Source organism: Tachyglossus aculeatus, chromosome 22 (genome assembly GCF_015852505.1).
Source record: "Tachyglossus aculeatus isolate mTacAcu1 chromosome 22, mTacAcu1.pri, whole genome shotgun sequence".
NCBI lineage: Eukaryota > Metazoa > Chordata > Mammalia > Monotremata > Tachyglossidae > Tachyglossus > Tachyglossus aculeatus.
In genome coordinates, this window is record NC_052087.1 from 8,970,614 (window position 1) to 9,547,329 (window position 576,716).

The 576,716-nt window shown below is 43.4% G+C and overlaps 1 protein-coding gene and 6 non-coding genes across 7 annotated transcripts; 4 read left to right on the forward strand and 3 right to left on the reverse strand.

Moving 5' to 3' along the window:
- Window positions 1–23,562: 23,562 nt before the first annotated feature.
- Window positions 23,563–23,634, forward strand: TRNAE-UUC. The gene has a single exon. It is a non-coding gene; the product is annotated as a tRNA-Glu (tRNA).
- Window positions 23,635–29,365: 5,731 nt separating this feature from the next.
- On the reverse strand, window positions 29,366–29,503 carry LOC119944342. Its single transcript, XR_005455831.1, has one exon. It is a non-coding gene; the product is annotated as a small nucleolar RNA SNORA7 (small nucleolar RNA).
- Window positions 29,504–78,752: 49,249 nt separating this feature from the next.
- On the forward strand, window positions 78,753–452,435 carry SPON1 (spondin 1). Its single transcript, XM_038765001.1, has 16 exons — window positions 78,753–79,326; window positions 84,263–84,369; window positions 148,235–148,368; window positions 203,024–203,097; window positions 205,927–206,049; window positions 215,736–215,884; window positions 375,388–375,452; window positions 414,241–414,442; window positions 433,795–433,935; window positions 435,969–436,044; window positions 438,345–438,527; window positions 441,984–442,154; window positions 443,970–444,137; window positions 445,647–445,811; window positions 448,770–449,033; window positions 452,165–452,435. Exons 1-16 carry the CDS (start codon window positions 79,098–79,100, stop codon window positions 452,326–452,328), a joined length of 2,415 nt encoding a protein of 804 aa, XP_038620929.1. The 5' UTR covers window positions 78,753–79,097; the 3' UTR covers window positions 452,329–452,435.
- On the forward strand, window positions 177,616–177,753 carry LOC119944410. The gene has a single exon (XR_005455891.1). It is a non-coding gene; the product is annotated as a small nucleolar RNA SNORA7 (small nucleolar RNA).
- LOC119944298 lies at window positions 324,767–324,904 on the reverse strand. The gene has a single exon (XR_005455791.1). It is a non-coding gene; the product is annotated as a small nucleolar RNA SNORA7 (small nucleolar RNA).
- A 56,865-nt stretch (window positions 452,436–509,300) lies between the features above and the next one.
- LOC119944318 lies at window positions 509,301–509,438 on the reverse strand. The gene has a single exon (XR_005455809.1). It is a non-coding gene; the product is annotated as a small nucleolar RNA SNORA7 (small nucleolar RNA).
- A 54,669-nt stretch (window positions 509,439–564,107) lies between these two features.
- Window positions 564,108–564,245, forward strand: LOC119944198. The gene has a single exon (XR_005455698.1). It is a non-coding gene; the product is annotated as a small nucleolar RNA SNORA7 (small nucleolar RNA).
- Window positions 564,246–576,716: the final 12,471 nt, after the last annotated feature.

Here is a 576,716-nt window from a genome sequence, read left to right on the forward strand (position 1 = left end):
CACAGCTTAGTCTGGATGGGCTGAGTTAATAACTCTTTCCCATTTCAAAGCCTTACTGAAGGTGCATGTTCTCCAAAAGGCCTCCCCTGACTAAGCCTGCCTTTCCTCTTCTCCCATTCCCTTCTGTGTCACCCTGCCTTTCTCCCTTAAATCATTAGTATTTAATGACTATTCTTAAATACTAACTCATTATTTACATGAATAAATAAAAGAGGTACTGTGAAAAGGATATTCATTTAGGATATTATTCATTCTCCTTCCAAGCCCCAAAGCATTTATATTCATATCTGTAATTTATTTACTTTAAACAGGTGTCTGTTTCCCCATCTAGACTATAAGCTTGTTGAGGGCAGGGAATGTGACTGTTTATTGTTATAGTATACTCTCCCAAGTGCTTAGTACAGTGCTCTACACACAGTAAGCCCTCAATAAATGTGATTAACTGACTGACTGACTTAAGTGGAATGAGGGATTGATCAGGCTGGGTTTTATTTCTATGGTCTTGTGTTTTGGTGTGTGAATTCATTTTCTGAGACTACCTCATGGTGGTTTGGCTGGCTGGATCAGAGCCTGGAGACTTCAGGCCAAATCTATTTCCCAATGCAGAGATGCGTAGTGGGTTTGGTGCTGTTCAATTTATTGTTTGTTTTGTTTGTTTTATGGTACTTGTTAAGCTCATGCTGTGTGTCAAACATTGTTCTAAGCCCTGGGGTAGGTACAAGCACTCCATCACCTTGCCCCCTCACCTCACCTCGCTTCTCTCCCTGCTCCGCCAGTTGTCAGCTGTGTGACTTTGGGCAAGTCACTTCACTTCTCTGCGCCTCAGTTACCTCATCTGGAAAATGGGGATTAAGACTGTGAGCCCCCCGTGGGACAACCTGATCACCTTGTAAGCTTCTCAGTGCTTAGAACAGTTCTTTGCACATAGTAAGCACTTAATAAATGCCATCATTATTTATTATTATTCTCTCCTTCTTCAACCCAGCCCGCATACTTTGCTTCTCTTTCCTTCTTGCTGACCTCTATCTTGCCTGTCTCATGGCCGACCCCTGGCCCACCTCCTGCCTCTTTCTCTGGAATGCCATCCCTCCTCAAATCTGACAGACAATTACTCTCCCCCACTTCAAAGTCTTAGTGAAGGCACATATCCTCCATGAGGCCTTCCCAGACTAAGTTTTCCTTATCTCCCATTCCCTTCTGTGTCACCCTGACTAGCTCCCTTTAATAATGATAATAATAATAATAATGATGGCATTTCTTAAGTGCTTACTATGTGCAAAGCACTGTTCTAAGCGCTGGGAAGGTTACAAGGTGATCAGGTTGTCCCTCGGGGGGCTCACAGTCTTAATCCTCATTTTACAGATGAGGTAACTGAGGCACAGAGAAGTTAAGTGACTTGCCCAAAGTCACACAGCTGGCAACTGGTGAAGTGGGATTTGAACCCATGACCTCTGACTCCAAGGCCCATGCTCTTTCCACTGAGCCACACTGCTTCTCCCTTTGTACTCCCGGCCCCAAGTCCCGCAGCACTTATGTATATATCTGTAATTTTATTTTTTGTATGGATGTCTGTCTTGCCCCTCTAGACTGCGAGCTCACTGTGGGCAGGGAATGCCACTGTTTATTGCTGTATTGTACTTTTCCAAGTGCTCAGTACAGTGCTTTGCACACAGTAAGCACTTAATAAATATGATTGAATGAATGAATGCAAGCAATTAAGTTGAACACAGCCTCTATCTCACAATACGATTGAATGAATGAATGGGGCTCACAATCTAAAGCGGGAGAGAGAACAGACATTGAATCCCCATTTTACAGTTGAGGAAACTGAGGTACAGAGACATTAAGTGACTTGCACAAAATCACACAGCTAGGCAGAGCAGTTGGCAGAGCCAGGCTGAGAACCCAGATCCTCTGACTTTGAGGCCTGTGCTCTTTCCACTAAGCCATGCTGCTTCCTTATTCTGTGAAGCCGTGCTGAAGGAAGCAACATGAGTTATAAAGACCAGTGTTAAAATACACTTATGTTCCCTGACTAACTTCCAACTCCACCTGCTCTGAGGATCATCCATTGTCTTAGAGACAGTCTTTAAAGGATGCTGAGCTCAAAAAAGGCATGGAACCAAGAAGACAGTACAAATTACTATACACCACTCTGCTGAATCAGTCAGGAATTTGGGACTGACTGTAAGCCTAAAAGAAACCAAGGCAATATATCAACGTATTAAGAAGAAGCATGGCTTAATGGATGGAGCATGGGCTTGGAAGTCAGAAAGACCTGAGTTCTCATCCCATCTCTGTCACTTGTCTGCTGTAGGACCTTGGGCAATTCTCTTCACTTCTCTGTGCCTGAGTTATCTCAGCTATAAAATGGGGATTAAGACAGTGAGCCCCATGAGGAAGATGGTCCGTGTCCAACCTGATCACGTTGTAGAACAGCATTTAGAACCATGCCTGGCACATAGTACTTGTCTCAGAACAGAACTCTAAAGTGTGTATTCCAAACCCCTTATTGTACAGGTCCAGGGCCTGTAAAAGTTGTGCTAGACTCATCTTCAAGGTAGGGGGCCCATCTAAAGGGTCTCAATCTTTAGGGGGCCTAAAGCACTCAATCCCCTTGCCCGCTCCTACCTCACCTAGCTACTCACCTACTTCAACCCAGCCTGCATACTTCTCTCCTTGAATGCCACCTTTCACACTGTACCTCGATCTCATCTATCTTGATGCCAACCACTTGCCCACATCCTGCCTCCAGCCTTCAATGCTTCTCTTTTTCATATCCAACAGACAATTACTCTCCCTCACTTCAAAGTCTTATTGAAGGCACATTACCTCCAAGAGGCCTTCCCTGACTAAGCCCTTTACTTTTCTCCCACTTCCTTCTGCATCGCCTTGACTTGTTCCTTTCATTCATCCCCGCTCCCAGCTCCACAGCACTTATGCACATATCTGTAATTTTATTTATTTCTATTAATGCCTGTCTCCCCCTCTAGACACTAAGGTCGTTGTCGGCAGGGAATGTGTCTGCTATATTATTACATTGTACTCTCCCAAGCACTTAGTACAGTGCTTTGCACGCAGTAAACACTTAATAAATACAACTGACTGACCGGCTAAGGGCAGCATAGCCCCATGAAAAGAACACTGGCCTTGAAATCAGAGGTTCTGAATTTTAATCCCAGCTCTGTCACTTGCCTGCCGTGTGACTTTGGATCAGTCACTTCAATTATCTGTGCCTCAGTTTCTTCACCTGTAAAATGGAGATTCATTGTCTGTGAGCTCCATGTGGGAAGAGACTGTGTCTGAACTGATTATCTTTTATGTACCCCAGTGCTTAGTATGGTGCTTCTTGCATAGTAAGAACTTAAGAAATACCATAATTAATAATATCCCAGATTTCCTATGGCAGCTCTGTCATGAGAACTGTTGTCACCTTCAAAAATGCAAGTTCATTCTGCAGTGTAAGTGGACACAATCCCTGCCCTTAAGGAGCTCACTGTCCAGTGAACATCGCTTAGCTGTGCCCATTTTTCCATTGGCATATTTGGGCACAGAAATAACACTTCATCCAGGAAAATTCCTATCAAAATATATTCCCACCTATGCAAATCTATCTCCAAAAAGAAGAGGGCAGCCTACAGATGAAGCACATTTGAAACACTTTCTTCAGTGGCAGTTGGATGGCGGAAAGGAGAATGTGGGAAACTTCAAAATACAACCCTTTGTCCCTATCCCACCAACTTTCCCAGGAGGCATGAGTAAATATTAGATCTAGCTGTCTCACCATCCCACTTTTGACAAGCCTTGTAGTTTATTCTTCCATTAGAGTATTCCTTTGTTTCCAAAAACAGTGGTGTAAACCTATTGTTTCCTCGCCTGCCAAGTCTGAAAACCACCCATCAGCTGTTGAATAGTTTGAGACACAGACGTAATGTGGGCACTGGGGATTTCTATTCTTAAGTTCAGCAAGTCAGAGTCAGTGGGAATTGATGTAAGGAGCAGGAAACGTTGCCAGTGACATGTTCAGATCTGTATGGTTCTAATAGAAAAGCATCCATGGGGCTTTGTCCCCATCAGACCTCTGTGCTACCCTTCCATGCTGGGAATCCGCACTAGCTTTCAATATTATGTACCTCCCCCACACCTACTTCCCTCCCCAGGACACCAAGCCTAGACACCCCCATCACACCGGAAAAGTCCCCACAAAGTCATTGTCAGTCAGTCAATTGTATTTATCGAGCACTTACTGTGTGCAGAGCACTGTACTAACAGCTGGGCAGAGTCTGATATAACAACATAACAGACACATTCCCCATTCACAGTGAGCTAACAGTCTAGAGGCAGAAATTCTGGAGTCAAGGTGTCTCTGGAGAAGAGCAATGATAGTGGCAGAACTGAAGCAGACAACAAAAGAACATCGCTTATATTCATCTTTCACCTGGAAGTAATGATACTTATTGAGTGCCCTTGAGTGGATGCAGTACACTGTATTCAGCTCTTGGGAAAGTACAACCAAAATATAAGCCATGTTTCCTGCCTACAGGGTGCTTAAACTCTGACTGGGGAAACACACCTAGAAATATTTACTGAATCAATAATCAACTGCACAATTGAATAAACTAGGTACAAAAGCACTGAAGATACATAAAGTTAACCATGCTATAAGTATTAGAGGTCACCAGATGCATTGATCCCCAGCGCTAAGTATAGTGCCTTGCACATAGTATGTGCTTAACAAATACCATAATTATCATTATTATTATTATTATTTGGGTGGGTCAGTCCCTGCATGTTGGGGTTTCATATTTGTTAAGCTTTTAACTATGTGTCAAGCACTGTTTTAAAGGCTAGGGTAAATACAAGAAAATCAGGTTGGACACAGTTCCTGTCCCACAAAGGGCTCACAATCCAAGTCAGAGGAGGAGGAATTAATCCCCATTTAACAGATGAGGTAACTGAGGCATGGAGAAGTGAAGTGACTTGCCCAAGGTTACACAGCAGACAAGTGGCGGGACTGGGATTAGAACCCAGGTCCTTCTGACTCCCAGGCCTGTGCTCTGTCCGTTAAGTCACACTGTTTGTGGGGAATGGAAGTTTAGTGATTTTCCTGAAGTCACAAAGCAGACAAATGGGTAAAACCTGGGTCCTCTGACTCCCAGGCCTGTGATCTTTCCACTAGGCACTGCTTCTCACTAATCACCCTCCCACTCCATTTCAAAGCAAATGTTATCCTGATGATGATAATAATAATCATAGTAACAACTGTGTCATATAGTAATTGCTTACTGTGTGCCAGGCATTGAACTAAGCACAGGGATAGATATAGGATAATCAGTTCCCACGTGAGGCTCACAGTCTAAGTAGGTGGGAGACCAGATATTGAATCCATATTTTGTAGTGAAGGAACCGAGGCACAGAGAAGTAAAGTGACTTCCCCAAGTTTACACAGCAGGTGAGTAGTGGAGCTGAGATTAGAGACCAGTTTCTCTGTCTCTCAAACCTGTGCTCTTTCTACTAGGCCACACTCTTTCACGCTGATGATTGGGAGATATTGCCCCAGGGCAGTGAGGCTTTGGAAAACAGTTGATAAGCTGTTACTGGTCCTTCTGGGTTTTTTTAGGGGGGGTATTTGTTAAGCACTTACTATGCGCCAAGCACTGTTCTAAGCATTGGGGGAATACAAGGTGATCAAGTTGTCCCACGTGGGGCTCACAATATTAATCCTCATTTTACAAATGAAGTAACTGGGGCACTGAAGTGAAGTGACTTCCCAAAGTCACACAGCTGACAGTGGAGCCGGCATGACCTCTGACTCCAAAGCCCAGGCTCTTTCCATGGAGCCATGCTGCTTCTCGCTGTTCTCTACCCTATGTACCTCTCCCACACCTACTTCCCTCCCCAGGACACCAAGCCTAGACACCCCCATCACCCCAGAAAAGTCCCCACAAAGTCATTCAGTCAGTCAGTCAATTGTATTTATCGAGCACTTACTGTGTGCAGAGCACTGTACTAACCACTGGGCAGAGTCTGATATAACAATATAACAGACACAGTCCCCATCCACTGTGAGCTAACAGTCTAGAGGCAGAAAGACTCTGCATACTTGTTAGAAATATAGGGATGATTTTCTCCTCTTTGGTTGTGGCATCTGTGTTGCCAGGGTCCTTGTCCTACCCCCTAGGACATCTAGAGAGATTTGGATATGCATTTTATGGATACGGATATGCATTTTATGCATTTTATTTTATTTTATTTTATTTTATTTTGTTAGTATGTTTGGTTTTGTTCTCTGTCTCCCCCTTTTAGACTGTGAGCCCACTGTTGAGTAGGGACTGTCTCTATATGTTGCCAATGTGTACTTCCCAAGTGCTTAGTACAGTGCTCTGCACATAGTAAGTGCTCAATAAATACGATTGATTGATTATGGTATTTGTCAAGTGCTTACTATGCATAGGGTACTGTTCTAAGTGCTGGGGTACACACAAGGTAATCAGGTTTGACACAGTTCATGTCCCACATGAGACTTACAGTCTTAATCCTCATTTTACAGATGAAGTAACTGGGGCACAGAGAAGTTAAGTGACCTGCCCAAGGTCACACGGCAGACAAGTGGTGGGGCTAGGATTAGAACCCAGGTCCTTCTGACTCCCAGGACCACGCTCCAGGCCTCCTCTAGGCCACACTTCTTATGGGGAATGGAAGGTGTTTGCAATTTTTTTGATATGATCTCACACTTCAAGGAAGACAAGTTCCCATGACACATAGGTAAATGGCAAGGTTCAGAGGGAGCTCAGTCCTCTAGACTTAGGGTGATTTGGGGATTTAATGTATTCATAATGAACTTTTCTGGTGTCACCCAAGATTGATTTCAGATGGATGCAGCATGTCTCCGGATTTCCAAGTGATGTTTGTTTTGTGAGTGTGTGTGTGTTTAAACCTGGAGGTTCTGGTGTCATAAAGAAGTTTAGCTGCAGTGAAAAACACTACTCCATAAACTCATTCAAGAGCCACACCTCCAGAGAATCAAGTTTCCAAGAATTCCATTGTATTTGGTATTTGGTAAATGATTGCTGTTGTCCACCCTAGCAGCATACTCCAGCAAAAGTGGCATTGACTGTATTTTCCCTAAAGGCTTAGCAAAACCGAATCCATAGTATGCAGGATATATGAGGAATAGGCGCCTGGCCTCGTGGAAGATCCTGTAATCGGTGAGGGCTGACACTACCCCATCCTGTGTGGGCGATGTCTCCTGCTAACATCTCCTGTTAACAGGGTGCCAAAGTTTCCTGTGCACGGAAATCCTTTGTGTAGCTCGGATGGGGACCCAAATAAAAGGGAAGAAGCAGCTGGGATCAGGGCTGTTCATCACTCATACCTCTCAGGAGGTGGAAGGGAGAGCAATCAGCTTTCCTACCTCTACTGTTCTATCTGAACTCAGGTGTCCGAGTCATTTTCCCTATCTGTGTCTTCTCAAACCCTGCAGCCGATTTACACTGGTTAACTTATTTTGCCCCCTACTTGTCGATAACAATTGCTCTGTACCAAACATTGCACTAAACTCTGGGGTTGATACAAGATAATCAAGTCCTCCAGGGGGTCACAATCTAAGTAGAAGGGAGAACAGGTGTTGAATCTCCATTTTGCTGATGAGGGAACTGAGACATGGAGAAGTTAAATGACTTGTCCAAGTTCATACCGCTGGTAGGTGATAGAGCTGGAGGTGCCCTAGCTTGACTCTTCCAGTTGATGGATTAACCCTACCCTCTTCTGAAGCCCCACCAAGTCTCTCCCACTTTCTACCCATTAATATGCAGTATTTATATTAATGCCTGTCTCTCCCTGTAGACTGTACGCTCGTTGTGGCTAGGGAAGGGGTTTACCAACTCTGTTAAATTGTAGTAATAATAATAATAATTATGGTATTAATTAAGCACTTACTATGTGTCAAGCACTGTTCTAATCACTGGGGTAGATACAGGGTCATCAGGTTGTCCCACATGGGGCTCACAGTCTTCATCCCCATTTTACAGATGAGGTAACTGAGGCAAAGAGAAGTTAAGTAGCTTGCCCAAGGTCACATAGCAGACAAGTGGCAGAGCTGGGATTAGAACCCATGTACTCTCCCAAGCATTTAGCACAGTGGTTTGCATGCATTAAGCACTCAATAAATACCATTGATTAATTTATTGATCCAGAGAGTCACTGTACTCATGCCCAACTTCAGGCCTTTTTTAGTGCTCTTGATGCTGTTGAAACATGGCCAGAGGCCCCAAAGTCCCCTGAGAAACAGTATAGCCTAGTGGGAAGAGCGTGGGCCTGAGAAGCCTGGATTCTAATCTCAGGTCTGAAAGTGGCCTGCTGTGTGGCCTTGGGTAAGTAGCTTAACCTCTCTGGACCTCCATTTTCTCATCTGAAAATTGGTCTAATGATATCACTTATTTTGTTGTCTGTTTCCCCTCTTCTAGACTGTGAGCCCATTGGGTAGGGATTGTCTCTGTTTCCGACTGTACTTTCCAATAACAGTAATAATAATAATAATCATGGTATTTGTTAAGTGTTTACTATGTGCCGAGCACTGTTCTAAGCACTGGGGTAGATACAAGGTAATCAGGTTGTCCCACGTGGGACTCACAGTCGTAATCCCCATTTTACAGACGAGGTAACTGAGGCACAGAGAAGTTAGGTGGCTTGCCTGAAGTCACAGAGCTAAGTGGCAGAGTTGGGATTAGAACCCACAACCTCTGACTCCCAAGCCCGTGATCTTTCCACTAAGCCACACTGCTTTCAAGCACTTAGTACAGTGTTCTGCAGATAGTAAGCACTCAATAAATACGATTGAATGAATGAATATCCAACTTCAGAGGGAGGTTTATGGGGCTACAAAGCCACTGACGTAGCAGCAGTTTGTAACTGCCCCTGAAAGAGAAGAGGATGAAGACCATCTTTTTCTTCCTTTCGGCCAGTGCCTGCAATAGCAGTTGTTGATGCTGCCTTTGCTGTCGTTGTTGAGAAATGTCTGTTCTCACCTATCTTGCCTATAACATGGATTGATTGATTGATCGCTTCTGTGGGCCAGAGACCCTACCCATGGAACAGCTACTTTAAGCAGCAACACCTAAAGGATAGAGCTCGGGCCTGGGAATCAGAAGGACATGGATTCTAATCCCTGCTCTGCCACTTGTCCGCTATGTGACCTTAGACAAATCACTGAACTTCTCTGTGCCTCAGTCACCTCATCAGTGAAATGGGAATTGATTGTGAGCCCCAGGTAGGACAGGGACCGTGTCTAACCTAATTAGCTTTTATCTACCCCAATAAGGTGCCTGGCACAGCGTAAACGCTAAACAAATACCATTTAAAAAAATCCAAAAAAAAACTTTTCCTATAAGAGCCTGCTGGTAGAGGATTGAGGGAGATGTGTGGGAAAGGTCCGAATAGTGGTATGCACACATTAAGCCTCAATAAGTACCACTGATTGATTGATTGATCTATCAGTCTCTTGTGTCCGCTCTCAAAGGTCACCAATGACCTCCTGCTTGCCAAATCCAACAGCTCATACTCTGTCCTAATCCTCCTCGACCTCTCAGCTGCCTTTGACACTGTGGACCACCCCCTTCTCCTCAACACGTTATCTGACCTTGGCTTCACAGACTCCGTCCTCTCCTGGTTCTCCTCTTATCTCTCCGGTCGTTCTTTCTCAGTCTCTTTTGCAGGCTCCTCCTCCCCCTCCCATCCTCTTACTGTGGGAGTTCCCCAAGGTTCAGTGCTTGGTCCCCTTCTGTTCTCAATCTACACTCACTCCCTTGGTGACCTCATTCGCTCCCACGGCTTCAACTATCACCTCTATGCTGATGACACCCAGATCTACATCTCTGCCCCTGCTCTCTCCCCCTCCCTCCAGGCTCGCATCTCCTCCTGCCTTCAGGACATCTCCATCTGGATGTCCGCCCGCCACCTAAAGCTCAACATGTCGAAGACTGAGCTCCTTGTCTTCCCTCCCAAACCTTGTCCTCTCCCTGACTTTCCCATCTCTGTTGACGGCACTACCATCCTTCCCATCTCACAAGCCCGCAACCTTGGTGTCATCCTCGACTCCGCTCTCTCATTCACCCCTCACATCCAAGCCGTCACCAAAACCTGCCGGTCTCAGCTCCGCAACATTGCCAAGATCCGCCCTTTCCTCTCCATCCAAACCGCTACCCTGCTAATTCAAGCTCTCATCCTATCCCGTCTGGACTACTGCACTAGCCTTCTCTCTGATCTCCCATCCTCGTGTCTCTCTCCACTTCAATCCATACTTCATGCTGCTGCCCGGATTATCTTTGTCCAGAAACGCTCTGGACATATTACTCCCCTCCTCAAAAACCTCCAATGGCTACCGATCAATCTGCGCATCAGGCAGAAACTCCTCACCCTGGGCTTCAAGGCTCTCCATCACCTCGCCCCCTCCTACCTCACCTCCCTTCTCTCCTTCTACTGCCCAGCCCGCACCCTCCGCTCCTCCACCACTAATCTCCTCACTGTACCTCGCTCTCGCCTGTCCCGCCATCGACCCCCAGCCCACGTCATCCCCCGGGCCTGGAATGCCCTCCCTCTGCCCATCCGCCAAGCTAGCTCTCTTCCTCCCTTCAAGGCCCTGCTGAGAGCTCACCTCCTCCAGGAGGCTTTCCCAGACTGAGCCCCTCCTTCCTCTCCCTCTCCCCCCCTCCATCCCCCCGCCTTACCGCCTTCCCCTCCCCACAGCACCTGTATATATGTATATATGGTTGTACATATTTATTACTCTGTTTATTTATTTATTTATTTATTTTACTTGTACATTTCTATCCTACTTATTTTATTTTGTTGGTATGTTTGGTTCTGTTCTCTGTCTCCCCCTTTTAGACTGTGAGCCCACTATCGGGTAGGGACTGTCTCTATGTGATGCCAATTTGTACTTCACAAGCGCTTAGTACAGTGCTCTGCACATAGTAAGCGCTCAATAAATACGATTGATTGATTGATTGATTGATTGATTGTGTGGACCAGAGACCCTACCCATGGAACAAGGACTTTCCCTAGAGGAGCCTGGTGGTAGAAAATTGAGGGAAATCTGTGGGAAGGTTCTGGAGAAATACCACTGATTGATTGATTGAATGATTGGTGTTTGCCAGATCTTCAATAACCCTTAGTTGGGGCAGCATTCACCCCCAATTAATTAATTATACTATTCACTGAGGATTTCTGAGGTTTCAAGCTCTGTGTTAATCACTACTTTGTTAGCTCCTTGAGGTCTGATATCCTGTTTACCAACTGTATTGTGTGGTAAAAGCCCTTAGCACACTGATCTGCATACAGTAATTAATCAGTGAGAAGCAGCATGGGCCTGGGAGTCAGAAGATCATGGGTTCTAATCCCTGCTCTGCCACTTTTCTGCTGTGTGACCTTGGACAAGTCACTTTACTTCTCTGTGCCTCAGTTACCTCATCTGTAAAATGGGGATTGAAACTGTGAGCCCCAAATGGGACAGGGACTGTGTTCCACCCAATTTGATTGTATCCACCTGAGTGCTTAGTACAGTGCCTGGCACAAAGTAAGCACTTAAAACTACTTTATTATTATTGTTATTAATGAAGGCCATAGATTGATTGATTGATTGGCATGTCGCAGGTCTAATGTTAGCCCCCAGTTGAAGGAGGATTCACCCCCAAATTAATTATGGTATTCCTTGAGTGCTTATTAGATGTCAAGCACTGTGCTACCACTGTATTTGTGAGCTCCTTGGAGGCAGGAGAAATCATGTCTACTCACTAGTGTTTTATACTCTCCTAATCCCTTAGTACAATGATCTGCCCACAGTAAGTGCTCAGTAAATATGAATGATTGATATAAATAATCAGATAGGACATAGTTCCACTTGGGGCACACAATTTGTGTGACAAGGAGAGCAAACATTTTAACCCCATTTTACAGATGAATACACTGATGCCCAGAGGCCAAGTGACTTGCCCAAGGTCACAGAGCGGGACAGCAGCTGAGTTAAGCCCAGGACCTGGGTCTCCTGATTCACAGCTCTGCAAATTTACCATTAGGCCACACTGCTGTTTTGGCAAAAAGACATCATAGAGACTGAGGAGAGAGGTTTAAGTTAGCCATGTGTGCTGGTGGACTTCTGGGTGCAGTTCACTGTACTAGGTGCTTGGCAAGCATAGAATAAAGAAATGACATTCATTTGTTCATTCGGTCATATTTATTGAGTGCTTACTGTGTGCAAAGCACTGTACTAAGTGCTTGGGAAAGTACAGTACAACAATAAATAGAGATATTCCTTGCCCACAATGAGCTTACAGTCTAGAGACACCTTCCTTGCCATCAAGGACCTCATACTCTAATGGAGGAGCTAGATATAAGAATATTTACAAATGAGTTAACTGAAGTAAGTGTTCAGAGGTAAAATTGAATACTATATAATAATAATAATATGGCATTTATTAAGCATTTACTATGTGCAAAGCACTGTTCTAAGTGCTGGGGAGGTTGCAAGGTGATCAGATTGTCCTACAGTGGGCTCACAGTCTTAATCCCCATTTCACAGATGAGGTAACTGACACAGAGAAGGTAAGTGACTTGCCTGAAGTCACACAGCTGACAATTGGCAGAGCTGGGATTTGAACCCATGACCTCTGACTCCAAAGCCCGGGTTCTTTCCACTGAGCCACACTGCTTCTCTATGTACAGCAGTGCTCAGGATGGATTTGAATAAGTATATACTTATTGATTATCTTGTTTCAATGAATTGTATTCATATATGTATACATTTTTATGTGGTGAGCCCACAAAAGGTTGACTGTTTGTGATCCCATGAACAACAACAAGGAAGAGACTTTGCGAAGCCACTAATGGGCTTTACCTGAGACAGGTGATTGTTGGCCTTTGGGGGTGGGGCATGGAGGAATAGAGTACTCTCTCCCTGTTCTACCCAGTAATGGGCCTAGACCAATCAATGACTGCTATATAGAGCCACAGCTGCAACGGCCAAGGCAGATAAAAGGCTGTTGCTTTGCAGTGTGTGAAGGGAGGCACTTGGAGAGAGGATGGATGTATATACTGAAGCAGAAGGAAGCATGCTGAGAGAAGCAGTAGGAAAGCTTCACTTGGAAGCAGCAGAAGGCAGCAGCACTTGGAAACAGAAAAAAGAAACATTGGCAGAACAGGCTCCTTTAACCACAGATTCGTATTGGACCCTTGGTGGAGTTAAGTGAGTGTGTATATGTATGTGTCATTCCCTTGCGTGTTGGTAAAACTAAGTAAAAAACTTTGCACATTATCCTTGGTGATAAAAGGTGTGGTTTGACTTCTATGTGTTGCTGAGGCTCCCCTGGTCCAGGAAGGCCCTGGTTGGTAGGAACTGGGGGGCTTGTGACTATATATACACACATATATATGTATACATATATATACACCTTCCAGAAATCTTCATATATATGAATATTGAAGATTGCTGCTAGTTTTGGGGTACTGGGAACCAACTGGAGAAGGCTTGTTGGAAGAAATGGAATTTTAGGAGGATACTGAATTTGGGAAAGACTGGGATTTTTTTTTTTTTTTTGGAGAATTTTTTTCGTACCTGTTTAGCACTTATCATGTATCAAGTACTGTTCTAAGCACTGGAATAAATACAAAGAAATCAGATTGGACACAGGTCCTGTCCCATTTAGGACTCACAGTCTAAATTGGAGAGAGGAGACTTAATCCCCATTTTTCAGATGAGGCAGAGAGAAGTGAAGTGACTTGCCTATCATCAAACAGCAGAAAATGGCAGAACTGGGATTAGAGCTCAGGTTCTCGGAATCCCAGATCTGTGCTCTTTCCACTGGGTCATGCTGCCTCTTCTGGTTTGAGGGAGAGTTTCTATGTGGAGGATCAGTGTGGGTGTTGAGTACAGTTAGATTTCTCATCCCGCCAATTGACACTTAATTGTCATCATCGTCATCTTCTTCAAGAATTTAAGCATTATCTTCACTATCATCTTCATTATCACCATCCTCCTTGTCTTCATCAGCATCATAATCATCTTCAGCATCATCATGGTCATCTTCATCATTTTCTTCATCAGCACCTTCACCATTACTCCTTGAACGAGTTGTCTTCACACGCTGCCTAGAATTCCTCAACAACAACTCTCTCCTCGACCCCCTCCAGTCTGGCTTCTGTCCCCTTCATTCCACGGAAACTGCCCTCTCAAAGGTCACCAATGACCTCCTGCTTGCCAAATCCAACGGCTCATATTCTGTCCTAATCCTCCTCGACCTCTCAGCTGCCTTTGACACTGTGGACCACCCCCTTCTCCTCAACACACTATCTGACCTTGACTTCACAGACTCTGTCCCCTCCTGGTTCTCCTCTTATCTCTCCGGTCGTTCTTTCTCAGTCTCTTTTGCAGGCTCCTCCTCCCCCTCCCATCCTCTTACTGTGGGGGTTCCCCAAGGTTCAGTGCTCGGTCCCCTTCTGTTCTCAATCTACACGCACTCCCTTGGTGACCTCATTCGCTCCCACAGCTTCAACTATCATCTCTACGCTGATGACACCCACATCTACATCTCTGCCCCTGCTCTCTCCCCCTCCCTCCAGGCTCGCATCTCCTCCTGCCTTCAGGACATCTCCATCTGGATGTCTGCCCGCCACCTAAAGCTCAACATGTCGAAGACTGAACTCCTTGTCTTCCCTCCCAAACCTTGTCCTCTCCCTGACTTTCCCATCTCCGTTGACGGCACTACCATCCTTCCCGTCTCACAAGCCCGCAAACTTGGTGCCATCCTCGACTCTGCTCTCTCATTCACCCCTCACATCCAAGCTGTCACCAAAACCTGCCGGTCTCAGCTCCGCAACATTGCCAAGATCCGCCCTTTCCTCTCCATCCAAACTGCTACCCTGCTCATTCAAGCTCTCATGGTATCCCGTCTGGACTACTGCACCAGCCTTCTCTCTGATCTCCCATCCTCGTGTCTCTCTCCACTTCAATCCATACTTCATGCTGCTGCCCGGATTATCTTTGTCCAGAAACACTCTGGGCATATTACTCCCCTCCTCAATAATCTCCAGTGGCTACCAATCAATCTGCGCATCAGGCAGAAACTCCTCACCCTGGGCTTCAAGGCTCTCCATCACCTCGCCCCCTCCTACCTCACCTCCCTTCTCTCCTTCTACTGCCCAGCCTGCACCCTCCGCTCCTCCGCCACTAATCTCCTCACCGTACCTCGTTCTCGCCTGTCCCGCCATCGACCCCCAGCCCACGTCATCCCCCGGGCCTGGAATGCCCTCCCTCTGCCCATCCACCAAGCTAGCTCTCTTCCTCCCTTCAAGGCCCTGCTGAGAGCTCACCTCCTCCAGGAGGCCTTCCCAGACTGAGCCCCTTCCTTCCTCTCCCCCTTGTCCCCCTCTTCATCCCCCCATCTTACCTCCTTCCCTTCCCCACAGCACCTGTATATATGTTCATATGGTTGTACATATTTATTACTCTATTTATTTTACTTGTACATATCTATCCTATTTATTTTATTTTGTTAGTATGTTTGGTTTTGTTCTCTGTCTCCCCCTCTTAGACTGTGAGCCCACTGTTGGGTAGGGACTGTCTCTATATGTTGCCAATTTGTACTTCCCAAGCGCTTAGTACAGTGCTGTACACATAGTAAGCACTCAATAAATATGATTGATAATGATAGTATCTTTCCCCTCAAGAGTTTACATTCTATTGAGAAGGCACAGCCATTTAATAGATAATCCCATTGCCAAATTGTACTTTCCAAGCACTTAGCACAGTGCTCTGCACACAGTAAGTGCTCAGTAAATATGACTGACTGAATGAATTCCAAATGCTGTACCATCATAGCATGATGTCCTCTGGTATTATCCAGGCCATCCCTGCTCTACTCTGGGACCTTCTAGACTGTGAGCCTGTTGGTGGCAAACAGATTGTCTTTATTGCCAAATTGTACTCTCTTAGCACTTAAAACAGAGCTCTGTACACAGTAAGCACTCTAAATACAATTGAATGAATGTTTCAAACCTATACCCTTTAAGAAGCAAGATGGCCTAGTGGAACTAACATCGGCCTGGGAGTCAGAGGACCTGGGTCCTAATCCTGGCTCTGCCAATTGCTTGCCATGTGACATCAGGAAAATCACTTAACTTCCCTGTGCCTCAGCTTCCTCAGCTGTAAAATGACCTGTTCTCCCTCCTACTTAGACTTTGAGCCCTTGAGGGACAAGGACTGTCTGACTTAATTAACTTCTACCTACCCCAAGGCTGAGAACATTGTTTGACATATAGTGAGCACTTAATAAATACCATGAAAAAATTTATATGAAGTTTTCCATGAGCTTGGGTATGGAGGACAGTTGTGAGATAATATTGCCAGTAATTGTATCATCATTTTACGTGTTTAGGACATGATGCCAAGATGTGCGTGCAACTGTAGCAAAGGAAGACAGGACCTACTACTATAGAAGGGAGAAAAATGAAGGTGTCAGTGAGAGCAGAAATTCAAAGAGGCTGCGTCAGTCAGAAATCCAACAGGGTTGAATTTTCCTCTGCAAACTGCATGGTTTTGGTAGCATTTCCACTGAGAAATTGTATCAATTTTCCCAGCCCAGGATGCTGCATTTCACCCCATTTCTTTCTGTTGTCAGAGGGGCTAGAGGGACTTTACCTTCTAGCAATTATCTTCTTTTCCCAATCCTGCTGAGGCAGAGTAGGCGTATGTTTATGCATGTAGAAAGAGCTAGCCTGGGTCCCCGTTGCTTCTAGCTACATTAGGGAGGTCACATTTGTAAGACACGTCACGTATGTCTGCCTGGAGTTTGTATAATCTGGTGTTATGGAAAGCCTCAGTCATTATGGCCTGGGACCCCTGTTCCAGGAATGTCCTCTCTGCGGCCCCCCCCAGTTTCAGCCTTAGAACCAGGGCCTCAAAAACCTTTATTTAGTGCTATTAATGGTATTTGTTAGTGTTTTCTATGTGTAAGGCACTGTACTAAGCCCTGGGATAGGTAGATGATTAATAATAATGATAACAATAATAACTGTGGTATTCATTAAGTGCCTGTAACAAAGTAAGCACTGTACTAAGAGCTGGGGTAGTTATAAGATAATCAGGTTGGACACAGCCCCTGTCCCGTATAGGGCTCACAGACTCACCTGTATATATGTTTGTACAGACTTATTACTCTATTTTACTTGTACATATTTACTACTCTATTTGTTAATGATGTGCATCTAGCTTTACTTCTATTTATTCTGACTTAACACCTGTCCACATGTGTTGTATTGTTGTCTGTCTCCCCCTTCTAGACTGTGAGCCCATTGTTGGGTAGGGACCATCTCTGTTTCTGACTTGTACTTCCCAAGCACTTAGTACAGTGCTCTGCACACAGTAAGCACTCAAATACAATTGAATGAGAAAGTTAAGTGATTCACCCAAGGCCACACAGCAGGCACATGGCAGTATAGACTTTACTGATGCCATCCCCTAGGTTGGGTGCACTCCCAAGGGAGCCTCTCATCCTGACTCCCAACAGGGAAGAAAGCTCATGGAGAGTTGAATGATTTGGTCATTTATTCATCCCGAAGATTCTGTCTGGCCTTTCTATGACAATGTGGTCAGTGTCATTTTTTTCCTTTTTTTTTTTCAGTTTTCTTTAGCTTTTTCTAAAAGGTTTTAGACTTTTCTAAAAAGATTCTTCCCAGAGAAACAGGGCATGGAGAGGCAGATAGCTTCAAGTGCAGTTGGGTAAACTGCTTAATCGATCCTTTCTCTCAGCAGACCTGGTTTCAACTGGAGGCTCATGGTTCTCTCATTTCTTTGCCTCCTGATTCCAAGACTGACTTTTTTTTTCCTGGTGGTCTAAGTGCCAGGCACTGGACTAAGTGCTGGGGTGGCTACAAGTCAATCGGGTTGGACATAATCCCTGTTCTACATGGGGCTTACAGTCTCGATGCACACTTTACAGGTGAGGTAACTGAGGCACAGAAGTGAAGTGACTTGTCCAAGGTCACACAGCTGACAAGTTGGGAGGGCAGGATTAGAACCCATGACTTTCTGACTCCTAGGCCTGTGCTCTATCCACTAGACGATGTTGCTTGTACTCTCCCAAGTGCTTAATACAGTGCTTTGTACATAGTAAGCACTTAATAAATGTGATTGATATCTACCTCAGCTTAGTGCAATGCTTCTCACTTAGTAAGTACTTAACAAATATCACCCTTATTATTAAAGGCTCCATTAAATGCCACATACGCTCTTCAGTTCTCCCAGAAAACCCCTCTCTGAGCACAACTGACCCAGGGAAGGGTTAATTAGTTTGAACTCTGATCACAGAATACACCCATTACACTGAGATGGGGAATTGTTGGGAAACCAAGATGCTGACAGATTTACATCCTCCATGCTTTAATTGTGCATCACTCAACAGCTAAAAATAGATTTTCCTGTTATTGCTGAAGGAAAAAAAACTAGAGCAGATCTGATTTCCCGACCACTATCCAAATGAGAAATATTTACATTACAACATTACAGCTCTAATTATACTCTGTGCACACTCTCCAGTTTACAACTTTGTCCATGGGTTTCAGATAAGTATGTAAACATCAGGTAGTTTAGACCAGTACAGAGTCTAAAGTAGCATTCATTCAATGAGTTGTTTGTAGGCGACATTATCATTCTGCATTGCCATAATGGAAATGAGAATGAATGTGCCCTTTGATGCTGTCAAATAATTCATGAGTCTTTCTCTTTTTTATTGGCAGTTTTTTCTAGCAGTGATATAGGCTGGGGGAAACCAAGATGATAGAATCCAGGAAGACTGTGACCATCTGCCAACAGTCCCCTTGGGCAGTTTGCTTCATTTCTCTGTGCCTCAGTTACCTCATCTGTAAAATGAGGATTGAAAGTGAACCCCAAGTGGGACAGGAACTGTGTCTAACCTTATTAACTTGTACTACCCCAGCATTTAGTGCAGTATCTGGCACATATTAAGTGCTTACCAAATACCATTAAAAAAATAACAGTCCTTAAGCGGGGGAGAATCAATCAATCAATCGTATTTATTGAGCGCTTACTATGTGCAGAGCACTGTACTAAGCGCTTGGGAAGTACAAATTGGCAACACATAGAGACAGTCCCTACCCAACAGTGGGCTCACAGTCTAAAAGGGGGAGACAGAGAATAGAACCAAACATACCAACAAAATAAAATAAATAGGATAGAAATGTACAAGTAAAATAAATAAATAAATAGAGTAATAAATATGTACAACCATATATACAGGTGCTGTGGGGAAGGGAAGGAGGTAAGATGGGGGGATGGAGAGGGGGACGAGGGGGAGAGGAAGGAAAGGGCTCAGTCTGGGAAGGCCTCCTGGAGGAGGTCTGTTGAGGTCTGTTGAGGAGGTCTGGAGGAGGTCTGAATGTGTCTGTTATATGGTTAAATTGTACTCTCCTTAAGTGCTTAATACAGTGCTCTGCATTCAGTAAGTGCTCAATAAATATGATTGACTGGACCCAATTTGTGACAGGTGCTGAGAGGGCAGTTCTGGATATGCAAAGGTACTGATGCCCAATAATAATAATAATGGTATTTAAGTGCTTACTATTTGTCAAGCACTGTTCTGAGTGCTGAACACTGTTCTAAGTATTTTAATCAATCAATGGTAATTATTGAGCACTTACCCTGTGCAGAGCACTGCACTAAGCACTTGGGAGAGTACATTCCTTGCCCACAAGGAGTTTCCAATCTAGAGGGGAAGCTTCAGACAGCTAATCCAGAAGAGGAAACCTCCCTTGACTAGGATTTCGTGTTGCTCAGTCTATTTGGGGTCAGAGCCGTGAGATCTGTGTCTTGCTGGTGAGTGAGTAGGGCTGAAATAAAACATCTAAGGACATTTCATTCATGTTTCAGGATAGAGGCATTACTTTATGTGTTGGCATTTAATGGCTTGGCATTTTTAGAAGTCATCCTTCAATAAATATAAAAAGGAATCAGGAAAGTCACAAAGAGCAAACATTTGGAAGAGAACAAAGAAAAGGCAGCAGCAATTAGAAATTTTTTATTCTTGGTGTGTCTGAGCAGAGCTGGAAGCAAGGTGGGGAAAGGAGACCACAAGTCTCATTCCAGCAGCGGTACCTAACAGAAAGGGCATGGATCTGGGAGTGAGAGACCTGGATTCTAATCCACCTAGTGGATAGAACATGGATCTGGGAGTCAGAAGGACCTGGGTAATAATCGTGGCTCTGCCACTTGTCTGCTGTGTGACCTTGGGCAAGTCACTTCACTTTTCCTTTGCCTCAGTTACCTCATCTATAAAATGGGGATTAAGACTGTGAGCCCCATGTGTACCTACCCCAGTGCCTAATAGAGTAAATCCCTAACAAATATCATTTTAAAAAAATAATCCCATCTCTGTCCCTTGTCTACTGTTTGTGAACTTGGGCAAGTCACTTAACTTCTCTGTGCCTCAGTTTCCTCTTCTGTAAAACAGGAATTGAATACTTGTTCTCCCTTTATTTAGACTGTGAGTCTGATAAGGGACAGAGCCTATGCCCAGTCTGATCATCTGCTTCATCTGTAAAATGGGGATTGACTGTGAGCCCCCGTTAGGACAACCTGATCACTTTGTAACCTCCCCAGCACTTAGAACAGTGCTTTGCACATAGTAAGCACTTAATAAATGCCATCATTATTATTATTATTATTATCTGTATGTACCCCAGAGCTTAGGATAGTGCTTGGCACACAGTGAGCACTTAATAAGTACGATCAAACAACAACAACAAAAAAGTAGTGATTGGATGGGTAAGCACATCCTCTAAACTGTAAACTCATTATGGGAAGGGAGTGTGTCTGCTAATTCTGTTGTATTGTACTCTCCCAAGTCCTGAGAACACGGCACTGTGTCCAGTAAGTGCTCACTGAATACAACTGAATAATTGACTGACTTGTGCAACATCCAAATGAAGGAAAATAAGTGATCCCAAGTAATAGTAGCAATTTTTAAGCACTTGTACTGTACTGTACTAAATACAAGATTATCAGATTTGACCCAGTTCCTGTTCCAAATGAGTCTCACAGCCTAAGAGGAAAACAGGTAATGAATTTCCATTTTGCAGATGGGGAAATGGAGGATCAATAAAGTTGAGTGACTTGCCCAAGTCACAGATCAGACCAGCATCAGAGCTGGGATTTGAATTTAGGTCTTCTCACTCCAAGACCTGGGTTTTTTTTTTTTTTTTTTCCATTGGCCCTTGCTGCTTCCCAAGGAGTTTGCTATCTACTGAGGGAGATGGTACGATTGAATGAATAAATTGGCCAAAACAAATTTTTTGTCAGATCCTTCTGTCAGACAGCATGGAGAGATTATGAACAGGGAATCAAGAGATGCAAGTTCTCATCCCAGCTCAATGATGCTGTGGTTCTGGTTCTTCATCTCTAAAATGGGGATAAAATATCTGCTCTTCCTTCTTCTTAGACTGTGCTACTAATGTGGACAGAGATAGGTATCAGGACTGATTATCTTGGATGCTACCCAGTACTCGGCATTAATAAGCCTATAATAAATACCATTAGAATGAGTATGATTATGACAGTTCTTACTATGAAATACCTTTGAATTGTTTAGAGTGCTTTTAGAGTGCATCACATGCCTCATTTCATCCTCACCCACATCCCTGTGAGATAGGGAGAAGCTGGATTTTCTATGCCCATTGAATCCTAGAGAGATTAAGTGATTTGGCCAAAGTTGCACAGCAGGTCAGATACCCCAGTGAATCAATCAATCATTCAATCATATTTAGTGCTTACTGTGTGCAGAACCCTGTACTAAGTGCTTGGGAGAGTACAATATAAAAAAATTGGTAGACAGGGTCCCTGCCCACAATAAGCTTACAGTCTGCAGGGGAAGGCAGACATTACTATAGATAAATAATTTATGGCTACATAAGAGCTGTGGGGCTGAAAGAGGGGTGAATAAATGGAGTAAATTCACATGCAAGGGTGACACAAAAGGGAGTGGGAAAAGAGAAAATGAGGACTGTGTCACTAGAGCCCAAGTTTTCCAACTCCTCAACCTCATGGGTTAAGGACAGATTAAGTAGATGTTTATGGCCTAATGGAAGGAGCATGAGCCTGGGAGTCAAAAGGACCTAGGTTCTAATCCCAGCTCTGCCACTTATCTGCTATGTGACTTTGGGCAAGTCACTTAACTTCCCTGGAACTCAGCTACTTCATCTGTAAAATGGGGATTAGGACTATGAGCCCCATTTGGGTCAGAGATTGCATCCAACCTAATTAGCTTAATAGTGATGGTTGAGTGCTTACTAGGTGTCAAATACTATTCTAATCGCCGGGGTAGATACAAGCTAATTAGGTTGGACATAATCCCTATCTCACATGGAGCGAATACTGTTAATCCTCACTTGGTAAATGAGGCCCAGAGAAGAGAAATGACTTGCTCAAGGTCATACAACAGACAATAATAATAATAATTGTGGTATTTCATAAATGCTTATTATGTGTCAAACACTATTCTAATAGCTGTGGTAGATAAAAGCTAATCATTCAGTCATTCAATCATATTTATTGAGTGCTTAATGTATGCAGAGCACTGTACTAACCACTTGGAAAGTACAGTTTGGCAACAAATATAGACAATTCCTATTCGACAATGGGCTCACAGTTTAGAAGGGGGAGACAAACAACAAAACAAGTAGACAGACATCAATACCATAAAAATAGATAAGTAGAATTCTAAATATGTGCAAATACAAATTTGTCATAAACATGTACAAATATACACAAGGGCTGTGGGGAGGGGAAGGGGGTAGGGCAGAGGGAGGGACTGGGGGTGATGGGAAGGGGAGGAGGAGCAGAGGAAAAGGGGGCTCAGTCTGAGAAGGCCTCCTGGAGGAGTTGAGCTCTCAGTAGGGCTTTGAAGGGAGGGAAGACAGCTAGTTTGACAGATGTGTAGAGGGAGGGCATTCCAGGCCAGAGTTAGGATGTGGGTCAAGGGTGGACAGTGGGACAGATGAGAACAAGGCACAGTGAGGAGGTTAGCGACAAAGGAGCGGAGTGTGAGGGCTGGGCTGTAGAAGGAGACAAGGGAGGGGAGGTAGGAGGGGGCAAGGTGATGGTAATCAGGTTGGACACAGTCCCCGTTCCACACAGGGCTCACAGTCTCAATCTCCATTTTACAGATGAGGGAACTGAGGTACAGAAAAGTGAAGTGACTTGCCCAAGGTTGCACAGCAGACTTGTGGCAGAGCCAGAATTAGAGCCCATGAGATGCAGCGTGGCTTACTGGAAAAAAGCCTGGGCTTGGGAGTCGGAGGTCATGGGTTCTAATCCCGGCTCTGCCACTTGTCAGCTGTGTGACCTTGGGCAAGTCACTTAACTTCTCTGTGCCACAGTTACCTCATCTGTAAAATGAAGACTGTAAGCCACACGTGGGACAACCTGAGTACCTTGTATCTACCCCAGCGCTTAGAAAAGTGCTTGGCACATAGTAAGGACTTAACAAATACGAACATTATTATTCCCATATGGTCTAGCGGTTAGGATTCCTGGTTTTCACCCAGGCGGCCCGGGTTCGAATCCCAGTATGGGAAGACTTACCATTTTAGAGCAGCAGCGTGGCTCAGTGGAAAGAACACGGACTTTGGAGTCAGAGGTCATGGATTCAAATCGCGACTCCAATTGTCAGCTGTGTGACTTTGGGCAAGTCACTTTTCTGTGCCTATTACCTCATCTGTAAAATGAGGATGGACTGAGCCCCCTGTGGGACAACCTGATCACTTTGTAACCACTTTGTAAAGTAGAACAGTGCTTTGCACATAGTAAGCGCTTAATAAATGCCATTATTATTATGACAAACTTATGATTCCCAGGCCCCTGATCTATCCACTACACCATGTTGATTCTACTGTGCCTGCTTCTCATGGATGTGGCTGATAAAGCCCTTGGCCATTTTGCTAGAGAGCAGATTTAGGCTTCTGTCTCCTGGCCTCCCCACTAGGCCAGATACTGAGCCGGGATCACAATAGAATAATGTCCCATTCCTCATAGTTATTTTGTGTATTTGAGGGAAATGGGAAGACCAGGGGGCCTGTTGCTATAGCAGTGATGCAATTTCTGTGAAAACTGTCTGCACCCCAGAATATTATGGGTAGGGTGATGCACTTAGAGCTGATTTTGTGGCTCAGTTTCAAATAGATCTTAACAGAAGGGAATCAGCATCAAAGGCAGAAAATTATCTTTTTCAAAAATTATCTCTTCAATCCATCACCAACAGCAGCTTGGAAGCATCTTTTCTCCCTACAGTTCAATAAGGCCTTGCAGCCTCACAAAATATTTCTTTTGCTTCACAAAAGGAGATTATTTTTACAACTTTCACACAAAGCCTGAGATGAGAAAATGAATAATCTCCCCTAAAGGATAATCCTTCAAAAGCATCATGCCGAATAAATACAGGGGGATGCCAACATCTTTTAAGACTAATTTAGTCACAATGGTGAGCTGGATCTTTTTTCCACCAATCTCATCCAGCATGCGATAAAGAACATTCTCTAACAGGAGCCTATTTGAGTTTTCTGAGGAGAAAGAATGTGGATTTTTATTAACTGAGGCTCTGGGTTGCAGTGGAGAAGAATCAGAGACTTGGAATTATGGCAGGGAGACAATGGAGGCTGATGCCAAAATTACCACAGAGGGAAGTCTCCACTTGCTGATGCCCAGAAGAACACTATTCTGCTTTACCCTGCCTATCTCTCTTTTTATGGTATTCATTAAGCCCTTACTATATGTCAAACACTGTTCCAAGCGCTGGGGAAGGTACAAGTTAATTAGGTTGGACAGTCCCTGTGCTGAGTTTTCAGTTTAAGTAAGAGGGAGAACAAGTACTCCCATTTTACAGATGAGGGAACTGAGGCCCAGAGAAGTTAAGGGACTTGCCCAAGGTCACACAGCAAGTGATTAGGAGAGCCAGGATTATAACTCAGGTCCTTCTGACTCCTGGGCCTCTACTCTCTCCACTAAGCCTTGCTGCTTTTAGTTGGATCAAGACTGTAAACTTGTTACAGGCAGTGAATCTGTGTTATGTTACACTGTAATCTCTTAAGTGCTTAGTACAGTGCTCTGCACACAGTAAGTGCTCAATAAATATTGATTATAATAGAGTATTAAGGTAAAGAACACTAAATGAAGAATGGTTTTAATAACAATGACTCTGATTTTTGTTAAGCACTTACCATGTGTCAGGCACGTTACTAAGCCCTGGAGAGGGTTAATACAAGCAAATCTGATTGGACACAGTCCTTGCCCACATCAAGCTCACAGTCACAATCCACATTTTACACATGAGCTAAATGGAGGCACAGAGAAGTGAAGTAACTTGCCCAAGGTCACACAGCAGACAAGAATTGGAGCCAGGATCAGAACCCATGACCTTCTGACTCCCAGGCCTGTGATCTATTCACTAGGCCATGCTGTTTCCCTCTCGGAAATAAAGTGCATTTCTGTATTTCAGGAATCCAAAAAAATTGACCTAAATAATATATGTTTAAAAACCCTCTAATTTACCAAGGAAAGTCACTTAATTTCTCTGTGCCTCAGTTTCCTCATCAGCAGAAGGGATTTCCTTCTGCTTAGACTGTGAGCTCCATGTGGAACAGGAACTGTCTGAACTGATGTTTTTGTTTCTACTCCAATGCTTAATACAGTGATTCAATATCATTGTCTGCACTAATAAAATATCAACATATTGACTTTTCACATCCTTATCAGTGAAAACAGACCTTGTGCTAAGATAGAGAGATCTGCCCTTATCCATGCTAGAGAGATCAGCCATGTTTCAGTAGTAAATTGCAATGGCCTTTAATGGGTCTACTCAAATTAGTCAAAGTTGCAGAGGTGGGAAGGTGTTTCTTTGAGATAAGGCTCATAGCTTACTTTGGCAGAAAGTGCTGAATGGGAAACCCACTATCAAATCTGATAGGGCTCTCACAAAAGATCTCTAAAAACAACTGAGTGTTATAATGGGAATTGTTTATAATTCCTTATTCTCACTGTCATAATGGCAGTGGTATTTGTTTAGCACTTCTTATGTACTAGGTTGTGAGCCCACTGTTGGGTAGGGACCCTCTCTATATGTGGCCAACTTGTACTTCCCAAGTGCTTAGCACACTAAGCGCTCAAATACGATTGAATGAATGTACTAAACACAGGGGTAGATACAAAATAACCAAGATGGACACAATCCCAGTCCCACACTGGGGTTCACAGTCTAAGAAGGGAGAACAAGTAGCTAATCTCCTTTTACAGTTGAGGAAATGATGATGGTATTTCTTATACGTTTACTATGTGGCAAGCACTGTTCTAAGCACTGGGGTAAATACAAGGTAATTAGGTTGTTCCACGTGGGGCTCACAGTCTTAATTCCCATTTTACAGATGAGGTAACTGAGGTACAGAGGAGTTAAGTAACTTGCCCGAAGTCACAAAGCTAAGTGGCAGAGTCAGGATTAGAACCCACAACATCTGACTCCCAGGCTCTTCCCACTACAGAGAAGTGGAAAGCACAGAGAAGTGAAGTGACTTGTCTAAAGTCACACAACAAGCAAGTGTTGAAGCTAGGATTAGAACTCAGATCTTCTGACTCCCAGGCCCTTAGACCACGCTGATTCTTGGGCCTGATGTTTGCTACTCCCAATTAAGCCATCCAATTAAACCTTTACTCCACACTTCTTTTAAGCACTCTTATCAAGCCCACTCACCTCACTTTCCTTTGACCTCTGTCTCTATCTCTCTCAACAGCCTCCACTGGGTAATTCCCCCAAAACTTCGACTGCAGCCCCTTCTTTGACTACCCTGCTTCCTCATCCCCTATGGCAATACTGGCCCTCCCATATCATGAAATCCTAGACCCTCCCTGTGCATTTTTTGGTTTTTAAACTTATCCTCTAGACTGTAAGCTTATTATGAGCAGGAAACATCTGCTAATTATGTTGTATTGCACTCTCTCGTGCTTAGCACAGTGCATTGCATGTAGTAGGCTCTCAATAAATACGACTGATTCACTGATTCCTCCTCCATCATCCTTATCCATTCCCTGACCTACTTGTCCCATTCACTCCAGGACATCCAGTATCGGTAAAGCTGTAGGGTAGCAAGGACCAAATCACTGTGTGGTGATGAGCTCTGGACAAGATCGTCATCTTGCTGTCAACTCTTAAATCCAGTGTGGGCCGTTAGAAACCAGGCTGCATATAGGCAGTGTCTATCATGCTGGAGTTCCCTGGAACTTTCATTCATTCAATCGTATTTATTGTTTTCTGTGTTCAAAGCACTGTACTAAGCACTTGAGAGATACAATATAGCAATAAATTCTCAGACACATTCTCTGCCCACAACAAGCTTAGTCTAGATAAACTGATCTAGATGAACAATTTCAGTGGAATTGGTGTTGTCTAGTGGAAAGAGCCCACAGCTGGAATTTCAGTTCTGCTACTCAGTGGGGTGACCTTGGGCAAGTTACTTAACTTCTCTGGGCCTCAGTTTCCTCATCTACTAAATGGAGATTCAGTATCTGTTCCCCCTCCCTCTTGGACTGTGAGCTCCAAGTGGGAAAAAAGATTGTGTCCAATTTGATTATATTGAATCTACCCCAAGGCTTAGTATAGTGTCTGGCAAATAGTAAGCCCTTAACCAATATTGTCATCATCATCATTAATGTTATTAGCATTTTCAATGAATGAACTTTATGTGTAGTACTTGTTAAATGTTTACCATGTATCAGGCATAGTACTAGACTGTGAGCCCACTGTTGGGTAGGGACCATCTCTATATGTTGCCAACTTGTACTTCCCAAGTGCTTAGTACAGTGCTCTGCACACAGTAAGCGCTCAATAAATACGATTGAATGAATGAATACTAAGTTCTGGGGTAGGTGCAAGCTAATCAGGTTGGACACAGTTCATGTCCACATGGGGTGCACAGTCTTAATCCCCATTTTACAGAAGAGGTAAATGAGGCACAGAGAAGTGAAGTGACTTACCCAAGGTCACACAGCAGAAAAGTGGCAGGGACAAAATTAAAACCCTGACTCCCAGGCCTGTGCTCTATCCACTCGGCCCCGCTGCTCCTAACATCCAAAGAGTTGGTCTGAATCTGAGCCTTGATTCTAAGGATCTTTAAAAATGGAAAGGTTCATTCTGGAACAGATTAGTACCTAATGTGATGCTGTCTCCTAGAAATATATTGTGAAGTCATTTAGTTGTGGGGGTGGGGTGGCCAACTGGGGAGGATAGGTTTTTCTTGTCTAATTTCCAGAGATTTCTGGGTTTGGCCAAGCTATCCTTTCCCCATGATGGTGCTCTTCCAGAATTGACCCTGTACAGAAGCAGCATGTCTCAGTGGAAAGAGCACAGGCTTTGGAGTCAGAGGTCATGGGTTCGAATCCCAGGTCCATCACATGTCTGCTGTGTGACCTTGGGCAAGTCACTTAACTTCTCAGAGCCTCAGTTACCTCATCTGTAAAATGGGGATGATGACTGTGAGCCCCACATGGGACTACCTGATCAACTTGTATCCCCCCCAGCACTTAGAACAGTGCTTTGAACATAGTAAGCGCTTAACAAATGCCATCATTATTATTATTACAGGAGAGGCAAAGCAAGGACCCACGGACCATAGAAATTAACTGACTGCTCCTGTTCTCAGAGAGAGATCAAGTTTCATGGAACCAAAGTCTCTGGCTCATGGTGAGCCCTGTTGATGTCTGGTCAATCATTCAGTCCATCAGTGGTATTTATTGAGCACTTTATGTGCAGAGCACTGTACTAAGCACTTGGGAGAGTACAATATAACAACATTCCTTGCCCACAGTGAGCTCACAGTCTTGTCTTAGGTTGTTGAGTTGTCTCCGACTTGTAGTGACACCATGGACACATCTCTCCCAGAACTCCCTACCTCCACCTGCAACTGTTCTGGTAATGGATCCATAGAGTTTTCTTGGTAAAAATGTGGAAATGGTTTTGGCTCAGTGGAAAGAGCGCGGACTTTGGAGTCAGAGGTCATGGGTTCAAATCCCAGCTCTGCCAATTGTCAGCTGTGTGACTTTGGGCAAGTCACTTAACTCTCTGTGCCTCAGTGACCTCATCTGTAAAATGGGGATTAATACTGTGAGCCCCCTGAGGGAGAACCTGATCACCTTGTAACTTCCCCAGCGCTTTGCACATAGCAAGTGCTTAATAAATGCTATTATTATTATTACTTCTGTGTAGTAAACTTGAGGCTCCGCCCTCAACTCTCTCCCATGCCACTGCTGCCTAGCATGGGAGTTTTAACTTGTAGCAGATTGCCTTCCACTCTCTAGCCACTGCCCAAGCTAGGAATGGAATGGATATCCTTCTGCTTGACTCTCCCTCCCAGAGTCGAGACTGTTACAGTACCGGAAACTCTCCAGGTGCAAACCTGAGAGGGGAGTTTACAGGCTGGAGAACTGTATTTACCCCAAACTGTGTGGTGAATGGGTGGTCATCTGACCAACAGACACTTGGATGGAAAAGGGGTAAAGAGAGCTCTGGTGGTGATCTCTCTAGAATCAATGAACCAATCAATGGTATTTACTGTGTGAAGATTACTGAACTAAGCTCTTGGGAGAGTAAAATGCAACAGAATTAGCAGACTCCTTCCCTGCCCGAAACGTGCTTACAGTTTAGAGAGATCCTGGACAGCTTCACGTTGCATGGAAGGGGTCTGAGAAGGCCCTAGCTCTATCACTGAGTTGCCTAGGGAAGAAGAAAGAGAGTCTACAATATTCTGTTCTTGCCTTTCTTTCTCCTGACATGTCTGGTGGGAGGTGCAGCCTGGGAGAAATGCTCCTTACTGTCCTACAGCAAGAAGCATGAGATAGACCAAGGGCCTGAGAGTCAGAAGGACCTGAGTTCTAATCCTGCCTCCACCACTTGTCTGCTGTGTGATCTTGGGTAAGTCATTTCAGATCTCTGGGCCTCAGTTACCTCATCTGTAAGAAGGGGATTGAGACTGTGAACCCCATGTGGGACAGGGACTGTGATCAACCTGATTAACTTGTATATTTCCCCAGTGCTTAGAACAAGGCTTGGCACACAACAAATTTTTAACAGGTACCACAATTATTATTATTATTATTATTATTGGAATATCTGCCCTTAGGTTCATGCCCAATCAGCATGGAAGGAATTAGAAAAGGTAAAGATCGAAGAAAACTCTTATATAATTATTGGCTCTTTCCCCATTGGCCACAGTCAGCTCCCACAGCTATCAAGACCCCAGCTGGCAAGGCAGGGAGAGAATGGCACCTTTCCATCATCATCAATCGTATTTATTGAGCGCTTGCTGTGTGCAGAGCACTGTACTAAGCGCTTAGCACTGTACTTTCCAGCTGTTGTGGAGGCTTAACGGTGCCAACCTTGCTGATAATTTTGCTCAGGCAAATGACAGTAACAACTCCTGCATTTGGCAAGAGCTTACAATGGGCCAAGCACTGGGATAAGCACTGGCAAAGAAAGAGTACAATCACGTGAGCGATAGACTCTGTCCTTCATGAAGCCCACAGTCTAAGTAGGAGGAAGAGCAGATATCGTATCCCTACTTTAGATAAGGAAACTGAGTCTGAGAGAAGGTCACACAGCGGGTAAGTGGTGGACCAAAATTAGAACCCAGAGAGAGAAACAGAGTGGCCTAGAGGAAAGAGCATGGGTCTGGGAGTCAAAACACATGAGTGCTAATCCTGGCTATTCCACTTGTCTGCTGTGTGACCTTGGGCAAGTCAGTTAACTTTTCTGAGACTCAGTTTCCTCATCTGTAAAATGGGAATTACATTTCTGAGCCCCTTCTTGGACAGGGACTGTGTCCAACCCAATTATCTTGTATCTACCCCAGAATTTAGTACAGTACTCAGTAAGCACTTAACAAATACCACAATGATTATTTTTGTAATTATTACCTCCTGACTCCTAGTCCTTCCCTCTTTCCACAAGTCACACTTCCTCTCAGTTGGAGTGAAGACTCGATTTGGGATAGCCCTGATTTCAGTCTTTTGTACTTAGTCCTCAACCATGGTCAGGGAGAAACTTTAGATTCAGCGAGAAACTTCAGATTCTTCCTGAAGAAATCTCATTGCCTAGAGACTGGGAAAAAAAAAAACAATATTTGAAACTGCAAACAGCAACTAGCACTGCTTCCATTCATTTTATTTGACAGCTGTCTCACTGTTCAAATAGAACTGGTCTTACTAGCCCTGCTGTGTCTCCCTTCCCTGCAATTCCAGAGTGACACATTTCAATTCCAAGAGGAATAGGGGTTATCTTGCTTAATAAGACTACAGGGGAGTTAGTTCCAATCCTGAAGACAGTTTAAAACCCATCCCTCCAGACTTACATGTTCCCTGTACTCAGGCCTAGCATAAAAAGCACAGACCTGGAAGACAGAGAATCAGCGTTCTAATACCTGTTCTGCCACTTGTCTGTGATCTTGGGCATGTCACATGCCTCACTGTGTGTTTCCTCATCTGCAAATTGAGGGTTAAATTCCTGTTTTCCCTCTTCTTCAGACATAATAATAATTATGGCATTTAAGTGCTTATTATGTGCCGGGCACTGTACTAAACTTTGGACTATAAGCCCCGTGTTGGTTAGGGACTGTGGCTGATCTAACTGCATTGTATCTGGAGCTTGGCACAGTGAGTCATATAATAATAATAATGATGGCATTTATTAAGCACTTACTATGTGCAAAGCACTGTTCTAAGCACTGGGGAAGTTACAAGGTGATCAGGTTCTCCCTCAGGGGGCTCACAGTCTTAATCCCCATTTTACAGATGAGGTAGCTGAGGCACAGAAAAGTGAAGTGACTTGCCCAAAGTCACACAGCTGACAATTGGCAGAGCCGGGATTTGAACCCATGACTGCTGACTCCAAAGCCTGTGCTCTTTCCACTGAGCCATGCTGCTTCTCATGTGCCTAGCAAATACAACTTTAATAATAATAATTTCTAAATTAGACCTTCCAGCTTGGTTTCACTGAACAGATGAGAGCTTCTGATGAGAAGGAAAGTAGTTTGTATGAGAGAGACTGTAATACTGTTAAAGAGAGCAATTTAAAATATGGACTTGGGCAGTGTAATCAATCAATCGTATTTATTGAGTGCTTACTGTGTGCAGAGCATTGTACTAAACTCTTCAGAGAGTAGCATATAACAGAGTTGGTAAATGATCGGTCAGTTAGTGGATTGTATTCATTGAGCACTTACTGTGTGCTCTGTACTTGGAAGAGTATAAAGTAACAAACAGCCACATTCCCAATCCACAATGAGCTATCAGTGTAGAAGAGGGGGCAAACATTAATACAAATAAATAAATTACAGATATGTGCATAAGTGCTGTGGGGCTGGAAGGAGGGATGAATAAAGGGAACAAGTCAGGGTGATGCAGAAGGGAGTGGGAGAAGAGAAAAGGAGGGCTTAGTCAAGGAAAGTCTCTTGGAAGAGATGTGCCTTCAATAAGGCTTTGAAGTGGGGAAGAGTCATTGTCTGCCAGATTTGAGGAGTGAGGGCATTCCAGGCCAGAGGCAGGATGTGGGTGAGAGATCAGAAGCCAGATAGATGACATCGAGACACAGTGAGAAGGTTAGCATCAGAGGACTGAAGTCCCCTGCCCACAAGGAGTTTATAGTCTAGAAGGAGTAGGAGAGAAAGTCCTGAGGGAAGACCAGTGATGTTGATCACAAAAAGCACTTCCATAATTTCAGTTCCTTTTAATAATAATAATAATAATGATGGCATTTATTAAGTGCTTACTATGTGCAAAGCACTGTTCTGAGCACTGGGGAGGTTACAAGGTGATCAGGTTGTCCCAAGGGGGGCTCACAGTCTTAATCCCCATTTTAGGGATGAGGTAACTGAGGCACAGAGAAGTTAAGTGACTTGCCCAAAGTCACACAGCTGACAATTGGCAGAACCAGGATTTGAACACATGACCTCTGACTCCAAAGCCTGTACTCTTTCCACTGAGCCACACTGCTTCTCGCTGCTTTGCCTTTTGTGCTAGGTAAAGCATGGAAATCAAAACGGTCTCTTATGGTATGTAAGTTAATGTCACCCGGGAAGAAAATGGTCCACATTAAAATGCTAATTATCTGAAGTGATGCTGAAAGGGCAGGAAGAAGGCATTAAATCACAACTGAACTTGCGTGTTCTGGAGGAACCAGCCAGGGCCTAGGCACGTGTACAGGAGTCAGAGGAACTGGATTCTAATTCTGGCTCCACCGCTTGTCTGCTTGTGTTACTTTAAGCAAGTCATTTAACTTCCCTGTGCCTGTTACCTCATCTGTAAAATGGGAATGAAATCCTCCTTCTGCCACCTTAGACTGTGAGACCGTGTGGAATAGGGACTGTGTCCAACCTGGTGATCTTGCATCTACCCCAGTACTTAGTACAATGCCTGGTACATAATAAGCACTAAACAAATGTCATTAAAATAAAAGTACCCTGCCAACTCTTGCTGGATGGGAATGGGAGTGAACGCCAGAAAGACAGATGAAGTTTACAATTTCAAGCAGTTATCTTTGTCAGCTGTCGAGAAGAAGCTGTCATTTACCCATGAGCTAACTTCCTTTTTCCTCTGGGGTGTGTTTCTAGGGAGTTCTAAGCTAGTTAGCCTTTTCAAACAAATCTAAAAACAGCTACAGTCCAGAAAGCCTGAAAAAACACCATTACATGCACCAAAGTGTTGTCTTATTTTGTTTCATGTCTCTAATCTATATGATTTGGTAATTCTCAGTTAAAATAACAAAAAACCCTGCAATCTCACCTCCACACAGAAAAAAAATAATTTAGTAATAGAGACATGGAGAACTGTTCTTTACTCAGAGAGAGAAAAAAGAACGAGAGCCACTATTGTAGATCATCAATTTTACAGAGGGGATTAAACATATAAAACAAATGTATTGAAAACATTTTCAGAGGGACGAGTCTTGGTTGAAAAATTATTTCATTCAGAATCAATGCACGAATTGGTTTCTTCAAAAATGTACTTAAATTTCACTTTTTCAACAGGTCATAGTTACAGTTGCTGGGAGATTGAAATTGCAGAAATTTATTTCTAAGTCTCTGTCTTTCCTCGCTTGCTGTGATTTTTCAGGGATGTCAGAAAGATCCAGTGTGTTTCTTGGCTCTCCTACAACCAATCAATCTATTTATGTATTGATTGAATGCTTTCTCTGTGCAGAGCTCTGTACAGAGCACTAGAGTTCATAGGCATAATCCCTGGCATCAAGTATTTTACAATCTAAAGGGGATATGGACATTAAAATAAATTACATGTAGGGGAAAGCAAGAGTTTAAGGACATGTACATAGGTGTACATAAGAGAGCAAAGGGGGAATGCTCAAGAGGTCAAGTTGATTCTGAAGTATTGAAAAGGCAGTAGTGGGAGGAAATAGGGTAGAGAGATGAGAGATTGAATCTGGCAAGGTCTCCTGGAAAAAATGTGATTTCAGAAAAGCTTTGAAAATAGGGCGAGTCCTGATCTGTAGGAAGTGAAGGCGTTGAGAATTCCATGCAGGAGGGTGGGAATAAACAAGGGATCACCCTCAGAAGAGAGAAGCAGCATGACCTAGTGGATACAGCATGAGCCTGGGAGTCAGAAGGACCTGGGTTCTAATCCCAGGGAACACTTGTCTGTTGTGTGACCTTGGGCAAGTCACTTGACTTCTCTGTGCCTCAGTTCCCTCATCTGTAAAATGGGTATTAAGACTGTGAGGCTTATTTGGTACAGGGACTATACCCAACCTTGGGTCTTCCCTAGTACTTAGAACAGGGCCTGGCACATGATAGGTGCTCAGTAAATGTCACACTTTATTATTATTATCATTGTTATTAAGAGATGAGAGCGAGTGTTAGTGAATAGGTTGAAGAAAGGAGTAAAGATAATAAGGGGAGAAAAAAATTGTTGCCCCAGTGGAAAGAACTTACCATTTCTGAGTGGACTGGAGAAGAAAGCTGAAGAGAAGGCATTGTTTGGACCCTATATTTTAGGGGTAAATTCCTGGAAGAGAAATAGAGAAAGAAAAAGTTTAGCGGGGTGAAACGGAATTTCCTGGCTTAAAACTCATTCATGTCTCTGTGGTTTGGGAAGGGTGGTTTTCATGGGCTGTAAGAGATGGAGAAATAAACTGGGCATCCCTCCCAGTCAACATCTAAATAGAAAATACAAAGAGAATGAGTTTCTATTTGGGAGGAGGCAGCAGAATGTTTCTGTCTCTGTCCAAGAGCATTGGGCTGAGGAGACAATTGAACTGGTTAAGAAGGAAGCAAGATTGCTTGGGGAGTGTTATGTGGAATAGAGAATAGGAACAAGGTCCTATTTTAGTTGGCAGATCCTTTGACCTAGGTAGAAAACCAGTTAGTAGAAACCGTTCCTTTCAGTTATGGGCGAGGTTTTTTCCTTTCCAATGAAGGCCCCAGGACAGGCCGTTCAAGAATGAATCATGTCCAGGCACAGAAGAAGGGGTCAGGGGAGCAGCATGGAAAATGAAAATCCTGAGTAATACTGGGTTAGCTTTAGGGGATTGTGACTAGTTTCATAGTAAGGCAAGGGTGACCCTGTTAACCCTCCTTCCTCTCATAATAATAATGCTTATAATGACTGTTGGCATTTTTAGAGCATCTACATTGGGTGTGTGTGTTTGTCTACATAACTGTCCCAGAGAATTGAAGATGTCGCTTTTGAAGGTCAAACTGTCCTTACATTTGAGTGCACTGCAGTAAAGTATGGTGCACTGCAAAAAAAATAAGGAGAGGCATTTAATAATTGTGGTATGCATTTAACCTTTACTAGGCATCAAATGCCATGCTAGAGAAGCAGACTGTAAGCTTGTTATGAGCATGCAATGTGTCTGCCAATTCTGTGGTATTGTACTCTCCCAAGCGCTATGTACAATGCTCAGTACATAGTAGACGCTCAATAAATATCCCTGATTGATTGGTTGACTGATCTGGATTCTAATCCCAGCTCTGTCAGTTGTCTGCTGTGTGATCTTGGGTAAGTCACTTCACTTCTCTGGGCCTTAGTTTCCTCACCTGTAAAATGGCCATTCAATTCTTATCCTCCCTCCTCCTTAGACTGTGAGTCTCTTATGGCACAGGGACAGTGTCCATTGTGATTAATCTGTATCTATCCCAGTACTTAGAACACTTAATAAGTGCTGAACAAATACCATCATTATTATCATAGATTATTATTACTAAGAACTGGAGTAGATGCAGCATCTGGTCAGACACAGTCCCTTCGCCACATGGGGCTCAGAGCCTAAGGGTGAGGGAGAACAGCTATTCTATCCTCAGTTTATAATAATAATAATGATGGCATTTATTAAGCACTTACTATGTGCAAAGTACTGTTCCAAGTGCTGGGGAGGTTACAAGGAGATCAGGTTGTCCCATGGGGGCTCACAGTCTTAATCCCCATTTTACAGATGAGGGAACTGAGGCACAAAGAAGTTGTGACTTGCCCAAAGTCACACAGCTGACAATTTGGCAGAGCTGGGATTAAAACCCATGACCCCTGACTCCAAAGCCCGGGCTCTTTCCACAGAGCCATGCTGCAGATGAGGAAACTGAGGTACTGAGAAATTAAGTTGCTCAAGTTCACCCAGTCGGCCAGTGGCAGAGCTAGGCGTAGACCTGGTTCCCTGTCCATTATGCCACATTGCTTCTGCTGTGGTTGTTCTGTTGGCAGAGGGCGCTTCCCCCTTTGAACAGAAGCTTTGTGTGGATTGGAAGACAAGGAAGCAAGAACAAAGACTGCAACAGTCACTGAAACAAGCAAACATGATGGCACAGCAGAGTACAGCCTTAGTGTCTGTATAATGTGGCCCAACACTATAGGATCTGAATTGGCCTTTCAATGATGAATGGGGCAGTAAATTAATTTCAGTGTCAGTGGTTTCCTCTTTGAGTACAAAGGACAATTCTCCGTTTCTGTCTCTCTCTGTCTCTCCCTATCTCCCCCTTTATCCTCCCCACCCTGCTCCATGTGCATAAATATAAATATATATATTTGTGTGTCTGTATGTGTGTTGTCCATATTGCATGTGAAGTCCAAAACCAATCAATAAGATCTGTAATGAGACCTTACATTGTTAATATAATATATTTTTCATCTTTTCTTCTGAGAAATTGCCCCTTCCTCCCACCCCTCAAAAATTATATTGCTGGCCTGGGATGGGACCCTTGAAGATATTATTGGGACTTATCAGTATCCTGGCTCTACCACCTTGTTTGCTATGTGATCTTGAGCAAGTCATTTTACTTCTCTGTGCCTCAGTTACCTCATCTGTAAAATGGGGATTGAGACCATAAGCCCCATGTGGGACAGGGGCTCTTAGCTTGTAACCACCCCAGAGCTTAGTGCAGTGCTTGACACTTAGTAAGCTCTTAACAAATACAATTAAATTGGGACACCTACTACAGGATCTGGGTTCTCTTTTGTTTCTTGGTGAAGCATTTTTTTTCCTGGATATAAAACATGCTTAGACTTTAAATAGTATGGACTAGACAGGCCTTTAAATTTATCGACTAGGATTAATAAACACCCATTAAAGTGTCTGGGAATTCTGTAGTTCTGTTATTACTGAGTGTATTCATCAAGTGTGTATTTCTCTGGGATGCTAATATTTGAGTTGTTAGGAAAAAAATACTGCTTTTTAACAGTTTGGCCCATGGAAATACTCCTGAGGTTGATAATGGGTCATGGGAAAAGTGAAATGGATGTTGTTACACTTTTGAATTTCCCAAACTTCTGGTGAATACCAGTCTATTGGTTCCCATCTCAAAACTGTTTTCTCACCTTATCAATGATAATGTTGTTTTCCTTCCCCTTTTTTTCTCATTTATTTTTCTAGATAAGGAGAACCAGCATGGCCTAGTGGAGAGAGCACTAGTCTGGGACTCAGAGGACCTGGGTTCTAATCCCAGCTCTGCCAATTGCTTGCTGTGTCACCTTGGGGAATTCACCTCACTTCTCTCTGCCTAAAATGGGGATTAAATTCATTCATTCATTAATTCAATCGTATTTATTGAGTGCTTACTGTGTGCAGAGCACTGTACTAAGCACTTGGGAAGTACAAGTTGGCAACATATAGAGACGGTCCCTACCCAACAACGAGATACCTGTTCTCCCTCCTACTTAGACTGTGCGCACCGTGCAGGACAGGACTGTGTCCTATCTAATTCACTTGTACCCATCCTGGCACTTAGAACAATATTTTGCACATAGTAAATGCCTAACAAATACCATAAAAAGACAAAAAACAAAGCAACAAACAAAAAACAGGTGTCCTTGGTTACTCAAGAGATTTTCAGCATTAGCTTAGCCTTGCCCTATAACTGGAAAAGAGGATGGATAGTCTTTTAGTGAGGTTTTAGGAAGAGGAAGATGGGGATGAGGGGATAGACTGAATCAGAACCATCATCATCATCAATTGTATTTATTGAGCGCTTACTGTGTGCAGAGCACTGTACTAAGCGCTTGGGAAGTACAAGTTGGCAACATATAGAGACAGTCCCTACCCAGCAGTGGGCTCACAGTCTAAAAGGGGGAGACAGAGAACAAAACTAAACATACTAACAAAGTAAAATAAATAGAAGAGATATGTACAAGTAAAATAAATAGAGTAATAAATATGTACAAACATATATACATATATACAGGTGCTGTGGGGAACGGAAGGAGGTAAGATGTGGGGGGATGGAGGGGGGACGAGGGGGAGAGGAAGGAAGGGGCTCAGTCTGGGAAGGCCTCCTGGAGGAGGTGAGCTCTCAGTAGGGCCTTGAAGGGAGGAAGAGAGCTAGCTTGGGGGATGGGCAGAGGGAGGGCATTCCAGGCCCGGGGGATAACATGGGCCGGGGGTCGATGGCGGGACAGGCGAGAACGAGGTACGGTGAGGAGATTAGTGGCAGAGGAGCGGAGGGTGCAGGGTGGGCTGTAGAAGGAGAGAAGGGAGGTGAGGTAGGAGGGGGCGAGGTGATGGAGAGCCTTGAAGCCCAGGGTGAGGAGTTTCTGCCTGATGCGCAGATCTAAATGACTATTTTAGTCAGAATTACAAGTCCTCACTGTTCTTCACTGGGGATTGTTAGGTCGATTCATTTCGTCTTTAGTGAAAGTGTCTAGGGAATTGACGGGCTATCTTTTCATTACTTTTCTTGAGTGGAAATCCTCAGTTCTAAAACAAAGGAGTTGAATGCTCAGAGTTGATTTTATCAGAAAAAAATATATTTTAATGAGGGAATATATTTTCTATTGTGGTACCTGAAAAATGAATTACCCTGACACTAATGCGTGTTGTTGAATTTTAACTTGGTTCTGTCTCGTTTGGATTCTAATCTGATTAGTTCTGTTTATCTGCCTTTGCACTCTATATCGGAGGGCTCCTCACTAGCCAGGGAAATGACCTACTTTGATTTCCAAATAACAACCCCAGGGCACAGGACTTGGCACACTGTAGCCACTTAATAAATGTAATTAATAATAATCACAATAGTGTCAGTCTCAAACATTCACCTCATCACCAAAAAGTGGAAATGCATGACTTTGATAAGCACATTTTGTTAAGCATCCCTTCCGGTGAAAATTATGTATTATCGGAAATTGCCAGTGGAGGTGTATGATGTCCGTAGCTGACTTCATGATTTACGAGAACGTAGATGTGCTTTTTGTGTGAAAGCAGTATGATTATGCTTCATGGATTTATGTGTTGGGATCAGGGCAGGGTAAGGTTTGGGAGTGTTTGGAGTAGGAGAATTAATTATATTGTACTCTCCCAAGTGCTTAGTACAGTGTTTTGCATACAGTAAGTACTCAGTAAATATGAATGAAAAAGCAATTTCGGAAGCGGTTGTGATGGAATTTTTGGTGGTTTGGAATATACAAGAGTATGGGGGATGCTCTGAATAAAATAATTGATTATAAATGAAAAAGGAAAGATGACAGTCATATAGGCATTAAAATGGATTACCATCAGTCTACTGAAGACAAAGAAAAAGCAAGCAGGGAAGAAAACATCCCACCCTGGAAAGCCAGATGAGGAGGCTTCCTAACCTTGGAGATTGTCAGATGAACTGTGACCTTTTCAAAATTCAGAATCTACCAGGAAAGTGGAGATTTGAGAGTCATCTGCGCAGAGGTGGTAACCTGAAAACATGGGAGTGAATGAGTTTCCCAAGAAAGTAAGTTTAAAATCATGATAATAATAATTATGGTATTTGTCTTACTATGTTAGGCACTGTACTAAGCACCGGGCACAGTACTGTACTCGATCATGAGAGAAGGCAACACACAATATGGACACCTACAGTTGGGGTATGAATAGTGGGACAGGAGACAACAAAAGAGACTGGAAAAGAGCTGCCAGAGAGGTAGAAGCAGCATGGCTTAGTGGAAAGAACACAGGCTTGGGAGTCAGAGGTCATGGGTTCTAATTCTGACTCCACCCACTTGTCAGCTGTGTGACTTTGGGGAAGTTGCTTAACTTCTTTGTGCCTGTTACTTGATCTGTAAAATGGGGAATAAAACGGTGAGCCCCACGTGGGACAACTAGATTACCTTGTATCTAGCCCAGTGTCCACAGTGTCAAAGGCAGCAGAGAAGTCAGGGAAGATTGGGATGGAACAAGAGACCATTTGATTTGGTGAAGACATCACTGATTACCCTACAATTGAAGTATAAGAGGTCAGAAAACAGATTACTGCTTAGAGTTTTCTGTGGGTTTACTGCATTAATAAATTAGATTGTAAACCCCTCCAGGGCAGGGATTATCTTTCACCTACAGTGTACTTTCCCAAGACCAAGTACAGTGCTCCACACACAGAAATTTTGCAATGACTATGGATTGATTACTAGGAGCTATAAAGCTAATCTCCTCCGTTCCCAAACTGGCCTTTAGGGAATGATCTATCAGATTTCCACTTTCTTCCTCCTTGCTTTAAAGTAAGAAATAAGCTTGGACTTCGGCTCCATCCTGCCAACTCTTGTTTTCGTTGGCATTTATGTTTATGACTGGTTACCCAATAGCTGTGCTGATCATTCTGTTTTGTTTTGTTTTTTTAATGGTTAAATGCTTATTATGTGACAGGAACTCTACCAAGTGCTGGGATTGATACGAGCTAATCAGGTTGGACATAGTCCGTGTCCCACGTGGGGTTCACAGTCTTAATTTTACAGAGGAGCTAAATGAGGCACAGAGAAGCTAAGTGACTTACCCAAGGTCACACAGCTGACAAGTGATGGAGACAGGATTAGACCCCAGGTCCTTCTGACTTCCAGTCCCATGCTCTATCCATTAGGCCATGCTGCAGTTGACCTCCGTATTTCCCCCTCCTTTCTCTGAGGGCTCTCACTTTTCTAAGAGGGAATACCATAGTGACTCTGTAAAAAAAAAAAACAAAAAACGAAACAAAAAAACTTTTTTGTTGTTTTTTTTTCAAAAAAGCAACATGGTAACATAATTCTTAAGGACCACATTACATTTGGATTACAGGAAACTTGAAAATTCAAGAAGGAAATGATTAACTTTCCAGAATGTTTCATACTTAACCAAACCAGCATGAATCAGCATGAGCCCCATGTGGGACACGAATTATGTCCAATCTGTTTAGCTTGAATCTCTCCCAGTGTGCTTAGTACAGTGCCTGTCATATAGTAAACACTAAACATGTACCAAAAAAAAAAAAAGTATGTAACGGTCTTGTCCAAATTGGAAGGAAATCCTTCTCTTCATCTCATGCCAGGTCATGTCATGTTGTGACCTCATGGAAAGAGCATGGGATTGGTAATCAAGAGACTAGAGTTCTATTCCCAGTTTGCCACTGATCCGCTCTATGACTTCAAACAAGTCACGTAAGCTTTTCAATGCATTAATCAATTTTTGGTATTTATTGGGCATTTACTAAGTGCAGAGCACTGTATTAAGCACTTGGCAGAGTACAATACAGTGCCAACCTCTGCAAAATGGGTGGAAAAGATCCGTTCTCTCCCTGCTGATCTGTTTTCTCTCTTGGGTTATGAGCCCTGAATGGGGCAAGGATTGTGTCTAGTCTGGCTGTCTTAGATCTAGGTCAGGGCTTGGCACATGTGAAGTGCTTAATAAATGTCATTATTATTATGTCAAGTGAGTAGAGTTTTCTCTGTATCCTTTCCTTTGCTTTGAAGTTGAAGTGAGAGTGCTCTCAGGGCAGAAGCAGAGAGCTATCGGGGATCCTGGCATAGTCACAGTGAGCCAGGCAAGCATTTTCAAATTCTGGGAGAGTAGATTGGGAACCTCCATGAAGTGGGGCCTTATGCCTCAATCATGGGAGGGATTTAGTACAGTGCCCCACACACAGTAAGGGCATGACAAAGACCATCAATTTGTTGATTGGCTGAGCTTACAGGTTCCAGGGGTGGCAAATTCCAGTTTGATCCATTTCCTATATCTGGAGAAATCTCATTCCAATGACAATTGGAATCTGAGCAAGTGAAATCTTGTTGATTCCTTCAGTGGGAGCAGAACAGGTAGGAGTAGATCTCAGAATGTCCATATCCCAAGAAACATTATTCTCTGTTTGGAAAGACAACCTTTGCAGGACGACTTTTCTCTAGACTGTAAGCTCGTTGTGGGAAGGGAATGTATCTGTTTATTGTAATGTCATACTCTCTCAAGTGCTCAGTACAGTGCTCTGCACACAGTAAATGCTTAATAAATATTATTGAATGAATGAGAAGAATATATTCAAGAAAGTTGAGGGTGGTTTTTTTATGGTATACACTAAGTGCTTACTATGTGCCGGCTACTCTTCTAAATACTGGATTAGATACAAAGTAATCAGGTTGCCCACAGTCGATGTCCCACATGGGGCTCACAGTCTTAATCCCTATTTTACAGATGGGTGAACGGAGGCACAGAGAAATAAAGTGACTCACTCAAGGTCACACAGCAGACAAGTGGTGGATTGGAACCCAGATCTTTCTGACTTGCCCAAGCTCTATCCACTAGGCCATGCAGCTTCTCCAGCTGGGCGGTATCATCCAAGGCCTGTAAAACACTGTCCTGTTGCTTGTACTCAGGTGGACTAAAGTAGGTCTGAACTGCTAAAAATACCATTAGTGTTATTTCCCCTTCTTTTACCTCCCCCTCCTGCCAAAGCTTTCCCCCTGACACTAATAACTGAAAACAGTTTTTAGCTTATCTTTTAGTTCGACTTCCATCTGTGAGCATGCGGTGGAAAAGCCTAATGTCGGAATGCAATTTGTGCCAAAATTGCACTTCTAGCCTCCTTGGGAAACGAGTGTCCATTAAAGGGCTCTTTCTATTCCTCAGACTGTGTGAAAACTGCTCCAGGTAACTGCACAGGGCATCTCAGCTGTAAAAACATATTCTGCTTGGGTGTTTGCCTCTAAGACACTAGAAAAGAGTCAGTAGTCAATCAGGGAATCAAGTTGATAAGGTTCATCTTGAAGATTTCCACCAGAAAATAGAGATAAATTTAAAGGGACACCATCTACATAAACATGTGATGGTTCTGAATGATCTCCATCAAACTGGTGCAGGTCTGAAATGCCTAAACTGAAAGAAGGTCCCAGCCTGCCCATGGGAAGAAGTGATGTGGCCTAGTTGATAGAGATGAGCCTGGGAACCAGCAGGACCTGGGTTCTAATCCCAGATCTGTCACTTGTCTGCTGTGTGACCTTAGGCAAGTAATAATAACTGTGATATTTAAGGGCTTACTATGTGCCAGGCACTGTACTAAGTGCTGGGGGAGGGTGCAAGCAAATCAAGTTGGACACAGTCCCCATCCCACATCAGGCTCACAGTCTTAATCCCCATTTTACCAAATTTGGTAACCGAGGTACAGAGAAGTGAAGCGACTTGCTCAAGGTTCACACGGAAAACAAGTGGTGCAATGGGATTTGAACCCATGACCTTCTGATTCCAAGGCCTGTGTTCTATCCACTAGGCCAAGCTTTACTTCTTTGTGTCTGTCACCTAATCTATAAAATGGGGATTAAGGCTGTGAGCCCAATGTTGGACATGGACTGTGTCTATCCTGACTACTCTGTATCTACCTCAGTGCTTAGAATAGTGCCTGGCACATAGTAAGTGATTAACAAACACCGTTTAAAAAAAAAGTGCAGTGAGGCTTGCTGCAATACAGATATTTATCTCCCATGGCAACAGGTTATTAGGCAATCAGAATACCGAGATTTGGAAACACATGCAGAGACTGTGTTACCAGACCCTCATTTGACAGATTTATTTATGTCCCACTTGGATGCTTAGCTAAATCAGTTTTAGGACCCTTTAAATGGCCACCAGTAGCTCCCTGATGTTCTTTGTGCTTGTGATATTATTTCAGGGAAACCACATGAGTTCAGAGTGGGCTTCCTAATTATTGTATAGGAGAAAATCAATTCTCAAAGACCTCTGCCATTCAGGAGACAACTTGGACCTTGCATGCAAACACGGTGGAGAGGAGGGTCTGTTTCCTAGAATCATGACGTCAAAGGCACATACTGAAATTGCTTGTGTAGGTGCCAAGAATAAGCTGACTAGATATCTGGAATTTGAACAACAGGAGGAACTAGTGAGGGGAGAACTTAAAATTTCCAAAGACTTCAATCTCCAAATGGAATCTTCATCAGCCACCTTGAATTTGCTCAGTTGCAGGGCTGCTATTTGCTTTTGGAGTCATGAACTTTCTTAATCTGTTCAGTGGGGAGGCTAATATCTGTCTCTCCCTTCTTCATGGAGATGTTGTGAGAATGTAATGAGCTACTGTCATTCCTTGGTAAAAGTCTCTTGAATCTTAATGCTGGAATCAGTGCTTCACCCACAGATGATGATGATGATGATGACGCTGATGATTTTAAGATAATGCTGAAAAGCTCACTTTGCCTTAAACGCTTTCCTTCCTCTTTTCTTCAAATTTGGAAATATTTAGACTGATTTGAATAGAGTGATTAAACCTAATTTCTATTTAGCCTTGGAACATGGCATATCTAAAATGACCAATGGCAAATCTCTTGTAGTGTTTGTCACATAAAAAGCACTTAACAAATCACAATTGTTATGATTATGATAATATATTATGTAATTATATATTATATTTAATAATAATGATAATTGTGGTATTTAAATGCTTACTACGTGCCAGACACTGTACTAAGAGTTGGGGTGGGTACAAGCAAATAGGGTTGGACAAAGTTACTGTCCCACATGGGGCTCAGTTTCAATCCCCATTTTACAGATGAGGTAACTGAGGCCCAGAAAATGAAGTGACTTGTCCAAGGACACAGAGCCGACTAGTGGCAGAGCTGGGATTATAACCCAGGTCCTTCTGACTCCTAGGGCCATGCTTTTTCTCCAGTAATAGTAGTAGATTCTCCTAGGAATAGTAGATTCTCCTATGAATCAGTGCTTCACTGTGGCAGAAGTGTTTGCCTATGCCAAAGAGGCTTAGAGCTACTCTACTGAGAGGTACTCTCTCATCAGGGTTACTCATAATGGAAAAGTCAAAGCTGAAGCCTCAGACAAAGTTGATTCACCTGTGCTGGGCAGAGGCGGCATGGGAGAGAGTCAAAGGCAGATGCTCAAATAATCAAAATGTTAATCAAAGACAACCGCAGGGACTTATATTTTTGCAGCATGGAAGAAGGCAATGGAAAAGCACTTCCTTATTTTTTTTTATCAGGAAAACTCTATGGATGAATCCATAAAGTCGCTACAAATCAGAAACAACTCGATGGCCTTTGATGATGATGATGAATAGTAGTAGTGGTAATCTTAGTAGCAGTAGTAGTATGAGAAGCAGCGTGGCTCAGGGGAAAGAGCCCGGTCTTGGGAGTCAGAGGTCATGGTTTCTAATCCCGGCTCCGCCACTTGTCAGCTGTGTGACTTTGGGCAGGTCACTTCACTTCTCTGGGCCTCAGTTACTTCACCTGTAAAATGGGGATTAAGACCGTGATCTCAATATGGGACAACCTGATTACCTTATATCTCCGCCAGCACTTAGAACAGTGCTTGGCACATAGTAAGCCCTTAACAAATGCCGTCATTATTATTATTATTGTTAGTTGTAATAGTAGTAGTAGTATTTGTAGTAGTAATAGTCCTCCATCTAAAGAGTTCCCCCTCTAGACTGTATGCTTGTTATTGACAGGGAACATGTCTGCTCATTCCGTTGCATTATTATACTGTTCCAAGCACTTAGTACAGTGCTCTGCAAATAGTAAGTGCTCAATTAATACCATTGATTGGATTAATTGATTCATAATTGTAGTAGTAATAATAGTTATAATAGTAACAATAGTTATAGAGAAGCAGTGTGGTTCAGTGGAACGAGCACGGGCTTTGGAGTCACAGGTCATGGGTTCAAATCCCAGCTCTGCCACTTGTCAGCTGTGTGACTTTGGGCAAGTCACTTAACTTCTCTGTGTCTCAGTTCCCTCATCTGTAAAATGGGGATGAAGACTGTGAGCCCCACGTGGGATGACCTGATCACCTTGTATCCCCCCAGCGCTTAGAACAGTACTTTGCACATAGTAAGTGCTTAACCAATACCATCATTATTATTATTATTATGGTACTAGCATCAGAGATAGTAGTAATAGCAGTGATAGTAGTAATAGGAGTAGTGGTAATATTTAGAATCACTTGGAAATAGAATGGCCACAAAAGGCCCTTGCAGACATTAGAGACATAGGCATATGTGTTATGCAAGACATACAGACAACATAGTCACCACTTTGCTGAAGGTCACCTGGATCCTTCCTAAATCCCTGTGAATTTGGCAGGAGAGGGAGGGAGGGTGCTTAAAATTTAAATGCCAGACATAGAGCTTTCCTCCTCTAGACTGGAAGCTCATTGTGGGCAGGGAATATGTCCATTTATTGTTGTATTGTACTCTCTCAAGTGCTTAGTACAGCGCTCTGCACAGAGTAAGCACTCCATAAATACAATTGAATGGTCCTGTATCTATACTGGACAGGAGACAGACTAACCAAAAACCAGACTGTCCAGTATAAAACCAGATAAATGGCCACCATCACTGGAGAAATTAAAATGGAGGCTAATTGGTGAGTTTCAACTTTGCCCTACCCTCTAACACACAAAATTCATCCCATCAGCTCCCAGAAGCTGGAGCCAGAAGATTCAGCCCTCAAAACCTTCCAAGAACTTCCATACAGTGGCATGGAATACCAGAAATTCACCATTCTTGATGAGAAAGAAGTAGCATGGTCCAGCTAGTAGAATGCAGAAATTGATTTTTGGAAAAGCTTATTTTTAAGGGTTGAAGCTCTTCATTTGGTGACCAAACACTTCCATCTCTCACTCACCTGTGAAAAGCCTCAGCCTCTTCGTGGGTTTGCAGAAATGAAAGTCAAGTTAATGGTTAGTGAATTCAGAGTTCATTGGCTCTGGTGACAATGGAATTCAATAATATTTATTGAGCACCCAATGTGTACTGAGTAGTCAGTCAATCAATTGTATTTATTGAGGACTTACTGTGTGCAGAGCACTGTACTAAGCACTTGGGAGAGTACATTATAACAATATAACAGACACATTCCCTGCCCATACTTGCCAACTGGAAGAATGTGTAGCCCTAAAATTCAAGGCTTCTGCCCTTGAGGAACTTATAGTTGAATGAAGTGTGTCTGATCTGATTTTCTTGTATCTACCTTAGCACTTAATTCAATGATTGGCCTAGTTCTCTGCACACAGTAAGTACTCAATAAATACTATTGAAAGACAGTGCACACATAACAAATATCATTGTTATTATTATCATCATTATTGTTGTTGATTAGTATTGGAATTATTGATAGGTTCGTAGGTACAAAGTGTGTGCATGAGAAAAAATGTAGATACAATTTATAGTAGCTAGAATATGGGAAAAGGAAATGAATAAATGGAGTATGTAAATTGAGATTATATAGTAGTAGTAGTAGTAATTGTATTTGTTAAACACTTACAGTAGGAAGAGAGCACTGGAAAGAATATACAAGGGGGAATTAGATACAGTCCCTGTCCCTCAGGGGTGGGGGGGTCAGTCTAAAAATATCTCAACTGACCTATCTAATGCTAAGGATGGCTATTCGGTTGAGGTGACCTGGTTTAATGGAAGTTATTTGTGGAATGTCTCCTGGAGAACTTGGGATCTCAGAAAGACTTTGAAGTCTTTGAACATGGGGTATGATGTGGTCTGTCAGATATTAAGTGCTTAGTACAGTGCTCTGCACACAGTAAGTGCTCAATAAATACGATTGAATGAATGAATTTAGAGGGGAAGGAGTTCCAGGCCATGGAAACAGTGTGAACGAGAGGATGCAGTGGGGATGGTGGAGAGCAAAGTACAATGCGAAGGTGAGCTCAGGAAGAGGGAAGAGTGACTAAGTAGGAGTTATGGTTGGAGAAAGCAGAGCTGTAAGGAGAGGGCTACATTGGAGCCCGAAAGCCAATGTTCAGGAGTTTTTGTTGGATGCCATAAGACATAGCTATCCATTGGACGGCCCGTGACAGATAGAGGTGTGTCCAAACTGATTATCTTCAATCTACCCCAAAGCTTAATACAGTGCTTGGCAAATACTAAGCACTTAATAAATACCGTGATTATAATTATATCAATTATAATTGGAAAGTTTTAGAGAAACAAGATGACAACATTAGCATTTCCAGAACTTGTTGAGAAATCTGCTTTCTTGACTCACTCCCTAACCATTCTTCAAACAAACATGGTTTTGGAAATTAACCATTTTTTTTCTACATTTACTAATCCAAACTGGTTCTCTAATCCTTCTTCAACTTTCCAAAATGCTATTTTATGGGTTAGAAATGTATTGCAGTCTACATCAGCATCCTAAAAACATGCCATCTGGGTAAGGTAAATGCTTATGCCTGTAAGAGTATCACATGTGGTGACACCTGGGGTACCTGAGCAATCAAGCAATCAATCCATCAGTTGTATGTATTGAGTGCTTACTGTGTGCAGAGCACTGTACTAAGCTCTTGGGGGGGGGGGGTGCAATATAACAGAGTTGGTAGACACGTTCCCTGCCAACATTGAAGTTTCAGTCTAGAAGGAGAGAATGACATTGATATAAATTATGAATATTGCTAAGATTGAGATAATAAGCATCACTCTTGAAACAGCCCCAGGATGCAGCCAAGACATTAGGACTTCATTACACTATACTCTCCCAGATGCTTAGTACAGGACTCGGCACACAGTAAGTGCTCAGTTAATATAATGGATTGCTTGATTAAGAGCCGGGAGCTAGTACTGAGCATCCAACGGTATAGGCACCAGTGTCTGTCATCATACTAATCTGCAGTTAATCAAGGAGAAGAGGAGAAGGGAAGAGGAGGGGAAAGGCAGAAGATTAAAGAGGAAGGAGAGGAGGAGGAGATGGGGAAGTGAAGGGGGAGGAGGTGGAACAGAAGGAGAAGGAAGAAGGGGAGAAAGAGAAGGAGGAGGAGAACAGATGGAGGGGAAAGAAAGAGAGGAGGAGGAAGAGGAGGAGAAGTCCTTTTGAAACTTAGAAGAAATAAATCCAGACCAAAATGCAAAGCTTCCATTCTTAAAAGTAACCTCCTTAGAGAAGGACATAAAAAGGTTAAGTTGCCTCTTCTGATGGCATTCAGGCAGAAATCTATAAACAAAATAGGAGACCTATTCCACAGATGTCTGAAGACTATTGAATAAATTAATCATTTAATGGCATTTACTGAGCACTTACTCTGTGAAGAGCACAGTACTAAGTGCTTGGGAGAGTATTACAGTTACAGTTTAAGGGAGAGAAACATTAAAATAAATTACAGAGGGGGAGTTGGTAATGTATTAAGGATATGTACATAAGGGTTGTGGGGCTGGGGATGGAGTGAGAAACAAAGTGCTTTAGGGGCATAGACTTAAATCCGTAGGCAATGCAGAGAGAGAATGGGGTGCAGAAATGAAGGGCCCAAGATGCCACTATAATTAGCATTTTCAAGAAGAAAGGTGACAGCTTGGCTAAGGACACAATCAGGGAATTTTACTTCTTCCTATTTCCAGCAAGAATCTAGCCAGAATCCTCATGGACAGGTAGGCTACTGAAAGACAAGATGCCCATGCAATTTATTGTGTGAAGATAATAGCCCTGTTATATTGCTTCACTCTTGGCGACTTAATCTGTTTCATTCTCTGGTCTCTTCTAGTCAACAGCTCCAATTAACCACCGTGGGTTAATCAACACGATTGTCTCAGCTTAACCTCCAATTTGAGAGGTTTTCAGGAGAGGGGAAAATCAGAAATTTGAGGGAAAGTAAAATGATGCAGTGCCCCCAAAGAGTAGAACAGTAAGAGATTAATCATCAGCGTAATCATTACCAAAAGTGCCATACTCACCTGACCTGGCTCGCCCTGTAATTAAAATCAGTGTCATAAAATTGCAAGCAATTATAAAGTTGATATGCTTAGAGAATAGCCAGTTTAAGGTCTTTAAGGTCCACTGGAGTCTTTCTTTTTCCCACCTGCTTGAATGGTGCTTCTAATTGAATGGTCCATTTTTGAATCATTGGCCCGGCATGCTGATCTTTGGATGCTAATCATCTACACTGCAAAGACATTGATATGGCTGTCATTCCTTCAAACAATGAATTATTACTGAGTGCTTCCTGGGTGCAGAGTGCTGTACAAAGTACTTGAGAAAGTGCAACAGAGTTGGTAGACACGTTCTGTTCCCTGCCTACAAGAAACTTAAAATCTAGAGGTAAGTCAGTGCCTGGGGTCAACTGGGCAAGGAATTAGTTTAGAAATTGAGAAGGGGGTAGTCCTAAACACTAGGATAGATGCAAGATAATCAGCTGGAAACAGTCCCTTTCCACATAGGGCTCACAGTCTCCACTTTACAGATGAGGGAACTGAGAAACAGAGAAGTTATAAGTGACAATCAAGGTCAGACAGCAGATAAGTGGTGGAGCTGGGATTAGAACCCAAATCCTCTGACTCTCAGGTCCATGCTCTTTCCACTAGGCTTCGCTGCTTCTTAATGATACCTTGTTGGCAACCCACTGTTTGCCAGTTGCCCCAGAAGCATGCTATTGCTATTAATAATAATGATGGCATTTATTAAGCGCTTACTATGTGTAAAGAACTGTTCTAAGTGCCGGGGAGGTTACAAGGTGGTCAGGTTGTCCCACAGGAGGCTCCCAGTCTTAATCCCCATTTTACAGATGAGGTAACTGATGCACAGAGAAGTAAAGTGACTTGCCCAAAGCCATGCATCTGACAATTGGCAGAGCCGGTTTTTGAGCCCATGACCTCTGACACCAAAGCCTGTGCCCTTTCCACTGAGTCATGCTACTATTGTCTGTCTTTATCAAACAATGTGTTGCCTTGACGATTTGGATTGGTGATTAGCACTGATTTCTGTGGGTATGCTAAAGCTTTGTGTATATAGGGCTTGCCATATGCAAGTTGGCATAATCTGGGTCTATTTCTGTTGACCTTTCTGTTTATCAATCAATCATATTTTCTGACCACATGCCATCTGTACAAGGTACATTCGTGCCTGTAAGAGTGGTAGAATCTGATTCATCTATATTACACTTAATGACACCTAGGGTGTCTGAGCAATCAGTTAACCATATGTATTGAGTGTTTACTGTGTTCAGAGCACTGTACTGAGTGCTTCAGAGAGTACAGTTTAACAGGGATGGCAGACATGTTCCCTGCCCACAATGAGCTTACAGTCTAGGGAAGAAGACAGATATTCATTAAATAAATTACACTTCTGATTCTGAGAAGTAGTTTATAATTATATGCATGCCCTGATTGTTCTTTTAGACTTCTAGAACAGTCATCAGTGAGTAGGAGTTCATGAATGAGTGATTTAGGAACTATTGATTGCTATATGCATATATGCATGTATATGTGAATAATTATTCATGCCATTGATATATTGATGATGCCCCCAGCCTCTAGTGGTTCTAAAGCTCTGGATCTAAAGAAAATCATATACCCCCTCATCTTTTGATGGTTAGAAAACTTCATGATTTGTCTTCTCAAAAGTAATGAAGTTTGGGCATTTGTATAGCTGATGCTACTGATATTACTGCTTATTTGATCAGTAATTTTTCCTGGTTTTAGTACTAATAATATAATTATAATATTTAAGTGCTTATTATATGCCAAATACTGTACTATGCACCGGGGAAGATACAAGATCATCAGGTCCCACATGGGGCTCACAGTGTCAGTAAGAGGGAGACCAAGTATTGAATCTCCATTTTGCAGGTGAGGCCCAGAGAAATGAAGTGACTTCCCCAAGGTCACACAGCAGATAAGTGGTGGAGCTGGAATTAGAACCAAGATCCTCTAAATCCCAGACCCTTGCTCTTTCCACTAGACCATGTGGCTTTGTCTAGTAGTAGTAATAGTATTTATTAAGCATTTATGGGGTGCAAAGCACTTTGCTAAGCTCTGGAAAAGAATGCCCAGGTGGGAATTAGATCTGGTCCCTGGACCTTGAGACTCACAATCTAAGAGCATAAGGTGGCAGAGAAGACTGATAACAGCTACAAGATAAAACATTAAGGCAACATAAATCAAATGCACAAAAAAGAAACAAAGATCAGGCTGCTCATGGCTCAGAACCCATAGTCACAACAGCAACCACAGTGACTCCTTTAGACGGTAAGCTTGTAGGCAGAGAATGAGTCTTTTTATTGTTATACTGTACTCTCCCAGGTGCTTAGTACAGTGCTCGGCACGCAATAAGCCCTCAATAAATATGACTGACAGCCGCCAGTCTTTCTGAAGTTTTAGGTCCTTAAGGGGTCATATCTGCTCACTCCCTTTCTGCTCTACATACAATAGACACTTAATAGATCCCACGAATTGATTGATTGAAGGAGGTGCCAGACTGCAGCTGCTTCTCTCTCTCCGAGGCAGATTGAGATGTAGATATGGAGGAGAGTTGGGTCATTCATTCATTCGTATTTATTGAGCATTTACTGTTTGCAGAGCACTCTACTAAGCACTTGGGAGAGTACAATAAAACAGACACATTCGCTGCCCAGAATGAGCTTAAAGTCAAGTGGGGGAGATAGACATTAATATGAATAAATAAATCAATAAGATATGTACACAACTGCTGTGGGGATCGGGATGAATGCAGGCAGCAAGTCAGGGCAATGCAGAAGGGAGAGGGAGAAGAGGAAAGGAGAGCTTAGTGAGGGAAGGCCTCTTGGAGGAGATGTGCCTTCAATAAGGGTCTGAAGGGGGAGAGGGTAATTGTCTGTTGAATTTGAGGAGGGAGGGCATTCCAGGCCAGAGGGAGGGTGTAGGCGAGGGGTCGTATGAGAGATAGATGAGATCGAAGTACAGTGTGAAGGTTGGCATTAGAGAAGCAAAGTGAGTGGGCTGGGTTATAGTAAGAGAGTAGTGAGGTGAGGTTGGAGGGAACAAGGTGATTGAGTGCATTAACTCCGATAGTGAGAGTTTCTGTTTGATGCAGAAGTAGATGGGCAACCACCAGAGGTTCTTGAGGAGTAGGGAAAAATGGCCTGAATGTTTTTGTAGAAAAGGTTGGTGCAGGAGGTAGGCTGGCAATCTGGTGGAGGAGGACGGGGAGGGTCCTCGAAGTCATGGAATGATGGTGGCTGTCATGGGAGGCAGAATGGGAGCATGGCAGCATGTTATTTAAAAGATTTACTTGACTTTGCGATGGAGAGAGAGAGCAAGGGGGGGTCCAGCTGCAGCTTAAATCCCCACAGCCTGGTGTGCACAGGACATGTTGGTAGTGGGTACTTGGGAATTCATGATGCTTCCAGGCGAAATTCATTTTGAAATGAAGCAGTGTGGCCTAGTGGATAGAGCACTGGCCTGGGAGCCAGAAGGACCTGGGTTCTAATCCTACTATCCCAACTTGTCTGTTGTGTGGCTTTGGGCAAGCCAGTTCACTTCTCTGGACCTCACTTTCCTCATCTGTAAAATGGGGATTAAGACTTGAGCCCCATGTGCGATATGGACTCTGTCCAACCTGATTAGTTTCCCATGTACCCCAGTTCTTAATACAGTGCCTGGCACATATTAAGTGCTTAATAACTATCATTTAAAAAAAGTTATGTAATTTTAATTGTGCTTTCAAACACAGGCAAGCCCAAAAGCAGATTTTATGATCAATCAATCAATCTATCGTATTGAGCACTTACTGTGTGCAGAGCACTGTACTAAGTGCTTGAAGTACAAGTTGGCAACATATAGAGACAGACCCTACCCAACAGTGGGCTCACAGTCTAGAAGGGGGAGACAGGGAACAGAACCAAACATATTAACAAAAAAAAATAAATAGAATAGATATGTACAAGTAAAACAGAGTAATAATGATGAAAACAAAATACTCTCCCAGCTCATGGGGTTCACAAGCCAAGGGAGATCTGGGCATAGAACACACTGTACAATTTGTGTGCATAGAGCAATCATTTTACTAAATGCAAAACCAACTGCCACTGCCTTTTCAAAAGCTTTAACCTGGATAATAATAATATTTTTAAGCACTTATGTGCCAGGCACCGTACTATGCACTGGGATGGGTACAAGCAAATAGGGTTGGACACAGTCCCTGTCCCACATGGGACTCTGTCTCAATCCCCATTTTCCAGATGACTTAACTGAGGCACAGAGACATGAAGCAACTTGTCCAAGGCCACAAAGCAGACAAGTGGTGGAGCAGGGATTAGTACCCATGACCTTCTGATTCCCAGGCCCATGCTCTATTCACTTTACCATGCTGCTTCCCGTAAGTCAAGCATGTTTATCTTCTAAGTATCCAGTTCTCCCACTTCCCTAGCATAGTCCCTGATAAGTGAGGATTGGACACTGTTTGATATAATAATAATAATGTTGGTATTAAGCGCTTACGATGTGCCAAGCACTGTTTTAAGCACCTGGGGGGATACAAGGTAAACAGGTTGTCCCACATGGGGCTCACAGTCTTAATCCCAGTTTTACAGATGAGGTAACTGAGGCACAGGAAAGTTAAGTGACTTGTCCAAAGTCACATGGCTGACAAGTGGCAGAGCTGGGATTAGAACCCAAACCTCTGACTCCCAAGCCCGTGCTCTTTCCACTAAGCCACAGATATCACTACATGCAAAGTGTATACCCAAAGCATGCTTACTAGACATTGCACTTACAGAGACTCATCTGCAATGGCTTTGTCAGTATTTAGATCAAAAATTCCTCCTCTTACTTCCCTAGCCTCTTTTCTCCCTCTCTCCCACTAGATTATAAACTCATTGTGGGCAGGGATAGTGTCTACCACCTAACTCCATTTTACTGTACTCTCCTAAGAGGTTTGTACAGTGCTCTGCACCCAGTAAGTGCTTAATAAATACCACTGATTGATCGATTGATTTCCCTTCCCCCATGCCATCTACTTTCACCAGGTTCTGGGATTCCAGTCTTTCAAATCTCCTCTCATGTTACCAGTACTACATTCGGCAATTCATATTGGTCAATCAATGAAGTATCACCAGACGAATGTACTTCTCTACAGTAGTGGTCCCTAATGCACCAACAGCAATCTGAAGGGTGGATGTTCCTCCAAAGCGTGGCTCAGTGGAAAGGGCACGGGCTTTGGAGTCAGAGGTCATGGGTTCTAATGCTGGTTCTGCCAATTGTCAGTTGTGTGACTTTGGGCAAGTCATTTCACTTCTCTGTGCTTCAATTACATCTGTAAAATGGGGATTAAGACCGTGAGCCCCCCGTGGGACAACCTGATCACCTTGTAACCTCCCCAGTGCTTAGAACAGTGCTTTGCACATAGTAAGAACTTAATAAATGGCATTGTTATTATTAAAAGTGCTTAACCTACTACCAGCAGTTACTCTAAATGTCCTAATCTATCTCACCGCCAACCTCTCACCCTCGTCCTGCCCCTGGCCTGGAATGCCTTCCCTCCTCATATCCGACAATTACCCTGCTCCCCTTCAAGACATTATTGAAGGCACATCTCCTGCAAAAGGCCTTCCCTGACTAAAGTCCCCACTTTCCTCTTCTCCCACTCCCTTCTGCATCACCCTGACTTGCTCCCTTTAGTTATCCTCCCTCCCAACCCCACAACACTTATGTACATATCTGTAATTTATGTATTTATATAAATGTCTTTCACCCACTCTAAACTGTAACCTCATTGTGGGCAGGGAATATGTTAGATTGCACTCTCCCAAGTGCTTAGTACAGTGCTCTGCACACAGTAAGTGCTCAATAAATACAATTGACTGAATGACCGGAAGAATTAGGCTCCAAATCTTTTTCCACCATCATCAGTCAATTTTTCCAAAGTGCTCAGAGGGAGATCGGGTTTATTTTGTTCTAACCTTTGCAAATTTAGAGAGGAGAGTATTCTAAAGTTAATATGGTCCCTGTGATTATAACAGAAAGCTCAGCAGTTTGTTTTTGCCAAATCATTTGCCCTGTGTGTGACTGCTCTCAGATAAATTTCCCTTTTGAAAATTCATCTAATGGTGTTTTTGCCTTTAGGAGGGAGTAGTCATCAATAAAATCTTGTTTATCTGACCTAGATTCACAAGCATAGAAAGAGTCAGTCACGAGCTGGCCGGGGTCATCCTGGAAAAGCCGCTGGCTAGAGTAAGCTGCTGCCTTGTCTCTGTCTCCAAAGCCCTGACCTACATAGGTGGCTTGTGACTCACACTTGGAGAAGACTGTGCAGAAGATTAAACAGGAAGGCCAGAACTGTGGATTTCCTGGGGGTCTCACCTCTACCAGACCCCAGGTCGGGACCTCCTCAGTTCCTGGAAGGCAGGGACTAGGTCTGTCAAGATTGCCACATATGGCTCCCAGCAAGACTTGTGGGTTTGAGGAGGGGTATGGGTTTGCTTTGGGGAATTTGAGGAAACCAAGTAATGCCTCATGACTTCGTTTCCAGTCCTCATTCCAAGAGGGCAAGACTGGTGTCCCCATTATGGGAATTTCTTCAATGTTCATAGCAAAATCAACCTACTGGTTTCCATGTAGGGAGAGTGTCAAGGAGTAAAAATATTACTACTACTACCAATAATAATAATAACTGTGGTATTTATGAAGTGCTTGCTCTGCGCCAAAGAAGTACTGAAGTGTATAAAAGATAATCAGGTCAGTCATAGTCCCCATTTTACAGAGTGAGAAAACTGAGGTCCGAAGAAATGAAGTGACTTGCCCAAGATCACACAGCAGACAAGTGGCAGAGATGGAATTAGAACCCAAGTCCTGTGACTCCCAGGCCCATGTTCGGCATTGATGTGAAGTTCCACAATTTCAAGGATTGTCATTGCCGTAGGAATGTGTTTCCTCGTCACCCTCCCAGATGTCTTCCAGTGTGGCCTAGTGGAAAGAGCACAAGCCTGGGAGTCAGAGGATCTGAGTTCTAATTCCATTTCTGTTACTTGCCTACTTCATTACATTGGGCAAATCACTTCTCTTTGCTCCAATTTGCTTATTTGTATGTGTAGCTGTTCTCCTTCTTAGACTCTTCTTGCCCCGTATGGAATCAGGACTCCACCTGATTTGCTTATATTTACCCCAGTGCTTGGGACATAGTAAGTGCTCCACAAATACCACAGTTATCAGTCTGGTCAGTTCTACACAGAGTAACTCAGGCTGTTATGGTTTCTGCCCTCTAGAACTACTTTCCAGAGAAAGAAGGGTAAAGTTGGGTTGTTTAAGGATCTAAGAAAGGTAGTGGAACCTGTCCCTTGGTCCTCCCTGACACCAATGCTCTGACCAACTTTCTGACTTGCTCTGAGCAAGTCAGGGTGACGCAGAAGGAAGTGGATGAAAATGAGGAGGGCTTAGTCAGGGAAGGCCTCTTGGAGGAGATTTGTCTTCAGTAAGGTTTTGAAGAGGGGGAGAATAACTGTCTGTCGGGAGGATATTCCAAGCGAGAGGTTGGTGGCGAGATAGACAAGATCAAGATGCAGTGAAAAGATTAGCATTAGAGGAGTCAAGTGTGAGGGTTGGGTAGTAGTTGAAGAGCAGTGATGGAGGTAGGAGGGGGCAGAGTGATTGAGTGCCTTAAAGCTAATTATGTGGTGTTGCTGTTTGATGCAGAGGAGAATGGGCAACTACTGAAGATTCTTGAGTCGGGATGGGCAAGATGATCTGGGGAGTCAGGCTGAAAGGCAACCTCGGTTGGAATTAGAATTTGATTGCAGCAGTTTGGATTTTCCAATGAACACCAACATGGGATGATGAAGGGGATAGTACCCCTCAGTGATGTGCAACGTTGACAGGACCACTTTCTAGGGATTCCAGGCATATTGCTTTTTAAGTCAAGGCTGTCCAAGTGCCTGACTGTCTCAACTCTATCGGGTGATAGCTCTTACAGACATGCCTATATTTAGAGATCTGTCATTTTTTTTTTAAATGGTACTTATTAAGCACCTTCTATGGGCCAGATGCAGCAATAAGTGCTGGGCTGGATACAGAAAATCATATTGGACATAGTCCCTGTCCCACATGGAGCTCCTAGTCTTAATCCCATTTTATAGATGATGTAACTGAAGCACAGAGAAGTGATGTGACTTGCCCAAGTTCACACAGCAGACAAGCGGCAGAGTCAGGATTAGAACTCGAGTCCTCTGACTCTCAGGCCTGTGCTCTGTCTACTAGGCCATGATGCTTGACTTCTTCAGTGGATACCACATGAGGCATAGTAGTTTCTGAGGTCTTTAAATAAATTAAAAAAAAAAAAACCTTTTCCAGGTAAGGGAGCTGTATGTGAGAAGTGCAGTTCCAAATTTGGTTCCGTGTAATACACTATGACAGTAGAATGTCTCAGTGAAATGACTGAGTCTCTTGGGTATGGAGTGAGGCACAAAATTGAAGGTCAAATGTCTCCCACCCCTTGAATAATGTAATAATCCCCAAAGCAGACATTCCCTGGATGTTGCTACCACTTAAACATTTGCGACCAGCACAACCATGCTGCTGCAAGGAGTGTGAGCTATGGACAACATGTCCTGCCTCATTTGAAGGTACAAAATAAATAATAATATTGAAAATAAGAAGTGTGGTATTTGAAAAGCACTTACATTGTGCCATGCATTGTGTTTAGTGCCTAGGTAGAGGCAATACGATCAGGATAGGCATTGTCACCATTCCACATGGGGCTTGTAGTCTAGTGGGGGGACTGAGACAGGTAGTTTATTCCCATTTTATAGATGAAACACAGAGAAATTAAGTGACTTGCCCAAGGTCATAGAGCCGGGCTGGGATTATAATTCATTCAACCGTATTTGTTGAGTGGTTAGTGTACAAAGTACTGTAATAGGTGCTTGGGAGAATTTAACAATAAACAGACACATTCCCAGTCCACAACCCAGTACTACTTACTCCCAGTTCTGTGCTTTTCCATAAGATTCATGATTACTAGTTGTCTCATCAAACAGAAAACAAACACAGGACTTCATCCCTCATGACCTGTAGACTTTAAATCGGATTCCAATAAATACGCAGCTTTTAAAAATGTATTCCTTCTCAATTTTGGTGGGGGGTTAAAGAGGAAAGGATTTCTGAGAAGACCTTGAATGCTGTCCTGTAATAATGATTTAAGGTTAATGTTGAAAGCAATGCTGTATAGGTTTAAATGCAGAATTATGGACTACATTAGGAGTGTGGTAATTTTTACTGCAGGTTTCAAGACTCTAATTAGAGGCTATTAATTTTGATCTGAAGTCATACGCTTAACTTTCTCTCTCCATTTTATAAAATGTAAATGAATAATAAAAATCCAGAAGGATCTGATTCAGAGATACAAAAGAAAAGGAAAAAATTAGTAAGAATTAATCTCCTTCCTTTGGACAACCATTAGGTTTTATTGAGGAACATTTCAAGTGACGTCTGTTAGAATTCAAAACAGGACTCTGGAGAGAAGTGATAACTTTCCATTTGGGTTCAATTTTGGGTAAAATATTTGCCAAAAGAGAGTGCTTTCTATTTGCTTGAACTGTGCTATCAAACGCACCGAATTCTCATCTTCTAACCTCCTCGTTCTCCACCACTTATGAAATATTTTATAGTGTGACCATTCTGGAAATGTTCAATTTACTGAAAAGTGGAGCTTAGTGGGATGTTGCTCTGTGGATAGGGTGGACATCTGGATGCTTCTAGACTGTAAGCTCCTTGTGGGCATGGAACATGTCTACCAGCTCTTTCATATTGTACTTTTGCAAGCCATTAGTACAGTGCTCTGCACACTGGAAGGACTCAATAAATATGAGTGATTGATTTGAAGAGATACAAGATGAGATTAAAGAATAACAGTGGAACACAGATTCATCAACAACCAACAAGAGAAGTGCGTTGAATCCAACCACAAGTGCAGTGTTGCCCAGTGTCTCTCTTTACCACTGACTTGTACTTTCCAAGCACTTAGTACCGTGCTCTGCACACAGTAAGCACTCAATACAATTGAATGAATGGAAAGAGCATGGGTCTGGGAGACAGAGGACTTAGATTCTAATCCTACCTCTACCACTTATCTGATGCATGGCTTAGTGGAAAAGAGCCCAGGCTTGTGAGTCAGAGGTCATGGGTTCTAATCTTTGCTCCTCTGCTTGTCAGCTGTGTGACTTTGGGCAAGTCACTTAACTTCTCTGGGCCTCAGATACCTCATCTGTAAAATGGGGATGAAGACTGTGAGCCCTAAGGGGGACAACCTGATTACCTTGTACCTATCCCAGCGCTTAGAGCAGTGCTTGGCACATAGTAAATGCTTAACAAATACCAACATTATTTTTATTGTTATTACTTCCATCAGTTCACTCCCTCAACTTCTCTGTATCTCGGTCCCCTCATCTGCAAAATGGAGATTCAATACCTGTTCTCCCTCCTACTTATTCTGGGAGCTCCATGTGGCACCTGATTATCCTGTAATTACCTCAGTGGTTAGTGCAGTACTTGGCACAAAGTGCTTTACAAATACCACAGTTATTATTAATTCAAGCTGTTCAGTTATCACATAGACTGAACCAATCATTTAATAGTGTTTATTGAGCATCTACAGTATGCAGAACCCTTTAGTAAGTCTGTGGGAGCATACACTGAAAATAAAAGACCCAGTTCTGGCCCTTGAGTTTACAGTCAAATAGAGAAGACAGTACATACCTATATATTGATTCTAATGGGCTTTATTGGACCCTCTATCCTGTTTGTAAGCTTAGAAGCACATTGTTCTTACAGTTCATTGTGTCTTTTTTTTATGGTATTTGTTAAGAACTTATTATGGACCAGGTATTGCCCTAAGAGCTGGATTAGATACAAAATAATCAGGCTGGAAACAGTCTGTCATTCATTCATTCAATCGTATTTATTGAGCGCTTATGGTGTGCAGAGCACTGTATTAAGCACTTGGGACAGTACAATACAACAATAAACACACATTCCCTGTCCACAGTAGCGGAGTGCTCACAATCTTCATCCCCATTTTTACAGATGAGGTAAATGAGGCACAGAAAAGTAAAGTTACTTGCCCAAGGTCAAACCACAGATCAGTGGCAGAGCCGGTATTAAAAACCAGGTCCACAGACTCTCAGGCCTGTGCTTTATCCACAAGAGCATCCTGCTTGCCAACTTGTACTTCCTAAGCGCTTAGTACAGTGCTCTGCACACAGTAAGCATTCAATAAATATGATTGCTTCTGTAAAAATCTAATTTAGTGTTTTCACTTTTTAAAAAAAATTTCTGCACTCTAAAAGTTTAGACCCAGGCTCATTCTGAGACTTGAAATGAAAGCTAAATTCTACCATTTACTTTCAGAAGTGTCCATCAAGGGTTGATGTTTGAAAGAGACTTGTAAGAAGGCCTGTCCAATCAATGTCTGTCTGATGAGGTGTGCTCATTCCTCCTCTAGGTCTTTTTCCTGGAGTAGAAAGAACCTCTTCTTTGAAGACATCAAAATGAGATCAGGCTTTTCATTCTGCTATGGATAGAAAAACGCTTGGTTCCAAATCCATTTCCTCATCAGTTTGTGGAGCTACATAGATGGAGCTTGGAAGACCATTCAAATTCTCTTGGGTTCAGTAAGAGCCAATTAAACCTGGAATTGGAATTACCTTAGGTGTATGGAGCTCCATCTCAGGTAAAATAGGCTGCTGTTGCTGTTTGAATAATTTTGTAAAGAGAACAACTGTGGGGAAAAAGCAAACCTCATCATAATTGAGTCTCTACATCACAGCTGGGGGAAAAGCAAGAAAACTGGTAGTTCCAGGAGGGTGCCATCTACTTTGACTTTTGTTCCGGGCTAGTATTAATGAGCATATATATTCACCACTGAGTGGGAGACCTATGAGTAGTAATAATAATTATCGTAATATTTGTAAAGTGCTTACTATGTGCCAAACACTGTACTAAGTTCTGGGGTAGATACAAGCAAATCGGGTTGGACACAGTCCTTGTCCCGTATAGGGCTCACAATGTTAATCTCCATTTTCCAGATGAGGTAACTGAGGCACAAAGAGGTTAAGTGACTTCCCCAAGGTCACATAGCAGTTGGGTGGCAGAGCCTGGATTAGAACCCAGGCCCTTCTGACCCCCAAGGTCGTGCTCTATCCAGAGAAGCACTGTGGCTCAGTGGAAAGAGCACGGGCTTGGGAGTCAGAGATTGTGGGTTCTAATCCCGGCTCCGTCACTTGTCAGCTGTGTGGCTTTGGGCAAGTCACTTCACTTCTCTGAGTTTCAGTTCCCTCTTCTGTAAAATGGGGATTAAGACTGTGAGCCCCACGTGGGACAACGTGATCACCTTGTATCCCCCCCAGCGCTTAGAACAGTGCTTTGCACATAGTAAGCACTTAACAAATACCATCTTTATTATTGCTATTCTCTGAGCCTTAGTTACCTCATCTGTAAAATGGGAATTAAGACTGTGAGCCCCACGTGGGACAACGTGATCACCTTGTATCTCCCTAGCGCTTAGTGCTTTGCACATAGTAAGTGCTTAACATGCCATCATTATTATTATTAGTATAGGCTAAACTGTTTCTCATGACCAGCCCATCCAGCTCACTCAAACCCAATTTTGATGGCTCAACACAATCGGAGCGTGTCCCAAGGGATGCCTGACTATTTCTCCTATGAACAGACATGATTCTGGGGCTATTTCTACCCAAAATCGGCACCCTGGATATTGTATATCACTAACAGACCTAGTTCGTCTCTGCCCAGATGAGGAAGGTGACTCTTTACATTCTCCCAGCCCAAGTCATCTGCCATCACTCAATCAATCCATCGTTTTAAATGAGTGCTTCCTCTCTGCAGACCACTGTACTAAGCACTTGCGAGAGTGCAATCTGAGTTGGTAGCTATGTTCCCACAAAGAGCTTCCAGTCTAGAGGGGGTTATAAATAAATGATGGATCTGGACATAATTACTGTGGAGCCAAGGGTGGGGTGAGTAAGGGGCACAGGTCCTAATGCCAGGGTGACCCAGAACACGAGGGGAAGTTGGGGAAATGAAGGCTTAGTCAGGGAAGGTCTCTTGGAGGAGATGCGATTTTAATAAGGGTTGAAGGAGGAGAGAGTGATTGTCCTGTGGTCTGCTTCAGCTGCCCCTCTCCCACTTCTTCATTTTAAGTCACTTGGCATGTGAGAATGTGGCCCATTACACTTGAGCCTGACAAGCCCTGGGATATGGCTCCCGGCCAAGGGCACCTTGGCTCCCAATCCCAAATGGTTTGAGGGACACTGCAGTTTCCCCACCCCCATCCTCTCAGCATCTCCAAAACTCCTCCCACTCCCTTCTCTCCCATGGTGAGGCCACCACCTGCTCCTTCACCACTGCTCTTCTTTGATCAGTTACCCTCTTCCTTTTGCCCCTCAGTCCTCCTAGGCCTACCCAGAATTCCCCTCCCCATTCACTTCTCAACCCTGGGATCTTCCCGTTGTGCGCATCCAGTCAGAGTTGTGCAACCTGCCAGCCAGTTGGAAGGCTCCAAGGCGGTGACCCAAGTTCATATCTCAAACATGAACACACACACCCCAAAAAACAAAATTATACCACTATTTACTTGCAACCAATAACCAGCAGAGATGACTCTCAGTGGAAAGAGCACGGGCTTTGGAGTCAGAGGTCATGGGTTCAAATCCCGACTCTGCCACATGTCTGTGTGACTTTAGGCAAGTCACTTAACTTCTCTGTGTCTGTTTCTTCATCTGTAAAATGGGGATTGACTGTGAGCCCCACGTGGAACAACCTGATCACCCTGTAATCTCCCCAGTGCTTTATACATAGTAAGCACTTAAAAATGCCATTATTATTATTATTATTATTATTATAAAGTGAAGCCTACAAGATTTTTGTATACAGAGTTTATCACCTTCATCATCCTGTTCATCATCGTCAATGATAATTGCTTATTGAGGGCTGAGAATGTGGGTCAGTCCAGGAGAATTTGGGGAGCTGGATGTGAGGTGTCTGAATCTTAAGGTTGGCTGTTTCCTCTGAAGTGTAGGAATAACCAGAGCTGGGAGAAGACAATGTAGGATCACTCAGTCAATCAACCATACTTATTGGGCATTTACTGTGTGCAAAGCACTGTACTAAGCACTTGGGAGAGTGCAATTTTACAGTTAGTATCGCATTCCCTGGACATAACGAGCTCACAGTATAGAGGGGAAGAGAGACATTAATACAAATAAATAAATTATGGATATATACATAAGTTCTCTGGGCCTGAGCAAGGGTTAAATAAAGGGAGCAAATTAGAGAGACAGGTCAGAGAGACACAGAAGGGAGTGGGAAAAGAGGAAATGAGGGCTTAGGGAAGACCTCTTGGAGGAGTCGTGCTTTCAGTAAGACTTTGAATGTGTAAAGAGTAATTGTCTGTCGGATATGAAGAGGGCAGGTGTTCCAGGCCAGAGGCAGGACGTGGGTGAGGGGTCAGCGGTGAGATGGTTGAGGTACAGTGAGTAGGTCGATGTTAGAGGAGTGAAATGTGCAGGCTGGGTTGTAGTAGAAGAGTAGAGAGGTGAGGTAGGAGGGGGCAAGGTGATTGAGGACTGGAGTGCCAGATGAGAGTTCTTTGGCCTCATTGCACATTCTCACCTGTATTACCCAGTCATGGATGGCCTTTAACTTTCCCCTTCTGTCAGGTAGCTCCTGAATCTGGCTGCTTCCTCAGCACATATCTCCCTTCTAGTTCACATTTGGAAAATTTTCCCCAGCCAGGCTTCTTATCTTCCCACTTAATGCACACTCCAAAGGAAAACTTCCGCGTTATCCCTCACAATGAATGCATGATGCCTCGATGTAATCAGTGAAGAGTCGTGTTCGTGAAGGAGATGATTTATGTGGTTTGAGAACAGCATCTCATCACGTTCCTTCTCCCCAAATTTCCATTTTCAGACAGTGCCTACTTTTATGGAATAAATTTGAGTGTCAAGCATTTGCTTGACCTTTAACAGCAGGCAGGGAAAAGAAAACAAGCAGCTAAACTGCCTTTGTGCCAATAAAAGCTGCTGTGTATTCAGTATTTTTCTTAAAGTGTATCAGAGTTTAATGTATGCACTCGGAGAGAAATCTATCCTGTACAATGGGCCTCATTCCCTTTCAGATGAGATCAAGTCCCAATGAAGACAATAATAGCAAGCCCAAACTCATTATGTCAGATGGTAAATGTGTTTTCTGTTGCCATTAAAGGCAATCTGACTGCCATGTTTTGTACATTCTAAATCACAGAGAAAGATAGCTATTGGCCCTCACCACTGGGGTCGCTCACATGTGAAAAAGCAGCACAGTGTCAATGTATGATTATTGTTTGACTGAAAGATCGATGACTCTAATGATGATTTGTAGTTTTTTTCCCCCCAAATGTCACCAACTGTTGTTGGCATTCTCTCCATTATTGGTTGGCCTATACTACCAATCAGTTGGTTGAATTTATTGATGATGGTGGTATTTATTAAGCATTTACTCTGTGCCGAGCATTATTCTAAGCACTGGGATAGATACAAGGTTATCAGGTTGTCCCACATGGGGCTCAGTCTTAATCCCCATTTTACAGATGAGGTAACTGAGATCTAAAGTAGTTAAGTGACTCACCCAAAGTCACACAGCTGACAAGTGGCTGAGCCATGATTAGAACCCACAACTTCTGACTCCCCAACCCGTGTGTAAAGCACCAAACTAAGTGATTAGGAAAGTATAATATAATAGAGTGGGTGGACATGAGCCTTACAAGAAGCTTGCAATCTACAGGGAGGAGACAGATGTTAAAATAAATTTCAGATAGGGGAAATAGTAGAGTATGAGGCTATATGCGGAGGACCTGCTGTGGGGTTGGGGTATCAAAGTGCTTGAGGGCAAGAACATAGTCAACACGGAAGGGAGGTTGGATAGGAAAAATAAGGGCATAATTAGTGAAGGGCTCTTGGAGGAGGTGTGCTTTCAAGAGGGTTTGGAAGGTGGAGAGAGCAGGAGTCTATCAGAATTGAAGATGAGAGAGTTCCAGACCCGAGGGAGGATATGAGCAAGCAGTTGGTGGTGCGGTAGAAAAGATTGAGGTACAGAGAGTAGGTTGGCATTAAAGGAGCAAAGTTATGTTAAGTACTTACTATGTGCCAGGCACTGTACAAAGTGCTGGGGTGGATACAAGCGATACAGTCTATGTCCCACACAGGGCTCGCTGTCTTAATCCCCCATTTTACAGATGAGGTAACTGAGGCCCAGAGAAGTTGAGTGATATGCCCACAGCAGTCAAATGGTGGAGTGAGGATTAAAACCCAGGTCCTCTGATTCCCGGACCCGTGCTCTTTTCAATAGGCCAGTTTTAGTAGCAGATCAGCCAGTTTAGGTAGGTAGAAGAGAGCTGAGTGCCTTAAAGTCATTGATAAGGAGTTTCTGTTTAATGAGGAGGTAGATGGGAAATCATTGGAAGTTTTCGAGGCATGGAGAAATATGGACTAAATGGTTTTTTGGAGAAATGATCTGGGTAGCTGAGTGAAGCACTGACTGGAGAGGGTAGAGACAGGAGGCAAGGTCAGTGAGGAGGTTGATGCAGTAGTCAAAGAGGGAATGGTAAGTTTAATATTCACTAAATTAAGAATAAATTATACATTTATATTAAGGTATGTCTCCCTCTCTGAACTGTAAGCTCACTGTGGGCAGGGAACATGTCTACCAACTCTGTTGTACTCTCCTAAATGCTTAGTACAGTGGTCTGCACTCTGTAAGTGCTCAATAAATATGATTAATGATGATGAAGTTCCCAAAGGCAGAAGGATTATGAAGGTCATAGAACAAAAGAGTTGCCAAATCTTTCCGAGCAGTTAGAAGCTGATTGAGAACCTCTTGAAGCAGAAAGAATATGCAGAGAAAAGTTACCAAAAGCAAAATGTGCTCTTTTATGACCAAGCCCCCTCTCCAGGGATAGAGCAATAATTGACATTAACAGTAATTTCTGCAAAATATCTATCAAACACTTCAAGCCAAATGGCACCATAAACCTCCATTTATGTTCATCTATAATTGCCACACAAATGATCTAAGCATTTTTTTAGGGCAGAGATTGCAACCTATTTCAGTAATTGTGCTCATGTGTACCCAAAGTTCCACCGCAATAAGAACTGCCATTTCCCAAATCCATCCACTGGTCTTCAGCCATCCTGCTCCTCCTCATACCTTCCCCAGCAAATATCCCCACACAGCCAACTGGGAATACTCACCAGTGTAAGTCTGTCAGTCAGTCAATCATATTTATTGAGCACTTACTGTGAGCAGAGCATTCTGGTAAGCACTTGGAAGAGTACCATAGACCAATAAACAGACACATTTCGTGCCCACAACAAGCTTATGGTCTAGAGGGGGAGACAAACATTAAAATAAATAAATAATAGATATGTACATAAGTGCTGTAGGGCTGGGAGGGGAAATGAATAACGGGAGCAAGTCAGGGTTATGCAGAAGGGAGTAGGAAAAGAGGAAAGGAGGGCTCAATCAGGGAAGGCCTTTTGGAGGAGATGTGCTTTTAATAAAGCTTTGAAGTGGGGAAGAGTAATTGCTTGTCAGATATGAGGAAGAAGGGCATTCAAGGGCAGCGGTGGGACACGGGCAAGAGATCATCAGCATGATAGACAAGATTGAGGTACAATGAGAAGGTTAACATTAGAGAAGCGAAGTGTGTGGGTTGGGTTGGCATAGGAATTGTCATGTTCTGGAGCAGGGAACACGCTAAAGCCACCAGAGATCACAACATTTTCTCATTACCTCTAGATTGTAAGCTCGTTATGGGCAGGGAACATGTCTACCAATTCCGTTGCACTGTACTCTTCCAAGTGCTTAGTAGAGTGCTCTGCACATATTAAGTATGCAATAAATGCTATTAATTGATCACTTGCTTCTAAACTAGGGCTGCTTTTTGCCAGGTTTCTAGATTTCCCATCAGCAGCTCCATCAGTGATAGTAATAACAGTGGTATGTTAAGTGCTTTCTATATGCCAGTGCTGGAGGTACAATACAATCAATTTAGGAATGAGAAGCAGTGTGGTATAGTGGCTAGAGCACGGGTCTGGGATTCAGTAGGACCTGGGGTCTAATCCTGACTCCTCAACTTGTCTGCTGTGAAACCTTGGTTAAATCACTTAAATTCTCTGTGCCTCCGTTACCTCATGGGTAAAATGAGGACTAAGACTGTGAGCCCCATGTGGGACACGGTCTGTGTCCAACCTGATTATCATGTATCTACCCAGTCCTTAATATTGTTTCTGACCCATAGTAAATGCTTAACAAATACCATTTAAAAAAATAGGAAACTGTACCGTGTTAATCATAACTAGCTAGTGACACTTTCATGCAAATTGAAACAAATGCATTTTACATTCTTAATAATAATAAATGTGGTTATGTGTGGTACAGGGACTGCTCAACCCAATTTGCTTGTATCAATCCCCGTGCTTAGTACAGGGCCTGGCACTTAGCAAGAGCTTAACAATTACCATAAAAAAAAGAAAACCCAAGAAGGAAACCTGCCCCAGTTAATCATATCTAGCTAGTGACTGCTCCATGAAAATTAAAACAGATGTATTTTCCACCTTTATTATTAATAATAATAATAATAATAATATCATTTGCTAAGCACTTACTAAGGGCCAAGAAACTATCTAAGCACTGGAGAAGACCAAAATTAATCACATTGGATCCCATCTGTGTTCCACATGTTTCATGTTTCATTCCTGGAATGTGTCAGTCTGTGATGGAAGTGTCAATGTACAATAAAGTCAACAAGAGCCCCAACAACTGAACTCATGGGTCTACATACCTGAGAGTTAGTGTTAAGGAAGGTGAGTTGAGGAGGACAAGCAGTGTCCCATTAAGACACTGGTGGGCCCAAATATCAGCAAGAATGTGTTCTCCGCTGACAAATATTTTCCCTCAGATCTATCCTCAAAGTCTCTTCCTTTGTATGAAATGGGGCAGGCAGATGCTGAGACTGGTAAGGAGAAACCTGTTTCAGAACCTTTTGGACTCCTTTGCTCCTCACATCTGCCACACAATCCCCACTTCATTCAGTAGGGTGGAGGGGATGTTTAGCACAGCCCCACTACTTCCGACTCTGCTACTAGTTTAGGCTCACCCCCCTCTAAGTGACAGAGAAGATCAAGGCCATGGAAAAGCTACCACAGGGCCCTATGCACCTACTCATTTTTGTATTGGGAAATGAATGGATCCAATGCATTTTCTCTAAAGTAATGTATCACTTGACACTAGTGCAGAGAGCCATTCATGCAGAGCATGTCAGCTGGGCATTTAGGAGCCTTTGGGTTTTTTTTTAAACACCTTAGGGTATATTGTCAATAGCATTAAAGTTATTATGGGTTCAGACATTGTGCTTACAGTTGTGCTTATGGTTATCGTGCCTTCATTGTGGATTTAGTCACTGTGGTTACGACTGAACCTGTGGTTGGGGTGTGTATGGTCCTTGTGGATTCAGCCATTGTGAGTTCATTCATTGTGGATTCAGGCATTGTGGTTACAGCTGTCGCATCTGTGGCCACTGTGTATCGTCACTGTGGACGCGGTCATTGTGGGTTCTGTGAGTATGGATTCAGTCACTCTGGTTACAGCTGAACCTAAGGTCAGGGCTTGTATAGTCATTGTGGATACAGTTGTGAGTTCAGTCATTGTGGTTACAGCTGTTGTTCCTGTGATCTCTGCATACTGTCCTTTTGGATACAATCTTTGTGGGTCTGGTCACTGAGTAGACAGTAGGAGTACTTAATGGGACCCCTGGGGCACCCAGAAAGGGAAAGCAGCAATGTCAGAGAAGTGAGCAGAGGATGAGAGCTCCGTGTGCAGTATCCTCATGGTTTTGATGAATTCGGGCTCTTTTCTTGCTGGTCACCTGCTCTGGCTATTGCTGTTCTCCTCTTCACTCCACCAGGATGGGCTCCACACCAGTAGAATAACTTTATTTGTGAACCTGTGTAAAGGATGTTGTGTCCAGGTGGAAGGGAGGCCTGGAAGCGGGGGGAAGCTGGGATATCATCAGAGCAGACTTGAGATGGAAAGTGAGCAGGGTAATTTCCTCCAGGTGAATCATGGGAGGTAGAGGGAGGTCTGGGTAAAACCTTGAAAGCATCCAGCCCAAGTCAGCAGGGACCCCAGTGGGAATTGTTGCATTGTAATCTCCCAAGTGCTTTGTACAGTGCTCTGCACACAGTAAGCGCTCAATAAATATGATTGAATCAATGAATGAATGAACAGCACCAGGGCAGAAACACAGTGACTCTGGAATAAGGGTGTGTCAGAGGTGTTGCCACTGAAACACTCTAGATTCAGGAGGGCAAATGGGCTTCCATATTACCTCATCATATTAAGCAGCATTACATAATTATGTCACCTGAGACAAAGGGCAAATTCTCCCCAGCCTCAGGGGGGCCAATAGCTAAAATCGGCCTTGGCTATAGTTTCTAAGACAGATTTTTTTTGTTTATTTTTTAATGGTATTAGGTGTGTATAATGTGCCAGACACTGTACTAAGTGCTGGGGTAGATACAGGCTAATCAGGGTGGACACGATCCATGTCCCACAAGGGGTTTAGAGTCTTAATCCCCATTATACAGCTGAGGTAACTGAGTCTCAGATAATTTAAATGACTTGTCCAAGGTGACCCAGCAAACAAGTGGTGAAGCTGTGATTAGAACCCAGATACTTCTAACACCCAGGCCTGGGAGCTATCCAATTGGCCACACTGTTTCCTTTGCAAAACCTCTGGTCTAAAAATGGGTGAATCAAAGTGCTTTCTTTGTAAAAGAGCAGAACTGGACCCATCTTGCAGAAAGAATAAGGGACTCAGTGTGGTTGTTTTTTTTTTTAATTTTAGGAGCCTCTGTAGTTAGTCCCCTCTCTCCATCTCCCTTCCCCCTAAAGAGGCAGCTATGCCATGACAAGGGGAAGCCAGCTGCCGATGCTAGCTCCTCAGATGGGAGAGTAGTTTGGAGGTACAGCAGTTTGGGATGAGCAGAAAGCAGGTGGCAGCCGCCCTTCAGTGGCCAACCAATTGATGTTTGGTCAGCTGAGATGTCTCCCCTCTCAGAACTGTCCTGTCAGCCTGAGAACGCATTCTGAATTCTGATTTGAGTGGGAGTGGGCTGCAGGGGGAAGAAATTCAAAAACAGTTTAAACCTTGATGTGGCTGCTGAAATTTCTCCACAACCCCACTGTTGTCCTACAGAAATACTTCAGAAAGATTTTGACACAATTTGAAATAACTCCTGGACTTTTTCCAAAATCCTTAAGGTAGCTAGCAAGGCTTAATACACAGAAAGAAACAAGGAAAGGAAGAGGATAAAAATGTAACTATTCCAAGAAGTATTTTTTTCCAGAGTGATTTGGAAGGCACTGAAGCCTCAATATTCCAGGAACCAGAGGCTTTCTTTTGATTGAGAACCTCTCCAAAGCAAAATGAGCCTGGAGGACACATTGCTGCCGTAGTTTCCTCTCACAAGAGCCATTTAAAAGCAACTTACAATTCTGGGCTGCTGGAGGAGCTAATGCCACAGGAAACGTCTGTTCACACTTTGTTACCTCACAAAGATGGACAGCAGAATCATGATCAGGGGCCACAGTAATCAGGATATATGGAGGGAAGGTCTTAACTCTCTGATACACTACTACAGGCCTGGCCTAAGCTGAAACCTCTTATATTTTTAATGGTATTTGTAAGGGCTTACTTTGTGCTGGGCACCATGCTAAACACTCGGGTTGATACAAAATTGGCTGTACTGGGATTAGAACCCAGGTTCTCTGACTCCCAGGCTTGTGCTCTTTCCATTAGGCAACACTGCTTATATTTGTTAGGCATTTACGAGATGCCAAACACAGGATGAAGTCCTAACATAAATACAATATTAACAGATTGGACACAGTTCCTGTACCATGTGTAATCACAGTCTGTGAGAGGGAGAATAGCTATTAAATCCCCACCCCAATGCTTAGTACATTGCTTTGCACACATTAGGTGCTCAATAAATATGATTGAATTATTGAGTGAATCTTACGGATGAGGAAACCAGGGGCTTAGTGGCAGCTATTCATTCATTCACTCGTATTTATTTAGTACTTACTGTGTGCAAAGCACTGTACTAAACACTTGGGAGAGTACAGTACAACAATAAATATACACCTTCCTTGCCCACAGTGAGTTTACAGTCTAGAGGCGGGAGAGGGGGGAACAGACATTAATATAAATAAATAAATTTCACATATGTACGTACGTGTGGGGCTGGGAGCGAGGAGGAACAAAGGGAGAGAGTCAGGGTGATGCGGAAGGGAGTGGGAGAAGAGGAAAGGGGGGTTTAGTCAGGGAAGGCCTCTTGGAGGAGAGGTGCCTTCAGTAACACTTTGAAGGAGGGGAGACTAATTGCTTGTCAGATTTGAGGCAGGAGGGTTTTCCAGGCCAGAGCTACTGGGTCTCAAGTTTACTATGTCCAATTGAATGTGATGTGGGAAAGGGCAGACCAGGAGGAAGATAATGGCCAAAGTCTTGATTCAAATGACTGGACTTCTAGTTTGACAGGGGTTTCTATTGAACCCAAGCTCTGCTTCCCCGAAATGTCCTCCTTGTTCATTTCATGAGTTTGCTGCTGCAGGGGATAGGGTGGAATATTAGGAGTGTGTTTGTGTGTGTGTGTATGTGTGTGTGTCTGGGTGCATGGTTGGTTGTTGAAATTGCATTTGGTTGTGGTAAGAAGTTGGGCAGAGGGAAGCATGAGCAGGAGATCAAGGACCTGGATATTAGGGACTACCAAGGAATAGTCCCATGAGGAGACTACCAATTCTGTTCTATTGTACTTCCCTAAGTACTTAGTACAGTGCTCTACATATTATTAAGTGCTCACTGAATACCATTAATTGATTGATTGATTGGACAGAGAAACATCCAGGGAAGCCCACTTTCAAACCCCATTTCTGGAATTAAATGTAAGTAATTCTCCTATTAGCCTTGAGAATTTCCGATTGCATTTTTGGATCCACCTCTTGCACTGATAAGAACTTGCAGGGTACAATCCTCTTTGATTCCACTCCACTGCTTAGCACAACGCTTGGCAAAGAGTAAGCACTTAGCAAGTTCTGGAATTATAATTTTTGTGTTCAGAATTATCTGGCCAACTACACTATAAAGCCAAAACTTTTTCACTCAGTACTTAACAGGCCACTTGGAAGAGTTCCCAAATGCACTGTCGAAATGAAAAGCGCAATCAAGCGATTGAGAGTTAATATTCGTGATACAGGGAGCTGATTGACAGAGATTTGGACTCTGCTGACAAGCCACTTCAAGCTCTTCTTCTCGTGGTCTTGGCCTTCCCTCCGGCACCCAGAGAAGAACAAAAGGAGGGAAAAATGGCTGTTGAATCATTAGTTGAGTACCATGTTTTTGAAAGGAGGTAGCCAATGGTCCTGGGAGACCCATGAGGGTGACATGCAAAAAGACATCACAAGGTCTTGGTTTCATTCAGAATAATGGGATTTTATAGTTTTTAGAGTAGCTTAGATCTGAGCTTTCAGCTTCAGGCAGACAGAAAAAAAGAGGAAAACAAGAGGAGGGAAGACTAGGCCACTCAAAAGCTCTTTGAAACTGTCAAATCGGAGAAATTTAGAAATAGAAATGATTCAGGACTAGGGTATCTCCTCTGTCTTGTGTCGATGATTGGAAGATGTGGATGGTGGGGTGGATAGCACTCCAGCCCTTCAAAATGGTTAGAAATGTTTACCCAGCAACCCTAGGGGAGGGAGGAAAGGCACTTTCCCCTACTTAGTAATAATAATAATGACGGTATTCTTTAAGCACTTACTATATGAAAAGCACTGTTCTAAGAGCTGGAGTAGATATGAGGTTGTTGCTCTTGGGGCTCACAATTTTAATCACCATTTCACAGATGAGGTAACTGAGGCAAAGAAATTAAGTGACTTGCTCAAAGTCACACAGCTGATAAGTGGTGGAACTGGGATTAGAGCCCACCACCTCTGATTCCCAAGCCCGTGCTCTTTTCTCTGTCATACTGCTTCTCACTCCCCCATGTGCACTCCCCCAAGCATGAACAATAGCAATAATAAAGTAATAATAATGATGGGTTTTATTTAGTACTTACTATATGCCTAGAACTGAACTAAGCACTGGGTTAGTTGGAAGATAATCACATCAGACATAGTCCCTGCCCCACATCAGGACCCAATCTAAGTAGGAAAGAGAATAAGTACCGAATCCCTATTTTACAGATGAGCTAACTGTTTCAAATTAATAATGCTCTGATGCTTACTACGTTTTTCACTGGGTTGTGTTCTTAAAATTGGAGTTGCTGCATGAGTTGATTTCTTGACTTCAATTATCAGCTTCCTGAGGTAAGGAACTTAACTTCTGAAAATCTCTTAGAATCTCTGCTTCTGATGTGACACTCTGTGCTCTGTAGGCCCATAATCAGTGATGGATTGATGAGGCCCATCTTGGACAATTTATCTTCTGCAGTTTGGGGAAAGCTTTTTACCATCTTAGCCATCGCTGGCCTAGTGGATAGAGCATGAGCCTGGAAGTCAGAGGGACCTGGGTTCTAATCCTGGTTCTGCCATGTGTCTGCTGTGTGACCTCAGACAAGTCATTTCACTTCTCTGTGCCTCAATTACCTTATCTGTAAAATGGGGATTAGGACGGTGTCCAACCCTATTATCATCTTGTATCTAACACAGCACTTAGAAGAGTGCTTGACACATAGTAAGCTCTTAACAAATACCAGTGTCATCATCATCAGCACCATCATTATAAATACAGGCAGTGGCTTTTTGAGAGTGGCAGTGTCTAGTTGCCATCACCAAGACCTGTGGTTGTCCAAATGCAACACTTATCCAGAAAGGAAGGAATCAGAAAGACAACACAACAATTCGAAATATAGAGCCTTCTCTGTTAAATTTGCCAAGGATGGTTGAATTCATCAGTCTGCATGTGTCTTGGACTGATACACCATGCTGGATGCTTTAGGCAAACATACACTAATTGGTAGAACAAATAGAAAACCCTAAGGGTGTCCATACTAATGACATGGCCCATATTTTAAAATGTCGCTCCTACAAATTACTCATTTCACGGCTGTAGGCATTGCAAGTTAATTTATCTGTATCAGTTACTAAGTCAAGTCCTGTGATCTTAACAAGATACACTGTACCTTTAGAATTTTTCCAGCAGCCTAGCTTCTAAGAGGTGGGGGAAATGTCCAGGGTAAATTAAGGAAAATTAAGGAATTAAGATATAGAACTCAATGAAAGATGAACAAGTTAGTAATGATGATAAATGAATTAACTTCTGGTTTCCTCTATTGTGGTGCTGCTTCCAAACCTGTTGTTCTGAGGGCTCTGGGCTTCAGAGAGAACCCAAAAAGCATCCTGAGAAGGACAGAGACCATTTCTCCATATGCACATTGTGCCGGAATCCAACCAGGGTAGTGTAAGCTCCTGGTAGGGCAGGGATCATGTCTACTAATTCTATTATACTCTCTCAAGTCAAGCAATCAATCAATCAGTGGTGTTTATTGAGTTCTTATGGTGTACAGAGCACTGTACTAAGTGCTTGGGAGAATACAACACGATAGAGTTGGTAAACACTTCCCTGTCCATAAAGAACTTGCAATCTAATTCAGTGCTCTATATGCTTTAAGTAATCTATAGACACTACGGATTAACTGGAGAATGATATGCACTGCCTGACAAACTTCACCTTACTTTAAACTTTACTCCAGAACTCTGGTTCAGTAACTCTAGTCTCTAGGTCTCTCTCTCTCTCCCTTTTTCTCTCCCTCTCTCTTCCACTTGCCCCTTCTTCCCCTTTCTCTGCCAAATCTTTCTCTTCCCCTCTCCGTCTTCCTCTATCTTCCTCTTTCTCTCTGTAAATATTTTTCTCTTCCTCTCTCTTTTTCTTCTCCATTCTTTTGGCCTTCCCCTCTCTTTGTTAAATCTCTCTCTTCCTCTCTCTCTCTTCTAATTTCTCTAAATCTTTCTCTTCTCCTCTCACCCTCTTCAATTATATGTTCATCCGGTCTGGGAGGAAGTAGTGCCTTTTGCTACACCCTGGTTTTCCAGTGCCAGAATTCATTTCTCTTTACTCAGTGCTCTGCAAACACTAGAACACATAAGATTCATGGTCAGCGATCCATAAGGTGCTATAGAATCGGGACCCATTTGGGGGAAAGTGCAGCCTCATTTGCTCACCTATGAATGCAAACGAGCCATACCTTGTGGGGTAGTGGCTTTAAAAAGAAATCCGAGAGTTCAGCTGTACCTCTCCAGATAAGCAAGCCCATAACGACTACATCTGCATTGTGATACCTTAGCATTCATCTTTCCAGAAACGTAGAAAATGATCCTTTCCACTTTTTTTCTACCTTGTTCTCTCTTTGCCCTTAACACTTTATTCATCTGTCTCAGTCAGTCTCTCCTCACTCTCCACACTCCCAGCTTCCTCCCTCCACCCTCACCTCCAAACTCCATTCCTTTCCCCAGCCCCTGGGTACCCGACTCTCCACGGGCCACATGCCTCCCCAGGTTGGGGGGGAGTCTATATCCTATCAATCATTAATTGTGTTCTTATTATGTGCAGAACATTAAAAATAATAATAACTGTGGTATTTGTTAAACACTTACAATGTGCCAGGCACTGTTCTAAGCCCTGGGGTAAATGTAAGATAATCGGGTTGGGCACAGTCTCTGTCTTACACAGGGCTCCCAGTCTTAATCCTCCATTTTACAGATGAGGGAACTGAGGCACAGAGAAGTGAAGTGATTTGCTTAAGTTCACAGTGGCAGTCACGATTAGAACCCAAGAGCTTCTGACTCCTGGGTCAGTGCTCTGCCCTCTTAAGGCTACAGTGCTTCTGATTGGGAGAGCACTATACAACAAAGTTAGTATATCAAAGATAGAGACTTGTTTACTTGGCATTTGGGGAGGTGAGAAAATAAGTGGAAAGATGGGGGGGGTGGGGCAAAATCTTTGACCCATTACCAGCGACGGCACATAGTCCTATGCCACTACAGTTTTTCTGGTGATGCTGGGGTTTCTCTGCCCTGCTTGTAACTTCTTCCTGTCTCTAAAGATTCCCATCCTCCTCCCAATGCTTAGGTTCAGCTTTCTCCCTGACCACCCTCACACTTCCTATTCCCCATCCAGAAAAGTTTGTGTATGTGCATGTGTGGTGGGAAGCGGAAAGAGGGTTCTCTGTAGAGAGTGCAGAGGTCCCCGAGCTGATGTTTGCTGCTGTTGCTAGGCTCAACAGGGTGGGAGGGTAGCAGTGAAGCAGGCAGTGCTGGTTGTCACTAAGTCCCCAGAGGACTGATAGTCACTGGTTGTCGCTGGCTGTCACCAAGTCCCCAAAGGACTGGTTGTCACTCGTTGTTGCTGATTGTCACTAAGTCCCCAGAGGACTGGTTGTCACTGGTTGTCACTAAGTCCCCATAGGACTGGTTGTCACAGGTTGTTGCTGGTTGTTGCTAGTTGTCACTAAGTCCCCAAAGGACCAGTTGTCTCTGGTTGTTGCTGGTTGTCACTAAGTCCCCAGAGGACTAGTTGTCACAGGTTGTTGCTGATTGTCACTAAGTCCCCAAAGGCCTGGTTGTCACTGATTGCCGCCGGTTGCTGCCGGTTGTCTCTAAGTCTCCAAAGGACTGGTTGTCACTGGTTGTGGCTGGTTGTCACTAAGTCCCTCCCCGTCCCCCCAGCGGGCTGGCGCTGCGGGGCACAGAGGCGGAGGGTCTGTGAGCAGGGGTGTCCCCGGGTCCAGGAGGGGCCAGAGCCCTCGCTGCCCAGCCCGGCCGGACCAGCCGGAAAGCTTCAGGCTGGGCTGGGCCGCGGAGGCGGGACGGAGGCGGGAGCCGTGAGGCGGGCACCACCCCGCCATCTGATCGCTCGGCAAGCGCTGAGAATCCAGCCTGGCAAAGCCAAGCCTGCCTCGCTGACCATCGCCAGTCCTGATCCCCAGCAGCGCTTCAACGGGGGCTGGGAACCATCCGCTTGGGTCCAGTTTCTGCCTCTGCCTCTTTTTCCTCCCCTTCCTCCTCTCCCTCCTCCTCCTCTTCTCCCCCCCACCTCTCTTCCCTCCTCTGCCCCTCCCCTCCACCGCCCCCCACCCCCTCCTTGCCCTCCTGAATCTTCCCCTCCTTCCTCCCTCAACCTAATAGCAACTGAGCCGGACCTTTGGAGAAGCAAAAAACCCCCCAAAACCCAGCTGTCCCCTGCTGGCTCTGCCTCTGTCCCATTTGGCCCCTCTCCCTGCTGGCCTCTTTCCCTCTGGGAATCTCCAAGGCTAGAGCTGCTCTGCTGACCACTGTCCGGCCTTCTCCCCCTCTGCCTTTCCACTACTGGGGCATCTCTCCTCCTCTTCCTCCTCCTGCTCTTCGTCCTCGACAGTCACATTTTTCCCGCGCCCTACCTGGACCCCGAGAGGAGGAAAGTTGCGGGCGGCTGGGGTGGACAGGTAGGGAGCCCGAGGATGGGGCCCTGCCCGCCGCCCTGGCCTTTCCTCGCCCTGGCTCTGCCCCTAGTTCTGCCCCTGGGGGTCCTCGGCTTCACGGACGAGACGCTGGAGAAAGTGGCCAAGTCCGAGGGCTACTGCAGCCGGATCCTTCGAGCCCAGGGCACCCGCCGAGAGGGCTACAACGAGTTTAGCCTCCGGGTGGAGGGAGACCCGGAGAGGTACCAGCCAGGACACAGCTACCGAGGTAGGGGCGGGACTCTCGGATTGGGCATGGGGAGGCAGAGAGGAGGGGGCGATCAAACTGATCCACCCCACCCTGTGGTAGAGGGTCCCTGGGAAACGCTTCCTTTCTCCCCATTCATCCATTCATCATCATCATCATAATGGTATTTAATAAATAATAATAATAATAATAATGGCATTTGTTAAGCCCTTACTATGTGTTAAGTACTGTTTTAAGCGCTGGGGGGCATACAAGGTAATCATGTTGTCCCACATGGGGCTCTCAGTCTTAATCCCCATTTTACAGATGAGGTCATTGAGGCAGAGAGAAATTAAGTGACCTGTCCAAAGTCACACAGCTGATAAGTGCGTGATTAGAACCCATGACCTCTGACTCCCAAGCCGGGCTCTTGTCACTGAGCCACACGCTTTCTATGTGCCAAGCACGGTTCGAAGCACTGGGGCAGATACAAAGCATTCAGATTGTTCCACGTGGGGCTCACAGTCTCAATCCCCATTTTACAGCGGAGGCACAGAGAAGTGAAGCGGCTTGCCCAAGGTCACACAGCAGACAAGTGGCGGAGTCGGGATTAGAACCCACGTCCTCTGACTCCCAAGCCCGGGCTCTTTCCACAAAGCCGCGCTGCTTCCATCCTCTTCATTAAGCACTTACCGTGTTCAGAGAGCTGTACTAAGCGCCTGGGAAAGTACAATACAGCAATAAGGAGTGGCAATCCCTGCCCAAGACGAGCTCACAGTCTAGAGCTGTCCTGGAAGTCCTGGCGTCCCGGATTTCTCCTCCCCTTTCTCTGGTTATCCAGGGTTATCCCGGCTCTGCCACTTGTCTGCTGTGTGACCTTGGGCAATTCGCTTCACTTCTCTGGGCTTAAGTTTCCTCATCTGTAAAATGGGGATTAAGACTGTGAGCCCCATGTGGGACAGGGACTTTGTCCAACACGATCTGCTTGTCTCCCCCGTAGCGCTTAGTACAATGCCTGGCACATAGTAAGCACTTAAATACCATCATCATCATCACCCCAGTCCCGTCCCCCTCCCCTGCCAAGACCCCCGCCGGCGTCCAGGAGATTCGACCCTCGGGGCTCCTCTGCAGAAGAAGCCTCCGGGAAGGGCTTAATTAATCAATTGATTATGGTATTTGTTCACCGCTTACTATGTGCCAAGCACTGTTCTAAGCGCTGAGGTAATTTCTTTGGTGTTTGTTAAGCGCTTACTATGTGCAAAGCACTGTTCTAAGCGTTGGGGAGGATTCAAGGTGATCAGGTTGTCCCACGTGGGGCTCACAATCTTAATCCCCATTGCACAGAAGAGGTAACTGAGGCACAGAGAAGTTAAGTGACTTGGCCAAGCTCACACAGCAGCCAAGTGGCGGAGGCGGGATTAGAACCCAGGTCCTCTGACTCCCAAGCCCGCGCTCTTGCCACCAAGCCATGCTGCTTCTCCCTTGAGGTTGGGATCTTTCCCCCTTAAATACTTGGGAGGGTCAGGGGGCTTGAAGGGGCAGAGGAGTCCGGCCTGGGTCAGCTCCCGGTGGGGAGGTGGGACTGAACCCTTCCCTTGACCCATGCAGGAGGGGGCTACGACCCCCGGCTCCTGTCTAGAAACACTTCTCTTCGCCCATCTCCCTGTATCCACACTCTTCCCGAGAGTAAACCGAGGCATTTGATTTTCCTTGCAAACCGAGTGTGGGCTGGGAGTTTCCACCCCCTGGAGTTTGGGACCGGATGGGTCCGCCCAGATGCCTCCATCCCCCATCCGTCGTCCCCAGACCCCAGGGTCGAAGGACAGAAACCGGGGGTCATCCGGGGGTGGACTGGATTTGGGGGGATTTGAGGGGATGGAGCGAATCGTGATCTCTGGCCACGACGAAGGGGCTAGCAAGCTGGGACTAGCAGAGAGAATCTGGGCGGATTGGATCAGGATGGGCGGCATTGTGGGGTGACACCAGGCCCATCTCTGCTGACCCTGACTCTTCTCCCACCCTGCCATCCAACTCTGATGTCCGGGGGAGGGCCTCGGGGGTGAGGACTGGTCGCTCCTGGAGGAGCTCCTGAAAGGGAGGGAAGATCACCCAGAGAAAGTTTGGGGAGAAGAGGTGGCCTGTAAAAGCCCCCCCCCCCCCCCCCCTCCTGGTTCCAGCTGCTGGACGCCTTGCCCCCCGGAATTGCTTTCTGCTTTCCCGGGATCCCTCCTCGCCCCCAGGCATGCCCTCTCCCTCCCTCTGTCCAGTGACAGTCCGAAAAGGATGATCCATAGATGCTCCATCCCAGATGACCTCGGGGCAGAGTTTCTAGTTGAAAAAAAGGGGCTGGGGTCCAGTGCCAAATCTGTTTGTCTCTAGAGCTCACCCTGTCCCCACCCACCCACCCCGAAATGGCCAGCTTGAGAGCCCCCTCCCTCTAAAACCGAGGTGCCTGCCTGGACTAGCCAGGAATCCTCCTCTTCCCTCGACATCCCCCAAGGAAGCCACATTTCCAAACCACATTCACCCCACTGGCCTGTGGCTCTCCTGTCCTACTCTTTTTGATCTTCCCTGGACACCCACTTACCCCCCACTGTCCCCTACACTGGTCTCTCCAGATTTACTCCAAAACCCAGTGCTTGAACACCCAGTGGTGAATAGGTTTGGAGTAGGAAAAGTTAATTTTAAATGCCTCGAGGAGGGCTTTGAAGCATGTCATCCCCCATCAGGACAGGTCTGAAAAGCTTGTCCTAGCTCTTCCATGCGTCCACTGGGGGAATCCCCTGGAGATGCTGCCCCATGTCTGACCAGTCCCTGTGAACCTGGCAAAGTGCCCAGACTTGGCACACTCCTCAGGGTAGAAACTGTGAGCCCCACTCTGGACAAGGACTGTATCTACTCCGGTGCTTAATACGGTGCTTCAGCACATACATCATTTAAAAAACTGATTTATTTTTCTTTTTACTAGATGTTTCCCCTTTTGAAATTCACATAGAAACACTTGTTCTGCATTTTCTTCTGATTCCCTCTCAGGGCCGTCCCCTGCCAAGGAAGCCAAAAAGGAAGAAAAGTCCATTTATGGCTAAAAGATCCTACCGAACATTACCATGGTATAGCACTGGGGGAGTGAGACAAGTCTAGAATTCAGGTCCCCTGTCCCACCTATTGTGCACCCTCCTTCCACCTTCCTCGAGGCACAATCTAGAAGGGAGCTGGTTGGCCAGGAGCTGTACAGAGGCATATTGGGGAGACGGAGAGAGGGGGAGAGCCCATTCAGTGAGACCTTGCAGGCACCTGGCTGCTGGGTCCAGTCTTCAAAACCAGCTGGCTCGTAGCTCATCATGAGTCCCTCAAGCCCCAGCTGCAAGGTCCGATTTAGCTTGCCTGGGCATAAAGCAAACCTGCCTATAACTCACCAAGGCCAATGTAACCCTCATCCAAGCCCCTGGCTTATTGGAAGTTGTGTGCACCTCTCTCCAACGCTGAGGGGGACTATTTGTAGCTCAATGGCAGCCTCGGGGAAGGAGGAGGATTAGGAGGAAGAAGAGGAGGAGAGAAGTAGAAGGGGGAGGAGTAGTAGGGGAAGAAGGATGATGAAAAGGAGGAGAAGGGGAGGAGAGGAGGAAGAGAAGGAGGAGGGAAAACAGGAGGAGGAAGAAAAGAAGGGAGAAGAGAAGGGGAAGGAGGAGGAGGGAGAAGGGGGGAAGAGGTGGAGAAGATGGAGGAGGAGGAGAAAGAGATGGCGAAATGGGGTTGACTTTGAATGGGATCCTGGCAGAATGGCTTTGGAGACACCCAGAGGGCAAAGCAATTTGGGTAACCATTCCTATGACACCAGATTAAAAAGGCTGTTACATGAGAGGGGCACTTGGTTGAACAGAAACGTGTTTTGGCCCATGGAATGGAAATTTATGGAATCAACTCATCCTCGCCACCTGCGTATTGTCTGTTATTTTGTGGGCATTCTGAATTAGTGCATAGTGACACAAGCTCAAAATTTTAAATGCTCAGTTTCTAGTCACATTCAGCCATCAGCTGTTGTTTACTGTGTCCACACCACAGAACAAAACTTGGAAAAAAAGGCCAAGACTTACTAGTGGTGCTGCAACAGCATTTGGTTGGAATGCACTTCATTTATTCTTGTTCTAGTCTGACCTCTTTAAAATGTATCATTGGGGTATAGGAAAAGTCTGTATACATAGCTGGACAAGGGCCTTACTGAATCCTTCTGGTGCTAATTGACCACTTATTAGTGAAAAGTAATGGCAAAAGCCCTTGGGGTGAAATCTAGGAATGTCTGTCACAAATGCCCCAGAACCCTGCCCTAGGCCTTTAATGAAATCAAATTTGGAGGTCTTGATCCTCTCACCAAGGAGATTTTCCAGCTCAAAGAAATTACTGATGAGATCAGCACAGAGGACTGCAAGGGTCAAGATAACCCCAGGCCTGAGACCATGGAGAAATAGCATGCTTATGATCAGTCAAGCAAGCAGACAATCAGAGGTATTTATTGAGTGCTTACTGTATGAAGAGCACTGTCATAAGCACAATGCGATAGAATTTGGTAGATATGAAGATGTGGTGTGGGCTAGTGGATAGAGAGCATGGGCCTAAGAGTCAGAAGGACCTGGCCTCTAATCCTGGTTTTGCCACTTGTCTGCTGGGTGACCTTAGGCAAGTCACTTTACTTCTCTCTACCTCAGTTACATCATCTGCCAAATGGGGATTAAGACCAAACCCCATGTCTCCAATCCCATTTAGGTTATCCAACACAGCAGAGTAATATCATAAGTACCACATTATTACAGGATCCCTGCCCTTAAGGACTCAGTGGGAGAGGTAAAGTTGTCCATTCTCTCCTTCACTCTGGGCATCTCCTGAACTTTAATTCCACAAGTTTGGGGTTCAAGTGACCAAGTAAACGTCTGGATGGGTGGTATTCATTTTGATGACAATTTCCCTCTTCTTCCCTCTGCAGTGACCCTCTCTGCTGCCACACCTTCCTACTTCAGAGGCTTCACACTGATCGCCCTTAAAGAGGACCGAGAAGGAGACAAGGAAGAAGACCATGCCGGGACCTTCCAGGTAGGGGGAACTATCACTCTCTAGGATACATGGATTTATCCTGGCTGAGGAAAACAAGAACACTTTCCCTAACTGACCAGAGGTGTTTTGGGCTGCTAAGAATGAAAAATTTTGAGCCTTCTCAGCCTTGGTTGAGCCTTGCTCTTTTACAAATGGTAACTTTGTGATTGACTTCATAATTCTTTAAGTGTATGGGAAGCGAGAGAGACAGCTGAATTGGAGGAAGTTCAAAGGAAAGCCAAAAGGACTATTAAGAGAACAGAGAGATTGATTTATGAGGAAAGATTAAAAGAATTAAACATGTTTAGCTTGGCTAACGGAAGACGGAGAGGGTGGGAAGGGGGAGGAGGGGAGATGATAACTGTCTTCAAATGTCAGAAGGGTGTAAGTGGTGTTGGAGAAGAGGAGAAGAGGATATTATTTTGCTTCATACACAAGGACAGAGCTGGAATGTTAAGGAAAGGATTCAGGCCATAAATAATCTCACTCCCTTGGGGAAGGATCTTGGGAGGATGGTGGAGGAATTGTCCCTTTCCAGACAGTGTGGGCAAATGCTCAGAAAGCAGGCTGTCAGGACCAACGTGGCCCTAGGAGACCGGCAGATCTGATGCACCCTATCCTAGGATTATGAGCCTCCGCTTGGGAAACAGCACTTACAGGAAAAGCCGGACTTAGATAGGTAACCGGGACTCGACATTTCACATTTTTACCATAATGTAATACAAGACTTCTACATCTTTCGGCTTTGGTGTTGTTTGGGAGAGGCAGAGGGGTGACGGTGGATGAGCTGAAGCAAGGGGGAAGACGACCTCTTCGTTTCATTCATTTTCAACAAGCACTTCGTCATCCATGTTTTCATGAATAATGGAGAACACATTCATGCATGCACATGCATATACACACACACACACACACACACACTTAACCCCACTGAGAACATAAAAATTAATTCACCAGAAAGATGAAATGGTGATTGAGGCTGTTAAGGGTGCACGTGGCTGCTTATCCACATGTCTGGTTATTATTTTGTACTCTCCCAAGCGCTTAGTATAGTGCTTTGCACAGAGTAAGTGCTTAATAAATGTTATTGAATGAATGAATGAATGAAAGGTCTCCTTGCTTGCAGTCCACGGTATCCTTCTCTTTGGCTGTGTACTGGACCGACAGGTCCATCCTTTTAAGGTTCTCATGCTGCTTTCTTGGCTATCAGCACTTCTGTACAGATCTTCAAATTATGTGATTAGTTACACATTTCTAAAAATGTGTGTCTCACTCTCTAGACTATTAGCTCATTGTGGACAGGGAGTGCATCTGCTAACTCTGTTGTATTGTACTCTCCCAAGCACTTAGTCCAGTCTGCTGCAATAAATACCAATAAATGTGACTGATCCTATCCCGGACCTGGTTACTGCATCAGCCTCCTCTCTGATCTCCCATCCTCCTGTCTCTCCCCACTTCAGTCTATGCTTCATGCTGCTGCCCTGATCATCTTTGTGCAGAAATGCCCTGGGCATGTTACTCCCCTCCTCAAGAATCTCCAGTGGCTACCAGTCAACCTACGCATCAGGCAAAAACTCCTCACTCTCAGCTTCAAGGCTCTCCATCACCTCACCCCCTCCTACCTCACCTCCCTTCTTTTCTTCTACAGCCCAGCCCACACCCTCCACTCCTCTGCTGCTAACCTCCTCACTGTGCCTCATTCTCACCTGTCCCGCTGTCAATCCCCTGGCCCATGACCTCACCCTAGCCTGGAATGCCCTCCCTCTGCACATCCGCCAAGCTAGCTCTCTTCTTCCGTTCAAAGCCATACTGAGAGCTCATCTCCTTCAGGAGGCCTTCCCAAACTGAGCCCCCTTTCTTCTCCCCGTTCTCATCCCCCCCCCGCCCTACCTCCTTCCCCTCCCCACAGCACCTGTATATGTTTGTACAGATTTATTGCTGTATTTATTTTACTTGTACATATTTACTATTCTATTTATTTTGTTAATGATGTGTATCTAGCTTTACTTCTATTTATTCTGATGATTTGACACCTGTCCACATGTTTTGTTTTGTTGTCTGTCTCCCTCCTCTAGACTGGGAGCCAGTTGTTGGATAGGGACCGTCTCTCTATGTTGCCAACTTGTATTTCCCAAGGCTTAGTACAGTGCTCTGCATGCAGTAAGTGCTCAATAAATACAATTGAATGAATGAATGATTGATCAGGTAGCAGCCCTATGCTGAGCATGTGGTTATGTGTTGTGTGTGGTTGTCTCTTGCCAGAGGGACCTGTTCCAGATTTTCCTGACCTCCAGTTATCTCTCCACAGGCAAAAACCTGCCATCATTAGATGAACTCAACTTGAATAGTTCTGAACCACGCTTTAAGAATAAAATTTCTCTCAATTGTCTGTCTGGCACGAAAGTTTACCGGAAGATTCAAATACACCTGGTTCTTTCTGTGTGCAATACCCCCCTCTAGCAAATATACTTAAAATTTAACCTCTTCTGTCATCATTTCCATTCCTTCAAGGCAGTTTATTCTAGTTCTCTTCCACTTTTTTCCATGCAATGTCAATAGCAGTCATTAGTTTCTCATAAAAATTTAAGTCATAATGTGTGTTGCACTGAAGTCCAGTGACCTTATCTGGTATATTGATTTTGAGAGACTAAGCTGAAATTAAACTGTACATTTTGGAAATGGGGTAAGGAAATAATGTGAATCTCTTTGAATGAGGTAAATGTAGTTTGGGAATAGTTGGAGCATCAGCAGAAGATTGAATATTCTGCAGAAAGCACTTCTAATTTTGGGCCAGGGAACTTGTCTACCAATTCTGTTATATTATACTCTTCCGATAGTTTAGCACAGTGCTCTGCACACAATAAGCACTTAGTAAATACAACTGATTGATTGACTGATAGTTAAGGAACTAACAGGGTCATAGGTGATAAAGGGAAAATGTGTTGATGCCCCAGTGCAGGGAAATGTGTGACTGAAACAATGTTTTGGGTGTCACTGGGGTGGAAGACTGATCTGAACTCTTGGTTTTGGGGATCTCTAAGTGTCTGCGATGGCTCAAGATTCTGGAGACTGGGGAATTCTGGGAGGAAGTCCCCTATGGTCCTGATCTCGTCTGGACAATTTAGTCCAAGCTCTCAGAATCTCAGAGGGCACCTAGAACTTCTCTTGAGGAGGAACACTGCATCATCCAGTCTTGGCCTGAGGTTGGATTCCCTCCCTCCACAGGCTGGGCAAATTCCTGAATTGCTAGGTCCCAGGGAAGACCTTCAAGGTGTTGGCCTTTGGGGGTTGTTATGTGCATTGTTCTGAGCCCCATCACTGGGAGATGGGGTGAGGGGCAGGGTGGAGAGCTAGCCATTCCCTACTGCACAGGGAAAAGTCAGTGGAAGCTTACCCACCAGCAAATGGGCAAATGCCCAACCATCCTCTGAGATCATCTGGCCCTCCTCTAGTCTGTAAGATCGTTGTGGGCAGGGAATGTGTTTGTTATATTGTTGTATTGTACTCACCCAAGCACTTAGTTTATTATTGCTCTGCACACAGGAAGTGCTCATTAAATACAGTTGGTTGATAGATTCCTTTGTGAAAGATACAGAGGTCCCCAGTTCCCTAGCAATAATTTCACACCTGCCTTTATTACCAGAGAGAGTAATAAAATATGTGTTACTGTTTTTTCATAAAGGTCTGCAGTGTGCTGAATCTGGTCAGTACAAGAGGTGGGGTCCCTGCTTGCATATATTTTATGTCATAAAAGAAGCCCAGCATAGCACATGGACACAAAAGAACACATACCAATGTGTGAAGACAGTTTAGATCCTCTGGATTCTATTTCTGTAATCTTGTTTGGAAAGAGAGCAAGTGGAGGGTGAAATTGAGTGCAAGAAAAAGATTGGAGACAAAACTGGAGAGTGGAAGGAAAGAGGAGGAGGTAGGAAAGGGAAACAAGAAAATTTGGAGCTGAGCAGGAAAGCAGTACAGCCTAGTGGAAAGAGTGTGGGCTTGGGAGTCAGAATACTTGGGCTCTGATTCTGGCTTCCCTACTTGCCTACCATGTGACTTTGGGGAAATCACATAACTTCTCTGTGCTTCACTTTACTAATCTGTAAAATGAAGACTTGATACCTGTTCTCCCTTCTACTTAGACTATGAGCCCTGAGTGCAGCAGGGACTGGGACTATTTGGTTATCATGCATCTAGACCAGCACTTAGTATAGTACTTGGAACACAGAAAGTGCTTAAAAAATGCCACAATTATTATGATCAATATTATCAATGATGATAGGGAAGTTGGGATGGGAAGAGCTAAAGGGAAAGGCAGACAGGAAGGTGCATGGAGAAGCAGTGAACAATACTGATTTCTGAGCAGAAAACCACCAGCAGAGAAGGACATCAGACCATCAGAGAATCCCAGGGGTGACCAGGGCTCTCAGAGGGCAGCTGGTCACATCCCCTGCCTTCGGGTCAGGCTGCTTCTGCTCTTTACTGAACAATTTCTAGAATTGGAGACACCAACTTTGGTAGCTAGCACTAGTGTTTTATCCCCCTGCAATCCAAGAAGTTCTTCTTCATGTCCAGTGTGAATCTCTCCTGCTTTAATGTCAGCCCATTTCCTTCCTTTCCATCCTCAGTGGACAGGAAAAGCAGCTAATTAGAATCATCCTCATAAAAGCCTGTCATATCAGTCAACAGTATTCATTGAGCAGTTACTATGCGTAGGCTCGTTGTGGACAGGGAATGTGTCTGTTTATTGTTGTATTGTACTCTCCTAAGTGCTTAGTACAGTGCTCTACACACAGTAAATAAATTTGATTGAATGAATGAATGAGTGAATGTGCAAAGTTGTCAGCCTTCTCTTCTCTCACATCAACAACCCGAATTCCTTTTACTTTTTCCAGGTGTGGTCTAATGGGAAAAGAGAAGTACCTGGGTTCTAATCTTCACTCTGCCACATATCTGCTGTATGACCCTAGGCAAGTCACTTCACTTCTCTGGGCCTCAGTTACTTCACCTGTATTGTGGGGATTAAGACTGTGAGTCCCACGTGGAACATTAACTGTGTCCAACCTCATTAACTTGAATCCACCCCAGAGCTTAATACAGCACCTGGCACATAGTAAGCCCTTAACAAATGCCATTTAAGAAAAGGTAGATACAAGGTAATCAGGTTGGACACAGTCCCTGTGCCCCATGGGGCTGACCACCCTAAGTAGCAGGGAGAACAGGAGGGAATCCCCATTTGGACAGTGAGGAAGCTGATGCGTAGCGGAGGAGCCTGGATTAGAACTCAAGTCCTCTGATTCCAAGGCCTGGCTCTTTCCACTAGAACACACTTCTTCACTGCAACACTGCACCACCATCCCGACTAACTGGCTCACAGCCCCGCTTAAACCTGGGGACCTTGGGAGAAGGCTGAGGCTGTAGATTGCCTAATTAACCTTCAGGAGATCTTGGCATGTGCAGGCATTCCATTGTACTGGATTTTCTTAAGAAAGGCAGGAAAGGTCTCTCGTCCTGCCTGAAGGGAATTAGACTCTCTAAGCAACGTGTGCCAAATGTGGAAGTATTATATAAATCCTAGGAAAACAAATAAGCGGTGCCTGGTGGCCTCTCCCTGGGGTTCAGACAACAAGCCTCTAGAAGGCTAGGATCATATCCTTGGGTAAATCATGTACTGCACTTTTACCCATAATAAATACTGAAGAATCAGCAGAGCAATGTCCTCAATGTACCAGGAAAGTGAGAACACATTATGTACATATTTATTTCTATTAATTTCTCATTGTGGGCAGAGAATGCATCTATGTTATTTTATTGTACTCTCCCAAGCGCTAGTGTAGTACTCTGCACGCAGTGAGTGCTCAATAAATGTGACTGACTGACTGACACTGGGGCTTTGATTCATTCATTCAATCTATTTATGCTGGTGCAAGTCCATCATTCCCAAACCGTGGTAAAGTTTATCTTCTAGGCTGTGAGCCCATTGTGGGCAGGGATTGTCTCTATTTGTTGTTGAATTGTACTTCCCAAGTGCTTAGTACAGTGCTCTGCCCACAGTAAATGCTCAATGAATACGATTGCATGAATGAATCTGGGACACATCTCCCTCTCCTCCCCTCCTCCCCACTGATCCAGGTGGATGTCTAGCAGGAATGGCCCAGTTTTGAGGGATAATAATAATAATAATGATGGCATTTAAGTGCTTACTCTGTGTGATGCACTGTTCTAAGCACTGAGGGGGTACAAGGTGATCAAGTTGTTCCACGTGGGCCTCACAGTCTTAATCCCCATTTTACAGATGAGGGAACTGAGGATCAGAGAAGTGACTAGCCCAAAGTCACACAGCTGACAAGTGGCAGAGCTGGGATTAGAATCCATGACCTCTGACTTCCCAGCCTGTGCTCTTTCCATGGAGCCACGCTGCTTTGTGTGATGCATCAGTTGGGAAAAGACAAGAGAGTTGGTGATATGATCCCTACCCTCAAGGATCAATTAATCAAGTATAATAACAACCTAGTGTGCAGTCTAACCCATTTACGGGGAAGGAGCAGTGGCCCCCACCCTCCACCCCACCCATCCTGCCGATTTCCTACCCAGTGACTGCCAGTTCCAGCCGGCATCAAAGTAAGAATGAGCCACCAGACCTGTCGACAGAAGCAAGGCAGTCTCACGGGGGCCAGTGACTGTGTTGACTCTGACACCTCAATCTATCAATCCATCAATCAATAATATTTATCGAGAGCTTACTATGTGCAGACCAGTGTAATAATAATAACTCTGGTATTTGTTAAGTCCTTACTATGTGGCAGGCACTGCACTAAGTGCTGGGGTGGATACAAGCAAATCCAGTTGGACACAGTCCCTGTCCCACGTGGGGCTCACAGTCTCAATACCCATTTTACAGATGAGGGAACTGAGGCCCAGAGAAGTGAAGTGACTTGCCCAAGGTCACACAGGAGACACGTAGCAAAGCCAGAATTAGAACCCATGACCACCTGACTCCCGGGCTTACTGTCTAGTGGGGATGTCCTATTTCCACAGCACTGGAATCAGCTGCAGAACCCAGACCAGGAGAGTAGCAGCCCTTTCCTCCCTTGTCACTTGTTAACTAATATGAACGACATTAGGAGTTATCCCTTTTCAATCAATCCAACAATCAACCAAGGGAAGGTGCTTATTGAGAATTTACTGTGTACAGAGCATTGTGGTTAGCACTTGGGAAAGTATAATACAGTGTGGAGTATTCTTCCTTCAAAGAACTTATAGTCCAGTGATGGAGAGAATTGCATTTGGAGGTTAATTTGTATGAATGGGATATTTTTATTTATTTAATGGTATGTTTTCAGCATACCATTTTTGTTTTGAGGACTTATTCTAGGAAAATAAACCCCAAGGCTGGAGCATGTGGCTCAAAGCTCTTCAGAACTCCATGCAGTTTGTCGACTATGGAGGCAGTGGATAAGCAGAATCTCCCTCTCTCTTTCTCCACAAGAGTGATAGTTTCCATTTAACATCTCATACTAAAGACTGTGGTATTAGAATTTGAGCACTCTGTACACATCCATAACTTATTTATTTTATTTATTAATATCTGAACCCCACTCTAGGCCATAAGCTTGGTATGGGCAGAGAATGTGTCTACTAACTCTGTTGTATTGTACTCTTCCAAGCTCTTAGTACAGTACTCGGCACACAGTAAACACTCAATAAATACAATTGATTGATTGATCCCAATGTGCCTCTTCAAAAATATTAAGACCATTGAAGGCTTTAGTGAGTGGGTGTTAAATTAAAATTTATAAATAGTCCCAAAACACTTAATGTACTACAGTACAAGGACAATTATTCATTAGGTTATTTAATTAGGTTTTGCAAATTATTTGCAGGCTGGAAGCTGCATTAATATTCTGATGAATATTGTAAAAGTCTGGAACAACTAAATTCATTTTTCCCCAGAACAATATCTCAGTGGGTTTTTTTTTTTTTTTACTCTCTGCATGCGTGGTATTAATGAATACTATGACTCTGGTATTCACGGAAGACAAAGAGTGAAATCCATTTTTGACAAATACACTCCTCTGCCTCAACATTAGTTTAAAACACCTGGGACGAGAAGTCTTGAGGTACCGTCAGGTTTCTCACTGCATGTCGGAGGAACTGCGAGGAGGGCTCTAAGGCGGGAAGACAAGGGAAGAGTGACATAGATGAAATGTCACCTGCAAAGAGGCATTTTTACTGAGTTGACTCCTGAATGAACCCTATTCACCCCAGAGAATGATCACCAAATTATGTTCCATTTGCTCTCCCAAGAGCTTAGTACAATACTCTGCCTGGTAAGCACTTAATAGAAAAGGAACATGGCTAGAGCCCGGGCCTGGGAGTAAGAAGGACCTGAGTTCTAATCCCAGCTCTGCTATTTGTCTTCTGTGTGTCCTTGGGTAAGTTACTTCGCTTCCCTGGGCCTCAGTTACCTCATCTATAAAATGGAGATGAATTAATTAATTCATTCAGTCATATTTATTGAACTCTTACTATACTAAGCAGAGCACTGTACCAAGTGCTTGGGATAGTACAGTGCAACAATAAATGGACACATTCCCTGCCCACAACAATCTTACAGTCTAGAGGGGGAGACAGACATTAACATAAATAAATAAATTACAAAAGACTGTAAGTCCCATATAGGACAGGGACTATGTCTAACCGGATTTGCTTGTATCCACCTCAGCGTTTAATACAGTGCCTGGTACTTAGTAAGCACTTAACAAATATCACAGTCATTATTGTTATCAATGAATATGACTGATTTGCTCAATGCCTTTGACAAGGGCAATGAATGGAGCTGAGTTCAACTCAGAGCTGAACTGATGGAAATAGATGTTGGATGCTGGTTAATCTTTCCAAGGCCCCAATATCTCCCCTCCTTCCAGATCATAACTTCCTCCAACCTTAAGCTTGTTGTGTTCTCAATGGAGTAAATTTGGTGTCGTGGGATACTCCCTGTATCTTGAGGGTCTGGAAAACCACCATACCACGTGGTCTTTTTATTTGATTGATGACTGACTCAGTTATCAGCTTCCAAGCTTCCACTGGAACAACCAGTGTAATTAGCATCTGTTATCATGAAAATTACTCATTGTGAAAATTTTATGCAGTTGTGCTCAGCTGGGACAATGGCATGAAGTCCAAAGCAGCACATTCAACGCAACGGCTTTGGAGCCATCTGCCAGAATGAGAAGTGTGTCACCAGTAACTTAGGACTGTTATTTCCTGTATAGAGCTATTTGTCGTAGGGGATTGGAAAGGCAAAAACAATCTTCCCATTTTCTCCTCACAGAACCCTGGGAGAGTGAGTGAGATAACAGCGAGAGAGAGAGACCCCGAGAAAGGGGTCATGGGTATCCTGATGTGATAAAACACACAAAAGTAGTAAGATTTGGGATGCTGCATCTGTAGGGATTCTGACCACAGTCAGTCTCTGCAGCCTGCAAACGACTATGCATTAAATATCACACTGCAATTATAAAACTAATAACAACTAATGCCTTTTAAAGAAAATAGTTTCCACATGTAGCAGATATTTTGCATATTTGTCCATGTTTCAGTTGATAAATTTGGTTTCCTTTTGTAAACTGCCTATTGAAAAGCAGTTTTCAAAAGGTGAAATCGTATCCAACTCCCTGGGCTTTAGGAACTGTTTGAAATGGATGGTGGTTAGAATATTCTGGTCGTTTTCTCTGATGGTCAGCAGTGCTGAGAAGCAGTTCTCTGAGCAGGGCGCTCAACACTCAATGCTACATAAACCATTCCTAAAATTTTAGGATGTAAGCTCCCCTGTGAATCCTAAACTTGCCTCAATGCACACTCCAAATGGCTTTCCTTTTTGTGCTTTCTAGTGTGATGTGTGTGAAACAGAGTCATCCTCTAGGACTTTTGCTGCTATAATAATAATAATAATGGTATTTGTTAAGCACTTATTATGTATGTGTCAAGCACTGTTCTAAGTGCTGGGGTAATTACAAGATAATCAGGTTGGACACAGTCCCTGTTCCACATGGGGTTCAGAGTCTTCATCCCCATTTTACAAATGAGATAACTGAGGCATAAATAAGTGAAGTGACTTGCCAAAGGTCACACAGCAGACAAGTGGCAGAGCTGGAATTAGAACCCATGACCTTCTGATTCTCAGGCCTGTGCTCTATCCACTATGCCATGCTGCTGGCTAGCCAATGGGGCTGGGTCCTGGGATCTCAAAAATGTTTCTGATCAATAAGAGGGGACGTTTGGATATTGGGATCCCTTTCCCTGAATGCTCCTCTAGTTCCACAGCGTCTGGCTCTGGCTCTCTCACCCCGACACTGACAGCTCAAGCAGATTTGTTCAGCCATCATTAATCATCAGTCTAAAGGGTCCTGACCTCATCAATGGCACAGCTGTTCTGACTCTCACTTGCCCATATGAGGGAGACATGGACCGGTGAATTTCTCCTTTCAGTCTTCTTTCTTTGCTCTTCCAATGGGAGCCACGAAAGGGTGTCTCCTTGATTTCGAGATGCTCTTTTCTCTGTGTTTTCCCTACAGTTAGGTTAGCAGGCAGAAAATATTCCCCACCCCTCGTTCTTCAAAACGAATAAAGACCTCTAGGCTAGAGGGAAAGAGCTCAGAAGACACACCTAACTACTTAGCAGCAGCTCTCAGATCTTCTAAATTTTGTCTGCCTAGTCATGGACCTTGGACTCATCCTAACAACGTGTAGTCTTTTTGCTCTTCAGGTTCACACAAAACCCCAAGATGATCTTGTTCAGAAAGGTAAGTAATAATAATGATAATTATGGTATTTGTTAAGCTCTTACTACATGCCAAGCACTGTTGTAAATGCTGGGGTAGATACAAGGTGGTAATAATAATAATAATAACATTTATTAAGTGCTTACTATGTGCAAAGCACTGTTCCAAGCGCTGGGGGAGATACAAGGTGATCAGGTTGTCCCTCGTGGGGCTCACAGTCTTAATCCCCATTTTACAGATGAGGTAACTGAGGCTCAGAGAAGTTAAGTGACTTGCCCAAGGTCACACAGCAGACATGTGGCAAGGCTGGATTAGAACCCATGACCTCTGACTCCCAAGCCCGGGCTCCTTCCACTGAGCCACGCTTCAGGTTGTCTCATGTGGGGCTCACAATCTTAATCCCCATTTTACAGATGAGGTACCTGAGGCACAGAGAAATTAAGTGGCTAATTTGAAGGCAATTTTCACTGGAGCACTTTACAATTAGACATTATCAGTTAGCCCCTCACCTGACTGACCCCCTAATCCTACTTTCCAGTACCACAGGGAATCAAGAGTTCACTATAAAAAAATAAATGAATGATTCCATAAGAGAGTTGGACATTTTTGGAGGTTCAACAAATACCATCATGTAGAATACAATCAATCAATCAGTCATATTTATTGAGAACTTACTCTGTGCAGAACACTATACTATACTTGGGAGAGTACAACATAACAGAGTTGTTAGAAACGTTCCCCAAAGAATTCGTATTATATTGCTGTAGAATGATTGTATTAGAAATTCTGAGTGTGGACGTGCTGCTTCTCCATTCATTTATTCCACTTCTTTAATCATTTACCATTTTTATTTGCATAATTGCCCCACTTAAGTTTTGCAATTCCAAAGCACAAGAGGGATTGTTACATGGGAAATTAAGTATAGCAATAATGGAAGCAGGAGAAAAAAGAAGACAAAGGAAGAGGAGATGGGAGAAGAAGGGAAGAGGCCACTTGAGACATGTCTTACTCTTGTTGCACTCTTCCAATAGCTGCCTAGAGTAAGCATTCACTGTGATAGCCTTCCTTCCTTCTTTCTCTTCCAACATCAGAGTGCACCTATTTTACAAAAGACTTGTTGGCACAAATCTGTCTCTTTGGGGTTTCCATGTTTTGTATCTTCCCGTCTTCCTAACCTGGAATGCCCATGTTTTAAAGATACTTCTCTTTGTTTTTACCACATTCTGACTCGCCCCATTATCGTACCACGGTTGTACCAGTATCACTATTTACAATTACCAGTATGTGGTACTCTAAGCCCATTGTGGGCAGGGATTGTCTCTCTTTACTGCTGAATTGTACCTTCCAAAGGTTAGTACAGTGCTCTGCACAAAGTGCTTAATAAATATGACTGAATGAATGAATGGTACAAAAAAATATTTAGTTTCCTATTCTAAAATTGGGAAGTCAGGGGGATTATGAAGTGGAGACAATTGCAACCAGAATGTTTCTATTATATTCTGCTAAGTGCTTAGTCAAGTGTTCTGAACACAGTAAATGATCTATACATACCACTGATTGACTGACTTCCATGAGTTAATATGGTATTTATCTATCTTTTGCTTGCCTCTGTTGGCACTATATGTAACGCTTAGAACAATGCTTTGCACAAAGTAAGTACTCAATAAATAAGATTGAATGAATGAATGATGTTTTCTCTCTTGTTCTCACTGAATCTGTATGATTTGGTTTGCCTCTTTCTCCCATTAGATAGTATTGTACATTCCCAAATAGTACAGTGTTCTGCACACAGTAAGAGTTCAATAAATATAATTGATTAAACTGCTCCTTGAAGGCAGAAATTGTGCCCTTGTCTTTTACTATATTCACTCAAGAATCTAGCATAGTGTTGTGTATATATTATATGATCAATAAATACGGATTATGTTGCTGGTGATGATGATGATGACGTGGTAGCTCACAACATGTCCACACTCTTGGAATTTCTAGCCCAATCATTTTACAGCAAAATAGTAGGAATTCATTGCAGAACATGTCTACCAATTCTGTTATAGTGTACTTTCCGGAACACTCTGCACACAGTAGGCACTCAAGAAATGCAACTGATTGATTAATCAATTGATTTGATTCTACGTGACAACATTTGTTGAACCTCTGGAAATCTTCAGCTTTCTTATGGGATTATTAATTTATTTTTTTACAGTGAAGTCTTGATTCTCTGTGGTAATGGGAAGCAGGATATGGTTAACTTGGGTAAGTGAAATCCAGAGAAACCAAAATCTTTAATTTAGCCAATAGCTTCAAGTTTCCTCTCAATAAACTTCATCCACACATGGTATGAATAATAATAATAACAGGACAGTAATGAATAATTGTGGTACTTAGTAAGAGCTTACTGTGTGCCTTGCATTCATTCAGTCATATTTATTGAGCACTTACTGTGTGCAGAGCAGTGTACTAAGCACTTGGGAAAGTACAATACTGCAATAAACAGTGACATTCCCTGCCCATACTGAGCTTACATGCACTATATTAAGTGCTGGAGAAGACACAAGATAATCAATCAATCAATTGCATTTATTGAGCCCTTGGGTGCAGAGCACTGTACTAAGCACTTGGGAGAGTACAATATAGCAGAGTTGTCTGGTTGTACACAGGCCCTATACCAAATGAGGCTCACAGTCATTTTACAGATGAGGAAACTGAGGAAGCTAGAAGTTAAGTGACTTGCCCAAGGTCCCACAGCAGACATGATGGAAGCAGGATCCACACTCAGGTCCTCTGGTCTCAGGCCCTTTCCACTTGCCATGCTTCTTCCCATGGTAAAGTAGTTCTTCATCTTCAACCTTGTGGTTTACTGGAAATATTTTTTGCATGTGTGCATGTTTGTGGAGCTGAAAAGAAAAATGCACAACTAACAGACTCTCTCAAGCTGTGACGCCAAACCCTTGGCTTTCAGTATGCTGCTGCAAGCGCCACTTACAGTGTTTGTGGCTGTTTTCTTCTCTGCCTCCTCAATTCAGAGACTGAGAAAACACTTGGTTCCTGCCAGTAAAATTCCAGGAAAACTTTTGCTTTCTTAACTTTCAACTTGAACTTGGTCATGTTAGTGGTATCTGGGAAATTCTATGGCAGGCCCCCAGAATTCCTTATACTGAGACAATAATGATAATGATATTTTATTCCTGTATGCTAAGCAGTCATCTGGTTAGATACATGGTATCAGTTTGGACACGGTTCCTCTCCCTTCATGTGGCTCACAGTCTAGGTAGGAGGGAGTGGGATTTAATCCTTATTTTACAGATGGGTTAACTGAGGCACAGAGAAGTAAAGTGACTTGCCCAAGGTCACACAGCAGACACGTGGCAGAGCTAGGATTAGAACCAAGTTCTCTGACTCCTAGACCCATGGTCTTTCCACGCTGCTTCTTTCAATCTTTCTACAGCTCTCTCAGTCAGTCAGTTGTGATAACATACAATAGGAGAGGCAGACACTATAATACATACAGCCAGAAAAGAAAGGGGTTAAGTACAATGTTCAGTGCCACATAGTAGGGAGATGTAGCATGCTAGAACATAGAACATGGATAGAACATATCCACAGTACATGGATAGAACATGGGCCTGGGTGTCAGAAGGAGCTGGATTCTAATCCTGCTTTGCCACTTCTTTTTTGTAGGACCTTGAGCAAGTCACTTAACTTCTCTGTTCTTCAGTTTCCTCATCTGTAAAACGGGGATTAACAATGTGAGCTCTATGTGGGACAGGCACTGTGTCCAAACTGATTATCTTGTATCTACCCCAGTGTTTAGAACAGTGCCTGACACATGGTAAGTGCTTAACAAATTCCACAATCATTATTATTATTAGGGTATGTAAGTGGGTGAGGGGGTTGTGTGTATTGTATGTGCTCAGGAAGTTTGTGAGTACACAAGCGTTTAGGTGGAGCAAAAGTAATAAAAGGGCAGCTGGGGGGATAGCCTCTGGGGAGAGTAGATTTTGACTAAGGAAGGCCTCCTGGAGGTGTGACTCCTTAAGGGCTTTGAAGATGGGGAGAGCTGTAGTTTGTCCAATATTGAGGAGGTGGGAGTTCTAGGTTGCTGAAGGATGTGAGCAAGAGGTCAATGTCAGTCACAGTGAGTACATTAACATGTAAATACACATTTTGGTTCTGTCTCCAGACCCTTTCCAACTCCAAGGAGTTAGGCTAACTCCAGTGGCCAGCCCTGTCCGAAGATCTGTGGGGTCAAAGTCTTTTTTTGCTTTTTTCTGTTAACGGTATTTGCTAAGTGCTTACTATGTGCCAGGCACTGTACTAAGTGCTGGGGCGATACAAGCTAATCAGGTTGGACACAATCCATGTCCCACATGGGGCTCGCAATCTTAATTGTCTCCTACTGAGAGCTCACCTCCTCCAGGAGGGCTTCCCAGTCTGAGCCCCCTCCTTCCTCTCCCCCTCCTCATCCCCCCCCGCCCCCCGCGCCTTACCTCCTTCCCCTCCCTACAGCACCTGTATATATGGTATTTATTACTCTACTTATTTATTTTACTTGTACATATTTATTCTATTTGTTTTGTTTTGTAGTCTGTCTCCCCCTTCCAGACTGTGAGCCCGCTGTTGGTTAGGGGCCATCTCTATATGTTGCCAATTTGTACTTCCCAAGCACTTAGTATGGTGCTCTGCACACAGTAAGTGCTCAATAAATACGATTGAATGAATGAATGAATCTTAATCCCCATTTGACAGATGAGGTAACTGAAGCACAGAGAAGTGAAGAGACTTTCTCAAGCTCACAAAGCAGAGTAGTGGAGCTGGGATTAGAACCCATAACCTTCTGACTTCCAGGACTGTGCTGTATCGATTAGGCCACACTGCTTTAGTCAATCATATTTACCGAGTGCTTACCAAGTTTAAAGCAATGCCGACTTGTATTTCCCAAGAGCTTAGTACAGTGCTCTGTACACAGTAAGCGCTCAATAAATACGATCGAATGAATGAATACTAAGCCCTTGGGAGAGTACAATACAACAGAATTAGCAGACATGTTCCCTGCCCATAATGACCTTACAGTCTAGTGGGGGAGGCAGGCATGAATATGAATAAATTAGTAATTTGAAATATATAATTTTAAAATATATTCTTTCTGAAGTCCTCATGAAACTAGTCTCTGGTCATGAATCCAAATCTCTGGTCATGAGTAGTCCATTTTTTTGAGATTTCCATTCCTGGGGTGGTACTGACCTCATTGCTTTAGGTTTTGGGTTTGTTTTGGGTGTGTTTGGTTTTTTGCATAATGGGGGTTGAAGTTCCCCAAGACAATTGGCTTGTCATATCCTCTCTGTCTGCTGTGTGACCTTGGGTAAGTCACTTCACTTCTCTGAGCCCCACGTGGGACAACCTGATCACCATGTATTCCCCCCCCCAGCGCTTAGAACAGTGCTTCGCACATAGTAAGTACTTAACAAATGCCATCATTATTATTATTATTATTCCCCACCCCCTGCCCTACCTCCATCCCCTCCCCACAGCACTTGAATATATTTGTACAGATTTATTACTCTATTTTACTTGTACATATTTGCTATTCCATTTATTTTGTTAATGATGCACATATAGCTATAATTCTATTTGTTTTGACGATTTTGACACCTGTCTACCTGTTTTGTTTTGTTGTCTGTCTCCCCCTTCTGGACTGTGAGCCCGTTGTTGTCTTTATATGTTGCCAACTTGTACTTTCCAAGCACTTAGTACAGTGCTCTGCACACAGTAAGTGCTCAATAAATACGATTGAATGAATGAATGTTGTTGGTCCCTTTGCATTGATTTGGTCTGGATCATTATGGAATATTTCCTTTTATTCATGAATATTCATCATTGTGGGCGCATATGCTCTGATGCATGTGGCAAAGCAATGCTATTTTAGAGGTAGTCACAAGGTCAACAGAAGCTCAGCGATGCTTCTGGAAAACAATGGAAGCCCTGAGATACCAGAACGAAGTGAATGTCAGTCTTCAGCTACAGAGTTTTCTCTCTGAACAGTGGAGAGTGTATACTGCCTATGGGAATGGTCTCTGTGAGCTGTCCTATGAGAGAATTTGGTTTCGCTTCCTGTGATAATAATAATAATAATAATGGCATTTATTAAGTGTTTACTATGTGCAAAGCACAGTTCATAGCACTGGGGAGGTTACAAGGTGATCAAGTTGTCCCATGGGGGGCTCACAGTCTTAATCCCCATTTTACAGATGAGGGAACTGAGGCACAGAGAAGTGAAGTGATTTGCCCAAAGTCACACAGCTGACAATTGGCGGAGCGGGAATTTGAGCCCATGACCTCTGACTCCAAAGCCCGTGCTCTTTCCACGGAGCAACGCTGCTTCTCTAGGCCATGATTACCAGCCTTTGCCCTTCCCTGACTTCTGACATTTGGTAATCCACAACCTGAGGGTTGATTTGGTATTTGATTTGGTTTTCCAGTAATGGGGATTGAAGCCCTTGAGTCATTCACACTCTCTCATCTAATGATGGACAAAAGCATGATTCAGGGAACCTTGCCAGAGGAGGGAAAAAAAATCTCTTGCCTTGGAAAAGGATATAGGAAGGGAAAAAATTTTTTTGCCTTGGAAAACGATATCTCTGAGGATGCCCTGTTTTGTTCCATATCTTCTTGTTGACTGGGGCCACTGTACAAATTGTTGGAGTCTTCTAGACAAATCACTGATCCACCCTTCTCCCCCTTCTAGACTGTAAGCCTGTTGTTGGGTAGGGACCATCTCTATATGTTGCCGACTTGTACTTCCCAAGTGCTTAGTGCAGTGCTCTGCACACAGTAAGCACTCAATACATACGATTGAATGAATGAATGAACAGTGCAGCAGCAGGGTCTAGTGGAAACAGCATGGGTCCGGGAGTTAGAGGATCTGGATTCTAATCCTCGCTCTACCACTTGCTAGCTGTGTGACATTGGGCAAGCCACTTAACTCCTCTGTGCCTCAGTTCTCCCATTCCCCTTCTTACTTAGACTGTAAGCCCCATGCAGGTCATGAGACTGTGTCCGACCTAATTAATTTGTATCTACCCTAGTGTTTAGAACCATGTTAAACACATAGTAATAATAATGTTATTATTTGTTAAGTGCTTACTATGTGCAAAGCACTGTTCTAAGCGCTGAGGAGGATACAAGGTGATCAGGTTGTCCCACATAGGACTCAGTCTTATTCCCCATTTTACAGATGAGGTAACTGAGGCACAGAGAAGTTAAGTGATTTGCCCAAAGTCACTCAGCTGACAAGTGGCGGAGCTGGGATTTGAACCCATGACCTCTGACTCCCAAGCCCGTGCTCTTTCCACTGAGCCACGCTGCTTCTCTTACCACATAGTAAGTGCTTAACAAATACCATAAAAAAAAACCGTGTGGCCAACAAAAAGCAGGTTAGTCTGATTTATCCCTCATCCGTTTCCATCCCTCTGCCTTCAGCAGATGAGAAGCACAATGCTGAAACTCTGGAAACTGGAGAAAAGGGATGGACTAGCAGAAGGTTTGGAAAATCCATAAGCTAGATGATGATAATGATGATGACATTTATTTAGTGCTTACCATGTGCCAAGCACTGTTCTAAGCACTGGGGAGGTTACAAGGTGATCAGGTTGCCACTGAGCCACACTGCTTCCCTAAATATTCCCAAGATATTCCCTAGATATTCCCTAGATATTCATCCTAGGAATAACTGATAGTCAGTATAATATAGTACCATGAGTTTAGGTACCGTATACTGGGTATCTTTCTGGTCCAGAAACTTCTTAGATAAGAAAGGTGCATTCAGTAGAGTAGAAATAATAATAATAATGATAACAATGACAATAATAATGATGATGCTTGTTAAGCATTTTAGTATTTGCCAAGCACTATCCTAAGCACTGGGGTAGATACAAGTTAACCAGATCAGACACAGTAATAATAATAATAATGACAGTATTTGTTAAGCACTTACTATGTGCCAGGCACTGTACTAAGCACTGGGGAGGATAGAAGCAAATCAAGTTGTACACAGTCCCTGTCCCATGTGGGGCTCACACTCTCAATCCCCATTTTACAGATGAGGTAACTGAGGCTCAGAGAAGTGAAGCAACTTGCCCAAGGTGACACGGTAGAGAGGTTATGGAGCTGGGATTAGAACCTGTGACCTTCTGATTCCCAGGCCTATGCTCTATCCTCTACATCATGCTGTTTCTCTATGATAGGTAGAAATGATAAGTGAGGCTTGGGCAGAAAGCAGAACAGAAAATTAAACACTGCCTGTTTGCCATCCAGCTTTGGATCAAGTTTGACAATAGAAGTGGGAGTATCTGAGCTGCTTGGCAAGTGTTGAAAATCAAACTGATCAAAGGTATACACGTTTTACACCATACCTTTGAAACTACCAGTTTTTCCTTCCGGTTACACAAAATAAATTGGACGAGGTAGAGATTCAAATTGAGAACAGGCGAGCCCAAAGGGTTAAAGGTAAAGCTTCAATCTTCTAGTCTGGGAGTCATGTCCTTTTTTGGGAAATTGTTTCCAATGAACTGCTCAGGTGACAGTTTATCATTTTAACCAGTGATAAGAAGGGCCTTTATTATGTCTGTAGAAAGTCAAGCTGGTATTAAGTTGGTTTAAAACATTATGTTCCAGATTTGCCATAAAGATTTCAGGGGCTTTGTGACATTGCAGTTTAAACCCAGTTAATACCAAGCCAATTCTCCCCAGGTACTACACGGATGACATCCTCTGCATCGATAAAAATGATGTACAACCTGCCTTAGTGCTACACAACAAAAAGTTAGAATTCGTTTTTGTGACAGTGTAGGAGATGAATCTAAAAGTTCCTTTATTAGGGATAGGGTTGAACGGTTTGGTTACGATGGATAATCAGGTCTCATTAGTTATATTTCACTGACAATGTGAAAAATCGAAGTCAATCGCTGACAAAGTTAACCACTGACAAAAATCGATCTCTGAAAAGCCACCTTAGGGAAATGACACTGGGCAAGGCTTAAAGAATGAGTTGAAGATTAGATTTAAATATAGCGTTCAATGGTTGACTCTGCATGAGTCAATGATTTAGCATTTGAATCTTGATTTTGTTGACATGTAACTTTTAACTGTGTATTGATGACTTGTTTTAGTGATACTGGATTGAATATGAAATGTAATTAGGGTGACCACATTATTTTGGTTGATAACCAGGCTATCAGAGCACTACCTTAAACACTTGGGTCCCTTGTATTTCTTTGTTAAAATTCCTGAACTGTATCTCTGTGTGTGTGTGTGTGTGTGTGTGTGTGTGTGTGTGTGCATGCATGTATTGTAAGTGTGTGTGATGAAAGGGAAACAGGGGAGCAGGGAAGGGAAGAGCTTAAATTAAACCCCCCCTATGATGTTTTCAATCATCCGTCTTTCAAGTCCCAGAATATTGACAAACTTCAATGACTAAGTGCGTTCCATCCTGGATGTCTGTCCAAGCATTTAATGTGAGTAGTAGCAGTGGCGGTGGTAGTATAGTAATAATGGAATTTATTGAGTGCCTACAATAATGCAGGCCTTAAACTAAGAGCATGGGAAGTACAAGGGAAACACAAGACCTGCTCCCTGCCCCAGTCAATTAATCAATCAGTGGTATTACTGAGCACTTATTGTGTGCAGAGCACTCTATTAAGCACTTGGGAGAGCAATAATAATAATTATGGTATTTGTTAATCACTTATTATGTGCCTAGCACTGTTCTAAGCACTGGAGTTAGATACAAGGTGATCAGGTTGTCCCAAGTGGAGCTCACAGTCTTAATCCCCATTTTACAGATGGAGTAACTGAGGCACAGAGAAGTTAAATGACTTGCCCAAGGTCACGCAATAGACAAGTCCAATGCAGCAGTTGGTAGATTTGTTCCCTGCCCAAACTGAGTTTATAGTCTAGGAGGACTGGCACAAGGAGCTTATTCTCTAAAGTCAAATATAAAATACTTGTAAGCTGTGTGATCAAAGTAAATAAACCTGAATGTTCAGATGAATATGCATATATGCAAAATGGCTGGGGGAGGCATAAATAAATACATATACATGTGTCAGAGGCTTGTAGACTGCAAGCCCATCCCCTAGACTGCAAGCTCGTTGCAGGCAGAGAATGTGTCTGTTTATGGTTAAATGGTACTCTCTCAAGCACTTAGTACAGTGCTCTGTGCATAGTAGGTGACCAATAAGTATGACTGACTGAATGGATGAAGCACTGATAAAATACAGTGCCCTGATAATCAGAAGCTGAATGGCGTAGTAGATAGCACATGGGCCTGGGAATCAGAAGATCATGGGTTCTAATCCCAGTTCCTCCACTTTTCTGCTGTGTGACCTTGGGCAAGTCACTTCTTTATTTCTCAGTTACCTCATCTGTAAAGTGGGATTGGGACTGGGAACCCCATGTGGGGCAGAGACTGTGTCCAGTACAATTTGCTTGTATCTACTACATCGCTTAGTACAGTGCCTGGCACTTAGCACTTTACAAATACCGTAATTATTATTTTTGGGGAAGTCTTACTGGAAGAAGTGTGATATCAGGAGGTCTTTGAAGGTGGGGAGACTTGAGAGGTGTGATGGATTAGCTGGAAAGGTAGATCCAGCCCTTAGGAACGACGTGAGCAAGGGGTTGGAGGTGGGGAAGAGGAGAGAAGGAAACTGATAATGTTCTCAAAGAAGATGAACAACTTGAGAAGAGGGCAGAGTTTATGAGAGAAGATGTGGGGTTACCTTTTGGACATGTTTGAGTTCTAGGTGCCAGTGGACTAGCAAAATGGTGATGTCCTGGAGACAAGGTGGGATACAGGATTAGCTAATGGGTGAAAAGTCAGGGCAGGAGATGCAAATTTGTGAATCATCCACAGAGACGATCGCTGATATGGCCAAGTGGATTGAGCATGGGCCTAGAAGTCAGAGGACCTGAGTTCTAATCCTGGCTCTGCCACTAGTTTGCTGTGTGACCTTGCACAAGTCAAGCCCGTTGTTGGGTAGGGACCATCTCTATATGTTGCCAATCTGTACTTCCCAAACACTTAGTACAGTGCTCTGCACACATTAAGCGCTCAATAAATACGATTGAATGAATGAATGAAATGGGGATTAAGGCTGAGAGCCCCATGTGGGACATGGACTGTGCCCAACATGCTTAGCTTGTATCTACCTCAGTAGTACAGTGCCAGGCACATAGAGATAAAGGCCATGGGGTGTATGGAGAAGAGGAAGGAATAAAGCATAGGGCCTTGTGGATCCCCTGCAGTGGGGGCTATGAGGTGGAATGGACTAAGTCAGTGAAAGAAACAGAGTAGTCAGAGAAAGAGAGTCAGAGGAGTATACAGTTGTCAAAAACTGTGTTTAGATAGCATTTTAAACACAAGCTCTTAGTATTTTGCCTGGCACATAGTGAGAACTTAAGAAATACCACAATTATTACAAGCAGGATGGTCTACAGGGTCACAGTTGGCCAAGTGGTCAAAAAGAAGAAGAATAGAGTCTAGTGAACCCGGTGACTTTAAAGCGTGTGGCCTCAGTGGCCCAGTGGAAAGAGCACAGGCCTGGGCATCAGACAAAAATGGTTCTTAATCCCAGCTCCGCCACCTGTCTGCTGTGTGACCCGGGGCAAGTCACTTAATTTGTCTGTGCCTCAGTTCCTTCATCTATAAAATGGGGATTAAGACTGCGAGCCCCATGTGAGACACAGACTATGTCCAACCTGATTAACTTGTAGCGCTTAGGACAGTGCCTGGCATGTAGTAAGCTCTTAACAAATACCATAAAAAATGGATGAAATCTCCAAGAGAACAAAGACATGGGGTTTATAGAGGAGAGGAAAGGATAAAACATATAGTCTTGTGGAACACCTCCAGTGGCGGCTTAAGAAGTTGGATGGACTAAGGCAGTGAAAGTCTGTGTAACTGGAGGTGGAGGAAGAGGTAGTGGGAAGGTAGAGCATGGACCTGGGATTCAGAAGGTCATGGGTTCTAATTCCTGAACCGCCACATGTCTACTGTGTGACCTTGGGCAAGTCACTTCTCTGGGCCTCAGTTACCTCAACTGTACAATGTAGGTTAAGAGTGTGAGCCCTATGTGTCCAACCTGACAACCTTGTATCTACCCCAGTGCTTTGAACAGTGTTTGGCACATAGTATGTGCTTAACAAGTAATGTAATTTTATTTTAAATTTATCACATCCACAGACCGTCCCCAATCTCAGCATCATCCTCCACAACATCTGAAATCCTATTTCCCAGCCCTTCCTTCCAGTTGCCATCCTAAACCATTGAGGAGACTCCCTGAAGATTAATCCCTGGCTGTGACTTGCTCTGGTGCACATGTACACCACTGAAAATACTAGTTTGAATCAGTTATGGTCAGAGATTTTGCTCCTCAGATAGACATGGGTCTGCGTCTTGGAGAGATTAGCAGATCACATTCATAACCCTACTCCCAAATGCACCACAGAGTGAAATCTAAATTCCATCCTCTTTTATAAGACCCAGAAGCATTGCTTAATAGCTGGTATTTAGCACAGTGCTTGGAACTGCTCAATCCTGACCTCCCATATACTTTATGAACATTTCATTTCCCTTTCTGTCATATCCGAGAGGACATGGCTAAACTTGTTTGCCCCTCTCTGATTTTACCCTTGAAGCTGTTTGGAGCAAGAACTTGGGAGAATTATTTCTGGGTGGCAGGAGTCCCCATTTGATTGGTGTCTTAACAGGGGTGTCTTAATAATAATGATAATAATTGTGGTATTAGTTAAGTGCTTACTATGTGCCAGGTACTGTAGTTAACACTGGGGTGGATACAAGCAAATCAAGTAGGTCAGAGTCCCTGTCCCTCACAGGGCTCACACTCTTAATCCCCATTTTACAGTTGAGGTAACTGAGGCCCAGAGAAGTGAAGTGATTTGCCCAAGGTCACACTGCAGACAAGTGGTGGAGCCAGGATTAGAACACAGGTCCGTAAGTCTCCCAGGCCCGTACTCTATCCCCTAGGCCACACTGCTTCAAATAAGCCCAGTCCTAGGCGATGGCAGCAGTTCTGCCTGCAGTGATTCTGCAAGCTAACCCTGGCCCATCTCATCTTTGGCTCACCCTCCCCGGGGGCAGCATAGTATCAGGGACATTCATTCATTCAGTCATATTTATTGAGCGCTTACTGTGTGCAGAGCACTGTACTAAGCGCTTAGGAAGTACATGTTGGCAACATATAGAGACGGTCCCTACCCAACAACGGGCTCACAGTCTAGACATCAAGTGCCTAGTACAGTGCTTTGCACTGTAATAAGCGCTCACTGAATATGATGAATGAATGAAGGGCCGATGGACCCAAGGACAGAAGCATTGGGAACGACTGGATCACATCGTCAACATCCCATCCTCAAGATAACCATGCTGCTTCCCCCTTAAGCCACCGCAGTCCCACTCTCCACCACACTAAAGCCTCTTTCCTGTCCTGCTTTGCACCACTGTGGTGGGAAAAACAGAAGCAGCAGCAGGATAAGGCACCCCACCGCCCCTGCCCAGCAAAATCTAGAAGATTTTCAGGTCTGTGACAACTGCTGTAGTTTAGCTTTGACTGGTAGAGTCTGAGCTGTGAGGATTCTCAAACGCTGTTCCCTTAGCCACGGTACTGTACTGATTTTTTTGTTTGTTTTTTATTTTATCTATTTGTCCTTGTCTTACAGTTTGTCTTAGTGTTTTAATTATTTCCTCTCTCCTTAGCAGCCCCCTTTTATTCTTACACTTTTGAGCCCCCCCAAAAGCCTGGGTTTGCTATGTTGTTTGAGACTGGCTCTTTTCCATCTCTTAGCACTGTGCTCTGCACACAGTATGAATTTAATAAATTCTATTATTAAATTATTCTGTTATTATTCTATTATTCCATAATAAATTATATAATTAAATTATTCTGAATAATTAAATTATTATTAAATCCCCGCTCCACCAATTGGCAGCTGGGTGACTTTGGGCAAGTCACTCAACTTCTCTGTGCCTCAGTTACCTCATCTGTGAAATGGGGATTAAGACTGTGAGCCCCACGTGGGACAACCTAATCACCTTGTATCCTCCCCGGTGCTTAGAACAGTGCTTTGCACACAGTAAGCGCTTAATAAATGCCATCATTATTATTATTATTACTCCTTTTCCTCATTCTTTTCCTCTGCCGCCTCCTCCTTCCCCTCCTTCTTCTCCTCTTTCTCCTCCTCCTCCTCCTACTGCTACTACTTTGACCATATCCCTGTGCATAGTTATGTAGTGAGGAAGGGCACAATATTTCCTCTGTGTAAAAGGCCAGTCTCACTGAGAGAATAGGTCTCCTTGTATATAGTCTCTGTGTTGACACAGGTTTATATTTTGTTGTCCTTGATGTCCAAAGTTGGTGGTATTGATGATGAGCTCTATCTACATGTGAAGGTGTGAAAGAAACAATCAATGCCCAAAGAATAGTTTCTTCCAGCCCATAAGGCCTGTAAAATTGCTCTTTGCTGTGCTGCTCCAATAGCTACATGAAGGGCCTGGTGCTGTTTTCAATTCTAGTTCTTAGTTTCAAGAGTTCTCTTAAGATTCACCTTGAGAGAGTTACCCTGTTCCTGGAAGTTGTAAGGCAGGCTGGTCTGTTTTCCTCATTACTCCCAGGAGGGCACTACTGGAGAAGCAGCATGGCATATTGGATAGTGCACAGGCCTGGGAATCAGAAGGTCATGGGTTCTAATCCCAACTCTGCCATTTGTCTGCTGTGTGATTTTAGGCAAGTCACTTCACTTCTCTGTTGCTTCTTCTGTAAATGGGGGGGAATGAGACTGTGAACCCCTCAGAGGACAGGGACTTGCTTACATCCACCCCAGTGCCTAGTACAGTGTCTGGCCCACAGTAAGTGCTTAACAAATACCATTGAGTGTGGTGCATTGTGTCTCCAAAATAACTTTCCTTCTAACCTACCTCCATGCAGCTCAAGTTCAACTCCAACCAAGAAGCTACTTGGGTATCCTGCTGACATTCACTTTCCCCCATGTATCCCCTAGGAAACTGAGTTGCCATGAGTATCGTGGAAAGCAGCATGGCTTCGTGCAAAGGTCAGGGGCTTGAAAGTCAGGAGTCCTGAGTTCTAATCCTGACTAAGCCACTTGTCGGTTGTGTATCTTGGGCAAGTCACTGTGTCTTATAATAATTAGTCTCATTATTATTGAGACTAACAATAATAGTCTCAATAATAGTCAAGTCACTTAACTTCTCTGTGTCTCAGTTCCCTCAACTGCAAAATGGGGATTCAATACCTGTTCATTTATTCATTCATTCATTCCATCATATTTATTGAGTGCTTACTGTGTGCAGAGCACTGTACTAAGCGCTTGGGAAGTACAAGTTGGCAACATATAGAGATGGTCCCTACCCAACAGTGGGCTCACAGTCTAGAAGGGGGAGACAGAGAACAAAACAAAACATATTAACAAAATAAAATAAAATAAATAGAATAAATATGTACAAATAAAATAAATAATAAATAAATAAATAAATAGAGTAATAAATACACACAAACATACATATATACAGGTGCTGTGGGGAGGGGAAGCAGGTAAGGCCGGGGGGGTGGAGGGGCGTGGAGGGGGAGAGGAAGGAGGGGGCTCAGTCTGGGAAGGCCTCCTGTGAGCCCTATGTAGGAACCTAATTATCTTCCTCCACTGCTCAGTACAATGTTTGACATATAATAAGTGCTTAATTCGCCTATGAATTATGCCTAAACATGGCAGGAGATTTTGCATACATTAATGAAGCTTAGAGCTATGCCACTAAGAGATACTCTCTCGTCAGGTTTACTCATAATGGAAAGGTCTAAGCCAAAGCATCAGTCAATCAATCAATCAATCAATCGTATTTATTGAGCTCTTACTGTATGCAGAGCACTGTACTAAGCACTTGGCAAGTACAAGTTGGCAACATATAGAGACAGTCCCTACCCAACAGTGGGCTCATCAGACAAATTTGATTCAACTGTTCTGGGCATCAGCGGCAAAGCAAGTAGTGAAAGGTGGGTGATCAAGTGATCAAAATGTTGATCAAAGACAATGGCAGAGACTTAGATTTTTAATAGGCAGAATAATAATGATAATAATAATAATAATAATGGTATTTAAGAGTTTACTATGTGCCAAGCACTGTTCTAAGTGCTGTGGTAGACGCAAGGTAATCAAGCTGTCCCAGGTGGGTCTCAGTCTCAATCTCCATTTTACTGATGAGGTAACTGAGGCACAGTGTGCTACCTAGGTAGGTAGCAGAATCTAGTGATAGCTCTCAGCGTCATAGAACCAATGGAAATACTGAGTTCGGTATGGGGTTTCTGGGGTTCAGTCTGGTAATCTCTATTTTCATGCCTGTCATTATCCCGTAGTGCTGAGTTGATTTTACAAAGCTGCTCCAAATCATTTGCATTTTGTTTTATGAGCATAGAACAGCTCCTGGATGACTGTTTTAACCATATCCAAAATGCTGGGGCTAAATAAAGTTCATATTCTAATAAATCCACAGATAATCACGAGCATTTCCTACCTCTTGAGTTTTCCACATTTTACATTACTGTCTCATATTTATTCATTTTTGTGTTGTTGGGATTTTTTTCTCCTTTTAGAGTTTGATCCTGTGCTGCATTTGCTGTTGATGCTTATCCACTTCATTCTGGTTTCAATGAACCAGTTCTCTAATGGGTCAAATACTTTTTTGTGGTATGTGTTAAGCACTTACTATGCGCCAGGCACTGTATTAAGCTAATCAGGTTGGACTCAGTCCTTTTCCTGCTTAGGGCTCACAGTCTTAATCCGCATTTTAGAGATGAGCTATCTGAGATGCAGAGAAGTGAAGTGACTTGTCCAAGATCACAGAGCAGGTAAATGGTGAAGCAGGGATTAGAACCCAGGTCCTTCTGACTCCTTGGCCCGTGGTCTATCCACTAGACCATGCTGCTGTCAAGGTCACTTGGCATTCACTTCTGGATAAAAATGGGCAGTGAATTGGGCCCTGGGCAATTCCTAGGTGACTTAGAGCTTGGCAATTCATTTCTAGTTAGTGACCTTCCAACTGATAAGGTGATACATCCCAAATTGCATATTGTTTCACTCATCCCTTAGACTGTGATCTCCATGTGGTACAGGGCCCGTTTTTGGGTAGGGACCGTCTCTGTATGTCATCAACTTGTACTTCCCAAGCGCTTAGTACAGTGCTCTGCACACAGTAAGTGCTCAATAAATACGATTGAATGAATGAATACAAGGATGTTTTTGTCTGATGTGATTACCTTGTATCTACCTGGTGGTGAGCACAGCTAGTCAGTCAGTCAATTGTAGTCAGTCAGTTATATTTATTGAGCACTTATTGTGTAAAGAGCATTGCACTAAGCACTTGGGAGAGTTCAATATAGCAATAAAAAGACCAATTCCCTTTCCACAATGAGTTTATAGACTAGAGGGTGAGACCGATATTAATATAAACTAAAAATTACAGATTGACATACAGTAAAGCTTAATAAATGCTATTATTATTATCATTATCATTAATATTGTTATTGATCCACATATGTGTCCTCGTGGTTACAGCATGGGCCTGGGTGTCAGAAGGACCTGGGTTCTAATCCCAGATCTGCCTTTTGCCTGCCGTGTGACCTTGGCATATCACTTAACTTTTCTGTGCCTTAGTTACCTCATCTGTAACATGAGGATTTAGACTGTGAGCCCCACGTGGGACAGGGACTGTGTACAATCCAATTAAGCAAGTATCTACCCCTGCTCTTAGTACAGTGTCTGGAACATAGTAAGCAGAACTTCCTTATGCCCTTAACAAATACAATACTAATAAAGAAAAAAGTAATCACAGTCTGTGCTGAAGCAACCAGGCTTGTGGTTGGTGGAACAGGGAATGGGAACTCTTGAAATGAACTTAACACAGCCATCAATCTTCATCCACTATTGAAGCATCATTAATTTCGGGGCTCGTCCAGATTTTCTGCAACAGAAACTTTCATTAAAATTGCCCAGGCACCTCTCTGGATCACTCAGGGGAAGTCTACATGTGGGCTTTGAGTCCTCTGATGAATTTAGTTAACTTTTCATCTAAAAATCAAAATATTTTGGATTAATCAGTTGGCTGTTTTTAGTTCAATTAGGCTGAGATTCCGCATACAAGCTGTTCATCCAGATGCAATTTGTCGCTGAAAAACCTTACCATTTGAAAAGGGTAAGTCTTTTATTTCTTGGAGAGCAGTTAAAAAAAAATCCTGCTTGCTTTGCACAGGACCTTTGCCAAATACTAAATGTGACAAAAAAAGACTCCCTTTTCAAAAGCCAATCATTATGGAAAAAGAAACCAACTGTTAGCAGGGAATGCAGCAATGCAAATCCTCTTGGCAGGTAAATTATATTAATGTGACTTTCATATTCATAAATAGCAATGTTCAGAACTGGCTAGGACTGTAGGTTGCAACTATAGCTAACTATATCTGGTCGGGATCTTAGAAAAATTGGACTCAATATCTTTTTCCATGCTCAGAACAGAAATATGATCAGTGTTTATGCCAGAATACATTGGTGTGAGGTGTTGGGGAATTGAATTGGAGAGAGAGTGAAAATAATCAGAATGGAAAGATGTTTAAAGGGAATTCTAGTAGCCCACAGTATCACAGTATTTAAGGCAGCAGCTAAGAGCAGCATTTCATGGGGTTGTTGTCGTTGATGATCAAAGATATTCGACCTGAAATATTCTGAAGTACTGTATGTTTGCCACTGCTGACCTGCTTATTTCTGGACTCCTTGTTGAGGTGAGAACCTCCAGGATAGCCTGGAAAGAAACAGAACAGTAGCAATAAAGTAATAAAGCTACTCCTGATGCCTCAAATATTGTGTGAACTTGGGTGGGGCACAACTTCTCTGTGCCTGTTACCTCATCCGTAAAATGAGAATTAAGACTGTGAGACCCATATGGTACAGGGACTGTGTTCAACCTCATTAGTTTGTGTCCACCCCAGTGCTTAGTACAGTGCCTGGTACAAAGTACATATTTAAAGAATTCTATAAAGGAAAAATGTCCCCCAAAATCTGATGCTTCTCTCCAGAATAAAATTGTCTGCTTCCCCAACTGGATTGTAAGCTCCTTGAGAGCAGACTTCATTTCTAAATATTTTACTGTACACTCCCAAGAACTTAGTAAAATGCTCAGCAAACAATGAGCACTCATTAAATACTGTTGATGTTAAATGAAATCCCCAGCTGACTCTCCTGCCTCCAGTATTTCCCATATCGAATCCACACTTCACTCTGCTGCTTTAACATCAGTCTGTGCACTTCATTCCTCAAAAACTTCCAATGTTTGTCCATCCAACTTCACATCAAGAATAAATTCCTTGCTTCCATCCAAACCGCCATCCCAACAGTGTCAGCACTTGCCACATCCCATCTCAAACACTGCTTCAACTACGCCCGAGCCTGCGCTAGTTGCTCCTATCAAGCTAACCTGTTTGCTTTGAATCATCTGTTCAAACCCCTTGTACACACCCTCCCTCCTCCTGGAAACTTCCTCTTCCCTTCACATCTGGAAGAGCACTGCTCTCCCCATTTTTTTATGACATTTGTTAAATGCTTACTATGTGCCGGACACTGTTCTAAGCACGGGAGTAGATAACAGGTAATTAGGTTGGACACAGTCCATGTCCCATATGGGGCTCAAAGTCATAATCTCCATTTTACAGATGAGGTAGCTGAGGTACAGAGAAGTGAAATGACTCATCCAAGGTTACACAGAAGACAAGTGGTGGAGTCAGAATTAGAACTCAGGTCCTTCTGACTCCCAGGCCCATGTTTGGTCCATTAGGCCATGCTCCTTCTCCCCATCTCCAAAGCCCTTCTGAGATTGTATCTCTTTTGGAGGTGATATAGAGGGGGTTTCCCGATTAAGCAACATGGCATAGAAGAAAGAGCCTAGGCCTGGAAATCAGAGGAACTGGGTTCTAATGCTGGCTCTGCCACTTTTCTGCTGTGTGATATTGGGCGAGTCACTTCGTTTCTCTGTGCCTCAAGATCCTCACTTGCAAAATGGGGATTCAATGCCCATTTTCCCTCCTACTTAGACTGTGAGCACCTTGTGGGACCTGATTATCTTTTATCTATCCCAGCCCTTAGTACAGTGCTTGCTACACAGTAAACACAACAAATATTCATTCATTCAATCATATTTATTGAGCGCTTACTGTGTGCATACCACAACTATTATCTCCACACCCGATATCCCCACCACTACCTCCGTACCATCTAAGCAATTGAGTTCTCCAACTCCCTCACCTCAGAAGTCCTTATGCACATAGCTCTATAGCTTACTATTTACTCTTATCTGTACATTATTTAAGGGTCAATCTCCCTCAGCTAGATTGTCAGGTCATTTGAGGGCAAGTGTCATGTCTACAGGCTTACAGAGGGCACTCCATAAAGGCTCTTAATTGATCCAGTACTGATAAGTTGCTTAATTGATTGCAATCTCTAAATTATAAACTTGCTGTAGGTAGACAATGTTTCTGCCAACTCTGTTATATTGTACTGTCTCAAGTGCTTAGTACAGTACTCTGCATTCAACTCTCTCCCCTAATGATAACCTATTCACTGTACCTTGATCTCATCTATCTTGCCAGTGACCTCTTGCCCACGTCATGCCTCTTTCCTGGAATGCCCCCTCTTTTCACATTTGACAGACAATTACTCGCTGCCCCTTCAAAGTCTTATTGAAGGTACATCTCTTCCAAGATACTTTCCTTGACTAAGCCCTCCTTTCCTATTGCCCACTCCCTCTGGGATGCCCTGACTTGATCCCTTTATTCATTCCCCCCTCCCAGCCCCACAGCATTTATGTACATAGCTGTAATTTATTGATATTAATGTCTGTCTCCCCCTCTAGTCTGTAAGCTCATTTTAGGCACAGAATGTGTCTGTTATATTGTGTTGTGCTCTCCCAATCACCTAGTACAGTGCTGTGCACACAGTAAGTGCTCAATAAATACAACTGGTTGATAAATACAATCAATCTGATCATCAGATGACGCTGCCTCCACGAAGGCCTGGTTCCAACCGTATGGGAGGCAAGCTTTCTCTGGATCTTCTCTCTGATGTTTTCTACCTCTCAGAGCCAGGACTGATTCTGGACACTGGGAAGAAGCCACAACTTCTCATTTCCTCAGTTTCACTGATGGGGAGACGTTAAAGGGGAAATCAGTCCTGCAAACCTCTCTGACATCCTCGACAGAAAAAATTCTGGCAGGAAGTGTGGCCATCTGGCCCCCCTCAGGAGTCAGGAACCTCAGGGCACTGAGCCAAGCAGCTGGATGGTTAGTCAGCATTGGCTGGCTAAACCCCCAGAAGCTCTGGGGGTCCCTAGCCTGAAACCCTGGGGGTCAGGGGCTCTGAGGACCCTTCAGGTTTTGTTCTTCTGCCCTCCACCTCCACACCAACACCAGGACGGATCTGGGGTTCCCCCCACCACAGACACACACCCTGGCTCCAGAGCTTCCTGGATTCTCAGGAACCCTGTGACTGTCCCGTACCTCCTGCTTGTCTGGGGGTGGTCTGTCTCCAGAGCTGGGCTGAGGCAGCCAAAAGTGTGAGGCAGTTATAGTGCAACTTCCACAGGGACCAATTTTGGGGGCTGAGACACAGTCTGGGCCAGTGGGAAAGAAAAAAAGGTCTTCCTGGGATGGCTTCCTCAGGGACTCTGTCGTCACCTCCCAATGGAAGGAATCCAGAGCATATTCTCTCTCTCTCTCTCTCTCTCTCTCTCTCTCTCTCTCTCTCTCTCTCTCTCTCTCTCTCTCTCTCTCTCTCTCTCTCTCTCTCTCTCTCTCTCTCTCTCTCTCTCTCTCTCACTTTCACTCTCCATTTCTCTCTTTAACTTTTCTCTCTTTCTTCCTCTCCCTTTCTCACTTTTATTCTCTCTGCTTCCCTTTCCACCTCCTCTGTGTCTTTCACTTTCCCTCTTTCTCTCTCTCGTTCATTGTTTTTCTCCCTCTTTCACTTTCTCTCTCCCTCCATTTCTCTCTCACCTTCTCACTCTCCCTCTCTCTCAGAAACACAGAGCATTTTCTCTGTAGAAAGTCTCAATTTGTTAAATGCCAGTCTGCTCTTCTCTTGGCAGATCTGAGTCCCATTAGAAGTCCCATTTGCTCAAACATTAATCTCTCTCCCCCTCTCCCTTTCCCTTTTTCTCACTTTTACTCTCTCCCTCCCTCCCTCTCACCTCCTCTCTCTTCCTCCCCCATATCTCTTTCCCTTTCCTGAAAAGAAACACAGCATTTTCTCCATTTGTTTGCCCAAACATTAATCCCTTTCTCCATCTCTCTCTCTCCCCTCTGTCTCTTCTTCTCTTCCATTTTCTTTCTCTGCCTCTCCAGGACTCCACTCTCTCTTTCTTCCCCTCTCCCTTCTCCTCCCTCTAGGACATCCATAAAAGATCACAGTATCATCACTAGTCTGCATTTTTTCACATGAAATACTATTTTAGCTTGTAAGTGCTCCCAGTGGCTCAGCAAATCACACCCCTATAAATTCACTAAGCTATAAATAAATTATCTGTGGCAGGCCAGTTATAAAGTGATTTATTTAGAGTGCGTGCTGTTTGTCGATATAATTTTTCTGTTCTGTGTTGCATATTCTTACTTGGGAAAGAGATGGAAACAGTTGACTTAATTTCTGCTTCCCAGGAAAATTCAGGAGCTGTGCTAATCTCTCTGAATCAGTGCTATGTATCGAGCGCTTACTGTGTGCAGAGCACAGTACTAAGCACTTGGAAGCATGCAATATTTGAAAAGTCCCTTGTTTGTTCCCTGGCAGATATTACCTATAATACACAGAGGAACAGTTTTAGGCAGAGTTTTGTTATATGTTTTCCCCATCCAAAGTGAAGACACTTGCAGGAAGAGTCAGATTCTGCAGAAACTGCTGAAAGTCAGCAATAGGCTTTCATCCTACAGGAGAAAAGCAAGTTGTCAGAAGGTTGCAATGATCATGTGAAGGGAGGTTTGCCCTGGAAAATTTATTCTGTTCCATCTAACCATAAGTTTATCAATAAGTAGTATTTACTAAGTGCTTACTCTTTGTAATCAGTAGTATTTATTGAGTGTTTACTGTGTGCAGAGCACTGTACTAAATGCTTGGAAGCATACAATATACCAATATAACAGAGTTGGTAGATACATTCCCTTCTCACAATTAGTTTACAGTCTAAAGGAGCACTGAACTAAGTTCTTGGGGGAGTAGAAAATAGTAGACAGGTTGCTGCTTTCACAGCTCTTATGATCTAATGGGGAAGACAGACACTAAAATATATCACAAGCAGGCAGAAGCTACAGAGTTTGGAGTGTTGTGGGGAGAGGCAGATGGGATGAGAAACTAAGCAGAGGGGAAAGGGACTTGAGTGCACAGGAGATGCAGTAGGGAAGTAGCATGGCCTAGTGGATAGATCATGGGCCTAGGAGTCAGAAGGACCTGAGTTATAACCCAGGCTTGTCTGCAGGATGACCTTGGGCAAGTCACTTAACTTCTCTGTGCCCCAGTTACTCATCTGTAAAATGGGATTAAGACTGTGAGCCCCATGAGGGACAGGGACTGTGTCCAACCCGATTACCCTGTATCTACCCCAGCACTTAGAAAAGTAATTGGCTTATAGTAAATCCTTAAAAAAATACCACAGAGTGGGCAACGAAAAGTTAATCAGGTAACGCCTCTGCTCTGCTACCCTAAATATTGACCAACTTTTTTGCAAAGTGCAAAGTATTTTGGATTCAGATCTTTTCTCCCATGTTTCTTGCATCATCCCAGTGCCTTCTGGGACCATCAGATTTAAGCCTATTTTAGTTTCCTGCCTTGTGGAAGCAGGTTCCCTTGAGGGAAGGACAAGAGCACAAAGGGAAGGGAAAGCTGAAGTTTGTGAGATATAGAAGTCCAAGATTTCTTTTGATGATTTAATAGGAGCATCATTCAATGAAGTTCCAGGGAGGCTTCTATAAATCCAAAGATGAGAGACTTGCCATAAAGGTGCTAGATGAGACATCTCTTGACATTGTTCTGTTCCTCTGAGAATTCTATGACTACTGTCAGAGGGGAGTTATGACCTGAGTAGACTCTGGGTCTAATCCAGAAATGTCATTTCTCATTTTCTTATGTCTCTTTTGTAAACCTGAGAATTGCTCAAGATGGTGATAGTAATAAGAATTGGGACAGCTTAGTAGAACGGTCAGTCAGTCAATCGGATTTATTGAGAGCTTACTGTGTGCAGAGAACTGCACTAAGCACTTGGGAGAGTACAATATCAGGCAAAAATTCCTCACCCTCAGCTTCAAGGCTCTCCATCACCTTGCCCCCTCCTACCTCACCTCCCTTCTTTCCTTCTACAGCCCAGCCCGTACCCTCTGCTCCTCTGCTGCTAACCTCCTCACTGTGCCTCGTTTTCACCTGTCCTGATGTCGACCCCCAGCCCACGTCCTCCCCCTGGTCTGGAACGCCCTCCCTCCGCACATCCGCCAAGCTAGCTCTCTTCCTCCCTTCAAAGCCCCACTGAGAGCTCACCTCCTCCAGGAGGCCTTCCCAGACTTAGCCACCTCCTTCTCCCCCTCCTCCCCCTCCCCATCCCCCGCCCTACCTCCTTCCCCTCCCCACAGCACCTGTATATATGTTTGTACATATTTATTACTCTATTTTACTTGTACATATTTACTATTCTATTTATTTTATTTTGTTAATATGTTTTGTTTTGTTGTCTGTCTCCCCCTTCTAGACTGTGAGCCCGCTGTTGGGTAGGGACCGTCTCTATATGTTGCCAACTTGTACTTCCCAAGTGCTTAGTACAGTGCTCCGCACACAGTAAGCGCTCAATAAATGCAATTGAATGAATGAATGAATGAATGAATAAACAGACTCATTTCCTGCCCACAACAAACTTACAGTTTAGAAGGTATATCTAAAAGGCCTTCCCCTATGCTATTGAAGCATATCTGGAAAAGGAAGGGAAAGGTCATCAAACTGACCCTTCTTGCCAGAAAGGAGGAAAATTAGCCAGTTACTTGCTTTGGGAGCTCCTTGTGGGCAAAGAACTGTTCTAACAATTCCGTTGTATTGTAATAAATAATAATAATAATGGCGATGGTATTTGTTAAGTGTGTCAAGTGTGACATGCACTGTTCTAAGTTCTGGGGTAGATAGAAGCTAATCAGGTTGAACACAGCTTCTGTTTTACGTGGGGCTCACAGTCTTAATCACCATTTTTACAGATGAGGTAACTGAGGCACAGAGAGGTTAAGTGACTTGCCCAAGATCACACAGCAGACATGTGGCAGAGTCAGGATTAGAACTCAGGTCCTGATTCCCATGCCTGTGTTCTATCCACTAGCTATGCATTTCCACGCTTCTATTCCTTTTCAAGATTAACCTGGACAATAGCAGTATCATAAATACTGGGTTAATTTTGGGTAAAACACCTCCAAGCAACAATAGGTAATTCTGAGGAGATAAATCTTTGCATGAGAATGGTTATTGTTTTCAACAGATATGATTAGATTATAAATATTTAGGACCCATAATTTCTGTCAGTTCCCAAGGTGAAGCAAATGTCACTAGGCCACTAGGCCATGCTGTTTCTCCCAAGTGCTTAGTATAGTGCTCTGCACAGAGTAAGCGCTCAATAAATACCATTGAATGAATTGACAAACCTCTCTAAAGCAAGTGACACACTGCCACTTCCTTCCCCAAACAAAGCCACTGAATATAAAATAAAGGTATGTTACTATTCACACAAAAACATTTCAAGTAGAGTATGTGGGATAATTAATGTCACAAATACAAAATCAGCAGTTTCCACTTGGACCATTTTAGCAATTGATTAATTTAGATGTTGAAACAGAAGGAGGGAACAGTGAAATTGCTGATGGTAGCGTGAGGCAGAGTTTCTTTTTTTGAGTGATTGAATCTTTTTGAGGCATTAATGACGGTTATTTTCAACTCTGGAGTTCCATCTAGGACACTTTTGCCTGATTTGGATATGGTTGGAGGCTGAATGAAGCCAGAGTTTTTGAGCTGAATTCTCGGCCCTGAATGTTTGCCCTCCATCTTTTTTGGAAGTCTACGTGAAGCTAGTGAGAAAATTAAATATCAAGCATCATCAGTACCTGCTAGCAAATCCGAAGGCTTTAGGATCTGAACCAGACTGACATAAAATCAGAATTTAATTGCCAGCTGAAAAGGTGGGCAAAGGCAGAAAACCAGATGATCCAATAAAAATTAATGAACTCGGCATGATTTATCACTGGACGATAAGGAGAATTAAGGTTTGGGTAGAGTTGGGGTTTGGGTTGTGTTAAAAACCCTACTACTGGAGGAAGATGGGAGTTAGATTTGTGTCTCACACTGCTCTGAAATTGTAGAAGCAAATGACCAACACCTCTCAGAATGACCTCTAAGAATTGGGCCCGGGAGTCAGAAGGTCATGGGTTCTAATTCCAGCTCTGCTGCTCTGCTGTCTGTTGTTTGACCTCGGACAAGTCCCTTCACTTCTCTGGGCCTCAGTGACCTCATCTGTAAAATGGGTTTGAAGCTGCAAGCCCCACGTGGGACAGGGACTGCGTTCAACTCGATTTACTTGCATCCAGTCCAGGGCTTAGTTCAGTGCCTGGCACATGGTAAGAACTTAACAAATACTCAATTGTTATTATTATCATTATTATTATTACTACTAATTGGATCACTGATTTCAGGTGACTAGGTGTCTGGGCTAGACTGAGGACTTCAGCTGGGGAGAGGATTGATTGAAGCTCGGTTTTAATTTGCCGAATATCCACACCGAAGGATTAAAAGCTCTCAGAAATGCAAACTCTGTCAGTGATGGTGATCACTGAGGGTGTTCTCCCCACCTAATGCGGAGTGATGCTTTGACTCCCCTCAATTTTCAATCACTTGATTCCTCGTTATCAAACAGTCCATCAGTGATACTTATTGAGGGCCTACTGAATTCAGACCTAAAATTGGCAGAATGTTTCAGAGAAGGAATCTTCGGGATTCTCTCCCAATAAATAATTATTTTTTGTGATTTAGGAGGGAGGACCTTTTCCATAAGGGGACATTATTAGAAATTTAGATGAATTCCATGAGGATATGAGAGAGGAAGGAGGAGGAGGAGAAGGAGAAAAAGAAGAATTTAGTGCACTGGGGTAGATACAAGATAATCAAGTCCCACATCGAGCTCACAGTCTTAGTAAAGACTGAATCCCCATTGTGCAGTTGAGGGTACTGAGGCTCAGAGAAGTTTAAGTGACTTGTCCAAGGTAACACAGCAGACAAGTGGTGGAATGGAACTAGAACCTAGGTCCTCTGACTCCCAAGCCTCTGCTCTTTTCACTAGGCCATACTCCTCCTTTCTACCATTTACTGATCAATTAATAAATTGGCCAATAGTATTCACTGAGTGGCTACCATATGTAAAGCTCAATAGAGGGGGAGACAGACATTAATATGAATAAATAAGAAATTTATAAAATATAATTTAAGGATGTGTACATAAGGGTTGGGAGTGGGGCAAATATTAAATGTCCAAAGGCCACAGATCCAAGTGCGTAGATGATGCAGAAGGGAGAGGGAGCAGGGGAAAAAAGGGCTGGACAAGATCTTGTGGAGGAGATGTGACCTTAATAATGCTTTGAAGTTGAAGAGAGTGATGGTGTGGCATATGTGGAGGGGAAAGGAGTTCCAGGCTAGAGGGAGGATGTGAGAAATAGGTCGGTGGTGAGATAGACAAGATCGGGGCACAGTGAGATTGCTGGTGCTAGAGTAGCCAAATGTGCAGGCTGGGCTGTAGTATGAGATCAGTGAAATGTGGTAAGATGGGGAGAGCTGATTGACTGCTTTAAAGCCTGTTTCTGTTTGGGGAGATGCATGGGCAGTCATTGGAAATTCTTGAGGAATGGGGAAACATGAACTGAAAAGTTTTGTTGATACATGATCCTTACAGCAGAGTGAAGAATGGAGGGGAGTGGGTGGAGACAGGAGGCGGGGAGGTCAGCGAGGAGGCAGATGCAGTAGACAAGGTGAGATAGGATCCCGTTGTTGGGTAGGGACCGTCTCTATATGTTGCCAACTTGTACTTCCCAAGCATTTAGTACAGTGCTCTGCACACAATAAGCACTCAATAAATATGATTGAATGAATGAATAAGTGCTTGGATCAACATGGTAGCAGTTTGGATGGAGAGGATTGTAGGGCTCCCAAGGCTATTTAATTTTGGTGAAGGCAACATTCCCCACTCCTCAGTATCTCCAAGACCTAAATGTAGACATCAAAGGGGATACAGAGGGATGTTGACTAGTGAGAAGCAATGTGGTCCAGTGGAAAGAGCATGGGCCTAGGAGTCAGAGGACCCGAGTTCTAATCCCAGCTCCACTGGTTGTTTGCTCTGTGACCTTGGGCAAGTCACTTCACTTCTCTGTGACTCAGTTGCCTCATCTGTAAAATGGGGATTGGGACTGTGAGCTCCATGTGGGACAAGGACTGTGTCCAACCTGATTACCTTGTATCTACCCAATCATTTAGTACAGTGCCTAACACATAGTAAGCCTTTAATACCATTAGAAAAAAAAAATAAAGGTGGAGGGGTAATGGTGGGAATTGATTCTCATCTAAAGTTGCTGCCCACTGTGTTAATTGGCTTACTTTTCACCAAATGGCATGTTTGGTGTCAGGATGATCTATCCATAGGGTCATCCTGCTTGACTTGAAGTCTGTTTTTTTATCATCTCACTCCGGAGCTCCAAAACACTGAAATCATCTGTTTGGTAAAACTACAAATCACTTTTGCAAGGTTTTGGTTTTGAGCCAGGGTTCTTTTATTTGATCTGGCTGGAGTCTTTCTCTGGGATTTTGGATGGATTTTATAGCAGGTTTGTGCTATGCCTTTAGAACTATGTGTAGGTTGCTGATAAATGGCAGGAGATGGAAAAAAAACTTTTTTTCTCAGCCAATTTTTCCAAATATCACTTAAATGTAAGCAGATAATGATTTCTTTCAAAAATATCATCATGTGTACTACAAGATATATGGGTCCTGCTTTGCCTCAAATTTACACCAAAATACCCTTTGTTTAGGACTTTAGGATGTTAAATCAGTTTGGGAAAAAGAGGTTTGCTTTCAGTGATTTTTTTTTTTTCTGGAAAATCTAAACCTAAGCAACAGTAGCAATAGTATTATCAGTGGCAGTAATAGTAGTAGGAGGAGGAGGAGTACTGAGTACTGTGCACAGAGTTATGTATTGAGACCCTCGTATGTAGATCACTGTATTGAGTGCCTTTTATACTGAGAACACAATGTTGTGTACCTCATCTGGACAGAGGATTGGGCTGAAAAGCTTTGATGCACAATTAATCAATAGGTGAATGTCAATGGTATTTAAGTACTTAATGTGTGCAGAGCACAGTACTAAGTGCTTGAGAGAGTACATTACAACAGAGCTGGTAAAACAAAATCCCTTTCCTTAATGAGTTTACAATCTAGTGGAGGAGCTTGCAGTGTGCTGAATGCTTATTATGTGCATACCACTGTACTAGATGTTGGAAAGAGCACAGTAGACTTCAAAATACCAGAAATAGAACTTAAGGCGCTTTGAAACATATGCAGTTAGGGTTTTCTTGCAAGAACATGCTGAGGATTACAAAGGGGCATGTAAGAGCAGCTTCCCTTCAGAGGTAATAAACTACTATTTCTTAGCATTTTATATCCAGGTTATCAGCCTCCCATTCAATCAGAATGAACAAATAGGGAGAGATGGTAGAAGTCCAGTGGCATACCCTACCATGTTTGACTTTTTACACTTAAAAGTTGAGGCCAGCAATTTTTCTCCCTCTCGTGGAAAGCAGGAAACAAAGTCAAACCCAAGGAACAATGTTCGGTATTTGTCTTATATTGGTATTCAACAAAAGTGAACCAATTTGGTAAAGGTCAGAAAGCTGCGGAAGAGGTGGAGAAGTGTTTCAGAAGCCTCTTCTTTGGTTCAACCAGATGCTCCTGAAGTAAATTAATGTTCCAAGGAAAACAGCCAGAAATTTCACTGGCCAGAGCAGGTACCTATTGAAGTTCAAATCCAGGGTGAAAATCATAGCCCCCACTAGACTGTAAGCTCATTGTGAGCAGAGAAAGAGTCTGTTTATCATTCTATTGTACTGTCCCAAGTGCTTAGTACAGTGTTCTGCACACAGAAAGTGCTCAATTGACTGACAGCCAAAGAGAAAGTACCAGATGTATCAGGAACAGGGGCTGCATAGGTTTTCCAGAAAAGCTTGCCTCCCTTGAAAATGAGAATCTGAATTAATGCCCCTCGGAAAATATCATGATCATTATTATAGTGGGCATCTGTTATTTTGGGGAACCACCTTTGAGATATAAACATTCGCACCATTACACCCGCTCCTAATTCCAGTCTAGGGAGATCTTCTTAAACTCTCCCCATCTCATCCTATGGTCTGTCTAATCCAGGGGGAAATGGAAGAACACAAAGAAGCAGTGTGGCCTAGTGGATAGATCATAGGCCTAAGAAAAAGAGGAGCTGGATTCCGATCCTGGCTCTACCACTGGTCTGATGTGTGACCTTGGGTAAGTCACTTAACTTCTCTGTGCCTCAGTTAACTCTGTAAAATGGGTGTTAAGCCTGAGGGAGATGGACTGTGTCCAACCTAAGTTGTACCTAACCCAGCGCTTAGCATCTACCCCGAGCACATACTGAGTGCTTAACAAATACCATTAACCCCCCCCCACACACACACACACACATGATCCAGGAAGCCCAACACTCCAAATAGGACCAATTTGATTGTTTTTAATAAGATTTATTAAACACAATGTGCCAAGCACTGTACTAAATATTGGGGCAAGTACAATATAATCAGGTCGGGCACAGTCCTGGCTCTTCTGGGGCTCACAGTTTATGTAGGAAGAAGAACAGGCATTCAATCCCCATTCTACAGATGAGGGAACTAAAACACAGGGAAGTTAATTGACTTCCCTAAGGTCATACAGCGGGGAAGAGGCAAAGTTGGGATTAGAAGCCAGGTCTTCTGACTTCAGCCTGTGAGTGAGCTCATTCTGGGCAGGGAATGTTTCTAGCAACTCTGTATTGTACTCTCACAAATGTTCTCTCACAAATACAGTGCTCTGTACACAGTAAGTGCTCATTAAATGCCACTGATTGAGTCCAAGGCCTGTGCTCTTTCTGTTAGAACAAGCTGCTTCTAACGCCATCCCGTAGCAATTTTCTCTCCTTTGCTACAAGGTTCTCTATCCAACGTGCAGGATCTTAACTGGGGAAACTTGGAGAACGTTTTCCCCTCCTGCCACCCTCTCCAGCCGCTCTCTGTCTTTGTTTAGCACCATGGCCTTCAGGCAGGCAGGTGGCATTGCCTTGGGGTTGGAGACAGATTGGATCTACTTGCTATTGGCAGGGAACACGTCTACCAACTTTATTGTTCTCTCCAAGTGTTTAGAACAGTGTTCAGCACATAGTAAGCACTCATTATATACCAGTGATTGCTTGGTCCTACTTGTGCAGTAGTCCTCAGGACGGATGGTGCTTTGTCCCTTTGGAAGGCCCAAAGCAGGGCCAGGACACTTCCAGCCAAGGGTCTCTAAGTGGCGACTTCATGTCTCAACCCTAAAGAGGCAAGAAAACAAAAGCTCATCACCTAGATTTAGGAGGAGTGAGGTCCAGGAGGGACGGGAGGACAGTTCTTTCTTGAGGACTGACATTGCTTTCCACATTTCACTGCTGCATTTAGCATCCCATTATCCATAATGGGTACAAGAACCTGCTTTCCCAAGGAAACAGCAACATGCATCATTTTTTCCTGGCCAGTGGCCAAGATAGGGTCCTGATCCTCTGCAGGTTTAAAGTTGTTTCTTGAAGAAGAGTTTCCTCAAGATCCAGTGACTTGCCCATGACAAAAATACGAGCATGATCCCCTCCCTTTCTTCCTTCTTTCCACCTAGGACTTCATCAATCAGTCATTGTACTAAGCACTTGGGGGAGTACAGCAGAATTAACAGACACATTCCCTGCCCATAACGAGCCTCACAAGTGCAGAAACCTTGGTTGTATTTTGTTTTTGTATTATTTGTTTAAGACTACTATGTGCTGGGCACTGCATTAGGCTCTGGAGTAGATGGGAAGCAGCATGACCTAGTGGCAAGAGCACGGGCTTGGGGGTCAGAGGTCATGACTCCTGGCTCTGCCACTTGTCTGCTGTGAGACTTTGGGCAAGTCACTTAACTTCTCTGTGCCTCAGTTACCTCATTTGAAAATGGGGATTGAGTGTGAGCCTCATGTGGGACAGGGACTATGTCCAACCTGATTACCTTGTATCTACCCCAGCACTTAGAACAGTGCTTGGCACATAGCAAGACTTAACAAGTACCAATATTATTATTATTGTTATACAAGCTAATTGAGTTGAACACAATCCCTGTTCCAAAAAGCTCTCACAGTCCCAATCCCCATTTTACAGAGGAGATAACTGAGACACGGGGAAGTTAAGTGACTTCCTGGCAGAGTCAGGATTACAACCCAGGTCCTCTGTCTCCCAGGTCTTGTTGCCTTTCAGCAGTTTGGGCACTTGTAACAAAATGACTGCCAGCAGAGCAAGCTAGGAGTTCAAACGACCGTGCTGACCTCATGGCTAATAAATGAGCTAGTCCTGTTCTAGGCTCATATCACCATGAGTCCACCTTATAAGTTATTAGGTCATCATAAAGCGAAACTACTATTGCACTCGACTCCGATCGTAAGGAATACTGTAGATCAGTCCTCTCCTTATAAAACTGATGTTTTTTTCTTTCTCTCATTTCCTCAAAATCTCTTCTGGAGCTTTTTCATAAACTGCTGAGAAAGCCCTTTTACAGTTGCTAGGCTAATGCCACCATTTAACTGAGCTCGAGGCAAGCCCGGAGTCCATAGAGAGGGAATGTGGCTATTACATTGTTATATTATACTCTCCCAAAAGCTTAGTACAGTGCTCTGCACACGGTTAGCACTCAATAAATACAATTGACTGACTGACCGACTGAACGTCATCTGTAAAAAGAGAGTGTGGTTGGGAACTGTGGGTAACATTTGTTCTTTCTTTTTTTTAAAAAAAAAGTTATATTTGTTAACACTTCTCATATATCAGGCACTGTACTAAGTGTTGGGATAGATAAAAAATAATTAGTTTGAACACAGTCCATGTCCCACATAAGGTTCACAGTCTTAAACTCCATTTTACAGATGAGGCAACTGAGGCAGAAAGAAGTTAATCGACTTGTCCAAGGTCACCCAGCAGACAACTGGCACAGCCGGGATTAGAACTTGGGTCCTTTGGTTCCCAGGCTGGTGGTCTTTCCACTAGGCAACATTTCTTGCTGAGATCTAGACAGATGGCCAAGTGGGAAAGTGTGATTTACAATGAATGATCTATGCTGCCGTGTCTCAATTTTGGCCGAGCAGAACACTTTAGCCCTCCAGCCTAAAGCAGGATCTCTGTTCCTCTGGGTAGGAAGGATTTGACTTTCAAGTCACTGACAAATCTATTGAGGAATTTTTATTCTCATTCGAAGAACAGGCCCTCTCTCTCATGAATGATTTCCAGACAGATTCTTGAGCAAAACAAGCATTAGAAGAGGGGAGTCACTTGCTCCATCTTTTGGAGTTGGGGCCCCCACGTCTTGCCCAAAAGGTTTAGAACAAAAGTGATAGAGAGATGGAAGCCTGAGGTTTTCTGTTTTATAGGGCTGGGCCTCATGAAGGAGCTGTATTTGTGTTAGCCTTTGGTTCTTGAATTTGGTAATGTTTCTCATAGCTGTTCGCTAGATGGAAGGAATAGAGCAACCAACCATGCTAAGGACAAGTGAGTGAATGGACACAGAGAAGTAAGAAACATTTGTAATTGTACTCAGGGATACTAAGCCCTCGAGAGAGTACAGTACAACAGAGTCTGTAGAGGCGTTCCCTGCCCACAGGGAGCTCAGAGTCTAGTAGCACTCAATCACCTTGCCCACTCTTCCCTACCCTCACTACTCTCATACTACAACCTAGTCTGCATACTATGCTCCTCTAATGCCAACCCTCTCATTGTACCTCGATCTCGTTTATCTGGCCATCAACCCCTTGCCCACATCCTACCTCTGGCCTGGAATGCCCTCCCTCCTCAAATTCGACAGACACTTACTCTCCCCCCACTTCAAAGCCTTATTGAAGGCATCTCTACTTTGGGCTCACAGTCTGAAGCAGCATGGAGTGATAATAATGATGGCGTTTATTAAGTGCTTACTATGTGCATAGCACTGCTGTAAGCGCTGGGGAGGTTACAAGGTGATCAGGTTGTCCTATGGGGGGCTCACAATCTTCATCCCCATTTTACAGGTGAGATAACTGTGGTACAGAGAAGTTAAGTGACTTGCCCAAAGTCACAGCTGACAATTGGCAGAGCGGGGATTTGAACCCATGACCTCTAACTTCAAAGCCTGTGCTCTTTCCACTGAGCCATGCTGCTTCTCTAGTAGTGGATAGAGCACAGGCCTGAGAGTCAGAAGGACATGGATTCTGATTCCGGACCTTCCACTTGTCTGGTGTGTGACCTTGGGCAAGTCACTTCACATCTCTGGACCTCAGTTACCTCATCTGTACAATGGAGATTGAGACTGTGAGCCCCATGTGGGACAGGGACTGTGTCTAACCTTATTTGCTTGAATCAACCCAACACTTAGTACAGTGCCTGGCACATATTGTTTAACAAATACCACTATTAATAATAATGATAATAATAATAATAATATTAATAATCCTCATTTTACAGAGGAGGTAACTGAGGCCCAGAGAAGCTAAGTGACTTGTCTAAGTTCACACAGCAGATAAGTGGTGGAGCCAGGATTAGAGTCACTTCCTTCTGAGACCACTGGAGCCAGTTGGGGCATCAGACTCCTCCTGTCGTATTTAGGGGCAGGACCATGTTCAGGGATGGAATGCTCTCTCAAAGGAAAGAGTGAGCATCAACAAAGCAGGATAACATACAGAAACGTATAATGTGTTTTGCAGGGGCAGGCTTGCCTGAGAAAAGACATTCTGTCCATCTTTTTTGATCCTTTCATGGTAACTTTGCTGAAACAGTTGGACTAAGTGAGTGAGAGCAAGCCAGTTCTCACTGAGAGGTGCCTCTCCCAGGAAGAGAAGGCTTTGGTGCAAATTATTTGTGTGTGCCTGCAGTGTGAGAATCCCTGGGACTTGAATCTCCTGTGGGCTGATCAGTGCCTCTGAGGCATTGATTATATGCAAATAGGGCCAGGGGACAATAATGGATGATTAACCTCAATGAAAGTTGGATGGGCCAGGACCCTTTTAAGAGGATTAAACTCTCTCTCTCCCTGCAGTCAGAGTTAACACCAGCCTCTCAGAATATCTAAATCCTGTAATTAGAGAACATCAAACTCTGCAGCAGGTGGGGTCTTTTTCATGCAGTCCAGAACTACCAGCTCAGTAGAGGAACCACTGGCTAAGAGCCTATGGTCAATTGAGGGTTGGGCTGGTTCCCAAGATGTTCAAATAACAATCATTGTGGTATCTGTTAAGCACTTACTATGTGTCAAGCACTGTAATAAGAGCTGGAGTAGATGCAAAATAATCCGGTTGGACACAGTCCCTGTCCCACATGGGGTTTACAGCCTTAATCCCCATTTTACAGATGAGGGAACTGAGGCACAGTGAAGTAAAGTGACTTGCTCTAGGTTACACAGCAAATAGATGGAGGAACCAGGATTAGAACTCAGGATCTTCTGACTCCCAGGACTGTGCTCTACTCATAAAACCACGCTGTCCTGTCTGCACCTGAAGGTGAAAGAAGGAGGGTTACTCTATGGACCATTAAGACTCAAGCCAGTGATGCTTTTTTCCTCAAGGGCATTTGAATTCTAATAATAATAATTATAATAATTGAAAACTTACTCTGTACCAAGCACTTTTCTGAGTACTAGCATAGATACCAGACAATCAGGTCTGACAAAGCCCCTGTCTCACATGAGGCTCACAGTCTTAAGTAGGAAGGAGAACAGATAGCTAAGCTCCATTTCACAGATGAGGAGATAGGGAAGTGAAGTGACTTGACCAAGGTCACCCAGAAGGTAAGTAGCACAACCAGAATTAGAACTCAGATCCTCTGACTCTCAGGCCCATGCTTTTCCCACTAGGCCACCTTGCTTACTTGTTAGCTTCTCCCTCAGGTGCCTATGGAAGTCAAAAGACATTTGCAGATTGGCTTCTGGTTTTCTTCGTTTTTCATGGTGTTTGTGAAGTGCTTATATGCACCAGGCACTGTACTAGCTGCTGAGGTAGATACAAGCTAATCAGGTTGCATCCAATGCCTGTCCCATTTGGGGCTCACAGTCTTAAATCCATTTTACAGAGGAGGAAACTGAGGCACAAAGAAGTAAAGTGACATGCCCAAGGTCACACTGCAGACAAGTGGTAGAGCAGAGATTAGACCCCAGGTCCTTCTGACTTCCAAGCCTCTGCTTTATCCAGTTGGGCACACTGCTTCTCCTGCCTCACAAACTGAGGATGGGATGCTCTGGGGTGTTGCCCTCTTTTGCACTCACTTTTGGGTGATTTTCTTGGGAATTTTACCTGTGTTTTCTTCCAGTCCTCTCACCCATAACGTCTCTGCAGTCTAGTCACAGTTGTTCTGGAAACACTGTGCTATTGAAATGTTTATGCTGAGGAGATGGTTTGCGAGACAATTCATTTGGTTGGAAGTGGGGCACACAGGAGAAGACACTTCATCATCCTGGGTGTGAATTGGACCATTTAATTAATGAAGAGATCCAGATGGGATTGAACCATTAGTGCTAACTCTTATTGAATGTGGAAGGAGACACACAATAGTGTAAATGCAGCTTAGTGGAAAGAGCTCAGACCTGGGAATCAGAGGACCTGGATACTTAAAAAAAAAACCTGTGGTATTTGTTAAGCGCTTATGATTTGCCAGGCACTGTACTGAACTCTGGGGTGGGCATGCTAAGTGCTGTGGTGGCTACTAATGCCGGCTCCATCACTTTCCTGCTGTAAGACCTTGGGCAAGTCACTAAACTTCAAAGGGCATCTGTAAAATGGGATTCAATCCCTCTTTCATAAACTGGGAGCCCCTTGTGGAACAGGAACTGGGACCCACCTGATTATCTTGTATTTAACTCAGTGCTTAGCACAGTGCTTGGCACACAGTTAGTGCTCAACAAATACAATTATTATTATGTCCCCTGGTTTCCAGCTATAAGGCTGATGCCATTGCCTTCACCTCGACAGCTGTTAAGGCTGGTGTCCTGGTTTCCAAGATCTGAGAGTACCCAAGGTGATCTCTCTGAGCTCATAGCTCTTTACAACCTGACTTCCACTCCCAGCAACTCCTTTATTTCTTGCTCCCACTTCATCTTCCCTTCCCATTCCACCCCTGAATTCACAAAGACCTTTTTATTTTTTAATGGTAGTTGTTAAGCCCTTACAATATGCCAGGCTCTGTACTAAGCGCTGGGGTAGATACAAGATAATTAGGTTGGACATAGCCTCTGTCCCACATGGGGTTCATGGTCTTAATCCTTATTTTACAGATGAGGTAACTGAGGCAAAGCGAAATTAAGTGACTTGCCCATCATCACCCAGCAGACAAGGGGCAGAGCTGGGATTAGAACCCAGGTCCTGGGATTGAGATTGTGAGCCCCACGTGGGACAGGGATTGTGTCCAACCCAATTTGCTTGCATTCATCCCAGAGCTTAGTACAGTGCCTGGCACATAGTAAGCACTTAACAAATGTTATTATTATTATTATTTTTATTACTATTATGTCCTCTGACTTCCAGGCCCATGATTTTTCTTTCCACTAGGCCATGTGGCTTCTGATATTCTTATAATCAAATCTGGATTAACTACAGAATTACTGTACTTTTATTATAAGATCCAATTCCAGGATCTGATAGAACTTATCCACAGAAGGAGAATTTGGTCCATAGATCCCACTTCAGGCATGTTTTTTTTCCTCTGCAGTTTTGGTAATGTCTAATTCAGGAAATGATGCAGAAGCTGGTCAGAAAGGATGAAAGACGATAAAGCAACACAACTTTTTCTCATTGGCATATGCTGAGGTATAGTCAACTTCACAGACAAACTATTATCATCAGTCTGGTTTAAACACTCTTCCTGCCAAATGTATAGGAAAATACATGCATAGGCACAAATATAAATCTATATTTATATCAAAATGATATTTTTCTAAGTTAAACATTTGCTAGGAAAAGGCCTTAGCATTTATGACCAATCTTTCCTAAATCTGAATAGCAGTCAGGTGAACAGATTGAATATTCATTAAAACAGGATGCGTCAGGAGGCTCTCAGTCTTGGGTTTTTTTTTTTTTTTTGCTATTCTTTAGTGATCCCAGAAGCAGTCTGGCCTAGTGGATAGAACACAGGCCTGGGATTCAGAAGAACTGGGTTCTAATCCCGGCTCCTTCACTTGCATGCTGTGTGACCTAAGGCAAATCACTTACCATCTCTGTGCCTCATTTTTCTCAACTGTAAAATGGGGATTCAATACCTGTTCCCCCTCCTACTTAGTGAGCCTCATGTGGGACAGGGACTGTGTCTGACCTGATTGATTTGTACCTGCCCCTCTGTTTAACAGTGCTTGACACATAGTAAATGCTAAATAAACACTATTAATAAAAGTCAGTTTCCTCATCTGTTAATAATAATAGTAATGATGGTATTTGTTAAGTGCTTACTGTTAAGCACTTAGTACACAGCTCTGCAAACAGTAAGCGCTTAATAAATACGATTGAATGAATATGTGCAAAGCACTGTTCTAAGCACTGGGGGGATACAAGGTGACTAGGTTGTCCCATGTGGGGCTCACAATCTTAATCCTCATTTTACAGATATGGTAACTGAGGAACAGAGAAGTTTAGTGACTTGCCCAAAGTTACACAGCCAATAAGTGGTGGAGCTGGGATTAGAACCCATGACCTCTGACTCCCAAGCCTGTGTTCTTTCCACTGAGCCACGCTGCTTCTCTGGGAATCAAGTATTTGTTCTCCCTCGTGTTTAGACTGTGAGCCCTATGTGGGATGGGAAATGCGTAGGATTTGGTTATCTAGTATCTACTTTGCTGTTTAATATAATATGAGTATAATAATTATTACAATTCTATTATCCCTTCAGCTGGGGAACCTTATTTCTTCAAAGAAGAAGTTTGGCTCGAAGCACTGAAATGATAGAATTAATAGGTTCCTTGGCATACAGCAACTGTTTAGCTTTGTAAAATGTTGGGGAATTTTTGCCCCCCTGATTTATCGATGTTGATGGCACTCATAACAACTGCAGATGCCCAGATAGATGTTATTTTATTTCTTCTGCTGCTGCTGCCAGACACATTTTCTTGGTAGACAGGTCAGCAGGCACACATTGGTTCTTTTCTTTGGCAAGACAAGAAAAATCAATTTCAATCCTCGGGGGAATGAACTATCAAGGCAAATGTTTTTATCTACTTGAAATTCTTGGAGTCTTGAAAATATTTTTTTTTGAAAAAAGTACTTGAGGCACAAAAGCTCTCTAGAGAGAAATTTGCCCTGAGGTTTTTCTAGTTCTCCCCTAAATCGGGACAGGAGGAGCCCAGAAAATGACGTGGTCAACCTCTGCATTCAGAGTGTGAGAGCCATGTGGGACGGGGAATGTGTACAACCTGATTAGCTTGTACCTACCCCAGTGCCTAGAACAGTGCTTGGCACATAGTAAGTGCTATACAAGTATAATAATAATAATTATTATTATTATGATCATCACTGTGCTTGCGTGTTTTGAACCACCAGTCGTGTGGCAAATAGAAGTGTGGAATAAGTTTTTCATTATTATTATTTAATTTTTTATGTTTTTTTTAAGCACTTACTGTGTGTCAAACACTGTTCTAAGCGCTGGGTAGGTACAAGTTAATCAGACTATAGACAGTCCTTGTCCCACATGGGGCACAGGGAGAACAGGTATTGAATCCCCATCTTGCAGTTAAGGAATCTGAAGCACAGAGAAGTTGAGTGACTTGCCCAAGGTCATGCAGCAGAAAAGTGGTGGAGCTAGGATTAGAACCCACGTCCTCTGGCCTCCATGCCCAGCTCCTTTTCACTAGGCCATGCCACTTCCCAGCATTCTGAGGATCTTTAGAGAGCCAGCAGAATTGCTGCAAACCTCACAGAAACTTACTTTTAACAAACTTGGTAAAAAATCTCCTGCACCTTTGAGCCAATATGAATAATGAACACAATGTAGTTGAAAAGTTTCAGGGAGATCAGAAAAGCAAGAGCCAGATTCTAAATCCCTGTAAAGTCCCTGTGGGCTGGGAACATGCTTACTATTCTGTCAGTTTGTTCTCCCAAGTGCTTAGTACAGTGACTCTGCATACAGCAAGGGCTCAATGAATGTCACTGATTGATCGATTCAAAAATATCCAGTGATAGTAGAAGCTAGTGCATAGTTATGTCACTCTACAATCTTTAAGCATTTTACAGTCTTTGCATATGAGCTTGTCACAAAGAAAGCTCTCAATAAGTACTATGGAGTGACATTGATTGACCGTAGAGAAGTCTAGAACCCCACTAGCACACTTGAATAGGATCTCATTGTTGGTGTAACAGCAATAACAACAAGCAACAGCATTACTTGGTTCCGCCAATGGTCCTTATAGCTCAGTATTAAGTTTTGGAAAATGGCAACAGGGTGTTTGGAGGAATCACATGCCGATTGTCCTTCTCAATATTAATCCTTGTTGTTGTGGATAAATCAGTCGACAACCTATCACCCATAACTTTCCCTAATTTTCCCTCCCAGCATTGTGAACCATATAGCCATGAATCTATCCAAACCCTTCTTGAACCTACTGCTATCGTCTGCCTGTATAACATGCCACGCTTATGGTTTCAATATGTTGACCAGTTCTTGGCTGAAGAATTGTTTCCCTTGGTTTGATTTGAAGTTACTACATTAACGATTCAGTTGATGCCACCTCTTCTTGACCTTGTGAGATTTTCTGAATAATTATTCTAGATTCTCCTTGTCCACATCATTCATAAATTAGTTTTATTTTCAAAGATGAAGGACTATTCAGAGAAAGAGAAAAATGACAAGTTATATCTTGCTCGCAAAGTTATCCACTTTGGGGAGAGTAAATAGCTTTGTTTTAAATCTGCAAAGATTAATGCAGTGCATAAGCAATCATTGATTAAACTAACTGAGACTAAACCTGTAACCCTGGGAAAAACAATCTTTTTAGATAATGGAGATTTTTGCATCTATTAAGTCTTTTAAGCCTATTTTTGTCTTCCTCTTATTGCTATACCTGCTATGTCTTGGTAATACATGGGCTTACATAATGATTCAGAAGCTGTTTGGATCTTTTAAAAATTGTTTCTTGGAAGATTAAAAACTAGCAGTTAAGTGTTTTATCTTTATGCTCTATTTTATATTTTTGACACATTAAACAACTCCCTTACTTGATGTTGTTAGTATGTGTTGGACTATGGCCATTTTAGGTGTAAAAGTAGGTTGACACCAATGTAATTACGTGGCAGAATGAACACACTGTCAGTGTGGTTCACTGAAGGAATGCTTAGAGGCAATGTGTCCTAGTGGAAAGAGTAAAGACTTGAGAGTCAGAAGACCTGAGTTCTAATCCTGCCTCTGCTACTTGTCTGCTGTGTGACCTTAAGCAAGTCACTTAACTTCTCCATGCCTCTGTTTCCTCATCTACAAAATTGGGATTAAGACTGTGAACCCCATATGGGATAAGGACTGTGTCCAACCTGATTATCTTATGTCTATCCCGAGACTTAGTACAGTGTTTGGTTAGTACAGTGTTTAGCACATAGTAAGTGCTTAAGAAGTACCACAATTATTAGTTATTAAAAGATACTAGCTTTGTATCTGATTAATTTTCCTGAATTGTTGGTAGATGATACTGATGAAATTGCTCGAGGAGATTATGTTTTCTGTAGAAGACCAAGGTCCCACAACCAACTGTAAGGTTGGACATCACAACAGATTTATAAATATTTAGTTTAGCACGGAGTTTGATACCCCATTGTCACCACACTTCATCTTGCAGTCTCTCAAAGGTCAGTAATGCTCATCGTGGGCAGGGAACCTGTCTACATTGTACTCTCCCAAGCACTTTACACAGTGAGGTGCTCAATGTCATCAATATTAGATTCTTTATAATTTTCTCTAGATTTGACTGTGAAGGTTTTACTTTCTCAAAAGCAGGGGCTAGGATCACATCTGGCCTATTTTCCAGGCTTGTGAAGGATGCTTCCTCAGGGATGGAAAACATGTTCAAAATTTTAGATTATGGGCTTCTTCTAGACTGTAAACATGATATGGGCAGGGAACGTATATGCTAATTCTGCTGTGTTGAACTCTCCCAAGCTCTTAGTGCAATGTTCTATATATAGTAAGCGCTCAATAAATTCCACTGATTGATTAATTGGGGGCAGAGATTATGACTACCAACTCCATTTTATTGTAGTCTCCCAAGTTCTTACTACAGTGCTCTGCATACAGTAAGTGCTCAGTGAATACAATTGATTGCCTAATTGATTATCTTTGATATAGTGTACTTTCCAGGTGCCTGTGATCCATTAATAAATCAGTTATGTCTGTGATCCATCAATAAATCAGTTATATTTATTGAGTGCTTATGGTGTTCAGAGCACTGTTCTAAGCACTTGGAAACAGCATGGCCTTGTGGATAGAGCATGGGACTGGTAATCAGAAAGTCACGGGGTCTAATGCTTGTCTGCTATGTGACCTTAGGCAAGTCATTTAACTTCTCTGTGCCTTAATTCCCTCAGCTGTAAAATGGGGATTGAGACTGTGAGCCCTACGCGGGACAGGGACTATGTCCAACCCTATTATCTTGTACCTACCCCAGTGCTTAGAACAGTGCTTGGCACATAATAAGCACTTACCAAATGCCACACTTATTATTATTACAATATGACTGAGTGGGTAAACAAGTTCCTTCCCCACAGTGAGCTTACGGTTGAGGGGGAGATAGGCATTAATATGAATAAATAAATTCTGGATATGGACATAAGTGCTAGAGAATGAGGAGAGGACATTGTAAGTGAAACCAAGGTTGGATAATGTCTTCAAGAGAAGGGGTTTGAGGAGGATTATGGTGGAGTAGAACCTGTTGGATTTGGCATGAAAGAGATCATTTGTTACCTTTGAGAGTGTTCCCTGGATTCTTGCCACCATTGCCATCATCCTGCTCACCAGGAAATTCCTGGAGCAAAAGCCTATGTCCTTCAAGGTGTGTTCCCTATAGCAACCCCCACCTCCCTGGGTTAAGACTTGAGCCCTATTGTGCCCCCTGCCCTGGAGACACCTTTAGAGGTTGGACATCTAATGACCAACTCTGCCCTGTTCTCTGCAGCTTCAGATGTCTGGCAAGAACTTGGGCCAGGGTTCAGAAGAGGCCAGCAGTTAATGCACAGAGCCAAGTAGAGACATTCACAGTATTCCCTAGAAAATCCATCCATTTTAAAAATAATCCCACAAAATGCTATTAGACTATTTTGCATTTTCATAAAGTACTCAAGTAGCAGTGAGTTTCCAAAGAACAGCTTAATTCCACCCAAGGGTTTTCAACTGCCATTCAAGCTATTGTCTCCAACACAAACTGTGGCTCTGAGAGTGGAACTGCTGCTATGTTGCCAACTTGTACTTCCCAAGCGCTTAGTACAGTGCTCTGCACACAGTAAGCACTCAATAAATGTGATTGAATGAATGAATGCTTACATCATAACACCTGAAGGCAAAGCCGGATTAGGCTGCTTGGCAGGGAGAGGCCACGGACTTCTCTGACAGGTGGATTTTGCCCAGAGACAAATCCAGACACCCAACTCTGCCAGTGCCGACAGGGTCTCTACCAGTTCCTGAAATTCCATGGGGCCGAAGTGGAAATACCTTAGTTCAAACAAACCAGCACATGGGGGATGGAAGAATCAGCATTGAAATGGACTGGGGCATTGTATCCAAATAGGGGAACCATTTTCAAATAACTTTCTTTCCCTGTCATGCCACCCCCTGATCAACTTAGAACATTGGACCACTTATTTATGTATAAAGTCCTCTAGACTTATACTCAAACCTCGTGACTGTAAGCTCATTATAGGCAGGAGATATGTCTGTTTCTTGTTCTGTTGTACACTCCCAGATGCTCAGTACAATGCTCTGGACACGAGTGCGCAATAAATACTATTGAATGATTGAATGAATGATTTGCCTATTATCAAGCACACCTTCACGTGCTAATTTAAAAAATCCCTGCTAATGGAACTACTCCATACTTGAAGGACTACATGAATATTTATAGTGATTCAAGAACTACTTGTGCTTTACTTATATACCATCTGCACTCTTTTAATTAATGTATAGCTGTCAGTTATGTACTTGCCCCCACCATTTGACTGTTCATTCGTTATTGATTTATTTACCCAATTGTGTGTGTTAATTACTTTAACTACTGGATATCCATCAATTCATATTGGCTTGTCATCCCTGAATTCAGGAATCAGAGCTTTTCCTTCTTCTGAATATTGTAACACGCATCTTGGCACACAATCAACCAATCAATCAGTGGTATCTCTTGAGAGTTTACTATGTGCAGAACATTTTACAGAGCTTGGAAGAGTATGATAGAACAGAGTTGGTAGATAGGTTAGCTGCCCATACCAGGCTTTCAGTCTAAAGGGGCATTTCAACCAATCTTGTTCACAGAGATGATGGTGATGAGGAATAAGAGGATGCTAGAGATATCTAAAGCCCTGAACTCCTCTCCTCATCTCATAATTTGGTTTTGGGAGAGACAAGACTTAAAATGACCTAAAGTAGAGGAAAAGAAAATATTGAGAGTTCCAAATTACTTTCTTCATTCAACCCAGGGTAGCTAGATGAGGGTAGAGTGGAGAAGGGAAGGTCAGAAAGGCTTGTTTTCCTTGAAATAAGGCTGTACAATTGTGCGGTCATCAGCCAGATGAAGCAGCATGGCTCAGTGGAAAGAGCACAGGCTTTGGAGTCAGAGGTCATGGGTTCAAACCCCGGCTCTGCCAATTGTCAGCTATGTGACTTTGGGCAAGTCACTTAACTCTCTGTGCCTCAGTTACCTCATCTGTATAATGGGGATTAAGACTGAGCCCCCCGAGGGACAACCTGATCACTTTGGAACCTTCTCAGTGCTTAGAACAGTGCTTTGCATATACTAAGTGCTTAATAAATGCCTTCATTATTATCCAAACATGTACCCCTCATCCTTCTCAAATTAAAGTGTTTCCTGAGGAGAAGGTGGCATAAGAGTTGGGAGATCTGGAAGGAAAGCTCAGAAGAAGCAACATGTCCTAGTGGATAAAGCACAGGTCCAGGAGTCAGAGGACATGGGTTCTAATCCTAATTCCACCACTTGTCTGCTATGAAACCTTGGACAAGTCCCTTTACTTCCCTGTGCCTCAGTTACCTCAACTGTAAAATGGGGATAAAGATTGTGAGCCCCATGTAGGATATGGACTGTGTCCAAATTGACTAGCTTTGTATCTACCTCAGTGCTTAGAACAGTGTCTGGCCCTTAGTGAACACTTAACAAATACCATAAAAAAAGCACTGGGTGAAACTGAGAGAGTTTACTGTGTGCCCTGCATCTGCTTTCCGCACCGCCTGGAGAGTTTTGTTTTGTTTTGTTTTTAGAATGGTTTTTGTTAAGCATTTACTTAGTATCAGGCACTGTACTAAGCACTGGGGTAGATACAAGCTAATCAGGATGGACACAGTCCCTACTCATAGTCTTAGTCCCCATTTTGCAGATGAAGAAACTGAGGCCCAGAGAAGTGAAGTGATTTCCCCAAAGTCACACAGCAGTCAAGTGCCAGAGTATCTTTCTTCTGGCTCCAGAGATTTGAACCCAGATCTCCTACTCAGTACCTTCTTCCACCCACCAGTGAAATCCAGAAACCACATGCTAGCTGAGAAGTGGCTTCTTCTGCAGCAACTGTAGTTTCTTGAGTTATTTCTGTTGCTAAGTTTGTAGGGTAGAATTAAAGGCCAGCCACCCTTGACAGATTTAAAGGAAAAGATTGTAAAAAGTATTTAAAGCAATTGTCAGGATGATGCCTCTCCTAGGTTTATAGTGTTTTCAGTGCCTCATTTTTAATACTTTATCATGACATTCTGCAGCCATAATTATTAAACATTCCAGCTCATGGGATTTTTAAATCATAGTCACTATATCTCCTCTGAGTCACAGTAGATCAGGTGATCACTTTAGAGTATATCGTTCTGTGTTCCAGGGTCTGTTGGATCTGCCGTCTGGGGCTTATTAAGGTCATATCTCCTCCGAGAGACCTTCCCTGACTAACTCCTCATTTCCCCTACTCCCCCTCCCTTCTGTGTCATTGGATCTGTCTTGTTTAGGCACTTCATATTCACTCCACCCTTTGTCCCGCACCACTTATGTACCTATTCAAAACATTTCTCCATTTTAATGTCTGTCTTCCCTTTAATACTAACAACAAAAATAAGAATAATAATGATAATTGTGGTATTTGTTACTTCTTTACTATGTACCAGGCATGGTATTAAGGTCTGGGGTGTATACAAGCAAATCAGGTTGGATACAGCCCCTGTCCCACATGGGGCGCACAGTCTTAATCCCCATTTTACAGCTGAGGTAACTGAGGCATAGAGAAGTTAAGTGAATTGCCCAAGGTCACACAGCTGACAAGTGACGGAGCCAGGATTAGAATCCATGACCTTCTATCAGACCTTTGCTGTGACCACTATCCATGCTGCTTCTATAATAATAAAAATGGCATTTATTAAGCGCTTACTATGTGCAAAGCACTGTTCTAAGCACCGGGGAGGTTACAAGGTGATCAGGTTGTCCCACGGGAGGCTCACAGTCTTAATTCCCATTTTACAGATGAGGGAACTGAGGCACAGAAAAGGGAAGTGACTTGACCAAAATCACACAGCTGACAGTTGGCGGAGTCGGGATTTGAACCCATGACCTCTGACTCCAAAGCCCGTGGTCTTTCCACTGAGCCACTAGACTGTAAGCTTGTTGTTGGCAGGGAACGTAACTACCAACGCTATCATATTGCACTTCCCCAAGTTCGTAGTATAGTGCCTAGCACATAGTAGCAGCGTGGCTCAGTGGAAAGAGTACAGGCTTTGGAGTCAGAGGTAATGGGTTCAAATCCTGGCTCCGCCACTTAGCTGTGTGACTTTGGGCAAGTCACTTAACTTCTCTGTGCCTCAGTTACCTCATCTGGAAAATGGGGATTAAGACTCTGAGCCCCACGTGGGACAACCTGATCACCTTGTAACCTCCCTAGCACTTAGAACAGTGCTTTGCACATAATAAAAACCATCATTATCATTATTATTATTATAGTAAGCATTTAACAAATACCATTAAAAAAATGAAGGCGCTTACGATCTGTAGGTAAGTGCTTACAACGTGGCAAGCACTGTTCTGAGCGCTGGGGTAGATACAAGTTAATCAGGTTGGACACACTCTTAGTCCCCATTGTACAGAGGAGGTAACTGGGCCCCAGGGAAGTTAAGTGACTTGTCCAAAGTCACACAGCAGACATGTGGTGGAGCAGGGATTAGAACCCAGGTCCTTCTGACTCCCAGACCCAAGCTCTATCTTTGGGACCACGCTGGTTCTTCCTGGCTCTGTAGTCTTCTACCATTGGCCTGTCTTGTCCTAAATGATTGAATCCCCTGAGGAAGACGTGAGCTTTCTGAGGTGGGCAACATGGAAAAGTGTGGCCACCTTAACTGGTCAGCCCTTGGTCCTCGGATAAAAAGGCAAGGTCTCGCTGATCGAGAACATCTTGCTCAGTAGCGTCTGAATACATAGAAGCAAACACGCCATGAATGTAGCTTAAAACATACATGATTGATCTTCTTCTCTTCAGTAACATAATAATGTTCCAGGGTTCATAAATCACTGTGGGTTGGAGAATGACATTCTCAGAAAGATAAGTCTCATTTAGCCTATCGGGAACTATATTACCTCGTGCGCATGTAGCTGTAACTGGAGTCACAACCCTTGGGCCATACTAATCTAGTCCTGTGCCCTTCTCCCTCCCCCCTTCCACCTGCACCCCGGGGGATTTTAATTCACATACTAATGACACTTGGGAAATATACACAAGATGAGGTGAGATGTGAGGAGAAATGGACAAGTGGAAAAACTAAAAAACACCAGTGAAGAATCACCCCTGAAAAGAGAATGATGAAGATTGCTTCTAGGAGCGCGTACGGATCTTAAAGTTTTATAGAGGAAAGAACAATGCAGACAGTTCACAGAATTGTTTACATACCCTAGACTTTTATGGGGCAGGAATGGTGTTGAATGTTTATAGCCGTGTTTTTGTCAACGAATCAATTAATATTCCTTGACTGTCTACTTTGTGCAGTGCCCTGTACAAGGAGATTGAGAGAGTACAATAGACTAGAAGACAAAACTCTCTGCCCTTGTAAAGTTTTCAATCTTACCGCCAAACTTTGATAAAGTCAGGAGTGTTAGTGACAGCTTACAGTGGTGTTTACATAGCTGAAATTTTTATAGGAACGGGCATGATTCTGAGTTTTCATAAATGAGTCTGCTTTCTAAACTTTACAGAAAAAAAAAATGATACATAGTAGAAGGTTTACCAACGCATCCAAAGTTTTACTAGAACGGACTAGAATTGGAGCCAGTTGAGTTGTGTAAGCACATCTCTAGACAAGCTCGCTGAGGGCAGGGAATGTATTTACCAACTCTGCTATTTTGTACTCTTCCAAGTGCTTAGTACAGTGCTCTGCACAGCAGTCAGCACTCAGTAAATAGAACTGATTCAGTGAGAACCATGCTTTTGAAAGAGAAAGCTGCATCTTCTATGTCTGTGTCTTTTGACTAGCAATTAGGTAACTCAGCAGGGCAATGATATTTGGAGCAGAGGTGGCTTTCTCCAAGCTGTCCCTGGGAGTTTGTGACATCACCTGGAATATCAAGCAGGTGGGTTGGAGCACTTGAGCGGTCAGGGTTTCAGTCGCAGTGGTCCTTCTCGAAAGACAGGGTCACCCCTTCTCCAGCGTCTAATTGGGCAATGCTTGAACACTTTGCTACCCCATCTTGAGCCCAAAGGGGCAGTCCCAGGCCCCAAGATCTGACCTATTCCGATAATAGAGAAGCGGCATGGCCTAATGGATAGAGCATCGGCCTGGGAGTTAGAAGGAACTTAGTTCTAATCCTGTCTCCGCCACTGGTCTGCTGTGTGACCTTGGAAAAATCACTTAACTTCCCTGTGCCTCATCTGAAAAATGTGTTCAACCTGATCATATTGTATTTACCCCAGCACTTACTACAGTGGCTGGCACATAGTACGCACTTAACAAATATCACCCCCTCTCAAAAAAACAAAAACAAAGTCTTTTCCACAGAACTTATAAGAAGCAGCATGGCGTAGTGGATAGAGACTGGGCCTGGGAATCAGAAGGTCATGCGTTCTAATCCTGGCTCCCCCACATATCTGCTGTGTGGCCTTGGGCAAGTCACTTCACTTCTTTGTGCCTCAGTTCCCTCACCTGTAAAATGGGGATTGAGGCTGTGAGCCCCACATGTGACAGGGACTGTGTCCAAGCTGATTAACTTGTATCTACCCCAGCACTTAGTACAGTGCCCGGCACATAGTAAGCATTTAACAAATACCATTATTATCATTATTATTATCATTATTATTATGTAAATGTCCTTATTGATTCATTTACCTATAATTTATTTTAATATCTGCCTCCCTTACTAGATGGTAAGTGCCTTGAGAGCATGGATCATTTCTACCAATTCCATTGTATTGTACTCTCCCCACTAATTAGTCTATCAATCAATGGTATTTATTCAGTGCTTACTCTGTAAAAAGCACTGTACTAAGCACTTGAGAAAGTACAATACTATAGACTTGGTCGATATGAAATTCAGTCCATGATTTCCCACTCCTCAAGAACCTCCAGTGATTGCCCATCCATCTCTGCATAAAACAGAAATTCCTTACCATCGGCTTTAAAGCTCTCAATCATCTTGCCCCCTCCTACCTTACCTTGCTGCCCTCCTACTGCAACCCAGTCCACACACTTTGCTCCTCTAATGCCAACCTACTCACTGTACATAGATCTCGTCTATCTCGCCACCAACCTCTCACCCACATCCTGCCTCTGGCCTGGAATGCCCTCCCTCCTCAAATCTGACAGACAATTATTCTCTCCACTTTCAAAGTCTTTTTCTTGAATGCTCATCTCCTCCAAGAGGTCTTCAATAAATAAATCTTCATTTCCTTTTTTCCCCACTCCCTTCTGTGTCGCTCTGATTTGCTTCCTTTATTCACCTTTCAGCCCCACAACACTTATGTATATATCAATAATTTATTTATATTAGCTTGTCTTCCCCTCTAGACTGTGAGCTCATTGTGGGTGGAGAATATTTCTTCCAACTCTGTTATATTGTCCTATCCCAAGTGCTTAGTATAGTACTCTGCACACAGTAAGTGCTCAGTAAATAGTACTCATTGATCAATTGATTGATATGATCCCTCCCCACAAGGAGCTTACAGTCTATAGGAGACATAGACCCATAGACTCTAGACTGTGAGCCCGCTGTTGGGTAGGGACCGTCTCTATATGTTGCCAAGTTGCACTTCCCAAGCGCTTAGTACAGTGCTCTGCACACAATAAGTGCTCAACAAATATGATTGAATGAATGAACATAAATTAAAATAAATTATACTTAAGGAGAATAGTACAGTAACATCACTGTAGTGTAGTAGTAAGAATAATAATAACAATAATATATTCCCTCTAAACTATAAACTCACTGTGGGCAGGGAACATGTCTACCAACTCTGTTACATTGTACTCTCCCAAGTACTTAGTACAGTGCTCTGCACATACTAAGTGCTTGATAAATTGATCGATTGATTGATGGATTGATAATAAAGATAGTTATATAAGTGGTGAGGGGATGGGATGAATCTCAAAGTGCCACAGAGAGGAGGGTGGATAGGGAAAATGAGAGCTTAGTAGGGGAATAGAGGCTCCCAAGCCCTTAGTAGAATGTTCTGCATACAGTAGGTGCTGAATAAATACTGATGCTTGATTGATTGATTGATCCCTCTGTACATCCACCAGGTTTTGCATGCATATTGGAGACATTCAAGCTCCTTGTGACAAGGAACATGTCTACCAACACTGGTATATTGTACTCTCCCTAGTGCTCTGTGCAGTGCTCCGCAAACTGTAAGCACTCACTAAATGCAATGATGTATTGTTCATATTTCTGCTCCAAGATGTCTAGGGTGATGATTTTTGCTTATGTTGAGCAAGGTCCCAGATTCATGTCCTGAACGAGCCAATTTTTGGGACGTTTTCGCTTATGTTGAGCAAGGACCCAGATTCATGACTCAAATGAGCCCCTATTTTGGGAAGCAGAGTGTGGTCTAGCAGAAAAGGCATGGAACTGAGAATCAGAAGACCTGGCTTTTAATCCTAACTCTACCATATGCCTACTGTGTAGCCTTGGGCAAGTCAAGTAGAATCTCTATGCTTCTGTTCCCTCATCTGTAAAATAGGGATTAGATACATATTCTCCCTCCCACTTAGAATGTCCCACATGTGGGATAAGGATTCTTTCTGATATGATTATCTTGTACTTATGCCAGTGCTTACTTAGCACAGTGCTTGGCTTATAGTAAATATTCAGCAAATATCACTATTAGTAGTATTCATTCATTCATATTTATTGAGCACTTACTGTGTGCAGAGAACTATACTAAGCGCTTGGGAAATACAAGGTGGCAACATATAGGGACGGTTCCTACCCAACAACGGGCTCACAGTGTAGAAGGGGGAGACTGACAACAAAACGAAACATGTGGACAGGTGTCAAGTCATCAGAATAAATAGAAGTAAAGCTAGATGCACATCATTAACAAAATAAATAGACTACTAAATATGTACAAGTAAAATAAATAGAGTAATAAATCTGTACAAACATATATACAGGTGCTGTGGGGAGGAGAAGGAGGTAGGGTGGGGGGATGGGGAGGAAGAGAGGGAAAAAGGGGCTCAGTCTGGGAAGGCCTCCTGGAGGAGGTGAGATCTCATCATTGTTATTGTTATCATCATTATTAATATTATTAATAGTTAACAGCAATCCTTAAGTTCTATTTGGGCAAAATAATATTGATTTCCAGCAATATCCAAATAGAAAGTCTCCATCACTCCTAAATTTCCTTCACCGTCTAGTGGATTCATTCATTCAGTTGTATTTATTGAGTGCTTACTGTGAGCAAAGCACTGTACTAAGCCTATAAGGTGGCTCAGGTTTGTGAAGCCCAGATGAAAGGGAACCTCTGTGAGTCCCAGTGCTGATCTTTAAGGAAGATGATAATAATGATGGTATTTGTTAAGCTCTTACTATGTGCCAAGCACTGTACTAAGCACCTGGGGATTCAAGCAAATCAAGTTGAACATACAATCCCTGAGCCACAAAATAATAATAATTGTGGTATTTGCTAAGCACCTACTAAGTGCCAGGGACTTCTCCAAGTGCTGGGATAGATACAAGATAAGGGGTTGGACACAGTCCCTGTCCCATATTGAGCTCCCAGTCTTAATCTCCATTTTACAGATGAGGTAACTGAGGCAAAGAGAAGTGACGTGACTTTCCAAGGTCACACAGCAAATGGCAGAGCCGGGATTAGTACACAGGTGCTTCTGATGCCCAGGCCTGTGCTCTATACACTAGGCCGTGCTGCTTCTCTATCTGCATATTGGGTGGGCTGCTGACCTTGGCCAGACTTTCACCCTTACTTGTTCTGTGTTGCTTCCCTCCAGATCATTGACGAAGAAGAAACGCAGTTCATGAGCAACTGTCCCGTGGCTGTCACAGAGAGCACACCACGCCGGAGGACCCGCATTCAGGTTTTCTGGACTGCTCCACCGGCCGGGACGGGCTGTGTGATACTGAAGTAAGTGCAGACCAAGCCCACGCTCCTGGCTTTGGCCTCCGCTTGCTATATTCATCCAGAAACTGCTGCTCCTGTGATTCCCTTTCTCTCTGCCAATGGAGAAGAATGTGATTTTGGAAGAGGCTCCAGTTAGGTCTACATTAACCTCAAATAGCTCGGGGCCTTGTTTACGTCACTTTACTGCTATGTGACTTTTCATTCATTCATATTTCTTGAGAGCTTACAGTGTGCAGAGTACTGTACTAAGCACTTGGGAGAGGACAATACAACAATAAGCAGATACATTCCCTGCCCACAATGAGCTTATAGTCTAGAGGGGGAGACAGACATTAATATAAATGAATAAATTACAGATATGTACAAAAGTGCTGTAGGGCTTGGAGGGGGGATGAATAAGGGGAGCAAGTTAGGGTGACGCAGAAGGGAGTGGGAGAAGAGGAAAGGAGGGCTTAGTCCGAGAAGGCCTCTTGGAGGAGATGTACCTTAAATAAGGCTTTGAAGGTGGGGAGAGCAAGAAATTTGACTTCTCTGTGCTTCAGTTCCTTCATCTGCCAAATGGAGATTCAATAACTGTTCTTCATCCTACTTATACTGTGAAACCCACAAGGGATCTGATTATTCTGTATCTACCGTAGTGCTTAGTATAGAGTAAGCACTTACCAATTACCACAATTAACGTTATTATCATCATCATCATTGCTATTTTAATTATCATAGACTGTGAGCTCATAGTGGGCAGGGATTGTCACTCTTTATTGTTGTACTGTACTTTCCCAAGCATTTAGTACAGTGCTCTGCACACAGTAAGTGCTTAATAAATACAATTGAATGAGTGAATTATTACTTAGGAGGGTTTTCATCTGCAGTTTCCTGTCGAAGTGTTGAAGGCCTAAAATAGAACATGGACATTGTTAGAACAGCAAGCACTGCTGGGCCAGATTGCTTTGGGAAGAGAAAGCTTGGATTGCTTTCTTTTTAAAATATAGTTCTGTCTTTTGCTGGTCATCGCGAATGTGTTTGCTGCCAATTTCATTTTGTTAGATCCCTGAGGGTAGGATCCAAATCTTAACTGTTGTTTAACTCTTGTATAGCTCCCCAAAATTAAACCCTGTCCAGAGGAGTGCTCTGTAAATTGGTAGCTTGTTATTTGAGTCTGAAAATAATCAAGATTTGGAACAGCTGTAACACATTCAAGCTTTTAGGTTCAGAGTTCTGACTGCCCCACTTATCTGCTGTGCAGCCTTGGGCAAGTTACTTCACATCTCTGGGCCTTAGTTACCTCATCTGTAAAGTGGGGATTGAGACTGTGAGCCCCAAGTGGGACAGGGACTGTGTCCAACCCAATTTGCTTGTATACATCCCAGCACTTAGTACAATGCCTGACACAAAGTAAGCACTTATCACATACCACAATTATTATTATCATTATTTAATTGCTGGTTATCTCTCCAGCATGGTGCTACTATCTCTCTCATCCCTCAATTTATCTCTAATAACAGTGTGGTCTAGTGGATAGGCCACAAGCCTAGGAGTCAGAAAGATCTGGGTTCTAATCTCTGCTCTGCCATTTGTTTGTTATGTGACCTTGGGCAAGTCACTTCACTTCTCTGGGCCGTAGTTACCTCTTCTGTCAAATGGGGATTAAGATTTTGAGCCCTATGTGGCACAGGGACTGTGTCTAATCCTATTTGCTCATATCCACCCCAGTACTTACTGTTCTAACCACTTAATAAATACCACAGTTATTATTATTATTACTTTTGGTTATCACTCCAGCATGGTGCTGCTATCTCCCCATCCCTCGATTTACCTCTAAAAATCATTTATCTGGAAATTCCAACCAAAGGTCACACCTCCCAAGTTTTCCCAAATTCAATGGCATTTCTTTGCATTGACTTTGATCCCCACACAGTTTGTCATGTGAGGGAGATGGCCCTCTGTGTCCTGGATCTTCAAGGATGATCCCTCGAGAAAATTCCATCTGTAATGGACTGGGAATGAGAGGGAGAGATGTGTCAGGCTGAAATGGGCTGTCCGGCAGAATCTTACACTCTGTAAAGCCAAAAGTCTCTTCTGCCTCGCGTACAGCTCGTCTTTGGCTGCAACTCATATCCGCTGCCAGATGGCCCAGAATGAAACCAATTGGCGCTCTTTGTGTTCTAGGCCTTGTATGCGGACTTCGGGCCATGACAGAATTTCTGATGGTTGTCCAGAATTTCTTCAGCAGCTGGCAAGTCAGACCGTGAGGCGGGGTGTGGTGGAGCAGGATAGGGAAGGGACATGAGGAAGTGAAGTTTGCCTTTGCCGGCAGCTTATATTCCTCTAACCTCCCCTCAACTGGTGGTTAAGCAGAAGTTGGCTACCTTATCATAGAACTAGGCTAGTGGAAAAGCAGAATACTCAGTGGAGAGAGCACAGGTCTGGGAGTCAGAGGATCTGGCTTTGCACATAATAAACCTTGAACATATATCACAGTTATTATTATAAAATTAAAACTCACACATCAGAGAAACACTCATCGCTTCACACCTTCACAGGCTGGGACATGTGAGGAGAATGATTGCATTATGGTGTGGTGGGCCTAATCCAGAGGTTACTTAGAGAGGAAAACAATTTTAAGGACATAGTGAAGCATAATTTCAAACTGTGGACAATGAGATGACTGTAGCAATAAGTAGACTATCCTGGTGTGGAGAAATACAGATGGAATGTCTTGAAGAACAGAGGCTTTGAACAAGTGTGATAGCAAGGTGAGCATCTTAAACTACATTAGGCACTGTAGAGAAGCAGTGTGGTTTAATGGAAAGAGCCTGGGCTTGGGAGTCAGAGGTCATGGGTTCTAATCCCGCTCCACCACTTGTCAGCTGTGTGACTTTGGGCAAGACACTTCACTTCTCTGTGCCTCAGTTACCTCATCTGTAAAATGGGGATTAAAACTGTGAACCCCACATGGGACAACCTGATTATCTTGTATCTACCCCAGCACTTAGAACAGTGCTTGGCACATGGTAAATGCTTAACAAATACCATCATCATCATAACTGCAAATGGAAAATTTAGGAGCTCTCTGTCTTCCCCCTCTAGACTGTAAACTTATTATGGGTAGGGAACACGTCGGTTAATTCTTTTGTATTGTACTCCCCTAAGAGCTTAGTACAGTGCTAAATTGATTGATTCATTGAAAAGATGGTCATTCACTCATGCATCTTTTCATATGTGTTCACAAACATGGATAGACTCTCACCATTGAATCGCATGACCTTCAGAAGTGTAGGATAGCTATATATGTTGTATGTAGAAGCCGTGTGGCCTAGTAGAGAGGAAATGAGCCTGAATGGCAGAGGATCTGGGTTCTAATCTCAGCTCTGCCACTTACCCGCCATGAGACCTTGGGCAAATTGCTTAGTTTTTCTATGTCTCAGATCCCTTATCTGAAAAATGGGGATTCAATACATGATCTCCCTTCTACTTAGACTGTAAGCCCCATGTAGGAACTGATGATCTTATATCTATCCCATTGCTTAGTACAGTGCTTGACACATAGTAAGTGCTTAATAAATATCACAATTTGTCACCATTTGGGTTGCTACTGTGTGCTCTGATAGTCTGGGAGACTGGTTGTGGGGAGAGGACATGCAATTTCTTATCCCCATGATAACCATAGAGCACAGTTTGGGGAGTCGTTCATTCATTCAATTGCATTTATTGAGCACTCACTGTGTGCAAAGCACTTTACTAAGTGTTCGGGAGAGTACAATGTAACAGTAAATGGACACATTCCCTGCCCACAGTGAGTCTACAGAGAGAGTCAGAAGGATCTGGGTGCTAATCCCAGCTAGGCCACTTGTCTGCTTGTGTGACCCAGAGCAAGTCATTTCACTTCTCTATGCCTCAGTTACCTCATCTGGAAAATGGGGATTAACACTGTGAGCCCCATGTGAGTCACAGACAGTGTCCTGTCAGATTAGGTTGTATTTACCCCAGTGCTTAGTATAGTGCCTAGAACATAGTAAGCATAGAACAAATACCATTTAAAAGAAAAACAGAAAGCTCCTTGAAAACTGGGATCATGTCTTCTAACTTAATTGTAATAATAATAATAATAATAATAATAATAATAATGGTATTTGTTAAGTGCTTACTAGGGTAGGTACAAAATTGTCAAGTTGGATTCAGTCCCTGTCCCACATGGGGCTCACAGTCTTAATCCCCATTTTACAGATCAGGTTAACTAAGGCACAGAGAAGTGAAATGACTTGCCCAAGGTCACACAACAGACAAGTGGCAGAGATGGTATTAGAACTCAGGTCCTTCTGGGTTCTAATCTAACCTTAATCTAATCTTCCCTATGAGCCCAGTACAGTGCTTTGCATAGAGTGGATGCTTGGTATATGTGATTGATTTTTCAGGGGGGTTGATCATGGACATAGGAAGCGCTTAACAAATACCATTTTAAAAAAAGCAAACAAACCCAGCCAGGTACTAGAAAGAGATGGAGGAAACTCTGGCTAAACCCTCTCCTGCTAGTTCCCAATAGTCTCGTATCTTTTCTCCATTGCACTCCCCACTTCACCTTGAAATGCCCATTGCTTCAGAAAACCAAATGTTTCCTCAGTAACGTAGCTGACTTTTACTTCAGCAATTGTCATGTCAGCCTTCCCTGACATCTGCAGCTAGTCACCAGATAACCCTAAACCCTCCCCAGATTCTTCCCATTTTACTCCCACCCTGTCCTCTGAGGCTCGAGGCTTAAAGATACAGTTCTTGTTTTCCTGCGGCTCCCATGAGCCTCTTACCCTCCCTGCTTCCAAAATCCCTCCCCATTTCTCTCTCCTCCCAGCCTGGCGCTGCCTTCGTTTTCCCTGTTTCACAGACAAAGCCGGGCTCTTCCCCAGCTGCAACCCAGCCAGGAGCAGAGCCGCAGGGACCCAGATGGGTCTTAGCAGGAGAAAAGGACAGAGAATGGATCACTGCCACACTCCCCCCTTGACCTGACCCAGTCCCAGAGATGGAGGTGGCCCTGGGGCCTCCATCCAGGGAAGAGGCCAGCTGGGATTGTCAAACTAGTTTTTAAAAATTCAAAACCCATGGGAGCTGTTGAGAAACTGGAGTGAACAATGAAGAGTCTCAGTTGGGGGTGGAGGAAGAGCAGGAGAGCAAGTGGCTGGTGGCCAGTGAGAACAGATACAGATATCTTACACTTGCTGAACTCAAACTGTAGCCCCACTAATAAGAAGAATTGTGGAATTTGTGAAGTGCTTCCTATCCTCTAGACTGTAAGCTTGTTGTGAGCAGGAAATGTGTCTGTTTACCCTCTCAAGTGCTTAGTACATGGTAAATGCTCAATAAATAAGATTTACTGACTCACAAGTACTGGGGTAAATATAACATAATCAGGTTGGACACAGTCCCTATCACAAGTGTGGCTCATAGTCTAAAGGGGAGGGAGTACAGATACTTTATTTCCAATTTACAGATGAGGAAAATGAGGCCCATCAAAGTTAAATGACTTGTCCAACGTCGCACAGCAGGTAGTATAGAGGCAGGGTTAAAACCCATGAACTCCAACTCCCAGGCCTGTACCCTACCCACTAAGCCATGCTGCTTATAGACCCTCATTTGGGTGGTCCTACCTTGCCTCAATGTTAAAAAAAATGTCTCAGAGTTGATGCTAATAAAATTGCCAAAAATACCCATATCTCATAGTCAGATTGAGGTTAGGATACAACTGTTCTGTAGGCTTCAAGCTTGTAGTCACTTAGACTTTATTCTTGTTATGTCCTTCCAAATTGCTGCTGGCATTCTTGACTCAATTTTCATCTATTCATGCCTTCGAGGTGTTTTGCTGCCTAGGTAGAAGAATTTGTGTCTGCATTCAAACTTGTATCAAGCTTGAAAATCTTGGGGTATGCGAAAGAATGAAAGACAGAATAAAAGATTGAATTTCAGGAAGAGAAATTTAGGGGTAAATAGACAATATATGTCTCTTCCCTCTACAGAACACCACTCCATTGAAATTACTACCTAATTCCTTCTGAGATGAAAGAACTTGAATTCAGTGACTCCATTCACTCCAGGAATACCACCTTTATTTTTCTAACTTACCTTCACATGCTGTTGCATTCATAATTCCTTGAAGCTGTGTAGGAAGGTCCATTATGGTCACTTGGGAAGTTAAACTATGCCTTTTCCTGAGACCAGAGACTATCCCTTTGCATTCAGTGGGCAGTTAGCAAATGACCATCAGAGGGCAAAGATCTAGGCATAGCACTTTCAGAGATGAGTTTCAGGAGAGGAAGAAATCCCAGAGAAGTTCTCATAGTGCTGTTCTCTATGAGTATCAGCAAAAAGGGTTTGCCATTCCTACAGGGAAGCAGCATGGCCTAGTGGATAGATCACGGGCCTGGGAATCAGAAGGACCTGGGTTTTAATCCCAACTCTGCCACTTGTCTGCTATGTGACCTTGGACAAGTCACTTCACTTCTCTGGGCCTCAGTTACCGCATCTGTAAAATGAGAATGAAGACTGTGAGCCCCATGAGGGACAGGGAGTGTGTCCCACCTGATTAGCGTGTATCTAATCCAGCACTTAGAGCAGTGCCTATCAATCAATCAATCAATCGTATTTATTGAGCGCTTACTATGTGCAGAGCACTGTACTAAGCGCTTGGGAAGTACAAATTGGCATCACATAGAGACAGTCCCTACCCGATAGTGGGCTCACAGTCTAAAAGGGGGAGACAGAGAACAGAACCAAACATACCAACAAAATAAAATAAGTAGGATAGAAATGTACAAGTAAAATAAATAAATAAATAAATAAACAGAGTAATAAATATGTACAACCATATATACATATATACAGGTGCTGTGGGGAGGGGAAGGCGGTAAGGCGGGGGGATGGAGAGGGGGACGAGGGGGAGAGGAAAGAAGGGGCTCAGTCTGGGAAGGCCTCCTGGAGGAGGTGAGCTCTCAGCAGGGCCTTGAAGGAAGGAAGAGAGCTAGCTTGGCGGATGGGCAGAGGGAGGGCATTCCAGGCCCGGGGGATGACGTGGGCCGGGGGTCGATGGCGGGACAGGCGAGAGCGAGGTACAGTGAGGAGATTAGTGGTGGAGGAGCGGAGGGTGCGGGCTGGGCAGTAGAAGGAGAGAAGGGAGGTGAGGTAGGAGGGGGCGAGGTGATGGACAGCCTTGAAGCCCAGGGTGAGGAGTTTCTGCCTGATGCGCAGATTGATTGGTAGCCATTGGAGGTTTTTGAGGAGGGGAGTGATATGTCCAGAGCGTTTCTGGACAAAGATAATCCGGGCAGCAGCATGAAGTATGGATTGAAGTGGAGAGAGACACGAGGATGGGAGATCAGAGAGAAGGCTAGTGCAGTAGTCCAGACGGGATAGGATGAGAGCTTGAATTAGCAGGGTAGCGGTTTGGATGGAGAGGAAAGGGCGGATCTTGGCAATGTTGCGGAGCTGAGACCGGCAGGTTTTGGTGACGGCTTGGATGTGAGGGGTGAATGAGAGAGCGGAGTCGAGGATGACACCAAGGTTGCGGGCTTGTGAGACGGGAAGGATGGTAGTGCCGTCAACAGAGATGGGAAAGTCAGGGAGAGGACAAGGTTTGGGAGGGAAGACAAGGAGCTCAGTCTTCGACATGTTGAGCTTTAGGTGGCGGGCGGACATCCAGATGGAGATGTCCTGAAGGCAGGAGGAGATGCGAGCCTGGAGGGAGGGGGAGAGAGCAGGGGCAGAGATGTAGATCTGGGTGTCATCAGCGTAGAGGTGATAGTTGAAGCCGTGGGGGCGAATGAGGTCACCAAGGGAGTGAGTGTAGATTGAGAACAGAAGGGGACCAAGCACTGAACCTTGGGGAACTCCCACAGTAAGAGGATGGGAGGGGGAGGAGGAGCCTGCAAAAGAGACTGAGAAAGAACGACCGGAGAGATAAGAGGAGAACCAGGAGAGGACGGAGTCTGTGAAGCCAAGGTCAGATAACGTGTTGAGGAGAAGGGGGTGGTCCACAGTGTCAAAGGCAGCTGAGAGGTCGAGGAGGATTAGGACAGAGTATGAGCCGTTGGATTTGGCAAGCAGGAGGTCATTGGTGACCTTTGAGAGCGCAGTTTCCGTGGAATGAAGGGGACGGAAGCCAGACTGGAGGGGGTCGAGGAGAGAGTTGTTGTTGAGGAATTCTAGGCAGCGCGTGTAGACAACTCGTTCAAGGAGTTTGGAAAGGAATGGTAGGAGGGATATGGGACGATAACTAGAAGGTGAGGTGGGGTCAAGAGAGGGTTTTTTTTAGGATGGGAGAGACATGGGCATGTTTGAAGGCAGAGGGGAAGGAACCAGTGGAGAGTGAGCGGTTGAAGATGGAAGTTAAGGAGGGGAGAAGGGATGGAGCGAGAGATTTCATAAGATGAGAGGGAATGGGGTCAGAAGCACAGGTGGCCGGAGTAGCACTTGAGAGGAGGGAGGAGAGTTCCTCTGAGGATACCACTGGGAAGGATGGGAGAGTAGCAGAGAATGTTGAGAGCCGGGGGGTTGGAGAAAGGGGGGAAGAGACTTTGGGGAGGTCGGACCTGATGGATTTAATTTTGTTAATGGCTCGGGGGGTCGCGTAACTAGCCTAGCACATAGCAAGTACTTAACAAATACCATTATTATTATTACAGGTTGCTTGGGATGGCTAACAGCTCCCAAGTATATTTGGCATTTGAGGACTGCTTTCTTCATTAATTTCAGAGTCTTCTGAGGGGTTTCATTTATATTCATGAACAGAGATGGTCATTATTATTTTGGATCTTTTTCTTTCATCTCTCTCGGTCACACAGAAAGTCATCCAGCCAACCCCAAGGATGCACGTTGACAATCGTAAATGGATGTCTTTGTGTAGAACACTGATGACCGAATCGCTTCCTACTACATTGACATTTGCTGCTCACAAAGGGAAATGATGCCTGTTTATTCAAGGATGCTTTTTACCTGCAATGGCTGCTACTGGAGTGATACATTAAACTGTGTGGGTTATGTAAATAATGCATTTCTACCTGACGTTTATGTTAAATTTGGGAAAACAGTTCTGATTGTGAGGGCAATCATGGAAGGCGTAATGACACCAAGACCTAGATTTCCATCTCTATGGTGCACAAAATAGCCTTATTTCGGGTTATGGGTTCAGTATCATCTTTGATCTCTAGAGTGTATATCATCAAATGTGAGAATAGCACTCCCCTCTCAGAAAGATGAAATGAGACTTGATTACTGGAGACACTTCAACAGGGATGCCAACTGTGTTTCTAGCCTTTGCTTGTCAGAGGCAAACAACAGAGAGAAGGTTTCCATGGTTTTCTCAATGAAATTCAAGGGTGACTTCTCAAATTGAGACGAGCATCTCTCTTGGACCTTTGACATTGAGAAGCAGTGTTGCCTAGCGAATAGAGCATAAGCCTGGAAGTCAGAAGGACCAGGTTTCTCACCCTGGCTCTGCCACTTGTCTGCTGTGTGACCTTGGGCAAGTCACTTCACTTTTCTGGGCCTCAGTTACCTCATCTGTACAATGGGGATTAAGACTGGGAGTCCCATGTGGGACATGGACTTTGTCTAACCTGATTATCTTGCATCTACTCCAGTGCTAAGTACAGTGCCTGGCACATAATAAGCACATGACAAATGCCCAAAAAAAGTGACTGCATCTAGATGAGTATTATCTCACACAACAGGCTCTCAATGAATACTGACGACGAAAAAAATGCTAATGAAGATGATGGTGAGGCTGATGAGGACATTTCCTCCAAGAAGCCTTTCCTGATTAAGCCTTCATTTTCCATTCCCTTCCTTCTGTGTCACCCACACACTTGGATCTCTCCCCTTTAAGCATTTGCTATTCACCCCCGTTCAGCCCCACAGAACCTATGTCCACATCCTCACACTTTATTTCCACTATCTGTATTTTCCTACCACAGCCCACCCGACACACTTCACTCCTCAGCAGCAACTTACTCACTGTCCCTTGATCTCAGCTATCTTGCCACCAACCCCTTGCCCACATCCCTATTCTGGCCTGGAACTCCCTCCCCCTTGGTATACGATAGATCACCATTATCCCTACTTTCAAAGCCTTATCAAAATCACAACTCCTTCATGAGACCTTCCCCAATTAATCCCTCATCCCTGTGCTCCTCCCTTCTACACTGCTTATCAACTTGGCTCTGTAGTCTTTAAGCACTTGATATTCACCCTACTCTCCATCCCATAGGACTTACGTACATACCCATAATTTATTGTGTAATTTATAAGTGTTCAATTAATACAATTAATTGACTTGCCAGAGGTCACACAGCTGACAAGCAGCAGAGCTGGAATCAGAACCCAGGTCCTTCTTACTCCCCAGCCTATGCTGTATCCACTAGGCCACGCTGATTCCCACGAACGTGTCTACCAACTCTCTTGTATTGTCCTTCTGAAGCACTTCGAACAGTGCTAAATAAGTGCTCAATAAATACCACTGATGGATTGATCAGGCCTGTCCCCACCCTCTAAACTGCAAGCTCCTTGTGAAGAGTAATCATTTCTATCCATCCTCTTTTACTGTACTTCTCCAAACAGTACAGCCCTCTGCATGCAGTAAGTGCTCAATAAATGCCACAGTTTGATTCTGCTGGTGATGGTGACAGTGATAACCATTAACCAAACTGGTAGTTTTCATTAATGCATCATGAGTAGACTGAGAAATAGAAACATCCCATCAGCTTCACTTCCTATTTAGACATTAAGACTTGATAATTATCATATTACCACTGAAAAGCTGCCTGGTCTAGTGGATAGAGCACAGATCTGGGATTCAGAAGGATATGCGTTCTAATCCTGGCTCCGCCACTTGTCTGCTGTGTGACTTTGGGAAAGTCACTTCACTTCTCTGTGCCTATTACCTCATCTGTAAAATGGGGGTTAAGATTGTGAGTCCTATGCAGAACAAGGAGTATGTCCAACCTGATTGTTGTATCTACCCTAGTGCTTAGAACAGTGCATGGAACAGAGTAACCACTTCACAAATACAACAATGATAATTATTGCAAGCAGTGGTATTTGTGAAGCGCTTACTCTGTGCCAAGTACTATTCCTAGTGCCGATCGCTGTTCTAAGCACTGAGCACTGTTCTTTGAGTAGTATTTATTATAGTATTTATTAAGCACTTACTAGGTACAGATCCCTCAAGTAAGCATGTGGAAAGAATACATGGGTGGGTTGGAGACATCGGACCTGACCACAAGGGACTTGTGTTCTCTCCCCCATTCTGCCAAGTGAAGGGGGTACTCATCATCCTGAAGTCTTTTGGGCACCAATAGCCCATTCAATCCTACAGATGCAAGGCTGGTAGACCTTATGCCCTCCAAACTCACTTTTTTCAGCTCTTAGAGCAGTGTTTTGCACATATTAAGCACTTAATAAATGCTATTATTATGATTATTTTCCTCAAATCTGACTGAAAGACTAGCTAGAAAACATCTTAGCCTTTTCTGACTGGTTTTGTTTCATGTTTTGGAGATAAAATCTGTAGCCTCTTCTTCTTGAGTTATAAAGAGGTTTTCCTGATATTTAAGCTTGTTGTGGGCAGGGAACATGTCTACCCATTCTGTTGTATTGTAATACTAATTTGTTAAGTGGTTACTATGTGCCAGGCACTGGTCTAAGCACTGGGGTAGATACAAGATAATTGGGTTGGTCACAATCCCTGTTCCACATAGGGCTCACAGTCTTAATCCCCATTTTACAGATGAGGGAACTGAGGCACAGAGAAGCTAAGAAACTTGACCGTAGTCACACAACAGACAAGTGGCAGAGTTGGAATTAGAACCTAGGTTCTTCTGACTCCCATGCCCATGCTCTATCCACAAGGCCATCCAGCTTCCCAAGCACTTAGTACAGTGCTCTGCACACAGTAGGTGTGCAATCAATACCAGTCAGACAGTTGTATTTATTGAACATTTACTGTGGGCAGAGCATGTACTAAACACTTGGGAGAGTAGACTATTACTTATCCACAACAAGGATACAGTCTAGAGGGGGGGAAAGACATTAATATGAATAAATAATTTATAATACATAACTTAAAAATATGTACCTAAGTGCTGTGGGTATGGGGGTGAGGAGAATATCAAGCGTCCAAAGGTCACAGATTGAAGCGCATAGGTGAGGCAGAAGGGAAAGCGAGCTAGGGAAAAGAGGGGCTTAATTGGGGAAGGCTTCTTGGAGGAGTTGTGACATTAGAGAAACTGGCTTAATGGAATGAGCTCAGGCTTGGGAGTCAGAGGTCATGGGTTCTAATCCTGGCTCTGCCGCTTGTCAGCTGTGTTTCTTTGAGCTAGTCACTTAACTTCTCTTTGCCTCAGTTACCTCATCTGTAAAATGGAGATTAAGACTGTGAGCCCCACGTGGGACAACCTGATTACCTTGCCAGCGCTTAGAATACCAACATTACTATTAGTAATGCTTTGAAGGTGGAAAGAGTGGTGGTCTGGCATAGGTGGAAGGGGAGGGAGTCCCAGGGTAGGGGAGGATGTGGGAAAGGGGTTGGTAGTGAGATCAGTGCGATTAGAGCACAGTAAGTAAGCTGGCACTAAAGGAGCAGAGTGTGTGGATTGGGCCGTAATAGGAGATTAGATAGGTGAGGTAGGGTTGGACAAGCTGATTGAGTACATCATGTCTGCCTTATAGTCTTGTGACTTTGCCCATGATACACCTATTAGTACACTATCCTCGTGGTGTTTATCAATCAATCATTCAATCAATCATGGTACTTACTGAGCACTTGTTCTATGCAGAATGCTGTACTAAGAGCAGGGAGAGTACACTGTTGCAGAGCTCGTAGACACGTTCCCTGCCCAAAGCGAGTTTACTGTCTACCAGTGGTATTTATTGAGCTCTTACTGTGTGCAGAGCATTGTACCCAGGACTTGGGAGAGTACAATATAACAGTGTTGGTAGACATGTTCCCTGCCCACAAGGAGGTTTTAGTTTTTTTAATGACATTTCTTAAGTGCTTATTATGTAGCAGGCACTGTATTAAGTTCTGGGGTAGAAACAAGATAATCGGGTTGTAAACAATTCCTGTCCCACAGGGAGCTCCCAGTTCTAAATCCAATTTTTCAGATGAGGTAACTGAGGCACAGAAGTTGTGACTTATCCAAGGTCAAACAGAAGACAAGTGGCAGAGTCAGGATTAGAACCCAGGTCCTTCTGACTTGGTGCTCTTTCCACTTGGCCACATTCCTTCTCAGTCTAGAGCTGGGAGAGGTAGGGACCGTCTCTATATGTTGCTGATTTGTACTTTCCAAGAGCTTAGTACAGTGCTCTGTACACAGTAAGTGCTCAATAAATACGATTGAATGAATGAGGTATTATTGTCCAGAGGGAATATTTGCCTGGACAAAGGAAGAAAATGAGGGAGAAGATATGGGAGAGACATTGCTCAGTGCAGTAAGGAAACGGTGAAAAGCAGAGGGTACCAGCCTGCAATTGACTGTGTGATTGTGCTGTTTCCAAGAGAGTTTGACAAGAGCCAGGAAGACATTAATGTTTAGACCGGCAAATATAAATGTACTTTAGACAGCACATGCTAGAGAAGAGGATTCTGTACACAAAATCTTTATGCATGCTGTTTTTGCAGCTTTGGCCTCCATCCTAACAACCTGGTAAATGTTCATTTTCCTCAGAAAATTGCCCTGTAGGTTTGTAGAACCAAATCTCGAAAGGAATTCCATTTCCCTCACTCCCCCATCTTTGCCATTATTTCATTCATTCATTCAATTGTATGTATTGAGCACTTACTGTGTGCAGAGCACTGTACTAAGTGCTTGAGAAGTACAAGTCGGCAACATATAGTGATGGTCCTTACCCAACAACGGGCTCACAGTCTAGAAGGAGGAGACAGACAACAATTATTTGTGATTAGTTGCAATTTGGGCAGCGTAGCATGGCCTGAGGATCAGAAGGACCTGGGTTCTAATCCCAGCTTTAACATTAGATTGCTGTGTGATGTTGGGCAAGTCATTTAACTTCTCTGTGCCTTAGTTAACTCATTTAAAAAATGAGGATTAAAACTATGAGTCCCATAAGGAAAGTGGACTGTGCCTAACCTGATTGGCTTATCTACCTCAGAGCTTAATACAGTGCCTGGCACATAGTAAGCACTTTACAAATACCATAAAAAAGAGTGATATCAGGAATCCTCTGCAACAATCAATCCCAAGCGGTTACTACAGTGCTTTGCACACAGTAAGCACTCAATAAATATGATTGAATGAATGAATGAATCAATCAATCAATTATATTTATTGAGCACTTACTGTGTGCAGAGCACTGTACTAAGTGCTTGGAAGGGTACAATATAACAGAGTTGATAGACATCTTCCCTGCCCACAAAGAGCCTACAGTCTAGAGGGAATTATTTATAATGAATCAATAATTAATCCATCATTCAGTCGACCAATGGTATTCATTGGGTGCTTATTGTGTGAGAGCACTGTACTAAATGCTTGGGAGGGTACAATATAATAGAGTTGGTAGACATGTTACCTGCCCACAAGGATCTTTCAGTCTAGAGGAAATAATTTATAATGAATTGATAATCCATCATCCAGTCAATTAATGATATTCAGTGGGTACCGTGTAAGAGCACTACACTAAGTGCTTGGGAGAGTAAAATGCAATAGAGTTGGTAGATTAGATCCTTGTCATCAAGGAGCAGCAATGTGAAAAGCACTGTGGCCCAGGAGGTAGAACACAGGCCCAGGAGTGACAAGGACCTGGATTCTAATCCCTGCTCCTCCATTTGTTTGCTGTGTAACATTGTACTAACCACGTAACAGTTATCCCATCTGTGAAATGGGGATTTAGACTGTGAGCCCCATGTGGGACAAGGACTGTGTCCAACCTGATTATCCTATATCTACCCCAGCACTTAGTACAGTGCCTGTCACATACTGTTTGACAAATGCCATAAAAAAGAAATACTTTCCTGTTACCACTAAAGAAGACAAATCTGGTGAAGAGAAAAACATAATTTCTAAGGAATATCGAACCATATAAACATTGGAAGAATAGTTTGTGAAAGTGAATGAATTTCACTGGGATTTTGTGGTTGAAAGACTCATTTTTCAAAGCTTAAACCCAGTCTCCTTTTTCTCTGCATGTTCCTTTTTGCTCTCCCCTTCCTGAAATGGGGAAAAAATAAAATAAGCCATTAGCCAAATACTCAATTCATCTCAAGGGTCATGCAATGATAAATAAGGAAGCACCTGGATCTGTGTAAATGAAATTTGACATTTGAAACATTGACTCTGTAGGATCAGAGTCTAAGCTTCTTTATTCTCCTGCAAATCATCTTGATATACAGGAAGATCTTCTCAGGGCCTGATTCGGAGGTGGCGTTATTTGCGGAAGCTTAAATAGCTGTCGTGGTAACTGGTGAGACAGGAAAATGCTCTGTGGGTACATGAGAGTCCCTAATGATGGCAACTTATTAAGTGCTACTATGTCTCAAATCACTGTTGTAAGATCTGAGGTAGATACAAGTTAATCAGTTTATATGCAAGTGCCTGTCCCACATGGAGCTCACAGTACAAGTAGGAGGTAGTACAGATATTGAATCTCCATTTTACAGATGAGGAAACTGAGGCACAGAGAGGTTTAGTGACTTGCCCAAGGTCATGCAATAGGCAAGTGGCAAACTGGGATTAGAACTCAGCTCCTCTGCCTCCCAGGTTGTGCTCTTTCCATTAAGCTTCGCTGCTTCCCCAGGCTAGGCTTAGATCTTCAGAGCTCTATGCTGATTTGGGGATACCCATCATGAATTTCAAGGGACTGTGATATCCAGTGTTGGAATTTCTGGTTTTCAGTTGCACATATCCTTTAAAATGGGCTCAGATTAAAGACTGCCAAACTTGGTTTACTATGCATTTTGGCTAGAATGCAAAGGCAGTATTTGGCTCTTCTGGCAATACAGATCGATTTGAATGCAGAGTGATGTGGTAGTGGGAGAAACAGTTGTGTTTATGTGAGTAATGTGCGATACTATCAGAACTACATTGTTGATTTTCCGTAATCTGGGGTTCTGTTTGAATTTAACCCTCACCTTAAAGCGTGGCCTAGTGGATAGAGCATGGGCTGGGAATCAGAAGGACCGGGTTTCTAATCTCAGCTCTGCCACTAGTCTTCTGTGTGACCTTGGGCAAGTCACTTAACTTCTCTGTTCCTCAGTTCCCTCATCTGTAAAATGGGGAATAAGACTGTGAATCCCATGTGGAACACACAGTGTATCCAACCTGATTAGCTTGTATCTACCCCAGTGCCTGGCACATAGTGACTGTTTACATGCCATTTGAAAAAACAGAAAAGAGCATTGGGTGAAGTTTGTCTTCATGACTTTAGGGAGAGAACTGAATTGCTATATGGTCTTTTTACACAGAATTTACAACTCATGTCTCTGAGGAGGCCAGACATTTGTGTTGCTGATAGATCTGGAGCTTTTCTCCTTTGTACTTTCCCATATGGTCTTGGGAATAGTTTCTTGGATTCTCTCAGGATCATCAATCCAAGAAGCCAATTGGTGGGATGGATAAGTGTAAGCGCTTAATAAATGCCATCATTATTATAAGCATTGACAAAGTCAGTGAAAAAAGAAGCAGCATGGCTTAGTGGAAAGAGCACAGGCTTGGGAGTCAGAGGTCGTGGGTTCTAATCCCAGCTCCTCCACTGATCAGCTGTGTGACTTAGGGTAAGTCACTTCACTTCTCTGTGTCTCAGCTACCTCATCTGTAAAATGGGGATTAAGGCTGTGAGCCCCACATGGGACAACCTAATTACCTTGTATCTACCCCAGCTCTCAGAAAAGTGCTCTGCACTTAGTAAGCATTTAACAAATGCCATCATTATTATTATCATTATAATTATTATAAAAATGAACAGTTCAGATCAAATTTCTTTGGTATCCAGATGTTTTCATATGATTAGGAGAGCTCATGCCTTAGGACATTCAAACACACTGTGTTTTGGGTGAAGAAAGATATTTTGAGAAAACCTACTTATGAATTGATTATATTGTACCTATCCAGCTGTGTGTTCTCTCCCAGTAGTTAGTACAGTGTTCTGCACACTGCAAGTACTTAATAAATACTATTAATAAATACTAGTATTATTATTAATACTGCTGCTATTACTGCGGCTTCAACTACTGCTGCTACTATTGGCTCATGTAAAGAGTCCAGGCTGGGGAGCCAGAGGTTGTGGGTTCTAATCTCAGCTCTGCCACTTGTCAGCTGTGTGACCTTGGGCAAGTCACTTAACTTCTCTGGGCCTCAGTTCCCTCATCTGTAAAATAGGATGAAGACTGTGAGCCCCACGTGGGATAATCTGATTAACTTGTATCTACCCCAGTGCTTAGAACAGTGCTTGGCACGTAGTAAGTGCTTAAAAAATGCCAACATTATTATTATCATTACTACTACTACTACCCCAGTGCTTAGTGCAATGCTGGACACATAACAAGTGCTTAATTTATTGCTTATTTTTATTATTATTATCATCATTACACAAGATGCAACATTCATCTTGTCATTTTGACTGCAAGCTTGGTGTAGATAGAGAAAGTGTCAGCCAACTCTGTTACATTGTAATAATAATAATAATAATGGCATTTGTTAAATGCTTACTATGTTCCAATCACTGTTCTAAGTGCTGGTGGGGGAGGGGGATACAAGGTAATCAGGCCGTCCCACGTGGGGCTCACAGTCTTAATCCCATTTTACAAATGAGGGAACTGGGGCACAGAGAAATTAAGTGACTTGCCCAAAGTCACACAGCTGATAAGTGGCAGAGCCAGGATTAGAACCCATGACCTCTGATTCCCAAGCCCATGCTCCACTGAGCCACGCTGCTTCTCTTGTACTCCCTCCAGCACTTAGTACACAGTAAGTGCTCAATAAATATAAATTGATTAATTGATTGATTTAGTTTCTTGAGTTATGAGCATTTTGCGAATAGGAAAATGCAAGAACATTATTACTGAGTCAGAACCCAGGAAACCCAGCAATTATTCTGTCTGACAGTGGCCAAACTATCTTAGAGGACTGTGTGACATTTAACCTCCTGGATCCCCTACCTCATGATGAGGAATGGATCACCTAACACCTCCAACTTTGTTTTGAACAACTCCATGTATCTATTCGACCTTCACCCACCTTCTACTCCCAGCCAATTTTCATGTTTATCCCTAGCTTTCATTCTAATGAACTTCTCATAGTAGACTGCTCATCCATGAATGTCACCAAACCTTTCTTGAACCCTCTGATACTTAATACGAAGAATTTATTGAAACTGAACCTCTTAACAAGTGAGGTGCCCAACTTATATTTTTTTCTCATTTGAACGTTACTGAAATGGGCTGAGGATGTAAACCTTTTCCAGAGCTTTATCATGTGTGATTTTTCATTTGACAAGGTAAATAACCCTTTATAGAGTGTTCTGATGGGGATCCCTGATAAAAACCTCACAGGCAGTTAATGGGACTCTTCCCAGAAATGAAACATTTGAAAGCTTTATCCTCCCATTTCTAATATCTACCATCCAAATTACATCTAACCAACCAAATAATGAAATATTCTAAAACATACATTGCTTTGGAAATGGTTGAAATAACTCCATAAAGGTCTCTTAGGGAAGCAGCATTGCCTAGGGGAAAGAGCACAGACCTCGTAAGCAGAGGTTCTGGATTCTAATGCAACACCGCCTGCTATGTGAGATCCCGTAAGTCATTTAACTTCTCCATGACTCAGTTCCCTCAGCTGTAAAATGAGGATTACAACTCTGAGCCCCATGTGGGACATAGACTGTGTTCAACCTGATCATTTTGTATTCTACCCCAGTGCTTAATACAGCGCGTGGCACATAGTAAGCACTTAACTAATGCCATTTAAAAAAATCCTAAAAATGGTAAATAAACATTAATTCAAGCTGGCCTGATGGAATGACATCAGGATTCCAAGGGCAGTCTTGAAGATGGACCCAACAGAGTGTGACTTTCCAACTGATTGTCCTGTTACGCAGTCAATCGTATTTGAGTGCTTTCTGTGTGCAGAACACTGTACTAAGTACTTTGGAGACTACAGTATAACAATAAACAGACACATTCCCTGCCCACACCCTTTAGTTTGTCCTTAACATTAGAGTCACTCTGCAGAATCACCACAAACTAGTGTTTTCTGCAAGAAATTGATGTTTGTTTCTCATATGGCATTTGTTAAGCACTTACTACGTGCAAAACACTGTTCTAAGTACTGGGATAGGTACAGGTTAATTACCTCAGTCACAATTCCCTGTCTCATATGGGACTAACTGTCAAATATGAGGGAGAACAGGTATTAAATCCCCATTTTACAGTTGAAGAAACTGAGGCACAGAAAAGTGAATTTACTTGTACAAGGTCACACAGTAAGCAATTGGCAGAGCAGGAATTAGAACCCAGTTCCTTCTGACTCCTAGGCCCATGCTCTCTAATTTACAATCTGGTAATTATATATATATATAACTTCAAACTCTGTTGCTTCCCTTTTCCATGTAATTCACCTTAGAACTTGTCTCCCCACTAGTTACAAGCTTACTGGGGGCAAGAATTGGGTCTACTATCTCTATTGAACTCTCCTAAGTGATAAGTATGGTGCTCCTCACAGATTAGGCACTCAATAAATACTGTTCTTTGATGGGAAGTAGATGAGGAAATCAGGGATGGAGAGGATAGGGGAAAGATTCTTTAAATCATGCTGATTTCAAATATTTGAATTTAAAGGCTATTTAAGCAGCTGTTTGATAGGAACAGGGCTTGGATGCTCTTTCACAGCCTAAAGGAATGCTCTTCTTTTGAGACTGTTGACCTTTATTGAGGCCTGGCCTTGTGTTTTCCTCCCTCATTAACAGAGGTACAGAAACCGTATCCCCTTTCCATTTCATAGAAGAAGTAAAAGCCTCAGGCCATTTTTATGTCGTGACATTTGAAAAAAAAATGACTCTACATTTCATTATGCTTTAGTGGAAAATTGCATTGAAGTTGTATGATTTTTTAATTTCGGGAAGTATTGAAAAGCCGCCTTACACTAATGTCCCTCTCACTCTAGCACTGTCTCTGGGAGCCTAATTCGTCATTCTCACAGTGACTTGGTCGTGATTGCTTTGGGTGGATGAGATTTCAGGACAAGCGGTTCATGTGTAAGCAGTAAGGGCTTCGAAATACCATTGATTGATTGATGTGTGGCCCCGAAAAGTTATTTTTTTTATGATATTTGTTAAGCACTTGCTATGTGCCAAGCACTGTTTTAAGTTCTGAGGTAGATAAAACGTAATCAGGTTGGACACTGCCCATGCCCCATATGGGGCTCACTGTCTTCATCCTCATTTTACAGATGAGGAAACTGAAGCCCAGAGACCTGAAGTGACTTTCCCAAGGTCACACAGCAGACAAGTGGTGGATCCTGGATTAGAACCCAGGTCCTTCTGACTCCCAGTTTCAAGTTCTATCCACTAGGTGAAAGGAATTAAATGGGAAAAGCTATGTCCAACATGATCCCAGTCCTCGTGCTGACCCCATCCTTCTCTCCGTTCCCATCATCCATCATTATCATCATCAGTGCTATTCATTGAGCATTTACTGCGTGGAGAGTACTGTAGTAAGCATCTGGACAGTACAATTTAATAGAGTTGGACACTTTCCCTGCCCACAATAGAGAAGCAGCATGGCCTAGGATAGAGCATGGACATGCAAGTCAGAAATACCTGGGTTCTAATCACGGCTCTGCCACTTGTCTGCTGTGTGACCTTGGGTAAGTCACTTCACTTCTCTGTTCCTCAGTTCCTTCATCTGACAAATGGGGATTAAGACCTTGAGCCCCATGTGGGGCAGGGACTTTGTATTGTATCTACCCCTGCTCTTAGTACAGTGCCTGGCATGTAGTAAGTGCTTAACAAATACCATAAAAAAAAATCTTAAAGTCTAGACAGGAACACCCACCCCTCCCACCCTGATTCTGATATTTTCCCATTGGAAATGGAATGTCCAGAGGAAAATGAGAAGCAGCTTGGCCTAATATATAGATCATAGGCCTGGTAATCAGAAGGACCTGGGTTCTAATCCCAGCTCCGCCACTTGTCGGCTGTGTGATCTTGGGAAAATAATAATAATAATAATGGCATTTATTAAGTGCTTACTATGTGCAAAGCACTGTTCTAAGTGCTGGGGATGCTATAAGGTAATCAGGTTGTCCCCCGGGGGTCGGGTGGGGGGGGGGGGGGCTCACAGTCTTAATCCCCATTTTACAGATGAGGGAACTGAGGTCCAGAGAAGTGATGTGACTTGCCCAAAATCACACAGCTGACACTTGGCAGAGCTGGGATTTGAACCCATGACCTCTGATTCCAATGCCCGTGCTCTTTCCACTGAACCACGCTGCTTCTCTAATCACTTAACTTCTCCATGTCTGTTACCTTATCTGTAAAACTGGGATTTAGACTGTGAAGACTGTGTCTGTTTACTGTTACAGTGTACTCTCCCAAATGCTTAGTACAATGCTCTGCAAATGGTAAGCATCCCATAAATATAACTGAATGAATGAATGAATGAATGAATGTGGGACATGGACTGTGTCCAACCTGATTGACTTGTATCTACCCCAGCCCTTAGTACAGTGCCTGACATATAGTAAGCACTTAACAAATACCATTTAAAAAAAAATGTACCTGGGCTGGGCCTCTGCTGTTTCCAATCCCCCCCAGGAAAAGGTAACGTGAGGCATATCCTTTACTTGTAAATTCCCCAGGAGATTTCCGCCAAACTGCCCTTAAAGTTTAGCGGCTGGGAAAACTGTAGATTCCAGGAGGTTGAGGCTGGGATCAGGGGTGGGGGATGAGGGGAGGAAACAGGGAAGTTCCATTATTTCCTCATCGTTTGCTGTTCCTAAATGAAAATCACGGCTAATTTAAGAATCTGACAGCTGTAGAACATTTGCAGTTTCGTCGCAGCTGTCATCGGGATTCTGGCTTATTTTTCTAACAGATGTTTAATTTGAATTCAGTACCATTCATTGTCAGTTCTGGAGGGGGTGGAAAGAGGCAAAGCAGAAATAGAAATAATCATGAGATTCATCATTTGTGTTTTAAAAAATAAATAAATCAACAGGATTAACGATGACATCAGACAGGCTTTGTTGTAGAGTCTTGGTCTTGGAATTATTTGACTAAATACTGTTCCTCACAGGGGGTGAAATCTGCTTCTGCTCTCCAGAAAAAATGTTCACAGAAGGCTTTCAATAACCTTAGATGGGCTGTAGGCAGTGTATTTGTAACTGCTAGCAAAAGAAACATGGCCATACCTGCTAGATCCAGATAAAACCAAGGAAACCCTTCTCCACTCGGAGGGTGGTAAAAATTTCTCAGTCCCCTCAGAGAAACTGTGCAGGAGGAAATATCAACAGGTACAAGACAGGTTTGGATAGAATAACAAATAAGCTATTTACAGTGGGTACTAGAACTAAAGTTAGGGGTGTCTAACGGCTCAAAAAAGTATTTAACTAGGTTCATGGCAAGTAAGGGTCATGGTGGGCTATTAGCAGAGATGTTGGATGGGACATCCCTAACTAGAAGGGGCAAACATCTCAGCGGGGTTGCCAACTGTCTGCTAATTCTGCTGTATGTACTTTCCCAACTGTTTAGTACAGCACTCTGCAAAAAGTAAACACTCAATAAATACCATTGATTGATTTGATTGAACCCTTCAGGAACTTAGCCCTGGCAGTCATGTCCTCCCAGCCTGGGCTTTCCTCCTCGGCCTCTCGAGTTGGGTTGCCAAATGCTGACGCGATTTGTACAGGAATGTGAACAGCCTCCATAACTTCTCCCCAACTCCCCCCCAAACTCTGTCTCTGTCACTTTTGACCTGTCAGTCAGGAAAATATTTTGAAATATTCCCACTGTTTATGAAAATCATTCTCAGCAGTTGGTAACCCTGCTGGAGAGGGTCACTCCAAGAATCTCAGTGCCCCTGGTCGGAGGCAGGAATCTTGGCTATGCTGGTTGGACCATTTTTTTTTTTCATGGCATTTGTTAAGGCCCTACTATGTGTCAAACACGGTTCTAACCGCTGAGGGAGATAGAAGTTAGTCAGATCAGACACAGTCCCTGTCCCACACGGGGCTTACAATAGAAGTAGGAGGGAGATCAGGACTGAAAGCCTTGTACTACCCTGTGCTTAGAACAGTGCAAGGCACATAGTAAACACTTAACAAATACTATTATTATTATTATTATTATTATTGTGTATTGAATCCTCATTTCACAGTTGAGGAAACTGAGACATAGAGAAGTGAAGTGACATGCCCAAGGTCACACAACAGGCAAATGGTGAAGCCAGGATTAGAACCCAGGTCCCCTGCTGCCCAGGCTAATGCTCTTTCCACTAGGCCACGCTGCTTGCCATTGATCTGATCCAGTGGTGATGTGGTTCATGGTCTCTGTTTTTAAGAGAAGAACAAACACCTCCCCCACTACTGAGTCTCTACAGACTCTAGCCAAGGAGGATTCAATCTTGTTCTGAGACCAGAAGATCCGGAGTCTCAATCAATCAAGCAGTGGAATTTATTGAGCACCTAATTCAATCAATCAATCATATTTATTGAGCGCTTACTGTGTGGAGAGCACTGTACTAAGCAATTGGAAAGTACAATGCAGCAATAAAGAGTGACAATCCCTGACCACAAAGGGTTTTCTGTCTCATTCAATCATATTTATTGAGTACTTACTGTGTGCAGAGCACTGTACTAAGCACTTCGGAGAGAACAATAGAACAGTAAACAGACATATTCCCTGTACACAACAAGCATACAATCTGGAGGGGCTGATGTGTGCAGAGCCCTGTAAGAAGCATTTGGGAGAGTACACTGTAACAGAGTTAGTTCATTAATTCATTTATTCAGTTGTATTTATTGAGCTCTTACTATGTGCAGAGCACTGTACTAAACACTTGGAAGAGTACAATATAACAATAAACTGACACATTCCCTGCCCGCAACAAGTTTACAGTCTAGAAGGTGAGATGGACATTAATATAAATGAGCAAATTACAGATATATATGTAAGTGCTGTGGGCTTGAGACAGGGGAATGAGTGAAGGGAGCAAGTCAGGGCAACACAGAAGGAAGAGGGAGAAGAGGGAAGGAGGAAAGTGGAAAGCTGGTAGGCATGTTTCCTGCCCACCATGAGTTTGAGGATGCAGCGTGGCTTAGTGGAAAGAGCACGGGCTTGGGAGTCAGAGGTTGTGGGTTCTAATCCCTACTCCACCACTTGTCAGCTGTGTGACTTTGGGAAAGCCACTTAACTTCTCTGTGCCTCAGTTACCTTATCTACAAATGTTATCGCTGTGTATTGCTAATTTTTAAGCACCAGAGTCACATTTGTTGGGGGCTCACCCAGTCTCAGAGTCTGGAGCTGTGGCACTTTGGGGTGGCTATTGAAGGATGGGGTAACAAATAAATGCCATCCTTTGGTCTTCTCTGCTTCATTATCATTCTGAGCTTGTGCCACACCTGAAGCAGCCTAGCTTAGTGGGAAGAGCACGGGCTTGGGAGTCGGAGGTCATGGGCTCAAATCCTGCTGAGCCACTTGTCAGCTGGGTGATTTGGGGCAAGTCACTTAACTTCTCTATGTCTCAGTGCCCTCATCTGTAAAATGGGGATTAAGATTGTGAGCCCCACATGGGATAACCTGATAACCTTGTATCTACTCCAGCGTATAGAACAATGCTTGGCACATAGTAAATGCTTAACAAATACCATCATTATTATTATTATTACTCATTCTATTGCCTCTGTGGCCCCCCTCTTCAGCAGAACCAAGCCAAGCAACATCGTTGTGGATGGAAAATATGTCTGTTTATTATATTTTACTCTCCCTAGCTTTTAGCATAGTGCTCTGCACAGACTAAGCGCTCAATAAATATGACTGACTGAATGAATAAACATTTGCATTTAAGTCAGAAATGCTGAAGGCTTGCAGGAAGGATGGGACCTTGCAAGTTTGAGGACTACAATGTGGAATCCGTCACCTTCCCTGTTGAATCAATCAATTAATGGTATTTATTGTGTGCTTACTGTGTGCAAAGCATTATAATAAGCTTGGGAGAGTACAGTAAAATAAGATTGGTAGGCACGGTCCCTGCACAAAAAGAGCTTACGGATTAGAGGGAGAATATACCTCTATGATCCCAGGGTAAAAGTGGGAGGTTTCCTGATGAGGAAACCTTTCAAAATCACGTATCTTCCAGGAGCTCCCCTTTCTCGGATCAATTTCCCATTCTCTTGGGTTATATCCCCCAACTGCCACTCCAGAGTAATAAAAATAACAATAGCAATACTACTGATAATAATATTAATAATAATATTTATTAAGTGCTTAATATGAGCCAAGGGCTTTACTAAGATCATTGGGTCCCACGTGGAGCTCACATTCTCAGTAGGGAGAACAACAAGTATTGAATCCCCATTTTGTAAGCTCATTGTAGGGAGGGAATGTGTCTGTTTATTGTTATATTGTACTCTACCAAACACTTAATGCAATACTCTGAACACACTAAGTGCTCAATAAATATGATTGCATGAATGAACGCAGTTTAGAGAACTGAGGCACAGAGAAGCTAAGTAACTTGCCCAAGGTCTCAAAATAGGTATGTGGTGGAATGGGATTAGAACCCAGGTCCTTTGACTTCCAGGCCCACGCTTTTTCCACTAGGTTGTGCTACTTCACAAGTGCAGCACAAGTTCAGAAAGATGATGAAGCAGGGAGGACCAAAAGATGGCACTTACTTGTTACCCCATCCTTCACAGCTCCAGACTCTGAGGCTCCCACCCAATCCCCCACCAATGTGACTCTGGTCCCTGAATTAGGGATACATTAATTTTTGCACCACCAACACACTTGTGTGCTCATAACATCTTGTTGTACTTACGTACATTTCTCACATGCCTTGTTACTTGACACTAACCTTTTCCTTCTTCTATTCTTCATTAACATCTCTCTCCCCAACAATATTATAATAATAATAAGGATGGCATTTGTTAAGCACTTACTGTGTGCAAAGCACTGTTCTAAACACTGGAGGGGTTACAAGGTGATCAGGTTGTCCCACATGGGGCTCACAGTCTTAATCCCCATTTTACAGATGAGGGAAGTGAGGCTCAGAGAAGCTAAGTGATGTGCCCAAGGTCACACAGTAGACATGTGGCAGAGCTGGGATTAGAACCTACGATCTCTGACTCCCAAGCCCGGGCTCTTTCCACTGAGCCACGCTGCTTCTCTGAGGGCAAGGATCATATCCAATAACTCTATCAGATGCTCCCAGAATTTAGTACAGGGCTCTGCAGATAGTAAGTGCCCAATAAATACTATTGATTGATTCTTAGGAAATGGAGACCCAAAGAGAGCCAATGTCTCAATCAATCATACTTACTGAGCACTTACTGTATGTAGAGCACTGTACTTTGTTCTTGGGAGAATACAGTATAACAATATAACAGACACACTCCTTGCCCACAGTGAGCTACAGTCTAGCTCAAGGCTAAGGAATCACTCAGGGGCCGACTGGGATTAGAACTCAGGACTTCTAAATCAGAATTTTGATTTAGTGTCCTATCCACTAGACTTTTAAAATTTCCAGTAAAAAATGCTTCACCAAAGTATGCCCTCACCAGACAACTAATGTGGGTTTTGCCAATGTCTGATTCTCCTGAAAAATAAATTACCTAAAACCTACGCTGTTAAACTAAGCACTTAACAAATACTATCATTATTATTATTACCTCATCTGCAAAATGAGGATTAAGACTGTGAGCCCCACGTGGGACAACCTAATTACCTTATATCTACCCCAGTGCTTTGAACAGTGCTTGGCACATAGTAAGTGCTTATTATTATTATTAAACTAGAAATGTGTACAACATTCAGAGGGAATGCTACAGCAGTTATTTTCCAGACACTTTTTCACTGGAAAATCATTTCTACAGAGGATAATACATGCTTTGAGCAAAGTATGAAGCAATAACAGAAGAAAATTTATACATCTACATGGATAAATAGGAACAATGAGGATAGAGAATACACTAGGCTAACTGTAAACTTAGTTGGCATATCACACATGTGCTTGTCCACTGCAACTCCAAAAGAAATACTTTTCACTCCGCCTAGGCTAGTTAATATAATTTTCTAATAACAGTCTTCTGATAGCAAACAGGCGAGAGAAAACCAAAACAAACCAAAGAGTCCTTGGAATGGAGCCAAATGCAATCTGAGTCGAGATGCAGCAGGGAAAACTTGGGCCACGGTGGATGCTGGACAGTTAGCAAAACTGTTATACCCTTCCCCAGAGTCAGGACTGAATCTAGTCACTGAAGCCCTCAAAGAGGAATGGGGTGGACAGCAGAAGGAATCTCAGGGGCCTATTTTCTGTTTCTGCTTCATAGTTTTGCTGTTTTGCCCCCACTGCTGACAGGAATGGTAGAAACAGTGTGGCCTAGTGGAAGGAACAAGGGGCCTGGAAACCGGGAACCTGGGTTTTCATCCCAGCTCTGCCACCTGCCTGCTGTGTGGCCTTGGGCAAGTCGCTTCACTTCTATGTGCCTCAGTTTCCTCATCTGCCCAATGGAGATTCAGCACCTATTCTCCCTCTTCTTTGGACGGTAAGCCTCATGAGGGTCAGGGACTGTGTCCGATCTGATTATAGCATATCCTCCCCAGCTCAGTACAGTTCTTGGCACATAATAAGTGCTTGACACACTAAAAACACTCACAGATGCTGGATGTCCCTTTTGCTGCCACGAAATTAGCAGATGACCATAACGCTGGTTACGCAATATGACATACTGACATTATATGGAACATTTTGCCGAAATCCCAGAACTTAAATACCTTTTTTTAATGGTATTTGTCAAGCATGTACTGCACTAAGTTCTGAGGTAGATATAAGCTAATCATGTCCATCACAGTCCCTGTCCTGTTTGGCGCTCATATTCTAAGGAGGAGGGAAAACAGGTATTAATCCCCATTTACAATTGAGGAACTGAGGCACAAAGAACTTAAGTGACTTCCCCAAGGTCACAAAGCAAGCAGTTGGTAGGGCCAGGATTAGAACCCAGCCCCCATACTTCGCTGCTCTAATGCTAACCTTCTCACTGTACCTCCATCTTGCCTATCTCGCTGCCGGCCCCTAAACCTCGTCCTGCTGCTGGCCTGGAATGCCCTCCCACTTCAAATCTGACAGAAAATTACTCTTCCCCCGACCTTCAAAGCCTTATTGAAGGCACATCTCCTCCAGGAGGCCTTCTCTGATTAAGCACCTCCTTTCCTCTTCTCCTACTCCCTTCTGGGTTGCCCTGACTTGCTCCCTTTGTTCTTCCCCTTCCTCAGCACCACAGTACTTATGTACATATCTGTAGTTTATTTATTTATATTAATCATAATATATGTCTCCTCTAGAGTGTGAGCTCGTTGTGGGCAGGGAACGTGTTTGTTGTTGTCATATTGTACTCTCCCAAGCACTTAGCACAGTGCTCTGCACACAGTAGGCGCTCAATAAATTCAATTGAATGAATGAATTAGGACTCAGATCCTCTGACTACTAGGCCCATGATCTTTCCACTAGGCAATGCTGCTTCTCTGCTTAACAAATACCACTGAAAAAAAGGTCTAGATGCACCTCAACAGGTTCAGACTGTGAGAAGAAAATGCAACATGACAAATAGCCAAGGCAATGGAGAGGGAATACAGTGAATTGTCTTTCCTTGTTTCTGAAAGAATATTGCCCAGGAGAAACAGGATCATTGTTAAACTTAGTTTTCCTTGTCACTGACACCCTGTGGAGATTGTCAGTTACTTGGTCCGTCAGGGGTTATGACCCAGCTGGATATGTCCCTGCCTTCTAGAAGCATCCACTTTTGTGTGGGGAGAGTGACAAGTGGCAGCAAGTCAGGGACAGATCTCCAGGCTTAAATGAGAGAAGAATATAAACAACGACTTCATTATATCTCTGGCAGTCCATTTGGCACACTCCCAAATTTGGTGTGATTTGAGAATGTGGTCCAGTGGGAGCATAACCTAACAGAGAGATTAAAAAGTGAAGGTTCATTTTTATGTATGGCTTTTTTATGGTATTTGTTAAGTGCTATGTGCCAGGCTCCATTCTCAGGATGGCACCTGGAGAGTTTTCAGTGTTCTACTAGTCTCGGTTTTGGGAAGGAGAGTCAAGCAGAGGCATACCCATTCCAATTCTAGCTTGGGCAATGGCTAGCAAGTGGAAGGCAATCTGCTGCAACTCAGAACTCACTTATGATGGGCAACAGTGGAACAGGAGAGAGTCGAGGGCGGAGACTCAAGTTTACTGTGCTGAAGAAGGCAATGGTAAACAGTATTTTTACCAAGAAAACTCTATCGATAAACTACCAGAATGATTGCAGATGGAGGCAGGGCTTTCCCGACCATGGAGTCGCTATGGGTTGGAAACGACTTGACGGCATAAGAAAAGATGTGCCAGGCATTGTATTAAGTGCTGGGGTAGATAAAATGTAATCAGGCTGGCCACAGTCCATGTCCCTCATAGAGCACACAGTCTTAATCCCCATTTTACAGATGAGGTAACTGAGGCACAGAGAAGTGAAGTGACTGGTCCTCGGTCACACAGCAGACAAGTGGTAGAGTCGCGATTAGAACCCAGGTCCTCTGACTCCCAAGCCCATGCTCTTTCCATTAGATCATGGCGCTGCGCTTTTCATTGTTTTTTCTGGTTTTGAGGACGACTCAGGAGGATATACCATAGATTCCACAGGATGAAGCCGCTATTCTCTGATCAACGTTCTGTTGGAAATTCTGACAGGTCTACTTAGGCTTCACAGCCTAGTTATCAAGGAGTGATTGCTTTATACACTCCTGAACATCTGTATTCCTGTGCATATGCTCTAAAGAAAGAGCCTAACTAAAAAGAGCATAAAACCTCTCAGACATTGCTGCAAGTTTAAAGGTGCCTTTGGGAAGCTAAATTCAAAGGATGGAGTAGGGTATGTACTACAGGTATCAGGCAAGTCTTTCTGAAGGAGAATTTTCTGCAATGAGAGCAGATGGACAATTTTCCCTGATTTTCCCTGCTCTCAAAAGATCCTCTATTCTATTTAGTAAGTGCTTACTGTGTGTTGATCACTCTTCTTAGCACTGGGGTAGATACAATCTTGGTCTTCCTTATCAGGGAGGGAATATGTGAAACAGGATTTAATGGGGATTAAGTCTGTGAAGCTCATGTGGGACATAGACTGTGTCCAATCTGATTGGCTTGAATCTACCCAGTGTTCAGTACAATACCAGGCACAGAGTAAACACGTAACAAATGTCATTAAAAAAGATGAGGCTAATTGTCATCCATCACTTTTCTGGGCCGGGGAAGTACAAGCAGAAGCAGCATGGCTCAGTGGAAAGAGCACGGGCTTTGGAGTCAGAGGTCATGGGTTCAAATTCCGGATCTTCCACTTGTCAGCTGTGTGACTTTGGGCAAGGCACTTAACTTCTCTGTGTCTGTTACCTCATCTATAAAAAAAAAAGGGGATTAAGTCTGTGAGCCCCACGTTGGACAACCTGATCACCTTGCAACCTCCCCAGTGCTTAGGACAGTTCTTTCCACATAGTAAGTACTTAATAAATGCCATTATTATTATTATTCAGCAGATGTAGTTATTTTTACTTGATGGAAAATATGGACAGCTGTCCAACCCGATGCTAATTGTAGAGTATTCAAGTATTCAGTCTCTGTACCTGTTATCTTCCCTTGCTAATGGTTGAGCCCTTTAGAGGAACTCTGGACCCAGACAAAATTAAGTTATTGTGCTCATCTTCATTAATGATAATGATAATAACAATGGTGCTTGTTAAGTACTTAATATGTGCCAAGCACTGTTCTAAACACTGATATAGATAAAAAGTAGTCAGGTTGGACACAGTCCCTGTGCTACACAGGGCTCACACTCCTAATCTCCATTTTACAATGAGGTAACTGAGGCCCAGAGAAGTGAAGTGACTTGTCCAAGGTAACACAGCAGACAGGTTGCAGAGGCAGGATTAGTAGCCATGATCTTCTGACTCCCATACCCGACCTCTATCCATTGAGTCTTTCTGGAATACACACCTTCTTCGGTAGTGTGAGCCCTGCCTGGGTCCCTACTGCTTTAATCTTTCACTTCAGAAATGCGTCGGCTATATTACTGTATTGTTCTCTCCCAAGCTCTTAGCATAGTTCTCTGCACAGAGCGAGTGCTCAATAAATACAATCGACTGACTGCCTTCCTTCATCTTGGGCATTTGTAAATTTTCTTTTTCCCTTGGCATTTACTCTTGTTACCCCTTTAATACCTGTTTCTGCCTCTAATCTCAGCCACAGGCTCTGAGCCACAGAGAGATATTCAGCTACTGCCTCTATCTCCAGCTGGCCCCTGCTCTCTGGCCACTATCTCCTGTTGGCCTCCCCTCCTTTACCGTGTTATTCCAGATGGCCATTTGGCACAATTTAGAGAGAGCATTGGCTTTTGGCCAGCTCCAACCACATGAACTATAAATTAGTGGCACTGGCTGGGGAAGAGGAAATTGGATAGGATTTTAGTTGGAGTTATGCATGATTATAAAAATGCATGGTACCACACTAGTGAGCTCATTGAACAATGAGGGCTTAAAATATAATTTGGGTTGAATGATCCAAATATTTCAGGCCAAAAGTAGTCATCTGTTCAAATACATCTGGTTACTGAGGCCAAAATTTATTTCCAGGACGCTGATCCTGAATGATCAGGTGTGTATATTCAATTTCTGGAAGCAGGACCCATCAAAAAATATAGAACTATAAACTGTGCCATTCTGGGTCAGCCCAAAAGTCCTTCCACTAACAGCACTGAAACCCACAACACTTCTTTACATATCTGTAGAATATATATAATAAATTACTTATATCAATGTCTGTCTCCCCCTCCAGGCTGTAAGCTCATTATGGGAAGGGAATGTGTCTGCTAAATCCGTTGTATTGTGCTCTCCCAAATGCTTAGTACTCTGCACATAGTGTGCACTCAGTAAACGTCATTGATTGGTTGATAGCAAAAGATAGACTAACAGTGAGATGGTTTACCAATCAATTAATCTATAGTGTTTACTGTGGGCAGAGCATAATATTAAACACTCAGGCATTTACAGTAGAGTAAGTAGACATGATTCCTGCTCTCAAGGAGCTGATAATCTATCAAGGGAGACAGACACTAAAATGTGATTCAGGATGGGGGAAGGTATGGAATTTAGATACCTTTATAAATGGTTTTGTGGGGTTGGGTTGGACTGAGTATCTAAGTGCTTAGAAGTAAAAACTCAAGGGAAGCAGTGTTGTATAGAGAACAGGCCTAGGAATCAGAAGGACATGGGGTATAATCTTGGCTTCACCTCAAGTCACTTCACTTCTCTGTGCCTCAGTTCCCTCATCTGTAAAATGGGGATTGTCAGTGAGCCCCAGGTGGGACATGAACTGGGCCCAATCTGATTGCCTTGTATCTACCCCAGCACTTAGTACAGTGTCTGCCACATAGTAAGCGCTTATCAAATACCACAAAAAAGAGCATAGGTGATGGAGTACTGAAGCGGTAGTAGAGGAGAAATTGGGTTGGGAAGGTGAGAGGTAAGTCAGGAAAGACCTCCAGGAGGAGATGTGATTTCAGAAGTGTTCTGATGATGGGAAGAGAAGTTGCCTTTCAATGGGAAGGGGAGGCGAGTTCCAGTGAGGAGAAAGGGCATGAGCAAGGAGTGGAAAGCAGGAGAGATGAGATCTAGGCAGCATAAAGAAGTTGGTGTTAGATTAGTGAAGGGTGCAGGCTGGGGTGTAGTGCTAGAGAAGTTAGGATACATAGAAGGGACAGGTCTTATGGAGTGCCTTAAAGCCAATGATCAGATGCTTCTAGTTGATCAAAGGAGGACTAGGCCACCATTGGAGATTTCTGAGAAATGGGGAGTTGTGTGCAAAATTATGTTTTTGAAAAATAATCTGGTTGCTTTCCTTGAAATACAACCTTAGAGTTTGAGATGAACAAGCTGACGCTCCTAATGATTTACTCTAATAACCCTTAGTGGGCCTATTATCAATAAATCTTACTGGTTCTTCCGGACTCTTCTGACCTCTCTCTCTCCAGTAACCTATTTTGTACAATTTGTACAATTAATTTTTCCAAACTCCTTTTGAATTGTCTCATAGTTTCCTCTTGTAGAGCTTTCTGTGTTAACAAACCCCATAAGGCTTACCATCCATGGTCTCTTCTTATTTTGAAACTTCCATCAATCAATGGTACAAAGTTGAGCACTTATTGTGTGCAGAGCACTGTACTAAATGTTCGGGGGAGTGCAGTGCAACAGAGTTGGTAGACACAGTCCCTGCCCACAATGTGCATGTTACAATGGCTGCCCTGAGTCCCGATGGTATAAGATGCAGTGAAAAATGATTCCATAGTTTCCTCGCCTATGTCCTTTGCTATTTTGTAGACTTCGACACATCCCCTCTCAGTCTTCAATTTTCCAGGATGAACTGTTAACCTCTTTGGTCTATCCTCATATGGAAAGCTTCTTGATCTCTGATCACACTGGTTAACTTTCTCTTGACATTTCTGGAGCTGTTATGGGCAGAAGCTTTTAAATTGAAGGCTGAACATGGAAAAGAACTCATCCAGGCAGATTGGAATGGACTCTCCTTCCTATAAAGAAGTTCCTCCATTAAATTGAAAGCTTCTTGAGGGCAAAGACTGTGTCTTTTTCTTTTATTGCACTTTCCTAAACCCCCAATACAATGTTCTTCACACCGTAGGTATCCAGTACAGAGGTCTGCACACAAAAGACACCCTGTACAGTACTCTACACAAAATAGATATTTTATCTATGCTAGTAAATGATGAATTAATGACTCCCTCCAAATCTGGCTTCCACCCCATTCGCTCCACAGAAACTGCCCTCTCTAAGGTCAGTAATTGCCTCCTTCTTATCAAATCTGATGGCCTTATTCCATCCTAAACATCTTTGATCTCTCAGCTGCCCTTGACACTGTAGACCACTCCTGTCTTCTAGAAACATTATATACCCTTAGCCTCATTGATACCGTCTTTTCCTGGTTCTACTCTTATCTCTCTGACAGCTCCTTCTCAGTCTCTTTCGTGAGCTCCTCCTCTGCCACCCCTAAATGTAGGAGTTCCTCAAGGCTCATTTCTGGATCCCCTTCTATTCTCCATCCCCACCCACTACCTTGGAGAATTTATTCACTCCCATGCCTTTGAATACCACCTATAATCCCAGCTCCGCCACTTGTTTACTGAATAACCTTGGGCAAGTCACTTACTTTTCTGTGCCTCAGTTGCCTCATCAGTAAAATGGGGATTAAGACTTGAGCCCCATGGCACAGGAACTGTGTCCAATCCAATTTTCTTGTGTCCACTCCAGCACTCAGTACAGCACATAGTAAATGCTTAACAAATATCATTACCATTATTATTAGGAAGATTCTCAGGCCCTGATCTCTCTCCTTTTCTGCTGCCTAATACTTCCTCCTGACTTCGATATCTCACTTAGATGTCCTGCTGACACCTCAATCTTAACATGTCCCCAACAGAAATACTACTCTTCCCACCCAAACCTTGTGCTTCCCATCACTGTAGACGACACCACTATCCTCCCTGTCTCACAAGCGCTAAACCTTGGCATTAGCCTTCAATTAATCTCTCATTCAAGCCACATATTCAATCTGTCACTAAATCCTGCAGTTCTACCTTCACCACATCATTAAAATCCACCCTTTCCTCTCTATCCAAACTGGTACTCTTCTGATCCAAACTCTTATCACAACCCACCTTGACTATTATATTAGCACATCGCTGTCTTGTATCTCTCCTCACTCCAGTCCTTACTTCACTCTGCTGCCCAGATAAATTTTCTAAAACATACTGTTGAGTCCATGTCTCCCCACTCCTTGTGAACCTCCAGTAGCTGTCCATCCACTTCCACATCAAAAAGAAACCCTTTACCATCAACCTTAAAGCACTCAATCAGCTCACCCCTTCCTATCTTACCTCTCTGATTTCCTCCTGCAACCCAGCCTGCACTTGATCACTCCTCTAACACCAACCAACTCACTGTACCTCAATTTTATCTATCTCTCCACCAACCCCTTGCATAGATCCTCCACCGGCCTGAAACTTCCTCCCTCTTCATATATGATAAACCACTACCCTCTCCACCCTTAGAGCTTTCTCCAACTAAACCCTCATTTCCCCTGTTCCCTCTCCCATCTGCATTGCCTAGTCACTTAGATCTGTTCCCTTTAAGCATTTGATATTCACCCCACTCTCGGTCTCATGGGGCTTGCGTATATATCCTAAATTTATTTTCATGTCTGTCTCTAGACTGTAGTGTTCTTGTGGACAGGGAAGATATCTACTAACTTTGTTGTGCTGCACTCTTCCAAGTGATCTGCTCACAGTAAGAGCTCAATAAATAGCACTATTGATTGATTGTGAATGAATGCCTGGATGAATGGATGGATAAATGAATGAGTGGTTGGGTGAATGAAAGAAGGAATGGATAATAATAATAATAATAATAATGGTATTTTTAAGCAATTACTATGTGCAAAGCACTGTTCTAAGCACTGGGGAGGTTACAAGGTGATCGGGTTGTCCCACGGAGGCTCACAGTTTTAATCCCCATTTTTACAGATGAGGTAACTGAGGCACAGAGAAGTGAAGTGACTTGTCCAAAGTCACACAGCTGACAGTTGTCAGAGCCGGGATTTGAATCCCTGACCTCTGACTCCAAAGCCTGTGCTCTTTCCACTGAGCCATGCTGCTTCTCTGGGTGGTTGAGTGCATGAATGAATCAAGGCATTGGGCATTCATTCATTCAATTGTATTTATATTGATATTATTTATATCAATATATTGTTATATTTATCAATATCAATATATATAAATATATCATATATATAAATATATTAATATTATATTTACTATGTGTCAAGCACTGTATTTAGTGCTTGGGAGAGTACAATATGACAACAGAGGCATTCACCACACAGTAGGCTTCTGGGAGGCAAAATCTCTGTGGGAGATGCTCACCAAATACTTTCTTATCCCATGCTCCTATTTAACTCTGTGACTGGATATGCACCATGGCAATATGTCCTGGAGTTGAATGCTTTGTGGTGGCTTAATGGAGCCATTGCCCAATCCACAGGCATTTGCAAGTGTAGCTGCTGAAACTGGTGCCAGAATCACTGGCACCAGTGATTCTTAGCTCTGCCAGCAGCACTTCCTAAGTTTCCAGGACAATCTTGAGGACCAGGAATGGGGTGAGACCTCCACTTCTCATGCCTGGAGTATCTTGTGACTCCCCTGGTGATAAAGCAAGTAGTTCAGACATGGAAATCAGTGAACTTATCTCAGAAATGAAATTGACCTGGAGAAAGTTTTTGCTCTGCAGACTCTGATTGCATTTCCTCAGACTAGATGGGCAGAATTATATTGACAGTATTACAGGAAAAATTCCCTGCCTCAGAAGAGGGAAATGTGTGTTCCCAGGCAGAATTTCCATTTCTGAGGAAAACACCAGGGAAATTAGAGCTTAAGAGTACATCATGGGCATGCACTTCGTTGTCTTTGACATTGACATATTTTGTGGTTAAATCGACACCAGCACAAGCATTGGATACACATCTAAGAAAATAACAACAAGAACCCCCAGGCACTTTCTTAATGATTTCTTTTTCTTCCTTTTTTATCCCCAGTCGAGATAGATTTATTCTGGATCACAGAACCTTCCACAAAGAAAGCAGTTCAATTCTTGTGGGTCTTCACATTAGCCTTTGAAACCAATTTATCTTTAAGGAGGAGGAATTGTCCATGCGACCAAAGATTTGGGAGGTATTATCAATTGTTGATTTGCATCCAAGCACTGGGGCATGAGATAACTAGCCAGGACATCCCAAGGCACCAGAAGGAGGCATTGCAACTTTGTGCAACTGGAGGACAGGTCAGTGGTTTTCGGGTCATAATGGGTTGTGAAGCAGCCTGAAGCATCATAGCCTAGTGGATAGAGCATGGGTCTGGGAGTTAGAAGGACCTGGGTTCTAATCCTGGCTCAGCCACAAGTATGCTCTGTGACCTTGGGCAAGTCCCTTCACTTCCCTGTACCTCAGTTACCTCATCTGTAAAATGGACATTAAGACTGTGAGAACCAAGCAAGATAAAAACTGTGTCCATCCTGATTAGCTTATATCTGCCCTGGTACTTAGTATGGTGCCTGGCACATAGTGAGCACTTAACAGATACTACAATTATTATTACTATGATTACCTCCAAACCCAACCAGTTCTTCTTGGAAATGCTTGCAAACTAAGCTCAAACAATTATTTGTTTGAGAAGAGAAGCAGCATGGCTCAGTGGGAAAGAGTACGGGCTTTAGAGTCAGAGGTCATGGGTTAAAATCCCGGCTCTGCCAATTGTCAGCTGTGTGACTTTGGGCAAGTCACTTAACTTCTCTGTGCCTCAGTTCCCTCATCTATAAAATGGGGATTAAGACTATGAGCCCCCCGTGGGACATCCTGATCACCTTGTAACCTCCCCAGCATTTAGAACAGTGCTTTGCACATAGCATTTAATAAATACCATCATTATTATTATTATTATGACATGATAATGATGATGATGATGGCATTTATTAAGCCCTTACTATGTGCAAAGCACTGTTCTAAGTGCTGGGGAGGTTACAAGGTGATCAGGTTGTCCCACGGGGGGTCACAGTCTTAATCCCCGTTTTACAGATGAGGTAACTGAGACACAGAGAAGTTAAGTGACTTGCCCAAAGTCACACAGCTGACAAGTGGCGGAGCCGGGATTTGAACCCATGACCTCTGACTCCAAATCCTGGACTCTTTCCACTGAGCCACTGATTTGGAGGAAGAGGAAGGGAGAGAGGGTTAAAAAGAGCATGCAGGGGCACAACTTTCTCTCTTTTTCATTCTCTGCCCCAAAGAAAAGAATTTACCTTTACTGGAAATCCAGGCAGAGAACCACCGTGTTGAGTGCCTTCAGCAAGAAGAAACAGAAGTAGTTGTTGTATAGTTGTAACCCCAGCTCAGTTGAAGATGAGTACCAGACTAGGATCACTCTGTGGTTAAATGTCATTTTGTTCCTAAAGTCTTTATTGTTCTAATTTTGGTTACACAGGGGTTTATTATCTTGTGGTAAAAGGAGACTTAGTATCCTGCCTTAAATACTTCTGTAGTTAGAGAAAATAATTTCATTTCCCTTTCCTATGAAAGAGGGGTGTCTGAGAATTTACTAACTGTAGAGCAATCCACACTGTGACTCTGTGAAGGGTTTGGTTTCTTTTCCAATCAGCTACGGAACCGGCAGAGATGCAGGCCAGAAGCAATCTCCTCAAAAATTTTCTGTGACTCTGGGAATTCTGCTTTACTCATTGAAATCACTTTTTATATATGTTAAATGCATACTATGGGCCAAGCACTGTGGCAGTTTCAAAACAATTAAATGAGAAACAGTTCCTGTCCCATCAGACACTCACTGAGAGGGAGGGAGAATAAATGAGGAAACAACAGTTTAAGTGAATTTCCCAAAGTTAAAAACAAAAACAGACAAATGTCAGAGCTGATGTGAGGACCCAGGCCTTCTGACTCCCAGTCCTGTGCTTTATCCACTTCTGCTTCTTAAGCCATGGGATGATGGCAGAAAATTTCCTGGAGCCCTTTGGGACATACTAGCTGGAGCAGAGCTATTTTGGATTGACCATGACAGTGAGGCAATTTGCACATCCTCCTGCATTTAATATCAGGGAGGATACTTTCTAGGATCCTGGATTTCAAGCTGCTTGGCTATGTCCTGGATCAGTTCTCCATAGCCAGCAGGGCTGGAAGGTGGGTTTTTTTTCCAACTCACCCCTTTCACAACTGTGAGATGTCATTTGAAGGAATACCAGGGTTCAAACCCAGGGCAGAATCCCCCTCTCGTTGACAGGGAGAGGGGTGTCAGGTTCAGATCTCTTGAGGCAACCCAAGCTTGAAATGGAAAATGTTGATGGACACAGAAGTGAAAGTTGACTAAAAAACTACAGAAGGAAGAGAACTTTCCTCAACAAGGATTGCCTGTGGTGCTTACAGTCAGGATGAATATTCTGTCATTTGGACCCATAGTCTTCTGCCTTCATTGAGTTTTTGTAAGATTGTTTTTCTACATGAGAAAAGCTTTCAGAAACTGATTTTGCTCACTAACCTGGTCTCCTAAAGCTCTTATGGCCCAACTGAGTGGCACTAATAGCTCTTCTAATGGATACTTGAATCAAACAGATTATCCTAAACTGGAAATTGTTTCATTTCTAACTCTGAGGTTGCCAAGGAAGAGGAGTTTTTTTTTTTGTAAAAGGAAAGATTTATGGGAGTTTCTTCGCCAACGATTATTTTCTAAAAATGAAAAGTGAGAGCACCTCATTTTAATCACTCTATCATTCATTCATTCAATCATATTTATTGAGCACTTATTATGTGCAGAACGTTGTACTCAATCAATCAGCCCCATGTTGGGCAGGGACTGCATTCTATCTGACTGACTTGCATCTGCTCCAGCACTTAGAACAGTGCTTGACACATAATAGGAGCTTAATCAATGTTATTATTATTGTTGTTATTAATAAATACTGTGTGCAGAGCACTGTATTAGGTCATTGGAAGAGTGAAATTCAATAGAGTTAATAGTCATATTCCCTTAATGTGCTTAATGTGTATGCAGTCAATCACCAATCGCATATATTGAACACTTAATGTTTGCAGTGCACTGTACTAAGCTCTTGAGAGTATAAAAATATAAGAGAGTGAGTAGACATGTTCCCAGCCCATGATGAGCTTACAGTCTATGGTCTATATTTGATGAAGGTAGAATTACAAACACAGAGTTCTGGCCTTGGGAGTGTGAATCAGAATCTCCAAGTGAAGAAGCCAACCTCACCTTGGCTAATAATGCGAACAGTGATTTATTGCAGGATTCGACTTTATTTGACTTCCCCATCCCATTGAGGCTGCTACCATTATAACTATGTACTTAAAAAGATGAAGCTTTGTTGTTTTTCCTTTGGTCTGCAGGCTGGATCAGTTGCAAATCTGAATTGAAGGATTTAGCATAATTATCACTTCCCAGCAGAACATTTTGAAATGAGGCACTCTTCAATTTTTTTGCCTGGATGAATCATAAACTCAATTCGTTTGAGAGTAAAATTCCCCAGATTTCTTTTTTTCTATTGTACAGATTTGGTGTAAGAAGTGTGTGTGCGGGGGTGGGGGGGGGGAGGCGGTTTCAGGGAATTATCCAGGATATTGATCCCGGAGCATAAGCTTCTTTAGACCCATGACAAAGAGGGAGAAGTTAGTAGGAGGTCAAAAACTTGAAGAAAACTGTTGAAATGTTCAAATCAATTTACAACTAAAGAAGCAAATACGTGTTCTCCCATATTACAAGTGATGTGTTCTTGAATTATAGAACCATTGATTCAGTGGAAATTTATGAGCCAGCTGGATAGATACCATCATGACTGACAGATTTCAGGACAAATTCCTGTAATATTGTCATGATCATAGTTGGTAGAATGTTTTACACCCATACTACTCACTGATATTTTATTGTTTGAAATATTGAAAAATAGAAAAATTAAAGAAACAAAGAGTACTATATCAAGGAATCAAAGTTACTTATTGATTGTTTATGTTATATAGTGCATTGTTCTAAGTTTTTATGAGAGTATGATGCAGGTACATAGCCCCTGCTTTATGGAGTTCAGTACAATGTGGCCTAATAGAAAGAGTACAGAACTGGAAGTCAGAGGACCTGCATTCTAAACCCAGATCTACCCCTTTACTGCTGCGTGACCTGTGGCAAAAGGCATTTTACTTCCCTATGCCTCAGTTTCCTCATCTGTAAAATGGGCATCAATCACCTGTTCACCCTCAGTGTTAGCCCTGTGACGGATAAGGACTGTGTCAAGTTGGATTCAATACCTGTTCTCCCTCCTACATAGACTGACAGCCCCATGTGCAACCTGATCTTGTATCTACCCCAGTGCTTTCTGCAGTGCTTGGCACATTCTAGTCACTTAAAAACTATTGTCATTATTATTATTAATAGTAGTAGAAGTATGTTGTATCTATCCAGTGCTTGTCACATAGTAAGTGCTTAACAAATACCACAAATATTATTGCCATTACTACTATTATCGTTATTACATTTTGAAGCAGAATTAAGAGTAATGTAATTAACATTGATATGTTAAATTTTGGGTTAAATAAATTAAAAAGTGTGGAACTCCTCGGCAGTGGAAAGGAATGAACCTTGCCATTTTTGTGGGGATTTTTAGACATCCAGAGCATCAGGTGATTCAATTTATAAACTTGACTCCAGAGGGAAATGCAAAGCATTTAAATCAATTTGGGAGAGAATAAACTGGGATTTGGGATCAAACTACTCTGATACCATTGATAAGTCAGAAAGACTGGTCCCTAGAAGGACCCATTACCTCATTTTCTTCAAAGGTTTGGATTTTCCTTCAATTTACAGGATTTGATCAGGAGTTGTAATCTTTCTCCCTCTCTCTCTCTCTCTCTCTCACACACACACACACACACACACACACACACATACACACACAAATATATACATTTATGGATGATGATGATGATGGTGGTACTTGTTAAGCCCTTACAATGTGTTGAGCACTGTTCTAAGCACTGGGTTAGATACAAGCTAATCAGGTCGGATGCAATCCCTTTCTCACCTGGAGCTGACAGTCTTGAAGTGAAGTGACTTGCCAAAGGTCACACAGCACATAAGTGGCAGAGCTTGGATTAGAATCCAGATCTTTCTGACTCCTAGGCCCATGCTTTGCCCACTAGGCCATGCTGCTTTGGTCAAATATATGCTCAAATGAGGAAGACATAGCTAGGGAGTGTGAGTTCTGTTATCCTCCCCAAATTTATCCTGAGGAAAAATAAAATTTGAATCTAATACATTATTTGGGGAAGGAGAAGCATAGTGATCAATATGGCTTAGAAAGATGAACTTTTATTACTCTCTGCTGAGAATTATCCATTCAGAGTAGCACCTCTGGTCTGAAACAAAATGCTGAATTATTCATTTGTGTGTGTTTTTTCTAAATATTACTGGTTTGTTCACTGAAGGCAAGAGCTGTCTTTCAGAGTCATATCAATGTTTACCAGCTCACTTGCTGCCACAAAGTTCATCCTTTTGCTTCCATATAGGAAGAAAAACATCATTATCAAAAATGATGTTTACTAAGTACCTACTGAGTAAAAACCACTGGACTGAGCACTTGGGAGACTTTAGATCTCTGACCACTATGAGTTTATAATACAATGGGGTAGGAAGGCAGATAAATGAGGACAACAGGAGGGAGAACAGTATTTCATAAGAAATGTATCAGGATGAAATAGCTGAGTACATAATTGAACCTTCAAATCCACATACAAACAAAATATACCGAGGTTGTTAAGCCCTGGGAATAAAAATGGAATATATAAGTGCAAAGAGTGGGGTTGGGTTGATGTGCCTGTGATATTGCAGATAAATCACAGAAAATTTCCTGGGGAAGGTGGGGTATAAGGATGGATTGCTGTGGTCTGGTGGAATTGGGAGAAGAGGAATTTCAGACTGGGTGAACAACTGATATGAAAGATGGAAAAAAATAGGTTAGAGCCTAAAAGATGAAGGTAAAAGAGTTCTTATTTGGTGCAGAGGGAGATGGGCAGCCATTTATAAGTTTTAGAGAATATGTACTGCGCAGAACTTCAGGAAAGTGATCCCTGAAGCAGTTTATAACTGTGGCTATAAATCAATGGCTACCAATCAATCTGCGCATCAGGCAGAAACTCCTCACCCTGGGCTTCAAGGCTCTCCATCACCTTGCCCCCTCCTACCTCACCTCCCTTCTCTCCTTCTACTGCCCAGTCCGCACCCTCCGCTCCTCCAGCACTAATCTCCTCACTGTACCTCGCTCTCGCCTGTCCCGCCATCGACCCCTGGCCCACGTCATCCCCCGGGCCTGGAATGCCCTCCCTCTGCCCATCCGCCAAGCTAGCTCTCTTCCTCCCTTCAAGGCCCTGCTGAGAGCTCACCTCCTCCAGGAGGCCTTCCCAGACTGAGCCCCTTCTTTCCTCTCCCCCTCGTCCCCCTCTCCATCCCCCCGTCTTACCTCCTTCCCTTCCCCACAGCACCTGTATATATGTATATATGGTTGTACATATTTATTACTCTATTTATTTATTTATTTATTTTACTTGTACATTTCTATCCTACTTATTTTATTTTGTTGGTATGTTTGGTTCTGTTCTCTGTCTCCCCCTTTTAGACTGTGAGCCCACTGTTGGGTAGGGACTGTCTCTATGTGATGCTAATTTGTACTTCCCAAGCGCTTAGTACAGTGCTCTGCACATAGTAAGCGCTCAATAAATACGATTGATTGATTGATTGATTGATTTATAACATCTGCTAAAGTGAGGAGAAACTGGAATCAGGAAGACCAGTGAGGAGGCTGATATAATGGAGGAACCAAGAAGGAGAGAGATACTGATTCAAAAGAGAAAATAGAAAGGCTAGGTTGGGGGAAGGAAGAAGAAGGGAGTCATTTGCCTCGCCAGCAGACCCTATCACAGCACTTCTGTTTGTGCTTTGTTAGACAGTGAGGGGGAAGTAGGGGTGAAGAGGACATGAAGAGATGAGCTAACCCCAGCTTTGTGAGCATCATGTTGGCTCCCCATTTACTTCATTCCTCTAATGCTAGCCTTCTCGCTGTACCTTGATCTCGTTTATCTCACCGTCGACCCCTCACTCACATCCTACCTCTTGCCTGGAACATCCCCCCATCCTCATATCAGACAGATAATTTCTCTCCCCCACTTCAAAACCTTATTGAAGGCATATCTCCTCCAAGAAGCTTTCCCTTACTATGCCTTCCTCTCCTCCCACTCCCTTCTGTGCCACTCTTACTTGCTCATTCATTCATCCTCCCTCCCATCCCCACAGCACATATGTATATATCCGTAAATTATTTATTTATTTATCAATTTTTTTATTTATACTAATGTCTGTCTCCCCCTTTAGAGTGTGAGCTAGTTGTGGGCAGGAATGTATCTGTTATTGTATTGTACTCTCCCAAGTGCTTAGTACGGTACACACATTAAGCCCTCAATAAATACTACTGAATGAATAAGGAAAGCAGAGCCTTGTTCTTCCCCTTCTCAGCTGCTGGACAGCTCTCACACATGTCTTCTGGAGGATGAAATTCTGCACTGAGACATTTGTCTATTTCACTATCATGTTAACTCATTTAAACCTCGTGCAATTTTAATCACTTTGTTGCTAATGTAATGCACGGACCTCTTCTCTGGCGTGAAAATCAATTCTCCTGCGTGAGCAATTTTCTACTAAATCATTTTGGGGGCTGACGATTGAAGTCTTGAAATAACTGTATTGACAAGATGGATGATGACTATAAGTTTTGAAATTGGATAATGCTCTGTTCATAATACAAAGAAAATGGAGCCACAATAGGCTGGGAATCCAGAGAGAAATTCCAGCCAGGAGCAGAGGAATACTTCATCTCATTTGACTTAAAACTGCAACCAGGGTCTCTGTGCCTTCAACTGTACGTAATTACGTGGGCAGAGAGAAACCGAAATGTAATCACAGCTTGTTCAGAATTTTTTAGCATCTCGTTAAGGAATTGATTAGTCTCTTTTAAAAAGAGAACCTCTTGTTCAGACTGTTTTACCTCAAAGTGATCCCTGCAATGTAAACACTCCTGACTTTTTTTCTTTAGAAACTTATCTGAACAATGTTTGGCAACTTTTAATTGGATCCCCTTATTTCCTAGATCAGATTGAGTGCATGACTAGCTGCCCAATAATAATATTGATAATAATAATAATGATAATAATGACAACAACAACAATAATATTCATTAAGTGCTTTCTATGTGCCAAACACTACATTAAGCACTGGTGTAGATAGGAGATAATCAGGTCAGACATAGTCCCTCTCCCACATGGGGTTCATGGTCTAAGTAGGAGGGAGAACAGGTAATTTAGTCACCATTTTTGGTTGAGGAAACTGAGGCACAGAGAACTTAAAGGACATGTGCAACAAGCAAATGTCAGACAGGATTAGAACCCAGTCCCATGCTTCTTCTCACACTCTGACATGAATTTGCCAAAAGCCACACAAGTCTTTGAAATACAGTTTTCTCTCTTTTTGTTTGTGTATCGGTGGATAGTGCACTGGCACAATTTGGTGGTTGCACTAAAATATTACAATTAAAATATGACAGTCTTTGTATTTAGGGTTTCTTAGGTGTAGGCTGGTAAGTAACCTTGGTTTTCTTCAGAAAACCCACACACATTTCAAGAGGTGATAGAAGGATATTATTCCATCAGCCTAACTGCTTGTCTGTCTCTTTCTGCCTGTTTGTCTATTTATCTATCTATCTGTTAGTCTTTTGGGTTTGAAGATGACACTAATGATGGTGAAATTCTAACCTTAGATGAGACTGATATGCAGCTAATGATCCCTAAGCTATTCAATCAGTCAGTCATTCAGTTGTATTTATTGAGCTCTTACTGTGTGCAGAACACTATACTAAACACTTGGGAGAGTACACTATAACAATAAACAGACATATTCCATGCCTACAGCAAGCTTTACAGTCTAAAAGGGGGAGACATACATTAACATAAATAAATAAATTACACATATGTACATAAGTGCCGTGGGGCTGGGAGGAGGTGATGAATGAAGGGAGCAAGTCAGAGTGATGCAGATGGGAATGAGAAAAGAGGACATGGAGGCTTAGTCAGGGAAGACCTCTTGGAGGAGATGTGGCTTTCAAAAAGCTTTGAAGGGCAGGAAAGTAATTGTCTGTCAGATTTGAGGAGGGAGGGCATTCCAGGATAGAGGTAGGATGTGGAAGAGATAGACGAGATCGAGGTGGAGTGAGTAGGTTAGCATTAGAGGAATGAAGTATACGGGCTGGGTCGGAGTAGGAAAGTAGCGAGGTGAGGTAGGAGGGGGCAAGGTGATGGAGTGCTTTAAATCCAATGGTTAGGAGCTTCTGTTTGTTACAGAAGTTTCTGTTTGATGCAGAATCCCTTGAAGCATTGTCCCTGACTGTGCTGTTGGTATATTTATTAGTGCTCAGAGCCATTTCTGATTCTGCCTCTTGGTATGAAAACCTTCTTTAAGGCTCAGTATCACAACAGCCACCCTAGAACGACTTGTCCGCCACTCAGTTTCCTACCTGCCAGCCACTATGCCTCACTGTCTTGAGGTTGTGCTGCATTGTGTCTTTAAGGTCTCTCGTCAGTTGCCCCTAAACACTTGTGAGAGTTGGTAGACTTGATCCCTACCCACAACAAGCTTACAGTCTAGAGAGAGAGACAGTCATTAATATAATTAAATTACGGATATTTATGTAAGAGCTGTGGGGCTGAGGGAGGGGTGAATAAAAGGAGAAAACCCAAGGGCAAGGAGACACAGACGGAAGTGAGAGAAGAGGAAATGAGGTGGCATATCCAGGTCTTATAAACACCCTGATGACTCCACAGGCTTATTAGATCATTCTGTCGGCCTCTCAAAGGATGCTGCCCTGTTTTGTTTTTGGTTTTGTTTTTTTTTTGCCTTTTTAATGGTATTTATTAAGTGCTTACTATGTGCCAGGCACCATATAAGGAGCTGGTGTATATACAAGCTAATCAAGTAATATAAAGTCCATGTCCCACATGGGGTACACAGTCTTAAGCCCCATTTTACTGATAAGGGAACTGAGGCCCAGAGAAGTAAAGTGACTTGCTCAAAGTCACACAGCAGACAAGTGGAGGATTAGAACCCAGGTCCTTCAGACTGCCAGGCATGTGCTCTATCCATTAGGTCATGCTGCTACTCAGCTTAGTCCATTCATTTTCTCTTGGTCTAGCACTGAGGGGCAGTGTGGCCTATCAGTGTGGAAAGAGCATAGGCCTGGGAGTAGGAGGATCTGGGTTCTACCCCAAACTCTACCATTTACCTGCTGTGTGACCTTGGGCAAGTCATTTAATTTCTCTGTACCTGAGTTTCCTCATCTGTTAGATGGGGATTAAATCCTATATCCTCCTACTTTAACTGTGAGCCCTAGGTGGGACAGGGACTGTGTCCAACCTGATTACATCATATCTACCCCAGTGCTTTGTACTGCTGTACTGTATTGTACTGTACTGCTTTGCAGATTGTAAGTGCTTAACAGGCACTTAAGAGAAGCAGCATGGCCCAAGGGATAGAGCATGGGCCTGAGAGTCAGAGGACCTGCGTTCTAATCTGGGTTCTGCCACTTGTCTGCCTCATGACCTCGGCTAAGTCATTTCACTTCTCTGTGCCTTGGTTACCTTACCTGTCAAGTGAGGATTAAGATTGTGAGCCCCATGGTGGAAATGGATTGTGTTCAAACTGGTTAACCTTGTTTCTGCCTGAGCTCTTAGAACAGCACCTGTCACATAGGAAATGCTTGATAAATACTATTAAAAGCATTAGTATTATTATTGTTATTATTTTCATTATTATTAACATTAATTTCCCCCCACTCCTACTCTCAAGCTGCAGAGAGTAGATGATGAAATCCAGGCACCAGGTCAACTTGAGCCACTTCAAATTCATTTCCTGAGGGCTATGGATTTGCTCTCTCTCCTGCTCACCAACATTACATCTCCTCCCTCATCAAATTCCACTCCTATTGCCCTCATCAATTATTCCAGGCCTTCAACTCCTTCCTGTAGTCAAAAGTGGCCCCACCACCCCCTCAATCACTCATAATGACCTCCAAACCACTTCGTTGACAAAATTGAAACCATCATTCATTCATTCATTCATTCAATCATATTTATTGAGCACTTACTGTGTGCAGAGCACTGTACTAAGTGCTTGGGAAGTTCCCCAAGCTCTCCCACTCATATCTTCAACTCCCTCTCTTCTCTACAACCAATCAAGCAATCAGTTGTACTTACTGAGCAGATGTTGTGTGCAGAGCACTGTACTGAATGCTTCGGAGAGTACAGTAAGGTTGGTAAACATAGGCGCTTACAACTGAATGGATGAGACTGACATTAAAATAAATTAGATAGGGGAAATGTCAGAATATAAGGATATGTTCATAAGTGCTGTGAGGAAGGGGGTAGGGTGAGTAGCATAGTGCTTGAAGGGTAAAGGCCCAAGTGCATAGGTGAAACTGAAGGGAGGGGAGATGAGATGTTAGTCAGGGAAGGCTATATCCCTGATAAGATATTAATAAGATAAGATAAGATATTCATAGGTCTTTGAAGATGGGGAAAGTGGTGGTCTGGGAGGGAGTTCCAGGCAGGAGGGAGGTTATGAGCAGGGATTCAATGGCAAGTGAGAAGAGATCTATGAAAAGTAAGAAGAGGGGTGTTAAAAGAGTGAATGGCGTTGGCTGGGTTAGAATGTGAGAGGAATGAGGATAGGTCTGAAGGAGAGAACTGATGACCTTAAGTCAATCAATAGTATTTATTGAGTGCTTACTGTGTGCAGAACACTGTTCTAAGCATTTGGGGGAGTACAGTAAAGCAGAGTTAGTAGACACATTCCTTACCCTAAAGAGCTTACTGTCTAAAGGGTGAGACAGGTATTATAAATGAATAATTTATAGACATGTACTTAGTGCTGTGGGGGTGAGGGTGGGGTGAATACTTAGTGACATGGGGGTGAGGGCAGGGTGAATACCAAATTCCTTTTTCCCTGTTTGATGGGAGGTGGATAGGCAACCACTGGAATTTTTGTGGAGTGGGGAGATGTAAGTAGAACTTTTTTTAGAAAAAATGATCAAGAAAGCTGAATGAAGCATGGTCTGAAGATGGGAGAGGCTGGAGGCTCAGAGATCAGCAAGCAGGGTGATGCAGTAGTTAAGATGGCACATGATAATGACTTGGGCTGACATGGTGACAGTTGGAAGGAGAAGGGAGGGGTAGATAAATCAATCAATCATATTTATTGAGGACTTACTGCCAGCAGAGCACTATCCTAAACATTTGGGAGAGTAAAGAAAACAAGATAATAGCACATTCCCTGACTACAACGAATTTACAATCTAGAGGGTCAGGCTTATTCTAGAGATGTTTTGAAGGTACAACAGTATCATCCCTGTCATCATTTCCTGCAGTCTTTAGGAGGAGAACATCTGTTCCCTTCCAAAATCCACCACCTTTACTCTCACATCTTTTAAAAGCACTTCCATCCATTTTCTTCCCTCCTTGACCACCATCTTCAACCATTCACTCTCTGATGGACCCTTCATCATCTCCTTCAAACCTGCTCATGTCTCCCTTATACTAGAAAAACCTTATCTGGACTCACCTTCATCCTCCAGCCATGACCCCATTGCCCTGTTCTCCATTCTTACCCAAGTTTTTCAAAGGGTTTGTGTACCCCTACTTCTTCTACCTCCTCTTCTTTGTCTCCCTTCTCTAGCATCTGTAATCTGGTTTCTGCCTCCTTCTCCGAGATCACTGGCTTCTAGTTAATCCTCTTGATTTTCTCTCCTACTTTCATCAGTTTTCTTACGTATTCTCTCATTTATTCTGCGTACTTACCATGTGCAGAGCACTGTACTAAGTGCTTAGGAGAGTACAATATAATAATAGACACAATAAAGCGACCCATTCTCTGCCCACAACGAGCTTATGTACTAAGTATGAGACTGTTATACTACCCTGTCATCTTGTGTTCTGCATTTCTCTCCATCTGAAATATTCACTGTGCCTTGCTCTCATCTCTCCCGTGACAATAAGCTTTACAGATATTAGCCCTGCTGTAGTAAGCCTCTCCAAAATTTATATATCATTATCCTTCAAAAATCACACCACTGACAATGATGAATACGTGGACCAGGAAGATAAAGGATATTTTAAATAGAAGAATTGAGAAAATGTCAGTATATTGAGCCAATCCAAAATGAAATTTAACTTTAAACCGAAACTTTTTTTTCCTCATTTGTGAGGCTACAATGCTTTATAACCACCACCGTATTGGAAATTTAGAAAATTAACCTACCAAGAAATTTAATTTAAATTTCTTCAATATAATTTAGCTTTATGCTAAAAGAGATTCTGTACATATAAATGCTATTCAACATGGTGGCCAAATCACTAGTTTTATGAGAGAGATTTATCATTGCAAAATGTCAAGGGAATCCTTATAAACAACTTTTTTATCTTGTAAAGCTATTATTTTTCTGAAATAAAATATAATTTATAACATCCAGATGAGTATTATGTCCTTGATGGGCACAGCCTAAGAGTACAAAGCTTTTGTATTTTGGACAGTGCCTATCAATTTTCCCAGGATATGAAATTCTTTCAGGCTCTAGTGGCATGTAGAAACAAAAATCAAATGAATTCTACAATAAAAAAGAATCATTTCGGGACTTATTTTGTGCTGGGATTTTTTGAGACCCAGGTCTGGGGCTCTTCTGGATCTCTGAGGTCTTTATGCAGTCTTAGAGACACACAGTAAAACATTTGACATAATGGGAAGACCTCAGGACTGAGAGTCAGGAGAGCTGGGATTAGAACCAAATGTCTGGATTTTAATCCTGACTCTCCTACTTGCCTGCTGTGTGACTTTGGGCAAGATATTTACCATCTCTGTGTCTCAGTTTACTCTTCTGTAAAATGGGGGTTCCATCCCTGTTCTCCCTCCTGCTTAGACTGTGAGCTCCATGAGGGATAGGGACTGTTTCTGAGAGTGCAGCCTGGAGTAAGCGCTTAACAAATATCACAATTATTATTGTTACTGATTCTTCTGTGAAATGGGGATAAGAGTGTGAGCTCCATGTCAGGATCTTTGTCCAACATGATTAATTTGTATCTACTCCAGCCCTGAAAACAGTGCATGGCATAGAGTAAGTGCTTAATAGGTACCATAATTGTTATTATTATTATTCCTATTACTATTATTATTAATTATTTTAGTATCAGATTGACTTTATTCCCAGGGGTTAATACAATGCTTAGCATTAACTGTTCAATGAGAAGCAGCTTGGCCTAGTGGATAAAGAACAAGCATGGGAGTCAGAAGGACCTGGATTCTAATCCAAACTCTGCCACTTGTCTGCTGTATGACCTTGGGCCATTCACTTCACTTCCTGGTGCCTCAGCTATTTCATCTATAAAACAGGGATTAAGACTGTGAGCTCCAAGTGGGACATCGACTGTGTCCAACCTGATTATTTTTTAACTACCGGAGCAGTTAGTACAGTGCCTGGCACTTAATAAGCACTTAGCAAATACTGAGCTCTTTGTGGGCAGGGATTGTCTCATTATTGCTGTATTGTACTTTCCAAGTGCTTAGTGTCATGCTCTGCACAGAGTAAGCGCTCAGTAAATATGATTGAATGGAACACCATAAAAAATACCACAATTATAAAAGGGTAACCACTTTAAACTTTCCTAAATCATTAAAAGGAACTCATCACACTTAAATAACTTAATTTCCCTTCAGCTAAGAGTGAAGTAGAGGAGTTTCCCCGTCGGCCTCCTTTTTATCCAATCAATCGATCCTATTTTTGTGTATCTACCTACTGTACCTCAGTCTAATTTCTCTCTCCAAAGACTCCTTGAATACATGCTCCCTCCTTCCTGGAACTCCCTCCTACTTCACATCTGACCCCCTCCACTCTCAAAGCCCCACTGAAATCATATCTCCTCCAGAAAGCCATCCTAGACTAACCTCTCATTTCTCCCCTCTATAATAATAATAATGATATTTGTTAAGTGTTTACTGTATGCCAAGCACTGTTCTAAGCACTGGGGTGGATACAGGGTAATCAAGTTGTCCCACGTGGGGCTCACACTTTTTATCCCCATTTTACAGATGAGGTAACTGAGGCACAGAGAAGTTAAGTCACACAGTAGTTGTCAGCCCAAGGTCACACAGCAGACAACTAGCAGAGCCAGGATTAGAACTCACGACCCCTGACTACCAATCCCGTGCTTTTTCCACTAAGACATGCTGCTTGTCTATCCTCCCTCCCTTCTGTATCACCATGGACTGTATCCCTAAGCATTTTGAAATTCACTCCACCCACACTTCCACGGCATGTTATATACACATCCTTCTAGTCTTTTGCTTTCTCTACCTGGAATTTCCTTTAATGGCTGTCCCCTGCATTAGTTTATCATCTTGAGCAGGGACTGGATTGTGTCTATCAACTACACTGTACTCCCCCCAGCACTTAGTACAGTGCTCTGCACATAGTAAGCACTCACAAAGTACTATTGATTGATTGATGGATTGAGAGCTTGAAAGGTCTATGCATTTGTTCTCCCTGAGTACCAGTGCTTTCCATCATGCAAGTGATCAAAAATTGGGGCATTTGTTAGGCACTTACTATGCGCCAGGCACTGTACTAAGCACTTGGGTGGATACAAGCAAATTGGGTTGGACACAGTTCCTGTCTCACATGGGACTCAGAGTCTTAATCCCCATTGTACAGACGAGGTACCTGAGGCCCAGAGAAGTGAAGTGACTTGCCCAAGGTCACACTGCAGACAAGTGGCAGAACTGGGATTAGAACCCAGGTCCTTCTGACTCCCATGCCCATGCTCTAGCCACAAGGCAATACTATTTCTTCCTGGACACTTTGCTTCTTCCTACTAACAAAAAGTAATAGTGATGAAGGAGTCTCTTCTCAGAAATAACAGTTAAGCCTCCCTCCAACTGAGATGAGATCAATTGATTAAATCAGAATCAAATGAATGATGATGATGATGGCATTTTTATTGAGCACTTACTATGTGCAAAGCACTGTTCTAAGGGCTGGGGAGGTTACAAGGTGATGAGGTTGTCCCACGAGGGGCTCACAGTCTTCATCCCCATTTTACAGATAAGGTAACAGACACGGAGCAGTGAAGTGACTTGCTCAAAGTCACACAGCTGACTATTGGTGGAGCCAGGATTTGAACCCATGACCTCTGACTCCAAAGCCCATGCTCTTTCCACTGAGCCATGCTGCTTCTTCATATATATCATTCATTCTTCTGAATAATCAAACTGTTTTAATTTTTTATGGTTTTTGTTAAGCATTTATATGTGTCAAATACCATCCTAAGTGCTGGGGTAGGTACAAGTTAATTAGGTGGACACAGTCCCTGTCCCACATGAGGCTCAAAGACTAAGTAGGAGTGGGAATAGGAGAACTGATGCACAGAGAATTTAAGCGACTTGTCCATGGTCACACAGCAAGCATTTTAAAGAGCCAGGATTGGAACCCAGGTCCTCTGACTCCCAGGCCTGTATTCTTTCCACTAGACTATGCTGCTTTTGGTTTAGCAATGGACTGTCTCTGCTTTAATTATTGGTTGGTCATTTTTTGTTTCTATATGCAAGTCTGAATTAATGACATTAAAATAAAGGAAGTAGAGGGTTTCCTGGAAAAGTTGTGACTAGTGGTGGAATGTGTAGCTATCTAGGTTCTGGCTATTCAGGTAGTATCTGTTGTTGAGATTCTATTTTCATAGGTGACTGAAAATGCAAACTGTGTCTCTTCTTCCATAGCTTCATGTCAATGGAGTTTGAGGTGGTAGGGAATAGAATGAGGAGCATTATAATAATAAGTTTTTTATTTGTTTGGTTTTGTGGTATTTGTTGAGCACTTTTATGTGCCAGGCACTGTACCAAATGTTAGGGTAGATATAATATACTTAGGTGGAACACTGTCACTGTTCCACAAAGGGCTCAATATTTTTTAATATCCATTTTTCAGATGAGGTAACTGAGACCCAATGAAGTGACTTGCCTAAGGTCACTCAGCGGACAAGTGGTGGAGCTTGGATTAGAACTCAGGTTAGAACCCAGGTCCTCTAACTACCAGGCTCTTTCCACTAGGCAACACTACTTCTTTAATTAGTTGCAGACTTTAATTGTTAAGATGGCCAGTATTTATTCTAAGTAATACCAGCTGAGGTTCCAAGTTACACAAAGGATGAAGAGTGTAGCATCCAGCTTTGCAAAGTCCAGAGAGAAATAGAAAACCCATTCCTAACTTGCTCTGCTGAAAGTGAACACTTTGTCACCTTCCAAATGTTCTCTCTAAATTAAAAAACAAAAAGCAAAACTTTGGCCTGTTTAAGGAAGAGCCAGAGCAGCTGAAAAAGGTCTTTTTGCCTCATGTCAAACTCAGTTGTCTTGTTTTTCAAGAAAGAGGTAGAATGACATTTTCAGAGAGAACCAAAAATATATCTTAAATGTATTCCACTTTTCTTCCAGGAAAGGGTTTTGACTAGCTTCAAAGATTTAGAGTTGATCCAGGTTTAAAAGACCTTTTAGTAGATTGACATAAAACAAAGGGCAAAGGAGGCAATGTCTCTTCCTCCTCTAACCTTCCTCTTGAAGATCCAATCATGTTCATGTTGGTGTTTGTCTCTTCTTGACAGGGCTAGCATTGTGCAGAAGCGCATAATTTATTTCCAAGATGAAGGGTCTCTCACCAAGAAACTCTGCGAGCAAGGTAAGAACTGGGACTTTTCTAATAAGTTCGCTTGTTCCAATATGCTAAAGAAATCCCATGTGCTGGGCATCTCCTGGGCAAATATAGATAAGCATTAAACTATTGTGGACTGCTCACTGCCATCAGGTTCCATTCAAATACCACTCTCTGTTCAGGTACTTGGGGCTATGGCCTTTGGGCTAAAGATTTATTCATCCCCACTCTTTTCTCTTCTAGCCACTTTGGGTGGAGAAGAATAGGTATCTGGTCTGCTATTGGAGACAGGTTTGTTTTGGACATGCACACACACACACACACACAATAATAATGATGATAATATTTGTTAAGTGCTTATTATGTGCCAAGCAATGTACTAAGCACTGGGGTAGATACAAGATAATCAGGTCCCATATGGAGCAGCATGGCTCAATGGAAAGAACATGGGCTTTGGAGTCAGACATCATGGGTTCAAATCCCTACTCCGCCAACTGTCAGCTGTGTGACTTTGGGCAAGTCACTTAACTTCTCTGTGCCTCAGTTACCTCATCTGTAAAATGGGGATTAAAATTGTGTGAGCCCCTCATGGGACAATCTGATCACCTTGTAACCTCTCCAGTGCTTAGGACAGTGCTTGGCACTGTAAATAGGAGGGAGAACAGATATTGAATCTCCACTTTGCAAATGAGGGAACTGAGGACAGAGACCTTAAGTGACTTGCCCAAAGTGACACTGTAAGTGGAAGAGACAGGATTAGAACCCAGGTCCTCTGAATCCCAGACCCCTGCTCTTTCCACTGGGAGACACTGCTTCTCTACCACTTAAATAACCTCAATAACAGTGACTTCAAGCCTCAAACTTGAAAACTGGAGGTAATTTTGTAAGTTCACATTTTCAACTAGATGCGGGTGCCTTAAGGTTCATATCAGGTGAAGAGAGCCCTTTTGGATTTCTCTTTTTGTTTTCCCCAATTTCACATTGCTTGCTGTAGCTTGAAGGCCATCTCCACAGTGGATTCATTAAAATGTCACTAACAGGTGGCCAGAGCTGAATTTTTTGCTCCCTAAATCCTCCAACTTGTAACTGGTGAATATGATGTCGGTGGAAGAATTGCCTGCAGGCACACCTGTGGAAAACAAAGTGAAAAGGTCGATGTCATTTGACAGTGGTGCATTTGCATATGGCCAGAAAGGTCACTAGCACAGCAATGGGCTGGTGGGGCTTCAGAGAAGACAAGTGTCAGTCTCCAGGAAGCAGGGTGACAGGAAGGTGGCTAAGCTAGCTCTCCCTGCAGAGTCCTGAAAACCTGACACTCCCCTGAGACTGGGAGAAACCCTCTGAAAATCTAGAAAATCCTTGATCTTTAGTGTCTTTTCCATCGAATGAATATTGATGACTGCTGACTTGTTTTGATGTCCTTCTCACCGCCTATAGACTGTGAGCCCGTTGTTGGGTAGGAATTGTCTCTGTTGCTGAATTGTACTTCCCAATTGTACACACAGTAAGTGCTCAATAAATGTGATTGAATGAATGAATGAATCACTGAAGACACTCATAGGGCAATATTCAACAATATCATTCCTAGGCAGTTTAATGTAGCTTGGTCCAGGAACCTAAGTGGAATCCACGGACCTAAGTGGAACCAATTGCTTCTCTGTGAAGTCCTTGAGTTCCAAGATAAATAATAATAATAATAATAATAATGATGATGATGATGGTATTTGTTAAGCACTTACTATGTGCCAAGCACTGTTCTAATCACTGACACTGTTCTAAGCGCTTACAGTCCCTGAGGAGAGACACTCCTAGCCTATCCAGAGACTATTTGTTAAGAACTTACTCTGCACCAAGCACTGTGATAAATACTGGTGCAGATACAAGATACTAAATTCAGATACTGTGAGGCCGTTGTTGGGTAGGGACCGTCTCTATATGTTGCCGATTTGTACTTCCCAAGTGCTTAGTCCAGTGCTCTGCATACAGTAAGCACTCAATAAATACAATTGAATGAATGAATACAGTCCCTTTCACACATGGGACTCATAGTTTTAAGGGGAGGGAGAACCAATATTAAATCCCCACTTTACAGATGAGGAAGTCGAAGAAGTTCAGAGAAGTTAAGTGACTTGACCAAGTTCACACCACAGGGCAAGTAGAAGAGAGGAATTTGAAGCCAGGTCTTCTTGACATCCAGGCTAGTGCTCTTTCCAACAGGCCACACTGTTTCCAGTAAAGGTGGACTAGCAATGAGCCCCTCCTTAATTCTGATAAAGACTTTGCTCTTGACTGTCAAGGAAGTTTTTATCAGTGGGGATTTTATAACATTTGGGAATAAAGCGGCAATCTACATGTCTGCTTATTATTATATTGTACTCTACCAGACATTTAATACAGTGCTCTGCCAAAGTAAATGTTCAATAAATACGATTGAATGAATGAATAAAAATAACCTTAGGCTATTGAAGAGGCCAAATTCACTGAAGAAGAAAATGATCAAAGCAAATTAAATTGAGAGACATTTTATTCACTGGGAAAGAGAGTGGAATAAGAAAAGCAGCAAACGACGAAGCCAGGAGTTGGAAAGTCAGCAGCGGGGTGAGAAAATTGGTCAGTGTGAGCTGGATCTGAATTGTACTTTCCAAGTGCTTAGTACAGTACTCTGCACACAGTAAGTGCTCAATAAAGACGATTGAATGAATGAATTAGTTCTTTTCCCTGTTACTCAAAGACAGTTCGATAGAGGAGTTTGATAGAGTGCTCAGTCTGCAATGGACCTGGTGCATAGGCTGAATGGAAAAAAAAAAAAACTGCTGTTGAGTCTTGTTGTTAACTAGAAATATGCCTCTGTTGTAGATGCAAGTTTTGATGGAGTGACCGACAAACCCATTCTAGATTGCTGTGCCTGTGGGACTGCTAAGTACAGACTGACATTTTATGGAAATTGGTCCGAGAAAACACACCCAAAAGACTACCCAAGTGAGTATTTCTCTTGAACAATCATACTGGTTCGGTTGAATCGTACACTCCCAAGTGCTTAGTATAGTGCTCTGCACACAGTAACTGCTCAATAAATAGCCATGATTGATTGATTTATGAAATCAAGGTTTTATAGTAATCCTTCTCTAATGTCCACAGGGGCATCATTATAAGAGCTTATAGCAGGTTTGCAGTTTGCTCTTGAATGACTCCCACAGTGAATGAGAAGCTTTTGGGAAACCTTTCTTGTTTGGATTTTGGGTTTTTTTCCCATTAAAACATAGGTTTATGATCCACCTCTCCTCTGATTGGTTCCCCCAGGCAGCATCTGAGTGATGGGCAAATAAACATGTTGAGAGCTTGCCATGCCTAGGCTGGATCTGGTTGGTGGAAAATCTTCTGGTTGAGTCCCTGTGGCAGTGATGCATATCCTGGGGAATCTGAACACAGGAGGATGAATATTGCCCACCCAATGTTTGGCAGCAGGCACCATTTCCAAGGTCTCTTGATTACCAGTCCCATGATCTTTAATAATAATAATTATGGTACTTATTCAGCGCTTACTATTCCTTCAGTCGTATTTATTGAGCGCTTACTGTGTGCAGAGCATTGTGCCAGGCACTATACTAAGTGCCGAGGTAAATTCAAGCACATTGGGTGGGACACAGTCCCTGTCCCACATGGGGCTCACAGTCTTAATCCCCATTTTACAGATGAGGGAACTGAGACACAGAGAAGTGAAGTGACTTGCCCAAGGTCCCTCAGCAGATAAGTGGCGGAGCTGGGATTAGAACCCAGGTCCTTCTGACTCCCAGGCCCATGCTCTAGCAACTAGGAAACACTGCTTCTCCTCTCTCCTGCCTCCAATTCCCTCCTCCTTCATATTCGACAGACCACAACTCTCCCCATTGAAGTCCTCCCAAAATCACATCTCTTCTGAGAAGCCTTCCCTGACTAACCTCTTATTTCCCTACTGCATTCACCCTCCCTTCTGTGCCATTTGTTAAGCACTTATTATGTGCCAAGCACTGTGCTAAGTGCTGGGGCAGATGCAAGATAGTAAATTCAGTTACTGTCTCTTTCACACATGGGTCTTATAGTTTTAAGCCGAGGGAGAACTATATTGTCTGCTCAGCTCCTTGAGGGCAGGCACCAGATCGTGTACTTGTTCTCTCCCAAGAACTTAGTACAGGATTCTGCACATAGTAAGCAATCAATAAATGCCATTGATTGATTATTGATTAATTTCTCAGTAGTGCAGGTGTCCAGACTCTGGTTTTCCAAGGAGCACTAGTTTAGGGCTGGGCTGAGGGTTCACTCTGATTCTTATCTCAGAAAAAAATGATTCTCAGAGAATAGTTTTGTGTCCTACGCCCAGCTGTGTGACTTCGGGCTAGCCACTCAACCTCTCTGGGTCTGTTACCTCATCTATAAATTGGGGGTAACAATATCTGCCTCTTCCTGCTTCTCAGGGAAGTTGTGGGGCTTGACATGAGACTACTGATGTGAAAGCAACTTGGTCAAATAAAACAACTTGACAAACTCAAGGTCTTATTCTGGAAACAACAAATTTACTAAAGGGAGCCCTCTCTGTTTCTCACAGTGGGGCTGCTTGCCTCAGTTCTTTACATTTGCCGCATTTTTTAATTCATTTGAGTTTTCCTTCACATCTACCAGAGAAGCAGTGTGAGTCCATACTGATAGAATGCAGGCCTAGGAGTCAGAAGGATCTGGGTACTAATCCCTGCTCTGCCACTTGTCTGCTGCATGACCTTGGGCAAGTCACTTCACTTCTCTGGGCCTCAGTTACCTCATCTGGAAAATGGGGATTAAGACTGGGATCCCCATGTGGGACATGGGCTGTCCCTAACCAGATTAGTGCACATCTAATCCAGTGGTTAGTACAGTGCCTGGCACATAGCAAGCGCTTAACAAATACCATTAAAAAAAACCCCAAAATCTACGAAAGTTGGATCCATTTTAGAGACTAAAACCCGAAAACCGAGAAACACAAAAGATTTTTTTGTATCCAGTGACTTATATGAGGATATGTTTCCAAAGAGAGCTGATACCAGCTGCTCTAAATAAAAACATCATCATGCAGGTATTTTTTTAGAGGCCTTAGGGTCGAGTCTTATTTTTATTTTGATATCCTAGATAAGAAGTAAAGCAGATGGGGTTTTGGAATGGCATCCAGAGACTTGTGTGTCCTTCTACTGAAATGCCTCTCTTGGCCTGACTTCTTGCCAGAAATAGCTTGGAATGATAGGGTCAGAGTTGGATCAGGGGTCAGAGTTTTTCATCACGGTCCAACAAACCTGTGTAGTTCGTTTGGGATCAAGGCTGAGGCTCTCGTCTCTCAGTATCTTCTAACCCAGCTCCAGGAGCCATTCTTTGCTTGGTTTACTGAGGCATCCATATACCCAGTTCCTCTTCTTCTTCTTCTTTCCCTGTTGATGCAGCAGAAAAGCATCGTGGCTTAGTCAATACAGTACTGCCCTAGGAGTCAGCAGATCATGGGTTCTAATCCCGGCTCTGCCACTTATCTGCTGGGTGACCCTGGGCAAGTCACCTTACTTCTCTGTGCCTCAGTTCCCTCATCTGTAAAATGGGGATTGAGGCTGAGCGCTCCAGGTGGGACAGGGACTGTGTCCAACCAAATCCAAACCTTCAGAGCAGGATGGGGTAAGGATAAAAGATGTGAAATAATCTTCCCCAGAGTTTTAAAAGCAGGCAGATGCCCTCTGTTTGAGCTGAAGTAGAGATGATCCTGCCTCAGAGGGTGGAGAATGGACCTAATGACCTCTGGAAGATTCTGCAAGAAATTCCTCTGAAAACCCTCTATCATTGTTTTTATAGATTTAACTTCCATGTTTTATAATATTACTTCACACTAAAGCCCCATCAACAGGTGGTAAAATAACCTTTTCGTTGGCAAACTGCCTGTTGTTTATTCTTTATCAGAAGCTGGCTTAAAAGAGCTTAGAGTTCCTGGACCATAAAGTTCTCATTTTTCCATAAAAAATATGTCCTGTTACGAAGAGATTTGGGAGAGAAAGGTTAGTTTCATTAGCCATTTACCCTTGTCTAAAATGATATCCCTGAGATGGTGCAGTGGACCATTCAGAGTTAGAAGGTCCCAAAAGAAGACTAGGAAGTGCTGAACCAGAAAAAAATGAGAGAGAGTAACAGCATCACAAGCTGACTGGCCATGGTTTAAAACATCTCAGGCCAGGTTTCAATTGTTCTATAATATTTGCATTGCCCAACCTAATTATCAAAGTAGTAACCCACTTGGTGCCAGAAGAGATGTCAACCATGGATTAGTGAGTGAAGAAAATATGTGGAACCACTAAAGCATTTGTGATTTAAACGGATGGGGAATTCTGCTCTAATTAATTCATTCAATCACATTTATTGAGCGCTTACTGTGAGCAGAGCACTGTACTAAGCGCTTGAATACCAGTCAGTGAATCAATCACAATTACTGAGCGCTTACTGTGTGCAGAGCACTGTGCTAAGAGCTTGGGAGAATGCAGTGTAACAATAAACAGACACATTTCCTGCCCACAATGAACTTATCATCTAGGGTCTACAGTCTAATGTGGCCAGCTATCCCCAAATGATTGGGATTGACCATATAATAATAACTGTGGTATTTGTTAAGCACTTACTATGTGTCAGGCCCTGTTCTAAGCACTAGAGTAGTTATATAGTTATCAGGTTGGACACAGTCCATGTCCCACATGGGGCCCACAGTCTTAATCCCCATTTTACAGATGAGGAAACTGAGGCACAGAGAAGCGAAGTGACTTGCCCAAGGCCACACAGCTGACAACTGGCAGAGCTGGGATTTTGAGTCAGGGTTTTGTCAATACCCAAAGAGCCTAAGCCCTTCGGGGTGTTGGGAGGTAATCTCAGCTGTGGATTCATATATGGATCAGTGATGGAAGTGGCATGGCAGCAGGGGAGAGGAAGAGGGGGAGGAAAGCAAAACTGCTTAACTACCACCTCCTGCTCCTGTTGAGTGGCCGCAGTGGCTGCTACTATCACCAAGGCCGTGCTACTGTGCTTTTTCTAGCTATGTAAGTTGGCTGTGGGCAGGGAATGTGTCTACCCACTCTGTCATATTGTTCTCTCACAAGTTCTTAGTACAGTGCTGTGTACGCAGAAAGTTCTCAATTAATTCAATTGATTGATGGATTAACTTTTGGGCCATGCAGTTTGTAAGCATTTAAAGGGAGCTGATGGAGCTGCCTGGGTCACAATTTCTTCTTTCCAGGTGGGTGTTGAAGGAATGGTGCCTAGAACAGTGATTCCAAGCTCGTTGTGGGCAGGGAATGTGTCTTTTTATTGTTATATTATACTCTCCCAAGTGCTTAGTACAGTGCTCTGCACACAGTAAGTGCTCAATAAATAAAAAATAATAATAATGATGGCATTTGTTAAGCGCTTACTACGCAAAGCAAAGTTCTAAGCGTGGGGGGGATACAAGGTGATCAGGTTGTCCCACGTGGGGCTCACGGTCTTAATCACCATTTTTCAGATGAGGTAACTGAGGCACAGAGAAGTGAAGTGACTTGCCCAAAGTCACACAGCTGACATGCGGCGGAGCTGGGATTAGAACCCATGACCTCTGACTCCCAAGCCCGGGCTCCTTCCACTGAGCCACGCTGCTTCTCAATACGATTGAATGGATGAATGAAAAGCTGGTTCTTACTGAGGAGTCCTACCAGGGCCGTCACTACTCCTGCCACCAGCAGAACCAGAAGTTGGTATTGGAGGATGGTGGGAGTGGCAGTGGGGGAAGCAGCATGGCCTAATGGAAAGAGCACGGGCCTGCAGTTTACTCATCTGTAAAATGGGGATTCAATACCTGCTCTCCCTCCTACTTAGACTGTGAGCCCTATATTTGGCAGGGAGTTTGTCCAACATGCTTACCCTGTATCTTCCCCAGGGCATAACAAAATGCCACAGTTATTATTATGATGGGAGATACATTCTCTTCCGGACCTCTCCTTCCTCTCTATGTCACCCTCTGCTTTTTCTCCTTTCCCTCTCTTCCCCTTTTCTATCCCATCTTTCTCCTGACTCTTCTCGCACCCCTCAGCCTCTCCCTTCAAACCCATCAGAGGGTCATTTGCTGTTCAGGCTGAAAACACTAAATTTAAAGAGTGTGGCTTGTTCCTGAGAGCAGGTGGACTCCATCTAAAAGTGATTTTCTAATGGTTGCAATATTCTTAAATATAGTACAGGCAGTAGCTTTGTAATTTTACAATAGCTCTCTTCTCTCCAAGCTTAAAAAGATAATTATTATGGCCTAGTGGAAAGATCACTGGCCTGGGAATCAGAGGACCAGGTTTCTAATCCCAGCTCTGCCACTGTGTCTGCTATGTGACCTTTGGCAGAGCACTTCACTTCTCTGCCTCGGTTTCCTCATCTGTAAAATGGAGATTAAGACCGTGAACTCTATGAGGGACAGGGCCTGTGTCCAACCTGATTATCTAGTATCTACCCCGTTGTCTAGTACAGCGTCTGGCACATAGTAAGTACTTAATGAATACTAAAACTCTCATTATCATTATTATTGAAAAGAGCTGTTATAAAAATAGAAAACCAAAAATTTTAGGGCTACTATTTACAAATGACTTATTTTTTATAATGGCATTTGTTCAGCATTTATTATGCCAGGCAGTGTATTAAGCATGTGAGACAGGGAAATGAGGGCATCCGGCGGGAGATACAATTTTGGAAGCCTATTTAACAGTGCTAAAGTATTTAAGTTAAGGCTGCAACTTTCAATCAATCAGACAGTCAATCAATAGTATTTAATGAGCACTTGCAGTGGGGAGAGCACTGTACTGAGTGTCTGGGAGCATGCAAAAGAATAAGGAGACGTGATCCCTGCCCTCATGAAGCTTCCATTTTTGGATTCTTTTGGCAGAAGAACTGCTGGAAGTTCACTTTAGAATCATGATTGGAAGGGGAAACACACCTAAAGGATTACTGAAATCCTTGAAACAAAACCATTAACATTTGCCAAATGGCTGAAATAAATTATGAGTAAAAAACAGCCAATGATTGTGCATCAAGAAACACTGAAATTTGGGTCCAACGTGTGAATTGATTATGGTTGGAAAATTGTATTTTTTTAGGTATCATCTTCTATCAAACTTTCCAAAAAGAGCAACTTTGAATAGCACTGTAAAAATCAAATGAAATAACTTAAATGAAGATGGTTTTTGCAGTGTGTGGTATACCATCTGAGTTCATGATAGAAAATAGGCCATAATTTAGTAGTGTTGAGTTTAAGAACTCATGATAGAAAATAGGCCATAATTTAGTAGTGTTGAGTTTAAGAAAATTGCATTAGGAAATTACTTTCTACATACCATTTCCATCCAGAGCACCATCAGTAAAAAATAGGGTGGGAATAATGAAGACATTATTTTCCAAAACAAAGATTCAGGAAGCCCGTTTTTTCATAATCATTGACCCACCGAACCTTAGCAGTAAGGTGGACACCGGCAGTGTTGGTATTTGGGGTAAAATCAGAAATCAATCTCCAGAAAGTTGGTAAAAGGTGTAACTGACAGTTTCTGATTTTTCCTGGATTTCCTGTGGGACAGGGACTATATTCACACTGATTAACTAGTATCTACCCCAGCGCTTAGAACAGTGCCTGACATTCATTCATTGATTCACGCAGTAGTATTTATTGAGAGCTTACTGTGTGCACATAGTGTTTAACAAGTACCACAAACAAAAGAACATATACTCTACCATGCACATACATTCACAACACATTACCATACACTCATACAGTCACAAACACATGCTCACGTAAGTCACCTACACTCACCCCTCCATGGAGCCACCTGCACTCATAGAATCAAATACACACTCACACAGCAGTGTGGCTCAGTGGAAAGAGCCCGGGCTTGGGAATCAGAGGTCATGGGTTCTAACCCCGGCTCTGCCACTTGCCTGCTGTGTGACTTTGGGCAAGTCACTTAACTTCTCTGTGCCTCAGTTACCTCTTCTGTAAAATGGGGATTAAGACTGTGAGCCCCACGTGGGACAACCTGATGACCTTGTATCCCCCCACCAGTGCTTAGAACAGTGCTTGGCACATAGTAAGTGCTTAACAAATACCAACATTATTATTATTGCAATTGCACATGCAGCCATTTACACTGATGCAGTTACCCTCACACACATAATATTATTTAATATGCAGTTACCCTCACTCACACAGATAGTTCATACAAACACTCAGTCAGTCATCTCCCCCTTCTAGACTGTGAGCCCGTTGTTGGGTAGGGACCATCTCTATATGTTACTGACTTGTACTTCCCAAGCGCTTAGTACAGTGCTCTGCACACAGTAAGTGTTCAATAAATACGATTGAATGAATTAATCTAAACTCTCTCTCTCTCTCTCTCTCTCTCTCTCTCTCTCTCTCTCTCACACACACACACACACACACACACACACACTCACACACTCCCATGAACTCACATGCCGTTGCAAGCAGACATACTCCCATACATTCTACCTAATTTTCACACACTCCCTCACGCAACAGCACTCAAGTTGAGCATTTGAATGCCCAGACAGACCCTTCCCTGTAAAATGCTCTGCCAACTTTCAGACTATCCTGCCAAAACATAAACCCACCCATGTACTTCCATGCCAAGAGGAGACAGTAGGTTCATTAACATCAGTTGCTACTTTAAGAACTCATGGTTGCATTATTAAAAGGAAATGAGAAAATAAGTCCTTTCAATACGTGTTTGGCCACAGGGATTTTTAAAGCCTCAGATCAAAGACAAAAATTGCTGGGCAAACCCCACTTGAATACAATTAGCGGCAACTCTTCCTGATTTGGAAGAGAGAGCTGGGGAACTCTCTTTCTAACCGTCATGGTGGGGGTGGGGGGAGGATTTCTTTTTTTCCCAAAAATGGGGAAAGAAAAGCAAGACATTGGACAATTTCAGCTTTTGGTATTGGGATGATCCATAAAAATTTCCTTGAACTTCACAGACTCATTCTGTCTGTGAAGAAGTGTTCCAGGTCAACTCACCCAATCAGTTAGTCTGTTGGTCACTGCTGTGTGGGCATCTTCTGGGTGGAGCCGTTCCACTGGGTACAAATGCCCCTGGCAGAGCCCCGAATGCTGAATAGATGTCCCCTTTTGAGTAGTTCATCAAAGGACATCCTCCTAGTCTGAGCTTCTGAGACTGTTACATTTCTATGATTCAATGTCGCATTGAGCCTGACTCTTCCCAAGAATGCAGCACCCCTGGTTCTGTGGGAAGAAGCTGTCTCCAGCTCTCTGTGCCTCGGTTCTGCCAGTGAAAGAGGCTGGGTCTCACAGGTGCCTGCTTCAGTCAATCAATCAACCAGTCATGTTTATTGAACACTTCATATGTGCAGGGCACTGTTCTAAGCACTCTGTTATGTGCCCTAACCTGGGTCTCGCACACCGGTAGCTCTGTGCATTGTCAAGGGAGAGCAGAAGATCCCTAAGGGCAGGGGACCATCCATATGCCCTGGAGCCCAGTATTAATGATAATATTAATAATAATAACAAATGTGGTATTTATAAAGTGCTTACTAGTTGCCAGGCACAGGACTAAGTGCTGGAGTTGATACAAGTTAATAAGGTCAGGCACAGTCCCTTTCCCACAAGGGACTCACAGTCTTAAGTAGGAAGGAGAACAGGGATTGCATCCCCATTTTACAGATGATGAACGTGAGGCACAGAGTTGTTAAGTGACTTGCCCAAGGTGATACACCAAGCAAGTTACAGAACCAGAAAGAGAAACCAGTTCTTTTGACTTCCATTTTCTTTCCAATAGACCACCCTCCTCCTCTGTAGCCTTCCCCTAGCATAAAATCATGGATGCCTCCTTCCATGGATTTACCTTGCCCTCTTATTCTGCTTCTATGGGGTAGAAGAGCGGTGACTCTCAGTTACCCCTAGAGGTTACCACAACTATTTTCATCTTCATCAACAACATCATCATCACTTATAGACTATAAGCGTCTCATGGGCAAGGATGGCATTTACCAACGTTGTTGCATTTTATTTTCCCAAGCAGTTATTACAGTGCTTTATACAAAGTAAGTGCTCAATACATACTACCGATTGATTGAATGACCAACAGCATATACTGAGAGCCTGCTGTGGACAGAGTGCTGTATTGAAAACCCATTCTTGGCATCAAACTGGACTAGGGGCCTGGGAACATTCAGTAGAAGTAAAGGGCATATATTTGTGTTATAAACATGGAAGTAAGCAATTCCATAACAAGGTGAGCAAATAAGCCAACATTTCAGTGCTGAGACAGTTGATGGGGCTTTATGATCAGGAAAGAGGGAGAATCGGTACCATGGGAGGTGGCATTTCCAACTGAGGGTTCCTTGGCATCCTGAGTTCCCCAAGAGAAAATGGCACAATTGCTAAGTGGGACGTCACCAGGAGAACTGGCACATTGTCATTACCACATTTGGTCTCGTTTTTCTCTGAAAATTGGAGCCCACAAAGTCCGTGTGGACATTTGGGGCTGTGTTCCTTCATGGAAGAACCATTATCCAGATGGCAGGCAGCCTTTTATGGGGTTCGGGGGTGGGGTCTATCGTCCCCAACACCAAAATCAAATGACATTCATGTTTCCCAGGACGAGCCAACCACTGGTCAGCGATCATCGGGGGATCTCACTCCAAGAACTACGTGCTGTGGGAATATGGCGGCTATGCCAGCGAAGGAGTCAAGCAAGTGGCCGAGCTGGGCTCACCGGTGAAAATGGAGGAAGAAATTCGGCAACAGGTAACGCCACCATTAGTGCATTTTTAAGCATCGGAACAATCTGGAGAGCAGTCCAAAGGTCCTTGGCTTGAATGGTGGGCCTGCTCGCTATTGCTTTGCAGTAGCTCTGGGATACGAGCTAATTGTTACCACAGGACATTCAAAATATTGACCCACTGAAGTGATACCTGCTGGCAGTAATAACATAGAGGTCAGCCGAATACCAATTATGATTAATTTTCCTCCATGAGCCCTGAAAGCATTTGTATTCAATCAGAAGTGTACTGAACACGGCGGTTTTAGCTGCCTTGTAGATATGTCATATGTCTTCCTTGTCCACTAGGACCTGTGCTGTATTGAATTATGGTTTTTATCATCTGAACCGTGGGGTGGTTTTTAAGGTAATATGCAACCTGTTTGAGACAAAAAATGCTGTCTTGGCTAATGAATACACCCTCGTCCGTACAGTCCATGGATTTAGCAAATGATGCTGTTGTCGCTGGCGTCATTTAGAAAGGGAGCTATTTACAGTGTGTCATGTTGTGTGTTCACAGGAGGTACAATAACCCATAAGGTTGGGACCTTTATAATTAGCTAAGTGGCAATAGAAAAGGGAGGTGTCACTTATTTCCAAATTTATTGATTGGTTAGATTTTTAGAGCCCTTATCCTCTGAAGTATTCTTGCTGGTCTACAGAAACCTTTATACAGGGATCATTTCTCATAAGTGGAGAGAGGGAAACAGTGGAAAAGAACTCTAGACTGTGAACCCCTTGTTGGATCGGTACTGGGTCTGATCTTATTATCCAGTAACTACCCCAGTGCTTAGTACAGTGCTTGGCACATAGCATTAAATGGATACTATCATCATTATTTCTATTACTGCTATTATTATTATGATCAACCCAATGAGGAGAAAGGACCTGTGACTTGAGGAGATAGGACAGAAAAATCAATCAATCAAAATTATTGGGAGTTTACTATGTGAAAAGCACTGTACTAAGTGTTTGAGTGAGTACAACACAACAGAATAAGCAAATGTTCCCTTCCCATAATGAGCTTACAGTCTAGGGGGAGACAGATATTAATATGAATGAATAAGTAATTTGTGATTATAATAGATAATTTAAGGATATGTACAAATATAGTAGTAATAGTAGTATTTATGAAGCACTTACTGTGTGCAGAGCACTGTACTAAGTACTGGGAATGAATAGATAGAGAATACATGGTCCCTGTCCCTTTGTAAACTCACTAAGATTATAAGTGGGGAGAGGACACTGGAGATAAGCACATCAGGAATAACAAAACTTTAAAACACGACACAGACAAATATAAAATAAAAATGAAATCAGTAGGGTGCAGTGGCCAGAGGAGCAGAAATTCAGGTTTCTCTGGGCTCCGATTTCAGAACACACCCATAGCCACAACAACTACGAATAGAGCAACCACCAATCTTCCCTGAGTTTTGTGATGACTCGGGCTGTGGATATTTTTCTCTTTACTGCTGGGATGGTAGAAGGTGGAAATAGATGGCTTCTCCTCAGTGGCATGGAGTAGAGTTGGTACCAGGACCTGGTGAGATTGCCTGGCTGTCTGTTTCTCCTCTAGATGCTATGTTCATTGTGGACAGGGAATCTCACTGTTTATTGTTGTATGGTAATAATAATAATGATGGCATTTATTAAGTGCTTACTTATGTGCAAAGCACTGTTCTAAGTGCTGGGGAGGTTACAAGGCAATCAGGTTGTCCCACAGGGGGCTCACAGTCTTCATCCCCATTTTACAGATGAGGTAACTGAGGCCCAGAGAAGCTAAGTGACTTGCCCAGAGTCACACAGCTGACAATTGGCAGAGCTGGGATTTGAACCCATGACCTCTGACTCCAAAGCCCGGGCTCTTTCCACTGAGCCACGCTGCAAGCACTTAACACAGTGCTCTGCACACAGTAAGCACCCAATAAATACGATTGAATGAATGAATGAATAAATACGATTGAAAAAATGTCATCCTGGTAGGAACAAAGAGGACAAACAGAATTTAGCAAAATTATTAGTTTTTCCTGATATTTCTTTCAGTCAGACTGCTTGCACTTCATCCTAAAGCCATCTATTGGATTTGTTTTTTTCTAATGACTCAACATTTATCTCAATCAATTAGGTTGTGTTGCCTGATTTAGCCAAGAAGATCTTCAGTAACTTGGTTCTTTTTTTTTAACTTTTGTAAAATGAATTGCACATACTAGTTTTGTGCCATCATTCCTGGGATATTGGGATGTAATATGGTAAACAATTTAAAATTATAGATAGACTCATATGATTTATGGGCTTGACTAGGTTTGAAGTGAGGGGAATAGTTTCTTGAGAAGCAGCGTGGCCTAGTGGAAAGAGCACTGGCCTGAGATTTGGAGGATTTGGGTTCTAATCCCAGCCTCACCACTCATCTGCTGTGTGACCTTGGGGAGGTCACTTAACTTCTCTGTGTCTCAGTTACCTCATCTACATAATGGGGATTAGGACTGTTATCTGGGTCCTTTGTGGGACAGGGATTCTGTCCAACCTGATTTTCTTGTATCTACCCCAGTGCTTAGTACAGAACCTGCCACATTGTAAGCATTTAACAAATACCATAAGCGAAGTTGAAAATAGTCAGGACAGCTAGAACAACATCTGAAATATGATGGCATTTTAGGTTTTAGTGGTTTTAGTTATTTAGTGTTTAGTTTAGTGTTTAGTTAAGCCAAGTAGATCTTTGTTAACTTTATCACCATGTATTTTTGTTCATTTAAACAAAAAATTAATTCCAAGTGATAACTCTGTGTAATCTTGTCAAGGACATGGGGTCGATCTCTTCCATTTTGCCTCATGGGCATATTTTATTCTTTCTCAGCACATATCAGGCAAACTTCACTCTTGTATTTTGATTACATCGCACAGTGTCCTATTTATATTCAGTCACCTAAACTAGTGTCAGCGATGTCATATTGATATGTGAACACTCCATAATCAGGCATTTCCTTGTTATTAAAACAATTTATCCTGCCTTCCACAAGAGGCTTGGATATTTTCCTTGGTTCAGGACAAAAATCTGCTTACATTAAGATGGAAAGACCAGTTCGGTTACCAGACTTGGTCACTGGAACAACTGACTCCCAGCCAAGGACATTATTGGGTCAGAACCAATGTCCATTCAGACCAGTATTCAAGTTCCCCACAGTGTAAACAGAATGCATGGAAGGATTTTTGGATGGTTGCCCTCCTAACTATTCAAATGCATCATTTAGATCAACTTTGTACCATCTCTGGCTTTTCCCTCTAACAACCCATCTGAGATTTTGTGTCTGTGAATTTATCCAAATACCTGTCAGGAGTGATTGGTTGCTCTGCTGAAGGTTGAAAAAGCACAATGTTCTGTGGAGCAAGAGGGAGTAAGTCGTGTCCTCCTGACCTGGAAAAGACCTGAGCAGAGAGCATGGGGACAGAAATGGTAGTCCTTGCATTTGAGAAGTCCTTGCCAACTGACTAGGACCAGTTCCACAAGTGGTCTGGACAGGTGGCTGTCGGCTAGAGGCCGCAGCCAAAAGCCCACAGTGACCAGAAGCAGATGGAAATACGGGAAACTAAGAACACACAAATCACTCCTTTGGCTCCTGGAGTCCTGTCTATGCAGTCTTAGGTCTGACCATACTGGAGGAAGGGAGGAATGTGTCTGGTTTAGAGGATCAGCATGGCTTAGTGGAAAAAACGTGTATCTGAGAGTCAGAGAATCTGGGTTCTAATTCCAGCTCTACCACATGCCTACTGTGTGACCTGGGGCAAGTCATTTCATGGCTCAGTGCCTCAGTTATCTCATCTGTCAAATGGGGATTCAGTACCTGTTCTCTCTCCTCGTTATAATCTGAGCCCTGTGTGGGACAGAAACCGTGTCTGACCTGATCATCCTGTATCTTCCCCAGTTCTTAGAACAGTTCTAGACACGTAGTAAGTGCCTGACAAATGCCACAGTTATTATTATTATCATCATTATATTGTATTCTCCCAAGTGCTTAGTACAGTGCTCCACATACATTAGCACTCAATAAATACCATTGACTGGCTGACTGAGGATTTTGGATTGGAACCCCCAGGCTCCTCAGTGGCATATCCCGGATAGCCAGTTAGTCATGGCACCATTAATGTTTGACCTGAATCCTCTTTTATGTAACCTTTCTAATGTATCTCTTTTTGCCCTGAATGCTTTTTTTTTTTCTCACCCTCTAGACTGTGAGCTCATTATGGACAGGGAACTCATTATGGCTCACTGGGTACATCTGCCAAACTATCTCTCTTTCTCCCTTCAAAACCTACTGAGAGCTCACCTCCTCCTGGAGGCCTTCCCAGACTGAGTCCCCCTTTTTTCCTCTCCTCCTCCTCCCCATCACCCCTCTCCATCCTACCCCATTCCACTCCTCACAGCACTTGTATATGTTTGTACATATTTATTACTCTATTTTATTTGTACATATTTACTAGATTTACTTTATTAATGATGTGTATTTAGCTATAATTCTATTTATTCTGATGGTATTAACACTTATCTACTTCATTCATTCAATCATATTTATTGAGAGCTTACTGTGCACAGAGCACTGTACTAAGTGCTTGGGAAGTACAAGTTGGGAGCATATAGAGATGGTCCCTACCCAACAACGGGCTCACAGTCTTGAAGGGGGAGACAGACAAAAAAACAAAACATGTAGACAGGTGTCAAAATCATCAGAGCAAATAGAATTAAAGCTATTTGCACACCATTAACAAAATAAATAGAATAGCAAATATGTACAAGCAAAATAGAGTGATAAATCTGTACAAATATATGTAAGTGCTGTGGGAAGGGGAATGAGGTAGGGCGGGAGGGATGGGGAGGAGGAGAGGAAAAAGGGGGCTCAGTCTGGGAAGGCCTCCTGGAGGAGGTGAGCTCTCAGTAAGGCATACAGCATGGTCCTGGGAGTCAGAAGGACCTGGATTCTAATCCCGGCTCTGCCACATTCCTGCAGTGTGACCTTACGCCTCAGGCACATCATCTGTGAAATGGGGATTAAGAGTATGAGCCCAGTATGGGACAGAGACTCTGTCCAACCTGATTAACTGGTATCTACTCCAGCACTTAGAACTGTGCTTGGCACATAGTGCTTAACAAGTACCATAATTATTATTATTATTATTATTCATGCTAATTGTGTTGTATTGTACTCTCCCAAATGCTTAGTACAGTGATCTGCACATAGTAAGTGCTCACTAAATACTATTGATTGATTGGATTGATTGATAGGAGCCTATCCATTAGGGAGACATCATTTGAAGTCATATGGATTAATAGACTAATGGAATCAGGAGTCCCATATGGGCATTAATCATTATATAAGGGTCAGTTAAAGAGACCTGAGGGCTCTAAAGAGGATTGTTGGGCAATTCTGGGCTATGTTGCTTCAGAAGCAGTGTTGCCTAGTGGAAGAGCACAGGCTTAAGAGTCAGAGGACCTCGGTTCTAATCCTTGTTCTGCCACTTGTCTGCTGTGTGGCCAAGGGCGTCACTTCAGTTCTCTGGGCCTCACGTCCCTCATCTGTAAAATGGGGATTAAGACTGTGAGCCCCATGTGACACAAAGACCGTGTCCAACCTGATTAGCTTGTATCTACCCCAGCGCTTAGTACAGTACCTTAGCACATAGTAAGCACTTAACAAATGCCATAAAACAAAACAAAACAAGCCTTTGAAGTCAGTTCTTTGAGGAAACATCTTAACACTATCATTTGGGATGAGTGTAACCCTCTCCTTCAATCAGTGGTTTTCATTAAGTGGTTACTAAGTGTCATGCACCTTATTAATTGCTTAGGAGAATATGGTACACTAGAGTTGGTAGACACTATCCCTGCCCTCAAGGAGCAGCATGGCCTAATGGATAGAACACAGGCCGAGCAATCAGAAGGACCTGGATTCTAATCCTGACTCCACCACTTTTCTGCCGGGTGACCTTAGGTAAGTCACTTCAGTGATCTGTGCCTCCATTACCTCATTTGAAAAATGGAGATTGACTGTGAGCCCCATATGGAACAGGGACTGTGTGCAACCTGATTTGCTTGTTTCCACCCTAGTGCTTAGAATAGTGCCTGGAACTTTTTAAGTGCTTAACAAATACCACAATTATTATCATTATTATCAAGGAGCTCACAATCTAGAGAAAAAACAAGACTCACTATCTTAGGTCCATAAAGCTGAATACTGAGTCAAACTGCTAGTTTCTGAAGGCAGATCAGTGGACCCAGCCCCCTAGTCATACCCCTGTCTGAGAGAGTTGAAAGAGGAGTCAACTCTCCTGATCTCTTTCCCTCTCTGCAGTCTCACATTTCCTCTTGCCTTCAAGACATCTCTACTAGGATGTCCTCCTGTCACCTCAAGCTTAACATGTCCAAAATTGAACTTATCTTCCCACCCAAACTCTCTCGTCCCCATTAGTTTCCCATCACTGTAGATGGCATCACCATCCTTCCTGTCTCACAATCCTGTAACCTTGGCATTATCCCTGACTTCTCTCTCTCATTCAACACACATATTCATTCCATTACTAAATTCTGTCAGTCTCACCATGACAACATCGTTAAAATCTGTCTTTCCTCCCCATCCAAACTGCTACTACATTAATACACTCACTCATCCTATCCTGCCTGGATTACAGTATCAGCCTTCTTTCTGACCTCCCAGCCTCCTTTCTCTCCCCACACCAGTCTGTACTTCACTTTGCCGCCCAAATCAATTTTCCACAAAAAACGATCAGGACATGTCACAATGAACCTCAAAAATCTCCAGTGGTTGCCCATCCACCTCCACATCAAACATCATCCAGGCCAGAGGCAGGATGTGAGCAAGAGGTTGGCAGTGAGATAGACAAGGTAGAGGTACAGTGAGAAAGTTAACATTAGAGGAGCGAAGTGTGCAACTGTAATTTGAGAGTAGCGAGGGGAGGTACAAAGGGGCAAGGTGTTTAAGGATTAATACAGTATAATTAGATCAGCCCCAGTCCCTGTCCCAAATGGAAACTTTTAGTCTAAAGGGAGAGAGAACTATGGTCCCATTGTGATTTCTCAGCCCCGGCCCATCAACCTAAGACTCCAAAGCAGAGCTTGGCGAACAGCAGGGCTTTGCAAATAGGCGTCCTGAGCTTGACTGACCCGACACTGAACAGAGCCTAACAGACAAGGAATCTTCCTGAAAGCGTTTACTTTCATTTTTTCCTCCCAACAGATATCTCATCTTAGAGGGACTTATGAAAACCTCTGTACATCTGCCAAAGTGGTTCTTAATTTTCCCAATTTCATGGTACATCAAAAGATATGTTTAAATGTAGAAGCTCTTATATTAAACCTTTTATACTGTTATACTCCTCTTTCCAAGGTAAAAAAAAAACTGGCTTAGAGGATGAAAGATTTTTTATTCTTGAAAATGTATTCTTCAAGGAGCCAACTATCCCCAGGTGACCTGGTGCCCACTTGCATCCCAAGGAAGCACTCCAATCGACTTTCATCTTAGAGTGTGAAAATGTGTCTTGTCAACCCCAAAGTCAAATTCAGCAGAACTTCACCAACATACAAATGACCCCAACAGAACATTTCAGCATCTCAGAGAGCAAGGGCCACTTTACCCCTTCCTGGTTTTCTAGGAGAGATAGAAGCAGAACAAGCCAACTCCACGACATTTGCATAACCTGTGTAAGTGCTTTTTAAAGGTCTTGGGAGTTTGAAAAGGAAACGAGGATATTTTCCAAATGATCATTCTCTCAGATTTACAGCTTCTTGGAACTAATGAATCAGTCAGTGTTTGGTGCCCAGAGGTTCTGAAACATTTTAGGAAGCGTTGGTATGCTTTCAATCCTGAAGTCCATTTTGGGTGGTGCCATGAGTTTCACATGCCAACAGCTAAATCAATCGGTATTTACTGAGTGCTTACTGTGTACAGGACACTATATTAACCACTTGGGAGAATGCATTACATTAGAGTTGGTAAACATGTTCCCTGACCACAGCGAGCTACAGTCTAGAGGGGGAAACAGATATTAAAATAAATTAAGAATATGTAATTAAGTGGTGTGGGACTGAGGGTGGGGTGAATATCAAGTGCTTAAAGGATACAAATGCAAGGGTATAGGTGATGCTGAAGGGAGAGGGAGTAGGTGAAATGAAAAGTTTGACAGGGAAGTCTCTTTGCTGACTTCCATGCCTCCTCTCTCTAGGAGAATGTTAATAGCATTTACCAAGAACGTAGGTGGGAATTAGACCTAATTGCAATGAAAAATAATGATGATAATACTAATGACAATAATGCCTTTTGTTAAGTGCTTTCTATATCTAAGCACTGTAGTAAAGTGCTGAGGTCATTAATCAGGACCCACATGGCGCTCACAGTTCAGGTAGGAGGGACAACAGGTATTGAATCCTCATTTGCAGATGAGGGAACTCAGGCGTAGTTGAGTAACTTGCCCAAGTTCACACAGCAAGTAAGTGGCACAGCTGGGATTAGAACCCAGGTCATCTGACTCACAGGCTCATGCTCTTTCCACTACACCACACTATTTCCCATGGTTCCTGCCCCTTGGTGGGTTGAAAAAGATGTTTACCCCTGCATGGAACTCCCTCTCTCTTCTACTTTGTCAAAATATATAATGAAAATAACAATAGTAATAATAATAGTATTTAAGTGCTATGTGCTGAGCACTGTTCTAAGCACCGGAGTAGATAAAGGTAATCACGTTGGATAAAATCCTTGTCCCTTATGGGGCTCACAGTCTTAATTCTCATTTTACAGATGAGGCAACTGAGGCATGAGGCAACTGAGTCACAGAGAAGTGAAGTTACTTGCCCAAGGTTATACAGCAGACATGTGGCAGAGCCAGGATTAGAGCCCATGTCATCTGACTCCCAGGCTTATGTTCTTTCCATTGGAACATCCCCCTGTTCCTTCAAAGCCCTCTTAAAATGGTGTCATTTATAGAAGTTCTTTGTCTCCCCCACTAGATTGTCAAACCCCTTAATACTAATGATGGCATTTGTTAAGCGCTTACTATGTGCAAAACACTGTTCTAAGTGCTGGGGGGATACAAGGTGATCAAGTTGTCCCACGTGGGGCTCACAGTCTTAATCCCCATTTTACAGATGAGGGAACTGAGGCTCAGAGAAGTTAAGTGACTTGCCCAATGTCACACAGCAGACATGTGGCGGAGCTGGGATTCAAACCCATGACCTCTGACTCCAAAGCCCATGCTCTTTCCACAGAGCCACACTGCTTTTAAACCCCTTGAGGATTGAATCTACCAACTCAATTATATTGTTTTCTCCAAACCCTTAGCTCAGTGCTCTGCAAACAGTAAATGCTCAATAATTATCACTGATCCACTGATCCTTCACCTCCCCTTTCATACTGACCCAACAATCACATTAACATTTAGGTCTTCTCTGCCTAGAGTGTAGTATTTTCATCTACTGTTCATTTGAAATTTTGTGTCTCCCTGTTTCTCCTATTTCACTGTAAACTCCTGAATGTCAGGTATCACATATGTTACCTGGACTGTGAGTTCACAATCCCATAATCCCATCCTGGATAATCATCAATTGTATTTATTGAGCGCTTACTGTGTGCAGAGCGGGCTCTCAGTAATGTCTGTTAATTCTGTGTTGGTTCCTTCTCTGTCTGAAAGCCTGAGAGCTCTGGGAAACTGGTATCATTTCACTGTTCACTCTTTGTAAATCAATTTTTTTCTATCCACCCAATTAGATTGTTAAGCTTCTAAGGGCAGTAATCAGAAGTCTTGTTCCATTGAATTCTCCCAACCACCAGGTTCTGTGATTTGCACTCATTGGTGGTTTAATAAATACCATTAATCAATCTATCAATCAATAATATTCATTGAATGCTTACTGTATGCAGAACACTGTACTAAGCACTTGGGAGAGTACAGTATAACAGAGTTGATAGACACATTCCCTACCCCAACAAGCTTATAGTTTACAAGGGGATATAGCTGTTGATATTTATTGAGCACTTATGTGTGCAGAGCACTTACTGTGTGCAGAGCACTGTATTAAGTGCTTGGAAAGTACAATTTGACAACAAATAGAGACAATCCCTATGGATGTGTACATAAAGAAGGGGTGAATAAAGTGTGCAAATCCAAGTCCAAGGGTGACATAGAAGGGTATGGAAGAAGATGTAATGAGGGGTTAATTGGGGAAAGCCTCTTGGAGGAGAGGAGAAGAAACTCCTTTGGAGCAAATGACTATAAATTCAAATAGCTTATAAAACAGAGAGAAAAAGGCAGGTGTTGGAGGTTGGGACTTGATTGATTTAGCAGCTGATCCTTTGGTTCATTATTTTTAAAATCTGGGCACTATCTCCAGAGGGGAGAAATTTTTATTCTTTTATTCCATAAAGTGCACTGAAGCAAGGCTAACAGAACTGATGGTGACCGAGTAAGGGACTGAATGGGAAAATCAGATTGGGATGGGGGAGCATGAGAATAATGATAATGATGATGATAATCTTCCTCAGAAGATGCCTCAATTTCCATTTCTTGAAAGGTCATTCTGAGCTCTGGAACTTAGGGCACACCATTTTTGTAGTTGTGGGGAAGCAGTGTTGCCTAGTGGAAAGAATATGGGCCCAGGAGTCAGAGGACCTGGGTTCTACTTCTGGCTCTGCAACCTACCTTCAGGGTGACCTTGGGCAAATCATATGATTTATCTGTGCCTCAGTTACCTTATCTATGCAATGGGGATTCAATACTTGGTCTCCCTCCTACTTACATTATGAGCTCCATGTAGGACAAGGACCATGTCTGACTTGATCAATGTATCTACCCCAGTGCTTAACAAGTACCATAGTTTTGTGAATTATTATTAACTAATCGATGGTTAATACAAACTCCCTTTACAGTAAAATGACCAGATATTCCCTATTAGGCTAAAGTGTAAGGCTGTAAGAAGACTCTATAGTCAATCAATCAACAGTATTTATTGAACATTTACTGTTTACAGAGCACTGTACGAGGAGTTAGGGAGATTATAATATAATAGAGTTAATAGACATGATCCCTGCCCACAAGGAGCTTACAACCTGGAAGATTTCAACAGCAATCCTCCCCTGCAGAATAGCCATCTCCCAATTACTGCATATTATCCGAGCATAAATTAGATCAAGAAACTCCTCTGAAGCAACTGACTATAAATTCAAATACCTAGTAAAACAAAGAGAGAGAAAAAAAAGTGAGCTTTGGAGGTTGGGACTTGACAATCAATTATATGTTATTTAGCAGCTGGTCTTTTGGTTCCTTATTTTTAAAATCTGGGCACTATCTACAGAGGGGAGGAAATTTATTCTTTTATAACATAAATTTTGTTGAAGTGAGGCTAACAGAACCAATGGTGACTGAGCAGGGGGCTGAATGGGAAAATCGGTTTGGGTGCAGTGCTGAATTTCTCTTTGTACAGTTCAGCATTTAGTTATTTCTTCTGATCAGGTTAGCACTGACAGGACTTCCATCTCCAGCTAGTCAGCTCACTTTTGATCAAGCAAACACGATTCAATATTGTTGGCTCATTTAAAGACCGTTGACTGATTAGCTCTTGGACTGAGAAATGGGATATTTCTTCCCTAAAATGGCCAGTTATGGAGCAAATTTGAAATGTGGGAAGGGCAGCACTTCAGCATTGGAGGCAACAGCCATTAACTTGTAAAATATATTTGGAAACTTGGGTGACTTTGATCCCGGCTGATCTCACAGTCCTGGTTCTGCAGGGATGATATTTACCCCAACAGTGACCCTTGGTGACAAATAAGTGCCAACTGGTCTTTAAGCTCCTTCAATCAATCAGTCAACCCATCCACCATAATTAGTGAACATTTACTGGGTGCAAAGCTCTGTACTAAGTGCTTGGGAGCATACAATACAACAGAGTTGGTAGACACATTACTGGCCCACAGTGAGCTCACAGACAAGCAGGAGGAGACAGACATGGCTTCAACTACCACCTCTAAGTGGATGATTCCCAAATCTCCATCCCTGATCTCTCTCCATCTCTGCAGTCTCACATTTCCTCCTGCCTTTAAGACATCTCTACTTGTATGTCCTCCCATCACCCCAAGGGTCTTCATCCAAACTGCTACCACATTAGCACAATCACTCATCCTAGCCTGCCTGGATTACTGCATTGGCCTCGTTGCTGAGCTTGTTAAAGAGAAACACAGTGAAGCTTTTTAAGAGATTTGGAATCAGCAGGCAGAAATGGGAGAAGGCCCAGTGCCCCTTGGTGAGGTTCTTAGACTAATGCCTCACCAGTTTAAGGGTGACTGGCTGGCTCTCTCTGGGCCCAACGGGTTCTCTCCTGCCTCCTTTCCCATCACCCCCTCTCCCATCTGCAGGTGCATGATTTATCCCACCACCCCACTCTTCCACCATCACCTCCTCCTCCTTACTTGATTTACTTGAGTTTGGTTCATTAAGTTAATCATTCATTCATTCATTCAGACATATTTATTGAGCCCTTATCAAGTGCAGAGCATTGTACTAAGCACTTGGGGAAGTGCAGTATAACAATAAACAGACAAAATTCCCTGCCCACAATGAGCTTACAGTCTAGAGGACAAATGATGTTCAATATATAGAGGTTATCATTCCCTACACTCCTATCAATGCCCTAGTCATGCTTTAGAGGATGGAATAGAGCAAATTATTTGTCAGTGTGTGTAAACCATCCCCTCAAAAGTGCTTGTAAGCAGCGTGGCTCAGTGGAAAGAGCCCGGGCTTTGGAGTCAGAGGTCATGGGTTCAAATCCCGGCTCTGCCAATTGTCAGCTGTGTGACTTTGGGTAAGTCACTTAACTTCTCTGGGCCTCGGTTCCCTCATCTGTAAAATGGGGATTAAGACTGTGAGCCCCCCGTGGGACAACCTGATCACCTTGTAACCTCCCCAGTGCTTAGAACAGTGCTTTGCACATAGTAAGCGCTTAATAAATGCCATTATTATTATTATTATTATTATTATTATTATTATTAATACTGCTTTTGCTCACTTCTGTCTTTGGGGCTTCAAGGCAAACAGTTCTCACTTAGGTAAAGGCAAACAGTTCTCACTTAGATGCGAAGGTTGCCAATTCATTCTCCTCCATCAACTGCAACTCCTTACAATGGGATAAAGTCAAATAGCTTCAAAGTTGGTGAGTGAAGATGGAGTTAGATTACAGTTCTAAGGAAGGTGTACCCAGTTCGCATCCTAAGTGCTAAATGGAGGACATTGGGAGTACAGTGCATAGAGCATAGGCCTGGGATTCAGAAGGACTTGGGTTCTAATCCCTGCTCCACCACTTGTCTGCTCTGTGACCTTGGGTAAATCACTTAACTTCTCTGTGTCTCAGTTGAGCCATCTATAAAATGGGGATTAAGATTGTGAACCCAACAAGGGACTTGGACTGTGTCCAACCTAATTAGCTTGTATATATCCCAGCACAGAATACAGTGCCTGGCACATAAGAAGTGCTTAAGAAATTCCATTAAAAAAAGCTGCTTGGAAAAAATTCTCCTCTCTAGAGCAGGTACAAATTTTGCTGTTGGCAGGAATGCCACATACTCAGACTAGAAAAATATCTCCAGGGACCCATTTGGTGCCTGCTGGCCATTTTGAAAGAAACAAGTTGAGAGAGTACGGCTTGAGAGTCAGAAGACCCTGGGTTCATTCATTCATTCAATTGTATTTATTGAGCACTAACTATGTGCTCTGTGTGCAAAGCACTGTACTAAGCGCTTGGGAAGTACAAGTCGGCAACTTATAGAGACAGTCCCTACCCAGTAATGGACTCACAATCTAGAAGGGGTTCTAATTATGACTCTGCCAATCACTTGCTGGGTGACTTTGGGCAAGTCACTTAACTTCTCTGTGCCTCAGTTTTCTCAACTGTAAAATGGGGTTACCAGTTCTCCCTCCTACTTAGACTGTGAGCCCCATGCAGGACATGGACTGTGTCCTAACTAATTGACTTGTACCTCCCCCAGCACTTAATACAGTGTTTAACACATAGTAAACACTTAACAAATAGCATTAAAAAAAAGAAAGGAAATCTGCTCTCTGCTGGAGAACTCTGCCAAAATAGCAGTGGAAATAGGGTGGTCAGATGTAACACTTATGGTTACCAGACACCCAGACATAATAATGATAATTTTGGTCCTTGTTAAGCATTAACTATGTGCTATGTGCTGTTCTAAATGCTGAAGTAGATACAAGACAATCAGGTGGGACTCAGTCCCTGTCCCAGATGAGGCTCACAGTCTAAAGACATATGTGATGTTCCATGTATGACAAGCTGCTATCTAGCATGATGTAGTGATGACATATAGAATATTTTCTGGAAGTCCAGAGTGTTTCTCTGCTGGTACCTCCAGTCTCCCCTCTTCTCTAAAGCCATTGTGTTCCCCTACACATTCTCTCAAACCTGAGCCATTTCCTAGCAGTGGAACATAGATGAAGTTGGACAGAGAATGTGTCTGTTATATTGTTGTGTTGTACTCTTCTAAACACTTAGTACAGTGCTCTGAAGAAAGTAAGTGCTCAATAAATATGATTTATAGATTGAGGTGGAGAAGGGCTGAGCATTTAAAATAAAAGGATCCGATAAAAGGGTGTCTGAGGCTTCATCCATATTGGACAAGGTAAAGATCAGCTGAATAAAAAAGGGACTGTCCAAACAAATGACCACTCTCCCTGCCTGCTCACATGGTCTGAAGAGGTGCCAAATGCTAAATGGTGTGGATGGCCATTAAAAGTCTACAGACCCCCTGAAATAATAACATGATGGTATTTGTTAAGCGCTACGTGCTGGGGTAGATACAAGCTAATCAGGTCAGACACAGTCTCTGTCCCACATGGGGCTCACAGTCTTACTTCCCATTTTAAAGATGACCTAACTGAGACACAGAGAAGTTAAGTGACTTGCCCAAGGTCAAACAGCAGACAAGTGATGGAGCAGGATTAGGACCCAGGTCCTTCTGACTCGCAGGCCTGTGCTCTATCCTCTAGACTATGCTGCTTCCCTGTCTTCATCCAGTGGGAAGAAGCATCGCTTAACTCTGAGGCTCCAACATGATACTGTCTTTTTGAAAGTGCAACTTAACTCAGAAATCAAAGTCCCTTTTCTTTCTCATTGTGTCTAGCCCCCTCCCCAGATCTGTTTTCCCCTCTCTGGCTCTGTGTCTGGCTTTCTCCCTCTGTTTCTGTCTTTTCTTAATGGTATTTGTTAAGTGCTTACTATGTGCCAGGCAATCCATTCATTCATTCAATCACATTTACTGAGTGCTTACTGTTTGCAAAGCATTGTATTAAGTGCTTGGGAGAGTACAATATAATAACAAACGGACACATTCCCTGCCAACAATGAGCTCACAATCTAGAAGGGGAGACAGACATTAATATGAGTAAATAAATGAATAAATTACTAAATGCTGGGGTAGATTCAAGCTAATCAGACTGGACACAGTCCATGTCCCACTGGGGCTCACAGTCTTAATCCCCTGAACAGCCTCTGAACAGGCTGCGGGAAAGTCTCATCCTGCCTCCTCTCCTGCCCACACCTTTTTCACTAACATTACCGAAATCGAGCCGTAATACTGTTGAAAATGGGAAGAGTCACTTTGTAAAGCTGCCTAGAATATACATCTCCTCCAAGAGCCTTCCTTGACTACGCCCTCCTCTTCTCTTCTCCCACTCCTGTGCCACCCTGACTTGTTCTCTTCATTCATCCTCCCTCCCCTCCCCTCAACATATAAGTGTATATTTGTATATAACTGTAATTTATTTATTTATTTATTTATTTATTTATGTATATTAATGTGTTTCTCCTCCTCTAGACTGTGATCTCACTGTGGGCAGGGAATGAGTATATTGTAATATTGTACTCTCCCAAGTGCTTAGTACAGTCCTTTGCACACAGTAAGCACTTAATCAATATGATCGAATGAATGAATGAATGAATACGGTCAATTGTCAAGGGAATTTGTCAAACGTGGACCATTGTCAATAAATTCAGCTCGCCTCATGGTATGATTGATAACCTTCCTCTTGCTGATGGCCTTTGTTTCCATCCTGCCATTGGTCTCTGTTTTCTGCCTCGCTTCCCTGCCTCTCCAGCTCCTTCCCTTGAAAATCCCTCCCCAGTTTCACTTTGAGCTCTCTGAAATGCGGTCATCTTAGGAAACAGAGTGTCATGTACAAGAAACTAGATAGTAAGCTCATTCTGGGCAGAGAGTGTGCCAGCTTATTGTTCTATTGTACTCTCCCAAGGGCTTTGTATAGTGCTCTGGGCATGGAAAGTGCTCAATAAAATACGTTTGAATGAACAAAACTTACCCATCCGATTCTGATTTGGAGTGTTTACCTGGAGAGTGAACCAAGTGGAAGGCTAATTTAGGGAGAGTCATGATTTTACAGTTGCTAACATCTCTTCACTTATAAATCAGGCCTGTTTTCAGAGCACTGATCTGTGGCATCTTTGACCTTTGTTCCAGGAATGCACTCATTGTCTGCTTTTCTTCCTGTGCCTTGGAATGGCATTATCCCTGGGAAGTAAGAGGCAGCAACTTCTACTTCTGGGGATGATATATGGATTTAGACTCCAAGATCTCCAAGGGGCAGAATCTATTTCTGTGGATCCTTTTCTCCACAGGGTTTCCTCTCCTCGCTTGAGGACAGAAGAGCAGTGGGCTATCAATCGGTCAATCAATCAATCAATCATATTTATTGACTGCTTACTGTCTGCAGAGCACTGTATTAAGTACTTGGGAGAATACAGTGTTGGTCAACATGTTCCCTGCCCATAAGGAGCTTACAGTTTAGAGGGGGAAACAGATATTTATGGCAGTGTATAAGTACATAAGTGCTGTGGGGCTGAAGGTGAGGTGAATAAAGCGTGAAAATCCAAGTACATGGGAAACACAGAAGGGAGTGGAAGAAGTCTTTCTATAGAATACCACATCCTTTTGCATTTGGCACCTCTCCTTCAGAACAGACTGTGAGAAGTCTCAGCATCTTTGCAATTAAATAGGAACCGCAATACCCCTGAATGAATATAACCCCCAAACCCTATTATGCTTTACAGCCCTCAAGCTGTTTAAAATGTCTCTCTTTGAAAAGTTAATTATGTGATTGTCACATTATTCTGCTCTCTTTAGCTCCTAAGAGAGAATAGCCTTAATGAGACAAATCTGAATGGAAACTTTTTTTTTAAAGATCCACATGCTAAAAACTTCTTAACCTCTTCTGAAGCCAGGGAGTGTCTATTAAGAGAGTCTTTTAGGGTTGATTCCAAATATTTTTAAGAATACTTCTTTCTCTCTCTGAGCCTGATGCATTACCACAGCTCCACAGTGCATTTTCTTGTTAAAACACATTCATCTTTTCTCCATTAAGATGAAGCAGAACGGTCATTATATCATAAAGAAATAAAACATTCACTTCTCCACATCTTGCAGAAACACAGTTATTATCTGCCAACTGTGCAGATTAATTGTGCCTTCAGGTAGATTTTTAATGGTCTTTAAATTTAGTACTAAACAGTAATTTACAGTGGTAAATGAAGAACTTTATTCATTAAGAGAAAATGGATCTTAATTAGATGTCAGTACTAAGATTTTGGGTTTGTTGCATGCTACTAACAAGAATGGTTTCTTTGTCTTTGATTACCTGAATGCATGATCACAATTTTAGTTAGCGAGAATTCAAGAGGCAATTTTACATAATCGTTGTGGATAGAGAATATGTCCATTGTATTGTTGTGTTGTACTCTCTCAAGTGTTTAGTACAGTGCCCTACACACAGTTAGCACTCAACAAATGATTGATTGATGTAATCCCTTCTTAAGATTTCTTGGAAGGTTTGAGGTAAAGCATCAGAGATCAAAATCTCAGCACAGATATCAAGTAAAGAAATGGTTTGAAGTCATAGAGTTAAAAATTCAGGATGAGGTCTGGCTTAAGAGTGCCTTCAGGGGTCCTTGGCAAGCTTTTATATTAACTGGTGACAACTTTAATAGGGGGAATATTGAAACTGGAGGTTTGATCTTATTTCTGATCAGCCCAGGGCTGAGGACACAACTTTCTCGGATCATGAACTACTAGTGGAGTTACAGTGCCCCATGCTCTTTTATCCATCTAGATTAGTTTAAGGAAAAACATAGATTTTAATTCTGAAGTAGTAGTCTCAGAAAAAGTCAGTAAGATTTCTGAGGATGATGGTGCCTCCCATTATAAATGATGGATGAGCCTCAATCCAGTCGCCAAGACTTAGGAACTGAGAAAAGTGTGTGTGTGTGTGTGTGTGTGTGTGTGTGTGTGATATTTGTTAAGCACTTACTATGTGCCAGGCACTGTACTAAGTGCTGGGATAGATGCATGGAAATCAGGTTGGACACAGTACCTGTCCACATGGAGCTCTCAGTGCTAATTCCCATTTTACAAATGAGGTAACTGAGGCCCAGAGAAATTAAGTGACTTACCCAAGATCACACAGTAGACAAGTGATGGAGCTGGGGATGGAACCCAGGACCTTTGAATCCCAGGCTCTTGTTCTATCCAGTTAGCAAAGCTGCTTCCCATGTCCTCTAGGTGTTTCATTCGTCATGATGATGAGGTGTGGATTGGATTTTGTAGGGCAGGGATGGTTGTATTCTAAAGAGGAAAAGGGAAGAGTGATGATAAGTGTCTTGTGGGTAGAAATTTTGTCTACCAAGTCTACGATACTGTACTTTTCTAAGCACTTAGTACTATGTTCTGAACACAGTATGCACTCAATAAATACCACTGATGGACTGAACCCAGAAGACCAGTTGAGGGGCCTTGAAAAGTGTAGAAAGGGCAGTGAAAAGGTAGGGAGAGAAAATGGGAAGGGAAGAAGCTTAATGACTACTGGTGTCATGCTGTTTCTCAGCAGCAGTGACGAGATGTTGGGGAGAAGGAATATGCTGAGTAATCAGCCTCAGTTGAAACTATACCTTAAAGCCAAAGTTGAGAAAACCAAAAGACGTAATTTCGCACTAAGTGGACATTACCCTTTATGATTTAATGGAATTTGCATGATGGCTTGAAAAAGCTTTGGACAGAGATTTGTTGGAAGAGTCCATTCATTCATTCATTTAATCGTATTTATTGAGCATTTACTATGTACAAGCCACTGTACTAAGCACTTGGGAGAGTACAATATAACAACAGTCAATTCCTGCCCTTAACAAGTTCACAAACTTAGAGGGGAGACAGACATAGAGAAGCAGCATGGCTTAGTGGAAAGAGCCTGGGCTTGGGAGTCAGAGGTTGTGGGTTCTAATCCTGCTCTGCCACTTATCAGCTGTGTGACTTTGGGCAAGTCACTTCACTTCTCTGTGCCTCAGTTTCCTCATCTGTAAAATGGGGATTAAGACTGTGAGCCCCACGTGGGACAACCTGATAACCTTGTATCTCCCCTAGTGCTTAGAACAGTGCTTGGCACATAGTAAGCGCTTAACAAATACCATCATTATTATTATTATTGCTATGAATAAACAGATAAACGAATACATAAATTACAAATATATACAGTTAAGTACGAATGTGATGTGGGGATGAGAGGGAGGATGAAGGAGTTAGTGGGAGTGGTGCAGAAGGGAGTGGGAGAAGAGAGTTAAGGGAAGGTTTCTTGAAGGAGATGTACCTTCAGAAAGGCTTTAAGATGGGGCCAAGAGTCAAGGCAAGAGTCTTGCCTTGATTATGTTATTGCTGATGAGATTAAAGTTTAGATCATAGAAGAAGAGAATAAAGTATGGCTGAACGATGGATAACTACAGTGAAACTGCTGGGAGTTAAATTTTAGGCCAAGATGAATTTACCATCAAACTCTAGAAATTGGGAGATAATTCATCAAAGGGATCAGGGTGATATTTGATCTTATTTCTGATAATGATGTGAATACAGACCACATTATGCTCTCTAAAATTAGGGCTCTGCTTTGTCCATTCGTGTTCTCAGTTTTTCATTCCATCTCACGATCATTTCAGTGGCTGTTGTGGAGATGAGAACTCTCCAAAGGAAGAAGAATATTCTCTATTCATGAAACATCATGTTCTTTTGGGCAATTTGCTTTCAACATATGCTATCCATTGTAGTTTTTGAAGCTCCCAGTAGAATGGACTTAATGGGTAAGATCAATTTAAGGATAAGATTATTCAATTGAAATGCAATTAGCATTTTTCATCACTTTGTATTAATAATTGGGAATGTATATTTTTTATGCTGTGATTTCTTTAGGGTTTTTTTCCTTTTTGTAGCATTCAGTGAGATGATGGGAATGCTTTTATTCTTAATACAGTCTTTGCACTTAGCTTTCATTGTGAGATTTTCTGAAAATCTTTTTCTGGGTCGGCTTTTCACTTTTTGAGAGTTTGTGATTGGGGGAGGTGAATATGAACAGCATGAATAATCCTGCTGACATTGGAGCCATCTTCTAGACATGCCCTTCTTTCTATGAAGAGCTAAAGAAAGACACATGCCGATTCTGAATAGTCTGAGTATCAGAACAGCACAGTCCTTCCATACCTCTCTCTAGACAAAAATCATGCTGGAATGCTGGACACTGCAAACAACCCCAGATCAATCAATCAGTGGTATTTATTGAGTGCTTACTGTGCCCAGAGCACTGTATTAAATGCTTGGGAAACAGTCAGTGCAGATTATTCCTACCAACGAGGACCTTACAGTGTTCAGGGGGAGATTGATGTTGTTAAAATAGGTGATTAGGGATAGGGAAAGCAATAAAGAATTCATGAGTATTTGGGGGATGAATGGGTATCAAAGTACAGCCCAGGTCACAGCTAACATACAGAAGGAAAAGCAGAGAGGAAATAAAGGGCTGTGTCTGTGAAAGTATCTTATAGGAGATGTGATTTTGGGAGGGTTTTTGATGGAAAGTCACGGGGAGGATCGAGTTTGGGTGGGAAGATGAGGATTTCTGCTTTGGACATATTACATTTGAGTTGTCCACTGGGACATCCAAGTAAAAATATCCTGAAGATAGGAGGAAATGCAAGACTGCAGAGAAGGAGAGAGGTCAGGGCTGGAAGGGTAGATTTGTGAATGATCAATGAAGAGATGACAGTTAAAGCTATGAGTTCTCGAAAGAAGTGGGTGTAGATGGAAAATAGTAGAGGACCCAGAACCGTTCCATGAGGGACTCCAAGGTTAGATTATGGAAGAATGAGAAAGAGCCTGCAAAAGAGACTGAAAAGGAGGGGACAGGGAGATAAAAGCTAGTGTCAGTGAAGCCAAAGTTAGATAATGATCCCTGGAGAAAGGGGTGATCTTCAGTATCAAAGGCAGCAGAAAGGTCAAGGAGGATTCAAATGTAGTAGTGGCCATTGGATTTGGCAAGAAGGATGTCTATGATGGCCCTAAAGAGGGCTGTATCTATGGAGTGGAAAAGGGCAGGAGCCAGATTGCAGCAAGTTGATGAATGAGTTGGAGCAGAGGAAGTAGAGGCAGTGAAGTGTAGAAAAGTCACTGAAGGAATTAGGAGAGTAATGGCAGGTGGGATATGGGGTGATAAGTAGAAGGGGCCATGCGGGTCAAAGGAAGTTATGCCCCCCCCCACCCCCCACCACCCTTTCTCCCTACCGGATAAGGAGCCTCATTTAACTCTCCCGGACACAGTTGGATATGGGAGGTCCTGGCTCATTTTTATTTATTTATATATATTTTTTAGTTAGCCAATAGCAATGCATATTTCAAACTGATTGATGCACATCACCAACTGATTAATCGATTGATTGACTGCTCAGTTATGTAGAAAGTGCATGGGGGAGTAAAATAACAGTGTTGGTAGACCATTTCCCTGGCCACAGGGAGCTTACAGACTAGAGGGGGAGGCAGACATTAATATAAATTAATAATTTGCAAATCTTTACATAAGGGCTGTAGGACTGAGGGTGCCCAAACTCCACCCTGAGAGTTCTCTATATCACGTGCCCAAAGGATACAGATCCAAGTGTAAGTGTAACCCAGATCAGGCAAAGACAAGGATTTCTTCTTGCTTCAAGGACCACCATCCCCACTCCGCCTCCTGCTTTTCTTGGGCAGAACTAACCCGGAGTACCAGGAATCTTCATTTTCAATTCAGCCAGATGAAGAAGGAAGGTCTGAGTATCTGCTTTGTATTAATTGATGGCTATCGCTTGGAAACTGATATAGAGCTGAAAGAATTCAAAGACAGGAAGAATGTTAGAATGCTACTGGGGCCAATGAAATAAATTGGAAAAACCTCTTTGTTTTAACAAAGCCCCAAATAACCTCTTTTCACATTTCACGAGGAAAGGGGTCCAAACATGAAGGATTTGCAACTTTTTAAAACCGTTTCAGATCTTGAGAAGCTGCATAGCATAGTAGGTAGAGTACGGGCCTGAGAGTCAGAAGGTCATGGGTTCTAATTCCAGTTCCGGCTGCTTGCCCACCGTGTGACCTTGGGCAAATCACTTCACTTCTCTGTGCCTCGGTTTCCTCATTTGTAAACTGGGGATTCAATACCTGTTCTCCCTCCTTTATAGATTGTTAGGCCTGCTTGGGACAGGGACTGTGTCCAATCTGATCATCTTGTACTACTCTGAGCTTAGTTCAGTGTTTGGCACCCAGTAAGCACTTAACAAACGCTTCAATTCTTATCGTTGTTACAAGTCATATACACTTTTCTGTACCATAGCACGTGTGGACTGCATTCTTGTCAAACATCCTGTGAAGAGAAACTCATTCCAAAGCCATGTGCTACCAACTTTACCAAGTGCTTAGTACAAGCTTCCGCACACTGTAAGTGCTCAATAAATACCATTGATTGATTAGTTCGCTGATTGACTGACTGCCACAAATGTTCCCCAGCAGGTGCTCAAGCAACTTAATCGATAGACTGGCTTACCAAGTCCAAGCAAAGTCCCGTTGTCAGAAAAGCTTTCCATAATTCTCTAATTGTGTTTGAACCAAAGTGCATATTGGAAAAGCATGATGGGACAAAACTGACTACATTAACTTTGATCTGGTATCATTATTATGGTATTTGCGAAGTGCTTACTATGTGTTAGGCACTGTTCTAGCACTCGGGGAGATACAGCTTAATTAGGTTGGACACACAGGGGGCTCACAGTCCAAGTAGGAGGCAATAGAATTTAATCTCCATTTTACATTTGGGGAAAATGAGGCACTAAGTTAAATTCAATCGTATTTATTGAGTGCTTACTGTGTGCAGAGCACTGTACTAAGCGTTTGGGAAGTACAAGTCAGCAACATATAGAGACGGTCCCTACCCATGAGTTACCCAAGGCCACACAACAAACAGTTGGCAGAACCAGGATTAGAACCCAGGTCCTCTGATTCCCAGGCCCTTGCTCTTTCCAGTAGGCCATGCTGCTTTTCAATGCCAGCCTCTTCAGTTAACTCAATTGTAAACTCCTTACAAGCAGCAGCCATGGTTTATAGGAGCCACTCAGGATCACTACGTAATTTTCCTTGAAAATATGAGTGTATTACAAACTATCATATTGTAGGATATGGTTTCCAATAGATTTTATTGTAATTTGTCAGTTTCCTGACCCTGACTTGACAACCAAGCCCTGTATCATCAATGGTATTTCTTGACTGCTTACTGTGTGCAGAGAGCTTAGGAAAGTACAATATAACAGAATTGGTAGTCATGTTCCCTAACACAATGAGCTTACAGTTTGTAGGCAATAATAATAATGATAACAATAATTTGTTAAGCTTTTAATGTATGTCAAGTACTGTTCCAAGCACTGTGGTAGATACAAGTTAAGACCCTTTCTTAGCATTAATAATAAAAATAATAATAATTATGGTATTTGTTTAGTACTGTGTGCCAGGGTCTGTACTAAGCACTGGGGTGGATACAAGCTAATCAGGTTGGCCACAGTTCGTGTCCCTTGTAGGGTTCACAGCCCCAATCCCCAGATGAGGTAACTGAGGCCCAGAGAAGTGGAGTGACTTGCCTAAGGTCATACAGCAGACAAGTGGTAGAGCCTGGATTAGAACCCATGACCTTTTGACTCCTAGGCTCATGCTCTATCCACTATGCCATGCTGCTTCTCCACTGGAGCATACTGCTTTCTGTATTGAAAAGCACACTATAGATCCCTCCTGTTGCCCCTATCCCTCCGTTATTACTGTGAACTTCTAGACACCCCAATTTTCCAGGCCGCATCAGCAATTGCAGTATGACCTAGCTCCAGATTTTATACGTTTGGTTGTTCAGAATCAGGCACACCCCTTCACTTCTGAATGCTTCTGAAGTGCCAAGTACCAGACTCATCCCACAACTCAGTCAATTCCATAGCAGATGACAATAAATCAAATTGGTGAAATGGGGACTATCAACATTTTTGAAAACTGGAAACAAGAAGAAGGCATTCTTGAATTTATTGAACTAACAAATCACATTTTTCTTATTTGGGTCCCATGTTTGAAAAATGTCCAGTTTTTTTTTAAAAGCTCTTCTTGCAAAGGATATAACAGAGCAATCTAAAATAAATTGGACTGTTCATTTTTAATAATTCAGTATTCTGAAATAGTAATACTTCTTAAAATGCTCATGTTTTTTACTGTATTTCTGGAGACCAAAAAACCAGAACCACTTAGAATTAAAGCTGGACATTTACCTACTTTGTGGATTGACTGCATTATGCTGCAGATTCATGGAATAATCAATTAATCAATCAGTAGAATTTATTTTGCACTTACTCTGGTCTAGAGGAGCATATTAAGCATACGATAAAATGTAAAATAGAGTTAACAGACAAGATCCCTGCCCTTAAGGAGCTTACAATCTAGTGGAACAATAAAACCAGGACTGTAATCCATGGAACCTTATTATGTTTAAAATAGCTGTCCATCAAGGCTTATTTATTAAATGCTTCCTGTACACAGTACTTAACACTTGTGAGAGTACAATACAACAGAGTTGGTAGACACAATTCCTGCCCACAAGGAGCTTACAGTCTGTCATTTGCTGCTGGACTGGCAACACAAAACAAAGAGAATGAGACACGTATGAGAATGTATTATTTCCCCTCACTTAATAGAGTAATATGCACACTGTAGGTGCTTCATAAATACTACTACTGGTACTACTACTTTAGCTTTGTTCTGGGTCGGACATGGATATCTTTAGCAAACCTTAGTTCAACAGCCTCATGGGATATAAAATAGTGCTGCTTGTCCTCAAGTAGCAGCCCACAAACTTTATCTTCTTAATGTTTGCAAAGTTTATTCCTTTCACTGAAAAAGTGCACTTGGATGAAAATAGTTTCATTATCATGCACACCCTTTTTTTTACCCAGATGATAATTGGTTAATTATTTGTGCTCCATTTAGCAGTTTGATTGGAAATGTGTCTTCTGGCACAGAACATTTCTGGTCAGAATCCATTTAGAAATCTTCTAGAATGTGTTTTGGAATCTTGTAAAACCTAAGAGTGTGGCAAAATGAATTGGTTTCTTAGGGAGGTTAGATTTATCTTCCCCTTCGATTCTAAGTAGAAATAATCTGTGAGGCTTTGTCTCTTTTTCATTTACTGGAGTTCTAGCTGCTGAGAGGTTTGTTTTTAATTGTTTCCTCCCTGTCATTCTTCTATTTCCAAAGGACTGCCTTCCAGTGTTTTCTGTTCCATTTCACACTTCAGCCTGTGAGACTGGGGCTTAAAATTCCTTTCAGACATTTCCATCAGCCCCAAGTTCCCCAATAGGGAGCTACCTCTACTTCAGTCTGCCATTCCCTGGTAAACCAATGATCATCACTGGGGAATCACTGACCTTTCCAAAACCGCTGAAAGAAGATTGAAATTTTTAATGTTCAGTTTTATTTCCCTCTGCAATTTTATTAAAATTTCATTAACATTTCCTTGATGGGGCGAACATCCCTTAATCTTCAGGTCAGGAATTTGGGGACCAGTTTCTAAGGCCCACTGAAAGAGGGAGCTGCACTTGTCTATCATGGTTCATTGCATAGAAATGAATGATTTGTACACTCCTCTAGACACATCCTGGATGGGGAAAGTTGAAGTAGAATTACCTGTCATCTATCTTGACCTGGAAGTCAGGATGTTGAACACAAATGCCAGTCAGCTCAATGCGGTAATTGTCTTCTCCATAAAATCGTGAGGCCCTCCCCTCTCCCTGCATGGAGGTAATCTATCCTGATGTCCAGAGAAAAACCCTCTTTAGCCCCAGTTATCCTTGTCAAGCTTTCTCCTTCCTCAGCAAGAGACAAGTCATTTTCAGGGGTATTTGACAGCAGTGGTGTTCCCCCAAATATCTGCTGTCTTCCTTCTTTTTTTTATTTAATGGTACTTGTTAAGTGCTTACTATGTGCCAGGCACTTTACTAAACCATGGAGTAGATACACATTAATCAGTTGGACACGGTTCATATCTCACTTGAGGCTCCCGGCCTTCATCCCCATTTTACAGATGAGGCGATTGAGGCACTGAGAGGTGAAGTGATTTGCCCTAGGTCACACAGCAGACAAGTGGTGGAGGTGGGATTAGAACCCAGGTCCTCTGACTCCCAATACCACGCTTTTTCCACTAGACCACACAACTTCTTCCAGCTAAAATCTCCATCACTTGGGATTGTCACTGCCAATCCCAAGTGATCTCACTAGGGAGAAGGAACTTGGTACTGAAAAGGAATCCCTGTTTGCTCTCATGGGTTCAGACGCTCTCCCAATAGACCACAAGCTGGTTGAAGGCAGGTGTCGTGTTTACCAAATCTGTTAAGCTCCCCCAGACCCTCAGTACAATATCCTGCATAAATACCAGTGGTGGATTTTTCCCTCCTTTAACCAATCAACAGTATTTATTGAAAGCTTACTGTGTGCACAGCATCGTACTGAGCACTTGGGAGAGTACACTATAGCAGAGTTGGTTAGATACAGTTCCTGTCTACAGTGAGCTCACAGTCTGGCCGAAAGAGTGATTTACTCAACTGCCCAGTGAGAAGGGGTTGGAGCAAGCACTCAGTTTTATCCGTGCAGTCAGACCCTAAAGGCTACTAGTTCTACAGTTCCCTGTTGGTGGCAGTACTCGGACAGAGACTAGTCTACAGCAGAGAGAACAGGAAGGGAGAAGAGGGTGATTGTTCTCTCGAAGGGCAGGATTCAGGGCCATTGAATCCTACTCTCCGGGGGAGAAAGGAAGGGAAAACTTTAAATCAAAGGGTCTGACATTTATGCAGAATTGTACATTGAACTCTTTCCCTGAATAGATCTCCTCCTGATACTTTTTTTTCCCTCTAGACAAAGTCTTCACTGCTCACTATACAATAAGCGAAAAGAATACCAGGCCATTCTACTTCTCAAAGGGTAGGCTATTTTGGAAAGAAAATATGGGAGAAAAAGAGATTGATCAATTGAAGAGAGGGAACGTAGCATGGCCTAATAGAGAGAGTATGGGCCTGGGAGTCAGAAGGACCTGTATTCTAATCCTGACTCTGCCAATTGCTGGCTGTGTGACCTTGGGCCAGTCACTTAATGTCTCTGGGCCTCAGTTCTCCTGTTCTTCTTCCTACTTAGACTGTTAGCCTCATAAGAGACAGGGACAGTGTCTGACCTAATTAACTTGTACCTGCTCCAGTGCTTAGAATAGTGTGTGATGCATATTAAGTGCTTAACAGAAACCATTAAAAAAAGGGGAAAATAAAGATACATAGGATTGAGACTCTTTCTAAGAATCAGTTTTGATTGATTCTTCCTCCTGATTAACCCCCATAAAGTGGTGTTCTTAACTTCTCTGCCTCCCAGGTTGCAGTTCAAATGAGCCAATGGGTTGTTAATAATAATAATAATAATAATAATAATAATGGTATTGGTAAGTGCTTACTATGTACCAAGCTCTGTTTGAAGAGCCGGGGTTTATTATTAAGTGCCATCAAGTTGTAACCGATTCATAGCGATTCTATGGATATATTTTCTTCAGAACATCCTGTCCTCTGCCATAATCTGTAACCTAATGGTTCTTCAGTTATCATTGTTATGGTCTCTATCCATCTAGCTGCTGGTCTGCCTCTTTCACATTTTCCCTGGATTTTTCCTAGCATTAGTGGGGTAGATGCAAGTTAGTCAGGTTGGACACAGTCCCTTTCCCACGGGGCTCACAGTCTTAATCTCCATTATACAGATGAGGTAACTGAGGCCCAGAGACTTGAAGTGTCTTGCCCCAGGCCCGTGCTCTATCCACTAAGGCACACCGCTTCTCTAGTGACACTCATTAATTACTGCTCTGTGGAAGTCTCCTGACAAAGTCTCCTGACAATCTGACAAGCAGCGTGGCCAAGTGGGAAGAGCAGGCCTGGGAGTCTGGGAACGTGGGTTCCAATACCACCTCTGCCACTTGACTGCTGTGTGACCTTGGGCAAGTGACTTAACTTCTCTGATCCTCAGTTACCTCATCTGTAAAATGGGGATTAAAGCTGTGAGCCCCACCTGGGATATGGATCGTGTCCAACCTGATTATTTTGTATCTACTCCAACTCTTAGTTCAGCACCTGGCACAAGAGCTTAACAAATACCATTAAAAACAACAACAACAACAACTACAAAAACCCACCACCATGGAAAGTAGAGGCTAAGGAGGATGTCTTAGGTAAGAGGGCTGAGGGTACAATGGGAGCGATGGGGCAGAGGAGAAGAAATGAGCTTTTGAAAGCCACATCTCAGATCCTAAGACCCCTGAGCATCGGAGACCCTGTCTTTCGTTTTTAAAGATAATCATTAAGTGCCTACCATGTGCTAAACACTGTACTAAGCATGGGGTAGTACCAAGATAACCAGGTTAAACACAGTCCCTGTCCCATGTGGGGCTCACAGTCTAAGTACGAGGGAAGAGAACTCTAATCCCCATTTTATGGATGAGGTAACTGAGGTACAGAGAAGTTAAGTGACCTTCTCAAGGCCACCCAGCAGGCATGTGGCAGAGCTGGTAGAAACTAGGTCCTCTAATAATAATGATGGCATTTATTAAGCACTTACTATGTGCCAAGCACTGTTCTAAGCACTAGGGGGGGATATAAAATAGTCAGTTTGTCCCACTTGGGGCTCACAGTCTTAATCCCCATTTTACAGATGAGGTAACTGAGGCACAGAGAAGTTAAGTGACTTGCCCAAAGTCACACAGCTGACAAGTGGCAGAGCTGGGATTAGAACCCATGACCTCTGACTCCCAAGCCCATGCTCTTTCCACTGAGCCATGTTTCTATGCCTGTGCTCTATCCACTGGACCATGCTGCTTCCCACCTGTGTCTAATTTCCACCTGTGTATTTTCTTCCAGAACTTAGTACAGTGCTCTTCGCACAGTAAACACTTAATAAAAACTACTACTACTGCTGCTGCTGCAACTACTACTGCTACTACTACTACTACTACTACTACTGCTGCTACATCTTGGGGGCTAGTGGAAGGAGCCCATTGCTAATCACTCCACGTTTCCTTCATCCCTCATGGAACGGCTCTCCAGGGTCGGGTTGGTCTGTTCAGTGGGAGGGGTGCTGAGGCACCTGATGGAATAGCCTGCCAAACAATCGATGGTATTTACTGAGCACTTACTGTGTGCAGAGCACTGTACTAAATACTTGGGAGTGGACAATACAGTGGAGTTCATAGACACTATCCTTGCCCACAAGGAGTTTATTTCTCATACTTGTTGAGGCATGACAAAAAAAAAAATAAAAGATGGGTTCCGAGCACATAGCCTACTTCGTGTCCATCTCCAAATCCTAGGAAAGGAAGTCTGCCTTGGGCTGCTACTGGCAATACTGGAATAGCCATTATTTATTGCGGAGTATTCTCCAGGGGAAACAATGAAACATTTGAAAGTTAAAAAAATAATTCAGCTTCTGAATTTCCTCAATTTTCTTGTCTTGTTTATGTGGTGTTGAGTTCTACTGAATATGTTAAAAATAATCAAATGGAGTCTTTGGGGAAGGGATGCTGTTTCTGGAAAGCAGCACTGTAAGCAGAAATAGTCTCTGTGGGAGAATACCCTGGAGCTTCAGCTGCTAATCCATGGAGTAAACAATCCTTGCAGGGAAATATAAATGGGAAGGGGAAAAGAGAGACACCCATATGGACATGGCTGGGGGACAAAGAGAGGAATGGGGAGAACTCTCTTCACACAATGCATGGTTGGACCAGTAATGATGCCGCTATCTCAGAAATCAATCAATAAATTAATCGTATTTATTGAACATTTGCTGTGTGCATAGTACTGTATTAAGTGCTCAGAAAAGTACAATGTGGCAGATTTGGTAAACACATTTCCTGCCTACAAAGAACATACAGTCTAGTGGGTTAGACACTAATTCCTTAACTAACTTCCACCTCCTTTGGATATGTTAATTGCTATTATTATTATTATATATAATCATTATTATTATTACATTTTTTAAGCACTTAGGATGTGTAAAGTACTGTTCTAAGCATTAGCAGATTAGGGAAGTTCTCTGACAATGCCCATCTGCATAGCACACAACAGGTGGTAGAAGAAGCAGTTTGTGTAGGTGCATACGAGGGCAGTCACAGGATCAGTACCACATCATGCTTTTAAATGGTATTTGTTCAGCACTTACTAAGTGCTAGCCACTGTACTAAGCACTGAGATGGAAACAAGCAGGTCAGGATGGACACAGTCTCAGGCCCATATGGGGCTCACATTCTCAGTCCCCATTTTACAGATGAGGTATCTGAGGCCCAGAGAAGTGAAGTGACTTGCCCAAGGTCCCCCAGCAGACAAATGGGTATTCTCCTGACTAGGCAGTTCTGTAGGAAGACTGCCTCTGGGTTACAACAGAACCAGCATTCTTTGGGAGCAATGACTGGCCCAGAACTGGGCTAGTTCAGAATGCAGGTGGTGGGCAGTGCTGCTTGAGACTAAGTGCTTGGGAGAGTACAATATAACTATATAATGGACACATTCCCTGACCACAGCAAGCTTACAGTCTCTAGGGGTAGAAGGACATTAATAAGCATAAATAAAAGACACGTGGACATTAGCTCTGTGGGGCTGTGAGCCCACTGTTGGGTGGGGACCGTCTCTATATGTTGCCAACTTGTACTTCCCAAGTGTTTAGTACAGTGCTCTGAACTCAGTAAGTGCTCAATAAATACGATTGAATGAATGAATGAATGGGGCTGGGATGGGGGGAATGAATAAAAGGAGCAAGTCAGAGTGACAACACCACTCCAGAGCCAGGGAATATGAGCCGCAACAACATAGGAAAACAGCGTGGGCTTGGGAGTCAGAAGGTCATGGGTTCTAATTCTTGCTCTGCCACTAGTCTGCTGGGTGACCTTGGCCAAGCCACTTAACTTATCTGTTCCTCAATTCCCTCATCTGCAAAATGGGGATTGAAACTGTGAGTCCCCACTTGGGAAAAGCAACAGAGACTGTGTCCAAACCAATTTGCTTGTATCCATCCCAGTACTTAGTACAGTGCCGGGCACATAGTAAGCGCTTAACAAATACCATAGTTATTATTAATTATTATATGCTAGCAGTCACTCCTTTTCCCCAAGATTCATGCAAAATCCCACCTCCCTCTTCACTAGGACCACCCCCTGTTTGGCAGATCCAGAGACCTAATAATTCAAACCACAAGCCCATCACCAGTGGCCTTCGAGACTGCTTACTTTTCTTGTCAGCTCTATCAGTGAATCATATTTATTGACTGCTTACTGTGTGTAGAGTACTATACTAAGCGCTTGGGAGAGTACAATATTACAATATAACAAACATATTCCCTGCCAATAACAAACATATAGTCTAGAAGGATTTTCTAGAAGGATGCCTCTAGAATCCATTCTATCCTTTTCCTCCCTCTTTCCTCCACCTGATGTGTGAAGAAGGTTTGCTGTTTTCATAAGAATTTAAATGGTTTAATTCAAGGGGCTTTCTTAAGACTCCAATGCCATTGTTTTTTTTTTTTTAATTGATATGTATTTTGTTGCCTGATCAATGTAAAAACATCAGGAACATTTTCTGCAGTTGGAAAACTAAATCCCCTTTGTCTCACCGGATTCATTAACCAAGCCCTTCCCTTTGGGAATTCACCTTCTCTGAAAGAAGTAGTGATTGTACCCTACTAAATTCATATACATGTAATAAGGAAAATTGTATACAAAGGTTGATGAGTAGATAAAAGATGCTGTTGGGTATTCTTCCAGTTCCTACTTGGAAGATGCAGGCTTTTCTGAAAAGGCCTGAGAGATTGAATATTTTTTAGCTCTTTATACTGTAGGCTCCTCCTCCAAGCCCAACTTCCATTCAAATTGAATCGATGGATTTCAGTAATGGCCTTAAAAACAAGGACAAAACTGTAACAAAGGCAAAACCCTACTCTGCATTGAAGGAAGATGCATGGATTTAATTAAATTTCTGTCCAGCCCCTGAGGGGAGATATGGCAAACTGAGTCCCCTTGTATTGCTCAGTTCGCGAGGACACAGTAGAAGCCTTGGTTAATTTATCGGCTCTTGACAGCTTTGTGTGGCCACAGGAAGCCAGAGAAATGCTTCCTGAGAATGGTATAAAGAGTTGAAATTACCGCAGGGAGAATGAAGACAAAAGCCCCAGCCCTCTGCGTTTTAGAGACGCTCAAGTACAAGCAGTCTTCTGCTCCAGGTAGCTCTGCCGAAGGAAGAGAGCTCTTTGATCACCACATGGCTCTGATAATGCCTTTACTTCCAGATTCAGGGTTTGGTGCATAGACTTTGGAAGCATACATTTTAGTTCTGGAGTTACATGCTTCTGGGATTAAGTGCACCCTCACTTCTCTACCCCAGCTCCCATTTTATGTGGTTCTTCTTTCCTTGATTTATTAGGAATGGTTGTTGAGGGTTTGCTTTTTTCCATAGTATGGGACTAGAAGTTTGGGAATATGCATCAAATCATACTTTCAAGACATCCCCTAGCCACAAAGGGTATCTGATCTAGGGTGAAGGTAAACCCAGAAAAAACCAGATTTAAACGTGACTTGCTCCCTTTGCTCTACCCCTCCCTGCTGCCCAGCCCCACAGCACTTTGGATTGATGTCTGTCTTCCCCCCAGGCTGTGAATGTAACGGTTTGTTGTTGTATTGTACTTTCCCAAAAGCTTAGTACAGTTCTCTGCACACGGTAAGCACTTAATACAACGATTGAATGAACTAATTCTTTCTCCTCCCCTTTCCCTCCCCAGGCAGGAAAAATTAAGTCTCCAACATCCTAGACAATTCCTCTAGGCTGTAAATTCCTTGAAGGCCGAGACCATGTCTACCAGCTCTATCGTACTGAACTCTCCCGAGGGTGTAGTACAGTGTTTTGCACTCAGTAAGGGCTTGATAAGTACCGTTGATTAATTGATTGATTAGTTCCTCTGTATAGGCTCTTAACCCTCATTTCTGACAGGAGAATCCACCATCATCACCTTCGTCATCATCAACTATCAACAGAGGTTCTGGCCCTGGTCTTCCCACCCTTTACTCCAGCAGTGGACAGAAAGCTCAAAGGCAATCCTAACTTTTCACTCTCTGCCTTGGGACCACAAAGCAGCTTATTCTGCCTGAGCCCTGGTGAGGAAACCAATCATTCTAGCACACTGAACCAAACCCTATAGAGATTTAACATAAAAATGTTGAAATAAGCATTTTTTTTTTTGCAAGCCACAAAGAAACCTGGAAACATGAGTTATTTTTTTACTCCTTGCTCATGAAAAACATACATTGCCTCCTTTCCTTTTTCATTCAGGTTTGAGACAACTTTAGGTGGCCTTGAGTTAGAATTAAATTCTGGAAAATCTCTGGTTAAATCCAGCATCAAGAATCCATTCTATCCTTTTCCCCCCAGTCCCCTCCACCTGATGTCCGAAGAGGCTTTGCTGTTTTCATAGGAATTTAAATGGTTTACTTCAGGTTGCAAAGCTGTTTTTTTTTTATTTTGTTGTTTAAGCCAATGACCCAAAGCTGCTGAACAGCAAGGTCACTGACTGATAGTACTGCAACCCATTTCAAATGACACATGAATTCAGAGTCTGAATTCAGAAAAAGCAGTTCATTCTCAACTTTTTCTAAAGACTTCAAAAGAAAATCGTCACGAATGGATTGCCCGCTGCTGTCACAAGGATTCTTGGGTCTGTTGTGCTGAATGCAAGTTGAAAGACCCGTGAGGGCAAATTTCAGGGTGAGGACATTCGGTCGGATTAAGCATTTACGTCTCTGGCTGCTCAAGACTTTTACTATTGATGATTTGGGCTACAGATTGTGAGCACACTAGTGGAAAAGCCAGTTAGAGGGAAAGCTATTGAAAACGAGAGAAAAATATTTTTAAAAGATAAAATTACCCTCAATTTGTTGGGGGGGGGGGGAAATCACTTTGCATACAGTTCACTTAAGTGCACGCACGTGTGTGTGTGTGTGTGTGTGTGTGTTTGCATGTGAAGGTAAGTGTGGGTGGTAGTGTGTACACAGAGATTCTTTAAAGAATGCACCCCTTCTACAAGACTTTTCAGTTTATTCTGGCCCTGTCAAAAAAGCACTTTGAACAGCCAAATTACTTCTGTCCCAAGAAATCATTCATTGTCCTGCTTTGCAAAATTCCTCCAACACTATCTCTAAGTGGTTGGGAACCCAACACCCTGCTTCTAGTCCTGCCTGAATATTGACTGGTCTTAATAAGTCAACCTGGAGGAACACGGCTTTCTCATCAGCAAGACATTTCTCCCCCGCTTCTTCCCATTCACAACCCATTGCCTAAACCTCAAAGAAACCCAGTGACTTAAAGTGCTTATCTTCAGTTTTAGATGAAGCCAGGTTACTCTCCCTTGATTTTCAATTAAGGCTTCCAAAAACATCAATAGTTCCTTCTCTTTGGGTCATCAGGGACAGTATTGAGTAACAGGAATGGAAGCGCCCCAATTCTGAACCAATCAAATCTTAATTCTTTTTCCCATGGAAGATACCCATTTGTCAGTTTTCATTTCCCTCTCTATACCTCTTTCAGACCCGATCACCCCCATGTTGCTTTCCTTGGGGTGTTCACTGCCATGTATTCCCCAGTGGATAAGGGAGGAAGAATCCAGTTTCAAAGGAGAGTTGCATTTCTCCCTAAAGGGCCCTTCTTCTGGTTCACATGGTGCCAACTAACCAAAGGGCCATTTTTGCATGGTTATCATTGTCATCATCATTATTATTATGGTATTTATTATTATTGTGGTATTTTTAAACTCTTACTCTGGGCCAAGCACTGTTCTAAGCACTGGGGCAGGCACAAGGTAATCAAGATGGACACAGTCCCTGTCCCACAAGGGGCTCATAGTTTCAATCTCCATTTTACAGACAAGGGAACTGAGGCCCAGAGAAGTGAAGTGACTGGCCTAAGGTCACACACCAGACAAGTGATGCAGCCCGGATCAGAATCCACATCCTTCTCCAGGCCCTTGCTCTTGCCACTAGGCCATGCTGCTTCCTAAAAAGTGCTCAGTAAATACCACCGCTTAAATTGACTGATCATATTTAAGTGGCATCAACATCCCCTTGATCACTATTGCGGCCGCCACCATTCTCATTCGAATCATTCAAATACATCTAGCACCTTTGTCCTCACATGATCCCTAAGAGGTTTGGGATGGCAGACACTATTTGTTCAAGTAGTATAGGCTGGAAGTGGGAGGGGCAGAGGACTTGAAGTACAGAGGGCCTGAATAATCTGCCATAGGTCATGTGGTTAATTTTGCTTCCTCTCCCTGCAGCCAAGATCAGTCAGTCAGTCACTGGTACTTATTGAGCACTTACTAAGAGCATTGACCCAAGCACTTGGGAAAGTATAACAGTAAACCGACAAGGCCTTCTGGCTGATTGTGATCTTTGTCCCTGTTAAGTGTGATTTACTACCTGCTAAGTCTTCTGTCCCAACAGGTGGCAATTAGGGGTAGAGCAGAGATCTTCCAGCACAGGTTTACAAACCAAAACACTTACAAAGCACAGAACTGGGCCACCAGACAATGATAGGCTTCTGAGATTGTGGGATGGGAAAATATAATAAAATCCCAAGAAAATGTAATAAAATCCCAGGGTCTGCAGTGGGGAACCCTCCATCAAGCAGAAAGTCCCAAGTCTCTCTTCGGAGATCCTGATGGGTCCCCAGAATTTACCTATTCGGCGGTTAACTTGAATGACTTTGCTCTCCAGGGAAATCTACCTCTCTATTATTTTAATGTGACAAATGGGTTCCTTTCTCTTGCTTTTGGTTCTGTTAATAGGACACTACTTCATATGCTTCTCTCCCCTTTCAAATGCCATGTCAATAGGCTGGAAAAATATAATAGACACAATAGCTGCTTTGGCATCCAGTCTGATGATGTTGGCTCAAATGTATGTTCATGATAAATTCATTTTGCCAGCCAAGGGCCAGGAATTGCTGTCTTAAAGGCCTCAGAAAAACCTCATCTTTACCTTCTAGTCTTCCTAGGTCCTTTTTTGAAAATGGTATTTGTTAAGTGTTTACTATGTGTCAACCCCTATTCTAAATTCTGGGGTAGATGCAAGATAATAATTATGGTATTTGTTAAGCTCTTATTATGTGCAAAGCATTGTTCTAAGTGCTGGGGTTGATACAAGGTAATCAGGTTTTCCTGTGTGGGGCTTACAGTTTTAATTCCCATTTTACAGATGAGGTAATTGAGGCTCAGAGAAGTTAAGTGCCTTGCCAAAACTTACACAGCTGATAAGTGGTGGAACTGGGATTAGAACCCATGACCTCTGACTCCCAAGCCTGTGCTCTTTCCACTGAGCCACGCTGCTTCTCAATCAAGCTAGACACTGTTGCTGTCCCACATGGGACTCAGAGTATAAGTAGGAAGGAAACAGGTATTAAATCCCCACTTTACAGTTGAGGAAACTGAGGCACAGAGAAGTTCAGTGACTTGTCCAAGGTCACACAGCAGTTAAGTGGTGGAGCTAGGATTAGAACCTAGGTACTCTGACTCCTAGGCCCATGCTCTTTCCACTAGGCCATGATGTTTCTTATTTGTGACAGGTAATGTGACTAACCAGGTGTGGAAAGAGTAACTCCATCCACAACACAGCCAACTGCTCACTCGTTCTCTATTCTTCTCCATGTGGGGAAGAGAAAAGAAATCCCATTGAGCATAAAGCTCAAACCCTTAAAGGGATAACAGGGAAATGCAAATGATGCCAACAAAATATGCTTTTAAGAGGATAAGCTTTGGGGAGAGGAAAACGGAAAGTCATCATGTCACCTTTGGTTCACCGAAAAAGATAATGCATCTTGTTAATTAGTAGTTTTATAGACGTGTCACCAGTGTTGCCCTACAACACCTTCTGAGGTATTTCTGTGTAGATTAAGCTTCTTAGATGTGGGTCTGGGTCTCCAAGATGTAATCTGGGAATTACCTGGAGGTCAGCAGCTCAGCAAAAGGCAACGGAGCTTTGCTAGTCAACCAGCAAAATTGTATATGGGAATGCAAGTACTTGTCAGGCCAGTCTGACTTCCATATTTTCTTTAGCTGGTATTTATGCTTGACAGGCAGTTAATGCTTTTCAGAGAAAATGTTGAAATGGAAATTTTCTACTTTTGCAAAAAAAGCTTTTTGAGAACACCAGGAAACTGCTGGAAGAGAAAATTGCAGCTGGGAGCTAAACTGAGAACGCAGAGTCAGATCTCTAATACTAATGTCAACAACATTTCCTCAGTATCTATTAGTGCCACACATTGTGGGGGCAAAGAAACAACAGCAAAACCTCAGATACCCGCTCCTTGTAGGCAAAGTTGTGGTGGTGGGGGTCGGGGGGCAGAGGGGATGGCTCCCCCGTGTTTTTTTTTTAACTGGACTCCCAACCTTCCTCCTTTCAGGTGTGTGACAAGTCCTGACAGTTTCTCGTTGGGGCTGAAAAGAGCCAAAATGATTGCTGCAATCAATCATATTAACTGAGCTCCTACTGTGTACAGAGCACTTTGCTAATCACTTGGGAGAGTGCAACACAACAACATAACAGATGTATTCCCTACCCATAACAGGCTTACAATCTAGAGAGGGAGACAGAAATTACTATAAATAAATAAATTATAGATATACACATAAGAGCTGTGGCGTTGGGGTGGAATTGGGGAGGAAGGGAGGTGTTAACAAAGGGAGCAAGCTTCCAGGCCTGTTAAGTCTGCAAAATCTGTCTCTTCCTTGTCCCTGCTTCTCCTAAAATGTTTGGCCCCCTTAACACCCTTGAAAGCAAACTCTGAGCCCCATTCCTATACTGTGAGCCCCATGTGGGACAGGGACTGTGTCAATCAATCAATCAATGATATTTAGTGGACACTTACTGTGTGCAGAGCACTGAACTAAGTGTTTGGGAGAATACATCCGAGTTGGTAGACATATTCCCTGTCCCCAGTGTCTGACCCGATTAACCTGTATCTACCCCATCACTTAGTACAGTGCTTGAAAAATAGTAAATGCTCCTCCCTGCCTGTCCTCCCTCCATTCTCTCTTCTCTCCAGTCCATACTTCATTCTACTGCTTGGATTTTTTTTTCTTTTTTAAATATCATTTCATGCACAATTGCCCTCCCTGCAGAATCCTCCAACGGTTGCCTGTTCCACTCTACAGCAAGCAAAAAAAAAACAAATAACACTCCTGACCTTTGGCTTTAAGGCACTCAATCACTCCTTCCCCAGTACCTATCCTCACTCCTCTCCTACTAATCATTCAGCCATATTTATTGAGTGCTCACTCTGCAGGACACTGTACTAAGGGGGCTTGGGGGAGTACCACACAACAAAGTTGGTAGACAGCTTGCACATTTTGCTCTTTTCAAGTCAAACTATTCACTCTCCCTCATTCTTGTCTCTCTCACCACCTACCTCTTGCTCATGTCCTCCATTTTGCCGGTAACTAACAGTAAACTGAGTGTCTATAATGTGTGTAAAGAAGATACATAGAAAATAGAACAGAAGACAATCTATTCAACAATGAACTCACTATGTACGTTGGAGAATAAACATAAGAACAATGTTTCAAACGTTTAAATATTAAATCAGAGCTTTTCAGTATGATCGTTCAGGGTTGGATGGAGTTTCTTATCCCTTCTCCTTTTCCTTCTTCTCTTTTTTATGGTATTTGTTAAATGTTTACTATGAGCCAGGCACTGTACTAAGCACTATACTAAGGTAGATATGAGATAATCAAACTGGACACCATCCCTATCCCACGTGGGGCTCCCAGTCGTAATCCTTATTTTATAGATGAGATGACAGAGGCAAAGAGAAGTTAAGTGACTTGCTCAAGATCACACAGCAGAAAAGTGATGGAGTGGGATTTGAACCCAAGTTCTTCTGACTCCCAGGCCTGGGCTCCCTCTACTAGACCTTGCTGCTTCCCTCTTACTTCCATCCCCCGGTCCTTCTCTTCTTCCCTTCCTATTTCCTCTATTGTCCTTTTCTCTTTATACCACTTTCTCTTTCCTTTTCTTTTCTGCCCTCATGTGCATCTTTTCTCTTTTTCCTGTTCCTGTCCCCCCTCCATCCTCTCTCATTCCATAACCTCCCCCGCCTCTTTCCCTTCCTAAAATCTACTAAACTGAGTCATCAGCCAACTACTTCTTACAAAGGTGGAACCTCAAGCCATGATTATGGCAGCAAAGTGGTTGTGGAAGTGGGAGGTGGAAAGAAGGACTCCCCTGCCTCACCAATCCCATGGGAAGATCTCAGTTCTAAGGGGCTCAGATTGCTCTCTGCCTTCTCTCATTTTCCATTTGGGGTCATCCTATGGTTCTTCAGCAGCACTTTGTTATATAAATACAAGGTAACCTGTACACCCACAATTTGCCTTACCTGCTCAGCAGGTATTTGCAGCAATGTGAGGAAATTTCCATGTAGATACAGGTCACGAGCTTGCCGAGATAGTTCACTACGTTGCAGCCATCAAATAGCAATATTTCTCAACTGATCTAACATTTTAAAAAGAGAGAAGTGAATTGCTGATTACATTAAAAAAGAGAGACGTGAAGTGCTGATCTTACATTTCCCTTGGAGAAATGTTAAAGATGGAGGGTCTCGATTTCAGATGAACTAGAGACACTGAATAAGGGAATGGACATTTCTTAAAATGAATCTAACCATTCAGAACTCGATAAACCGTAAGGACACCGAGGCCTTCTGATTCTTTCTAGCTCTCTGGAAGGCTGAGAAGGCTTTTGCTTTTCTGCGCTTGACTGGGAATCTAAATTGGCATCACAAATGTGGGTGAGATCAGGCAAGAACACAAATCAAGCAACACACTCTCGGACTTTTCAAAATTAATGATGGACATCATCAGATCATCTGAATATGAGTCTTTGGTCAGGGATTGCTTTTTAAGGATAGAATGCCTTGATTGGGTACTTCTCACTACAGAGATCATACAGTTTACCACAGGTCTATTTGTAAACAGCAAAAAAATGCATTGACACTACTTTCAGACTGATAAACCCTCAAATCTATTTTCCTGAAGTCCTATGGCCAGAGAGACCATCCTGCTAGACCATGAGCTCATTGAGGACAAGCAGCCTGTCTACTAACTCTGTTGTAATGTTCTCTCCCAAGTGCTTGGTATGTGCTCTGCACACAATATGCACTCAGTTAATACCATTAATTGATTGATGGATAGATCCAAATTCTGGTCCAGTTAGAGCAGTTTCTACCAGGCAGGTGGAGTCTTGTGGTTGTTCTAGACTGTGAGCCCGTTGTTGGGTAGGGACCATCTCTATTTGTTGCCAACTTGTACTTCCCAAGTGCTTAGTACAGTGCTCTGCACACAGTAAGCACTCAATAAATATGACTGAATGAATGAATGAACTTTTCTAACTTCAAATTCATCTTCACCTGCTTTAACTCCGTGCCTTCTTTCACTAACCAATACTACTTCTCCTCCCTCATAGACTCCCATATCCCTTGCCTCCCCAACTATTGCAGTTGTTGAACTCCCTCTGGAAGCCCTTGGTTTGTTCATAACTCCCATAGCACTTATGTACATATCTAGTACTACTCCTTTTCTGTAATTTATTTTAATTACTGTCTCCTCCACTAAATTGTAAGTTCCTTGAAAGCAGGCATCATGCCTATTAACTCTACTGGACTCTCTATTTAACCAAGTGCTTAATACAAACGTTCTGGAAATAGTAGGTGCTCAATAAATACTAATGATTGATCGATAGATCAGAAACATTAGAACTCTCAACTTACATGTTGAATCAACTCCTGACATTTCTGTGCATGTCTAGAGCCATTGTCAGACAACAGTCTTTTTGTTATGTGATCATCACTTCCATGGTTTTCCAATTTGGGCTGAGCCACTTTGAAATCACAAGAGAACCTCAGTGCAGAAGGAACACAGCAATTTTTGCTTCTCTTAAGGAATATATTGTAAGCATGTCGTTAGAATATTTCGAGCATCCTTTAAAATCTCTGAAATCAAGTGGGTTTGTGTCTGCCCTCTCATTTTAGACAGAGAGCTTAGAGTCTTCAAAGGAGTTATTTTAAAGTTCTGAATGCCACTTTGGGGACATTGTCGAAATGTTTGCTCCAGAACAATCTACTTTGGGATGATGAGTCTTTTATGGGTTAAATGGGAATTATAAATGAGAGATCCAGCTCTCTCAACCAGACTCTTCTTGCTGCCATGAAAAGCAGGATGCAGCAGGTGCTGAGTTCGTTAGAGGGCAGATTGGGAATAAGGACTTGGAATGTGTATTTGAAGGAGGGAGTTGGCTGGCAGTTTGGGTGGACACTGTGAGAATGGACACAAGAGGAGATACAAGGGTCCGTAAGGTGGACCAGCTGGGCCACACCTCCTCCATCATTCATACAGAAGAGTATTTGTCATTGCTGCAGGAAATTCAACTGGCAGAATTTCCCACCAATCAGATCTGGCATAAACCTGGTTAGCCCTCAGTAGGCACATTTGCTCACTAATCAGATCAGGTCTGGGGGAACCAAAGGAATGTGGCTCAGGAAAGGTAGATAGTAAACCAATGTGTTAATTCAAGGAATAAGAAAAACAAAGTTGACCAGAAGTCTTATGCTATCGAGGGAGTTGTAAATTTGCAAAAGGCAGTGTTGCGTAGCCCTCGTCTTGGGGGGCATTCAGTGAACAGGGTAAAAAGTAGCCATAAGTGATCTGGGTGTCAAAGAAAGATACTTACAGACTTAAGGCCTTAAGCTAAGTATCTGCGAATCACATCTAAGGTTTTGTGAATTTGGAACATTGAGCAGCTGTGTGTAGTGAGGGAGACCTGTATATTTAGCGAAAAAATTCTGCATAAAAGCGTTTTTTCAAGCCCTCCAGCTCTATAGCAGGTGCAGCATTAATGAAATAATAAGGTCAGCAGTTTTTCTTCCCCCCGTTGCACAAAATTATCCTGTCTTATTCTGGTTGAGTTGCTGTTTATCAGGTTGAGTCACAGCATATGTATATGAATGGACACTGTTTGAATACATAGAATTAATCTGATTCAAGGCCCTATCCTCATTTCTCCTCTTCTAACATCTCAGCTTTATCAGAAGTCAACTTGAGCAGCACTTGATCAGGTTTCTGGAGTCTACAAATCTCCATAGTGTTACCGTCGCAGTACAAATTGAACGTGATTGCAGAAAATTTCAAGCTGAGATTAGAAATGAAGCTCTGCTCTTATACTTGTAGCTATGATTTTAGTTTGGGGCAGGATCTTTGATAAAGCTGGGCTATTCTGGAAGTTGCTGTTATAATTTGGGAGTTTCTTTTAGCTACTTTTGTTTTTTAAAATAGAAACAAATATCTAGAATGGCCAATTTTCAGGAAGTCATATCTTGTTCTTCTTTTATTAGAGTTAAAATATTAATAGTCCTTGCTGTATCTTATTTTACCCTGGAACGTAGTTCAGCACTTAGTATATCAGAATTTAATGGTCTGTTTAATCAATACTGAGCAAAGAAAATCAAAGGTCTATTAACTGTGAAGAAAATCATATTTCAAAGGGCATTTATGCATGGAAAGTTTGACTGGTTTCATCATTTTTACAAAGTAGCCAGTGGGGGCTTTCAGGAACTGGTCTTAAAAAAAGTGGGGCCAGAAATGTTTATTGTATGAAAATGATTAATATTAATATTGTTATTAATAATAGTAATAATAATAATATTTAAGTGCTTATGGTGTGCCAAACATTATACCAAGTGCTGGCGTAATCAGATAATCAAGTCGGACAGTCACTGTTCCACATGGGGCTCACAGTCTAAATGGGAGTGTGAAAAGTTATTGAATACCCATTTTGCTGAGGAGAAAATGGCTTCCTCCCCACTGCTTTTAAACATACTCATGTGTCTACTAATCTAAAAAAAAAAACCCTCTCTTGACCCCACAGTTTCCTCCAGTTATCACCCTATCTCCTTCCTACTATTCCTCTCCAAACTATTTGGGTGAGTTGAATTTACCTGCTACCTCCACATCCTCTCTTCCAATTCTCTCCTTGATCCCCTCCAATCTGGCTTCCATCCATTTCACTCCACAGAAACCACCCTCTCAAAGGTCACAAATCCAATAGCCTCTACTCCATCCTAATTCTCCTTGACTTCCCAGCTGCCTTCAACACCATAGGCCACCCCCTTCTGGAAATATTATCCAACCTCCACTTCACAGACACTGTCCTCTCCCTGTTCTCTTCCTATCTCTCTGGTCATTCATTCTCAGTCTCCTTCGTGGTCTCCTCCTCTGCCTCCTACCCCATAACCATGGGGGATCCCTCAAGATTAATTTCTGAGTCCCCTTCTATTCTCCATCTACATCCCTACACTTGGAGAATTCATTTGCTCCCATGGCTTCAACTACCACCTCTCTGCAGATGATTCCCAAATCTACATCTCCAGCCCTGATCTCCCTAGAGCCTTGCATTTCCTCCTTCTTTCAAGACATCTCTACTTGAATGTCCTGCCAGCACTTCAAACTCAACATGTCCTAAGGGGAATTCCTTATGTTCCGTCTCAAACCCTGTCCTCGCCTTGATTTTCCCATTGTGATAGAGAGCACCACTGTGGCTCCTGTCCCGTAAGCCCATAACTTTGGTGTTATCCTTAACACTTCTCTCTCATTCAGCTCATATATTCAATCCATCACTAGATCCTGTCCGCCCCACCTTCACAACATCTCTAAAATCTGTTCTTTCCTTTCCACTCAAGTTTTTACCACGTTAATCCAAGCTCTTATCCTATCCTACCTTGATTACTTTATCAGTCTCCTTGCTGACCTTCCTGCCTTCTGTTTCTCCTCACTCCAGTCCATACTTCACTCTGCTGCCCAAATCATTTTTCTACAAAAACGTTCAGTCTATGTCTCCCCATTCCTCAAGAACTTCCATTGGTTGCCCATCCAACCTTTGCAAACAGAACCTCCTTACCATGGGCTTTAAAGCACTCAATCACCTTGTCCCCCTCCTAATTCAACTTCTGCTTTCTTACTACATCTCAGCCCACACACTTCATTCCTCTAATGTCAATCTACTCACTGTTACTCATTTATCTCACTGTCAACCTTTCACCCACATCTTGCCTCTGGCCTGGAATGCCCTCTCTCTTCATATTGACAGACATTCACTCTCCCTACCTTCAAAGCCTTATGGAAGGCAATCTCTTCCAAGAGGCCTTCCCAGACTAAATCCTCATTTCCTCTTTTCCTTCTCCCTTCTGTATCTCCCTGATTTGCTCCCTTTATTCACTCCTCCCTCAATCCCAGAGCATTTACCTACATAGCTGTAATTTATGTATTTATATCAATATCTGACTTCCCCTCTAGAGTGTGAGCTTGTTATGGGCAGGGTATATGTCTACGAACTGTGTTCTGTACTCTCCCAAGTGCTGAGTACAGTGCTGTGCACACAGTAAGTGCTCAGTGAATATTATTGATTGATGCTGAAGCAGTAGTTAAGTGACTTGCCCAAGGTCAGACATCGGACCAGTGGTGGAGCTGGAATTACTAGTAGTAATAATAATAATGATGGTATTTGTTAAGTGCTTACTATGTGCAAAGCACTGTTCTAAGCTCTCGGGAGGATACAAGGTTAGAACCCAACCCAAGATTAGAACCTAAGTACTCTGATTACCAGGTCTTTGTTCCATCCACTAGTCTGTTGAACAGTCTTAGAAAACTACATTTAAGCCAGTTTCGTTTAGTTGATATTATCTCTGGGGGTAAATTGGTAAACGGGAATAATGGCTAAGAAGTAGTGTGTTAAAAGCACAATGAGAAGCAGCATGGTTCAGTGGAAGGAGCACGGGCTTTGGAGTCAGAGATCATGGGTTCTAATCCCAGTTCCACCACTTGTTGACTGTGTGACTTTGGGCAAGTCATTTGACTTCTCTGTGTCTCAGTTACCTCATCTGTAGAATGGGGACTGGGACTGTGAGCCCTGTGTGTTTTACTTAGTTGTCTGTCTCCCCCTTCTAGACTGTGAGCCCATTGTTGGGTAGGGACCACCTCTATATGTTGCCGATTTGTACTTCCCAAGCGCTTATTACAGTGCTCTGCACATAGTAAGCGCTCAGTAAATACCAATGAATGAACGTGGGACAACCTGATTACCTGATACCCCCCAGCGCTTAGAACTGTGCTTGTCACATAGTAAGCGCTTAACAAATACCATCGTTATTATTATTATTATTATCATCTAGTGGAAAGAGTATGAGTAAAGCACTCACTTCTGACACTGACCGGCTGGGTCAATTTGGGCAAGTCATTTTAGCACTATCATGCCTCAGTTTCCTCAACTATAAAACAGTACAGCAAACCTTGTTTCCCCCCACTGTACTGGGATGATGAGAGGAGAAAGTTAGATAACTGATATTAAAGTGTTTTGGAAAATAAAAGTACTTCTAAACATTCAAGGTTTTTTTCCATGATTTTAACACCCTGAGACATTAGAACGGAGTTGCTACATGACATTATTGCATTCTGTAAAATGCTGTGGTTTAACTGAAGCTGTTATCAAGGTAAAAGCAAAGAATCAATGCAAGTTTATTGGATCAGTCATCAGATACATTAGAAAACTGAGACATTGGTTTTCCAAATAGTGTAAATAAAAAATATTGATAAAACTATACCCTTTCACTGTGGGCCTTGTGTTTAAAATAATCAACTTGAGGATTCCAATAGAAAACCCATCCGGAATTTTCCCTGGAAAATGGCATGGGTGATTTTGATTCAGAAGACATTACATTATTATGTTTCAGAAGTTCAAGAGGTATTATTGAATCAATTTTGGTTTCTCTTGAAATGGAGTCGAATTATATCAACTATAGTGAAGGGTTTAATGAGAAGAGATAATGAAAGTCTGATGGATGGATAGGGAGTGCTTGGTGGAGCAATGAGAGGTCAAGCGTTCTGGTCCAGTTCATCTTACTGGAGCTCGTAAAGCGCAGAAGATGCTATGAAAAACAATTTCTCTCAATAGTGAGTTCGCTTCTGTGCTAAAGGTAATTTTAAAGACCAGGCTCTGCTCAATTGAAAGGAGAAAGAAAAAGTTGATGTATTACTCACATTTAAACAAAATCACCCAAGCCCTGCATCCTTAATTCAGGTAAATAAGGAACATTCACATTTCCCCCAACTTCATTATGGCTTTATGAAAAATCCATCAGCCCAGGTGGATATAACATACTGGAAAATGCATCCTGTTGGATGTGTTCTTATTTAAAACTGACTGAAGAACAGGCATTTCAGACCTGAAGTAATTCTAGCCATTGGAATAATACTAATACTAATAATGACATGTATTAAGCGCTTACTATATGCAAAGCACTGTTCTAACCACTGGGCAGGTTACAAGGTGATCAGGTTGTCCCATGGGGGACTCACAGTCTTAATCCCCATTTTACAGATGAGGTAACTGAGGCACAGAGAAGTTAAATGACTTGCCCAGCTCTATCATTCCAAGCTCTTTATAGTCTCAGTCGGTCGGTCACTCACATTCATTGAGTGATTACTGTGTGCAGAGCACCGTACTAAGTGCTTGGGAGAGTAACATAACATTATAACAGACACATTCTCTGTCCACAGTGAGCTTACAGTCTAGAAGGGGAGATAGACATCAACATAAATAAATTACAGATATGGACAAAAGTGCTGTGGGGCTTGGAACTCCAGCCAAACTCCTTGTCCAGGGTGAGTTCTCTCCATCACACGTCTCAATCCATCAGTGGTATTTATTGAGCACTTATTGGGTGCAGAGCACTAGGAGAGTACAATATAACAATATAAACAGACACATTCCCTGCATAATTAGCCTCTTCATGGCAACCCAAGAACAACAGCTCTACCTACATGGGCATACAGTTTCAGCTGGCTCCAGCCGGTAATAAGGCATGTCTTCTCCTTACCTCAGGCAGCTAGATTCCTTCCCCAGGTTCAAGCAGATTCATTTTAAAGTTTTCAAACACATATCTCAGCATCTCCCCCTGCCTCTCAGCTCTTTTTCAACCTCGTAGCTCAGCATCTCCTCATTCATTCATTCAGTCTTCTTTATTGAGCACTTATTGTGTGCAGAGCACTGTACTAAGTGCTTGGGAAGTACCAGTCCTCCTGCCTCTTGGCTTGGCTTGCTCCACAGATACACTTCTGGCTCCCCTCAGCATAGTCTGAGGCGTTCTTGGAGAGGCCAAGTGCATTTTGTCAGTTGTTGAATTGTAAGCTCATTGTGGGCAGGGAATGTGTCCATTATATTGTTGTGTTGTACTCTCCCAAGTGCTTAGTACAGTGCCCTGCACACAGTAAGCACTCAATAAATACGACTGATGGATCAATTATAGATGTTCGCAGATGCAGTGTTGGAGGTCCCTCCAAGTGTGGAATATGGTCGAAAATCGAGGCCCAACTGGGAGGACTGAGTCTTCCCCTCCCCATCCTGGCATGAACATCACAGGGAAGGGAAGTTGGCCCCTGGCTCACCATTTCATTTTGTTTTATTTTGCTTTTTTAATGGCATTTGTTAAGCACTTACTATTTGCCAGGCACTGCACTAAACTCTGGGATAGATGTAAAAAAGTCAGGTTGGGCATAGCCTCTGCCCCACATTCATTCATTCAATCATATTTATTGAGCACTTACTATTTGCCAGGCACTGCACTAAACTCTAGGATAGATGTAAAAAAGTCAGGTTGGGCATAGCCTCTGCACCACATTCATTCATTCAATCATATTTATTGAGCACTTACTGTGCTCAGAGTACTGTACTAAGTGCTTGAGCAATTGTGCTTGAGCACATGGGGCTCAGAGTCTTAATCTCCATTTTACCGGTCAGGGAACTGAGGCACAGAGAAGTGAATTGACTTGCCCAGGGTCACACAGCAGACAAGTGGCAGAGCCGGGATTAAAACCCAGGTCCTTCTGTCTCCCAGGCCTGTGCTCTATCCACTAGGCCACACCGCTTCTTTTCCACTCAGTTGTCTTCTTGAACTTGGAGGCTCTCAGGGCTTCTTTCCTACTGGGGCCTCTCGAAAGGTTTGGCCTGGCTATGTCTGCTCAGGACAGGGGGAAAGTGTGGAGGACACTTTTCAGATCTTCTTCTTTGGACTATGAGAGGCCACCATGGTCTGTGAAGATTGTGCCAGGCTGACAAAGGGAATTGCCATGATTCCCAGGGAATTCCCCCCGGAACCCTCCCTGGAAAACCTGGGAGCTAATAATGTGGCTCAGTGGAAAGACCATAGGCTTTGGAGTCATAGGTCATGGGTTCAAATCCTGGCTCCTCCAATTGTCAGTTGTGTGACTTTAGGCAAGTCACTTAACTTCTCTGTGCCTCAGTTACCTCATCTGTAAAATGGGGATTAAGACTGTGAGCCCCTCGTGGGACAATCTGATCAACTTGTAACCTCCCCAGTGCTTAGAACAGTGCTTTGAACTTAGTAAGTACTTAATAAATGCCATTATTCTTATTATTATTATAACAAATAACAATAATTGTGATTGATCGAAAGGTAAAATGGAGACTCAAGAATGTACAGAGGCAGAGAGAGAGAGAAAGGGAAAAAGAGCACATAGAGAGGAGAAATATTTCCATTTAAATCTCTCAAACTAATCTCAGTGTCCAGCATGTTTAGAAATTGTTTAGAAATTCACAGCTGGAATGAAGCACCAACACTGGAAGAAATACACTGAACCATGTATTTTCTGCCAATAGCCCAATAAACTTACCACTGAGATGAACTTATAAAATATGCAGTATTTTATCCTTCACACATTTTATACTTGTGGAGGAAAGCATGGAATAGCCAGTGTGGACCCTGTAAATAAACATTTTTCCAAGAATTTTACAGAAATTAATCAGTCTAGCACCGACGATTCATCCACTTTCTCTAAACAGCATTGCTGCTGGCCCCTGTAAAAATTTTCCTGTTTTTTAAAAAAAGAAATGGCCACTAAGTCGACTGGAGCATCGTTTGCAGTAAATAAGTCCTATGGGGAATTTGCCAGGGAGGAGAGTAAACCGGGGATGATTTGAGAGTAAAATGAGGACTATATCTAGCCCTCATGATTCATGTTGCAGCCCCGTCTAGGAACCAACAGTGAAAACAGCAGTCAAGAGGTTTTGTAATTAGCCCTGAAGTGTGTGTTCCGCTTTGGAAAAATGTCCAGGCAGTTGCTATTATTCTCCTGATTATTAGCCCGTGCATCTTGTTGGTGTTCGATCTCTTCAGGCATTGCATGATGACTCTCACCAGATTCGTCGTTCTTCATTGTGGCTTCTCTTGAAGTCTCTCTATGTGCAATTGTGGTTGTTAATCTCCCCAAGATAGGGCTTACTGATGTTTGTTAAAACAGTGCTGATGAGCTCAGAGGCAGACTTTCTTCAGGTAGAAATGCCTTCCTTAATAATTATTGTACTTGTTAAGTGTTTACTGTGTGTCAAGCACTGATCAAAGCTCTGGGGTGAATACAAGATAATCAGATGGACACAGTTCCTGTCCCACATTCTAAGTAGAAGGAAGTATAATTGAATCTCCATTTAACAGAGAAATAAGTGACTTGCCCAAGATCATACCACAGACCAGTGGCAGAGTATGGATTAGAACCCAAGTCCTCTGGCTTCTTCCATTTTAAACTCTAGCCACAGCCCCAGGAGTTGGCAATGAAGAGTATGGAGCCTGTCAGGAAACTGGGTTCTAATTCTGGCTCTGCCACTGGCCTGGTGCGTGACCTCTGGCGAGTCACTGAATGCCTTTGTTCCCCAATTGCCTCATCTGTATAATGGGGATAGAATATCCAAGTGTTTTCTCTCCAAGACTGGGAGCTCTGTGGGCCAGAGTCTGGGTCCAGTCAGCTTATCTAGCATCTGGAGGATTATCTAGCATTATTTAGATAGATTATCTAGATTATCTAGCATCTGCATCATGGAGAAATATTGGCAGGTTTCCCAGAGGATTCGCTCAAGCTTCTGGTGGAGAGAGAAACTAGGGGAGAGCTTTGCAGTTGGGTCAGTGCTTGTGGCCCATATGCACAGGACCTGCCAGGAGCTGGGACGATTCTTTCTTTTACCCCCTTTCTCTGGCTGTCCCTCAAGGTTTAGTTCTAGGTCTTCTTCTCTTCTCCATCTACTCCCACTTCCTTGGAGAACTTATTTGCTCACATGGCTTTAACTACCACCTCTGTGTGGATGATTTCCAAATCTTCATTTCCAGCCCTGATGTCTCTCCCTCTCTGCAGTCTTGCATTTCCTCCTGCCTTTAAGACATTTCTACTTGAATGGCCTGCCATCACCTCAAACTTAATATGTCCAAAATGGAACTTCTGATCTTCCAACCCAAACCCTGTACTCTCCCAGAGTTTCCCATCACTGAAGACAGCACCACCATCCTTCCTGTCTCACAAGCTCATAACCTTGGCATTATCCTTGACTCCTTCCTGTCATTCAACCTACATATTCAATGTATCACAAAATCCTGTTTGCTCAACCTCTACAACATTACTAAAATCTGCCTTATCTGCTCCATCCAAACTGCCACCATATTAATCCAAGCACTTTCTTATTTTATTCATTCATTCATTTGTATTTATTGAGCGCTTACTGTGTGCAGAGCACTGTATTAAGTGCTTCCCACCTTGATTACTGTATCAGCCTCCTCCTTGCCTCCTCTGTCTCTCCCCACTCCAGTCCATACTTCACTCTGCTGCCCAGATCATTTTTCTACAAAAACATTCAGTCCACATTTCCCTGCTCCTCAAGAACCTCCAGTTGTTGCCTATCCATTTCCATGTCAAACAGAAACTCCTTTAAAGCTCTCAATCACCTTGCTCCCTCTTACATCACCGCTCTCCTACTTCAACCCAGTACCCACACTTCTCTCCTAATGCAACTATGCACACTGTACCCTGATCTCATCTACCTTGCTGCTGACCACTCCTCCATATCCTGCCTGCCATGCCCTCCCTCTTCATATTTGACAGTTACTCTTCACACCTTCAAAACCTTATTGAAGGCACATCTCTTTCAAGAGCTTTCCCTAAGCCCTCATTTCCTTTTTTCCCACTCCTCTCTGCATTGCCCTGACTAGCTCCCTTTATTAACCCCCACCTCCCAGCCTCACAGCACATATCCATAATTTATTAATTTATATCAATGTCCATCTCCCCCTCAGGACTGTAAGCTTATTGTAGGCAGGGAATGTGTTTGATATAGTGGTTTGTTGTACTCTCCCATGCGCTTAGTACAATGCTCTGCACACAGTAAGTGCTCAGTAAATACGATTGATTGATTGATTCAGCTGTCTGACAGAGAACAGCAGAGTGTCTTTCTTAGATCCCTGGATCAATGCCTTACATGGTACTCTTTGAAAAAAATCAAATCCAAAACTCAGAATATGAAAGTAGAGAAACAAAAACCAAAATCAGATCCAAGAAACTAAATTGGAAAAACAAAAGGCAGAACAGAGGACTGAGTGAAACAAATACTCATAAAGCTAGAAGAAGGAAAAAAGAAAGCATCTGATACATAATGTGAAACATATATTTACTTGAAAGGAACCCAAGCAATTATAAAGGCATCCAAACAGTATTGGTGTTGTTTTTTCTTCAATAAAATGTGACTCTGAGGTGGCATGTACAGACATTGGCTGTGAGAATTGCTATAGTAAATATTTTTTTATTGAATGGGAGAGAAAAAGCTAAATAAATATGTGTAGTTGGATGACTGGAAAGTAGGCACCGCATTTCTGCGAGTTAGTCTGCGGATCCTTCTCTGTGAAAGCTTCCCAATCAATCCATGGTGTTTATTCATTCATTCATTCAATCATATTTATTGAGCACTTACTGTGTGCAGAGCACCGTACTAGAGAAGCAGCATGGCTCAGTGGAAAGATCCCGGGCTTTGGAGTCAGAGGTCATGGGTTCAAATCCCGGCTCCTCCAATTGTCAGCTGTGTTACCTTGGGCAAGTCACTTAACTTCTCTGGGCCTCAGTTACCTCAACTGTAAAATGGGGATTAATACTGTGAGCCCCCTGTGGGACAACCTGATCACCTTGTAACCTCCCCAGCACTTAGAACAGTGCTTTGCACATAGTAAGTGCTTAATAAATGCCATCATTATTATTATTATTATTACTAAGCGCTTGGGAAGTACAAATCGGCAACATGTAGAGATGGTACCTACCTAACAACGGGCTTACATAGAGCACTTGCTGTTTGCAGACCATTCTACTAAATGTTTGGGAAAATACAATAGAACAGAGTGTGTATAAGCATATTCCCTGTCCACAGGGAGTTTATAAGTGGAATTGTATTAGAGGGGCTGTCTAAATAAAAAAAAACAATACGGATATGACCATAAATGCTGTGGGGGTGAGGATGAGGGTGAGGTAAGCATTGACAAAGCAGACGGGAGAAATCCCAGGTTGCTGTGAGACTTTTAAGTTAGGCCCCTGAGAGAAGGCTCTCTACCTGAACTTGCCTCCCCTGGGTTGCAGTGAGGTCCTTGAGGACACACCCAGCCTGACTTGCACATCTCTCCTGCTTCTTGGCCCATTGGAGAAACAGTATCACCTACTGAAAAGAGCCTGGGAGTCAGAGGATGTGGGTTCTAATCCAAGCTCTGACCCTTGCCTGCTACGCATCCTTGGGAAAATCACTTAACTTCTCTGTGCCTCCATTTCCTCTTCTGTAAAATACAGATATAATAACTGTTCTCCCTCCCTCTTATACTTTGAACTGTTTTTGGGACAGGAACTGTGTCCAGTTAACTAATACTGTATCTACCCCATTGCTTACTATAGTGCTTGCACATAGCACTTAACAAATACCATGATTATTAGTGGAAAAAGCACAGGAGTAAGAGTCAGGAAACCTAGCCGATAGTACTATCTCTACAACTTTCCTGCTATGTGACCTTGGGCAAGTCATTTAAATTTTCTGGGCCTCAGTTTCTTCATCTCTAAAACGGGAATTAAACACTTTTTCTCCCTCTCTTAGACTGTGAGCCCTGTGAGGGACAGGGACTGCACCTATCTTGGACTTACTGTAATTCTTGGCACATAGTAAAAAGCATTTAACAAACAACAGAATTATTATCATTCCCCTAGAGCCCACCCTCATTGTAGACATTTAGAGCTGGGGTAATGGCCATCTGGGGACCAAGTTGCTGCTCCCCAAGCCTGGTTATCTCCCCAGGTTGCTGGATTTACAAGCAGGCTCTCGACCACTATGCAGGCCATGCCCATTTATTTATTTCTTCATTATGACATTTGCTAAGCACTCACTATGTTCCAGGCACTGTACTAAGCACTGGGATAAGTACAAGCTAATCAGATTGGATACAGTCCCAGTCCCAAGAAGGGCTCACAGTCTTAATCCCTGTTTTTCAGATGAGGAAACTGAAGCCTAGAGAAGTTAAGTGACTTGCCAGTGTCACACAACAGACAAGTGGTGGATCCAGGATTAGAACCCAGGTCCTTCTGACTTCCAGGCCTGTTTTCTATCCATTAGGCCATGCTGCTTCTCATTGTGTTTGGTTGTGCCCCAGGACTGTGGACATTCAGCTGGCCTCTCCCATGTCAGATATCTTTAATTCAAGCTCCCAGCCTCCCTCCTCCCCATCTCCTGTCACCAAATTCCATGACTAGGAAGAGGTGCCCATATTCAGAGGGACAAGGGAGGGAAAACAATAATTCTACCACAAGTGGAGGTGTCTGAAATTTCCTCCCAAAGAAACATTATGGTGGCCACTTATGGACTTTCTCAAAATAATGCGTAGGAGGTCACTGTCTGTGCCCAGTAAATGCTCAATATTCAAGAACTACCATTGATTGATTGAGTAGCCATGATGCATGCTGTAAGCTTGTTGCGAGTAGGGAATGTTTCTGTTTATTGTTACATTGTACTCTCCCAAGCTCTTAGTACAGTGTTCTGCACACAGTAAATGCTCAATAAGTACTACTGACTGACTGGTATCCAGAACACAGGACTGCTCACATCCCTTGACATATTGACCCAATCAATCAGTCAATCAATCGTATTTATTGCATGCTTGCTGTGTGCAGAGCACTGTACTAAGCACTTGGGAAGTACAAGTTGGCAACATATAGAGATGGTCCCTACCCAACAGTGGGCTCATTCTTCACATAACTATGCTGGGATGTTGGGGCAAGAGGATGGGAGCTTTTGGGGGGTTCTCTTACAGGAACCCAGGAATATTGCCTGAATAACTTTATCTTTTCAATTCAAGCAATTGTTCTATCAGGAATATTTATTTTGTGCTTACTGCATGCAGAGTACTAGGCAAAGTGCTTGAGAGAATACAATACAGTTGGTAATAATAATACTAATAATCGTGGCATTTGTTAAGTGCTTACTATGTGCCAACCATTGTACTAAGCACTGGGGTATATGCAAGATAATCAGGTCCCACATGGGGCTCACAGTCTAAATAGGAAGGAAAGCATTTATTGAATACCCATTTTGCAGGTTAGGGAAAAGAGGAACAGAGAAGTTGAGTGAATTCCCCAAGATCAAACAGCCAGTACATGGTGGAGCCAGATTAAAACCTAGGTCCTCTTACTCCCAGGTCTGCGCTCTTTCCAATAGGCCATGCTGATGTGATCTCTGCTCTCAAAGCAGCATGGCTTAGTGGCCTGGGAGTCAGAAGGTCATGGGTTCTAAACTTGGCTGTGCCACTTGTTTTCTGTGTGACCTTGGGCAAGTCACTTAACTTCTCTGTGCCTCAGTTATCAATCAATCAATCAATCAATCGTATTTATTGAGCGCTTACTATGTGCAGAGCACTGTACTAAGCGCTTGGGAAGTACAAATTGGCAACACATAGAGACAGTCCCTACCCAACAGTGGGCTCACAGTCTAAAGGGGGAGACAGAGAACAGAACCAAACATACCAACAAAATAAAATAAATAGGATAGAAATGTACAAGTAAAATAAATAAATAAATAAATAAATAGAGTAATAAATATGTACAACCATATATACATATATACAGGTGCTGTGGGGAAGGGAAGGAGGTAAGATGGGGGGATGGAGAGGGGGACGAGGGGGAGAGGAAGGAAGGGGCTCAGTCTGGGAAGGCCTCCTGGAGGAGGTGAGCTCTCAGCAGGACCTTGAAGGGAGGAAGAGAGCTAGCTTGGCGGAGGGGCAGAGGGAGGGCATTCCAGGCCCGGGGGATGACGTGGGCTGGGGGTCGACGGCGGGACAGGCGAGAACGAGGTACAGTGAGGAGATTAGCGGTGGAGGAGCGGAGGTTGCGGGCTGGGCAGTAGAAGGAGAGAAGAGAGGCGAGGTAGGAGGGGGCGAGGTGATGGAGAGCCTTGAAGCCCAGGGTGAGGAGTTTCTGCCTGATGCGCAGATTGATTGGTAGCCACTGCAGGTTTTTGAGGAGGGGAGTAATATGCCCAGAGCATTTCTGGACAAAGATAATCCGGGCAGCAGCATGAAGTATGGATTGAAGTGGAGAGAGACACGAGGATGGGAGATCAGAGAGAAGGCTGGTGCAGTAGTCCAGACGGGATAGGATGAGAGCTTGAATGAGCAGGGTAGCAGTTTGGATGGAGAGGAAAGGGCGGATCTTGGCAATGTTGCAGAGCTGAGACCGGCAGGTTTTGGTGACGGCTTGGATGTGAGGGGTGAATGAGAGAGCGGAGTCGAGGATGACACCAAGGTTGCGGGCTTGTGAGACGGGAAGGATGGTAGTGCCGTCAACAGAGATGGGAAAGTCAGGGAGAGGACAAGGTTTGGGATGGAAGACAAGGAGCTCAGTCTTCGACATGTTGAGCTTTAGGTGGCGGGCGGACATCCAGATGGAGATGTCCTGAAGGCAGGAGGAGATGCGAGCCTGGAGGGAGGGGGAGAGAGCAGGGGCAGAGATGTAGATCTGGGTGTCATCAGCGTAGAGATGATAGTTGAAGCCGTGGGAGCGAATGAGGTCACCAAGGGAGTGAGTGTAGATTGAGAACAGAAGGGGACCAAGCACTGAACCTTGGGGAACCCCCACAGTAAGAGGATGGGAGGGGGAGGAGGAGCCTGCAAAAGAGACTGAGAAAGAACGACCGGAGAGATAAGAGGAGAACCAGGAGAGGACGGAGTCTGTGAAGCCAAGGTCAGATAGCGTGTTGAGGAGAAGGGGGTGGTCCACAGTGTCAAAGGCAGCTGAGAGGTCGAGGAGGATTAGGACAGAATATGAGCCGTTGGATTTGGCAAGCAGGAGGTCATTGGTGACCTTTGAGAGGGCAGTTTCCGTGGAATGAAGGGGACGGAAGCCAGACTGGAGGGGGTCGAGGAGAGAGTTGTTGTTGAGGAATTCTAGGCAGCGCGTGTAGACAACTCGTTCAAGGAGTTTGGAAAGGAATGGTAGGAGGGATATGGGACGATAACTAGAAGGTGAGGTGGGGTCAAGAGAGGGTTTTTTTAGGATGGGAGAGACATGGGCATGTTTGAAGGCAGAGGGGAAGGAACCAGTGGAGAGTGAGCGGTTGAAGATGGAAGTTAAGGAGGGGAGAAGGGATGGAGCGAGAGATTTCATAAGATGAGAGGGAATGGGGTCAGAAGCACAGGTGGCCGGAGTAGCACTTGAGAGGAGGGAGGAGAGTTCCTCTGAGGATACCGCTGGGAAGGATGGGAGAGTAGCAGAGAGTGTTGAGAGCCGGGGGGGATGGAGAAAGGGGGGAAGAGACTTTGGGGAGGTCGGACCTGATGGATTTAATTTTGTTAATGAAGTAGGAGGCCAGATCGCTGGGGGTGAGGGAAGGAGGAGGGGGAGGAACCGGGGGCCTGAGAAGGGAGTTGAATGTACGGAAGAGCTGGCGGGGGTGATGGGCATGGGTGTCAATAAGGGAGGAGAAATAGTTTTGTCTGGCAGAAGAGAGGGCTGAGTTAAGGCAGGAAAGGATAAACTTGAAGTGAACGAGGTTGGCATGGTGTTTAGACTTTCGCCAGCAGCGTTCGGCAGCTCGAGCATAAGAGTGAAGGAGGCGGACAGTGGCAGTGATCCAGGGCTGTGGGTTAGTGGTGCGAGAGCGGCGAAGGGAAAGGGGAGCGAGTGAGTCTAGCTGAGTAGAAAGGGTAGAGTTGAGAGCAGTAATCTGATCATCAAGACTAGGTAGAGAGGAAAGGGCGGCGAGGTGGGGTGTGAGGCGCTCCGAAAGATGGGTGGGTCCAGAGAGCGGAGATCTCTGTGAGGGAGTAATATGGATTTACAGAGGAAAGGAGTGTGAATGAGGAGGCAGGTGAGAAGATTATGATCAGAGAGAGGGATTACAGAGTTGGTGAGGGTGGACACAGTGCAGCGGTAGGAGATGATGAGGTCGAGGGTATGACCAAGTTGGTGAGTGGGCGAGGTGGGGTGGAGGAAGAGGTTGGCAGCGTCAAGGAGAGATAGAAGGCGGGCGGCAGAGGAGTCGTTAGGGATATCCATGTGGATATTGAAGTCTCCGAGGATCAGAGTGGGCATGGAGAAGGAGAGAAGGAATGTGAGGAAGGGGTCAAAGTCGTTAAAGAAGTTGGAAGTGGGGCCGGGAGGGCGGTAGATGACGGCTACAAAGAATCTGGAGGGGGTGGTAGAGGCGAATAATGTGGGCTTCAAAGGAAGGGAAGGAAAGGGAAGTGGGAGGAGGGATAGTGCGAAAGCGACATTGGGGGGCGAGAAGGAAACCGACACCTCCTCCTTTTCCGGTGAGTCTGGGGGAGTGGGAGAAGAAGAGGCCTGCACTGCAGAGAGCAGCAGAAGAGACTGTGTCGTCCGGCGACAGCCATGTTTCAGTTAGGGCGAGGAGGAGTAGAGAACTGGAAAGGAAAAGGTCCAGGATGAAAGGGGTCTTACTTAAAACGGAGCGGGGGTTCCAGAGGCCACACTTGACAGCAGCTGTCGAGGGTGGGGAGGGAGGGGGAAGGGTGCGAGGGGTGGGGAGGGTTTGGATTGGGATGAGTTGGCACATCTGTAAAATGAGGATTAAGACTGTGAACCCCATGCGGGAAAGGGACTCTGTCCAACCTAATTTGCTTGTATTTACCCCAGTGCTTAGTAAAGTGCCTGTCACATAGTAAGTGCTCAACAAATATCACAATTATTATTATTATTAGTGGGGGAGACAGACCTGAAAGTACAATTTGGACAGGGTAAGCCACCAAGTGTAACAATATGTGCTTAAAGTCTCTGAGGCTGGGTGCAATTATGTTTTCCTTTCAAAATGATTTGTAAATCACCCTGGATCTGCAACTGACTCTTGGAAATGTTTAATAATCTAGAAAAATAGATTACTCCAGGGGTTTGACAGGAAATTTGGGTAAAAAGGACAAGAAGATTGAGCAAGAAAGGCAGAGGGCAGTTGTCAGCAACTCAGTGCTTTGCACACACTGTGCACTCAATTAACACAATAAATAGAATGAATGAAAGAATATTCCAAAAATTGAGTCAAATACCTAAACTAAATTTTGAAAATGATATATGAACTCTTATCATGCTTCTACCTTTATTTTCTAACACAAAAGGCTGAATCATTAAACTCCATTCCCAAGAGGAGTAATTTCTTTGGTTTGTTATACCAAGGAGGGAACTGTATCTTCCTTCACAGAATCAGGTGTCAGTGAGAGATTTAGGAAAGCTACCCAAATTTTAAATGGCCTGTTCTTAATGTTCAGTTTATTCCTCCTTCCTAGAGCTAAATTTTTATTTTCTACAGGCTGTGCTTTTCCTGGGGATTGTGAGCATGTGGTTTCCCTATTCCAAACTTACACAGATTTTGCAAGGAAAACACAAATGGTTTTGGATTCGCAGAGTTGGGCATCTGTTCTCTTTGATGGCAAGTTGAAACTGACTTTCATATTCTTCAATCAATTCCGCATCCGTCTCTTTGTAAAACATGGCCCGCTGTATGGATGAGCTACCAAAAACTAGAAACATCTGCCAGAGAGCTTACTGCCATCTGCCACCTCTGAACAAGTATACTTTGAAGGAAAAGGTCTCCCTATCAATTATGGAACCAGCTATCGATCGGTGAGCGGCTAGTTTCTGATAGAACAGACAGTGTTGTTTGGTTTTTGCATTGCTGTCACTTCCCATCTGCTGGTAGTATAGAGCTGCAGTTCCTAATGAAACATCCTACAGTCTGCATACAAATGGCTTAGAAAGGGGGCTTGAGGGAAAAAAAGTAGCCTGCACACCGGAGAGTGAATTGTATGCACCTTTTAACATCTCCTCTGGCTTGTCAGGGGATTTTTCAAAGACAATTTGCCTTGCTAAAGGCCTGGCTAGGGGAAACCCATCTCCCTCTCTACATTGTAAACTCATGTGGGCAGAGAATGTGTCTCTTATATTGTTAAATTGTACTCTCTCAAGCATGTAAGCTCTGAACACAGTAAGTGTTCAATAAATATGATTATGTATTGAAAATAATAATAATAATAATAATAATATATGTTAAGTGCTTACTATGTGCAAAGCACTGTTTTAAGCGCTGGGAGGATACAAGGTGATCAGGTTGTCCCACGTGGGGCTCACAATCTTAATCTCCATTTTACAGATGAGGTAACTGAGGCACAGAGAAGTTAAGTGACTTGCCCAAGGTCACATAGCAAGTAAGTGGTGGAGCCGGGAATAGAACCCAAATGCTCAGACTACCATGCTCTTGCTCTTTCCAATAGGCCATGACTCTCATCCACACTGAGTTTACAACCTATAACTTCCCCACTGCCTTCCCACTAGTAGTGGCCTTATGCCAATCTAACATCCAATTGGTCAAACTGCCTGCAATTGTTCTCCACTCCATCCACCCAGAGAAGCCAGGTGGTCAGTCAGTCAGTCCATAATATTTATTGAGCACTTACTGTGTACAGAACACTGTGCTAAGTGCTTAGGAGAATAAAATAGAACAATATAACAGACACTCTTTGCCCACAATGAGCTCACGGTCTAGATGGTGTTGAGTAGCTGTATATAAAGCAATTCCACTTGAGGATCCAGACGTACCTATGTCTCACAGCCTGACAGCCCTTTATTTTGTTCTGTTGTCTCATGCCATGTTGACACTACACTCTCCTGTCAGTCTTCCAGAACTTTCTGCTCTGTTTTTCTGTTGGTTTATCTGTGCCTTCTTGATCAGTCAACTGTCTCGGTAGGTAGGTTCGGCTCCTAGCTATTTCACTAGATATCTCACCCCTGGTGTAATCTTCTTCAGGCTTTAGCTGATTCTGTCAAGCCATTCAAAACCATCCCTCCCGTTCAACATTATGAGCCCCATGTGAGAGAGGGACTGTGTCTGATCTGATTAATTTGGACCTTCCCCAGCACTTAGAACAGTACACACAGTAAGTGCTTAACAGGTACAAGAAAACAAATAAACAAACAAACATGTCTTTTGGGGAAAGAGGGAGTTTGCAGAGTGCAGTCATTTTGCATAATAACTCCTGTACCTAAATGATTTCTAAGAACAGATTAAAGAAGGACAAAATGCATGCTATTCACCTAATTGGCTAGGTAAAAGGAAATTAAGCTAGCTGTGTATTTATTATAAAAGCCTCAATAAGGTTGTTAGGCAAAGATCCAGAGCTGCTGCCCAGATCACTTTTCTAAAAAAGTTCAGTCCATATCTCCTCACTCCTCAAAAGCCTTCGATGGTTGCCTATCCTCCACCACATTGAACAGAAACTCTTTATCATCAGCTTTAAGGCAGTCAATCAGCCCACCCCCTCCTAACTTACCTTGCAGATTTCCTACTAAAATCCAACCTGGACACTTCACTCCTCTAATGCCAACCAGTTCTTTTTACTTCGATCTCATCTGCCTCAACACCAACCCCTTGCCCATATCCTCCTTCTGGTCTGGAATTCCTTCCCCCATTATATCTGACAGTCCACCACTTTCTCTACCTTCAAAGTCCTACTAAAATTACATCTCTTCCAAGAAGCCTTCCCTCACTAAGTCCCCACTGCCCTCAGTCAGCCTCACTTCTGCATCATCTATGGTCTTGGGTCTATATTTCTTAAGCCCAAGAAAGTTATCCCACCTTCAGCCCCCACAGCAGCAAATTACATATCCTTATATTCTCCCATTTCCCCTATCTAAATTATTTTAATGTCTGTCTCCCCAACTAAACTTTAAGCTTCTTATGGGCAGGGATCATCTATTGAACTGTACTCTCTCCAAGTGTTTCGTATAGTGCTCTGCACACAGTAAGCCCTCAATAAATACCAATGATTGATTGTCTGAATTTGATAGCAGTAAAAATTCTAAAAGTATTTGTACATTTCAGTAACTACGCCTTGGTATTATTCCTTCCATTCTAAAAGTTATTCTGTTTCCATTGAATTAAATGCAAAATCCAATTGTATCTGCTTTGTATTTGAACAGGTGAATTCGTGTTTTGTGCTTTCTTTTATCATATTTCTGAAAATTTTACATATCCCTGAAATTTTCACATATCCCATGTGTCTCCCCACTCCTCAGGAGCCTCCAGTGGTTGCCCATCCACTTCTGCATCAAATGGAAGCTTCATGCCATTGGATTTAAAGAAGTCAATCAGCTTGTCTCTCATATCTTAACTCTTTGACTTTCTACTATAACCCAGCCTGCACACTTTGCTCCTCTAGCCTGCTCACTGTACCTCAATATCATCTCTCCCTGCTGACCCCTTTCCCACATCATCCCTCTGACCTGGAACTCCCTCACCCACATATACAACAGACCACTCCTCTCCCCACTTTCAAGCCTCATTAAAACCACATCTCCTTCAAGACATTCTCCCAGTTTAAGCCCTTTTTTTCCTTATTCCCTCTCCTTTCTGCTCCTCCTATTAACTTGGGTTTCACCCTTTGAGCAGTTGCTATTCACCTCACTTTCAGCCCCACTACACTTATGCACATATTCCTAATGTATTTATACTAACGACTGTCTCCCACTCTAGACTGTCAACTTCTTGTGGGCAGGATAAGCATATACTGATTCTGTTATAAATCTCCCAAGGACTTAGACAAGTGCTCTGTACACAGGAAGCACTCAATAAATACCATGTATTGAATGGAAGGAATACCTTTGCATACATGCATGTGTGCTTATGAAAAGTGTTGGACCCTTGATTCTTCTTGTTATGGAATTTGTTAAGCACTTACTATGGGCCAAGCACTGTTCTAAGCACTGGGTACATATAAGTTAATCAGGCTGGACACAGTCCCTATCCCACATAGGGCTCACAGTATAAGTAGGAGAAAGCAGAGATATTGAATCCCCATTTTACAGTTGAGGAACCTAAGGCCCAGATAATTTAGGTGTCTTGCCCAAGGTTCCACAGCAGACAATTGGCAGAGTCAGAATTAGAACCCAGGTTCTTTGACTCCCAGGACCGTGAAGGAAATTAAATAGATTCAAGAGAGAGTAGCCTCAACTAGAAGCCAAGTGCATTGGCTTTCCACTAGGCCACTCGGATTCTAATGTGTGGATTAGCAAGAGCACTGCTTTCTCAGTTTAATAGAGCTAGTAATAGATGTCGGTTTAATACCTAAACAGGGACAAAAGTGCTGTGGGCAACAAGCCAATTTACTTGGCTTCTAGTTGTGGCTACTCTTTCGAATCTATTTAATTTCCTTCAGACTGCCCACCAACCTGGCGAGTTAATTCTTTAAACATCACCCGTGAATGAAGTGTTTCCTTGCATTGGTTTAGAATTTTCCACTCTCAAGTTCCTTTGGGTCTACTCTAGGCCTGGTAATGTAGAATTTAGGGAACAACAGTTTCATGTTCACCCTCACCACATTCTTCATAATGTCACCTCTTTTCCATTGATCTTGCCTTCTCGACTCAAGAAGTGGGCTATTTTAAAGAGGTTGGAATTCATTTTCTTCCAGATGTTCGAGGGTGGTTGAATATGGTGAAGATTTTAGTAGCTCATCACTTTCCTAATATAACTATTGACAGATGTAAGGTGGTATTTTCCTTGACTGGCATGTTTCATTGTATTATTTTTAGTACAGTGCTCTGCACACAGTTAGCGCTCAATAAATACGATTGATTGATTTTTATTTTATGGTATTTATTAAGTGCTTACTCTCTGCCAAGCTAATGATGATGATGGTATTTGTTAAGTGCTTACTCTAGAGTGTAAGCTCATTTTGGGCAGGGAATGTGACTGTTTGTTGTTATATAGTACTCTCCCAATTGCTTAGTTCAGTAACTAGTTAGTTCAGTACACAGTAAGTATTCAATGAATATGATTGAATGAATCAATACCATGTGCCAGGCATTATTCTAGGCACTGGGGTAGATATAATCTAATCAGGTTGGACAGAGTCCTATCCCACTTTGGACCCACAATCTTCATTCCCATTTCCCAGATGAGGTAACTGAGACACAGAGAAGTTAAGTGACTTTCCCAAGGTCACACAGCAGACAAGTGGAGGAGCCAGGTTTAGAAACTAGATTGCCCGACTCTCAGACCTGCAGTAGGCCACACTGTTTCTCCTTCCCAGGCATGTGAAGCTACTGACTACCCCTAAGCTGGGCACTGACCACCCAGGGGCTAATACAGAGAAGTAGCATGGCTCAGTGGAAAGAGCCCAGGATTTGGAGTCAGAGGTCATGGGTTCAATTCCCAGCTCTGCCGCTTGTCTACTGTGTGACTTTGGGCAAGTCACTTCACTTCTCTGAGCCTCAGTTCCCTCATCTGTAAAATGGGGATTAAGAGTATGAGCTCCACGTGGGACAACCTGATCACCTTGTAACCTCCCCAGCGCTTAGAACAGTGCTTTGCACATAGTAAGCACTTAATAAATGCCATTATTATTATTATTATTATTATTATTATCATTATTATTATAAGTGGAGGGAGAGCTCCTAGTGGTGGAAGTTACATTCCTAATTCTGGGGCCAGGGAAGGGGGCACACACTCTCAGGAAATAGTGTGAGGAAGGATGAATGCCCTCAGCTAGTTCCAGAGGAGGGAGAAAATTGAGCTCCTAAATGTGGGGAGTGAAAGCTGAAGAGTGTGAGGGTGTTTGTGTGTTAATTTGTGTGTGTGTTTGTGTGTGCTAAGGGGTGAGGTAGTTAGGGGGGCAGGAAGCTGGCTGGCCAGGGCCATTAATCAATCTGTGTTATTTTTTTAGTGCTTTCTGTGTGTGGGGCCCTTGGGAGGGTTCCAAAGAATTGGCAGACATAATCCCTACCCTCAGTGAGCTTACACCCAAACTGAAATAGGAAACTGTATCACTCCGTGCAGCTGATTGAAACTCTATTACTCTTATTCAGATCATTTACGGGAAATGGAAAAGGTCTAGGACATAACCCTCTCCATATGTTGCTGATTTGCACCCCCAAGCACTTACTACAATTCTCTGCACACAGTAAGCACTCAGTAAATACGATTGAATGAATGAATGAATTTTGCTGTTGTTGCTAATTTCACTGTGCCAGGCCCTGTACCAAGTGCTGGGGTGGATACAAGAAAATCAGGTTGGACACAGTCCCTGTCCCACAAAGGGCTCACAGTCTTAATCCATCAGTGGTGTTTATTGAGCACTTACTCTGTGCAGAGCATTATACTAAGCATTTGGGAGGGTATGATAAAATAGAATTAGCAGAACTGGTACCCATCACCCTCTCTGACAATAGACTTTTGTGTCAGTTAAAAAGGCATCTTCTACCCCTGCGGATTCTCCCCTCCCCCTGCACCCCGTCTGCATTTCTTTCCTCTGGGAGTGACTTGTCCATCAGCCATTCTACCAGGCTTTCTGTCTCACTGTTCGGCCTTTTCCACTTTTTCCTTTTTTTCTCTTTTCTCATGCTGTGACATTTTCCAAGGCAGCACCTGCATTCCAATGCAGGCTTTTGTCTTTGTAGTGGCGACCAAACAGAGCTATTCTTTGAAAGAAGTGCTAATAGAGTTCTGTGATAAGACTCTGTTGCTTAGATTTCCCTACTTTCTCCGAATATTTGTTTGAAATGGAGCCTCAAAAAACAAAATGTTTCTCTCCTGTGCCATTGCTTCAGAAGGTATGAAGCAACAGGTCCTTCAGCCCTGGGAAAGTTGATACGTGGTAATAAATTCCTGATACACCAAGGTGCTGTCAGCCACATTAGAAGGGCTCTTCAAAGAGTAACTCATATTTATTTTTCCCTGCTCTGTGGCCTCATTTTTTAACGTGGCTGGAGTAACTTGAAGACTCCGTGTCATCAGGCTCAGTGTCTGTGGAGAGCCAAGTGTCAGGAGCAACAAAGTGGATAGAGCTCTGGCCTGAGAGTCAGAAAGACCTGGGTTCTAATCCTTGCTCTGCCACTTGTTTGCTGAATGACCTTGGGCAAGTGACTTAACTTCTCTGCACCTCAGTTATCACATCTTTAAAAATGAGAATTCAGACTGTAAGTTCCTTATGGGACATGAACTGTGTCTAACCAGATTAGCTTGTATCAACCCCAGCGCCCCAAAACTGTAAGAATGGAGTGGCCCACTTATACAATCAGCAGAAAAGAAACCCAAAATCTGCAGGAGCACAGGGTAGCCAGAATTTCCTGCATAACATTTGAGCTGTGAAAGTTAAAGGGAGGAGGAGCCCAAAGACTACTCTCTGCTCTTCTTTTTTATGGCATTTGTTAAGCGCTTATTGTGTATCAAACACTGTTTTAAGCACTGGGGTAGGTACAAGCTAATCAGGTTAGACTCAGTCTGTGCCTCACATGGGGCTCACAGTCCTAATACCCATTTTACAGTTGAGGAAACTGAAGTGCAGAGAAGTGAAGTGACTTGGCCAGGTGACACAACAAGCAATTGGCAGAGGCGGGATTAGAACCCAGGTCCTTCTGACTCCCAAGACCAGGCTCTCTCCACTAGGCTGTGCTGCTTTTTTTGACATTGTTGATGTATGTGTTGACATTTATAATTAATAATAATAGAAGTAATAATAGTAATAATAATAATAATTTTGGTATTAATTGTTTACTACGTGCCTGGTACTGTAGGGATGTAAATGTTGAATGGGTGAGGAGTCCAGTGACTAGTCCTTCCTCCAGCATTGGGTTACTAGTCTTATTGTTCATTGCTGTTTTTTGTGTTGATATTTGGGATATACCTCTGCATCAAACAGATACTCCTCACCACTGGCAAAAAAGCCCTCAAAGACCTTGCCCCTTCCTACCTCACCTTGCTACTTCTAATCCCGGCTCCACCACTTATCAGCTGTGTGACTTTGGGCAAGTCACTTAACTTCTCTGTGCCTCAGTTACCTCATCTGGAAAATGGGGATTAAGACTGTGAACCCCATGTGGGACAATGTGATTACCTTGTATCTACCCAGCACTTAGAACAGTGCTTGGCACATAGTAAATGCTTAACAAATACCAAAATTATTATTATTATTGTTATTATTATTACTCTCCTCTTCCAACCCAGCTCACACACTTCACTCCCTTCTCACAGTGCCTCCATCTCGTCTATTTCACCATTGACTTCTCATCCAGATCCTGCCTCTGGCCTGGAACATCACCCTCCTCAAATCTGACAGATAATTCCTTTCTCCCCCTTCAAAGCCTTAGTGAAAGCACATCTCCCCCAAGAGGCCTTCCCTGACTAAACCCTCCTTTCCTCTTCTCCCACTCCTGCGTCACCCTGACCTGCTCCCTGTGTTCTTCCCCCCTCACAGCCCTACAGCACCCGTGTGCATATCTGTAATTTATTTAATGTCTGCCTCCCCCTCTAGACTGCAAGCTCATAGTGGACAGGGTATGTGTCTGTTATATTGTCATATTGTACTCTCCCAAGTGCTGAGTACAGTGCTCTGCACACAGTAAGCGCTCAATAAATATAATTGACTGACTAAAAGTTTTTCCTAATGGTACTTGTTAAGCACTAATTATATGCCAGGCACTTCATTAAGCACTGGGGTAGACTGTACTTTCCAAGCACTAAGTACAGTGTTCTGCACACAGTAAGTGCTCAATAAATATGATTGACTAAAAGTTTTTTCTAATGGTATTTGTTAAGCACTAATTATGTGCCAGGGACTTTATTAAGCATTGGGGTAGACTGTACTTTCCAAGCACTAAGTACAGTGCTCTGCACACAGTGAGTGCTCAATAAAGACGACTGAATTGATACAAGGTAATCAAGTTGAACACAGTCCATGTCTCACATGGAGCTCACAGTCTTAATCCCCATTTTACAGACGAGATAACTGAGGCATAGAGAAATGAAGTAATTTAGCCAAGGTCACACAGCAGATAAGTGGCAAAGCTGGAAGTAGAACCCAGGTCCTCTGACTCCCAGGCCTGTGTACTTTCTACTGTGTCACATTGCTTCTCTAGAAAGAGTGATTATGCTATAATTCATTCAATTATATTTATTGAGCGCTAACTGTGTGCAGAGCACTGTACTAAGCGCTTGGGAAGTATAACAATCTTCTTACTGTCACGGTTGTTATTCTCTAGCTGGGTGCATGCCTCCACTGCACTGTCCTCTACAGGTTGAGTCCCCCTGTGATCCAAAGATCACGTCTGAACAAATAATTGTGTATTTCTCCCTCGCACACTGCATATTGTAGACACTTAGTACGATTCCCAGTCTGAACTGAAGATCCCGTATCCACCCTTTTCTTGCCACATAATAAGGGATTAATCAAAACAACCATATTATTAATGGTATTTGTTAAACATCTACTATGTGCAAAGCACTGTTTTAAAAGTTTATGTTGCCAATTTGTACTTCCCAAGCGCTTAGTACAGTGCTCTGCACATAGTAAGTGCTCAATAAATACGATTGATTGATTGATTGATTGATTAAAAGCTGGAGCAGATACAAGGTAATGTGGTCAAACACAGTCCTTATCCCTCATGGAGCTCACCATCTAAGTAGGACAGAACAACCATCCCCAGTTAGTAGTGGTGGTAGTCATTGAGTGTCCTCTTGTGCAAAGCACTGAGGTTACCGCTACCAGATACCATGTATCCCTCCCAGGACATGACTTGTCATTTTAAATGGTATGGAAGCTGTTTCATTTTCTAGCTTCACCATTGCAGTTGCAGTTTTTTTCTTTTCCTGGAGATTTTCATAGAGATAAAGGAGATTGCTTTGATTTTTTTAAAAATGGTATTTGTTAAGTGCTTACTATGTGCCAGGTCCTTTACTAAGTACTGGGGTAGATACAAGATAATCAGGTTGATGATGAAACTACATGGAAAAAGACTCCATTTTGAAGAATTTGGGTTCAATCAATCATTCGCTCACTTGAATTTGCACCCTATATTTAACTCTTTCTTAGCTCTGCAGCACTTTAAGTACATATCCATAATTCATTCATTTGTTTTACCTAGTCATTCATTCAATCACATTTATTGAGTGCTTACTGCATGCAGAGCACTGTACTAAGCGCTTGGGAAGTTCAAGTTGGCAACATATAGAGATGGTTCCTACCCAACAACGGGCTCACAGTCTAGAAGGGGGAGACAGACAACAAAACAAAATGTGGACAGGTGTCACCTCATCAGAATAAATAGAAGTAAAGCTAGATGCACATCATTAACAAGATAAATAGAATTGTAAATATGTACAAGTAAAATAAACAGAGTAATAAACCTGTACAAACATATATACAAGTGCTGTGGGCAGGGGAAGGAGGTAGGACGGGAGGGTGGGGAGGAGGAGAGGAAAAAGGGGGCTCAGTCTGGGGTCCGAGGTCATGGGTTCTAATCCCGGCTCCACCACTTGTCAGCTGTGTGACACTGGGCAAGCCACTTCACTTCTCTGGGCCTCATTTACCTCATCTATACAATGGGGATTAAGACTGTGAACCCCACGTGGGACAACCTGATCCCCTTGTACCCCCACCCCCGCACTTAGAACAGTGCTTTGCACATAGTAAGTGCTTAACAAATGTCAACATAAAACTGGAGCCTTTTTTAGAACTAGTAGAACCTGGAAGCATAGTCTTTATCCAAATGTCTTTTCAAGGAAACCTATCTCCCCTTCTAGAATATAAGCTCATTGTGGGCAGGAATGTGTCTACCAACTTTGTTGTATTGTACTCTCCCAAGCACTTAGAACACTTCTCTGCAGTCAGTTAATGCTTAATAAATGTGATTGACTGATCATATTTATTGAGTGCTTACTCTGTGACAAGCACTTAGTATAGTGCTCTGCACACGGTAAATGCTCAATAAATACAATTGAATGAATGAATGAATGCCAAGCACTGTATTTAGCACTTGGAAGAGCATGAGTACAGTGTACCAGAGTTGGTAGACATAGTCCCTGCACAGAGGGAGCTTACAGTTTGGATTCATATAAGCAGAAAATACTTGAGACTTTTCATCCTCCTGCTTTTGCTTTCAGTTCAGATCTTGGGATTTTTCTAGTCTGGGAGAAGCAACTGGGTTCTTATTTCAATGCAGGAAAATTTTTTGACATAAACCACGTCACAAGATTCCTATATTTTGTCATTTGTCAAGTTACAGAGCCTTCTCAACAACTATAAAACAGCTTTTAGGTTAAGGAAATGGCTTAATAAGTTTATTACTCTCACTTATAAGCAATTAAACTTAAATTCCTTTTAACTGCATTTGGTGTCATTTTTCTTATGGACCCATTAGGGTAGGATTAAGGTATTTGTGCAGATAGCTCAGTCATTTCAAATTACTTTCCTGTCTGATGTTAGAGCCTCTGATAGCATACTTTGCGTTTGAATTCAATTTTGGAGACATTAGGCATGTTAATTAGATTCTCTCTGTGTTCTTTGTGGAGTCGGAGAAAGAAAGAAGCAGAGGGGATATTTTTTACATTTCAGCTTGTCGTGTTTGGGTGCACATCACTCCCCCATACAACACTGGGTGAAATTATGTGCAGTCATTTATCGCCATAAAAATTTCACTCTCTCCTCTGAAACTACTGAAAGCAAATATGACCTTTGACTAGTATGACACTGCTATCGAAACATTTTTTTAAAATCCAATTAGAATCTGTTTTTTAAATGATTCTGAGGCTGTTCTTATTTAACATTAGCAATGGCAGCGTAATAGCCCTTCAGGAGGATCAAGTCTAAAGTTGTCTGCTTTACTTTAGCTGTAATATTTATCCCATTAAGTGCTTGTCAGTCTTTTTGCTGTTGGTCGCTGGAATATTTATCAAATATTAACCGAGGAGCTGACCAGAACTCAAGCATATTATTTGCCCAATAGACTCTAGACATCAATTAGAGAAACCTAAGTCTGTCAGTCATATTTATTGAGCACTTACTGTGTGCAGAGCACTGTACTAAGTGCTTGGGAGAATACAATATACCAATAAACAGAAATATTCCTTGCCCACAATGTATTTAAGTCTAGAAGGAAAGTATGGATGCTTGCCTAGGATAACATAGGAGAGGATGGAGAGATAAAGTCAGGGATGCTGACATAGCAACTGTCTGTGAGGACCCAAAATAGGTCTTGTTTTGGGAAATTATAATACTGAAACAACATTTCCAAGTTTGAATTGGGTGTGAAGGGGAAAAGGGGGAAGGGTGTTAAGGGGGAATCCATCAGTCAACCAATCCTTGGTATTTATTGAGCTCTTACTGTGTCCCCTAAATCATAAATTCATTGTGGGCAGGGACCGTGTCTACCATCTCTTATGTTATACACTCCCAAGCACTTAGTACAGTGCTCTGCACACAGTAAGTACTCAACAAATACCACTGATTAATTGATTGATCTAGGCCCTGTGAGGGACACTTTGGGTGGAATAGGTAGGCTTTTACAGGCTAGTAGGTCATTTAAGTACTTCTTCCTGTTATTTGTAAAGTATTATGTCACTATTATGTCACACTGGTTGAGTGCTTTAAAGTCAATGATGAGGAGTTTCTGTTTGATGTGGTCATGGATGGGCAACTACTGGAGGTTCTTGAGGAATAAGGAAACATGGACCGAACAGATTTTTAGAAAAAAATGATCTGGGCAGCAGAGAAATGGATGAACTGGATGCATGAAATGTAGTCGGGATGGACAGCACACAGGGAGGTCAGTGAGCATGCTGATGATGGAGTCAAGGTGGGAAAGGATAAAGTGGTAGCAGTTTGGATTGAGAGGAAATGGTGGATTCTAGAGATGTTGTGAAGGTAGAACCGACAGGATTTAGTGGCACATTGAATATATGGATTGAATGAGAGAGATGAGAATAAGGCTAAGGTTACAGGCTTATGAAACAGGTAGAGTGGTAATGCTGTCTACAGTGATGGGAAAGTCATGGGGAGAACAGGACTTTGGTGGGAAGGCAAAGAGTTCTGTTTTGGACATGTTAAGTTTGAGGTGTTGGAAGGACATCCAAGTAGGGATGGGCTGAAGGCAGGAGGAAATATGAAACTTCAGAGGATGGAGATCACGGCTGGAAATGTAGATTGGGGATCATCTGCATAGAGATGGTGGTTGACGCCACCAGAGAGAATGAGTTCTCCAAGGGATTGCATGTAGATTAAGAATAAGAGACCCAGAATTTAGCCTTGAGAGATTCCCACAGTTTGGGGGTGGGAGGCAGAGGGGGAGCCTGAAAAAGAGACTGAGAATGAGCCACCAGAGAGATAGGAGGAGAACCAGGAGAGGACAGAGTTAGTGAAGACAAGGTTTAATAATATTTCTAGGGAAAGAGGGTGGTCCACAGTGTTGAAGGCTGCTAAGAGGTCAAGAAGGATTAGAATGGAGTAGTGGCTGTTGGATTTGTCAAGGAGACCATTAGTAGCCTTTGAGAGGGTAGCTTATATGGAGTGAAGGGGACAGAAGTCAGATTGGATTGGCTCAAAGAGAGAATTGGAGGAGATGAAGTGGAGTCAGCAGATGTAGACAACTCACTCAAGGAATTAGGAGAGGAATGTTAGGTGGGAAAAGTAGGTCAATAACTGGAGGGAGTCATGGAGTCAAAGGAGGTTTTTTATGATAGGGGATTCATGAACATGTTTGAAGACAATGGAGAGGAAACCATTGGAAAGTGAACAATTGAAATGGGAGTCAGGGAGGAAAGAAGGGAGAATGGATAGAGCATGGGCCTGAGAGTCAGAAGGTCATGGATTCTAATAACAGCTCTGCTATTTGACCTTGGACAAGTCACTTTACTTCTTTATGCCTCAGTTACTTCATCAGTAAAATGGGGAGTGAGACTGTGAGCCCCACATGGGACAGAAACTGTGTCCCACCCAATTTGCTTGTATCCTACTCGGTACTTAGTACAGTGCTGGGCACATGGTAAGGACATAATGCCATGACAATAATAATTATTATTATTAATAATAATAATAAGTATAAAGGTGTGAAGGGATGGGGTTGGAGGTGCAGGTGGAGAGGGTGGATATTGAGATGAGGCAGGAGATCTCCTCTTAAGATGCTCCTGGGAAAGACAGGAGAGTAGAAGGGGCAGGAAGAGGTGATTTTAGGGAAATCACAGCTGATGGCTTCAATTTTATCAATTAAGTATTGGGCCTGTTGATTGGGGCAAAGGAAAGTGGAGGATAGATGTGCATGAGGCTTAAGGAAGAAGTTAAATGTCTGAAACAGCTGGTGAGGGCTATGTCCATGGAAGTCAATAGACTTATCAAATTTATTTCATTGTATTCTCCCATGCACTAACAGTGTTCTGTACATATTATCCCTAAATTAATTCCAATGTTTGACTTATTGATTAGCATTCCCTGGGCCACTGAGGGGTGGAACCTTAAGTTGGGGTTGGAGGTGAAATGAAGGCAGATGGAGCAGGCAGCTGAGAGAGGATTCAGGCATGCAACTATGAACAGAAAGATACAAGAGTCTTTCTGCAGGTAATTGCAAAATCCAGAAAGTATAGCTCCATGTCATGGACTCCAGAGAGGGATAGAGGGGAATCAACCGTGGTTTAGTAGATAGAGCACAGGCCTGGGAGTCAGAAGGTCATGGGTTCTAATTCTGACTTCTCTACTTGTCTGCTGTGTGACCCTGGGCAAGTCACTTCACTTCTCTGGGCCTCAGTTACCTCATCTGTAAAATGGGGATTGAGACTGTGAGCCCCACTTGGGACAGGGACTGTGTCCATCCCAATTTTCTTGTATCCACTTCAGCGCTTAGTACAGTGCCTGACACATAGTAAGCACTTAACAAATAGCATAATTATTATCACTAGGGATTGAGGAAGAGAACCTACAAAGCACTCTTAACAATAACTGGTAGGAACTGTAGAAGGGAAAATTGGAGACACCCACAAGAAGGAGAAAGGGGCATAAAAACAAGAACCATTTTCACAGTCTTGTAGCTACAATGTAGTGTGTGAATCATCTTCCTCTTGAAGAATCATTTATGCAATTAGTGCTACCCTAGCATTAACTACATGGGCATTGTGGCATACTTTCAGAATAGAGACCTCTACATTGGTAAAATCTTAGATCCCAAGTACAGACATTTCCTTCCAGTTGTTAGAACAAAATGTTGAATTTCTTTCTAGTTGATAATCATAACCCGTAAAACCCCAGAAACTACATAATCCTGGCTCTGCCACTTGTCTGCTGTGTGACCTTGAGCAAGCCACTTAACTTCTCTGTGCTTCAGTTACCTCATCTGTTAAATGGGGATTAAAACTGTTTACCCCATGTGGGACAGCCTGATTACCCTGTATCTACCTCAGTGGTTAGAACTGGCCTTGGCACATAATAAGCACTTAACAAATACCTTTATTATTATTATTATTGTTATTATTATTATTATTATTATTATTATTATTATATTTCAACAGAATGAATTGTCACCATGAGCTTTCAGTGGCATTCTCCACATTCCTTCGCATTTTTTTGTTATTTGTGCTTTTGTGTACATGCAACCATGAAGCCTCTAGACTATAAGCTCCTCCACCATACTGTAAGATCCTTGTGGGCAGGGAGCATATCTACCAACTCTGTTTTATTGTACTCTCCCAAATGCTTATTGCAGTGTTTGGCATATTGTAAGTGCTTAATAAATATCATTGATTGATTGATTGCCTCAGTTTTAAGACTATTGACATTTGGTCCACTGGACCAATTATTGGCCAAAATTCTGTGGCTTGGATAAAGCTTACCAAGGAAACAATAACATGGCAGTTTACCAGTCCAGACTAGCTTTCTCAACAAAGGAGATACAGCTGGACATAGAGATTCCTATGAAATCTATCTCTTAAAATAGGAATTTAATGTACCTTGTCAGAGATGAGGGTCAGAACTCAGAGGCCTCGTAACTGCATTAGCTTTATAACAAATCATTGACAAAAGAAAGAGTTGTATTAATATTCTTGTCTGAAATGGATATATCAAATATGTGATCTAGATATAGCAAATTACTTGGAGATAAAACATTGGTTCAAATAAACAGCAAGTCATTGAGATGCCTCTCTTGCTGGCTTAGTTTCACTGTTCTCAGAGTAAGTGTTTGTATTCTTCAGGCAAAACAGAACATTTCATTAAGTTTTTCATCCCTCTTTCGAGAAAGGTGAAGATTTTTGTCCAGAGTATTTGGGGGCTTTTTTTTTTGAGCATATGCCATTTGATTTATGCCTCTGACTTCAATTCCGCTTATAATGAAATTTGTCCAGAACCTACACTCACTTTAAACATGTTTTGGTCATTTGTCATCTGAGGATAATTTGCCTGATTCTATCAGGCATATGCAATTTGTGTGTGTGTGTGTGTGTGTGTGTGTGTGTGTGCGCGCACATCTAGCTATACAAAGATAGATCTATAGAAATGCTACTGATTAAACAATTTATCTTTCATACACTGGGAAGATTCGCTTTCTGGAAAACTGTGAATGATGATGCAATTTGAGGAACAGTAATTCTATATTATAGAAAAGGGAGAGAAGGAAAATAAGGCTAAAAGTGAAGGACTAGTGGAAAGAGCACGGACCTGAGAGTCAGAGGACCTGAGTTCTAATTCTGCCTCTGCCACTTGCCTGGTTTATGGCTTTGGGTAAGTCACTTTACTTCTCTGGGCCTCAGTTGCCTCATCTTTAAAATGGGGATTCAAGTCTCCTCCCTCCCCCATATGGGACAGGGAGTTTATCCAGCCTGGATATCTTGTATCTAGTGTTTAGCATAGTGCCTGGCACACAGTAAGTGCTTAATAAGTATCATTAAAAAAAAGGATGTGCATCGCAGGGGAAAGGCTTTGGGGGTGGCAAAGTCCTGAAATGTGGTTTACAATCCTTAATCAAAAGTATTTAATAATGACAGTATTTGTTAAGTGCTTACTATTGGCCAAGAACTGTTCTAAGCGCTGGGGTAGATACAAGGTAATCAGGTTGTTCCATGTGGGGCTCACAGTCTTTATCCCCATTTCACAGATGAGGTAACTGAAGCACAGAGAAGTTAAGTGACTTGACAAAAGTCACTCAGCTGACAAGTGGCAGTTATTGAATACTTACTGTGTGCAGAGTGTAGAGTATTGTGTGTGAGAATAGAAAGCACCCTCAACAATGATTGGTAGAAATTGTAGAAGGGAAGAGATTGGAGACACCCGCAAGAAGGAGGAAGGGACATAAAAGGGGATTGTTCATCTATTCATTCAGTCATATTTATTGAGCACTTACTGTGTGCAGAGCACAATACTAAGCATTTGGAAAGTACAATTCGGCAACAGGTAGAGACAATCCCTACCCAACGACGGGCTCACAGTCAAGAAGACGGGCTCGCAGTCAAGAAGACAGGCTCACAGTCTAGAAAAACCCTTACAAGAACCCTTTTCCCATTCTCGTAGCTACAAAAGAGTTTGTGAATCATCCTCCTCTTGAAAAACCATTTCTCCAGTTAGTGCTACCCTAGCACTAACTGTCTAGGCTTTTGTGGCATACTTTCAGAATAGAGATCTCTACACTGGTAAAGTGGTAAAATCTGGTAATTTTACTTTGATAAAATCTTAGATCCCAAGAACCAACATTTCCTTGGGAGAGTACAATACTGCTGCTTTTTGGAAGTTTTTAAACAATTTCTTGGTCTATTTCCTTGAGGCCAGAAAATACCATCCAGTAGTGCTTCCTGGCAGTATCTTGAAGCTTCCTGCCTCTAATGTCAGCGAGGGATGATTAGAAGGCTTCTTCACCAAGGAACTCAGGGTTTTGGCCCCAACTGGAGAACACTGAGTGCACCGAGCTGGGGCTTTGTCGGAGAATGTGCGTGTGGATGCCGTTTGGGTTTGGGCCAGAGGAACTGATGGGGTTTGAAGAGATGAGGGGATGGATTGGTTCCAAGCTCCTTCTCCAGCTCTTTCACCGGATGAACTGTGAACCTGAGAAGAGTGCTGGCTTTATAATTCCCATTCCGTTTCCCACCCCAAACATATTCTCCTGCAGCCTGAGTGGCTTCTCCAGGGTCAGAGGGAGGGAGGGGATGGTGGACAAAACAAAATCTTGGTAGACTTCCCTGGCTACCAGTTCCTGACATCTGGTCCCCTTAATCTGGAGCAGCTTTTTGTTCACGCACAGCCTAGTTCTTAGGTAAAAAGCAATTTCCATGCTCGACATCATGATCATGTATCAGTTATGGAGCAGACAGCCTTTCAGTTGAGGCTCACACACCACAACACCCTTCAGAGATTTGTTTTGCTGGAGATGTTTTTAGTTCGTAACACATTTGCCACCCGGCTGTGTATGTTTTGGGAAAAGGGAAATTGGCAGGAAGACTCATTGTAATCTCCCAAGTGCTTAGTACAGTGCTCTGCATGCAGTAAACACTCAGCAATATGAGTGATTGATTAATTCTGCCAGGAACAAGGGCTTCTACTGAAGAGCCCATTTCCACAGTGGTTCTGAATAAAGACTTTGGAACTATCAAGCCTCAACCAAGTATTTATGATCTCAGTGGAGTACTCATTTGCTCGCTTCTCCCAGAAACCGATTTGGATGACAAATTCTACACTCTTGCCTCATCCCTGACAATCGGTCACCATGCTTGGGTTGCCAGAATGACACAGCATAAGGTTGTTTGCTTTACCCCTCACCCAAGACCCACCTGTGGCCTGGAGCTCCTACCTTCTTCATATGCAACAGACCATCATTCTCCCCACCATCAAATCCTTGTTAAAAACACATCTCCTCCAAGAGACCTTCCCTGTCTAAGCTCTCCTTCCTCAACTCCCTTCTGTGCACCCCTACATTAGGATTTGCACCCTTTATTCACCCCTCCCTCATCCCCATAGTACTTCCGTACATATATGTAATATACTTATTTGTACTGTCTGACTCCTCCTCTAGACTTTAAGCTCACTGTGGGTCAGGACTGGGTCTCCCAACTCCTTTATACTGCACTCCCCCAAGTGCTTAATACACTGCTTTACGCACTGTAAGCACTTGATAAATATGATCGATTGACTGATTTTACCTGACAGGCTTTGTTTCAAGGGAAAAATTCTTCCTCTATGATTTTTAAGGTCTTCGAGGGCAGGGATTGTAATCTTCCAACTCTTATTCTTTCCCCAGCTCTTAGTACAGTGCTCTGAAGACATAAAGTGCTCAGTAAATAAATGCCATTGACCGATTGTTTGATTAATAGATGGCTCAAAGTGTGTGTCATGGTTATTGGGAGATAGATAAGAGAAACTCAAAATAGGTGAAAATTAAAAAAAAAATCTCCCTCATTCAGGACCCAGATAGAGGATAGTGGGGTAAAATCTGCTCCTTCTGAAAACCTTCCCCCTTCAACCTGAGCATCTGAAAGAGCTCCATCCATCTGTTTGTTTTCTTTTTGTTTGTTTGATTTATATTTGTTAAGTACTTACTATGTACTATGTACTTACTCTCCGCTGCCATAATCTGCAACCTATCACTGTTATAGATTCAAGTTAATCAGGTCAGATACAGTCCCAGTCCCACATGGGGCTCACGGTCTAGGTGGGAGGGAGAATATCTGTTATCATTTCTCTAAAATAAATGGTTAGATTTGCCACCTAATGAGATTCATTTATTCATTCATTCAATGGTATTTATTGAGCACATACTGTGTGCTATGTGAGAGCACACATAGTTCTTATGTGAGAACACTGTAGTAAGTGCTTAGCACTATACTTAGCACTGGATGGGAACATTCCCTGTGAAAGCTGGGGAGCAGATTAGAGAATTCTTTGCCCCCCTTTTATCTGAGGATGATTTGATGCCCTGCAGTTATTCTAGGAGCTCATTTTGGGTTCTGCAGACCTTCCAAAGGCGGGTTTTCTCTAGATCATAAACTCCTTGTGTGGAGGAACTATAACTCTACTAACTCTGCTATACTGTGCTCTCCCAAGCATTCTTTTACTTTAGGGTATTTTTTAGTGCTTACTATATGCCAGGCACTGTTGCTAAGTGAGCGTGGCTCAGTGGAAGGAGCAGGGGCTTGGGAGTCAGAGGTCATGGGTTCAAATCCCAACTCCGCTGTCAGCTGTATGACTTTGGGAAGTCACTTAACTTCTCTGGGCCTCAGTTACCTCATCTGTAAAATGGGGATTAATGGGGGGTTGTCCATGTGGGACAACCTGATCACCTTGTATCCTCCCCAGTGCTTAGAACAGTGCTTTGCACTTAGTAAGCACTTAACAAATGCCATTATTATCTTGTACATATTTACTATTCTATTTATTTTGTTAATGATGTGCATTTAGCTTTAATTCTACTTATTCTGATGACTTGACACCTGTCCACATGTTTTGCTCTGTTGTCTGTCTCCCCCTTCTAGACTGTGAGCCCGTTGTTTGGTAGGGACTGTATCTATATGTCGCCAACTTGTACTTCCCAAGTGCTTAGTACAGTGCTCTGCACACAGTAAGCGCTCAATAAATACAATTGATTGAATGAATGAGTGAATACAAGCTAATCAGGTTGGACACAATCCATGTCCCACATGGGGCTCACAATAGTAATCCCCATTTTGCTGGAGAGGGAATTGAGGCACAGAGAAGTTAAGTGACTTGCCTGAGGTGTCACAGGCCAACAGCGGCAGAGCAGGAATTAGAATCTGGGTCCTTTTGACTTCCCTGCCTGTTCTCTAACCACTAGCCCAGGCTACCTCTCAAGCACTTAGTATAAAGAGCTTACCGCAACGTTCTGCACATAGTAAGTGCTCAATAAATATGATTGATTGGCTGATTTCCCCTTGCTTACCTTCCCGGATGTGGGTGTAAAGCATCCTGAGGGAGGCTGATAGCCAAATATCGAAGGAGGCATAAACTCTCCACCTCACACCAGCTAAGTATCAGATATGTTTACTCACTGCCTCTCTCCAAAATGCCCCAGAGACTTTCTGAGTGCAGACAATGGGCAAAGCAGCTGCTCCCTCTGCACTCCTGCTGGCCCAGGAACTCCCCAACCATTGCCTGGGGTAGCTGAATTGTCAGAATTTCCCTCCCAATAGCTATGAGGTGTGGCATCATGGCCTATTCTTGGGAAGATATTCAAAGGAGCCTGGTTGCCAGTCCATGATTCCATCACTGGGCTTCCAGGCAAAAAAATATAACGATGAATGTCTACTTGAACATCACAATTGCTCTCAGGAATCTGATGGGTACTTTTTTCAATTTTTCTGAAAAATTGGTGAATTTTGATTTGTAAATATCATCTATGGAAATCATTCAGAGGCATTTAATTAAGCAGTTTTACTTCTCTTCTGGCTGCTCTTACCGTAACATAAAAATTGCAGCAGGCTGCAAATAAATGTTTCTCAGGTTAACTGAACCATCATTTTCAAAGAGGGAAACTACCATTCTTGAAGACATATGACAGAGGGATTTTTCATTTGGATTCTCTAAAATAAATAGCAGATATTTGATTTTTTATTCTTCACGTTGTTTTAACTCCCTGGCTAACCCTCAATTTAGAAAGCCTTTCTAATCTTCACAAAATCCTGCATCTTTTAAAAGTAGGCTTGGACTTGCATGCATTATGTTAAGGTTTAATTAGAAACAAGTTATGTTCAGAGCCATGAATATTTTATCAAGTTCCTGAAAGAGGAGGAGTGGGAATTCAGCAAACCACACAGAATCCACAAGCCTCAACAACCAGAAAAAGACTGGGAATCTGAGCCACCAGCTGGACCGGAGAGTCCGAGTACCGTGGTTGATTCAGCCTGCAAGTCTCGTAAACCAGCAATTCATCTTCTAATAGCTCTGAGTTAGAAAGGGCTCAACAGGCTCTCTGAGAGGCTTACTAATTGCTTGCATTTTGCAATGCTTAGCTCTTACAGTCTATTGGTGTCCGTCTGCTTCCAGAAACCTCTTCCCCAAGAGCAGTTATTTCACAATCGTCTGTTGCTGAACTGAACTGTAAGAGTCATCTTATTGATAGCGATTCATTGCAAGGGAAAGAAGAGTTTGGTCTCTCCATCAATCAGGGCAAGTGTCACCACTGGGAAAAAGAGGTTCCTGCTCCAGCCTCACCCTCCCTGAGGGACCCCTATGCTTGGGGAGGGGTGGGCGGTGGAGGACGAAGGGGAGGGGAGTATCCCTAGTGACTGTCCAGACAATAACACCCTTATTTTATATACTGAGGCTGCTACTGAGCTAAAAATAAATAGTCCTGGAAGGGTCAGAGAGGGAGTAGCCATTAAAACGGGCACTTGTGCCCTCTGGGGAGTGAAAGATAAGGTGGATATTGATCTGGAGAGCCACAAGCTTTCTACAGCACCCATCCCCATCTCAGCCTTAAGCTTTCCTGACCACCAGTGGCCCCAGGCTGCCGGTCTCCAGAGTTGGTTTCCAAGTTCAGTGTGGCCACCTGGACTCTTCACTCAAGCCCCATCTGGTTACTCTTGATCCGTTCCACTAAAGCTACTTAAAAAATCTCCTCACCGAGATTACAGTCCTCTCATCCCATGTTCTGCACCAAATACAGGAGCACAGACCACTTCCTCCAACACCACTGTCAGCTGGATGTGCCCATCAATCAGCCCACCAATAATTTCTCGAGCGCTTACTGTATGGAGAGCACGTTATTAAGGAAGTGTTGTTCTCCCTCCTGCTTAGATTGTGAGCTGCATGTGGGACCTAATAGTAATTATGGTACTTGTTAAGCACTTAGTATGTGCCAAGCACTGTTCTTAGCACTGAGGTAGATACTAGTTAATCAGATTGGACACAGTCCTTGTTCCACATGGGGCTCACACTATTATCTCCTTTTTACAGATGAGGTAACTGAGGCCCAGAGAAATAAAGCGATTGGTCCAGGGTCACACAGCAGACACGTGGCAGAGCTGGGGTTAGAACCCTGGTCCTTCTAACTCCCAGGTCTGTGCTCTACCCACTAAGCCACGCCACTTCTCTGATTATCTTGTGTCCAACCCAGTGTTTAGTACAGTCCTTGGCACATAGCTCTAAACAAATACCGCAATTATTATTATTCTTATTATCGGGATAATACAATACAGCAGAGTTGGTAGATGTGAACCCTGCCCACAAGGAGCTTACAGTCTACAGGAAGAGACTAAGCTTAAAATAAATTATAGACACAGGAGAAATAGTAGAGTATAGAGTTAGTTACTTAAATTCTGTGGGATTGGGGTGAGTAGCAAAGTGCTTTAAAGCGTTCTCTACTTCCCTAGCAATGTTCTAACCAAAATGTTTAATGCAAACACATTATATCAAAATTGAGTGTACTACCAATGAATGCTTTGTTTGTTTGTTTAGTGACATTTGTTAAGTGCTATGGGCCAGGCACTGTACTAAATACTGGGGTAGATGCAAGCTGATCAGGTTGGACATAGTCCATGTCCCCCATGGGGCTCTGAGTCTTAACTCCCATTTTACAGATGAAGTAACTGAGGCACAGAGAAGTGAAATGACTTGCCCAAGTCACACAGCAGACATGTGGCAGAGCCAGGATTAAAACCGAGGTCCTTCTGACTCCCGGGCCCATGTTCTATCCACTAGGCCAAACTGCTTCCCATTCTTGAATGCAGTCAGTACATCAGCACAAAGTAAATATACACAGGAGCACTGTTTTCCTGGGTAGGACATGTGAGGAGGACGGATAACAGCAGGAGATCCAACCAGTTACTGGAGGGGGAATGGAAGTGGGGCTCTCACAAGTGAAGTTGGGCAGAAGCAGTATTGCCTAGTGGAAAGAGCACAAGCCTAGGGGTCAGAGGACCTGGGTTCTAACCCCTGCTCCGCCCCTTGTCAACAGCGGGTTCTCAAGTAAGTCAACTTCTTCAGGTCTCAGTTTCTTCATCTGCAAAATGGGGCATGACATAGTAGACAGAGCATGGACTTGGGAGTCGGAAGGTCATGGGTTCTAATCGCAGCTCCACCACTTGTCTGCTATGTGACCTCGGGCATGTCACTTCACTTCTCCGGGACTCAGTTACCTCATCTGTGAAATGAGGATCGAGACTGTGAACCCCATGTGGGACAGGGACTGTGTCCAATCAGATTTGATTGTATCCACCCAAACACTTAATACAGTGCCTGACACATAATAAGTGCTTAACAAATACCACAATTATTATTATTATTATTGTTCTCCTGCCCGCTAAGACTGTGAGCCCTATCTGAAACAGGGACTGTGTCTGAACTAATTATCTCTCATTTAGAACAGTAGTTGGCATGTAGTCAGCACAAAACAAGCATCACCATTATTATTATGGAACCAACATTTTTAAACCACAGTAGAGCCCAGTCTCAAGCAATGTGACATAACAGTAGCGCTGTGGAAACCAGGTCATTCTGGCTACAGCACTCAGAGGAAGCGTTTCTGTCCTGGAGCCAAGATTTTGGGATGATCCGGCACCCAAGAGACTGATTTGAAAACAGCAACAGATCCAGAAAATGTAAAACTAGGGAGCCTGGAAAGAAAAATATTTTATTGTGCAAAGTGTGGAACGAATGGTATGTCAGCCTCACACAGGAACTCAGTACCAACAGCTGCATCTGTGAAAATAAAAGACAGGGCCTGGGTGAAGGGCATAGGTGTAGATGGAGAATAGAAGGGGTTCCTGAACTGAGCCTTGAGGGACACCCACATTTAGGGGTCATGAGGCAGAGGAGCCCATGAAATAGACTGAGAATGAGCGGCCAGAGATATTGGAGGAGGATTAAGAGGACTCAGTGTCACTGAAGCGTAGGTTGGATAATGGGACTACTTCTCAATTTAGGGGAAAGGCAGAATTATTTGTCTCCAACAAAATGAATTCTCCTTGGTTGGAAAGTCCGGAGGCAGCATGGCCTAATGGAAAGAGCACAGGCCTGGGAGTCTGAAGACCTGGGTTCTAATCCTGGTTCTGCCACTTGCCTGCTGTAAGACCTTAACTTCTATGTACTTCAGTTTCATCATCTGTGAAATGGGGATTAATCATTTGCTCTCTGTCTTATTTAGATTGTGAGCTCCATAAGGGACAGGGACTGGATGCTACTTGATCATCTTGCATATATCCCAACATTTAGTTCAGTATGTATCATTATTATTTTTTTTCTCCACTGCTTACTGTCTCATACCTATCTGCTCTCTTGCCTGTCAAACCCCAGCTTGCACTCTTCTCTCTCAAACAAATCTCTTTACAAAGCCCTAAAATCTCCAACTTCAAACCTAATTGTTCACCCATTTTCTTCTGCCTGAAATACCTCAGCCCCTCAAACCATCTGCCACATCCCTCCCCTTCTTCAAAATCCTTCTAAAAATGCCATTTCCTCCAGTGGACATTTCCTAGTTAATCTTATCTTCACGGTCAAGTAACCCCTCAGGCATTCAGGTACTCATTTACTAATCTGTTTCCTAATTTTTCATAGTTATTTACTTTCTTGTCCCTAAATTATAGTCTTCTTTTATTTCCTATTTAATTAAAATTCCACTGAGGGCAGGGACCATGTTTTACACTTCCCTGATGTGTTCCCCAAGGTCTTAGTATGTGTTCTGCTCACAGTAGTTGCATAATACAGGGCCCTATCCAAAGTAGAAGTTTTAAAGAGAGCTCAGAACACAGAAGGTGTCTAGAGAAGCAGCATGGTCTAGTGGATGGAGCATGGGCCTGGATGTCAGAAGGTCATAGGATTTAATCCCGGCTCTTCCACTAGTCTGCTGTGTGACCTTGGGCAAGCTAGACTGTGAGCCCATTGTGGGGTAGGCACCGTCTCTTTATGTTGCCGACTTGTACTTCTCAAGCACTTAGTACAGTGCTCTGCAGACAGTAAATACTCAATAAATACGATTGAATGAATGAAAGTCATTTCACGTCTCCATGCCTCAGTTACCTCATCTGTAAAATGGAGATTGAGAGTGTGAGTCCCAGATGAGACAGGGACTGTGTCCAACCCAGTCTGCATTTATTCACCCTAGTGCTTAGTACAGTGCCAAATACCAAATACCAGTACCATAATTATTATTATAATTTTTGTTAGTACAGAGTTCTGTGCACTGTAAATGCCTAGTACAGAGCTCTGCACACAGCAGATTCCTAGTACATTGCTCTTTAACACAGTAGGCACTCAACAAAAACAGTGCTCTGCAAATCCTATTAAAGGTGCCCAGTCTAGTGTTCTGCATACAGAAGGTACTCAGGGGTACACACACAGGAGATGTCCAGTATAGTCAGTCACTCAATCATATTTATTGAGTGCTTACTGGGTGCAGATCACTGTACTAAGCACTTGGAAGAGTACAATACAGCAATAAACAGGCCCATTCCATGCCCACAACTAGCATCTCTATATGTTGCCCACTTGTTCTTCCCAAGTGCTTAGTACAGTGCTGTGCACACAGTAAGCACTCACTAAATATGATTGAATGAATACAGTCGAGGGGACAGTGGTTCTATGCAGAAGACACTCGGTTCAAGGCACTGGACACACGGCATGTGCTCAGGATGATAACACCAAACCAAGGGAAGAAATAATTCAGGTGATTTTCTCTGTCTTTGGCTTTTGCCGTGCTCATTCCAACTTTGTCTTCATTTCATGGCCAGATTTATGTGTCCTTCTCTCCAGGGCCTGCTGTGTTTCCTCTCTCTTAACAGGTCAGATCTTCTCAGCTGGGGCCTCCTGCCTTCCGGCTGGGTCTTAGCCTTCCCTCCCCTCTCGCTCTGAATGTATTGAGTCTATTTCTTTCTCTGCAAAGCATGCTGGGGAGCAGATGGTAAATACCCTCTAAATGATTTATAAATCACAACAGCATAGATGGGATGGCAGAATTTCACAATTTCTCCTTGCCTTTTCCTCTTCTTTAAGCAAGTTGCCATCATGTCCATTTTGAATCTAGTTTGTGGCTCTGGGATTCTAGTACAGTGCTTTGCACATCGTAAGCGCTTAATAAATGCCATCGTTATTATTATTATTATTAAACGGTGAATCAGCGGGAGCTTCTGGAAGGGTGAAGCTGATGTAAAGAGTGAATCAGTATTTTTAGAGCCACCCCAGATAAGAATAAATCAGTGACATGAAACAGTGGTTGTGTTTACTCTTTACCCAGGATTTAGACTTATCACTTAATAAAAATGTCATCAGAGCTGCCTGAAGAGGAAAGGAAGTTGGACGTTTTGGTGCATGTTTAGAACTTGTTTTATTAAAATGGTATTTAAGTACTTACTATGTGCCACCTGAGGCTCACAGTCTTAGTCCCTGTTTTACATATGAGGTAATGGAGGCACAGAGAAGTTAAATGACTTGCTCAACGTCACATAGCAGACAATATGTAAGTGATGGTCTAGAGATCAATCAATCAGTTGTATATATTGAACACTTACTGGGTGCAGATCACTGTACTGAACACTTGAGAGAATAAGTCAGAGTTGGTAGATGTGATCCCTGCCTACAAGGAGCTTGCAGTCTACAAAGGGAGTCGGACGGATAAATTACAGATATGAGAAATAGTGGACTGTGAGGATATTTGCATAACTGCTATGTGGCTATGATGAGCATTAAAGTGCTAAAGCAGAGCACAGTCGCGGGCATATTTGACATGGCCTTGCTCTTTGATTTGTAGCCTTTATTCACCCCACGCTCAGCCACACAGCACTATGTACGTGGAGAAGCAGTGTGGCTCAGTGGAAAGAGCACGGGCTTGGGAGCCAGAGGTCATGGGTTGTAATCCCGGCTCCGCCACTTGCCTGCTGTGTGGCTGTGGGCAAGTCACTTAACTTCTCTGTGCCTCAGTTACCTCATCTGTAAAATGGGGATTAAGACTGTGAGCCCCTCGTGGGACAACCTAATCACCTTGTATCCCCCCAGGGCTTAGAATAGTGCTTCGCACATAGTAAGCACTTAACAAATACCACCATTATCATTATTATTATTATTATTATCTATCATTTATTTTTAGGCCTCTCACCCTCTAGACCTCCAGTACTTAGTACGGTGCCTGGCACATAGTAAGAGCTTAACAAATACCATAATAATTAACCTTCTTATGAGCAGTGAACTTGTCTGTCAACACTGTTGTATTTTACTCTACCAAGCACTTAGTACAGTGTTTTGAGCATAGTAGGTGTTCCTTAAATACCATTGATTGATTATTTATTGATGTATTGACTGATGGCAGGAAGGATAGGGGAAATGAGGGCTTAGATGGGAAAGGGCTGTTGGAGGAGAAGTGGTTTTAAGAGGTTTTTGAAATTGGGGAGAGTGGTCGACTGTCAGATATGAAGAAAGAGGGGTTTCCAAACCCGAGGGAGGATTCGGGCAAGGGGTCAGTGTTGGAATGTTTTTTTTTCATAAGAAATGATCACTCAATCAATGGCATTTATTGAACACTTACTATGTGCAGAGCACATCTGGGCAACAGAGGCTATTATGTCATTAGGACTTAATTTACAATTCTATGTATGAGAACGCAAGGGAAGGGACGAACTCTGTTACATTGACCTCTCCCATGCATTAAGTTCAGTGCTCTGCACATAGTAAGCACTCATTAATGACCGTATCGATTGATTAGGTCAGATTTGCAAGTCTTTCACAATTCAAACAATATTTGCGTTCAATTAAGGTAGAATGATTTACCTCACAGCACACACACAGACACACACACATCTCAAAAAGCCCTGCTTATTTATTCACATAGTTATTCACTTAATCTCTTGCTACTGCCAGTTGCAACCACGTTCTTCCTCCATCATCATCATCATCATCAATCGTATTTATTGAGCGCTTACTATGTGCAGAGCACTGTACTAAGCACTTGGGAAGTACAAATTGGCAACATATAGAGACAGTCCCTACCCAACAGTGGGCTCACAGTCTAAAAGGTGGGCTCACACCAGTTCCACCTACCATCAATCAGTCATATTTACTGAGTGCTTACTGTGTGAAGAACACTGAACTAAACCCTTGGGGGAGTACAATCTAACAATATAATAAAGTTAGTAGATATGTTCCCTGCCCACAACACGCTTACAGAGCAGAGGACTATTTGTGTCTACTGGTCTCTTTGGTTAGAATTTCAGCTTCTTGAGGATGGGGACCATGAATTTTACCTCTATAGTACTCACCTAAGCACTTAGTACAGTGCTTAGCCCACAAGAGGTGCTCAATAAATGTCACCACTTGGCTGACTGGTTCATACAGAGGAAGCAGGATGGCCCAAAGGGACTTGGTATGCCTTCTGCAGCCCACAGCTCATATTCCTTTGCTTGAGGGTCAGAGAGGTGGATGGAACCTAGAGGTCAACTGGTCCAACCCCTGTCTCACTGAGTGGAGGACTTCTCAACTAGTCTCTTAGTACAGTGCTCTGCACACAGTAAGCACTCAATAAATATGATTGAATGAACGAATGGTCTCCCGACCATGTTCTAGGCAGGCCAGGGCCTTCTTACCTTTCAAGGTCAGGCAAGGACAGACTTGCTGCTTGTGCAGAACCAAAAAGAACCAATTAAAGGTCAGTCAAAAATAATGTTTCTAAAGCGGCCACTAATAATAATAATAATGATGGTATTTGTTAAGTGCTTACTATGTGCAAAGCACTGTTCTAAGCGCTGGGGAGGTTACAAGATGATCAGGTTGTCCCACGGGGGGCTCACAGTTTTAATCCCCATTTTACAGATGAGGTAATGGAGGCCCAGAGAAGTTAAGTGACTTGCCCAAAGTCACACAGCTAACAGTTGGCAGAGCTGGGATTTGAACCCATGACCTCTGACTCCAAAGCCTGGGCTCTTTCCACTGAGCCACTCTGTTTCCACTGAGCCACGCTGACTTCCAGTGGGCTGAGGGGAACACACAGCATATTGGGAAAGCTCAATCAGTCAATCAAACAAATTTATTGTGTGCAGAGCACTGTACTACACACATGGGAGAGTACAAGTCCACAGAGTTCATAGACATATTCCCTGCCCACAGTGCTCTTACAGCCCAGAAGCGTTCATTGCTGGATAATGGAGAAATCACAGTTTTTTTTGTATACTTGTCTCTATTCCAGAGTGACAGCAAACACCTTCTAGACTGTGAACTTGCTCTGCATACATTAGGCACTCAATAAATGTATGTCAATGTCTGTCTCCTCCCCCCACCCCCAGCCTGTAAGCTCATTGCGGGCAGGGAATGTGTCTGGTTATTGTTGTATTGTACTCTTCCACGTGCTTAGTACAGTGCTCTGCACACAGTAAACACTCAATAAATATAAATGAATGAATGAATAAATATCATTGATGATACCATTACCCTATTTCCTAAGACACATTATTTCCTAATAAAGTTGGTGATGCAGTTTGCAAAGCTAGTGAGGGACTGGAGATTACAGAGAATACATGCAGAGGTTTGCCTGTTGGAAACAGCCATTTCTGAAGTCAGTCCTGTAATACCTTCACCAACTACTATCTACAAAAAGAGAGCAAAGACCAGTTATTTGCAGAACTCAAAGGAAGAAAATACTCTTTTGGGTCGCTGAATTTAGCTCAGCAATTACCCATTTCATTGTGATATTCAATATTTATATCTCTGCGGCCACCAGCAAACAACCAAAGATAAAATGTGCTCTTAGTGTGTCTGCCAGTAAATTTTTCTGTCTAGACAGAAAGCAATCAGGTTGCTAATTTATCACAAGTATTTGTATCTATAATTCCTCTCTCCTTCTCTTTATCTATATCTATCTATGTCTATCTCTGCTAGGCTAAAACAAATCACTTCATCTGTAGCAGAGATTCTTTGTGAGGATGTGGAGGTTGTAACCCCACTATGAATCCAAAGGATGATTTAGTTGGCAGCTAGAGAGTATGCCTCTTTGGACAGTTGAGGGTGAGTAGCCGTTAATAACTCTCCATTTTGGTTACCAGCCACCATCTGTTTTAGACAAGAAAGAGGTCCCTCTACTAGAACAAAGAGGACATTTTTGCGAGCTGACACACAGAGTTCATCTAGAGACTATAATTTTCAAAGACAAGGAAAGAAGGAAGAGTTTCCGATTATTTCTAGGGCAAGAAAGCATAAGGCTGCTCTTTTCCCACTTCCAGAGATGAGGTCTGCTCTTTTTTTTTCCTTAATTGGGTTCCAGAGCATGTCTGTTGACTTTTTTGCCCTTGTTTCCGCTGGAATTAATGAACTGTGATTGTGTTTGAAGCAATCACCTTCTTCTTAAAGGAAGGGATGGGGGATGGAATGCTCAAAAACACTAGCCTGGAAATTTTGTGAGTTGAAGAAATGTAATTCGGAGGGAAACTTTCGAATGAGAATGTCTTTTGCCTTTGATTGATTTGAAAGACAGACAAAAACAGGCTAGAATCCCTCATAGGTAAGAGATTGCGCACCTCCATGTGGAATTTAAACAAGAAAATCTCTGTCAGACAAAGCTTCTGGGACTTGAATGCTTTCAGCAAGGAGCCGTGAGGAAACTAATGTCACTTGCTTTGCATATTCTCATTTTGTTTAGCAGCTCCACTCGAAGAAATGAATTAGGAGAGAAACCGCTCCAGTCTTGAAGGTTTGAAAGCTGCATTTTTTGGGTTTTTTTTTTTAAGTAGAGGAAATGAATCTAATGACAACGAAGTGGTTGTTTTTCAAAGTACAGATTGAAGGGAATTGCCTAAGGATAAAGCCCATGGATCTTTTTTCGAAGAACTCATGTTTCTTTTCTTAATCTTGTCTTGTGACACCTGTGACCAAACAGTAAATAGTCCATGAAAGGGTGTGAAAATGCATGATTTCTTTGCACTTAATAATTGTGGTATTCATTCAGCGTTTACTATGTACCAGGCACTGTAGTAAGCATTGGGGGCAATGCAAGCAAGTTGAGTTAGACACAGTCCCTACCCCATGTGGGGCTCACAGTAATACTACTACTACTACTACTACTACTACTACTACTAATAATAATAATAATAATTGGCATTTATTAAGTGCTTACTATGTGCAAAGCACTGTTCTAAACCCTGGGGAGGTTACAAGGTGACCAGTTTTTCCCACAGCGGACTCACAATCTTAATCCCCATTTTACAGATGAGGTAACTGAGGCACAGAGAAGTTAAGTGACTTGCCCAAAGTCACACAGCTGTCAGTTGGTGGAGCCGCAATTTGAACCCATGACCTCTGACTCCAAAGCCTGTGCTCTTTCCACTGAGCCACTCAGCTTCTCTATTAATTAATTAATTAATTAATTGATCCCCATTTTACAAATGAGGTAAATGAGGCACAGAGAAGTGAAGTGAGTTGCCCAAGGCTACACAACAGACAAGTGATAGATCTAGGATTGGAACCCATGACCTTCTGATTCCCAGGCCTGTGCTCTATCCACCATGCCATGCTGCTTCCCTAGGTCATGTAGCATGTGAAAACTCTTCAAATAACAGGAGGACAAAATAGCCTACAGTTAAACTATTACCTTCAAGATTTTTTTTTTGCATTTGCTGGTGGTGCATTTTAAAGACTTCAATCAATCAATCAATAAATCAATGACATTTATTGTTTACTGTATCCAGAGCACTGTATTAAGGGTTTGGGAGACCACAATGCAACAGAGTGGGTAGACATGTTCCATTCCCATGAGAAGCAGAAAATTTTGGCTTTCCAAGGCAAGTAAGAACCATATCAGCTGAGCTGTCTGTTATGCAATGCCTGAAGGGGGAATTCTGCTTTGGACAAGGGCAGGAAACAATTTTACCAACTCTGTTCTATCATACGCTCCCACGCTCTTAGTACAGTGCTCTGCATGCAGTAAGTGCTCAAGAAATACCACTGATTGATTGACTGACAAGTCATACTGTATTTCAATCAATCAGTTACATTTATTAAGCACTTACTGTGTGCAGAGCTTTTTTTTTCCTACAGTATTTGTTCAGCTCTTACTGTGTGTCATGCACTGTTCCAAGTCCTGAGGTAGATACAAGCTAATTAGGTTGATCATAGTCCTTGCATCACATGGGGCTCACGGTTTTAAACCCCATTTTGCAGGTGAGGTAACTGAAGCCCTGAATAGTGAAGTGACTTGTCCAAGTCACCCAGCAAACAAGTGGCAGAGCTGGGATTAAAACTCATGTCCTTCTGGCTCCTAGTCTAGTGCTCTGCCCACTGCACAAAGCACCAGGGAGAGTACAAAATAACAGGGTCGGTAGGCCTGTCCCCTGCCATTTGCAAGAACATTACAGAATTGACATGCTTCCTCATGGCCACAATGCTATCTGCTTTATAAACATCTTGATTTGCTTTAAGGCTGAGGCTGATGCTGGACTGTGAACTCCTTGAGGCCAAGGATCATGTGTACTTGCTCGATTTTACTCTTCTAAGTGCTTAGTACAATATCAGTCTTGATTGCCCAGAGTAATTCTTCCTGTCGCTCAGTTAGCACTTAAAGTCTACCTGCCTCATGCAAATTCTGAGCCAAAACGGAAATACTTTCAGTAATGAGTTTCTCCTGTGACCCTTGAAACATATTTTTCAAAAAGCTAGCTCTCTCCCGTAAACCCTCTAAAAGCAAGTAGCACAGCTCACCCATTCCAGTTTAATCTCACACCTGCCGACTGATGTGTGTGGATTGTATGAAAGAGCAGGGTGTGTAAAGTGTTCGAGTGGGGTGTGTAAAGGGTTCAAGCTCCTACGTGTGTCCCACAAATGGAGCTGGAAGAAAGGCAATAGGCTTAAAATATTTAGGGCTTATAATAACGATAACACTAATAGTAATAAATGGTATTTATTAAAACTAATAATATTAATTCACCCCTAAGGGTCTCACCTGGAGAGTTTCCAGTACTTTACCAGTCTCCACTACAGGAGGGAGAGTCAAGCAGAGGCATACGCATTCCATTTCTAGCTTGGGCAGTGGCTAGCGAGTGGAAGGTAATCTGCTTGCTTGCTGATTGCTACAAGTCAAAACTCACCTATCCTGGGCAGCAGCGACATGGGAGAGAATCAAGGGCAGAGACTCATTTACTGTATGGAAGGAGCCACTTCCATATTTTTACCAAGAAAACTATATGGATACACCATGGGAATGATTGCAGATGGAGCTGGGGCATTCCGGGAGAGATGTGTCCATGGTGGCGCTATGGGTCAGAGACAACTCCACAACATAAGACAAAACAATAATAATAATAATACTAGTATTTGTTCAGCGCTTACTATATGCCAGGAACTGCACTAAGCACTGGGCTAGATACAACAAACAAATTGCCTTGTTCACAGTCCCTGTCCCATGAGGGGCTCACAGTTTCAATCTCCATTTTACAGATGAGGTAACTGAAGCACCAAGAAGGCAAGCGACTTACCCAAGGTCACACAGCAGATACGTGGCAGAGCTGGGATTAAAACCCAGATCCTTCTGACTCCCAGGCATACATTCTAACCACTACCCCACACTGCTTCTCAAATAAGTATAATAATATATTATATTTTATATAATAATCTACAATAATAACAAATAAGTGCTTATTAAGCACTTATGTGTTAAGCACTGTACTCAGCTCTGGGATATGTACAACATAATTATGACAAAAATGACCCCAGAAGTAGAGGTGACCAGGAGAGAATGTGTTAAGAGGAGGGATGCAGCAGGGAAAGTGCAATGCTGGCTTTGGATTCTTTTTCTTTTCTTTTCCTTTCTTCTCTCTTTTTTTTTTCTTTTTCTTTTCTTTTCTTTTCTTTTTTCTTTTCTTTTCTTCTTTTCTTTTCTTTTCTTTCCTTTTCTTTTCTTTTTTCTTTTCTTTTCTTTTCCTTCCCTTCCCTTTCCTTCCTTTTCCTTTCCTTTTCCTTTCCTTTTCCTTTCCTTTCCTTTTCTCTTCTTTTCTTTTCATGGTATTTGTTTAGCGCTTATTCTGTGTACTGTACTCAGCAGCCCTAGGGTAAGTACAGGATAATCAGGTCCCACATGGGACCCACAAGTCTAAGTAAGAGGGTTACAGGTTTTGCTTCCTCATTTTGCAGGTGAGGGAACTGGGGCACAGGGAAGTTAAGTGACTTGCCCAAGGTCACACAGCAGGCAAGTGGCAGAGCCAGGATTAAAATCCAGGGCCCCTGAGGCCCAGGTATGTGGTCCTTTCACTAGGCCACACTGCTTCCCATTTGTCCTAGTGCTTCCTGGAATAAAAAGGTATTTTCATGAGGACAAGTTCTGGTTAGACACCCACAGTGTCAGTAAAGATTTTATGAAGCTGAAAATGTTTGAAATTGAAATGAAGGATCCAGGTATTTATCTAGAGAAGCTTTAGAATATTGATTTAATCCACCCACATCTTAAACCTTTGTAAAATCTCATCCATTTGCCTACCGTAAAATGGATGACCAGACATCCTTCAAGGGGAGAGAGGGTCACATAGTGTGGGCAGCCATCTTGCCACTTCATTTACGGTTAGTGAGATGTTTTGAAGTCCCTCTCGGGCAAGGTGACAGTGGTGATGTCTGGGACCGTGACTGGGGCAGTTCCCTCATCTGTAAAATAGGGCTTAAGACTGTGAGCCCCATGACGGACAGGAACTCTGTCCAAACTGATTAGTTTATATCTAGCCCAGCATTCAGCACAGTGTCTGGCGAATAGAAAGTGCTATAAAAGTACCATAAAAAAAAAGAATGAAAGGAAGGGCTCCCTGCCTCACTCAGAACATTCAGCTTTCCTGAGCAGAAGACCTGTCTGGAGGGGAGAAGAGGGCAAAGTTTTTGTGTCAACCCTGCCTGTATATCTCAATGCTTCTCATGGCCTTTCTCTCCCTCTCCTGTTTCTCCTTCTGCCTGGAAACGTCTCTGTCTCCTCTGCTTTGCCTCTGTCTAGCCATACCTACTGCCCTCCTCTCTCTTTTCATCTCTGTCACTCTGCCAATCTAATGCTCTCTGTCTTTCTCTTACTCTTTTGAGGGAAACAATTGTGTCTGCTTACCCTATTATACTCTCATAACAATAATAATAATAATTATTATTATTAAGTGCCTACTATGGGCATTGTTCTAAGTGCCCAAGTTACTCATATTAGATACCGTGCCTGTTCCACAAAAGGTTCCCAAACTAAGTTGGAGGGACAATAGGTATTGGATCCCCATTTTACAAATTAGGAAACTGAGGCTCAGGGAAGCAAAGTAACTTTCTCGAGGTCACATAGAAGGAAAGGGCAGAGCTGGGATTAGAATCCAGGTCCTCTGGCACCCTGGACCATGATCTTTCCACTGCTTTTCTAGGAATTGAAGAGAGTTACAGGAGTGAGTGCTTAAATACGGGGTCCAAAGGATGTGTAAAAAAGTGCCCTCTAAAACAAGTAGAGAATCCAGGGGAGCCCAGCCTGTTGCATGCTGCCCTCAGCTTTCTTCCGTGGAAACAGGGGCTCTGACTCAGAGCACTTAACACAGTGTTCTGCACATTATAAACCCTCAGTAAATACTATTGGTTGCTATTTTTATATTCCTCCAATTTCAGACCACTGAAGTTTCATCTCTATTGAAGGCCCCAGCCCTTGCCCTTATTGGGTTTTGGAAAGTCTCGCTACCTTAATCACACAAAATCACTGTTTGAAATGGACTAGGCATGAGCAGTAGTATCAGAACATGCATCTTTCTTTTGTCTCAAGTATGATCAAGTTCCAGGCAATTTTATAACCATTTTGCTGATTTTGGATATTGATTTCCTGGGCTCTTTCTCAGCCTTTCTTTGGGAGGCTCCGTCTTAGCTTCAAGGCAAAGTGGATAGAACCCGGGACGGGGAGTTAAAAGGTCATGGGGGTTCTAATCCCGACTGGACCACTTGTCTGCTCTGTCACCTCACTTCTCTGTGCTTCAGTTACCACATCTGTAAAATGGGGATTAAGACTGTGAGCCCCACATGAGACAGGGATTGTGTCCAACTTGATTTCTAGACTGTGAGCCCACTGTTGGGTAGGGATCGTCTCTATATGTTGCCAACTTGTACTTCCCAAGTGCTTAGTACAGTTCTCTGTACACAGTAAGTGCTCAATAAATACGATTGAATGAATGAATTTACCTGTATCCACCCCAGTGCTCGGTATAGTGCCTGACGCATAGTAAGAACTTAATAAGTACTGTTATTATTATTATTATTTGCATTATGATTTCCCCACCATTTGTGTAACTAAACGTTTCTTGGGGTACAGTGACAAACATCCATGCTGGCAAACTCAGAAGTCTTCTTTCAGCAGAAATAATTAGGACTGCTTAGCAGCTGGCCCTGTGCAATGGAGGAGTGGTCCCTTGTGGAGGACAAGGAAGCTGCTTCCCTGGGATATTAGTCAGATGATGGAGAAATCATTTGCTCCAAACCTTTTGGCCCATTTTTTTGCAATTAAACTACAGGATCACTCATTCATCTTGTAAAAGTATGAAATCGACGAGCTGTTCATTACATTGACTTTCACTAATTGGCGGCATAATTATAGCTAGGATTATTTTCTCTTCCATGTATTAATGTGTTTCCCAAAGAGATTAGTTCATGACACAGTAATTCATTTATGGAAATGCATTTTATTATAAAAATGTGATAATTAAATTCAGATTTGGAAGAGCAGAGGAAAATATTTGTGCTCAACCCAAACAGATACATAAAAATACATTTGAAGACTGTGTTTGCATTTGGTACTAACTGTGATGATAATTAATTGGGATATTTACATACTAATATTACTTAATCAGCTGTGAAGCAAGGTAATTAATTTATATTTAACAGTTGGCCAGAAATGGAGAGGGGGCCCCAAATAGGCCCAGCTGCTTATAGTCGTACTCATTTGACTTCCTAGTCAGGTGCAGTCGTTTCAACATTCTGCTTTCAGTGCAGTGGTGGAGAAGTAGAAAAGACACCTGGTTTATTGGAACTCATCTGCGTATTTCAATCCTTGAAAAGGAAAGTACGATATAAATGTCTTCAAGAAATGACCTACATGCAGCAAAATGTGTATGTACAAGGCACTGTGATGATCTATCAGTGATTGCTTTAAATGACTTGTGACAGAAATTGGAGTCCACATTTCTGTTTTGTTTCAGGTCAAGCGGGGTCTAGGTGCTTGGCTAGCTTGAGTCCTGCATACTCCCCAGTGTCAGTCAATCAACTGGTGGTATTTACTGAGAGTTAACTGTGTGCAGGGCACTATAATAAGAGCTCAGGAGAGTGCGATGCTACAGAGTTGGTAGAAATGTTCTCTGCCCATAACCAGCATATGTAATTTTCCCCTAACTAAGCAGCTGTCCTTCACAACACACTTCCCTGGTCAATTAAAGGAAGATTTCAGAGTGTGTTAGTGGAAAATTTGTCCAATTTAGATTTTTTTTTCTTTTTAAAGGGCCCTGTAACAGACAATCCAAAGTTAAGGGGGCTCCCTTGGTATCTCTTCACTCTTTCTAAATTTGTTTGGATGAAAAGCATTTCACTATCTGGAACATAACATCAATCAATCAAGTCTTTTTAAACACACTCGCACACATGGAGACTCACCATCAACAGCAAGATCTACATAGGAGAGCTGTACCCATTTTCCCATTTGAGTGACCAGTTGCCTGATTTTATACCAGTCAATCCAGTTTTCTGGATTGCTTTCTGTCCCTTTTCCAGTATGGAAATGGCACTGGGTGCCTTTATATCAGGTATTTATTTATTTTTTATTATTTTCAGGGCCCTGTCTCCTTCCTCTGAGTCTCCTACTGCCAAATTTCCCAATATGGTAGTGTCAGCCATGCTCACACAGACCTAGGAGGAGAATGTGATCTCACCAGAGAAAATTTGGTGGGGTATAGGGTTCCACCAGAAAAACATCCTGGATTTCAGTGAAATCCAAATGCCTCTATATAATGGCATTCATGACATTATAATGTTAGCCTGCATACCTGGCATAGCACGGTTGACATTAAATGTCTCTCAATGTCCAGAATTTTTGACTACCATCATTGGTCACTCTACTGATCTTAATTCAAATTCATACTCACAGCATTTCCCTCTCAATCAATTGATAGTATTTATTGAGCCCTTAATGTGTACAGAGCACTGAACTAAACATTTGGGAGAGTACAACTGAGTTGGTAACACATTGTAGATGGGGATACAGACATTAATATAAAGCAAGTAATTTATAGGTATGTTCATAAGTACTGTGGAGCTGAGGGTGAAATGAATACCAAATACCCAAAGGTCACAGGTCCAAGCAGCCTGCTGAAGTGGATAGAGCACAGGCCTGTGAGTCAGAAGAACCTGGGTTCTAATCCTATCCCTGCCATTTGTCTGCTGCAAGACCTTGGGACAGTCACTTCACTTCTCTGTGCCTCAGTTACCTCATCTGCAAAAGGGGGACAAGTACTGTCCCATGTGGGACAGGGACTGTTTCCAACATACTTTGCTTGCATCCACCCCAGTGCTTAGTACTGTGCCTGGTACATAGAAAGCACTTAAAAAATACCAGGATTATTATTATTATTATTCACTTATAATATTATTAATATCAATTAATATAATATTATTATTATTCAAGTGCAGCGTGGCTCAGTGGAAAGAGCACAGGCTTGGGAGTCAGAGGTCATGGGTTCTAATCCCAGCTCCGCCACTTGTCAGCTGTGTGACTTTGGGGAAGTCACTTCACTTCTCTGGGCCTCAGTTACCTCATTTGTAAAATGGGGATCAATCAATCAATCAATCAATCAATTGTATTTATTGAGCGCTTACTATGTGCAGAGCACTGTACTAAGCACTTGGGAAGTACAAATTGGCAACACATAGAGACAGTCCCTACCCAACAGTGGGCTCACAGTCTAAAAGGGGGAGACAGAGAACAGAACCAAACATACCAACAAAATAAAATAGGATAGAAATGTACAAGTAAAATAAATAAATAAATAAATAAATAGAGTAATAAATATGTACAACCATATATACATATATACAGGTGCTGTGGGGAAGGGAAGGAGGTAAGATGGGGGGATGGAGAGGGGGACGAGGGGGAGAGGAAGGAAGGGGCTCAGTCTGGGAAGGCCTCCTGGAGGAGGTGAGCTCTCAGCAGGGCCTTGAAGGGAGGAAGAGAGCTAGCTTGGCGGAGGGGCAGAGGGAGGGCATTCCAGGCCCGGGGGATGACGTGGGCCGGGGGTCGACGGCAGGACAGGCGAGAATGAGGTACAGTGAGGAGATTAGCGGTGGAGGAGCGGAGGTTGCGGGCTGGGCAGTAGAAGGAGAGAAGGGAGGTGAGGTAGGAGGGGGCGAGGTGATGGACAGCCTTGAAGCCCAGGGTGAGGAGTTTCTGCCTGATGCGCAGATTGATTGGTAGCCACTGGAGATTTTTGAGGATCAAGATTGTGAGGCCAACGTGGGACAACCTGATCACCTTGTAACCTCCCCAGCGCATAGAACAGTGCTTTGCACATAGTAAGCGCTTAACAAATACCATTATTATTATTATTATTACACAGACAACACAGAAAGGAAAGGGATCCAGGGAAAAGAGGGCTTAATCAGAGAAGGCCCCTTGAAGGGGATGTGACCACAGAAGGGTTTTGAAAGTGGGGAGAATGGTGAGAGAGTTAAAGTTCAGAGGGAGGATGTGGGAAACGGGCTGTGGTGAGGTAAATGAGATCAGGGTAGAGTGAATAAACTGGCATTTGAGCAGTGAAGTGTGCAGGCTGGACTGTAGTGAAATAAGGTAGGTGGGGTCCAGCTGATTAAATGCTTTAAAGCCAATGGTAAGGAGTTTCTGTTTGATGTGGTGATGGATAGGCAACCACTGAAGGTTTTTGAGGAGCGGGGAGATATGAGCTGAATTATTTTTTTAGCAAAATGATCCCGGCTTTATTCATTCATTCAATCATATTTATTGAGCGCTTACTGTGTGCAGAGCACTGTACTAAGCGCTTGAGTAGCAGCAGAGTGAACTATGGACTGGACTGGGGAGAGAAGGAAATGGGCTTCAGTTTGTACCTGAGGAAGCAGTTTATACTTTTCCAAATCTCATCCTAATTTGCCTTTCTATTGAATACTGAACTGATATTTCCGGCCCAGTCCAAAGATAGCTGGCATCAACACAGTGCAGTGAGCTGACATAAATCCTGGTATCAGAATCCAAAGAATAAAATATTCAATGTGGAGTCATAAACAGGACCCTTCATCTTCATTATGAAGTGCTCTGTTACAAAGATAACTGTGATTTAAGATTTTCCTACCAGCCATCAAAATAAAAAATGCAAGTCAGGTCCATTTTTAATGTGTATCTTGGAACTGAGTTAGATTTGCTATTAAATAATAAACAGCAAGCAATTGTGATCTATTTGGGTGAGTTGTGGACATAATGTAGACATTTTATTGCTTGGAATTTATGTCTCTCATCACTTTAATTATTAGTAAAAACTTCTGAGATTAGTGACTGTAATTTCTAGTTCCAAAATTCATGGTCCTCATTAATTAACAAAACCAGTATGACAGAGCTGTCATAATGGGTGATCTGAATTTGAGTGTGAGGATCATAAAACAGAACAATCCACTGGGCTGAGAGCTTCGGGATAACCGACATAAACCGGATTGGTAAGAGCAAACTCTATAAATTGCTGCTATATATGGAAAGAAGAGTTTGAAACGACACCACGGTCTTACATATTTACTTTCTCTCTATGGCTGTCATACTATATTCTCTCAGTTTACAAGTCAGAAGAGTTGCTTGTTTCTCATGTGATGCAAATTCAAAAGGGCGGGGGGATTGTGGAAATTCATGGTGGGTTATTCTCTCCTTCTATAGTAGTTAACCTCCAGGAAGAACAGATTTGAGTCTGCACCCAAAGTAGAACATTGCAACACTGCTTAACCCAACCAGTGAGACTGTTTTGAATGATCCCGTTTTGGCAGTGAGGTTCCTTAGACATAGTGATTCTGGACAGTACTGGCTGTAGGTAAGATTTTTCAGATATCCCATCCACATTAGCTAGGCCCTTATCCCATTGACTAGTTTCATTTCCCTGGAAAGGCCTGTTGCCTTTGTGCTGCTCCACGGCCCAGTATTTAAACCTCATACAAGCTCACACATCCCGTTTCTCTCTGAATGTCTATCTGAATAATAATGATGGCATTTATTAAGCACTTACTATGTGCAAAGCACTGTTCTAAGCACTGGGGAGGTTGCAAGGTAATCAGGTTGTCCCACGTGGGGCTTACAGTCTTAATCCCCATTTTACAGATGAGGTAACTGAGGCAGAGAGAAGTTAAGTGACCTGCCCAAAGTCACACAGCTGACAATTGGTGGATCAGGGATTTGAAACCATGATCTCTGACTCCAAAGCCCATGCTCTTTCCACTGAGCCATGCTGCTTCTCTAATCTGAATGAATAAAGGCATGAAGGAATAAATACGATTGAATGAATAAATAAAGGAACATAATTCCCCTAATCTTCAATCCGGGAACCCTAATTCAAAGATCATCAGGTTTAACCAAGGGCATCCAAAAAGAGAGCTAACTCAGGACTTGGCCATGTAGGGTGAGGGGCCCCATAGACAGGGCTGATTATCACCACAGGTGGTCTTACCTGGCAATCGACTGCTTAAGCACTCACTAGCCTTGGTAATTTTATGGCATTTAACAAATTTATTAAGTGCTACTCACTGTACTTTGATTTTTTTTCTATCTCGCCATCAAACCTTCTCCGACATCCTGTCTCTGGCCTGCAACTCCCTCCATCTTTATATCCGACAGACTATCGCCCTTCCCACCTTCTTGAAGGCACATCTCCAAGAGGTCTTCCCCATCCAAAACTTCATTTTCTCTATTCCCATTCCCTTCTGCATCACCATTGCACTTGGAGTTGCACCTTTTGTTCACCCCACTCACAGCCCCACAGCACTTCTGCATATACCCGTAGTTTATTTATATTAATGTCTGTCTCCCCCTCTAAGCGCCTTGTAAACAGGGAACATGTCAACCAACTCTGTTATATTGTACTCTCCTGAGCACTTAGCGCAGTGCTCTGCACCCTTCAAGTGCTCAATAAATGCAGTTGATGGATTATTATGTGCCAAGTATCATGCTAAGTGCTGAGACAGATGCAAGATCAGACACAGTCCCTAGGAGGCTTAAAGTCTATGAGGAAGGAGAATCGATATTTTATCTCCATTTGACAGATGAACAAACTGAGGCCAAGAGGAGTTGAATGACCCACTAAAAGGTTGATAGCTGGCACATGGCGGAGCCAGGATTCGAACCAAGCTCTGAGCTCTTTCCACTAGGCCATGCCTCCACTTAGAACCCTGCACTATAACTGTAAACTTTTCCCAGCTGCAGTGACCCTGGAGGCTGAGGGCTGGCCTGAAGTAGCCCCTGCCTTTCTCTGGATCAACAACAACTCTCTCAGTGAATTTCTGGCATGACTTTACCCATTATTGTGCCATATGGAGCACCTCATGGGTTTACAGCTGTCAATAATCCAAGGGGGCCCTAAAGTTCTCTCCCTGCTTAATGCTGTCTTTTGCCCATTGAAGATGTTAATGTTTGAAAATAATACAATAAGGTGAGAAACATTGCTCTCAAGAGTACATTTAGTGGGCTTACGTTCGGCAAGAAGCTATCAAAGCTCTTGATAAAAGTACGTCCCTGATCTGTATACTGATATCTGCAACCTGAAATAAGAGGATTCCACTAGGCCAGAGAGCTTCTTCTAAGACCAAAAAAAAAAAAAGCCTTAGACAGATGCAGAATTTTGGGGTTTTTTTGCGGGTGCCTTAGTAATGATCCTGTCATTGTCCTGAATAAGTAGGACTAATCCTCTAATGGAACAAGAGAGTTGGCTTAGAACAAGCACTGTAGAATTCTAGTTCAGAAAAGGAGTTCAAGAACTAGATGGGGCCATTGTAAGAAGTAGCATGTCATAGTGGATAGAGCATGGAACTGGGAGTTAGAAGGTCATGGGTTATAATTCTAGCTCTACTACTTGTCTGTTGTGTGACCTTGAGCAAGTCACGTCACTTCTCTGGGCCTCGGTTACCTCATCTGGAAAATGGGGATTGAGACTGTGAGCCCCATGTGGGACAGGAACTTTGTTCAACCCAATTTGCTTTTCTCCTCTGCTGCGCTGCTTAGGACATAGCCTGGCACACAGTTAGTGCTTAACAAATGATTATTATTATTATTATTATTAATGATAAGAATCACCTAGTCCTTTCTCCTGCCTCCACACAGGTGGCTAAGTAAGTCAATCCATGATGTTTATTGAACACTTACCGTGTGCAGAGTACACTAAGTTTTTGGGAGAGTACAATACAACAGAGTTGGTAGTCATGTTCGCTCTCCAACGCAAGCTGAATATTTAGAGGGTTATCAGGGCCAGTGGTTATCCAAGGAGAGAAATTTCAAAACCTTTCCTCATGTCTAACTGAACTCACAGTGGCAGTGATTTTCCCCTCTTTCTCTTGTTTGGACCTCAGTGGAATCAAAGAATGGCTGGTCAAGATTGTCACTGTCAGAGCCTTTCTTAGGCTTGATAAGTTATTCATTTCCCTTCAGTGTTCCTGAGCTGCTTTCCCAATGATTTCATAATCTCAAACAAAGCTATCCCTAGCCATCCTCCAGAGAGGACTGCCCTCTTTTTAATGACCTCTGGAAGCAGATTCTATAACTGCCTCTGTAATGCCTTTTCCATTATTCTGTGTAAATACCTGTTTTGAAATTAGCCAATCACTCACTTTTATCAAGCAATCCATTAAGGGTATTTATTGTGGGCTTTAGTAAGCACTTGGAAGAGTATAGTACAACAGATTGGAGGACACATTCCCTGTACACAAAGAGTTTACAGTCTAGAGGGGGAGACAAATACATATGGGGGTTGTGGGTATCATTTTTTCTTGAGTTCAGCCTTGCCTGATGTTGCTTTAGGAATTCAATTATTTCAGGGCCTTGGGTCACAAAGATTTAGGTCACTTGTGAGCAGAGATACTGCCTACCCATTCCATCATGTACTTTCCTAACTGCAGGAAATGAGAACCAGCACGGCCTTGTGGATAGAGCACAGGTCTGGAAGTCCAAATGACCTGGGTTCTAAACCTGGCTCTGCCACTTGTCTGCTGGGTGACCTTGGGCAAGTCACTTCACTTTTCTGCACCTCAGCTACCTCAACTGTAAAATGGGGATTAAGACTGTGATCCCCTTGTGGATTATGGGCAGTGTCCAACCTGATTAGCATGTATCTACCCCAGCGTTTAATACAGTGCCTGTGCATCATAAGTGCTTAACAAATGCCATAACTTAGGCACAGAGAAGTGACATGACTTGCCTCAGGTCACACAGCAGACAAGTGGTGGAGCTGGGATTAGAACCCATGAAGGATGCTTTGGGCCAAGCCACAGTTCTCCGTGCCTCTGGGGAAGAAATTAATAGAGCAAAAAGCCTTCCCCACCACAGGTTGGAGCTGAGCTCTGGTTGGGAGCAATGGAGAAAGAGTTTAGCAACCATTTCCCCCATTTCCCCTATCCATCCTCTCCTCACCAACGAATATGCACTTGGCTGGGTTCCCTTTAAGAACTTTGATACACCAACCCCAGAGAATGTATGTAAATATCCTTATACTACACTATTTTCTCTATTTGTAATTTATTTTAATGACTTTCTCCTCCCATAGAGTGTAAATTTCCAATGAATATGACTGATTGATTGATGGATTCATCCTTTTTACTGGGCCGCGTACATGAGAGAAGAGGCCTGGTTTTCCTGAGAGGCCTAAGGCCTGTACATGTGGTAAATTACTTTTCACTCTCCCCAAGGGAGGTTAGTGTCAGTTAACTTGGCTATAGGCATGATTGGTCAATAATTTCTTTATAAATTCAGGTTTTCAGGATCTATTAACCATTTTTGGTCTGAGTCCACATAGCTAATCCCAGCACTGCCACTTTTCTGCTGTGTGACTTTGGGCAAGTCACTTCACTTCTCTGTGCCTCAGTTACCTTGTCTGTCAAATGGGGGTTAAGACTGAGCTCTATGTGGAACAGGGACTGTGCCCAACTCAATTTGCTTGTATTTCCCCCCCCCCCCAGCACTTAGTATAGTGCTTGGCACGTAGTAAGAGCTTAACAAATACTGCTATTATTATTTAGGCCCTGATTTCTAGATTGGTACTCAGTCTTAAAATCCTTCAGGAGTTATAGATAATTAACTTGCCAACCCGTCTTCAACACTTTAGGTTGTTTCATTATATATATGTTCTGGATTTAATCCTGTTTATTTACCCTGCACATTTGTGGATACGGCTCAGTTATGGCCATTGAGGCATATGCAGTTTCCTACATTGGAATCCCATGTGGAATTTCTAGGTCCATAACTTCCTTGGATCTTTATCAGTTCAGAATCACAGGGATTGATCCTGGTTTATGGCTACGTAGTGAATCAGCCTCAAATTCCATCGACTGGGAAGCAAAATTGTCCTTTGGATTCTAACAGACCCGGCAGGATTTAGCAGTTGATTGCAGATATGCAATTCTCCTGCCATGTTTGCGTAAACATTAGGGAGTTTATTTTGCAAACAGCCATAACTCTTGGTTCATTCAGTGAGCTTCTGTTACAATTGCCTCCTAATCTGATGAGCAAATAGTCTTCATCTCCCCTCTCCACCACCCCACCCCACCCATACGCATTCTCTGAACCCCCCTGCATGGCCAGCCTCACCCATAGATTGTCCAGCATATTTGACTAATTGGCTGACACCTCTATTCTCAGAGCAAGCTGCAGAATGCCCTTCACCTCATCTAAATGCACCATAGGCATGTCAGGGACCAGCAAGCTGAATTCCTGACTGTGAGTCTTACTCCCTATCAACTACAACACATCTGCAGCTTTTGAGGGTAGTGATAAGGTGATGACATTGCAAAGTGTATTACTTAGTCTCAAAAACCTTAATTTCTTGCAGAGTGGGCGAATCTGCTTGGCAATCAAGCCATAATATGATATGAATGCCAAAAGCCTAAAATCAAGAGTAATTTATGGTATAAATTAGGAAATTTCACTGGGATTTAGAGAAAGGCTCTAAATTTCAGGCCTTAAGAAATTTCAGGAGGGAATTTATTTCCCTTATCTTTCTGCCTATACTGTACTCTCCCAAGTGCTTAGTACAGTGCTCTGCACACATTAAGTCCTCAATAAATACTGGTGATTGATTGATTGATGTTCCCAGACTTAAGAGAAACATGCAGTTCAGACAAGGTTAAGAGTAACAACTTGGCTTAGTGGATAGAGCACGGGCCTGGGAGCCAGAGGAATTGGAGGAATCCCAGCCCTGCTACATGTCTGTTGTGTGACCTTGGGCAAATCACTTCACTTCTCTGAACCTCAGTTACCTCATCTGTAAAATGGGGATTAAGACTGTGAGCCCCATGTAGGACAGGGACTGTGTCCAATCTGATTACCTTGTATCTACCCCAGAATTTAGAACAGTGCTTAGCACATAATAGGTGCTTAACAAATACCACAATTATTATTATTATTACTATTATTAGAAGCATCTCACTTTGGGGTGTTTAATAGACACTGATTATGAAACCCATTCCTGCTGTGGCTCACCTATCAGATTCATTTTAGTTCTTATTTGCACTTTTACAATGTGCCTAAAATGTGGTCGGGATGTGTGGGCTGATGTAAAAATCTCTCCATCCTGGGCATGAAATGTTGATTTGATTTGTTTATAGTGGTATTTGTTAAGGCACTGTACAAAATGCTGAAGTAGATACAAGCTAATAATAATAATGATGATAATAATAATAATAGTACTTGTTGAGCCCTTCCACTGTGCCAAGCACTGTTCTAAGTTCTGTTCTTAGCTGTTCTAAGCTAATCAAGTTGGATGCAGTCCATGTCCCACATGGTGCTCACAGTTTTAATCCCCATTTTACTGATGAGGTTATTGAGGCAGAGAGAAGTTCAGTGACCTCCATTAGAAAGAGGGAAGGCTAATCTTTCCCAGCAAGAGAGCCACTGAAATACCAACCTCTCCCCTCTGGGCACACCTTTAGGAAATTTCTCTCCCCTGTGGGTACACCTGTGGTTTTTACCCTTCCCCCTGAGGGCACACTGGTGGCACCCTACCTCTGCCTTGAGGTTATATCTGTAGTATTTCACCTCTCCCTAGGGACACACGCCTCAGGGTATCTCCCATTTTGGTACTGTAAGCTCACTGTGGGCAGGGAACAACTCTGTTAAACTGTTATATGATATTCTTTCAAGTGCTTAGTAATAATAATGATAGCATTTATTAAGTGCTTACTATGTGCCAAGCACTATTCTAAGTGCTAGGGTAGATGCAAGGTAATCAGGTTGCCCCACGAGGGGCTCACAGTCTTAATCCCCATTTTGCAGATGAGGTAACTGAGGCCCAGAGAAGTTAAATGACTTGCCCAAAGTCACACAGCTGACAAGTGGCGGCGGTGGGGTTAGAACCTCTGAGTCCCAAGCCTGTGTTCTTTCCACTAAGCCACACTGATTCTCATTCAGTGCTCTGTACACAGTAAGTCCTCGATAATTACGATTGATTGAAGAAAACATTCTAAGACCCTAAGTGTTTCTGAATTGAAATGGATCCAAACTATGGAGTGGATGAAAAACCTACGATGTTTGCTTTAGGGCTACAGCTCTCTTCTGGGGGCTTTTGTGGGTGTGTGAGAGATATGGGGCTGTGACATAATTGGTTTGTGACACCTATGAGTCTGGCCCTCTTCAAGATGCCATTGGCTACCTGTGTGACTTTCTAATGGTTGGAGTTTTTCAGAATTGGGGCCCTAGGTTTTCCACGAATGCTGGACCTGGAAAATAGTAGCTTAAAGTACCTGCTATTGGCAGGTTCCCTGAGGTCAGTGCTCTGATAGGTCCTTAGTACTACTGGCCTCACTTATGTATAATGCTTTCCTGGGTCCCTGCTTGCAGAAGTCTTCCTTGGTCTTTCCTGAGGGTCAGCATCCATCCCCTCTTTAAAACAGTGCTTTGTAAGCCACAGGTGCTCAGTACAGAGCTCTGCGCATAATAGATACCCAGTTAAGTGCTCTGCACACAGAAGGTACCCAGTGTATTCATTCATTCATTCATTCAATCATATTTATTGAGCACATACTGTGTGTAGAGCACTGTACTAAGCGCTTGGGAAGTACAAGTCGGCAACATAAGTAGTGCTCTAACAACACAGTAGATTTCATTGAATAGGTGAATGAATGAATGGATAGATGGATGGATGGATGAATGAATGAATAAATAATAATAATAATAATAATTGTTAAGTTTTACTATGTGCCAAGCACTGTTCTAAGTGCTAGGGTAGATACAAGGCAATCAAGCTGTGGGACAGTCTTTGTCCCACATGGCGCTCACAGTCTCAATCCCCATTTTACACATGAGGTAACTGAGGCAACGAGAAGTTAAGTGACTTTCCTAGGGTCACAGAGCAGACAGCTAGACAAGTGGAAGACCCACAACCTCTGACTCCCAAGAACATGCTCTTTCCACTAGACCATGCTGCTTCTCCACAGCCTTCTATGCTTCCAGTAGTGGAGCCAAGACCAGATGCCTTGAGAAGCAGCGTGGCTCAGTGGAAAAGAGCATGGGCTTGGGACTCAAAGGTCACGGGTTCAAATCCCGGTTCTGCCAATTGTCAGCTGTGTGACTTTGGGCAAGTCACTTAACTTCTCTGTGCCTCAGTTACCTCATCTGTAAAATGGGGATGAAGATTGTGAGCCCCCCGTGGGACAACCTGATCACCTTGCAACCTCCCCACTGCTTAAAACAGTGCTTTGCACATAGTAAGTGCTTAATAAATGCCATTATTATTATTATTATTATCATGCCAAAATGGAGAACCTTCCCAATTTATTGTAGTTTGTTGTCATTTTATGCTGTCGAGTCATGTCAGACCCACAGCGATGCCATAAATACATCTTCCCTAGAACACCCCACTTCCATCTGCAATCATTGTGGTAGTGGATCCATTGAGTTTCCTTGGTAAAAATCCAGATGTGGTTTACCATTGCCTCCTTCCATGCAGTAAACAAGTCTCTGCCCTTGATGGTCTCCCGTGCCACTGCTTCCTGGCACGGGTAAATTTTGATTTGTATCAGATTGCTTTCCACTCGCCAGCCACAGTCCAAGCTAGGAATGGAATGGGTAGGCCTCTGCTTGACTCTCCCTCCCATAGCCAAGACTGGTAGAGGACTGGAAACTCTCCAGGTCTGACCATGAGAGGAATCATAGAAGTTTAGAAACACTGAATTTAGAGAACCCCAGAGCTGCAGAAGACTGGGGGTCATTGTGGCACTCTCTGTGGGTCACGGGTGAAAAAAGGTGTCTGGTGTAAGATGGTATCTGCTTCTGGTTTGAGATTTCTTCCCAAGGTTGATATTGTTCGACATTTCCCTGGGATTGCAAAGAATGGGTGAATCCTGGAAGCAGGACTTCTAGGACACTCCTCCAAGTTTCCCAAAGGGAAACAGGCTTAAAACAACTCAGCTAATTATCACTAAGTGCATTAGCTCAAGTGCTTAGTACAGCACTCAGTAAATACCGCTGATTGATTGACTGGACATCTGGGAAGAGGAGAACATCCAACTTATTAGCATTGATTCCATTTTGCATGTTAGGAGAGATTATTTAGCTGCTGAAACCTCACAGCCCATTATCCCCTTTGTTGTTTGTCCATTGCATGTTGTTAAGAAATTGGCATCGGTTATTGAAACAAACACAGATGCATTGTTTGAAGTAGGGGAATGCAGTCTGAAAGTGTATATTTAAACATTATGGCTTATATAACTAATGGGAAATTGTGGTTCTGGTGGATTGGAAAAAAATTTCTTTTTGAGAAAGCTTGGAGCTTTTATTAGAGAATGGAAGCGTGAGAAGCAGGGAGGCCTAGTGGAAAGAGCACAGGCCTGAGAGAGTCAGGAGACCTGGGTTCTAATCCCTGCTCCACCACTTGTCTGCTCTATGACCTTGGGCAAGTCATTTAACTTCTGTATAACTCAGTTACCTCATCTATAAAATGGGGATTAAGACCATGAGCCCCATGTGGGGCATGGAATATTATTTTACATCTACCCCAGTGCTCAGTACAATACCTGGCACGTAGTAAGTGCTTAACAAGTACCATTTAAAAGAGGAAATCTACCATCATTATATTGTCCAAGAATATTCTAAATTCTCCCATGTGGCCAGAAGAGTAATGAATACAAAAGAGACTTCCATGCTAACAGAATAATTTAAGCCACTATGCTGCTAGGTTTGAAAGTAACTTTCCATCTGTTACATTTCCATTTTTCCAAATTCTAGCATCAATAGCCAATCCAGCTGGAACTCAATTGTCCAGAGATTTATCACATGTTAAATGTCTCCTCCTCTGGACATGAGACTCCAGCTTTTCCTCCCATATGTTTGATGTACTAAGCACAGGGATAGATACAAGCTAATCGGGGTGGACACAGTCCACATGTTCCACATGGGTCTCACAGTCTCAATCTCCATTTTGTGAAGCAGTGTGACCTGATGGGAAGAACATGGGCCAAGGAGTTAGATGACCTGGATTCTTCTAATCCCAGCTTTGCCAATTGCTCACTGTGTGACTTTGGGCAAATGACTTAACTTCTCTGTGCCTCAGTTGCTTCATTTGTGAAATGGGAATGAAGTCCTCCTCCCTCTAACTTAAACTGTGAACTCCATGTGGGACAGGGACTATGTCTAACCTGATAAACTTGTGTCAACTCCAGCTCTTAGAGTAGTGCTTAGACTCATAGTAAGCATTTACAAAGACCATAAAAAATGTCTCTGTAGCAAACACACTAGGATGTTGGAACATTATGGACTTTTGTTCACAACTGGAAACTTTTAGCAATTCCCTTTCCCAGCTTCATAGACAAATAGAGCCTCGAAGATCCCCCCTCTCAGTTGACTTGATGTTTCACCTAATCAATCATTCAATAGTATTTATTGAGCACTTACTATGAGCAGAGCACTGTACTAAACACTTGTGAGAGTGCAATACAACAGAATTAGCAGACACGTTCCTTGCCTACAACTAGCTAACAGTCTAGAGGGAGAGGTGCTTCTTGCATGTTTATTATGTGGAGACCACTCTTGTAAGTGCTTGGGTAAGCATGATTCCTGCTCTCAAGGAGTTTGCAGTTTAATGGGTTTAAAAAGTCTTCTCTCAGCCAGGTGGACAGAGGGAGACACCTAAAGCAAATTTCCAAGTGTCAATTCTATCGATGCTGCATCCCTTTCTTTAGTAAAATATCCATCTCGCGTTTCCTTGTGTTAGCAATCGAGCATTAGTTTGGAGTTCTGTTTTCACATGTCTGGAGGAAATTAGGGCAGGAAAGCTCAAGGCTGCTCTTGGTAGAGTCCCAGGCCTATTGAGAGTCCAGAAGCTATTCCTCTGAATGTACTGTTGTCTCTAAGGAAGTGAGCAGAAGAACTGAGACTTGAACTCAGAATCTCCAACTCTGATCAACGGGCATGATTGAATCATGAGAAAGAGCGTCATGTAGTGAATAAAGCAAAGTCCTGGGAGTTAGAGGACCTGGGTTCTAATTCCAATTCCCCCACTTGCCTGCTGTGTCACTTTGGGCAAGTCACCTAACTTCTCTGTGCCTCGGTTTCCTCAATCCAATCAATCCATCAAACACATTTATTGAGCACTTCCTTTTTGCAGAGCACTGTACTAAACACTTGTCCAACATAGAGATGGTAGACACATTCCCTGCCCACAGTGAGCTTGCAGTTTAGAGGGACTGTAAAATGGGGATTCTTCAAATGTAAAGTGGGGATTCAAAACCCATTCTTCCTCCTATTTGACTGTGAACCTCACGTGGGACAGGGACTGTGATCAACCTGATTTGCTTGTATCTAATCCACCACAAAGAAGAGTGCTTGACACTTAGTAAGTGCTTAATAAATACCATAAAAAAAATCACCCCAACTGCGGGGCACTTACTGATGGCTTGATCCTTTCTGGATGAAAATGCTTACCAGGAGTTAGTAGAGCTGCAAGGTACATCCTGGACTTCTCATTAGAGATTTCCACATGCCAATTTTCGTCTCCTAAATGAATGAGTAATCATTTCAAGAGGGATTCTGCCAAGGAGCAAAGCTACTCCCTGCAAGGGCATAATGGTTTAAGCCACTGGGAGCCATGGCTAATGGTGACAGTCACCTGGAAGAGGTCAATATACCTCCAGAGGGGACCCATTGAAGGCCGGGGGCAGTCAGTAAGCTTATTGAATCAGTCAGTAAGTCAGTTAGTCAATCACATTTACTGAGTGCTTACTGTGTGCAGAGCACTGTTCTAAGTGCCTGGGGGAGTACAATATAACAACAGACATAGTCTCTGCTCACAAAAAGCTTACATTCTAGAGTGGTAGACATACGTTAATATAAATAAACAAATTTACAGATCTGTACATTCATGCTGTGAAGCTGGGAGGAGGGATGAGTAAAGGAAGAAAGTCAGGGTGACGCAGAAGGGAGTAGGGGAAGGGGAAAAGAGGGCTTAGTCAGGGAAGGCCTCTTGGAGGAGATGTGCTTTCAGTAAGGCTTGGAAAGGGGGCAGGGAACATGTCTTTCAACTCTGTCATATTGTACTCTCCCAAGCACTTAGTACAGCGCTCTGCCCACAGTAAGCACTCAGTAAATACCACTAATGAGGAGATGAGACTGACTTTCAGTGCTGATGAGGATGGGTGTGGTGGATGAGTGCTTGGACAATTCCCCTAGGGAGAAAAAAGGAGAGGGAAAGAGAAAAGAAAGCTAAGCCCTTAGTACAGTCCTCTGCACATAGGAAGTGCTCATTTGAAATACTATTGATCAAGCGGAGGAGAAAGAAGAAGAGAGTGAAAAGGGGTTGTGGTGGGAGGGCAGGGCCAGAAAGATGGAGAGAAATGGAGATAGAGGCAATTGGCCACTGGCTAGGAAGGGTCAATTTCACTGTGGTAGCCATAATAATTGCAGTAGAAACTGCATTTGCTGCCACCACGGAGGAGAAGGAAGAGCCAAGAAAGCCACTCCCACAGTCCTCCACTCCACTGCCAATAGACCCCCATGGCAATGGGGTCTTGTACTGACAAAAGCAGCATGGCCTAGAGGAATGAGCACAGCCTGGGGAGTCAGAAGTCCTGAATTCTCATCCTGACTCAACCACTTGACTGCAGTGTGAACTTGGGCAAGTCACTTACCTTTTCTGTGCCTCAGTTACCTCATCTGTCAAATATGGATTAAATAATAATAACAATAATAATGGCATTTGTTAAGCATTTAATAATAATAATAATAATGGCATTTATTAAGCGCTTACTATGTGCAAAGCACCGTTCTAAGCTCTGGGGAGGTTATAAGGTGATCAGGTTGTTTACAGTGGGCAAAGCACTGTTCTAAGGTCTGGGGTGGATACAAGGTGATCAGGTTGTCCCATGTGGGGCTCACAGTCTTACTCCCCATTTTACAGACAAGGTAACTGAGGCTCAGAGAAGTTAGGTGACTTGCCCAAGGTCACACAGCAGACATGTGACGGAGCTGGGATTAGAACCCATGGCCTCTGACTCCCAAGCCTGTGCTCTTTCCACTGAGCCACACTGCTTTCCTCCAGTGTTGACCATGAGTCCCATGTTGGGCAGGGACTATAACTGACCTGATTGTTTTGTATCTACCCTAGTGCTTAGTACAGTGCCTGGTGCATAGTATGTGCTTAACAAGTACTATTAAAAAATATATACAGGTACCTTAAGAAGTCTCTGGGGTGAATAGAGCCAGTAGAGTGCAAGCACCTAGAGGACAGGATTCATTTCTATCAAGTCTATTGCATTGTCTTCTCCCAAGCTCTTAGTACTATACTCTGCTCATAATAAGCACTCAATAAATACCATTGATTGATTGATTGATTGATAGGTCCTCTTGCAGCAGTACTGTCTGGCCTAATAGGGACTGCCTGGTCACTTTACTGTAAAGGGAGCTTTTAGGTGTGAAGTCCATCTAATCCACAAAAAAATCAATATAGTATTTTCTGAATACTTCCTGTTTGGAGAACACTGTACTTTGAGTTTGAGAGCCCCCACAAGGGACAGGGATCATTTCTAATTCCCACCTCTGTTTTCTCTCTCAGAGCTTAGTACAGTGCTCTGCACACAGTAAGCACTTAAATTCATTCATTCGGTCGTATTTATTGAGCGCTTATTGTGTGCAGAGCACTGTACTAAGCTCTTGGGAAGTACAAGTCGGCAACATGTAGAGACGGTCCCTACTCAGCAACGGGCTCACAGTCCAGAAGGGGGGAGAATAAATAAATTACAGATAATAATAAATACTAATAAATACTATTACTACTATAATTAAGAGACACAGGCTCTGCCCTCAGGAAACTTACTATCTAACAGGGGAGACTGGCTGAAATAACCCCAGCTCTGCCACTTACCTGCTGTGTGATATTAGGCAAATCACGTAACTTTTCTGTGTCTCTATTTCCTCATCTGCAAAATGGGGATTCAATACCTGTCCTCCCTTCTGTTTTGACTGCAAGCCCCTTGAGAGACCTGATTCTCTTGTATCTACACCAATGCTTAGAACAGTACTTGGCATAAAGTAAGTGTTTAAAAAATACCATTATTGTACACAAAACTCTTTAGCAGTCGAGAGCACAAGTATGGAAGGATAAATAGACAAATAAATAAATGTAAATTAATGGAAGTTAAGAATAAACATAAGTTCTAGGGGAGCCAGAGGATGGTCGAAACCTGGTAAGGTGGAGCTGGTTTAGGGAAGGCCTTTACACAGAAGGAGCTTCTCAAGAGTGTTGAAGAAGGGGAGAGCTTTTGGTTTTGAAGCAGGAGGAAGTTGCAAGCAGGTGAAAAGTTTGGAGCAAAGAGACAGAGCCATGAATAAAGCACAGAGATGTTAGCTTGCTTGTATCGAAGTGTGTGAACTGAAGTGTAATGGGAGAAAGGAGTCGATATGTAAAAAAGTGAGAGCTGCCTTAAAGACAATGATCAGTGTCTGCTTGAATTGAAGGGAATTGGTTACCATTGGAGGCTTATGAGGAATGGAGAGAGAGGCAGAATAAAGGTTTAAAAATATCCAGACAGTCAAGTGAAGAATGGATTGGAGAAGGGAGAGGCTGGGATGCATAAAGAGCAGTGGAAAGGCTGTTACAGGATTAATGAGAGTCTGGACCAGATCAGTGCCTGTTTGGATGGAGAAGAAGGGACAAATCCTGAGAATGTTGTAGAGGAAAGACAAGCAGATTTAGTGACAGATTGAGTGTATGATTACAAAAACAGCAGTGATTCAAGGAACCCCGGAGAGAGAAGTTGGGAGATCACACTATCCTCCTTGTTGATTGTGAAGGGAAAGTTAGATGGAAAAGGGGGTTTGGAAGGGAAGATGAGTTCAATTTTAGACATATTGAGCTTGAAGCACTGGCCAGACGTGTGTGGGGAGATGTCCTGAAGGCCGGGGGAAATGTGAGATTTCAAAGGAGGTGAGAGGTCAGGGCTAGTGAGATAAATATTCTCCTAGAGAGGGCAGCTGAAACTGTGGGAGTGAGCTCCTCATTCAGTGAATATAAAGTGGGAAAAGTAGGAGACCCAGAATAGACCCTTTTTCTGCTGAGTCCTCTGCTGCCCTCAAATCTTTCATCTGAAGAGTTACACAAAGAAAAATGGTTATAAACTTTCTGTCCCAGATAGCGAGAAAAATATGCAGAATGACCTTTTAGTTTTCTCAGCATGACTAAAATCGGAGGCCGGCCAGCTGACGTTATTCTTTCTTGGCCTGGTCACAAGTCACGCCAATAAGATTATTATGGTCTTAAGATCTCAAAGTTTTGGAATGGATTTCCGGGGCAGAAACTTGGGTGGTGGGGTGGGTCCCAGCTCACCACAGGAGAAAGAAGTGCAATGGCCACCTTGATGGTTATAGCCAGCTTTGCCCCTACTGCTTTGGAATGCTGAATGAAAAGCTGAAAGTGTCAGAATTGAAAAAAAACCAAAAACAGTGCCAGGTTGTTCTGTGGGAGAGTCTAATCTAGAGAGATGCGCTGATGACAGAAAGAAGTTTTTTATTTGGACTGACAAAATTCAGTTCATCGTGTACTAGATTCCCTTAATGGATTTGGCAATATTAATTATGAGAATAAGCAACAGGCCTACTTTGTCTCCTATTTTGAAATGCCTAGTCTCCTTCTTAATCTCTGGCCATGGCATTAAAAACATCAAGGCTTTTGAATTGATTTGAGAAGCAGCATGGCCTAGTGGATAGAGCACAAGCCTGGGAGTCAGAAGGTCCTGGGTTCTAATTCATCCCAGCTTTGTTTGCTGTGCAGCCTTGGGCAAGTCACTTAACTTCTCTGTGCCTCAATTACCTCAGCTGTAAAACAGGGAATAAGACCGTGAGCCCCATGTGGGACATGGACTGTGTCCCACCTGATTAGAGAAGCAGCGTGGCTCAGTGGAAAGAACACAGGCTTTGGAGTCAGAGGCCATGGGTTCAAATCCCAGCTCTGCCAATTATCAGCTGTGTGACTTTGGGCAAGTCACTTCACTTCTCTGGGCCTCAGTCACCTCATCTGTCAAATGGGGATTAAGACTGTGAGCCCCCCGTGGGACAACCTGATAACCTTGTAACCTCCCCAGCGCTTAGAACAGTGCTTTGCACATAGTAAGCGCTTAATAAATGCCATCATTATTATTATTATTATTAGCTTGTATCCATCCGGGAGCTTAGAACACTGTCTGGTACATAGTGAGCACTTAATAAATACCATAAGAAAAACTGTGCTCTTTCCTTCTTGTTATTTATTGTATTTTGATGACAGAGTGGAAATACAACATTTTTGACTGAACTGACAGAGCAATGGGGCTTTAGCAAGCATTGATTTTGGTCACCTTCCTTGCTGCTGTATTCAGAGCTCACAAAGTATGTCTCACTAGGCCAGTTTCCACTGTCTCTTCTCAATTCATTCATTCAGTCGTATTTATTGAGTGCTTACTGTGTGCAGGGACTGTACTAAGTGCTTGGGAAGTACAAGTCGGCAACATATAGAGATGGTCCTACCCAAAAAATGGGCTCACAGTCTAGAAGGGGGAGACAGACAACAAAACACTGGATGCTGCTTCCTTCCCCTCCTATCCATTTTTCTTACTGAGTCACTATGGAGAGAGGGAGGGATCAAACTTGTTTGTGACAAGTTGTATCCCTTAAATAGTTTAATACTCACTGCACCCTTAGTTCCAATGCATTTTTGAACATTTTCCTTTTACTCTGTCATTTCCCCAGTCTGTAATTTATTTTCATGTGTGTCTTCCCCTCTAGACTGTAAACTCCTTGTGGGCAAGGATTGTGCCTTACCAAATCTATTTTTATTGTATTCTCCCAAACACGCAGTGCAGCACTCTGCATACAGTAAGTGTTCAATAAATACTATTGACTGATTGATTTAAGCCTCTACCCAGTGGCAATTGCTAAGAATCTTGTTGTCCATGTTAATGATTGGGAAGGATCAGAGCACAACAGTTGGGAGCTGAACTTTGCTCCCTTTATTCACCCTACCCTCAGCCCCACAGCACTTTTGTCTGTATCTATTATGTATTTATTTATATTAATGTCTGTCTCCTCCTGTAGACTGTAGCTCTTGCCTACCAAGGCTGTCATTCGTATTCTCTGAAGCACTTAGTATAGTGCTGTGCACACTGGAAGGGCTGAATAAATGCCACTCATTGATCGATAGACTAATCCACACTAAAACAGTGTGGCAGCTTCAGAACCTGTGGATTTACCATAGCCTGTCCCATTCTCCTGTAGATTTTCTCACTGAGTATGTTAGTGAGAGCTTATAATGTGCAGAGCAATGTACTAAGCACCTGGGAGAGTACAGTGCAGCAAAATTAGGAGACATGTTCCCTGTCCATAACATATTCCTTACCATGACTCTCAATCAGGTTTCTTCTTCACCTTCATTCTGAAAGCAACCAATCCATGACCTAGTAGATAGAGCATGGGCCTGGGAGTTAGTAAGACCTGTTTTCTAATCCCGGCTCTGCCACTTGTCTGCTGTGAGACCTTGGGCAAATAACAACTTCTCAGTGCCTCAGGTACCTCATCTATGAAGTGATTAAGTCTATGAGCTCCATGTGGGATAGGGACTGTGTCCAGTCCAATTTGCTTGTATCCAACCCTACACTTAGTATAGCGCCTGGCACATAGTAAATGCTTAACAAATCCCACAGTTATTAGCATACAGTAAGTGCTTAACAAATACCGCAATTATTATTGTTATCCAGTAGGCATGAACTAAAGTACAGATTCTCAGGAGGATATTGAAGCAATAGCCCTCCTGGCAGCAAGGATTCCTGCCTTAATGAACCATTCTGTGAGTAAGAAAACATAAACAGAACACATCTCATTTTCCCAGGTCCGAAGGAGATTGGTAGAATCCGACAAAGACATCTTTGACCCCCAAGGTCTTTGCTATAAAGACTCAGGGAATAACTTTCCATGGTCTATATGACTTCAATCCCAAATGAGATTCTCAGAGGTATAGCAGAAAGAAGGAAAAGTTTTCACTTTCAGGCAGGGATTTCCCACTTGAGAGCCAATCTTTCTCTCCATCAGAATGCATCTGAGATTGCTTTCCTTTGTTAGTAGTACAAGAGGAAGGAAAGGGAAAAGACATAAAATCATAGGTAAATTTAACTGTCATGGGAAAGTCCCCAAGCTCTGAACAGCCCAGTTTTCAGAGAACTGAAGAAAGTTGATTTAAGATCAGGAAAAATACTTCAGTTTTCCCCAAGATTTGAATCCTCCAATTGGCTCTCTATCTCACTGGCAACATCTTGAGGGCATGGGAGTCATGTGAGATGTAGAAAATCTATGATTCTTTGGGAGACTCTGGAACCTGGTGAGGAAAAGAAAGTCTTCATAATAATAATAATTATTGTATTTGTTAAGTGCTTACTCTGTGCCAGGCACTAGTCTAAGCTCTGGGGTAGATGCAAGATAATTGGGTAGGTCACAGTCCCTGTCCCTCATAGGGCTCACACTCTTAATCCCCATTTTTCAGATGCGGGAACTCAGACATAGAGAATGAGTTGTCCAAGGTCACACAGCAGAGAGGAAGCTCGGGATCTCAAATCAGCTCAAACAAAAGCTATTGTCATTTGCCAGTAGATAAAACTAATTCATAACATCCGTTGCACCTCTAAGTTCTTTTAGAGATTTAACTGGCTCATCCAGAGGACCACAGGGGGATTTTTCATGAAAACAAGATTCAGGGTTGTGTTCTCCAAATGGCACTGTAGCATGGGCAGAACAAACCATTTAGATGTGATGTTAACATCAGGCATTGCTGAAGTGGGGAGAAAAAAAGTTATTCCCATCAAAAAGTATAGGAATGATTTCTGAGAATGAAGTGGATTTCCCCCCACAGGCTACCTCAAAGCCAGAGAAAGAAACGGTGTCACTTCCACTCACTTAAGATAGGCAAGGAAAAAATACAAACTGTGTTCAAGCTTCTGTATTTTATCCTACAGATTCTGAATTAAGAACTTCAGAGAGCTTTGTTACTCTTGTCTAAGTGTGAAGAGTCCTTCAACCCCCGTTCTCATTTTTGAAGTGAGAGTTACCTATTCTGCCATCCAACTAACTTGCCAAATGAAATCAATGAATGGTATTCATTTAGCACCTACCTTGAGGAGAGCACAGTATGAAACACTTGGAAAAGACTACAAGAAACAGAAGGCGTAGTCTACTTGGAGGTCCTTCTGACACCTCAAACCTAACACGTGCAAAAGAGAACTCATATTTCCACTTTCCACTCAAACCCTATCCTCCCCTGTCTCTACCATTCCTGTAGACAACACTACTATTCCCTCTATCTCACAAGCCTGTCACTTCATTCTCTCTCATTTAACCCTCATATTTGATCTGTCACCAAATCTTGTTAGTTCTACCTTAGCAGCATCACTAAAATCTACTCTTTCCTCTCCATCCAAACTACTTCTAGGTTGAGTCAAGGATTTATCATATCTGGCCTTGATTACTGCCTCAGCTTCCTCACTGACCTCCTTGCCTCTTGACTCTCCTCACTCTGGTCCACACTTTGCTCTGCTTCCTGAATCACCTCAGGGGGCTTACAAACTAAGGAGGAGACAGACCGACATAAATTCTTAACAAATAGTGGGAACAGAAGGAAGGTCAAGGATTTATCTAGTTGTTACATGAGTAGGTCAGTTTGGAATGGCAAAACAGAATGTACAAATGATTATACATATCAACCCATCAATAAATAGTATTTACTGGCCACCTATTGCATGGAGATAACTGTATAAAGTGCTTAGGAGAGTACAGTAGTGTTAAAAGAAGCAAAATCTCCCTCAAGTAGTTTAGGTCTAATTTGGGAGACAGATCCAAAATCATTTACTGATAGAAGTGAAAGGGAAAATGAATGAATGAATGAATCAATCAATCAATCAATGGTATTTATTTGTGCTTACTGTGTGCAAAGCACTATACTAAGCTCATGAGAGACTACAATACAACATAGTTGGTAAGAATGTTTCCTGCATGCAAGGAGCTTAAATGGAAATGAGTGCTCAAATGGTAGCAGTTGTAAGTAGTTGTGTACAGAAGTGGTGCAAGTGGCTGAGTGCAAGTGTGTAATGATGTTAGTGCTGAGGTGATATTTAGGGAAAATTCATTCATTTATTCAATCATATTTTTTGAACGCTTACTGTGTGCAGAGCACTGTACTAAGCACTTGAGAAGTACAAGTTGGCAATATATACAGTCCCTACCCGACAACGGAAATGACATATATTCATAAGTGTTGTGAATGAGAACAATAATACAGTTGCCACATTGTCTGGGGTGAACTTTTAGCTGATGAGAGGAAAGTCGTGCTGGGGTAATGGTGGCAAAGCCACTCCAATGTGATTCCAAGCCATTCCAGGACTCTTCCAAGCCATATCATTGCCCTGCCCAGATGGTAGGTTTAGGGCTGTTTTAACCATTGAAAATTGGGGAAATATTCTCAGCGATATTACCTGCATTAGGCTTTCTCCAGGCCACTGCTGCACAAGTCACCCTGATAATGTTAAGAAGAGGTCCTAAGGGTGGCACAAGAATCAATCATTTAGTCAATCAGATGTATTTACTGAGCACTTGCTGTGTGCAGAGCACTGTACTAATTGTTTAGGAGAGAACAATACAATAGAGTTAGTAGACATAGTCCCTGCCCACAAGGAGCTCATAGTCTAGAGGGTGAGACAGATATTAAATTAAATAAATAAATTACAGATATGTACATAAGTACTGTGGGGCAGAGGGTGGGGTGATAATCAACCACCTAAATGGCACAGATCCACAAGCATAGTTGATGCAGTGGGGAAGAGGGAGTAGAGTAAAAAGAGGGCTTAATTGGGGAAGGCTTCTTGGAGAAGACAGGATTTTAATAAGGTTTGGAAGGTGGGGAGAGTGATGGCCTGTTATATAGGAGGTAGTAGAAGTTCAAGGCCAGAGGGAGGATATGAGCAAAGGGTCGGTGGCAAGATAGATGAGATCAAACTATAATGAATAGGTTGGTGTTTGAGGAGAGAAGTGAGTATCCTGGGTTGTAGTCGGAAATCGGGAAGGGAAGGTAGGAGGGGGAAAGCTAAGGGAGGCCTTTAAAGCTGATGGTAAGGAGTTTATGTTTATGTTTGAGGTGAATGGGCAACCACTGGAGGTCCTTGATGAGTGGAGAGATGTGGAATGAATGGCTGTTTTGAAAAGTGATCCAGGAAGCAGAGTGAAGTGTGGACCAGAGTCGGGAGAGTCAGGAGGCAGGGCAGTCAGTGAGGAGGCTGAGGCAGTAGTCAAGGCAAGAAATTATAAATCCTCAGATCAAAGTAGAAGCAGTTTGGAGAGGAAAGGGTAGATTTTAGGGATGTTGTGAAGGTAGAACCAACAAGACTTGGTGACAGATCAAATATGAGGGTTGAATGAGAGAGAATGAGGTTATGGGTTTCTGAGATAGAGAAGCTAGTAGTGCTCGCTTTAGGAAAAGATGGGGGAGGACAGAGTTTGATTGGGAATAGGAGGTCTCTTTTTCACGTGTTAAATTTGAGATGTCAGAAGGACGTCCAAGTAGTCAGGAAGAAATGTGGGACTTCATTGAAGGAGAAGGTCAGGGCTGCAGAGGTAGATTTGGGAATCATCCTCATAAAAAGCCAATTTTTGGCATAAAGGGGGGAAGATGGAGAGCCCTGTCTCCACTACTCCAGGCCCACACAAGCTTTGTTTTCATAAATCCTCAAGTAGTTTCACCCAAGGGGAAGATTTTCCGGACTTGGCCTCAAGCAGATTTGAATTAGCCCCATTCTTAGATTAAAGGTCTTAGAAATGCTGAGAGGAGACCTGAGAATGTATAAAGAAGAAGAAAAATAGATACTTTTTCATTATGAAATCCTGTATGCTCTATCACACTATCCAAATTTCAGAAATAAAAATTGGCAAACTTTTGGGAAAGGCACAGCCAGTCAGTCATATTTATTGAGCACTGTTATAAGCTCTTGGGAGACTGCAATATGACAGATTTGGTAGACACTTTCCCTGTCCACAGTGAGCTTGACCAGGACAGCCCCCTGTGGGGACTGGGTGCTTTTTTAAGTTTGTCTTTTGCAGTTGCCCATTATTCTGTCTTTAAGACTGTGGAACTGCTGAAATAAGCAAGCTGTGGATTGGAAAGAATTCCAACTTGGGGATAAGGAGGAAGCAGGTGGGCGTTGAAGTTCTGAGGATGGATAAGGAATCCTGAGACATTTTCCAGAAGCTTCCTTCAGGCCTGAACTGGGACTTTGAACAGTCCAAAATTTAGACCTGAGCTGCTGAGAAAGTCCAGATGAGGACATTTCAATGAATAACCTGCTAAGTGGCAAATGGAAGTCTGAAAGAAGGAGTCAGCAGGAGGAGTATGATGGGCAATGAATGGATACAAACCTTGATGACAAGCAGAACCTAGAAACTGAACTTCAGCTTGGTTCTTTTCTTATGGTTTTTGTAAAGCACTTACTCTATGCCAGGGTCTGTCTGAGGCACAAGCTAATCAGGTTGAACATGGTCCATGTCCCCCATGGGGCTCACAGTCTAAAACCCCATTTGGTATATGAGGTAACTGAGGCACAAGATTACCCAGCAGACAAGTGGTAGAGCTGGGATTAGAACCCAGGTCCTTCTGACTCCCGGGCCCATGCTTTCTTCCCTAGGTCATGCTGCTTCTCTGTACTCAAAGAAAAATACTGAGGTACTTTTTTCTGACTTATTCTCAGTTGACAGAAGGGCCCATAATAGCCAAATGAAGTGAGCTCCAGGTAGACAGTGGCACAGCCTAGTGGAAAGAGCATGGATGTGTAAGTCAGAGAATGTGGGTTCTAATCCTGGCTCCACCACACATCAGCTGAGTGGTCTTGGGCAAGTCATTTACCTGTCCTTCAGTTCCCTCATCCACAAAATGAGTGAGCCCCATGTGGGACAGGGACTGTGTCCGACTAGATAGCCTTGTATCTGCCCCAGTGATTGGCACAAAGTAAGTACTAAGCCAATGCCACAATTATTACTAAGTCTAATTAGGAATTTGCTTCAGATTGGCTGTCTATTATGGGCATACTAATTGCATGATCAGCAGCTACCCACTGAGCATAGATTCAGCCAAAATTATGCAAAAGATGCGATGTTCTTGCCAATCACTGGAGCCCTAACCCAGGTTTGGATCTTTTGTTAGCAAAGCAAGATGGTCTCATCAGAATAATTAGCTGGGCCTCCCTGCCTGAAGTCAAAGTTCCCAAGAGGAAATATTTAAAATGTTAGGAAACCACTATGTATTGGAAAAAGTCGAGGAAGCAGCTGGGGGCGCTTCCTGGTAGGGGCCAGTCTGAGCCAGTAGGCAATTTTCAAGATTCAGACACCTCCAGGATTTCTTTTCCTTTTTCCCTTAATTATGTTTATGTTCTTTTTGCTTCAGGTTTATTTTGGCTCTATGGGGATGGATTTCTATGTTTACTTGGACATTTAGAGCAAAAATGTAGTATTCAAAACAGTCTTAATCTGTTTGTAAAGGCATGACTGCATTCAGACTCTTCCCAACAGAAAAAAAAAGAAAAAAAAACCTAACCAAAAAAAAAAAAAAAGCAAACAACTGATACTTGAATTGATGTACTTTAATTTGGTCTTTACTATGAATGTGATCGTAATGTGGGCCATGCATATGCTTGGTTGCCAAGGCAAACATACAAATCTAGAGTTATACGATGCTAATTCATAACATAAAGAATAGCAAATTATTCAAATCTTGGACGAATAGGAGAAGGGTTACTCATTGAAACTTTGGGTCTGGGGGTACAAAACATGAAAGAGAATGTTTCCCCATCTCTAAACATGTGATAGATGGATGATATTAGCACAAGAGACTATGCCACCAAAAATATCAGCAGGTTCAATGGGGTTTTGGATAAATCTATGAGTCCATAATGACTACCAAAAGGGAAAGAAAAAGAAGTAACAATTTTTCCAAGTGGAAAGAGTATGGGCCTGGGAGTAAGAGGACTTGGGTTCTAATCCCAGCCCCACCACTTGGCTGCTGGGTGACCTTGGACAAGTAATTTCACTTCTCTGTGCCTCAGTGACCTAATCTGTAAAATGTTGATTAAGACTGTGAGCCCTATGTGGAACATGGATTGTAGCCAACCTGATTAGCTTGCATCTACCTCAGCGCTGAACTATCATTATCTGAAGCTTGGTATGTTGGATCTGCTGGTGAAGTCGTCTAGTATTTTGGGGTTTACATCTTCGTGTTCTGTCAGAGGTGCAAGAATAATATGATAACTCATGCAGTAGCCTAGAGAGGGATTGATCAGTAGTAGTTGTTGGAGGCCAAGGAGAAATGGAGTGAAGGGATACAGGAAGGATGTGGGTCTTTTGAACAATGCTCAAAGCATTTCTGGATTTTCCTTGGCCTTTCTCAGGAGTAGGCTGATTACGTTAGGCAGTCATTTCTGTAGACATCTGCTCATCGACTCTCCATCTGCCCATTGTTTTTCCTAGTTTGGTCTGAGTTCAGGCGGCATCTCTCAAACATTTTGCATGAGTTTTCTAGGAAGACTCCATCTGTCCATGGATCATACTGGTCACAACACTCTCCTGGAGTTTCACTTTGAGAAAACTATCACAAAGGGATGTCAGGTCCGTGTGTCTTAAGATTTGTTACTCGCTGTGGTAAATTCCCTTAGTTCCTTTCATCTCAGATGTGATTTGTATTTTAAATAATTAAAGATATACCCCATTAGTTTTTTGTCATCATCCAGGAGACCGAAGTTGCTGTATTTTAGGGAAGGAGGAGTCCAAATACAACCTCTTGGGGTTTCTCTTTGGGGAAATTATACAAAACCACAACTTTCATTATTAATAGAATGACAAGGTAAATGACAAGCTGAAGATCACCCAGTAGGCCAGAGCAGAACTGGAACACAGCCTAGATCTCCTGATTCCCAGTCATTCAGTCATATTTATTGAGCACTTAACTGCATGCAGAGCACTGTACTAAGCATTTGGGAGAGTACAATACAACAATAAACAGACACATTCACTGCCCTCAACAAGTTTACAGTCTAGGCAGCAGTCATTTCATAAAGGTCCATTTGCAATAATGATAATGGTACTTCTTTAGTGCTTACTATGGGCCAATCACTGAACTAAGTTCTGGGGTAGATACAAGGCAGTCAGGTTCCACATGGGACTCACAGTCTAAGAGGGAGGGAGAACTGGTATTGAATCCACCAAAATAGCCCTCTCAAAGGTCACCAATGACCTCCTTCTTGCCAAATCCAACGGCTCCTACTCTATTCTAATCCTCCTTGACCTCTCAGCTACCTTCGACACTGTAGATCATCCCCTTCTCCTCAACACACTATCCAACCTTGGCTTCACAGACTCCATCCCCTCCTGGTTCTCCTCTTATCTCTCCAGCCATTCATTCTCAGTTTCCTTTGTGGGCTGCTCCTCCCACTCCCATCCCCTTACTGTAGGGGTTCCTCAAGGGTCAGTTCTGGGGGCCCTTCTGTTCTCGATCTACACTCACTCCCACAGTGAACTGATTCTCTCCCATGGCTTCAACTATCATCTCTACGCTGATGACACCCAAATCTACATCTCTGCCCCTGCTCTCTCTCCCTCCCTCCCTCCAGGCTTGTATCTCCTCCTGCCTTCAAGACATCTCCATCTGGATGTCTGCCCACCATCTAAAACTCAATATGTCTGAGACTGAACTCTGTATCTTCCCTCCCAAACCCTGCCCTCTCCCTGACTTTCCCATCACTGTAGATGGTACTACCATCCTTCCCATCTCACAAGCCCGCAACCTTGGTGTCATCCTCAACTCCGCTCTCTCATTCACCCCACACATCCAATCCATCACCAAAACCTACCAGTCTCACCTCCACAACATCGCCAAGATTCACCCTATCCTCTCCATCCAAACTGCTACCTTGCTGGTTCAATCTCCCATCCTATCCTGACTAGATTACTGCATCAGCCTCCTCTCTGATCTCCCATCTTCCTGTCTCTCCCCACTTCAGTCTATACTTTACTCTGCTGCTCGGGTTATCTTTTGTGTAGAAATGCTCTGGGCATGTTACTCCTCTCCTCAAAAATCTCCAGTGGTTGCCTGTCAACCTATGAATCAAGCAAAAACTCCTCATTCTCAGCTTCAAGGCTCTCCATCACCTCGCCCCCTCCTGCCTCACCTCCCTTCTCACCTTCTAGAGCCCAGGCCACGCCTTCTACTCCTCTGCCACTAACCTCCTCACTGTGCCTCGTTCTCCCCGTCCCACCGTCAACCCCTGGCCCACGTCCTTTCCCTGGCCTGGAATGCCCTCCCTCCACACATCTGCCAAGCTAACTCTCTTCCTCCCTTCAAAGCCCTACTGAGAGCTCACCTCCTCCATGAGGCCTTCCCAGACTGAGCCCCCTTTTTCCTCTTCTGCTCCCCATCCCCCCGCCCTACCTCCTTCTCCTCCCCACAGCACTTGTATATTTTTGTAAAGATTTAATACTCTATTCATTTTACTTGTACATATTTACTATTCTATTTATTTTGTTAATGATGTGCATATAGCTTTAATTCTATTTGTTCTGATGATTTTGACACCTGCCTACATGTTTTGTTTTGTTGTCTGTCTCCCCCTTCTAGTCTGTGATCCTGTTGTTGGGTAGGGACCATCTCTATATGTTGCCAACTTGTACTTCCCAAGCACTTAGTACAGTGCTCTGCACACAGTAAGGGCTCAATAAATACAATTGAATGAATGAATGAATGAGTCCCCATTCTGCAGATTAGGCCCAGAGAAGTGACTTGCCCAAGGTCACACAGCAGGTACAGAAAGCATTTCTTCAAGTCAGTGACTCTTTTTCTTTAAAAAAGTCTTTGAACTCATTTGAAAAGTCAGAGCCATCATTTCACACTCTATCCCATATGGCCCCGGAAATCGACAATTTCACAGAACAAAACTCCACATAGAGGTAGGAAGTGTTTCCCGACCATCACTCTAATGCTCCATTTCCTCCAGCCTCAGTGATAAGTAAGGGCTGCCATGGAGTGCCTGAATGTGGAAGGAAAGCATTACAGAAGGAAAGGAAAGAGCAAACAAGAAAAATAATCAGATTTCATTCTGCATTCATGTTGAAGGCGATGTTGAAATGAGCTTCATAAATGAAATGCTCAAAAATCGATAGTTCAGGGAGAATAATTTTCCCTTGCAGAAACTCAAAACAATTAAGGGCTGAATTTTGCAGTCAGATGGCATATGTGCATCCATCTCCTGGGGAGGCAATGGGAATGAGACACAGTCAGGATGCAGAAGATTCAGTGATTTGGGTCACATCTCTTGTTGATCAGTGCTACAGCACACCTCATTGGAGCTATCCTTGTGGGGACAGATGGAATGAGAATTTTGAAAAATGTCCTTCATATAAAGAATCTTCTAATTGCACTTTCACTGCAATGTGGCCAACTCCACATCTAGTCAGGCCTGCCCTTTCCACTCTCTGGAGTTTATTTTAATGTCTATCTTCAGGACTCGAATTGACTCAATCAATCAGTCAATGCTATTTACTGAGTGCCCACTGAGTGCGGAGCACATTAATGCTCAGGGCAGTACAATACAATTGGGTTTGGTAGACAAGATCCCTCCCCACAAGGGGTAGACAGACATTGAAACAAAAGTTACCGATTGGGGAAATGGCGAAGTGCAAGGATATGTCCATAAGTGTTAAAGGTGACTGAGGGTGGGGTGAATATCCAATGCTAGTGAATAAGCAAAGCAGAAAGGAGAGCACATAGGGGATGTGAGGGCTTAGTCAAGAAGGGCAGCTTCGAGGAAGTGTGATTTTAATAAGACTTAGAAGGTGGAGAGAGTGATGGTCTGCAGGATATGAAGGGGGAGGGAATTCTAGGCTGCAGGGAGCAAAGTATTGATGATGAAATAGATGAGATTGAGGTATAGATAGTAGGTTGGTGTTACAGGAGCAAAGAATGTTGGAGTAGGAAGACAACGAGGTAAGTTAGGAGGGGAAGAGCTGATAATAGTAGGAAAGCCCTGGCTTTGAGAAGCAGTGTGGTCTAGAGAAAAGAGTCAGAGGAACTGAGGTCTGATCCCAGCTCTGACACTTGCCTGCTGTAGGACCTCGGGCAAGTCACTTCACTCCTCTGTGCCCCAGTTTCCTCATCTGCAAAGGTGGCTAAATGTCTAGTCTCCTCCTACTTGGGCTGTAAGCCCAATTTGAGGTAGGGACAGTTTCTGAACTGATTATGCTGAACCCACCCCAGTGCCTAGTACCCCAGTGTTCTGCATGTAGGAAGGGCTTGATTTATAGTACTATTAGACCAACCCACCTTGTGCACAGCCATTAAGAGAAGCAGCGTGGCTCAGTGGAAAGAGCCCGGGCTTTGGAGTCAGAGGTCATGGGTTCAAATCCTGGCTCTGCCACTTGCCAGCTGTGTGACTTTGGGCAACTCACTTCACTTTTCTGTGCCTCAGTTACCTCATCTGTAAAATTTGGATTAAGACTGTGAGCCCCACGTGGGACAATCTGATCACCTTGTATCCTCCCCAGTGCTTAGAACAGTGCTTTGCACATAGTAAGCGCTTAACAAATGCCATCATTATTGGTATTAAGGGATGGATTGCTCTGCTTGCTGTGCATGAGCAGAGGTTTGGGGAAGATCAGGCGTTCAAGAGGACGGTCCAGAAACATTACTAGGAACTGCTGATAACAAATGCACCAAATGCCTCTTTTAATGTACTAAGTGCAATGAATTTGTGATCATCTGTCAGACTTTTCAGCCAAACATGGACATTCATTCAATTATTCTATGGCATTTGTGTGCTTACTATGTGCAGAGCACTGTACTAAGTGCTTGGAAGAGACAATACAGCAATAAACAGACACATTCCCTGCCCACAGTGAACTTGCAGTCTAGAGGAAGGGAGACAGACATTAATATACATGCATTACATATTGTATTTAAATGCTTTGGGGCTGGGAGAGGGGGAAGAACAAAGGGAGCAAGTCAGGGCAATGTAGAAAGGAGTGGCAGAAGAGGAAAGGAGGGCTTAGTCAGGGAAGGCCGCTTGGAGAAGATGTGCCTTCAATAAGGCTCTGAATGGGGTGAAAATAATTATCTATAGGACTTGAGGAGGGAGGACATGCTAGGGCAGAGACAGGATGAGGGCAAGGGGTCAGCAGCTAGATAGGAGCGATTGAGGCATAGTGAGAAAGTTAACATTAGAGAAGTGAAGTGAGTGGGCTGTGTTGTATTAGGAGAGGGGAAAGTGATTGAGTGTTTTAAAGTCAATGATGAGGAACTTTTGTTTGATGTGGAGGTGGATGGGCAACCACTGGAGTTTTTCGAGGACTCGGGTGACATTTCCTGAACGTTTTAGTGGAAAAATTATCCAGGTAGCAGAGTGAAGTGTGGACTGGAGTGGGGGCATATATAGTAGTGACCTACAGGAAAGAGTCCAGGCCTGGGTGTCAGAAGACCTGGGTTCTAATCCTCCACCTCCACTTGTTTGCTGTAGGAACTTAACATCTCTGTGCCTGTTACTTCATCTGTAAAATGGGTATTAAATTCTCCTCCCCTGAGTGTAGATAGTGAGTCCCATATAAAACAGGTGCCGTGTCCAGTGGTGAGGTTGGATTATTAGTACAGAGGTTGATACATAGTAAATTCTAAAAGAATACCATAAAAATGAAGAATTTCATTTCATTTTCATATACATTCCAAAATATATATTTTAGAATGTATATATCCAATACATTCCATAAATGTATATATATCCAAAATGTATCCAAAATAATGTTACTAATGGCAAGATGGTATCCATAGTTTAAAAGATTGATATGTGGCTCACACTGCCTTCCTCATTTTGTGGATGTAAGGGTAGATCCTTCCTGCTCTGACGTTTTTGCTCCATATAGTAACTGAATCTGAGATGTTGATGATTATGGTATTTGCTAAGAATTTACTCTGAGCCAAAAATTGTACTAAGCACTAGGTAGATGCAATATGTGTAAATTGGACAGAGTCCATGTCCCATCTGGGGCTAACAGTCTAAAAATAATAATAATAATAATAAATGATACTAATTGGGGTATTTGTTAAGCACTTAAATATGTGCCAAGCACTGTAATAAACACTACGGTAGACACAAGGTAATTGAGTTGGACACAGTCCCTGTCCCACATATGGCTCACAGCCCCACATGAAGATTTCAGTCCAGAGGAGAGGGAGAACAGATATTGATTTTACAATTTAGGAAACTAAGGTACAGTGAAGTTAAATGACTTGTCTAAGGTCACACAAGAGGATAGTCGCAGAGACGAGCTTAGAACCCAAGTCCTCTGACTCCTAGGCCCCTGCTGTTTCCATTAGGCCATGCTACTGCTTTATATATCCTTCTCTATGTATCATTTCTCTCTTCCATTGTCCTTATCTGTAATTTATTTTAATATCTATATCTACCTGTAGACTGTGATCTCCTTGTGGGTAGGGATGATGTCTAGCAACTCTACGGTGTTGCACTCCCCCAAGCAAATAGTACAGTGTTGTGCACTTAGTAAATGCCCAATAAATTCCACTGATTTATTGTTGAATGTCAATTGGCATCCAGTCTAATGTTTGGACATGCCCATTTTGAGCATCTCCAGCCTCAGCTGATATAATTGAGAAGTAGCCTGGCCTAGAGGAATCAGAAGGAGCCTGGGATGGCTCCCAGATGGGCCTGGGAGTCAAAAGGACCTGGGTTCAAATCCCGGCTCCACCACCTGTCTGCTGTGTGACCTTGGGCAAGCCATTTTGCTTCTCTGTGCCTCAATTCCCTCATCTGCAAAATGGGGATTGATTGTGAGTCCTATGTGGGTCAGGGACTGGGTCCAACCTTGTTATCTTGTATCTACTCCAGCATTTAGTACAGTGCCTGGCACAGAGTAAGTGCTTAACAAATACCAAAAAAATAAAGAGTTGACACCTCTACCCAACCTCCATATGCCCTAGTTTGGGATTGTGAGAGGTGGAGGCAGAGCCTGGGGAACCTCCTGACGTTCTTGGTAATTTTGTAACGGTTTCCCAGAAGTTTCTGCAGGCCTGCCACTTTTTTGTGGAGTATGTGGTCCCAGCAGTCAATGGGGACTTGCATGGAGGCTCCAAGTCTCACCACCGAAGCAGCGATCCCCTTTCTTTCTCCCTGCTTCCAAGACTGTGGTTTACACCTACTTTCAAGCCAATCAGATCCCAGCTTTCTTCAGGCATTGCGCACTTGAGATTACCCACAATAGAAGATCGAGACATGGCTGAGGGTTGTGAGAGGTTTCTGTATCCTAGAACTAACTGGACTCTTATCCATGGAGGATTATTAGATAGGGAAAACACTAGCCCAAATCCCTTATGGGTTCCAAATACCAACTTATTATCTTTGTTCAGCACTTACTATGTTCTAAGCATTATACTAAGCACCTGGGTAAGTACAAGAGGATCAGGTTGGATACAGAACCTGTCCCATATGAGGTTCCCAGTCTAAGTAGGAGGGATTAGGATTTATTTCCCATATTGCAGATGAGGAAACTGAGGCACAGAGTAGTTATGTGAATTGGTCATGGTCACACAGTAGACAAGTGATGGAGCTGGGATTAGAATCCAGGTCATCGGATTCCCAGGACCATGTGCTTTCCATAGGTCATGCTGCTAAGTGACCCAAAACTGCTGTTTAGACAACAGATTTTCATTTACTGTTATTTCCTAAATGTTCTGATGACCAGAGAAACGTTAAAAAGTGCTGATAAAATTGTTTCAAAGATCTTGGTGTTGAAAAAAGAAAACATGACAGATTGTACCCTAGCCTTAAATGGACCTATAAAAGAATGTCATATTTGCATAGAGATTTTTCATTCCTTCTCCCTTTTCCAAACCTTAAGAATAATTATGAAACCCATTTAGAACATAATAGTACATACATACATCATTGAAAGATCATTTTTGCCATTAGAATGTGATGGTAAATTAATGCTTAAATTAGACTTTTAAGATTAAACAGCTTGTATGTATATTAAAGGTTATTACTTTAATTGAATTACATTGACATAATGGCCATTTACAGAGATTTTGACTTTATTACCTATTATCTTGTCGTTCTTATCCCGTGGTTCGCCGTCCAAGATAGCACCCATTAAGAGACTGTGCGGATTCAACAGAAAAAAACACCAGCTGCTCGTTTCAGACGTGGGATTGGTAAACTGTGCCAAGAAAAGTTAAGAGGAACAGTTGGGGAAGTCAAAAAGAATGTTGGGGGGTGGGAGAGAGGGAGTGGAGAGTTGAACTAGGCCAAATGCTACAAACTGTATTAAGCTGAAGCCATTTTGCGTCCTGGCGAAGGAGAGGATATTCTTTGTTGCAAAGAGTTGTATCTACATGTGTACAACCTGGCCTGAGTTTATTTCTAATCAGCAACATTGTTTTGTGTCACAGGCTCTGCAGATCACCAAATCAGTCATAAGTGAGTTTCGTAGTTGAAGAAAGAGCAATTCAGTAAAATAGATCTAGAGTTATCTGTCTGCTATTTTTCCTTGCTAGAATTACTCCTGGAGAATTCAGGACTGGGGAATGTGCCGATTGCCTACTCCTCCTTAACCTGGGAAAGAGAGAAAGAAAGAGACAGACATAAAGACAGAGGTGGAGGTGGGGGGAGTTAGAGAGCTAGAGAAAGAACTTTAAAACCATTGTGAGCCATTCTAGAAGAAAATTAATCTCAGTGCTTTTTATCAACAGTTTTATTGAACATGTTTAGTACTCTCGTGAGAAACCTGAGGATTGATTTTAAGAATGAAATTTCAGGATTAGATAGAATGTGGCCCTGTATTTCCTGGGTGTTTTAGTCATCCTTTGTGGTAGTGGGGAAGGGCAGGGGCTATTCTGAAAGGCTTTCATAATTATAATCAATGAGGTATTTGTCGAGCTCTTACTATATTCCAAGCACTGTGCCAAGTGCTGGGGTAGATACAGCATCTGCAGATTAGAAACAGTCCCTGTCCCCTGTGGGTCTCCCAGTCTAAGGGAGAGGAAGAACAGTTATTTAATCCCCAGTTTATGGATGTGGAAACTGAGGCACAGAAAATTTAAGTGACTTGCCCAAGGTCACACAGCAGACAAGTGGCCATGGTGGGATTAAAACCCAGGTTCTCTGCTTCTCAAGCCCGTGTCCATTCCATTAGGCCAGGCTGCTTCTCAGGATACTTTCACCGAATCCCATTCCCAAAGGGCTCTGCTGTCAGCATTTTTTTAATTGAAACTTCCTGGGGTTCAGGATCTTAGTAAGGTGGCAACGACAGGGATCAACTTCTGGACCTCTTGTTCAGCATTTTCCCCTTTCTGGGTAGAGGTTCCTAGCTTCAGCTCTCAGTCCCAGTGACTTTTTCTGACCCCGCCAGCCTTCTGCTCCCTTTCTTTTTACCTCTTTCTCCATGTGCAGAGGGGGTGTGGATGGGTGAGTGGTGGGTTGGTATTCTTTCCTCTTTGCATGGGCTCATGCCCCTGGCATGTGGAGGGGGCATGTGGCAGGGGACTACCCCTGGGTGCAGTCCCTGGTTCACAGAGGGGATGCTTCATATTAATGCCCATCTCCCCCTCTAGATTGTAAACTCATTATGGGCAGGGAGCGTGTCTGTTATTTCTATTGTATTATACTTTCCCAAGCGATTCAAACAGTGCTCTGCACATAGTTAAGCACTCAAAACATATCATTGATTGGTCTCGTGTCTGCTAATTCTATTGTATAATACTTTCCCAAGTGATTCGAACAGTGCTCTGCACATAAGTAAACGCTCAAAAATATCATTGATTGGTCTCCTTTCAAATTTCCTCAAGACACTTTCTGCCCATCTGAGCCAACTAGCCACCAACAAGTAGTTTTCCCTAGTGGATAGCTCCCCCCAGCCCCATCTGGACCCTCCCCATTGCATGCCCGTTTCCTTCACTGAGTTCCTAAAAGTCCAGAAAGTAGAAGGAAGCCTTGGAAGAAAGCAAGGAAAAAAAATGCTTTAAGAGGAATGGGCCAGTTTGGGCAGGTTTACTCATCCAAGTAGATCTCCATGGTGAGACAGATTACCGAATCACTGAAGGAATGAATGAAAGGACTTCTTAAAGAGGAGTCAGAGTTTACCAATGAGGTCCCTACATGAGAAGTGCCAGATTGTTAGTTAAATTTGGTGGGTTCTTTCCATTGGACTGATTGATGGGGTTCCCTACTCTGGAATCATCTGCTAGTGCTTGACTCTGCCCCTTGTAAGGCAAGTTTCTATCTCAACTGTGAAATGGCCAGAAAAGACATTTAGTTCTGGCAGGGCTCCATTCCTTAACCATCCCTGTGATTTGGGAAGGCAGAAGGAGAAACTGAGGACCATTACAGAACATTTCATTTAATTTTGATCAATAACATGAAAAGACTGAAGGGCAGGTATCTTTCTTGGGGAAGAATAGAGGAAAACATCCAATTCCCGTTCATTAATCTCTCTTTCTCCCTCTGTGTCATTCAAAGTTTCTCTCTCTCCCTCCCCCATCTCATGGGATCTCCCTTTCTCTGATTCTATTTTTTCCTTCCCTCTCTCAGATTTTCTCCATCTTTCTCCTTCTCTCTGTCTCTCCATCTCCCTCTCTGTCTCTCCATCTCTCTCCCTCTCTATTGTTTAATGAACCTCATAATTCCAAGAGTTAAGGAAAGAAGAAAAAAATATCTGATGATCTAGATTTTTTTCCTCCAGAATGATACAGGAATGGGAGACCTCTGAAGTTGGGAAGATCCTTAATTAGTCACCAGTACCACAGATAGAGCAGGAGAGCAAAACCCTAGGCAAGAAGAGTCTAGGAGAAAGGAATTTTTAAAGAACCTCCCTGCCACAGCCCATACCAAACAGGTGTTCAGAGCCCCCAGCTCTGCCGTAAAACCCATCATTATTGAGGGCTCTCTTTCAAAACCTCTCATATGCCTGTCAGGTTCCCAGCCTGAAAATTGACAGCTCTAGTACCCTTTTTTTTTAATAGGAAAAAATCACTTGTGGCCCTGGAAATATATTAAAGAAGAATAAGGACAGTGTGAAATTTGCTTCATCTGGGGAACTGACAGAAATGATGGGTCCTAAATATTTATAATCTAATCATGTCTGTTGAAAATAATAATCATTCTCATGCAGAGATTTAGCTCCTCAGAATTACTTATTGTTGTTTGGGGGCATTTTACCCAAAATTTTTAATATTGCTATTGGCCAGTTTAATCTTGGAAAGAAATAAGCAGTGTGAAAATGCATAGCTGTAGTCTGCAGTGTGACCTAGTGGATAGAGCACAGGCAAGGGAGTCAGTGGGTCCTAGATTCTAATCCTGACTGTGGCACTTGATTGTTTTGTGACCTTGGGCAAATCACTTCACTTCTCTGTGCCCTAGTTACCTCATCTGTTAAAATAATAATAATGATGGCATTTATTAAGCACTTACTATGTTCAAAACACTGTTCTAAGTGCTGGGGAGGTTACAAGGTGATCGGGTTGTCCCACGGGGGGCTCACAGTCTTAATCCCCATTTTCCAGATGAGTAAACTGAGGCCCAGAGAAGTGAAGTGACTTGCCCAAAGTCACACAGCTGACAAGTGGCGGAGCCGGGATTTGAACCCATGACCTCTGACGGATTAAGAGTGTGAGCCTCAAGTGGGACAGGGACTGTGTCCAACCTGATTAGTTTGGATTTACCCCAGGCCTTAGTACAGTACGTGGCACATAGTAGGAGTTTTAACAAATCCCATAAAAAAAATTCAAAACATTTCTATCATCTGCAATCTTTGGCTCTCCTAATGCCATTAGTGCATTGAGACATAATAATTAACTTTGCATCCCCATCCTTGCATAGTGTTACAATAGCTGTCATTTCTAAAGTGTCAAAAGGGCAAACCAATGCATTGAGACCAGATTTTAACATCCACCATCAACTAAATATAGCTGAACCATAAAAACTAATCATATCATTTCACTACTTTTAAGATTCAGGTTATGTTTATTGGTTTTCAATCAGAGCGTATAATTCATACAGGGAATATCATATAGAGTGCTTAGATTTAGGTTTCTCTAAGAATCATTACAGGAAACAGCAGTTGGGATTTCATAGTGACAAAAAGAAAATTGAAGGATGGGCTTGATTGTGTTCAGAATTGTGTTGTTCTTTAGGCCGGTCTTCAGAGGAAAGAAAAAAACCACACAGGGGGTGCACAATAAACTCTCATCCAAGAGGTACCCACAACACCATAATTCTGGATTTAGGAACCACTATCAACTAACAGGTTTATCAAACTCTCCTTTCTTTTCCCTCCCTTTCCTTCAGTGCACCTCTCTTCACTGAGCACTTAGTGGTAACGATAGATTTTGTGACAATGTGCACCCCAATCTTGGTCAACTGATTTGACTTCTCTGTGTCTGATTTTTCATCTGTAAAAGGGGAATTAGATACCTGTTCTCCCTCCCTCAAATTCTGATCCTCATGTAGAAGAGAGACTGGGTTTGATCTGATTGTTTGGATAGTGCTTGGCATATGATAAGAGCTTAGCAAATGCTATTATTATTATAAGCACTATGTTTAAACAACTATACATATATATATATATAATTTTCTTTCTCCAACTATCCCATCCTTTTCCTCTTTTATGTTTTTCCTCCTTCTCTTTCTCATTTTGATCTTCCAACCTGTTTTTCTGGGCATGGTTCTCCTGTGGTTCTTCTCCTACCTCTCTCAGAATTCTCCTTTTTGATATTTTTTGCTGGTTCTCCGTCCACTCTTCACCCTCTAATTGTGGGTGTCTGGACCCCCATTCTTTTCATTTTATAGTCACTCAAAAATCTCATTCACTCTCAGGCCTTCATGTCTATATGACTGACTCCCAAGACTCTCTCACTAGAGCTGATCTCTTCAGTGTTACATCTCCTTAGTATGTCACTTTATACACAGAAGGTACTCACTAGATAGGGTTGAATAATTGATCGGCTGATTGAATGAAAGTCCCTTCTCTTCTCTTACCAACTCCTCATTTGTCTCACCTTCAAATACCATATTTATTCATCTTCCCTTTATTTTCCTCCTCCTTCTCCACCCCACCTCCTTCTCCTCCTCATCCTCAAAACAGTGCTATTCTATTTCCAAGTGCAAATCAAGGATAGAAAATGTTCTCCTCCATTCTGCCCCAATCACCTTGGCTGTCTTGTTTTATCACTCTGTGGGGCTTGCAGAGAGCAAAATACTACTACTACTACTACTACTACTACTACTACTACTACTACTACTACTGATGAAAATAATGGCATTTGTTAGACAGTTACTATGTACCAGGCACTGTACTAAGCACTGGGGTGGATACAAGCAAACAGGATTGGACACAGTCCCTGTCCCATGTGGGGCTCACCATCTCAGTCCCCATTTTACAGATGAGGTAACTGAGGCACAGAGAAGTAAAGTGAGTTGCCCAAGGTCACACAGCAGACAAGTAGAAGAATTAGGATTAGAACCCATGACCTTCTAACTCCCAGGCCCATGCTCTATCCGCTACGCCAAAAGACTCAATCTGAGGGGGTTGGGCACTTTCAAATCTCTCAAACCTTTCAGGCAACTCTTTTTCCCCTGGTAGAAAATGAATCAAGGGGGTAGTACTTGCTAGTTATAGCCTTTACCAAGTAATATGTCTCCCAACTCTATTTTATTGTATTCTTCCAGACGCTCGGGACAGTGCTGTGCACATCGTAAGTACTCAGTAAATACCATTGATTAATGGATTGATTCCATTTTATCAGGAAATCTCAATAAGGAGCTGGAACTATGAGATTCACTTCCATCTAGGAACCTCCCTTATTTGTTCACTATACCCCAGCAGATGGTTGGGACTTTTGGAAGTATAGCGGCTTCATAGTTAATTGTTTTTCCTTTCTTGTGCTCACCGTAACATGATTCACTTCTTTCTCAACATGGAACTACAAATCTCACACACTGGCAATGAAAGAGAGATCACAATCTACACCTTAAGGGAATGTGCGTGAATTTGAATGTTGGATTTTCCTTGATTCCCAAGCCAGACAGGCTAGCTTCTATTTAAAGAAATTGGAAATAATGGGGACGCATTTTTTTTTTATCTTTGGTCCCTAAATACTCACCTATTGGATGTTGAGAACGGAATTAAATGTGTTGTACTTGGGCATTGTCAAGCAGATCTGCTCCGCTTAATGTTTTTGAAATTTCCCCTTGACTTTAAGAAAGGGTGAGAAAATTTTAACAGGCCAGGTGATTGATAAATCGCTGAGTCAAGTCTCTCTGTCCTTATGTGAAAATTGCCTTGAAATCACCCATTAGCAATAGCCATGGGACCTCTCAGCTAGAACAAAATAAGGTGATCAGAGAGTAAATCACTTTTCACACTAAGGTGTATGTACCGGCAGCTGCGGTCAATAAGAAGATGAGGTTCATTAATCCAAAGGCCCTCCTCGGCCATGAGGGACTGGGGAATTCATTCATTCGTTCATTCATTCATTCAATCGTATTTATTGAGCACTTACTGTGTACAGAGCACTGTACTAAGCTCTTGGGAAGTAAATGTTGGAATTCTGAGGGCAAAGTTGTTCAGAACAGGACTCAACTGGAATTTGGGTCATCTGGATTAGATGAGGGAATGGAGTGTGGGAGCTATCCTGAGGAAATTACTAAATGTCTCTACCGCTGGGTTGCAGCATTAATACCCAAAGAGGAGTGAAATTGAACAGAAATGAAAAGTAGATGCAATTTTGTTAGATAAATTGGCTTCAACTGAAATCACACATAAGAATGAATCTTGGTCCCTGCTAATTTGATGCCTATGGAAGTAATCTGGCTGATAGATGTGCTAATGTTACAAGAGAATGTGATTTGAGGAGCCAGATTTTCTCTCGACCAAAACTGGGGGTCTTGGTGGTGTGAGCAATTAGTCTTATTAGTTGCCTTCACTGTATTCTGAAGTAGCTCTGGTAGAGAGTTATCAGTAAAGTGACTGCCACTGTCTCTCTGAGCCTTCGATGGGGACCATGGCAAATATGATGATGGATTAGTTTTCAGGCTGAAGCACCTGGGAGCCCAATTATCTTGTGATTGTCATGTCCATCACCAAACATCATCCATCTCATCATCAGCAGGAGCAACAGAGGAGTCTTCATCCTCATCATCATTATTACCTTCAACATCATCCTGAGCACCATTCACTAACTGCCAAATAATAATAGTAATGATTGCAATAATTGTTTAACAATCACTATAATGCTATAGCGCTATAATAATTGTTCAGTGCTTATTGTGGGTCAAGCACTGTTCTAAGCATTGGGGTAGGTATGAATTACATTGGACAGACAGTCCCCGTCCCACATGGGGCTACAGTCTAAATGGGAGGTAAGACAGGTATTGAATTCCCATTTTACAGATGAGGTAACTGAGGCACAGAGAAGTGACTTACCCAAGGTCACACAGCAGGCAATTGGCAGAGCAAGGATGAGAACCCAAGTCCTCTGACTCTCAGGCCCATGCTCTTTCCATTAGGCCATGCTGTTTCTCTATACCAAGATAAGTTGTGTGGCTTAGTGGAAAGAGCCCAGGCTTGGGAGTCAGAGGTCGTGGGTTCTAATCCCAACTCTGCCACTTGTCAGCTTTTTGACTTTGGGCAAGTCACTTAACTTCTCGGTGCCTCAGTTACCTCATCTTTAAAATGGGAATGAAGACTGTGAGCCCCATGTGGGACAACCTCATTACCTTGTGTCTACCCCAGTGCTTAGAAGAGTGCTTGGCATATAGTGAGCACTTAACAAATACCATAATAATAATAATTATTATTATGTAGATAAAGTGCAATCAGGTCAGTGTTGTAAGTGCTTGGGACCTTAGAGAAGAAAGAAGAAGACACAGTTCCTGCTTTTGAGGAGGTTACAGCCTAATAGCAAAGTCAAGCAGCAAAACTATTGGATGGTCAAAATTGAAAGAATGTGAGGATAGATAAAAAGAACAAAGCTGAATGGTTAACTAAGCAATGGGCTTGTTTTAAGCAATAGCTCTGATCCTTCTGGTTGATCATTTCCTTATTTCTCCTCCTTTACAATGGGCTGTCCCCATGAGTGTTTTGAGTAGCTGAGGATTTTTTTTGGTGTTTGTTAAGCATTTATTATGTGTTAAACATTGTTGAAGAGCTGGGATAGGTACAGGTTAACAAGACCAGACTCAGTCCCTGTCTCCCATGGGTCACACAGTCTAAATAGGAAGGAGAACAGGTATTTGATCCCCATTTGACAGTTGAGGAAACTGAGGCACAGAGAAGTGAAATGACTTGCCAAAGGTCACACAGCAGTCCTGTGGCAGAGCTGAGATTAGGGCCCAGGTCCTCTGACTCCCAGGCTCATTATCTTTCCACTAGACCAGACTACTTCTCTGATCTTTGTTTGGATTGGTTTTCTTTATAAAGAAGAAAAATGCCCAAAGAAACCTTTCCCTTACATTGTGAGCGCTCTGTAGGACAGGTACTGTTTGAGCTGATTATATCATATAAATACCAGACATTAGTGAAGGGCTTTGCACACAGTAAATGCTTAACAAATACCACAATTAAAAATATACATAGGTAAACAGATTCAGATGCCAAATTATCACTCATTTGAATCAATCAATCCTATTGAGTGCCTACTGTTTGCAGAGCACGGCACTAAGCACTTGGGAGAGCACAATGCACCAGAGTTGGCAGACACACTCCCTGCCCACAATGAACTAGAAATCTCTAGGATCTGCCTGAGTGCTCAGTGGAAAGAGCATGGGCTTTGGAGTCAGAGGTCATGGGTTCAAATCCCAGCTCCACCAGTTGTCAGCTGTGTGACTTTGGGCAAGTCACTTAACTTCTCTGGGCCTCAGTTACCTCATCTGTAAAATGGGGATTAAGACTGTGAGCCCCCGAGGGACAACCTGATCACCTTGTAACCTCCCCAGCACTTAGAATAGTGCTTTGCGCATCATCATCATCATCAATCGTATTTATTGAGTGCTTACTATGTGCAGAGCACTGTACTAAGCGCTTGGGAAGTACAAATTGGCAACATATAGAGACAGTCCCTACCCAACAGTGGGCTCACAGTCTAAAAGGGGGAGACAGAGAACAAAACCAAGCATACTAACAAAATAAAATAAATAGGATAGATATGTACAAGCAAAATAAATAAATAAATAAATAGAGTTATAAATATGTACAAACATATATACATATATACAGGTGCTGTGGTGAAGGGAAGGAGGTAAGAAGGGGGGATGGAGAGGAGGATGAGGGGGAGAGGAAGGAAGGGGCTCAGTCTGGGAAGGCCTCCTGGAGGAGGTGAGCTCTCAGCAGGGCCTTGAAGGGAGGAAGAGAGCTAGCTTGGCGGATGGGCAGAGGGAGGGCATTCCAGGCCCCGGGGGATGACGTGGGCCGGGGGTCGATGGCGGGACAGGTGAGAACGAGGTATGGTGAGGAGATTAGCGGCGGAGGAGCGGAGGGTGCGGGCTGGGCTGTAGAAGGAGAGAAGGGAGGTGAGGTAGGAGGGGGCGAGGTGATGGAGAGCCTTGAAGCCCAGGGTGAGGAGTTTCTGCCTGATGCGCAGATTGATTGGTAGCCACTTAATAATAATAATAATAGCATTTATTAAGCAGTTACTATGTGCAAAGCACTGTTCTAATAAATGTCATCATTATTACTATTATTATTATCCAACTCCCACACCTCATGGGATTGCCTGCAGGGATTTTAGTAGCTTCAGGGAACCTGTTCTGAACTGCCAGCAACTCTGAGGCCTTTAGGGGGGCTGATGTTTGGCTCAACTGGGGTGTATCCCTTGAAGTTGGGAGAGGATTAGCCCATCCATAGGTGAATGGGCCAAGAGGTCGGAACTTATAGAACATCTGCAAATATCTGGTCCCACCTTACTCCCAAGCTCCCAGATTCCATCCCAATTGGTCCAGAATCCCTGAATCAAGAGCCATTCTGCCCCATTAACCAAGACTACCCTCTATAGTGTAAGATGACGGTGGGAAAGGAATGTGTCTGCTATAGTTTCTGTTGTACTCTCTCAAGCACTTAGTGCTCTGTGCACAGTAGACACTCAATAACTATGATTGACTGACTTGCTGCCACAGTCCTGAGGAACTTGAACTCAGAGCTCCTCCCTCAAGGATGCACTTAATCAACCAACCAATCAATCAATCGTATTTATTGATCACTTACTGTGTGCAGAGCACTGTACTAAGCACTTGGGAAGTACAAGTTGGCAACATATAGAGACAGTCCCTACCCAACAGTGGGCTCACAGTCTAGAAGGGGGACATCCTAGTAGTCATACCAGGATACCAGGATGGCACCATGAGAGTCAGAGGCTAAGCTGTTCCCCAAGACGTGCTAGACATGACTATGCCAGGCCTAGGAAACTCACCATTCATTCATTCATTCATTCATTTATTCATTCATTCAATCATATGTATTGAGCGCTTACTATGTGCAGAGCACTGTACTAAGTGCTTGGGAAGTACAAGACGGTAACATATAGAGATGATCCCTACCCAACAACGGGCTCACAGTCTAGAAGGGGGAGACAGACCACAAAACAACACCAAGGACAGAACCTCTGAGTGAACTCATTCATTGGAAGTGAATTAAAGGGAAGGTGCTATCCATTCATTCACTTATTCATATATTCTAAATTCACCCTCGGAATCCTCAGAATCTGTACTTGTACATACTGATCAGGAACTGATCAATGCGGAGGTTATATGGCATAATGGGAAGAGCATAGGGCCTGAGGGTCAGGAGACGATTGAGTGAATGAATGAATGAATCAGGGTTCTAATCGCAGCTCTGACATATGCCTGCTGTGTGACCCTAGACAAGTCATTTAACGGGGCCTCAGTTTCATCATCTGTAAAACGGGGATTCAGTAATACTATTAATAACAGCCATAATTGTGATATTTTTTAAGTGCTTACTATGTGCCAGGCACTGTACCAAGCACTGGGGTGGATACAAGCAAATCACGTTTGGACACAACCCCTGTTTTACATGAGGCTTTCAGTCTTAATCCCCATTTTATGGATGAGATAACTGAGGCATGGAGAAGTTGAGTTATATGCTCAAGGTCCCACAGCAGACAAGTGGCAGAGTAGGGATTAGAACCTGGATCCTTCTGACTCTATCCACTAGGGTATGGCTGCTTCTCAGTACCTCTTTTCAAAACCTCTTTTCCCTCCCCTTAGACTGTGAGCCCTAAGTGTGACAGGGACTTCGTCCAATCTGATCATCTTGTGTTTACTCCAGTGCACAGTACATAGATCTCAATAAATATCATTATTATTATTATCATCATCATCATCGCCCATGGTTCTCACCTGGGAGCATACCCACCCTCACCTTGGACAGCAATTTACTTCTCATTTACCCAAGATCACCCCAGATCACCTTCTAGTGGGCATTAGAAGCAGAGGCCTTGGGAGAAATCTAACTCAAACCTCCAGGTCCATCTGAGTGTACACGACTCTGAGATTGTTGGTATCAGGGCTGTGGATATGAGAACCGAAAGAGAAAAAGCGAACAGGACTGTTTTCACAGAAATAGGAATCACATTCTGTACAAGTTTTGTTTGAACACCGAACACTGCATTGACAGCTCTCAGTTTTCACACTCAATTTAAGCCTCTTCCTGGAAAAGATGCAGGAGAAATTTGAGACCTGCCAATAACTCCAGGACTTCAGCCAAAGAAGAAAACTGATAGGAACTGGGCTAGGGTGGGGTGTATTTGAAGAGCAATGGGGAGACAATAATCAGAGAAGCAGCGTGGCCTAGTGGAAAGAGCATGTGCCTGGGAGCCAGAGGACCTGTGTTCTAAGCCCAACTCCACTATTTTTCAGCTGCGTGACTCTGGGCAAATCACTTCCCCTCGAGTCAGTTTCTTCAAATGTAAAAGAGGTTTAAATCCTATGCCCTTCTACTTGAACTTAAGCCCCATGTGGGCCAGGGACTACATCCAACCTGGTTGGCTTGTATCTACCCTAGTGCTTAGAACAGTAATTGACAGATAGTAAGTGCTTTACAAATGTCATAATAATAATAATCTGGCCTGGAACATCCTCCCTCCTCAAATCTGACAAACAATTACTCTCCCCAACTTCAAAGCCTTCTGAAAGGCCCATCTCCTCCAAGAGGCTTTCCAGACTAAGCACCCTCACCCTTTCTTCTTCTCCCACTCCCTTCTGCATTGCCCTGACTTGCTTCCTTTTTTCTTCCCCTGTACCAACCCCACAGCACTTATGCACATATCTGTAATTTATTTATTTGAGTTGATTTCTGTCTCCCCCTTCTAGACAGTAAGCTCATTATGGGCATGAAATGTGTCTGTTTATTTTAGTACTCTCTCAGAGCTAAGGATACATCCCTAACCAAGTCCCATCTCTCTCCTTCTGGGACAGGTGAATGATAAAATGACAAGTAGAGAGCAGAGCAATAGAACACCCTCCAGTGTTGGCCAAAGAACAAGATATAAAGACATTCTGAAGGGAAACCTAGTGAAGCAGCATAGCCTAGCCAGCGTGACTCAGTGGAAAGAGCATGGGCTTGGGAGTCAGAGGTCATGGGTTCAAATCTCAGCTCTACCAATTGTCAGCTGTGTGACTTTCAGCAAGTCACTTAACTTCTCTGTGCCTCCGTTATCTCATCTGTAAAATGGGGATTAAGACTGTGAGCCCCCCGTGGGACAACCTGATCACCTTGTAACCTCCCCAGCGCTTAGAACAGTGCTTTGCACATAGTAAGTGCTTAATAAATGCTATTATTATTATTATTAGGGGATAGAGCATGGGCCTGGGAGTCAGAAGGACCTGAGTTCTAATCCTAGTTCTGCCACTTACCTACTGTGTGAATTTGGGCAAGTGAATCAACTTTTTTGTGCCTCGGTTACCTCATCTGGAAAATGGGGATTAAGATTCTGAGCCTGATGTGGGTCATTGATTGTGTCCAACCTGATTAGCTTGTCTCTATCCTAGTGTTTAGTATAGTGTGTGTCATATAATAAGTGCTTAACAAATACCCCCCAAAATCCCAAAAAACCTTCAAAGTGTGCTCCACTGGCATGTGTGAGGCATGAGGCAGATCTCCCATTTGTCTATTTAACCTGTTGAAGATGTGTAATGTTGAGGCAAAAAAGAAACAAGCTAAGTGAAAGGTGGATAGAGCACGGGCCTGGGATCCAGGAGTCCTGGGTTCTAATACTAGCTCGGCCACTTGCCCGCTGTGTAACCTCGGGCAAATCACTTGACTCATATATGCCTCAGTTACCTCATATGTAAAATACAGATTAAATACTTGTTCTCCCTCCCTCTCTTATACCTTGAGCCCAGTGTGGGCAAGGACTTGTCTGACCTTCTTATATTGTGTCAATCCCAGTGTTTGTTCAGTGCTTGGCAGATAATGATAGTATTCATTAAGCACTTACTATGTGCCCAGTACATTTCTAAACCTTGGGGTAGATACAAGATCATAAAACTGGACACAGTACCTATCCCCTGTGGGGCTCACAGTCCAAGTAGGAGGGAAAACAGGTGTGACTGGGGAAAACCACTTAACTTCTCTGTTACTCAGCTACCTCATTTGTAAAATGAGGCCTAGTGGAAAGACCACAGTCCTAGGTGTTGGAGGACTTGGGGTCTAATTCTGGCTTTGCCATTTCTCTGCTGTGGGATCTTGAGCAAGTCACTTCATTTCTCAGTGCTTCAGTTACCTCATCGGTAAATTGGGGACTAAAGTTGTGAGCCCTGTGGTTAGACTGTCCAACCTGTCTTGTAACTACCCCAGGGCTTAGTATAGTGCCTGGCACATAGTAAGTACTTAACAAATGCCATTGAAAATAATGAAAACACTGGGTTTATTCATTGTGGAACTACCTGTCCATATGGATTTCCAAGTTCCAGAGAAAACAAGGTCTAAGTGACAGACTGGGGAAAGCATCTTATGAATAAAGCCATGATGCGTAGGGATTGACATTTACCTCCACACACTATTTCCTTGACATGGTTTTCCAGCTTAAGTCAGTGAAAAGGTGCTGCTTTTGTCTCCCAAGCATGTCAGACTCTCTCAGTTATTCATGTCGGCTGAAATGACCCAGGTGGCCTGCTATGCCTGGAAAGTTCTGAATAGTTGGAGATAAACTCCCTCACTCAACACACCCAAAATGAACTGAAGGGAGATCTCAGTTCAAAGCCACCAGGCAGTGTAAAAAATGGATCCCTTTTGTCCTCTCACTGTCTCTCTCCCTCTCTCTGACCCCCCTCCCCTCTCTCCCTCTCTCCCTCTCTCTCTTTCTCTCTCTCTCTCTCTCTCTCTCTTTTCTTATCTGCAATGCCATGGGCTGCGGTTGATTTCCCTATCTGAATCTTGACACTGGGCTTCCTTCACTGCTCTCCCACTTCCATCAACAAATTTCTCCCTTCCTGTTATTCCCTAACAGTTTGGGGAGTGAAATTGAGGTTCCACCTTTACTTTCTTCTTCCACCTTTCTTGCTGCCACCTCAGTTTAACTTTAATCTGCCTCCACCTAAGAGAAGTGGATCAAGACTTGAAAGTTACGTAGGGTTGAGCAATCTGATTGTCAGGAGGTCAGTTCGGTGTGATCAATAAATCCATCAATGGTATTAATTGAGAGCATACTGAGTAAAGGACGCTGCACTGAGTGCTTGGGAAAGTTCAGTACAATTGTTAGACATGATCTCTGCCCTCAAGGTTCTAATCTTGCTTTTGCCTTTTGTCTTCTTCACAACTAACTTGGAACCAGAAGCAACCTTGCCCCTGTGTTCTGGGCAAGCCACTTACCTCCTCTGTGCCTCAGTTACCTCATCTGTAAATTGAGGATTAAGACTGTGAGCCCCACGTGGGACAACCTGATTACCTTGTATCTACCCCAGAGCTTAGAACAGTGCTTGGCATGTAGTAAGCGCTTAACAAATACCATCATTATTGTTACTATTACAGACTAGTGAAAATCTTACAGTATATCATGGAGTTTATAGTCTAGTGTGGAGCTCACTTGAGTGGAACCTGAAGTCTAAAGTGGAGCCTTTAGTCTAATGGGATGCTTTTGGTTTGGTGTGGAAATTTCAAACTAGTTGGAGAGCTTTCAATCTCATGTGGAGCTTATGGTTGTCTAGTGCAGTGCTTATTGTCTAATGGAGAGCTTTCAGCCTAATGTGAAGCTTAAAGTCTAGTTGTATAGTTCTTACAATCTCATGGGTAGTTTACAGTCTCATGTGGGGAGCTTGGAGATGAATGGTAGGTTAATAATAATAATAATGATAGTATTTGTTGAGCACTTACTATGTGCCAAACACTGTTCTAAGCACTGGGGAGATTCAAGGTAATCAGGTTGACCCACTTGGGGCTCACAGTCTTAGTCCCCATTTTACAGATGAGGTAACTGAGGCACAGAGAAGTGAAGTGACTTACCCAAAGTCACACAGCTGACAAGTGGAAGAGCCTGGATTAGAACCCACAACCTCTGACTTCCAAGCCCGAGCTCTTTCCACTGAGCCACACTGTTTCTCCAAATAATAGTATTTACGGTATTAATGCTTACTGAGTGCAGGAGTGCTGAGCTAAGCACTGGGGTAGCTCAAGATTATCTAATTAGACACAAGTCCCTGTTCCTGTCACCACTTTAGGAAGCTGGATGGGCAGAGAAGGAGGATTACTGTTGAATGGGAGAAGGGTCCCATTCTCTTCTGTGTTTGTCCAGTGGATTCAGCCCTCTTCCCATAGCTGGAAGAGTACTGGAGGCTTGATTGTGCAGTCAAGCAGCAGTTACACTGCCATATAACAATGTCAAGGTTGGAGGTGGAGGCAGGGGAAAGTGGGGGTGGCGTCCATCAAACCTCTAATCGCAAGCACAACGGCAAGGAGTGGGGAGGAAGAATGCCTCCCCCATGGAGAGCCAGAATCCGTTATTTCTGAAATATTGGATTCCAGGCATAGGCAGAAATAGGAAAGGAGAAAATGCAAAACTTGTAAATGAAAAGTCAACATGTTCAGAGTCATTCAATCTCAACGTCTCTACATTACCACACAGATATCGATTCCCCACTCAGGCATCTCTCTACGCCTCATTCAACCTGCATAGCTTTCTCAAGTGCCACAGCCTTGAAAATGTCAGTGCCTAATGGACTACAGGGACACACTCCACCTGGGTGATTAATTCTCAAATGCCGGAGAGAATCATCAACAGAGAAACACAGGCTCTGAAAGGAGCAAGGAGGTTTAAAATGGAACCAGGTGAAGGCTGAACGATACCTGGAGGGAGGGCAGGGAGGGGTTTCCGTGGTCATTTTGGAAGGAAGAAACATGGCCCAGTCAATAGAGCACAGGCCTGGGAGTCAGAAGGATCTGGGTTCTAATCCTGGCTTTGCCACTTATCTTCTGTGTGACCTCGGGCAAGTCACTTCACCTCTCTGGACCCCAGTTATCTCATTCATGAAAGGGGGATTATGACTGTGAGCCCCATGTGGGACATTGGACAGTGTCCTACCTGATTAGCTTGTATCTACTCAAGGGTTTATTACAGTGCCTGGCACATAGTAAGCAATTAGCAAATGTCATAAGAAAAAGAAGGAAAGACTGCTCTAGGGCCTCTGACTACCTCTGGGGAAAAGCAAGTGTCCTGGATGGAGGGCCTGAAGAGGGATGTTTCATAAATGCCATTAGATTAATTCATTGACTCAGTCATATTTATTGAGAGCTTACTGTGTGCCAAGCACTGTCCTAAGCACTTGGGAAAGTACAATGCAACAATAAATGGTGACATTCCCTGCCCACAAAGAGCTCACAGTCTACACTGGGAGAGATAGACATTAATATAAATAAATAGATAAATAAATAAATTACAGGTAAATACAGATATATACATATGTGCTGTGGGGACGGGAGGGAGGATGAATGAAGGAGCAAGTAAGAGTAGTGCAGAAAGGAGGAGAATGAATGAATGAATGAGAATTGAATCCCCCATTACTAGAATGTCACCATATGTTCCTTCAGACATCTGAAAATGATGGGATTTCCCTGCTTAGAGGGCACAGGACACACTGGCATAACCTGTGTCCTTTTCAAGGGAAAAAATGCCAGCATGATAAAAGGAATACCTCACCCACAAACTGTGCCAAGCACCAGTGGGAACAACAAGGAGGTCCTGGAATGCAGTCACTTCTCCAGGATTAAGACATGGTTTCCCAGAAAGACAGCACCACTAGATGGAACATGGAAGGAAAATGGATGATGGCAGGATACCCAAGCAGACTTTCTGTGGACACAAGAAATAGGGTAGCTGCTGGCTTGGAGAACAGAGCAAGCGATTCAAGAACAGCAGCCTGGGTTAGTGGCCTGGGAGTCAGAAAGACCCGTGTCCAAATCCCAGATCTGCCTCTTGTCTGCTGTGTGACCTTGGGCAAATCATTTCACTTTGCTGTGGCACAATTACCTCATCCTTAAAATGGGAATTAAGACTTTGAGCCCCCTGTGGGACAGGATCTGTGTCCAATCTGACAACTTTGTATCTACCCCAGGATTATTACTGTGCTTGGCACATAGTAACTGCTTAATACCATAAAATAAAATTTAAAAAATGACTGAGCAAAGCACAGGTTCAAACAGTGTGACTGGAGAAACTGTCTTCCTTTGAGAACAAAAGTTGAGCCTTGTTCTTGAGGTTTCAGGACCTAGAACCTCTGTCCCCAGTAATTCATGTTCCCACTGAGGCATGGAGTGCAATGAGCCAGTAGGAGGTCAGTGGTGCAAAGTGCAAAGTTCTGTAAAGTGGATGAGAAAGGTTTTTTCAGGGCAGTTCTATTTGAGGCCCAAAGGATCACAGGACAGAGAGCCCAGTCCTTAGAGTCAGATAACCTGCAATCTAATGGCTCTACCACTTGCCTGCTGTGTGTCCTTGGGCAAGTTACTTAACTTCTCTTTGACTCAGTTTTCTCACCTGTTAAATGGGGATTCAATTCCTGTTCTCCCTCCTACGTACACTGCGAGTCCCATATGGGATGGGGACCATGCCCAACCTGATTATCTTGAATCTGTACCAGCGATTAGCACAGTTCTGGACAAAGAGTAAGCGCTTAAATACAACAGTGTGATGATTGAGAAGCAATGTGGTTTAGTGGATAGAGCAAGAGCCTAGGAGTCGTTCTAAGCTGGACCTGGGTTCTAATCCCGGATCCACCACTCGACTTCTGTGCGACCTTGGGCAAGTCGCTTAACTTCCTTATGCCTCAGTTCCCTCATCTGTAAAATGGGGATTTTAAGACTGTGAGCCTCACGTGGGACATGGACTGCGTCCAACCTGATTAGCTTGTATCTACCACAGTGTTTAGTCCAGAGCCTGGCACATAGTAAGCACTTAACACCATAAAAAATTCCAAAACAAAACAAAACAAAAAAACAGACCAGCTTGAGGTGTGGCTATCAGAAGAGGCTCTGGAAAGATCTGGATACCAAGAGGCAGATTCAAAAGCAGCAGCAGGCCCTTTAAACAGCAAATTTATTAATGCAGCAAAGACCCCGCTGATCTTTATGTCACATAAGAAGGCAGGAAGTGTCAAATTGGCCATTACTCTTTTGAACTTCAGCTATTCAGACAGTTAGAGGGATCTCACCAAGAGTGATATCTTTGATCATGAAGAACAGTTAGATACAATAATAGGGCTAGCATGGTGTTGGATAAAAGGAAGGCACCAGATTCAAGGCTCAGTTAATAATTATAGTATTTGATGAGCACTTACTCTGTGTCAAGTAGTGTTCTAAGTGTGGGGGTGTACACAAGGTAATCATTCTGGATACAGTCCCTGTCCTACATGGGGGCTCAGAGTCTAAGTAGGAGTAACAGGCTTTGAATCTCCATTTTACAGATGAAGGAACTGAGACATGGAGAATTTAAGTGACTTGCTCAAGGTTGCACACCAGAAAAGTAGTGGAACCGGCATTCTATCCCAGGCCATCTGACTCCCAAGCTCTTGCTCTTTCCACTAGGGCATGATGTTCAGTGGCTATTAGAAGTAAAATAACTTTGCTTGCTGTGGAGCCAATAAGCCCACAGTATGAACATACTTTCTCCTTAAGGAAGAATGGTATAGTAGAAAGAGTCCACCTCTGGCAGTCAGAAGAAGAGACTTCTAGTCCCAGGTCTGCTTTTTCCACGTTATGTGACTTTGGACAAATCCTGTAAGCCTCTTCATGTGGTAGGAGTAGTAATAGTATTAAATAAATGCAAGAAACAGTGTGGTCTAGTGGAAAAAGCATGGGCCTGAGACTCAGAGGAACTGGATTCTAATTCCGGCTCCGCCACTTGTCTGCTGTGTGACCCTGGGCAAGTCATTTCACTTCTCTGTGCCTCACTTACCTCAACTGTAAAATGGGGATTAAGACTGTGAGCTCCATGTGGGACATGGACTGTGTCCAATCCATTTTTCTTGTATCTATTCCAGTACCAGTGCCTGGCACTTAGTATGCACTTTAAAATACCATAAAAAGGGTTTACTCTGTGCAGAGCACTGTGCTCAGAGCTGGGAGAGAACACACATGCGAGAATTAGACATGGACCCTGAACCTCAGCAGACTCACAAGCTAACATTCATGCCTCAGTTTCCCCATCCTCAAATTGAGGATAACATCTGTCTTTCCCTACTTCACAGAGAGTCATTTACTCGTATTTATTGAGCACTTACTGTATACAGAGCACTGTACTAAGCGCTTGGAAACTACTGTTTGGCAACAGATAGAGACAATCCCTACTGTTGGGAGGACAAAAAATGAACTAAGCAAACTGAAAGTATTGTAGAGATAAAACGCCGTATGAAAGTAAGATATTAATAGGCCTCATCACAGAATAGTTCTTACTGGAAACAGCCTAAGAAAATCAGTGATGACTTGAGGCATTAAAATTTGCATTTCTATAGTCCTGGCCATGGAGCAGGCTTGTCTATTCGATAGAGATCATGACGTGATGATGATGAGTGGATGAATGAGATGGAGAGAGTATGAGACAGACTGCATAAGAGGTTGCTAAAGATTGTTGGCCAGAGCTAAGGTTTTCCTAGACATTCATGGAATCCTGTGTGTCAGGATCTTATTATTTTACATTATTGTAAGTACCACTGTTGGATTGACTATTCATATTATAGACAAAGTTTTAACCCAATGCTGCTTAACTCCTTTGCAAATTCATCCGCCTGCCAAAACATATTGATGAAACACCAACATTCCTAATTTTCCAGGAATGCTTAATAATTAGTAATTGTAGAATGCATTCAGTGATTATTAGGTGTCAAGCACTGTTCTAAGCTCTAGGGTAAATAAAAACCTAATCAGGTCAGACATGGTCCTTGTCCCACAAGGGTCTCACAGTCTAAGTAGGAGGGAAAACAGGTATTGAATCCCCATTTCACAGTTGAGAAAACTGAGGCCCAGAGAAGGTATTTGCCCAGGGTCACAAAGCAAGCAATTGGCAGATAGAGAATAGAACCCAGGTCCTCTGAATCCCTGGCCCAAATTCATTCCCTTAGGCCATGCTGCTTCCCTAGAATCTGTTTATTTCAAGGTGGCATGGAATCACTGCCTCGAAATATCCTGGGAAATTCACTGGATTTCTTGAAAGCTCTAGTAAATTCATGCATTTAGTTGTATTTATTGAGCACTTACTGTGTGCAGACCACTTTACTAAGCACTTGGGGCAGTACCATAAACAGTCACATTCCCTGCTAGCATTCAAGCTAGTATTCAGTTCTGACCCACTACGCATCATCTCTTGTAGAAGCCGCATGGCCTGATGGACAGAGCACAAGCCTCAGAGTCGGAAGAACTAGGTTCTAATTCCAGCTCTGCTACACATCTGCTGTGTGACCTTGGACAAGTCACTTCACTTCTGTGTACCTCAGTTACCTCATCTGTAAAGTGGGGGTAAGAGTGTGAGCCCCATATGGGACAGGAACTGTATCCTTCCTGATTAACTTGTATCAATCCCAACATATAGAACAGTGCTGGCACATAATAAGCCCTTAACAAGTACCGTAATAATAATTATTATTATCGCCTATAAATTCATGCCAGGATTTAGGGGAATGGCAGACAGCAGAGCCAGAAACTACTCTGCAGAACTGCTTTTGAGTTATGGGAGTAGGAGGCAGGGCCAGACACTGGGTCAGAGTTCTCCTTGGGTTTTAAATTGATGTGATGCTGTTTACAACTAGTGTTTTAAATCCTTCTGTCTCCTCAACTACCATGGTGATCTCTAGGTGTGCTGTCCTTCAGAGTTTGGCTGCTTGTGACCCTTGAATATGGCAGCCCTTCTCTCAGAAGCTGTTCTTATAGCACAGAAACTGAATCATCCATGCAAAAAGGTGCCACACTCTGCTTCACTTTAATTGAATGGTCATAATCACCCTCAATATCAAGGATGGAACTGTTAGACCTGAGCTTTCTATTCCTTGGAATAATTGAAGAGAGTGCAGTTTTCTGGGGCTTTTGTTAAATCAGAGAAATGCACCAGACTTAGGATGGGTGAAGCCCACTGACCTTTGGGAAAGGAGACTGGTGCAGTTGAATAAACAGACTAGAATACCCCAAAGATGGGGAATGCACTTTCCTTGTCAATCGATTGACCGATCAATCAATTGTATTTCTTGAGCACTTACTGTGTGCAGAGCACATGGGAGAGTACAATACAACAATATAACAGAGTTGGTAGACACGTTTCCTGTCCAAAAGGACCTTACAGTCTAGAGGACTCTATTAAGCTTGGTAGATTATGATATAACAAAGTTGGTCGACATATTGCCTGCCCACAAGGAGCTTACAGTCTAGCAAGGAGACAGATTATTAATAAGAATGAATAAATTGTGGATACAGCCAATGCCCACCATGTGAACAGAGATAGATATTAACATAGATAAATACATTATGAATATGTACATCATCCACCACATGAATGGCAAGGTGACTGGTGGAGTGATTTTACCTCTTTCTATACCTCCTTCTTAGCTCTCACCTGCAAAATGTTGGCCATCGAGGGCCCTTTGGTGAAGAGAGTGAAAGCAGTGAGAGTTGGGTAAAAGAAAAAATAGCCTGGATGTTGGAGGATGGAAGAAGTGGGAGATGAAGTGACTAAGGAAAGAGAAACAGCGGGGCCTACTGGATAGAGCATGGGCCTAGGAGTCGTAAGGACCTGGGTTCTAGTCTCAGCTCTGCCACTTGTCAGCTGGGTGACCTTGGGCAGGTAGGTCACTTGACTTCTGTGCCTGTTAAATCCTCATTTTACAGATGAGGATTCCCCTTTAAGGGTTGCACCTGGAGAATTTTCAGTACTCCACCAGTCTCCACTATTCATTCATTCACTCATCCAATCATATTTATTGAGCACTTACTGTGTGCAGAGCACTGTACTAAGCACTTGGAAAGTCCAAACTGGCAACATATAGAGATGGTCCCTACCCAACAAGTCCCTACCCAACAACGGGCTCACAGTCTAGAAGAGAGAGCCAAAGAGAGGCATATCCATTCCATTCCTAGCTTGGCCAGTGGCTAGCGAGTGGAAGGCATTCTGCTATAAACTCACCTGGGCTGGGCGGCATGGCAGAGGGTTGAGGGAAGAGACTCAAGTTTACTGCATGGAAAGAGGAAATGGTAAACCACTTCCATAATTTTACCAAGACAACTCTATGGATACAATACCAGAACGACTGTAGATGGAGGTGGGGCGTTCTGAGAGAGATGTGTCCATGGCATCGCTATGGATGGGAGATGACTCAACGGCATAAGACAAGATAAAATGGGAACTGAGACTGTGAACCCCATGTGGAATAGGGACTGTGTCCAACCTGATTTGCTTGCATCTACCTCAGTGCTTAGTACAGTGCCTGGCACATAGTAAGTGCTTAACAAATACTACAGTTATATTATTATTAGATGTTTACAAAGTCACAGAAGGAAGATGATTTATTTCCACTGCATTTCCACACAACACACACACACACACACACACATAATTACCAAGTGCTAAAAAAAGGGATTCCTTTGCCCTTCTTACAACATCCGCTGATTTAAACTTCCAATTTCCAGTGACATTTGACAAAATATTGTATGTTGACACTGATTTCATGTAGCAGGAGGTTGTAAACTCAGCCCTTGCACCGGCTCTGAGCTTTCTCTCACTGTGAAGAGATAAGTCAAATTCCTAAGAGAGGGGCCCTGGTTTCATCCCTCATAAGATTGAAAATGGTGGCCCAGGCACCATATGATGAGTGATGATATCATTCTTTTTTGAGTTTGAAGAATTAAGATTCTGTAGCCACCCTCATCCAAAGTGAAGAGACCAGGATTCGACCATTTACTTCTGAACTTTGAGAATGCGCAACATTTTTCTGTGCCACCAACTTAAGGCAGAGAGATTGATTCTCCAGTCTGAAGAGCTGGGGCTGATTTTTTCAAGGCAGACATAGAGCATGTATGCTTCCACAGAACCAAGTTTTCCATCCTGTCAGATAAGCTTCCCATTATTTTTAAGTGAATAAATCTCTGTTAATAAGAAAGCTAAAGCAGCACCTGAGAAATTGGCCCAATTTCTCATTGAAATAAGATACTTTGGGTGGATTTCAAACTTTAAACAAGCAAATTAAATTCATTTTTCTAAAGTGTGTCTAAGATATGTCATCAAAACTACTGAAAACAAGCCCCATTCATGTTAAAACCTGCTATAGCCATAACTAGCCTTGGATTTTTTTTTCCTTTCTGAATGACCAAATGATAATCAATTCCAAATTCTCCCTGTGGTCAGAGTCCATCAAACATCTCTCAACAAAAGGTAATGACAAGATCATCAAAGCAGTAGCCGAGCAGCACTGTGCTTCTGATATTTTTGAAACTCTAAAAGGGTCTAAATCTGATATTTATTTTAAAAGCAGAGTCTGCACTAACACTAGCAGCAAAAGGAGCACATAAAAAAAGGTCTTTCCTACTGCTTGTCCATAAGCTCATCCTCTAGATTGTAAGCTCATGGTGGGCAGGGAACGTGTCTACCAACTGTTGTACTCTCCCAAGTCAGTGCTCTACACACAGTAAGCACTCAATAATACCACTGACGGATGAAGAAAAGGTCCTGTTGAAGATGGACACTTAAGAGTGAGAAGGTTCTACTTAAAGTATAAGGGGACCTAAGGATATAAAACCATGAAAAGGGCATTTCTGGTTAGTATCTGCCTCTGAGAATGCCCAAATGATACTTGGAGGAACCATGTCATTACTTCCCTATCAGATAGTCATCTTCCTGCTAAGGAATGGACCCTCCAACATCCCTTACTATACCTCATAGGATGATCAGTGGAGCTCTGGCTTCCCTTGACGAAAAAGTGGAGAAATGAGGGTACAAACCATTGGCCCTCATCTTGGATAGAAAAATGGGTTGAAGCAGGCACGGGGTCACCCAGATGTCCTCCTCAGACAGTAGATGTTGAGCCTTGTGCTGGAGGAAAAATGATATCTCTGCAGGAGATGTCAATTACCAGAACGTATTGTGTGGGGTTTTGACTTTAATTGGGAAGACTTTCCAGAGGAGGACAGCACCCTAGCAAGGGAGCTGTGAACTTCCAATCCTTTTAAACAATTTCCTCGAACAGAACCCTGTGGGAGGTGTAAAATGTCTGCCTATATGTGCCCTTAATAGATGTCTGTTCAGCAGAACCTTGTTAAAATCCTCTCCTGCTTTTGTTGGGGGTTTATTATGCCAACCGTAAGTATAAGTCCTGCTGATACAGGAGTTCTAGAGGTTTGCCAAAAATTGACTGATACTTTTTCATGTTTTGAGTCTGTTTTTAAACATAACCAAAACTGTGAGCCCCATGGAGGACAGGGACTGTGACCTACCTGATGACTTTGTATCTACCCCAGCACTTAGAACAGTGTTCAAGGCATACAGTACGTGCTTTATCATAATTACTATTATTATAACCCTCATAGGTGACTGGAGTGGTCACCCTTCCCCCTTTTGTTTGTTACTGATATGTTTATTCATTTAATTACTAAATCAATGATATTTATTGAGCAGTTACTTCATGCTGAGCATTGCACTAAGTGCTTATATACATATTTGTGTTTTATTTATTTATACTGATGTCTGTCTCCCCTTCTAGATGGTAAGCTCATTGTGCGAATGAGAAGCAGCGTGGCTCAGTGGAAGGAGCATGGATTTTGGAATCAGAGGTCATGAGTTCAAATTCTGGCTCTGCCATTTGTCAGCTGTGTGACTTTGGGGAAGTCACTTAACTTCTCTGTGCGTCAGTTACCTCATCTGTAAAAAGGGGATTAAGACTGTGAGCCCCCTGTCAGACAACCTGATCACCTTGTAACTTCCCCAGTGCTTAGCACAGTGCTTTGCACATAGTAAGCACTTAATAAATGCCATTATTGTATTGTATTGTGCGCAGAGAATGTGTCTAGCAACTCTGTCATATTTTACCCTCCCAAGCACCAAATACAGTGCTCTGCACACAATAACTGTTCAGTAAATGTGACTGATTAATTGAATGAGTACTAAATGCTAGGAAAAGTACTAAAAACTTGGGAGAGAACAATACAATAGAGCTGGGTAACCCATGAGGTCTTCTTTTACATGAATCCATTCTCTAAATCCTAACAACTGTGTGTATTCATGTATTTCCCCCTCTTTCAAATCGGGGCAGGACAAATGTCTCAAACAATAATCTTTTGCATGCTCCCCTAGTAAGAATAATAATAATGATGGCATTTATTAAGCACTTACTATGTGCAAAGCACTGTTCTAAGCACTGGGGAGCTTACAAGGTGATCAGGTTGTCCCATGAGGAGCTCACAGTCTTAATCCCCATTTTACAGATGAGGTAACATGAGGTAACTGAGGCCCAGAGAAGTTAAGTGACTTGCCCAAAGTCACACTGCTGACAGTTGGCGGAGCCGGGATTTGAACCCCTGACCTCTGACTCCAAAGCCCGGGCTGTTCCCACTGAGCCACGCTGCTTCCCCGCAACGAAGAGATCTACACTCAATGAGCTCAGAAAGCATAGTTGAGAAGCCTCACTGCCTAGTGGATAAAGCACGGCCCTGGGAGCCAGTAGGACCTGCGTTCTAATCTGACTTCCACCACTTTTCTGCTGTGTGACTTTAGGCAAGCAAGTCACTTCAATTCTCTGAGCCTCAGATATCTCATCTGTAAAAATGGGATTAAGATTGTGAACCCCATGTAGGACATAGATTGTGTCCAACCTGATTAACAATAATAATAATAATAATGATGGCATTTGTTAAGCTCTTACTATGTGCAAAGCACTGTTCTAAGCGCTAGGGAGGATACACGGTGATCAGGTTGTCCCACGTGGGGCTCACAGTCTTAATCCCCTTTTTACAAATGAGGTAACTGTGGCACAGAGAAGTGAAGTGACTTGCCCAAAGTCATACAGCTGACAAGTGGCAGAGCTGGGATTTGAACCCATGACCTCTGACTCCCAAGCCCATGCTCTTTCCACTGAGCCACGCTTCTTGTATCTACCCCAGCACTTAGTACTGTGCCTGGCACATAGTAAGCATTCATCAAATACCATAAAAACTAAGCACCTGGGTTCTAATCCCAGCTCTGCCGCTTGTCTGCTGGGTGACCTTGGGCAAGTCACTTCACTTCTCAGTGCCTCAGTTACCTCATCTGTAAAATGGGGATTAAGACAGCCCCATGCGGGTCATGGATTGTGCCTACCCTGATTAGCTTGTATATACCTCAGCACTCAGTTCACTGTCTGGCACACAATAAGTGCTTTAACAAATACCAAAAAAAAAAAGAAGATGCTGATACTGGCTGTCCCCAGGGGTTGTTTTTTTCCACTTTTGTGCAGGCCCAACAGGTGAAGTTTCTGCTGTAATTTCTGGTAGTATCAGAGATGTAATTATCATCCCACCTGTCTGGATGTTACATAAAAGTATTACTGTGCTGCCTCCTGGGCTTCAGTGATATGGTTCTGTTTCTTTTTTTTCAGAGTGACGAAGTTCTGACCGTCATTAAAGCGAAAGCGCAGTGGCCGGCTTGGCAGCCTCTCAACGTGTAAGTAGGGAAGGGATGGGGTCTCCTCCATGTTTTCCCATTGGTTGTCAGTTGGTGAACTGGGCCACACAGAGGAAAGGCCATATGCCCCTACAGCATCGCAATGGCCTGTGCCCTCAGTGGTGTGGTATGTGAAGCAGTGTGCCCTAATGGTTAGAGCAAGGGCCTCGGAGTCAGGACGACCTGCCTTCTAATCCCGACTGCACCACATGTCTGCTGCATGACCTTGAGGAAGTCACTTCACTTCTCTATGCCTCAGTTAACATTAAAATGGAGATGAAGAGTGTGAGCCCCATGTGGGACAGGGACTGTGTCCAACCCAATTACCTTGTAACTACCCCAGCACTTAGTACAGTGCCTGGCACATGGTAAGTGCTTAACTACAATTATTATTATTATTATTATTATTATTATTATTATTATTATTATTATTATTATTATTATTATTATTTTACCTCCCAAGGGAATTTGCAGCATTCAGGTCATCAAGCATGCCTTAAATGGGACCGCTTCCTTCTCAGAGTGGTTTTGGTCTGACATTCAGGTCTTAATGTGACTTCCTTTTTGAAGTGGTTTTGGTGTGTTCATGACAAGCAACAGGAAATACCCCTTTACCTAATGAAAGGCAAATGTGTGGAATGCATTTTGAAAGAAAGTGGTTCAGGGTAAAACTAGCAAAAGGTCCAAGAGACGTGCCAATGAATTCATGGCTGAGTGGTCTATTCCAGGACAGTAGACACTCATGCACAATTAGTCAATCAATCAATTATTTGATGGCATTTGAGCACTTACTCTGTACAGAGTAAGTACTATCTGCAGAGACCTGTACTAAGTGCTTGGGAGAGTACCATGTAATAGCTTCTGTGATGAGAAGCATGTGGCTTAATGTAAGTAGCATGGAATCTGGAGTCAGGGAATCCAGGTTTTAGTTCCCACTCCACCACGTGCCCCCTCTGTGACATCAGGCAAATCATGTAGTTTTCTGAGTCTCGGTTTCCTCATCAGTAAAATGGGGATAAAATAGCTTGTTCTCCCTCCCTTTTAGACTGTGTTATAGGGACTATATCCATTTCTACCATAATGTTAAGTTTGTATTCTTATGGTTAGATATTTGTTAAGCACTCACTATGTGTGAAGTATTATTCTAAGCACTGTGCTAGATACAAGGTCACCCAGTTAGCCAAAGTCCCTCCCCACATAGGGAGCACAGTCTAAGTAGGAGGTAGTAACTGAGGTAGAGTAGAAAAATGATTTACCCAAGATCACAAAGCAGGCAACTGGTAAAATAGAACCCAGATCTTCTGACTCCTAGGCCAATGCTCTTTCCACAAGGCAACATTGCTCCTCATAATAACCACTGAATAAATACCATCATTATTCTAACAGATCCCTGGGAGGATGTAGATGGGGAAGCTAAGGGGTGTTATCTGAACCATTCCTTACCATGAAGATGGCTGTTAGGAGAGCAATCAATCAATTAATCAGTGATATTTATTGAGCATTTAGTTTGTGCTCAGGACTGTACTGAGTGCTTGGGAGAGTTCAACACAATTGTTAGACATGATCCCTGCCCTCAAGGAGCTAACAGTCTAGAAGGCAATCACTTGTCAGCTGTGTGACTTTGGACTAGTCACCTAACTTCTCTGCCCTTCAGTTACCTCATCTGTAAAATGGGGATTAAGACTGTGAGCCCCACATGGGATTAGACTGTGAGCTCCACGTGGGACAACCTGATTACCTTGTATCTCCCCCAGTGCTTAGGACAGTGCTTGGCACATAGTAAGCACTTAAATGCCATCATTATTATTACATGGCTCCTCCATTATCCTGATATCACTATCAGAAGTAAAACGTTGGCCTGGATCATTCCAACTCAGTGTCACATTGCTTAGGTGCTTTCATTACTACGGCTTTCAGTCTTGAAAAAAGTGAGTTGTTTTGGTGCATTGTTACACCAGTTATAATTGTGGACAGAGTCCATGTCCCAGATGGGGCTCACAGACTTAACCCCCTTTCACAGATGAGGTAAATGAGACCTAGAGAAGTGAAGTGACTTCCCCAAGTGTCAGAGCAGGGTTTAGAACCAAGGGCCTTGAGAGTTCCAGGTGTGTGATCTACCCACTAGGCCACAGAGCTTCTCAGTTCTAGAAAGAGAATCGAAAATCCACTCTCTGCAACTGTAGCATTATCAGTCTGTCAATCATGTTCCAGGAAGCAAATGATGTTACAGGGCAGTAGCCAAGGATTCCAACTAAGGAGGTTCTGGAATCCAGCAAGGTCTCTTGGCACTTACTATGTGCCAAGCACTGTTCTAAGCTTAGGGGTAGATACAAGACAAGCAAGTCCCACTTGGGCTCACAGTCACAGTCTGAGAGGGAGAAAGAATATTAAATCCCCATTTTGCAGATGAGGGAACTGAGACACAGAGAAGTTAAGTAACTTGACCAAGGTCACACAACAGGTATGGGATGGAGCAGGGATTAGAACCCAGGTCCTCTGATTCCAATGTCTGTGCTCTTTCTACTTGGCCATGCTGCTCCCTTACCAGGTATTCGCTCTTAATAATAATAATAATAATAATAATAATAATAATAATAATGGCATTTATTAAGTGCTTACTATGTGCAAAGCACTGTTCTAAGCGCATGGGAGTTTACAAAGTGATCAAGTTGTCCCACATGGGGCTCACAGTCTTCATTCCCATTTTACAGGTGATGTAACTGAGGCCCAGAGAAGCTGTGACTTGCCCAAAGTCACACAGCTGACAAGTGGCAGAGTTGGGATTTGAACCCATGACCTCTTGACTCCAAAGCCCGGGCTCTTTCCACTGAGCCACGCTGCTTCTCTTTACAAAGATATTTTTGATCACTGGTTTCCCTCACCATGAGACCATGGGTTCCACATACGAGTAGCAGTAGCAATGCTATCTATCATGAGCCCACTGGATGCCATGCTTTCTACAAACCTAAGTAACGTCTTCCCTGCCCACAGTGAGTTAACACGCTAAAAGGGGAGTTGGAAATAAAAGTATGTGCAGAATGAATTGCTTTCCAAAGGGAAGCTAATTTACATGGAATAGATGAAAGGGCCAGAAGAAGCATGGAAAAAAAATATGTATTTTGTTGTTGAAGGGGTTGGGAAGAAATCTTGTGTTTATGGTTCAACCTTAAATTGCTGTGGTCAGGCCCAATATGAAAACTCCAGTTCATTCATTCAATCATATTTATTGAGCGCTTACTATGTGCAGAGCTCTGTACTAAACGCTTGGAAAGTACAACTTGGTAACATATAGAGATGGTCCCTACCCAATAGTGGGCTCACAGTTATAATGCAGGAAAGGTGATTCCAAAACAGCAGACCTAAAAGAAGTCTGTGAAAAACCAAGAAGAAATTAAAGAAAGAGTATGTGTCTAACAACCCTGTCTTCTTGTACTTTCGCAAGCTCTTAGTAAAATGCTCTGCACACAGTAAGTATGTAAGTGCTCAGTAAATACGATTGGTTGATGTACCCTGTTCAATCTTTAGGGTTAATTTTCCCTGGACTGTATTACTATGTGCCAAGTGCTATACTAAACACAGGGGTAGATACAAGATCATCAGCTTGGATGGAATCCCTGTCTCCCTAGGGGCTCTCAGTTTAAATAGGAGGAAAACTGGCATTGAATCCCCATTTTACACATAGGGAACCTGAGACACAGATAAGTTAAGTGGCTTTCCCAAGGAAAGTCAGCAGTCACCATTCCCAGCAGGCAGGTGGCAGAACCGGGATTGGAACCCTGGTCCACTGACTCCCAGGCTTGTCCTTTTTCTGCTCAGCCACGCTGCTTCCCATTATATATAAAAAAAAAAATTGTTCAACATCCATCTGGCAGTAACCCCATCATCCCTCAAAGGAGTTGGTGTTTCATCCAAAAGTAATTCTTTATCAAAAGGAAGCTGTCTGGTGCATTCAGAGATCATTGTTCAGTGCTTTGGAGTCTCTAGCCATGTTTACTCTAGATCCTCCTTTTACCCAGCAGCACAAAATGAAATTGACAATTAACTCCTCTTTGTGTGTGTTCCTTTTTCTAGTGTCACCTTTTCTAGCACTCTGACCCTTGCCTAGAGTAGCCCAATACTCACTGCACAAGCTTTCCACAGGCAGAACTGGATGAACAATAAAACAGACTCATTTGGATTTTTGTTCTAGTTTTCTGGAGGGCAGTGATCACGGCTGTAGTTTTTTGTTGTTGTTGTTCATTTTTTATGGTATTTATTAAGTTCTTACTATATGCCAGACACTGTTCTAAGCACTGAGGTAGATTCAAGCTAATCAGGTTGGACCCAGTCCATGTCCCAGATGGGGCTCACAGACTTAACCCTCTTTCACAGATGAGGTAAATGAGACCTAGAGAAGTGAAGTGACTTCCCCAAGTGTCAGAGCAGGGATTAGAACCCAGGGCCTTGAGAGTTCCAGGTCTGTGATCTACCCACTAGGCCACACAGCTTCTCAGTTCTCTGCAACTGTAGCATTATCAGTCTGTCAATCACATTCCAGGGAGCAAATGATGTTACAGGGCAGTAGCCAAAGATTCCAACTAAGGAGGTTCTGGAATCCAGCAAGGTCTCCGGCATAGAAAAACAAGGCTCACTGCCGCCCAGATTCCTTAGGAGGGTCATTGCAGAGAATGTACAACAGTCATTGTGTGGTGTGCCAGAACAGTGATCACACACTTGAAGAAGACAGAACCAACATTTTGAAGACATCATTCTCTAGATGGTGTAGGACACTGCTATATTTATTACTTTCAGTCACAACCATATGCTCCACTAATATCCCATTATCAGTGTCAGTACTATTTATTAAGTGCTTACTCTGTGAAGTGCAATGAACCAAGTGCTTGGTAGAGTACAATAGTAGACCCTAACTCTGCCCTAAAGGAGTTTACAGCCTAACAAGGGAGACAGGCAATGAAATAATTTAGAGGTGGGAGAAGCAACAGGGTAATAATGATTAACAATAATAATTATGGCACTTCTTAAGCACTTACTATATGCCGAGCACTCTTCTAAGCGCCAGGGTAGATACAAGTTAATCAGGTTGGACACAATCCATGTCCCACATGGGGTTCACAGTCTTAATCCCATTTTACAGATGAGGCAACTTTATCCACTCTCTTCTATCCACTAAGACGCACTCTTTCTCAGCAGGGTATAAAGATATGTGCACAAGAGGTGGATGGAGAGTGAGGGATATTTGAGTGTTTAGTGAGAAGCAGCATGGCCTAGTGGAAAGAGCGTGTGCCAGGAAGTCAGAGGATCTGAGGTTCTAGTCTGTGTGACCTTGAGCAAATCACTTAACTTCTCTGTGCCTCAGTTTCCTCTTCTGTAAAATGGGCAGTAGATACTTAACTTCCTTTTGCCTCAGTTTCCTCATATGTACAATGGGGATTAAATCATACTCCTTCCTACCTAGACTGAGAGCCCCATGCCAGACAGGGATTGTGTCCAACCTGATAACCCTGTAGCTAGCCCAGTGCCTAGAACAGAACTTGGAACATAGTAATTGCTTAACAAATACTATCATTTTTATCATTATTACTAGTGGGTATGGACTTCAGAGGCAGGCACCTTACAGGACAACATAATAGTGTAGCAAAACTCTAGCCGTAAATGCACACAGTGATGCAAGGTATTAATCAGTGGTACTCATTGAGCACTTACTGTGTGTTGAGTACTACATTATCCGCTTGGAAGAGTACAGTATAATACAGTGTAACAGATATGTCAGTCTAGCACTTACCTTTTCAGTCACACTTGCATCAAATCCTTCCATCAGAAGTGGAGTGACCTAGTTGATAGAGCATGGGCCTGGGAATCAGAAGGACCTGGGTTCTAATCCTAGCTCCGCCATTTGTCTGCTGTGTGACCTTGGGCAAGTCATTTCACTAGGCCTCAGCTACTTCATCTGTAAAATGGGTGAGACTGTGAGCTCCTTGTGGGACAGGTATTGTGTCCAACCTGATCTACCTCAGCACTTAGAACAGTGCCTGGCAAAAAGTAACCAATAGCATAATGTAAGTATCAGCTTTAGAAAAGTGCGCACACACACACACACCACCTATAAGAAATGAGTTAAGACTTCTTCATAAGCCTACTAAGGGAAATTCTGGCTAGATTGTGCTTCACACCACTGTTTCTCCTGAAATCACATTATGATCTAGACTAAGCTCTCTGTGGGTGGGAAATGTGTCTGTTTTTTGTTATATTGTACTCTCCCAGGTGGCTAGTACAGCCTTTGCACACATTAAGTGCTCAAAAAATACGACTGAATGAATGAATGAATCTATCATGGCCTAGAGAAAAGAGACTGGGCCTGAGAGTCAGAGGGCCTGAGTTCTAATCCTGCCTCCATCACATGCCTGCTGGGTGACTATTAACTTCTCTGTGGCTCTGCTTCTTTAAAATGGGGATTCAAATCCTCTTCTACCTCCTAGTTAGATTGTGAGCCCTGTACAGGACAGGGACTGTGCCTTATCTTGGATCTTTTGCACTGTTTAGAACAGTGCTTGACACATAGTAAGCACTTAAAAATACCACAATTATTATTACACCTAGATTGTCAGACGAGTGTTTCTGAGTTTCCCCTCTAAACTATAAATTGGTTGTGAGCAGGGAATGTGTCCACTAACTCTGTTATATTGTTCTCTCCAAGTGCTTATTATGTGATCTGCATATAGTAAGCCCTCAATAAATACCATTAATTGATTCATGATGAGAGTCTACTGTATGGCAAAAACCCATGTGGCTGTTTATTGTTTTGGGTGTGTGTGTGAGAGTGTGAGTGTATGTACATATGTAGTCAGGACTCCTGAAGCACATAACTTTCTTTCTCCCCTTCTTTCTATTGACTTTCATACTAATAGTGACTAAAACCAGTATTCTCATGTTCTTTTAAAACCTTCTAACCAGTCTCTGTTCATTTCTTCCCACATATTCCAATGTCTTCTCAGTTCCACTTTATTTTCAAGATCTCTCCGTTTCCTTCCTTGGCTTTCAAATTATCCAGTGTAGGGAAACTCTTTATTGTCCTTATGATCCAATGGCTCCATGCAAATTAAGGAGGCCATGAGAGGGACAAATGATCCTAGCAGTGTTGATGACCTATTTTGTTTGGAGAAGAATATAGAAGTGACCCAAGGAAAAATCATCCACTCACAAAGAGAACTGCCAGTATCATCCCTGGCATGAATCCCTTCCTATTGAAACACCCGTTACTTTGGTCAAATCCACTGGAAGCTTTCTCCTAGCATGGGCTGCGGTCACCCTTGGGCTTGTGAAAAGCCATTTCAACTGTCCTCTTTCTGTAGTTACACTGCCCCCTCTGAGGTCCACTAGATTTCCTTCCATTATTTTCCTCTGGAAACCTTCCCAGGCTGATGTCTGTCTCAGAACCAGCAAATTCCTCCACACTCCCCAAGCTTTTTTTGGGTGTTTTTTTTTTTTTGTCACTCTATCTATATTAATCAGCAGAGAGAAAGGAAGATTCCAATCAGCATTTCAATTTTGGTAACTGAGAGGATGTAGATAAAAATAATGAAATTCCCAAAGCTCTAACTCAAGAGCCTTAAGGAGCTTCTTGAAGTCACGACTGTCAATTGTCTTCTAAGAATATCCCAGTCCCAGTGAATAGAATTACACACACACACACACACACACACACACACACACACACCTGCAACCCTCTCTAGCATGCAAAAGAAAACAGAGACACCACAATCAAAACATTGCCTTTCACTTCATTGGGAAGATGAGTTTCTTTCCCTTTAATTTACACACGTTCCTTCCAACTTCTCAACTCTCCTACCTTCTGATCTATTTAGGAATCAGCTATCATCCCTGAGGCTAGAATGCTATTTCTGTACATAGCAAAGTTTTGTTTTGCAAAAACAAATTAATAAATGGCAAGGGTGTTTGTACAATTTAGGTTAATGCAATTCTACCCTTTCTGACTCATTAGGATGCCAGAGTGACCTACTTAAGGGATGTTCTGCCCATTTAAACTGACTTGGTTTTCAATGAGGGACTTTTTTACCCTGAGATCCCATTTATAAAAATGTAAATCATGAATGAACAAATTAGCTTTTGAATTGTTGTTTAGCTCAATTAATCAAGACTTAGCCTATCCAGCTGAGAACTGCAATTAGGAAGAGGAAAAGATGTATTTGGAATGAAAGATATAGGAATGTCCCAAATATTTGTAATGCTCTTGACGACATAGAATGTTGACTGGTATCACACAGTAAGCTTACCCTGAACTCAAATTACCAACTGTTAATTGCCAAGTTTTAATTTTTATTTATTTCTTTCCAAGTGCAAAGGGCTAGTGATCATCCTTTTAATAACCCATCCACTGTATTTCATTAGCATTTGATTATACAAATTGCTTAAAAGTGCTATTCCATCTAATAATTTGAAAATGAAATCATGCATGTATAATCTCACTGAAATGGGTGAATGTCAGATGAGGGTTACATTTGTAGTGGGGGATTTATTCATTTGGCATTAGGGATTTTTTCCTCTTTCGTATTTTCTTGTGTGTCCTACTACTAAGCTTTGTTTTGTTTTGTTTTTTGGCTGTGTAAATGTGTACTCTACCCTATTTCCTTTCCCAGGCTAACTACTACTATGGAGGTTTTCAGAAGTTATGGCCTGTAAATACAATGACTTTTCACAGTAAGAGATGCAATCTCATCAGTTGACGGCCTTAGGGAACTAGTCTAGTCTATTTGTAAGAATAAGTTTCAGGGCGGTCTTGGAAGCACATGACCAAGGTAGAATTAAAGAAACCCAGGTAAATGCCCTCTAACCCTAAGACCATAGGGACCATAGGGACCGTCTCTGTATGTTGCCAACTTGTACTTCCCAAGCGCTTAGTACAGTGCTCTGCACACAGTAAGCGCTCAATAAATACGATTGAATGATTGAATGAATAAGGCCATTGTAACTTTTCAGTTGAGATCTCTATAATGCCAGTAGTCTCTGAAATAGCATTGCTAAACAGACCTCTAGTTTCCTGAAAATATTACGGCTGTTCCCAAACGTACCATTCCTACTTGCAAGGGATGATTTGTTCTTGGGCAGAATGTGGTCCACTGATGGAAGAGTACTTACTTAGTAGTAACCATTTCCAGAGACTGTGCCTTGGTGTGAACCTGGTACTTTAAAAAAAACGGCATTCTTTAAGCACTTACTGTGTTTCAAGCACTGTTTTAAGTGCTGGGGTAGATACGATTATTCAAGCTGAACACTCTCTGTCCCACATGGGGTTCACAGTCTAATTAGGAGGGAAAACTGGTTTGAATCCCTATTTTACAGTTGAGGAAACTGAAACCCAGAGACATTGTTGCACAGCAAGAAATTGGCAGAGCTATGATTAGAACCCAAGTCCTCTGACTCTCAGGCCCATACTCTTTCCAGTAGGACATTCTCCTTCCTGACATCTTTCCCGATGCTTGGTACAGAGCTCTGCATACAGTAGGTACTTAATAAATACTATTATTATTCATTCTTTCATTCAATCGTATTTACTGAGCACTTACTGTGTGCAGAAGCTACTGTGTGCAGAAACTCTAAGTGTTTGGGAAGTACAAATCGGCAACATATAGAGACGGGCTCACAGTCCAGAAGGCGGGGACAGACAACAAAGCAAAACAAGTAGACAAGTGTCAATACCATCAGAATAAATAGAATTATAGCTATATACACATCATTAATAAAATGGAGTAGTAAATATGTACAAATAAAATAGAGTGATAAATATGTACAAATACAAACAAGTGCTGTGGGGAGGGGAAGAGGGTAGGGCAGAGGAAAGGAGGGGGTGCGATGGAGAGGAGAGGAGGAGAGGAAAAAGGGGGAGCTCCATCTGGGAAGACGTCCTGGAGGAGGTGAGCTCTCAGGAAATATATGGAATGCTTCATGAATTTGTAGCTGGGCAAGCACCTCCTCACCCGTCAGGGCCTGCAACACGATGACTGAGCGTCCCATGAGTCAGGGAGAGGCAAAGCCCTCCAGACTGCTTATGTCCACACCGTAGCGCTGCTTGACCTCAGCCCAGAGGTCCAGCCTCCACTCTAGGTTCTGGTCACTGACGGGGGCCAAGAAGAGCTTGGCGGCACTGGGCAGTAGCATCCCACCGTTCTTTTACCACAATGCCCGGGCATGCAGCATGGAGGGCAGTATGGATTCGTGCAGCAGCCCGTAGCCCATCTACTCATTTTTTATTTTTTCTTAATGGCATTTATTAAGCACTTACTATGTGCCAAGCACTGTTCTAAGCACTGAGGAGGTTACAAGGTGATCAGGTTGTCCCACGGGGGGCTCACAGTCTTCATCCCCATTTTATAGATGAGGTAACAGGCACAGAAAAGTTAAGTTACTTGCCCAAAGTCACACAGCTGACAATTGGCAGAGCTGGGATTTGAACCTATGACCTCTGACTCCAAAGCCCAGGCTCTTACCACTGAGCCACGCTGCTTCTCATGTGGATGATGGTGTCCAACCTCTTAGGCAGCTGGACGGCCTCCATGGGGAAAACAAAACAGCATAGTTTTACCATGATATATACCACGGTACAGTGCACTTGGAATTTCACATGCACATCTATTTACCAAACCTAATAATGACAGTTATTCATACATTCATTCATTCAATTGTATTTATTGAGATCTTACTATGTGCAGAGCAGTGTACTAAGCACTTGGGAAGTACAAGTAGGTAACATATAGAGACGGTCCCTACCTAACAACGGGCTCACAGTCTAGAAGGGGGAGACAGACAACAAAACAAAACATACATTCATTCTTTCAATTGCATTTATTGAGCGCTTACCGTGTGTAGAGCACTGTACTAAGTGCTTGGGAAGTACAAGTCAGTAACATATAAAGACGGTCCCTACCCAACAACGGGCTCACAGTCTAGAAGCGGGAGACAGAGAACAAAACAAAACATGCATTCATTCATTCAATTGTATTGAGCGCTCTCTGTGTGCAGAGCACTGTACCAAGCTCTTGGGAAAGTACAGTACAGCAATAAAGGGAGACAGTTCCTCCCCACAACAAGCTCGGAGTCTAGAGGGGGTGAGACAGACGTCAATAGAAGTAAACAGACATCAATGTAAATAAATAAAATTACAGATACATGCATAAGTGCTGTGGGGTAGGGAGAGGGGGAAAGAACAAAGGGAGCGAGTCAGGATGATGTGGAAGGGAGTGGGAAATGAGGAAAAGTGGAGCTTAGTTGTTAACCACTTACTATGTGCCAAACACTGTTCTAAAGCACTAGCATAGATAGAAGTTTACCAGTTAGGACAAAGTCCCTGTCCCACATGGGGTTCACAGTCTAAGCGGGAGGGAATAAGACATAGAGAAGTGAAGTGATTTGCCCATGGTCACACTGCAGATTCATGGCAGAGCCAGGATTAGAACTCAGATCTTCTGATTCCCAGGCTCATGCTCTTTCCACTAGACCATGCTATTTCCCTACAAAGAACATAGCAGATCAAAGCGTAGAGAAGAAGTGTCACCTAGTGGATAGGACCTGGGTTCTAATAGTGGTTCCACCACCTGAAGTGTGAAGACAGACATTCATCTCCCACACACATACATACGTGCACACACAAACATACACGATAGGTGAACTTTAGCATCAATGACATCATCCATGAATTTGAAGGACAGCCATTCACACACAGACACACACACACACACCTCTCTCCCAGTAAAGTAATAACGAAGGCATTCTGGCGTAAACATCTCTTCTCAAAAGTCAAAATCACCTTAAACATTTTGTCAAAGAATCGGTCCTATTTGTTCCATATAACTTTCTCCTGGAATGGCTTATCAGGAATGGGGTGAAAGGAGACAGGGGAATCAGATGGACAATCATTTAGTCGAAGTGTATTTCTGCCATGATACATTGACAGAAAGCACTTCATCTCCAATCCTTCTAAAATCCATTAATGGTATTTTTTGAGTGGTTGCGGTGTACTGTATTAAGTGTCTAGAAGAGTATAATAAAAATTATGGTATTTGTTAAGTACTTACTATGTCCCAGGCACTGTGTTAGACACTAGGGTGGATACAGTCCCTGTCCCATATGGGACTCACAGTCTCGCTCCCCACTTGACAGATGAGGTAACTGAGGCACAGAGAAGTTAAGTGACTTGCCCAAGGTCACACAGCTGACTAGTGGTGGAGCTGGGATTAGAACTCACGACCTCTGACTCCCAAGCCTGTGCTCTTTCACTCAATCGTATTTATTGAGCGCTTACTGTGTGCAGAGCACTGTACTAAGCACTTCTAAAGTACAATTTGGTAACAGACAGAGACCATCCCTACCCAAAAACGGGTCTGACTCCCAGGGCCTAGCTCTATGCACTATGCCATGCTGCCAATACAGTAGACTAGGTATACATGATCCTTGCCCAATATTTTCAGTTCTCCATACAATTCCATTCCTCTGGCAAGAATGAGCTTCTGTATAGCATGGGAGCTTGTTTTTAGCATTGTTTCTTTAGATCTCTTGGGCATTTAAATTGGAGGTACCGCTTGTTATATGTTATTTACAGAGAAGCAGTGTGGCTCAGTGGAAAGAGCCCGGGCTTTGGAGTCAGAGGTCATGGGTTCAAATCCCAGCTCTGCCAATTGTCAGCTGTGTGATTTTGGGCAAGCCACTTCACTTCTCTGGGCCTCAGTTACCTCATCTGTAAAATGGGGGTGAAGACTGTGAGCCCCCATGGGACAACCTGATCACCTTGTAACCTCCCCAGTGCTTAGAACAGTGTTTTGCACATAGTAAGCACTTAATAAATGCCATCATCATTATTATTATGTGGCCAGCCCATTGAACAGTTAACCTGATAATTTGTAGAGGTCGCTGTCTGTCAAACCTGATAGCCACGCAGTAGCCATCTGCAGAATTTTATGGTATCATGGAAGTTTTCCGCATTTGGGGAATTCTCCATTAGAAAGAAGGGGGTCAGGATGAGTTTCTATGGAAACAGTACAGTGTACCTACCTCAGCTATTTCTCCATTTTCATCTTGCTTGAGATCGCAAGGAAGTAATGCTCCCCTAATTTCGGGAATAAAGATGAACTCCATGCTCCGGGCCAGTGAGAAATGTCGAGGCAGAAAGCAATATTGTCTATCTGATGGATGTGGGAACAGAGACAAGAGTGGCCAAACCCGCTGAGCGAGGCTAGCATACAGGCAGAAACGTAGATCTTTCCGGTGGTTTTTAGAGAGATTCACGGATATTGCAACTCCACATTCTATTCATACAAAAGAGATTGAGGTAATCCAGGCGGGGACATTTGTAACAGTCTGGAATTAATGCAGCTAATGAAAAGAATTAGCCTGTGGCCCTAAAAGATCAGGTCTGTTAAGAGGAAAGAAAATCCTCCGGTTTCATCTGAGATTAAATAGGAACAGATTTTAACCAGTTTTCTCAAAGGGACCCTGTCATTTCTATATTAAGCAGTGATTAGAGGAAGGATGGATGGAGAGAGAAGAAGACAGGGTGGCAATCACACACGCAAACACTCACATATATACTCAGTCACACATGGGGGTGAACAGATGTTCACATGTGCAAGCAAACACACACAGGCTTGCAGCTACATGTATGCATGAATGTATGTATGAACAGATGCACATGCACATATCTGATTCTGGCGATGTTACTACGTACAGAAAGATAAGTCTCATAAGTGCATAAGGGGTCTAAGAGGTGGACACATGCATGACACTCCTTACCACATTTTTCACATAATTACCAGATGAAAACTTATTTGGTACAGTGAGGGAGTTTTGAATTTGGTGAGGTAACACTGTTGAGAACACATTTTCTAGGCCCTTCCTCATTCTGGACTGTAAGGTCATTGTGGGCAAGGATTGTGTCTACCTACTCTGTTATAGTATATGCTCCCAAGAGCTTAGTACAGTGTCCTGCACTTCAGAATCTAAAAATTAATAGAGGATCAGTGCACCTAATGCAGCATTCTGATCACTTTAGTATGAAAAAGCGGAAACGCTTTGCATACAGTAAGTGCTCAATAAACACGATTGAATGAATGAATGAAAACGGACACTTCCTTATCTTTCTGTTTGACTTACACAGGAAATTTTACAGGAGACTAAGGAGAACTGGATGCAAATCAAGGCTTATTTTAGCCTAATTTGGAGGGGCGAGGCTTGTTAAATGAAGGCAGTGCCAATGCAGACTTTTTTGGACTCCGGCATTTTTAAACGTAGCAGCGAAGCAGTACAGAAAAGGAAGTGTCCAATTATAGCATCCCCACCTCCTAGTTTGCTTCCAAACATTTGTCATATAAAACCACGTTCTGATTTTAACTACTGTGATGCAGAACTAAAACTAGGATAGAGAAAAGACAAGTACTGTTATCAATCAATCATATTTATTGAGTGCTTCCTGTTTGCTTGGGAGCATAGGAGGATCTTACAGTCTAGAAGGGAGAGAGACATCAATATAAATAGATTCTGAATATGTACATAAGCGCTGTGGGGTGAGGGTGGGGTGAATAAAGGGTACAAATCCAACTCCACGGGTGACCCAGAAGGAAATGGGAGAAGACATTTTAACTCCCTCCTCAAATCCCTCGTTCCCCTGCCCACCCCATCTCTTGTCCCTAATGACAGGGCTTCCTATTTTATTGAGAAAATTGACACTATCGGCACGATATCCCTAAAATCTCCGCTGCTCCTCTCCAGTCCCTCCCTCCTCCTGCCCTTCCTTCAACTCTCCCATCTTTCCCAGCAGTATCTCAAGAGGAGATTGCCTGTCTTCTCTCAAAATCCACCCCCCTCCACCTATGCATCAGACCCAATCTCTTAGCACCTTATCAAAACACTTGTACCCTTCCTTCTTCCCTCCCTGACTGCCACCTTCAACTGTTTGCTCTCCAATGGCTTCTTCCCCACTGCTTTCAAACATGCCAGTTTCTCTCCTATCCTAAAAGAACCCTCCCTTGACCTCATGGCTCCCTCCAGTTATCACCCATTTATCCATCTTGCTATTCGTCTCCAAACTCCTTGAACCTGCTGTCAAGTTCCTCTCCTCCAATTGTCTCTTTGACCCCCTCCCATCTGGCTTCTGTTCCCTTTACTCCACATAAGTCACCCTTTCAAAGGTCACAAATGGACATGGGTTCTAATCCCATCTCTGCCACTTGTCTTTTGTGTGACCTTAGGCAGGTCACTTAACTTCTCTGGGCCTCAGTTACCTCATCTGTAAAATGAGGATTAAAGTGTGAGCCCCACATGGGACAACTTGATTACCCTGTATCTATCCCAGCGCTTAGAACAGTGCTTGGCACATAGTAAGCACTTAACAAATACTATAATTATTATTATTATTACCTCCTTCTTGTCAAATCCAATGTCCTCTACTCCACCCTAATCCTACTCAACCTGCTCAGCTGCCTTCAACACTATGGACCACCCTCTTCTCCTGGAAACATTATCCAAACTCTGCTTCACTGACACTGTCCTCTCCTTGTTCTCCTCCTATTTCTCTGGCTACTCATCAGTCTCTTTAGCAGGCTCCTCCTCTGTCTCCCACCCCCTAAATGTTCCAGAATGTTCCTCAAGGTTCAATTCTGGATCCCCTGCTATTCACCATCTATACCCACACCCTTGGAGAACTCATTCGCTCACATGGCTTCAAATACCACCTCTATGACTATAATTCCCAAATATTCACCTCCAGTTCTGATCTCTCTCCCTTTCTGCAGTCTCAGAACACCCTCCCTCTTCATACCCAAGAGACAATTTCTCTCCCTACTTTCAAAGCCTTATTTAAGGCATTTCTCCAAGAGGGCTTCCCTGACTAACCCCACATTTACTTTTCTCCCACTCCCTTCTGCATTCTGACTTACTTCCTTTATTCACCCACTCCCCCAGCCTCATAGCATTTATGTCCATAACCATAATTTATTTATATTAATGTCTGTTTCCTCCCCTAGACACTAGGCTTGTTGTGGGCAGGGAATGTATCTGTTATGTTGTTGTGTTATACTCTCCCAAGTGCTTATTACAGCATTCTGCACATAGTAAGCACTCAATAAATATGATTGATCGAAACAGAAATGAGAGCTTGGGTAGGTAAGGTCCCTGGGAGTAGATGTGCTTTTAATAAGTTTTTGAAAGTGGGGGGAGTGATCATCTGTCATATAGGAAGGGGAGACGTTGTTATGCCAAATGCCAGGTTTTTTCTTCACAGCATGATAGAATTTGGTAATATAACACAGATAGATGCCTTCGACAGAATTGAAAAAGTCAATCATATTTACTGAGTGCTTACTAAATGACTTATTGTTAAACAACTGAATCATTCAGTAGCGTAGCTTCAAGAACTTCAACCAACCAGTCTATGCCGTGATTCACTCTTCCGGTGTCCCAGTGGTCCATTGGTGACTAATTACTTCCTAATTAGAAAAGTACAACCAAACGTCACAGACTGTTGCAAGTAGTTCACAGATCCAGCTCATTTCTTAGAGATACAGGATGGTGTAGGGGCTAGACCAAGGGTCCGGGAGTCTGAAGGTTCTTATCCTGACTCTGCCACATATCTGACCTTGGGCAAGTCACTTCACTTATCTGGGCCTCAGTTAACTCCTTCATAAAATGGGGATTGAGACTGAGCCCCAAATGGGACAGGGACTGTGTACAACCTGATTTGCTAGTATCCAACCCAGCGTACAACATGATTTGCTAGTATCCAACCCAGCTCTCAGTACAGTATCTGGCACATAGTAAGTGCTTAACAAATACCACAATCACTGTTATTATTATTATTATTAATAATAATAATAGTATTGACTTTTAAAAAATGATGTTTGTAAAGCACTTCCTATGACCAGACACTGTACTAAGTGCTGAGGTTCAAGAAAATCAGGTTGGATGTAAATCCTGCTCTACACAGGGCTCATAGTCTTCATACCCATTTAACAAATGAGGTAGTTAGGTCACAGAAAAAGAAAGTGCATTGTCAAAGTCACCCTGCTGGCACAACTGGAATCAGAACCCAGGTCTTCTGATTCCCAGGCCCATGCTCTTTCCATTAGACTATGCTGCTTCATGACTAAAATCATCAGTAAGTTAATGAAAATAACTGATAGTACTTTTAGTTAGTTTTAGCATAGAAGGGTTAGAGAGACATAGATTGGGTTTGAATAGAGTAGCATCTCCACAACATCGCTTCTTCATAAATGCCTCCTGACTGTTCCATTAGTTTACATGGCAGCCATCTACTGCTGCATGATGAAGACTGTAGTGCTGTCTGTCATGTCAGATAAAATGATGTCCGTCCCATTAGTGTGCGTAAGCATAGGCCAAAACTTTAATACAAGAAGTGATGCAGCAGGTCCCAGGGGAGTTTTGAAAAGTTTGTAGTTGAATGTGCCACCCTGAGCTACTGGAGGAAATGTTGAAGATGTAGAGGGGAATTGTAGGGGTGTTGGTTGGTCCATCACTAATTGTGAGGATTGTGAGCCCTACTGAGAGCTCACCTCCTCCAAGAGGCCTTCCCAGACTGAGCCCCCTTTCTCCTCTCCTCCTCCCCATACCCCTCCTTCCCCTTCCCACAGCACTTGCATATATTTGTACAGATTTATTACTCTATTTATTTTACTTGTACATATTTACTATTCTATTTATTTTGTTAATGATGTGCATTTAGCTTTAATTCTATTTGTTCTGATGTCTTGACACCTGTCCACTTGGTTTGTTTTGTTGTCTGTCTCCCCTTTCTAGACTGTGAGCCCGTTGTTGGGTAGGGACCATCTCTATATGTTGCCGACTTGTACTTCCCAAGCACTTAGGACAGTACTCTGCACACAGTAAGTGCTCAATAAATATGATTGAATGAATGAATGAATAAAAGGATGGGTGTCCAGAAGGACTTGACACCTGTCCAACATGTTTTGTTTTGTTGTCCGTCTCCCCCTTCTAGACTGTGAGCCTGTTGTTGGGTAGGGACCATCTCTATATGTTGCCAACTTGTACTTCCCAAGTGCTTAGTACAGTGCTCTGCACACAGTAAGTGCTCAATAAATATGATTGAATGAATGAAAGGACAACCACCAGACAATTCCATCAAGTGTCTTGGTGCCACTATCAGAGACAGAACGCTAGCTAGTGGAAAATTGCCCTGGTCCAGACAAGGCATGACTGTTAAAGATTAGATGTTCTCAGGTCTGGCTGTCCTGTCTAGGTGTCCCTAATGGTACTCAATTTGCCTAGCATGGTTCTTTACCTGCCTGGACCAGTCATGGAAAAACTCCAGCAGTTGCCCATCCACCTCCACATAATAATAATGATAATCATCATCATCATCATCATTGTTATTATTATAATTGTGGTATTTGTTAAGCACTTACTGTGTTCCCAGCACTGTTTTAATCACTGGGGTAGAAAAAAAATAATCAGGTTGCAAACAATCCCTAACCCACATGGGGCTCACATTCTTAATCCCCATTTTACAGACGGGGTAACTGATGCCACTTGCCCGAGGTCACACAGCAGACATGTGACAGAGCCGGGATTAGAACCCATGTCATCTGACTCCCAGGACCATGCTCTTTCCACTAGGACATGCTGCTTCTCTGCTGCTTCAAAAGGAAACTCCTTACCATTGGCTTTAAAGCAGTCTATCAACTTGCCCTTGACCCTCCACTTTCCCTCCCTGATTTTCTACTACAACTCAGCCTGCACAATTCACTCCTCTATTGCCAACCTAATCACTGTTCTTCGATATCGTCTACCTCACCACCGACCTCTCACCCACGTCCTGTTTATGGCTTGGAATGCCCTTCCTCCTCATCTCTGACAGATAATTACTCTCCCCCTTTCAAAGCCTTATTGAAGGCACATCTCCTCTAAGAGGTCTTCCCTGATGAAGCCCTCCTTTCCTCTTCTCCCACTCCCTGCTGTGTTCCTCTGCACCTGGGTTTGCACCCTGCAATTCAGCTGGCCCTCAGCCCCACAGCACTTATCTGTAAATTATCGACTTATTTTAGTGGCTGAATCGCCCTCTAGACAGTAAGCTCCTTCTGGGGAGGGAATATCTCTAACTGTCAGTGCACTGCACATAGTAAGCTCTCAATAAATATGATTGATTGATTGCTAAGGCTAGACAGGTTCAGTGCTTAGCAGAAGGCTTATCCTTTGGGGATATGAGTGTGGCCTAGTGGATAGAGTATGGGCCTGGAACTCAGAAGAACCTGGTTTCTAATCCCAGCTCTACCACATATCTGCTGTGTGACCTTGGGCAAGTTGCTTAACTTATCTGTGCTTCAGTTACCTCATCTGCCCAGTGGGGAGTAAGACTGTGAGCCCCAAGTGGGACAGGGACTAAGTTCAACCTGATTAGAGAAGCAATGTGTCTCAGTGGAAAGAGCCCGGGCTTTGGAGTCAGTGGTCATGGGTTCAAATGCCGCTCCACCAATTATCAGCTGTGTGACTTTGGGCAAGTCACTTAACTTCTCTGTGCTTCAGTTCCCTCATCTGTAAAATGGGGATTGACTGTGAGCCCTCTGTGGGACAACCTGATCACCTTGTAACATCCCCCGCACTTAGAAAAGTGCTTTGCACGTAGTAAGCACTTAATGAATGCCATCATTAGTATTATTATTAGCTTGTATGTACCCCAGTTCTTGGCATATAGTAAAGTGCATAACAAATAGAGTTATTATTATGAACAAAGGACAGTCTTTTCTCCTGACAGATTTCCTTCTCTTCTTTCTGACTCCAGGAAGACCTATTCACTTTTTATGCAGAGAAGTGATTTAGTACTATAATGGTGTTGGACATTAATCGGAGAGCTACCAAAGTCAAATTGTTTGACAGGTGGTGATGCACGAGCAAGAACCAAGGCTTCATTCAGGATCAAAAGGCAGAGAGATAATTTGCACTTCTATGTAGTATGTGTCCATAAGTGTGTATTCGCGTGAATCAGCTAAGTGAAGCAAACACCAAGCATCAAACATCAGCCTTCCTTGATCTGTGACCTTCAGTTCAGAAGTCAAAGCCTTGATACATTTTAACACTCCCAAGTAAATCTACTATGTGTTGGCTAAAGTGTAAATTATTGCAGAAAAAAAAGAACGCAAACGAGGTTCAAGTTATCATCTCAAGGAATTAGTTCAAGGTCCTTATGGGATGAGTAATTAGCCAAGTTTTAATCAGATTTTGACTTTTCTCTCCATTTTCCTTCCCATTGGTAGTTACTGTTTTATGAATATTTCCTGACCATCTGTTCTCTTTCCTTAAAGCCAAAGTAATTTCCATTTATAAATGTCTGCATTGCCCTCAGTTTTCCATTTTTATGGGTCTGCATCTGTGAGACATGATCGCCTATTACGTAACCGAGCAGGCATCTGAATGCTAGCCCACCCAATGGTGCCAGCTTGGACGTGTTTGCAAAGTGGAACTCAACAAAGGTTCTAGATTTCCCTTCATGTGGCAGTTCAGAAAACTTCAGAAGAGCTTTTTCTGCTGGAAGGCAAAGCCTCTGACAGGACCAGAACATAGTAAAAATAATGATTGTGGTATTCATTAAGCACATATTATGTGCCAAGCACCATACTGAGCACTGGGATAGAAACAAGGTAATTAATAATAGTAATAATAATAATAATAATACTTGTGGTGTTTGCTAAGCACTTACTAAGTGCTGAGCACTGTTCTGAGCACTGGGGTAGGTACAGGGTAATCAGGTTGAACACAGTCCCTGTCCCACATGCAGCTCACAGTCTAAGTAGGAAGGAGTAACTGTCCCACATCGGGCCAGTCTCTGTTTCACTCTCTGTTTCACCTTGGGAATTCTCATTCTTAATGAAACTTTTCCTTTGGTAAAACCACTTCTCTCGTAATCCCCTCTCCAGGCTGGTGTGTCAGCTGAAATGGGGTCTCCTCTCAGTCCACTGTTGTCTCATATTGTTTGTTTGATACTCTGCTTTCCTCCCCCCAACTACAGGAAGAATATTTACCTACTAGAACAGAGTGAATACTATTTTTAGAGATAACAAGGAGTGCTAAAGGGAAGCAGAAAAGGAGAAGGTGAAAGGCGGTTATAAGCCCCTTGGAGATTGCTCCCCATGAAGCAAAAGAGCAGAAAAAAATGGGAAGAGCCTGGTTTTGGTGAGAAAAGTCTGAGAGAAGGTTGTCATCTCCTTTTAGTTTTGTTGACCAAAGTTTGAAAAAGATCGATCTTGGAGATTTTTCTTTCAAGAGAAAAGAGCAGAGTTTTAAACATTCTCAAGAAAGGCTCAAGACCTTAAATTTGGGAGGCTATTTTTTGATAATCCAGGCTGGGCAATCAGTTAAAGAGTAGGTGTCTTGAAAGCTATTTATATGACTTTTTAAGTGTGTATTCCATTCCTTTCTTCAGAGTAAGTGGGGAAAAGTGAATTCCTGACAATCTATATCTACTCTTAGGGGCACAGCGATAGGAAGGCAGAAAATAGGATGTGGGAGGGGGCGGGTTGTCATTGAAATGTCTTCAGAATCATAGATTTTAATGTCCGTTATTCACACAGTCCTTTTTTCCTTCTTAATCCTTCTGGTCTGGTCTCCCATTAAACCAAGCTTAATGGTTAACTTTCTCTATGATATTTATCAGGCTGCGGTGGAGCTACACCTGACCCTATTCCCCACTGGCTCCACACATGTGTTGATTTAAGAAAGTTTAAAATAGCATTTTTACTCACAAAAATTCTCTGTTCTTGTTATGCTACCGTCAGACCAACACAGTATCGAAGGCAGCTGAGAGGTCGAGGAGGATCAGGATAGAGTAGGAGCCGTTGGATTTGGCAAGCAGGAGGTCATTGGTGACCTTTGAGAGGGCAGTTTCGGTGGAATGTAGGAGACTGAAGCCAGATCAGAGGGGTTCGAGGAGAGAGTTGGTGTTGAGGAATTTGAGGCAGCAGGTGTAGATGTCTCATTCAAGGAGTTTGGAAAGAAATGGTAGGAGGGAGATAGGGCGATAACTAGAAAGGGAGGAGAGGTCAAGAGAGGGTTTTTTTAGGATGGCGGAGACATGGGCATGTTTGAAGGCAGAGGGGAAGGAACCAGTGGCAAGTGAATGGTTGAAGATGTAAGTTAAGGAGGGGAGGAGGGAAGGGGCGAGAGATTTCATAAGATGAGAGGGAATGGGGTCAGAAGCACAGGTGGCCGGAGTAGCACTTGAGAGGAGGGAGGAGATCTCATCTGAGGATACTGCTGGGAAGGTTGGGAGAGTAGCAGAGAGGGTTGAGAGCAGGGGTTTGGAGAAGGGTTGCCTGTATGCTAAGTAACCACATTAGGTGTGGGGTAAGGATGGGCAGGGAGGGGGTTGAGTAACTCAGAAGCTTGCCTCCTTACTCTGATACCCAGCTGCCAAAACCACACTTCCAGGGTGCCTTCGGCTGCAAGGCCTGTCTGTGGTGAGTTTTTCTCACCCCATCCTTGACCCAGGCCCCCAGATTTCCAAATGCTGTACCAGAGGTGACAAACACGTGCGTGTGTGTGTGTGTGTGGGGGGGGGGGGGGGGTGTATGTTTGTTTGCACACCAAGGGATGGAAAGCAGCATGGCGTAGTAGATAGAGCATGGTCCTGGGAGTCAGAAAGCCATGAGTTCTAATCCCATCCAGCCATTTGCTCTATGGCCTTGGGCAAGTCTCTTAACTTCTCTGTGCCTCAGTTACCTCATCTGTAAAATGGGGATTAAAACTCTGAGCCCCATGTGGAATAGGAACTGTGCCCAACCCAGTTTACTAGTATCCACCCCAGCACCTAGTTCAGTGCCTGGCACATAGTAATCGTTAAACAAGTGCCATTATTCTTCTTATTATTATTTATATGTGTCTCCCTATCAGAGAGCTTGCCCGCTGGGCTGAGGAATGTCAGCTGGGAAGAAGGAAAGGAATCACCTGATGCCTTTCTTCTTCCTCCAACTCCCTGCCCAGAAGCCACCTTTTCTACTGTGGGGGGCGGCAAGCCGTGGGGCAAAGGGTGGTCTGGGGAGGCCAGGAGAAGCCACTCTGTCACAGTGGGCAGTGCCAAGCCTCTTTCTCTCTCCTTTCAGCAGGAAGGGACCTTCCAGCTCCTGTTTCTCCTGTGCACCCATAGGGAAAAGTCATATGACCCCTGGGAAGTAGAGGCAGCCCAAAGCCCCCTCCTTTCACTACTGCCTCTCTGGCTAGAGAGGAATGGAGCACTACTCATGATGTCATCACATTGTGGTCTGTATGACATCATCATGTTGCACTGCATTATATTATCATCTGAGTCACCGATCACCCGAGGGCCCTATTTTTGTGGACAGGGAATGTGTCTGTTGATTGTTGTATCATAATGTCCCAAACTCTTAGTACAGTGCTCTGCACATGGCAAGTGCTCCATAAATATAATTGAATGAATGAGTGAATAATGGAAAAGTGTTTAACTGCCAGTCTATCCAGGAAGGGGATTCAGCAGAATTTCTAGCTTGGAGAAGACAATCGGTCAAACCTTCTGAGAATATGAAACCAAATTATCAGCAATCAAGGTGTGTTGAGCTAGTTGAAGCCCAATATTCATGAACGTTATTATCATAAAGTGCACTGATTGTCTTTAGTGTAGGGGGAAAAAAAGGAAGACTGAGTTTTCTCCTTTCTTCTCTTTCTCATGAAGCTAAACCAGCCAGTACCGAAGGGATTTCACTTTCGGTTGTTGGATCCGAAGAGTGACAGTGTTAATGAGGGTTTGGCATCAAACTTTCTCCCTTTGCCTTTCTTGTGCATGTCAATCAGATTTCAATGTCTTCTCTTCAATTTACCATACTCTTTTTAAGCATATATTTTACGTTTGTGGTATCTTCTGGAATTTGCCACTAGCTAAATGATTCAGTGTTTGGAAGGTTCACCACCTGTTTTGCATTTAAGATGGTCTTGTGTTCATGCCGAATATGTCAGCATCCCATCACCCTCCCCCCCACCTCTCTCTCTCTCTCTCTCTCTCTCTTTCTCTCTCTCTCTCTCTAAGAGCCAGGGTCTGACTAAGGAAAGCTGATGACTTATCACCTCATTGTTCCTGCTAAGAGCTGCTTACTTGATCCTTCCAGACAGATGCTTGTAGGTTCACATTGCAGGTTACTATTCCATTGTCAACCTTGCTGGCTACCTGCATGCCTCTTTTCCTCCTGAAAAGTTTCTCCCTTCCCTTTTCATTTTTAGCAGTCTAGTGGAAAGAGCCCTGGACCGGGAGTCAAGAGAACCGGGTTCTAATCCCAGCTCTGCCACTTGCAGATGACTTAACTTATCTGTGCCTAATTTTTTATCTGTAAAATGGGATACAATCCTATTCTCCCACCCACTTAGTCTGCGAGCCCTATATGGGACAGGAAGCAGCATGGCCTAGTGGATAGAGCATGGGCCTGGGAATCGTAAGGATCCGGATTCCAATACTGAGCCCACCTCTTAGTTGTGTCACCTTGGACATGTCACTTCACTTCACCGGGGCTCAGTTACCTCATCTGTAAAGTGGGAATTAAGACTGTGAACCCCATGTGGGACAGGAACTGTGTCCAACTATTTGCTTGTAACCACCCCAACGCCTAGTACAGTGCCTGGCACATAGTAAGTGCTTGAAAAATACTACAAGTATTATTATTATTAGAGACTGTGTCTGACCTAATTGTATTGTATGTACCACAGAGCTTGGCACATGATAAGCCCTTAAGAAATACCACAGTATTTATCAGAATCTTGTGCTCCTGACTTTTCAGGCCAAACCCCAGGCATTGCATCAAAGTTTCTAGTTGAAAGAGTTTTTTGAGTGCTTTCTTAGAATGGGGATTCTGGAACATCGGGGCATGGACTTTGCACTGCCCTCACCCAAAAGAGGAGGGAAATCCTATTTGTAGGCAGGGATTATGTCTACCAACTCTGTTACACTGTACTCTCCCAAACCCTCAGTACTGTGCTCTGCATACAGTAAATGTTCAATAAATACCATTGATTGATTAATTAATAGGTTTTTCTAGGCTAAGGATCATCCATATGGGTAGTAGAGTACCACCTGGAGTTGTTTTTGCTTTGTCGTTCTAGTGTAGAGGGAGTATTTATATCACAGCTTTCTCTTTGTTATAGTATTTAACCTTGTCCCCAAGCCTCAATCTACTATAATAGGGAGGCAGCATGGCCTAGTGCAAAGAGCATGGGCTTGGGGATCAGGGGACTAAAGTTTAAGTCCCACCTCTGCCACTATCCTACTGTGTGTCTTTGGGCAAGTCACTTAACCTCTCTGGTTCTGCCCTTAGACTCAAACTCCCTCGCCCTCCGTATACGCCAGACCACCACACTCTCCACTTTCAAAGCATTACTAAGGTCACACCTCCCGCAAGAGGCCTTCCCTGATTAAGCCCTCTTTTCCCGGGCCCCTTCTCTCTTCTGTGTCTTCTATGCACTTGGATCTGTGACCTGTGGCCATTTGATACTTGCCCCTCCCCTACCCCCACAGCACTTATGTATGTATAGTTAAATTGTATATCATAAATTACTTATTTATTGATGGTAATGTATGTTCCCCTCTCTAGACTGTAAACTCATTATGGGCAGGGAATGTGTCTGCTAATTCTGTTGTACCGTACTCTTCCAAGGGCTTAGTACAGTACTATGCAGACAGAGTACTGAGTACTGCAGTGCTCAGTAAATACCACTGACTGATTGGGATTCCTCATCTGTCAAATAGGGACATAATATGATTGTGAGCACCGTATGATGAAGGGATCTTGTCCAATTGTATAACCTTGAATCTACCCCAGCACTTAACATATGCCAAGCATTAAATAAATGTCCTTATTGGTATCATTCTTATCATATGAGGTATTAGGAAACTACAAGTGGTCCACAGACTACTTTAGACTCAGCAAATCAAAGTTGCCTTAGTTATTGCTCTGTGCCTATACTGGATGTCAAGATTCAATGGATTTCCTGAGTCCCACTCATAGGTCAGTCATATTTATTAAGTGCTTACTGAGCACAGAGCACTGTACTAAGTGCTTGAGAGAGTACAGTATAACAATAAACAGACATATTCCCTACCTAAAACAAGCTTACAGTCTAGAAGGGGAGACAGTCATTAATATAAATAGATTACAGGTGCAGAGCACAGCTTGTGTTCTTCTCAGAATTATCCAGTTTGGGGACAGAATAAGATGAATCAGAATTGGCCAGATGTCATGGTGTTCAGCTTGTGGGCACCAGGTTTAAAACATGGACATTCTGACTGAGCAAAACTGTGCACCTCATGCATTCCAGAGGGAAAATGGAATGGAGAGGCCTCAGTGTTAGAAGCGGAACTTGTCCTTGCAAGAGCAATTTCCAGTAGACTTCTTTAACATCTTTAGGCCAAGGCAGCCCTCTAGGTAGTTTCTGAAAGGAAGGGATGGTATTCCATACACTTAAGGCCATTTGCAACTGAAACTTCCACTGAGCTTGCATGCTATATCCTTTGTCCCTTCCATTCATAGCTAAGGAATGTGCTGTCAGAGAACTAATAGTCACAAGGACATCTAGTGATTTCTCCCTCTCCTGATCCATTTCTGTTTCCTATATTGGTCGATATGTTAGTATCAAGCATTGCCTGGAAAGCTGATGTTTTCATGGCAACATATACAGGTTGGGTGATGAGAATTCCCCGTAGGATACGACTCTGGTCAGAGGTCAGGTTTATAGCACCATTAATGCCCCAAGCTCTTGAATAGCCTCATAATCACATTCTGCAGGTTTACATTTTCATCCCTTCCAAATTCCAGTGTCGGATTCCAAAATGATTAGGTAGCTGGAACAAAGTCAGGTTGGGCAATGTCGGATTAAGTTTGTATCGCCCAACACAATTGGGCGAAGACCTGGCTGAGAGGGACAAAACCAATTATGTTTAGTTGTCCAAATGTTGTCTTATCTAAACCAACCTCAGGACCAATTAGTTCAGAATCTTCCCTTTCCCAGGTGTACTCATCCATCCTGCACTGCTTCATTTGGGGACTACCCAAGGGGAACCAAGGTCACTCTAAGGTTTTTCTGATTTGTTAGCCTGCCAGGCTCCATGGCTGTAGCCCAGTGGCCAGCTACAGTTCTTACCTTCACCTCTGGCCAAGGCATTCATCAGTCCCTTTTACTGCTGAAGGTCCCCCAGGGAATAACCATAGTCCTCCTAGCACAGCTGTGTCATTGTCCGGCTAATCTTGCGCCAACAAACCAGTCACATTGGAACTGGACACTGGCATTTGATTGAGACAGAAATGCACAAGGGAAGCAGCATGGTCTAGTGGATAAAGCATGAGCCTGGGAGTCAAAGGGACCTGGGTTCTAATCCTAGCTCTGCCACTTGTCTGCTGTGTCATTTGGCAAGTTACTTCACTTCTCTGGGCCTCAGTTTCCTCATCTGTGAAATAGGTATTGAGAATCTGAGCACAATGCCAGTTAGGGACTGTGTCCAACCTGATTATCTTGTCTCTAACCCAGCATTTGGTACAGTGCCTGACACATAATAAGTACTTAACAAGTACCATAAAGAAAGAACTATGGAATCGGTGTAAAAAAGACTATTCAAGGAACTGTGACAATGATGCTATATATTTGTCATTTGTCTAGTATTGCCTCTTCACACATTGCACAGGGGCAGGGTCAAAGCCAAAGAGGTATATCCAAGACATGATTATTGTTAATGGGAAATTATTCTATCATTATCTCTCTTGTGCCAGAAGTCTCTGATATCCAATTAGAGGTGATTTGGAGACAAACAAATGAGTTAGTTGCTGGATTACTCTGAAGGCTGCACTCTTGAGAAAGAGATTTGCAGATGGCTCTCAAATCTGCCTCACCAGCCCTGAGCTCTTTCTTTCCCTGTCATCATGCATTTCTTTCTGCCTCTGGAATATTTGGACGTTCTGCTGCCAATTCTAGCTCTACATGTCCAAAATTGGTCACCTCCTTTTCCCTCCCAAATCCTTTCTTCTTTGCAACTTTGCCATCACAGATCACAAATGATCACCTTCTTGCGTAATCCAATGGACTCTACTCCATTCTAATCCTCTTTGACCTCTCAGCTTCCCCATCAACCATCCCCTTCTTCTGGAAACATTATCCAACCTCATCTTCACTGACACTATCCTCTTCTGGTTCTCCTCTTATCTCTCTGGCCACTCATTCTCACTCTTTTTTTGCAGGCTCCTCCTCTCCCACCCACCCCTAACTGTGATAGCCCTTCAAGGTTCAGTTCTGGGTCCCTTTCTTTCTCCATCTACACCTAGTCCCTTAGAGAATGCATTGGCTCACAGGGCTTCAAGCTACACCTTTATGCAGATGATTCCCAAATCTGCATCTCCAGCCCTGATCTAACTCCCTCTCTGCAGTCTCACAATTCCTCCTGCCTTCAAGACATCTCTACTTGGATGTCTCACTTCAAACTTAACGTGTCCAAAACGGAACCTCTCATCTTTCTACCCAAATCCTGTCCTCCACCAGATTTTCCCATTAGTGTATACAACACCACCATGCTTCCTATCTCACAAGTCCATAACTTTGGCCTTATCCTCAAATCATCTCTCTCATTCAACCCACCTATTCAATCTATCACTACATCTCGCCAATACAACCTTCACAGCAATGCTAAAAATTGCTCTTTCCTCTTCAACCAGCAACCATGTTAATGCCAGCACTTATATGCCACTTTGATCACTTAATCAGTCTCCTTGCTGACCTCCTTGTCTCCTATCTCTCCCCGCTCCAGTCCATACTTCACTCTGCTGCCCAAATCATTTTTCTACAAAAATGTTCAGTCCAGGTTTCCCCACTCCTCTAGAACCTCCAATGGTTACCCATCCACCCCTGCAACAACCAGAAACTCCTTTCCATTGACTTTGAAGTACTCAATCACCTTTCCCCCCACCCCCAATCTATCTGGCTGCTCTCCTACTAAAACACAGCTCACACATTTTGATCCTCTAATGCCAACCTACTTACGGTACCTTGATCTCATCTATCTCACCACTGACCTCTCGCCCACATTTTGTCTCTGGCCTGGAACTTCCTCCCGCTTTTTTTTATGGTATTTGTTAAGTGCTTACTATGTGCAAAGCACAGTTCTAAGCGCTGGGACCTCTTCATGTCCGACAGTCTCCCCATTTTCAAAGACTTATTGAAGGCACATCTCCTCCAAGAGGCCCTTCCTGACTAAGCCCACATTCTCTTTTCTCCCTTTCCCTTCTGCATCACCCTTGTACTTAGATTTGCCCTCTTCATTCACCCCTCTCTGTCCCACAGCACTTATGTACATATCTGTAATGTATTTTTATTTACATTAATGTCTATTTCCCCCTCTAAATAGTAAGCCCATTATAGGAAGGGGACATGTCTTCCAACTCTATTTTATTGTTATATTGCACTCTCTCAGGCACTTAGTACAGTGCTCTGCACACAGTGAGTGCCCAATAAGTACAACTGATTGACCCCAGTTGAAAAAAGCATTAGTCTTTCTGTCTTTCAAGCTCATAGTCTCAGAATTATCCCTAACTCCTCCATTTCTTTCAACCCGCATATGCAATGTCACCAAATCCTGTCAGTTCTTCCAGAATCCACCCTCCCAGCCAAACTGCCAGCATTCTGGCCCAGGAGCTTGTCATATCCCTACTCGACTACTGTTTTAGCCTCCTCACATACTTCTTTACTTCCAGTCTCTCTACTCTCCAATCCCTACTTCACTCTGCCGCTCAAATCATTTTTCTAAAACCTTGTCCTACCTAGATCTCCCTCATCCCACAAATTTCCAATAGTTGCCTATTCCTCTCCACGTCACCCATAATCTCTCTTACTCAATGTCTTCAAGGGACTCTATCCTCACTCTTCTCCCTTTGTATGGCAGTTTGCTCACTTCTTTCCCCTCAAGCCAATCTACTTGCTGTGCCTTATTCTCATCTTTCTCACTGCCATCTTTTTGTTCAGAGGCTCCCTTTGCCACTTGCAGAAGAAACCCTACTGCCCCTTCACATCTGGGAGATTATTGCTCCCCCATCTTCAGGACCCTTCTGAAAATCACATCTTCTCTAGAAGGCCTTTCTGGGTTAATTTCCCATTTCTCCACAACTGCTGCTTTGGCACTTCTTCATCAGCCAAGCACTTGGGTGCTCACATCCTCCAGGACTACCTCTGTCCATACATTCTTACGCTATTACGTCCTCCTCCCTGTAATTTCTTTTAATGTGGACCTCAGCCACTAGAATGTAAAGTCCCTGTGGGCAGGAATCATGTCTTACTTTAAGATATTCTCCCAAGGCATAGTGCAGTGCTCTGTACACAGTAAGTACTCAATAAATTCTATGTACTCTAAATATTATGTATATTATATACTTTATAATACAGTATGTATAGTATTACAGGGTATGTGCATATACCCTGTATTACTACATAAATAGCATATATAGTATGTAATAATAATAGTGATGGTATTTTTTAAGCACTTACTATGTGCTAGGCACTGCAATAAGCACTGGATAATTATGGTATTTGCTAAGTGCTCACTATGTGCCAAGCACTGTTCTAAGTGCAGGGGTGAATACAAGGATATCAGATTGAACACAGTCCCTCACCCACATGGGGTAACTGAGGTACAGAGAAGTGAAGTGACTTCCCCAACATCTCACAGCAGACAAGTGGCAGAGATGAGATTTGAACCCATGTCCTCTGATCCCCTAGCCTGTGTTCTTGCCAATAGGCCATGATTTAGGCCACTGGATATACATATACTATGTAAGCTATACATGTATACATGACCTAGTAGATAGAGCACAGACCCAGGCATCACAAGGACATGGTTCTATTCCTAGCTCCACCACTTGTCTGCTGTATGACCTTAGGGAAATCACTTCACTTCTCTGGACCTCAGTTACTTCATCTGTAAAATGGGGTTTGAGACTGTGAGACCCATGTGGGACATGGACTGTGTCCAACATGATTAGCTAGTTTCTACCCCAAGGCTTTCAACAGTGCTTGGCACATAGTAAGAGCTTAATAAATACCATCATAATTATTATTAAATATACACATAGAAGAGAAAAAGGGACACAAAGTTAACTCTATTTTCAGCTTCATAGGAAATTTCAATTGAGCCCAAAGAGTAAAGGAAAAGTGAATTCCCTCTGGCCTATGTCCACCATTTGAGGTTATGTCATTTATATTCACACTTTTCAACTGTCCAGTTCTTTGTATCTTCCGTTTTACTTCTGGGACATATATCAGTCAATTGTATTTATTCAGTGCTTACTGTGTTTAGAGTACTGTATTAAACTTTTGGGAGGGTACAATATAACAATAAATAGATACATTCACTGCCCACAATGAGCTTACAGCTGTACGTTTCTGTTTATCAAAGGAAATTAAAGTCATAAACAATATTAAAGGTTCATTCAGTCAGTCAGTCATATTTATTGAGCGCTTACTGTGTGCAGAGCACTGTACTAAGCACTTGGAAAGTACAATTTGGCAATATGTAGAGACAGTCCCTACCAAACAACGGGCTCACAGTGTAGAAGGGGGAGACAGACAACAAAACGAAACAAGTATACAGGTGTCAATCCCATCACAATAGGATTATAGATGATAATAAATATGTACAAATATACACAAATGCTGTGGGGAGGGGAAGGGGGTAGGGCATAGGAAGGGAGTGGGGGTGATGAGGAAGGGAGGAGGAGTAGAGGATAAGGGGGGGCTCAGTCTGGGAAGGCCTCCTGGAGGAAGTGAGCTCTCAGTAGGGCTTTGAAGGAAGGAAGAGAGCTAGCTTGGCGGATGTGTGGAGGGAGGACATTCCAGGCCAGAGATAGGTTGTGGACCAGGGGTCGACAGTGGGACTGGTGAGAATGAGGCACAGTGAGGAGGTTAGCTGCAGAGGAGTGGAGTGTATGGTCTGGGCTGTAGAAGGAGAGAAGGGAGGTGAGGTAAGAGGGGGAAAGGTGATGGAGAGCTTTGAAGTCAATAGTGAGAAGTTTTTCTTCGTGAAAAGGTTGATAGGCAACTATTGGAGATTTTTGAGAAGGGGAGTGACATGCCCAGAGTGTTTATTTAGAAAGATAATCCGGGCAGCAGAGTGAAGTATAGACTGAGGCAGGGAGAAGAGAGGAGGATGGGAGATCAGAAAGGAGGCTGACACAGTAATCCAGTCAGGATAGGATGAGAGATTGAACCAGCAAGGTAGCAGTCTGGATGGAGAGGAAAGGGCAGATCTTGGCGATGTTGTGGAGGTGAAACTGGCAGGTTTTGGTGACGGATTGGGTGTGTGGGGTGAATGAGAGATTGGAGTCAAGGATGATGCCAAGGTTGCAGAATTGTGAGACAGGAAGGATGGTAGTGCCATCCACAGTGACGGGAAATTCAGGGAGATGACAGGGTTTGGGAGGGAAGATAAGGAGCTCAGTCTTGGACATGTTGAGTTTTAGGTGGCGGGCAGACATCCAGGTAGAGATGTTCCCAAGTTGAGTTTTCTCCTGCAATACCATTCTGCTTAGGTGTAAAAAAAATCATTCTTGGCTGTAGGTTGAAGATTTCATCTAAGGACCTTAGTCTTTACAGACATGCAGTGTTTTCTTTAATTGAGGCAGGGGCTGCTATGGCATTTGAAACATTTCCTGATTCATTTAACTGGGTTTACATTTCTTGGCTACCCAAACGTGTCCATTTCTTGTGAGGTAATAATAATAATCACTGTGGTATTTGTTACGTACATTGTAGGTGCCAAACACCATAATAAGCACTGTTAAAGTTGTGACAGTCTCTGTTCCATATGGCAATCCCAGACTAAGGGGGAGGAAGAACAGGTATTGTTTTAGTTTTGTTGTCTTTCTCCCCCTTCTAGACTGTGAGCCCATTGTTGGGTAGGGACCGTCTCTATATGTTGCCAACTTGTACTTCCCAAGTGCTTAGTACAGTGCTCTGCACACAGTAAGTGCTCAATAAATACGACTGAATGAATGAGTGAATACCAATTTTATAGATAAGGAAACTGAGGCATCAAGAAGTGAAGTGATTTGTTCAAGCTCATACAGCAGGCAAGTGGCAGAGCCGTTATTAGAACCCAGGTCCTCCGACTCCCAGGCCTGGGCTCTTTCCACTAGGCCATGGGGCTTTAAAAATTAATTTCAAGCCTCTATTAGGAGCTAGTTTGAGTTTTTTGGCTGAAGTGAATAAAACCCTAATGAAGATTTAGTGCTACTGCAGAACAACCAAGTCTTTATTGGCCTCTCCCAAGCACTTAGTATAGTATCTTGCACAGTCAGTCACTGCGATTGATTAATTGATTGTTTGCTGGGTTGGCAGGTAAGTGCGATTTTGGCTCCTAGTTTATCAGGCTCAGCATCAAGTGTGGATACTGTGGACATGCCCTAAAATGTTCTTCCTTTGAATACTTACTATAGGGATCAAATGAGGTCACAGTAAGTGACCCAGAGAGGTTAAGCAATTTATCCAGGGTCACCCAATAAATTTGCATCCAGGCTAATGCTAAGCCAAATACTGAATTCTCCCCATATTGTTGTCAAAATGCTGAATCTATACAGTCTTCATCATAATACGCTCATTGTCAGGGCTACTGTTTCTGAAAATAAGCTTCCCCATTGTTATGCTTGATCCTTAGGAGTATCTGGGGAATAAAATAGAAACTCCAGGGCTTGGAGGATTTGGACTTGGGTCTCAGTGGTTGGTCTTCAGTGCTTTTCAACCACACCATTGCTCTCCCTCCATGTAATCATGTTAGTAAAATGCTAAGTGTGGACTGTTCAATCTTGACTGAGGCAAACATCAGAATAATTCAGATTCCACTTAGTTCCATCTGCTCATCCTGAATGTATAATTCACAGAGACTTTTACTATAAAATCATGAGCTTGGTGAGTTTTACTGTGAGATGCAAAATTTATAGTATGTAAGAGATTTTGAGAGGGTCTGAATCGGTGAAGAACTCTAATTTTTAAATTGTAGTGAGTCAATAAAAATCATATTGCGTCAGGAGAAGCAGCATGGCTTAGTGGCTATATCATGGGTCCAGGAGTCAGAAGGACCTGGGTTCTAATCCCGGCTCTGCCATTTGTCTGCTGTGTTACCTTGGGCAAGTCACTTAAACTTCTCTGTGCCTTGGTTATTTCATCTGTAAAATGGGGATTAAGACTGTGAACCCCCATGTGGGACATGGATTGTGTCCAACCTAATTAGCTTGGCTGTACCCCAGGGCTTACTACAATGCCTGGCACATGGTAAGTGCTTAACACATACCATAAAATACAGTAATAATGTTAGAAAGAGGCCATGTGCTGAGAGTATGTGCCCTGGGAACAATGGTGGCAGCAGGGTAAGCTTCTGGATGAGGTGAGCAATAGACGTAGTACATGTTCACTACCACTGATTATCTATTGTACGCCTACTTTATGCAGAACACTATACGAAGCTCATTGAGAGTCACTCTAGACACCCTGAGATATGTTACTGCTGTGCCCCGTAATGTCTGATGGAGTTACTATTCTTCACAAAGTGCCATACTGCCTGATGATGATGATAATAATAATGATAATAATAATAATATTATTCCTCCCCCCCACCTTTCCCCCCAACCTCCTTCCCCTCCCCACAGCACCTATATATATTTGTACAGATTTATTACTCTATTTTACTTGTACATATTTACTATTTATTTTCTTAATGATGTGCATATAGTTTTAATTCTATTTGTTCTGACGATTTTGACATTCATTCATTCATTCAATCGTATTTATTGAGCGCTTACTGTGTGCAGAGCACTGTACTAAGTGCTTGGGAAGTACAAGGTGGCAACACCTGTCTACATGTTTTGTTGTCTGTCTCCCCATTCTAGACTGTGAGCCCACTGTTGGGTAGGGACCATCTCTATATATTGCCGACTTGTACCTTCAAGCGCTTAGTACAGTGCTCTGCACACAGTAAGTGCTCAATAAATATAATTGAATGAATGAATAATAATAATAATAATAATAATAATAATAATAAACATCTGTTATTAATAATAATGCATTTTTGGCATTGGGCTAAGTGCTGGAGTAGATATGGAATACTCAGATTGGACACAATCTCTGTCCTACATTGGGCTCACACTTCAATGGTGAGGGAGAACGAGCATTTTATTCCTATTTTACGGTTGAGGAAACAAGCTCAGACAGGTTAAGAGACTTGCCCAAGGTTACATAACAAGTACCATTATTATTATTACTATTATTAATAAACTGGACAAATTGCCATTCCGGGGGCAATTCAAGCAGTGCTTCCCTCCTTGTCCAGAATGAGATCTGAAGACTACATAGCTAAGCTCTCAAGAGACACAGTAAGTGGCGAAGCCAGGATTAGGATCTGGATTTCCTGACTCTCAGTCATCTGCTTGTTTTTTCCATTAGGCAGTGGGTACCCTGCCATCTTTAAGGCACTGGGAATACCAGACTCTTCCTATCTGTCAATAAATTTATACAGCGAAAATTACAAGCTCAATTTCCCTGTATTTGGAAAAGTACATGTAAAAGTACAGGGAAGCAGCATTGGCTAGTGGATAGAGCCATGTCAATACCATCACTCATCCTATCCTGTCTGGATTACTGCATCATCCTACTTGCTGACTTCTCAGTCTCTTGTCTCTCGCCACTCCAGTCCATACTTCACTCTGCTGCCCGGATCACCTTTCTACAAAAAATGTTCAGGACAGGTCACCCTGCTTCTCAAAAAACTCCAGTGGTTGCCCGTTGGTTTTAAAGCTCTCCAGCACCTTGCCCGCTCCTACCTCACCTCACTAGTCTCCTTATATAACCCAGCCCACGCACTTCACTCCTCTAGTGCTAACCTCCCCTTCTAGACGGTGAACCCGCTGTTGGGTTGGGACCGTCTCTATATGTTGCCAACTAGTACTTCCCAAGCACTTAGTAGTGCTCTGCACACAGTAAGTGCTCAATAAATACGATTGAATGAATGAATGAATGAATGAATGAATGAATGAAACTTCTCCCTGTGCCTCAGTCTCACCTGTCTCACTTCCAATCCCTAGCCCATGCCCTGCATCTGGCCTGGAAAGCCCTCCCTCCTGAAATCCGACAGATGATTACTCTCCCCTCTTCAAAGCCTTATTGAAGGCACATCTCCTCCAAGAAGTCTTCCCAGACTAAACCCCCCTCTCCTCTTCTCCCACTCCCTTCTGCGTTACCCTGACTTGATCTCTTTGTTCTTCCCCCATCCCAGCCCCTCTATATTTATGTACATATCTGTAATTTATTCATTTATATTGATGACTGTCTCCCCCCATCTAGACTGTAAGCTTGTGGTCAGGGAATGTGTCTGTTTATTGTTGTATTGTACTTTCCCAAACACTTAGTAGAGTGCTCTGTACACAGTAAGTGCTCAATAAATATGACTGATTGAATGAATAAATGAATGAATGAATGAATAGAGCTTAGAGCTGGAAGTCAGAAGGACCTGGGTTTTTATCCCGGCTCTGAAACCTATCTCCTGTATGACCTTGGGAAAGTCACTTCTCTTTTCTGTATCTCAGTTATCTCAACTGTAAAGTGGGTATCGAGGCTGTGAGCCCCAGGCGAGACCTGGGCTGTGTCGAAACCGATTACCTTGTATCTACCCCAGTGCCTAGAATAATGCCTGGCATATAGTAAGTGCTTAACAAATGTCATAAAAAATTAAAAAGAAATACAAGACAATGCCTTCACAGTATATACAGTCTAACCAGGGAGAGAGACAGACATAAGCAATACCTGTTCTCCTTCCAATTTAGATTGTGAGTCTTTGTGGGACAGGGTCTGTGTCTGACCAGATTGTATCTGTCCCAGCACTTTGAATAATGTTTGGCACATTGTAAGCACTTTGCAAATACCACAGTTATTACTTAAAACTAGGAGAAAAAAGAGAGATTTAACTGATCATAGCAGCAGAATAGAAAAATGGATAAATGAATAGTGGAATAAATAGATGTATAGGTATATAAGCGTTGAGTGACTGGGTAATTATGGTATTTGATAAGCGCTTACTGTGTGCCAGGCACTATACTAAGTTCTGGGGTGGAAACAAGCAAATCGCGTTGGACACAGTCCCTGTTCCACATGGGGCTCACAGTCTGAATCCCCATTTAACAGATGAGGTAACTGAGGCATAGAGAAGTGAAGTGGCTTACCTAAGGTCATACAGCAGACAAGGGGTGGAGCCAGGATTAGAACCCAGGTCCTTTTGACTCCCACTAGGTCATGCTACTTCTCTAATATTAATACTTAAATAGTATATAACTGTATAGAAAATTATAAATGATAGCATGATAATGATAATAATAGTGGAAATTTTGCCTTCTTTTACAAGGGGGAGTTGTTTCCTGGGGAAATCAATTCAGAGGTGAACAGTCATCTCATTCCTACCCTTTTTCTCATAAAAAAAGTGGATATAATTGGAAGAAACACTACAGGAAAATTCTTTCCTAGCAGCAAGAACCTACCGTAGACAAGCCAAGCTCAGGGCTCTTTTGGGTAAAATCAGAAGAACATCTGACTCGTTTGAAACAGCTTGGTTTGCATAATGAATATTGTCTCATCTAACAGAACCTTAAAGAGGACCAGGCCTCCGGTGAAAATGGCCATTCCCAAATTGCTTCTGTCAAAATGATAATGATGATGGCATGTATTTAATAATTACTCTATCAGTTAAGGGCCTATTATGTGTATAAGCCCTGGAATAGATGCAAGATAAATGGGTTAGACACAGTCCCTATTTCATATGGGGCTGACATCTTAGCCCAATTTGCAGATAAGGAATCTGATGTGATTATAATTAATAAGAATAATAATGGTATATGTCTAGGGCTTATTATGTGTCAACCACTGTTCTAAGTGCTGGGGTAGATACAAGCTAATTAGATTGGTCACAGTCCATGGCCCACATGGGGCACACAGTCTTAATACCCATTTTATAGATGAGGTAACTGAGGCCCAGACAGATGAAGTGACTTGCCCAAGGTCACAGAGCAGACAAGTGGCTGAGCCGGGATTAGAACCCAAGTCCTTCTGACTCTCAGGTCTGTGTTCTATCCACTAGACCAAACTGCTTCTTGATGTCCAACAAGAAGTAGTAGTGGTATATGTTGAACACCTGAGAACGCTGAGAGAAGCAGCGTGGCTAAGTGGAAAGAGCCTGGGCTTTGGAGTCAGAGGTCATGGGTTCGAATCCCGGCTCCGCCACATGTCTGCTGTGTGACCTTGGGCAAGTCACTTAACTTCTCAGAGCCTCAGTTACCTCATCTGTAAAATGGGGATGACAACTGTGAGCCCCACATGGGACAACCTGATCACCTTGTAATGTCTGTCTCCCCTTCTAGAGCTTAAGCTCGTTGTGGGCAGGCAATGTGACTGGCCACAATATTTATTCAATATTCACATATTTATTGAGCGCTTACTGTGTGCAGAGAACTGTACTAAGCGCTTGGGAAGTACAAGTCGGCAACAGTTAGATTGTACTCATCCAAGTGCTTAGAACAGTGCTTTGCACATAGTAAGCGCTTAATAAATGCCATTATTATTATTATTATTACCTACAGAAAGTAATATACTCTACTTAGCCCTTCCCACTCCACTCCTCTCCAAAGCCACTGAGATTCCCACTCCAAGAGCAAGCCCCACCAATGGAGGAGCTCACGGTCTCTTTGTTTTTGGTTTCCAGGCGAGCGGCCCCATCGGCAGAATTTTCCGTGGACAGGACTCGGCACCTGATGTCCTTCCTGACGATGCTCGGCCCGAGCCCGGACTGGAACGTGGGCTTGTCGGCGGAAGACCTCTGCACCAAGGAGTGCGGCTGGGTCCAGAAGGTAGTCCAGGACCTGATCCCGTGGGACGCTGGTACTGACAGCGGAGTCAGTTATGAGGTAACGACCGGTGGGGGTGGAAGCTAGGGCCCATGGGGAGCTGCTAGGACCACTGGAGGATGCTCAGGTCTTGTGGTCAGTTGCTGGGCATCATCCATCCCCCTTCTTCTGCTGCCGGGTCAATCAGTCAGTCAGTCAATCGTATTTATGGAGGGCTTACTGTGTGCAGAGCACTGTACTAAGCACTTGGATGAGTACAATCTAACTGTTGCCGACTTGTACTTCCCAAGCGCTTAGTACAGTGCTCTGCACACAGTAAGAGCTCAATAAATACGATTGAATGAATGAATAGCAGTCACATTGCCTGCCCACAACGAGCTTAAACTCTAGAAGGGGAGACAAACATTAATAGAAATGAATAAATTACAGATATGGACATACGTGCTGTGGGCCTGGAATGGGGATGAATAAAAGGAGTGAGTCAGGGTGACGCAAAAGGGAATGGAAGAAGGGGAAATGAGAGCTTAGTCAGAGAACGCCTCTTGGAGAATGCATCTTGGAGATGTGCCTTTAGTAAGGCTTTGAAGGGATGGAGAGGGATTGTCTGTCAGACTATACTAAGTGCTTGGGAGAGTACAACATAACAGAGTTGGTAGAAACATTCCTTGCCCACAACAAGGTCACAGTCTTCAGCTATATGCGTTTTATTTTATGTTATCTTAAATAAACATGAGTCTCAAGAAGTTGTCCTACCCTACAAAGGACTTCTATACTCCCCGAGTTTGATGGGCCACCACATCTATTCTTGGATTCTTTCTTATCTGAGAGACCGCCCCCACCACCACCCCGCACCACCCAACCAGGAATTCCGCAGGGTTGATGGGTTTGCTGTTCTCTCATAATAATAATAATGATAATAATGAATTTTGATTAAGTGTTGCTTACTATGTTTCAGGCACTGTACTAACCACTGGGGTGTATACAAGCAAATCATGTTGGACACGGTCCCTGTCCCACATGGGGCTCACAGTCTCAATCCCCCTTTTATGGATGAGGTAACTGAGATCCAGAGAAGTGAAGTGACTTGCCAAAAGTCACAGAGCAGACAAGTGTTGGAGCGAAATTAGAACCCATGACCTCCTGACTCCCAAGTCCATGGTTTATCCACTACGCCATGCTGTTTTCTCATGCACTCAGGGGATTCCCTCCTCTCAACCCCATTCAGGACCTTTTTGGTGGCAGAATCTGTGAGAAAACTCATCATGTCAGAACATTTATAGGTGTTCAACTGCACAATGGGGTTGGAGCACATATGTGTTTGAATAATGATCATGGTGTTCTTAAATGCCTTCTATGTGACCAGCAGTATACTAGGGAAGGGGCAGAAACAAGATTATCAGATCGGATACTTAGCTTGTATCTATTCCAGGGCTTAGAACAGTGCTTGGCACCTTGTAAATGCTTAACAAGTACCATCGCCATTATTATTATAATTTTTATAATCAGTCAAAGCATTTGGAATAGACTGGAAGCTCCTTTTGGACAGAGAATGTGTCTACTGACTCTGTTGTACTCTCTCGAGTGCTTAGTACAGTGCACTTTCCACAGTAAGCCCTCAATAAATACTGCTGATTGATTATAAAGCCAGTTTTCCTTAACATAGGGTTTGCCAGTAATTATGGAATTGCATTATTAATTATACCTCTGTATATGTATATATGTTTGTACATATTTATTACTCTATTTTACTTGTACATATTTACTATTCTATTTATTTTATTTTGTTAATATGTTTTGTTTTGTTGTCTGTCTCCCCCTTCTAGACTGTGAGCCCGCTGTTGGGTAGGGACCGTCGCTATATGTTGCCAACTTGTACTTCCCAAGCGCTTAGTACAGTGCTCTGCACACAGTAAGCGCTCAATAAATACAATTGAATGAATGAATGAATGGATAGGGTCCCCGTCCTACTTGTCCTTCATAGTCTTAAGGGGAGAACTGGTATTTACTCCTCGTTTTATAAATGAGCAGGGACTGAGGCCCAGGGAAGTTAAGTGACTTGCCCAAGGTCATGCAGCAAGCAAGTGGCAGAGCCAGAATTAGAACCCAGGTCCTCTGACTCCCAGACCTGTGCTCTTTCCACTAAGCCACGCTGCCCCTCTGAGATGGACTGATCCCATCTATCTTTCCCTTGGGCGCAGACTGGCTCCAACACAGTTACCCAGAAATCTCAGGAGAAATGAACGATAGCTTTTGGGACAGAGGTGGCTTGAGGAATGGCAGTTTCTTTGCTTTGTTCTACCACATTTGGAGCCTGTAAGGAAACTGATGGATGGAATAATAAGTAAAGGAGCTTCCTTGAGCTACCAAGAGCAGCCCAGGGAGGTCCAGAGCTGCCCACACATTTCTGGACCACCAAGAATTGACCAGGATCCTTGTGGGTCAATCAGTAATGCCACTGAAAATAAAAATCATCTTACACTTCCCAAGATCACCTGGGAATGCCTCAATTGAAGAGAAGCAGCATGTTCTAACAGAGAGAACATGGGGCTGGGAGTCAGGGAAACTGGGTTTTAATCCCAGTTTTGCCACTTACCTGCAGTTTGACCTTGAGAAAATCACTTCACTTCTCTGTACCTCAGTTTTGAGAGGGCCTCTGTTGTCAGGTGAAAGGAGCAGGGTAGTATCTCTAAAGAGAGAAGGTAACTGGGTCTGGAAACTCCCCTGCAGGATTCTCCGCTGGATGGTTCTCCTGACTCTTTTTAACAGTGGGGGTTTCTGGGACAGGCAAGTGAAGGACAGTGACTTATCCTCCATAATTGTGTCCCTGGTTTGATCGTCGGCAAATTTCACCTTCACACCTACTCATCTTCTCCCAGTCTGAGGTAGATTTGAATAAGGTTAGTCTGCACAGTGCCGTCTCCTGGAAAGAATAATTATAATAATTACAATAATAATGCTAATAATATATATGATATTTGTTAAGCACTTACTATGTGCCAAGCACTGTATTAAACTTTGTGATGGACCCAAAATAATCAGGTCCATCTTGGGGTTCACAGTCTAAGGAAAAGGAAGAACAGGAATTAAATCCTCATTTTACAGAGAAGGGAACTGAGGTCCAGAGAAGCAAAGTGACTTTCCCAAGGACAAATAACAGGTAAGTGGCAGATTAGAGTTCAGCTCCCCTGACTCCCAGCCCCGTGCTCTTTCCACTGAACTCTGCTGCTTCTAGGAAGTCTAGGGAGATATTTTTTTCAGTGGTATTTGTTAAGCACTTACTGTGTGTCATGCACTGTACTAAGAGATGGGGAAGAATTGAGTAGGATCAGGTTGGACAGTATCCCTGTCCCATTTGGGGCTCAGGTCTTAAGTATCATTTTGCAGATGAGGTAACAAGCACTGAGAAGTGAAGTGACCTGCCCAAGGTCACATAGCAGATAATTTGTGGAGCCAGGATTGGAATGCCGGTCCTCTTAGTCTCAGGTCTGTGCTCTACCCACTAGATAACACTGCTTTTCTATTGGCAGGACTTCCCTAGCAGGTTGGAGCCAGCTTGCAAGGTGGTCCCAGGACTGTCCATTTGGCTTTATCAAGCCAAACTACTTTCCAAAGAATGTGTCTGTTTATTGCTGTCTCTTACTCTCCCAGGACAGGGCTCTGTACACAGTAAGTGCTAAATAAATACAATCGACTGACCAGGAGCAGAGGAGAAAGGCCTGAAAGGGCTAATTATCTCCCAAGAACTTACACTCCATGTATACACCATTGCCACTTTCAGTGGTCCCGACTTCTCACCCTGGGTCATGAATTCAAAGGAAGAGGAGCTCTTTCAAGCCCTTAGTGTAAGCAGACAGAACAGAAAGGAAATGGACATGAACTTTCTACAGGAGAAAAACAAAGGCATGGACTGTGTCCAGGGTGTGTAAATAACAGAAGGGGGTAACTGAAAGGGAAAACTCCTGGGGAATGTGGGAGGGCTTCTAAAGACTGAACAAGCATCTCCCATCCTGTCGAAACTAATACGAGTCTAGTCTGAGCCCTTGGTAGCCACCTCGGAAACTGATAAACCAATGAGGAAGTTCTCCTGAATTCTTGCCTCCTGTATTCCTGAATAAGGTCATGTAGCCATGCTCTCCTACTGTCAGGGTTGACTGATACCTAATCCCAAATCTTCCTCAGGATTAGAAGGAGCATGGCCTAGTGGAAAGAGCACGGGCTGTGGGGGTCAGAGGACCTCTAATCTCAGCTCCTCATTGGTCTGTTATGTGACCTTGAGCAAGTCACTTCACTTCTCTTTACCTTAGATTCCTCATATGTAAAATAGGGACTAAATCCTATTCCCTCCTACTAAAATATTGAGCTCCATGTGGGATAGAGATTGTGTCCAACAATCCCGGCTCTGCAGCTTGTCTGCTGTGTGAACTAGGGCAAGTCACTTCATTTCTCTGGGCCTCAGTTACCTCATCTGTAAAATGGGGATTGAGACCGTGAGCCCCACATGGGTCAGGGACTGTATCCAACCCAATTTGCTTGTATCCACCCCAGTGTTTGGTATAGTGCCTGGAACATAGTGAGTGCTTAACAAATACCATCATTATTATTATTATTATCCTGTATTTACCCAAGCGCTTAGGAGGGTGTTTGACACATAATAAGGGCTTAACAATTACTATAATAATTAGTATCGTTATTCCTTTGGAGGAGCATTATCTGGTTCAGCCTAGAACATCATTGCTATGTGGTAGAGAAGGGAAAGGAGGCACCACGTTGATGGTGATGATGATTGTATTTGTTAAATGCTTACTATGTGTCAAGCACTGTTCTAAGCGCAGGGGTAGATACAAGGTAATCAGGTTGTCCCACATGGGGCTCACAGTCTTAGTCCCCATTTTACAGATGAAGTAATTGAGGCAAAGAGAAGTGAAGTGACTTGCCCAAAGTCACACAGTTGACAAGTGGCAGAGTCCGGATTCAAACCCATTATCCAAGGTTTCAAACCCATGATCCAAGGAGAAGCAGCGTGGCTCAGTGGAAAGAGCCTGGGCTTTGGAGTCAGAGGTCATGGGTTCAAATCTCGGCTCCACCAATTGTCAGCTGTGTGACTTTGGGCAAATCACTTAACTCCTCTTGGCCTCAGTTCCCTCATCTGTAAAATGGAGATTAAGACTCCGAGCTCCATGGGGGACAACCTGATTACCTTGTAACCTCCCCAGAGCTTAGAGCAGTGCTTTTCACATAGTAAGTGCTTAATAAATTACATTATTATTATTATTATTATGATCCATGACTCCCAAGCCCGGGCTCTTTCCTCTAAGCCATGCTGCTCCTCTAGTTACAAGGCAATGAGGTTGTCCCACGTGGGGCTCTCAGTCTAAGTCCCCATTTTACAGATGAGGTAACTGAGGTACAGAGAAGTGAAGTGACTTGCCCGAAGTCACACATCTGACAAGTGGCAGAGCTGGGATTAGAACCCATGACCTCTGACTCCCAAGCCTGTTCTCCTTCCACTAAGCCATGCTGCTTCTTTACATCCCCATGGAGAGGCCAATCCTCAGAGATCTTGGCTTATCCAAGGCTCAGAACCATTTGGAAATTGCTGATCATCAGCACCCCAGTCCCCATTCCTTGGCTCTTCCTAAACCATTTTCATCTTAAACCTAATCCCAGTGTCTCAAAGTAGCTCCCTCCCTGAGCTCACTCAATCCTAGCTGCCAATTCCACTCCTCCTCAGGCCAAGATTCTGCAAGGAAGTTCTTTGTGGCTGATTTTCTGCATCACTGGAGATCTGAGGGGCCGGCTGCCATCACCAGGGTTTTGGTGATTATATTTCATTCCAGAGCCCGAGAAAATCCTCTGTCACATCACTGGGGTTTAAAGTCTGACTGATTCCTCAGGCTGGCCGCCAGGTCGACACCGACCTTCCTCTCTCGTCTTCTGGATTTTACGCTGATTGGAACATTTTCATGATTACCCTAACTGCTGTATCAAATCCCAGGCAAAACAAGGAATTTTGACATTCTCAATGCAAGCCACCTACTTGGCTAATGATACACTCTCAAAAAGAGTTGGTATCAGAAACAAGTGAGGAGAACCTTTTATGGAGAATGTTTTATAAGGTGAGGGAATTGAGACACAGAGAGGTTAAGTGACTTGCCTGGGCCACACAGCAGGCAAGTGCTGGAGCTGGGATTGGAACCCAGGTCTTCTAATTCCTAGGCCTATGCTCTATCCACTAGGCCACTCTGCTTCTTATTCTTTTCAACTGGTAAAATCTCTGTTTACTGGTCTTTGGGGCAGTTTCTGAATTATAACTTGGTTCCTTTCTGCCTGACTTCTCCAAACTAATGATCAGCATAATATATTTAGAAAGAGTGCTTCTCTGAGGACAAAAGGAAGCCACTCAACAGGAGCAATCAGTTTAAATTTTGTGTAAAGATTTTCTTATGCCTGTCTTTCATTCCTGGAACTTGCTTGCAGACAAGTCCTGATATATGTATGGCCTTTTCTTCATGTTTACCTTAGAATAATAATAGTTCCAAATTTTTACAGTAGCTCTAAAATCATTTATCTCTTTCACACCCCGCAACATCCATGGGAGGTATAGGAGGGTTCCCCATTTTACAGATGAGGAACCTGAAGTCCAGAGAGGTTAAATGACTTGCCTGAGGTCACCCAGCAGGCTACTGGATGAGCTCATTCATTCATTCAATCATATTTATTGAGCATTTACTGTGTGCAGAGCACTGTACTAAGTGGGTGGGAGAGCACAATACAACAGTCAACAGACACATCCCCTGCTCACAGAGAGCTTAGAGATGAGAACCCCTATCTCCTTACTCCCATTTCCCTAGTCTCTGCATTAGACCTTGGTCTCACCACCAAACACATCACAGTGGCTGGATTTTGCATTATGGGCTCAAGCGTGGCCAAGGAAATTCTACTACCAAGTCAGATACAGGGTTAGGCCATACCAAAGTATCCAAAGTCAAGGAATCACTCAGGAAGTGAAATTCCCGGGAAGGGATGTATATCTCCTGGTTTATCACCCTGTAAGCAGATTAATAAAGGTCTATGGGTTGACAACAGGGGGAATTCTACATTTCTTGTCAAACACCCTGGGTCAGTATACTCAAGGGAAATAGAAAATAAAAGGGCATGGAGCAAACTTGTTCCCTAAGAGAGATAATGCCTTTCTCAAAGCACCTAAATTCAGATCAGTAGGTATTTATTCACCCTTAGAAATCAATCTGTTCCTTGTTAAATCATCCAGCCAACACCATCTAGGAAACTCTAGACTGTAAGCTTTTTGAGGCCAGGGATCATGACTACCAACTCTATTTAATAGTACTCTCCCAAGAACTTAGTACAGTGCTTTGCACACAGTAAGTACTCACTAAATACCAAAGATTAATTGAACAAACTACTGAGAAAATCAAAGAGAAAAGTGTATTTCCCCATGCAGCAGGGCTGATCCTGGGGAAACAGCCTCTCAGATCCCTGCTCCTGATGAGCAAAATACTGTGTGTCCACTGTTCCCTCCATTTTAATTTATCTTTGTCCAGACAATCAACCAATGCTATTTATTGAGCATTTACTGAGTGCAGAGAACCATATTAAGCATCTGGGAGAGTACAGTACAACCGTCCTTACCATTGGCTTTAAAGCACTCCATCACCTTGCCCCCTCCTGCCTCACCCTGCTTCTCTCCTACTACAAACCAGCCCACAGACTTTGCTTCTCTAATGCTAACCTTCTCACTGTGCCTCGATTTTGCCTATCTTACTGCCAACCCCTCACCTGCCTCCTGCCTCTGGCCTGGAATGCCCTCCCTCCTCAAATTTGACAGACGAGTCTCCCCACTTTTACAGCCTTATTGAAGGCACATCTCCTCTGAGAGGCCTTCCCTGACTAAGCCTTCATTTCCTCTTCCATTCCCTTCTGTGTCACTCTCACACTTATATTTTCTCCCTTTATTCACCCCTCCCTCAAACCCACAGCACCTATGGACATATCCATCATTTATGCATTTATATTAATGTCTGTCTCCCCTTCTCTAGTGTGAGCTCATTGTGGGTAGGGAATGTGTCTCAACCAAGTCCGTTGTATCATGCTCTCCCAAGCACTTAGTACAGTGCTATGCACACAATAAGCACTCAATAAATATGACTGACTGATTAATCTTACGGATGGATAAACCAGGAGATAAATGCCTCTTCTTGGACATGTACCACTAGAAAATGTCTCTACCCACTGGCTTTATCTCTGTTGTGCAAGTTTGAAATATTTCTTTGTTTCATCTGGAGCTATCTTTAGCTCCCTTTGGTTGTCCCTCTCTCCTCTTTGCTGTTCTCACCTCCTCCATATTTAGCACCATCTGGAAATATAATCACCATGCTATTTATTCCTCTTCCCAGTCATTAGGAAAGATGTTAGTTGCAAAGAGGCTTCCCTAAAACTCAGTAAACATTATCTATCGTATGTAGAACTGGGATGTACTTGAGTATGGATAAAATCCTGCTTTTTAATTTGAGATCTGTTCCCAAAAAAACTTGGGTGATGGTTTTGGGTCCTGGAATCATTCACAACCCTATCCCGTTCCCACTCTTGTGACAACCCCTCACCACCCCGAGATGGTCCATTCATCTAACATCTCCCCTCCCACAAACAATGCACATTCTATATTGCACCCAGTTTAGAACCTCCAGCATCAAGAAGAAACTACTCATCACTGGCTTCAAAGAACTCAATCACCTTGCCCCCTCCTACCTTACCTCTCAGATTCTGATTTCCTACCTACAACCCAGCCCAGTCACTTCACGCCTCAGATGCCAACCTATTTACTGTACCTTGATCTCATCCGTCTCACTGCCGATCCCTTGCCCACATCCTGCCACTGGCTTGGAACTCCCACCCCCTTCATTTCCAACAGACAATTTCTCTACCCACCTTCAAAGCCTTATTGAAAGTACATGTCCTCCAAGATGCCTTCCCTAACTAATTCCTCATTTCTTTTTCTCCCATTCCTTTCTGCATCACCCTTGCACTTGGATTCACACACTTTATTCACCCCACCATTTGCCCCTTGGCATTCACGTACATATCCATACTTTATTTATGTCAATGCCCGTCACTGCCTCTAGCCTTATGGGCAGGGAGTGTGTCTATGAACTCTGTTACATTGTACTCTCCCAAATGTTTAGTACAGTGCTCTGCACACAGTAAACCCTGATTCAGAAAAGAACTCTTCTTCTGCCTCCTCCTACCATTCCAACTATATTTACACCATCACCATTATCATCCATTCTCAATCATCGAACTCGGTGCTGGGAAAAAGGCACTAGTCCATGTGCCTGAAGATTGACATATGAGAGGGTGGGCATAGAGAACAAAGACTCTCTGACTTCCCTGATTCCTCTGGGGCTAAGGTAGATGTGACCCTTTGGAGGCAAGATTCAGTAAGTCATTCAGTCAGCCAATAGTATTTACTGAGTGCTTACTGTGTACAGAGCACTGCAGTAAGTGTTTGGGAGAGTACAATATAACAGACACATTCCCTGCCCACAAAGAGCTTGCAGTCTAGAGAGGGAGTTTACGATAGGAGCTCTGGATAATTTATTGGTGAATGGCAGTAAGGCAGGCGGTTGATCTCGATAATACCGGCCTCAAATTCCCAAGAATATAACCCCAATTGGCAGTCACTACTGCACTAATCCATCAGACCACCATCAGCTCTGCATTTAATAATAAGAATAAGAATAATAAGAAGAAGAATGGTATTTGTTAAACGCTTACTATGTGCCAAGCACTGTTCTAAGCACTGGGATAGATACAAGGTAATCAGCTTGACCCACGTGGGGCTCACAGTCTTAATCCCCATTTTACAGATGAGGTAATTGAGGCATAGAGAAGTTAAGTGACTTGCCCAGAGTCACACAGCTCGTAAGTGGAGGAACCAGGATTAGAACCTATGACCTCTGACTCCCAAGCTTGTGATCTTTCCATTAAGCCATGCTGCTTCTCCACTGCATTTCACTCTAGGCTCTTTCAACTGGTCAAAACGTTTTCTCCCTAATCATTCTCCTTCTCCTCCTCTCACTGATCAGGAGTAGTGGAGCATTGGAGAAGTGCCTTAGCTTAGAGCGGGTGCTGAATTTTAGAGTGAATTTGCTGCACTTTATTTGATCCCATAAGATACACTGTATAATTTTGTGGGTTTATAATTTGGTAAATTGCTCTGGGTTTTTATTTAGTTTTGGCTTAGCTCCTGATTACATTCAGATTGGTTTGGAATTTGGGTCGGGTTGAGATTCTGCTTTGAGTTGTCTCTTTCTGCAGGGATAAGAGAGAAGGGATTTCATAGGGTTTTAATCAGTACCTTCTTTGACTCGACAGTGGCAAATCTGGGGTCACCACTACCTCCTGGCAGCCCACCCCCGGACCCCTATTCTTTGAGCTTCCCAATGGGCTACAGTGCTCTGTGCCTTGAAACACTCCCCCACTTTTCACGGTATTTGTTAAATGCTTATTATGTTCCAGGCACTGTACTAAGCACTGGGGAAGATACAAGCTAATCAGGGAGGACACAGTCCATGTCCCACATGGGGCCCACAGTCTGATTCCCTGTTCTACGGATGAGGTAACTGAGGCACAGAGAAGTGAAATGACTTGCCCAAGGTCACACACCAGACAAGTGATGGAGCTGGGATGAGAACCCAGGTCCTTCTGGCTCCCAGGCTCGAGTTCTGTCCACTAGGCCGCAGGATGTGGCAAGACAAAAACCAGCAGAAATTTTAGAGAAAGTCCTCAATCCACCACTGACAACAGCCTCACTAGTGATTGCTGCACGCTTCCTTTCAGTCTCCCTGCACCTTAATTAGAGTTCTCCACTATGGCATTCAGTCAGGCGGCACGGTGGCTTGCTCCAGCATTATTTTGCTCTTACGGAACGTTCTTCACCTAATTCAAATTTGAAGCAGGGGAAACCAAATATTCTGAAACCCTTGGCTAAAATTACCGTGTTTGCCCTACAGTGAATCAGCTGTCTTGACAACAAGAACCACAACAAGATCAGTTATACGTTACAGGGACGATCCACATCTAGGATGCTGGAGAAAAACACATCCAAGGAAGCCGTTTCTATCCATGCAGTGGTGATAGAGCCAGGCCATTTTTAGCTGAGTAGCTCCTGACCTCTGGTGGTTGTGTGGGCTCACCTCAAACTCCAGAGATTTCCCTTGGGCATATCCTACCCTAAAAATTCCTGGTTATCGTAATTAGATGTTAAATCATTTCTCCTTAAATCAGTCTTCAAAGCAAATCGTCTGGAAGAGAGTAGGGAAATGGCCCTTGTTTGAAGAGTTTCAGCGTCTGTTTGTATAGCCTCCTCTCCATTAATTACTCTCAGATTCCGTGCCAAAAATATCCTCAAATGCTTAAAGTACGGGGGATTTCAGAAACTGACATAACTCTTCATGCCACATTCTCTCCCATTAAAAAAAAAGAATGGACTGAGAAATTAGTCTTTTCCACCCGATTCCTGATCCCTAAATAAGGCTTACCAGGTTAAAGTTTTGGGTTTCTTCATGCCTAAAGCCACTCCAACGGAAGTTCCAAAGAGTCACAAATTGAGGTAACTATCCCCTTCCCCTTCCCCACAGCACTTTGTATATATTTGTACATATTTATTACTCTTTATTTTATTTGTACATATTTATTCCTCTATTTATTTTACTAGTGATGTGTATATAGCTATAATTCTATTTATTCTGATGGTATTGATTCCTGTCTACTTGTTTTGTTCTGTTGTCTGTCTCCCCCTTCTAGACTGTGAGCCTGTTGTTGGGTAGGGACCGTCTCTATATGTTGATGATTTGTACTACCCGAGTGCTTAGTACAGTGCTCTGCACACAGTATGCGCTCAATAAATACAATTGAATGAATGAGTCACTTTGTTAGGCAGAACTGTGAGACTGTGAGTCTGGAGGGAAGTTTTGTCCTGGCTGATAGTGAGGAATGAATACTAGTCATCATCATTTTACAGATGAGGTAATTGAGGAACCTAGAAGTAAAGTCAGTTGTTGGGTAGAGACCGTCTCTATATGTTGCCAACTTGTACTTCCCAAGCGCTTAGTACAGTGCTCTGCACACAGTAAGTGCTCAATAAATGCGATTGAACGAATGAATGAATAAAGTGACTTGCCCAAGGTAACACAGCAGACAAGTGGTGAAGCTCAGAGTAGAACCTGAACTCCCAGGCCAACACTCTATCCACTTTGCACTGAAAACTAGGTCTAATTACTTTGGCATCAGAACCTGCAGTGATTTCCAATGTATGTGAGTTTTAAAGTCTGACAGATGATTCTAAACCTTTACTATGTTGGAAAAAATATAATAAAATGTTGCCGTTACAGCTTCAGATGTTCTAAGCAATTTTAGCTCTGCTTAAGTGTCAAAATGAAGCTGGAAAGGTGCAGATTTTCTTGTAAATCACCTGAATGGGGCAAAGCCATCAATAAAGTGAGAGTGAAGCCCTTTGCAAACATAAATGATTAATCATCTTTGAAAAGGGAGGAATGAAGCATTTCCTTTTCTTTTCCCTTTTCCTCTACTGCAAAATTCTACCTGCAAGTGTTTTGTCCTTTGACATTGCTCGTTAAAAATATTTTAATTCAGGTCCAGGGTCCCACAGCCAGCGTGCTGTTTATTGATTAGGGTATGTTTTCCAGATTTTACTTGCAGAGAAAGATTAAATACTCTAGGGTATTCAAGTTCCACTGACTTGAGTTCATGCCTTTTCCAGTCTTCCTCAGGGGCTTCTGTAGTTGAAGAAGATTCTCACCCACACTGTACCCCTGACCCGGGCAGGGGAGTGAGCTACACACCCCCCACCCCAATTTTTAGACCATCACACTAAGCCTCCTGGGTCCTGGTGCTGGCCATGGTTGCCAAATAGTGTAGATGCTAGGGTGTGTTGGTTTGAGCATGCTCTGCAGTTCAGTTCCTGGGACCTCCGACCCCAGGGTTGCCCAAAAATGCCACACAGTTGCAATCCCCCCTATGCTCTTGGGTTTAATACCCAACCAACAAAAATAGTTATTATTAAGGTGTTTGTTAAGTGCTTACTGTGTGCTAATCCCTGTTCTAAATGCTGGGGTAAATACAAGGTAATCAGGTTGTCTCACATAGGGCTCACAGTCTTAATCTCCATTTTACAGTTGAAGTAACTGACGCACAGAGAAGTTAAGTGGCTTGTCTAAGGTCATATAGCAGACAAATGGTGGAGCTGGGATTAGAACCCACATCCTCTGTCTCCGAGCCCAGCCCTGCTGCAGAGACCATATCTGCACTGAGCAGCATGGCTCAGTGGAAAGAGCATGGGCTTTGGAGTCAGAGGTCATGGGTTCAAATCCCGGCTCTGCCAATTGTCCACTGTGTGACTTTGGGCGAGTCACTTAACTTCTCTGTGCCTCAGTTCCCTCATCTGTAAAATGGGCATTAAGACTGTGAGCCCCACGTGGGACAACCTGATCACCTTGTATCCCCCCAGCTCTTAGAACAGTGCTTTGCACATAGTAAGTGCTTAACAAATACCATTATTATTATTTATTATTATTATCTACATTCTTCATATTTAATGTCTGTCTTCCCTCTATACTGAAAATTCATTATGGGCAGGAAACTTTTCTTCTAATTCTGTTGTACTATACTCTCCCAAGTGCTTAGTACAGAGCTCTACACATAGTAAATTCTCAATAAATACGATTTATTGTCCACTAATTCTGTTGCATTGTACTCTCCCAAGTGCTTAGTACAGTGGTCTGCACTTAGGAAGAGGTGGGCACCAAATTCCCTAAATTCACCTACTGTACTGTACTCTCCCAAGCTCTTAATACAGTTCTCTGCGCACAGTAAGGGTTCAATAAATACTAATAATAATAAGTATAGTGATAGCATTTAGTAAATGCTTACTATGTGCAAGGCACTGTTCTAACTGCTGGGGAGGCTATAGGGTGATCGGGTTGTCCCACGTGGGGCTCACAGTTTTAATCTCCATTTTACAGATGAGGTAACTGAGGCACAGGGAAGTAAAGTGACTTGCCCAAAGTCACACAGCTGAAAAGCGGCAGAGCCGGGATTAGAACCCATGACCTCTGACTCCCAAGCCCATGCTCTTTCCACTGAGCTACGCTGCTTCCCCTACTATTGATCACACTACTGTTGATTCATTGATTGATTGATCACTCTTCCTGAGCCAGAGGAGGAATTTCCTCACAGGGCTGGGGTGCTGCCATCTCTACCACTCTCGAAATATTCCCAGAAAGAACAGCCTGTGGGTGCAGCCTTCTAGGAGAAGCAGCATGGCTCAGTGGAAAGAGCACTGGCTTTGGAGTCAGAGGTCATGGGTTCAAATCCCGGCTCCACCAATTGTCAACTGTGTGACTTTGGGCAAGTCACTTAACTTCTCTGTGCCTCAGTTACCTCATCTGTAAAATGGAGATTAATACTGTGAGCCTCACGTGGGACAACCTGATCACCTTGTAACCTCCCCAGCGCTTAGAACAGTGCTTTGTACATAGTAAGCACTTAATAAATGCCATCATCATTATTATTATTATTACAATTATCTCAGGTGCCAGTTTCAGGTATGTAAAGACACAGCATTTTCCCTCAACAGCTTCTTGAGGAATGAGAGATCAGGACGCACAAAACAAGACAGCACCAGACAAGACAGCAAACACGAAGCATGGCAGCAAAAGAGACACCCTTACCTTTAGCCACACCACACTCACAGATGTGTTTCACCACAGCGGTGCTTTCTTCTTATACCAAGGCTGTGCAGTAGGAAAGTAGCAAAGAGAGGTAGGAGGAGGCAAGGTGATCGAATGCTTTAAAGCTGATGGTAAGCAGTTTCTGTTTAATCCAGAAGTGGATGGGCAACCACCGGAGTGCATGAGGAGTGGGGAAACATGGCCTGAACATTTTTAAAACATTCAATTCCATGTATATGAAGAGGGAAAGAGAGAAAGATGGCCTAGTTACACTTCATAATGACCCAATCTGCAATGAAGTCATTATAAGGGAGATTAGCACATTGAGATTAGGGAGAATAGGGCTCCTCTAGTACCAGTTTGCTCATCCTGTGCCCCAATCTAATCTTTTCCATCACTGACAAACTCTTTCCCACATCCTCCCTCTAGCCTAGAACTCCCTTCCCACCCATATAAACCAGAACACCACTCTCTCCACCTTCAAAGGCTTATTAAGCAGCGTGGCCCAGTGAAAAGAGCCTGGGCTTTGGAGTCAGAGGTCATGGGTTCAAATCCCGGCTCCTCCAATTGTCAGCTGTGTGACTTTGGGCAAGTCACTTCACTTCTCTGTGCCTCAGTTACCTCATCTGTAAAATGGACATTAAGACTGTGAGGTCCCTGTGGGACAACCTGATCACCTTGTAACTTCCCCAGCACTTAGAACAGTGCTTTGCACATAGTAAGCGCTTAATAAATGCTATTATTATTATTATTATTATTATTATTATTATTATTATTATTATTGTTATTATCTCCTACAGGAGGCCCTCAAAATAAAGCCTCATTTCCCAAACTCCCTCTCCCTTCTGTGTCATCCCACTGTTGGGTAGGGACCATCTCTATATGCTGCCAAATTGTACTTCTCAAGCGCTTAGTACAGTGCTCTGCACACAGTAAGCACTCAATAAATACGATTGAATGAATGAATGAATGAATGAATCTATACACTTGAATCTGTACCCTTTGGGCACTTGGTAATAATAATTATAGCATTTGTTAAGCTCTTACTATGTGCCGGGCACTGTACCAAGTGCTGGGGTGTGTACAAGCCTATCGGGTTGGACACAGTCCCTGTCCCACAGGTGGCTCACAATCTTGATCCCCATTTCACAGATGAGGGAACTGTGGCACTGAGAAGTTAAGTACTTTGCCCAAAGTCACACAGCAGGCATGTGGTGGATGAGGGATTAGAACCCAGGACCTCTGACTCCAAAGCCCTTACTTTTTCCACTAGGCTAAAATAGTATTCACCCCACCCTCAGCACTTAAGTGCATATCTGTCATTTAACTATTTACAGTAATGTCTGTCTCCCCCTCCAGACTGTAAGCTCAAATGTGGGCACTGAATAGAATCTATAGATTCTATTGTATCACATTCTCCCAAGCACTCAATACAGCGCTCTGCACACAGAAAGAGTGCAATAAATACCATCAATCGATGGATTAATTGAAGTCACATTTCTGCTAATTCCAGAGAATTTCCCTTCATTGTCAGTTCCCGCCAGGAGGTAGCCCACCCAACAAAGCCTCCTCCCACCTCCCCATTCACACACACTCTCACACACAGCACACTCAGATTCACAGTGGTTTCCCATTTTTTCCTTCAGTTCCATCAAGCTTTTATTGCTGATCTCCTGATTAGTTGCAGATGTAAAATCCACCACATGGAAGAGACCAAAGCATTGCAACAAAGAGAGCATTTGCATTCACGATTCACGCAGAGGAGGGTGGCCTCAAAAGCTCTCTGTAGAGCAAGTATCCAGGGCCCACCCAGGCCTGCTGCCAGCCTCTTCAACCAAGAGCCCAATACCCTGATCCATTCCCTGAGAGGAAACTGCTCTCTGGATTTTGGTGAGCCAAACCCATGATACTGTCAGTACCACACAGGAGATCAAGGGTCTCTTCTAAGAAGCTTTGTGTTTTTCTCCTACAACATGGTACTTCAGCCACCAACATTAATCCACAAATTTAGGATTACTGGGTTTATTCGAGTTCATGGAGGACCGGATACTTCAGAGCTCTGAGCTACCAGATGTTGCTGCTTCCTTGTTCTGTGGACTGCCTTATTCAGGAGAAAATTTACTCTAATGGAGTAAAAATGGGATGTAAATTTTCTCCTGAATGGGAGTCAGTCAGTCAACTGTATTTGTTGAGGGCTTACTGTGTGCAGAGCACTGTACTAATCTTTTGGGAGAGTACAATGTAACAATATCACAGGCACATTCACTGCCCACAATGAGCTTACAGATGAGAGGGGGAGAGAGACATTAATATAAACAAATAAAACTACAGATATCTACATAAGTGCTGTGGAGCTGGGAGAGGGGATGAATAAAAGGAGCAAATCAGAGTAAGGCAGAAGGGAGTGGAGGAAAAGGAAGGAAGGGCTTAAGGAAGGAAGAGTTGTGCCTTCAATTAAGGCTTTGAAGCAGGAGAGAGTACTTGTCTGTCGGATATGAGGCTGGAGGGCATTCCAGGACAGAGGCAGGAGGTGGGTGAGAGGTCAGTGGCAAGATAGATGAGATCAAGGTACAGTAGGTAGAGTTGGCATTGGAGGAGCAAAGGGTGCGGGCTGGGTTGTAGTAAGAGAGTAGCGAGGTGATGTAGGAGGGGGCAAGGTGATTGAGTGCTTTAAAGCCAATGGTGAGGCATTTCTGTTTGAGGCAGAGGTGGATAGGCACCCACTGGAGGGTCTTGAGGAGTGGGGAAACATGGCCTGAATATTCTTTAAAACATTCAATTCTATATCCTTTGTTTTTTATTATTTTTTTTTATAACGGTATTGGCTAAGCGCTTACTGTATTCCAAACATTGTATTAAGCACTGGGGTTAGTACAAGTTAATCATATTGCACAGTCCGTGCCCACGACTAGTTCTCCAGCATCTCCCATTCTAGGTTCTCCATCGATCTATGTCTCCCCTTACCCCGGGTTTCTGAAGTATTGGGAAGGACCATAGTTAAATCTGTTATTTCTTCATTATTCACCCACAGAAAATACATTAGGCTTGTTACTGATTGCAGTTTTGGAACCTGAATAAATCTCTTGTCCCTGCAGAGAAGGTAATCGAACTGTGTACTATATACAGCTACATTACTGAAATCTATGAGGCTATTTAGGAAGTAAGAGCTTCCTTTTTTTTCCATTGGAAACCTACTCTGCATTTCATCAGAGGTGGAGGAAATCAGGGGGAGAATGAGAGGCAGCGGGGCCTAGTGGAGGGAGAATAGAACCGAGTGAGGAGACTTGGGTTCTAATCCCGGTGCCACCATTTGACTGCTATCACTTGACTTCTCTAGGATTTGACTTCTCTCAACTTAACTTCTCTAGGATTTGATTTCCTCATCTGTAAAATGAGCATTCAATACCTGCTCTCCCTTCTCCCCAGGCTGTATGCCCTGTGTGGGACCGGGACTTTGTCTGACCTACTTATATCTATCTCTATATCTATCTATCTATACTATTGGCACATAGTAAACACTTAACAAATGCCAATACTGTTTGGGCACGAAACAAAAGCATCACTGTTCCATCTGTGACTTGGTCTTGGTTCTAGGATGTCAACTCTAAACTTGCTGTGTGATTTTCTCAGATGAGAAGTCGTCGAAAAGGCACTTTCACATTCCTCCAAAGCTACCATTCTCACAACTGTTTCTGTGGACATCTTTCTGCTCCTGCTAGTCTTAACTGCCTCCCATTTTGAGAGGCTCCATGCCCAAACCTTTTCAGTGGAAATGTTTTTCAACTCATTCCACAAGAGGGTATGAGGCGTGATTTTTGTGCTGGTTCCAGAGGGACCTCTCAAATACCTGAATTCCTCAGGAGCCCAGTTTTTAAAATGTGTCTGTTCTTTTTTTCTATGGCATTTGTTAAACTCTTACTATGGGCTAGGCACACAGTAATCAGGTTGGACATAGTCCTTGTCTCACAAGGGGCTCACAGCTTAAATCTCCATTTTACAGATGAGGTAACTGAGGCACAGAGAATAATAATTATGCTATTTGTTAAGCGCTTACTATGTGCCAAGCACTGTACTAAGCGCTGGGATAGATACAAGGTAATCAGGTTGTCCTACGTGGGGCTCACAGTCTTAATCCCTGTTTTTACAGATGAGGTAACTGAGGCCCAGAGAAGCTAAGTGGCTTGCCCAAGGTCACACAGCAGACAAGTGGCAGAGTGGGATTAGAACCCATAACCTCTAACTCCCACTAGGCTATGCTACTTCTTTAAAATAATAGTAATAATATTTGTTAGCTTTCTATTTGCCAGGGACTGTACTATGTACCAAGAACTGTTCTAAGAGAAGTGAAGTCACTTGCCCAAGGTCCCACAGCAGACAAGAGCTGGAATTAGAACCCAGGTTCTCTGACTTCTAGGCCTGTGCCCTGTCACTAGGCCCTGTTGCTTCCCCTTATCATTTCTTCACCAAAAGAGTTCAGTTCTGTAAAATTAGGTTCTGCCGCTGTCAGAAAAGGAAACTAAATGTATTTTGAGTAACTGATGTCTGACCCTCTGGTGGTACCTGATCTTTGATAAGAGCTCACTTCTCACATTTTTGGTGTGTGTTTGTGTGTGTGTATGTGTGTGTATATCTTTCTGACTGCAGTCACCCAACAAGCCTACCATTCCTCAAGAGAAAATCAGACCACTGACCAGTCTGGACCATCCCCAGAGTCCTTTCTACGATCCAGAGGGAGGTTCCATCACACTTGTAGCAAGAGTTGTCATCGAGAGAATTGCTCGCAAGGTAATGTTACCACATTTCCCTGGGCCAGAGGGCTTGGCAAAGCACACCCAACTCTCTTCCTTTTACCTCTTGGAATAAGTCTAAATATGTTAAGGACCATATAATGAATGGAGACTCCAGGTGCACTCATTACTTTGTAAATACTATTACTAATACTAGTACTACTACTATACTACTACTACTAAGTCTACTTAATAATAATGGCATTTATTAAGTGCTTACTATGTGCAAAGCACTGTTCTAAGCACTGGGGAGGTTACAAGGTGATCAGGTTGTCCCACGGGGGGGCTCGCAGTCTTAATCCCCATTTTACAGATGAGGTAACTGAGGCCCAGAGAAGTTAAGTGACTTGCCCAAAGTCACACAGCTGACAATTTGTGGAGCCGGGATTTGAACCCATGACCTCTGACTCCAAAGCCCGTGCTCTTTCCATTGAGCCATGCTGCTTCCCTAACTTCCACTTCTATTACTTCCACTGTTACTATTACTTCTGGTACTATTATTACTATTATTACTGGTTACTATTACTACCTCTGCTGTTACTACTACTATTACTACTACACTGCTACTATTATTATTATTATTATTAATAATAATAATAATATTTGATAAGCCCTTACTATGTGCCAAGCACTGTTCTAAGCTCTGGGGTAGAGAGAAAGTAATCAGGTTGACCCACGTGGGGTTCACAGTCTTACTCTCCATTTTACAGATGAGGTAACTGAGGCACAGAGCAGTGAAGTGACTTGCCCAAAGTTACACAGCTGACATGTGGCGGAGCTGGGATTAAAACCCATGACCTCTGATTCCCAAGCCCATGCTCTTTCCACTAAGCCACGCTGCTTCTCTTTCTACTATTATTACTACTACCGCTGCTGCTGTTACTACTAATATTACCACTACCAATACTGCAGCTACTCATATTCCTTGATACCACTTGATAAAATGATGACATCAGATTTGAAATGATGCTGCATGTTTTTCCTCCTCTGCTCACCTTTTCCCACACATCTGTGGGTCTGCACCTTGTCTCTGAAGACCTCCTGCCCACCCAATCCCAGCCACCAAGTGATGGCTGGGAGACACTTCCCAAGGCAGAACAGTGGAAATGGAGAAGGAACAAACAGAAATATAATTCCGTTTCTGACTGCTCCAGTGTCAACAATATTTCCCTGCACGCACAGAATTCTACTGAATCAGCCTGGAGTTCGTTCCCAGGCCCAGCCCACAGCACATTTTAGAAGATTTTTTTGTTTGGTTTTTGGGGGGGGTTTTAATGGTATTTGATAAGTGCTTACTATTTGCCAGGCACTGTACTAAGCACTGGAGTAGATACAAGCAAATCAGGTTGGACACATTCCCTGTCCCACCTAGGGTTCACAGTCTACTCTGGGAAGCAGCGTGGCCTAGTGGAAAGATCACAGGCCTGGGAATCACAGAACATGGGTTCTAATCCTGGCTCTGCCACATGTCTGCTCTGTGACCTTGGGCAAGACATTTAATTTCTCTGGTCCTCATTTCTCTCATTTGTAAAATGGGGATTAAGACTGTGAGCACCATGTGGGACAGGAACTGTGTCCAACCAGATTATCTGTCCCTACCCCGGTGCTTAGAAGAGTGCTTGGCACATAGTAAGCATTTAGCAAATACCACGATTATTATTAATCCCCATTTTGCAGATGAGGTAACTGAGGCACAGAGAAGTCAAGTGGCTTGCCCAAGGTTACACAGCAGAAAGGCTCTTCTGACTCCCAAGCTTGTGCTGTTTCCACTAGGCCATGTTGCTTCTCCTGTGTCAGCATGGACTCTTTCTGCCGAACTCCCAGTGAACCATGGCAGGTCTCAGTTCGTTTTTGCTGTATGCAGCAGATTCTCCATCTGTGTCCCTTGAAAGGAAAACAGCATTTTCTAAAGGGCGTCAGCACTGAAGCACCAAATTTGCTGTTTTAGTTGCTGGCAAATTATTGTACACTCCAACCTGTACATATTTGTCTGTCTAATTTCTACCTTTAAAAGAAACATTTCCTTTGCAGGGGGAACAGTGCAATATCGTGCCTGATAATGTTGATGACATTGTGTCAGATTTGGCTCCCGAAGAGAAAGACGAAGGTACTGATTAATTTCTTGGGACTTTTTTTTTCGAGTTTTTTTTTTTTACAGTTTAATTAAGCCTTGCTATGTGAGCCTTCTGTTCATTTCATCCTTCAGCGTTTCTTGTGTATATAGTGTCTTGGTGATGCTCTTTGTATTAAAAACACATTCACGCTCTGCAATTTTGGCTGGGGTCTAATGAACACTGCCTGCTTTGCAACAATTGTTCTAAAAATGTTCACATTTCTGAGCCAGCAGTGAACCGGGCCATACCTAGATTAGAGAATCTTCCAACTGTGGTCCCACAGGCTGGGCTGGGGAAGGATGATAGCTCAGCCCATGCTGAAAATTGCTTCCAGTGGAGTCAAATCAAACCATTGTGATCCTCAACACAGGCACTTGAGTGTGCTTTTTGCATTAAATCAGCTCTCCCTCTCCTACCTTACCTCGCTGATTTACTACTACAGGCCATCCCACACACTTTGCTCTTCAAAAGCCACTTTGTTTCAATTTTGTCTATCTCCCCCTTACCCACATCCTGCCTCTGGCTCAGAACACCCTCCTCCTTCACATATGACAAACTACAACTCTCCCCACCTTCAAAAATTTATTGAAACAGCATCTCCTCCAAGAGTCTTCCCTCAACTAAGCCCTCATTCCCCCTACTCTCTCTGCCTTCTGTTTCATGTATGCACTTGGATCTACCCTTTAAGAACTTGATATTCACCCCACCCTCAGCCCCACAAGATTTGTGTACATATCTGAAATTTATTTTAATATCCATCTCCACCTTTAGACTGTAAGCTTGTTTTTTTGTTTGCTTGTTTGTTTTAGTGGTATTTGTTAAGTGCTTACTATGTGTCTAGCACTGTTCTAAGTGCTGGAGTAGATACAAGTTCATCTGGGGGACACAGTCCCTGTCCCACATGGGGCTCACAGTCAAATAGAAGGGAGAACAGGTATTGAATCCCCATTTTACAGTTGAGGAAACCGAGGCACAGAGAAGTGGAGTGACTTGCCCAAGGTCACACAGCTGTCAGGTGATAGTGCCAGGATTAGAAAACAGGTTTTCTGAATTCCAGGCCTGTGCTTCTATCCACTAGGCCACACTGTTTCCCTCTTTGAGGACAAGGAACGCGTCTACTAGCTCTGCTCTATTGTGCTCTCCTGAGAACTCAGTATGGTGCTCTGCACACAGTAAAGGCTCAATAAATCCCACTGGTTGAGTGATCGATTGACTGGCTTCATGTGGAGAAATAGGCTAAGGGCCTAATAGGTCTGCCAGCATCCTCATGAGCCATCTGGGTCCCAGTTCCTGGAAAGATGGACAGAATCTTAGCCATGGAGAGCCAAAGCCAGACCTTCACACTGAATCACTTTCTCCAGTCATGGACACGTCATTTTGCTTTGCCAACTTATCACGGCAAGTCCAGGAAAACCAAGCACTGCAAGGCCACTTCTCCATGAAGAAAGTGCCTCTAAGTCAGATTTTATGCCCATGGTCTCCAAGTGGCAGGAGTCACTACAGTGGGAGCAGGGGAGAGGCACAGAACAGGCATCTTGTTGCTTCCTGGTGCATTCAGTATTTTATGGATAGCATCCATCACCCTTCCCCTTGCATCTATCAATCAGCGTAGCCTAGTGGATAAGGCACAGGCCTGATAGTTAAAAGGACCTGGGTTTTAATACTGGCTCCACCACTTATATGCTGTGTGACCTTGGGCAAGTCATTGAAGTCTCCATGCCTCAGTTATCGCATCTGTAAAATAGGGATTAAGACTGTGAGCCCCAAGTCGGACATGGACTGTATCCAACCTGATTAGCTTGTCTCTACCCCAGTTCCTAGTACAGTGCCTGGCATATTCATTCATTCATTCAATCATATTTATTGAGCTCTTACTGTGTGCAGTGCACTGTGTACTAAGCACTTGAGAAAGTGCTAGACTAGACTGTGAGCCTGTTGTGGGCAGGGATTGTTTCTATTTGTTGCGGAATTGTACTTTCCAAGCACTTAGTACAGTGTTCTGCACACAGTAAGCTCTCAATAAATACGATTGAATGAATGAATGAAAGTAGAATACTACAATGAACAGTGACATTCCTTGCCCACAATGAGCTCATAGGCTAGAGTGGGGAAGACAGACATCAATAGAAATAAATAAAAGTAGGTGCTTAACAAATACCATAAAAAATTGTATTTAATGAGTGCTTGATGAATAACCTAAAAAATGGTATTTATTGAGCGCTTACTGTGTGCAGAGCACTGTACTAAGTGCTTCACTGGTGTCTTGACCATTCCTGGTTCCCTCTGTTCTCAGATGACACCCCCGAAACCTGCATCTATTCCAACTGGTCCCCGTGGTCGGCCTGCAGCTCCTCCACCTGTGAGAAGGGCAAGAGGATGCGACAGCGCATGCTGAAAGCGCAGCTGGATCTCAGCGTGCCCTGCCCTGACACACAGGACTTTCAGCCATGCATGGGCCCGGGCTGCAGTGATGAGGGTAAATGGAGCTGTGTCTCCTTGAAATGATGGTGGTCTCTGTGGGCAGGGGACGCATCTACCAACTATGCAGTATTGTACTCTCCCAAGTGCTTAGTACAGTGCTCTGCACACAGTAAGCACTCAGTAAATATCATCAATGATGATGATTTGTGAAACAATCAATGGCATTTATTTATGTTGGGGTTTTTGGTATTTTTTTAAATGGTATTTGTTAAGTGCTTACTATGTGCCAGGCACTTTACTAAGGGCTAGGGTAGATACAAGCTAATCAGGTTGAACACAGTCCATGTCACACGTGGGGCTCAGAGTCTTAATTTCCATTTTATAGTTGAGGGAAATGAGGCACAGAGAGGGTAAGTGACTTGCCCAAGTCACACAGCAGCCACTGGGCAGAATTCTGTAGATTTCCTGGGTTAGTGGCCTAGGAGCAGCGTGGCCTACTGAAAAGGGCACAAAATTGGGAGTTAGAAGGACCTGTGTTTTTATAGAATTACTTCAGTGGTTAGTCGTTTTCTTCCTGTTGTGACAAATTTCACATTTGTGTCGTACTCTCTGGAGGTGTGACCCTTATCTATTTTCTTCACCCTCAGCAGTCTCAGTTTTGGACAGTTTGAAGCTTAGTGTAAAGAAAGTGGGTCTGAGGGTTGGAGGATTTGGGTTCTAATCCAAACTCTGCCCTTGCCCCGTGTAACTCTGCACAAGTCACTTAACTTCTACGGGCCTCAGCTTCCCTATCTGTGTAAAGGAGATAAAATACTTCTGTCTCCACTTTAGACTCTGAATCCCATGTCAATTTGATTTTACTGTATTTGCCCGATTGCTTGGGAGGGTACTTGACAAACACCACAATTATTAGTGTGTGCTCCTTGAGGGAGGATTATATTCATTTCATCTGATCTGGCACCAATAGTCACAGTCAGAACTCCTAGTTCTGAAGACAGTTGGAATTCTGTGACTTACCCTACTCTCTGGTAGATGCTATTTTGCTATTCTCATTTCCAAGTCTATAATCCTTCTTAAAAGTCTGTCCAACCCTGAACATCTTTAATTTATTCCTAATTCAAGAAACATAAGCATAATCACAAAAATCATCAAAAACTAAGAGCAAATAATGATCTTTGACTTTTATGATTCTGATTTTAGCAAGTGCTTGCAATTCTCCATCTATGACTGGCCCATTTCTGACCTAGATCTCACTTAGTGGATAGAGCATGTGCTAGGGAGTCAGAAGGACCTGGATTTTAATACTGGCTTCGCCACATGTCTGCTGTGTGACTTTGGGCAAGTCACTTAACGTCTCGGTGTCTCAGTTACCTCATCTGTAAAATAAGGTTGAGTGTGAGCCCCATGTGGGACAGGGACTGTGTCCAACCTGATTAACTTGTATCTACCCCAGTGCTTAGAATAGTGCTAGGCACATAAGAAGCACTTAACAAGTATCATTATTATCATTATTATTATTATTATTATTATTATTAAAACACAGAATGAACCATTTTCCCTGCCTCCCCCTTTTCATGCCTGTTGTTTTGTATTTATCAATTAATCAGTGGTATTTATTGAGCGTTTAAATCAAAGCAGCTGAAACCCTTCCTAGCAGATATCACACTCCAGTTCAATCAATCAATCAACCAATCGTATTTATTGAGCGCTTACTGTGTGCAGAGCACTGTACTAAGCGCTTGGGAAGTACAAGTTGGCAACATAATGGCAATTCAATGGCTAGGACCAAAGAGTAGAGAGACATTCCTGGAGAGCAGGTGTTTGCTGGTGTAGTAATGGAAGGAAAACCATTTCAGATGTGTTAATAATAATAATAATAATTGTGCTATTGTTAAGCGCTTAATATGTGCCAAGCACTGAATTAAGCACTGGGGTAGATCCACGCAAATCAGGTTGGACACAGTCATAATTTCTATTTTCCAGATGAAGAAATTGAGGCTCAAAGAAGTCAAGTTATTTGCCCAGGGTCACATAACATCCAGCCCTAACTTTATTTTTGATGGTATTTGTTAAGTGCTTGCTGTAATAATAGTAATCATAATGATAGCATTTATTAAGCGCTTACTATGTGCAAAGCACTGTTCTAAGTGCTATGTTCCAGGCACTGTACAGAACACTGAGATAGATACATGATAATCAGGTTGGACACAGTTCCTATCCTGCTCGGGGCTCACAATCTTAATACCCAGTTTACTGATGAGTTATCTGAGGCCCAGAGAAGTGAAGTGACTTGCCTAAGATCACACAGCAGACAAGTGGTAGAGCCAGGATTAGAACCCAGACCTTCCGACTCCCAGGCTCATGCTCTAACCAGTAGGCCACGCTGCTTCTCATCCTTTGGTACCTCCCAGACTTGACAAAGTAGCATCACATCAATCAATGGTATTTACTTAGCATTTACTAGTGCAGGGCACTATACTAAGTGCTTGGGAGAATGTAGTACAGTATAATTAGTAGACAATATCCCTGCCCTCAAGGAGTTTACAGTTCAGCAGAGGACCTCTTTGGAATCAAAATGATCCCCAGTCATTACTGAAGCAATGTAGGCTACTGAATAAAGCCTGGGCCTGGGAGTCAGAAGGATCTGGGTTCTAATCCTGCCTCTACCACCTTGTCTGCTGTGTGATCTTAGGCAAGTCACTTCACTTCTCTGGGCCTCAGATAACTCATCAGTAAACTAGGTATTAAGACTGTGAGCCCCGAGCAGGATAGGAACTGTGTCCAACCTGATTATCATGTAGCTATCTCAGTGTTCTATACAGCCTGGAACATAGCGCTTAGAACAGTGTTTTGCACATAGTAAGCACTTAATAAATGCTATCATTATTATTATTATTATTATAGCAAGCATGTAACAAATACCATAAAAAATAAAGTTAGGGCTGGATGCCTGCCCATCACTGAGAAGACTGTAGGCTGTAAGGTTCTTGTGGACTGGGAACAGTCTACCAACTCTGTTGTTTTGTCCTCTCCCAAGCGCTTAGTACAGTACTGTGCACACAGGAGCAGCATTGCTCAGTGGAAAGAGCCCGGGCTTTGGAGTCAGAGGTCGTGGGTTCAGATCCCAGCTCTGCCACTTGTCAGCTGTGTGACTTTGGGCAAGTCATTTCACTTCTCTGGGCCTCAGTTACCTCATCTGTAAAATGGGGATGAAGACTGTGAGCCCCCGCGGGACAACCTGATCACCTTGTTAACCTCCCCAGTGCTTAGAACAGTGCTTTGCACATAGTAAGCCCTTCATAAATTCTATCATTATTATTATTATTATTATTATTATTACAGTAAGCCCTCAGTAATATGGATTGATTGATGGAATGGGAATGACCCATCATGCCTCTGATCTTCTTTCCAGCCCCTTCTTTCTGAAGCGGGAGGGCAGACTGTTCCCTGCATGCCCGGGTCCCCCTTCAGCCTCGGGCACAGAGGCCGCAGCATCCCCTTTGCATTGCAGATGGTTCCACGTGCACTATGTCCGAATGGATCACCTGGTCTCCGTGCAGCGTCTCCTGCGGCATGGGAATGCGATCCCGGGAGAGGTATGTCAAGCAGTTCCCTGATGACGGCTCCATGTGCAAAGTGCCAACGGAAGAGACGGAGAAATGTGTAGTCAACGAGGACTGCTGTAAGTGTCCAGGGCCGGGGCAGGCCCTAAAGCCTAATCGGAGGCCTTTACAAAACCAGACACTTGCATGAACTCTCTCTCTCTCTCTCTGTCTCCCTCTTTCCGTCTCTCACAGTTCAACTCTCATGGCTTTTCTCTGTTTCTTCCCCTTTCTCTGATGATTTCTCTATTTTTCATAGACTTTCTCTTATGATTTTTCTTTCACTCTTTTTTCATGGTTTCTCTGTCTCCAATGGTTTCTTTTCCTCTCTTCCTCTCTCTCTCTCAGTTTCTCTGTCTCTGTCTCTCTCTGTCTCTTGGTTTCTCTATCTCTGATGTTTTCTCTCTTCCTCTCTCTGTCTCTTCCCTCTCTTTCTATCATAGTTTCTCTGGCTTTCATGGTCTTTTTCTCATGATTTCTCTTTCCCTCACTCATTTGTTCATGGTTTCTCTGTCTCTTCTATGTTTTTTTTTCCCTCTCTTCCTCTGTCTTCTCTTTCTCTGTTCACATAGTTTATCTGTCTCTGTCACTATCTGTCTCTGTTTTTCTCAGTATCTATGTATCATGTTTTCTCTCTCTCTGTGTCTCTCTCTCTGTCTCTCTCTCTCTCTCTCTGCCTCCCTCTTTCCCTCTCTCATGGTTCAACTCTCATGGCTTTTCTCTTTGTTTCTTCCTCTTTCTCTCATGATTTCTCTGTTTTTCATAGTCCTTCTCTTATGATTTATTTCCCTCACTCTTTTTCCATGGTTTCTCATCTCTGCAATGGTTTCTTTCCCTCTCTTCCTCTCTCTCTCTCACACAATTTCTCTGTCTCTGTCACTCTCTGTCTCTCGGTTTATCTCTGATGGTTTCTCTCTTCCTCTCTCTGTCTGTCCCTCTCTTTCTATCATGGTTTCTCTGGCTTTCATGGTCTTTCATGATTTCTCTTTCCCTCACTCATTTGTTCATGGTTTCTCTGTCTCTTCTACGGTTTCTTTCCTTCTCTTACTCTCTCTCCTCTTTCTCTCACATAGTTTTTCTGTCTCTGTCACTATCTGTCTCTGTCTTTCTCAGTATTTATATAGCTCATGGTTTTTTTTTCTCTCTCTCTCACACATGGTTTCTCTGTCTTTTAAAATCTTTCTCCCATGGTTTCTCTTTCCCTCTCACTTTTTTCATAGTTTCTCTTATGGTTTCTTTCCTTCTTTCTCTCTCCCTCTCATTTTTGTCTGTCTCATAGTTTATCTCTGTTGCTCTCTGTCTTTTCTCTCATGGTTTTGCTATTTCTCACAATTTCTCTCTCACTCTGTCTCTTCCTCTCTTTCTCTCATGGATTTTCTTTCATGCTCTCTCTCACGATGTCTCTCTGATTCTTCTTCTCTCTTACAGTATCTCCCATGGTTTTCCATTCCCTGATTCACCTTCTCTTTCTGCTTCATGGTTTTTGTGTCTCTGTCTCTCTCTGATTCCCCCTCAATCTCAGAGTCCCTCATGGTTTGCTTTCTGTAATTCTCCTTCTCTCTCTGTCCCTCATGGTTTCTCTCTCTCTGATTCAGGATTATCCTCTCTCACACATAGAGAATTCACACTCTCTCCCACAGTCTCTCACAATCACACTCTCTCCCACAGTCTCTCTCTCTCATGTGTTTTTCTTTCTCTGATTCACCTTCCCTCTCTGTCCCTCGTGGTTTCTCTGTCTCTCTATTATTGCTAATGCTTTCTCTCTGATGGCCTCCCTCCCTCTCTCTCTTTGTCTCTCATGGCCTCTCTCTCCCCCTCTCTCTTTCTCCCTCTCCCCGATCCACCACTTTTCTGGCTCACCACTCTGCCCCTCTCTCCATCTCTCTCATTCCCAGCTCCCAGTAGCTGCCTCCTGACAGAATGGGGAGAATGGGACGAATGCAGTGCCACCTGTGGAATCGGACTAAAAAAGCGCCACCGGGTGATCAAGCTGAGTCCAGCCGATGGATCTATGTGCAAGGCCGAGACCATGGAGATGGAAAAGTGCATGATGCCCGAGTGCCGTATGTGTCTGAGTTAGGGCAGGGGCTGGTACTGCAGGGTGGAGAAGCGGGTCAGGAAAAACAAGAAGCAGCATAGCCTAGTGGAAACAGTACCAGGCTGAGAGGCAGAAGGACCTAGGTTAATAATGATAATGATAATAATTATGGTACTTGTTAAGCACTTTCTATGTGCCGATCACGGTTCTAAGCTCTGGGGTAAATACAAGTTAATCAGGTTGGACACAGTCCCTGTCCCTCATGGGGCTCGCAGTCTTAATTCCCATTTTACAGATGAGGTAACTGAGTCCCAGAGAAGCTGTGACTTGCCCAGGGTCAAAGAGCAGACACATGGCAGAGCCAGGATTAGAACCCAGGTCTTTCTGCCTCCCAGGCCCGAGCTCTAACCATTAAACCATGCTGCTTCTCACTCCACCACCTGTCTGCTGTATGACCTTGGGCAAGTCACTTAACTTCTCTGGGCCTCAGTTTTCTCAAGTGTAAAATGGGATACCTATTCTCCCTCCTCCTTAGACTGTGGGTCCCATGCAGGCTAAGGACTGTATCTGACCTAATTAAGTTGTACCTTCCCTAGCTCTTAGTGTCCTTTGTAGGCAGTCTTCTTCTCTTCCTTCACTCCTTTGCTCTTCTTCATCTCCTCCCCTTCTTCCCAAAATGTCCACCTCCCTGCCTTGGGTCACCTCTGAAGGAAGGGCAGAATTTTCCCCCAGCCTCATGACCCAGTCAGAGAGCAAATCTCTGAGGGAAAGGATCTCTGGGGGAGTGTCTACCAACTCTGCTATATTGTTATATTGGACTCTCCCAAGTGCTTAGTGCACACAGTAAGCGCTCAAAAAATACCATGGATTGATTGACTGTAGCTCAACCATGAAAGTTCATCCATTCATTCAATCATATTTATTGAGCACTTACTATGTGCAAAGCACTGTACTAAGTGCTTGGGGCAGTACAATATTACAATAAACAGACACATCCCCTGCCCACATCGAGTGGGATGACAGACATTGATATGAATGAATAAATAAATTACAAATATGTTACATAAGTCCTGAGGGGCTGAGAGGGGGGATGAATAAAGGGAGCAAATCAGGGTGACACAGAAGGGAGTGGGAGAAGAGGAAAGGAGGGCTTAGTCAGGGAAGGCCTCATGGAGGAGATGTGTCTTCAGTAAGACTTTGAGGTTGGGGAGAGTAATTGTCAGATATGAGGAGGAAGGCGGTTCCAGGCCAGAGACAGGACAAGGACAAGAGGTTGATAGCAAGAGAGAAGAGATCAAGGTACATTGAGAAGGGTGGCATTAGAGGAGTGAAGTGTGCGGGATGGCTGGTATTAGGAGAGTAGAGAGGTGAGGCAGGAGCGGGCAAAGGTTTTCTGATGCAGAAGAAGTGGGAGACGCTGGTTCTGGGCAGGGACCTGACCTGCCAGAGAGGGCCAGAGGAGGGAAGAGAGAAATGGGCAGGGATGGCAGAATGAGACAGCCCGTTCTCACAGCCACCCCTGCATCTTCCCCAGACACCATCCCATGCATGCTGTCGCCCTGGTCCGAGTGGAGCGACTGCAGCGTGACCTGTGGGAAGGGCCTGCGGACGCGGCAGAGGATGCTCAAGTCACTGGTGGAGCTCGGAGACTGCAACGAGGAGCTGGAGCAGGTGGAGAAGTGCATGCTGCCCGAGTGCCGTAAGTCACCAATCCTCGCTGCCAACCCTGCACCTGCCTCCTCGGGATCCCCAGAGCTGAGGGGCGAGAGACACCGCCACAGGCTCAGTCATTCATTCATTCATCCAATCATATTTATTGAGTGCTTACTGTTTGCAGAGCACTGTACTAAGCACTTGGGAATTACAAGTTGGCAACATATAAAGATGGTTCCTACCCAACAACGGGCTCACAGTCTAGAAGGGGGAGACAGACAACAAAACAAAACATATAGACAGGTGTCACAGTTGTCAGAACGAATAGAATTAAAGCTAGATGTACATCATTAACAAAATAAATAGAATAGTAGATATGTACAAGTAAAATTAATAGAGTAATAAATCTGTACAAATATATATACAATTGCTGTGGGGAGGGGAAGGAGGTAGGGCAGGGGGGATGTGGAGGAGGAGAGGAAAAAGGGGGCTCAGTCTGGGAAGGCCTCCTGGAGGAGGTGAGCTCTCAGTAGGGCTTTGAAGGGAGGAAGAGAGCTAGCTTGGCGGATGTGTGGAGGGAGGGCATTCCAGGCCAGGGGAAGGACGTGGGTCATAATATACGAGAGTCACTGCTCAGTTCCCATGGTGCAGTGAGTAGATCCCGGGCCTGGGAGCCAGACAGTCATGGGTTCTAATTCTGGCGTTGCCATTTGTCTGCTGTAGGACCTTGGGAAAGTCACTTCACTTCTCTGAGCCTCAGTTGCCTCATTTGGAAAATGGGGATTGAGATGGTGAGTCCCACGTGGGACAGTGATTGAGTCCAACCCGATTTGCTTGTATCCACCCCAGCACTTAGGACAGTGCCTGATGCATAGAAAGCGCTTAACAAATACCACAATTATTATTATTATGATCCAGGACACTGAGAACCGCGGCCTCTCAGTTAGTTTGTTTTTTTCTCCACCACCTGCCCATAGCCATTCCAGCTCGGTGGCACCCTAGTGGGGCAGAGGCCAGTGACCCCGGGATCAAAGTTCACAGGGTGGCAGTTTGGCCAACAGTCAGTCGGTCAGTCGTATTTATTGAGGGTTTACTGTGTGCTGAGCACTGTACTAAGCACTTGGGCAAATTCAGTACAACAATGTAACAGACACATTCCCAGCCCACAACGAGCTGGGCTATCTATCTGGGGCCTGATCAGGAATTTGTTCTAGCACGGGATGTGGCTAAAGTCTGCTGCTCTGCCTTTCTGCCTCAGGGAGTTGCAGATCCTGGGCTCTTTGGGCAGGATGCCTTCCCACAGCTCTCTAAATGGAGGGACGGTGAGGGGCAGGGCCTCAGAAGGCTGACACACCACCGTGGTCCATGCTTTACTATGTTATGGCGGCAGGAAGCCCGCCCCTGGGTGCCGGACCACACTGTGGCTAGACCTTGCAGGTCATTGAAATGCTTGGGTCCTGGAGATCTTTGGGCTCCACGCTCCCACCCTCCTCCCCTGGAATAATAATAATGATGGTATTTGTTAAGTGCTTACTATGTGCTGAACACTGTTCTAAGCACTAAGCACTGTTCTAAGTTGGTTGTTACTAAGGCAGGGGGATCTCTTGGCCTCACAAGCCCTAACCATTTCCATCATCCTCATCGTGTCTGCTATGTGAACTTGGGCAAGTTGTTTAATTTTTCTGGGCCTCAGTTACCTCATCTATAAAATGGGGATTAAGACTTGAGCCCCATGTGGGATGGGGACTGTGTCCATCCTGATGACCTTGTATCTACCTCGGTGCTTAGAATAGTGCTTAGCACAGTAAGCGCTCAACAAATGCCATCATTATGCCAAGGGCTGGTCCAAGCTTTGGGGTCCGGTGTCACCATCACCGACTTCAATGCCCACCCCAGGCCTGCGCCCTGGATCACCATCACAGCTGCCCGGATGCACACGGTGGGCAGGCCCCAGCCCAGTGTCATATGATTGATAGATGTCAATCACAAAGGAGGCAGTACGATGTTATGTCATAGTTCAAACCTTCAACTAAAGATTGTTAGATTTGCAGATCATTTCAATGACCTACAAGGTCTAGCCACAGTGTGGTCCATGCACCCAGGGGTGGGTTTCCTGCCACCCTAACATAGTACAGCAGGGACCACGGTGGCGCATCAACCTTCCGAGGCCCTGCACCTCACCGTCCCTCCATTTAGAGAGCTGTGGGAAGGTATCCTGCCCAAAGAGCCCAGGCTCTGCAGCTTCCTGAGGTAGAAAGGCAGAGCAGCAGACAGTCTCAAGACAATCACCTCTTCTGAAAATTGAACCCCTTATAACAGCCTCTGAATACCTACTGTCTACAGAACCATCTCCTGGGCACTTGGGGGATGCATGAAAGAATAACAAAAATGCAACTCCCACCCTTGAGATGTTGACAGTCTAATGGGGAAGACATACATCATGAAATGGCAAATATTCAAACGTTAAAAGAGCGTGAAGGAAGGCTTAAACACTTTTTGCTGTTTGTAAACTCTTTAAGTGTAGAGATCCTGCCTTTTACTCCTGTTGTAGGTTCCCAAGTACTCTGAACCCAGTAGCACACCAAAGACACCCAGTTCAGGGCTCTGCTTACCATAGACATTCAGTATAGCACTCTGCTCACAGTAGGTACCCAGTACAGCCCTCTGCATGTGACACACATGAACTATAGCTTAGTGGGTAGTACACATTAGGATCTCACTACAGTACTTTGTGGGCACTCAATAAATACTCTAATGGATGAAGGTGATAAACAGTATCTATTCTTCCTCCCTCTTAGACTGTGAACCCCGTGTAGGACAGAAACTCTGTTCAGTCTATGTTGTATCTTTCCCAGTGTTTAGCCCAGTGCTTGGTATGTAGTAAGCACTTAGCAAATGGAAGAATGATGATGGTGATAATGATGATGATGCCAACACAATAAGTAAAAGGATCGCTTTTCCCCCACCCCGCCTGATTTCTCTCCTTTCCTCCACCTCTCGCTAGCAATCGACTGTGAGCTGACCGAGTGGTCCCAGTGGTCTGAGTGCAACAAGTCGTGCGGGAAAGGCCATGTGATCCGGACACGGATGATCAAGATGGAGCCGCAGTTCGGTGGGGCTCCCTGCCCCGAGACCGTGCAGCGGAAGAAATGCAGGATCCGGAAATGCCTGCGGAATCCATCCCTCCAGAAAATGCGCTGGCGAGAGGTGCATGAGAACCGGAGGAGCAACCACGGGAAAGAGGATAGCGACGGGGAACAGTACCCAGGTAAGCCCCGCGGGTCAGTGGGTCGGCAGGTCACCCGTGGGTTGGCTTTCTTAATTATAGGGATACTGCATGGCCTAGTGGAAAGAACATGGGCTTGGGAGTCAGAAGGGTACGGGTTCTAAACCCGACTCCGCCACTTATCTGCTGCGTGACCTTGGGCAAGTCACTTCATTTCTCTGGGCCTCAGTGACCTCATTGGTAAAATAGGGATTGAGACCTAGAACCCCACATGGGGCAGGGACTGTGTCCTACTCGATTTTCTTGTATCCACTGCAGAGCTTAGTACAGTGTCTGTCACATAATAAGTGCTTAACAAATACCACCATCATTATTATCATAGACAACAGTCATCAAGTCCTGCTGCATGTGAGGAGGTGAGGGGCTCTGGGGAAGGTGGGAAGCAACAGGTTATGCCAGCCCTACTTGAAATGAGGGGATGTGCAAACTGAAAGGGCTTAAATGTCATTTTTTAATGGTATCGGTAAATACGTTAATCTGTTAATGATATCTGTTATGAGAAACATATGGCTTAGTGGGTAGAGCACAGGCTTGGGAGTCAGAGGTCATGGGTTCTAATCCTGGCTCCACTACTTGTTAGCTGTGTGACTTTGGGCAACTCACTTAACTTCTCTGTACCTGTTACCTCATCTGTAAAATGGGGATTAAGACTGTGAGCCCCACGTGGGACAACCTGATTATCTTGCATCTACCCCAGTGCTTAGAACAGTGTTTGGCACATAGTAAGTGCTTAAGAAATACCATCATCATCATCATAAAAATGATAATAGTGGTATGTTAAGTGTTTACTATGTGTCAAGCACCGTTCTAAGCACTGGGGAAAACACAGGATAATCAGGTTGGACACAGTCCCTGTTCCAAACAAGGCTCACAATCTAGGTAGGGAGGACAATAGATATTGAATCCTTAAGCACTTACTATATGACAGACACTGTACTAAGCACAGGGGAGGATACAAGCTAATCAGGTTGGACACAGTCTCTGTCCCCGTGGGGCTCAAAGTCTTAATGTCCATTTTACAGATGAAGGAACTGAAATGACTTCCCTAAGGTCACACAGCACACAAGTGGCAGACCTGGATCCTTTGGACTCCTGGACCGGAGTTTTATTCAGTAGGTCACTCTGCTTCTGTTGTCCTTGCTGTCCATGAAGGCAGCATCACCTGGAATGAGCCCAGGACTGAGCATTCAGAGACCTGGGTTCTAATTCTAACTCCAGCACTTGCCTGCCATGTGACCCTAGGCAAGTTATTTAATTTCTCTGAGCACTGGTTTCCTCATCTGTAAAACGGGGATTCAATATCTGTTCTCCCTCACCCCTAGAAAGTGAGCCCCAGGTGGGATCCAGTGTTTGACACATAGTAAGTGCTTATCAAATACTACAGATAATTCATGCTGGGTCCAGGCATTATGTACCTGGGGCCCGGGCAGTCTGGCCTCAGCGGCAGGTGACAGAATCCTTGCATCCAAACTGAGCCACAAAGACCCAAGTTTGGGGATCCAACTTTCACCCTCTGTACAAGCCAGGGTTAAACATTCAATCGCAGGTATTAAGCACTTACTGTGTGCAAAGCACTGCACTAAACATTTGAACAGACAAGTCATACTCAGTCTTTAGGAATGCAAGAATCATTATTCAGCAGACTGCGTTCACAATATCAGTGGAGCAGAGCCATGCCCTGAAAGGATAAGATTGTCAACACCTGAAACAGTGGCTCACTGAAGCCACTATAGTCATCTGTTCATCCAGGGAGTCAGTCAGTTGTAATTACTGAGTACTTACTGTGTGCAGAGTACTGTACTAAGTGCATGGGAGAGAGCAATACAACAATAAGCAGACATTCCCTGCCCAAAACGAGCTTATGGTCAAGAGGGGGAGAGGGGACCCCCAATTGAACCTCAGGGAGTGAAGAATCCCTTCAAGTGATGGGCACTTTAGCATTTCTCTGCCACCAAAATCTCTACAGAAACCTTAAGCCAGTGAACAAATGTCCTCCTCAGTGAGAATAACAACTTTCACCGGGAGACTTTGGCACTTACACGCTGATGTGTGATTAGCCTAAATGGAAGATTGGAGTCAGTGAGTTAGTTAATTGTATATATTGAGCGCCTTAGTGTTTGCAGAGCACTGTAAGTGCTTGGGAGAGTACAATAGCTCTATATAACAAACACATTCCCTGCCCACAACGAGTTTACATTCTAGAGTGGAAGAAGAGCCAGCTCATAAATGCTGGATATAATAATAATGGTACTTGTTAAGTGCTTAGAACGGTGCCAAGCACTGTTGTAACCCCTGGGGTAGATCCAAGTTAATTGGGTTGGACACAGCCCCTGTCCCACATGAGGCTCACACTCAATCTCCATTTTACAGATGAGGTAAACTGAGGCACAGAGAAATGAACTAACTTTCCCAAGGTCACACATCAGACCGGTGACAGAGCCGTGATTAGAACTCAGGTCCTTCTGACTCTGGCCTCAGTTCTCTCATCTGCAAAACGGAAATCGAGACGGTGAGCCCCTCGTGGGATAGGGACTATGTCCAGCCCGATTTGCTGTATCCACTACAGCACTTAGTACAGTGCCTGGCACAAAGTAAGTGCTTAACAAATATTATTATTCTTATCATTATAATTGCTGCCAGGGGGGTGTACTCTAGTTTGCAAGCTCCTTGTGAGTAGGGATCATGTTACTTACTCTTCGGTACTGTGCTCTCCCAAGCACTTAGTACAGTTCTCTTTTCACAGAAAGTGCTCGATAAATACCATTGATTGGGTGGTGGATTTACGAAGGACAGGCCTACTAGATTGTAAGTTCCTAGAGGGCAGATTTCATGCCTACTAATTCTACTGTAGTCGCCCAAGTGACTACATAAATACCATAATTATTCATAGTAACTAGGGTTCTGGTTTTAGATTATCCGGAGTCCAGCCCTTCCCAACCAGTAAGATCAAGAATAAGGGTAAGGAATTACCTCTTCTTTTGGGCAGGGCTCTTCACACAGTAAGCATTCATAAATACCACTGATTGATATATCTCTCTATCGACACTCAGAGAGCTTCTCTCCGTGTATCCCACCCCCAGAGTGTCCAACCTAAGATCTTTTTCCGCTCCTAGGTTGCCGAATGCGGCCATGGACAGCTTGGTCGGAATGTACCAAACTCTGTGGGGGAGGAATTCAGGACCGCTTCATGATCGTAAAGAAGAGGTTCAAGAGCTCCCAGTTTACCAGCTGCAAGGACAAGAAGGAGATCCGAGCATGCAATGTCCACCCCTGTTAGCAAAGCCCGGGGCCTCAGAGGGACACCGCCTGCACAAAATGGAAAGTCAACCTTGATTTGTTTTTTTTTAAAAAAAACAACCTATAAAGCGTGGATATTAGTCTTCATTTTTTGCCGTGTGGTTTGCTTATTAGTCTTGGAGGTGCAAGAAGCTTATTTTATAAATATTTCCTCACAAACGTTCGCTGAGAGCGACTCTTTGGCTAGCCCTTAACGCATAAAAACTAGTAGTCACCCGACCATAGGCATTTCGAACTGGCATTTCCACCCTGTGGATGGTCGCTTGGCAGAGTCTAGGAGAGAGTCCGGAGAGAAGAGCAGGGGGAGGGGGCTGAGGGGGTGGGATGTGGGGGAGGCACGGGGGGGGAGGGAGAGAGTGTAAGGAACTCAAAAGGGCAGAAGAACTAGGATAAAGGGACAAGTTTCAGAGTGTGAAGCTGTGTGCCTAGTCATCAGAGCACAGGCCTGGGAGTCTATTCGACCTGGGATCTAAACCCAGCTGTCTGTATTGGGTTGGACACAGCCCCTGTCCTACATGGGGCTCACATTCTTAATCTCCATTTTACAGATGAGGTAAACTGAGGCCCAGAGAAATGAAGAACTGTGAAAAGAGAACCATACTAAGTGTCTGTATCGACACTTACTTTCTATGTAGCTACGTTTCCTCATCTGCAAATGGATTCGCTACCTGTTCTCCCTCTTACTTAGACTGGGACAGGTACTGTGTCAGACCTGATTATCTTTTCCTTCTCCTAATACTAGGCATTTAGTAAGCACTTAACAAATACCACAATTATTCGTAGTAACTAGGGTTCTGGTTTTAGATTATCCAGAGTCCAGCCCTTCCCAACCAATAGGATCAAGGATAAGGGTAAGGAATTCCCTCTCCTTTCGGGCAGGGAAGGGGTCTACCAACTCTGTTGCAGTGTCTTCTCCAAAGCGTTTTCTACTGTGTTCTGCACACAGTAAGCACTCAACACATTCCACTGATTTATTGAATCGTGGTGGACAGTATTCTCTACTCTCTTGTCTGGACAAAGCTGATGGGATTCAAAGTAATGTTCATCCTCCTGCTCGTTTTCATCCTAAGGATTTTTAAAACCGTTGCAGGATCTCAGTCTTCAGGGGGAAAATGAGTTTGTAGAATTTTAGTGGTAATATTAGCACGGCCATTATATTATTTCTCTTTTCTAATTAAGCAATTATGAACCCATTCGTCTTTGCTGGAAATAATCCCGGATGCGCAGAGGGAAAGAGAGCTAACTGGCAGCTGGCATCTCATTCACCGGATGGCCATCCTTATTAAGGCTGAGAGGTTCCAAAGAAGTGATTTCCTCTTGGTCACTTTGTTGGATCGACATCAGGTAACCCACCACATAGACGTAGTGGAGCTCTGGGGTGGGGCTCACTCTTGGCTCCCTGTCCTCACCCACCCAGACTCCCCTCAGCTGAGATCCCACCAAACTATCCTGAGGAACAGCCGGAATGATTGGAGAACGATCTCTAAGCTAGGGAATTACCCCTCCTTGGAAAGCAGGTGGGCAGTACGAGCAACCTCAAAAGAGAGGTTGAGGGAAAGGTCCATCTCCCGAGCCTTCCAGAATTCAGTCGATGCTATGGAAGTGGAAGATGGCCCACCCAGCTTTGGGTCTTCCATGTTGGGCATCTTCCCGGTCAGGCCTGTCTGCTTCTGCTCCTTATCCTGCCTCATGTACTTGTGCATTCGGCTGATCACAGAAATCACTCCGATGAGGGTCTCGATTATTGTACCGCTGAATCGAAAGGGACGTGGTAGGGAATCTATAGAATTGTTTGGCTTTCTCCCCTCATGATCAGCCTGCCGGGACTGTTGCCAACACCTCATGCCCATCGGATGGAGGGTTGGCGGTCTCTCCTCTTTCCGAAACAGGAAAGGCATTCCACAAAGAAATCATTCCCGTGCCCATCAACATCCCTCATGCTTGAGTTTCCTATTCCAGACTCACAGTCCCCCAGTTTCCGTGACGGAATCCTTCCCCATCTTCTCAAATGTCCTCTTCCCTTGGTCCACTGATCGGCCCTTTGGTTCATTTGGCTTCCTGGAGCTTTGAACTGATGACCATCTTTCTAACTTGAGAAAAATAAAGAAATATTTAAGCTTGTTACTTTTTTTAATAAAATTTGAAGAAAAAAAGAAAAAGGTTGATTTTCTATTAAGATCAAAACTCTGATACTTAGTATGCAAAACTATTGTAATGTTACTGTAACCTTTCTAGTAGCATACTAACCCACTGCATATCGGTCAATAAAGAAGACGAAAGGTGTTATCTCTTGTTGTCACTCGCGAATAATATCTGCTACTTTCCTACTGAAAGCACATCTGTCACTTCAGTGTTATTATTGAGTGTTTTGTACCCCTCACCTCCCCTTTTTTAGCTTACTGCTGTGTATTTTTTTTAGTCTAACTTAAGAGATGAGGCGATTTACAAAGAATGAATGAGAAATGTCTCATCTATTTACTACATGCATCATGGAAATGTAGTTTTTGTTTTTTTGTGCTATTGTCTGGCTGGAGGAATTATGTTAAGATGGTCGCATATCTATTTCTTTACCAAAGTCTTGTGAAGGTGGTTTGTAGTTGTCTGGCTAACACTTTGTTATTTTGGAATAAAAAGTCCTTTCCTATGAAAATGATACTGCTGGCTTTACTGAAAGGATAGTTTGCTCCTCATAAGAACTGTCCCTGGAATAAGTGGTACAAGTCCCAACTTGTACTTCCCAAGTGCTTAGGACAGTGCTCTGCACACAGTAAGTGCTCAATAAATATGATCGAATGAATGAATGAATGAAGTGGTAGCAAGATATTCCCATCAATTAATCAACCATATTTACTAAGTACTTACTGTGTGCAGAGCATTCTACTAAATGCTTGGGGAGTACAGTGTAACAGGTAGATATGCTTTCTGCCCACAACAAGCTCAGGGCTGAGCTAAGTGCCACCCAAATTTGATTCAGTCTTCACACAATCACCCATAACTAGTGACTCCTTTCTTCCTGAATCAACTGGTCTCTCCTTCACCGTTTTATGAGTGGCAGCGTGGCCTTGTAAAAACAGCAAGGGCCTGGGAGACAGGGGACCTGGCTTCTAATCCCCACTCTGATTCCAGAATAAGTTTGCTTGTACTAATTTCCACTTGAGCCTTCTCTCCCACAGCTTAGTACAGTGCTCTGCACACAGTAAGTATTTAATAAATACTATTTCTACTACTAGTAGGCCTGGAATTCTCCAGCCCATCCATCATTGATAAAGCCATTATTCCATCTTCTTGCTGTGGGCAGGGAACATGCCTGCTAACTCTATTGCAGTGTACTCTCCAAAATGCTTTTTACAATACTCTGCACATAGTGCTCAATAAGCACTCGAGAAGCAGCGTGGCTTAGTGGAAAGAGCATGGGCTTGGGAGTCAGAGGTCGTGGGTTCTAATCCCGAATCTGCCACTTATCAGCTGAGTGACTTTGGGCAAGTCACTTCACTTCTCTGTGCCTCAGTGACCTCATTTTTAAAATGGGGATTAAGTTTGTGAGCCCCACGTGAGACAACCTGATTACCTTGGATCTATCCTAGCGCTTAGAGCAGTGCTTGACACATAGTAAGCGCTTAACACACACCATCATTATTTTTATTAATAAATAGCAATGATTGACTGATTGATCTGAGGGATCACAGTTCCCCCTTGTGGCCCAAAATAGAGATGCTGAGTGTCAACTATGAAGAAGTCTAACTCAGATTCTTCTGGGAGCCTCCTGCTAATTCTAAAACATTTTCCCAAATAAACCTCTACCCATGTGCCAACACAACACCTACTATTATTGGCCAGGTGACCAGAAGTCTCCAAACCCATCCCATCCACTATTTCTTTTTACCCCACAAAGCCACATGGTCAGTTGATAGAGCACGGGCCTGGGAGTTAGAGGACACGCTAGTCATAAGCTCATTCTCTAGACTGCAAGCTCATTGTGGGCAGGGAATGAGTCTGTTTATTGTTGTACTGTACTCTCCCAAGCACTTAGAACAGTGCTCTGCACACAGTAAGTGCTCAATAAATTTTACTGATGGATTGATTATAGATGTCTGCAGAAGTGAGGAAAAGTGGGCCTCAATTTCCTCATCTGTAAAATGGGACTGAATACCTGGTGATGGGCACTCAGAGCACCGATGTAACAAAACACTAAGGCAACATGAAGACATGGACAAACACAGAAAATAAAAAGAAAAATCAGTAGGATAAGCACCAGCCTCAGATGAACCCAAGGCCATAAGAGGGAGAGGTCAGTAGGAGATTGCTCGCCACTGGTAATCGTCGCCTCAGTTTGTTCTCAAACAAGTTTGTCCAGCAGTCTGTGGGTAACACTTGGCACTTGAATCAGCGTAGACAAAGCACAGGCCTGAGAGTCAGAGTCTGGGTTCTAATACTGGTTCCATCACTTAACCACCGTGTGACTTAGGCAAGTCACTTAACTTCTGTTTATTTTGTTTTGTTTTTAATGGTATTTGTTAAAAGCTTACTATGTGCCAGGCACTGTTCCCAGTGTATCAGTAGACACAAGTTAATCAGGTTGTACACAGTCGATGACCTACATGGGGCTTACATTCTTAACCCCCATTTTGCAGTTGTCCAGTTCCGTCATCTGTGAAACAGGGATTCAAAACCTGTTCTCCCTTCTATTTAGAATGTGAACCCCATGTGATAACTATCTTCTATCTACCCCAGGGCCAAGTATAGTGCTTAGTACACAATAAACACTTAACAAATACCGCAATTATTATTATTACTTGAAAGAGTACAATAGAGTTAGTAGAGGCAATCCTGCCAGCATGGAGCTTGCAATCTAGTGGGGAAGAGACGCCCCAGAATGAATTACAGGTAGAGAGGAGCAACAGAGTTTAAAAATCCATTCACAGTGTTGAGGCTTTCAAAATTAGGCCAGTGACAGAACCCATAAGAAAAGGGGTTTCTTCAGTTTGCACACTTGCTCTGAAAAATTCTCCCCCTCTAGACTATAAGCTTGTTGTTGGCAGAGAACATGTCTACCAACTCTGTTGCATTGTACTCTTCCAAGTGTTTAGTACAGTGCTCTGCACACGGTAAAGTGCTTAATAAATCACACAATACAAATACAATAAAGCTCTAAACAAATGCAATTGAATAAGATTCTTACTTCCAGTGTACAAAGTATTGGCAACCATGAATGTTTTTATATTGAGGGAGCCAATAGCAGAATGGAAAAAAAGGAACTTAAGCATTTGAGTCCTTGCAGACTTTTCCATGTTAGCCTGGGAACCTGGGGCAAGGAAACTAAACTTAGACTCCTTCCGTTCTGTCTCTGTCCTTTAAAGAAATGCTAGGACTCTTCATTATTAAAACCTCAGTGCTATGTGCCTTTTCTCTCCTAAGTAGATTTGGTATCTACCCTTGATTCAAGGCACTGTCTCTGGTTTTAGAGGCTCAATGTTTGTAACATGTGGAATAAATCTTCATATATCCTGGCAACTCATGGGCAGAATGCGTTCTTGAAGAATTCTCCACCTGCGTATTTCAGGAATTGAAGATGAGCCCATTTTCATTCAGGGAAGACAATACTTGCTCTATTTGTAGGATACATTTGCATCTTCCTCCTCTCAGAAGTGATGAGTGGTATTATGTATGCATCCATCTACTTTAGTTAATGTCTGCCTTCCTCTCTAGGCTTTAAGCACCTTTTTATGGTATTTGTTAAGCACTTACTATGTGCTCATAGCACTTGCTATAAGCACTGTACTGAATGTTCTAATGCTAACCTCACTGTTCCTCGATCCCTATCTCACTGCGGACCCCTCAACCATGTCCTGCTTCTGTCCTGGAACGCCTTCCCTCCTCAAATCCGACAGACCGTTACTCTCCCCCACTTCAAAGCCTTATCGAAGGTACATCTCCAAGAGGCTTTCCCTGATTAAGCCCCCCTTTCCTCTTCTCCCTCTCCTTTCTGCATTGTCCTGAGTTGTTCCATTTGTTCTTCCCCCCTCACAGCCTCACAGCACTTATGTTCATATCTGTAATTTATTTATTTATATTAATGTCTGCCTCTCCCCCTCTAGAATGCAAGCTCATCATGGGCAGGGAATATGTCTGTTTATTGCTGCATTACACCCTCCCAAGTGCTTAGTATGCAATAAGTACTCAATAAATACGATTGAATGAATGAATGAATGCCAGGAACCATTCTAAGCGCTGGGATAGATACAAGCTAATCAGGTTGGACACAGTCCCTGTCCCACATGGGGCTCACAGTCTTAATCCCCATTTTACAGATGAGGTAACTGAGGCACAGAGAAGTGAAGTGAATTGTCCAGTATCACACAGCAGACAAGTGTTGGAAGGGCAGTAGAGCCCAGATCCTTTTGACTCCCTGGCCTGTGCTGTAACCAGTAAGCCACACTGCTTTACATTTGAAATGGATATTGCCCCTTGGGAGCTGAGCAGTAACCAGAAACCCAGGACCACTGGCCCATCAATCATCATCAATGGCATTTATTAAGTGCTTAAACTGTGCAGAACACTATACCAGGCACTGTGAGGAGTACAATATAACAGAGTTGAAAATGGCTCTACAGAGAAAACAGTCACTGACACCCCTATGGCCTTTTGCAAAATATCCAAAAAAGCAGTAGCATCAACAACTTTTATTAAGTGCCTACTAGCAAGGTCTGGATGCCTACCATGTACTCAGGTTTTCGCGTACCTACAGTTGAAGTAAAAGATAAGGATTATAGACTGTAAACCTGTTGTGGGCAGGGAACATATCTACCAGTCCTGTTGTACTGTGCTCTCTCAAGTGCTTAGTATGGTGATCTGCACTTAGTAAGTGCTCAATAAACATCACTGATTGATTGACTGTTCTGTCGAGTTTTAAACTGTGAGCCCACTGTTGGGTAGGGACTGTCTCTATATGTTGCCAACTTGTACTTCCCAAGTGCTTAGTACAGTGCTCTGCACACAGTAAGCGCTCAATAAATACGATTGATGATGATGAGTGAACTAACAACCCAGTGTAGTCCAAACTACTTAAAATGTGAGCCCCACATGAGACAGGGACCTTATGATCTTGTATCTACCCCAGGGTCTAGTAAAGCTTGACACACAGTAAACACTTAACAAACGCTATTTTTAAAAATGGAAAAGGAGCATGGCCTAGTGGGGCCTGGGGATCAGAATGACCTGAGTTCTAATGCTGGCTTCTCCTCTTGTCTGCTGTGGGAGCTTGGGCAAATTGCTTCACTTCTCGGTGCTGCAGTTACCTTATCTGTAAAATGCAGACTAAGACTGTGAGCCCCACGTGGGACTATCATAGCTGTGATGGAAGCCACTGCTTTGAAAAGTGAGACCTCGCTTTTACATCTGAGATTTCAGCCCTGAAAAAAGAAGTATGCATAAAATACATGCAACAGTTCAAACAGCAGACTTGAGAGAGGATGTGTTATTAAAAGTTGGTGCCCTGAAATCCAAGGGAAGGGGCCATAACCACAAGCAGCTTACTTGGGTCTGAAAAGAAAAATCCACTAGATGTCACTAAAACCTTACACACCACTTTCATTACGGAGCAAATCACTTTAATCTAGCCTGACGGCCTGCCCCAGAGAGGTCAGGAACTAATAAAAATTCAGTTATCGTAGATATGCCAAGTTGAGACAAGTAGAAATGCCTGAATATTCTGGAAAACTGAATTCTTCTTTTATTTATTGCCTCACCTGGGGCGAACAATTAAAAACTAAAGAATTGGCTGGCATTCAATAACTTGTATAATAACAATAATGATTAATCAACAATATTTATTTGGTGCTTATTATATGCAGAGCACTCTTTATATATAACTCAATCACCCTGACTCCTCCTACCTCACCTCACTGCTCTCCTAATACAACCCAGACCACAAACTTTGCTCCTCAAATGCCAATCTTCTGGACTGTGAGCATATATAGAGACGGTAGGGACCGTCTCTATATGTTGCCGACTTGTACTTCCCAAGCTCTTAGTACAGTGCTCTGCACACAGTAAGCGCTCAATAAATACGATTGAATGAATTAACTTTCTCACTATACTTCAATCTCCTCTATCTCGCTGCTGACCTCTTGCCCATGACCTCTTGCCCACGCTGCCTCTGGACCTCCCTCTTCATATGTGAAAGATAATCGCTCTTGCCACCTTCAAAGCCTTATTGAAGGCACATCTCCTCCAAGAAGCCTCCCCGAATAAGCCCTCATTTCCTCTTCTCCATTTCCTTCTTCCTAACCCTGATTTGCTGTCTTTAGTCACCCCTCCTAAGCCCCACAATACTTATGTACTTAGCTGTAATTTGATTTATTTGTATTGATATCTGTCTCCCCCACTCCCACTCAAGACTGTGAGCTTATTGTGGGCAGGGAATGCCACTGTTTATTGTTGTATTCTACTATTCTATTGTATTGTTGTATTCTACTTTTCCAAGTGCTTAGTACAGTGTTCTGCCCACTGTAAGCACTCAATAAATATGATTGAATGAATGAATAAACTGGGTTTCTCCCCAATACAACCTCTACATCACCCAAGATCCTGCTTGTCTGCAAGGTCCTGGCATTCTCAAACAATCATTCCCCCATTCTCAGTTTGCAATCCCAGAACATCCATACCGGCTTGCATCCACCCCTGCCTAGAACATTGAGCTTCTGCAAAACGAAGGAAAAGAAATGGTGCTTTTAAATGAGGCTTTCCTGATGTAGGTCTCTCTCTCTCTCTCTCTTTTTAAAAAATGGTATTTGTTAAGCACCTATTGTGTGCCAGGGGAATATGCCAGGCTAAGTAGTGAGGAATATTCAAATTAATCAGGTTGGACACAGTCTGTGCTCCACATTCATTCATTCATTCATTCATTCATTCATTCAATCGTATTTATTGAGCACTTACTGTGTGCAGAGCACTGTACTAAGTGCTTGGAAGGTACAATTTGGCAACATATAGAGATGGTCCCTACCCAACAATGGGCTCGCAGTCTAAAAGGGGGAGACAGACAACAAAACAAAACATGTAGACAGGTGTCAAGTCACCAGAATAAATAGAATTAAAGCTAGATGCACATAATTAACAAAATAAATAGAATAGTAAATATGTACAAGTAAAATAAATAGAGTAATAAATCTGTACAAACATATATACGGGTGCTGTGGGGAAGGGAAGGAGGTAGGGCTGGGGGGATTAAGCACTTAGTACAGTGCTCTGCACACAGTAAGCACTCAATAAATACGACTGATTGATTGATTAATTGATGGGGAGGAGGAGAGGAGATGGTATTCACAGTATTACTCCCCATTTGGCAGACTCATTCATTCATTCACTCATATTTATTGAGCAATTACTTGTATCGAAGAAAGCACTGTACTAAGCAGATAGGAGAGTACTGTATAACAACAGACACATTACTGCCCACAACAAGCTGACAGTCTAGATGAAAATCCAGAGGCACATAACAGCTAAGTGACTTACCCAAGGTCACACACCAGACAACTGGCAGAGCGGGGATTAGAACCTAGGCCCTGCTGACTCCCATGCCCAAGCTCTATCCAGTGGGCCACACTGCTTCTCAAAAACGTGGATGAACGATCCAGACCCCACTTCTCTCACAGCGCCTAGACTTTTACCTAATGGGCTAGATTGCCTTCAGAATTTTACAATCCCTTAATACCTGCAGATGGCAACATATAATTAGTTTTCAAAGAGGAGCTGAGGAAGCCAGCAGATCCTGGAGCGAACAGCAGTAGCAAAGGCTGCTCTGTTAGCAAGTGATTGGTGGAGCTTCTTGCCTTCCAGACTCTGAGAATACTTCCACCTGTAGTCTGACCCACTCCACTCCCAGATCGTCCACCAGTCTTGGGATCACTAAAGCAACGCTCTTTCATTTCTGCTCAGTCAACCAATCAATCTTCAGTCAGTCAATCATATTTATTGAGCACTTACCATGTGCCAAGCACGGAGAGAGTACAAACAATATAACAGACACATTCCCTGCCCACAATGAGCTTACACTCTAGAGGGGAGGACAGACACCAATAAAAATAAATACAATTAGAGGTATCTACCTAAGTGCTGTGGGCCTGGGAGCAGGGGATGAATAAAGGGAGCAAATTGGAGTGAGGCAGAAGAGAGTGGGAGAAGAGAAAAGAAGGGCTTAGTCAGGGAAAGCCTCTTCATTCATTCATTCTATCATATTTATTGAGTGCTTACTGTGTACAAAGCACTGTACTAAATACCTGGGAGAGTACAATAAAATAACAGACACAAGAGCCTTGCTCACAACTAGCTCACAGTCCAGGGAGGAGTAGGAAGGGAGCCTGTGAGAAGAAAGAGGGGAGATGTGCCTTCAATAGACCCAAAAAGAAATGACTTTCATTTCCAGTTTAGGTAAACAGGTAGTTGATAAACAGGCTCAGCTAAATAAATATTGAATTTGTCTGGACCTATGGGAAAAAGGACCCTTGAACCAAAAAGATTTAGGCTTTCCGACTGCTCTTTCACACTGTTTATCTTGGCATTAATGGAGATGGATTTAGAAAAGCAGTTTCTGTGGCTTTATTTTGGGCTTGTTGTCCTGTGTTCACTGTTGTATAACAAATATAAAGCATAATCCATAAAGATCCACTCATTCTCAGAGCCCCCGTTTCCTGAACTGGCCCTTTGAAGTGAATATCACAGGAGTTTTCCCCTCAGCAATCTAATCTTGACATTCCCGTAGTTACAAAGAACATTATTGGGGGGTGAGGGAGGAGGGATAGATGAGAGAATGCAGTAATTAGTTTCTTAATTAAGGCTTTATCCTCTATGCAATAAAGAGACAAACTAACTTCCTCAAAGTCAAGTTTCCTTTCTGGGAAATCAATCTGGGCCTTCCCTCTTGGAGAGAGCCATTAGAGGAAAGTCCAGGTGAGCCCTTTAGCCAACCTTATTGGCTTCTAAGATGCTTTCAAGCATTTCCACTCTAGTGATTGTTCTTCATTCAATCGTATTTATTGAGTGCTTACTGTGTGCAGGGCACTGTACTAAGCACTTGGGAAGTACAAGTCGGCAACATATGGACACAGTTCCTATCCAACAATGGGCTCACAGTCTAGAGAGGCAAGTGTCCTGTAATTACAGAGGGGAGCACTAAGCTCCAGGGAGAAGGCTGGAGAATGTCCAGTTGGCTTCTCTAGGAGACTTGTTTCAGGGTGGAAAATCCAGTCAATCAATCAATCAGTTGTATTTATTGAGCACTCATACACAGAACATTGAATTAAGTGCTTGGGAGAGTACAATATAGCAGAGTTGATAGACACATGCCCTACCCTCACTGAGCTTCCAGTCTTGCAGGGATGATGGACATTAATATAAATAAATAAATTGTCCATTTATACATAAGTTCTGTGGAGCTGAGGGAAAGGTGAATAAAGGGCGCAAATCCAAGTGCAAAGGTGACACAGAAGGGAGTGGGAGGAAATGAGGGCAAAGTCAGGGAAGGCCTCTTGGAAGAGATATACCTTCAGTAAGTCTCTGAAGGTGGTGAGAGTGATCACTGGGTGAGAATTTCATCCAGATATGGGCTGCCCACCCAGGATCAGGAATAGAAAGGGGCCATCCTTTTGTTAAGTGTCTCTTACTTCTTTGGAAGATTTTCAAGTAAATGGGAATACTGACCAAGGAACTTGCCACTTGTTCATAGTGATGGCAATATTTGAAGTTGGTGGAAAAAAGAAATGCCTCAGAGATGACCGAGCAGGACTTAGTTCATGTTCCATGATGCACTGTGGATAGTAAGGGTGCAGGATTCCCTTTGTTTCTCCCCACAATGTAAGCACAGTTCTCTTTAATTGACAAGAGCATTTAACCTTCCAACTCAACCTGATACATGATCAAATCCGGGAACACAGAACAGTAAGATTGACCTTTCTAAAGCAACTGAGCTGCCCATGAAACAAGTGCAGCTGCAGCTTCTATTAGCTGGGTTTTCTTTTGCACAAAAAAATAAAAAAATAACTTCCTGAGAAGTAGCATGGCTTAGTGGAAAGAATACAAGTCTTGGAGTCAGAGAACCTGGGTTCTAATCCTTGCCCTACCACTTGTCTGCTGTGTGATCTTGGGCAAGTCACTAACTTCTCTGTTCCTCAGTTATCTCATCTGTAAAATGGGGATTCAAGCTTTGAGCCCCAGGTGGGACATGGACTGTGTCCAACTTGATTATCTTGAATCTACCCCAGAGTTTCGAACAGTGCTCAACACGTAATAAGATCTTAACAAATACCATTTCAAAAAAATAGATGAGGAAGGCCTCTTGGAGGAGATGGATTTCAGGAGGACTTGGAGATGGGGATCGCTACAGTCTAGACGATTTGAAGGGAAAAATATTTCTTTGCAGGGGGAAGGGTGTTAGCAAAGGATCAGAGAGAAAGGAGAGTTGAAAGGGAGGCAAAATAGGAAGGTGAGTTTGGGATTAGCAAAGGTTGTGAACCTGAGGATAATCACAATCTTCTGTTTGATGAGGAGAGAGATGGGTTGCTACTGACAGTTTCTGAGAAGGGGAATGAAGTGTTCCAAATAATGCTTATAAATGATGATCCAGGCAATGATGTAGAATAAATTTGAAGGAATGGAGGTTGGTGACAAGCGAGGCCAGTGTAGAGGCTGATGCAGTAATTGAGTTGGCAGATGTCCAGAACTCAAACCAGGGTGTTACCCAGAAGAGTTAAACTCACTGTGGACAGGGAATACGTCTACCAACTCTTTTATATCGTACTCTCCCAAGTGCTTAGGACAGTGATCAGCACACATTGTGTGTTTAATAAATAACATTGATTGATGGACTGAAGAATTGAGACTTAAAAAAGATGCAGGAAATGCTGCAGGTATTCTTTGGTGTGCTAACCAGTTCAGTGCTCAGCACACAGTAGACAATCAGTACTACCTCTGCCCACAATAGGTTCTCAATAAAAAATGTTAAAATAGAAATACAAAAGCTTTGGAGCACTAGTCTGGTCAAAATGAAAAGCTTCGGTAAAACTCAACTTCATGTGTGATACTTGAATGACTAATACCTTTGTAATAGCACCTGGTTTATCAGTTGTTTGAATACCTTTCACGGGAATGGCAAAAAAAGTGTTAATTCTTCCCCTCTCTTTTTTTTTTTTAATTCTGTGTGCTGAGAGCTGCCTCAGCTATGCTGACCAAGAAGAATTCTTCCCGCCGACTCTTTGACTAGGAACAGTAGCTGGTAAACACTTTCTTGATGCCATGTCCAAAAAGAGCCCTGATTCGTTCATTCATTCATTCAATCGTATTTATTGAGCGCTTACTGTGTGCAGAGCACTGTACTAAGCGCTTGGGAAGTACAAGTTGGCAACATATAGAGACAGTCCCTACTGAACAGTGGGCTCACAGTCTAGAAGGGGGAGACAGAGAACAAAACAAAACATGTTAACAAAATAAAATAGAATAAATATGTACAAATAAAATAGAGTAATAAATACGTACAAACATATGTACATATATACAGGTGCTGTGGGGAGGGGAAAGAGGTAAGGTGGGGGGATGGGAAGGGGGAGGAGGGGGAGAGGAAGGAGGAGGCTCAGTCTGGGAAGGCCTCCTGGAGGAGGTGAGCTCTCAGTAGGGCCTTGAAGGGAGGAAGAGAGCTAGCTTGGCAGATGTGTGGAGGGAGGGCATATATGTTTGTACATATTTATTACTCTATTTATTTTACTTGTACATATTTGTTCTATTTATTTTATTTTGTTAATATGTTTTGTTTTGTTGTCTGTCTCCCCCTTCTAGACTATGAGCCCGCTGCTGGGTAGGGACCGACTCTATACGTTGCCAACTTGTACTTCCCAAGCGCTTAGTACAGTGCTCCGCACACAGTCGGCGCTCAATAAATACGACTGAATGAATGAATTCCGGGCCAGGGGGATGACGTGGGCCGGGGGTCGACGGCGGGACAGGCGAGAACGAGGCCCGGTGAGGAGATTAGCGGCCGAGGAGCGGAGGGTGCGGGCAGATTGTTTTCAACTGCGCCGGGGGCGGGTTGGGGGCGGAGGGAGGGGACAGCCAATGCACTCTGAGCACTTCTCCAGCTGCTTGGACGCCGATGAGGAGAAGAACTTGATGTGTGAGGCCGGGCCTGGGGCTGTCAGCCGTCAAACTGAGATGTGCTATTTATTTTATTTTGTTAGTATGTTTGGTTTTGTTCTCTGTCTCCCCCTTTTAGACTCCACAAACCTCTCTGCGCGGTGGCCTCCTGGAAAGGAGGATGGCATGAGAGTCACCTCGCCTCCTCAAGGGGTTCTTTTCTGTCTCACCCCCTTCATTCATTCAATCGTATTTATTGAGCGCTTACTGTGTGCAGAGCACTGTACTAAGCGCTTGGGAAGTACAAGTTGGCAACATATAGAGACGGTCCCTACCCAACAGGGGGCTCACAGTCTAGCCTGGCCCACGTCATCCCCCGGGCCTGGAATGCCCTCCCTCTGCCCATCCACCAAGCTAGCTCTCTTCCTCCCTTCAAGGCCCTACTGAGAGCTCACCTCCTCCAGGAGGCCTTCCCAGACTGAGCCCCTTCCTTCCTCTCCCCCTCATCCCCCTCTCCATCCCCCCATCTTACCTCCTTCCCTTCCCCACAGCACCTGTATATATGTATATATGTTTGTACATATTTATTACTCTACTTATTTATTTTACTTGTACATAGCTATTCTATTTATTTTATTTTGTTAGTATGTTTGGTTTTGTTCTCTGTCTCCCCCTTTTAGACTGTGAGCCCACTGTTGGGTAGGGACTGTCTCTATATGTTGCCAACTTGTACTTCCCAAGCGCTTAGTACAGTGCTCTGCACACAATAAGCGCTCAATAAATATGATTGATTAATTGATAGAAGGGGGAGACAGAGAACAAAACAAAACTCTTCAGGCAGATCTGACCTACAGGCTCAGCTGAGGTGGCAGGAGGCAGGGAGGACTCCCTTGGACAAGACCACAGGACTCCAGGTTGTGCAGTTCCCTCCTCTGCTCCTTTCCCCCCTCCACCCCACTCCCACATTCCTCGGACTTTCTAAGGCCTCTTCCAGCAAACAATGCTGCTAAGCCACTGCTCCTGGAGGAAAACCAGTCTCGTTGAAGGACTTCGCTTTTCTCTGCTGAATGGGTGGCCGGCTCTCCTCCGACCTGGCTTGCCGGGGACGCCCTCTACCCCCTAAGTCCGGTCCTGGTCGGGGGCGGCATGGGGCAGAGGCCGGGACTCCGAGCTGATGGTTTTCGATGCTCGCTGATTGAACATTCCCCATCTGAGAGGCTGCAAAGAGAAGCACAGAAATACCCTGCTGAGGTGCAGCAAAATTCTCTGGGCTTGGTCTATATTTGTGAGAGAATTTTGGCCTTTAAGGTACATATGATTCTGATTTTTCTAGCCTGGGATGCACTCCCTCTACATATCACGTGACCACCCTCCCCATCTTCAAATCCTTATCAAAAGCACATCTCCTCCAAGAGGACTTCCCTGACTAAGCCCTTATTTTCTCTTCTCCCACTCTCTCCTGTGTCACTCTTGCACTTGGGTTCACACCCTTTTTTCACCCCTCCCTCAGTCCCTCAGCACTTCTGTGTAATTCATCTATTTATATTGATTTCTATCACCTGCCCTAGACTGTAAACTCACTGTGGGCAGGGAACATGTCTACTATTATACTGTACTCTCCCAAGTGTTTAGTGCAATGCTCTGCACAGTAAGTGCTCACTAAATACTATAGATAGATTTACTCTTTGATAAAGTTGCCTGGTCACTGGAAGCATCCAGAGAGGAACATGAGGGGAGATTCAGTCTCCTCATGACACATAATAGTCACCTGGCTACAAACCCTCATATCTCATCATCATCATCATCAATCATATTTATTGAGCGCTTACTATGTGCAGAGCACTGTACTAAGCACTTGGGAAGTACAAATTGGCAACATATAGAGACAGTCCCTACCCAACAGTGGGCTCACAGTCTAAAAGGGGGAGACAGAGAACAAAACCAAACATACTAACAAAATAAAATAAATAGAATAGATATGAACAAATAAAATAAATAAATAAATAGAGTAAAAAATATGTACAAACATATATACATATATACAGGTGCTGTGGGGAAGGGAAGGAGGTAAGATGGGGGGGATGGAGAGGGGGACGAGGGGGAGAGGAAGGAAGGGGCTCAGTCTGGGAAGGCCTCCTGGAGGAGGTGAGCTCTCAGCAGGGCCTTGAAGGGAGGAAGAGAGCTAGCTTGGCGGATGGGCAGTGGGAGGGCATTCCAGGCCCGGGGGATGACGTGGGCCGGGGGGTCGATGGCGGGACAGGCGAGAGTGAGGTACGGTGAGGAGATCAGCGGTGGAGGAGCGGAGGGTGCGGACTGGGCTGTAGAAGGAGAGAAGGGAGGTGAGGTAGGAGGGGGCGAGGTGATGGACAGCCTTGAAGCATCCCTCTAGACTGTAAAGCTCTTGCAAGGAGGAAATGTTTCCACCAACTCTGTTATACCACCCCAAGTGTGTCCTCTACACAGATTAAGTGCATTTAGTACAGTGCTCTGCACATAGTAAGCACTCAGTAAATATGACTGAATGAATGAATTAAGCACTCAATAAATACCACCGATGGTGTTACTGACAACCACCTCCCCTTTATTTTTCCATGGTATTTTCTCTCTTTATTGCTTTATTGCTGAATTGTACTTCCCAAAAACTTAATATGGTGCTCTGCACACAGTAAGCACTCAATAAATACGATTGAATGAATAGGTGCTTGCTATGTGCCAGGCCCTGTACTATGCAGTGGAGTAGATACAAGCCAATCAAGTTGGACACAGTCAATGTCCCATGTGGGGCTCACAACCTTAATTCCCACTTTCCGGATGAGGTAACTGAGGCCCAGAGAATTGAAGTGATTTGTCCAAGGTCAAACAGCAGACAAGTGGCAGTGCAGGGATCAGAACACTTTAGACTGTAAACTCCCTCTAGACTGGAAGCTTGTTGTGGGCAGGGAATGTGTCTGTTTATTGTTGTATTGTACCCACCCAAGCACTTGGTACAGTACTGTGTACACAGTAAGCTCAATAAATACGACTGAATGAACCCAGGTCGTTCTGACACCCAGGCCCATGCTATATCCATTAGCCCACACTTAAGTACAGGGTTTTCTATAAGAAAACTCCCACCAAAAGGGAAAGTACCCTCCCCTCACCCCGGAATAATTACTAATACAGCATGGCACAGTGGAAAGAACCCAGGCTTGGGAGTCAGAGGTCATGGGTTCTAATCCCAGCTCTGCCACTTGTCAGCTGTGTGACTTCAGGCAAGTCACTTAACTTCTCTGTGCCTCAGTTCCCTCATCTGTAAAATAGGGATTAAGACTGTGAGCCCCACGTGGGACAACCTTGATTACCTTGTATACCCCCCAGTGCTTAGAACAGTGCTTGGCACATAGTAAGCGCTTAACAAATACCAACGTTATTATTACTATTATTAATCCAAGAATGAGATGGCAGATCAAGAGGTCCACAGTGATGCAGTTTCCTGTCTCGCCTGAGAAAAGGCCATTATCCTTTGGACCCCTTTTATACCCTCCAATGCTCCTTGCCCCTCCCCAGTCCCACCCTGGAGGTGGATTTCTTCACCTCTGATATCAGTCTGAGTGGTCTAGGGCATTTCTGAGGTGTGTCTGAATATTCCGAGGTGTCCCCTGGTTACAATTTGTTTTATAACATTTGTTCATTCACTCATTCCATCACATTTATTGAGCGTATATTGTGTGCAAAGTGCTTGGAAGAGTACAATATAACCAAAAACAGACACGTTCCCCACCCACAATGAGCTAACAGTCTAGAGGGGGTGACAGATATTAATATAAATAAATTACAGTTGTGTACCTAAGTGCTATGGGGCTGGGAGGGGGAGATGAATAAAGGGAGAAAGTCAGGGCGATGCAGAAGGAGTGGGAGAAGAGGAAAGGAGGGCTTGGTCAGGGAAGGCCTCTTGGAGGAGATGTGCCTCCTATAAGGGTTTGAAGTGGGGGAGAGTAATCCTCTGTCACATATGAGGAGAGAGGGCATACCAGGCCAGAGGCAGGATGTGGGAAAGAAGTCGGTGGAGAGGTAGATGAGATCAAAGTACAGTAAGTAGGTTAGCATTAGGGGAGTTAAGTGTCTGGGCTGGGTTGTAGTAGAAGAGTGGTGAGGTGAGGTAGAAGGGGGAAAGGTGATTGACTGCTTACCTTAAGTGCTTACAATGTGCCAGGAACTGTAAGAAGCACTGGGATAGATACAAGCTAATCATGTTGGGCCTAGTCCCAGCCCCACATAATAATAATGATAGCATTTATTGAGCACTTACTATGTGCAAAGCACTGTTCTAAGCGCTAGGGAGGTTACAAGGTGATCAGGTTGTCCCACGGGAGGCTCACAGTCTTCATCCCCATTTTACAGATGAGGTAACTGAGGCCCAGAGAAGTGAAGTGACTTGCCCAAAGTCACACAGCTGACAAGTGGTGGGGCCGGGATTTGAACCCATGACCTCTGACTCCAAAGCCTGGGCTCTTTCCACTGAGCCACGCTGCTTCTCTGCCCACATCAGGCTCATAGGCTTAATCCCTGTTTTACAGATTAGGTAACTGAGACACAGAGTAGTAAAATGACTTGTCCACAGTCACACAGAAGACAAATGGTGAAGCTAGGATTAGAACCCAAGTCCTTGGGTTTCCAGGCCCCTGCTTTATCCATTAGGCCACACTTTTTCACTTGGTGAATGGCAATTCCATGTTTTGACCTCTGTGATTCTGAGGACTTCAGCCATGTGCCTCTTGAGGAATTAGCCCCATCCTCCAAATGCAGAGGGATTTGACCTTTTTTGTCTGTTTCGGTATTTGTTAAGTGCTACTATGTGCCAGGCACTGCACTAAGCAGTGGGGTAGAGTCAAGCTAATCAGGTTGGACTCACTCCCTGTTCTACATGGGCCTCACAGTCATAATTCATATTTTACAGTTGAGGTAACTGAGGCCCAGAGAACTGATTTGCCCAAGGTCACACAGCAGACAATTGGTGGAGCCCAGGATTAGAATCCAAGTCCTTCTGACTCTCATACCTGTGCTCTATCCATGGCCAGCTTCCGTGAGATCGAGACCTGGCCTCTCTCGCTGCTTTCTATGACCCTGGGTGACTGCTTCACTTTCCTCGGCTAAATTGTGCATAAAAATACCTTCCTCTTCTGCACCTCCTGAGCTCCTGGGAAAATTGCCTCCGCAACTTTTAAAAATAAAAACCTTGTGAACATGGAATTAGAAGAGCTTAGTTCAGCCCTATGAACTCTGAGGAGGAGGAGGGAAAATGGGATTCAGTTACTAAGGATCGCACCTCCTTAGTTGGGCACTGGGAAACAGCGAACACTCTTGCTCTGAGCAGAAGGATATGTGCAAAAAGCTACCTGGGGATTAGTGTTATTTGTACACTCATCTACACCTTTCAAGCTTTAGAAACGGAAGCCTATAAAATCATTTATCAATTATCTCTTTAATGGAATAGGGAGGGGTGATTTGTAATCCCAACTAGATTGTAATGTTCTTGTGGGTAAGGATCATTTTTACTCACTGCATTGTACTCTCTAGAAGCAGTGTGGGCTAGTAGATGGAGCACTGGTCTAGGAGTCAGAAGGACCTGGGTTCTAATGCTGGTCTCTGCCATTTGTTTGCTGTGTGACCTTGGGCAAGTCCCTTCACTTCTCTGGGCCTCAGTAACCTCATCTGTAAAATGGGGATTAAGACTGTGAGCCCCTAAGACTGTGTCCAATATGATCGGCGTATATCTATCGCAGAATTTAGTACAGAGCTTGGCACATAGTAAGCACTTAACAAATACCATAAATATTTTTATTACTACCTATTTTCTAATCCCGGCCCCACCACCTGTCTGCTATATGACCTTGGGCAAGTCACTTCACTTCTCTGGGCCTTAGTTACCCCTTCTGGAAAATGGGGATTAAACTTGTGCACTCCATGTGGGACATGGACTGTGTCCAACCTGATTAGCTTTTATCTACCCCAGAATTTAGTACAGTGCCTGGTACATAGTAAATGCTCAAAACATACCAGGAAAAGTACTAAGTACAGTGCACTGCACACAGTAAGCGCTCAATAAATACCATTGATTGGCAGAAGAGAGAGGTTTTGGGTCAGTGGGAACTAACCTGAGGTATGTCACCAGTGGGGATTGCTGGTGTCACAGCCTTTGGGTGGTCTGAGAGAAGGTCCAGCCACCAACTGGAGAGAATGTGAAAATCTGCTCGAAGTGGAAAACTGAAAGATGACTGCACAAGGGTGGTTCTGAAACCTGATAATTGTCCCTGGAAGTTTTAGCAGACGGTAAAGTGGGACGTGAAAATGAAAGGCGTAAAAATGGAAACAAGTTACAGAAGGGTGAGAAAGACCCCCAGAAGGTGAAAGTAGGGAAACGAAAGAAAATGCAAACCTGTGGCAAGCAGACAGCCTGCTGTCGGGTGTTCTGGGCCAGCAGCCGGCTCTGGTGACTAAGAACACCCTGGCAACATTTTTGCTTTGGTTTTCTTTCAGACCAATCGCCACAGGCCACCTTCTAGGGCAGTCAGTCAGTCAATCTGTCAATCAGTCGTATTTACTTGGGAGAGTATAATACAACAATATAACAGACACATACCCTGCCCTCAATGACCTTACAGTCTAGACAGAAAGGTCCTGGAAAAGTGACTCAGGCAGTGTCTAAGTAGTATCTGCCCCAGCGCTTAGTATAGTGTCTGAAACATAGTTAAGCATTTAATAAATACCATAAAAATCAAAAAGAAAAAGAAAAAAGTACCAATAAACATCATAAAAGTCTGTTCCCTTAGAAGCCTGTGAGGAATCTCCTTTTATCAGTTTTCAGTGTGGCTATAGTCCAAAATGCGCAACTTCGGAATCTGTGAGTTCATGTAGCAACTCTGCTTCCTTAAACAAAGAATGAGAGGGAAGGCATATTCCACAGAAATGAGAGAACTGTAATGTGCCTCTCCTTTAGTAATTAACAGCATGAATTTCCTTGCAAAGGAAATGCAGACACACATGGGAGAAGGGGAGAGCTATTTGGAAATTAATGAATGCCGCAAAGCATTCTTGTTTGAGAGATTAAAGGATAAATAGTTTCAATGCGCATGTTTCCAGAAAACATTACTTCAGTTAGCAAATTACTGTGGCTGAAATAAAAATGAGGTTTGTTTCCAAAAGAAAACATGGTGATTCTCGGCTCAGAGAAAGAACAGGAGCCCCTACGGAAGGACAAGAGGAGAGAGAGGAAGGAAGGTGCCATGATAGGGAAGCAGTGTGGCCTAGTGGAAAGAACATGGTGGGCCTGGGAGTCATTGGACCAGGGAATCCCATGTGGGACAGGGAGTGTGTCTGATCTGATTGTATGGTATCCACTCAGTGCTTAGCACATAGTAGGTGCTTCACAAAGTCCACAATTTTCTTTATTTGCTCCTGCCTCAATCTCTCCCCTTAAAAACACTTTATAAGACACCACCTCTTCCATCCCTTCTCTCGACTGTAAGCTCCTTGTGGACAAAAACGTGTCTAGTAGTTCTGTTATATTGTACTCTCCCAAGTTTTTAGTACATGCTCCGAAAAATGATTATTGATTGATTATTCTTCTTTCTTCTCCGGGGTTTGGGTTGACTGGGACTCCTTAGGATTTTATGTTCGGGCCCATGAAAGAGAGTCCTTTGGCTAGGGAGTGAATGTCTGTCTGCCTACCCAATTTATTCATATTAATGTCTGTCTTCCCTTCTAAACTGGAAGCTCGTTATGGGTAGGGAGCATGTCTAGTAATTATGTTGTACTCTCCCAAGTGCTTAGTACAGTGCTCTGCGCATAGTAAACTCTCAATAAATACAATCAATTGATTTATTGCACTTCCACCCACTCTCTTTCATCTGACTCCCAACTTCTCCCCATAGACCAGAGCACTTCAAACAGTCTTCTACCCAGAAAACTTTGCTTTGGTGTCAGGATCAGTTCAAGATCCCACCATAATCAGTTCTGTTTCTGAAGATTCCTGCTTACTGGGGACGACACCAAGGATGGCAAGGTGGTTTAGTAACTTAGTGGCCACTGAGCAATGTAAGGTGGTGAGTTTCATCAATGGATTAATGGTATTTATTGAGTGCTTAGTGTGTGTAGAGTAATGTACTAAGTGCTTGGGAAAGTACACTATAATAGATTTAGTAGATATGATCCCTGACCACAAAGAATCTAGAGAGGGTGACAGGCATAACAAATATACAGACAGAACGGTATCCTGGGGACTGTAAGCTCATTGTGAGCAGGGAATGTGTCCATTTATTGTTGCATTGTACTCTCTAAGTGCTTAGTACAGTGGTCTACACACAGTAAGCACTCAGTAAATACATTTCCCGTCCCTTCCCATCCATATCAAAATAACCAGATCCCTTGGGATGTGATGCTAAATTGGCAGCAAGGAGTAAGCACTGTAGAGGCTTGGCACAGAGTAGGAGATTGGGATTGGCAGGAAAGACAATCTCAGTCTGGGCCTGGGATTAACTATTAGGGCTGTAGGTCTTCTTCCACTTTCTAAATCATGTTTTCTAGTCCGGAACTCCCTTTGGGGGCAAAAGAAACAGGCTTCGTAAAACCATCACAGAGAGACACATTGTATTTGTTTCCCTGGAGCTAAAAATGCCACGAAAATGTTGAACCTTTTAATGCTATAAAGCAGCAAACGGATAAGAAGATTTGTTTTCACAAATGGGTTTTCTCTGCCTACAGTAATCACTCTGTTTTATTTATTTCAGCCACCTCACTGAGTGACACTACTGGAACAGAATTGCTCTCACTTGTCGCCCCCGGGGGACAATGCAGACCCCAGGGGAAGACCCGGAGCAGGGGGATTAAAGAACTCAGCTCCTATTAGATGCTGCCTGACTAGATCGCCTATATCCCCTCCTTTAACTACCCATGCCCTGCATAAACCCAAAGAGTGATGGAATTAAGTACGCCATCTTGGGCTTTTCCTAGTATCCTGTATTTGAGAGATTCAGTCTTAGTTAAGCTTATCCACTTCATCTAAAGAGCTGGCAAGAGAAGTTTCGCGTGCTTAAATCTGCTGATCAGCTCCAATAATCGCTAGGGCTCAGTATGAAACAATAAGCTTTTGTCCCTAATGAAACCAGTAATCTGAGCATCTTAATTTGCTCTGATGTGATGCCAAAGAGCCCAGATCAAGCAGAGAGCCCAAGAAACAGTGTGGCCTAACAGGGAGAGCACGGGCCTGGGAGTCAGAAGATCTGGGTTCTAATTCCAGCTCCTCCACCTGTCTTCTGGGTCTGCTGTGTGACGTTGGGCAAGTTGCTTAACTTCTCTGTTGCCTCAGTTACCTCATCTGTAAAATGGGGGGATTAAGACTGTGAGCTCCATGTGGAGCAGGGATTGTGTCCAACCTGATTAGCTCGCATCTACCCCAGTGCCTTTTTTTTTGGTATTTGTTATTTAAGGGTTTACTATGTGCCAGGCATTGTACTAAGCACTGAGGTTGGACAAGCTAATCAGGTTGGACACAGTTCATTGTCCCACTTGGGGCTCACAGTCTTAATCTCCATTTTACAGATGATATAACTGTGGCACAGAGAAGGTAAGTCATGTGCTTTGCACATAGTAAGTGCTTAACAAATGCCATCATTATTGTTATTATAAGAAGGGGAAAAAATACCTTGTATTTACCCCAGTGCTTAGAACATTGCTTGGCACATAGTAAGCACTTAACAAATGCCATTAATAATAATAATAATAATGGCATTTATTAAGCACTTACTATGTGCCAAACACTGTTCTAAGTGCTGGGGAGATAAAAGGTGATCAGGTTGTTCAGTGCTTACTATGTGCCAGGCACTGTACTAAGCGCCAGGGTGGCTACAAGCAAATGAGATTTGGACACTCCCCCTCCCCATCCCCCCCGCCTTACCTCCTTCCCCTCCCCGCAGCACCTGTATATATGTTTGTACATATTTATTACTCATTTATTTTACTTATATATATTCACTATTCTATTTATTTTATTTTGTTAATATGTTTTGTTTTGTTGTCTGTCTCCCCCTTCTAGACTGTGAGCCCGCTGTTGGGTAGGGACCGTCTCTATATGTTGCCAACTTGTACTTCCCAAGCGCTTAGTACAGTGCTCTGCACACAGTAAGCGCTCAATACATATGAATGAATGAATGAATGAATGAATTTGCTCAAGGTCTCACAGCAGGGACGTGGCAGAGCCAGAATTAAAACCCGGGTCCTACTGACTCCCAAGCCTGTGCTCTATCCACTAGGCCATGCTGCTTCCACTTAGTGTTTAGTGCCTAGTGTATAGTACTAACAAGGGTCTGGCCAATTCAACTCCAGAGGCTATTTTGATCGGGATTCAGGGTTGAGAACGTCCAGGAAAGTCAGAGGTTCAAATTTTAGATTAGGGCTATTCAAGCCTGAAGAAACCTAAAATTTCTAATGGTCTCGAAAGAAGTTGCTAGCAGAGAGGGCAGTTTGGGGCATAAAAGGTAAGAGTCCTGTGATTTCAGATTCAACCTGCAAGGTCAGCGTAACACTTTCACCATCTTCAGTATTAACCATGAAAGAGCAGGAGGAAGGGAGGCTGGGAATGTAAGATCTGACCCTATCTGGCCCATTTTGCCTGCAAGAACAGCCAAGAAAAATGTGCATACATTGAACAGTGCTTAATTAGAAAAAATAAATATTGTATGTTACAATTCAAGTCTAACACACTCCTGAAATAGCCCTTTCTGAGGCTCCACGTTGGTCTCAAATGCCTAATTAAAGCTTCTGTAAGATCCATCATAGCAGTTTGTGGGGAGGTTTATCAAAAGCAGGGGCATTACTCATTGGACAGATTTTCCCAAATCTGCTCAGAGCTAATTAGTTCTTTCAAGGCTTCATTCCTTCTGGGCTCCTCCCCACCAAACTGCTTCCGTATTTTGTGTTAATGAAAATAAAGCAAATGGGAAATTTGAAAAGAAAGAAAACACACCATCCCTTTACTTTGGACACTTTCTGAAACAAACGCCTCTCTCAGCATCTGCTCACAGCGCTCTTCTTACCACATTGACATCATTTGGGCTGAGATCCACCCCTTATCCTAGGACATTACTAGCCCAGGTCACTTAACTCAGCCCATTTTTATTCCCACTATTCTCTCTGACAGCAAATGACAGCCCAGATTCCCAGGACCCAGAATACTCTGGCCACCGCATCTGCTACTATAATACCCGATGTCAGGATGCCCATATGCCGGGATACCCAGATGACAGGATGCCCAGATACCAAGATGCCCAGGTACCCAGATGACCAGGTGCCAGAGTGCTCAGGGGTGCCAAGATGATAAGATGACCATGTGCCAGGGTGCCCACCTGACAGTATTCCCAGGTGTCAGGATGATCAGGGATGAGGATGCCCAGGTGTCAGGATGACCATTTTCCAGAATGCCCAGATGCCAGGATAACCAGGTGTCAGGATGACCAGATACCAGGATGCCCGGGTGTCAGAAGGACCATGTGCCAAGATACCCAGATGCCAGGTGCCCAGATGTCAGAATTGCCAGTGGTGAGGATGACCAGATAATAATATTCCCAGATACCAGTATGTCAAGGTACCAGGAGCCCAGGTTCCAGTGTGCCTAGGGAGTCATTCATTCATTCATTCATTCATTCAATCATATTTATTGAGTGCTAACTATGTGCAGAGCACTGTACTAAGTGCTTGAAAAGTACAGTTCAGCAACAAATAGAGACAATCCCTGCCCACCTCATGTGCCAGGGTGCTCTGATGCCAAAATGCCCATATGCCAGCCTGCAGATACCTGGAGCCTCTCCCCTTAGAGAATGAAACTACTCAGGCTAGATGCTTGAGGGGAGAGGAAGGAGTTTGGGGGAGAAAGAGGCTAGGTTCAATCAAGGAGGTCAAGGAGTTAGGCTAGTGGGGAGAGGAGTGGATGGGTAAGGGGTGGCAGATAAGGGGCAGAGTGGTGGGTGCCAACCAAGTGCAAAATGAAGTACCCAAAAAATCCCAAAGGGCACTGATTCAACAGTCATTTTCACAGTAACTCAGAACTCAGCAGTGGTCAGCCAGGGTTACTGATTGGAGGAAAGCTTGTTGTGGGCAGGGAATGTATCTGTTATGCTATTGTTGTCTTCTGTCATTGAGTCCTCTCCAACCCATAGCGACGCCATAGACACATCTCTCCCAGAATCAATCAATCAATCGTATTTATTGAGCGCTTACTGTGTGCAGAGCACTGATTGCCCCACTTCCATCTGCAGTCGTTCTTGTAGTGCATCCACAGAGTTTTTTGTACTCTCCTAAGAATTAACAAAGTACTCTGCACATAGTAAGTGGTCAATAAATACAATTGATTGATTGATTGATTGACTGAAAGCCAAGACACAACAAAGCATTCTGCAGCTTGAAAGGGAGGCTGACATTTGATCATCGGGCTGAATGCTTCTGAGATCTGGTTCACCTAATAATAATAATAACTATGGTATTTGTGAAGCACTTACTCTGTGCCAAGCACTGTACTGAATGTTGGGGTAGATACAAGCCAAGCAGGCTGAACAAAGTCCCCGTCCTGCATAGGGCTCAGAGTCTTAATCCCTATTTTACAGATGAGGTCCAGAAAAGTGAAGTGACTTGCCCAAGATCACACAGCAAGCAATTGGCAGAGCCAGGATTAGAACACAGCTCTTTCTGACTCCCAGGCCCGGGCTCTAGCTGCTAGATCATGTTGCTTTTCCTGGATCGTGGGTGGCGACAGAACCTGATTATCCCTCTGGTAGAGAGGGAAAGTGGGGATCAGGCAAAGGGGAGCAAGGCCTGCATTGGGTTGGATTTGTGTGAGTTTGTAGAAAAAGGTGGGATGAATTTGCTGGGTTTGAGCCCATAAAAGGGTGGGACTTTGCTTTTCCTTGATTTGGCCTTCTGCATTATGCTATGATAATAATAATAATACTTGTGAAGCACTTACTATGTTCCAAGCACTGTTCTAAGCACTGGGGTGGATATACGTTAATCACGTTGAACACGGTCCATGTCCCACATGGGGCTCACACTCTTAATTTCCATTTTACAGATGAGTTCACTGAGGCCCAGGGAAGTGAAGTGACTTGCCCAGGGTCACGCAGCAGACAAGTGTCAGAGCCAGGATTAGAACCCAGTTCCTAACACAAAACTGTTGGGGCAGGAATATGAGCAGATGTCCCAAGGGTCTAGATAAGTTCATGGATGAGCCACCCATAAGAGCAGTTAATTAGGGGGAAAATTTGTGAATATTGGTCATTCTACCTTACATTATGAACAAATGTGACACAGTTCTTCAATCAATCAATCAATCAGTGATATTTACTGAGCATTTACTGTGAGCAGAGCACTGTACTAAGCCCTTGAGAGAGTACAATGCAAAAGAGTTGGTTAGACACGTTCCCTGCCCACAAGAAGCTTACAGTCTAGAGGGGGAGGCAGACATTAAATTAAATTATGATGTGAACGTAAGTGCTGTGGGGCTGAGAGTAGGTAAATATCAAGTGCTTAAAGGGTAAAAACCCAAGAGCAAGGGAAATGAGGGCTTAGCCTGGGCAGGCATCTTGGAAGAGCTGAGACCCTTCATAAGGCTTTGAAGGTGGGAAGAGTGATCACCTGTCAGATTCATTCATTCAATCGTATTTATTGAGCACTTACTGTGTGCAGAGCACTGTCAGATATGAAGAGGCAGGGAGTTGCAGGAGAGAGGGAGATTGTGGGCAAGTGGTTGGTGGAGAGATAGACTAGATTGAAGAACAGTGAGTAGGTTGGTCAAGAATTCTGATGCCCCTGGCAGAGACAGAGCCTTAAGGTGGATAAACCATTAGTCTGAACAAGTAATAATTTTCCTTGTAGTTTCCTCGTCGTGTGAACTGGTCCAGTCAGTGTTTTAGGATTAGGGGTTGGGATTAAAGAAACAGCTGTAGTAACAGTAATTACATTTCCTGATCACCTACTGGGTACAGTGCACTGTAATAAACATGTGAGAAGAACAAAGAAAACACCATGGATAAGAACACAGGTTTGGGAGTCAGAAGGATCAGGGTAATAATTCCAGCTCTGCCACTTGTCTGCTATGTGACCTTCACTTGTCCGTACCTCAGTTCTCTCATCTGTAAAATAGGGATTAAGACTGTGAGTCCCATGTGGGACAGGGACTGTGTCCAAACTGATTGGCTTGTATCTAATGCAGCATTTAGTACAGTGTCTGGCACAAAATAAGAGCTTAACAAAAAGAAAGTGACACCATTTCCTGCCCACAAGGACCTTACATCCTACTTACATCCTACTGAGGGAGATTAATGTAAGAATGTTTTCAAATAAAGTAGTCAAAATAAATGAACATAAATGAACAGATGTGCAATTGAATAAACACATATGGAAAAGGCTAAGAATGGATACAAGTTCATGAAATGCTGAAGGGGTTTCCATGACAGGGTGCTGGGAATTAATCAGGGAAGGCTTGAGGGAACAGGTGGGATTTTAGGAAAACTGTAAATGTGGGAAGGGCTGTCCCTGTCAGAGGAAACAAGTGTGAGTGAGGGGTTCATGGCTGTAGAGTTCTTAGCCCATTAACTTTTTTTTTAATGGTATATGTTAAATGCTTACTATGTGCCAGGCACTGTCCTAAGCAATGAGGTAGCTACAAGATAATCAGCTTGGAAACAACCCATGTCCTATATGGGGCTCACAGTCTTAATCCTCATTTTACAGATGAGGTAACTAAGGCCCAGAGAAGTTAAATGACTGGCCCAACATCACACAGCAGACAATAATACTAATAATTGTGGCATTTATTAAGCACTTACTATGTGCCAAGCACCATATTAAATCATCATCAATCGTATTTATTGAGCGCTTACTGTGTGCAGAGCACTGTACTAAGCGCTTGGGAAGTACAAATTGGCAACATATAGAGATAGTCCCTACCCAACAGTGGGCTCACAGTCTAAATGAGGGAGACAAAACCAAACATACTACAAAATAAAATAGAATAGATATGTACAAGTAAAATAAATAAATGCTGGAATACATACAAAATAATCAGGTTCCACATGGGACTCACAGTCTATGTACAAAGGAGAACAAGTATTGAATCCCTACTTTACAGTTGAGGAAACTGAGACACAGTGAAGTTAGGTGATTTGCTCAAGATTACAGAGCAAACAAATGGCAAAGCCAGAATTAGAGCCCAGATCTTCTGACTCCCAAGCCCATCCTCTTTCCATTAGGCCACACTGCTTCTCACCTGATAGCACAGTTTGTCCTGGGACAGTCTCATTCTCAATGTCCTGCCAGGTGCAGGAAGTGGCTCCTTGAGGGTGTGGAGTCCTTAGATTTATTTTTTATGTATCGGTTAAGTGTTTACTATGTTCCAGGCACTCTTTTAAGTGCTTGGGTGGATACAAAGTAATCAGGTTGGGCACAGTCTATGTCCCATATGGGGCTCACAGTCTTAGTCACCCTTTTCCAGATGAGATAACTGAGGCATAGAGCCCATTGTCGGGTAGGGACCGTCTCTTTATGTTGCCGACTTGTACTTCCCAAGCACTTAGTACAGTGCTGTGCACACAGTAAGTGCTCAATAAATACGATTGAATGAATAAATGAATTTATTGAGCACTTACTATGTGGAGAGCACCATACTAAGCTCTTGGGAGAGTACAATGCAGTAATAAATGAGTGACTTGACCAGTCACACCAAGTGGCAGAGCTAGGAGTAGAAAACAGGTACTTCTGTCTCCCAGGCCTGTGATCTTTTTTTCTGACTCCCAGGCTGCTTTTCTTCTTAAACTTGCCCTTCAAGCTCCAAAAAGGGGACATGGCTCCTGGAATTTCGGGCTGAAATGCCTAACTTTGCCACACTCACTGACGCCTCTTTTCAGTCTCTATGTGTGTATCTGCATAGGGCAAACCTAAGTGAGGCAGAAAAGCCAAATGAGGCACAAAAACCAGCTGATTTCTCTCTTGCTTTAACGGCACCAGTAATATCTTCTACACCAGTCAGGCTGTGATATTGGGACTGGCTCCTGGAACCTTTAGTAAAAATTTAGCTGTCATCTCCCACCATCTATTTAGTCTCCCCGTTCTGAGTCCCAGAACAATATTTTGGAGGATTTCTACTGGAGAAAACTGACCATTCAGGACCCTTTATTTGAGGGAAAAAGATCTGTGGTGGTCAATCAATCAGTCATATTTATTGTGCACTTAGTGTGTGCTGGTCACTGTTCTAAGCTCTTGGAAGACTACTATGTAACTGAGTTGGTAGACACATTCCCTGCCCTCAAGGAGTTTACATTCTGGGGGGATTCAACTTGACGTTCATATAAATAAATTCATTAGGGACATGGTCAGTATCTTTCTGATAACCAGAGGAGCAGCATGGCCTAGTAGATAGAGCACGAGCCTGGGAATCAGAAGGCCCTGTGTTTTAATGCTGGGCTCTGTCACTTGTCTACTATGTGACCTTAGACAAGTCATTTCTTGGGGCCTCAATTGCCTCTTCTGTAAAATGGGGAGTAAGACTGTGAGCCCATGTGGTACGTGGACTGTGTTCAACTTGATTGGTTTGCTTCTACCCCAGCACTTAGAATAATTCCTGGTGTGTAGTAAGCGCTTAACAAATGCCATAAAAAATTCAAAAAGAAAGAGTGGCAGACACAGAGAGAGACAGAGACTCACATCTTAGCTCTGTGGCAGGATAATTATTACTTAGCATTCCTCAACCATTCACCCGATGCTAATCACTGTTCACTGTGTATGCCAACACATCCTGATGATGGCCCCAAAACCAGAACAACATCCTCCCTTTCCTGCTTTGATATTTGTCCTCCTTGAAGGGGAAACTAGGACTCTGAAATTACCTAAAGGTATGCTGGGAAGGCTGACTATCCATCTTTCTTCTGTGCTTTGAGAAGTATTTGGAGCAGCGTGGCTCAGTGGAAAGAGCACGGGCTTTGGAGTCAGAGGTCATGGGTTCAAACCCTGGCTCTGGCAATTGTTAGCTATGTGACTTTGGGAAAGTCACTTGACTTCTCTGGGCCTCAGTTACCTCATCTGCAAAACGGGGGTTGAGACTGTGAGCCCCACATGGGACAACCCGATTACCGTATATCTACCCCAGCGCTTAGAACAGTGCTCGGCACATAGTAAGCACTTAACAAATACCAACGTTATTATTATTATCTAACCACAATAGCAGCTTCAAAACCCCCTATGTGGGGCTGAGTAGTCACAGAAAATTACAATTCAATGTCTTTATGCCCAGGATTTCTGTTTTAAACACCCAGCTTCCTTTTACCTCAGGTCTCCCCGACTAGGTTTTAATCTCCTTGAGAGTGGGCATCGTATCTACCAGCTGTATTGTACACTTCATATTGCTTAGTACAGTGCTCTGCACATGGTAAGCACTCAGTAACTACCACCAGTTCATTCCTCTGCACAAATCTTGCAACTCGGAAGGATCACCCATATTCCCAGGGCCCTGGGATGGGAATGCAAAGATTTTGGGAAAAGTGGGAGAGATTTTGGGAAAAGTGGTTCTTTGACTCTCCCAAGGAACCATCCTAGGGAAACACTATGGGTACGGATGGAATTGGGCATCTAAGTAGGAGCATGCCCAGCCCATGTTAACTTTGACTCTACAGCATTCTGAGAACTGTAGCACAAACATCCCTGAAAGCCAAGAGATCTTAATCAATTGATCAATTGTATCTATTGAGTACTTACTATGTGCAGAGCACTGTACTAAGTGCATGGAAGAGCACAACAGAGTTGGTAGACACATTCCTTGTGAGCTTACAGTCTCGAGGGAGCCACCTTGACTTGCTTCCCCATACCCAGCACCAACCCAAGTGGCATCCTGCATTTGCAGTCCATAGACCATACAATGCCTTTTTTTTTAATGGCTTACAGTCGATGTGAATTGGAAATGACTCAATGGCAATTGATAATAATTTGTTAAGTGCATACTATGTGCCCGGCACTGTACTAAGTGCTAGAGTAGGTACAAGATAGTCAGATTGGACACAGTCCATGTCCCACGTAGGGCTCACCATCTAAATCCCCATTTTACAAATTTGGTAACTGAGGCACAGAGAAGTGAAGTGACTTGCCCAAGGTCACACAGAAGACAAGTGATGGGGTAGGGATTAGAACACAGGTCCTTCTGACTCCCAGTCCTATGCTTTATTCACTGGGCAACACTGCTTTTCACAACCCTCTAGGTTCTATCCCCAAACAGAAATCACCCTAAAGTTTTCTCAGAACTACATAGTGGCTCTTTCAGAAGCCCCTTCAGGCTCTCAGATTCCTCAAAGTGTCTGACAAACATGGCCCAACCTTTCAGGTTGTTGCAGAGTGAGGGGTATGGTGAGTGTCGATTACTTAATGTTTTAGGTTATTATTATTATTACTATTATTACTCACAGTAATAACAATAATGGTATTGTTCAGTGCTTACTTTGTGTCAATCATTGTGGAAGATGCAAGATAATCAGGTCGATTGCAGTCCCTATACCAGTCTAGGTAGTAGGGGGAACAGATATTGAATACTCATTTTACAGATGAGGAAATTGAGGTACTGAGAAGTTAAGTGATTTGTCTAAGGTCACACAGCAGGCAAGTGGTGGAGTGGGGAGTAGAACTCAGGAAGGATGATAGTGCTGTCCACAGTGATGGGAAAATCAGGGGAAGGACAGGGTTTTCAATGTATTGTAATGAAAAATCATGTTTTCAGGGCACATTTCCTTCAGAGTTTACTTCCTAATATAGCCATATTGGACAAACACTGGCATGCTGACTCAGCCTCCCAGAGCAGGACTGGAAGTTAGAAGACCTGGGTTTAATTCTCAGCTGTGCCCCTCGCCTGCTCTGTGACCTTGGGCAAGTCTCTTCATTCCTATATGCTTCAGTCCCTGATCTGTAAAATGGGGATTCAATATCTGTGAGTCCTATGGGAGACAGAGACTGTGACCAGCCTGATTAGCTTGTATCTATAGTGCTTCGTCCAGATTAAGCTCTAACAAATAGGACTATTATTATCCCCTCTAGAATGGAGCTTTTAAAATGCTAATGAGACAAAACTTGATTAAGAAGAACTATCATGATTTACTACCAAGATATGCCCACTTGCTTGACTTGCTGACATTTTCTTCTTGATTAAAACACTTAAATTAGTTGGCCTGGGTGACCTTACGAGACCATATAGTTTTTGTTGCAAGCCAGGACATCTTGACATGCTTACATGTTTTTCATTCTCTCAGGGGACTACAGGGTTGCAGGGAGGAGAAAAGGGGGAAAATGTAGGGTTAGAGTCTTCCAGCATTTGGGGCATCCATTTTACAAGCCCCCAAATCCTGCAAAATTTAAACTGATCTACTGGCCCATTTATTTAAAGTGACTATAAGAAGCTGGAGGGAAAGGAGAGGCCATTGCAAAGTGAGCTGGCTGGTTTAAATCATGGTAATCACAATCGTGGGGCATTCATTTAAAATTAGCTACAAATACCCAGGACGGTCCCTATGAAACTGGGATATATGGTCAGTCTATCCTTATCCCACATGATTAAATATTTTTCCCCAGGAGCACTACAGCTATTATTATTATTCTTAATATTATTGTATTTGTTAAGTGCTTACTATGTGCCAAACACTGTACTAAGCAATAGAGTAGATACAAGTTAATTGGGTGGGACATAGTCCCTGTCAGTGATAACAGGGTCCCACACGGGGCTCACGGTTTTAGTAGGAAGGAGAACAGGCATTGAATTCCCATTTTATAGATGAGGAAACTGAGGCACAAAGAAGTGAAGTGGTGTGTCCAAGGTCACACAGCAGTCATGGCCTAGTGGATAGAATAGAGGCCAGGGAGTCAGAAGGACCTGGGTTCTAATCCTGACTCTGCCACGTGTCTGCTGTGTGACCTTGGGCAAGTCACTTCACTTCTCTGAGCCTCAGTTCCCACATCTGTTAAAGGGAGATTAAGACTGTGAGCCCCACGTGGGACAACCTGATGACTTTGTATCTACCCCAGCACTTAGAACAGTACTTGGCACGTAGTTAAGCGCTTAACAAATACCAACATTATTATTAAGCACTTACTACAGTGCTCTGCACACAGTAAGTGTTCAATAAATACGATTGAATGAATGTCGACCCTAGCGCTTATTGCAATGCCTGACACACAGTAAGCTCTCAACAAAATACCACACTTGTGATGATTATTATTAGCTGTCAGAGCCAGGATTAGAACCCAGGTCCTCTGACTCCCAAGCCCATGCTCTTTCCACTGGGCCATGCTGCTCCTCCTACAAAAGAAATCACAGAGTTATTGTCTTCTCCCCAGATCCTGCCTCTTCCATGATTTCAGCTGCAGTCAGGGGTCTTTAAGCTCTTTAGCCGGGGATTTTGGACCCACCCCACCCTGCTCAAAAAACTCACTGACAATGAGTCCGAGGACTAAGAACATTTTCAAATCCCGGCTCCACCAACTGTCAGCTGTGTGACTTTGGGCAAGTCACTTAACTTCTCTGTGCCTCAGTTACCTCATCTGTAAAACGGGGATTAAAAATGTGAGCCCCCTGTGGGACAACCTGATCGCCTTATAACCTCCCCAGTGCTTAGAACAGTGCTTTGCACATAGTAAGCGCTTAACAAATCCCATTATTATTATTATTATTATTTTCTTTCTATTAGGCAAACTGCTAAGCACCAGCTTGACTTACTCATTTCCATAATAATGATAACGCTTGTGTCCTTCATGCTGAAATACCATAAAGACCACCTTATCTTTTGGCGGTTTAGAAGCAGGATTCCCTGTAATTCAATCCAGCACAAAATTAAAAGGACTGCAGAAGAGCACAGTGTTCCAACAACAATCTACATGTGCTATTAAACCAAAGTGATCCTCTTTGGGAGAACATTAAAGTGTCTTTTTAGACCTGGTCCCCATTCACAGCATGGCATGTTAGAGAGATGAACTTTCAAAGGCTGGTGATAAATGATTTGTTAACAACCTTGGAAAATGTCCATTCCGTGTCCAGCCTTCATTAATTTGGCACATCTGCTGTCGGCCATGATGAGAAGCAGCATGGCTTAGTGGATAGATCACGGGCCTGGGAATCAAAAGGTTGTAGGTTCTAATCCTGGCTCCTCCACTTGTCTGCGGGTGATCTTGGGCAAGTCACTTCACTTCTCTGTGACTCAGTTTCCTCATCTGTAAAATGGGGATTGAGACTTTGAGCCCCATGTGGGACAGGGACTGTGTCCAAATTGATTTGTTTGTATCCACCCCATCGCTTAATACAATGCCTGGCACACAGTTACTAAATACCAGAATTATTATTATTATTATTACTTATGTTAAATCTCCATTCCTTTTATAGCTCACCAGCACTTGAGACTACAAGCTACGAGCTTGTCCTTAGAAAAGCACCTCCTACAGGAGAAGAGGTTAGCCTAGACCAGAACCCATATCCAAGAGTTGGGCTATCCGACTGCCTCATTTTATTGGAACCATTCCTATAGGAAGCAGTGTAGCCTAGTGGGCAGAGCACTGGCCTGAGAATCAGACACCTGGGTTCTAATCCCAGCTCTGTCACTTGTCTGTTTTGTGATTCCGGGCAAGTCTCTTAAATTATCTGGATCTCAGTTATTTCATCTGTAAAATGGGGATTAAGACTGTGAGTCCCGTGTGGGACAGGGACTGTGTATAACCTGATTAGCTTGTATCTACCCCAGCACTTAGACCAGTGCTTGACAAATAGTAAGTGCTTAACAAATACCATTGTTATTATTATTATCATCATTATTATTATTATTGTTATTATTATCTGGGCTCTGATCCCATGCCCACCTCAGCCCATAGCTCAATGTGCAGATCACCCAGACTCAGTGTTTTGTAAAAAGCATATAGGCTACCTAAGTAAGGAGGCCTACTGGAAAGAGCATGGGCCTGGGAATCCTCTAGACTGTGAGCCCTTTGTTGGGTAGGGACTGTCTCTCTATGTTGCCAACTTGTACTTCCCAAGCACTTAGTACAGTGCTCTGCACACAGTAAGTGCTCAATAAATACGATTGAATGAATGAATGAATTAGAAGTACGTGCATTTTAATTCCATCTCTGCCACGGGATTCTGCTGTGTTGTCTGCTCTGTGACCTGGGGCAAGTCATTTCAGCTCTCTCAGTTCTCTCATCTGTAAAATGGGGATTTAGAGGTTAGTCCCGTGTGGGACAGGGACTATGTCCAACCTGATTAGCTTGTATCTACCCCAGAGCCCAGTACGTCCCCCTTTTAGACTGTGAGCCCACTGTTGGGTAGGGACTGTCTCTATATGTTACCAGTTTGTACTTCCCAAGCGCTTAGTACAGTGCTCTGCACATAGTAAGCGCTCAATAAATACAATTGATGATGATGATGATGATGGCACATAGTAAGAACTTAATAAATACCTTGAAAAAGGACAGAGAGTGGAAGAAGAAACTTTTTTAATGGCATTTGTTGAATGCTTACTATGTGCCAGCCACGGTTCTAAGCTCTGGGGTGGATGTAAGCTAATCAGTTTGAATACAGCCCCTGTCCCACATGGGGCTCACAGTCTTAATCCCCATTTCACAGATGAGGTCATTGAAGCCCACAGAAGTGAAGTGACTTGCCCGAGTTCCCAGAGCAGACAAATGGCAGAGCCAGGATAAGAACCCAGGTCCTTCTGACTCCCAGGCCTGTGTTCTAACCACTAGGCCATGCTGCTTCTCAGTAGTAGCAGTAGTTGCAGTAGCAAGATTAGTGGCAGTAATGGTAGTGGTAATAATAATAATAATAATGGCATTTATTAAACACTTGCTGTGTGCAAAGCACTGTTCTAAGCACTGGGGAGGTTACAAGGTGATCAGGTTGTCCCACGGGGGGGCTCACAGTCTTAATCCCCATTTTACAGGTGAGGTAACTGAGGCACAAAGAAGTGAAGTGACTTGCCCTAAGTCACAGAGCTGACAATTGGCAGAGCTGGGATTTGAACCCATGCCCTGTAACTCCAAAGCCCGGGCTCTTTCCACTGAGCCACACTGCTTAAAGAAGCAGGCAGTACTAGAGCAGTTGTAGTACTAACAGTAATGGCAGTAGCAGTGGCAATAGCAACAGTAGAAAGTAATAGCAGTAGAGAAATAGTGTGGTCCAGTGGATAGAACATGAGCCTGGGAGTCAGAAGGACCCGGGTTCTAATCCTGGCTCTGCCACTACTCTGCTGTGTGACCCTTGGCAAGTCACTTCACTTCCTGGGCCTCAGTTACCTCATCTGTATAATGGGGATTAAGACTGTAGGACAGAGACTGTGTCCTACCAGATTAGCTTGTATCTACCCCAGTGCTTAGAACAGTGCTCGGCAAATAGTAAGCACTTAACAAATACTACAAGTATTGTTACTAGTACTGGCAATTGCAGTAGTAGTAGTAGTATTGGTAAAAGCAGTAGCATTAATAGTGGAAGTAGCTTTTCCTGAGCACCTACTGTGCTATGAGCTTGGAAAGTTCAGAATAACCAAGTGGCAAGTTCCCTCAATCAATCGATCAATCATATTTATTGAGTGCTTACTGTGTGCAGAGCACCATACTAAGCACTTGGGAGCGTACAGTACAGCACAGTTGGTAGACACATTCTCTGCTCACTACAAGCTCAGAGTCTGGAGGGGGAGATGGATATTAATATAAATAAATGTATTACAGATATGCACTTTGTGTTGTGGGGCTGAGGGAGGGGTGAATAAAGGGAGCAAATCAGGGTGATGCAAAAGGGAGTGAGAGAAGAGGAAAGTAGGTCTTAGTCAGGGAAGGCCTCTTTGAGAAGATGGACCGTCAAAAGATTTTGAAGGTGAGGAAAGTTATAATTTGCTGGATATGAGGGGGGAGGGCATTTCAGCCCAGCAGCAGGATGTGAGTGAGAAGTCAGTGTGGCGAGAGATGAGATGGAGGTACAGAGAGAGGGTTGGCATTAGAGGAATGAAATGTGTGGGCTGGGTTGTAGTAGTAGAAGCAGGGTGGCTCAGTGGAAAGAGCATGGGCTTGGGAGTCACAGGTCATGGGTTCAAATCCCGGCTCTGCCACTTATTGGCTGTGTGACTTTAGGCAAGTCACTTAACTTCTCTGTGCCTTAGTTACCTCATCTGTAAAATGGGGATTAAGATTGTGAGCCCCATGTGGGACATCCTGATCACCTTGTATCCCCAGCACTTAGAACAGTGCTTTGCACATAGTAAGCACTTTACAAATACCATCATTATTATTATTGTTATCATAGGAGAACAGCGAGGTGAGGTATGAGAGGGCAAGGTGATTGACTGCCTTCCTTGCCCATAGAGAGCTTTCATTCTAACAGGGAGACAAACATCATGAAGCTGGGAATAATCTGGGATGGAGTCAGGCTGGTCTCTAGACACGGCACCATGGAGATTTCCACTTCTGGTTCAGGAATGAGTTTGTCAAAGTCTGGAGCTTATCAGGTGCACAGCAAATTGATTAGCCTTCAATCAGAATATTGAAAATAGTGTTTGAGAAACCACCCATGTCCTCCACCCCTTTGTTGTCCTGTGAAACCTCTTCCTCTGCTCTGGAACTGGTATTTTGCTGGAAGTAGATGGTTCCCAAATCTTAAAGGATTCTAGAGTCTTTTAAGGTTTCCAAACCAGAAGTAAATAGAAATGGGAGTTTATCCCTTTCATCGACAGAACTGTTCCCTCCAGCTCTGGACAGAGATGAGAGCTTTAGCCTTGTGGTTCTTTCTGATACCAATGCCAGGACGGTAATATAGGCTTAGAGCTGTCTTTCCCTCACAGTCATCTCCAGCCCAGTTCATATTCTAAAGACAGAGAAGTGTAGGGATGATTTATAAATGTAAATACTATCTAAATCCCGCAGGGGAAGGCTTTCGTGTAATCCTGTCAGAGTGATTCTTGGAAGCGCTTAATGAAAATGCCACGAAAGAAATGCATCAATATTTTATCGCAGACCGAGAAATTTCAATATCATTTGGCAGGAGATGAAGGAAGCTTATGTCATCCTAAAATGTACCGTTTAGAGTTCTCCTAGATTAAGGCCTTTCCCTGTAGCCATTATTCTGATACTCCACCCTCCTCCATTCCCCATATTAGCAGCCAGTTTAGACAAGAAGAGGAAGGAAGTTTCAATGGCCATTCAGTTGGAGAAAGCTCCAAACCACCCACAGCTCCTCCTTTTAAAGGGTACTAAAAAAGGTTACTAAAAGAGCTCCCCTCCTCCAGGGAGCTTTTTCCCAATTAGCTCCAACTCCTTCTGAAAATATGTTGGCGCAATGCTTTGAGTTTATGTATATTTCATGTTGCTGTACTGTATTTACATTTTATGCTGCTGACATGGGTTTACTGTAGATGTTTGTGTTCCATAAGATCACCGATGGAGCTTGACAGAGGACTGATGTATTCATTCATTCAATCAATCATATTTATTGACCACTTACATGTGCAAAGAACTGTACTAAGTTCTTGGAAATGTAGTGCTTAGCTCACAGTGGATGCTGTGCAGGTGATTGCTCGATTGGCACTGTCAGAGAAAACTTTTTTTATGGTAATCATTGGGTGCTTACAATGTGCTAGGCACTATTCTAAGCATTGTGGTAGATGCAAGGTAATCAGGTTGAACACGGTCCCTGTCTGACATGAGGCTCACAGTCTTAATCCCCATTTTAAAGATGAGGTAACTGAGGTAAAAAGAAACAAAGTGACTTTCCCAAGGTCCCACAACAGACAAGTGGTGAAGCCAGAATTTGAACCCAGGTAATAATAATAATAATAATGATGGCATTTATTAAGCACTTACTATGTGCAAAGCACTGTTCTAAGCGTTGGGGAGGTTACAAAGTGATCAGGTTGTCCCACATGGGGCTCACAGTCTTAATCCCCATTTGACAGATGAGGTAACTGAGGCACTGAGAAGTTTAGTGACTTGCCCCAAGTCACACAGCTGACAATTGGCAGAGCCGGGGTTTGAACTCATGACCTCTGACTCCAAAGCCCATGCTCTTTCCACTGAGCCACGCTGCTTCTCTAAGTACTTCTGACTCCCGGGCTCATGCTCTATCCACAAGGCCATGCTGCTTCACAGACTATGTGTTGTATTCAAGCAAGTATTTCAGAAACAAGTTTATTTCTACAGCGCTAGTAGGGAGCGGTGGCTGATGGGCAGAGTTTCCCATGCTAGCCAAAACTAGCTCAACTCCACGCAATACAGTTGCTTTATACAGTTGGTACAGCATCCAAGCTTCTCACGTGATTGGAGAAACAGCCTGGTATTAGTGGATAGACCACAGGCCTGGGAGTCAGAAGGTTATGGGTTCTAATCCCAGTTCCACCACTTGTCTGCTGTGTGACTTTGGGCAAGTCACTTCACTTCTGCACCTAGTAAGCGCTTACCAGATATCATAATTATTATTATTATTATTATCATTAACTCGATACATGATATATATACCCTAACACAAGCAGAAGTAAATTTCTACTTGCTGAAGAGAAGGGGCAAAGGCAAGGCCTTGTTGACTTTGCTTCCCCAGGGGACTGATCAATACAATGGGATATGGGTTATTTCCTTCACATAACCTGCCATGAGCTGGGACACTGGTTTCCTCCACATTTCTAATAGGCATCAAGAATTATCCTAGTCATAGCTGGTTCCTCTTACCTGTCTGCTCCCATTCATTCAATCAATCAATCATATTTATGGAGCACTTACTCTGTGAACAGCATTCTACTAAGCACTTGGGAGAGTACGGCGAAATCAGCAGACATGTTCTCTGCCCATAACGATCTTACGGTCTAGAGGGGGAGGCAGATTTAATATAAATAAATGATTTCCAATATATAATTTATAGATATGGGCATAAATGCTGTTGGGTGAAGGGTAGGGAGAATACCAAAAGGCCAAAGGTCATAGATCCAAGTGCATAGATCCAAGGGCAGATTTTAGCAATGTTGTGAAGGAAGAACTGACGGAATTTGGTGACAGATTAAATATGTGGGTGGAATGAGAGAGATGACTCAAGGACAACATCAAGGTTACAGATTTGTGAGGTAGGGAGGATAGTGATGTTGTCTACAGTGATGGAAAAGATGGGGGAGGATAAGGTTTGGGTGGGAACATAAGGAGTTCAGTTTTGGATGTGTTTAATTTGGTCAGTGGGACATCCAAGTAGAGATGTCTTGAAAGAAGGAGGAAATGCAAGATTGCAGGGAAGGAGAGAGGTCAGGGCTGGAGATGTAGATTTGGAAATCATCTGCATAGAGACGGCAATTGATGCCATGAGAGCCAGTGAGTTCTCCAAGGGAGTGGGTGTAGAGGGAGAATAGAAGAGAACTCAAAACTGAGCCTTGAGGGATCCCCTAATGTCAGAAGGTGGGAGGCAGAGGAGGAGTCAGCAAAGGAGACTGAAAAGTAGTGGTCAGAGAGATAAGAGGAGAACCAAGAGAGATCAGTGTCAGGAAATCCAAGGTTGGATCAAGTTTCAAGGAGAAGAAGGTGGTCTATATTTCAAAGACCACTGAGAGGCCTAGGAATATTAGAATGTAGTAGAGGTGGACAGATCTGGCAAGAAGAAGGTCACTGGTTACCTTAGAGTGGGCTGTTTCTGTGGAGTGAAGGGGCAGAAGCCAGCTTGCAGGGGATCTAGGAGAGAATTGGAGGATAAGAAGCGAAGACAGCAGGTGCAAATCAACTCACTCAATAAGTTTGGAAAGAAATGGTAGGAGGGAGATGGGGTGATAACTGGAGGGTGCAGTGGGGTCAAGGGATGGGGGTTTTTTTGTTTTTTAGAGTAGAAAAACGTAAGCCCATTTGAAAGCAGTGGGGAAGAAGCCATTAGAAAGTGAAGTCAAAGATGGCAGTCAAGGAGGGAAGAAGGGAGGGGCTGAGTTATTTTTAGAGGTATGAAAGGATGAGGTCAGAAGCACAGGTGAAGCAGGTAGATTTAGAGAGAAGGAGAGAGATTTCATCTTGAATTATTCCAGGGAACAAAGGAAGAGTCGAAGAGTGTGGAGGAGGAGAGGGGGATTGGAGAGCAGCAGAGGAGATTTTAGGGAGAAAATGCCCGATGGTTTCAATTGTATTGATAAAGAATGTAGCCAGGTCATTAGGAGAAAGAGATGATGGGGGCAGGAAGTTCCTGTCATGGTCATCCCTCTTTGTGTTTATTGGAGCCCTCAGGGTCTTGTGTGGCATCTGTGTTTAACTTCTTCTATCATTGCTGGTTAACTCTGGCCTGGGTTCCTTGGAATTTTTGCCAGTGCCATGATTGAAAACAATATTGTTTCCAGTGCCCTGGCTTTAGCTGGGTGGGGTAACATTTTTGATGGTCCCACTTGGGACAGTCCAGATACTCATGTTATGAATAGACATGGATTTATAATCCTTCATTGTTTTAATGAATTTTTTTATAAATATATTACTAAATATTTAAAGTCTCTTGAAGGCTATAATGGAGTCCCAATGGGGCATATGAAGTCTTTGTATGAATGAAATTAGCTTTTATCTGTGCATTCTCTGGAACTGTTTTACTCCCTCCTGAAAACTAAAAAAAAAACCAAACCTATAAATTAGAACATTGCTATTTAATTGTTTTGGATGGAAATTCAACATTCATTCCCAGTTGGGATGTAACCTAAATGAAACTAAGGTGATCTTTCAGTGAAACAAAACAACAGGAGTTGTTTGAGTAATGTGGAGGATGTCTAACAATTCCATAACAGAAAGGGATTTTGAAGAGGGACATTAAAAAAGGAACAGCAGTCAGTATGGAAAATTGAAAGGGGGTTGTTCCCTGGGGTAGTAATCTACCTAGTAAATTTTGTGGAGAGGAGCACAGGAGGAAAGACCAGTGAGATGAGACAGAAAATGTGCCATAGAGAAGGAGGATAAAAATGCACATTGAAAATATTTTCATTGTATTTGTCAAAACCTGTGCATCCTCCTGGATGTTGTGCTGTTGTGCTTAGCACTTTTGTAATAAATAATTCATTTGTACATGTGAGCCAAAAGGGAACATCCCATTCCTTCCTTCTGACTCTTCCTCCCCCATTACTTCCAAATGAAACAAATTATTTTCATGTTTGGAAGTGCTTTTCACTTTCCAATAGGTCAGTAAACCAGTTCCATCCAGTTGGCATACCATGTTTCCTTTCAACAAATTAAGCTACATTCACTCCTCTGTGACTTCTAGGAGGAGCTTTTTTTTAAAACCACATCAGAAAGCCATTCTTCTCCACTTTGTCCCAGTGTCTTCCTTATTCTCCACCTGAAGGATGTAGGAGAGAGTGGCAGCAGTCCACTCCTGCTCCAGGGTGAATGATCTTCAGTACTGGAAGTGTATGATCTCTGAATGCAGTGAATGTGATTTCTCTTCTTAAATTGCTATGAAATGGTGTAGTATGTGAAATGGAAAAGTATTTGAGGTTAAAATCCATTAATGAATGACCACTTCTAATCTCTCTCCAAAGCCTGGTCCAAGAAGGAATGGAACAAAAGCATCCTTACACTTGAGAGGGAAAACATTGCTTCAGAATATTTTAAATATTTGGGGCTTAAATACATGCCAATCATTAATAGTTCATGGTTATATTAGTTCACTCCGAACTAGCTCTCTTCCTCCCTTCAAAGCCCTACTGAGAGCTCACCTCCTCCAGGAGGCCTCCCCTGAGCCCCCCCCTTTTTTCCTCTCCTCCCCCTTCCCCTCCCCACTTGTATATATTTGTACATATTTATTACTCTATTTTCTTTGTACATGTTTATTATATTTATTTTATTAATGTTGTGTATATAGCAATAATTCTATTTATTCTGATGGTATTGACACCTATCTACTTGTTTTGGTTTTTTTGTCTGTCTCCCCCCCCCCTTCTAGACTGTGAGCCCGTTGTTGGGTAAGGACCTTCTCTGTATGTTGCTGATTTGTACTTTCCAAGCACTTAGTACAGTGCTCTGCACACAATAAGTGCTCAATAAATACAACTGAATGAATGAATGAATGACAGGAGGTTTGAGGGGGGAGTTAAATGTCTGAAACACCTGGCAGGGACAGTGGGTATGGGAGTGAATTAGAAAGAAGTACTGTTGTCAGGCAGTGGAGAGGGCTGAATTGAAGCAGATAAGAATGAATTTAAGGTGACAAGGTCAGAAAGATGTCTGGATTTCCTCCAATAGCTCTCTGCAGCTCGGGCACTGGAGCAGAGGAAACATACTGTGTTGATAATCCAGGGTTGCGGGTTAGTTTTGTGAGATTGGCAGAGGGGCAGGAGAATGAGGGAGTTCAATTCAGTGGAGCAGGTGGTTTGGGGTGTGTCAATTTGTGTCAGGAGAAGGTAGTTTGGGTATAGAGACTGAATAGGTAGGATAGGATAGTTATAGCATCTTGGAGGGGGGTCAAAGGAAGGGAGGCCTCTGTGAGGGAAAGGATAGATTTTCAGAAGGTGGGTGTTTGGGAAAGAGAACACTTGAGGCGATTGTGGTCAGATAAAGAAATTTCAGAGTTGATGAGATCACCAAGTCATACACTTCACACCTCCCAAGCAAATCACCCACTGATCTCCATTCTCTGTGACTGACATCTCTAATCATCAATTGTATTGACTGGGTGCTTACTGTGTGCAGAGCTCTGTATGAAGAACTTAGCAGTGTAATAATTCTGGTATTTATGAAATGCTTACTATGTGCCAGGCACTGTACTAGGCACTGGGGTGAGAACAGGGAAATCAGGTTGGAGACAGTCCCTGTCTTGCAAAGGAGCTCACAGTCTTAACCCATTTTACAGATGAGGTAACTGAGGCATAGAGAAGTGAAGTGACTTGCCCAAGGCCATCATCATCAATCGTATTTATTGAGCGCTTACTGTGTGCAGAGCACTGTACTAAGCGCTTGGGAAGTACAAATTGGCATCATATAGAGACAGTCCCTACCCAACAGTGGGCTCACCGTCTAAAGGGGGAGACAGAGAACAAAACCAAACATACTAACAAAATAAAATAAATAGAATAGATATGTACAAGTAAAATAAATAAATAGAGTAATAAATATGTACAAACATATATACATATATACAGGTGCTGTGGGGTGGCAGAGCTGGGATTAAGCGCTTGTACTGTACTAAGTGCTTACATTGTACTTCCACATACAGAACATTATCGACTAATTGATGCCACTGTTTGGTTGATCAATTCATTTATTCATTCATTCAATCATATTTATTGAGCACTTACTGTGTGCAGAGCACTGTACTGAGCACTTGGGAAGTACAAGTTGGCAACATAAAGAGATGGTCCCTATCCAACAATGGGAGCTCCTTATGGGCAGGGAATGGGTCTATCAATTCTGTTCCGTTGTTCTCTCTTCAGCACTTGATACAGTGCTTTGAACACAGTAAGTGCTCAAGAGGACCGTTAGTTATTTGATTAGCTAAGTATGCTTATCAAAAAAACACATTCCCCGGAGCCTCTTAGCTCTGGGCCCTGCAGACATATCCCAGAGAGAACTGCCAACTGATTAGGTGATCTTTATAATAATAATTATGGCATTTATCCCAGTGTTTCACTCCCATTTGGAATCCTGACCTACAGACTGGATTTTCTAGATGCTGATATGGCCTCTTCTATCCTATGGAGCTGTTCAGGTGGATAATATGATATAGGAAGTTCATTAGCCACCACTCTGAAGACCTTTAGACATTTGGAAAGATGGAAATTGGCTAATCTATCGTGACATCAGTGTAGTGAGCTACTAAAGAGTTCCTCAGGGGGCCCTGATCTGTAATTAATTGCTTGGGAGTAAAGGTCTGAGAGAGTTTGTTTCACACTTGAAACCAATTCCAGCTAATGGTTGCCCTCTGTAGCCTTCATGCTTGTGGATTTCCTGTGATTGGAATTGGGAAAGTGAATTTTCTGTATAGCTTAATCCAGTCAATGGATTTTCTTGAGCCAGAGAAATAGGGACCTGTGGTGGCAAAATGGAAAACTTTCACCTGGGAGATTGTTCCATATCAATCAATCAGTGGTATTTACTGAGCACTTGCTGTGTGCAGAGCACTGAACTAAGCACTAACACTTACATGCATACCCCAAATTTATTTATTTTTATGTCTGTCTCCCCATCTAGACTGTAAGCTCAAACATTCCAAGTAATGAGTCAGGTTAGGCCAGCCTTTTATTTATTTTGTTGCAACAAAGGGTCAGTGGCTGTTTGGTAGCCAAAGATAAAGAACTGAGGATGAGCCCATCCTTATATCTCCCACTGGTGTTGTTTCCCAAGTCCCTCAAGTCCTATTTGTTCGTATGTTGGATTGGCACATCATGTGCTGCTTCACCCCTGTTTGTTGTTGTCTTCATTAGCCTCTAATTATACACCAAACTCCTTCATTATCAGCTTTGGGTCATCCAGCAGACACTCTGTGGCTGAAGAAGTCTTCAGCAAGAAGTCTTCAGCAAGCGTAGGTGTTGGGTTTTATTTTACTTGTACATATTCACTATTCTATTTATTTTGTTAATGATGTGCATCTAGCTTTACTTCTATTTATTCTGATGACTTGACACCTGTCCACATGTTTTGTTTTGTTGTCTGTCTCCCCATTTTAGACTGTGAGCCTGTTGTTGAGTAGGGAGTGTCTCTATATGTTGCCAACTTGTACTTCCCAAGCACTTAGTACAGTGCTCTGAACACAGTAAGTGCTCAATAAATATGAATGAATGAATGAAAGGTTATGGGCTGCGGCCGGTAATTTATTGCTGTTAGGGTTTGCTGACAATCTAGGGTCTCAAGGCTTAGGACTAGGGCCAGCAATTTATTGATGTTAGGGTTTGCTGATAATTTGGGGCCTGAGGACTATGGGTCGTGGTTGGTGATTGGTTGTTACTAAGGATGCTGATAAGGTAGATCATGGCCTTGCCTGTCTCTGATTTCCTGGGTGGAACTCAGCACAACTAATCAGTATACATATTCACTGGCAGTTATGCATATACAAGTGCTAATCAGTATGCATATTCAGTGACTAATACTACTACTAATAATAATAATGATTATATTTGCTAAGCACTTATATACATGAGCAGGGTTAAGGCTGGACCACAGTACAGCACTCTGAAATCAATCAATTGTACATACTGAGTGTGCTTACTTTGTGCCAAACACTGTACTAAGAGCTGAGGAGAGTACAGTATAACAGAGTTGGTAGATATGTTCTCTACACAAAACAACACAGTAAGTGCTCAAGAAATACAATTGATTGCAAAATGACAGAGCTGGTAGTCACATTCTCTGCCCACAACAATCTTTCAGTCTAGGGATATCAGTGAATCCATTCTCAATTTTTCATCCCCCGCAATGTTTGTTGTCATAATGATGTTCAGTGTTATGTTGCTGTTATCACTGTTGTTGCTATTTTATGATATTGTTCTTCTTCTTAATAATAATGGCATTTATTAAGCACTTAGAACAGTGCTTTGCACATAGTAAGTGCTAGGGAGGTTACAAGGTGATCAGGTTGTCCCACGTGGGGCTCCCAGTCTTAATCCGCATTTTACAGATGAGGTAACTGAGGCACAGAGAAGTGAAGTGACTTGCCCAAAGTCACACAGCTGACAATTGGCAGAGCCGGGGTTTGAACCCATGACCTCTGACTCCAAAGCCTGTGCTCTTTCCACTGAGCCACGGGAAGAATAGTGGTGTTGACTACTGAGCCATGCTTCTTCTCTATTAGTAGTATTATTATATTTGTTGAGTGTATTAAACACTGTACTAAGTACTTAAAGAGCCCTGTGGATTACATTTCAGGGAGGAAAAATCTTTTAGCACCTGATGAGGGGAAAATTGTTGGTCAAGCATTGGTCTTATCAGCTCTGCTCACACCCACTGATAAAATGTAATGATCAATACCTTTGTCTTTAATTTCAAATGACAACTCTGAAGGAAAGAGCATTTTGATGAAGTAATTTTTAAAAATTGGTATTTAAGTGCTTAATTTGTGCCAGGCACTGTTCAAAGCCCTGGGGTAGGTAAAGTTAATTAGGTTGGACAGCCTCTGCCCTACATGGGGCTCACAGGCTAAATAGGAGGAAGAACAGAAGAGCTGAGGCAGAGAGAAGCTAAATGACTTGCCCAAGGCCACACAGCAATATCTGGTAGATCCAGGATTAGAACCCAGGTCCCCTAACTCCCAGACCTGAGCTTTTTCCACTAGGCCATGCTGCTTTTACTACTTCCACTACCAGCTCCACCTGAACTGTTCAGAAGAATGTAAAACCAGAGTGACCCCGCTGTCTGAAGGTGCATACTGACAAACTAGCCACGTCATTAACGAGCCTGCGCTGTTGAGAAGCAAACAAGCAAAATCGAGTCATAAAATAAGCGAAAGCTCATGCTGTCTCTCTGAACTGGGAAATGTAGAGTGAAAGGACACTGCATCTGCTTTTCCCATTCTACCTATTCATTTCAAAGAAACAGCAGCCACTTGGCGGGACTCAGCATGCTTTGCTGCCTCTGCTGAGGAGGAGCACGGGCAGGGAATGTCTGTTATATTATTGTATTGTACTCTCCCAATCACTTAGTATGGTGTTCTGCACACAGTAAGCGCTCAATAAATACTAGTGACTGACTGACTGACAAGACAAGATGACCATACCTGGTCCCAGCCAAAGGAATCCCTTGAAGCACAATTTGAGGAATTTCTCATTCTAAATAATGTCAAAGGGAAACCGTAGCCAAAAACGCAGCCAGCCACCTGGAGACTAGGTCTCCTCTAGACTGTAGGCTTGTCTCTAGACTGTAAGCTCATTGTGGGCAGGGAATGTGTCTGTTTATTGTTATACTGTACTCTCCCAAGCACTTAGCACGGTGCTCTGCACGCAGTAAGCACGAAATAAATACGATTGAATGACTGACTCCCTTTCAACTCTGCTTAAGGCCAACATTAAGCAGGCAGTACTTTTTCCAGTCTTGGTAGTGATTCCAGGAGGCCTTCCCAGACTAAGCCCCCTTTTTCCTCTCCTCCTTCCCATCCTCACTCCTGCCCTACCTCCTTCCCTTCCCCACAGCACTTGTATATATTTGTACAGATTTATTACTCCATTTGCTTTACTTGTACATGTTTACTATTCATTTTAAGTGTATATAGCTATAATTTTATTCATTCTGATGATTTTGACAACTACCTACATGTTTTGCTGTCTGTCTCCCCCTTCTAGACTGTAAGCCCATTGTTGGGTAGGGACCGTCTTTATATGTTGCCGACTTGTACTTCCCAAACGCTTAGTACAGTGCTCTGCACACAGTTAGCTCAATAAATACAATTGAATGAATGACTAAATACGATTGAATGACTGATTCCACTCTCAACTCTGCTTAAGGCCAACATTGAGCAAGCAGTTCTTTTTCCAGTCTTGGTAGTGATTCTGCGGAAAAAATGATGATGATGATGATGATGATGATGATGATGAGGTTCCCTTTACAGAAATGACAAGGATGAGCCTCAGCGGTGAGACTCCAGGGAGCGGGATCTTCATAAAGTAATCGAAAACAGCATACCAGAGTGGGTGGCAGCATGGGCCTGGGAGTTAGAAGGAACCGGGTTCTAATTCTTAGTACAGTGCTCTGCACACTGTAAGTGCTCAATAAACATGATTGAATGAATTCTGTCTCCACCACAGCTGCTGTGAGACACTGGGTGAGTCATTTCACTTCTCTGGGCTTCGGTTACTTCATCTGTAAAATGGGGATTAAGGCTGTGAGCCCTATGTGGAACAGGGACTGCGTCCAACACAATTTTCTTGCATCCAGTGCTTAGTACAGTGTCAAGCTCTTTGTGGGCAAGGAATGTGTCTACCTATTATTATATTGTACTCTCCCAAGAGCTTAGTACACTGCTCTGCACACAGAGTAATCGCTCAATAAATACAATTGACTGCCCATAGTAAGCACTTAAGTACCAATATTATCATTATTATCGTCTGATAATTATTATCATTATTATTGTCTGAGCCATTGTTTTGCCAAGTTTTCAACTATTCCCATGGCCTCCTCACTTTCACTTTCCCAATTTCAGCGCTTCATAAAGTACATGTTTGGGTTTCCTGCTGTCTCTCATTCTTCTCACTTGTTCCATCGGGTGAAGCTGGGTTGAGGTGAACAGAGCTTTGATGCTCAAGAACTTTAGGGTACTGGGAAGAGGAGAAACTCAGGAGGACAGATCATCCCCTGACTTTCATCCTGCTTTAATGATGATTATTCATTTTTCATCTCAGTCCCTCACAAACCAACATGGTTATAATGTTGCCATCCACCTGAGCAAAACCAGAATTTCTCTGCCTGAGAAATTCAAATCAGCCTTATGAAAAGCAACATCCACCTCACTGGTTGATGTTCAGGTCAGTCTTCCTCAACAAAAGGGGAAGACTTGGGAAGAGTCCTGGAATTCAAAATATCAGAGGGGACATCCATTGCAACTTGAGAATGGGAGATTCCAAACAATCCGAAACACCTATTTCTTCTCCCAGGTAGTGGTAAACAAATGGTATTCACTTGCATGGGAACCTGTACTGCCAGAAAATATCAATGGTTCTAGAGAGGTTTAGAAAATTAATAGACAAGAGGTCCATAGAGGAAAACTTAGAGGTGTAGGAAGGGCAAAATGAGGGTGGAGTGGTCCATCCTTAACTGAGAGGAAAATTACTGTTGTAGACAGATTCCTAAGGTGGATGAATCAGCATTGGTATTGCTCATGTTCTTATGTTTTAATTATGTTAATCTTCTCCAGGGCTCTTTAGCCCCAAACTAAGTAATGTTGAGATTTTTTGAATAGTAAAAACTGATTGCACACAGCTTTTTTATTAACCATATTGAATCTTACCCTTGGTGGACTTGTAAACCTCTGGACACGCACCAAGGAAGCCATGTGCAAATTGTGGTAATGTAGTGGGAGGGAAGTTTGTTGGAATAATAATACTAATAGAAATAATAATAATAATAATGATAGTAATAATAATAATTGTGGTATGCATTAAGTGCTTACTCTGTCAGGCACTGTTCTAAGTGCTGGGGTAGAAACAAGATAATCAGGTCCCACATGGGGCTCATAGTCTAAGTAGGAGGGAGAACAGGTATTGAATCCCCACTGTGCAGCTGAGGGAAGTGAGGCACAGACAAATTAAGTGATTTGCCCAGGGTCACATAGCAGGTACATGGTGGAGTTGGGATTAAAACCCAGTTCCTGTGAATTTCAGGCCTGTGCTCTTTTATTGTATTTAAAAAACAAAACAAAACAGGTATTTGTTAAGCACTTACTATGTATCAAGCACTGTTCTTATCTCTTTCAACTAGGCTACACTGCTTGGTATCATGCAGTCAGCTTAAGCCACCCAAATATTAATAAGTTCATACCCTCTGGTGAGGACACCCATTTCCTCCTTTCATCCCCCCAACATCTACATATCACTGCGGATAGTCTTAAAATCTTCCCAAAACTCCCCACATGAGTCCAAAACCCCAGACTCCCTCCAACGTGGCTATCTAATGATCCGTCATCTCCCTTTTCCAAGGTTTTCTACTTGCCTGCATCCACTGAATCGCTCAAATGTCAGACTATAGTCTAAAATCCCAGGGCTGAGGGATGGAACCATTATTTTAAAGGATGAGATCTGGGCTCCGAATTCCCCTGCAGAACCAATTAATCAATCAATCCATCAGTGGTATTTATGGAGCGCTTACAGTGGGTAGAGCATTGTACTAAGCAATTGAGAGTGTACAATATAACAGATACTTTGCCTGCCCACAACAAACTTACAGTCTGAAGTCCAGGGACCTAAGCAGTAAGTTTTTCAGCCACAGAAATTAAAACTGGCTGAAATCATATCTTCCCCAGAAGTAGCCATTTCTCTTAATACTTCTTTCACATTCAAAGATTCTGGGCTTTCGTGAATAATTTAAATGTAAAAATATGTAAATAGAACAGTTCTTCACTTACCAGGTTCTTTTTTGCTATAAATAGACAAAAATAATTGGTGGTAAAGAAGTCTTTTTAACAGATTTTTTTCACTAATGCAATAGTGTAAATTACTGACTAATCTCCCTCTCTCCTCTCTCCCCCTGACCTCACCTCCACCTTTTCCTTCCAGTGCCCAGGGGGATTCATTCAGAAGACTTATTCACTCTGCTCCACACAAGAGCCAAATCGGGAAGGTCAAATCTGACATTCCTTTAAAATAAACTTTAGAATCATCGAGCTTCTTAAAGATAGGACCTCCTTTGAAATCCTATGAAAGGTAGATTGGAAAGTGAGATTTCCCCAGATCCACTGAAAGGTCAAGTTCACACATATATGGAATGTTAGCCATGGACTTGTCACCACCAACTGGCCCAGTAGTTTGTCTGATTGGCACTTGCTGCCCAGGGGTGCAGTATTTTGTTTTTAATTATCCTTATTAAGCACTCACTATGTGTCAGGCACTGTACTTAGTGCTATGGTAAATACAAGATAATCAGGCTGGACAGAGCCCCTGTCCCACCTTAATCAGGCTAGATAGAGCCCCTGTCCCACCTTAATCAGGCTGGATAGAGCCCCTGTCCCACCTTGGTCTTATAGTCTAGGGAGAAGGATTTAATCCTCATTTTATAGAAGAGATAAATGACGCACAGAGAAGTTAAATGACTTGCCCAAGATCACACAGTAGACCAGTGGCAGAGCTGGGATTAGACCACGTCCTCTGATCTCCAGGCCTGTGTTCTTTCCACTAGGTCATGCTGCTTCTTATAATTGCCCTTGTCATTCCTCTAACAGTTGTTCTGGAATTTAGGGGCCCCTAGGAGTAGCCCACACGTGCCAGCAGGACAGGTTGGAGAGAGAAGTAGGGAGCAGAGATATATATTAAGGTTCTGGAGCAGGATTACAGACCAGAAGAGGGGCACGGGACTTGACAAATGTTACCCCTGACAGTGTAACATTTTCTGTAACTGTCGGTATGGTGCTGAGCTGACCTAAGTACACACCCCACCTTCAGTCAGGCCTCAACCAGTACTGTGAGGCAGCATGGCCTAGTAGGAAGAGCATGAGCCTGGGAGTCAAAGGAGCTGGGTTCTAATCCTGAAACTGCCATTTACCGGCTGGGTGACCTTGTGCAATTCCCTTAACTTCTCTGGGGCCCAGCTATTTCATCCATAAAATAGAGATTAAATACATGTTCTTCTTTCATTCATTCAATTGCATTTATTGAGCACTTACTGTGTGCAGAGCACTGTACTAAGTGCTTGGGGGGGGGGGGGGGCTTCTTCTCCCATAATCCCATGAGCCTTGTGTGGAACAGAGACTGAGGCCAACATAGCTATTTTGTACAGTGCTTGATGTAATAAATGCTGATCAAATACAATAATTATTCTTATCTGTTGACTCCACACCCCAGACTGTGAACCCATTGTTGGGTAGGGATTGTCTCTACTTGTTGCCGAATTGTACTTTCCAAGTGCTTAGTACAGTGCTGTGCACACAGTAGGTGCTCAATAAATACGATTGAATGAATGTGCTGGAAGTACACCATTCTTTCTGGCCAATGAATTTCCACCATCAGTGGGGATGCAGTATGGAAGTGACACTTATAAATTGTGAGAGAGTAAGAGGGAAAAAGTTGGGGAAAAACAGTGGAAACACACTAACCCGGGAAGACAAGAACAGGGAAAGCAGTCATTCCCAGAACTCTCTATTTTTGGGTTCAGCCAATGGGAGAGCACATTAAAAGAGAAATCATTCACTGCCCTCCTGAGCTCAGATATGCTATCACTGAGAGTCTCTCTCAATGGGTGAGAGTGAAAATCTATCATTGAGTGAACCTCTCATTTCCAATATGCAAAATTGTCCAATCTGTGGAGGTCCAGTTTTTGAGGAATCAGTTGCAGAGTGGAAGAGTGGGGATGCGAAAAATGAACTGAAGATATTGAACTTCACTCTGTCCTCTGTGTTAGTTGGAAGGTGCAAAACAGGGGGACCATGTTTGGCCAAAAGGCTCCCACCCACTCCTTTCCCTGGTCTAGGCCAAAGGTGAGACATAGGGGACCGTCTCTATATGTTGCCAACTTGTACTTCCCAAGCACTTAGTACAGTGCTCTGCACACAGTAAGCACTCAATAAATATGATTGAATGAATGAACAAGAATAAATGTAGGCGGCAAATTCCTCTTGCTAGTCTCTGGTTCTCCTGCTGCCTAATCCCAGACCTAGTGACTTTTTTTGGTTTTTTATGTCTTTTTAAATGGTATTTGTTAAAAGCTCACTATGTGTCAAACACTGTTCTAAAACCAGGATAGGTTAATTAGGTTGGACACAGTCCCTGTTCTGCATGGGGCTCATAGTCTAAATAGGAGCGAGAATAGGTATCCCATTTTACAATTGAGGAAACTGAGGCCCAGAGAACTTAAGTGACTTGCTCAAGGTCCCACAGAAAGCAATTGGTAGAACCGACAACAGAACCCAGGCCCTTCTCACTCCCAGGCCCTTGGTCTCTCCACTAGGCTATGCTGATTCCACCTTGATCTTCAAATTCTGTCTGGTTCCTAGAGGACCATGTGGGCCGACATGGAGACAAGGCAGATTTCCGGTTCAATCCCATGAAGCTCTAAGGCTGGGAGCAGATTCCCAAAGAGGGTGACGAGAACAAAGATGGTGAGCCGGCTTAAGCCAATTCATTCATTCATTCATATTTATTGAGCATGTACTGTGTGCTAAGCACTATACTGAGCACTTGAGTGAGTACAATATAACAACAGACACATTCCTGCCCACAATGAGCTCACAGTCTAGAGGGGGAGACAGACATTAATATAAGTAAGTAAATAGATAATAAATAAATGATAATGCCAATGCCTTGACCTCACATCCAGACTTTTTCCAGTTAGGGGCAGGGCAGCCTAGTTTTCCTGTCCAGCTAGCTGTGGAGATGTAGTCATCAGCTTCCCATGGGCTGGTTTCTGGGGTCAGAGGAAGCACGATATGACAGAATAATAAAAGATCGACAGGCAGATTTCCCATCCACCTCCCCTATAATTTGCAGTCCTTTTATCAGAAAGTTCATCACTCTCAGCCTCTCCTTCTGTAGTCCATTTGTCTTAGGCTGACAACCCCCGGGGTAACCTTCTAATGTCACTTACAAGAGGCCGTGGCTACTAAGTCTGACATCTATCATTAATGAACAAATCTTCAATAATGCATTGCTTCAATTAACATTTGCTGTTAATCAGATCTTCCTCATTCCTATGGGCAGAGCTCATCAAACACGACCAGTGGGGGAAGGTTTAGGAAAAGAGCACTGTTGTCCCACAGGGGGAAGCACAAATGCCTGAATGACAAAGCACAAGCAGGGAATAGAGCAGGCAAAGGTTACGTTTGGTTAAACTGGTGGGATGGGGAGGTTTCTTATCTCCTCCGATTTCTATACCAATGGGATTCCTTCCCTTTGTTAGCAGGAGGGAAGAGGAAACAGAGTTTGAAATTCACATATGCAAAGCAGAGCCATTCACCACCTTTAAACACTCCTTTGGTTCTGCCTTTATAATAATAATTATGATGGCATTTATTAAGCGATTACTATGTGCAAAGCACTGTTTTTTAAAACACCTTTATAACATCGCTAGAATCCTCTTCTTCCTCTCTATCCAAATTGCTATTACTTTGGTCCACGCACTTGTCATATCCCGCTTTGACTTCCTCATCAGCCTCCTCGCTGACCTCCTAGGCTCCAGGCTTTCCCTCCCTCTAGCCATACTTCACTCTGCCGTCTGGATCATGTCTCCCCACTCTTCAAGTGCTTTTAATGGTTGCCCATCCACCTCTGTGCCAAAGAGGATCTCCTCAGCATTGAAGTGAAGGCACTCAATCGGCTCTCCCTCTCCTACTTAGCCTCACTTTTCTCCCACTGCAATCCAGCTGGCACACTTCGCTCCTCTAACCCCAACCCACTTACTGTGTGGCGAATTTGTTTCTATCACCATCAACTCCTTACTTATATCCTCCCCCATGTCTGAACTCCCTCCCATTTTATGTCCCACAGACTACCTCTCTCCCCATCTTCAAAGCCTTACTTAAATCATATCTCCTCCAAAGAGCCTTCCCTGACAAACCTCTCATCTCCCCACCCTATTTTTGCTCACTTCTTTGTTACTTATGCACTTAAGAATGCACCCCCTAAGCACTTTGATATTCACCCTACATCAGTCACCCAGAGTATGTATCCTTACAAGCTGCTGCTTCCGCTACCTTTAATTTATTTTAATGCCTATCTCCCCCACTAGATAAATCGATCAGCCAATGGTATTTATTAAGCACTTACCAACCAGAAATGCATTTGGGAATCTATCTCTCCCACTAAATTGTAAACTTCTTGAGGGGAGTGCTATATCTACTAGTTTTAGGTGTTTTCCCAAGCATTTAGTACAAGGCTCTGCACCCAGTAGGCTTTCAATAAATACTATTGAAAGATTGATTGATTATCTGACGATTGACTGCCAACTTAGTCAATCAATAGTATTCACTGACTGCTTATTCTTATGCTGTCGAGTCATCTCCAACCCACAGTGACACCATGAATATATCTGTCCCAGAACACCCAACCTCCACCTGCAATCATTCTGGTAGTGTATCCACAGAGTTTTCTTGGTAAAAATACGGAAGTTGTTTACCATCGACTCTTTCCACACAGTCAACTTGAGTAAACACCCTCAATTCTCTCCCATGCCATTGCTTCCCAGCACAGGTGGGTTTTGACTTGTAGCAGGTTGCCTTCCACCCTCCAGCCACTGCCCAAGCTAGGAATGGAATGGGTATGCCTTTGCTTGACTCTTCCCCCCGTAGTCAAGACTGGTAGAGTACTGGAAACTCTCCAGCTGTGACCCTGAGAGGGGATTAAGCATTCGGGAGAGTATAAATGTGTTTGTGAACCCAATTTCTTCCCTCAAGGATCTTTCAATCTAGTACAGGAGACAGACACTTAAAAAAAAAAAAAGTACAAGAAGGGGACAAAACAGGATTTAAAGTTATGAATCTAAGGGATACAGGTGGAGTGTGGAAGTGAGTACCTAAGCTCTTAAGTGACATGCAAGTACTGAAATGGCAGTACTCCAGGGGATACAGTGGGGAGGTGAGAGAACAATAATAATAATCGTAATAATTGTGGTATTTAAGTGCTTCCTCTGTGCTTTACTAGGTGCTAGGACTGCACTATATGCTGAGGAGGATACAAGCAAATAGAGTTGGTCCTATGTAGGACAAGGGCTTAGAGGCTTTATCCCCATTTTACAGATGAGGTCACTGAGGCCCAGAAAAGTGAAGCGATTTACCCAAGGTCACACAGCAGACAAGTGCCAGAACCAGATTAGAACCCAGGTCCTTCTGACTCCTAGCCCCGGGCTCTCTCCACTAGGCCGAACTGCTGCTCTAATAAATTAATCTGGGAAGTCTTCCTGGAGGAGTTAGATGGCAAACTCATGAGAAGGGAATGTGTCTATCATTTCTGTTGTATTGTACTCTCCCAAGAACTTAGTACAGAGCTGTGCACATAGTAAGTGCTTAATAAATACCACTGTTGTTTTTGGTGATGATGATGATATGATTTTAGAAGGGTTTTGAAGATAGGGAAAGCTGTGGTCTGTTGGAGATGAAGAGGGAGAGAGTTTTGGGCAGAAGGGAAGACATGCGCAAGAAGTCAGGAGAGAAAGAGTGAGAGAGAGAGAGAGAGAGAGAGAGAGAGAGAGAGAGAGAGAGAGAGAGAGAGAGAGAGAAGAATAAGGATCAAAGAGAACCAAAGTATGCCAGCTAGAGTAGGGGGAAGGGAGGGGGAAAGCAAAAACAGGTAAGGTGGGAAGTTGTGTTGATTGAACACTTTAGAAACAATGATCTGGTGTTTCTTCTTGATGCAGGGAAGAATGGGCCACCACTGGATGTTTTTAACTGTAGTGCTCCAGATGATAATAATAATAATGGTATTTGTTAAGCACTTAATTTGTGCCAAGCACTGTTCTAAGCACTGGGGTAGATACAAGATAATCAGGTTGTCCCATATGGGGTGTACAGTCTTAATCCCCATTTTACAGTTGAGGTAACTGAGGAACAGAGAAGTTAAGTGGCTTGCCCAAGGTCACTCAGCAGGTCAGGATTAGAACCCATATCCTCTGACTCCCATGTCTGTGTTCTTTCCACTAAGCCATGCTGTTCTAGACTATCAGCTCATGGTGGGCAGGGAACATACTCCATTTGTACTCTCCCAAGTTCTTATTACGGTGCTTTGCACACTGTAAACCCTCAATAAATATCCTTGGTTAATTGATTGATAGTTGAGGAGTGGGGGAAGGTGTGCAAAATGATGTTTTAGAAAAATGATCCAGGCAGCAGAGTGAAGTAGAGTATAGAGGCAGGGAGGTCAGCAAGGAGGCTGATGTGGTAATAATAATAATAATAATGTTGGCATTTGTTAAGTGCTTACTATGTGCCAAGCACTGTTCTAAGTGCTGGGGAGGTTACAAGGTGATCAGGTTGTCCCACAGGGGGCTCACAATCTTAATCCCCATTTTACAGATGAAGTAACTGAGGCCCAGAGAAGTTAGTGAATTGCCCAAAGTCACACAGCTGACAAGTGCTGGAGGCAGGATTTGAACCCATGACCTCTGACTCCAAAGCCCATGCTCTTTCCACTGAGCCACACTGCTTCTCTAGGCAGGGATACAAGTGCCTGGACTAGCATGGAGGCAGATTGGATGGAGAGAAGGGATGAATTCTGGAAATGTCTTGGGGGAAGAACGGACAGGATTTAGTGATGGACTGACTGAATGTTGGGGAACTGAAAGAGAGGGAGGAGTCAGGAATAACACTAAGGTCATGGTCTTGAGAGACAGGGAGGAAGGTGGCGATGTTAATTGGCCTGGGAAAGTAAGGCGAGGGGAGGACTTAGGGGAGAAGATAAGGAGATCAGTTTTGAGCATGTTGAAGCTGAGGTGCTGGCAGGCTGTGCCATGTAGGGAAGAAGAGAGATTGGGGCTAGAGAGGTAGATTTAGAAGTCATCTACATGGAGGTAATATGTGAAGCTATGAGGGTGGGTGTGCTGCCAATGAGTGTGTGTAGACTGAGGATAAAAGACGACCTAGAACTGAACCTTGAGAATAGGAAGTAGGCAAAGTACAAGGAGAATCAGGATAGGACAGTGTCAGAGAAATCAATGTTAGAAAGTGTTTTCAGGAGAAGGGGATGATCCACAGTGTCAAAAGCTGCCGACAGGTCAGTAATGATGGTATTTGTTAAATGCTTGTCAAGCACTATTCAAAGCACTGAAGTAGATAATAGTAAGTATTACTATAGCATTTGTTAAGCACTTACTATGCATCGGACACTCTTCTAAGCACTGGGGTAGATACAAGATAATTGGGTTGGATACAGTCCCTGTCCCACACAGATCTCACAGTCTTAATCCCCATTTTACAGATGAAGGAACTGAAGCCTGGTGAAGATAAATGACTTGCCCAAGGTTGCACAGCAGACAACTGGTGGAGCCGGGATTAGAACCCAGGTCCTTCTGACTCCCAGCTCCGTGCTCTATCCACTAGGCCAGCTGCTTCTGGCCAGATGTGGTGAAGAGGAGGTTATTGTTGACCTCAGATGGAGCCATTTCAGTGGACTGCCAGAGACTGAAGCAAGATTGTAGAGGGTCAAAGAGGGAGTTGGAGAAGAGGAAGTGGAAGCTGAGAATGTAAAAAACCTTTTGGAGATGGGACTCCAACTTTGGGGAAGTCACTCAACTTCTCTGGGCCTCACTTACCTCATCTGTAAAATGAAGATTAACACTGTGAGCCCCATGTGGGATAGGGACTGTGCCCAACCAGATTAGTTTTTTACCAACCTAGCACTTAATACAGTGCCTGTCACACAGTAAGCACTTAACAAATACAATTAAAAAGAAAACAGTCAGCCTTATTGCCTGACAACTGGCTTTCTGACAGATGGATTGGCTATCCCTCTGAATGAGAATTGCCAGCGTGCCTGACTGACTGACTTGATTACCAACAAAGGCCATGGTTGCCTAGTGCTTACCCTACTTTCTTCTGGCATATAGGATGGTGGGGTTAGCTTAAACAGGAGAAGGATTTATCATTTTATCTACTTGAAAACCTGACATCCTGCAAAAAGAAGTCTCTTTCGACAGGAGAAAATAACTAGAGGGTCTGAGGAGAGTAGAGTGAACAGAAAACCTTTGATTTGACATCTCCTAGCAACATATCTAGAAATCTTTGAGAACTTTGGAAGGAAAGAGATTTAAGATCAGTAAAGAACAGCACTTCAAGGGGAAGGGATCTTCAAGTGACTTTTTTTAGGATCATGAATAAACCTTTGGAGATGTGTTAGTTCAGGAAACTGAATGCAGAGCAGAACATGGTATTGTTCTTTAAAAGGGTTTGATGCTGTCTTCTACCTGCAGGGGAACAACTGAAAGCAGAGAAACAGCATGGCCTAGTGGATAGAGCACAGGCCTGGGAGTCAGAAGGACCTGGGTTCTAATCCTGGCTCCACCACCTGACTGCCGTGTGACCTTCGACAGGTCATTTCACTTCTTCAGGTCTCAATAACCTCGTCTGTAAAATGGGGATTAGGACTGTGAGACTCATGAGGGATACAGATTCTTTCCAACCTCATTTGCTTGTATCTACCCCAGTGCTTAGAACAGTACCTGGCACAAAGGAAGTGTTTAACAAATGCCATTTAAAGAAAAAAAAAGCAGAGGACTGCTTTATTTGGAAAGAGTAAATAAGGCTGCAGAATCTTGATAAGGGGAGATTAGACATCCCCTTCTAGACTTTGAGTCCGTTGTTGGGTAGGGACCATCTCTATATGTTGCCAGTTTGTACTTCCCAAGCGCTTAGTACAGTGATCTGCACACAGTAAGCACTTAACAAATACAATTGAATGAAAGAATGAATATGGAGGAAGCTATCCTAGGCTGCTGAGGGCAGTCTTCAATGAAACATGAATTGCTAGATATTTTAGGGGATCTTTATTTTGTTCCTTGAGGTCAGGGATTGGGCCTACCTACTCTATTGCATCTTACTCACCCAAGTGCTTAGCACAGTGCTCTGCACACAATAAGTGCTCAATATATGCAATTGACTGATTGAAGAGTCCCACATCCAAAAAGGAAAGATAAGGGTAATAGGGGGAGCTAGTCTTCCGACAGAATTCTGTCAAAAAAACAAAGACATTTGGAACAGTCAGGTCTTCCTTGAAACCGAGGGCGGTTTTCACCACACAGATCATCCCTCATCATCATCATCATCATTAATAATATTCACTGAGTTCTTACTATGTGCAGAGCACTGTACTAATTGCTTGGGAGAGTATGATACAACAGAATTGGTAGACATGTTCCCTGTTCACAGTGTGCTTACAGACAGACTGGGAGAACAGGACAGAAAAGGAAGCCAAAAAAAAGATGCCTCCATGGCAGATCCTGAATTATTTTTGTATTGCCTTCTCTCCTGAGTCTGTTTATTGTTATAGTATACTCTCCCAAGCTCTTAGTACAGTACTCTGAACACAGTAAGCGCTCAATAAATATGGTTAACTGACTAATCCACTGTCAACATGACTATTGATGATGATGAGTTTTCTTTGCAGGGGTTTACCTCTCTCTGTTAACATTATCCAGCAAGAGGGTTCAATGGTTAGGGGTTGGACTCATGTTCCAATGAACAGCTATCCATATGTATATTATTCTCTACTCCTGGGATCATTTTCTCTCCTGAATGGGAAGTCCATTCTGGTTTGCTAAATAGAAAATCAGGGATAGAGAAACATTCTTTTGTCACCTTCAGAATGAGAGTCAAGCCAATTAATCAATCAATGGTATTTATTGAGAGTTTGCTATGTGCATAGTACTGCATTAAGCGGTTGGGAGGGTACAATACACAGAATCAGCATATACGTTCCCTGATCATAACAAGCTTACATTATAATAATAATGATAATAATTGTGGTATTTGTTAAGTAGTGACTATGTGTCAAGCACTGTTCAACGCACTGGGGTAGATACAACTTAATCAGGTTAAACGCAGTCCCTGTCCCACATGGGGTTCACACTCATCCCCATTTTACAGATGAGGTAATTGAGGCACAGAGAAGTGAAGTGACTTGCTCAAGGTCTCGCAGCAGACATACTGTGGAGCTTGGATTAGAACTCAGGTCCTCCTGACTCCCACACCCATGCTCTATCCACTAATCCACACTTCTTCTCTTCCATTTTACAGATGAGGTAACTGATGCACAGAGAAGTGAAGTGACTTGCCTGAGGTCACACAGTAGACATGCAGCATAGTAAGGATTAGAACACACATCCTCTGACTCCCGGGCCCATGCTCTTTTCACTAGACCAGGCTGCTTCCCTAGAAGAGGAGCTGAGTCCTGAGATGGAAGGGTCTTAATCAATCAATCATATTTATTGAGTGCTTACTGTGTGCAGAGCACTGTACTAAGCGCTTGGGAAGTACAGTCTGACCCGGAATAGCTGTTGTATAGGGTCTCATGAGAGAAAGGAAACATGGACAATAATTTGAGACTCCCTTGGTCTCCATCTCTCTAGTGGGATCCACCCTTATCCAAGAGAGCATATCATCTCCAAGCAATATGGATGCCCTGGTCCATACTTACACGATGAATCACATTGGCAGTTAGCATTGAATAACAGTAGAGATTGTGGTTAAATAGTCAATAGTGAAAATAATTAAAAATAGCCCTATATCCTGCATCTCATCGTCTCCGTTTAGCTTGCAAGCAATCGAAGGCCAGATACTAGGTCTTAGGGAATGTAAAGGTCCAGTCAGTCTTTGCAAACTGCAGTTCTGGACTGACCAATCAACTGCTGGACCATGAATCACTTCACAGAGTCCTCTAGACTGTAAGCTCATTATGGGTAGGTTATGTGTCTGCTAATTCTTCTGCACTGTACTCTCTTAAGCGCCTTGTACAGTGCTCTGCACAGAATATTCTCTCAGTAAATAGCACTGAGTATATGGTCACTGGAGACTGCTCAGTCTTGGCCAATGGCAAGAGACATAGGGCAGGAATTTCCCAGGACTAATCATACCACCCATGGAAGTTACTCTTGGGAACATCTCCCCTTTTTTTGTGGTATTTGTTAAGTGCTTACAATGTACTAGGCACTGTACTAAGCCTGGGGTAGGTACAAGATAATCAAGTTGGACACAGTCCATGTCCCATATGGGGCTCATATTCAATCCTCATTTTACAGATGAGGTAACTGAGGCACAGAGAATTGAGGTGACTTGCCCAAGGTCACACAGCAGACAAGTGGTAGAGCAGAGATTAGAACCCAGATCCTTCTGACTAACAGGCCTATGCTCTGTCTACTAGGCCAGGCTGCTTCCTCAGTTCCCCAGTCCCTGGATTTCTAAGGGATGAGGAGGAAAGCAGTGACAAAAAGCATCTAACCTAACTTCACACCCATCTTTTATGGACAAAGTACAGGAATGCATCGAAACTTACCCCCTCCTCCATCATTCTGGAAATATGTGGAGTGATCTAGTGAATAGGAAATGGATTCTGGAGATTAGGATCCCTATGTTATATTGTAAACTCACTGTGAGCAAGGGAACATGTCTACCAACTCGGTTGTATTGCACTCTCTCCAGAGCTTAGCACAGTGCTCTATGCAGTAAGCGCTCAATAAATACTACTGATTGATTCTAGTGCCAGTTCTGCCCCTGACCACTTACACGACCTCAGGGAAATCACTTAACCTCTCTGCCTCAATTTCCCTATCTGGGAAATGGGGAAAATAAAGCCTCTTGCTACCTCATAGGGATGTTGGGTGGCAAAATGAATTTTTTTCTGGTATTTGTTAAGCTCTTACTATGTATCAAACATTGTTCATTCATTCAATTGCATTTATTGAGCGCTTACTGTGTGCAGAGCACTGTACTAAGCGCTTGGGACGTACAAGTTGGCAACATATAGAGACGGTCCCTGCCCAACAACAGTCTCACAGTCTAGAAGGTGGAGACTGATGGGATAGGAACAGGTTAATTAGGTTGAACATAGTCCTTGTCTCACATGGGGTTCCGTCTAAGTAGGAGGGAGAACAGGTATGTAATTCCCATTTTCCCATTGAAGAAACTGAGGCATGGAGAAATTAAGTGACTTGCCCAAGGTCACATATCAAGTAATTGGCAGAGCCAGAATTAGAACCTGGGCCTGTGCTCTTTTGGCTAGGCCATACTGCTTCTCTTACTGATATTAAAGAATTTGGCAAGATCAAAATGTTCTACAAATTCTAGGTCTTTTTACTATTATATAGAGAAGGCATGTGTTGCATGTTAAAATAGCCAAGAGCCAGTTTCAGTGTATGCCACCCTCCGTTGCTTCCAAAAAGTAGACTGATGGTGCTGGCAAAATGAATCATTAAAGGAACCTACCAACGTGGTTAAACAACTTTGGAAAATGGGAGCACAAATTAAGACCTGTATTCCCTGGAACATCAGAGGTGCAGGCGGAAAAGCCTAATTAATCCCCCAGAACCGGGCAGCACCTGCCAGAACAGCTCCCTGCTGCCATGAAACTCTCCCTCCCACACTCCTCCAGGGACTGATCCAATAGGGCTCAGGTGCCAACTTTTCGATAAACTCTGGCTGCCTTCTTCCAGGACCATGGCCCTCAGTTACAGAGAAATCCATTATCCTTGCACTAACATTTCTCACTGGGAGATCAGGTACAGTCGGCATTTATTTTTAGCCCTGGTCCAAATTAGCACTTTTCTGATACTAAATTGGAATTCTTTCCTCAAAATGCAGGATGCTTTTTAGTTGCAGCAAAGCAGAGTGGCCTTGCCCACTGGAAGTTTTCCCAGAATTTCTTGTCTTCGATGTCCCCTCCCTTCCTTGCCTTCCACCCGACTTCTTCCAAATGGAAGATCCCACAACTGCCAGGAAAGTTCACCCCGGTCAATTGCACTTCATGGTTCCTCCACCCTCTCTCCTCTCCCTACCAAGATCTCCAGATTAAAAAGAGCCTCATAGTGCCACAGAGGGAAAGAGGCACAGATATAATAATTGTCCTACTTTTAAGTGCTTACTATGTGCCAAGTGCTATACTAAATTCTGAGGTAGATACAGGTTAAACAGATTGTACAGTCCCTGTCCTGCCATGTACCTCACAGTTTAAAGGAAATGGAGAACAGATACTCATCTGTCAGCTTCTTTGCTGACCTCCCTGCCTCTTGTCTCACCTCATTCCTGCCCATACTTCACTCTGCTGCCCGGATCATTTTTCTACAAAACCATTCAGACCATCTATCCCCACTCTTCGAGAAATTCCAGTGGTTGCCCATTCACCTCCACATCATTAAGAAACTCCTCATCATTGTCCTTAAAGCACTCAATTACCCTCCTACCTCACCTCCCTACTCTCCTATTCCAACCAGGCCTGAACAATTCGCTCCTCTAATGCTAACCTTCTCCCTGTACCTCGATCGTGTTTGTCTCTCCGCTGACCTCTGACCCCACTTTCAAAGCCTTATTGAAGGCACATCTCCTCCAGGAGGCCTTCTCTGACAAAGCCCTCCTTTCCTCTTCTCTCACTCCCTTCTGCATCGCCCTGAGTTGCTCCCTTGATTCACCCCCCACTCCCAGCCCCACAGTACTTTGGTCCATATCTGTAATTTATTTGTTTATATTAATATCTGTCTCTCCCTCTAGACTGTTAGCTCACTATGGGCAGGGAATGTGTCTTTTTATTGTTATATTGTACTTTCCCCAGTGCTTGTTATAGTGCTCTGCACACAGAAGGTGCTCAATAAATATGATCGAATGAATGAAGGGATCTTGGTTTCCTGAGTCCCTCGTCTGCTCCAGAGGATACGGAGGAGACTTGGTGCATGAAAACAGAAAGAGACAAGGCTGGCCTTGGAGGGAAGGAGGAAGCAGCCTGGATCTGGAATCCTAGAGATGGAATTGGAATCCAGAGAGCATAATCTCCCTGGAGCAAGGAGCAAAGAGACTTGGGGGACAGAGCATGCTCAGTTCTCAGGGACACAGCCTAGCGGGTAGAGCAGGGATCCAGAAGTCAAAAGGACCTGGGTTCTAATCCCGGATCCGCCACCAGTCTGCTGTGTGACCTCGGGCAAGTCCCTTCACCTCAGTCACCTTAATTCCTTCTTCTGTAACATGGGGATTACGATTGTGAACCCCGTGTGGGACATGGACTCTGTCCAACCTATTTGCTTTGTATCTACCCCAGCATTTGGAATAGCACCTGGCACACAGTAAGTGCTTAACAGATACCACAGAAAAAAAAAATAGGGGAACTGGAGTCTTGGTCAGAGTGAAGATAGCCCTAGAGGAGCAAATTATTCCTGAAAATTATTCCTTTAGCAGTGGAGTGATGGAGTTCTCCAACTTCAGCTGATGGTGTAGTGAATAGAGCACAGACCTGGGAGACAGAAGGTCATGGGTTCTAATCCCACCTCTGCCACTTGTCTGCTGGGTGACCTTGGATAAGTCATTTCATTTCTCTGGCCCTCAGCTACCTCATCTGGAAAATGGGGATTGAGATTGTGAGCCCAACATGGGACAGGGACTGTGTCCACCCTGATTTGCTTGTATCTACTGCAGTACTTAGAACAGTGCCTGGCATGTAGTTTGTGCTTAAAAATACCATAATTATTATTATTATTCTCTATTTGGAGTTTTGGCTTTATCATATCCTTTCCCCATGTGTCTATCCCCAGTTTTCCTTTCTTTTTCAAATCTAGGACCCTGTTTGATTCAATTTCCTTGTCCCTCTCTCTAATGCACAGTACATTACTTTGCCCATGAGTGGCTGTTTAATAAATAAATACGATTGATTGACTGACTAAATACTATCAACACCTCAGTGACTGCTTAACGTGTGAAATCAACAATAATGATACTTTTTTTTTTCAAAAAAAAATTTCAATCTGTTTTCCTCTGCGATGACTTTCCATTCTCACTGAAATCTGTTTAAATCAGCCAGTTTCATTCTGGTTCACTTCTGCACAGTTTTGCTCATGGGAAGGAATCAAATGCTTAGTACAGTGCTCTGCACACAGTAAACACTCCATAAATACAATTGAATTAATGAATAAACCATCCCTGTAGTATATTATTAAAATGGCATTTGTTAAGCTCTGGGTTAGATACAAGCTAATCAGTCTCTGTCCCACAAGGGGCTCACAGTCTAAAGTAGGAGGGTGAACAGGTAGTTTAATCCCCATTTTTTCAGTTGGGGAAACTGAGGCACTGAGAAGTTATGTGACTTACCCAAGATTGTACAGCAAAGCAATTGGCAGAGGTGTGATTAGAATCCAGGACCTCTGAATCTCAAGCCAGTGCTCTTTCCACTAGAGCACACTGCTTCTCAATATTGCATAGAGACTTTTCAATATAGTATAGTGTAGCAGCCTACCTCAGTAAAGATACAAAATTAAGGTGATTCATAATGATCAATGAGTGGTATTTATTGAGAGCTTACTGTGTACTAAGTACTGTATTAAGCTTTTGGGAGAGTACAACAGAGTTGGAAGACATGTTCCCTGCACAAAACAAGCTTATTGTATAGAGTATAATAAACATTCTTCCTATTATTTCACTGCACTCTTCTCTGCTGCCAACCTAAACGAACCAGAGTTGGAGAAAACTGGCCCAGAGTGGTTTAGGAACTATCCCAAGATAGCCCAGGAGGAGTAAGCCAAAATATTAGCAAGAATAGTAGAGAAGTAGCATGGCTTAGTGTCAAGAGCATGGGCGTGGGAGTCAGAGGACCAGGGGTTCTAATCTGAGCTCTGCCACTTGCCTGATGTATAACCTTGGGCAAATCATTGAACTTCTCTGGGCCTCAGTTCCCTCATCTGTCAAATGGGGATTAAGACTTTGACCTTCATGTGGGACAGGGACTGTGTCCAACCTGATTAGCTTGTATCTACTCCAGTACTTTGTACAGTACCTGGAGGATAGTAAGCGCTTAACAAATACCAAGAAAAAAAATGCTAGTGATTAGCTACGGCAAGTCCAATGGATTGATAATAATAATAATAATAATGTTGGTATTTGTTAATATCTTCCAATTATGTGTCAAGCACTGTTCGAAGTGCTGGAGTAGATACAAGGTAATCAGGTTGTCCCATGTGGGGCTCACAGTCTTTATCCCCATTTTACAGATGAGGTAACTGAGGCACAGAGAAGTTAAGTGACTTGCCCAAAGTCACACAGCGGACAAGTGGCGGAGCCGGGTTTAGAGACCATGACCTCTGACTCCCAAGCCCGGGCTCTTGCCACTGAGCCACGCTGCTTCCCAATGGTATCTAAGAGTTTAGTACAGTGCTCTGCATATTGTAAGTGCTAAATAAATGCAATTGATGTTTACTAAAGAGATTCTATGCGCAGGCACTTGGGAGAGTATGCCAGGAACTAAAACTAGGGATCCCAGATAATGACAGGAAAAGGCCTTGGAGATGTTTGGAGAAGACTAATGCAACCGGGAAATCCATCAGGACTCCAGGGCCTGGAATACATTCTGGCACCAAGTACTATTGATTTTCTAATTGCCATGTCTTCATGCTTGTTTACTCATTTGTCGGCTTTCAGAAACACATCGCACAACATCTAGAGACATGATGGAACTGAAATAAAACAAACCACCCCCGCCTTCTCACTTACCTCTGACCGAAACAGGCTGTTCAAGCTGGGAAGGTGAGGGAAGTTTTCCCCGGGCTAACCCCAATGTGTTTTCTGGTCAAATGTTTAGGTTCTGTTGAAAAGTACCAGAACTGTCACACAGCATGTTAACGGTTGATTACACAGTCTTGTCCTTTACATTTGAGGGGAATAGAACTGCCCTCACTGTCCTTACGCAGTCACATTCAGTCTGCTCCCAAATTTTGCTGGATTCTCTGATACAATATCTCCCAGATTTGTCCCTTCCTCTCTTTCCAAAGAGCTGAGACCCTGAACAAGCTCGGCTGGACTATTGTCACAGTCTTCCCATGAAACAACTTCTCCCCACTCCAATCTCTAGCACTTGTTACTGCACAGAATATCCTCTCACAGTGTCACTTGTCACACATCTCTCCACTCCTCAAAACCCTCCACTGACTCTCTCCATAAAGATGGTATTTGTTAAACGCTTACTGTGTGTCAAGCACTGTTTTAAGTACTGGGGTAGATGCAAGCTAATCAGGTTGGACACAATCCCTGTCCTACATGGGGCTGATAGTCTTAATCGTCAGTCTACAGATGAGGAAACTGAGGCACAGAGAGGTGAAGTGGCTTGCCCAAGGTCATAGAAAAGTGGAGGAGCTGGAATTAGAACCCAGGCCCTCCTGACTCCAAGGCCTGTGTTCTGTACATAGGCCAAACTGACTCCTCATAATCAGCTTCCATTCACTCACCTCTGCCTTAAGCATCTGCTCTCTTCAGCTGTTTCTCTCCAAACCCTTCTCGCCCCTAACAATAATAATAATTGTGACATTTGTTAAGTGCTTACTGTGTGTCGGACACTGAATTAAGTGCTGGAGTGGATACAAATAAATCAGGTTGGTCACAGGATAGTGACTAGGAGCTCACAGTCTCGATCTCAATTTTTACAGATGAGGTAACTGAGGCCCAGAGAAGTAAAGTGACTTAATAATGATGGTATTTGTTAAGCACTTACTATGTGCAAAGCACTGTTCCAGCAACTGGGAGGATACAAGGTGATCAGGTTGTCCCACATGGGGCTCACCGTCTTAATCTCCATTTTACAGATGAGGTAACTGAGGCACAGAGAAGTTAAGTGACTTGCCCAAAGTCACACAGCTGACAAGCGGCAGAGCTGGGATTAGAACCCATAACCTCTGACTCCCAAGCCTGTGTTCCTTCCGCTGAGCCACGCTGCTTCTCAGACTTGCCCAAGGACACACAGCAGACAAGTGGCAGAGATGGTTGTAGAACCCATGACTTTCTGTCTCCCAGGCCTGTGCTCTAACCATTATGCCATGCTGCTTTTCCTCTCAATCCAACTTTCTATCTGTACCGCTCTCTTGACTCTTCCACCTCCATCAGTTTGCTCATGCTGTTCCACTGTCATGGAAGCCCCTCCTTCCCCATATCCCACAGATCACAGACCTCCCCATATTCAAGGCCTCTCCTGAAATTCCACCTCCTCCTACTGGCTTTCCATGATTAATTCCTAGGACCCCCAGGTCACATCAACCTATCAAGCACCACTATCAATCAATCATATTTATTTTTTCTTTTTTATGGTACTGGTTAAGTCCTTACTCTGTGCCCGGCACTGTTCTAAGTACTGGGGTAGATTCAAGGTTAAACATGGTCTGTGTCCCATATGGGGCTCACATCTTAGTACAGTGCTCTGCACACAGTAAGCGCTCAATAAATACGATCGAATGAATGAATGAAATGAATCCCCATTTTAGAGGTGAGGTAACTGAAGCACAGAGAAGTGAACTGACTTGCCCATAGACAAGTGGCAGATCTGGGATTAGAACCCAGGTCCCTCTACCTCCCAGTCCCATGCTCTATCCACTGGGCCATGCTGCTTCACTCTACTTACTGAGTGGTTACTGTGTGTAGAGCGCAGTACTAAGCATGTGGAAGAGTACAATGTACAAAATTGGTAGACACGTTCTCTGCCCACAATGAGCTTTCTGTCCAGTACTTAAATACTTATTTATAACCATCCCTAGCACTTCTATTATAAATTCAATTATTTATTTTGATTAGTCAATTTGTACATATTTTTATGTCCACTCCCCCCATTAGAGGGAAAACTCTTTGTGAGCGGGGAACAGGTCACTTTGTGGTTTTTTGCTCCCTAGCCACTTGTACAGTAGAGAGAGCTAGTTTGGCGGATGTGAGGAGGGAGGGCATTCCAGGCCAGAGGTAGGACATGGGCTAGGGGTCGACGGCGGGACAGGAGAGAATGAGGACCAGTGAGGAGGTGAGCGGCAGCAGAGGGTGTGGGCTGGGCAGGGCTCCCACCCTCAGATTGACCTTGTGGGGATCCACATCTTCCTGGAAATCAGTGGTGAGTTTGAAGACCAGAATGGGCTGAGCCTGCGGGACCTATCTACCCCAGTATCTAACCCAGTACTTATTACCGTGCTTGACACATAGTAGTCATCATCAGTGGTATCTTATGGTATTAACAAATCATCACCAGTGGTATTTACTGAGCTTTTACTGTGTACAGAGCACTGTATTGTACTGTCCCAAGCACTTAATATGGTGCTCTGTACTGTCATGGGGCTGAGGGTAGGCGAATATTAAGTGTCCAAAGTTCACAGATCAAAGTGTCTAGGTGACAGAGGAGAGAGAGGGAGCCAGTAAAAAGAGGATTTAATCAAGGAAGGCCTCTTGGAGGAGATGTGACCTTAATAAGGCTTTAAAGGTGGGGAGAGGTCTGGCATTTATGAACAGAGAGGAAATTCCAGGCTAGAGGGAGGACATGAGAAAAGCATCATTGGTGAGATAAACGAGAATGGGGCACACATACCATAAAAAAACTTAAGATCAGGGTGGTAAAATAGAAATGTAGCTTCTTTGTTAAAGTACTGCCAAAACCTTCTTTGACAAACCTCCCTGCTCCTTAATGTCATCCATATTGTATCTGCCTTTTTCTTGGGCTCATTTTCAGTCAATTTACTGAGTGCTTACTATATGCAGAGCACTTAGTACTGTGTTTAAGAGAGTACAATAGGATATTATTGGTAGCATACAGTGAGTAGGCCCAGCACTTTACAGTGTATTTGTACTGGGGAGTTATTTTGCATTTTCTCCTAAATTCCCATTAACACTCAAATGTCTGAAAGCTTGAATTGTTCTTCTGAGCCCCAGGGCATGGCAAAATTTCTTTCAGTTTTCCTGCTTTGTGCGGAGAGAGAACACAAGTCTGGCAATTCAATGACTATTTCTCTCTGTGTGAGCTCTTCTTGATGAGAAGGATCATCAACCATTTCCTTTTATTCTTCATTCTGACAATCACTCCATTTGGAGTCGGGTAATATGTTAATTTTTCAAAGTCGTAGTTGACTGACTGCAAGAAAGTGCTTTCAGTGGCCCGACTCATCAATAGGTAAGTCAAGGAGAGAACAAATAGGATCCTCTAACAAGGTTTTCTTTCTTGACAGTAACTAGGGGAAAGAGATGTACTGACTTTGATGCCAAATTACACTGAACATCAGATTCTAGACTGTGAGACCGTTGTTGGGTAGGGACCGTCTCTATATGTTGCCAACTTGTACTTCCCAATTGCTCAGTACAGTGCTCTGCACACAGTAAGAGCTCAATAAATATGGTTGAATGAATGAATTAATTCCCTTAAAATCACTCATAAACTACCACTGCAGAAGAACTTTCTATTGCCTTACAATCTGTATTTGGATTTGCCCCCTGTATTCACTCCTCTCTCAGCCCCACAGCACTTAGGACTTTTTCCACAATTCTCCCTGCTCTGGACCCCCAGGGCTCAGTGGGGTAGGAAGGCCACTGTCCCTCCCAGAGGACACCACATTTCTCATAGATCCTTTCTCCAGACCAGGGAAGGACTCAACCATCCTCACCATGTGGCCTCCCAAACCTTTAGGACATTGAGAAGGTCACCAGCGTGGCTGCAGCTGTGAGTTTAGTGGATATTAGTCTGCATCGTGACATAGTGGATAGTCCAGGAGCCTGGGAGTCAGAAGGACCTGGGTTCTAATCCCAGTTCTGCCACAAGCCTTGCTGTGTGACTTTGGGCAAGTAACCTCACTTTTCTGGGCCTCAGTTACCTCCTCTGTAAAATGGGGGTTGAGAGTGTGAGCCCCATATCGGACAGGGACTGTGTCCAATCTGATTAACTCATTTCCTGTGTTTAGAACAGTGCTTGGCACATAGTAAAAGCTTAACAAATACCATAATAATAATTATTATTATTAGCTATGTGGAGCATAAAATTGTGCTGCTCCTTTCGTGGCCACGTTTATCTTGTATTTTTGCCCTGCTTTTCCTTACGTAACTGTCACCAATACCCTTCCTCATCTCATTCTTAGATCGTGAGCCCCTTTGGGACAAGATAATGCATCTAGCTCATACATGGATTTCTTCTGCATCTAGCTGATCAATGGATTTCTTTCCCAACACTTAGTATAGTGCTTTGCACATAGTAGGTGTTAAATAAACACTACCGCTACTACGTGGCTCAGTGGAAAGAGCACAGGCTTTGGAGTCAGAGGTCATGGGTTCAAATCCTGTCTCCGCCACTTGTCAGCTGTGTGACTTTGGGCAAGTCATAACTTCTCTGTGCCTCAGTTACCTCATCTGTAAAATGGGGATTAAAAAACTGTGAGCCCCACGTGGGACAACCTGATCACCTTGTAACCTCCCCAGCGCTTAGAACAGAGCTTTGCACATAGTAAGTGCTTAATAAATGCCATTCTTATTATAATTATTGTTACTACTATTAATCTCAGTGGCCAACCTGCAGGGCACCAGACTCATCTGCTGAACTACTCAAAGATTTGACTTTCTAGGGACTTTGAATTCCAAGACTGAGATAATGGTAGCTTCCTATTTAGAATCTCCAAGATTGTCTCTGCCACAGCTATAAATATTTATTTATATTAATGTCTGTCTCCCTCTCTAGACTATAAGCTCCTTATGGTCAGGGAACAGGCTTACCAACTCTATTATATTGTACTTTCCCAAACAGTTAATACAGTGTTCTGTACACAGTCACTGCTTGCTGATTGATTCTTGCAATGATAATATATCTGGAATTCCACCCCCCAAAAATGGCTGCTATGTGGAAGGTGTACATTGTTAGCAAATGAAAAGATAGATACGGTCTCCCAATTAGTCAATCATCGTATTTATTGAGTGCTTCCTGTGTGTGTAGCACTGTACAAGGCACTTGGGAAAGTGCAATATACCAGAGTTGGTAGACATGTTCCCTGCCCACAAGGAGCTGACAGTCTAGCTGGGGAGACAGATAAATAAAAGAATAAGAATATACAAACATTAGGCAATCCCTGGCTCTCTCCAGTTCAGGGGTCAGACTCTAGGAGCTGCACCTGAATGCTTGGGAGAACCACCCCATGGGGTGGTTATCTTCCTGAACCTTATCCTCCTGGTTTGTTTAATCGATTTGTTCAAATGTTCAGATGGATTTTTGAACAGTGCTGTGTTTCAAACAGGTCTAAGTGCTTGGGTAGATACAAGTTATTGTTGTTAAACTCAGTCCCTGTCCTAAATGGGGCTCACAAGTAGGAAGGAGAACAGGGATTGAAACTCCATTTTACAGATGAGAAAACTGAGGTTTAGAGAAGTTGTCAAGGTGACACAGCAACCAAGGCATAGTGCTGGGATTAGAGCCCAGGTCCTCTGACTCCTGGGCCTGTGCTCTTCCCACTGGGCTACACAGTTTCCCAGTTATGGATAGTCCACACCAAACTCCTAACCTTCCCTCTAGGAACCCATTATGGGTAACTCCTCAATTCATCCAAACCCCTCAATTTCAGCCAGCACAACTTCCTGGGGATTATTTTGAGCTCTGTTTAATCCCTATGGAAAAAATCTGGAATTTTACAGGGAAACCAGGTAGCCAATTTTTCCCAACAGATATTTCCTGCAACCTCTCAGTGAACTCTGGGAGCTTCTGCACTTCTGTTATTAAGAATCTACTTGCTCTCTTACGTCAACCCTGTCTTCTTCCATAAAGGCACATTCTGAGCACGTATTTTGATTCCTCAGCTCCTATTTCTTGTATTTTAACAATGCATTTGTCTGGAATATTTCTACAGTGATTTATTTCAAGGAAACACTTAAATCATTAAATTGCTGATTACAGTTCAGTTGGATAATCTTGTAACCATAGAGTATTAGCAGACCTTGTATTTTCCTCCAGAAGAACTGTTATTCACAGCAGTTGCTCACTGCTGTGAGAGGGCTCCTTTGCTCCCTCCTTAACATGGGCTGGTTAAGCTAGAATTCTGTGGAATAATCATTTCTTTCTCTCTCTATATTTTCTTCCTTCCTTTCTCTCTTTTCTTTCTCTCTCTCTTTTCTCTCTTCCTTTCTCCCTTCCTTTCTTTCTCCCTTTCTTTCTCCTTTTCTTTTCCTCTTTCTTTCTTTCTTTCTTTCTTTTCCTCTTTCTTTCTTTCTTTCTTTCCTTCTTTTTCTTTCTTCCTTCCTTCCTTCCTTCCTCCCTTCCTTCCTTCCTTCCTTCCTTCCTTCCTTCCTTCCTCCCTTCTTTTCTTTCTTTCTTTCTTTCTTTCTTTCTTTCTTTCTTTCTTCCTTCTTTCCTTCCTTCCTTCCTTCCTTCCTTCCTTCCTTCCTTCCTTCCTTCCTTCCTTCCTTCCTTCCTTCCTTCCTTCCTTCCTTCCTTCCTTCCTTCCTTCCTTCCTTCCTTCCTTCCTTCCTTCCTTCCTTCCTTCCTTCCTTTTTCCCTTTCTGTCTTTCTTTCACCCTTCCTTCCTTCCTTCCTTCCTCTTTCTTTCTTTCTCTTTCTTTTTCTTTCTTTCTTTCTTTCTTTCTTTCTTTCTTTCTCTCTTTCTCTCTTTCTTTCTCTCTCTCTCTTTCTCTCTCTCTTTCTCTCTTTCTCTCTCTTTTTCTCTCTTTCTCTCTTTCTTTCTTTCCCTCTTTCTTTCTCTCTTTCTCTTTTTTTCTCTCTTTCTCTCTTTCTTTCTCTCTCTCTCTTTCTTTCCTTCTTTCTTCCCTTTCTTTCTTCCCTTTCTTTCCTATCTTTTCTCTTTTTCTCTTTTCTTTCATTTCCTTTCTCTCTTTCTCCTTGTGAAAGTACAACACAATAACAGACACATTCCCTGCCCACAACGATCTTGGATAGGACAGTCAGGACATTTTATATCATAGACAGGATCCTGGTGTTCCCTGCAACAAAAGGGCCATGGTGATGTCCTATGACTTCTACAACAGCATGGGCAGAAGCATCTAGAGCTTGCTGAGGACAGGGGGCAAAGCCATGCTGACATTCTAGTGCCACCCACAGGCACTCCAAATCTTTTTTATGGCATTTGTTAAGCACCTATTATGTGTCAAACACTGTTCTAAGCACTGGGTAAGTACAAATCAGTTAGATCATAGTCCCTGTCTCTCAAGGAGCTCACAGGGAAGACCAGAGATGGTGGTGATGATGATGATGATGATAATAATGATGATAATAATGATAATGAATTTGTTAAGTGCTTACTATGTTACAAGCACTATTCTAAGTACTGGGGTAGATACAAGCCAATCAGGTTGGACACAGTCCCTGTCCCACATGGGGCTCACAGTCTTGATCTCCATTTTACAGATGAGTTAACTGAGTCAGAGAGAAATTTTAACTGACTTGCCCAAAGTCACACAGCAGATATGCAGCGAAGCCAGAATTAGAACCCATGTCCTCTGACTCACAGACCCATGCTCTGTCCACTAGACCACACCTCTTTCCAACCCTGCCTCAACACCAACCACTGCACAGATATAAATGTCCTGCTTGGGGAGTAATGGGGATTGGATAGGCATCTCGCCTATCTTGCTACAGACCTCTTGCCCACATCATGCCTGTGGTCTGGAATGCCCTCCCTCCTCAAATCCAACAGACAATAGCTCTCCCTCTCTTCAAAGCCTTATTGAAGACACATCTCCTCCAAGAGGCCTTCCCTGACTAAGCCTTCCTTTCCTCTTCTCCCACTCCCCTCTGCGTTACCCTGACTTGCTCCCTTTGTTCAACCCCTCCCAGACTCAAAGCACTTGTGTCCATATCTGTAATTTATTTATTTATATTAATGTCTGTCTCCCCCTTTAGACCAAAAGTTCACTGTGGATAGGAAATGTGTCTGTTTATTGTTGTATTTTATTCTCCCAAACACTTAGTATAGTGTTCTGCACACAGTAAGTGCACAATAAATTGACTGACTGATTGGATCCCCAAAAGTGAGAGAGAAGGGGCCCAAGACAGTGGTCACCCTCAGCCCCCTCTGCCCCTCAACCGTTTGTGGTGATGAGGGGAGAACCAGCCCAGGATGTTTTACTAGTCAAAATAAACTAGAAACAACCATGAGGCAAGAGACCTCATTCAGGGATAAATCACTGCCCTGTGATGGATGTTTGGTGAAATCAGAAGGGAACTATCAGAATCCAGCTCTATGAGGGATGATGTGATGCATGAGTCTCAGAGAAAAACAACATTAGATGACCCAGATGCTCCTTTTCAGCAGCAGGAATTAATGGCACATTGTCAGTTAGCTTGAAAGACATAAGCATAATGTCCCTCAAGTGTTCTGTCTTAATAGTTTGAAGGCAAAGGCGGGCTTTTCTGAAGAAAGGATGACTGGTATTTAATGCCCTATTCCTTCCCTAGAAAAAGGATATCAGTCAATGTTATTTTTGGAGCACTTACTATTAGCAGAGCATTGTACTAAATGCTTGGGAGAGAAACTCTCAGAATGGCTTCTTCAGGCACAGGGAGGAAAATTAGTCTGCAAACAAGGACCATAGGAATTACTCAGAGGGATAGGAAGTACAACATCATCATTATGAGAAGCAGCATGGCTCAGTGGAAAGAGCCTGGGCTTTGGAGTCAGAGGTCATGGGTTCAAATCCCGGCTCTGCCACATGTCTGCTGTGTGACCTTGGGCAAGTTGCTTAACTTCTCTGAGCCTCAGTTACCTCGTCTGTAAAATGGGGATTAAGACTGTGAGCCCCACGTGGGACAAGTTGATCACCTTGTATCCCCCCAGTGCTTAGAACAGTGCTTTGCACATAGTAAGTGCTTAACAAATGCCATCATTATTATTATTATTATTATCATTATCATCATCATCATCATCATCATCAATGGTACTTATTGAAAGCTTACTATATGCAGAGCACTATACTAAGCACTTGGGAGAGTAAAATTAAACAGAATTGGTAGATATGTTACCAACCCACAATGAGCTTAGAGTCTAAGGGGGAGAGAGAGACATTAATAATAATAATCATGGTATTTATACTAGCCAAGCTAGCTCTCTTCCTCCCTTCAAGGCCCTGCTGAGAGCTCACCTCCTCCAGGAGGCCTTCCCAGACTGAGCCCCTTCCTTCCTCTCCCCCTCGTCCCCCTCTCCATCCCCCCATCTTACCTCCTTCCCTTCCCCAAAGCACCTGTATATATGTATATATGTTTGTACATATTTATTACTCTATTTATTTATTTTACTTGTACATATCTATCCTATTTATTTTATTTTGTTAGTATGTTTGGTTTTGTTCTCTGTCTCCCCCTTTTAGACTGTGAGCCCACTGTTGGGTAGGGACTGTCTCTATATGTTGCCAATTTGTACTTCCCAAGCGCTTAGTACAGTGCTCTGCACATAGTAAGTGCTCAATAAATACGATTGATGATGATGATGATGATTTGTAAAGTGCTTACCATGTGTCAGGCACTGTACTTAGGGCTGGGCTGAATACAAGCAAATTGGGTTGGACACAGTCCCTGTGCCACATGGGGTTCACAGTCCCAATCAACTGTAATTTAAATAAATAATGTAGAGCGCTTATAATTATATCATATACGATTTATACATCTGCCCTCTGGAGGAGAGCTGGCTATAGTTGAAATGTTAAGGCCTGGTTTCAAGATGTTACACACTGAGACTGAGTTTCTGGGACGATCCACGAGACTTGGGTCCCCTGCTAACCTTCCCCCATGCTGCCCCCTGTTTTTGATCCAAGATTTCTGCCGGCAGGTGTACCCAGAAAGGGAAGGATGAAAGAAGTGACTTGTTCCAACATTGGAACATGGGGATGACTGTGTAGCCTGGTGGACAGAGCACAGTCCTGGGAGTCAGAGGTCCCGAGTTCTAATCCCAGCTTCACCACTTGTCTTCTGTGTGACCTTGGGCAAGTCACTTCACTTCTCTGGGCCTCAGTTACCTCATCTATAAATGAGGATGAAGACTGTGAGCCCCATGTGGGACAGACTACTGTGTCTGACCTGATTTTCTTATATCTACCCCAGAACTCAGTACAGGTTGGCACATAGTATGTACCTAACAAATATCACATCATTATTCTCTTGTGCTTCCTTACCTCTTCTGCTCCAGTTTATTGCCAAGGTTTTACTAGAAAATCGCAGAAATTTTCAATCAAGCTCACCTATGTAGACATTTTTTTCTAATGAAGTTGTAGCTTGATTATCTTCTCTAAGTAGAGGAGTTACAGTGGAGTCCCAAATAATGATAATAATAATGATGGTATTTGTTAAGTGCTTACTATGTGCAAAGCACTGTTCTAAGTGCTGGGGGGATACAGGGTGATCAAGTTGTCCCACGTGGGGCTCACAATCTTAATCCCCATTTTACACATGAGGTAACTGAGGCACAGAGAAGTTAAGTGACTTGCCCAAAATCAACCAGCTGACAATTGGCAGAGCTGGGATTTGAACCCATGACCTCTGACTCCCAAGCCGGGGCTCTTCCCACTGAGCCATGCTGCTTCTCAATATTTATAATGCTTCTAAATGTTTTATAATGCTTTCATAATGCTTTTACAATGCTTCTAAATGTTTATAAGATGCTAAGATTACTACCCTTTTTCAGGATGGCTTTAATAACAATTGTTTCCATTGATACTCCTGAAACTAGTTGTCAAATTCCTTCTGGATTTGTCCATGATGGAATGAGCCACAGTATCTACATAAAGATAAGATATCCGCTTTCTCCTCAGGTCCCTGTCTGCTCATTAAAGAGTCACTTTCAGAATCTTGCTCCTGGGGCCAGTGTCCAGGTTTCTGAAGCACCCGTTCTAAGAGGAATGGCCTGTCCTTAGAGTGTGATCTTCCACTCAACAAATATGGATTTTTCTAGGATGTGCTGTCCCTCCCTAGGTTCTCTGGAACAACTCTATCAATGCACAAGGTGACACTTCAGATGGAAAAAATCACAGAACAGCCACAGATGTAATTTTCCTCACTGCTTTCAACCTTCCCCTCTAATTAAAGGGAGCTGAGCTAGTCTTTAGGAAGTCTGGGGGCAAATGGATTGAAAATTTGTAAAAACAGTCTACTCTACTACTAATGCTCTATTTTGATTGACTAATAATGATGATAATAATAATGATACTTGTGATATTTGTTTAGCACTTTCTATGTGTCCAGCACTATTCTAAGCGCTTTAGTCAAGTTAAGCTGTGAGTCTCATGCAGGATAGGGACTGTATCCAGCCTAATTCACTTGTAACTACCCCAGCACTTAATACAGTGCCTGGCACATAATAAGCGCTTAATACCATAAAAAAAATAGGACCCACTCACTGCACCACTTGGGGCTCGTACTCTAAGAAGGAAAGAGAAGAAAGATCAAATTCCCATTCTACAGATGAGGAAACACAGGTACAGAGAAGTGAAGTGACTTGCCCAGGGTCACACAGCAGACAAATGGCAAGGAACGGATTAGAACCCAGGTCTTTCATGCCTCTTAGTCCCATGCTAGGGAGAGGGCAAGGATACGTTAGAGCACCAGGGATGGTTGACCAGAGAGCCATAGTCAAGGAGAACAGTCCATGCTACTCAAAAGTGATTGCTGGAAAACCACATACTCACCTGGCTGAATCTGGCAAAAGGAACTTGGAAATCAGCCCAAGGCAAAAAAAAAAACAAAACTGTTTGCTTGGATAATTTAATCATCCATCTCTGGAGCCTCCTGAGGCTGAATTACTGCTATCTACAATTAATGCCTAGTGCTAACATATCTCTATTTTATTTATGAGGGCTCTCTCACCTTAGAAATAAAAGACTAAAAATACTGTTAAGAAATTAAAATGTCCAAATTGAATTGAATCATCAGATAGGAAAATAATGAGCTACCCAGCTGTCAAAATGATCTTATTTTTATTGATAATGAACAACTCATCCCCATTTTCCTACTTAGGCACTCCTTTACTGCCTCTTGTAAATAAAACTTTCAACATTGTATTTTAAATGTCTAAATACTTTTTTCTCCATTCACTCAATCAATCGTATTTATTGAGCTCTTACTGTGTGCAGAGCATGTATTCAGTGCTTGGAAGAGTACCACATAACAATACAACAGACACATCCTCTGATCACTACAAGCTTGTAGGCTGGGGAAAGGGACCTTTGAAGTTACTTTGATGATGGGAAGATTGATGGTGTGTTGGATATGAAGCTGGAGGGAGATCCAGACCAGAGGAGGAACATGGGTAAGATGTTGGCGGTGAGATAGACCAAAGTGAGTTACATTGAGTAGGCTGGAGTTAGAGGAGAAAAGTGTGGAGGGTGGTTGTCACAGGAAATCAGGGGGGCAAGGTAGGAAGGGGAGAGGTGATTGGGTGCTTTAAAGCTGATGGTAAGGAGTTTCTGTTTAATACTGAGGTGAATGGGCAACCCCGGGAGGTGTTTGAGGAGTTGGGAGAACATGGACTGAACAATTCTTCAGAATTGTTGGTGTTGGTGTTGGTGATGGCTTGTGCTTAAAGCCCACACTTTTATTTTCATTTGTTTTAGACTGTGAGCCCACTGTTGGGTAGGGACTGTCTCTATATGTTGCCAATTTGTACTTCCCAAGCGCTTAGTACAGTGCTCTGCACATAGTAAGCGCTCAATAAATACGATTGATGATGATGATGATGAAAAATGATTTGGGCAGTAGAGTGAAGTATGAACTGAGATGGGGAGAGATAGGAGCATGGCTCAGTGGAAAGAGCCCGGGCTTTGGAGTCAGGGGTCAAGGGTTCAAACCCCGGCTCTGCCAATTGTCAGCTGTGTGACTTTGGGCAAGTCACTTAACATCTCTGTGCCTCAGATGCCTCATCTGTAAAATGGGGATTAAGACTGTGAGCCCCCCGTGGGACAACCTGATCACCTTGTAACCTCCCCAGTGCTTAGAACAGTGCTTTGCACATAGTAAGCGCTTAATAAATGTTATTATTATTATAGGAGGCAGAAAGGTAAGCAAGGAGGCTGCTGCAATAGTCAAAGCAGAATATGATAAGTGCTTGGATCGGTGAGGTAGCATTTGGAAGGAGAGGAAAAGGTGGATTTTAGTGATGCTGTGAAGGTAAAACTGAAGGGATTTGCTGACATTGAATGTCCAGATTGAACAGGAGAGATGAGACAAGGATAATGCCAAGGTTATGAGTTTATAATAATAATGATGGCATTTATTAAGTGCTTACTATGTGCAAAGCACTGTTCTAAGCACTGGGGAGGTTACAAGGTGATCAGGTTGTCCCACGGGGGGCTCACAGTCTTAATCCCCATTTTACAGATGAGGGAACTGAGGCCCAGAGAAGTTAAGTGACTTGCCAAAAGTCACACAGCTGACAATTGGTGGAGCCAGGATTTGAACCCATGACCTCTGACTCCAAAGCCTGTGTTCTTTCCATTGAGCCATGAGAAGAATAGTGGTGTTGATTACAGTCATGGGAAACTCAATGGCTGGACTGGGTTTGGGCGGGAAATCAGGAGTTCTGTTTTGGACATGATAAGCTTGACATGTTGGCAGGACATCCCTGAGATATCCTTAAAGCAAAAGGAAATGTGAGACTGCAGAGGAGATAGATCAGAGCTGGAGGTGTGCATTTGAGAAACATCCACATAGACGCGGTAGTTGAAGCTGTGGAGATAAATGAGTTCTCTAAGGGAGTGGGTGTAGATGAAGAATGGAAAGGGACCCAGAACTAAGCCTTGAGGGACCCCAAATTTCAAGAGTGGGAAGCAGAGTAGGAGCCCGTGAAAGAAACTGAGAAGAAGCAACCAAAGAGATGGGAGAAGAGCATGAAAGTGGCCCAAAATAGAAGAATTGGAGAGCCAAGGGCATAGTAAGTACTGTGGCCTGTAGATGTATAAGGTGGTAGGGATGGATGCTGCCATACTGAGGGATCTGCCTCATAATAAGAAGGTGGTTTGAATCTTCCCCAAGAACACCTCTGACAGAAGATTTTGATATGGCTCAAAGGAATGGCCACTGGGACTCCCAGGGCTGTGTGAGTCTCTTCCCATTGGCAGGGGCTGATAGATTGGGCAGGAGCCCCCACATGATGTGTGACATCGTCAAGCCATGTATGCTGACATTGGAGCTGCCTCCCCAGTTTCACTCATCTGTCCTCATGTAGACTATGAGCTCGTGGGCAGGCCGTCCTGCTCTTCTCCTAGTCCCACCTCTTCACTGGCTCAATCCACGTAGCCTGAAGGCCATTGGGCTTAGAAACTACAGCCCTGTATCACCTTAGGTCACCCTTCATGCTTAACCTCAATCAGTGGTATTTATTGAGCACTTACTGCATGCAGAGCACTGTATTAAGTGCTTGGGAGCAGACAATCCAACAGAGATGTTAGACATGTTCCCTATCTACAGCAAGCTTACAGTCACTTCTTACTGTGGGTCTAAAGGTGGGGTGAATAAAGGGCTCAACTCCAAGTTCAAGGGTGACACAGGAGGGAGACGGAGAGGAGGAAATAAGGGCTTAGTCAAGGATGGACTCTTGGAGGAGATGTGATTTTAATAAGGCTTTCAAAGTGGGAGGAGTGATTGTGACATCTTTTCATATATATATACACACTTTACTGAGACACTTAGAATTCTTTTATCCTGACAGCCAAGGTCTTAGAAACCTGAGGTTTGATTCTTTGTCCTGGGTCTACATGTTTTGTTTTGTTGTCTGTCTCCCCCTTCTAGACTGTGGGCCCGTTTTTGAGTAGGGACCATCTCTATATGTTGCTGACTTGTACTTCCCAAGTGCTTAGTACAGTGCTGTGCACACAGTAAGCGTTCAATAAATACAGTTGAATGAATGAATGAATGAAAGTGCTTGGCACTTGGAGTATGGAGGTCTTTGAAACACTCTGTACCTGTGCCTTTTCCAGGGACAAGTCCAAAAGAAAATCCAATCAATCAATCAAGTGTGCATAGCACTGTACTATGCACTTGGGAAAGTGCGCTATAACAATATAATAGACTCATCCCCTGCCGACACCTCAATGACTTCCTGGAATCAACTGTCTGACATCAGAGTCTTGAGGACACAGGGCCCTGTAACTGGAATCCTGCTCCAGCCTGGAGCAATTTCTGCAGAAAGATGCCCACAGAAGCTTCCATTCCCTCTGAGATATTTCACCAGTAGCCAGGTTTGCAGGGGTCAAAAACAACATAGATTTTTCTCAAAATAGCCCAAAGCCTGATGTTTCCTAACAACGGGAACATTTTCTGCCTCTCGCTGAGGGAAATGGAGAGGGCATGGAGAATGGCAATTTCTGTTGTTGATTATAGGAAGGAACTATCCCTATAATCTTGTCTCAACCAGCCCAAAAAGCTTCTCATAGCTTAAGAGAGGATGTCTGACCTTTGAAAATCTCATCGTCGCATTACAGGAGGGAGACAGAGACAGAGCACGAATTGGCAGCAGGAGGCTTCTCCCCAAAAATGGTGAGCACACAAGCAGGCACTGTCTCATAGACTGCCTCTGGCCTGAAACTCCCTCTCTTCTCAGATCCAACAGACAATGACTCTCCCCCGATTCAAAGCCTTATTGAAAGCACGTCTCCTACAAGAGGCCTTCCCAAAACCTGCCGGTCTCAGCTCCGCAACATTGCCAAGATCCGCCCTTTCCTCTCCATCCAAACTGCTACCCTGCTCATTCAAGCTCTCATCCTATCCCGTCTGGACTACTGCACTAGCCTTCTCTCTGATCTCCCATCCTCGTGTCTCTCTCCACTTCAATCCATACTTCATGCTGCTGCCCGGATTATCTTTGTCCAGAAACGCTCTGGACATATTACTCCCCTCCTCAAAAACCTCCAATGGCTACCGATCAATCTGCGCATCAGGCAGAAACTCCTCACCCTGGGCTTCAAGGCTGTCCATCACCTCGCCCCCTCCTACCTCACCTCCCTTCTCTCCTTCTACTGCCCAGCCCGCACCCTCCGCTCCTCCACCACTAATCTCCTCACTGTACCTCGCTCTCGCCTGTCCCGCCATCGACCCCCGGCCCACGTCATCCCCCGGGCCTGGAATGCCCTCCCTCTGCCCATCCGCCAAGCTAGCTCTCTTCCTCCCTTCAAGGCCCTGCTGAGAGCTCACCTCCTCCAGGAGGCCTTCCCAGACTGAGCCCCTTCTTTCCTCTCCCCCTCGTCCCCCTCTCCATCCCCCCGTCTTACCTCCTTCCCTTCCCCACAGCACCTGTATATATGTATATATGGTTGTACATATTTATTACTCTATTTATTTATTTATTTATTTATTTTACTTGTACATTTCTATCCTACTTATTTTATTTTGTTGGTATGTTTGGTTCTGTTCTCTGTCTCCCCCTTTTAGACTGTGAGCCCACTGTTGGGTAGGGACTGTCTCTATGTGATGCCAATTTGTACTTCCCAAGCGCTTAGTACAGTGCTCTGCACATAGTAAGCGCTCAATAAATATGATTGATTGATTGATTGATTGATTCCCTGACTTTCCTCCTTTCCTCTTTTCCCATTCCCTTCTGCATCACCCTGACTTTCTCCCTTTGTTCATCCCCCTTCCAGCCCCACAGCACTTATTTATATATCAATAATTTATTGATTTATATCAATGTCTGTCTCCCCCTCTAGAACGTAAGATCACTGTGGGCAGGGAATGTGTCTGTTATATTCATTCAATCATATTTATTGAGTGCTTACTGTGTGCAGAGCACTGTACTAAGCGCTTGGGAAGTACAAATCAACAACAGATTGAGACAAGGACTCTCAGCGACCTCCTCTGTAAAATGGGGATCAAGACTGAGAACCCCACATGGGACAGGGACTGTGATCAATCCGATTTGCTTGAATCCACTCCAGTGCTTAGTACAGTGCCTGGCACATAGTAAGCACTTAACGAGTACCATTATTATTACTAGAGAAGCAGAGCAGCTTAGTGGAAAGAGCACAGGCTTGGGAGTCAGAGGATGTGGGTTCTAATCCCAGATCAACCACTTGTCAGTTGTGTGACCTTGGGTAAGCCACTTAACTTCTCTGTGCCTCAGTTACCTCATCTGTAAAATGGGGATTAAGAGTGTGAGTCCCACGTGGGACAGCCTCATTACCCTTTATCTACCCCAGCACTTAGAATAATGCTTCGTACATAGTAAGTGCTTAACAAATACTATAATTATGATTATTATTATTATTGCTAGATAAAATTGGACTGGCTAACCCTCCGAATTACAGACTAGCACCACTCAATCAATCATATTTATTGAGCACTTATTGTGTGGACTATATTAAGTGCTTTGGAGAGTTCAACAGAGGTGGTTGACATGTTCCCTGCCCACAAGGAGCTTACAGTCTAGAAGACTGTAAGATTATGGAGCAATCTAAAAGCGGAGCAGGAACCTGTCAGTGAGCACATTGGTGCCGGCGAAACCCTATAAATGAGCTTCTCAGAGGACATATCTGCCCCGTCTGGGCCGGCCTTCCATTTGATCACATTTATTGAGTGCTAACTGTCTGCAGATGCACTGTACTAAGCACTTGGAAAGTACAATCTAGCAAAAAAGAAAGACAATCCCTGCCCACAACAGTTTCCCATCAGAGAGTTCTAATGTGTCATTCAGAGCAATCCCAGCATACAGAGAGCAGCTTCCTCCAGAGACCTCCAAGACTTCTTGCCAACATGAATTAATGGTTCTCATGACACCCTTTAAGGGAGAAGAACATTATTTTCCAGTTGATGACGCTGAGGTTCAGTGAGGTTAAGTGACTCTCTCAAAACCAGCCAACAAATGACTGCACTGGCCAAGTTACTGAATGTTTAAGAATTGAGAGGAGAATTTTGTATTTGCGATGGTTGAAGGGTGGAGACTGGAGAATGGACTTGATGACTCTTTGGGGTCTCCTCCAGCCCAAGGAGCCCGCATCATTCAGGTCATGGCCAGATCAAGACGGTAAGATTGTTGTGGGCAGGGAATATGTCTGCTTATTGTTATATTGTTCTCTCCCAAGCGCTTAGTACAATGCTGTGCACACAGTAAGCACTCAATAAATACAACTGAATGAATGAATGAATCTAGAACTGGTGGTGGAGCCACTTGGGAGGGTTATAGCTCAACTGCTTTTTGTACCTCAGTTTCCCTTGCTGTAACAGTGAGTCTGAGTGGCATCAGAATTCCAGCTCTTGTTTTTCTCCCCATACACCCTCATGGAGCTCAGCAGCCATGGAAGGAGGGGATGGAAAGATTTGGGTCAAAAAGCTGAATATTTGGGAAGATCTTAGGATAAAAGGCCTCACACAGGTGTTTGCAGTCAGTCAGATTTATTGAGCACTTACTGAGTGCAGAGCACCGTACTAAGCACTAGGGAGAGCACAATACAACAATATAACAGACAAAATTTCTGCCCTTAATGCATTTACAGTCTAGAGGAGACAGACATTAATATAAACTTGAAAAAAATTCATTTTTCATTTTTAAAAAGTCATTTAATTTCTCTGTGCTTAGTTCCTTCATCTGTAAAATGGGGATTCAACATCTCTTCTCCTTCCTGCTTAGACTGTGAGGTCCCTGTGGGACCTGATCATCTTTGTATCTGCTCCAGTGCTTAGTACGATGAAGGACCTGAGCCTAATCCTGGCTCTGCTGTGTGACTTTGGGCAAGTCATTTTTCTTCTCTGTAACTCAGTTCTTTCATCTGTAAAATTCATTCATTCATTCAATCATATTTATTGAGCACTTACTATGTGCGGAGCACTGTACTAAGTGCTTGGGAGAGTACAATACAACAATTAACAGACACATTTCCTGCCCATAATGAGCTTACCGTCTAGACAGGGGGAAACAGACATTAGTATAAAAATAAATAAATTACAGCTATGTACGTAAATGCTGGGGGCTGGGAAGGGGAGAAGAACAAATGGAGCAAGTCAGGGTGATGCAGAAGGTAGTGGGAGAAGAGGAAAAGGGGGAATTAGGGAAGGTGTCTTGGAGGAGATGTGCCTTCAATAAGACTTTGAAAGTGGAGTGAGTAATTGTTGGACTGGAGGAGGGCGAGTGATCCAGGCCAGAGGCAGAACATGGGCGAGGGGTCAGCGGCAAGATAGGTGAGATCTAGGCACTGTGAGAAGATTAATACTAGAAGATGCTGGGTTGCAGTAGCAAGGTAAGTTAGGAGGGGGTAGGGTGATTGAGTGCTTTAAAGCCAATGGTGAGGAGTTTTTGTTTGATGCAAAGGTGGATGGACAATCACTGGAGTTTTTTGAGGAGTGTGGTGACATGTCCTGAATGTTTTTGCAGAAAAATGATGTGGACAGCAAAATGAAGTATGGACTGGAGTGGGGAGAGACAGGAGGCTGGGAGGTCAGCAAGGAGGCTGATGCAGTAATCCAGACAGTCTAGAATGAGTGATTGTATTAATATGGTAGCAGTTTGGATGGAGAGGGAAGGGCAGATTTTAGCTATGTTGTGAAGGTGGGACCGAAAGGATTTAGTGATGGATTGACAATATGGGTTGAATGAGAAAGAGGGGTCAAGGATCATGCCAAGGGTATGGGTTTGTGAGCCAGAAAAGATGGTGGTACTGTCTACAGTAATGGGAAACTCAGGGTCAGGACAAGGTTTGATTGGGAAGACAAGGAGTTAAGTTTTGGACATGTTACATTTGAGGTGATGGGGCAGACATTCAAGTAGAGACATATTGAAGGTAAGAGGAAATGTAAGACTGCAGAGAGGGAGAGAGATCAGGGCTGGAGATGTAGATTTGGGTATCATCTACATAAAGGTGATGGTTGAAGCCATGGGAGCAAATGAGTTCTCCAAAGGAGTGGGTGTAGATGGAGAATAGAAGGGGGCCCGGTAAAGTTAGGGGGTGGTAGGCAGAGGAGGAGCCCTCGAGGGAAACTTAGAATATACAGACAGAGAGACGAGGAAAACCAGGAGAGGAAAGAATCAGTGAAGCCAAGTTTGGATAATGTTTCCAGGAGAAGGGGGTGGTCCACAGTGTTGAAGGTAGCTGAGAGGTAGAGGAGGATTAGGATGGAGTAGAGGCTGTTGGATTTGGCAAGAAGGAAACAACTGGTGACCTTTGAGAGGGCAGTTTCTGTGGAGTGCAGGGGATGGAAATCAAATTGGAGGGTGTTCAGGAGAGAACTGGAGGAGAGGAATTTGAGAGCGGGTGTAGACGACTCGTTCAAGGAGTTTGGAGAAGAATGGTAGGAGAAAGATGGAGTGATAACTGGAGGGAGTCATGGGGTCAAGGGAGAGTTTATTTAGGATGGGGGAGATGGCACTATGTTTGAAGGCAGTGAGGAAGAAGTCACTGGAGAGTGAATACTTGAAGATGGCAGTTAGGGAGGGAAGAAGGCAGGGGCAAGTGTTTTGATAAGGTGTAAAGGAATGGGGTTGGATGTGCAGGTGGAGGGGGTGGATTATGAGAGGAGACAGGTGATCTCCTCTAGAGATACTGCTGGGAAGGATGGGAGAGTCGAAGAGGAGGCTTATGGAGATTTAGACTGTGAGCCCCATGTGGGTCATGGACTGTGTCCAATCTGGTTATCTTGTGTTTACCCCCATGCTGAGGTAGACACCCTGGCACGTGAGCCCCTTCCTTCCTCTCCCCCTCGTCCCCCTCTCCATCTCCCCCATCTTACCTCCTTCCCTTCCCCACAGCACCTGTATATATGTATATATGTTTGTACATATTTGTTACTCTATTTATTTATTTTACCTGTACATATCTATTCTATTTATTTTATTTTGTTAGTATGTTTGGTTTTGTTCTCTGTCTCCTCCTTTTAGACTGTGAGCCCACTGTTGGGTAGGGACTGTCTCTATATGTTGCCAACTTGTACTTCCCAAGCGCTTAGTACAGTGCTCTGCACACAGTAAGCGCTCAATAAATATGATTGATGATGATGATGACATAAGTCTACCCCAGAGCTTAGTACAGTGCCTGGCACATAATAAGCACTTAACAAATACCACAATTCATAGCTGTAATAGAGGTAGTAGTAGTAGTACAGTGCTTGACACATAGTAAGTTCTTAATGAATGCTGCAATTATCACCATCATCATTATTATTATGATGATAATGATATTGATGCTAGTGATGACAGTGATGTTGGTGACAGTGATGACAGTAATGTTGATGTATAATAATGTTAATGTTGATGATGATGGTAATAATAATAATAATAATAATGATAATGGTATTTGTTAAGCGCTTACTGTGTGCCAAGCACTGTTCTAAGCACTGGTAGTGGAAGACACTCCTGTTCTTATAGTTGAGGAGCACTATGGCCTAGTGGAAAGAGCATGGGACTGAAGTCAGAGGGCCTGGGTTCTAATTCTGGCTCTATCACCTTCCCGCTTTGTGACCTTAGGCAAGTCACTTCACTTCTCTGTGCCTCAGTTACCTCATCTGTAAAAAGTGTGTCTTAACTGCAAGACCCAATTTGGGTATGGACTGTATCCAACCCAGTTTGCTTGTATCTAGTACAGTGCCTGACACATAATAAGTGCTTAATAAATACCACAATCATTATAAATCATTAATAACTGTGGTTCTTCCTGACAACTATTCCACAGAGAAGCTGGATACTAAAGCCCACACTGTGAATTTGAGTCCACCATATGGTTAGAAATTGTGGAACTTCAGAAAAGTTGAGAAGCAGCATGGCCTAATGTCAAGAGCAAGGGCCTAGGCATCAGAAAACCTGGGTTTTAATCCCAGCCCTGCCACTTGTCTGCTGTGTGATCTTGGGCAAGTTACTTGACTTTTGGGTACCTCAGTTATCTCATCTGTAAAATGGGGATTAAGACTGTGAGCCCCATGTGGGACAGGAACTGTGTCCAACCTATCTTGTACCTACCCCAATGCTTAATACAGTGCTTGGCACATAATAAGAGCTTAACCGATACCATTTTTAAAACTGGGTGCTATTTGTCTTCACCCTCTGCAGAGTTCTGGATTTGCTCCAGTGTGATTTCTCATCAGTGACAGGCTGTGGTTTTTTAATGGAAGTGATTAGATGTACATGAATGGTTACTACACTCCCTTTGAAGTGGGGATTGATAATTGTATGACTCAGGCTTTTAAAACATAAAAGGGAGGTGGGGATGGATGCCATCTGAACCTTCCAGTATTGTCTAGGCAATCTTTGAGACTCAGCCAGTCCTGATCATTCCCCAGGTCACAAAGGTGTGTCAGGATTTCTACTTTGCCTTTAGAAACGAGGGCAAATTATTGATAGGTTTTTCCCACATCACTCAGACAGTCAAGGTAGCACTGAGGCCAGACTCCCAGTTCATTCATTCAATCTTATTTTTTGAGCGCTTACTACGTGTAGAGTACTGTACTAAGCACTTGGGAAAGTACAATACAGCATTAAAGAGAGACAATCCCTGCCCACAACAAGCTCACAGTCTAGAGAGAAAATCGGGTTGGATACAATCCTTGTCCCACCTGGGGCTTACATTCTCAATCCCCATTTTACAGATGAGGTAACCAAGGCACAGAGGAAGTGAAGTGACTTGCTGAAGGTCACACAGCAGGCCAAGTGGCAGAGTGGGATTAGAACCCAAGCCCGGGCTCTATCCACTCCACCATGCCTGTATAGTAAGCACTTAACAAAAAAATTTTAAAAAGAGAGAGAGAGAGAATTAGCATATTAGAACTGGGATCCTGGATTGCACCTGACGTGGCTGCTGTGAAAACACTTTGGACTGGATAAATCCAGGCCTAATCCAGAGAGAGCTGCACCCTAAAAGAGCCCACTGGCAAGTCTTTCTAGAAAGTTGGAAGACTTTGCTCCACATCATCTAAGATGGATGATAACCTGTTTCCTCTCCCTTCAGCCCCCACCTCCCACCCTTACCCATACCCTCTAACTCTCACTCCTCATTCATTCAGTCGTACTCCTCCACCTCTGACCCCTCTTCACTGCTCCCACCTCTTACCCCTCCCCACCATCCCTACCTCCCTCATACTTACTAACAGATGCAGGAAAGTTGAGTGCCAAGAAGCGGGTCAGTTGCCATCCTCCAACCCCGCCTCCACACGCACTTCACGTATATAATAAACTCCATCTCTGAGGAATGTAATCCAGTTGGCGGTGCCCTGGACCAGAAAAGCATTATAACACTCATTCTGGGAAAAGAAAGAAGCAATCGTGTGCTCACTGGCTCAGAGAGGGGGAAGTAGCAAAGCACAACAGGGAGAAAACTCATCTACTGTGATTAGAGAGGCAGGTTCTCTCCTGAAATGTTTCTCGGTGGTATTGAACTGCTAATCTATTTAATAGCCTCGGACCACTCTCTTCTGCCTGGCCTTCACAATTTGGGCCTGAGGTGCTGAGACCAAGAGGTAGGGCTGATAGCACCCCAAAAAGAGTTGCCTAATAATAATGACATACTTTAAGCCCTTACTATAAGCCAAGTCCTGGACTGGATACAAAACTGTTTATTGTTCTATTGTACTTTCCCAAGCACTTAGTACAGTGCTCTGCGCACAGAAAGCGCTCAGTCAATACAATTAAATGAAAACAATTCTGTCGGACACAGGCCCTTTCCCGCACGCAGCTCACAATCTAAGGGGGAGGGAGAAGAGGTATTGAATCCCTGTTTTACAGATGATGAAATGGAGACACAGAGAAGTTACGTTACTTGTCGAAGGTTACAGAGAAAGGCAAGTGGCAGAGCTGGGATTAGAACCCAGATCACCTGAAGCAGCATGGATTAATAATACTAATACTACTACTACTACTAATAATAATGACGGCATTTGTTAAGTGCTAGTAGATAGAGCACCGGCTTGGGAGTCGGAAGGACCTGGGTTCTAATCTTGGCTCTGCCACTTGTCTGCCGGGTGACCTTCGGCAAGTCACTGCACTTTCTGGGCCTCAGTCACCTCATCTGTCTCTATGTGTTGCCAACTTGTACTTCCCAAGCGCTTAGTACAGTGCTCTGCACACAGTAAGCGCTCAATAAATACGATTGATTGATTGATCTGTAAAATGGGGATTAAGAGTGTGAGCCTCATAGGGGTCAGGGACTGTTTCGTACCTGATTAACTTGTATCTCCCTTATTGCTTAGAACAGTGCTTAGCACATAATAAGTATTTAATAATTACCATAATTTTTATAATTATTATTACTCCCAAAACCGTGTTCTTTCCCCTAAGCCACATTGCTTCTCTACGCCTCTTCACATTCATCACCTAATCCTAGAAACTCAAGACTTGACTGTGGTCTCTGAGATTTGATCTTTGATTTCCTCAATATAAAGGGTCCGGTTGATGTTTCTGTTCCATGCCCATGCCTCAGTTCCTTCTTCTGCAAAATGAAATTAAGACTGTGAGACCCATGTGGGACAGAGACTGTATCCTATCTGATTAGTGAGCCCATTGTTGGGTAGGGACTTATACTTCCCAAGCGCTTAGAACAGTGCTCTGCACACAGTAAGCACTCAATAAATATGATTGAATGAATTAGTTTGTATCTACCGCAGTGCTTAGTACAGTGCCTGGCACATAGTAAGCTCTTAGCAAATACCACAATTATTATCATTATTACCGGGAAAGCCTGAAAGCTGTGGAACTCTGGGAAGGGATTGCAGGGGGGGAGAGAACTATGGTGTTAGGGTTGTCCTAGATTTACATAGCTCAATGGTAAATAGGAAGGACTGATGACATATCTTCACTAGAGAAGTGAAATTCAGTCACTCAGTTGTATTTATTGAGGGAGTATTGTCTGCAGAGCACTGTACTAGGTGCTCCTCCTTCTTAGATGTCATTGAGTCGTTTACGATTCGTAGCGACTCTATGGTTCTTTTTCCATAGAGTTTTCTTGGTAAAAAGATACAGAACTGGTTTATCATTGCCTTCTTCCTCGCAGTAAAAACTTAAGTCTCTGCCATTGTCTGTGATCAACACTTTCATCACCTGATCATCTGCCTTTGACTCTTTCCCATGCCACTGCTGCCCTGCACAAGTGAATCAACTCTGTCTGATGCTTCAGCTTAGACCTTTCCATTATGGGAAACCCCGACGAGAGAGTATCTCCAATTGGCATAGCTCTAAGCTTCGTTAGTGCGTGCAAACTCTCCTGCCACAAGGCATTGATTCATAGGAGAGGACTGAGTGTTTAGGAGAGGACAATGAAACAAGAAACAATAAATAAATTTACTCCTTTGCACTCTAGAGAAGCCAAAACGGGAGTGTTACGGGGAGGTCGGAAAAGAAATGGGAGCTAATGCCCAGCTTCGATGAACCTGATGTGAGCCCTGGGTGAGACGGGGACTGTGTCCAACCTGATTTGCTTCTATCTACCCCAGTGCTTAGGAAGCGCCTAACAAATACCTTCTTTGTTATCATTGTAAGCTTCCCCCGCGACTTAGGGTGGGGCCGGGAACAACACGTTAAAATGGCTACAGCACAGGCCTCAGAGTCGGAAGGTACTGGGTTCTAGTCTCGCCTCTGCCCCTTGTCTGCTCTCTGACCCTGGGCAAATCACTTGGACAAATCATGGGAAGCAGCGTCGCTCAGTAGAAAAAGCACGGGCTTGGGAGTCAGAAGTCATGGGTTCTAATCCCGGCTCCGCCACTACTGCTGTGTGACTTTGGGCAAGTTACTTGATTTCTCTGAACCTCAGTTCCCTTATCTATAAAATGGGGATTAAGACTGTGAGCCCCATGTGGGACAACCTGATCACCTTGTATCCCCCCAGCACTTAGAACAGTGCTTTGCACACAGTAAGCACTTAACAAATGCCATCATTATAATCACTTCACTTCTCTGTGCCTCAGTTACCTCATCTGTAAAATGGGGATTATGGCTGTGAGTCCCATGTGGTACAGGGACTGTGTCCAGCCTGATTATCTTGTATCTACCCCAGACCTTGGTACCTGACACATAGTAAGAGCTTTACCATTAAAAAACCCAAAAAGGTCCCTCCTGCCAGAGTTCACCACTCCAGACATTCTCTGTGAATATGTTGCCTGACATCAGAGCCCCCGGCATTCCTTTAAAACCCCACATCTGGCCTTCAGCACAAGCATCTATAAATGGTGATAGGGATTTGTTTCAAAGGCAAAGAGCGGTTATTGTACATTCGATCATGTGTTGGAGCGTACGTCTGTGACTCATCGGGGTTGTGTGAAAGAGCCGTGGAATCTTGTCCGCTTAATCCCATTAATCCTGCTTCCCACATAGTTCAGCTTTCCAAACTGGGATGCAGAAGCAGAGGGAGAAGGAGAAGCAGCCTGGGCCCACATTTCTTATTTTCCCCCAGAATGAAAATTTGGTCTCCAACAATGCTCTAGCTCACAAGTGATAGTGGAATTGATTTGGGCTATCATACATTGATTTAGATGAAAACAATGTTCTGAACCACAGTAACCATAGTAACACATCTTTGAGAAAGAAAAAGAACCTCAGCAACATAAATAAGTCATTTCAAAGAATTTTCAACTGATTTTGCTTCAGAGCATCTTGGTGCTCTGGCTTCAATCCCCAGATCAAGTGGCCATCTTCATTTCCATAATGGGTGTTAACAGTTTTCCCCATTCATTTTTTTCCCAGTAAAAAGCTCCATCTGCTTGCTTGTGTGATTATTTATTCATTTTGCCACCGTGAATAATGGATGCCTTTCAGCCCCAGCTGCAGAAACGTCAGGTATTTTATTATGCCCCTGATGGTTCTGTGCACTGCACTTAGTGAGAACTAAAACTTGATGCTTTATTAGAAGAGGATTTTTCCTCTTAGGAATGCCCACCTATGTCTTCTGCCAGGCCTCAGCATGCCTCAGTTCTCCCCCATTCCTTCACTTCTCCCTCATTCCCTCGCCAGGAAATGAAGATGAAGATGATTCATAAACCAGCAGAGGCCCAAAAGGTCCACGTTGTCAACGTGGTACATGAAGCCCCTCTGGCACAATTGGAGTGAGGAGGTTCATCCTGAAATCGAGAATTTCCGCAGTTGTTTCCAGGTCGTGATATTCTGACGTCCCTAAGGAAAAATCTTCCTAGCTGTCTATTTTCCCAAACTGTGTATGGAGGCCAGTTTAGGACTTCTTCCAAATGCTGTCATTGTGCTGGCGGTCAAGAGCACTCCCCAATCAGTCAATCGATCAGTTAATCATATTTAGCGAGTGCTTACTGTGTGCAGAGAACTGTACTAAGCACTTAGGAGAGTACAATGAAACAGAATTAGCAGACATGTTCTTTTGCCCATAATGATGAGCTTACATTCTAGAGGGAGAGACAATGATATGAATAAATAATTTATAATATATAATTTAGAAATACGTACATAAGTGCTATGGAGATGCAAGTAGGGCAAAAATCAAATATCAAATTTCTGAATGTCTAGACGTCTGAGGGGGCAAGCTTGTGAGCAGGGATCATGTCTCCCAACTCTCTTTCCTTGTCCTTTCCTAACTGCTTAGTTCAGTGCTCTGCACACCGTAAGCACTCAATGAATGCCACTGTTTGTTGATTGCTTGCAATCATGTTCAAAAATAGTCACCTCTCCAGTTGGATTGCTCCAGTTCTGCCCCACCACTTTCCACCCCTGTAGAAGGTAATAATAACTGTGGTGGATATTAAATGCTTACTATGAGCTTAGCACTGTCCTAAGCACTGAGGTATATGCAATACAACCAGAATAGTGTGGACTAGTGGAAAAGCAAGGGCCTCCACCACTTTTGTTAAGCACTTACTATATGCCAAGTATTGTCCTAAGTGCTGGGGTAGATACAAGGTAATCATGTTGGCCCACCACTCTTGTTTAATACTTACTATATGCCAAGCATTGTCCTAAGTGCTGGGGTAATAATAATAATAATAATGATGGTATTTATTAAGCACTTACTATGTGCAAAGCACTGTTACGAGGTGATCAGGTTGTCTCACAGAGGGCTCACAGTCTTAATCCCCATTTTACAGATGAGGTAACTGAGACATAGCGAAGTTAAGTGACTTGCCCAAAGTCACACAGCTGACAATTGGCAGAGTCGGGATTTGAACCCATGACCTCTGACTCCAAAGCCCTTGCTCTTTCCATTGAGCCACGCTGCTTTTCTAGATATAAGGTAATCAGGTTGGACACAGTCCCTGAGCCTGATGAGGAAATTGAAGCACAGAGAAGTGACTTGTCCAAGGTCACACAAAAAGTAATTGGCAGAGCCAGGATTAGAACCCAGGTCCTCTGGCTTCCAAGCCCATGCTCTTTCCACTAGGCCACAGTGCATCCCCAGGTTGTGAGGCCCATGTGGGTTAGGACTATGTGCAACTTATATCTACCCCAATACTTCGTATAGTTCTTGGCACATTGTAAGCCCCTATCAAGTATTATCATTACTATTATCATTACTATTATTATTGCTGTCATTAAGTATCAGTCACAGACACTGGCTCATATAAGGCTCACAATCTAAAGGGGAGGAAGAAAGGACATTTAACTGCCATTTTACAGATAAAGAAATTGAGGCTTGGAAAAGTCATGTGACTTGCCCAAGGTCATATACCAGGCAAGTGACAGAGCCAGGATTAAAACCCAAATCTCCTGACTCCCAGTCATAATAATAATAATAATAATAATAATAATAATAATAATAATAGCATTTGTTAAGCACTTACTATGTGCAAAGTACTGTTCTAAGCACTAGGGAGGATACAAGGTGATCAGGTAGTCCCACGTGAGGCTCACAATCTTAATTCCCACTTTACAGATGAGGTAACTGAGTCACAGAGAAGTTAAGTGACTTGCCCAAAGTCACACAGCTGATAATTGGCAGAGCTGGGATTTGAACCCATGACCTCTGACTCCCAAGCCTGTTCTCTTTCCACTAAACCATGCTGCTTCTCATAAATCTTCCAGTGCTTTGAACAGTTCTCAGCACATAATGCTTAACATGTATCATCATCATCATCATCATCATTTGCATCTTTCCATTAAGCCATGCTAATTCTCACAGATGGAAAAAAATATGAAGTGAGCTCTTTAAAACTGCCCTTTCAGGGGTTTCTAGCAGCCATTAGCCTTGGATGTAGAAGTAATCAATATCTCCAGGTCTGTCTTCCCCTCTAGACCATAAACTCTCAGTGGGCAGGTAGCATATCTACCCCCTCTGTTACAGTGTCCTCTCCCAACGCTTAGTGCAATGCTCTGCACACAGTAAGTGCTCAATAAATACCGTTGATTGATTGATTGACTTTAGATGACTGTTCTCTCTGGTGACCTCTTTGACACTGCCATTTAGCCATGCGGAGTTTTCGTTCGGAAGCCCACTTTTGGGGGGATGGCTGACAGAGCTCACTGTAGGCAGGGAACGTGTCTACCAATTTTGTTATATTGTACTCTCCCAAACCCTTAGTACAGTGCTCCGCACATGGTAAGTGCTCAATCCAGTGGTATTTTCCAACAGTATGTGTTAAGCGCTTACTACTTGCCAGGCCCTGTACTAAGCACTGGGGTACATACAAGCCAATCAGTCCATGCCCCACATGGGGCTCACAGTTTTAATCTCCATTTAAAGATGAGGTAACTGAGGCATGGAGAATCAATCAATCAATCAATCAATCGTATTTATTGAGCGCTTACTGTGTGCAGAGCACTGTACTAAGCACTTGGGAAGTACAAGTTGGCAACACATAGAGACAGTCCCTACCCAACAGTGGGCTCACAGTCTAGAAGGGGGTGACAGAGAACAAAACAAAACATATTAACAAAATAAAATAAATAGAATAGATACGTACAAGTAAAATAAATAAATAAATAGAGTAATAAATACGTACAAACATATACAGGTGCTGTGGGGAAGGGAAGGAGGTAAGGTGGGAAGGATGGAGGGGGGAGGAGGGGGAGAGCAAGGAGGGGGCTCAGTCTGGGAAGGCCTCCTGGAGGAGGTGAGCTCTCAGTAGGGCCTTGAAGGGAGGAAGAGAGCTAGCTAGGAGGATGTGGGGAGGCGGGGCATTCCAGGCCAGGGGGTGTATGGCGGATGTGTAGCGGGCCAAAAGCGAGGAAAATGGAGGAGCTGGATGTTCCCCAATACTGCAGGTGCGAGATCCAGTTTTTCTTCATAAAACCGAGTAACTAAGCAGAAGCCATCATGAGGCAAAAATTAAAGGGTTCTGCTGAAGCGGTAGCAAGCCGAGACTAGATGGCTACATCTTCCCCCCTCCTAAAGATGATTTCTTACTTTGTCATTGGCAGGCATTGACTTCAAACGTTTGTCTGTGGGGTGCGATGAAACCAATCCAATAATCTGTTTTTAACGCCCAACTCCTCCTCTAAACTCCTTGTGGGCAGGGGTCACATCTACCAACTCTGTTGTAGTGTACCCTCCTAAGCGTTTTGTGCGGGGCTCTCCACAAAGCAAGCGAGCGCTCAGTACATACCAGAGATCGATCGATAACCATCGACAGATAAGCAGTATGGCATAGGGATAGGGCACGGGCCTGGGAGTCACAAGGTTTGCTGCCATTTGTCTGCTGCATAGGGATAGAGCACGGGCCTGGGAGTCAGGAGGTTTGCTACCATTTGTCTGCTGCATAGGGATAGGGCACGGGCCTGGGAGTCACAAGGTTTGCTGCCATTTGTCTGCTGCATAGGGATAGAGCAAGGGCCTGGGAGTCACAAGATTTGCTGCCATTTGTCTGCTGCAAAGGGATAGAGCATGGGCCTGGGAGTCACAAGATTTGCTGCCATTTGTCTGCTGCATGACCTGGGCAAGTCACTTAACTCCTCTGTGAAATGACTTGCCCAAGGTCACACAGCAGACAGGTCCTAGTGCTGGGATTAGAACCCAAGTCCTTCTGATTCCCAGGCCCATGATCTCTCCACTATGCCACAATGCTTCTCAATAAATATGACTGATTAATCGATCAATTGATTTTACCTGGGCCTCTAAGAAGGCTTTTTTTAAACAACTTCAAGCATTCAAGAATACGCCTTTCGTTTTAGCCTCAACCTTCCTATTTCTCAGAGTTTACTTTTCAGAAAATGGAATAATATCCTTGTGTAGGTTCATTTTGGTCTTTATCCCCAGTAGGAATGTTAAATTTTACCAAGATGTTGTTACTCTGGCAGAGTGACTCTCCCATCACACATCCCGTCCTCTAGACTGTAAGCTCATTGAGGGCAGGGAATGTGTCTGTTTATTGTTCTATCGTACTCTCCCGAGCGGTTCGTACAGTGCTCTGCACACAGTAGGCACTCAATAAGCACGATTGATGAATGAATGAATAAATGCACCAGACCATGTCCACTTCTCAGAATTCAATCCAAATTATTATCTTTCCTTAGTTCCAGATTAAGCTGCTCAAGAAAACAGTTTTTCTAGCCAAAAACCTCGCCTCCACTCTTCTCGGTGCTGAGGTATCGAGCCAATCTCTGTGACAATAATTGAAGTTTCTCACTACGGCTCCTTCATTGCCACCTGTAATTTTGTGATCATTTTCCTCATCCTGGTCAGAGGACTGGTTCCCTCCATGAGATGGATGTTGGATTTCATTTCTCCCAACTTTCCCCAAACTCCTGCTATTTTGCAAACATTCTGTGATTTAAAAAAAAAAATTCATGCATATCCTAAAAATAGCCAGGGTGTTGGCCTGACTCTGATCTAAAAGACACCATCTGCTGCGGTAGAAAGAAGTAACTGCCTCCCAGCAAGAAATCAGCAGGGGTCTGGGGTTGGAATCTAAGAGGATCCAGACTAGGGGGAAAGATGTTTCCAGAAAGCTTCAGAACTGGAAACTGCTCACTACTTTGGGCTCCTCCTAGAGGGAAAGTTAACAAGGGCTGACAATCTTTTCGGAGGCTGATGCCAACAGAAACACAGCTTATTATAGAATAAGCAGTTGATGGAAAATTCCAAGCCACAAGGAGGATCAAACCCCACATAGCATCCACAGGGGAGGAATACATGCTAGCTGGTGTTCTCCAGAAAGACTAAGCAGGAAGAATCAGCCCTCAGACGAACTTCTTGAGCTTGCTTGACAGCAGGATGGCCTGGGAGTCAGAGGACCTGGGTTCTAATTCTGCTTATGCCACTCATCTGCTGTGTGACCCTGGACAAATCATTTAACTTATCTGTGCCTCAGTTTCCTCAACTGTAAAATGGGGATTAAATACTGTTCCCTTTCTTACTTAGATTGTGAGGGCTGTTTGGGACAGGAACCGTGTCTGGCCTGATTAACTTGTATCTATTCCAGGACTTCAGCACTTAGAACACACAGCAAATACTCAACAAATATTATTATTTTTATCATTATTATTATTACTACTACTATTACTATTACATTGCACAGTGGGAACTTTCAGGTTTAAATTAAGAACAGTAGATCAGAGATAGCTATACATTCCTCAATCTGATTTGAGCTTCATTTGTACAACAGCTGTAGCTATGGAAATCTTTACCCAAATACCCTCTAGGCTGTAAGCTTGTTGTGGCCCTGGAACGTTCTACCAATTCTCTTGAATTGTACTCTTCCAATGGCTTACTAAAGTGCTCTGCATACAGTAAGTGCTCAATAAATACAATCGATTGATTGTTAAATGCTAGCTATGTGTTCGTAACCCAAGAGAGTACCTGAACAATCTTGGGAGGATAACAGTGATGATGATGATGATAATAATAATAATAACTGTGGTGCTTGTTAAGCACTTACCATTTTCCAAGCACTATAATAGTAATGATGGCATTTATTAAGCGCTTACCATTAGCAATGCACTGTTCTAAGTGCTGGGGAGGTTACAAGGTGATCAGGTTGTCCCAAGGGGGCTCACAATCTTAATCCCCATTTTACAGAAGAGGTAACTGAGGCACAGAGAAGTTAAGTGACTTGCCCAAAGTCACTCAGCTGACAAATGGCAGAGTCAGGATTTGAACCCATGACCTCTGACTCCAAAGGCCATGCTCATTCCACTGAGCCACCCTGCTTCTCTAAAATTAAAGGACATGTGTTTTAGGGAGCAAATTGTTGGTCTAACTTCAGAAAAGAAATGCCCAAAACCATCAACCACTGCACTCACAGCACTTAACAAATGCTATACTAAGTTCTGGGGTAGATATAATCAGGTCCCAAATGGGAATAACAGTCTAAGTAGGAGAGAGAACAGGTATTGAATCCCCATTTCCCAGATGAGATAACTGAGGCAAAGAGAAATGAAGTGACTTGCCCAAGGTCACACAGCAGGTAAGTGGTAGAGCCCAGATTAGAATCCAGGTCCTCTGACTCCCAAACCTGTGTTCTTCTCACTAGGCCACACTGCTTGCCTGGATACGTACCCTGTCCATTCATTCATTCAATCACGTTCATTGAGCACTTAATGTTTGCAGAGCACTATACTAAGTGCTTGGGAGAGTACAATTCAACAATAAACAGACACATATTCCAATCTTCGCCCCTGGTATTCCAGAAAGAAAAAGGTAGGAAAGAGGAATAGTTGATGACAACCAATCGGCACAGTGGAGGGGATGGAAAAGTTTTGAAGTCTTCAGTCTGGAAAGTTGCAAACCAAGAGGGCACATGACTAAAGGTTACAAAATCCCAGACAACGTGAGCAGGGCAAAGACAGGATTATTTCTTCCTCAAATCAGTATGGGAGGGCACATATAGAAGATTGAGAGCGATAGATTTGGAACAAGAGGAAGGGAACAATTCTTCAACCTGTTCCCCATAGGAAGTTGGGCAGGGAGAAAGCCACGAGCAGGTGGTAGAGGTATTTGGCTGGATGCAGGGATGAGTGATCTATGCTGGGCCACTGGATAGTTGTCAGTACCGGCAGAGAGGCTTTGAGTAACTTCAAACATGAGAAGCAGCTTGGCCTAGAAGTCAGAAGGACCTGGCTTCTAATCCTGGCTCTGGCACTTGTCTGCTGTGTGACCTTGGGAAAGTCACTTCGTTTCTCTGGGCCTCAGTTACCTCATCTGTAAAATGGGGATTAAGGCTGTGAGCCTTGTAAGGGACATGGACTTTGTCCAACCTCATTAGTTTGTATCTACCCCATCGCTTGGAACAGTGCGTGACAAATAGTAAGCACTTAACAAATACCATCAGGGAAACTGTGTGACTCAGTGGAAAGAGCATGGGCTTGGGAGTCAGAGGTCATAGCTTCTAATCCCGGCTCCGCCACTTGTTGGCTGTGTGACTTTGGGCGTGTCACTTAATTTATCTGTGCCTCAGTCCCCTCATCTGTAAAATGGGGATTAAGACTGTGAGCCCCACGTGGGACAACCTGATCACTTTATATCTCCCAGAGCTTAGAATAGTGCTTTGCACATAGTAAGCGCTTAACAAATACCACCATTATTATTATTATTACTACAAATAATAATAATGATTCAAATGGGTTTGCAGCTTGATGAACCAGTGAAGCTTCCTGCCATCTCCCAAAGGTATGTCTCTAGTTTTCAGAATTGGTTCTCCTTTTCCTAGTCCATCAGTGCATCTCACATCTGAATTACACTTCCAAAATAAAAATGGGGGTTCAGAAGGCATTAATGAGTTCATCCTTTAGATTGTAAGCTCATTATTGGAGGGGAACATATCTGCTAATTCTGTTGTACTATACTTTTCTAAATACTTAGTACAGTCCTCTGCATATAGTAAGTACTCAGAAAATATGATTGATTCAGAAGCAGGGCAAAGGGGAATTAGCAGACAAGAAAATCAGTGAGATGCCTCAGGGCTGTAGGTGAAGGCTCATGGGATTGCAAGGAGCCAAAATGACTTCCCAGGAAATGCATTTGGGACTACCCTAAAGCTCACTAGAAGTCTGAAAAGACAACGCTTCCTTTTCCAAAGTCAATCCATTCATTCCTGCTACTCCTGTACTACATCCCGTCTGCACCCAGAAACCACCTCATTAGTGGTTTTCTGGATCCTGATGGTTTCCACTTTCAACCAATCTTACTGGTCCCCGCTGATAATATGACAGGAAATCGCTAATTCATTTACAAAGTCTAGAGACACTGACCAGGTGCCCAGTGGATGCACAATGTAAAAGCTCATTACAGTGTACAGTATGACCTCTCAAATGCATTCACTGCCCAATTCAAAGTTTTCAGTCTTGCTTTGATGAAGCGAAAAAAAGGTGGTGCATATAGCTGGTATACTGGTGTCACTAGAGCTGGCACTGTATCCATATAAAATCTATCCAGAACCACCTTCCGTTTCCCTCAGAACACTTGCTAGTCATTTCCATTCTGATATAGCAGCAAGAGGGTTAGCCAACCGGGCTTTCCATGACAGAGGCTCATCCTCTTTACCTCATCCTGGGACCAAATATTCCACTCTTCCGTTTCTTTTGCCTTGCCCAGGATTTCTTGTTTCTCTTTCTTTTTCCTGATCTGTTTGCCAACAACTTCCATTTCATTTCACCTTTCAGGTTCACCACTATTTATAGAGTAACAACCACAGTATCTCTCTCCCCATCAACATCATCATCATCGCAATCATCCTTATAGAAGCAGTGTGGCTTAGTGGAAAGAGCCTGGGCTTGGGAGTCAGAGGTTGTGGGTTCTAAACCCGCCTCCGCCACTTGTATGCTGTGTGACTTTGGGCAGTCACTTAACTTCTCTGTGCCTCAGTTACCTCATCTGTCAAATGGGGATTAGGACTGTGAGCCCCTCGTGGGACAACCTGATTACCTTGTATTCCCCCAGTGCTTGGCACGTAGTAAGCGCCTAACATCATCATCATCTATTTCTGGTGACAGAACTGAATACTTCAGGCATGTGCTTCTTGCCGTCTTATGAGTCCGACTTATACTTCCCAAGCGCTTAGTACAGTGCTCTGTGCACACAATAAGCACTCAATAAATGCGATTGAATGAATGAATGAATGGCCAATGCCCTGCTTTGATTTCCTCGGCTTTGCACAGATTTCTCCTCATCCCTTGCCACAGATTTCAGGGTATGATGCATAGAAACAGAGCTCCCTGGAAGTAGGGGTCCCTGCATTCTCTTTAATAATTCTGACTCTTTATAGGTTACATGGCTGGGAGGCGAGTTGGCGCAGTTTCCCATTAGCAAATTTAGCAGGACACTTGGATCCCGCGTCTCGACAGAAATAGATCGACACTTCAGCTTTCACTTATTTCTGCATTCCCGGTGCCAGTGAACAGATAAAATTCCGCATTGCTGTTTGCTATCCACTGCCTAATTATGATGTCTGTGGCAGACCTGGGTTAACTAGAATATCAGATATTAAAATGTGAAGGCTCCGGGAGAGATGCGGTTATCCAAAGGCAACTCAAATCGTCATTCAACCAGAGTTTTCTGTCACAGTGGACATATCGTTTAACATTCGTTCCTGCTTTTATGAAGCATGATCAAAATTGAGCCTTTCACAGCCCATTTGTTTATCTTCCAACATCAACTATTCTTGAAGAAAAAAGAAGGGAGAAAATGCACTTTCTCTAGAGTAGTCTTTGTTGGCATTTCTCTTGCGGCCCTAAGGATTTCCTGAGGAAATGATCCACTTCCTGCTGCATTGATTAGCTTCCTTTTGACCACTGAAAGCCCTTTCTACCAAATCTCAGGAGGGTGAATGGGTTTAGGTTGACTGATCAAGAACAAAGGAGCCAGATTTGGAGGGCCAGCAGTCGGGGAACAGGGGACTGACTAAGGGGACCAGATTCTCGAAAGGTTAAAACTGGGGTTGGAGAAGAGGCAGAATTTTAAAGTGGGTGGGGCCGGAAGAGAAGAACAGGAAAGGGACAGAGGAGAGGGAGAAAGATGGATAAAATGATATTGATAATTAGTCTGGGAAGGCTTTTTGAAGAAAATCAGATTTCAGGAGGGAGTTGAGGGTGGAGGGGTTGATAGCTCTGTTTGTATTGTACTCAGTATGGTGCTCTGCATACAGCAAGCGCTCAATGAATACGATTGATTGATGATTGATCTGTTAGGATTGGGGGTTCTAGGACCCAGAAACAAGGTGAGCAAAGGGTCAGAGGAAGGGAAGACAAGAGTAGGCTACAGCCAGGCTTGGAGGGGAGCAAAGGCAAGCAAGCACTGGAGGACAGAGGGCCGATAAGTGACAGTGAGACAGCAGCTACATAACTTTGAAGCCAGTGGAAAGGACTAACTCCCCTTAGGAGCCCTTCCTAACCCATCCCACCTTGCCCCTCCAGCCCCTTCCTCCTGTCCTGCCCCTCCCAGACCCTCCCCATTTTAGAGATGAGGAAACCGTGGCCCAGAGAACTTAAATAACTTTCCCGAGATCAGACAGCAAGCAAGGGGCAGAGCTAGGATTAGAACCCAGGTCCTCTAAATCCCAGGCCCGTGGTTTTTCTACTAGGCCACACTACTTCTGTGGAAATGACTGTCTCTCTTTCTCTCTGCTTTGTATCTGGCTGTGATTCCCCTGCCTCTATTCTCTGTTGCTTTTTGTCTCTGTCTCTCTCTATTTCTTTATCTCTGGCTTCACAGTTTCTCCTTGATCCCTTTCCCAGTTGAGCCAGTTCTTTCATTCTAAAAATAACACTATCAGAGATGAGGGACTTCATAAAAATGCCCTAATCCCTGTGAGTTTTCCTTTTCCCTCTTCAATTGGCATTAGAGCACTCATTTCCGGCCATTGCATCTTCTGCTCCTGCTCAGCATCCATCTGGATTTCAACAGTGCAGACACTGTTCCAGAGCACCACCTCCAAGAAGTAAACTTCTTGTTCACCTCCCTTCCCGGTGAAGGATGATTTGGGAATAAACCACCTCTGTTTTCTATCTGACTTTGATTCCCCCGCAAACTTGCCCTGGCTACTGCTCCAGACACGCCTGCTCCCTTGCCCAGGGAAATAATAATACCACAGAATCCCCAAACAAAGGCAGCTCGGGCAGAATAAAATGAATTCTCTATGAATTACAATTCATTAAATACATATTATCCATGTAATCACAGAGAAGATGGAGGGAATGAAAATTTGAAACTGAAAGGACCTAGAGAGTCACTCTAGCCCTCTGATCACTGAGTGACATCTATTTTTCCTCTCTCATTCATTCTTTCATTCAGTAATATTTATTTAGCACTTACTGTGTGCCAAGAACTGTACTAAATGCTTGGGAGAGCACAATATAACAATAAACAGACACATTCCCTGCCCATAACGAGTTTACAATATCAGCTGGGGAGACAGACACTAATATAAATAAATATATTGCATGGCCTAGTGGAGAGACCATGGGCCTGGGAGCCAGAGGACCTGGGTTGTAATCCCTGCTTTGCCACTTGTCTGCTGTGTGACCTTGCGCAGGTCACTTTATGTCTCTGTTTCTCAGTTCCCTCATCAGTAAAATGGGATTAAGACTGCAAGCCCTATTGTGGGACAGGAACTGTGTCCAGCCTCATTATCTTTTATCTACCCCAGCACTTAGAATGGTGCTTCTCCCCCGCTACACTGTAAGCTCACTGTAGGCAGGGAATGTGTCTGATTATTGTTGTATTGCACTCTCCCAAGAGCTTAGTACAGTGCTCTGCACACAGTAAGCGCTCAATAAATATGACTGACTGAGGCAGTAAGCACTTAACAAAAACCATAAAGGACAAATAGCAGAAGCCCAGCAATGGGAAACATGGAAAGATGATTCAGCCAAGATTTCTACTGGAGGCTTTCTTTTTCACAGGTTCAGAATCAGGGACTGGGCCTAGGAGGCAAAAGGAATGTACTGCTCTTTAAAGGCATACATGTGCTTTAACAATAATAATAATAATAATAATAATAATAATAATAATAATTGTGGTATTTGTTAAGCCCTGTACTGAGAGCTGGGGTAGAATACAAGTCCTGTCTCCCATGGGGTTCACAGGTGAGATGGGAGGTAGAACTGGTATTTAATTCCCATTTCACAGAAGAAGAAACTGAGGCAGAGAGAAGCTAAGTGACTTGCCTATGGTCAAACAACAAAGTGGAGTAGCTGGAATTAGAACCCAGGTTCCTTAACTCCCAGACCTGTGCTTTTTCTACTAGGCCACACTGTTTGAAATACTGCAACCACCTAAACAGAGCCAGTGTTTTACCACCTTGAAGTTCTATCCATCTGGCAACAGGGCTTCATGGGAAGAGGAGTTAGTCAATCGTATTTCCTGAGCACTTACTGTATGCAGAACACTGTATTAAGCACTTGGGAGAATACAGTACAACAATAAACAGACACATTCCCTACCCACAGTGAGCTTACAGTTTAGAGGACAAGCAGCATGGCCAAGCAGAAAGCAACAAGACAAGCAGCGTGGCCTAGACAAGCAATAAATCAATCAATCAGTGGTATTTGAGCAGAGCACTGTGTGCAGAGCACTGTACTGGTTTAGTGGAAAGAGCACAGCCTTGGGAGTCAGAGACGTGGGCTCTAATCCTGCCTCCGCCACTTGTCTGCTGTGTGACATTGGGCAAGCCACTTAACTTCTCTGTTACTTCACCTATAAAATGGGGATTAAGACTGAACCCCATGTGGGACAATCTAATTAACTTGTATCTACCCCAGCACTTACAACAGTGTTTGGCACATAGTAAGCACTTAACAAATACTAGTATTATTATTAGTAGTAGTAGTAGTACAGTACAATAGAGTTGGTAGATAAGATCCCTGCCCACAAGGAGCTTACAGTTTAGAGGGGGAGACAGGCATTAAAGGAAATGACAGATAGGAGTAATGTCAGCGTATAAGTGATATCGTTAGAAGCGATTGGACCATTGGGATGCCTAGGACAAATCAGAGTCCAAGGGCTCTGGGTGAGAGGAACCGCTAACAGAAAAAATCAACTCTTCGCACCAGAGTAATAATAATAATAATAATAATAATAATAAATATGGTATTTGTTAAGCACTTGCTATGTGACACGCACTGTACTAAGCACTGGGGTAGATACAAGCAAATAGAGTCGGGCACAGTCCCTTGTCCCATGTGTGCCTGACAGTTTCAATCCCCATTTTCCAGATGAGGAAACTGAGAAGTGAAGCAACTTGCCCAAGGTCACCTAGCAGACAAGTGGCAGATCTGGGATTAGAACGCATGAACTTCTAACTCCCAGGTCCATACTCAAGCCGTAGTGGGAGGTCCAGGAGGAAAGTGAGAAAATTTGAAAACTTAGATTATTTTCCTCAATGCTGATCCATCTGTTAGCAAAGAGAAGAGAATCAATCAATCAATCAATGGTATTTATTGAGCACTTACTGTGTGCAGAACACTGTACTGAGCACTTGGAAGAGTAGATTATAATAGAGTAGGAAGACCTGTTCCCTGACTGCTAGGAGTTTCCAATCTAGAAGAGGAGACAGACATTAATAGAAATGAATAAATGATGGTTATGTCCAGCCCGATTTGCTTGTATCTACCCCAGTGCTTAGTACAGCACCTGGCACATAGTAAACACTTCACAAATACCATAATTATTATTATGTACATAAGTGCTCTGGGGCATAGGGTGGACTGAATACTAGGTACCCAAGGATAGAGATGCAATTGCCTCGACAGCACAGAAGGGCAAGAAGAGAGGAATTAGCTCTGGGCCAAATTATTGTTATTGTTTTGTCCTTAATACATTATTAAGTTCTTTCCGCTCCATGAAAAGCTATTTACTTTTAACCTCAATTACACACCCTGAAACTTCTAAATTCCATCAATATTTATACAGCCACCAAACGTGCTGCATGAACTACTTCTAGGTAAGGTTTGAATTATCCTTGGCAGGTGATTAAAAATTTATAAAAATCAACCATCCCTTCGAATCTTTCAGTGGCCCTGAGGCTTTGATGACGTAGGTGGTGGAGAGAAGCGAACAGCATAATGAATTGGGGTAAATGGAAGATTTGTGTGGGAAACAAAGCAGGTAAGGAGGGGCAAACACAAGATGTTTGTTTCCTCCAAATTAGACATGTAGAATATATGAATCAAGCGACGGAGGGAAAATGTAAATCCGATGCATCTCCCCATATGGCCCATGTTTTCCCTGCTGGTCTCTTTCTCGGTAATAGCTAGAGAGTGAGAGCATCGGGGCCACGAATGTGTGAGAAGAACCGCTTGGGTGAAAGCCAGTTCTGATAGAGGTTTTGCATTTCAGTCCTGAGCTTCCTGACAGAGTGTGGGTTGGGAAAATTGGTTCGACTGCCCCAACAGAGAATCAATCCATCGATCAATGTATTGAGTGCTTACAGTGTGCAGAGCACTGTGCTAACCGCTTAGAGAAACAACCTCTTCCAATTCGTCCAGATGATTAGTCAGCATCTGCAGATCCCTGAGTCATCTTGCGTGATGATGATGGTGATGATGAGGATGAGGATGAGAGCATCTCACATCAAGAATTCAGAGTCAGAAGGACCTGGGTTCTAATCTACCTCTGCCACTTGTTGGCTGGGTGACCTTGGGCAAGTCACTTCACTTCTCTGTGCCTCAGTTATCTATAAAATGAGAATTAAGACTGTGAGCCCCATCTGGGACAGGAACTGTATCCAACCTTCATTCATTTACTCATATATATGTGTGCAAAGCACTGTACTAAGTGTTTGGGAGAGTACAATGCAACAACAAACAGACATATTCCCTTCCCACAGTGAGCTCACAGTCTAGAGGGGGAGATAGATGTTAATATACATAAATCAATAAATCAATAACCTGATTATCTTGCATCTACCCCATAGATACAGTGCCTGGCACATAGTAAGCACTTAGATTAAAAAAAGGAATGACCACAAAACTATGGTCTTGGAATTTGGGGGCCAATAAACCAAACGATGGATGGAATGGTGGTGGTCAGTCCAGGCCACTTGTACTCTGTTGACCTTGCCAGTGGTGTTGTCTCACACAGAGTGCAGCAAGAGAGTTGGCAGGGAATAGCTGCACAGTCTACTTTGAAGTGCACACATATGTGGGATTGACTTTGAAGTGTACACAAAGATTGTTTTATATTTGGTATTGATTTGGGCCAAAGTGATCCCAGCCAAGTGGCAAAATTGAGCTGGGTTCCAATAACCCAGCAGCCTCTGTAGCCCCTGCGGTCGTGGCCAACCCCTTTAGCCATCTAATCTCCGCAGCTTCTACCGAGTTGGTTCATCTTGTGGAATGCACTAGATCGTTCTGCAGTCAGAAACCTTCACCTGGCACAGTGAATGGTATGGTGCCAGCTGGGAGAGGTGAATTTAGAATAACATTGATAATTATAGTGATGATTATGATGGTATTTGTTAAGTGCTTACTATGTGCCAAGTACTGTTCTAAGCACTGGGGTAGATACAAGCTAGTCAGGGACACAATCCCTGTCCCAAATAGGGCTCAAAGTCCAGATAAGGTAAATGCGGCCCAGAGAAGTGAAGTGACTTGCCCAAGGTCATACAGCAGATAAGTGGCCGTGCTGGGATTAGAACTCAGGTACTTCTGACTCCCAAGCCCGTGCTGTATCCACTGGGCCATGCTGATTAGAATACAGAGGGTCTGCTATTTGTTCTTTATGGTTTTTCTTAAACGCTGAGTCAGTCAGTGAGTTAGTTAATTGTATTTACTGAGCACTTACTGTGTGCAGAGCACTGTACTAAGCACTTGGGAGAGCACTAAGAGTTTACAATGAGATTACAATCTAGAGGACCCCTCTCAGAGTCACACCTGGAGAGTTTCCAGTACTCTACCAGTCCCGACTGTGGGAGGGAGAGTCAGGCAGAGGCATACCCATTCCATTCCTAGCTTGGGCAGTGGCTAGTGAGTGGAAGGCAATCTGCTACAAGTCAAAACCCACCTGTACTGGGCAACAGTGGCGTGGAACAAAGTCAAGAGTGGAGACTCAAGTTTACTGTGTGAAACGAGGCAATGGTAAACCGCTTCTGTGTGTTTACCAAGAAAACTCTATGGATACACTTACCAGAATGATTGCCATGGAGGTGGGGTGTTCTGGGAGAGATACATCCATAACATCACTATGGGTCAGACAAGACTTGACAGCATAAGACAACAATCTAGAGGGAGTCAAGCACTACTGGGTATCAATCACTGATCAACGTGCTAGGGTAGATACAAGACAGTCAGGTCAGCCACAGTACCTGTCCCACAAGGGGCACACAAGGCTCAATCGGAGGATTTAATCCCCATTTTATAAATGAGGTAACTGAGGGACAGAGAAGTGAAGTGATTTTCCCGACATCACACAACAAACAGGTGGCAGAGTCTGGATTAGAACCCAGGGCCTCCGACTCCCAATCCCTTGCTTTTTCCACTAGACCCTGCTCTGAATTCCCATACCTTGCTTATTTCTGTTGGGACAATATCGGCACCGTTCTGTGACAGTGTGCATACACTTTCAGCATCCATTTCGCTGTCATTGAGCTCTTCCACCTCGGGCTGGTTTTTCAAGGGATCATCAAACGTTTCTTCAGCACTAACAGCATCGCCCTGCTTCTGACTGCTGCTTCAATCGATCAGTAGTATTTACAGAGTGCCTACTCTGGGAAGAGCCCTGTCCTAAGCTCATAGATGAGTAAAATCAAAACAAAAGACACGGTCCCTGCTCCTGAAGGGCTTACAGTCTAATGGAGAAGAAAGGTAATAATAATGATGATGGTATTTGTTAAACTACCATAAAAAGTGAGGGTGGATGGCCTCTCTCCCATGTGGCAGGTCCCAGAGGTGTGGGAATAACATAACATCTGTGATCTCTCACCATCTGTGCCACTCACTCTCCTTGCTTGGAAAAGAACCATAGGACCAAAGAAGGAGTCATGCTCACAAACAACAACGACAACAACAACAACAAACCTTGTATATTCAGCCCCATTAAATGGATTGCAGTAAATGCCTATCCACCGAGGTAGAAACCATCAATCAACTGGACGTGAAGATGGCAAGGTTCCTGGGGCTGGCAGCTCCATAGCAGGTCAGGGTCAAAGCCTGGTTTCAATCAGTCAGTCAATCTATGGTATTTACTGAGCACTGTAATGACAGCTTGGGAGAGTAGAAAACAACAGAATCGGTGCAGTCAGTCTATCCATGATATTTATTGAGCGCTTATTGTACACAGAGCATGGTACTAAGCGTAAGTGAAAACAGAGGTTTGGGTGTTTGGTGCTAGTTTCATCCTCAAGAAGCTTTCAGTCCAGGAAATGCCCTGGTTCCAGACACACCTAACCATTAGGTTTGATCCCAAGATGGAACCTTTGTCCTAAGGCAGGGATTAATGATTTTAAAATGCCCATTCATGCCAGGAAGAACCACTAAGAAACTCTTTGTCTCTCTCCTCTTTGTGTCTCTGTGCTTTAGCCCTTATTCTCTTTGTGTTCCCAGCTAAGGACCACTAAGAAACTCTTTGTCTCTCTTCTCTTTGTGTCTCTCTGCTTTAGCCCTTATTCTCTTTGTGTTCCCAGAGACTCAGAGGCCGCACAGTCTGAGGCAGCCTGCAGCTTTTACATTGCCATTCCCTTTATTTGATTTCAACATAAATAGAAAACAACTACCAAGAAATTGTCGTTTTTTCCATAGCAGAAGTGTTGTGTTGCATAACTAACGGAAGAAAGCTGTTTGGTGGAGTTTGCAAGTGTCCAGCTGGAGAGAAGTAATGTCTCTGATATGCCAAAGAAAGGGAAAAAGAAATAGAAATAGAGGAAACAGAGAAAATAACCTAAACCATTTTACATGACTAATCCTCTTACCGGCACAGACCTAATATCGATATCATTAGTATTATTTATTGCAATGGCTAAGAAGTTCGTTTGTGCCAAGCATTTACTAGGCACTGGAGAACGATATAAAAACACTGAATCAAACAAGATCTCTGGTTTCCACAGGACTTCCAGTCTGAAAGAAGGTGGAGGGTAGACAGAACAGCCACATGGGGAAGGTAATAATTTGGCAGTTGCAGTAAAATCAACACTGCCATTAGAAACTACAACGAACAGCAACAGCACAATAACTTCAGGAAGAAGAGAAGCAGCAGACTCTCACTGCTGGAGGGGAAAATCCTTGGGCTTCACACAACTCTAGGCAAAGTCATCCTTGATCTGAACAAAGTCAGTTTCACAGCAATTAAATATGTTTCTGCCTGGCTAACAATCAATAACAATTGCAGTATCTGTTAAGAGCTTACTACGTGCCAAGCACTGTACTAAACCAGAGGATGGGTAAAAACCACAATCTGGTCAGACACAATCCCAGCCCCACATGGGGCTCATAGTCTTAGGCAGGGGCGAGGAAGGGTATTGAATCCTCAATTTATGGATGAGGAAACTGGGTTCCAGAGAAATTAAGTGATTTGCCCAAGGTCACACAGAAGGCAAGTGGTGGAAACTGAATTAGAGCCCAGCTCCTTTGGCTCCCAGAATCGTGTACTTGCCACTAGCCATGTCTCTTGCAAAGAGGTTGGCAGGTTCATTATCACAAAAGGAATTGGAGCATTTGGCCTTTGTAGCTTCTTGTAACACTGACAGGGGGTTCTCAGCTCTAAATTCCAGTGGCAGCAGCCCCAGATTCACTTTAGGGGGTGCCTGGACACCGCGCCACCCTCCACCCCCGGTTTCCACTAGGTCTTAAATCCCACCACCCCGTCCTTCCCTGAAATAACCAGAGACTGGAGACTTCTGTCAAGTGTACCCCAAATCCCTTCACCTCTATCCCTGCCACCATACCTAGTATGAATCCCAGTAGCTCCCCAAAGTCAGCCAGCCAATCATATTGATTGAGCAGTTACTGTGCCCAGAGTATTGTACTAAACACTTGAGAGAGTACAATATAACAATATTGCAGGCACATTCCCTGCCCACAGCGAGTTTACAGTCTAGAGGGGGCGATAACCATTACTATAAATAAATTCATTCATTCATTCATTCAATCGTATTTATTGAACATTTACTGTGTGCAGAGCACTGTACTAAGCGCTTAGAAAGTACAAGTTGGCAACATATAGAGATGGTCCCTACCCAACAATGGGCTCACAGTCTAGAAGGGGGCGACAGATAACAAAACCAAGCATATTAACAAAATAAAATAAATAGAATAGTAAATATGTACAAGTAAAATAAATAGAGTAATAAATCTGTACAAACATATATGTAGGTGCTGTGGGGAGGGGAAGGAGGTAGGGCAGGGGGGATGGGGAGGGGGAGAGGAAGGAGGAGGCTCAGTCTGGGAAGGCCTCCTGGAGGAGGTGAGCTCTCAGTAGGGCTTTGAAGGGAGCAAGAGAGCTAGCTTGGTGAATGTGTGGAGGGAGGGCATTCCAGTCCAGAGGGAGGACGTGGGCCGGGGTTTGATGGTGGGACAAGCGAGAATGAGGCACAGTGAGGAGGTTAGTGGCAGAGGAGCAGAGGGTGCAGGCTGAGCTGTAGAAGGAAAGAAGTGAGGTGAGGTAGGAGGGGGCGAGGTGATGGACAGCCTTGAAGCTGAGAGTGAGGAGTTTTTGCCTGATGGGTAGGTTGACTGGTAGCCACTGGAGATTTTTGAGGAAATAATAAATGCATTACAGATAAGTACATAAGTGCTAGGGGACTGGAAGCAGGGAGATGAATAAAAGGAGCAAGTCAGGGTGACGCAGAAGGGAGTGGGAGAAGAGGAAATGAGGGCTTATTCTGGGAAGGCCTCTTGGAGGAGATGTGTCTTCATTAAAGTTCTGAAGTTGGGAAGAGTGTCTGTCGGATAATAAAGAGAAGGGTGTTTTAGGCATAGGGGCCATCAGGCACTAGCCCACAGCTCTCTTCCAGGGATTGTGTACAGCAAATTCAAATAAAAAGTGCTTCCCCTCCCTACTTCCATAACATCCCAAGTTCACTTGTCTCCCCAACACCCAGAGCTTCTTCCCCAAGCCTTGCCAAAGGCATAAAACCAAAATCAGAGTACTCAGTGAAGCTCAATAGTGTTCTTGCAAGTATTCTTAATCAAGTAACAAACAGAACTCTGGTTCAAACCACCTTTCCCTCCATCTAACTCTTTCCCCCTTTGTGTCCTGGGACTCACATTCCACTGGTCCTTCAGATATCAGGGCAGCCTATGCCATTTCTCCCTCTCAGGGATGGGAGCCTCACTCCTCCGGAGTCCTAACCTTGGGCTTCATCTTCAGGGAATCCTAGCCCTCACCCAGGATCATCTCCAGCCCGTTCACTTCGCTCCTCTAGTGCTAATCTTCTTAGTGTGCCTCAATCTCACCTGTCTCTCCACCGACCCCTAGCCCAAATTCTGCCTCTGCCCTGGAACACCGTCCTTCCTCTATTCCAACAGAGAATTACCGTCCCTCACTTCAAAACCTTATTGAAGGCACATCTCCTCCAAGAGGCCTTCCCAGACTAAGCCCCACTTTTCCTCATCTCCCACTCCCTTCTGCCCCACCCTGACTTGCTCCCTTTGTTATTCTCCTCTCCCAGCCCCACAGCACTTAGGTACATAGCTGTAATTTTATTTATTTGTTTTGATGTCTGTCTCCCCTCCCCTTGCCAGATTCTAAGCTCCTTGTGGGCAGGGAATATCACTGTTCATTGTTGCACTTTCCCAATTGCTTAGTACAGTGCTCTGCACACAGCAAGCACTCAATAAATACAATTGAATGAATAAATGAATCTCCAATCCCTCCCTTTGCCTCGTGCCTGCCCAGAGTCACAGCTCTAAGCCTTCCCTTTATTTTCATGGCATTTGTTAAGTGCTTATTATGTGCCAGGCACAGTTCTAAGTGTTTGGGTAGAGACAGGCTAATCAGGTTGGACACAGTCCATATCCCATGTGGGGCTCATAGTCTTAATCCCCATTATACATATGGGACAGCTGAGGCACGGAGAAGTGAAGTGACTTACCCAAGGTCACAGAGAAGACAAGTTGCAGAGCTGGCATTGGAACCCCGGTCCTTCTTACTCCCAGGTTGAGCTCTTTCCACTAGGCCAGTGCTGCTCCTCAATCACTCAATCGCTGGGTCCTGCTCTTAACCAATCAGTCATATTTATTGAGCACTTACTGTGTGCAAAGTACTGTACCAAGTGTTCAGGAGAGTACAATATATCAGAGTGGGTAGACAAGCTCCCTGCCCGCAATGAGTTTGCAGTCTAGAAGGACTCAAAGGAACATGGCTGAATCTTCTTGTGCTGAGCATGGGGGTTAGTTGGAGTGACCTCCCATCCTGCCTCAGTAGTAGGTAGGCACCACCATAGTCAGAAAAAATGGCCCTTCCATAGTTTGATCTTCCCAACTCCCCACCTCATTCTAATTTTTTTTACGGTATTTGTTAAGTGCTTACTATGAGCTAGGCACTGTACTAAGTCCTGATGTAGATACAAGCTAATCAGGTTGGACACAGTCCTTGTCCCACGTGGGGCTCACAGTCTTAATCCCCATTTTACAGATGGGATAACTGAGGCACAGAGAAGTGAAGTGACTTGCCCAAGGTCAACCAATCAACAAGCGGCGGAGACAGGATAAGTATCCAGATCCTTCTGATTCCCAGGCCTGTGCTCTGTCCACTAGGCCACACTGTTTCTCCTGATGGTCAAAATGTGTGGCGTGTAGCCGTCCTCAAAATGGCAAAAGGCATCTTGAACCGCATCTCTGGCTCTTCCCAATTTTGATGCCAATCCTATGAGCCAGAACAGCATCCTCATGGCTAGACCATTTCACATCAGGGACCCTTTGAAATGCCATAAATCTGGACCAAGTAGTTATAAACAACCAGGTCCTGGCCAGCTCTTCTTAGTGTTCAGAAAGCTACCTCACTTGTCCAGATTTAGCAAAAAAAAATCCTTAAAATGATTTGTGGCATTTCTTCTATTCCCTTCAAACAAGCCCTTTCACTGAATTCAGACTTTGGCAGCTCCTGCTCGTAGTTTCGTGCTTTTACTTAGGTACACATTTCAGAATGGCACATGAAACGCAATGAAATGTTTGTGTTTCTGCTAGATTTCTGCCTGGTGCCTTGTTCTTCTGGATCCAAGATGAGCTTACTAAAACAGGGGATATGGTTTTAAGTCATGGTATTCCGTGCTTTGATTTCACTGTTTGTTTCTGGCTCATTTGCTGGGGCAATCTGCAGTATATCATCAAAGGGAGGCAGACTGGTGGCGAAGCTTCAGAAGGGTGATGCTTTCACTGCTTCCAGACTTTCTGATATGGAGCTGAGCGCTCTCCCTGCTCTGAGACCACATTCAGCAATTAGCTGCACCATTTCTCACTCAGTAAAAAGTCATTCCCAATAGCAATTAACAGGGTTAATAGTTACAGCTTTAGAGAGGTTCCCTCAACTCTTCCTCTTCTGCCCCCCTACATGTCACTACCCCTCCTATTTTCATTGTTTTTCCTTGGACTCCCCCTCCCACACATGCGGAATAAAAACCGCCTGCACATTTTGTGAGAGATAAGCAGGAGTATTCCCTCCCCCATCATATAGAGAAGCAGCATGGTTTAGGGTAAAGAGCACAGGCTTAGGAGTCAGAGGTCATGGGTTCTAATCCTGGCTCTGCCACTTATCAGCTGTGTGACTTTGGGCAAGTCACTTAACTTCTCTGTGCCTCAGTTACCTAATCTGTAAAATGGGGATTAAGACTGTGAGCCCCACGTGGGACAACCTGATAACCTTGTATCTTATCCCAGTGCTTAGAACAGTGCTCGGCATATAATTAGTGGTTAACAAATACCATTATTATTATAGGACAGACCGCCACTCTTCCCATCTTCAAAACCCTACTAAAATCACTTCTTCTCCAAAAGGCCTTCCCTGACTAACCTCTCATTTTCCCATCCTATTCTCCCTCCCTTCTGCTTCATCCATGCAACATCTAGGATTTGTACCTCTTAGGCATTTTAATACCCTCCTCAACCCCACAACATTCACATCCATAGCCTTACACTCTGCCATTTCCCTGATCTGTAATTTATTTTAATGTCTACTCTACCTCTAGTCTGTAAGCTTCTTGAGGACAAGAACCATGTCCACCAAATCTATGGACCCCCCCCCAAGGGCTCAATGAAGCCCCCTTTCTTTCTTCTTCTCCCACTCCCTTCTGCATCACCCTGACTTGCTCCCTTTATTCATCCCCCCTCCCAGCCCCACAGCATTTTATGTACATCTCTGCAATTTATTTATATTAATATCTGTCATCCCCTCTAGACTGTAAGCTCGCTATAGGCAGGCAATGTGTTCTCTCCCGAGCACTTAGTAGAGTGTTCTGCACACAGTAAGTGCTCAATAAACGCCACTGACTGACTGATTGATCAGTCCCTTCCCCAAAGTGGGGAGCAACCAGAGCTCTGGCAGTGCACCAAAATTGGCTTCAGATATTGGGCAGACAGCATCAATCCTGCAGGCAAAACAGGCCTATTTGCCATTCCTCCATCCCCTGAGAGGCGATGTGTGATCAATGTCAGTGGAAAAATCCCCTCTGCAAGTGACCTGAGAAAATCCTAAATTCTGGAGGCAGCTCCTTGTGGTGGTAGTTCCTGGAAAGTTCAAGATATGTGGGAGGTTTATTCTAAAAGAAAATGCTTGCTCCTTGGCTATGCCACTATGATGGTCAGAAGCCCAAGATCGAGCAGCCAGCGCAAGGGACATAGCCGAAAGACAAGAACTGACAAGTCTGCCCTGCCCTCCCTCCACTGCCGCCCATGTGTCCAGGATGCCCCTGACTCCCATGACTCCCCAGACTCAGGGCTCAATTCATTCAATTTATTCAGTCATATTTATTAAGCAATTACTGGGTTCACAGTACTGAACTAAGAGCTTGGGAGAGTACAGTATAACTATAAATAGATGCATTCCCTAACCACGATGTGCTTACAGTCTAGAGGGCCCTTGTCCTTTCTGGCAAATGGGACTGAGAGCAGCTTCACTGTACTGCACAACTGTTGTACCCTTCCATCCCAAAAGGAAGCAGCGTGGCTTAGGGATAGAGCACAGGTCTGGGAGACTGAAGGATCTGGATTCTAATCCCGGCTGTGTCACCAGTCTGCACTGTGACCTTGGGCAAATCACTTACCTTTTCTCTGCCTCATTACCTCATCTGTAAAGTGGGGATTAAGAATGTGAGCCCCATTTTGGACAGAGACCCTGTCCAACCTGATTACCTTGTATCTACCCAGTGCTTAGTATAGTGTCTGGCACATTGCAAGTCCTTAACAAATACCATTTGAAAAAAAAAAGTCATTCTCCAAAGTAGTGCCAGCCTTGGTGGGGGTGGGGGGGTGGGTATGATTTTCCTTTGTTCCAACACCTGAAACATTTCCACTTTATTGTTCTCACAGACCTGATATGGAGGAGTGAAATATTTCTTCATTAAAAGTCCTTTTCTGTTACACCCCTGGTAGCTAAATAGTTATTGATCTTTGATTAAATAGTGCCTCAAGATCTTAACTCATTGCTGGAATAATGGCTGGTTACACTTAAAAATCCATAAAGGTGATAACGGAGATGTTAAAAATAGTGTTTCTATTCGGGCTCATCACTATTAAGAAGTCATTCAAAGAGCCCCATTTTTGAACAGTGTCTCTGGGGAACATCTTCCACATCACATCTTTAATTGTCCTGAGTTTTAGTAATAATAATACTAAGCTATTAAATATTAACTATTAAGCACATACTATGTGCTAAGCTCTGAGGATAGATACAAGATAAGGAGGTAAGACACAATCTGTGTTCCACATGGGATTCACAGTCAAAGGAAAAAGGGGAATAGGTATGAAGCCTCCATTTTACAGATGAGGAAACTGAGACATAGAGAAGTTAAGTGGCTTGCCCAAAGCCACACAGTGGGCATGTGGCAGAGCCAGCATTAGAAGCCAGTTGTGCTGCCTCCCAGGTACAGGCTCTTTCCACTGGAATATGCTGCTTTTGAAATGAGCCCAGCTCTGGTAATCAGTGAATCAGTCAGTGGTATTTATTGAGCACTTACTGTGTGCAGAGCACTGTACTAAGTTCCTGGGAGACTTGATAGACATGTTCCCTGCATACAAGGAATTTACAGTCTAAAAGGGGAAACAAACATTGAATTCATTATGAATATGTACAAAAGGGCTGTGGGCACGAGGATCCGCTGAAAATCAAGTGCTCAAAGGGTACAGAACCATAGACAGTGCAGAAGGAAGGAAGGAAGATACCCTCAAAGTAGACACACACTCAAAGTAGACACACACTCAGGGCAGACAGACTGAGGGTGGGTACACACTGCCAGGAATCCACCAAGTTGCAGAGGGAGGGGAGGACAGGGTGCAGGATGAGAAAAGGAGGAGGAAGAGTGGGGAGTGTGTTTCCAAGGACAGAACAGCTGCGAAAAGATTCGACAACACTGGGGAAATTTAAAATTCTTCCTTATCAGACAGCAGTTGGCCTCAGTCTGATCTTTGGTTTCCATGGCTACAGAGCCTCCTATCAAGGGTCTTGATGTCAAATCACATTGAGCAAAGTCATGAAGCTCCAAATCACATCTGGTCACTGGACACAATTGGGACACTTTGAATTGTTTGTTGTCTTGCTGCTTTCTTTTTTGAGACTGAGTTCTTGAGGTTCCCGTATTTCTTCCAAATCCATCAATCAGTCAGTCGTATTGAATATTTATTGTGTGTAGGGTTATTGGGAAAGTACAATATAACAGAATTGGTAGACACATCCCCTGCCCATTTGGCTACCAGGAACTGGGCCTTTGACTTTTCCTGTTCCAGGCACTTCTACATCAAGTCTTTCAACATAAACTTTCAGGCCTTTCCATTTTGCCTTATTGATACTCACGCCCATTGCACTCTCCAATTGTTTTAGATGTTTAACTCTCTCCTCAACCCTGCTGAATCCTACTTCCTCCATCTCTTGCCCCAGTGACCCAGCCACCTACTTTATTGAAAAAATTGAAGCTATCAGGCATGATCTCTCTAAAATCTCCCCCTGCTCCTCTCTAGTCCCTCCCTCCTCCTGCCTCTTCTATAACTCTCCCACCTTTCCCAGCAGTATGTCAAAGGAGATTTCCTGCCTTCTCTCAAACCCCATCCCTTTTCCCCTTATCAAGGCACTTGCCCCCTCTCGTCTTCCCTCTGTGACTGCATTCTTCAACTGTTCACTGTCCAATGGCTTCTTCCCCACTGCTTTCAAACATCCTAAAAAAAATCCCGCTCACAATCCTACAGCTCCCTCCAGTTATCAACCCATCTCCCTCCTACCTTTCCTCTCCAAACATCTTGAGCGAGTTGTCTAGACTCACTGTCTCCAGTTCCTCTCCTCCAATTCTCTCCTTGGCCCCCTCCGATCTGGCTTCTCTCCTCTTGACTCCACAGAAACCACCCTCTCACAGGTCACAAATGATCCCCTTCTTGCCAAATCCAATAGCCTCTACTCAATTCTAATCCTCCTCTACCTCTCTGCTGCCTTTGACACTGCGGACCACCCCCTTCTCCTGAAAATATTGCCCAATCTAGGCTTCACGGACACTTTCCTCTCCTGATTCTCCTATCTCTCTGGCCACTCCTTCTCAGGTTCTTTCCTGGGCTCCTCCACTGCCTCCCACTCTCTAACTGTTAGAGTCCTTCAAGGTTTAGTTCTGGATCCCTTTACTACTACTACTAATAATAATGACATTTGTTAAGCGCTTGCTTTGTGCCTAGCACTGTTCTAAGTGCTGGGGTAGATATAAGGTAATGAGGTTGTCCCATGTGGGGCTCACAGTCTTAATCCCCATTTTACAGATGAGGTAACTGAGGCACAGAGAAGTTAAGTGACTTGCCCAAAGTCACACAGCTGATCAGTGGTGGAGCTGGGATTAGAACCCACGACCTCTGACTCCCAAGCCCGAGCTCTTTCCACTGAGCCATGCTGCTTCTCAGCGTGGCTTTCTGTTCTCCATCTACACCCACTCCCTTGGATAACTCATTCTCTTCAAGTACTACCTCTATGTGGATGATTCCCAAATCTACATCTCCAGCTCTGATCTCTCTCCTTCACTGCAGTGTCTCATTGCCTCCTGTCTTTAAGACACCTTGTCTTAGATATCCTGCCATCACCTCAAATTTGTCCCAAACCAAACTCCTTCCTTCCCACCCAACCCCCGTCCCTGCCATAATTTTCCCATCACTGTAGATAGCACCACCATTCTTCCTATCTCATAAGCCTGTAACCTTGGTGTTATCCTTGGCTGATCTCTCTCAATCGAATCACACATTCAATCTATCACTAAATTCTGTCAGTTGAACCTTCACAATCTCACTAAAAGCCACCCTTTCCTCTCCATCCAAACTGCCTCTATGTTAATTCCAAGCACTTATCCTATTCCATCTTGATCACTGAATCAGACTCCTTCCTGACCTCCCTGATTCCTGTCTCTCCCCATGTCAGTCCATACTGCACTCTGCTGCCTTGATCATTTTTCTACTAAGATGTTCAGTCCATGTTTCCCCACTCCTCCAGTGCTTTTCCATCCACCTCCTCAGTAAAAAGAAATTCCTTACCATGACTTTAAAGCACTTAATCACCTTGCCTCCTCCTAACTCACCTCACTCATCTCCTACTATAACCTAGCCTCCACACTTGTCTAACTCCCTGCTAACCTCTCACCCACATGCTGCTTCTGGCCTGGAATGTCCTCCCTCTTCATATCCTACAGACAATTACTCTCCCCTCCTTCAAAGCCTTATTGAAGGTCCATCTCCCAGAAGCCGTCCTGGACTAAACCCTCCTTCCCTCTTCTCCCACTCCCTTCTGTATTGCCCTGATTTACTCCCTTTATTCACCCCCAATACCTTAGCTCCACAGCACTTAGGTAAATATCCTTTGTTTATTTATCTATATTAATATCTGTCTCCCCCTCTAGACTGTAAGCTCACTGTGGGCAGGGAATGTGTCCACTAACTCCATTATTTCAAACTCTCCCAAGCACATAGTGTACTACTTTGCACACAGTAAGCACACAATAAGTATAATTGATTGATTGATTGACTTACCCTCCTTCCCTCTATGAAACATTTAGTGCAGAAGAGTTATGGAAGTTGGAAAGTTGACTGTAGCTTGAACTCTGCATTCTGTAAAAGGAACCAATTGCCAACCCAGGCAAGAGTGAGTTAACACCAATCGATCTCACTTCTTGAATGCATACTCTGTTCAGAGCACTTGAATAATGATAACTGGGTGTTTGTTCAGTGCTTACTACATGCCAAGAACTGTAATAATAATAATAATAATGATGATGATGGTATTTGTTAAGCGCTTACTATGTGTCAGGCACTGTTCTAAGTGCTGGAGTAGACAAGTTAATGAGGTTGAACACATGACAGCCA

Excerpts from the sequence above, each read along its gene's own strand:
- SPON1 (XM_038765001.1), top strand. The coding sequence starts at position 79,098 with ATGGGGCCCTGCCCGCCGCCCTGGCCTTTCCTCGCCCTGGCTCTGCCC. Across the intron at positions 444,138-445,646 it reads GTGCATGATGCCCGAGTGCC|ACACCATCCCATGCATGCTG; the intron begins GTATGTGTCTGA and ends CATCTTCCCCAG. Across the intron at positions 445,812-448,769 it reads GTGCATGCTGCCCGAGTGCC|CAATCGACTGTGAGCTGACC; the intron begins GTAAGTCACCAA and ends ACCTCTCGCTAG.